The sequence below is a fragment of the Emydura macquarii genome, unplaced genomic scaffold (assembly GCF_026122565.2).
Source record: "Emydura macquarii macquarii isolate MOO-44397 ecotype Brisbane River unplaced genomic scaffold, CSIRO-AGI_Emac_v2 contig_1043, whole genome shotgun sequence".
Taxonomy (NCBI): domain Eukaryota; kingdom Metazoa; phylum Chordata; order Testudines; family Chelidae; genus Emydura; species Emydura macquarii.
The window spans coordinates 10,092,431-10,655,490 of NW_027131180.1; the positions used below are offsets into that span (position 1 = coordinate 10,092,431).

The 563,060-nt window shown below is 41.7% G+C and overlaps 5 protein-coding genes and 2 long non-coding RNA genes across 13 annotated transcripts; 5 read left to right on the forward strand and 2 right to left on the reverse strand.

Moving 5' to 3' along the window:
* Positions 1 to 9,288: 9,288 nt before the first annotated feature.
* LOC137150972 (cilia- and flagella-associated protein 47-like) lies at positions 9,289 to 303,495 on the reverse strand. Its single transcript, XM_067545101.1, has 44 exons — positions 303,220 to 303,495; positions 295,631 to 295,782; positions 285,418 to 285,533; positions 281,805 to 281,943; positions 280,921 to 281,149; positions 278,888 to 279,048; positions 277,575 to 277,708; positions 276,708 to 276,943; positions 275,781 to 275,973; positions 271,947 to 272,160; positions 271,390 to 271,542; positions 263,351 to 263,540; positions 263,159 to 263,255; positions 254,397 to 254,613; positions 252,934 to 253,178; positions 251,247 to 251,377; positions 249,441 to 249,563; positions 248,453 to 248,584; positions 241,537 to 241,614; positions 240,795 to 240,939; positions 230,109 to 230,203; positions 216,699 to 216,867; positions 211,387 to 211,481; positions 208,109 to 208,268; positions 197,739 to 197,934; positions 195,764 to 195,973; positions 189,393 to 189,493; positions 181,302 to 181,436; positions 178,413 to 178,632; positions 177,322 to 177,531; positions 157,056 to 157,149; positions 152,569 to 152,709; positions 138,775 to 138,970; positions 98,785 to 98,882; positions 98,341 to 98,457; positions 74,895 to 75,029; positions 73,848 to 73,960; positions 66,551 to 66,701; positions 61,557 to 61,645; positions 50,724 to 50,810; positions 34,838 to 34,920; positions 31,976 to 32,121; positions 12,963 to 13,071; positions 9,289 to 9,601 (listed from the first exon to the last, which is right to left on the reverse strand). Exons 1-44 carry the CDS (start codon positions 303,376 to 303,378, stop codon positions 9,351 to 9,353), a joined length of 6,645 nt encoding a protein of 2,214 aa, XP_067401202.1. The 5' UTR covers positions 303,379 to 303,495; the 3' UTR covers positions 9,289 to 9,350.
* Positions 18,126 to 23,964, forward strand: LOC137150974 (uncharacterized). The gene is made up of 3 exons (XR_010919133.1): positions 18,126 to 21,419; positions 21,739 to 22,010; positions 23,556 to 23,964. It is a non-coding gene; the product is annotated as an uncharacterized lncRNA (long non-coding RNA).
* A 63,489-nt stretch (positions 303,496 to 366,984) lies between the features above and the next one.
* Positions 366,985 to 419,305, forward strand: PRRG1 (proline rich and Gla domain 1). 5 transcript variants are annotated; one of them, XM_067545103.1, is made up of 8 exons: positions 367,031 to 367,130; positions 373,496 to 374,315; positions 378,996 to 379,107; positions 380,444 to 380,517; positions 382,832 to 383,023; positions 394,514 to 394,562; positions 407,542 to 407,702; positions 416,790 to 419,305. In XM_067545103.1, exons 5-8 carry the CDS (start codon positions 383,015 to 383,017, stop codon positions 417,309 to 417,311), a joined length of 741 nt encoding a protein of 246 aa, XP_067401204.1. In that variant the 5' UTR covers positions 367,031 to 367,130; positions 373,496 to 374,315; positions 378,996 to 379,107; positions 380,444 to 380,517; positions 382,832 to 383,014; the 3' UTR covers positions 417,312 to 419,305. The 5 variants fall into 5 exon arrangements, with proteins under 5 accessions (XP_067401208.1, XP_067401207.1, XP_067401204.1 ...); XM_067545104.1 differs by lacking the exons at positions 367,031 to 367,130; positions 373,496 to 374,315 and having other exon boundaries at positions 377,567 to 379,107; XM_067545107.1 differs by lacking the exons at positions 373,496 to 374,315; positions 378,996 to 379,107; positions 380,444 to 380,517; positions 382,832 to 383,023 and having other exon boundaries at positions 366,985 to 367,084.
* Positions 419,306 to 442,055: 22,750 nt separating this feature from the next.
* LOC137150977 (zona pellucida sperm-binding protein 4-like) lies at positions 442,056 to 448,940 on the reverse strand. Of its 2 annotated transcripts, XM_067545109.1 has the most exons (12): positions 448,737 to 448,940; positions 448,210 to 448,331; positions 448,025 to 448,127; positions 446,630 to 446,785; positions 445,973 to 446,160; positions 445,694 to 445,791; positions 445,136 to 445,266; positions 444,403 to 444,592; positions 444,167 to 444,314; positions 443,108 to 443,186; positions 442,580 to 442,696; positions 442,056 to 442,209 (listed from the first exon to the last, which is right to left on the reverse strand). In XM_067545109.1, exons 1-12 carry the CDS (start codon positions 448,927 to 448,929, stop codon positions 442,070 to 442,072), a joined length of 1,665 nt encoding a protein of 554 aa, XP_067401210.1. In that variant the 5' UTR covers positions 448,930 to 448,940; the 3' UTR covers positions 442,056 to 442,069. The 2 variants fall into 2 exon arrangements, with proteins under 2 accessions (XP_067401210.1, XP_067401211.1); XM_067545110.1 differs by lacking the exon at positions 443,108 to 443,186.
* A 17,508-nt stretch (positions 448,941 to 466,448) lies between these two features.
* On the forward strand, positions 466,449 to 473,125 carry LOC137150979 (uncharacterized). 2 transcript variants are annotated; one of them, XR_010919134.1, is made up of 4 exons: positions 466,449 to 466,841; positions 467,517 to 467,652; positions 469,676 to 469,755; positions 472,881 to 473,125. It is a non-coding gene; the product is annotated as an uncharacterized lncRNA (long non-coding RNA). The 2 variants fall into 2 exon arrangements; XR_010919135.1 differs by having other exon boundaries at positions 466,449 to 466,668.
* Positions 473,126 to 478,109: 4,984 nt separating this feature from the next.
* LANCL3 (LanC like family member 3) lies at positions 478,110 to 511,816 on the forward strand. Its single transcript, XM_067545112.1, has 5 exons — positions 478,110 to 478,752; positions 504,670 to 504,793; positions 505,474 to 505,671; positions 508,782 to 508,989; positions 510,496 to 511,816. Exons 1-5 carry the CDS (start codon positions 478,216 to 478,218, stop codon positions 510,653 to 510,655), a joined length of 1,227 nt encoding a protein of 408 aa, XP_067401213.1. The 5' UTR covers positions 478,110 to 478,215; the 3' UTR covers positions 510,656 to 511,816.
* Positions 511,817 to 524,377: 12,561 nt separating this feature from the next.
* On the forward strand, positions 524,378 to 545,358 carry XK (X-linked Kx blood group antigen, Kell and VPS13A binding protein). Its single transcript, XM_067545300.1, has 3 exons — positions 524,378 to 524,969; positions 535,344 to 535,606; positions 543,050 to 545,358. The coding sequence occupies exons 1-3, from the start codon at positions 524,725 to 524,727 to the stop codon at positions 543,877 to 543,879; spliced, it is 1,338 nt and encodes a 445-aa protein (XP_067401401.1). The 5' UTR covers positions 524,378 to 524,724; the 3' UTR covers positions 543,880 to 545,358.
* The last annotated feature ends 17,702 nt before the right edge of the window (positions 545,359 to 563,060 follow it).

Here is a 563,060-nt window from a genome sequence, read left to right on the forward strand (position 1 = left end):
CATATATTATAACTGGTAGGTTCCCCGTACAATTAATTCTAAGTTGTAAAATAGTGAATCAAAGAGTGGATAAAATGAACCTGGAAACTCTTCCTCTTACAAATGTGAACAAGTTTTATGATCTACAAACCTCTTTAAATGTGTCTGAAAGGGTTCTCATGCTGCTCAGAAACAAATAGTAAATCTTTAAAGCTTTTCAAGGAAGGGTAAGAATGGAAAAAGAAAATATACTAAAACAGTAATGTATTTTTTCACTTGCTACTCTAAACTGCATACTTCTGGAATTTTTTCACCAAGTCTTCAAAATTGTTGAACAAAGTTAAGAAGGAAAGCCCAATACAAGTGTTAAATGTTTCTGGTGGGAGTGGAGGAGTTTGTGTACTGCTTTATAAGTAATCAATTAAAACTGAGCTAAAGTGATATTTGCACTGAGGTTTATGATCAGAGGGAATATAAGGAATTTTCTGGACAAAAACATTCTTTCTTTTGGTAAAAGCCATTTCTGGATTCCTCATCAACACAAGATTGAGAGACTAGCTTGAATTCAGTCTATGTATTCAACTATCATATCAAAAACTAAACTTGACTTAGACTATGGCGGCATTATAGTATTACTGTAATAGTTTAATACGTTAAATTGCTCAAAAGTAGCATGGCCTATCAAATATTTCAGTATCTCTACCATACTGCCATGGTCAGCAGTTATCAGCTAGTTCAGCAAATACTAATGTCAGAAAGTAACTATACTTCAAAGCTAGTCCTTTTTATGTATCTAAGTTTAAAAATTTGTTCATCATCATTGGTCATTTTTGCCAGTTTTTCTTTTTTCCTCGATAACTGCAACTTTTACACTTCACTCTCTCCCCGTTCTCGAAATTACACAAGTTTATGGTACAGGGAAACTTTTGTTAAGCTATATGTGATGAGAGACATATAGCATGGTTCTTCTACTGCTTCAAATATTCAGCTGTGTGTGAAGGACATGTGTGTATCCCCAGTTGCTACCGCTTTTACATAATGCCATGTCCCATTGTTCCAAGGCACGTGTTTCCCAACAGTGGGTCTCTGTACAGAGAATTCACAAAAGAGAAACTGCAGTTAAAGTTGATCCTTTTACTAGTTTACTAGTCAGATGCTTAATATTATTCATACTTTAAGACCTATCTTCCCCCTATAATAATGTTACTACTCTTAGTAAAGTTAGTAGAAAATGTGCACAATTGCTGAGTGAAGAACAGACCCATAATTTAATTTAAATTGGTTAAACTTAAACTGCTAATATAAAGCTTATTCATACAACAATATATAAAAATGCAGGTGTATATTCAAAATCCCCTCTCTATGAAACATAGGTGGATAGTCATGTGAGACCGAGGCATTGAATAATTTTTGGTACTATGTATTTTTTCAGGACAGTCACAAGAAGGATGAACTGAGTTGCTTCTTAAGGTAAGATATTGGATGACTTCATTATCTACTTCTATCTTTTATTTGGGGCTGGGAATACACTGACACTACCTTCAAAATTCAACAGTTGAAACAAATCACTCGTGTGATATTAGCGATAACTCATTCCAGGTAGCCTGTCCCAGAGCAGAATTGGTATTATTTTTAAATCAATGAGATAGCTTGGAATAAGAGTGCACATCTTTATTGTTTGTGACAGGAGTCACAGAGTTGAATAAATAAATCCATCAGTTTATTCTGGCTCCAAATCTATGAGGTATTTGGATAACAAATTGGCAAACATAGTTTGGATGCTATTGGTATCAGAGGATTGTCCAATACTGTAGTCAGAAATTCAATATAATTGGAGGAACCTAGGTAAATGTAGTAGTAATACAACTATTTGGTAGCAAAATTTTCAGTGGAACTTCTGAACATATAGAGATAAACTGTACTGCTCTTGGAGAAATATATCATGATTTTCATAAGCATGTTTTTTTTTGGGGGGGGGGGGGGGATGGGAGGAGGGGATCCATCCTCACACTTCTCCCCTATTTTTAAATATGAGAAAAACATAGCTGTTGTGGCTCTGACATGAGATGTGAAATTGGCAAACTTCTCCTGCATCCTTGCCAAACATTATTAAAAGTGGTAAACATTTTGATTATCATACTTAGACCAATATCTTTTATTTTTTAAAAACTTGTTGATTTAAAGTACAGCTGTGTTCAGAAAAAACTACGTAGAAGGTGTAACAGATTGCAACAGCATGCAATATCTTTGGGGGAACATACTGTATTAAGTTTGTGAATGGCTTATGCATCATTGTTGGCCAAAGACAATATGCAACTCCAGGAGGGGAAGGTTACCACAACTCCTCCAGGAACTAAAAACATTAGGTGGCTGATTAAGGCTAGTCATTGAAACTGTAAGCAACTCCAGAAAGTTACCAGAGACCAATGGACAAAGAAGATGCTTTTAATATAAAAAGACTGAGTTTAAACAAACACAAGGCCTTCTTTTGATCCAGGACCTTCTGCCCAAGGACCCAACCCTTGTGGAGGGGTTGCAAAGACCTTGGCTTATTTGTGCCCCATAAGACTGATGGGAGATCTCTGATAAGTTTTTAGCATGCACATAGGAAGATTTTTATATGTTTACTCTGTAATGCTTTTACCCTAAGAATAAATATATTTCGCTAGGGCCTTTGTGGTGGCTTGTTGGTAATTAGTTGTTTCCCCTGGAGAAAGGTTAGCCACAGCTGTTGGACCCAGTCACACCTGTTGGGGAAATCAGAGTGAAGTGTACAGGGACTGCAAGCCTAAGCCCCCCGTTTTGAAAGCCAGATTGATGCAAGTCTTTGCTCAAGAGAGGTGATGGCTAGGAAGCCTGAAATTTTTAAGTAGGTGCTCTCAAGAAAGAGTAGAAGTGGGCCAAAGGTGTAGTTAACACTGAAATGGTGAAAAAAAGTACCTTGTCATTCAACAGATCAGTTCCTTTTGTGTGTATTCCAAATCATATCTGCTTATTTAGTGATCAACACAAAGGTTCTACTAATATTTACTCCAGCTTTCACTGTACAGCCACTGTACGAGAGTGAGGCAGATTTTATTCTAGCTCATGCATCAACATAACTGTTAATGATGTTCCAAAATGTGAAATTTTTATTACTGGTGAAGAACATAATTGACTTTCAGTTCCCAGGATGAGTTTGCAGTATGAGCAGTTAGAAAATTAGGCTGTTACAAGCATCAGACTTCATTAATTTATTAATATTCTCTGAAGATTAGCTCCCCCTTGTCTTTCTGAGTTTTTCTATTCAGCCCTTCCTGTTTGATCCCTAAGTATCCCATTCCCCTTTTCTCTGCATTGTAGATTCTTCTGCTACAGGTGACTGAGGCAGTGTGGGAGCTTTCCTGGACCTAACTGCCTCAGTGATTATTTTCAAATCTCATCTTAACTCCATTTGTTCCTTCCGGCCTATGACTTCTAACCCCTCTCTAATAAAACAACTTTATGCCCTGACTCTCAACTTTCTGTGCTCAAATATTCTCCAAAATGGGGACATTGTACCCTCTTTCACTGTACATCAACAGATGCTGCCTGAATGATGTATTGAAATCTATGTAGTTTATTTGGGGTTATATGTGGTCAGCCTCACTTCAGTCCTAGGAAAAATCATGGATCAGGTCCTCAAGGAATCCATTTTAAGGCACTTGGAAGAGAGGAAGGTGATCAGGAACAGTCAGCATGGATTCACCAAGGGCAAGTTATGTCTGACCAACCTGATTGCCTGCTATGATGAAATGACTGGCTCTGTGGATGTGGGGAAAGTGGTGGACGTGATATACCTTGGCTTTAGCAAAGCTTTAGATACGGTCTCCCACAGTATTTTTAACAGCAAGTTAAAGTAGTATGGTTTGGATGAATGGACTATAAGATGAACAGAAAGCTGGCTAGATCATCGAGCTCAACAGGTAGTGATCAACGTCTCGATGTCTAGTTGGCAGCCTATAACAAGCGGAGTGCCCCAGGGGTCGGTGCTGAGGCCGATTTTGTTCAACGTCTTCATTAATGATCTCAAGGATGGTGTGGATTGCACCCTCAGCAAGTTTGCAGATGACACTAAGCTAGGGGGAGTGGTAGATACACTGGAGGGATAGGATACAGAGTGACTTAGAAAAATTAGAGGATTGGGTCAAAAGAAATCTGATGAGGTTCAACAAGGATAAGTGCAGAGTCCTGCACTTAGGACGGAAGAATCCCATGCACAGCTACAGACTGGGGACCAACTGGCTAGGCAGCAGTTCTGCAGAAAAGGACCTGGGAGTTACAATGGATAAGAAGCTGGATATGAGTCAACAATGTGCCCTTATTGCCAAGAAGGCTAACGGCATATTAGGCTTCTACATGGCCAGTAGATCGAGGGAAGTGATTATTCCCCTCTATTCAGCACTGGTGAGGCCTCATTTGGAATACTGTGTCCAATTTTGGTGCCCCCACTACAAAAAGGATGTGGACAAATTGGAAAGAGTCCAGCGGATGGCAACGAAAATGATTAGGGGGCAGGAGCACATGACTTATGAGGCGAGGCTGAGGGAACTAGGCTTATTTAGTCTGAAGAAGAGAAGAACGAGGGAGGATTTGATAGCTGCCTTTAACTACCTGAAAGGGGTTCCAGGGAGGATGGAACAAGGCTCTTCTCAATGGTAGTAGATGGCAGAACTAGGAGCAATGGTCTCAAGTTGCAGTGGTGCAGGTCTAGGTTGGATATTAGGAAAAACTTTTTCACTAGAAGTTGGTGGAGCACTGGAATGGGTTACCTGGGGGGGGGGGGGGCGGAATCTCCATCCTTGGAGGTTCTTAAGGTGCAGCTTGACAAAGCCCTGGCTGGGATGATTTAGTTGGGGCTGGTCCTGCTTTGAGCAGGGTGTTGGACTAGATGACCTCCTGAGGTTCCCTCCAACCATAATCTTCTATGATTGTATGATTCTATGTGTGTAGCCTGCAATTAGTTATGAAAAATTCTAGGATCCTTTTCTAAAAAAGACAGTATAAACAATACATAATGATACCCTTTCACTTTGATAGAAGATAGACACTGAGTACTGGGACAAAAAGATTTTGGACCCAATTATGATCTCATTTCCAAAAATGCAACTGAGACAAAAATTTGACCCAAGAGCTCTTTTGTTGTTGTTTAAAAATTGACTGTTTAATATGCACCAAATCCTAGATACTTCCCTCCTGGAGTCACATGATTGCTGGATGGGGATACAGCAGTGCTTCCATCCCACAGTGAACTGAGCCAGGGCAGCAGAGCAGTGGTGAGCCAGGGTGAAGACCAACATAGAGCTTCTTGTTCACCTCCCTAGATCAGAACTCGAGCTGCGTGTAAATGCTCATCCACACCATCCCAAGGCACCAGGTTCCAAAAACCCAGCATCCTCAAGAGAAAGAGCTGAAAGCCCCAGTAACAGAGACTCCAACACAGCGGAAGCTGGAGGAGAGGAGAGCCTCAATCGGGTCCCCACCATTACTTCATTCAGGTAGGACCTAATCAAGCATTGGGTTCCAAGAACCCTTTTCACATAGTTATATGGGCTAGGAGGAGGAAAGGCTCAGCCAATCACTGGGGACAGAGACCACCACACATCTGTCCCCACCACTAGGGGCAAGACCTAGGGCAGTAGTGCAGATGCAAGGCAGGGAATGATCCATGTTGGGACCCCTTCCCCCATTTCCAGACCCACACAACTCTCAGAACCGGTGATGACAATGGAGTACATTTTACACTATGGATTCTGGAAATTTTGTTCTGTTCACTGATTTTTATTTTTACTTTTTTACCCCAATCTCTTGCTTCCTTCATTCATCATAGTCCCTTCTCTGGCAGCCTCATTCTTCCAACCTGCCCTGCTCCGCTCTATTCTTTCCTCTCTCTTCAATGCCCTTCCTTTCCTCCTGTTATCTTTGTTTACATGAACTTCCCCCTCCTACCATTTTCCCTCACTCACCATTAATAAAAGCACACTCACATAATTAACCAGGTGTATCCTAATCATCACCTCAATCATTTACTTGTATGTTATATTACTTTCCTCCCACCCATTTTTTGTTTCTGTTTTCATTGATTCCAAGCGCTAAGGGTTAGGGAATGAGTCTTCCTATTCTTTGTTTGCACACTGCCTAACACAATGTTGTGCCAATCCTGATTTAGAGCCTTTGGGCAGCAGCACAATGGAATAAATAAATAATCAGTGTTTCACTGGAGAGAAATATAGACACATTATTCTTCTAATAAACACAATTTTCAGAGACTCAGCATAAGCTGCTCTTTGTATGACAAGAAGAAATAACTACCAGCAGAATTTTAGGAAAATGGTCCAAAAATAGAGGGGCTAAGGTCACATACTGTACAGTAATGAACCTGCATTTTTTACTCTGACTCCCAAGCACAAGTTCTTCGGTTAAAAACTGTGCTCTTTAACAGAAGTACAAAATAAAAGGCTAACACAAACATTACTAAGAATAAAGATCTACATAATTTCATTTTACAGGTACCAAAGTAGAGTTGGTAAGCAATAATAATCTTGATAGCACCTATCCTTCTTTTCATTTGTGTAATTAGATCTGTTTCAAAAGCTTCTTTACTTATACACTAATCTATAAAATTCTTTCTAAAGGACTTCACAAATCTATATAAATTTACCAAACCACAGATTTTTCAGGCAATTTAGTCATCAAACCAGAATGTAGCCCTTGAGCTTCAGGCTAAATTGTAAAACATAACTCTACTCAAAAGCTTCTTCAATAAACTCTGCCATAATTTCTACACTATGAACTGTTTTTATGTGAACAATAAATGTGAATTTATGACAGACTTTATTATGATCGCTTTTCGGAGTTTAAACTTTACAATGGTTTACCAAATGCAGAAATATATTGGTTTTAATCTGTTAAATAAATATCTTCTGCATCAATCAAAGCTAAGCTCCATGACACTTGTCTTGAAGTTATATTTGACAAAAAGAATATTTCCTGCACAAGGAAAAGGGCTCTCTCTGCATATTATAGTCATTTCAGTTTTTATTATTGATTCTCATATATGACATTTCAAATATCTTGATATCTCACCATTGAATATTGACACCTAATCTTGACTCTAATCAACCACTCTAAGATTCAAATTCTATTAGAACTCTCATTAGGTGTTAGCATGACTATTGGTATAAGACACTATACTAACTCTCTCTATATTCCCAGTCCTGACTAAATCCAGAGCTCATGTTTCAGTACAGCAGATTCTGTTTACAGTCTGTATTAAAAGGTACACAAGCATTATGTTTGGAACACTCCAAAACTGTCAACCCAGCAAGTGATTAGCTAGCATCCTAGAGGAAGAAACTTGAGGCTAGATACCATGGATGTATATTCTGGCCCCCTGACATCCATAAGAGTTCTACAGTCAGGATTCCACCCCATGGTAAGGAACACATTGTAAATGGATGTATAAAGAGTATATTATTCTTATTTTATATATTAATTTGCAATATATTGTTTAAAAGAAATCTTTACAAAGCGAGTGTGTGCAAGAAAGAGATACAAGGATATTGGGCAATATCCCTGGGGACCTAGGAGTGGGAGTTGTCTTTGAACACCATTCCTCACCACAATCCATACATTCACACACACGTAACAGTTTAATTTTCTTTAGTATTATGTGGTATTTTTCTCATTTACTTTTTTCAAACACAGGGGAGCAGACCACAATTCCCGAGCCAATGTTTAACCTATTCAATTAGATATTATGTAAAAGGCAGGATTGTCAGCCCCATTAAGACTGCTTTGCACTGTTCTGGCAGCACAAAGCAGTGTTACAGCCAATTTAACGGCTAAGTAGAGGATTTCCCTTGTATAGGGGAATCCTCTAGTGGTAGAAGGCTGCTGTAGCAACGTCTGTGCTACCCTCTACCTCAGAACACTGAGGCCACATCCAGGGAAAACAGGGTATGGCTATACAGCTGGCATAACAGAGAGCTGCCCAGGGACCTACCGTGTGGTCAGATGGCTCAAGATTCAGAGGGCACTAAAATATACAGCCCAGAGTCTGGGCCATGAAGAATATACGGCTATATTTTATTTTCATAATGGAATGTGTTTGTATGTTCAGTGGTATTACAAATATTATGGGCTTACTCACATACTAAAATTTGATTTTTTTAAAAAATTAACAAATCATTCTCTAGGTCTCTACAAGTTTAGTAACACTACTACAATAGAAATGTTCAAATTCCTGATGGAATGTCTTGAAGTTATAGATTGATAGATTCCACGGCCAGAAGGAACCATTGTGATCATCTAGTCTGGCCTCCTGTACAACACAGGCCACAGAGCTTCTCTGAAATAATTCCTAGAGCATATCTTTTAGAAAAAACATCCAATCTTGCTTCACACATTGTCAATGACAGAGAATCCACCACAAGTCTTGGGTCAATTGTTCCAATAGTTAATTGCTCTCACTGTTACAAATGTATGCCTTAATTTCAGTTTGAATTTGTCTAGCTTCAGCTTCCAGCCATTGAACCATGTTATACCGTTTTTTGATAAACTGAAGAGCCCATTATCAAATATTAGTTCCCTATGTAGATACTTACAGACTGTAATCAAATCACCTCTTAGCCTTCTCTTTGTTCAGCTAAACAGGATTGAACTTGAGTCTATCACTATAAGGCTAGAAGATCTAAATTACAGTTCACTAATTAGAAGAATTTACTTTTAAAAAATGCTGTGGTGTTCTTGCTGAGATGTCAGTACACAAATGTGACAAATACCCTGTACATGTCTATGTTATTCATAGATAAATGCAGTTTGGTAACATTTAGCATGGAAGGAGGTTAGAGTCTCTTGACAGCAGATCTATCCTACCTGCTTTCCTTGTGGTAGTATATTTTTCTTACGAATCCTATTTGAATGTGCTTATGGTTAAACAGTAGCTCATGGTAATGGAGCAAAGAAAAGGAAAATATTACAAATTCAAAGAAAAGGATACCAATAATTAGATCTGTTACATGGAGTATGGAAACTTTTACTGTCACATTTTCAGAGAAGTATCAAACAGCACAGACTAACTGAGCTGAAATCTGATGTCAGTGTTTTTGGTGGGGAAGTTGGTTTTTTACTTTTACTCTAGTAAAAATTTCACAATGATAGGATTACTTTACAGTGGGGTAAAAAACCCAGTAACTTAAGTTGAAAATAGTTGGGATGTCTCAGAAAGCAAACAAAATCTTTCTGGACTATTCTGTGCATGAAAAAGCCGTAACTTCTTTATCCATTTAATCACACTTTCTGAAATTTAACAAACCCAGTCTCATAAATCAAGAGAAGTTATATAATATTCTTCAAGATTTACTGTATTTTTTTACCTCAATTCTGGACAGCCCTAAGGCTGCAACTGCAACTCGAACACTGCTGCTCTCCAACGTCCCTGTGACCCTTCTTCGCTCATGTTCAAGAGCTGACATCTGCTGCTGTGCTGCAATGGCCAGAGCCTTCTCCCTAGCTTCATTGATCAATGGGATCTTCAGCTTTTCTTCGAGAGTATCAGTCAGGCCACATTTCAAGCACAGAACTGGCTGTACCCCACGGTGACCTGCCATAAACAAGGCCATTTGTCAGCTGCCATTACAGTTGTATGCCTTTTTTATTAAGTAGGCCAGAGGACAAGCAAATATATTAAATTCAATGCCTTTAATGTAATATTATAGGCTTTGCTATAATGTTTTGAGTTTTAGACTAATTATAACTTATAAGCAGGAAAAAGGACTGAAAACACAGACTGAAATCCAAAGTGACAGTTGCTATTCGTAATAAACAAAAAGGTATATTTTAACTAATTTTCTTTTCATCTAATTACATTTATGGGAGGAATAATTATCAACAATCTACTGAAGCTTTAATACTACCCTCATCACTGGGGTGCCAGAGATCCTTACAAATTATAAGTAAACCACAGTGAATTTATACATCTTTCTACCTATCCTCCCCAATCAGAACTGTTCCTATCACCCTCCTCTCCTCTGTAAGTGTTGTTCTGATCAAAAGGTGAGGTCAAAGAAATAGGATTCTGATGTGAAGGGAGTAAAATTTGTGATGGATTCAGAATCTTCTGAAAGTGAATTCCAAAGCTGTGTGTTAGTTACTGAGATCAGTCCACTTCTCTCTCTCTCTCCAGTGGAACATATCTATAGTGGGAAGACATCTTGGAGAGTGAGGTAATCCACCTATTTATATTACCCTGGCACCCAGAGCCCTTAGGTAAAATTGAGGCCTCTCTGTGGCAGCACAGTACAAACACGTAATAAGGGGCAATCCCCTTAACACAAAAGTTTTACAATCTAACTAGGTAAGACTAGGAGAAAGGGAGTTTTATTCTCATTTGAGAGAGGAAATGAGACACAGCAAGATTAAATAGCTTGTTCAAGTTTACAGAGGAAATCTGTGCTAGAGCTGGGAATGGAACCCAGATCTCTGGCATCCCATTCCAGGTTTTAAACACAAGACCACTCATGGTCTGTACTGGCTAGCTCCATAGCAGAGTGGGTTTTATGGTTGTTGTGTGCCTCTTCACTGCTGCTCCAGGCTTCACCTAAGTTCCATCACCACAATGAACAGCAGAGAGCAGGAACAGCTCCTGATGGAATACTAACCAAGACAGATGTTTTGATAATGCATGGTCAATAATGGCACTGAGATGAATGAAAGACACAAGCAAGAAGGAAGTGAGCTCCTGGAAGAATGATGGAGGAAAATCTTGTAATCTCAGAGAAATGAATATCACAGAGCCATACATTAGAGTTCACAGCTTAGAGGTGTTTTAGCATTTGCATCCCACTTGTGCATCAGTATTTCAAGTTTCAGCCTGATGTGCTTTAAAATGGCTGAGGCATAAACTGTTCAAACACATAATTCTGAATTGAATAACTCACAAGTTATTAACATGGCAGGAACTTGCATTGGGCAGAAAATACCAGTAAAAGCTTAGAGCACAGTATAAATGTTATACATTACTGCTAACATAATGACAATATCATTCTGAAACTCAGCTCTCCATGCTACAGATGTCTCACTTTGAGGGGCTACAGTAGTCTAAATCTAAAAATAATAATAAAAAAAAGATACCTAACAGGAACACAGTCATTGATATTGTGACATGATATGACTTTCCCCTTATTTCTCCCTTTTATTTCAATTTTTATATATTATAATCAGGAATATAACTGGGATTCATTTAGAGACATTGAGTGAGAGAGAAAATTCTTTAGATAACTGCCCAGAGGAAAGAAGATTTCAGCATAGCTCATGTAAGCCATAAAGTTCATATGGTGTGAAGAGGTCTTCAATTATCTATGGCTGAAACTGTTGTAGAACAAGTACTGGGTGATGATTAACACACTTCCAAAAGCAGCAGAAAAAAATACTCCTTGCTGTAATTAGATGGCATCATCTCAGGAGTTTACAGCCCAAGCTGCCAGTTTTTCTTCACAAAAAATGGAGTATATTTTTTTTAAAATATGTATTTTAAAGAGAGATGGGCCCAAACCTATGGATTAGAGGTGGTTAAACAGATAGTTACATTTTATCTTTCCTAAATTGATCTAATAAAGGCTATATTTCTCTTTGATTGCACTATATTTAAAGATGTCTTGTCTCCCAGAATCTCTTGGAGGCATATTATCCACATGAGAAATAGTCCCATACTGACAGAGCTGTTCAGACCTCATTAAATGGTCAGGCAGGAGTGTGTCTGAATCACAACCCATGAAAGAAAGGTCACTTCCCTAGTAACTTTCACTGCTTCAGATGATTTGCTGTGTAGATCTATATTCTGTGAACAAAGAGCTGTAGAGACAATTACTCAAAGGATTACAGTTTCTAGGTAAATAACCTTTCCTTCTCTGACTATTGCCTCCATATATTCCCAGCTCATTAACCAGCAGCAACAACTCCTGAAGGAGACGGATTTGGACAATACTAATTGAACAAAGTTGCAGGATTGCTCTCCAGAACTGGCCTTTAGATCCAAAAGCTAAATTAAGGGTGTAATGAAACATCAAAGATGCAATGCTGCATACACATAAGCAAGAGCTTGTCTACATGGTGCATGAGAGTGTAACAGTATAAATTCTAGTGTACATCAGCATATCAAATTAACTGTCCATGAAGACCCTACCCATTAAAGTTCCCTAGTGCTTGTTGACATAGTATTGTTTGAAATGGGACTATGTTAACATGCACTAGCGAACTTTTAGTGCACACCAACAGGGTCCCCCAGGCCAGTTAGTGAGAGACCCACTGGTGCACACTAACATTTGCACTCCAGCTGGTAGACAATAACACATCATGTAGACAAGCCATAAGGAACTCTAAGTAGGAGCCATACATATTTCTTTGATTGAAATATTTCTGAAACATCCAGTTGACACCACTTTGGCTCTAGTTTACTGTGCTCAAAGAAACATAGGTGTCAGACCACACCAGGACATAACAAATGTGCATACAAAGTGTCAATATTTCATATCTAGTAAAGTTCTAAGACAAGCAAAAGATGCTTGTACTGGTTCCAATAGTGTCAAACTACAGCTGCAGTACTACAGGATTGAGGCATCTTGGAGAGTAGCTATGAAAAATATTGATATGGCCAAGCTGAAAAATAATTCTAGTTTACCTGAAGAGACATACCAGGTTAATAGAGTCACAAGCAGCCTCTAATTTGAAAAAGCTCTGGGCACCAAAAAAAAAAAAAAAAGAATTGTAAAACCCATATGACTAAAGGAACAATTTTAAAATCAATTTTGTTTTGCAACGTCTTTCGAAGGCTCTTTCCACTGTAAAATGGCTCATCTTCCCTTCTGTATTTATTTTCCTTCCCCTAAATGCCAGAGAGCTCAATGTATTATACAAGGATAATGTTTTTCCTATTTCATTTCCCCCCCCCCCTTCATTTACTATACCTTTTAAGGTGCTGCTAATGTGCAAAACATTTGGACTATCCATTGGAAGCAAGCCTGAAGGCAAAGGTATGCCACATGTCCCCTCCACCAGATAAACAAATTCTCCAATCTGAAACACAGGAACATATGCATTTCAATTCAATGAGCAAGTCATGCAGAATGAATGATAAACCATTAAAACAAACAAAAGAAATAAATTCTAGTTATACAGAAGATCTGACTTACAAGAGTGGTTCATATATTTTGAAGAGCCTTTATTTTAAAACTGCTTTTAAATAAAAAAAGAAAATGAACATATTACAAAAAACCCCTATGATAAGTAACTTTAATTGTGAAAATTAAACTTGCAAAATCAAGAAATTTCAGAATTCAAGCTTCTATAGTGTTAGGGGACTGGAAAGCCCCCATATGGGCCACACCCTTAGATGCTCCTGTCCGTGGGGTGAGGTACCTTTACCATTCTTGTTTTTAATGTTTATCTTTGTAGTATGTGTTTCCTGTTTTCCAGCAGTAAGGGGAGCCATGGTGGAGCATGTCTGGACATGGACATGTTGTGTATGTGTCTGTCATGCAGAGCCTAGAGAAAAGGTAGTCAATTATTTTTTGTCAAGGTCTAAATTTCTTGGTCAAGGTATAGTCAAGGTCCAGACTCCAGAGAAAATAAAACAACAACACTGATAATAAGTAAATAAAAAGATTTCGGGGTCCACTCAAGAGTGTCTAGCGGTCTGGATTTGGCTCGCAGTCTGCCTATTGTCTACCTCTGGCTAAGATTATATAGAAGTGTGTTAAGAGTTTCTCAGTGTGGTGTGTAGGGTTGCCACGTGCCTTGTTTCCAACTGGAAAGTCCAATCAAAAAGAGGCCCTAGCAGTATCTGGTCAGATGCACTGACCAGACACCAAAAGTCCGGTTACCGCCGGTGGGAGGAAGTGCCAGGTCATCTATCTGCGCCACCCCTGCTCAGCCGAGACCGCCTCCCACTTGCATCTTGTGGGCAGGCAGGCAGCAGGCTCCACATCAGACTGCAGCTCCTGTTCCAGCCCCGGAGCAGAGGGAGCCTGCTGGGGGGAGAGGAAGGGGAAAGTGGAGAGGATCGAGCACAGAGGAAGGGGGCAGAGAAGAGCAATGGGGGGTGAGAAGTAAAGAAGTGAGCAGGGGCAGGGCCTTCAGGGGATGGATGGAGCAGGAAGTGGGGGTTCGTGAGGGAAGAGGCAGGGCAGGGGGTCCTGTTTTCTGCAATTAGAAAGTTGGCAGCCCTCCTATGTTGGGGAATGGTGACAGACTAGACAGAGGAAAAGGTTAATCTGATTATAGCCGGTACACCTCACTGGACCACTAAGCAGGGAGTGATATTTTACTTACTTGCTGTAACTGTAGCCTAGGATCATATATTTAGATCCTATTGTAGTCTGGGGTGATGGGGGATGGGCAGTTCATAACAATAGTTCCATTCTTTTTCACTCATCCCACTACAGTTACTACCGGTAAATCCCTGAAGCTAGGATGCCATGAGCCACAAATGAGATAACAGACAAAAAAGTATATTCTGATTATATGCAGTAGCCACTTTTAAAACCTCTATAATCTGTTGCTTTAAACAGAGTAACAGCCTGCATAGTTCACATTTAAGGATGAAACTACATAATTTCCAATATTTTGAAGTTTTGTGAAGTTTAAAGCAGCTCAGCTATTTGGTAAAAAAATGTGTAGTTCAATTTGAACCAGTAACATTTTATTAACCAATTCATAAGTCTCTAGAGAAAACCAAGTGTAGGTCAGAGTGGGCTAGCCATATGTTCTGACTGTCTTTAACGCTTCTGAACATTTTCAACTTACTTTCTTTTAAATTCAAACTGTCACTAACTGAGAGATTTAAGTTAAGTAACAAATCTGATTTCTAGAGTTATGCCAAAATCACTGATGACAACTCTTCACAAACAAGAAAGTAAACAGAAATGTTATCTAGGGGAAAACAAAGGGGCAATATTTTTTACCAAAATGGACAGGACAAATCTGTTGATCAATAAATGGTATTTCAAACTGTTGAGAAGGCATAATAAACAAAGAACAAATACAACAAAAATGTATTTTAAAGGTCTTGTGTATAGTATCCTAGACTATAGAGACTAGATTCTGAAAAACAAAAAATGGTGCTGGGTGGTTTAAAGTACACGTCCTAGCAACCATAAGTTCAGTGCTGCTCAGGAGAATTTACATCAGCAGAGAGCAGGCAGTGTTACCCTCAGGGTTTCTGCTTTGGGGGTAGCTTACTTCCATCAAAGTTCCATATTGTAGGAATCTATAAACACATTACCATTACTTTAGTGACCCCCGACTTGCCATCAACAGCACCCACTTCTTTGGACTTCACTGGCCTCTAGTGGCCTTGCATGCCAGCAAACAGAGTATGGAGTTATCTCATGTTGCCGCAACATCAACCCCTAACAAATTATTTGCCACTGAGGCCTCTACCAAAGTTTGTACAAGCAAAATCTGTGTGAATCAGTTAATGTTTACTTTTGGCAGACAGCAATGGAAAAAAGACTTATTTAGGTTATTTGGTCCATCCCCCTGCCAATGCTTCCTGTAGATTGAGCTATGTGACCTAAAATAAGTTTGTTTTTCATTTTACCTTTACTCACAGCTTTGTAAGATATTTCTTCACCCTAGAGCTAAAAATTTATAGGTTTATAAGTTTTCAAACTTACTAAAAAGAGAATTATTCAACTTCCACAGCATTTAACTCCCTTTTCTTGGCTTAAGAACTCAAACATCTTTCTTGAGGGGAGTTAAACCTCAAAGGCAAAATTGTGTACCACCCACAAACTAATTACCACCCTGAGGAACCAATTTAAACAGAAATTATTCCCTTTTGAGACAATGTTATGGCTACATAAGGCCCCTTTTAAAAGCTCTTGGCAAACACAACTAATTTTATAAAAGTACCAGTTGCTAAAACTCTGTTATCATTACTTTTTCTCTGTCATTACTGATACCAACATACTTATGTGTAAAAAGATGCTTTCTCAATTCAAAAGTTGGGTTGACAAGATCTGAATTTGTTGATTTCCAAGGACTGTAAGGCCAATTTTCTTTTTTGCTTAGGTTTTTCCTGACATTGCAGAATAGGAAGGAGGAAAATTGTTTATGGTGTTTTGAGAGGTTTAGTGAATATTCTTAATTTTTGAATTCTCAATTTTGCAGCCTTAATATTATTTTTAAAAGTTTTTGTATGAAATTTCCAAAGCTTTTAAGAAAACAAAATGAAAAAAAATTCCATCACATGGAACAAAATTGATAACTATTTGGTAGACAGCAGAGGAATGCTGGAAATCAAGAATACTGATGACTTTTCCTGACTCTGGACAGAAATGTGATCTAGTGACTACAGTCAGCCTTGTCAAGCATATAGATTTGGCATATTTAATCCTTCCATCAAATCTCAAATCCTGGTTCCAAAGCACAGAGATGCTAGAGTTCTTCACAAAAATAAAAATAGTTGGGAAAAACAATTCTGACAAAACTGTTATTGTCTAGCCTCATACTCAGAAATGGTTGTATATATTTTGCTGAAACTTAAAAAAAAAAAAAAAAAAAAAAAAAAAACCAGCCCAGGCAGAGAGCAAACATGAAAACTTCAATCCAAATGATTAAAATTTGGCCGTTATAAAGCAACTGGGAACATGGGTTTATAATGGAACATTTGGTAGCACAACTAGATGTGTCTAAGTGCTACATTTTCTCAAAGAAAACGGGTAGGTGGAAGGGGATTGATGGAAGAAACAAAGGATATCACTGAGGCTACGTTTACACTGATGACGACAAAATTGCCGCCACCAGATCGATGTATCAGGATCGATTGAGCGGTCAGTAAGACCCGCTCAATCGATCCGGAAGTCGACTCAATAAGTCCACCCCCTCAAGTAGCGTAGTGCTGAGCCCACAGGAATGGCTCAGCGCAGTGTAAACAGTGCGCAGAAGCAGTCGACCTTAGTTACGCAAACTACTTTGTTCCTATTCATTGCCTGTGGCAGCTAGAAGGAAATGAATGGCAATTGGGACTGTGCTATTCATATACAGTAGAATCTCAGAGTTACAAACACCTCAGGAATGGAGGTTGTTCGTAACTTTGAAATATTCGTAACTTTGAAGTAAATGTTATGGTTGTTGTTTCAAAAGTATACAACTGAACATTGACTCAGTACAGCTTTGAAACTTTACTACACAGAAGAAAAATGCTGCTTTTAACTATCTTAATTTAAATGAAACAAGCACAGGAACAGTTTCCTTACCATGTCAATGTTTTTTAAACTTTCCTTTTATTTTTTTTAGTAGTTTATGTTTAACAAAACACTGTAGTGTATTTGCATTTTTTGTCGTCTCTGCTGATGCCTCATTGCATACTTCGGGTTCCAAATAGTGTGTGTGGTTGACTGGTCAGTTCGTAACTCTGGTGTTTGTAACTCAAAGGTTCTACTATATGTTTGGCAGTGAGACACAAGGATGTATGCAGGCCATACACACAACTCCAATGAATGTTGCTATTCTTAAATTCTGAGCTTGCACACCCAAAGTGAACACGTCATCTAGAGGGGGGATCCTGGCAAGAATTCAAAAGTCAGTAAAATTAAAGCAAATTTTTTGTCTTTCATTGAGACAATCTAATTCCATTTACAATCTTTTGGAAATACTATCTGATGATTCCCGAGAGAATTTAAAGTTCTACATGAAAGAAATCTTTAAATTGCTCATAAAGGGAAGAAGATAGTGAAGCCTTCTCTCTCCACAAGATATTCAGGCTGAAAGGCTGGACTTTCTAATCTCTACACTTTTAAAACTGTAACTTTATAATGATTATTAGTCACTTAAATGAAGAGTTGGCATGTGAACCAACTCCCAGAAATGAAGATCTAGTACTAAAGGCTGCCTCATTAATTCACTGTGTCAGGCAATACATATTTTTTTCCACAGCTCCTCATGTGAAAAAAATCTACATTAATATCTGAAGGATATGTCAGAGACTCAATTTTTCTTCTAAATAGCAAGAGGAATATTAAAAATTAATCACTAAATACGTTTTTTAAACGTATCATTGTAAGTAAGTTAAACTTTCATTGTCATTTCAAAAGACCACTACAGTGCCAATAGAGAGGTAAACAAGGATGTTTTTCAGTGTTTAAAAAGCAGCATGCCTAGCTTGTCCAATTGTTGTGCTAACATATGAGAGGAAAGATTGATTCTGAAGCAAGCTGGACTCTTGCTATTGGATCTTATTCAACATGAAAGCATCAAAGATGTGATGACAGACAGCACTTGCAGTCAGACTTTGGTGAGAATGAGATCCTCACACCATTCTGCAATCTAATTGACATTAATTGACTGTCATTCTTGCTCTAGAGAATGATCACCATTGTAATAGCTGATGCCTGCCACGGAGATGAATATAAGGTAAATAATACAGTGACCCTGAATGAGGTGACTGAGTAAGGCTAAATGCAGCAGAGTTCATATTTAAATACCTACATGTACATCATCTAAATGAAGAGAATTGACCTTTTAATTGTCTCTTCAAATTATGGTTTATTAATGATGAAATGGCACAATTATAATATTGCAAGCCTGTAACACTAAGCACCCCTGTGTTCACACTCTACATACATTTTCGGATGGGCCTGCGCCTTTCACTCCAGGCTGGTGGCCGCGGGCCTTGCACTTGCCCCCCCCCCACCGGTAAACCACTGCTGGAATCATGACAAAGAGTGTATAAACCAGGTATATCAGAAGGAGCTGTTAAACAGGTCTGTCTTAGACAAAGGACAGTGTATTTGATTTTCTGATCAGCCCAATATTCAGGCAAAACCAATAAAGGTACATATTTATATATAAGCAGAAACAGGACTATCAAGATAGTTGGGGGAGGAGATGGCAGGACATAGAACAATTTTGCATTTCGGCAAACAAGTGGGGAAGAAAGAGCATGGAGCATGCCTTCCTCAGAGCTTGAATAAACTTTACTTTGAGGGGTAATCCTCAGAAGAATCCATTTCAAAGACTTGCTGGTCTATAAAGACGGGGGTCTGAACTTGGAGTGAGAAGCAATTAAAACTGATTGTATACAATATTACTGTATTATAAGCATGTACTGAGTGAAGTCTTTTCTGAAAGCTAATGACACACTGGTGATTTGTATCATTGTGAAATGTATGTATTAACACTATGTAAGGAATTTATGACTACTCAATGATATTAGGCTGCACAGTCTGCCCAGAAAGAAGGGAATGTTACAGCTTGTCTCCTATATAAATTAAGCCTGGTGAAATCAGAAACAATGGAAACCCCCTTTTGCATAGAAATCATACAGGAGGGTATGAAGCCCACAGGAAGGGAAGAACAGCATAAGGTTATCCTGCCTCTTGAAACAAGTTAATTGAACTTTGGAAAATATAAGCAAATATAATCTTTGCCATCCATCACTAGACAGGTATAAAGGAACAGAGTTCTTGCAAGCTGAGAAAGATGGGGAGTTGTGGGGAGGGAGCTGAAGTGTCTGGAACTGAATAGAGGTGAGAAAATGCTTAGGTACAGATCTTTCACTTAAGACGACAAGGGAAGCCAACAACTTTTATTTCCGTAGAATGTCCTGGACGAGGGAAAGTCCACCATGGCTGGGAAGAAGAATGACGGGTGAAAGAACCTTGTATCTTGCTAAATTAAGTTTTAGACTTGTAGACACTTGTTTTCTCTTTTATTTGCTTGTAACCCTAACTTTATTCCTCTGATGTATGATCACTTAATTTGTGTCCTATTGCTAATAAATGTGTTTTATTTTACTATAAACTAATTCAGTGCCAAGTTTAAAGGAAGGGTGTATTTACCCCAGCTAAATTAATAAGCTGTGATGTAGTTTTCTCTTTACAAGAGCATCAAACCTTATTATTTCTCTGAGCTGTCCAGGTGACGGCTGGAAACGTCAGGGCACGTGGTTTTGGGAAAATACAGGACTAGGAATGTAGTGGAGTCATCTTGCTGGTTGTAACCAAGGCTGGGAGAAGCCAGAGTATGACTGGTGTGTTGCTGGCAAGCTGCTGGGGTCAGACACAGCTATACACAGACATGAAGAGTGTGACCTGGATGCTGGTAGGCTGCCTGTGAACAGCCCAGGTTGGGATCTACATGGTGTGAGGCATTGCAAGGCACCCAGGATTAGAGAGCAGGAGGTGACAATCCCTCACTGGTCTGGATTGCACCCCCAAACTCCAACCAGACTGTGATAAAGCCACACACAGAAACCTTAAAAGAAAGTTGTTTTCTATCACTTCCTCTCTCTGCCATTATCACCAATTATGGTACAGTGCTCAGAGCATGTTCACTACTTGATAGAACAAATAAAAGACTGTCCCTGCCCTGAGAAGCTTATAATCTTATTTTACACAAGATTCAATCAGAGGAAAAAATAGGGAGAAGAAGAGAAGAAAGAGGGGAGGTTTATAATAAGGTTATATGGTTACTTTGTTATGTCCATTTCTCGGTATGTATCTAATGTATTCATATTGCTCCCATTACTGTAGAATCAGAGCACCTCACAAACGTTGAGGAATATAACGTCACAACACCCGCATGAGGCAGGGAAGTACTATTATCCCCATTGCCTAAGGGCAAGATTTTTAAAGGTATTTAGTCACCAAAATATGCAGATATGTGTCTAAATATCTTTTAAAATCTAGCCTTAAGTAACTTACCTTAGGTCATATTGGGAGTCTATAGCAGAATAGATAACTAAACACAGGACCCCTGAAAAGACTGTTACTTACCTTGTAACTGTTGTTCTTCGAGATGTGTTGTTCATGTCCATATCATTCTAGGTGCGTGCACGCCTCTGTGCACAGTTACTGTAACTTTTTTTCCCTTTATGAGTACCCATAGGGCTGGCTCCAGCACCCTCTGGAGCGCCAGGTACTTGCTGCAGTATATGAGGCGCTAACGGCCCTACACCCCCTCAGTTCCTTCTTGCCGCCAACTCCAGCAGCGGGGACGGGGAGTGGGTCATGGAATGGACATGAGAAACACATCTCAAAGAACAACAGTTACAAGGTAAGTAACCGTCTTTTCTCCTTCAAGTGCTTGCTCATGTACATTCTATTTTAGATGACTCACACGCAATATCTTGGAGGTGGGTGGGAGTCACAGATGGGCTACCTGCAGCACCGCTCTGCCGAAGCCTGCTTCGTTCCTCACCTGCTGGATGATGGCATAGCGGGACGTGAAGGTGTGTACAGATGACCAAGTGGTAGCCCTGCAGATGTCTCGCACAGGCACTCTCGCTAGGAAGGCTGTGGATGAAGCTTGAGCTTTGGCTGAGTGGACTGTAATTATCCCCAGAAGAGGCACCTTCGCTTGCTCATAGTAGAACTGAATGCAGGAAGTTATCCATGATGAGATGCACTGGGCAGAAACAGGTAAACCTTTCATCTGATCAGCCTCCGTGACGAAGAGTTGCGTCGATCCCCAGAATGGTCTTCTGTGCTCGATGTAGAATGCTAATGCCCATCTAACATGTACCATGTGCCACCTCCTCTCCTCCTCCAAACTATGCGAGTGTAGGGAGTCCAGGTTTGGGTGTAGCAAGTGACTGCAGTCCTGGGACAGGAGATCATGCCATCTCAGTAGCTCCAGCGGGGAGACAATTGATAGGTCCAACAGCACGCTGAACAAGTGCTGGTGCAGCCAGGCTGGTACAATTAAGATAACGTCCACCTTATCCCTCTTGATTTTCAGCAGGACTTTGTGAAGAAGAGGAATGGGCAGAAACGTGTAGATGAAGTACCCTGACCACTGCAGAAGGAAGGCGTAGGAGAGTGACCCAGACTCCAGACTACGGAGGAAGCAGAACTGCAGGCATTTCCTGTTCCATGCTGACGCAAACAGGGCCAGCTATGGAGAGCTCCACCTTTGGAAAAGCATAGAGATTACCTCTGGATGAAGCAACCAGTCGTGGCGGGGTAAGAACGACCTGCTGAGGTAGTCCATCTTGTTGTTCCTCACTCCAGGTAGGTGAGAGGCTATTACGTGAGAATTGTGCCTCACCGCCAGGTCCCACAGACAAATTGCTTCTTTGCAGAGGGCTGAGGAATGGGCTCACCCTTGTCTGTTGATGTAATACATGGCCGCTGTATTGTCTGTCAGTACCTGCACCACCTTGCCCACAATAAAGTGGAGGAACACTCCATAGGCTAGGCGAATAACCTGTAACTCTCTCATATTGATGTGCATGCCCCTCTCCTCCCTCAACCAGACCCCTTGAGTGCCGAGTTTGGCTCCAATATGGCCACCCCACCCTAAGTCCGAGGCGTCCGAGACCAGAGTGACTGAGGGGACTAGCTCCTCGAACAGCACACCCCTCAACACTGCCTGGGGGCTCCGCCACCAGTCTAGTGTGGCCAGGACATGGGGTGGGGGGGGGCGACTGTGACCACCGGGTCCAGGGAATGTCTGCTTGGGGCATAAACTAAGGTGAGCCATGACTGAAGTGATCTGAGTCTTAGCTGAGCCAGTCTCACCATGTAAGTGCAGGCCGCCATGTGGCCTAACAGCTGCAGACAGTGCAGACATCACCTCGAAGCATGGCTGGAGCAGGAAAGCTCTGGCTTGAGAAGCGTCCAGGACCACCCCGATGAACTCTATGTGCTGCACTGGAGTTAATGTGGACTTCTGCTCATTTATTAGCAGGCCCAGCAGCAGGTGGCGCATGTCAGATTTACACTGTTCTGGACCTGGGCCCTGGACCTGCTCCTGATTAGCCAATCATCCAGTTAGGGGAAAATTTTGACCTCCTTGCACCTCAGGTGTGCCATGACTACCACCGTACATCTCATAAAAACCCTTGGGGCCAAGGAAAAGCCAAAAGGCAATGCTGCAAAATCATAGTAGGAGCCAGCCACCATGAAACAGAGGAAAGATTTGCGGCTGGAGAAAATAGAAATATGGAAGTATGCATCCTTTAGGTCGAGGGTGGTATATCAGTCTCCTGGATCCAGGGAGAGCATGATGGAGAAAAGGGAGACCATGTGAAATTTCAGTCTCTTGAGATATGAAGATGCTTAAGATGATGCAGGTCTAGTATAGGCCTTAGACCCCCTTTCACTTTGGGGATGAGGAAGTACCGCAAGTAAAACCCTTTCCCACTCATGTCCGGGGGAACCCCTTCTACAGCCCCCAGGCTGAGAAGGGTCTCTACCTCTTGCATGAGGAGTTGCTCATAAGAGGGATCCCTGAATAGGAATGGGGAGGGAGGGTTGTTGGGAGGGACAGAAGCAAACTGGAGGGCATAGCCTGCTGAAACTATGCCAGTGACCCAGCGGTCCAAAGTGACCTTGGCCCGTTAAGACAGGAAGGGAGCTAGGTGGTTCAAGAAGGGATTGGAAGGGGTGGGGGAGAATTCAGGGAACAGGTTGGAATGCCATCCTCAGGCGCATCTTCAAAATGACCGCCTTTGATTACTGGATCGCCTAGACGACCCTTGCTGGGGGGCTGAGGTGGACCCTGGTGTTGGTTGACGTCTCCTGGACCTGCTATTTCTGTCCCTTTGTCTGTAGGACATGAACCTCTGTGGCTGGTATCTCTGCTGTTGCTGGCTCTGAGGACAGAACTGGCACTTTGAGGCCTGTGGTGTATAAAGACCCAAGGAGCAGAGCGTGGCCCTTGAGTCTTTCAGACTACGTAACTTTGTATCCGTCTGGTCCAAAAACAGAGCCGACCTGTTGAAGAGGAGGTCCCGGATGGACTGTTGGATCTCCTGGGACAGACCTGAGGATTGCAGCCATGAGCACCTGTGCATGCAGCATGGTTCCGAAAACTCCTGCTGTCATCAGACTCCTGCTGTGGCCACCATAATACCCTCCTCCAGGTTGGTGCTAAAGTCCAGCACCTGGTCCTGGGGCAAAGCTTTAGAGAGTCCCAGAGAGTGAAATTGTACCTGCCCAGGAGAGCCTACTAATTGGCAATTCAACACTGCAGACTTGTCGTCGAATAAACCTTTCTCCCGAACAAGTCCAATTTCTTGTTGTCTTTATTTTTGGGCATGGAACTGGGCTGTCCCTGCCTATCCCGCTAGTTGGCAGCATCTACCACCAGGGTACCGGGAGAGGTGTGGGTGAAAAGTTACTCAAATCCTTTGGCTGGGACATATTTCTTTTCGGCCCCCTTAGCGGTTGGGGCCACCGATGAAGAGGTCTGCTACAGGGCCTTCCCTATCTTTAATATCCCCTCATGCACGCGGAGGACAACCTGGGCTGGAGCAGTCGCTGCCAGGACATTAAGGAGACTGTCTGATGCCTCCTTTACCTCCTCCGCATCCAACCTCAAGTTGGAAGCCACCCTCTTGAGGAGCTCTTGATGCACCTTGAAATCATCCAGGGGAGCCGATGGTCCCTGAGTGACTGCCTCATTACCTGGTGATAAAATTTGTGTTGCTACTCGTCAAACAAATGTAAACCAGTGATGTATAGGTGAAATGAGGCATATCCTGTCAATGTCCAACTCCCATAGCTATCCATTCCACTCAGAAATAAAATGTTAATGTACTGTAAAAAATGTTACCATAAATATCAAATTAGCTAAATATTCAATGCCTAACCTGCACCAACAAAATATTATGTACACAAACATTCATGTATATAACTTGTAATTATTACCCCAAAACAGCATATGCACAAGAGAGGGTTACTCACCGTGTGCAGTAACTGAGATTCTTCAAAAGATGTGTCCCTGTGGGTGCTCCACTCTAGGTATTGGCGTGTCCTAGCATCGTCAATCAGAGATTTCTGACAGCAGTGCTTGTCCGGCTCATGCACATGTGGTCCCCATCTCGCGGCATCATTAGCACCTCTTTTGGGCACCTATCACCTCTGTTCCTTCTTTACTATAGAGTCCCTTGCTTGAATTCTGAAGTAGAGGGGGGAGGATGGGTAGTGGAGCACCCACAGGGCCACACATCTCGAATAACCTCAGTTACTGCACAGGGTTAGTACCTTCTCTTCTTCTTCGAGTGACATCCCTGTGGGTGCTCCACTCTAGGTGATGCTAGAGCAGTGCCCCATATTTGGTGGAAGGGACTTCAGAGTCATTGTGTTGAATAGATGACAGTACTATTAAGCCTATTGGTGCATCCATTCTGGATGCCTGATCAATGGCGTAATGTTTTGTAAACATATGCACCGAGGCCGAAGTTGCTTCTCTGCATATATCTATAATTGGTACGTCATTGAGAAATGTTGTAAATGTGGACATGCTCTGGTACAGTGTGTTTTGATCCTGTGAGGAACTTGTATGTTTTTCTGTTTGTAGCATGAATGGATGCAACCTGATATTCACTTTGATAATCTCTGAGTGGAGATGGCAGTACCTTTAGATCGTTCTGCGATGGATACAAAGGGTTTAGAAGGTTTTGTCCTATCTAGGTAGAAAGCTATTGCGTGACTGATGTCCAATGCATGCAATCTGGCATCTTGTGTGTTATCATGGGTTTTGGGAAGAATGTGGGTAAGTGAATTGGTTGATTTATATGAAAAGCTGGGGTCTGAGTGTGACTTTGTCCTTGTGGAAAACTGTGTAGGGGGGATCTGCCATGAGCACCCCAATTTCTCCCACACAATGGTCCGATGTGATGATCACTAGGAATGACACCTTCATAGACGTGAGCATGTTGCTAAAGGCTCAAATGGGGGGTTGGTGATGATTCACAGAACTAGGTTTAGATCCCATTATATTTTTGGAGTGCGTGTCTCTGGGTATATATTTTGGATGCCCATGATGAAACATTTCATTGTTGGATGTGTGAACAGTGTCTTGTCATCAATGTTCTGGTAGAAGGCGATATGGCTGCTAGATGGATTTTGAGTGAGCTAATTGGTAAACCTGATTTTTGTAATTCTAGGATATAGTCCAGTACCATTGGGATCGGTGAGAATGTGGCAGCGATGTGTTTACCTTTGCACCACAAGCTGAGTCTACGCCATTTCTGAAGGTAAGTATTCCGTGTTGTAGGTTTCCTGCTATTTAATAAATATGTGCTTAACTGGTTCTGAGCAGTCTAGTTCTTCTTGATGGAACCAGTTAAGAACCAGGCTGTTAGGTGAAGTTTCTGTAGATCTGGATGGAGAATCCGCCCATTGTCCTTGGATAGGAGGTCGTTGCAAAGTGGGAGAGTGATCGGTGTGTGTACCAACATCAGAAGTAGGTAAGAGTACCAGGTTTGTCTGGGCCATGTGGGCGCTATCATTATTAGCTTTGCCCTGTCTCTGTGTATTTTTTGGATGACTGGGTACCACTGGGATGGGTGGGAATGCGTAAAGGAGGTCTACACTCCAGTTGAGGAGGAAAGCATCCCCTATCGATACTGCTCCCAGCCTTGCTCACAAGCTGAAGTAAGGGCATTTGCGATTTTGTGCTGTGGTGAAGAGGTCTATGATTGGGTGACTCCAGTGTTGAAAAATGTTTTGCAGGGCTCCGTTGTCTAACTCCCACTCATGGTTTTGACTGAACTGTCTGCTGAGGGTATCTACCATGATGTTCTGACTTCCTGGTAAGTACGCTGATGATATATTGATGTTGTGTAGGATACAACAATTCCAGAGTTTCATTGCTTCAATGCATAGGGAGTGGGATATACTCCTCCCTGCTGATTTATATAAAACATTCATGTGATATTGTCTGTCATTATTTTTATTGTCTTGTTTTGTAGAAGTGGGAACACACGTTGTGGACTGCTCAGAGCTCTCTGAGGTTTATGTGTAACCCTGTTTCGGTTTTTGACCACCAGCCCTGGATCATATGGTTCTGTAAGCGTGCTCCCCAGCCCAGGAACGATGCATCCCATGGTAATCATAACCAAAGGTGGTCCGTGAGAATGGGATCCCTGTCATCATGTTGGTGGGTTGAGTCCACCATAGTAGGGATTCTTTGACCCTGTTTGGCATCACTAGTATTTTGTTTAGTCTGTGCCTGTGGCCTGTAAATGGTTGATAGCCACCCCTTAGGCAGTACATATGTAGGTGTGCATTTTGCACCACGAAGGTAGTGGCTGCCATGTACCCTAGCAATTGTAGGCATGTGTGTGCCATTAACATTGGGCTGTTTCTTATGAATGATGTTAGGTTATGGTATGAAACCTGGTTTCCGGTAGTGATACCTTACACCTCAATGGTTCTCAAACTGGGAGTTGTGACCCCTCAGGTGGTCGCAATTCCCAGTTGCGGGGGTTACAAAATGCTGGCCAGCCACGGGCTTGCTCACAGCGTGGACCCCGGCCGGGCATGGGGTTCTCAGCAGCCCCAACCGCTGGCCAGACGGTGGGTTCTCAGCAGCCCTGACCTCCAACTGGGTGGCGAGTCTGTGAGAGCCCTGACCCCTGGTTGGGTGACAGGTTCTCCGCAGCCCTGAATCCCGGCCAGACTGCAAGGCTATAAGAACTCCAACCCCTGGCCAGGTGGTGGGGGTGTGAGAGCCCCAACCCCCACCTGACGGTGGAGTTGTCAGCAGCAGCCCTGACCCCCGGCCGAGGAGTGGGTTCTCAGAAGCCTCAGCTTCAGCTGCCGTTTGTCAGCAACCCAGACCCCGGCTCCGGGGTGTAGTGCCAAAAACTGTTACCGCCACAATTTGTGACCAGTATCAGTTTCTGCAGCCCAGACCCACTCAGAGCAGCTCCAAGCCCCACCACACCTGAGGCTGTGGTTGAGCCAGTAGCCCAGCCAGGTGTGGAGCTATGAATGAGCCCTGATCTGGATGGGCTTGGGGTTGCCAGCTACAGCCCTGCCACCAGGGAAGCTGTGAGCCTCCTCCCTGTCCAGGGGCGGGGTTGTGAGCCCCCACTCCCACCATGCACACAGCCCAAGTCCCTCCAACGCAGCTCCACCCCCAACTCCCTGGCAGCCGTGTTCCACCTTCAAAGAAAGGGCGCCAAATAGAAGTTTGCCCAGGGCACCATTTTTCCTCTGGCCAGCCCTGGGAGTCCTAAAGACTGAGACAACGTTACAACATTAGAAGGCTTGATTTGAAGAAGTACGATATTATTTAACAGTCAGAGACACAGGAGCATACTTTGTCCTGAAAATAATGACCACTTCTACTGTTAAAACAGCTAAAGCCAAAAATATCTGGAGTCTTACATAAAGCACAGTTTTGCCAGCATCGTTAGCTCTGGTATTAAAAAACCGCAGTGTGTCATTTGCTGCAAAGTTTTGCCTGCTGAATCGATAAGACCATGCAAACTGCAGCAACATCTTGAAACTAGACATCTTGAGCACAAAAATTAAAAAAATGGATTTTTTCAAATGTAGAGAAGCAGCAACAAGGAAAGCCAGGCTTGATGCAGATGGAAGATTCCGATAGCAAATATCCTCAACTGTGGAGGCCTCTTGTGCTATGTTGCTACGAGTTGCCTGTACCAAAACACCCTAAATGATAGGTGAGGAGCTTATTCTGCCAGCGTGCAAAAATATTGTGTCACTTAAGCTTGGCAATGATACTGCCAAAATGCTTAATATTCTTTCTATGTCGAATGATACTGTGAAATGTAGAATATGTGAGATGTCTGAAGATAACAAAAAACAAGTTGTGCACGAAATTAAACATTCTGCTTTCAGTATGTTCAGTCTGCAATTTGATGAAACTACTGATGTTACTAACTGCACACAATTAATAGTGTTGGTATGGTATGGTATGGTATTGGCTGGGCCAATAGCACAGGCTATTTTCAATAAGGTGAATGCCTTTTTTGAAGGCAATGGCATTGAGTGGAAAAATGTTTGTGGTGTCTGTACCCACAATGATCAAACTATGATGGGTGCACGGTCTGGCTTTCAGCAGAAAGTAGAGTGCATGTCACCTAATGTGATTGTCACTCATTGTGGAATCCATCATCAAGTTCTAGCTGCAAAGACATTGCCAGTGTGCCAGATTGCTGTAATGGATGTGGTTATACAAGCAGTGAACTACATTAAAGCACATGCTCTCAATAGTCGTCTCTTTCAAGAGCTCTGCAATGAAATGGGTGGTGAATACAGAGGTCTGATTTTCCACACTGAAGTCTGATGGCTTTCTAGGGGATGTGCATGAAAGTGTGTTTTTATACTTCGTGAAGAGATGGTGGATTTTTTCCTGTGAAAGGACAAACAAGAACTGAACAAAAACTTCAGTGACAAGAAATGGTTTCTCTGCTTGGCATACTTAGTTGTTATGTTTGATAGCCTTAATGACTTCAATCTGTCACTTCAGGGAAAACATTCAACATTAATAGACCTGACTAATAAAATCAGAGCCTTCCAGATGAAGTTGGATCTGTAGTGCAGGAAATTGGACACAGACAGACAGATATGGCATGTTTCTCCTCATTCAGCGAGGAGAAGGAAGTTAACATTGATAGTGCTCTCAAGTCAGCTATCAGTGAACATCTGAGAGCCCATCACAAAGAGTTCTCACACTATTTCCTAGCACTATCCGAAACACTTCATTCCTTGATGAAGAACCCTTTTAGTGTGACAGGAGAGCAGTTACCTACTGAGGATATTCTCACACAGGAACAGTTTATCGACATGATCAATGATGAAGTGAAAGCAAAATTCATATAGCTGCCTCCAAACCAGTTCTGGTGCTCAGTTTGCAAGTGAATACCCACTGGTGTCTGAAATGGCCCTGAGAGTCCTTCTGCCATTTCCCACTACCTATGAATGAGTGAATTCTCCAGCCTTCTCACAATAAAGACGAAATCTCGAAACTGGTTTGCTGTGAAGGATGACATCAAATGCGTCCTTTCTAAAACAATGCCAAGAGTAAAACTTCTTGTGTCAGATAAACACCATTACTGATTTTTGGCTGCTTGTGGTGATTAATTGCTGTCAAGTATTAAAGTATTAAAATTGTACTTAAAAATAACTTTTATAACCTTTCTATGAAGAGGTGACTTGCTCTGTAGATGTAGGGAAAGTGGTGGACGTGATATACCTTGACTTTAGCAAAGCTTTTGATATGGTCTCTCACAGTATTCTTATCAGCAAGTTAAAGAAATATGACTTGGATGAATGGACTATAAAATGGATAGAGAACTGGCTAGAGCATAGGGCTCAACGAGTAGTGATCAATGGCTCCATGTCTAGCTGGCAGCCAGTCACAAGAGGAGTGCCCCAGGGGTCGGTCCTGGGGCCAGTTTTGTTCAACATCTTCATTAATGATCTGAAGGATGAGGTAGATTGCACCCTCAGCAAGTTTGCAGATGATACTAAGATAGGGGGAGTGGTAGATACCCTGGATGGTAGGGATAGGATACAGAAGGACCTAAACAAACTGGAGGATTGGGCCAAAAGAAATCTGATGAGGTTCAACAAGGACAAGTGCAGAGTCCTGCACTTAGGACGGAAGAATCCCATGCACAGCTACAGACTGGGGACTGATGAGCTAGGCAGCAGTTCTGCAGAAAAGGACCTGGGGATAACAGTGGATAAGAAGCTGGATATGAGTCAGCAGTGTGCCCTGGTTGCCAAGAAGGCTAATAGCATATTGGGCTGCATTAGTAGGAGCATTGCCAGCAGATCGCGGGAAGTGATTATTCCCCTCTATTCGGCATTGGTGAGGCTGCATTTGGAGTATTGTGTCCAGTTTTTGGGCCCCCACTACAAAAAGGATGTGGAGAACTTGGAGAAAGTCCAGCAGAGGGCAACAAAAATGATTAGGGGCTGGAGCACAAGACTTATGGGGAGAGGCTGAAGGAACTAGGCTTGTTCAGTCTGCAGAAGAATGAGGGGGGATTTGATAGCAGCCTTTAACTATCTGAAAGGGGGTTCCAGGGCGGATGGAGCTAGGCTCAGTGGTGGGAGATGACAGAACAAGGAGCAACGGTCTCAAGTTGCAGTGGGGGAGGTCTAGGTTGGACATTAGGAAAAAGTTTTTCACTAGGAGGGTGGTTAAGTACTGGTATGGGTTACCTAGGGAGGTGGTGGGATCTCTATCTTTAGAGGTTTTTAAGATGCGGCTTGACAAAACCCTCGCTGGGATTATTTAACCGAGGTTAGTCCTGCTTTGAGCAGGGTGTTGGACTAGATGACCTCCTGAGGTCCCTTCAAACTCTATGGTTCTACGATTCTATGCTTATAACAATTCAATAAAATGTGTTTTAGTCTTAACTTAAGAGCAGTAAGAAAAGGTAAATTAATTTTAAGCATTAGCATTTACATTTAGTATTGAACATAGTGCTAAATATAAAAAATGTGTTTTTTAATTTTTAAGGGTGGGGGGTCACACTCAGATGCTTGCTGTGTGAAAGGGGTCACCAGTACAAAAAGTTTGAGAACCACTGCCCTAGCTGCTACTGAGTCCAGGTATGCTCTGATGAATTCCAGTTGTTGTACTGGAATCAAAGTGGACTTTTGTTTGTTTATCATAAGTCCTAAGTTTTGAAACAGTGATCTTGTTCATTGTGTAACTTGTATAGCCAGCACTTGACTGTGTGCCTTTATTATTATTATGATCCCTTCCTTGCATAGGTATGCCGCCACTATGGTAAGCAACTTCGAAAAAACCTTTGTTGCTGTAGAAAATCCAAAGGATAAGACCTTGTGCTGGTAATGGTTGTCTTCCAACATGAACCTGATAAAGTGTCTGTGTACTGGGTGGATAGTCACAGGGAAATGGGGTGCCAGGTCACGCGCGCACCAAAAGAAGGGCCAATGGCATCGCAAGACAGGAATTGCAAATGCGCAATCTGGACGAGCACTGCGGTCAGAAATCACTGATCAATGATGCTTGGATGCACCAAAACCTAGTGTGGAGCACCCACAAGGACATCACTCAAAGAAGATCTCCCAATTTTGTACACAGTTACCCATTTTGCACAAACAAATTGAGGCATACACTTGGCAGGCATATCTTAGGTGCAAAGTTTTACAAATGTTGTCATAACTGTTGTATATATCATTGACAAGGTTAACATACAAAGACATCTACAGACAACACTTTCTATTCTTACCAGTTCATTCACCAGAATGATGGTGCAATAACGCTTTTCCAGATTAAAGGGAAGAAAATGAAGATCCAGGTTTGCAGAACTTCTCCCTTCCAAGAACAGTGTGTACACCGGAGTGAAGAACTCTTGTAGGTGATTGAATCTATTAACTGCCAAAACATGATTTAGGGGTTGTTTATAGACAGTAACAAAGCTGGTGAAGGATAAAGTAGCTGTTCCAATATAAAAACATAGCAAGCTATAATAGCATGCCCTAGGAACTAGTATTTAAGGTTCTCTCAAATCACAAAAACAGTAAAACTGCATGCTATTTAAAAAGTTACATAAACAAAATTATGCTAATTAATTCCTTTTATTCTTGCCAAGCCTATGCATATAAATGCCACCTTTTTTGCTGCACAGCTCAGGAAGAGCAAGAAAGACTATGTTGGATAAAGTACCACTCTATATTCACAAAAACTGAAGTCTTCAGAGATGTACAGTAGATATGTAAATTATTCCTGCTAGAGGCAAGGGTACTGCTTTATACTTTTAAATAAATAAGATTGTTCTCTCAATGACACTAGCTGCATGACAATGCTATACTGGGAAATCCTCAAGAATGGAAAGAAATTAAAATTTGGCAAGTTTGCTTTTGATGGACAGCATTTTAAGTAAGTTGAAGACTATGATGACAACACATTACACATTACATTGTAATTTTTGCATTTTCAAGACCACCACAAATGATTAGATGGCCTTTCAATACTTGACACAAATGAAAGTTTTTAGCTAGCTAGCAATGATTTCATTAACCAGGTCTATAATATCAATTCATGCTCCAGTCTAATAGTTCTCCTTATTCCTGTTTCATAATGGCAATATTTATAGTATAATCAGTGCACTTCAGGTGTCTCAAGTGTTTTAAAATATGACCTGAAAAGAATTTTTAAAAATTCAGGCTTGGATGGCAACAAGACTGCTTTGGATATCTGTCATATTTGAAACTCAGTCTCAATAATTAATGAAGACTGAACCATAATCATCTCCTCCGGGAGACACTCCTTTATAAGTTGGATGTGAGGGAGTGAATCTGGCACAGCCAAGTACCCTTAATGTCTCTTTAGCCCAAAAAATTTAAACATTTAACACACTGATCCGATGCACACATTTTGGACATGAAGAATGCTGCAAAGTCTGATTTTCATTCAAGCTTAGCCACCTCATCCCTCCAGGGGGATGAATTGATTAGAGGCCAGATGTGAAAATGGAGCCAAAATAAATGCGTCAGAGATAGCACTGGTGCACAGGGGGACAGCTCATTTAGGAAGAAATCAGTATTGAAAGCTGACTACTAGAAAGTAGTTCATGCAAAAACCCAAAATCAAACAGAAACCACACATGCCACTTTTTCCCATGTAATAACAATAAAAATAAGAAAATCTCACTATCCTCAATTAGGCCCAACAACCAATGTAGTTCTGCAAATGGAAATCCGGCACTTCCATAGTTCAGATTTTTTAACAACAGGAAAGGAAGTAAGGGCAGTTAGGGCCCAAAGTCCTTTTTCGCACTTATAGTGAACACTCCAAAAGTTGAGTGGGCACTTGCACAGCCCCAATAATTATTACTTTCTAGATGACTCGGAGGTAGCAGTATATCTCAAAAGGGGGATGCTCCATGATGTGCTAGAGGAAGTGTTCAAGGATCATACTAACAGGATTTACCAGGCTGATTCCCCAGATTCTGAGAGTATCCTCTTCCTGTCAGGATACTGCAAATTTATCCTTGACATTGGTTTCTTAACCTTGGGGCTCATAGAAATATTTCTGAAGAGCAATTACACATGTGCATGCACAAAACATATTGTGCATGAATTGACAGGTATTTTCAGAAAATTCTGCAGAGGATACACCTAGCTGCTCACTACAAGGTCTTTACCCTTTAACCAATGGGTTTTCAGTCTGGAGGTCACAATCAGGTGTAAGGAGATTGCAACTACCCCTTCCTTCCCATATTACTAAATGGGTAGAGAGTCTGAAATGAGGGATACAATATTAAATTGTACAGTATGAAAAATATTAAGAACCATCAATTTAATCCCTCCCTTCCAATTATATGAACTGAACACAATGATATATTATCAATATACTCTGTATAGGTTTTGAAGACCAAATTTAAACATTTCTACATAATACAGAACACATTACTATACAGAAGCCACATCCCAACAGGTGGTGTAACATATAGTGGACATAAATACCACCTAGGTGTTTCAGAATTATGATGGTACTAGTAGTACTGATATAACAAGTTTAAGTTTTCCATATAGTCATGTATAAATGCAATAATATTTTGCTAAAGGATGCACTGAACTTCAAGGAACTGCCCTAGAGATTTTGTGCAATTCAACTTTCTTGAGGGTATCTATGTATGACAGAGCCATAATGCCCAATGAATAAATCTTGACATAACTCTTGACTGAAAACTATTAGGGAATGAAAGTGAAAAATCTGTGGACAATCAATGATTCTTAAATAATTATTTCATATCCTATACTGATAAGCTGGAAGGGTCTCACGGGAGTCCCTTGCTAGGAGAACCAACTCTTGGGCCCTGTAAAAGAGAACTTAGCTTTCTTTTTTGCTTGTTTTCTTTCTTTAAACAAAGTCTTTCGCCATAAAATGTATTACTAAACGTGCACTGTCTATCTAAATGTAAAATGTCTACAGACAATAAAGCTGTAATATGAGTATCTACTATTGTATATATTTTAACTTTTAAAGGTTCTGTTAATTCACATCAGTTTCCCATGTCCTCCAAAATTCATTAGTTAAAACAAAACTGTTGCAGAAAAATGAAAGGTATCAATTTAGCGGTACTTACAGCCATTTGAGTTGTTCTCTTTGTTACACAGTACATCTTCACTTATCACATCTCTTCCACTATTCAGTACATTACTTCCAGAACTAGAAAAAAAGAGAAAAATAAAAGGAAATTTCCTAATTGAGCTGTAACTTATATTAAATAAAATGTTCTCTTCACATTTCATACATATAAGAATGCAAATTACTGACAAAATCCTACAAATATGGTTTCAAGAAAAAGTGAATTTGGCATAATCTACTCATAGAATATTCTGAATTTTACTTTGTTCTTAAGTTACTTTTACTTCTATCTCCAAAAAAAGCTACATCCCCTCTTTAATTCATCTGCGTATTTTCTCTTTCAGAGTAAACAGATAAGCAAACTCCATGTACAAAAAAGCAGGTTACATGTTCAAAAATTATGATTGTTGGTGACTGGCAAATCAGTCACAAGAGTGTATGCCTGACAACTGTTTTGAGGTTAATAGGAATAAATTTAGTTCCTATTCTTTTTTCCCCCACAATCTTGATATTAGTACAAACCTCTAAGAATTCATTTAGCTATAAATTCATCATGGACTTTCTTATAAGGGGGGAATTAAATAATATTTAATCCAAAAATTACCTTCATGCAATAGTAAGACTGACAGTTTGAAACCACAAAAGACAGGACCATTCAGGGTTACAGTTTCCACTTTCACCTTAATTTTAAATTTTGTGTGTATATATTATGGCATGATAGTATGTGTAATGAAAAAAAATCCTTTAGTCAAACATTTCACAAATAGTGGGTTAACCATAGCATATAAAGGGATCAGACACACATGGGACAGATACGTAAGGCACTAGCCTCAGACTCAGGAGAGTTGGGTTCAGTTCTCTGCTCTGACACAGATTGCTGGGTGATCTTTGGTAAGACACTTACTTTCACAACCTCAAAGCAGTAATCAGAGGATACATATATTAAAGGAAAGTGAAACTCTCAGATACTACAGCAATGGGAACCATTTAACTACCATGGATAGAACATTACCTGAAAAGTTCACTTCCATGCATCCGCAAGCATACCAACGGAAGGTTGACTCATCACAATGAGGACTACACAATCTGAGATTATGATCTGGATCTTTCTTTAATCAAATGGACTTTTCAGTTTGTTTTCCAAACAATGTAAGTGCTTCACCAGTCAAATGGAGGTGAATTGACATGAACCATGTTTTTGGGAATTTTATGTTTAAGGGAGAATGAAGAAAATTGAAAAATCTTTTAAGGCATTTTACATCAAATTGTTTTATATTCACCTGAGAACTTTAAAATGTTATTAATGTTGAGCATTGCTCAAACCTCTACCCAATCACAATAAATCCTGCTTTTTTGTGTTTTTACTTGAGCAGTTGGATTGAAGACTGTAAAGATAATAAAACATACCAAATTATATGATAGATTTATAATTTTTTTTATGTTTATGATCATTGGTAAGGATTTGGTTTGGATAGTTGTCAGTGTGCCTATAACCTGGGGTTGGTACTATTTAGAGTGTTAAATCAAAGTGAATAAAAATGAGTGAATTTGAGGCCAAACCCTGCAGTCCATGGGCAGCCAAATGTCTCCTGAGTAAGAACTGAAAGATTTGACCTGAAATCCATTTTTTTTTTTTTATTTACTTTGATTTAAAAATACTAAACAATACCAATCCCAGGTTTTAGGTGACCTGACTTCAGTCAGTGGGAGACATGTCTGAATAAGGACTGCAGGAATTGCCCTGTGGGATAAATAATTTATGATAGCAGGGCTTGTGATAATTCACAACTGAAGGATAAAATTCTCTCTCCCTTATAACATCCAGAAGCTTAAGAGATGTTGGGATTATAAGAATGGAGATTCTCCTTTAGTTCAATAGATGGAACTAGAGCTTTGAAATTCAAAGGTTCCTGGTATCACACTAATCTGGAATAGCACTCCGTGCAGTTGAAGAAACCTCAAATAAAATTCATGTATCATTTGGATTTTTACTTATTTAGGTCCAGATTCTTCATTGTTATCTTCTAGCCTGAAGCCTAACACTTATGCAAAGTTCCATTGCTTTCAGTGGGAATCTGCATACGTGTAGGAATCTATGCTAGTGGATCCCAATGAAGGATTGGGGCCTTAGTTACTGCTGACATTTTGAATTTCAACACACCTGAAATTTTAACTTGTCTCATTTATTCTTGTTAAGCTCCCCTGTCCCCCTCCCCCCAGTGTCTATTGTTTTTATTTTTTTCATTTTCATTTTGGACTTTTCTAATCCGTGTTGAACAATAAGTATATCACAATTCACATGAAGTATGGAGGTGAAATGTGTTTCTTCTCAATTTTGTATTTCAGGAAGAAAGAGAGGTAACTTATAAGTTACTGTAGGTCTTTTAGTAGATTGTCAGCACAGATTCACACTCCTGGGTGTGCATGTGCTCTGTGCACCAGTCAGAGCCTTCTGTAATGCAGTGCCACCACTCAGTGTGCATGCTTCTTCAAAGGAATGAGTGTGTGGACCAAAGTTTTAATAAATTGCTATATCCCAGAATCTCCTCAGTTCCTTTCAATCAGAAGAACAAGTAGCATTATTCAAAGGAATGAAAACCAACACAAAACCTGTTTCTTGGCAATTTTATGTTCCAGGGAAAAGGAGAAGATACTGAGACCCATTTCTAAACACAATACATCATGGGTTCAATCGTGGCCTCATTGATGTCAATGGCATTTTTGTCATTGAATGCAGTGGATCCAGGATTTCACACCCTGGTTTTTGCCCTATGCTTCTAACGTGCTTTGGAATGTACAGATGACAAGTGCTACATCATATTATTAATAACTTTTTCTTCTACATCCACTAGAGAACTTGGAAAATTTACCAATGGGAAACATTATTAAAAAATCACAATAAAATCTATTTTTCATCTTTTTCCTATGCACCCATTTATAAAATTGTATTGCACATATTAAGCCAATTTAAACATTAGAAGCTATTACAGTAGATGCATAGGTGGCTAAAGAGCACATATTCATCAGTTTGTCCTCTGATTTGCTGCACTGGTTCTTATTGGGAACTATCAGCACCCAATAATAATGTTACTTAGTCAGCTAACAGGGTGTGATAAGGGCAGAATTTGACCATTATTTAAGTATCAGTTGTATAATATCATTGTTGAATGAGGAACTTTGGTGGCTGAATCACACATTATAAAAATTGCAATCTGCCTGATGCATAATGTGCTATTCAATTATTTGGATAACGGCTATTTAATCTGACATACTAGTACCTTAAAATTATCTCAGAATCTCTCATTTGAACATAAATTGCTAAAAAACATGGTTCCTGCCAATATTAATTAATATGAACAGTAAAAGACTTGTGCTGCTCTACACACAATTTAGAATACATCAATACAGAGTAAGTGCCATCTTCTAATCTGAAGTATTTGAAGCACATTAATGCACATTAATACTTCAAGATATTTTCTTACGTTTGAACATGTATGCATTTTAGTAAAGTTTCAAGATGCTTAGATATGCTCGCTGTGACCCTGAGCTTAAAATCTGTCCCTAAAATTGGTGATGCATAAAACAGAACACACAATGGACTGACTTTGCACACTTTTCCTCATTCATTATTGATGAACCATCAGGACTTATAAGTGAAAGATAAAATGTTTTCATCAATAATTTGTGTTAAATAATGAATGCAAAGACAACTCACTGCATATTCTCTCTCTCTCTCTAGCTATACAATTCTCAGTTTGCAAATTTGAATTTAAAAAATATTATATGCTCAGATACCCCTTATATGCACCAGTACTATAAAGTAATATTGTAGTATATTAGGTTTAGTTATATAATAGTAAATTACACAGGAAATACAGAAATTACTGATGTGAAATGGTCTAATTGTACACAATTCCATTAACCAAGCCACACGCAAAATGGGAAGGCTGCACACATGTATTCCTTAACAATACTAAGATTGACATTTTGAAACTACAAAAGGCAGAATATTCCTTGGGCTGGGTTGTAATTTAGCCAGCTGTAAGGCCTTTCCTAGCTTCTCCCTCAGCTGGCCCCTTATTTCCTCAAATAATCCTCAAACTAGGAGGATTCAGCAAGCGGCTTTCTCCTGCTAGTGTCTGCCATGCTATTAGGGTGATCAGATAGTAAGTGTGAAAAATTGGGATGGGGGTGGGGGCGGGTAATAGGCACCTATATAAGACAAAGCCCCAAAAATCAGGACTATCCCTATAAAATCAGGACATCAGGTCACCCTACCTGCTATGAGGCAGGAGGCAGCATTTATACTGGTCCCTTTTTTCTCAGCTGATCCCCAATTGGTTCAGAAAGAGGGGAGCAATACTCTGCCTTCTCTTCAATGCTCCTTGCCCCAGCCCTTAAAGATACAGGATCTTCTCTCAAGCATGACTTATTCCCAGCACATAATGGGGTGGACTGACCACTACCCTTAAGAGGGCCGCCCACCCCATCATACTGGCCCCAATGAGTTCTAGCCATTAAGGAGCTCTTCCAGGTACAACATCTGAATCCTCAGGCCTCTTTTACAATAAACTGTTATTCAGTGGTTCAGGCTCAGGTTGTCTAGATCGCTGTTTCTCAACAACAGGTCCATAGACCAGCACTGGTCCCTGAGATCTCCCTGACACAGTATAGGAAGCCAGTCCAGGTATCAAAAAGGTTGAGAAACACTTATCTAGATATGTCTCCTCTCTGTTTATTCTCTATTGTGTTGTTCCACTCTGGTTGTTATATGACATAATTACTCTGGTACTCTTTATTACAATTACAGTGTTTCCTTTGTGGGATACATTTCCCTCACAATCTTTGGGACATAAAAGGAGACAGCAGTCTTGAACTAGTTTTTGTTCCCAGTTCTGATTTCTGTCCATTTTTTCCCCACACTTGAAAACTGCCCATGCAAATAGAGACAATGCCTTCCATGAAAAACTAATTATATTTGAGTTTGCACCAGAATATTTCCTCCCTTTAATATAGATTGGATATGGATTCCCTTAGCACTCTAGGTTCTGCCTCCTTAGTTTCATCTTCTGACAATCACCAACTAAAATATTCTGGTTAGGAATCAACTTTACTATTTTCCATATAAAATTGCCTTTGAATAATTGTGACTAGGAGCCAAAAGCCCAGACACCCCCTATTTTCTGATTTCAAGGGTTACTTTAGGTCCCTTACAAGATGGTTGCATAGTACCATGGGAATGGATCTTATATAAGTTTTTGCTTTCTGTACCTGCCCTACTGCAAGAGTGTACACAAATGTACTATACCGATTAACTGGGGGGAAAAACGGACCTGTGCTCTTGTAATCTGCCATAAAATGGACAAAAAACATACATTAGCAAGGAAGTATTCTGCCCATCTTACTCAGCCAAAACATCAGTTGGGAGAATTGTTTTAAATTAGATGGTTGCAATAATAATATTTAACTTTACTGGGGGTCGGGATGTTAAAGCCCCCTGCCCCTCCAAACACACCACAAAAAACCCTAGGTATTTACTAGATGCAGCATAGTATAGTATAAGGCTTGCTTAACAAATAATCACTTATCAGGGTTGGCCTCCTTCAGCCTAACTTCTAGGATTTGGCCCACCTCTGAATCTTCTCACCTTCCTGCTGAGAAGGGGAATGAACATGAGAGGTACCTCAATGTGCAAAGGTTTACAGTTGCCTCTTCTTCTTCAAGGCTAATAGGGGACACAAGCTATCACCTCTATGAAACCCATAATTGGTTCCTGACCTCTCAACGCCCAAACACTGGCTGCAAGTTCCAATGAAATTACAACCATACTTATAAATTTATATTTTTGATATTCCTGTCCTTATTCCTTATTAACCTCAAACGAAGTCTCTAGGAGGCTGTGAGGAAGGCAAAACAAAAAATAAAACAAAACCAAAAACCCAACAGACATGTCACCCATTTTGCCACAATGAAAAATTTCTTTCCAGATTCCAAAATCTGATGATCAATCAGACTCACAGTTCTTGGGAATACAGTTCAAATTATCTATTCATTAAAAGGCAAGGAGAGCAAAGCTCCTGCATTTGATAAGTAAGGGGAGTAAAGGGCATGAAAGCCACTTAACTCTCCTCCTCCTCCAGTAGCCTGTCCTGTGGCAGTAGAGAGAGATACAGAAATCTCTCCCCCACTCTCCAGATGCAGTCTCCAATTCTGGGCAGAAGGAAGGGGAAGGCCTCAACAGGTAAGGTTCTATGGGAAGAAAGTCTAAGGGAAAAAGGAGTTCAGGAGAGCTGGCAGTTTCTTAAGAAATCACAACTACACACTATCCCAATGCAAAGGAAAGATAGAAAGAACAGTAAGAGGCCAATATGACTCAATCTGGAGCTCTTTAATGACCTGAAAATGAATCCCACAAAAAGTGAAAATATGGACAAATTCCTACGGAGATGTACAGAATAACAGCACAAGCATGTAGGGACAAAATCAGAAAGGCTAAGGCACAAAATAAGTTACTCCTAACAAGGTAATAAGAAGAGGTTCTTTAAATACATTAGGAGCAAGGCAAAGATTAAGGAAAGTGTAGGTCCCCTACCTAGTGAAGAAGGAGAGCTAATCATACAATCATAGAAATGCAGGGCTGGAAAGGACCTTGAAAAGTCATCAAGTCCAGCTCCCTCCACCAAGGCAGGACCAAATCAACCTAGACTATCCCAGACAAGTGTTTGTGTAGCCTGTTCTTAAAACCTCCAATTCCACATCCTCCTTTGGAAGCATAGTCTAGAGCTTAACTATGCTTATAGTTAGACAGCTTTTCCAAATATCTAACCTAAATCTCCCTTTCTGCAGATCAAACCCATTAATTCTTGTCCTACTTTCAGTGGACATGGAGAATAATTGATCACCTGTCCTGTTTATAACAGCGCTGAACACATCTGAAGACTTATCAGGTCCCTTCTCAGTCTTTTTTTCCCAAGATTAACCATGCCCAGGTTGTTGCTGTTGTTTTAAACATTTCCTCAGGTTTTCTAAACCTTTTATCATTTTTGTTGCTCTCCTCTGGACTCTCTCCAATTTGTCTAGATCTTTCCTAAAGTGTAATGCTCAAAACTAGACAGTGCTCCAGCTGAGGCCTCACCAGTGCCTAGTACAGATGGACAATCATCTGCAATGTCTTATATACGACATTCCTCTTCATACATAATATTAGCCTTTTTTTTGCAATTGCATCACATTGTGGACTCATATTCAATTTGTGATCCACTATAACCCCCAGATCCTTCTCAGCAGTACTACCACCTAGGCACTTGTTCCCCATCTTATAGTTGTTCATTTGATTTTTTCCTTTCTACGTGAAGTATTTTGCACTTGTCTTTATTGAATTTCATGTTGTTGATTTCACACCAAGTCTCTAATTTCTCAAGGTCATTTAACTCTAATTCTACCCTCCAAAGTGCTTTCAACCCTTCTCAGCTTGGTGTCATCTGCAAATGTATAAGCATATTCTCCACTCCATTATTCAAGTCATTAATGAAAATATTGCATAGTACCAAATCCAGGACTAACCTCTGAACAAACCCCACTAAACACATACTCCCAGTTTGACAGCGAACCATTGATAACTACTCTTTCAGTATGGTGTTTCAACCATTTGTGCACACGTTATGGTGATTTCATCTAGACCACATTTCCTTAGTTTGCTTATGAGAACGTTATGTAGAACAGTGTCAAAAACCTTTCTAAAATCAAGATTTATCACATCTATTGCATTCCCCCCATCCATTAGGCAAGTAACTCTGTTAAAGAAGGAAATTAGGTTGGTTTGGCATTTGATCTTGACATATCCATTCTGGCTATTCCTAGTAGCCCTATCATCAGCAAGGAGCTTACAAACTGATTTTTTAATAATTTGTTCTATCATCTTTCTATGTATCAAAGTTAGACTGACTGGTCTATAATTCCCAGGGTCCTCTTTGTTCTCTCCTTTTAAAGATAAGTACTATGTTTGCCCTTCTCCAGTTCTTTGGGACCTCACCCATCGTCCATTAGTTCTCGAAGATAATTGCTAAGGCTTCCAAGATTGCTTAAGATAGTTCCTTAAGTACCATAGGATGAATTTCATCATGCCCTGATGACTTGATTACATCTAATTTATCTAAATATTCTTTAACCTGTTCTTTCCCTATTTTGGTTTGTGTTTCTTCCTTCTTGTTGTTAATATTAATTGTGTTAAATATCTGGTCACCATTAACTTTTCTAATGAAGACTGAAGCAAAATAGACATTAAACACCTCAGCCTTCTTCATGTCATCAGTTATTAGTTCTCCTTCCCCACTAGGTAAAGGACATACACTTTTCTTCGTCTTTTTCTTGCTCCTCAAGCATTTATGGAAGCTCTTCTGATTGTCTTAAGACCCTTATAAGGTATAAGTCATTTTGTGGTTTAACTTTTCTGATTCCATCCCCACATGCTTGTGCAATTCTTTTGCACTCGTCCTTAGCAATTTGTCTGTGTTTCCACTTTCTGTAGGATTCCTTTTTGATTTAAGTCCTATTTTGATCTTAGGTAAAGGAGAGGAAATACGGCCCCACTGAAGTAAGTGCCAAAACTCCAACTGACTTTAACAGAGCCAAGATTTCATGCATAGTCATTAATCACTGCTTATTTGATAAAATCAGCTGTTGTGCACGTCTAGATTTTAAGACTTACAGACATATTTTATAAAAACAAACTTTAAAGCAAATTCTATATATTCTTCCTTTAACCCCTGAGAAACAATTACATTTATTTTAATCTTATCTGCTTGGTATTACTATATCCTCTTCTTTTGTTACTCATAAATAAAATCTATTATTATTAAGGGGAGCTAAACTTGCACAGTTAAGTTTATTGAACGGACACTTCTGTTTATTGATACTGGGGAAGGATGTTGTAATGTATCTCAAGGAATTACTGTGAATAAATTTTTGGCTCTAGACTCAAGTTTAATATTATCCATATATAAAATCTCTCCTAGTAATACATTTTGATAAGCCAGCTCACACCAACGATTATTACATTCTAAATTTGGTAGTTATAGGCTCTGGCTTAAAATAAATTGTTAATCTTGCTTGGTTAAAAAAGCACCCCAACGTTATATCAAAATAGGCATGTAAAATCCTCATTATGTTGCCCTTGAGATCCATTTTAACAGCTGTACTTAGATGCTTTTTAAAATAAATAAATAAAAGAAAACTGCTCTATAAATGACCTGAAAATAAAATACTTTTTATTCTATACTTATGTAGCGAGATTTCCTTTTATATAAAAAATACGGAAACAGAACCATGTGTTTTTGATATACAGAATTTCATATATTTCAGCATCATATCTTCAATTCAGAATACAGAACTTATGATTTCATAAACCATGGCAGTTGCAGCAGAATCACTGTAAAGACAATAAACTGCCCCAGATATTATGTGAGGAAATGACTATTGGAATGAGGATATTAAAAGGAAATATCATGCAAACTTAAACCATACAGAGTCTTTTTTCACTAGTAAAAGCAAATCGTTCTCAATAGATTTATTCAACTTCCATCAGATACAAATACCAGAGAAAACCATTGCACTGATGTGATGTGCTACCAAAAGACAAAATTCTTCTTTTGTGAGTATATGACATGACCTGGATGAGCAAGGAGTTGCAGACAATGAAGGATCCTTGGATCCTTTCTGCCTGCAAATGCAAGGATGCGGCAAGTAAGATTTGTGCACAGTGCCTTATTGCTACTCCAAAACAAAGAATTTTACATTCCCACCTGCTGTCTACTATCAACAACAAAATGTGTACAGGCGGGATCGGGTTAAGAGCCTGGCTATGCACCCATGTTAAATGACCACATTCCTTTAGGGCCACAGATAATCAAGAGACATGCTGGCTGGGCTCCACGGTCATGTCTGAACCCTGTTTTAGTCCTACAGAGGTATGTGGTAGGAGGGGAGGAAAGTTGAAAGAGACATTCTGAGTCCACTTTCTTTCTAATACACCCACACACCAAGCCAGAAGTATTTTGCTCTTTATATGCATTACTGTGTTGTACAGTAAAGTTGAAGAGCGCCAGGTACAATAGGGATATATAAGTCTACACAGGAACTACTTCATCAATAAACTTAGAAAGACAGAAGCAAGGGAATGTATTGTTAATTAGAGAGATAAGGAATCCAAGGGAACAGTTTACTAACATACATAGAAATACTGAACCATGTACCAGAAAAGAGCTCAATATAAGATATGTACTAAAATCCCATGTCCTAGCAGGATATATTCTATGATGCCCCCACAAAACTCAGGATGCTAACTAATACTATAGAAACTGCTAAGATCAGGTAGAATGTCTCAAGTTAGCCTAAATCTATTTACAATGTATCAATTACTGAGCAGAACTGTAATGCCTTCTAGTAGTATCTTTCTAAAATACACTTGTGGAAGATAATAAAATAAAGATATTAATGTTGGACTGACAACTCTCACAATCTTCTACATTTATACACTGGAACAATGCACATTTATATCTCTGTTGTTTGTCCAATGACAAGAAGACATACTGATGGTTCCTCTCTGTTTAGCAGAACCCCTTCCTTCACTCATTAATCTGCCTGGAGATGTAACCTGCATGAGAACCAAACTAAGAAATATAAGAATATTTCTTGGTATTCTGAATAATTAATTTTTTTTTTAAATTGCGAATGAGGAAGTAAACAAAATAATAATAATTTGGTATATACTATCTGTTGACAGGGCTGGCCTTGAGATAAACTGACAACCTTTTGTTTATGTTTCTTTTTTAAATGAGCAGTTCTGAAAATATTTCACCAAGTAAAGGATTTTTTTTGTAATTCTCGAATCAGTGTGCACAGTCATAAAACCCTGCTAATGACCCAGCTATATAAGCACACCTGCGATAAACTGCCTAATGATAATGGTCAGGCAAAAGGACGGTTAGCAACTCACTGATATATACTGTCCAATTACTTATTTTAAATAAAAAACTATGAAGCCTAAGCTTAGTTAATAAATGTAACCTTGTTCCTATTAGTGTAAGCGTTCACTTCCCCCATTCTCTCCCTTCCCCCTTCCATTGTGTTTTATAGCTACCTGTTAAATTCTAAATAGGGATAAGATGTAAGTTCTTTGGGGGAGAAGGCGGGAGGATTGTCTTATATTTTGTTTATATGGTGCTCAGCACAATGGGCTTTCATCTTGATTGGCGCCTCTGAGCATAACTACTGTACAAATACATTATTATTTCTGGTCCGATCAAAATAAAACTATTGAACACACAGTATTTTTATATATATAATTGCACATACACTTTTTTCTTTACTATTTCAAACTCTGCGAGTTTGTTATTTTCAGTTTAAAAATTTTCATTGTTAAGAACACACACTGAGGATTCATCAAGGTAAAAACAGAGAAAGTTGTGGCAGAGCAACTTTGTGATTTCTGATTTGTTAAGGTTTTCTCAAGCCCATTTCAATCAGATTTAGGCCTTGTTATAGGAAAGAAATTTCACGGGTTAAATTGGTTGATTATCTCCTGACAATGGATTAGCTAAAGTATCCATGCTGAATTTTTGCACCTACCTTAGCAGTTTCTGGTACCCCTTACTACAAGTTTTTGTTGACATGTCTGCAGATGTTAATGGAATTGCTTCAGTGGCTTCATTCCTTTCTATATAAAAGGTCTCAAAGGGTAGTTTCGGGCAATCTATCTTCTGCCTGAGGCTGCTCTCAACTGTGAGTGTGCAGTCCCCTATTTTATTACCCTCTCCTGTTTAATGCCGAGATGGAGTGGGCTGATGAGGGGATATCCACTGTGGTGTAAGCTGAAGACACTCAGCCATACAGTTTCCACCACACCTAGCCCATGTAGAAAAAGGGATCAATTCTCCATAATAATTACATGCTAGTGTAAGAGAATGGAGAATATGATCCACAACATCTAAATAACATCTTTGGAATTTCTAAAATTTATAGATGACAATTTCCTAACTCAAGAAGAGTTGCAGCAAACATGGGGAAATTCTATATCAGACCTTGTACTAACACAAAGAGGAACTTAGCACAGAACTAAAAGTTAACGGTAGCTTAGATGAAAGTGATTGTGACATGATCAAACTTATAATGTGCAAACAGAATAAAGTCCAGACCAATAAAATATATACATGGTGATATAACAGGGCCAATTTCACAAAGCTGAAAATAATGATGAGCTAACTCAGCTGGGAGAAAGAATGTAATCAGAAAAATGTGAATGATAATTGGAAATCATTTGAAGACACCTTATTAGATGCCCAAAAGGCAACAATCGAGGAAGAAGGCCATCCTGGTTAAAAAAAGACAAACAGACAAACCTGGTTTAGGGAAGTGGAGGCAGCTGTAAACTTTTTTTTAAAAAAATTAAAAAATAAACAAATGGAAGAAAGGAGAAGTTGATAGTAATTAATATAAATCAGAAGTTAAGAATTGTAAAAAATTGAGATGGAAAGCCAACGGATGCAAAGAAAAATCTATGGCCAGCAGAATTAGGGACAATAGGTTTTAAAAATATACTAGGAACAAAAAGAATCCTGACAATGGTATTAGACCATTACTAAATGGAAATGGTATCATTAATAATATGGCTAAATGTAACATATCTAGAAACAAAAAAAATGAAGGCCATACTTACAGAATGGGGGCATGTATCCTGGGAAGCAATGACTCTGAAAAAAGTTTATGGGAGGTGGATAATCAGGTGAACATTAACTGCCAGTGTGACGCTGTGGCCAAAAGAGCTAATGTGATCCTGGGATGTATAAACAGAGGAATCTCAAAAAGGAGTAGAGAGGTTATTTCACCCCTGTATTTAGCACTAGTGTGATTGCTGCTGGAATACTGTATCCAGTTCTGGTGCCCATAACTCAAGAGTGATGTTGATAAATTTGAGAAGATTCAAAGAAGAGCCATGAGAATGATTAAAGATTAGAAAATATCCCTTATAGTGATAGACTCAAAGGTCTCAATCTATTTAGCTAAGCAAAGAGAAGGCCAAGGGGTGAATTGATTTGTCTATAAGTGTCTACATAGGAAACAAATATTTTATAATGGGTTCCTCAATCTAGCAGAGAAAGGTATAATATCATCCAAAGGCTGGAAATTGAAGCTAGACAAATTCAGACTGGAAATAAAGCATATGTTTTTAATGGTGAGAGTAACTAATCCTTGAAACAATATATCAAAGTTTATGGTAGATTCTCTATTACTGACAATTTCTAAATCAAGATTGGATTTTTTTTCTAAAACATATGCTGTAGGAATTATTCTATATTATTCTATAGCCTGTGTTGTACATGGGCTCAGACTAGTTGATCACAATGGTCCCTTCTGGCCTTAGAATCTATAAATTTATGAATCTAAGACTGGGACAAGGACAATTGAGAGAGAGATTAAGCTAGTTCAGACAAGACTGAGCTAATGTTGATAAAATGGAGTAATCATCCCAAAGTATTGTTGAGCCAATTAGTTCAGCATTTGTCCCACAGGTTCACAGTTTGGAGATCTTATGAGATCCAAATGGCTAAAGTAGTAATTATGATAAAAAATATTTTTCTAATCTACACTTGGTGAAATGTCTATGATATTATTACTTACCCTGTATATCCTCCTTGCTACAATTATCAACACTTTTGTTATCAAGACCAGACTGCTGCAATTGGCTTTACAGGGGCTAACCCTTGGAATCATTAGAAGCTGAAGTCAGTACCAATTTCTACACCTTGCTTATTAAGAAAACAGCACACATTACATCGGAAACAAGTGCAGATCACAAAGCACCAGTTAGGATCAGGGCATTATTCTAAGCATTTTCATAAAAAGCTTAAATTATTTGGGACCTGGCTACCTATGAGATTACCCTTCTCATGCAATACTGCTGCAGTTGTGATCAGCAGAGGCACATAAGCTGGATCCTCTTACACACCCATTTTAAGTGGGAGCCAACTGCTGATAGGGCATTTTTCTTGACGTGTTTTCAAATCTGCAACTTGTTATTGCTTTGGTTCACCAGAGCCCAGACCTGTTAATGTTCAGTTATGTTGTTTGTAGTTTATATTTTATTTCTTTGTTTATTATAATACAGAAACCTAGAATCATGAATATGTCTTATGAACAAATAATTAAATGAACCGAGTACTGACAGGAATATGAATAATAATAGGCCTTCTGTATAGTTAGCTTCCATAATATGTGAATGGGACATTTTACTGCTAAGAATACTTAGATAGCAAATTGAATATTTCAAAATATATTTCATTCTATGATTTGAAAAGTAATGTTCTTAAATTCAAGTGATTATTAAAACCATAATGTAATTCCATATCTCTTGGCAAGTTAAGATTATTGCTTCATATGTCTGTGGGTTTGTGGTAGCTCCTCCTCTGTGTCAAGACAGTCATTTTTATGGAGTTCACATGTTTCTGTTCTCAAAACTTGTTTTCTATCTTCTTCTTACTTGTATCCGTAACCATCTCCCTTGGTGATACTCATTAGTCTCCCTCATACATATAATAACTTCTCCCTGTTCCACCTCTTTTAACCAAATAAATCCCTGGATTTACCTCCTGTCAGCTACATACAGTGAAGACAGAAATACTTCTTTGGGCATGATGAGCATCCTTAAACATAGCACTTCCTTTCTTCAATATTCCTCCTTCACTCAGATTGTAACTTGCCCCTAACCACCTACTCTAGGCCATTTTTACCACCCTTGTAATCCTGATCCTGAATTCTTCTCCTCTTTCCACACCTCATACATAAGGAAATCTGTCTACAGTAACCTAAATAACAATGACTGTGCACATAACTGCCTCAACTTTAATCTATGCTGGGGGAGGGGGAAAAGTGGGGGGCCAAACTGTGGCTCCTGAGCCACATATGGTTCTTTTATAGTTAAAGTGCAGCTCGTGGAATTCCTCCCACCCCCATTCTCTGACTACCAGACTGGGGGGTCAGGGAGCTCGGGGATTCTGCCCTACGGCAAGGTGATGGGACTGTCCGGCAGGGAGGGGGATCTCAGGGCCTCAGCTGAGGCTCAGGAGCAGGGCTAGAGCTCCCAGCCACGGCAGGTGTGCCCCACAGGGCTGGAGCCCCGTGCCTCAGCAGGTGTGCCCCAGCTCTCGAACTTCTAAAGACTGACGTAAGTGGCTCAGAGGGTCAGTGAGTTTAGCCACCCTGATCTATGCATTTGCATTAATCTCTTCTCATCTTTGTTTTCGCAAACCCATACTCTATGGCCTCCTGAAGTTGTAGGATTTAAAACTCTAGCATGTGCAGAATTCTATCACCTGTCTTCTAACATGTCAAAAAAATGTGAAGCTCTTATCCCACCTCAAACACCTCCATCCTATTCATTTCAGGACCAAGTACAATCCAAAAGAGACCCTCCCTTGTTTTTAAGCCTTCAAATTAACTTAAAATGTTACTAAAATAGACTGGTTCCTCTCTCCACTTCCTCCACTCATCTAGCACCATTGTCCTCTCTGTCCCTTCACACATCACCATTTTAGCTCTAAAATCCATCTGCGCTCTGTTTCTTCCTACCAGTAAAGTCCACCTTTTCCCTTATCTCCCATACTCAACAAATTTTCATCTCTTCAGATCTTATATCTTTTTCCAATGCTTACAACTACATTCTTCCATTTATAAAATGTCTTTTCATAAATGTTATGCAATTTCTAACATATGCCAAAATCATATTTTGTAATTCTTTAGCATGGTAAGGGATACAAATTTATACAAGATGTTATACCAATAAAGTTATATTGTACCATAATATACAATCAATAACTGAGTTTTAAACCTACCTGTGTGTTTTACCTTGCTTTACTTGGCTGGCTTGATGCAATTGCTCAGGCAGAGTTAAGTAAGTTGTTGATTCCACTAAAATGACCCTGGAAAAAAGCAAACACACATTCTTACTACACATACTACTTACAACATGAAAATCTATTACTTTATCTAAAAATATGAAACAAAGTCCTGGTAAAGAAAATTATTATTGTCTTCATATTGGAAAACTTAAAAAGTACACTAAAATGTGAAACAATAAGGGACAAGAAGTTTACTTTTCTCCAAAATTATGAGTCAAGTTTCAGATTCTCAAAAATTCCAAGACATTTCTCCAAACTTAAGCCATAATTATCTTCTTTGTATTTAATAGTAGGGAAAAAAAAAGGTTACTAACCTTTCTGTTACTCTTATTCTTCAAGAGGTGTTGTCTATTTCTATTCCACTGTAGGTAAGTGCACACCGAGTGCACAGGTGTCAGATTTTTTCCCCTTAGTGCCACCCACAATTTCCTTCAGTTCCTTCTCACTGGATAGACCATAATAGAGAGGGGTAGGAGGGCTGGTTTGGAATAGACATGTGCAACACCTCTTGAACAGTTACGGAAAGATTAGTTACCATCTTTTCTTCTTTGAATGACTGTACATGTCCATTCCAATGCAGGGGGCGAACAAGCAGCTTGATTTGCAGGTGTGTTGGAGTCTACCTGAACAACATGCCCAAATGCGGCATTGTTCCTGGACTGATGGTGATAGTATAACAGTGGCAAATGTGTGCACTGACGATCAAGTGGCCACTTTGCAAATGTCCAGAATAGATAAATTTGCCAGGAAAGCCACTGATGCTGTGTGTTATCTAGTCAAAAAGGCCAACACGCTAGCTGGTAGAGTTACATTAGCCAACTGGTAGTACAAATGAATACATGAGGAAATCCTCTGAGAGGACACTGAGTGACCTTTCAGTCTGTCCACTACCACAACAAAAAAATGTTACAGTGACCTAGTCCTGTTAAGGTAACAGGCTGAAGCTCGTCTAACATTTATTGAATGGAGCTTTTCTTCATCACTATGAGCATGAGGCTTTGGACATTCAGCTAGACAGTCAGCAAATAAATTGCATAGTTAATATGCAAGTTGGAAATCACTTTTGAGATAAACTTTGGGTAAGGGCAAAGTTGAACCATGTCTTTACAGAAGACTGTACAGGGAGGCTCTGATACCAGAGATCTCAACTTGCCCACTCTTCTCGCTGAGGTAATTGCAACTAAGGAGAACACCTTCACTGAGAGGTGGAGCAGAAAACAAGTCACAAGTGGTTTGAAAAGTGGCCCCATTAACTTTGCTAATACCAGGTTCAGATCCCATCAGGTGTAAGGGGTTCTTGCACCTACAGAAAAAACTGATCCAGCCCTGGGAAAAAAAAGATCTGTTATTCACCTATGGGTGGAAAGCTGAGATAGCTGACAGGTGAACCTTGATAGAGCTAACTGCTAAACCTTGATATTCTAGCTCAAGAAAACAGCCCAATATGTGATGGATGGGAATTCGCTCTGGAGAAACATCTTGCTTGCAGGACCAGATTGAACAATGCTTCCATTTAGCCAGGTAAGTGCACCTAGTTGAAGGCTTTCTACTATTCAGAAGTACTACTTGAACGTTCTTTGAGTAACAGTGTTAGTGATGAAGTAGCCATGCTGTCAAGGGGAGGGTCTGCAAACTGGGGTTGAAGAGGTGCCCATGGTCCTGAAAAATCATGTCTGGATCCAGTGAGGGAAGCAGTGGAGGTCTGACTGACAAGACTAGTACCCTCAAGAATCATTGTTTCTGAGGCCATGCTGGTGCTATCAATATGAGGTGAGCATGATCTTGTTTGGTCCTGGATAAGACTCTGGGCAACAGTGGAACCAGAGGGAAGTCACACATTATGGTGTTCTTTCAGGGTAGCAGGAAGTCATCCGTCAATGACTCTGGGCTGCAATCCCTCCCAGGAACAAAACTGATGGCACTTTGTTGGCCCTTGCTGCACACAGATCCACTTGGGGAATCCCCAACAGCTGGAAGAGGATCGGGCTACATCAGGATGCAGTGAGCACTCGTGGTGATTGATAAAGGAACCTGCTCAACTGTATCCCTGGAAGGTAAGCAGCTCTGAGATGAATGGAGTTGGTGATGGAAAATTCCCAAAGGAGAATCACTTCCTGGCACAATTAAGCAGATCAGGCTCCTCCCTGTTTGTTCACATAAAACATAGTTGCTGTGTCATCTGTTAACACTAGCAGATTTTTTCCCTCAGTATGTGGAAGGAAAGTGAAATGAATTAGATGAGCAGCTCGCAATTCCCTGATATTTATATGAGTCTTTCAAATCTTGGGCAGACCACAGACCCTGAGTCTGCAGGGACCCAATGTGCACTCCCCAACCCAGGGCCTACACATTTGTACCTAAAGTGAGGGCTGCTTGTGGCTAAGCAAAGGGGACCACTGAATGAACTCTGAAAGGGTCCAACCACCTGTCTACAGAGAACAAGTTTAGCATTGGTACTCAAACCACCATACCACTGAAGATGATGACAGCTCACGGAAACTAGCCATAGCTACACACCGCCATGTGCACTAGGAAGCTGAGACAGCTGCATAATGTACTGACAGGATGTGCTTTTAGTTTCAGAACAAGCCCTGAAGCATTTCTAACTTTGAATGCAATAGAAAAATCTTGGCCTTCATAGAGCCCAGGACTGCTCCAATACATTCTGTTCTCTGGACTGGTTTCAGAATTGTTTTGTCCACACTGACTAGGAGCCCTAGCACAGCAAAGGTAGACTGAGTAATGGCTACTTCTTTTAGCAAGTCCTGGGGAGCTCTATAATCATCTGGTGGGAAAGACTTGCTAACTACCTCTATGGACTCATCAAGTGACAAGGAAGAGGAAGCACAGGGATGCTGAAGTGAAATTTGCTCTACCTTCTCTACTGGAGGAACTGCCAGAGTGCCCTTCACTTGCTGGGCACCAATCCCAGTACCGACGAGAGAAAAATATTGTGTCTAGTGCCAATGCTTCTGATGCGCACCCAAGGAGACAGACTGAGGTGGATGAGGGGATGACCTAGCGGCTGGGGAGAAATTCCACAAGGACCAGAAAGGCCACTGACAATGACTAGCCCATTGCCCCTTGTCTTGCGGTCATTGCTGAGACTGCTGCAGGAACCATATGGTGTAAGTCCCCAATAGAGATGTATGTTCTGCCTAGGCTGGGATACATAGGACCCAAACTCTGAGTGTGAAGGGGACGAAGAGTCTGAGTCTTCCAATAATGAGGGAGCAGAACCCGTTGGTACTGGAGACAGATAGTCGGAACCCAGAGATGGAGGTACCGGAGAAATCATAGCTGGCTTCCCTCTCAACTGTACTGTCTTCCAAGGTAAGAAAGTGTAGGTGGCATCATTACCACATCCTTCAGAGGCGCTAGAGTGTGATTTCTAAACACCTGTACCAGCTGAAATTCTTCCTTCACTGCTTGAAAAACCAGTACCAAAAGGCTGAGTAGCTCTCTAGCAGCTGTGTATGCCTCTGGTGTTGACAGCGCCAGTAATGCCTCTTGGCCATGAGGTACCAGAAGATAGCCTGAAGACACTTTAGTAGGCATGTCAGAGCTCAATCTTGACTAATATGGCATAGGTTCTGGAGTTGACTACCCCTTTTTAGGTGAAGTGACTCCTTTCAAGTGTCCCTCTCAGATGTCTTGCCTTTAGAAGGCTTCAGTATTGGGGATCTTGTCAAGTGAAATACCAATTCCTTGGAGGTCTTGTGTCTGTTCCTCAGCACCGGTGATAGTGATTGAGCTTTTGACTCAGATAACTTAGGTGGAGCACTCTGTACCAATGCTGACATGCCCGGTGCCCGACTGCGAAATAGACAGCTCCAAGGGAAGACAGAACACGAGCTCCACAAGAATACACTTGAGCCCGGATATACTTTCCTTTTTTGAGTGTGGCTTAAATCCTTTTAAAATGTGACATTTGCCACTCACATGGGACTCCTCCAAGCATTTAAGGGAGCTGGGGTGTGGACCGCTCACCAGCATTGGTTTGCTGCATGAGCAACATGATTTAAACCCCAGAGACTGAGACATGATTCTCACACCAGTACCAATACTGAAAATTGAACCGATCAGTCTAAGGCCTACAAACTAAAACCTATAACTAACTACCACCTTACTTACAGACTATCTAACACTCTAACTACGAGACTACTCTAAGTAAAAAAACAAAAACAAAAAACTACGAGACTACTCTAAGTAAGGTATGAAAGAAGAATTTGCAGTAGCAAGTCTTTAATCACTCCAACAACCATCGCAGGTGGTAAGATAGAAATAAAGGAGGTTCGGGGGGGGCTCCACCCTTTATACCTGCATGCAATGTCATGTGGCAGCAGAGGGCACTTGAGGTGCCCCGACAGGTACCGCTGAGGGAAAAAAAGTCTGACAACCGTGCACTGGGCACACGCTCACCTACTGTGGAACGGACAAGTGCAATCACTCGAAGAAGAAGCTACTTGGCGCCACTTATTCAAGAAGCAAGTATATTACAAATGACCAAACCTATTACTTTATCTACATCAGAGAATCAATGGAGAAATACTTTTCTAATGACATATGGCATAACCTTCAACCCATTCTTAGCCATAGTAAAGAAAATTTTTTAAAAACCTGAATATTGAGCAACATCCCAAAGCTTAAGAGAACTGAGCTATTAATATTAAAATAGGAACTATTTTTTCCTAAAATTTTACATATTCAGAGATTAATTATATACTGAACAAAATGAAACAGTCAAGTGTCTCTTCTCATTAAGGTAACATTCAAATAATTACAAACTATGCAAAAGCAAAATGAATATCAGACAAGACATCCTATTTCTTGATGTTTCATTGCCAGAAAAGATAGAAGGCATTACTACATTTTACTGACACATCATTTTGCCCAGAGAAACATGCAGACAGCTGAAGATCATGGAGGAAAAAACTGTAAGACTCATTTGTTAGGAAAAGTAAGCTGTGTGCCAGGGAAAGGTGCCAGCATATTCTCTAATGGCCAAATTCTGCCATCCTTTTTCATGTTGAGTAGCTCCTTACTGTCACACTGCCCTAGTAAAACTCCCTCTGCTGGGACCCTCACCAGACTACCGTGTTTTTGTTCTACCACAAACTTTGTGTGCTCTTAAGCTTCTTTTCATCTGACTAGGCTCCAGCATTGTGTCTTTCCTTGGCCTCTCTGGCACACTTCCTAGGCACAGGCTTGCTACCTATTACCCCATTCCCCAGCTGCCGTAGGCCCCCAGCACCAAAACTGACCCACCCCTAATCTCTCCAGTACCTTAAGTAAACCCTTTCCCAGATATCCAACCTTGATGGGCATTCTGAATTTGCAGTTCAGCTCTCCAGGGACACATGATAGTGAACGCAGACAGTCTCACAGGTTTGTAAAACTTTCAAAAAACACTCACTCTTCACTTTAGCTAGACAAGAATTATGCAGTCCTAGACAAAACTAAAAATACCTATTCGCATTTCCCTGCTTCAATTTCCTTGCTAATAAAGCATTATTTTGGGCTTTCTGCCATGTTCAGGATCCCACCTTCTGCACATGGTTTCTCCTCTGAATCATGAGTTTGTCTCTTTCCTGTGCATCCAGTTTCCTTCTGTTCCCTCTCCAAAGTGGCCAGTGAAAGAGAGTCTCTTTTATAACTTCCTGTTTGGTGAGGTGAACCTCTGATCACTGTAATTAAGAGATTGAAGTCCCTCACCAGGTAATCGATTTCTTAGTTGCTTGTCCCCTGGAGTTCAAACAGAAAAACTGGTGTTCCGTGTGTAGGGAAGCTCTTGGTTCAAGGTGCTCCATTTGAATGGATAATCATCAAAGTTTAAAGACCCTCTATTGTTAGCCTGGTGCCAGGTGTAAGAATTTCTCCTGCCACCTCCTGAGAGTTTTAGCTCTCAGTAGGGAGACACAGAAAGCAGAGGAGGCAAACAAGCTCCACATTCAAGCTAGGATTTGCAGTACCTTCAGACTGACACGGGTACAAAGACAGCCTCCAATATCAACCAGAAATCCCATAGAGTAGTCACACTGATCATGGTAGGTACTACTCCAAGTGAGTAAGGTAGCAGAACCAGGTCAAAATATATAGATGCAGCTCTAGCTCTGCCAAAGCTATGTCTACACAGCTCTGCGGTTCAGACTAGGGAGACATGAATTGCAGCACACACGTAACTCCCTCATATGGACAATGTGGGTGTGAATGAAAAGATGCATAGTTCGCATTTATGTAGTCCTCTTTAAACAGTAGTTCACACCACCACAGTCCAATCTGTGGGGCAATGTAGACAAGCCCTCAGTGTAGGCACTTATATTACTTGCGCCAGCTAAAACAATACTCCTTGTTTTGGTCTCAAATCACCATTTCACTGGCCCTTGGGAGTTTTGTCCTGATGAAACTTTCATTGTTGATCTTTGATGAACTAATACAACTCCTATTCATGCAAAACTTCTTGTTTTCCTTCATACTGCTTTTCCCAGCGAGGGTTGCAGTGGCAGCATGGAGAGTATGGAGGACCAGACCTCCCTTTCTTCAGGAATAGGTTCCAGCTCCTCTTGGGGGATTCTGAGGCTTTCCCAGACCAGCAGGGAGATATAATCCCTCCAGCATGTCCTGGATCGGCCTTGGGGTCTCCTCTCAGTGGGATGTGCCCAGTATAGTTCTAAAAGAAGCCTACCAGTGGGCATCCTTATCAGGTGCCCCAACCACCTTGGCTGATTCCTCTCAATCTGGAGAAGTAGCGGCTCTATTCTGAGACTCTCCCAAATAGCCGAGCCCCTCACTCTAGCTCAGAGAGTCAGCCCAGCCACCCTGCCGAGAAACCTCATTTCCGCTGCTTGTACCTGCGATCTTGTCCTTTCAGTCATTCCCCAAAGTTCATGGCCATAGGTGAGGATGGGGACCTAAACTGACCTGTAAATCAAGAGCTTTGTCTGAAAACTTAGCTCTCACTTCACCATCACAGATTGGTACAGCGCTTGCATCACTGCCACTGCCACACGAATCCCCCGGTCAATCTCCCGCTTGCCATCACTCGTGAACAAGACTCCTAAATACTTAAACTCTTTCACTAAAGGCAGCTGCTCACCCTTCACCTGGAGAGAACACTCCACTTTCTTCTGGGAAAGAACCATGACCTCTGATTTGGAGGTGCTGATTCTCATCCCAGCCGCTTCACATTTGGCAGCAAAGCATTCGTGTGCACGTCAGAGATCACAGTCTCAAGAAGCAAAAAGGACATCATCATCTGCAAACAGCAGAGATGCCACCTCCATGCAAAGCACGTTTGATAATGTTTTAAACTTGGATGTTTAAAATTGGAGACTAAGTTAGGTACTTACGTAAAAGAGGCCTGATGTTCTGGGCAGTCTAGGGCTCTCAGTGAAGCCAATAAGAATGGTGAACAATCACTACCTCTGAAAAATCAAGCCACTTTTATCTATGTGCCTAAAAAGAATTTAGACACCTAAAATTGTGGCTTACTGCTCTGCGGTGAGGTGCTTAAACTGTTCTTGCTTGTTTAAGGAGCTAATGCACCCTGCATTTGCTGATGATGCAAAGTTCAAATGCCCCTGTTGGAAAAGTCAATCTGACCAAATCTCTGGGAGGAGGTAATGATATTCTGTCTTCCTGAAGCACCACGGCATACTCTCAAAACAATGTCTCGAAATGAGGAGGATTTACAATTGACAATCAACTCAGGTTTCCCTTCATCAAATATATGGGTGTCCCCAGGGCAGAAGAGAGAGATCCACAGCTCTCATGGATGGTCAGCTCAATTGTGAAGGTACTGAGTACACTGATGCTTGAACTTTAATGTCTCCCTGAAAAAGGGCAGAGAGACAGCTCCTGTTAAACAACTGGTTGTCAGGCATTTGCTCACTAAATCATCTATGGACATTGATCATTGCAGTAACTGTTGCCTATTTTGGGCAAGGTTATCCAATGATGGTGGCAAAGCAACTATGATACCATCTGTAGTTCTCACCTTTCCTTGTTACTTAGATTTCTAACCTGGGAATGGTACAAAGATTACACATAGGTTGTGCTATCTGATGACCTCCTCCCAGCAATGGATAGAAGTCAAGTGTCTCTAGTGATTTTTTAACATCACTTTTTTAAAAAAATGATGTCATACCCATGTATTTTATACAAATCAGACTAAATAATAAACATTTCCATAATACACTCATCTGGTGCACTGAACTTGGACTTCTTATTTTCCTGTTGTCAGAAAACCCTTTCCCATTTTTGTCAAATGAAACAAACAAACAAACAAAAAAATACATCAGAATAAGCTCAGATAGACCAAAATCACCACCACATTTGGCTATCACTTAATTTTTATGGTTTTATGCCCTTTTTCTCCGTTATTGATCTACAGTTTTTCTCTGAAATATTGGAGAGTATCTCTAATTTACTAATGAATGAATTAATGTATGAAATTATGAAAATATAGGAAAATATCTGTGACTACACCCCTAAGCAACTTTTAGCACCTTCTCTTCTTTCTTTTCCTTGAAGACTCTTAACTACTCAATCTGACACTGAGTGGTTTTCTACATTTGGGTCCTAGCTACTTCCATTTTGATTTGTGCAACATTCAGAATAATTCAGTCCATCAACAACAGAAAACGGAAGAAGGGAGAGGAATCAGGAAGTAATTGGCCACGTGCTACCATTTTGATAATGCTGTTGTAGAATTTCTATGACACCGTACTCGCTATGCAACAATCAAGTATAAATTGGTCTCTAACTACCAGTAGTCAGAACTCACTCAGCCTGGTCAAACAAAACTTCTGTATTTTCTCTGATCCATTCTAAGAAGGCAGTAGCAGAAGGAAGATAATATAGTGTACAGTATCAAAATAGAGGTACCAGATTCTCACCTGATGTAAATTGGCACAGCTCCAGCTGAGGATCTGCGCTCTTACTTTCAATGGTGTTATGCGAATTTATATCAGCTATGGTTCTGGCCCACAGTTTTCACAATTAAAAAGTCAAAACTGAACAGCTGTTACCATTCTATGATATTTAACATATGGAAATATTTCCCCATATTAGAAAATGAAACAACTGCAGTACTTTAGAGAAAAAAGGTTTTAAACTGTTGTTAAGAGCATTTACTTTTAAAAATTAAATACAAATATTTGATAAGACTTTAACATTACATAGGACGCTCATCATAGTATAAGGACACAAAGTATTTGTTCTTTTAATAAAAGGAAAAAACAAACAATGCTGCATTTAATAAAACCGAGAATATTATCAGTAGAGTTATTTAGCAAGCAAATTTTACAGCTATGTAAATATCAGGAGTTTTTTGTATATTTAGGAAAGGGTTGAAATCAGTTTTTCAATGTATCCTTTTCAATAGTGTCCATTCTGTACAGTGCATGTTTCAATATGTATTATTGGAGATCTTCAGCCTTCTTTCCAGTGCTGTATGCAGTTAAGCAAATTAATTCCAGGGGAGGACTGAATGGTTCAGAAGATTGGTAATGTGATATGGAACTTTTCATCTGTATCTTGCTCATTCAAATGTGGCCCTACCTGGTAGTTATTTAAAATAGTTGTCATGCAATAGCTGAGGAGTGATCCAGATGAAATTAGATTATTTGGTGGCCTTAATCTACTTTCTGGTGGACAGGTATCCACATCACAAAACCACAACCACATCTGGTACCCAAGCTGATTGTCTTAAGGACTTAATAAACATGAAAACTAAACTCATTTATCTGACTCCCTTGGGTGGTTCACGTCAGATCACAATGATGAGGCAGTGAAAGTAACTTCTCTAGATGCTGCCCATGCTGGACCTATTCTGTGGATAGACAGATGACTTCCATCATCAGGATTGCAACCCAGCATCTTTAACAAACAGTAAATTCACTTCACAAAAAAATCAAAAATCAAAACCATAATGAATTAACATGAATGAGTACCAGTCACCTAGCAAAAAAGCACACTGACAAATTTCCATCAATCTTTCATGTTTTAACAATGAGGGTATTTTGTAATTCTTGGGATTTTATGACATATCCTATTTTATCCTATCATATATTAGAGTACAAGGAGGCAATGTGCATATTAAACAGAATATCATTAAGAGAAGCCAGAAATAATACGGAAAACTGTTTTGTGTTGCTGTGCTCTTAAATACAAATTAATTTTATGGGCCAGCATTTGGCTCTGCAGATTGAAGACAAAATCTGCAGCCAGATCACACAGTACTGAGATATTAAAGCATAACATTCTATTTCTTTCATATTAGAAAAAAATGTTTGTAACTCTGGAGACGTTCAACATATTGTTAATGCACAAGAAAAATTAGATTAATTGATGGTGATGTGAACCCCTAGGCAAAAGTGTATTTCCTCTTTTGCATGAATATTTCAGTTTAGTAATTTAACCAGCAGGATAAACAGATTGGGAAAAAAATCAAAACATAAGTATTAATTAACATGGTTTGTTTCTCTTTGGAATTCTGCTGGACCTCAGCCAAACACAAAAATACAAGAAAGGTTCATGAACTCCATTTGATGAAAGCTGTAGATGCATTGTTTACACTGAGATGGATTTCAATTAAGGTTTATTTATCTTCTTTATACATTATCATAGTGCTTGTAACAATTTTGATAATGTAAATCCCTATAATTTAACTTCAAGGTTTTACATTTTTAAACAGGAGAAAATTATGGAAAAGGCTAGATATAAATAATATGATACATATGATTTTGTCTTTATGACATTGTCTACCTGAATATTCCATCAGTTCTGAAGGGACTAGTAACATTCAGACTAACTTTCTTCAGCTCATAACACGGAGACTTGCATTTTAACACACCCTAAAAGAGAATAAAAAGTTATAACTGAGTGGGAAAATTTAAAAAAAAGTTCCGTGTTTCATAGAGTATAAACGAGTAACTAGAAAAAAAATATTCCAAATACACAGTGCAGCTAACTCCCTGTAAACAGATATCACTAGTATAATTAACATGTAAGGTTTGTTGCCAATAAATAAAAGAAGATTTAGGTCCCAATTCCTTTTAAACATACATGTTCTGCCCCTCTCCTTCTACACCCGCTTTTCAGATTTCTCATATACAATAGGACTAAAGGGGGCGGGGAGGAAAAGCTATTTTCCTTCTTTTTTTCACACCACATCTATCCATCTCCCCACCCCACCCCACCTCACCCCTCCACTCTACCAAAGCCTTCTTACATACTCCCTTGTGTATGAAATGCCCTCCTGAAACCTATACACAATGCTTTTCTCCTCCTCAAGGCTTACTGCTGCCCTGATGCCTACAAAAGTCAGCCAATTCGTGAAGGTGAGCTTGAAAAGCTGGAGATAGATATTTGTATATTTTAATTTAAAAATAAGCAAGTGGATGTATGCTCATAAAAATAAATACATGTTTTGCCTTTATCACTCTTTTTGACCCTTTGCACAATGCTTGTCTTTGGTCCCAGTCCTCCAGAGACTTGTGAATACATTTAACCTTATGCATTGGGTAGTCCCACCAAAGTTACAGCCTGTAAAATTAAGCACATGCATCAGAGTCTTTGCAGGACTGAGGCAGTCACAGGGTGACATTGACCCTTTAAGAGGGAGCAGAAACCAGTGCACTTGTGACTCTTTTGTTACCTGTCACTGGGCTTAGAGAGAGAGAGAGAGAGAAACCTGGTGAGTGAGGCTTAGAGCACAGAGTGAGTCAGTCAGAAAAAAGGCAGGTGAGAGCTGCCAGAGACCCAAGGCTAGAGGATGGACAGGGCGGAAGGCCAGACAGCAGTGGAGGCAGTTGCCTGCTGGCTCTAAGGTGGAGAGGGTTGAACTCAGAGAAATAGTGCATGAGCTTATCCACTGACAGCTTCACTCTGGGCAGTGAGAAGGCCATTGGGCAGCACGGCATGCTCTCCTGGTAAGGGTGATCTCCCATCAGAGAGGCTGTGGGCACTGCCCCTGGGAAGCAGGATTCCACTCTCACTGCAAAGGGCTGTGGTGGCTGTCCTGGTAGAGGAACAGAAGGACAAAGAGCCTAGGTATGGTCAAAGACACCAGAGCATGATATGGAAGGACAACCAGAAGTGGGGAGGAGGGTCCCACTGAGAAGAGTACGGTTTTAAGGGCCATATAGACCGGATGTGGGAAATGGATGATGTCTGAGACTTTTGTTGGGGAATATTTGATCTATGCGTTGGTAACAAACCAGCCTAAAGAGGGGTATTATTTAAGCAAGAAAGCCTGATATGGAGTTACTGGGACTCTGAACAAGATATTAAGGCAGGCATACCAAGTCTTCTATGGCCTTTCCAAGAAGGGTGTGATCCATGAAAGACTGCCCTATGACAGGAGCTCAAACTACTTAGCTTTACAAAGAGAAAGTTAAGGGGTGACTTGATTACAGTCTATAAGCATCTACACAGGGAACATATATTTTATAATTGGCTCTCCAATCTAGCAGTACAACACAATCCAATGGCTGGAAGCAAGACAAATTCAGACTGGAAATAAGGCATACATTTTTAATGATGAGAGTAATTAACCATTAGAAACAATTTACCAGGGGTCATGGTGGATTCTCCACCACAGACAATTTTTAAATTAAGATTGAATGTCTTTCTAAAAGATATCCTCTATGAAGTTCTATGGCCTGTGTTATACAGGAGTTTGATTAGATGATCACAGTGGGTACAACTACATTGCAAAAAAAGACCTGCGGCAGTGAGTCTCAGAGCCTGGTCAACCAAAAGATCTGCTGAAGGAATTATTTGGGGGAAGTTCTATAGCTTGCATTATACAGCAGGTCAGACTAGATGATCACAATCATCCCTTCGGGCCTTGGAATCTATGTAACTATTGGAGTGGTTCTCTCAGCACACAGAGAAAGAGCTACTCTGGCACATTTAAATATATATTTAAAGCTGCTCTAAAATGAAGAACTGCATATTAAATTCAAAACAAAAAATTACTCTACCCATGGTGCCGTGGGACACTGCATGGTACCTTGCAGCACTTGAGCCCCATTTAGGGATTGTGCAGGGATTTACAGGCTCAGTGGCCACACAGTATCCCTGCACAAATCCTTCAAATCTAGGCTACAAAGGGGGAGAACTGAGGGCAGGCTAAAGAAGGGCTGTACATCAGCTGCACACTAGGCCTCCCCTTTGTTCTGGGAAGTGGACTTCACCTGCCAAGCCTCCTATATCCTCTGTTCCCCACACGAAGTCCTAATACCTAATTTCCATGCAAGTAGACAGAATTTCATCCTAAGCAAACATTAAGGTCCCACAGATAAGTACTCAGTAAGAAAAAAGCAAATTAAGGCTGCTCTATAATCTAACTCTGACCTCTTTACTAGCCTTTAATTACATGATCACACGCTATTTTTCATGCAGTTTTACTATAGCCATTAGATATGTGTGTTCTGTCTTGAAGCGGTTCTCATTTTTTCTTAATTACATCACTTTTCATTTTACTGTACTAATGGCCGAAGTTTTCTTTATTATCTGACTTTAGATATTATTTCTTCTCTAAGATTTATGTATTACAATAATTTTGTCAACAGCCACGTAGAGCCTATCTCCTTGTCAACCAGCAGCACAACCTTCCTTAGCTGCAAAGCAGGGAACAAAGTAATTAACTATGGATCTAGCTACATGTACACGTTTGTGAGGCTGACATCCTGTGGTGCAAGTCAGGGGCAAATTTGTAATAATCTAAGAGCCTGTCTATACAAACAGTGCAGGACAAGCTGCGGTGTAAATCAACATCACACTAGATGGCTATGCATAAACAGTCTGCCTGGACCCTGCTGCCATGCACTAAAACTTCCCTAGTGTTTTTTGATCTACTTTTGTTTCCAAGCAGGATAGATCAAAGCACACTAGGCAACTTTAATAAGCATCATCAGGGTCCCCATTGACTGTTAGTGCATGCCAGGCTAAAGCAAGGTAGATTTACAAACCAGTTTGCTGCATACTAACTGTTCATATAGATAAAACTTAAGTAAAATCTGTATCATAATGCATACAAACAAGACAGCAATATTAACTCTGGCATTTCCTGGCCTTTCAGTACCTACCTTAATATAGCTTATTGTCTGGAATGTTCTAATTTCCCCTCCCCCCCACGAAAAAAATTCAGTTCTCACTCGAGGACTTAAGCGATGCTTGGTTGCCTAAAAACAGACAATAGCACATCTACATTTTATAATCTGGATCCATTTGCCGGAGGAAGTCTCTCTCCTGTGATCCTGACAAGCCGTTATTCTCAGCCAACGTGCACTCAAAATCAAAACCCATTTTCACCAGAACATTTAAAGAAACTTCTTCTCTGTAATAGCTATTTCAATGCTAAATGTCAGTAGTCTACTTGCCCTCCCAGTCCTTTTGTCTAGAAAATTGTTTATAAAAAAGAAAAAACTACATGATTTTATTTTTCCTATATTGGGAAATTGTATTTTTTCCTCCACTCTTCTCAAAATATTCCTTAACTGGTTTGCTCATATTTTCCACAGCAACTCATCTTTTGGGAGAAATCAAATCTTAGTATTTAAGCCTGCACGATGAAAGTTTCTTTCAAGTGCCACAGAACTCTCGTTGTTTTTGCTGTATACAGACTAACACAGCTACCCCTCTGGAACAACACTCCACTCCAGCAAGGAAGTGGGTCTCAGAACCCAGGCTCCACCCCAAGCAAGAACGTATATACTGCTATGTTTAGCCCTCTAGCGTAAGCCCCACAAAACCCAAATTAACCCAGGTTATGGGACTCACTGCCATGGGTGGTGGTGTTTTTTGTTTTTGTTGTTGTTTTTTTTTTTTTTTGCAGAGTAGTCATATCCTTAATGTACAAAATAATGTCATGTATCAATGGATTGAACACCATGTGTACGATTTTCAAAAAGCATCTAAGTGATATAGGGGTCCAAGTTCCATTTGGTCCATTTTCAAAAGTAACTAGGAACTTAGAGTCAAATTGTTAAAGGTATTTAGGTGCCTCAGAATGCAGATTGCTGCTCTGTGTGATTTTCAGAAGTGCCTAGGTGCCTAACCCCCACTGAAAATCCCACTAGGTGCCTATCTCCATCTTTAGGCACCTAAATACCTATGTCCCATTGACAGTTAATAGGACTTGAGCTCCTAAGTCCCTGAGTCACTTTTGAAAATGGAAGCCCCTTAGAGGCTCTTGAAAATTTTACCCCAAGTCTTGATTAGATTTATATCATTTGAGTCAGTTGTGAGTTTTTCAACAATATGGTTTTTGTTGGAAAAATGTTGACTTGTTGAAACTTAAGTGTTCTCAGGCCCAGGGTGGAATATACTGTGGGGGAGAAAAGGAGACAGCCAGAAAAACACCCCAGGCTAGCCATTAGCCCAGTGGTTAGGTCATTCACCTGAAATGTGGGAGACCTGGGTTCAAGTCCCCCCCTTGGTCTGATTGGGTACAGGGGACTTGATTCTGAGACTCCTACATCCCAAGTGAATTGCTACCCATTGGGCTTTTGGCTATTCTGCAGTTGGGATATGTTGGGTTTGTCTCTCTAATTCTTACCAAAAAATTTGGAAAGATCTAGTTTTCATTTTGATGAGGAACTAAAACAAACGCTTAAACAATAAAATTATTCACAAAATTGGATTCTTATTTTCCTGCCAACTCTACATATCATACAAGCTCAAGAATTTTTGTGAGTGACTTAGGGGAACATTCACATTTTTTCAAATGGCATACACAGTACTGTACTTACAGCAGGGTCAATATGGTTGACTTTAGATTTCAGAGAGAAAGTCATTGTTGCACCTCCTATTCCACTTACAGTCTTCGAAACCAACAACAACATTGCTTCAGCAGGATGTAGAAAGCGACTAGTGAATTCCACATTTATATTTATTTGGCTCCTAGTTAAAAAAAAAAAAAAAAACGGAATCACTTTATCTTTAGAATTATCCAGATTAGACCCACGAATTATTAACCTGGAGGATATGATCATTTCAGTATCAGGAGAACATTTTTAAAAGATTTTTGAAGAGGGTTGGAAAAAAGGAGAATTACTTTTGAATCTGCCAACGTGCAATGCTGTATCCAAAAGCTGGTGGGGTTTTCTTTGTTTTTTTTTTTTTTTAAAAAGGTGAGAGAGAGAGAGAGAGAGAGAAAGAAGAATATAGAAAAAGTTGTGTTTGTTTGTTTGTCAATGTAAAGTTTAAATATGAAATATTATTGTTTTTATACTCTTGTGCAGAAAGTGTTACCCTTTTCTTCTAGGATAACAGTTACGTTTATTTTGTATTCCCTTTCATCCAAGGGAAGTTTAGAAGTTAAAGAATTATACCTTTTACTACAAATATTGTGGGCCAAATCCAGAAGTTCTTAAGCAAACTCTGAGTCAAGTCCTATTGGGTGAGTGCTGAATAAAAACAAATAAAGATTTCAGGATTTAACATATAATAGGAGATGAAGAAAAAATGCTTTTGTGTAAATGAAGACACTATAGCTGATAAAGACAAAAAACAGGAAAGTAAATTTTAACAAGGGGGGCCCACATTGAATGAGGGTCTAGAAGAGGTGAAGGAAGTATGATTTACATTAGCCCTGGGACAAAGAGGGATTAATTATTGGTTATAATTATTGATTAATACACTTGGGGTTCTTAGGACTCAGTGCCAATAAACATCTTAAGATGGCATTGAGATCAGAAAAATAAGTGCACAAGTGAAAAACAGAAGGCTGTTTTAAAGCAAGGGAATTACAGAAGCTCAAAAACCACAGTATTTCAGTAAAAACAAATAGATACTCTCTATATACTATGAAATATGATGATAATATAGATAGCTACTCAGAAAGGAGAGGTTCCCAGATTTTGTGGCCTGCTTGAATTAGATTCACTTAAAATATAAGTAGAAGAAAGTGAAAGCTTAAACTATGAGGTCGCCTGGTTAATACTTTCAGGTTAATCTGGTTATTACTAAACACCCTACAGATTCATTGAAGAAGCCTAGAAAAACAGCAGACGGAATGCAACAGATGTAGAAGACTGCTGCACAACAATGTTCTAGAAGTTTATCTTAGATCAAAATTATTATAAATGTATTAATTATGGAAGATATTTTTAAAATTACACACCTGATAGTATTATTTCTGAAGCAGAAATATATCTGGTATTAAAATCAAGGAAAAAAACAACACTGGAATCCAATGACAGCCAGAGGAAGAGATGGCACTCATGTTAAAACAATTACAAATGAAAAACTGACTAGCTAGCTACTTTTAATAATTGTGATTTTTATACGTTAAAATAAGTTATTGTAACCAAAATTAAGTGAATAAGGGGACAATTTATTTTTAGAGAAGCAGAATCACAAAGTATCATTCTCGCAAATTCTCATTCCTGAGTCTGGAGCTCCCTAGCAAACAACAAGCAGAACTCCACACATTTTAAAGTTTTTGGCCTTTAATTGCAGCAATAGTGGGTTGGTATGCTAAATCTCTCCCCTTTCCCACTGATGGTTATAGTCATTTATAAAATAGTGATTGAAAGAGTGCCTTAAAAATGTAGAGCAATAAAAATATGAGAAAAAGACAGCATCTCACAAACAATTCCTCCCCTTCAAACTCTCAGAGGTAAGTGAGAATCCTGCCAGAATTATATTTTTCACTGAAACAGAATTACAAGGTAAGTAATTCCCTTTTCTCCTTAAACAGTAATCTAACTAGTGGAATGCACTGAGTCCCAGTCTACCCAGTAAACCACAAACGCTGCTAAGCATTTTGAGAAAACATTAAGCGGCCACCCATCCCAAAAGACAAGATACTGCAAATCTGAGATACTTTTGGTACTTGGGAATTATATGTACTGTAAACATCCACAAAGTCAAGAGCACAGTAAAATAGATCAAAATTGAAGACATACATTTAGGTCATCTTAATGTAAGGTTGTCCAAAGCCAGAAAAGATTCAGAGGTAGTTGATATAAGGTTGTCCAAAGCCATAGTAGTTTAAGAGGCAATATATGTAATACTGTGGTCAGTCCAAAATGTGGGGGAAGGTTGTATTGGCAGTGCTGAACCAGGGTGACATGTGTACAAAAATGTATCTTATTACATGGAGATTGGGAGTATATGAATGCTGCACATTAACTATTAACATTAATTATTATTCATTATAAAATAAATATTAATCATTCAACATTTCTATAGGGTAATAACTTTGCATAGTGCTTTACAGAGATTGAAAGGAGGCATGGCCTGTTTCCCAGAAAGCCTGCAAGCTAAATGTAACACAAACAGAGAGTGAACAAAACAGACAAAGGAAAGTGGTAGTTAAAGGTGCGTTAAAACAAAATGGAAACAATGCATCAGGAAGGTCAAAAAAGGAAGAGTTAATAGTACAGGAGAGTAAGTCTGTGGTGGTACGGAAAGCAAAAATTGGGGTTTTAAAGAGGGAGAGAAAGGGTATTTGGTGCAAGAACAGGGATGTTGTGCCAGGCATGGAGAGCAGCATGGAAAAAAGGTACAGAATTGTTAATAAGAGAAAACAAAGGGAGCAACAAAAGAAGAGTGGTCAGAACACAGGGCATGATGAAGGGAGTGATGGCAGATCTATACGGGGCAGGTCTGTGGAGAACCATAAAAGTGAGGTTGAGAAGTCTGAAAGACAGGAAGGCAGATCAAGGGGTTACCAGAAATTCTCCAGCCTTACCAATTGAGAACTCCATTGCAGTGGCACTCTGAAAAGTTGGGTTTATGTGAAATTTACTTAATTGCTTTCAGATTGACGGGTCAGGGTTTTAGCTGATGTAATTAGTATAGCTTTACTTCAATGGAGCTATGCTCCAATTTATGCTGTGACCTGTTTCCTCACCTGACTAACTCAAGATCAAAGGAGCACAAAGGGGGTTTAGAGTCACATCTTATCCCATGCTCAATGTCAAATGTAAACTCAGACAAAACTAGCTTTTTGTCTCCTTGTGGAATAACTTCAGATAAACCAATTTATTCTCTCACTACTTTGGTAGCTAACTCCACTCCAAACTCATTGCAGTGAGCATGTTATAAAGTGTTTACAGGGCTCTGAATTTCATTATTAGCCCAGTCTTGTACAGTCCATCATAATAAAACTAACAGCCTAGCCAAACGTAAACCTCTGTATTTTTAATGTAATTAATCAGATTTAATTTTCTGCATAGGAAGAGTCAGAAAAAAGTTGTTTGTATTGGGAATATCATAGGTTCATAGAATTTCAAATCTGAAGGGACCCTTAAATGATCTAGTTTGACTTCCAGGATACCTCATGCCATTAAATTTAACTTAGTATCCTTGTACTGAGCCCAGTAACTTGGTTTAGCTAAAGCGTATCTTCCAGAAGGCATCTAGTCTTGATTTGTAGACATCAAGAGATGGAGGACCCACCACTTCCCTTGGAAGCTTATTCCAGTGGTTAATCACCCTCACTGTTAAAAATGTGTGCCTAATTTCTAATTTGAGTTCATCTAACTTCAGCTTCCAGCCACTGCTTCTAGTTAGGCCTTTTTCTGTTAGATTAAAGACCCTTTTAATATCGGTATTGTCTCTCCTGAGTATTTGTACACCGTAATCAAACCATCTCTCACAATCTTCGTTTTGATAAACCAAACAGATTAAGCTTTAAGTCTTTTATTGAAAGACATTTTCTTCAGCCCTTGAATCACTTTTGCGGCTCTTTTCTTCATTTTCTCCAGTTATTTAACATCTCTTTTTAAAACGTGGACAGCAAAACTGTATGCATTATTCCAGTATCAGTCTTATCAATGCTTTTGCACAGAGGAAAAATATCACCTTCTTACTCCTACTCCATCACCTATAACTTTTAAAAACTCTAATGATTTTTTTTTTTTTTTACTATTGACTGCATGAGATCTCTTAGCCTGTGTCTCACAAATTGTAGTCCCATATAACTACACAATTCTTCTTTCCACACATTACAGACAGGTACTTAAGGAGTAATAGAACTTGAGGTCTGCAACAGACCCCTATCATTCCCTTTTTCTGGGCTTTTTAGTTAGCACATTGATTCATATACATTCAAGAGCCTGTGATTTTGAGTTATCAATAATCTTAAAGCAGGTAATAGTTTATTTAATGTACAGTACCATTCCCCACCTCTTTTATGCACTCTATCATTCTTGAATGGATTACAATTGTAGAACTTCCTTTGTAGAACTCCGTTAGAAGCAACTCTCTCTCCTTCACTTCTGTATAGACTAAGTCTTTCTACAGTAGACATCAGAAAGTTCTCTTTCAGCAACTCTCATACAGTGATACCATGAAGAAAAGCATGGACACCAGGCATAACCAATTACATAGAAATTTTAGTTTATTCATCACTTTAGTAATATTTCTCTAGAAATTAAAAACCCAGTAAGATTGTGTTCTAATATAAAGAATCTACCCAATCTGTTTTTCCCTGCTTTGACTTATTACATTTTATATTCCATCCCATATTAACGAAGCTATTAATTATATCTTACAAAATTTTTTAGTTTCATGGCCCATGAGTGTCAACAAGGTTATGTTACTACAAACTATGTTCAGGGCTGTACATAGGAGTCACCAATGGATGATATACTTTTGAGTCAGCTTTCATTTCCATGCATTTATCCAAGATGTCTGCTACAGTATTTAATGCCATTCTTAAAGGCAAACTTGCATATATTTGTTTGTGTCTTTTTATGTACTTTAAAAGGTGAAGGGAAAAACAACCAAGGTATCAACCTTTAAAAAAAATACATGCTATTTCCAAAGATTACCTTTTTAATTTTTATTTTTATCTGAAGTGATTGTAAAGAAAAGAGAATCAAATTAGCCTCAAAGATCAACAACATAGTATTGACCATGTATACTTTCTGCATATGTTTATAATGGGGGGGATGTCACACTGGCTGGATTGGGGGGTACATTTATTATATTATTTAACATCAGAATCATAATAATTCATATAAGATATGCCATGTCAAGTAACGTTAGAAAGGCTATAATGTGCTAAGTAAGATGATAACGTTTATGTTCTTGTGTTATGTGAGTACCGGAAGTTATGGATATGTTTGTATCTGTACTTCATATTGTGCTCTGTTTCTGGGTGACACCCCAGAGAGGATGGCTGCAGCATTAGCCTGCTTAATGGCCCCCATTAAAGAAATTCAGGTACAATGGGCCTGGGGGGGGAAGCCAGGGATACACCTGATGAGTCATCAGGACTTACTCATATGACCCTGAACTCCATCCTATTCCTGTAAACTTCCACAAGCAGCATGGCAAAGGCCAAAGGACATAAAAGGCAGCTGCATCACAACCATTTTGTCTTCAATCTTTTGTTTTCAGTCTGTCTTCAGTCTTCAGCCTACCTCTGGATCAACTCATCTACAACTGAACTGAAGCTGAGAAACAAAGGACTGAGACCCATCCAGGTACTGGACGTATGCCAGAGGGACTATAAAAGCCTGCAAACTCCACAATTCTATTAAAAACCTGATATATATGAACTTTCAAATCAATTGTATTTATCTGATTGCTTTAATCCTTTAACATTTCTCTTATAGTTTGTTTCTTTCCTTTTATAATAAACCTTTAGTTTTAATTACTAAAGGATTGGCTGGCAGCATGGTATTTTGGGTAAGATCCAAACTTATATTGATCTGGTACTGTGGCTGACCCTTTGGGGTAAGGAGAAACCTTTTTGGTAAAGAGCATAGAGTTTTAATTAATTGATCTCTTTACTAGACCTAGTGGCTGATTAGGAGCCAGAGACTGGAATGTAGTAAAGGGGGCTGTGTATATTTTGTTTTGGCTTCTTGATAACCAGTGTGGGGAATCACAAGCACTGTTTGTGGCTGGGTGGGAAGTCTGACTTCAGTGTCACTCACCTGTGCTGGGGGAATCTGCTCTCCTTTTAAAGCCTGCCCTGACCTTGGCATTTTCAGGTGGCTACCCTAGGCACGGACTGTCACAGGGGGGTTATTTAATATAAAATTCTTGATCATCTTAAAAGAACGCTGTATTTATGTTGACCCTTTTTTGAATTTTTAAAAGGAAATGGTCTTCTTTGGCAACAGTTTTTGTATTTATTCCTTCTATCAGCTTGAATAAAAGCTTTTTCCCCTACAAACTGTGACTTGTTTTCCATACATAGATGCATTTCACGTGCACTTCAGTTGGCCAGAGATCCAGCATTGCTTACTTCTAGTGGAACTACTCATCATCTCTGGCATTTTGCAATTAAACTATGTACACTGAAAAACCTGTACCCAGACATATGACCAATCACAAACTTAAAGTGCAGAATATTCAATGATCAAACACGGAGAAAGCAGGACACACACTATCCATAGAAGTTGGTAAGTATCCATTGCAACCATAATTTCTAAACATTAAATCCCTTTGTGATCCTTAGGTCAGTTACGTTTCAGAAACGTAAGGTACAGAAAGAACTACAAATAACTTTACAATTCTCATTGGTGAAATTGGGAAGAGGTTAGCTAACAACACAGTCAAAGCCTTGAGATAACCTTTTAAACTTTCAATCCTGCTAGAGTATAACCATGAGAAACCAAAACAAACAACCTATTACAAATGATTCTTAGCTGCACTATCTGACCTAATGTGTTAACGTCAAAAAGTTGGATGAACTTTCTAAAGAGCTTGGTCAGCTCTAGTTGGAAACAAAGATTTAGAAGAATAGATCCAGCTCAAGGTTAAAGCTTTCATCATGATGGGTAAGAAGCTGGGCACAAAAACATTTACAGGGAGAGAGGAATTCCCTGCTATGACTCAAGATATGTACTCTGAGTTCTGAGTCAGTGTGCAAATATGCCATTGATGAGTTACTCTGGATTCACACCAATTTAACAAGGATCAGAATTTGATTCTTATACTGTTTATTCTTTGTCTGTGTTTATAAGTGAACACATTCTATTGTTCCTCTACCTATAAAGCCTACAGATTACTTTTATACCTACTTATTGCTAAAGCTATAAGGATGTCACATTCAATAAAACTAAACAGATGGTTACTTACTTTGGGGCAACGATGACAGTGTTTCCTTTAGGCAATAAGAAATCAGCAGACTCTCTTCCTACAATTATAGCAGTGTACACCAAAGGTTTAAAGCTTGAGTTTTTCAGACGCACCTATCACAAGAGATAAAAGTTATTCTATTTGTACTTATTTACTTTTAGAATTGAAAAATGCATCCATTGCTCAGTCTCTGGGGTCACACATGCTAAGTATAACTGAGCCCTGGTCTACACATACCTGGCGATTCGGCGGCAGTCAACGGGAGTTATACAAGCTACACAGAGTAGCTTGCATAACTCCTGTCAACTGCTGTGCTTCCTTTCTGAGTGCCGTCTTCACTGCACTGTGCTGACAGGAACCGCATTCCCATCAACGCAGCGCTACGCCACTTGAGGGGGTGGTCGACTTCCTGATCGATTGAGCAGGTCTGCACTGACCACTCAATCAATCCAGAAAGATTGATCTGATGGCAGCGACTTTGCCACCATCAGTATAGACATACCCATAGAATATACACGTTATCTACAAATAAAGTAATCAGACTGTCACAACATAAAAACATCTTTAAACATTTATCAATATAGCCCAGTGTTTTGTGCCATTCCTGTGCATCTGCTAGGAAATCCACACAGAGTTATGAAGATTACATATTTCCACTGCGAGAGCAGAAACTCTTCCCAAAGATCTTTTAGCCCGTTTCTCCTAGCAGTATAGCTCCAATTGGATCCTGCAAGCATTGTAATCCCAATTCAGCAGCCACTCTCTAGTTCCTCTCTCTCTGATCCAAGAAAGCCACAACTAGACTTGTGCAGAAGCTGCTGCACTGATAGAAAGCAGTGATGGAAACAGCTGTGGAAGTTGGGACCCCAAATCTGAGGAAAAGAGAGACCATTATTTCTCATTCTATAGCCTTTGCACTGAACAGCAGAGGAGTACATGTGATCCATTAATAAAAAGATCTATATTTTATGTATAATATATATTCCCCATACATTGTAAGTTTTAGTGCTGGGAATGTCTCAAACCTAAATCCAGATATATCAGTACCTGTCTAACAGTAGTAGCATGGAGAGCACCAGTAAACTCAACAGTCTTCTTGGGTAAATATTGAGGCAGCTTTTCATACAAATAGACACAGAGCATAAGCATCATGATTGGGTTTGGATCACAGATGTCGGTGGCCTAATTTTAAACAGGAAAAGAAAAAAAAACAACCACCAGATATTTAGTCTAATCTCATGTGTATAAATTGATGATGATTTCTTAAGATACAGAATTTAAAATAAAAAATACCTCATTAATATGCACATTTGTTTTCAAATTGCTCTTTTTAAAAAAAGTTTGAGTTAGTTGCATAACAATATGAACAATTTCATTACCATCTTGAATACGAATCTTTTCTCAGCATATTAAAATGTCAACAGGATCTATTACATAGTCTAGTAAGAAATTATACAATGAAATAAAGAAAGTTATTGTGCACCTTTTTTCCATAGTTTGGGAAAAACAGACGTTCATTTGACTAGAAAGGACAGATATCAGAAAAGGCAAACAACACTCAGTGATTAGAGAAATACATTTCTAAAGCAGTTTTCTAATAAGCCAACTTTTACTTAACATTTACCTTTCAAAATGCTGTAACCAAACTCATACTAGGCCTGGTCTACACTGGCGATGTAGGTTGATGTAAAGTCACTTATGTCGACCAACTTACACCTGCATCTACACTGGCACCACTGTTCATTTGAATTCAGTCGCCTGGAAAATTGACTTAATAAGACCACCTCTGCAAGTGGTGTAGCGCCTAAATGGAATTTGTTAAATAGGTTTAGTGTCAGTGTAGACACAACATCACAAATCGAATTTATTGGCCTTCGGAATGTATCCCACAATGCCCGTTTTGACCGCTCTGGACAGTTGCACTGTGCTGCTCAGTGGTCATGCTACCAGGAAATGTCCCCTCCCCTCAAGCCCTGGAAAGATTTGAATTTTCATTTCCTGTGCTGCCAGCGTGGAGAGAGCTCTGTCACTGTTCTACGCATGGCTACTGCAAAGCCCAAACGCGCTCCAGCATGGAGTCGGCAGCGGTCTTAGATCTCATCGGGCTGTGGGGCAAGGAGTCTGTTCTGGCTCACTCAGAGCCAGCAAAAGGAATCTGGACATTTATGGGAAGATGTCCCAGGGCATGCTGGAGAAGGGACACAAGAGGGATGCTCAGCAGTGCCTCATGAAGATCAAGGAGCTGCATCAATCGTATCAGAAAGCCAGAGAAGCTAACAGCCATTCTGGCTCCTTGCCCAAAACATGCCGCTTCTATGATGAAGTGCATGCAATTCTCGGTGGCGATCCCACCATGGTGCTGCCCCGCAGCATTGATACCTCCGCTAGGTCACAGTCCATGGATAATGATGAGGACTCCATGGACGAGGAGACTGAGGAGAGCAGAGTGCAGGAGAGCAGGGTGTCCATTCTCCCTGAAAGTCAGGACATATTCCTGACCCCCGAGCAGTCCAGCAGCACACACGACAGAACTAATGATCCCGGGGAAGGCACATCTGGTGAGTTTTTTTCCTTCTTAGCAGTTCTGTTCTTTTACATTGGGTGGGGAGGGGGCACAAAGGGGATTTCAGGCGTTTCGGTGACTGTACTGTGGGATTACCGAGGAACAGTTTATTTATGTGATGAGAAATGCTACGTTTATCATCAGTTGATATGTCACGGAAACTTCCATGTATGTAATCTGTTATCCTTCGCAAAACTTTTCAGGGGAGGGCTGCCTTGTTCCTCCCTCTATGGTAGGATACTTCGCTGCAATCAAGGGAACCTGCATCAAGGCAGAACACTGCTGGTACCCCGCTGCGTCCAGCAAATCTTTGTTTTAAGCATAGACTTCCCCCTCCTCCCCACCCTCTCCGCAGTTTCTCTCTGTAAGTGTTTAAATAGCAGCAGAGCTCCCCCCCACACACACACCATGCTGTCCTCAGATCCTCTCTGTAAGGGCACAGCGAGCAGACCCTTCTGGGACGTCAGGAATGGAATGAGGCTCTGTGTTTGCCCTGTGCACCGCATGGCGATTATTGTCTACATTGTATCAGGGGATGATTATCTACATTGTTACAGTTATCATTTTCTTCGCTTCGCTAACAGTGGCTACCTTATTATTTTTCTTTCATACTGTAGACACCTCGGCATTGGACCGACCCTCAAGAAATGCTCTGGAAAGACTATCACAGATTAGAAAGACGGAAAAAAAACAAACAAACAAAAAAAAAGAGATGATATGTTTGGCGAGCTCATGAACTCCTCAGCAGCCGCAGAGACAGAACAAAGAGCATGGAGGCTCACCTTGTCCCAGAATATAGACATGGACAGGAGAATCACAGAGAAATGATGGAGCACGATCGCAGTACCACGCAGGAAATGCTGCAAATCATGAGGGACCAGGCAGACATGCTCCGGCGGCTTGTGGAGTTTCAGAAGGAGTGGAGGCAGGACAGAGTCCCGCTGAAGCCCCTCCATAATGCTCCTCAACCAAGGTCTTTGCTGCCCTGTCCGTTTCCTGCCCCCAAGAGGTCAGAGGAGATTGGCCAGGCTGCAGTACGTGCTCACCTCCACCCCGGTGGAGGCGAGAAGAAAGCAGTGGCGGCCACGCTGACAGCTGGCATGCAAGCTCCCACCTTGAGACAGTGAATGAACACTCCCCCTCTTCCCCATGACTTGAATGTTCAGAAATAAAGTTAAAACATCATTTCTACATGTTTCTTTATTAAATCATATCTTGTTCTGGAGGGATTTGGCGGGTACAGATATCGATTGGGGTGGGGGGGATGTTCACCAAAGGCAAACAACATACAGGAACAGAAATCAGTCCTGCATCTCATTGCAGAACCTGGTTTTCAAAGCTTCCCTAATGCAAAGCACTACATGGTTAGCTCTCAGCATAGTGCTGCCATCTGGCTGCTCATAATTGGCGGCCAGTCCTTCTGCCTCCACAGCCCAACCCTGGGGGAACCTCTCACCCTTCACTTCACACACATTATGAAGAACACAGCACGCAGATATCACAGAAGGGAGGTTCTTCTCAGTCATGTCCAGCCTAGTGAAGAGTCTCCTCCATCTACCCTTTAAATACCCAAAGGCACATTCTACAACCATTCTGCAACTGCTTAACCTCTTTTTAAAACACTCCTTGTCGCTGTCAAGGTGCCCGGTGTATGGCTTCATTAGCCAAGGGAACAAGGGGTAAGCAGGATCCCCCAGGATCACTATGGGCATTTCCACACCCCCGATTTGAATTTTTTGGTCTGGGGAAAAAGTGCTCGCCTGCATATTAGAGAACAGCCCCGAATTACGAAATACACGCATGTCATGCACCTTCCCAGACCACCCCACATAGATGTCGGTGAAATGACCCCTGTGATCCACAAGCCCCTGCAGGACCATGGAAAAGTACCGCTTGTGGTTTATGTACTCGGTTGCTAGGTGGGCAGGTGCTAAGATGTGCGTCCCATCAATGCTCCCCCTCTGCAGTTTGGGAACCCCATCGTGGCAAACCCCTCCACTATGTCCTCCACACTTCCCAAAGTCACTATCCTCCATAGAAGAAGTCTATTGATGGCTCTGCATACATGAATCAGTGCGATGCCCACTGTAGATTTACCAACTCCGAATTGATTCCCAACCGAGCGGTAACAGTGGGGGTTGCCAGCTTCCACAGAACGATGGCGACTCTCTTCTCCACCGTCAGAGCTTGTCTTAAGTGAGTATTCAGGTACTTCATGGACGGGGCCAGCTCCGAGCACAGTTCCAAGAAAGTTGCCTTTCGATACAAAAGTTTTGCAGCCACTGGTCATCATCTCACAGCTGATAACGATGCGGTCCCACCAGTCAGTGCTTGTTTCTCTGGACCAGAACTGGTGCTCCACGGTCTTCAGATGATTCGTTATGGCCTGCAGCAATCGTGAATTATTCCACTCAATGGCTTGTAGCAGGGCAGCCTTGGTGGCATCGCTGTTGTCTGTGCTTCGGCTTCTTGCTCTTCTTCGAAAATTCTTGATAAGACGCAATCTATTTCTGATGCTCACAATAATCGTGCAGAGTTGAGCTGGCTCCATGTCTCTGCAGCAATGGTGAGTGCGGGGAGTAAAAAAATGGCACGAAAATACTTTTCCTGTTTGTTTGGGGGGTGGGGGAGATAAGAAGGGAGGGGGAAGCAGCGTTGCATCATGGAATGATGACTTGTCCCAACAGCCACCACGGCTAGTTGCGTTGTGTGATAGCTACCCACAGTGCACTGCTTTGCAATTCGAATTAAGGGTGCTCAGTGTAAATGCAGGAGAGCTGTGCAAACAGCGTAGTGTATACACGCTGCTGCGACTTCTAAAAATCGGCTGCTGAAAGTCGACTTAAAGTAAGTCGACTTCCCTCAGCAGTGTAGACATGGCCCTAGTTACTTCTACATAAAAAAATGTAAAACTTACACATTTCTGTAAAATTAAAGTTACTACATGACAATACAATAATACCTAACACTTTACAAATGGAAGTTGGTATCATTACCCCCTCAATATATTCGTTTTGAGAAAAATATTAATTCAAATGACAAGAAATGCAAACCAGGTTATGTCTTTATTGCTCAAAGACGTCAAATAGGTTATTGTTTACAGAAAGCGAAAACTCTTATGCCAAGTGTCTGCATGGACTTTTCACAACCTTCATCACATAATGAAGAGAGAAAAATTCTTAGTTTATAAGGCCAGAAGGGACTACTGTGATTATCTAGTCTGACCTGCATAACAGGTTCTGCGTAACTGGTTCTTTGAGATGTTGTAGTCAGTGTGGCTCTAAGTGAGCCCAACTCATGTGAGACTGGATTTTTTTAGCAGTGTCCATCACATGAATCCTGTTCCTCTGCACGCTCCCATGCGAGGGAAAAAAATGCAACAGCAGCCTGAGCCTTCCATCACAGTTTCCTCTCAACTGAAAGCCCATAAAGATGAAGACTCCAAAAGGAGGGATGGGGGAGTGAATCATGGGATACACAAAGAGGTGGGGAGAAAATCTGAGAGGCTTGGTCCAGACATATGTGTTTGCAGCTCACTAACTCTCTGTGCTGACATGATAGCGATGAGGAAGGTTTTCTTGGGGTCAAATGGTATAATGAATATTCCAATAACTGTTTGAAAGGAGGCTCTATGAGCTGTACAAGAACAATCTTCAGTTCCCATCAAATATACCTACATTGCAAAAAAGAAAAAAAGACCAAGGCAGTGAATCTCAGAGTCCAGGTCAACTGACTTGGGCTCACGATACAGGACTAAAAATAGCCATGTAGATGTTTGGGTTTGAGCTGGAGCCTGGGCTCTGAGTCCACTTCCTGACTGGGTTTCAGAGCCTGACCTCCAGCCCAAGATCAAACCTATACACTGCTATTTTTAGCCCCATTGCACGAGCCACGCAACTATAAGTCAGTTGATCAGGCTCTGAGACTCACTGCCGCAGGTCTTTTTTTGCAATGTAGTTGTACCCATTGTGATCATCTAACCAAACTCCTGTATAACACAGGCCATAGAACTTTGCAGAGGATATCTTTTAGAAAAACATTCAATCTTGATTTTAAAATTGTCTGTGATGGAGAATCCACCAGAACCCATAGTAAGCTGTTCCAATGGTTTATTACGCTATTAAAAATTTACACCTTATTCCCAGTCTGAATTTGTCTAATTTCAACTTCCAGCTTTTGGATCATGTTATAGGTTTCTTTGCTAAACTGCAGCGTCTGCTATTAAATATTTGTTTCCCATGTAAATTCTTACAGACTGTAATTGAGTCACCCTTTACCTTCTCTTCGTTAAGCTAAAGAGATTGAGCTCCTTCAGCCTAAAGAAGGCCTGTTTTCTAATCCTTTAATAATTTTTGTGGCCCTTTTCTCAATCCTCTCCATTTATCAATATCCTTCTTGAACTGTGGGCACCAGAACTGGACACAGTATTCCAATAGCTGTTGCACCAATGGCAAATACAGAGGTGAAACAACCTCTCTACTCCTGCTCCAGATTCCCCTGTTTAACCATACAAGGATTGCTTTAGCTCTTTTGGCCACAGCATTGTACTGGCAGCTCATGTTCATCTGATTATCCACCATGACCCCAAAAATCTTTTTCAGAATCACTGCTTCGCAATATAGAGTCTGCCATCCTGTAAGTATGACCTAAATTCTTTGTTCCTACATGTATATATCTACATTTAACCATACTACAATACATATTGTTTGGCTACGCCTATCTTACCAATTAATATAGATTGCACTGAATCAATAACCTGTCCTCTTATTTACCATTCCCTTCATTTTTGTGTCATCTACAAACTTTATCAGTGATGTTTTTATGTTATCTTCCAGGTCATTATTAAAACTGTTAAACAACATAGGGTCAAGAACCAATCACTGCAGATCCCCACCATAAACATACTCGTTCGATGATGACTCCCCATTTACAACTACATTTTCAGACCTACTAGTTAGCCATTTTTAATCCATTTAATGTGTGTTGTGTTAATTTTATATATTTCTAGGTTTTTAATCAAAATGTCACATGTACCAATTCAAATGCCTTGTCAATGTAGTAGTGTTAAACTTTTATCAACCAAAATTGTAATCTAATAAAAAAGATATCAAGTTACTTTAACAGTATCTATTTTTCATAAACCCATGTGTGACAACAGATATGGCAATTTCCTGCAATATTGTGGATGACCCTTATTAAATTAACTTTATGTATCTTAGGAGTTCATTGTATTAAAAATGCATGTGTTTATAAATTACTATGAGATAGTGTGTAATGTCTCTAGGGGGGAGACCTGACGAATGTAAACCCTGGGAAGTGTTATGAGCCTCAAAGGACTATTTGAAACAATGTGAACTTTTAAGTAAAGTAGGCTTCCCTAGGAAATCTCTAGGGTGAGGTATATCCAAATATGACTCCTCCATTTATGCAGAAACCCAGCATTTTGGAGCTATATCCTGAGAAGAAACCCATTGTCTATGAATTACCTATTCCCAGATCAAAGACTCTGGTTATATAAGAGGGACTAAAAGTGCTTGTTCTGAGCCAAGGAGGTTATGAACTAGTAATCACAGAAAAAACCCCTGCTGGGATTTGAAGGACTGTTCATCTGACAGAGCCATTGTTAGAATTGAGATGATCTCTGGTAAGCTTGTTAGCATGCATGTAGGTACTTTTATTTTTTTAATATGTTTTCTCAGTAATGTTTTTATCTTAAGAATAAATAATTACGTGGTTTATAACCTCTGAGAAGGAAAGCAATCCTCCTTAGGCAATATGTCTTGCTTGGGAATTCACATTGGTAGGTAGGGAAATGTGCAGCCTGGAAATACCCTGGTGAGGAGAGAGATGCATGATGGCTGAGGAGCTGTAAGGTAAGAGTTGGTGCCCTTGCTGGACCACAAATGGGAATACAAGTGCAGCTGCCCTGAACCGAGATACCTTATTGATTGGCATTAATTATATTTCTCTCCTTTAATTCTTTATTAATCTAATCCCGTAACAGGCGCTCCATTATCTTTCCCAGGATCAGTGTCAGACTGACAGGCCTACAATTACCCAGGTCATTCTGTTTACTTTTTTTATATATTACCACAACATTTGCTTTCTTCCAGCCTACTGGAACTGCTCCAGTGTTCCAAGACTTGTTGACAATCAACATTAATGGTCCAGCAAGTTCCTCAGTCAGCTTTTTTAAAACTCCTGGATGCAAGTTATCTGGATCTGCTCATTTAAAATGCCTATCTTTAGTAGATGTTGTTTAACATCCTCCTGAGATATTATTGGAATGGAAAGAGTGTTATCATATGATATGACTACATCATCTATTTTTTCCACAATACAGAACAGAAATATTTTTGAACACTCCTGCCTTTTCTGCATTATTACTGATAATTCTACCATTTCCATCTAGACCAATACTACTGTTAGGATTCTTTTTGTGGTCCTAATATATTTAAAAAACTCCTTATTGTCCTTAACTCTGCTGGTTATGGATTTCTTCTTGTGTCCCTTCGCTTCCCTTATCAATTTTCTACTGTTTCTAACTTCTGATTAATATTCATTACTACCAACTTCTCTTTCTTCCATGTGTTATATATTACTTATTTTTATTTATTTAGCTTCCTCCACCTCCCCAATAAACCAGGTCATTTTTTCAACCCATATGGCCTTCTTTCTCAATTGTGGTTTTTTGGACATCTAGTGTTCTTAAACAATTCCAATTATCATTCACTTTTTTCTGATTCAATTCTTCTTCAACTGATCTGGCTCACAATTGTTTTCAGCTTTTAAAGCAAGAAGTATATATCACTGCTCCGGACTTTATTCTGTTTGCACATTATAAATGTGACCAAGTCATGAACATCTGTGCTCAAGTTACCATTCGTTTTGAGTTCTGTGATCAGTTTCACTTTGTGTGTTAGGATAAGGTATAATATGGAATTCCCTGTGTTGAAGCAACACTTTTTGAGTTAGGAAATTGTCATCTATAACATTTAGATACACCAATTAGCATTCACTTCTTACCTGGGATAGGTTTCTTACATGTATGTATTTATTACCATTTAAAATAAATAAAGATCAACAGTGGCTCCTTTACTGAAATCTGTCACCATCTGAATGACTTACCACTCCAAAGAAACAATTGCTGCTCTCACTCTAAGTATATATTACATACTTTCATAAGCATATCTGCTATTTCAGTTATTTTCCTCCAAAACTACTGAATGAAGAGTATTTTATATCCTATAAATATTTTTTTTAAAAAAACAGCTAAGTGATCATTAAAAAATTCTGAATCCAAGCAGGTAAAAACAACAATGAAGACCTCTTGAAGCTGAAGCCTCATCTACACAAGTAATAGTAGGTACACAAAGAGACTTGAAGCCTACATACTACATGTCTTGACTTCAAATTCTGAGTAATGTTTTTTGTAAGAACCATTAAAACTACCTCTGAACAAAAAAATCCAGTTCCTCTTAGTTTCATATGTGGATAGTTCCTGCTGTGAATCAACATGTTCCCAAAAAGGATATGACAAATTTTCACAGCAGTTACCCATCCAAAAACTAATACAGGGAAATACTTTGAAGTAGCATGATACCAAAGTAAGTTTTTCAATATACAGACTATCAGTATTATAATGTGCCCTTCAGAGCAACGTCACTCAGGTACTGAAAATTATTTCATATTATCATTAGTCCTCTTTTCTGTACCTTCCCCAATTTCAAACAGCCTGGGGTTTCCTTGGGGTATAGGAAAAACTAAGGCAACAGTAAAAATATTTTTAGAGTCTACATTATTTTTAAGCCTACTTTTTAAAATATATGTTGCCCAACCTCAATTTAAAGGTTTAGATATTTTTCCTAGTAACAAATTACACACTCAAAGAATATATGGTACTTGGTGATGGGTACTAGCCAAATCTATTTTAAAATAAATCTGTCATTTCTGTGCTTTTAGGTTACTAGTTAACCAATATTCTTATGTTCAGGTGTTACTTAATATCCTCAAAGCCCTTCACTCCACAGCTTTATTGAAGGGCAGGCTTTGTCTGGGTCAACAGGCAAAGAAAACTGTTGGGCCCATTTAAGAATTGTCCCTCCTCCATACACACTTTTTTCCTTTCCCTCCTTGTGGGTTTAAGGTAGAGAAAGGGGATGGTTCTGTGGCTGATTGACTGAACAGAAGAGCACAGTGGAAGCATACTGGCTCTCACACACCGAAGGGGAGGGCTTATAAACCCTTCCCCAGGTATCATTTGGCATCTGGGAGAAATAGCATCCCCATACCCACATTGGGATTAGAGTAGGTTTTGGCCCTTGGTGTGGGCATCATGTTATTCACCTGCTAGGGCCTTGGGAAGGAATGGCTTCCCCACCACCAGACTGTCCTGGGAAATCTAGGTTTTTTGCCTTCACCTCAGCAGCCCAGGAACCCGGTGGGTAAATTAGGATAGGTTGTGAAATTCATGTTGTCCCAACTTGGCAGGTGCCCAATGCATATAACTGATCAATAGGGGCTCTGGTTCCCTGATAAACCAGAATTGGAAGCAGATTAGGAGACAGCATCTCCTAAAAAAAGGTGCGCTTAGGGCTCCTAATATTTGGTACACCAGAGAGACCACTTCTTCTTCCAGATACCCTCAACCCTCTGTGGGTGGGGGGAGGGGAAGGAGGGCCAGCAATGGGGGGGGGGGGGAATTGGGCACACATATGGTAGACTCCTTAGTGAAGAAATAATTGGCATTCACTCAGCAAGAAATCTATAGGATCAACTGGTGACAATAACACAAAGGGCAGCCAGTCAACTGCTTCCTCCTCTCCTGCTCCTAGACCCCTCATGGTGCTTCACCATGCTGCAGATCTGGTATAGAATCTTCTATGAATCCCAAGCAGAGGAAGTAGTTCATGTTCACTGGTGTGAAGCTGTCGCATCCTAGCATTTCAATATTTTAATTGTACTTCTAATTCTTATTGCTAATTTTACATGGTTCTTGCAATTTAGCATATTTGTAATCTTTTGTTTCAGACGAATTCTATTATCTGCCTTAATTTATATGTTGGAAGTTCATGGTAGTTAAGCAAGTCAAAGGGTTTCTTTCCCCTCCCCTTTAATGACGATTTTGAAGTTTGATGGTACACTGTATTTGCTGGCCCCCACTCAAACAGATGGGGTGACAACTGTCAAACAGGTTTTCATCACAGAAATTAATTCATCTAGTCTGTAAATGGGATGAGATCAAAGCACATCAGCAAGGTCCACAAAGACAATTAGTTTATGACAGGCTAGTAAAGTAGGGGTAGATTTATACCCCAGCTTCCTGCAAACTAAATGATTTGTAGACAAGCCTATAATCTAAGTGACTGATACAAAGCCCACATCTGGGCATATTTTATTCACATATACCAGTGCTGTAATGAGTGATATTAGGAAGATTGTGAGGCCCTGCAGGCCAACTCTGAACAGTTGCAACATAGTTTTGTGTAGGCTGGGTTTAGCATGAATGTTGATAAGACTGAGCCTATGATAACTGAGGGAAGGAGGACCTGGAACAAAGGATATCACAGGCAGACATCTTAGAAGAGTGAAAGAATTTTAAAACTTAGGATCAAGATGCCCTCCTGTGTGATGAACAGCATCATACTAATGTTGCATGGTGAAAATGGTAGGAGATAACCCCAGTTCTCTGTGACAAAAAGATGCCCATCAAGTTCAACAGCAGAATTTATAAAACTGTAATTGGGCCCATCTTAATGTACAGAACTGAGACTTGGCCAGCCACCCAAAAGAAAATCAGTATGTTCTCTCCCCCGGGAATGCAGACATTGAGATGGTCAAATGGTTGAACGCTGTGTGGCCGGAAACAAAATGAGGTGGTGAAGGGCCTAATGCAGGTTGCTCCAAAAGAAGACAAGTTGAGGTTGGACAGGCTATGGCATGACCAGAGACAAGAGAGTTATATCGGTAGGATGGCTCTTACAATGACTGTGGAGGAAAGATGACAAGGGGACTCCAAAGACTTGGCACATAGACCAAATATCAATGGCCCTAAGAGAAATCAATCTGCATGACCCTCTGGTGTATCATTATGAGTTTTTGAAGATGGCTATAAAAGATGCCAGCCTTGAACAGAGAAGTGGCAAGAACAAAGAAGATTATGATGATGACCATCCAGTGCTGTAATTCCCCCAAAACCTTGTAATAAAATCATTTTCCAATATCCACAATAAACAGAGTTTTTCCCATTCCCCTCTCCTAGGACACCACCATCAAGTCACCCTCCCAAGGGTCAACAGAAACACTGTTCTCAGCTCCTTTGGCCCCTAATCTGGTGCCCTCCTTTCCAGGCCTCTCAGCCTGACAGTGACCATCCTTCCTACAGCTCTTGACTCAGGACTTTGCCCTGAAGTTTTCCTGTTCTTGCAGTATTCTACTCCTCCAAGTTTCCCTGCCTGAGAGTTCTACCCCTGCTTAAAGGATCCACCCTTCCACCATAACCCTCTTGCTTCAAGGCTCAGCTTCCCCTGACCAAGTTGGATCTTCTCCTTTTCCTAGGGGCCACCACACAAGCCTTCCACTAATCAGGGATCCCCAGCTTTGGTCAGCTCTCACCAACTGCTTTCCTCCAAGTTCCTCAGCAGCAGATCACAGCTGCTGCTCTTCTTCCAACTCAGCTCTCTGCCAGTCTGGATAAAATCCTCAGATGCTCTGGGAATGCTCATGACTGCAACATGTTCAATTTCTGGCTTTCTCCACTGTTACTTACACCATCTTCAACCTCTCCTAATTCAGGCTCATACCATTGGGGTCATCTTTGACTTCCCCTTTTTTCCTCCTTCCTTCCTTATGCAGCCAGTTAATCAACAAGTCTTACTGCGCCTTTCTCCACAACAAAAGGAAACTCGTTCCCTTCCTTTCTATAAGAATGAAAAAAGCCCTTGTCCATATCTTAGTTATCTCTGGCATTGCTTTCTAGAATATCTTCTATGGTTTCTCTGATAATCACATCACTCCAGTCTACTATGTCTAAAATAGAAGTGCCAACTCTATTTTTCTCACCCAGTCACATGAACCATGGTACTATGAGTTCCTCCTGTGGATTCCGCTTGCCCACCGTCCCTTCTCCTCTAGCTATTTGGAAGAGGGAAACTAAATCTGACTAGCACTTCCCATTTCCCTGTTTTAACACCATCCTCTGGGATTCCAGTCGTGTGCTATCCATGTTTATTTTTTCAACTGCAAGCTCTTCTGAGCAGCGAGCGCTGGAATTTATATCACAATAATAAAATACAGGAAAATAAAACAAATCTAAAAAACCCCAAAGTCTTCCATTAATGCTCCAGAGTACTACTGTCACTTATGATTAAGCAATTGAAACAGAAGGATTTTCTTCTTCCATAAGTAATCTATTTTGAGTGAATAAAATCTCAATCTCCGCCAAAAAGGGGATTTTTTTAAAGGCACTGAACTCTCCAACAGATGAATCATTTAAACTTACAATCGGAGGCTGTATGTCCTCAGTCAGTTGAACTTCTTAGTAATTACAGAATCTCAGAGTCTCTCCCCAGAAACTGATTGAAAATATCATCCATTCCAGATCTAATAAATGTTACAGCTTGCACTGTCACCACCATCCTCATCAAATAATACAAGACTGCCATGAAGGTTCATAAGAGGTAATAGCTTGGTATAGTGAAGTAGACTGTTGATACCATTGGCATGCCTTAACCTATAGAATTTATGAGACAAGAGTATCCCAGTAATAGACCAAGTTAAGATAGTTCAGCAAGTTCATTAATATATTTCACTGTAAATTCCAGTTACCAAACAAGGAACGCTGAAGGATATTTACAGTATTAGAGAAAAACATATGATGAATCCCAATACATCTCTTTAAAATATGTATTCTTATATCCTGTCAATTTCTAAATTTTCGTATGTGCATTCTTTTTAGGAGCATGGTTTAGTGACTAACGCACAGGATTTGTTCTGTTCTCAGCTCTGCCACTAACTGGTCATGGGATCTTGATCAGTTACTTAACCTCTCTGCATTAGCTTTTCTATTTGTACAATGGTGTTGTAACTATAATTGTACTATGGCACTAGAACCTTTGGGGTTTCTGAGGAATGTGATGTAGCTTTCACATCAAACAAGAGTCAGATTTTTAGTGCCAAAGAAAATTTCCAACTTCATCACCAAAACATGTGACATATCTGCCCTGCTCTTTCCCTGCTTGACACAGTAATACCTCTGTATCAGACTCTGAATTTGGAACTAGAGCTGTTTTTCTTACCTTCAATTTAATCACACAGAATCTTGGAACATGACTGTCATATACACCGTTTACAGATTCTAGAAATCCTTACTTCAATACATATTTACAACACAAATACACATTTCTCAAAATATGGGTTAAAATGTAATAAAAATATGCAAATACTCAAACTTTTGACTTTGAAGTTTTGGGAGGAGTTATACAAAAAAAAAATATGTCTGTTTCTGTTAGTCTGGAGACTTGTATACAACTGTTTAGGGCCTTAATTGAAACACTTCCTTCCTTTCTAATTCCTCAGTTTCAGCTCAAAGGGATCTGATTAAAAGCAACTCAGATCTGCTCCAGAGTGAGGAACTTTGTCTATTCAGTCACTGCTGCTCTCCTATATCTCAAGCAAAGACACAAACCATCTCTTAACTCCCATCCCTTGAGAAGTTAAACAAATTGAATTGCCTTCAACAGCTCCATAACCGCATCATACTAGCGTGTATGGTGCTGTAGCAGTGCTAAGTATCATTATTATATTTTACTGAAACGGAATTATCACAACTAAAACCAGCAACAATATGAGATTGTTTTACAGCAAATCACCCAGAAATACACACACATTTCTTTTTGGGAAAGTTGGCAAGGGCACTCTTGCACACCAAGTGTGGGCTCAATATTGGGCCAAATAGATGCTGATCTCTATGATGGGGTAAGAGTTACAAATCAGGGAGTGTTAAGCATGCAGGTGCTGAATCCCTTTCAAGGTGTTTCAGGTACCCCTTTGGGATTACCCTAACCAGATAAGGAGGGCATAGTTAGGGGAAGTGTTTATATTAGGATTCAGGACACTATATGAAGAAGTTAGAACTCACATGAAGTCTCTAAATAAAAGTTTATAGAAGATTTGAGTTGCAAAGCTCACAAGAAATAAATCATTAACAAAATTAAAGGACCAGTCACATACTTGCCTATATCTCACCTACAAGTGTCTCTTTTAGAGTTGGTTCCCAAGAAGACTCTTAGGGAATATTGCTCAATCCACCAGCTGTTTATGATGGAGAAGCTCAGCAAATGATGCAATAGGCACAGAATTTTTTTCAGTAACTACTCTCCCTTTGACACTGCTGTGAACATTGTGAGGGCTTGTGGTTCTAAAGCAATATTAGCAAAATGAAACTAAGTAGAAATTTCAGCAACTACCACTAAATTCTCAGAGAACTTCCCCCCCAAAGTCAATTTCATTTTGACAAGGCCATACCAATGGGACACTCAGTGTCATACTCATCATTTAAAAAGTTCAGCATGGTGATGGACTGGGCTTTGGCCCAGGAGTCAGACTTACCATACGTGGCACATGCTACCTTGATGACTTCTTGTTTGCAGGTAGAACAGATTCCAAGGAACATGCCAACCTGCAGGTTCCATTTCAGGCCTTGGCCAGTGCCTGGGAGTACTCCTGACAGAAGAAAAATAAAGGGTCCTATGCCTAGCTGATTTACTTAGGAACAGAGTTAGATACAGAGGATGGTATCTCCAAACCCCTTGTGAATAAGCTTGGTCATCTTAACTTTGCATGCTGAGTCATGGCAAAATTAAGATGAAGAAAAATAGCCTGCAGTTTCTTGGCTTCAGTAACTTTCTTGGCTGTACTGGCCCTCTTGAGAAATCACAAGAGTTCTGCATGCTTAGAGATAGCGAAGCCGAATCATTTTCTAAGACTGAATGAAGAAATGAAGGAGAATGTATGCGTAAGGCAACATTTCCTAACTCACTTCACGGAGTTTATTTCTAGAGACAGGATTCATTGATAAAGGCAGCCCTCAAAGTTCAATCAGATGCATCAGGGGACATTGGGTTTGGGGATTTTCACCATCACAGGTGATGTGCTCAGAGATGGTCCACTGACTGGATACAAAGGACGATAATTAACAACAAAACATTCCTGGATTTTTCTACCATTTTCATAGCAGTGACAATTTGGAGGATGGAATTTGTGAACTGGAAAAAAGAGTGAAATCTAGAGTGACAATCTGGCAATGATACATGTTACTATTAGCCAGTCCTGTAAATCACCACTCAGGGTTATGAGGAAGGTTAGGACATTTTTATTGCAGTGTTTTAATTTATATCATCTGTTTTATTGCTAAAAATGTTCCTGGGATTAATAATGGCATAGCTGATGCTTTCTCTCTATTACAGGTGAACAAATTTCAAAACTTGGCACCAGGTACTAGCAAGGAACTCAAACAGATGCTGCAGGCTTTTGGAAACTTTGCCTCCTGACTACTATTGGATTAGTGCAGCAATTAGTAGCACCATGAACATTTAGACTGAACGTGAGATGTTTTATAGAATTTACTTAAGTTCAGGCTAAGGTGGGCCTGTGTAAGATTTGGACAATTTCTGAAGATCAGGTACATCAGCCATCTCCAGTCGTTTATCAAGCACCATATTTTGTAGCAAACTATCAGGTTATGCAGATCTTTGTGGTGGGTTTTTAGTTAGGAGGTTATTAAATGGGTGATCATGATCTGGCTGAGGGAAGATCCCCAATGACCCGCCACCATTCAGATTCTTTGGAATCTGGAGGGAGTTCTTCACTAGGTACATTAATGCGGCCACAAGGCATCTTTGTTTAAGGCAGTTTTGCAACTGGCATTTTTTGGAGCATTTAGAGTCAGTGACTTGGTGTCTGGGTCAGCAATGGATACTTCAGGTAGGGATTTGGAGTTAGGGACTTACAGTTGGGTGAGCAATCAGTCATCTTGACCTTGAGAATGTCAAAGACAGATCAGGGATGGCAAGGTGAGTCCATAATATTGCATGAAGGTGGGAAGGCAGAGACATGCACAGTCACAGCATTAAGAATTTACATAGGGCTGCAGCTGGCTAGTGATGGGCCATTTTTTTTCTTCCTGGAGACAGAACTACATCGCAAAATTTCAGTATGTGGCCATCTTAAAAAAGAGGCTTATACTGTGAGGCTTCCCTTCTGGCACATTTGGATCCCATTTTCTCATAATATTCCTTTCAGGGTTTTGGTGGTGACATCTGCAGCAGCACAACTAGGAATGGGACACAGGTAATCGTTTAATGGCATCTGAATGCATACACAACATATGGGAGACCCTTGGTTGAAAGTAGAAACCCACAATGAGAAAGTGCCATTTTTTTTTTTTGTTTTTGCCAATTTTCAGGAGGAAGGCAACAGGGCATAAGAGCAGGTGTTTAGATCCATGGACACAGTATCATGCATTGGGCCCATATGCAGGCAACCAGTTTTCCTGGCAGCTCACAGCAAGGCCTCAGTGGTGAAGTGGTTCTCGAAGGGGACATGCTAGGGACAAGGAAGGGGGCATTCTAGGGAAACAAAGGATGTCCCTCTTACACTCTTTGGCAGCTAGGAAGCAGCAATCTAAAAGGATTAGCACACACCCAGATTAAAATAATTTGAAATTTTGTAAAGGGGTTGACTTAATCATTATGGCAAGGAAATTTAAAGCAGATCCCAGGGATAACTGTAAAATGGTCTGAAATGTTGCAGTTGGAAGCGGCTGGCCCTCTACGTATTGACAAGTTCAGAAGGTGCACAGATCAGAAGGTGGTTAAATTTGCATGCTCGTGGGGTGGACCGGTGATCATCATATTCATTAGCTGAGTTATTCAGTGAAGATGGGGCACACCTCTCTGACTAGGGAGCATATATATTTTTGCCTGATGTGAGAAAGGGAATTGTTAACTATCTGGGAACCCAGCTGCGCAACCGAGACAGCCAAGTTGACTGCTGGCACCTCTTGGTGGCAGTTATATAGTGCAGGTACTCATTTGATAGGGGTTTTGGCACCCTAATAAATTGTAACTGGTGTGGATTTAGGGGAAGGCATCCCCAAAAAAAGATGAGAACAGGGTTGGGGCTCCTGATGTACAGAGAGGAGACAACCCCCCTTTCCACAGCCCCTTAATCTTGATATGAGGGGAATGCAGTGGGGTCCCAGCAATGGAATGGGAACAACTGTGGAGGGATAGGGGCTGACAGCAGCCCTCCACAAGGTTGAACAGATTACAGAAGGAAAGATGACCTGTACTATACCAGTTATTCCCAGATGAGTTAAGTTAAAAAAATTGCAACCTAGGTAAATCACATTCCTGGTTTCTTGTCTTTCTTCCCATGTGTTCAGGACAATGATCTTGAATGTTTAGTAGGGAAGAGAAAGGAATACAAATTTCACTCCGTAAACCAAGAATTAAGAAGTTGTTCAACAATAGAATCAGAACAGCTCCACTTCCCCACTGTCAAAGAATCCAAAATATCTTAAATTTTACAGAGGGTTGCAATGTTTGAAATGTGAAAAGAGGAAATGTTACTGTTGTGAACTTCACACTGCACACCAGAGATATAATATATGAAATCATTTACAAAACTAATACTCCACCACCAAAAGATACAAATACAGTTATCGTTATCATTATCGATCCCATAACCACATTGGTCATTGGGGCACCATCACTGATGAATGATCAATCGTCTCCACCCTTGACGATTCTGTGTCAGTGCCTGAGTCTCTGCAAAGTCCATTCCTGTCCACTCTTCTATGTCATCAGTCCATCTCTTCTTCTGCCTGCCTCTTCTTCTCGTCCCCTGTACTGTCTCTTGAAGGATGATCTTGGATAGGCCAGATGATCTTGTTACATGGCCGTACCACGTTAGCTTTCGCTTCTTCACAGTCATCAGGAGATCTTCATGTGACCCAGCATATTGGATGATTATGTTCTGAACCTCTTCATTAGTGACATGGTCAAGGTAGGAGATGACCAGATTTTATGGAAGTATCTCATCTCCACTGCCTGTATTTTCCGTTCACGTTCTGCTGTAAGGGTCCATGTCTCACACGCATACAAAAAAATGGAGATGACCATTGCATGAAGCAGTTTCAGTTTGAACTTCAGGGACATGTTCTTGTTCCTCCAAATTGGCTTTAACTTTGCCAGTGTTGCTGCTTTTTGTGCAGTTCTTGCCATAATTTCTGCCTTTGATCCCTCGTCAGTAATGATTGCCCCCAGACACTTGAACTCCAATTCTTGTCCATTAACAGTGATGTGTAAGTTGATTCCATCACGTTTGTTTGTCATCAGCTTGTTTTTTTCTGTGTTAATTTCCATGCTGCACTTTGCAGAAGTTTTATCCAATCATTTCACAAGGTTAGCCAGTTCCTCTTCGCTACCTGCCAGGCTGTCAATGTCATCAGCGAATTGAAGATTTGAGATTGTTTACCTCCCAGTACTAACTGTACATATGTGATCTTCTAGGGCATCAGTCATTATGCACTCCAAGTAGATGTTGAACAGTGTGGATGAAAGAAGGCAGCCTGGCTGAACCCCAACAGTGGTGTAAAACCACTCTCCTATTGCACCATTGACAAGAACTGCACTGTTGGCCTTGGCATACAGTTGTTTAATGGTAAAAATAAGCTTATGACCTATGTTGTACTTTTTCATGGCTGCCCAGAGAGCTTCATGCAATACTCTGTTAAATGCCTTCTTGAAGTCAACAAAGATCTGTTAGATATCCTACTGGTGTTATAAGTACTTCTCACATAAAACACGAAGGTTGAAAATCTATTCTATGGTACTTCTTCCAGCATGAAAGCCAGCCAGTTCATCAGCTCTGATATTCTCAGCTTGTAGCTTCTCTCTGTTCAAAATAACTTTCAGCATCACTTTGTTCAGATGGCTAATTAAGCTTACAGTCCGCTAATTTTGACAAAGTTGCAGGTTGCCTTTCTTTGGCAGAGTAATGATTAATGACTTAGTCCATGTGGAGGGCCGCTCACTGGTCTGCCAGATCTTGTTGCAGATCTTGGAGAGTACATCTATTACTCTTTATCCTCCAAATTTCAACAGTTCAGCTGAGATGTTGTCAATATCTGTAGCCTTTCCGTTCTTGAGTGATTTCACAGCTACGTCCACTACTTCACGCAGTATTGGAAAATCTCCTCCTCCATTGAATCCGGACCGTCTAGGACACTAGAATCTTCATTTATCTGGTGGTTGTACAGATCAAAGCAGTAGTTTGTCCACCTATTGATGATGTCCTTTTCTTCTGTGAAACTGTTCCCTTCTTTATTTTGAAATGAGTTGACTTTGGTCCATCTTTCCTTCGTCAGATCTTTTACAACCTGGAACGTGTGACCCATCCATGCCCAGGGTAGCCTCCTGAAAATGCCAAGGTCAGGGCAGGCTGCAAACGGAGAGTAGATTCTCCCAACACTGGTGGATGGCACTGAAGCCAGACTTCCCAACCAGCCACAAACTGCACTTCTGAATCCCCACAGAAGCCAGTATACAAATGCACACAGCCCCCTTTACTGCATTTCAGCTCCAGGATCCTAAATCAGCACTAGGTCCAGTAAAGAGACCAGTTATTTAAACTCTATGCTCTTTACTACAAAGGTCCCCTCTGACCCCAAGGGGTCAGCCACAGTACCCGTTCAATATAAGTTTGGATCTTACCTAAAATACCACGCTGCCAGCCAATCCTTTAGCAACTAAAACTAAAGGTGTAAAAAGAAAGAAATAAACCATAAGAGAAATGTTAAAGGGTCAAAGCAAATCAGATACATACAAATGATTGAAAGTCCATATACATCAGGTTTCTAGAAGAAATGTGGAGTTGCAGGCTTGTATAGTCTCCTCTGGTATACATCCAGTACCTAGATGGGCTTCAGTTGCAGATGACTTGATCCAGAGGTAGGTAGGTGGCTGAAGCTCAGGATAGAAGGCAAAATGGTTTCTGTGGTTTGGTCTTATATACCCTCTGTCCCTGGCCATGCGGTCTTGTGGAATGTTACAAGAACTAAAATGCAGTCCAGAGTCACATGGGACAGCTCTGGTGCTTCATCAGGTATGCTGCCTGTGGAATTTCACAGGAACCAAAATGGAGTGCAGAGTCACATGGGAAAGTCCTGGTGCTTCATCAGGCATATCTCCGGCTTCTCCCCCTGGGCCCCTTGCACCTGGGGATGTCTCAATGGGCCATTAAGCTGGCTATTGTCCTGCAGCCATCCTGTCTGGGGTGTTGCCCAAGCAACACAATTTGAAATACAGATCTCAAATATATCTATAACTTCCATTTTACATATTACACATGAACATAAGTATTATTATCTGACTTAGCATATTACAATCTTTCTAACAGTGCCTGACATGGCATATCTCACATGAATTATTATGATTTTGACATACAATGTCAAACACTATAACAAATGCTCTCCCCCCAATCTACCCAACATGACAGAAGGTTCTCTTGCTATTTTTATTGTTAACGTACTCTTCAATTTTAGAGCATTATTTTTCGATCCATGTCTCCTTGGCCACCTTCATTCCTTTCCTGATCTTTTTGCCAATCTCTCTGTATTTGACAGCTCCCTCAGTGCTGTTCTTATCTCTCTTAAGTTCTCTTCTGATGTCACACATTTTCAGTATTTCATTTGTGACCCAAGGTTTTATCTTCCTACGATATTTCCCAAGGATGCCCATTGCTACCTCATTCATTACAGTGTTAAAATTGTTAGTCAGTGTTTCTACATCTTCCTCCAGAACAAGCAGCGGGGCAAATTTTCTGCCTATCATTGCTTGAAATGACTCTGCAATGCTTGTGTCATAGAGTCTTTTTAAATCAAACTTGGTACTGATGATATTTGGACTGACTATCTTCCTTAAGCACTATCCATTCCCCATCAGTGGGACGTGAAAAGTGTATTATTGGTGGAACCTCAACAAAGAAGATTCGTGGAAGAGATAACATCACCATAGTCAGATGGCACATAAGGACACTGAGGCAAACAGGGAGGTTGAAAGAACTCACATATAAAATGGAACAATACATCTGGCACCTCCTAGGAATCTCCGAGGTCAGATGGAAGAACTTTGGAGAGGCACTAATGGAAGAAGGCCATGTACTCTACTACAGTGGAGAAGACAAACATGTCAATGGCATAGGATTTCTTGTGCATAAAAGGTATCAAGAATTCAGTACCAGGGTGCCGCCCAATATCCAGCAGGCTTATCCCTATCTTCCTAATAGCAGCACTATTCAACATCACAGTAGTAGAAGTCTACACCCCTACAAGAGATTATGATGACGAGCAAATTGAAGATTTTTATAATCAGCTCCAAGACACCATCGATAAGGTACACAAGAAAGATACCCTGATTGTACAAGAAGACTGGAATGCTAAAGTGGGTATTGACGCACGGGCAGATTGGCGAGATTATTGTGGCCCTTTCTGTAATGTGGTAACATTATGAATATGGACATCTTCAGGCTCTTTTTTAAAAAGTGACGGTAAACTCACTTGCTTCACAAGATGTATATAGTCCCAAACCATAGGATGGGGTGAAGTCTTAGGAAAAATTCCTGGATTCGAAAATAACATAGTCAAAGTTTTACATGTGTATGCAAGCATGTGCATGCATACCTACATAGACCAACATACACTAGTCATGCTTAAATTTTTTCCAGTTTGAAAATTCTACCAGTGCCAGCAGTACCAAGAAATCACCCTAAAAACACCTAGAGTCTTTCAGAGAAGTTTTGCACACACAGTATCCCAACACAACTACATAATAGATTCCCAGATGTTGAAGCTGGAAGGAACCATTATAATCACAGTTTGCCCTCCTTTTAACATCAACCTTAGAATTTCACCCAATAAATCTTACCCCTACTTGACACACCTTTGTTTATACACCTAATAACCGTGTTACCCATTTCAACTAGATTAATGTTTCTCAAATTTTTCAGGTTAGTGGCCCCTTATGTAAAGTCAATTTTCATTATCCATTTCTATTTACTGTAAAAGTAAAAATGCATCCAAGACAACAATGATAAATCTATGAGTTGTGTGTGTGTTTTGAAAGACTGACAGAAAATAAGGCTGTGTGGGGAATAGGGGAACAAGATTTTAATAGCTTTAGATTGTAAAAAAAAAAATTCCAGTGCCACAGGACCTCTCAGGTTGCCTTTTGTGACCCACCAGATGAGAAACAAGAAGCTAGAGCATTGTAATGGGAGCTCATATTCAGATGGCTATTTATAATGATTTTTAAATCCACTGCAGAGTGACTACTTTCCAGGACATAGTCCCCCAACCTGTAAATATGTCTACAGGTAAAGTTTTCAAAAGTGCCTAAGTGATTTAGAAGCCAAAGTCCTATTGAAAAAGTCAATTTCAGCACTTCTGAAAATTTTACAGTACATTATTTTTCACAGATGTATGACTGAAGTTCCTGGATACAAACCATTTTTCTATTATTTATTCTTGGAACTTCAATACTATTAATAAGCCACTCAAGCTTCAATTTTGTGGTTTGGGATACCAGATCCTTCAATGACATTACACTCTTATTATGTATGTTGGGGAGGGGGGTGTGTACGTGTACGTGTACGTACACACACACACACACACACACACACACACGTTTTTTGAAGTAATGCTGTAGTTTTATATGAAGCAGTATTTCAGTTTCTTCATTTTAAAAGTACATTATGAAAAATTCACTTCATCTCATTCTTACCCAAATGATAGGCAAGGTATTATTAATAAAATAAAGTAACAAATAATATTCAAAATGTATACAGCACATGTGATATAAAACCATTTACCTGGACATCTATATCAAGGTTGACAGCACGAAAAGCATTCACAAGGATCAAGCAATTGTGCAGACGTTGTTCAGGAGTTCCCGGATTAGTATACATATTCACAAAGTGAGTGGAAATCTGTACAGAAGAGCAAAATCATTGTATTACACTGGGGGAAACTACATATATATAAATATATATATTTTCACCTTCTCATTAATACACGAAATGTTCATATAAACCCTGAGGTAAATATTCCATCTTAAGTGCATACTTAAGAAAAGAGTAATCACTGAAATAAAGACTTACTACATATGGCTTCATATTTTAAAGTTCTTGCAAGCCAAAAGTTCCAAAGTGAAAGTGGATAATCACAGTGGTAATAAATACTTAGACTCATATTCATTCAGATATAAAGCTTACAATAATTTTTTTTTAATAAAAAGATCTGAAAAAAGATATTACCAAATATGGGCAATAAGCTGCCACCTGTGCTGCCAATACCAGACCATCTAGAAGATCTCTGTCAAAATTTACTATCCATCTCATAGGTGGTATTTCACCTGTTTAAAACAATATGACACAGATTAGAATTATGCTTCTCCCTTGAGATGTTCTACCTTAACTTTTCACAGAAAGGAGGACCTACTGAAATAACAAATAAAAACAAGTTACCCATTTGTAATTAAAGTTCTCCGAGTATATCTCTTCTATAAATTAATGTTGTTAGGAATATACCTCATGTGTGCCAGAACCATCCAGAGGACAGAAACTCCTACTTGCATGCTATCACGCATTTGAATATTCACCACAAAGGGATTTCCAGTGTAACCATCACAAGTTCTTTTCAGCCACTTGAAATACAATTAAAGGACTCTGAAACAGTAGGAAACAAATGCAAACAAGTGGGGACCTTGTTCATTAGGTGGGTTGTTTAAGATTTATGAAGTCCTTAACTCTATTTCCTTGCTTTTAAGTGCCTGAGTTACATATGTTTGTGCGAGTGTACACGCACTCATACACAGTTTCCTTCCATTCACAGGGGCACTGAGATTTATACAAAACCCCTGAAATGCAAGGAAACATTTGAATGTTTTAAAGATAAGCCATGTAAACCTGCCAGTGCAACTTGGTTTTTTGTTGTGTTTTAAACCATTGAATTATTTGGCACTAATTAATCAACAGGAGTTATGTAAATGAAACTGAACAGTTACCATACACTGATGCACAATTAAGCAGACAACAACCTCTACCTTTGCTTCAACACAAGCACTTTGAGTCCTCACATAATTCAATTATTTTTGTTTTCCTGGTGCTTTTGTGAAAAGTAATCACTCAGTTAAATTTCCCCATATTTCATAATTGACAATTATGTTTAGCGGCTTCGATATTTAACACGAGTACTTAAAATATTTATCCCCCACTGTTAAAAAGCAAAAGTCTAACAAGCTAAAAAATTTAACCTGAAATACTCTTTAAAGTAATTATTGACTTATACCTATACAAAAGGATTATGGTTAGTGTATATACACCATTTATTTAAAAGAAGGAGCCTTTCAAGCGTTTAGAGAACCATTTGTATTTTGTTAAATTGTTGCTACTTTGCTAACCAGCTTGCATAATTTATGAAACAACTTCAGCCCCTTGCCTCCCCCTCCAATCTCAGTCCAACGATAGTCCATCTGCAGGCAGGCACTCTTCTTATGTCCTGGCTGGCCACACTGTCAGCAGACCAGCTGCCCGGCTTCACTGGTAGCTCGGGGCTCCTCCCTCTTCCTCTCTGGGCCCTTTCCAGGGGTTGGTTCCCTGGGGCTTCTTGCCCCACTCTGGTCCCTGGTCGGGCGGACCATCTCTCTGGGACAAATCTGCCTCCACATACTCCGTGAGCTTGACTGCCGCATCTACCATCCCTGGTTGATGCCTCCTAACCCAAACCTGGATATGTTCGGATAGGCTATGTAAAAATTGTTCTAGACCAATCGCGTCCATGATCTGCCCTATGGTATGTGACTCTGGCCTCAGGCAGCGGTCACCCCAGTCCATTAATCTCTGGGCAAACGCTCAGGACCACACACTCCTGGTCCACCCAATCGAGGACGGCCGCCCCTACTGCCTCGTACCCCCTGGCCTGCTCCTTGCTTAAAGCCATGTAAGCCGCCCGCACCTCACTGGCTAGGTAGGGGCCAGATATAGGACTGAGGTTGCTCTGTCTCACCTGGCACCGAGGGCTACCCACTCAAAAGTCCCAAGGAAGACATCTGGGTTATCTGCCGGGCCCATTTTACAAAGTCCCAGACCCGGGGGTCAACTGCCATCCCCGATCACAAGGCTCACCACTTGCTGCAGTAGTTGCTGCTGTATACTGGCTTGCTCCCGAATAAAACCCTGGAGGCTCTTCTGTTGCCCAGCCTGCCAGGCAAGCAGGGCCTGCCTCTCTGTCTGTTGAGCTCGCTGGAAGCTTTCCATTGCCTGCTGCATCTGCTCTTGTTGTTTCAAGAGCCATTGTAGGGTCTCATCCACCCCTGGGCCACCAACCACATTCGTTGGCTGTTGGTCCTGGACAAGCTCCCATGTGTAGCAGGTTAGCACCGGCTCTCCTGCTGCTCAGGTCCTCTGCCCCATAAACCACACACAGATCGCAGCTTTGTGTTCCCATGAGTGCTCTTTATTTACAAGCTTGTCCCCCACCAACTATTCACATGTACCGTCTGGGCTCAGGGGCCACTCAGTCTCAACTCCTCACTTAGGGCAGCTCCCCTTCAACTGAGGCTTCTCCCTCCCAGGCAGACCACTTGCCCCTTCCTTCCTCCTACTGCTCCTGCTACCTCCCTGCTGTGAGTCTCTGGTGAGCCCCCCTTGAGCTCCTTTCTATGAGCCTTTATAGGGCCAGCCTAATGAGCGTAACAGCTGCTCCATTAGCCCAGTCCCCGCAGGCTCGTTCAGCTGGCTGCACTCCCGCTTTGACTAGGGCTCCAGGGACAAAGGGCTGGCTTAACCTTCAGTTCTCAGCCAGTGCCCTGTCACACACCCAAATCTTTCTAATACAACAATCAAGGTCGTACTCTCCCAACAACACGGACCCGAACAAACACTACACCAGCATGCCTATTATTCATGGAATCTTTTTCCCACCAAACAGAACTATAAGAGCCTGGATCAGTAGCTCCAAGCCACTAAGGTGGCCTTTGAGGAGTGGCAACATTATTTGGAAGGGGCTCACTATCCAGTCCAGATATACACTTCCACGAAAAACTCAAATATCTGTGCAAGGCAACGGTATTAAATCACCTCTAGTGAGCTCTATTTATTTATTTGTGGTTCATCTTCATCATCACATAGCGCTCCAGAATCAAAAACGCAAAGCCGATGCTTTGTCCTGAAGCTTTGATACTAGAAGCTTTGATTCCTAGACTAGCCAGGAACTGGCTCACAACCTTAAGCCCTTCAACTTCCTGAATACTGCTTTTTGTCAGGACCTAGTCAAACTGATTCGCTCTGCCTCTGCCTCAGAAATTCTGCCTAAAGAACAAGCTGCCATTAACAGGGAACCGCACAACACTTGGAAGGGGGTCACATTAGTAAACAACCACATTTATGTTCCCCCAGGTCAAGACTGTCATGAGCCCACTGGACTCAGACAGCTTCACAATAAAATCCAATACATTAATGACCAGGGATCAGGTTGCAGTGTCTTCAGGATAGAGCATATTGCAGGGTTTGTGGCACAGCACCTTGGCTTGAGCACATACATTGCAGGATCCTATGAAGTCCTGTGTTACATGACGCATTCAGGGGCACCAGAAAAGGTGTCACTGCTGATAGATGGTCATAATTTATAACCAGATTCTGGTGTGAGGCCCTTCTGAGGGTCCAGCTGCATCTCTTCTCTCCTACCACCTTCAGTCCAATAGCCAGATGGAAAGGCTCAATCAGATTTTAGAGCAATACCTATAATATTATATTAACATTCATCAAGATAATTGTTCCTCACTATTACCCTATGTGGAGTTTGCATATAACAAGACATATTATGCTTCCATAGGAAAAAGCCCTTTCTTTGATAACTATGGGCATCACTCTGGATTCCACTCAAAGCTACTTATGACCTCTCCTAATCCAAAAACCTTGGACTTGGTGCAGAGGATTCATCAAATCCAGGAGGAAGCAAAGGGTCACTTGGAAAAAGCAAAAGTCAACTACAAGCGAGATGTAGACCATCATCATCGACCAGGCTCCACCTGGTCAGTGGGATAAAAGGTGTCTCTCTCAACAGAGCATCTCTGCAGAAACAGACCTTCATGTAAGTTAGACTTCCAATCCTTTGACCCTTATCAAATCCATTGCCAAGTTAACCCCATATTGCTGACCTATACCTCCTGAAACCCTTTTCCAAGGATTCATTTCCACACAGGATCCAACCGCCTCCCCCGCCAGTATGCGTACAAGGCCATGAGGAATGTGTTGTGAGAGAGATCTTCAATTCTAAACATTGGCAATAAACGTTTATATCTGATTGACTGGGAAAACTATGACCCCAAACAGTGTACATGGGAGTCAGTGGAAAATAGTCACATACATGCTGTAATACAAGCCTTCCATGAGCCTGGACCCCAAGGCTCCTGATTGGACTGCAGCCCTTATTTAAGCCAGAAGAGGAAACAGGAAGCTGTCTGTACAACTGGGCTTCACCCTGCCCCAGGCTGCTGGTCTGGTGATTCCCCTTTCCCACCTTCTGATCCTGACCTCCTGGTATCCTCATTCAGCCTGACTCTTCATCCCTGCCCTCTGGTTTGTCTCTCAATTCTGATCTTCTGGCATTCCAACCCACCTTGATTTAGGAACTGACTCCTAACCCCTTGACTCTAGGCCTGCGCCCAATTCTAATCCTTACACCAGGCTGCCCATGCCCCAGCCCTGACATTATCGAGCACATATATTGCCGTGGTCTTGGGCCACTGGCCAAGAAAGGTTGGTCTTCTGCTCTCATAAGTTTTATGTTACTATGCAACATAATTATCAAGGGAATTCAATCTTCCTCAGAAAAATGCATTCCATTTGGTAACTTGGTTCAGTGACAGTAAGGGTTTTAAGAATGAGAACCAGTATCTTGAAATGTATCCGATGGTCTATGAACAACCAATGTAATGAGTATAACACCAGAGTAAGAAGAAAGCTGCTGTGTTTTGAATCTGATGGAGCTTCTTTATGCACTCATTTTCCAGTTCAGCAAGTTTCAGTTATATAACCTGGAAGTCAGCAGGCACAGATCGTTTTAGTCAAGTCACTGTCCAAAACCAAAGGGCATATAAGTCTAGAAGCAACAGAACTGAGAAGAACACTTAGCTGTAATCTGACTATTTGAGGGTGGCACACTTCCCCAGTACTGTGAGAAGCTATGGATCTTCAAAATGTTTTCCTTTCACTATCACCTGTCTTGCTTGAGGTTAGATTCAATCAGATGCCTTCATCACCTGGCTTATCTCAGGAAGCCACAGGGACGGTCAGTAATAGAACATCAGCATTGAGGATGAGCACACTACAGAGCTGATAATATGTCGACCATGATATGTCATGATATTACCCAGTGGCTTCAGTAGAAGAAGATCTGGGGAGTTTTTTTCCCCCAAGAAGGAAAAATTGCAAAGAAATTCCTTCCAAAATTCAGACAAATTTAATTGAGGATCACCATATTTACACTGAATGGATGTACTGACTCCTAATTAGACGCTCATATGGGACAGTAATTCCTCAGGTATTACAATTATGATACTTCAGACTCAAGAAACAAAGATGATCTCACCAAGAGCTAATTATTTGGATATCAAAAGTTCACTTCAAGTCTTATAGTAATGCAAAGTAAATATATTAACAGACCATCTCAAATGCAAAGCAATTGCCCCAGGGTAGTTATTTTAAATACTTTGCTCTCTTAAAGCAATCTAGAAAACACATTATGATAAAATTATCTCAAACTGCCCATTTGTGTATCATGGAAGAATTTTGCAGTTCAAAGATTGTTAATGCACACCCAGAATTACAATCTTGATGTTAAATTATAATAGCCTGTATGCATTTATAATAATATTTGGATATTGCTGCATCAAAACAATTAAATAACTTAACTGTAAACTATATAGTTTTATTTCTGAGAACAGATGCCCTTTCCAGACAGATTAACATAAAAATATTTGACCACTAAATTTTCACCACAGTGAAAGAAATACTGCATGACAAAAATGTCATTTAGAATCTCAAGACTATCTTTTGCTGACTTCATAAGTACAAGAGTACCAGGCAACAATCTAGCCTTCCATTAGTGATCCCAAACTGCCTTTGAAGCACAGGTCAAAATGAATTATTTAGAAGACAATTTTGTACAGGCATTCTTATCTGCTGGATAAGTGTCATGTCTTAAGAGGTTGTCATTCCGTAGAGAAAAAGTGCTCTGTAGGAAAGGTACTTCTTTAATCGTCTTGTCCAGCAAGAAAAAGCCTAAGGATATGATTCAGGGTGCTAACAAGAACAGAAATACTGTACATGTAAGTGAACTTATGACTTGCCACTTTGGCATACTTCTCAGTGACAGTCAGTTCAAAGGCTTCCTTTTTAATTTCATGATCATGTTCACTGATGTCAGAATAAAGATGAGGTTTGGTCTAACTTATTAAACACTAAAGCCATTGCACTACTATAACATAAGACATAGAGTGTCCTGTAATTATTTTTAATCGTTACAACAGTCTGCTATGCAGAAAAACAAAAACATAGAAAAGAAAAAACGGACAGTAGGAAAACAATTAGCCTATTAACTATTAACCACATTATAAAAAAGTAATTCAAAATATGACAAAACTACCCTATTACACATTAGAACAAAAATGTTCATATTTTCATGTATCTTTTGTGCATATAGAGAGCAGGAACACTTTCAGTGGCTAGAATCTTTATTTAATTGTTTGTCATTGTATGTGACTTATTTGCAGACATTTCAGTATATATGCAGAGAACAAGAGTGGATGCTGTACAAGCTTACCCATAGTGCTATGAAAATGCACCTCAGTCCTAACCTGTAACACCAACATCTAGCACGGGGCTTCTCCAATATTATGGTTTTGTATCAATGTGGACATCTAGAAAGTTGAAGTTAAGAGAAGATAAAAAAAAAATTTCTGGTGATTTAAGCTATAACTTAGACCCAGGTTTCAAGAAGTGAAAGGCCATTGGACTAAGCTGCAAAACCTACTGCCATTGCCATCAATTACTGTATTCGATTAGAGCACTCTGTCTCTCTCCTTCATATACTTTAATTACTTATGCTTGCAATTGAACTAATTAGCATGTCCAGCTTCCCAACGTTCAACATTTAAATAGGTGCAACTGTGGGCACAAATAGTATCTACAGCGTTGAAGGTCAGATTGAAGCCTGGCTACTAGTCAGGATCAAAAGTTAAATTTTACTCTTGCTTCCAATGCTTTTAATTTTTTCCTCCAACAATGCCTATAGTTCAAACATAGGATGAAACTTTTGCCATTTTTGTTTTATCTTGTCCCACTTTCATGTCAGAACAGTCAGCTCTGACAGTTTACAATCAGAACTAGAGCTGGTCAGAAAACAAAATTTCTCCCACAAGAACCTTCAAATGAAAAAGTTTTATTGGAATTTTTTGTTCAAAGTCATCATCTTTTCCTTAAGGAAAAGTCAAACCAGTTAAAAATGAAAAAATTAGTGACTTAAAATGGCATTTTGAATTTCATTAAGTTGTAACTAAAGGAAAATTGTCATTTTGAGTAGACGTGAAGTGGTTTCAGTTTTTTTAAATCAAAGAGCTAAAACAAAACATCAAGTAAAAATGAAATAGTTTTCATTCATTTTGAATTGTCAATTCCAAATGAAAGTTTTCATTTAGATCCTATCTATTGGGAAAATTGAAATTTTTTATCAGGATTAACATTTTCCTACAAAAAATTCAGTTTAATTTAACTGTATTTTTCATCAGGAAAACCTTCCACTCAAAAAATGTCAACCAGTTCTGCTCACAACATTTAAGAAGCCTGTCCAATCTAGTCCTGAGAAGGCACCAACTGTCAAGTTGTTTACATGTATTAAAAATCATGTGATGTAGTAACTGTAATGTTTCAATGATCAATCAGTTTTGAAGATGAAAGTTCTATACTTCTCCCTTCAAGCCACTGTATTTGAGATTCTATTGTAACCTCTAACAATTATTGTCAAATTTTGTATTACTAATAGGCTCAGAAGACTCAGCTAACAACAATTCTGTTTGGTTTTTTGTTTTTTTTTTTGCAACCCAGCCTGCGCTGCCTCTCCCTCCCCACATTTTAATGTTTTTAATCATTTCTGTGAATTATACCTTCTACATTTTAATTATCCCACTGTCTGTATTACACCTGGGCATTGTTATACCTGCAGCATCTTCCTGTCATCCGTCAAATTCAAGCTTAATTTTGGCTTCAGATAAAAATAAGTCTAAACAACTTGAATGCTTTTCTCTCTTTGATAATCACAGATTATTTTTTCAAATTTGGTAAACACCAATAATATAATCACTGCTATACTAGAAACAAAATTAAGACAGACCCTGGCCCTGAAGAATTTACCATCCAGTAAATAGAAAAAGATGGCAGGTTACATTAGGAGGCCCTGAATAAGGAACAGAAGTAAGGTTCTCCCCTCCCACCCCCCAAATGTTTGATATTTCTTCCTCAATAGCCACAAGAAGTGAATTATGTCTTTAGATTGGACTTGAAAGGGGAGGAAAGTGTTGTGGGCATGATCCTAAATCCACTGAAATCAATGGAAATACTCCCAGCAATGCCCTGAAAGCAGACAAGAAATTTCAATTTAAAGTAGTCAACACTGGAGAACCTGTAAAGTAATTCAGAGTCTAGGTGACACGATAAGATTGATTGGTAAGGAAGATAATTTTAGCAGTCACCCTTGTAAGCATGTCATTAATAAGCATCAAAACTGATCAAATCTTGAACTTCTTTTCCATTCGTCATAGGGATAACTGATTCATATTTCTAGATAATTTTCTGGCAATATGGAAAGAAGAAATTTGTTACAATGAATCTGTGCTCTTTATAAAAGGTTCCCCATTATTTAAAAAAAAAAAAGAAAAAATTAAACCTAGATAATATCTGATAAAAAATCCCATGCTAAAAATATTAAGATCCCAAAATGAAGCATTCAGACAATCTGGGAAAAATCCAATTAAAATAGCCCATGCAAAACTAAATTCTCTTTGTGTTTATCTAATAGTCAGAGATGAACACGAAATTAGGATGGAATTAAGGTTGCAAGTACATATCAGTAATTTGGGGTAAAATGCATTGCAAGGATGCTGTAATTATAAACCTTAAATTTTATCCTGTAGTGACACTCACCCAACTGTGAGTATAATTAAAATATTTTAGTGTTTGTGGTGCCAGATTAGATTAAATAGATTTTTGAAAATACTGGATTTTGTTTTCCTCAGGGTGCCATTATAGAGAAGAGGTAATTTTTTTCTAGATGTCCTAACTGTGAATTTCCATACCTTAACATGTTTTGATTTCTTTAAATTGAATCTTAAATCTGAATTTCCTGGATTTATAGTACTTGCTTTTGCGATAATTACAAAATCACTGAAATGCATTTTATCTTAAATTACTTATACAGACTTTTAGCCTTAACTCCATCTGAAACCAAGTTTTTGTCTGGGAGTTTCCCTTTTTTTTTCTTTTTTTATGGCTGTTTTTTTTTTAATTTAAAATATACTACATGAACCCTAAAAAAAACCTCAAGAAGCATAAAAGTATCATATGCTAACAATGCTTTGAAGTTCTGAACTCTATAAGTGTTTTTTTATTTTGTTTTTTTACTTTAGCTTTTATGGTCAGAATCATAGGTATGCTGCGGCTGCTTTACCCCACTTTGGCCAGTTTAGCTAGATTTACAGCTGTTTTGCAACACAAACCAGCCAACTCCTTTTCTCCAGATTCCTCCTGCCTTTTGCACCTCTCTAAATTCCCCCTCCCCTTCCTGTCCTCTACATTCCCATGCACACACAGCCCCTTCTTCCTTCCTGCCTTTTATCGGGAGAAGATCCAGTGTAACAGGTAGATTTTGAGAAGAAATATTTAGAATGATTGTTTCTGCCACTTCTCACAACTGAGAGTTTATCTATTGCATAATATCTCCTTCAAAGAACTCACAAGCAATTGTCCTCTTCCAAACTGGACACCATCTCCCGCTGACCTGAACGGCACTGAGGTCATATGCTGATGCCCTCTTTCAAAAAAGCCTGTGCTTCCCATTGTTCCCAATAAAAATGAAGCCCAGGAAGATGTTGGCCCCCTATTTTGTCAGGAAACAGAGAGGACACTCAGTCCCAGTGAGAACTAGGAGGGAGGGTTTCCCTATTCAGAATGTCCACCGGAGGGCCTACAGCTTCTGTTCCAGTGAGAATTGTATGAGATTGTAGCTATTTTGAAAGAGAGCAGGTCTGCAAGAAATTCTCTGTAGAAAAATGTCATTCTTTAGCCCCTGCTGGAGAAACTTTCATTCAACTTGCATTCATTGAAAAACAACTGGAAACATGACCATTAATCTTAAATTTTAAAATAGTTGAAATGTAGACTAGGTGCAGATTTCAGTGATTAAATTATGACAAGTTTGACACCTCATTGTTATCCTGTTAAAACCATTCAGGGAAAAGAGGGGGGAGGAGGAGTCTGACACCAGGCAGTAAATTTCTTATAAGACCCGTTTTTAGTTAATTTTAAATCCTAAAGTAGTTAATGAGTTTACTTATAAATAAAAAATAAACATTCTGCATTCAAAAGAGTAATTATTGGAAGGATATACTCAAGTATAGGTTTGAATCTTTGCTTTAAATGCAAAACAACTCAACTTTAACTATGGAGCCACAATCAGATACTTCATAAATTATAGTCTTTTACTACATAATCACATACTGTTTTTCCCACAGTTCAACAGCAATAGGTTTACCATTCATTTTTCTTTCATTGAAAAAACTGAAACTATATCTTACTGGCAAGCATTTGGACCAGAGAGCACTCATCATTTATGTCTCTCTCTCAAGCTTAATGACTAAAAAACCCAATTAAAAGCCTATATTGGATTACGCCAATATTATATAAGACCTTTGGAATAAATATATCCCAATACATAAAGACCTTGAAGTTATTTAAATACAGTTTATCATTTCGGCATTCAAATAAGACAAGATAGACAGTTGATTTCTAGGGATTATTCCTTTCACCTTTCAGCCTGCTGTTTCATACCACCACATAGAGTATGAAATAATCGTGCAAAAATGCACTGCTTCTCCCATCTTATTAATGAAAATAACAATGGTTATATGAACTGCTTTGGACATATACACATAGCCAATAGTGCTTCCCCTGCATCCTCTAAATTAAATGTCTAAATAGCTAATTCACCAACATAACTAGATCAAGCTAAATCTATCCAATATATCTTTTGCATTCCAAATCTAAAAGATCTTTCAGAAGCAGCTGCGGCATGCAAGATTCAAAAGGTTTATATAATACATGTGCCTCGTTTTGATATGAATGCAGTACCAGTATAGACATCTGAAAATGTGTCATATAAGCCAGAAAATCAGACTGTCTCTGAATATCTCTCAGTGATCTGTGTTCAGGTGGCCTTCACAAAATATATATATGATATAAAATTAAATTGTAACTTAAAAAAAATTGGTCTGAACAGTTCATTTCTTTTCTTAAACTCCGTTTGCCAGTTAACCAGATTTTCCATCTTTTGGACAATATGTTGACAGCTGGAATCTTTTCATGCATGTGGGTCTCCTCAAGTCCCAATCCTTTTCACACTTACTATTTCTTTAAAGCTATGTAACACCAACTGGCACAAACTACTAATGACTTGAAGTTTTTTGTTTTTTTTTTTTGTTTTTTTTTTAATATATTTCTCCAAATGTACTAAAAGCTGAATTTAAAGTGGAATTCTGATTAATTATCAATGGCACAATATGACCCTTAATCTCAATAAAATGTAGGCTTTTTCTCTTTTCTATTAAGGGCTAAGTGCTCAGAACTGACCGTTGTTACTATTTGAGCTCCTTTGCTGTTGAGAATCAAGGGTGCTGGAACTCTCTCCAATTTGGACAGATTACCTGGATTCCTAAAAAAATAGAAATAAAAAAAATCCAGAATCTTCCCTTTCTTGCATCTAATCCTTCTTTGCATTGCTCTGTTTTGTACACATGAGTAACTATTCTAAGTTAATGAAGTTTGTTATTTTAATGACTCAGAACGCTATTAAAATCCAAGTAAAAACAGTTCAATAAATTTCTTGTACTCAAAGGACTCTAGTCTCTTCTCAGTACTTGGATGTTCATTAGAACATATCTTGAATCATCAATTACTGTATCTGCATGCAAAAACAAACAGCCAGTTTCTACAATACATAGAGAAAGGGATATGTGTTTGTGAGATTAGTGATCTTAAAGATTAGAATAACACCAGCCTATTTGCATGTTTTAGCACAAACAAATTTCTTCTTGGGTATTAAAATACATAACATTTTTCAATCCTAGAAAATGAGGATTACAGAAGGCTCTGGATTAAGGGGCAGGTGACCTAGGCAATTGCCCAGGGTGCCGGGCTTGGTGGCCGCCAAGCTTGGGATGCTGTTTTTGTTGTTTATGACCGAAGGGAAAATAGAATCTTTGATGTTCAGACAAATGAAGCACCATGAAAAGACGGGGTTTTTTGTCTGATTTTAGTAAGCTGCCAGCAGACAGCAAAACACTCTTGAACAATTTTACAAAGCTTCACGAGATGCTGACACATGGGGAATGATCAGACATCAATGATAATGACCTCTATGTCAAATTGGACAACATCCATGACATTCCGCCATACAGGAAGCACTCTTCACTCCAAGTTCTCCAATTCATTCATGTTGCAGAGCTGAATGACACTTTTCCTAATCTGTGCATAGCTTTGAGGATTCTGCTCCCGCTCCCGGTCACAGTTGCAAATGGTAAGCACAGCTTCTCGAAGTTCAGGCTCATTAAAACATATCTTTGATCAACAACGGCCAATGAGAGACTGACATCGCTACCTATTTTATCGCTTGAAAATGCCATTGGCCAGTCTTTGGATTTCTCTGTCACTGTGCTTCAGATCACGAGGGCAAATTTGAGAAAAGCAACCTTTTGAACTAAAGGACTAGGGTTCACATTTTAAGGCTCTGACCTACTGTAACGTTATTTAATACTGGTCCACCCAATACTGTGCACAGTTCAATTTCTTGATGTTAGTACATTTCAGTTATTCTTAAAATTAACAAGTTTCTATAAGCTTAGAGTAAATAAGCTTGCTTATATATGGCATGCATTAATACAGATTTACAGATCCTAGTGTGCAAATTTATTGTCATGTATGACAGAGATAAATCATGCATGCAAATCGTGCATCAAAGTCATGAAATGGGCTACAAATGTAATAAAAAATAAGGCATTCAATAGTTTAACAAATGGCGTGGGCAGGGGAGGTGCAAAGAAACTCCTCTTTGGGATGACATTTGGTGTAGGGCCAGCCCTGAATACAGACATGGCAAGCAGTGAGGGTTCATTCTCTTCATAATCTCATTGCAGTGCCTATCATATAGAGTGTGTGTGATTTTTGCTTTCATTGGTGAACTGTCTGAATAATCCAAGCTATAGTTTGCAATACCAGTGTGGAAGCACAAAAACAAGGCCTGGTAGGCCTTACACTGAAATGAGTGATGGAAATGTAAGTTAGCATGACTATGGATGGAAAAACCCACTGAAAACTGTTGATTGCACTTTAAGCTGTTTTTGAAACTAGCTGCTTTTGTAATTGCTCCTAGCTATTCTCGCAACAGATAAGGAGGTAGCCTGGGGCTTGTGTAATAGATAAGGAAGTAGCCGTTAGATTTGTTTTGCAATGGAAAACTCCACTATGCGATCAGTATGTGAAGAGCTATCCTATATAAGCCATCAGCATTCAAACCTGTACAGAGACTCCTGACAGCAGCACAGAAACCCTGTGCTGTCCAGGGCTTCCCTATGGCCATAGCTCTCTGTGTGTCTGTCAGAATAAAGCTCTGCTCGATTTGACCCTAAAAGAGAAGCTGCGTGATCTTTTCCACGACACCAGTCTGCTGCTCACCGATGTTATGTAACGATAAAATCTTTCCATGGGATGAAAATTCTATCCACCCACATGTCTGGCATAACTAGACTCTCAGAACTGTGGCACACTCAGAAGCATTGCTCTGCTTAATAATTGTATTCCATTGTATGGATGCAATCACACTGGCACTTAATGAGCTGGATGCTTTGATGGTTGAGGCATACTCCTAGAGCCAGTCCTCACAACACTAAACTAGTAACAGCAATACAGTTGTTCATATGAAAGTGAAGGGCTGCATACCATAAAAATGGACGATGTCATTCAAGCTTTATCTGTTCCAAATCACAGTATTCTTCAAAGTGGTGATTACAATCACATGAAATATGAATATACTTGATGGCCAAAGTATATTTACAATGTGCCACAGAGAAATATCAAGGGACATGCTATAGACTTATGCTGAGTCTTACAGAAGGAACATGTGACTGTTGATCATCTGAATGATCACATTCTTTTAATGCTTTGGTTGGTTCAGTTAGGGCTAGATGTATTTTTACACTCTTGTCTCTAATGCAATTTTCTGCCTTATACTTCTCCAAAGTGTTCCTAGGAAGATTCTACATAAACTTTTCATTCTAAAGCTGGTGTGACTAGAGATATTGAGCCATCTTCCTGTAATGTTCCCATTGTTCATGTAGGAAGGTGCAGTGGCTGTAGTAAGAAGTGAGAGCTTAAGGCCTGTAAAACAGGCTAAGGTCTAAATGGAAAAAGCCGAGTGAACAGAAGGATAAGGGGTCACTCAAGTTAACTGAGACTGGTATAGGAAAGTGCTGATTCTGCAAGGTTGTAAGACTGCCAAAATATTACTAAAATATGTAGTGGGTATAAGAGGTACCAAGATACTAACTCTCTGAAATGACACTTTGATGGGTAGAAATGATACATGGAGTGGCGGTGCCCAAATCAGCCAATCAACGGAAAAAGGTGGTATTAGACTACGTCAGGAGGGTGGCAACTACCTACGTGAAAGGGGGAAGACTGAAAGTGTATGTAACAGTGTATAAAAGAGGATGTCAGAGGGAATACCGGTGTCCGGTCTAGGGGATAACGGAAAGTCCCGCCGTTGGGCCGAGACCATTGTAACGCCGCCAATATGAAACTGACCCAGACATACTCTGTAAGTCATTTCTCATTGTGCCGCACGCAATAAACCCAACTTGGGCGCCTAATCTGTGGTCGTGCTGACTCATTCGATCGTGAGAGCTGTCTCAGTTTCCTGCGCAGAGCTGGGACAGAATCTACACAGGGACACACGCACGCAGCCTACACTGATAAACATCGGTAACCAACACACCGAGTACCACACTGGTGACCCCGACCACTGATCTGGTAAGTAAACGAGCTGTCCTCTGAAAGGAATCGCGATCTAACATGACAGAAAACTGCGAGCTAGGTAATCCCCTTATTCCCTCCCTTCGCATACCCATAGAGTTTGATGAATATTGGACGCATTGGGTAGCAAATAAAGGTGGTCCATATGAGTTTAAGAAACAGAATGGGGAAACATGGACCAAAATATGTAGATCAATGGCTGAAAGCGTTGACCTAAAAGAGAATAATAAGAGTAAAAAGTGTAGAGTACTCCAAATAATGGCCATGGCGCTGAGATGGTTAAGGCAGCATGCTATTAAAGTATCAGAGCTAGCAACAAATACACATAGTATGCTCGAGCAATTAAAACAGGAAAATCAACATCTACAAACAGCTGTAAAAAATTTACAAAAAAGAGAAGTGCCGTCCCCCATAATAAATTTTGGAGGACAACAGCAGAGTATGAGGGGACAGAAATGGAAAAAGGTGACCCTGGCAAAATTAAAAAATGAACTAGGGGCCACCACATTGCAACCATCACCATACGATAAAAGCCAGGTTCTGGTAAAACTTAAATCGGGACCTAGACTGGTGCCTGTCAGAATGGGAAAAGTAAGTGCACAGGAGGGGGAAGTAGCAAACAATATTTTCACTGGATTGGTAAATCAGATAAAGGAAAAAATGGAACGCTTCACAGAGCACATTAGAGGACAGAAGCTGCGACTTGATCACAGGGGAATAGATAGAAAAGAATTTCAAAGTGAAAAACTAAGAGTAGGGAATTTAACATCTAAAATAAATGCATTAACACATGGAGTTGCCCAGAAACAGTTAACTACTGCAGGCAAGGGCACTTCTGCAATCCATCTGGCATGCACAGAAAAGCAACAGACGCTGGGGGAACAAATTCAAGTTTTACAAAAGCAGGTAACAACCCCCACTCTCCTCTCAAAGCCAGGATAAAAACCAGGGGTGCGGGTTCTCGACTGCTTTAACCCACCCCCACTCCTCGTTCAAAGCGAAAACCTTCTTTCTTAAATATTTTTACATACCAGTTACGTTTTCCTTTATATCATCTCTGTTTGCTAAAATCTCTGTTGCTGCCTGTACTTTTAGATACCTTGATAGAATTAATCTCTCTCTTGGCTCAAGTCTTCCTCCCATCAAAGATTGCTCTTCTCCTACTCTCCCACCTTTGCTCACTTATGGCTTGCTCTTTGTTTTGTAAAAAAAAAATAAGTTAAAAAATATAGTTGTTACAGAAACCACCACTCCTAAAAAGACGAAGCAACTGAAAACTGAACAGAACAAAAACCAAAACAGGTAAAAAACTTTGCTTCGAGAGAGTTAGGAATGTTTCCAAGGGATGCCAGGGAACTCGCTTAAAGATATGGTTGCTAAGCGGCAGAGGTTCGCACCACTGGGTTCCGAGGTGCGGTGTGAATTTCTGTTGCAAAAAATGTTGAAGCAGCAGAGATTCATACTGCCCTTCTAATCCTAGTCACTACTAATATTTAAAACATGGGCATTCCTTGGTCCATATAATACAGTTTTGAAGTAAAGTGAATGGTGGAGAGGAAGTTCATATCATGTTATTTGTCAATTAATACAACAAATTTGATGGGTGGCTTGATGTGAATTCTTTTTTTTAATCAATTCTTATAAAAAACATTTAGATGGAAAAGTAATAACTTATTTATTTAGATGTTTAATTCTTTGGTTTATCTGTCTATTTTCTAATATGTATTGCTTTAATAATTTAGCTCTTAATATCTTGTAAATTAACTGGCGCCATTTGTTTTTAATTGTAAATTTGTCCTGTATGTCATGTATGTTGTCCTGTGTTCTATGTTGTGTGTCACGTAATTTTTTTTTTTGTTGCAACAAAAGTCAATTTTATATTTTTTTTAAGTGGTACCACACTATTTTAATGTTAGGATCGGGATATAACCATCATAATACCAATTTTTCTGCAAATGTCAAAAAGGCCTTATTTATCAATATATGTACATATATATTTTTCTCTCAACAAATAATGCAATTGCAAACAAACCTTTTTTTTTTTAGATTATTAGTCATAATTTTTTATTCAAAGGGAAAAATGTAAGGGAAAAATCTCAACAGTAATGTACAGGTAATACTGGCAAATATCGGTCTTTTGTTTGGGTGTTTATAAACTTGTTTTCACCTTTAGTAAATATTGAAATATAGTTATAAGAATGTTATAGTAAAAATGATAAAATGTATAACAATATATATTATGTCTGGTTCTGTTGGGGATGTTGGAGCTAACCAAACAAATTCAACAGGTTTCCACTTTTGCTTCCCCAAATACAACTAAACATTATAAAAATTTAATACCCTCGAAGTATTTGCATAGACCTGACTTAACATTAATTCTGATTTAATTTATCTAATTTTAATTTAAATTCGATTTAATTTCAATTTAACTTTTCTTTTATGCCATGTTGAAGGGAAGTAATGGTTATTAAAATTGGTGCCTCTAAACAGTTAACAAAAGTGGAATTTGGTATTACAAGCACAGTAACTCTAAAAACCTTGGGTAAATATTCTGTTACCAACATTTTTGCTCTCATAACAGAGAATGTTCAATTAATTATCCTGAAAGAGCCTGAAATATCTGTTTGGGGTCTAACTATACCAGGACAGGAACGTATCTGTGAACCCCAAACAAAGTCACCCCATTTTTAAAGCAACCCCGACAGACCAAGTGCTGGGAGAAACAATTTGGTTTGTAGATGGAAGCTCATATTATGAAGAAGATACAGGGGTCACAGGCTTTGCCGGAGTTTGTTTGACAGGGAGCATGCAAGCTGTGTATTCCTTCCAGTTTAAATTGACAAAGGGAGGAACTCAAGCAGCAGAAGTATCAGCAGTTGTTGAGGTATTAAAAAGAATGGAAAACAAACAATCTGAAATAGTGATTGGTACTGATTCGGATTATGTGTATAAAGGCACCACCGTTTACTTGCCATGGTGGGCTACCGTGCATTTTGTGGGCACAGATGGATCTAAAATCAAACACAAAGTCCTCTGGCAACAAATGGAGGAGTTGTCAACAAAATTTGAAAAAATCAAAATGGTTAAAATAAAATCACATAAGGGAAAAGGACCATTGCAGCGGGGAAATGAACAAGCCGATAAATTGGCTAAAGAGGCAGCAATAACTGGCACCCTTTGGGAAATTTTGCCCATGGAGATAACTACCTGGGCACAGATGAAACAAGAACAAGTTAAAACTGTAAAATTACAAATGTTACAGGAGATACAGGGAAAGGATGAGTTAATCCAGCAGTGGATTGTGGAATGTCCTTCCTCTTGGCAAGGAGTTTCTCTCTCAAAAAAAAAAAAAAAAAAAAAAAAGAAGAAAAGGGCCTGATCGTAGCCAAATCTGATAGTGAATGGGTGTTAGTAATATCTCAGCAGTTTACAAATTTTCTGTTAAGGTGGATTCATGGCTCTGCTGTGTGGGGGCACCCAAAACTGGAAGAAGCACTGGAAAGTCTTAAAAAGACCCAGACAGGAGTGAAAGGGTGAATTGCTGGAAGCACTGCCCTTAGGAATCAGAAGTTTAAAAAAAAAAAAAAAAAAAAAAAAGAGAGAAGCGATTGTTTGTGTTTTGTTTTTACAGGTTATGAACCCAAGTTTGATATGAGGACTATTGCTTGCAGTAGTACTAACACAAGAAGTAATCGGGTTGTTGGACACCAAGAATTTGAACCAGACACACCTTGTGGTAAGGAATCTCTGAACAGAGATTTCCAACAACCCCCCTGATACACTGACTGCAAGAAGACAAAGTCATTCATATAGAACTGTTGTAAAACTGGTATGCCAATCAGAAGAAAGGCAACACACCATCAGAGTTTCACCATTTCTTATAAAGATGGCATGGGGATGGACTGTTGCAGGAATAAGCCAGACTAAACACGTCCGTGTGGAGAAGATGGGGACAAATCAACAAAAAATTGAAAAGACATTAACATTAACCAAAGACACAGAGGGGGAGTATGCTTGTTGTTGGAAAGTGGATGAGGTTATTAATTGTGACCAAGTTATTGTTTTTATTGTTCCTTCTAGCATTAGTTCCAGTATATCAGTGGAAAATAAAACCAGGATAGTCAGGGACCAAGAACAGGTACTAAACCAACCACAAGTTCTGTCCAATACCCAACAAGTAATGGAACACCATATAACAGCATAAGAAGGAGAAAATTTGGCCTTGCAATGTAACATTCACCCATACCCTAAAGAAAAAATAGAAGTTTGGATTGATTGGTTTAAAGGAGGGGAAACAGTAATTAGTTATATCAAAGGAGTGGCCAAAACATATGAAGGGTGGTTGGATAGAGTTACCTTTATCAATCTTGAGGATAGATGGAGCGCCTCTATTTATATAAAGAATGTTCAGTTAAAAGATAAGGGTACCTATACTGGAACATGGACCCTCTCCCCAGATATTCGAAAATGCATATATCATGCACAGGTATGTGGAAAAAACCTGCCCAACCACCACTGCAGCCCCTCCATCAATTACAACCCCTCTGCCAACAGCATCGCCCACAAAGGAGTGCCCAGATTTACAGCCTTGGCCTACGTCAGGAATATTTTTGCATCCTACTATGGAATATATGGTAGAAAATGTTGGTTGGATATATGTACCCCTGAAGTTAAATGTTTCTGGTATGACCATGCCAAGACAATGCCCTCCACAGTATAAAGATTGGTTTAATTTAGAATTGGAAATGCAAATACAATTTTGGAAAGGGTCACAAAATCCCTTATGGGAACAGCAAAGGAAAAAAAAAAAGAGATTGCAAAAACTATACTGGAAGGCTCAGTTCTTGGCATGTCCATATGAAATTCAGCAGATATTGAAAATCTTAATTTAAAAATAAATAGTATTGTGAGTGGAATAGGAAAGGCAGGGAAAACAGGAGGAGGTATCAGTAGCTTATTGATCACTATTGATAATATGCATCTCATAGCCCAAGGGTTTGAACATCTTAATGCAACAATACTTATAATAATTAATAGCATAGAACAAAATGATGCATCCTTGGCCGTGGCTTGTGTGGCTTATGGAAATCGTGTGCTAGAAATAATTCAGCAAAGTCTATTACAACTAAAACTGCAGGAATGGCCGCGATTATTAAGTCACACAACCATTCTAAAACAAATACAAAAGCAAGGAGTGGACCACATCAATCCAGTATATTTACAGTTTGCTAAATTTGATAGAGTACCAACTCGGGAGCACGAGGATAGGAAAACCCTAAACATCATGATGGCCATCCCAAGATGGATACAGGCCCCAGTCAAGTTATATTATGCCAACAGTGTGGGAACATTGATGAACAATACATATATACAATACTACCCTACTGTAAGATTGGTAACTGACACAGGTATAGAAATTAACCAGGCCTGTTGTACCAAACATAATGGCTGGTGGCTCTGTGAATGTTATGCCACAATTGACACCAATAACACCAAAAAAGGCTGGGCCCGATTGGTACAAAAGGAATTGGTTAATGAAGTAGTGCGAATAAATGATGTGGTATGTGCTTTGGGGTATTCCAATTTCACTATACATGGGTACCCGTGCCCTGGAAGGGAGACAGGATTCTGTGTACCAATAACCAGTACTATCCAAATTGGAACTCATGCTTTTTGGTCCACCAGCAGTGTGAACACTCTTACTGAAATTGTTCCTCCCCCTGGACATATCCAAAGCTTATTAATTGAAATGTTCCCTCCAATAGAACATTTGAAATTAGATATACATGATTTAGTGGCAAGTAAGGAATCTCATTCAACAACAGATGGATGAGATAGATAGTGTACAGAGTGCATTACAGATGCCTTGGTGGGCAATCCCAGAAGACATTACCCTACACCCAATAGTCCGAACACTCAGTGTATTATTGATGGTAATACAGGGACTAACAGTCATTGCTTTGGTGGGCATGTGCTGCTATATGCGACACCAAACAAGAAGAGCCATCCTCCAAAATCATGTGAAAAGAGGTATGGCACTCGCTATCAGTACTGCCATAACAACATTGCCATATCAAATGCAATAAGGTTCATAATCATATATTATCACATATATCAAATAGTTCATATATTCATTGTCACAGCAATATTATCATATCAAATGCCATAAGGTTTATAATCATATATTATCATATATATCATATTTCATATATTCATGGTTATAGTAATTAATATATCTATTAGAGGTATATTTTAACACAAAGTATCAGCACTATAACAACAGCATGAACTACTGAACCCCCCTAAATGGTCTCGGACCTAACATTCCCAGGCCCACCATAAGGGACCAAAAACAATTGGCAATAAAATCTGTCCACCAGTCGTACGAGGGAATGTGCAGACTAAGGGACAGATGGGGCATGAATGTATGGATAGCAACAAAGGAGGTGACCACATAACAGTGTTTAGCCCACTGGGTTACCTTTAAGTCCATGCATTATGCTTTTCCGGGACGATGGGTAAACATCCTCCCCATAAAAAGACAAAAAGCGGGGGAATGTAGTAAGAAGTGAGAGCTTAAGGCCTGTAAAACAGGCTAAGGCCTAAATGGAAAAAGCCGAGTGAACAGAAGTATAAGGGGTCACTCAAGTTAACTGAGACTGGTATAGGAAAGTGCTGATTCTGCAAGGTTGTAAGACTGCCAAAATATTACTAAAATATGTAGTGGGTATAAGAGGTACCAAGATACTAACTCTCTGAAATGACACTTTGATGGGTAGAAATGATACATGGAGTGGCGGTGCCCAAATCAGCCAGTCAACGGAAAAAGGTGGTATTAGACTACGTCAGGAGGGTGGCAACTACCTACGTGAAAGGGGGAAGACCGAAAGTGTATGTAACAGTGTATAAAAGAGGATGTCAGAGGGAATACCGGTGTCCGGACTAGGGGATAACACAAAGTCCCGCCGTTGGGCCGAGACCATTGTAACGCCGCCAATACGAAACTGACCCAGACATACTCTAAGTCATTTCTCATTGTGCCGCATGCAATAAACCCAGCTTGGGCGCCTTCGTTACTCAGCTAATCTGTGGTCGTGTCGACTCATTCGATCGTGAGAGCCGTCTCAGTTTCCTGCACAGAGCTGGGACAGCATCTACACAGGGACACACGCACGCAGCCTACACTGATAAACATCGGTAACCAACACACCGAGTACCACAGTGGCCTTCCTCCGGGCCTGGGCCCAAGGAAGGGCCGCAAGGACCAGACCAGGCAGAAGCCCGTCCTACAGTTCATTATTATAAACTTCTGTCAGACCAAAGAACCAACATTCAACATAATTGTGGCTTTTACGTTGCTGAGATTATGGTGCTGAGTTTTTCCTCTGGTATATGCTCAGAGGAAGGTTTGTTACATGACTGGAGAGGATTTAGTTGACCAAGTGTTGAGAACCCCCTATGGTAAAACTCAATTCTCTAAACATTGCTTTGGTAAATAATAATTCACCATATATATTTTGAGCCAAATAAAGTGTTCTAGTGGTAGAGATGTCATCGAAAGTTTAAAAAACAATCTAAGCAGTTAAGGGAACTCTGTTATCTTTAAATGAAGCAGAGGGTGGTTCATGGCCAAGGCACTGTTCCGTGCTTGCACTAAAAAAGGCAGCTAAGACTGTGACAAGGGATGAAGAGAGCACTAAAGAAAAAGGACTGGGAGAACTGTAAGGGAAAATCAGAATAGTGAAACGTAAGGTGAAGGTTATGTGGGCCTCGAAGGTGAGGAAAAGGAGGCTAAGTATCTGCTGTAAAGGATCAATATCAAAGAAATTAATAAAAATTGACATTTCAAAAAATCCTTCTTCTGGCAGCCACTACATTGCAGAAAATTAATACATTCGTGACACCATGGCCAGATTTAGAAGCAAGTGACCCAGGCGACTGCCCGGGCTGCCGGGATAGGCGGGTGCTGTGTTTAGGGTGCTGATTTTGTCATTAGCAACAAAAGGGGAAAATGTATGGTCTTTTATGTGCATCAAAGTTGTGCAGTGGGCTACAAATGTAATAAAAAATAAGGTATTCAAAAGTTGAACTTATGGAGGGAGGGCACCGAAGATGCTCCTTAACTGGGGCGCCATTTGGTCTAGGGCCAGTCCTGAATGACACCAGCAATATGGGAACACGTCAGAGAGAGTAAAGCAATTTCTGTCCTACTTTTAATACTAGCTGCATATGGAGAAGAATGTTTTCATGTCTTGCTTAAATGTTAATGTTCTTCTAACTCAGGGTACTGTAATCTTATTGCTAAGAAACAAAGATTCAACATCACAGTCACAATTAAGCCCTTATGAAGTTCTGTGCCAGCATTCCAAGATTTTATCATTTTATTCATGCACTTAGTAACTTCTAAAATGTGGAAGAATGCAAAGCTATCACTAGGGTGAATAAGTCATACAGTAAGCTATTTCAAAACTTTCCATTTCAGTGGTTGTCTAGAATGATCCTTGAAGTATTAATAAAAATCTATTTTGGCAAAGACTAAGCCTGCTTTTGGAATAAAAAGATCTAAATACTATGGTATCCAAATGGCCTTAAATATACTATTTTGTGAGGGGAGCTATGACAGTTTGAGAAAATTGAAGTGTGAGAAATTGATTCATATTTTGATAGTTAAGCAAACTAAAACTCATTTGACAGTGTTTATAAGAAATATTACAGTAGAAAATTGAAGCCCGAACAGTAATTTCCCACTCATGGAAAGCAGAATTACATATACAATTCTGGTTTGGAATTTCTGTGATAAAATCTTACTTGATTTGATCTGTGTGAAATGGGATTTGAAATTTCATTTGGATGACTACAATATAAAGCAACTGATTTTATATCCCAGGGCTTTTTCTACCAGCTGAAGATTTTTTCTTACAAAATGTGAAAAACTATATTTGAACAAATATCCCTCTAAATTTGTAAGATTTTTCACAAAATGTATTAACCTAATTTGTTCTTGTGATAGCACATTACCATAAACTTAGGAAAAAGATAGGACAAATAGCTTTCAGGACATACACAGTTTTGCTATATTTCTAGCAGAAACAAATCTGGAGGCAATGGCTCACTACTGAATAAGCCCTGGAATGCTTTAAACATGGCAGAAGAGTGCAGATTTAGCACAAAAAGAGAGAAAGAAAAGTGGTCCCAGAGATAGCTGAGTTCTAGGCTATTAAGGGTTTTGTTGACCCCCAAAATTTTTACCTGAATTTGACTCCAAGATTTGCTGCAGCCAATGCTGGGCACAGGTTGCTCCTGATGACTTGCTTACCACATCAACTAGTGAAAAATATTGCTTCTCAACTTAAGTTTCTGGGTAGCCTACATAGCTACTTCTAGGAAGAAAGTACTGTGCAGTAGTCTAAACTAGAAGGCACAGATGTGGGGTAAGAAGGTGAAGTCTTCTGAGAAAAAGGTGGCATATTTTGGCCAATCAAGAGTTTTCAAAGGTTACATGTATATTTCTTTAAACAACAACAAGTGCCCATTCAAGAGCTCTAGGTATCCCAACACACTTAGAACATATAATAAAAGACCATCCACCAATATAAGAATAATATGTTGAAAAGATATAACTCAGTCAAAGCACCAGAAAAGCCCCCCGTGGAACACAACCCCAACCTTCTTTGAAATGCCTGTCAAACAAATGGATTGACAGCATGGCTGAAGGATATCAAATTCAGATTATTTAGAACCAAAGATCCGTTTTTCTATAGACTTGGTGTATCTCTTCTAACAGTCTTCCCAAACATTCTGGTTTTTTTTTTTAACTGTACATAAACATACCATATTTTATTTAATTGCTAACACATTTGTATAATAGTTGTTTCCATACATTAATGAGTGACTCCTTTTCCACTGATCTAGCTAGCATATATAAAAGCAAGTATTTGACTCATTACATTAAAGACAATGCATCAGAATATAAACTGGTATGAGTAAAATCATAGGATTTTCATCCAGCGGTTCCTCAGATTATCACTTTTTCCTCTATTAAATATTTCAAGTTCCTACAGATACAGTACACTCATTTTTTACAGTGTAAAAACATCTGACATTTCAGGCTTCCCTCTTCATTAAAACTATGGAAACAAAGGTGAGTAAGAACCACTTCTTTCTATGAGAACACATTTTCCATGACTTCTCAAGTGATCACAGACATCAGACGTGAACAATCAGCTTTTGTCTGCTGCTTGATAATGCGTTGAACCATTTTCTGAACAATCAGGATGAAGGTAAGGAGTATTTTAAACTAAGACACAAAAACTAACATTTCTGCTTCATCAGAATGAAAACGAAGTAATACAAAACTAACAGATTACATATAAACACAAATTTTAAATCAAGTATAGATCCCCAAATATTTAAATACGGTAAGTTTATAGCATAAGTACAAGTAAGGCTAACTTAATTTAAACCCCACCCTGATTCCATATTTCAGATTTAATCATTCTCTCTGAACGACTGCCAAAATATCAAATTTCTCACATAATTGGAGAATGAATCTACCATTTTTACTGGATAAACTCTGATTATTAACAAAAATAATTACTTAATTTTTCAAACAGAAAAACTGAGCCAACATCTTAGTACAATATAATTCCAGTTACCCAAACTGCCTTTATCCAAAAATCCTAGTTATCCAAATCTACAGTGGGTCCCCCCATGTTGATCTATGTTATTTAATAGCACTTCCATTTATCAGAACACTCGGTTATCCTAAATTTTTGAATGTCCCCCAGGCCATTTGGATAAATAGGAGTGTACTGTATATCCAATAGATTCTTAGTCACCAGCAGTGGAATGTATGTGTCCAATGACTCAAAGGAGCAAAAAATAGTTACATGTTCAGTAACTTGTTCTTTGAAATGTGTTGTGCACATATGTATTCCACGGTAGGTGTATATGCACCCAATGCACTCGAGTCATATATGCACTTATTGCATTTAAGTCAGAGACTTATGCTCATGAGCCTCTGCTTGCCTCATGCATTGAGCCAAGGCCATAAAAGTGGTGTCTACTACCTTCTTCTCTGCTCCTTATTGCCACTTATGAAATTATTGTAAAGGGGAAGATGAGAAAGTCATGGAATGTATATGTGCACAATACATCTCAAAGAACAAGTTACTGTAGGTAAGTAATCATTTTTGCTCCTTTGAATTATTGTACATACATACATTCCATTGCTGGTGACTCTGCAGCAGTTTCCTTCCAGATAGTGGGACTTCAAATTATCTGAACAGAGATAGAAATACCAACTTGTCCAAGTTCTCATTGTCCCAAGATGCCTAAAGGATGGCACAATGTCTGGAAAAGTACGTACAGATGACCACATTGTTGCTTTGCAGACATCTGTTATGGGAACATTGCTCAGAAAGTCTGAGGAAGTGGACTGAGCTCTGATGGAGTGACCCTTTATTTCCAGTGGAGGAGAGACTTTTGCAAGATAGTAACAAAATTTGAAACAATCAGAGAACCAGTATGAGATATGTTGAACTGTCACTGGGTGGCTTTTGAATCTCCCAGCACAGCTACAAAGAGCCTGGAAGAGGCTCTGAATGATTTAAGGTGATCAAGGTAGCATGCCAATGTTCTGCAGACATCCAAGATGAAAAGGCTTTCTTCACCTTTGGGAGAATGAGGTTTTGGAAAAAACACTAGAAGCTGAATAGATTGATTCAGGTGAAAAGCTGATACCACCTTTGACATGAATTTAAGGTGTGGTCTGACAGAAACCTTGTCCTTGTAAAAAACTGCATAGGGCATGTCATCTAGCAGAGCCTGTAGCTTCAAAACTCTTCTCCCAGAAGTAATTGCCACCAGAAATGCAGTTTTCATAGATAACAGAGATAGCAACATTGTTGCCAGGGGTTTAAACCTCGACAGAACTAAGATCCCTGATGGTACTGGGTCAGATACCAGAAGGAAGCCATTGACTAGATCTTTCAGAAATCTGGACAGCAGGGGGTGAGAGAAAAACAGAAACCCCTCTATTGGTGGATTAACTGCACACAGGAAGCAAAGTAAACTCTCACAGACCTAATTGAAAGGCTGGATGCCTTCAGATGCAATCCAGTATATGACTAATGTCCAATCGATAAGGTAATAAAAGCTGAGATCAAACCCAGATGAAAAATCCCTTCCACTTAGCTGTGTACATTGTTCTAGTGGAATCTTTTCTGCTGCTCAGTAAGAGAGCTTGGACATCTCTAGAGCACACTTTTTCATTAGCATTTAACCAGGGATCATCTGTATAGTGAGGTGGAAAGCTCAGAGGTTGGGATGCAGAGACCTGCCCTGGTGTTGAGATAGGAGGTGTTCAACTGGAGGCAAAGTTATTGGTGGCCTGATTGAAAGCTGGTGTAGGTTTGTGAACCAGTACTGTCTTGGCCAGGCTAGTGCCACTAAGATTAACGTTATTTTGTCAGTTTTCAGAGTACCATTTTCTTGAGTACCATTGAAATGAGAAGGACTGGAGGAAATGCATATAGCAGATGATTGGTTCACAGGAGGAAAAATGCATCTGGTTAAGGAACCCAGACTCCAGCTTGGAGCAAAACCTTTTACATTTGTTGATCAGTTGAAAAGTTGATCAGGTAGACAGTAAAAAAGTCTATTTTTGGGTATCCCCACTGATGGAAGATCTGGAGGAGGATGTCCTTTTTGATTGATCACTCCTTATGGTCCAATATTCCCTGCTGAAGGAATCTGCAATGGTGTTCTTCACTCCTGGAAGGTGGAAAACTCTCAGGGAAACTTTGTTTCTTATGCACAGGTTCCACAGATGGATAGCCTCCTGACATAGCTGAGTTGATATTGACCCTCTGCACCCTTGCTGAGATAAAACACTGCAATGGTCAGTGGTGTCCTTGAGTTGGAACATGCTGGAATACCATTCCAGTACTATGTGTAGTTAATCCAGAACACACACAATGGGAGAGCTAAAATAACACAGATGGGGTGGGAAGAAATGGGGGGGAGGTTAGAGGGAGGTGGTGGCAGGATGTCCATTGCTGGGATGAGGCAGAGAGTTGGGGGTTACCAAGGATGCTGGGAGGACAAGACCTCCCTGAACTCACCCAATCACAGCCCAGCTCAGGGAGTGGGAGAGACCAAGAAGCTCTACATGCAGACTACTGCTCCCAGCTATCAGCCTAAATGGGAAGTGATAAATCCAGTCTAGTTCTTACACACCAAACACCATACACAAAGTGGCTCTGGAGTGGGGTAATAGCGAGTCACAGTGATCATGTGAATTAAGCATCCTCAAGGAGCCAATCACCATCTACCAATATTAGGTAACATTATGTAGCCAACCACTTCTCTTCAAAGAGAACAGCCAATAAATCCTCTCTGCCAAATTAGACAGCCAATCAATACTTTGAAATCCAGCAGCCAATCAGTGTTAGCTATCCCTAGTTGGGCAACCAATCACTGTATTCCCACCAGACAGCCACTCATTGCCCATACCCAGAAAGACAATCTGATTCTGGTAACCCCTACCTGGCAGACCAATCACGGCAGCAGAGTACCATGCTGGAAAAGGCCCCTCCCTGTGCGTGGTCAGAGAATCCTATGATAGCCTTAAATAGATAGCAGTGACCACTCCCCACCACTTTCCAGGTTGGCATGGGGAGGCATTTCCATACCTTCAGATTTAGAACTACACCTAGGTGTTGTCTGTAAAGATTTGCACTAGAGCCCTGTAGTAGGACTGGTATCCCGTGGGTCCCACTGATATAATAGCAGGAATGGGATAAAAATTCACAAATCAATGCAGGAGCAGGTGGGAGTGAGTATTGCAAGGCAGGATGGGAGCGGGATCCGGGATTAAAAAAATAGTCCTGCACAGGAAGTTACACTAACTTGCACTACCTGATTCCTAATGGTAGATATAAATGACTCACAGGCCCAATGAATTACACAGAGCTCCAGCACATTTACGTGCAGAGAGACCTCCTGGGGTGATCACAGAGCTTGCACACAAAGTTGACCAAGGTGGGCCCCCAAGCCCTTGGTAGATTCATCTGTAACCAGAGTCTTAGTTGGTTCTGGAAGGGCTAAGTTCAGGGACCAAAGCATTCATACAAGTGCACAAACCAGCACATCCAGAGGGTGCCTAGATGGATGATATATTGAACGGAGCCAGGCCTGGAGGCAGCGAAGGTGAAGTCTGACATGGGAGTTACGTATATGCACAAGGCCAGGTGGCCCAGTTGTTGTAGCCAGGAAGGCACTTTTGTTGTTGGGTTGGACTTCAGGCTTTCAGACAAAGTAACTAAGACTGAAACCTGTCCATAGGAAGATAGAACATCACGATTACAGTGTCGAGGTCTGCTTCTATGAATGTTATATGTTGCATCAACTGTAACTTTGTTTTGTCTAAACTCAGTTTCAGGGCTAGATGAAAGAACAAACTTTCTGATTCTGAGAATGCTGCTGTAGACTTGGATGCTTGAGGTTCTGTACAATAGTCAATCAACAAGGTAAGGGAAAATTTGAATGCCTAGTGGCGCAGGTGGTCCGCTGCCACTACCATGCATTTTGTAAAGACCATTGGGGCTAACAACAGGCTGAAGGGGAGCACCGTAAACTGGTAGAGGGTGCCTTCAAGCTATGAAGTGAAAGTACTTCCTGTGGCATGGATGCATTGCCACACGGATCTATGAGTCCTACAAATCAAGGGCAGCATACCAATTTCCAGGAAAGGGATAATGGAAGCAAGGGTAACTATGTTGAACTTGATTTTCCTGATAAAGCAGTACATAAATAGGACAAACTATCTGACTATCCCCAAAATAGGAAAAACTATCTGACTTTTTGGGATTAGGAAGTGGCAGGAATAGAATCCTTTCTCTCTGTGATGACAAGTCACCTCTTCTATTGTTCAAATTCCAGAAGAGACCATACTTACTGAAGCAATACAGCAAGATGGTTCCTTGAAAAGAGATGGTGAAGGCAGGCTGGGGAAAGGGAGGGAGGTGAACTGGATAACGTATCTCTTTTATAGCATTGAGCACCCACTTATTCAATATTGTCATTCCAAGTGCCAAAAAAGAGCAATAGATGTCTTCCAAAAGGTGGGAAAGATATCCTATCTTTCAGGAGGTAGTCAAAATACCTGTTTAGAGGTTGTTGACATCTGGTGACAATCAGGATTGTAATCTGTGTCCGCATAACTTCATTTTTGGAAGAAGAGTATCTCCACATTTTCTTCAGACAGAGTATTGGGTATCACTGTCTGAGATGCAGATCCATCTGGTGAAACTGAATCAGAGGATTTCTCTGCCATCAGATCTTAGAAATGTTGGACTGGAAAGAACCTCAAGAGGTCATCTAGTCCAGTCCCCTTCATTGAGGCAGGACTAAGTGTTATCTAGACCATCCCTGACAGGTGTTTGTCTAACCTGTTCTTAAAAACTTCCAATGATGGAGAATCCACAACCTCCCTAGATAATTCATTCCAGTGCTTAACTACCCTTACAGTTAGGACAGTTCCAGAGGGGTAGCTGTGTTAGTCTGTATACAGCAAAAACGACGACAGTCCTGCAGCACTTTAAAGACTAAAGCCCATGAAAACTTCTGCCTGCAGAAATTAAATTTGTTAGTCTTTAAAGTGCTACAGTTAGGACAGTTTTCCTAGTCAACCTAAATCTCCCTTGCTGCAATTTAAACCCATTACGTCTTCCCGTGTCCTCCATGGTTAAGGAAATCAACATATCATGCTCCTCTTTTTAATAACCTTTCATGCTCTTGAAGGCTGTTATGTCTCCCTTCAGTTTTCTCTTCTCCAGACTAAGCAAACCCAATTTTTTCCATCTTCTCTCATAGGTCATGTTTTCTAGAACTTTAATAATTCTTGTTGCTTTTCTTCGGATTTCTCCAATTTGTCTGCATCTTTCCTTAAGTGGGTGGCCTGAACTGGACACAATATGCCAATTGAAGCCTTATCAGCACTGAGGAGATGGAAATAATTACTTCTGGTATCTTGCTTACAACACTCCTGCCAATACATCCCAAAATGTATTAGCTTTTTTTGCAACAATATTACATTGATGACCCATATTTAGTTTGTGATCCACTAAAACACCCCAATTCTTTTCTGCAGCATCCCTCCTAGATAGTCTTTTCTCATTTTGTATTTGTGTAATGGATTGTTCCTTCCTAAATGTAGTATTTTGCATTTGTCCTTACTGAATTTCTTCCTATTTAATTCAGACCATTTCTCCAGTTTGTCGAGATCATTTTGAATTTTAATCCTGTCCTCCAAAGCGCTTGCAACTCCTCCCAGCTTGGTATCATCTCCAAACTTTATAAATGTACTTTGCCTGCCATTATCCAAACGATTTATCAAGATATTGAACAGAACCGGATGCAGGACCGATCCCTGTGAGAACCCACTCGATATGCCCTACCAGCTTGATTGTGAGCTATTGATAACTACTCTCTGAGTACAGTTTTCCAGTCAGTTGTGCACCCAACTTATACTAGGTTTATCTAGGCTATAATTCTCTATTTTGTTTATGAGAAGGTCACATGAGACAGTATCAAAAGCCTTATTAAAGTCAAGATATATCACATCTACTGCTTCCCTCTATACACCAGGCTTGTTATCCTGTCAAAGAAAAATATTGGGTAGGTTTGACATGATCCATTCTTGACAAATCCATGTTGATGGTTACTTTATGACCTTATTTTCTTCTAGATGCTTACAAATTGATTGATTGATTATTTGCTCCATTATCTTTCTGGGTATCAATTCTGCTCTATAATTCCCTGGGTTGTCCGTATTCCCCTTTCTATAGATAGATACTATTTTTGCCCTTTTCCAGTCCTCAGGCATCTCTCCCATCCTCCACAAGTTAAGATAATCACTAATGGCTCGGAGATCTCTTCACCCAGTTCCCTAAGTATTCTAGAATGTATTTCATCAGGCCCTGACAACTTCAAGACATCTAACACATCTAAGTAATTCTTAACTTGTTCTCTTCCTATTTTAGCCTCAGATCCTACCCCATTTACACCAATGTTCTCGACGTCTGATCACTACTTTTTTGGTGAAATCAGAAACAAAAAAAGGCATTTAACACTTTGGTCATTGCTGTGTTTTTGTTATTGTTTTTTTTCTCCTCATTTAGTAATGGGCTACTCTGTCCCTAGTCTTCCTCTTGCTTCCCATGTATTTCTAAAATGCTTTCTTGTTCCCTTTATATATCCTTTGCTGAGTTTCAGGTCATTGAAGATCTCTTAGGTAAGCAAGAATGCCCTTTTACTATACTTCCTATTTTTCCTGTGCATTGGGATAATCTGCTCTTGTGCCCTTAATAATGTCTCTAAAACATATGCCAACTCTCTTGAACTCCTTTTTTTCTTTTAGTCTTGCTTCCCACAGGATCTTACCTACAAATTCTCTGAGTTTGCTAAAATCTGCCTTCTTGAAGTCCATTGTCTTTATTCTGTTGTTCTACCTACCATTCTTTACAATCATGAACTCTATCATTTCATAATCACTTTCATCCAAGCTCCTTTCAACCTTCAGATTCTCAACTAGTTTTTCCCTGTTTGTAGAATCAAATCCAGAATAGCATCTCCCCAAGTTGCTTTCTCAACTTTCTGTAATAAAAAGTTTTCTCCAATGCATTCTAAGAACTTGTTGAATAATCTGTGTCTTGCTGTATTCTTTTCCCAACAGATGTCTTGCTAGTTCAAGTCCCCCATCACCACCAAGTCCTGTGTTTTGGATGATTTTGTTAACTGTGTTAAAAAAAAAAAAAAAAGTCTCATCCACCTCTTCTTTGTGGTTAGGTGATCTATAGTAGACCCCTACCATGACAACACCTTTGTTTTTTACCCGTTATCCTTACTCAGAGACTTTCAACAGGTCTGTCCCCCACTTCTGTCTCAACCTCAATACAAGTGTATACATCTTTGATATACAAGGCAACACCTCCTCCCTTTCTAACTTGCCTGTCATTCCTGTACAAGCTTTATCCTTCTATACCAATATTCCAGTCATGTGAATTACCCCACCAAGTTTCCGGGATGCCATATTTGTATTTATTCACTAGTATTTCTAGGTCTTCCTATTTATTCCCCATATTTCTTCTGTTAGCATACAGGCATCTAAGATGTTTATCAGATTTCCCCTCTATAATTCCCTCTTCTCTCTCCTTTGTCCATGCTGCAATTTGCTATGTTCCCCCAAGATTCCAACCCTTCATCCTGGTGTCCATGTTTTGGATTTACCTGTGGGCTTTTGTTTCCTGTCTCCATCAAACCTAATTTAAAGCCCACACTATCAGGTTAGCCAGTCTAAATCCAAAGATATTCTTCCTCTTCCTTGACAAGTTGACCCCATCTTTGCTCAGTAGTGCTACTATAATGCTAAGTACTCTGAAAAATTAGGCCCTAGGCATCTCATATTGGGCACCAAAAATTAGTGAAAACTTTTGACCTTAATTTCGCTGTCTAAATTCCCCATCTTTAAAATCAAAATACCACTACCTCCTCCTCTCAGGAGGTGTTATGAAAATAAATTAATATTTGTGAAGCATGCTGATACTGCAATGATGAGCACTACAGAAAAACCCAAGAGGAAATGGCTAATTCTGTCTTCAGAGCAGGGTGTGAGTAATGTGCAGTAAGTAAGGCCTAGAGCCACACACACTGAATAATGAAGCAGAAAACAAAAGGTAGATGTCCTGTGTAAAAGATAGTATATAATCATATAATTAAAGATTTTATCATTTTGCATACACACAAGGGGCTAAATTAAGGTTGCACAGGCAACACATTATATTAACCACTTTCATTATATTGTTGAGCAGTCACATAAAAACCATGAACTGAAAAAACTGGCTAGAAGCAGGTATAGTCAAAACAGTCACTCTGTAACCTTCTACAAAGAGAATACATTATATATTTACACATATAAAAATAATTCCTGCTATTCCAGTCTTAGACTTCTCTGAAATCAGAAAAATACTAACTATGTTAAATTGTGAAGGGATTTTGTGGTATATAAAAATGTTTACGGGGGACCAGACAGTGACCATGGAACTCATTTTCATTTATTTATGGCCAAATCTGAAACCAAGTCTTAACAAACGAGCACATTAACCTACTGAGCCATCTGCCCCATTGTGATGATTTAATACAAACATTTTATTTTCTGAGTATCTGATTACTTAATTAAACACTTACCGTTTCTGAGTGCTAATTCTAAACCTATTGTAGAAAGCTTTTACAATTAAAGTAATTGTTTAATCCTGCTTTGGAATTGAAGATAAATTGTATTAATTCATTTTTAAAACAATTTATGATACTAAGCTACAAAGTATTGCCAGAAGGCAAAAATAATTGTTACTTACCTTACTGTAACTGTGGAGAACACATCTCAAAGAACCACAGTTACTGTATGGTAAGTAACTGTTCTCTTTTCAACTGTTTGTTCATATGTATTTTATTTCTGGTGACTCACAAGCAGTCCTGGAGCAGGATGCTGAAATCTTTGTAGAAGTGTGGGGGGGAAGGACAAGGCCAAAGTGCCCCCTCCCTCTTTGTGGCTGGCTGCTTCAGTGGTAAGCAAGCTGCTCTCTCTTCTGATGCCACAGCAGTCCCTGGAGGGTGGAAAATGTAATTGCAGCACCTTCTTAGCAGAATCTATTATTTTGCGGAGAAAAAAAATCTGAAGGGAACATGAATTCTGTGCTTACATTTCTTGTTAAAAAGTGTGGGGGGATAGGCTGGTCCCCTAGTCCCGGCACTGGTGGCTCAGTCTATATAAACAATTATTCTAAGACAGCTCTGCCAAAGTGGACATCTGACTTAGATGCCTTGACAAGGGAATAATGCCTTAAAAATGTATATAGTGATTCCCAAGTAGCTGCCCTATAAATTTCAGAGACCGGTACACTCAAAGAAACCACAGAAACTGCGTGAGCTCTGGTAGAATGAGCTCTGATCTGTAAGGGAGATGATATAACTTACTCTCAGATAGCCTCTGGTAGACATAGCCAGACTCTTCACCCTATCTGGAAAAGCAATAAACAACCTCAGGGAGACTCTAAATTTTTTGGTATAAAGTCTGGCCTCACCCTGATTGGAGTGTGGTTTATGGATGAAAAATAGGCAACTGAATTATCTGCTTCAGATGGAAGTCAGAGATTACTTTAGGTAAAAATTTAAGATGGGATCTAAGAGTGACTGTATCTTCACGAAAGGCAGTGTATGGTGGGCCCACCATGGATACCTGCATTTCTCCTACCCACTGGGCTGATGTACTCATAACTAGAAAGTCATCTTCATAGAGGCATGATACAAAGAGCATAATGACAAGGACTCAAAAAAGGATGCATCAAGCCAGATAAAACCACACTGAAGAAGAAGTCTCTATGGATTGGAGGAAATATGTAGACTAGGACCTTGAGGAACTTTAGCTGATGTTGAGTGTGAGAATGCAGTGTGCCCCTGTAACAGGAGACTGGTCAACTTCTAAGCATACCCTTATGGAGCTGATTCATCAACCTGAGGTCTTTAATGACAACAGATAGTCTAAAATGGAAGGAATCTGAGTTCCTATGAGAGGTGAGTGATGTTGGTCTGCCCAAATAGAGAATCTTTTCCACTTAGCTGCATAGATGATTCTTATAAAGTTCTTTCTGCTTTGGACTAAAATATTCACAAAAAAAAAAAAAAAAAAAAAAACAACTTCTCTCAGTGTTACTCAACAAGACTTCATCACATCTCATAGCATGGGTGCTGGATGATGTGATGAAGTCATATCTGGATGGATAATCTGTCTTTTGTTCTGGGGAAACAGTTTACTTGCCCTGCCATAACTGCAATTCTTTGCGATATTGTCGTCAGCATAGACAGTAATCAAGTCATTTCTTAATTTTCTCTCTGTTAAGCTAACTAAATTGAGCATTTTGTGTCTATCACCATAAGGCATGTTTTTTAATCCTTTAATCATTCTCATGGATCTTCTCTCAACCCTCTCCATTTAGCAACGTGCTTCTTGAATTTTGGACATCAGAACCCAGACATGGTATTCCAGCAGTGGTTGCCCCAATGCCAAACACAGAGGTAAAATAACCTCTCTGCACCTATTTGAGATTCCCATTTATGCATCTAAGGATTGCATTAGCCCTTTTGGCCACAGCGTTGCATTGGGAGCTCATATTCAGATGATTATCCACCAAAACTCCCAAATGTTTTTCAGAGTCACTGCTTCCCAGGACAGAGTCCACCATCCTCTAAGTATGGCCTTCATTCTTCTTACATGTATTAATTTACATTTAGCCACATAAAACATATACTGTTTGCTTCTGCCCAGCTTACCAAGTGATCCAATCACTCTGTTTCCATGATATGTCCTCTTCATTATTTACCACTCCCCCAAGTTTTGTGTCATCTGCAAACTTTGTCAGTGATGTTATGTTTACTTCCAGGTCATTCATAAAAATGTTAAAGAGCATAGTATATCACTAAAAACACAGTCACTCAATGATGATTCACTGTTTAGAATTACATTTTGTGACCTATCAGTTAGCCAGTTTTTAATTAATGTAATGTACGCCATGGTGATTTTATATCATTCTAGTTTTTTAATCAAAATGTTGTGTGGTACCACATAATACATCTTACAAAAATCTAAGTACATTTCAAAATGTTACTCGAGCTCTGGTGAGAGTTTGCTCTGACATTTGTCGGAAGTGTCTTATCAGCCATTTGATAGTAGGTGGAGATAAACTGAGTAATCCACTTTGACAATCATTGAGGAAAAAAAATCACCTGACTTTTAGATCTACCCAACCGAAGTATAAAGCAGTGTGGGAAAGAGTCTGAAATATTTCATCCTGTTCAGGTAGTAGAATAGGGTCCTGGAAATATCTAGAGAATAAAATTTATTTTCTTCTGAAGAGGAGGAAAGTGGTTTTGGGAAGAAGACCGGTAACACAATAGATTGGTTCATATGGAACTCTGACACCATCTTCAGAATGAATTTAGGATGTGGTCTTATCTCCATTTCATCTCAATGGAAAGTTGTATATGGTGGTCCAGTCATCATGGCTTGGATCTTACCCACTCTTCAGGCTGATGTGGTGGCAACTAAGAATGCCATCTTGATGGTATGATGATACAAAGAGCATTTCAAAAGAGGCTCAAATGGGGGTTCCATGAGCCATAGAAGGACAATGATGTTAAGATCCCAAGAAGATGCTGGATCTCTGACAGGAGGTCATGAGTGCATAAGTCCCTGAGAAATCTTGTCACCGTGGAGTGTGAGAAGACTGATTGTGACAATCAGAGCATGATATGCAGAGATTGCATCTAAATGAACTTTCAGGGAACTAAATCTAAGGCCTTTTCCCTTCAGAGATAATATATAGTCTAGAATTTTGGTTCTGGAGCCTTGACTGGGTCTACATTTTCCTGGGCTGCCCATATGGAAAATAATTTCAATTTTACAGCATAGGTTTTTCCAGTGGAGGCCTTCCTAAATACTGTTGATATTGCTCATCCAGTCAGCATTTAGGCCATCAGATGTAGTGAGCAGTGGTCTGGATGCAGTATCTGGCCTTGGTTCTGAGACAGTATGTCCAGACAGACGGAGATAGATGGGAGGTTCACTGGACAACTGGAGAAGGTCCGAGAGTCAGAACTGTCTCTGCGAGTATGGGGTTATCAAGATCACTGTGTCGGTGTCCCATCTGATCTCTATTTATCCTGGGGATCAGCAGAACCAGAGGGAACACACAGAAGAGGCTCTTACACCACTGAAGGAAGAATGCATCATTAGGGATTGCACATTCATGCTTCCTCTGGAATAGAACATCTTGTATTTGGCAGTCTCTGCTAATACAAACAGGTCTATAGCCAGGTTCCCCCTCATCTGTAAGATGGGGTGCAACATGATGTCTTGTAATGACCATGTAAGATTGGATATCAGCTTCTTGCTTAGGAAGTCTGCCACATTCTTGTTTATTCCTGTAAGGTCAAGGGCCAGTAGAGTTACTGAATATAGCTGGTACCATTCCCAGAGTTTGATGACTGCCTGACATAACTGGGACGAGTGTATGCCACCCTGTTTCTTGATGTAATGCATTGCTGACATGTCTGTCATGATCTGCAGTATTGAATCCTTAAGAACAGGCTAAACGGCCAGCCATACAGCTTTCAGTTCCAAGACATTCATTTGGAGTTTCAAGTCACTTGAAGATCACAACCCTGCATCTGGAGGTGACCCAGATGAGCATCCCAGGCCATCCCCAACATGGACACCAATGTTTGGGATGGGAAGAGGGGCCACAAAGGGTACCTCTTTCTGCATATTTAAGGGATCCATCCACCAGTTGACTTCCTGTAGGACCTGGGAAGGCAATACTACAGCTTTCATCATCTGGTGCTTGGCTAGGGAGTACACTGACTTCAGCCATTCTAATAGCCTCAGGCAAAGTCTGGCAAGAAACATTACGTAAGTACTTGCAGTCATGTGCTCCAGCAGGGTTAGACATGTGCAAACTGCAGTAAACTGGGGGGTGGGGTTTAAAGGGTGGTCTCCTAGGAGTGCTAGTCTGTTGTCCCCAATAGCTCTAAAACAGTCATGGTGACGTCCCATGGGGGTAGTGAGCTATGTTGTCTGGCCATTGCCATTTTTGTGGCTGTTTTATAAGAGTTCCTTTGGCATTCCAGTGTTGGCCAAGGACCATAAAGGAGAATTTTCCCTGCTTGATACAAGGGGAAAAGTATGCCTTGGTGAAAGAGATAAAGTGTATCTCTCTTCTACAGCCAGTACCAATGAGGGCTCCTCCACTGATAAGTATCTCTGTAGTGAACCCATTTCTAGGGCTTGTTCCATCGACCGCAGTGCTCATAAGCTGGTACCAGTGCAGGAGCTGAGATCATCATCGGTGCCAGTGTCAATGCTTCCTGTATCAGCAGCGATGGGGTATGCTGCGTTGCGAACTGTTCCTTCTCACCTGGTGATGTCTGTTGGGACTTGAGGATTTCTCTTCTGAGGCTTTCCTATGTCTACTAACATGAGGGGGGATACAGACTTCTTTTTAGTGTCCTGACCCAGTGTTCTGATCATACCCTCTGATCCTGCTGTGAAGCTAGAGCAGCAGCTGTCAACATCAGTGGCTGAGGCAACTCAGAAGCCACAAGATGAGGCAAGCTTTGCATCAAGAACTAGGGCTTACACCACTCAGAAGCAGAAACTGTGACACCTTTTGGTTGTCTCTGTGGCAAATAGATCTATGGCTTTGTGACCACACTTGTGAAAGTAGATCTGTCTGGATGATGGAATCTTTATCGATCATTCCTGATCGCATGAGAACTGTCTGCTCTGGTGATCTGGTAGGATGTTCTGTAATCCATGTAGGTGCAGAGCTACTGGGGTAATCTGATAACAGATACACCAGTTCCTAAGGCAAACAGCTTCCCCAGTCCACCTTTTTTGCCCTAGGTTGAAAAGTACAAGGGCACAAACGGCACAGGTGTGGTCAATACCAGCGCTAGGCATAAGCAGACTAAGCAATTGCTTAAGACCCGAAGCAGCTCAAGGGCACCCTTCATTTACTTTTTTTTAGTATGTGTTATTCCTACTTAGGTCTCCCAATGGGCTTAGCACCGCCTCTGGGTGTGGTCCCAATGAGCACAGCTGACCAAAAGATTCCATTTGAGTGAATGGGGTGTATGTACACCATAAATGGAATATTTATGGATGCATATTCAAAGAATGGTACTGTCAGTGACCAACTGTCAGAATACTGTTAAGATATACAGAAACTGAGGAAAAGTATGAGGGGGAAAAAAAGAGTAGTCAAAATATTGGTTCACCTTTTTGACAGTCTTTCCACACAATTTTTCTGGTCTTCTCGTAATGTGTATTCAGCCAGGTAAGGAGGACTCTTTCAGATGGAGAATATATATTACTGGATAGAGGCTCACTATTTATTCTTGGCATGCTTTGCAGGCTTTCTGAGCTCAACAGATTACTGATAGTTAGTGATGATACACGTGCAAGAACCAACACCTGAAATTAGAAAAATATTTAATTTTTTTTAACAAAAAATACAATGATTACAATACCAAGTAAAAATAATAAACATAAAAATACAATTATTTTTCAAACAAATACTTTCAGTTTTAAAGCTATATGGTAGATTCTAAGTTAGCATAAAGGCATGTTGCGTTAATGGGGCAGGGCTGCCAGCTTCCACCTTTTTAAAAAAATATTGCTTTATTCTTTTCCTTTCAAGAATATCATTTACAAACAATGAAGAGCATGAAAATAAACCACCTCTTCAAACACCAACAAAAAAAAAATCATGAGGTATAAAAGCCTGGGTATGAATTCAACTGTATGTGCTCCTATAGTTATGCAAAAATAGAATTAAATTTTCCCTTCCATCCTCAAATACATAGCAAATACACCAGTACACATGGCAGATTTACATCCATGAATTTTCCTTGTACATTTACAGTTTAAATTCAGCAGTGAAGAAATTATATTTTCCTAAAATCTACAGTATTTTCCTTATGACATTTATAAATGGTTTCAGCATTTGTTAATGTTATCCATTTTACCCTCTATCCAAAATACATTGTTTTATGAGGTCTATGTTTATATATATAAATCTTCTCTATCCTTTCAGTCCTGTACAGTTATCCGTTTAGCAATCATTAACACAGAGATTAGTTCTGATTATGCTTTAGGGATTCCTTTAATTCCTAAATCAAATAAAATGCAAATGGAAGGTTCTGAACATATTTTGTTTCCAATTATTTTTCAATTATTTTTGATGACTTGGACAAAAATAATTTGACCTTTTTGCATTTCCAGAATGAGTCTGTAGAATCCAATAGCATTTAAAATATCAATAAATATTTAAATTATTTCTAAATTCTAGTTTGTAAATGCAAATCCAATTTAGTCTTTGGATAGTCTTTACATCTCCTTCACAGCTCGTTTCATTTTTTTGGAGCCAAATGTACATCCCCGTTTTTCTTTAAAATTCTTATCCTGTTATTATTAAATATTTATATTATGGTGGTACCCAGAGGCCCTGGTTAGGGCCTTTATACACACAGAGATTAATGTAGCTCCTGACTCAAAGAGTTTGTAATTTCAAGCAAGCATCCCATGAATGGGGAGAAAGAGGCAATCAAAATTTTTCATAAATACTTGCTATTTTTTGTTGTGTGTTAATTATCTACTTTCCCCGACTGTCTCAGCCTTGCAATCGGATATTGGTTACAGAGTATCTGGGGGGTGGGAATGGGGTGTTTTCCAAGCATAAGTGACAGCACAGAAGAAACCAGAAAGATTTTTAAAGAAGAAGGAGCACAGAGGTTGGATGCCGAGGTTGCTATCATTGATGGAGTGAACAGGATGAGGGAGAATGTGGTAAGAGACTAGAATAAATAAGTGTCAAAGCTGGGAAGAACACTGAAGGTTAAGAGAAGAAGTTTGAATCTGATATGGTGGAAGAGGAGCAGCAATGGGTTAAGATAGAGGAATAATGTGTTCACACCCAGGGGCAAGGAATATGATCTTAGCGGATGAGTTACACATGGATGAGACAGGGACAACATGATGCCCTGAAATCCAACAAGGAGGAAGTTACAGTGTTGAAGAAGAGAAATAAGGACCTTGAAGGGACAGCGTTAGCTGTCTGGATGGAAAGAAAAGCTCAGATTTTAGAAATGTCATAGATGAAGAAGTGATAAAATTTTGACAGAAACTATATATGTGAGGCAAGAAAGAAGGATGACTCCCAGCTTACCGGTCTAACAGAAATGACAAACGATGGTACAGTCAACATTGAAAACTAATGTAGGGAAGGAGAAATGGTGCAAAGGAAAAGATCAGGAATTCAGTTTTGGCCCCATTAAGTCTGAGGTAATGGTAATGCAACCAGAGAGAAATGTTGGCAAAACAGGCTAGAGATGTGAGACTGAAGGGTTTGCACAGATTGCACAGCTGGATTTGTGCATTCCCACAAAATATGCAAGAGACCAGGACTTCAACCCCCTAAATTCTCAACCACCTCCACACTCCCATCAGCCTTCACACTACACATGGAGGAGTTATGCTGCAACAGACTCCTCCAACCATGATTTCCTCTGATACCCCTATTCAGAGAATATTCCAAAATGAGGAAAGGTCAGCAACATAAGTTTCTGCACAGAAAAGGTTTAATTCACCTTCATGGTCCATCAACCCAAGCCAGAGAAAATCAGGCTACATTCCGTTGGTGGTGGCAAATTCATCTCTATATTCTACTACAGAAAGCAAATCCACTCTCTATATTATTATGTAATATCAAACAATGATTGGGTTACTTAAAAATAGAAATACAAAATTATAAAGAGTAAAAGTAGTTCCTAGGATTGTGCAATATTGCTTGCAGCAAAAGTACTAATGAGCAATCAAAGGAATTATTCAGCACTCAAGATCTGTTTTATTAACTCTCTTTAACATCTCTTTAACATCCAGGTTGTTTGTGGTTGTGTCACATTCATCCATGTGAAATATATGTTGAACAGTAACTGAAAGAGCAGTGTGATGTTTCCCTCCTGCAATCTGGACTGGTATGTAGCTATGTCACTCTAATTCCCCACTCCTGAGCCCCATTTACTCCGCTTTGCTGTGTGAAACACCCACTCCTGGGTCAGCCCACGCCCACCTCCTGCAAGTAATCAGTCCCTGACCTAGTGAAGGAGCGTTTCTGGCCAGCCACTCATGGGACAGACTCTCAGCAAACAACCCCAGTCCCAGATGCAACCCTGGGAATTGCTGTCTTGCAGTGTGCAGTGCTGTACACTGCACCCTGCAAGCTCATTTACATTTGTCCATCAATTTAATCCAAGAAATTGATATGCACCAGCTCTGTCACTCTAAGTGAGGTCTCTGCACACACTAAATCGAAATGCTCTATTTTAGATAAAACAAATAAATAAGTTTATTGGCTACAGCAAGATTTTAAGTAAATATAAATCAGATTAATATAAATCAAGAGATTAATAATGAATCAAGGAGTTGGTCATAATTAACTAAAAGGTAATTCGCATCCTAAACTAAGATTAATATTTCAGTAGCTTTCAGTCTATGACATTAGCTTACCACACAGGCTGCCTGCAATGCCTCTAGCAACCAGGCTCCTTCCCTGTGGGCAGATTCTCAGTCTTTGGTATTGCTTAGAAGATGGATTCCAAGGGAGAGCCTTGAAATAAACATGCCTCTTTCTTTTAACAAGTTTCCTCAACCCCTCTGGGGTCAGGTGATCATCCATGTCCGCATAGCCATGTTTTTTTCCCTTTTGACCCAAAATGTTCAATTGTGCTTAGGCCAAATTAGGGTAGAGCTATAAATTGGTAGTGGGAGACAGCCACCGTGAAGCAAAGAAAACGCCTGTGGCTGGGGAGGATATGCACCAGCTCTGTCACTCTAAGTGAGGTCTCTGCACACAATCCAAATGCTCTGAAAGTATGCGTCCTTGAGATCGAGGGCGGCATACCAGTCTCCTTGATCCAGGGAAGGGATTATGGAGGCTACGGAGACCATACAAAAAACAGGGTTACTTACCAGTAACTGTTCTTCTTCGAGATGTGTTGCTCACATCCATTCCAATAAAGGTGAGTGCACGCCACCAGGCACTGGTTCCCGGAACTTTTTTCCCCATAGTCATGCCGCGGTATATGGGGCACCGTTGACCCTGCGGGCCCTCAGTCCCTTCTTTCTGCTGACTCCGACAGGGATGGAGGGTGGGTGTGGAATGGATATGAGCAACACATCTCGAAGAACAACAGTTACTGGTAACTAACCCTGTTTTCTACTTAGAGTGATTGCTCATATCCATTCCAATATAGGTGATTAAATAGCCATACCTTGGAGGTGGGTAGGAGTCAACGGTGAGCTGCTCTCATCAGCACGGCCCTGCCGAACCCCACGTCCTCTCTCACCTGCTGCACGATGGCATAGTGGGACATAAAGGTGTGAACCGACGACCAGGTAGTTGCTTTGCAGATGTCCTGCAGGGGCACTCTTTCCAGGAAGGCCATCGACGAGGCTTGGGCTCTGGTTGGGTGCGCTGAAACAGCTCCTGGAAGTGGCACCTTCGCCCGCTCGTAGCAGCACCTGATGCAGGCGGTGATCCAGGCGGAGATGCGCTGGGTGGTGACGGGTGAGCCCTTCATCCGGTCCACCACTGCCACGAACAGCTGCAATGTCTCCGGATTGGCCGTGTCCTCTCAATGTAGTAGGCCAGGGCTCGTCTCACGTTCAGCGAGTGCCATCTCCACTCCTCCTCCGACCCGTGCGGTTTCGTAAAAAATACGGGGAGGAAGATATCCTGGTTATAATGGAACTGGGAACCACCTTAAGCAGGAAGGCCGGGTGGGGTCTCAACCGCACCTTGTCTTTATAAAAGACAGTGTAGGGGGGCTCCAAGGTTAATGCTCTTATCTCGGAGACCCTCCTAACCGATTTAATGGCCACCAGGAAGGCTACCTTCCACGAGAGGACGAGCAGCGGGCATGTAGCCATGGGCTCGAAGGGGGATCCCGTTAGTCTGGTGAGGATCAAGTTCAAATCCCAGGGAGGCACCTGGTCACAGACCTGTGGGTATAGCCTCTCCACCCCTTTGAGGAACCTGACTGACATAGGGTGGGAAAATAATGACCTCCCTTCCATCGTCCCTCTTGATTTTCAAGAGGACATTGGGCAGTAGCAGAATGGGGAGAAACGCATACATGAGGGTCGCTGTCCAGTCTATGAGGAACGTATCGGAGATGGTGCCCGGCTCGCGACCCCGGAATGAGCAGAGCCTCGGGCACTTCCTATTCCAGGATGACACGAACAGGTCCCGCTGGGGAACACCCCACTTGCGGAAGATAAAAGTTATCACCTCCGGGTGCAGTGACCAGGCATGTCGGGGTAGAAACGACCTGCTGAGGAGGTCCACGTAGTTGTTCCTGACCCCAGGGAGGTGAGAGACAGATATATGGAAATTGTGCCTCACCGCAAAGTCCCAAAGTCGAATGGCCTCCTGGCAAAGGGCCGAGGAGTGCCCTCCCCTCCCCCATATAGAACATGGCCGCTGTATTGTCTGTGAGGACCTGCACCAGTCTGCCCCTCAGGAATCTGAGGAACACTTTGCAGGCCAGACAGACAGCCCTGAGCTCCCGGACGTTGATATGGAGGCCCTTTTCCTCCTCCGACCAGAGCCCCTGGGTGCTCAGGTTGGTGCTGATGTGGGCTCCCCCCCCACATCCGAAGCGTCTGTAATTAGTGTGACCGACAGGGTCAGATCCCGGAACAGAACCCTTCTCAGCACTTCCCCGGGAGTCCTCCACCAGTTCAGGGAGGTCAGGACCTGTGGGAGAACCGTGACCACCCTGTTCAAGGAATGCCTGGCTGCTGCATACACTGAGGCTAACCATACATGGACAGGCCTGAGTTTGAGGCGAGCCAGCCTCACCACATACGTAGAGGCCGCCATGTGCCCCAACAGCCGTAGGCAGTGCCTGGCTGTCGTCATGGGGCACCTGTGTAGTTGGGCGATTATTGCGGCCATGGCCTCGAGCCGAGGCTATGGGAGGAAGACTCTAGCCTGGGTAGCATCCAGGGTGGCCTCGATGAAATCTATGCGTTGCACCGGGGTGAGAGTGGACTTCTGTTTGTTTATGAGCAGCCCCAGTCTGGTGTGTGTCGCACAGGTGAGGGCTACGCTGTTCCGAATGTGGGCCCTGGATCTGCCCCGGATCAGCCAGTCATCCAGGTAGGGGAAGATCTGCACCCCTCTGCGGTGCAGGTGGGCCGCCACCACCGCCATGCACTTCGTAAAGACCCTGGGGACAGATGAGAGGTCAAAGGGCAGGGCCGAGAATTGGTAATGGCAGCTGGCTACCATAAACTGAGGAAGCGCCTGTGGTTGGGCAGGATGGAAACGTGGAAGTACGCATCCTTTAGATCAAGGGCAGCATACCAATCTCCTGGATCCAGAGCACGGATAATGGAGGCTAGGGAAACCATGCAAAACCTGTGACTCCTGATAAACTTGTTCAGTCGGCAAAGATCTAATACGGGTCTCAGGCCTCCTTTTGGTTTGGAGATGAGTAAATACCTGGAGTAGAATCCCCTCCCTATTTCCTGTGGAGGGACTGTTTCCACAGCCCCGAGGAGGAAGAGGGAATTCACCTCCTGCAAAAGGAATTGCTCGTGAGAGGGGTCACTGAAGAGGGACGGGGTGCAGTGGGAGTCCGGGGAGAAAGCCGTAAACTGAAGGGCGTATCCCCTGAACTACACCGAGGACCCAGCGGTCTGATGTAATATTCTGCCACTCGGCGTAGTAGGATCTGAGCCTTTCTGCAAATGGAAATTGTGGATCCAAGAGAAGGGTATCGGTGCCACCCTCAGGTGCACCATCAAAATTGTCTCTTTGTGTTGGGCCCCATAGAGGGTCCCTGCTGGGAGGCCGCAGATGATCCCAAGCCGTCGCAGCGCCCATACCCCCTATTTCTGTCTCAGCCCCATACTGGGCGATGGCCTAGGGGGTAGTTGGGCCTGGTGTTGGAGCTGCGGCTGAGACTGACTCCTCGAGGGCTGGGGGGGTGTACAGACCCAACAATCAGAGCGTAGTCCTTGAGTCTTTTAGGGTGTGCAGCATCTCATCCGTTTTATCGGAGAAAAGGCTTGCCCCATCAAAGGGCAGGTCCTGGATGGCTTGCTGCACCTCCTGGGACAGCCCAGAAGACTGCAGCCACGAACACTGCCACATGGCTATCACAGAGGCCATGGCTCTGCTGGCGGTGTCCGCAATGTCGCTGGCAGTCTGCAAGGTCACCCCTGCCACCGTGGCGCCCTCTTCCAAGTCCGAGGCAAAGTCCACCACCTGGTCCTGGGACAACCCCTCTGCGAACCTCCTCATCGAGTTCCATAGGTTTAAGTTGTAACGACCTAGGAGCACCAGGTGGCTCGCTATCCGCAGTTGTAGGGCCCCGGTGGAATATACCTTGCGGCCAAACAAGTCTAGTTTTTTATTATCTTTGTTCTTAGGCGTGGTGCCCGAGCCACCTTGCCTATCCCTTTGGTTGGCCGCATCAACCACCAGGGTCCCGGGGGCTGGGTGGGTGTACAAGAAGTCAAATCCGTCTGCTGGTACATATTATTTCTTCTTGGCACCTTTCGAGGTGAGGGCAACTGAGGCAGGGGTTTGCCAGAGAGCCTTGGCCAGTTTGAGGACTCTCTCATGTACTGGCAGGGCCACTCTCGATGGTCTCACCGACCTAGCTACCCCAAAGAGGGAGTCCTCCTCCTCCGAGAGCTCCTTAAGCTCGATATTCAAGTTGCTGGCCACCCTCTTCAGGAGCTCTTGATGGACCCTGAAGTCAGGGAGGGGGGCCCCGTGATCCCTGGGGGCCGCCTCATCAGGTGAAGAGGAGGGGGACTGTGGAAGGGGCCTCATGGAAGGTCCCTCCTCAGGGTCCAATTCCTCCTCCGAGGAATGGCTCTTAGCCGTTTGGCTAGTCGGGGGGGGGAGGGGGGGCAGGAGGTACCGGTTGCACCACTGAGAATGGGACAGATACAATGCCGTGTCCCATCTGCGCCCCCCATGGGCCCCAGTACAGCCACTGCCATGGCCCCTGCAGCCACTCCAGTGCTGGCATCGGTGCCGGCTGTGGCACTTCAAGGCGGGACTTGCCCTTGTGGGACCCTGAGCCGTTGGAGCGGTGCCAACGGTGCCCGCGGCTCCTGCTCGTCTTCACCGGGGACTTGCCCTGTGACGACACCAACGAGGTTGAGGAACGTCGGTGCTGTCGCAAACAATGCCAGTGGGCAGATGAGCGGCTCGACGAGCTGGAGGAAGATCTCCGTCTCGGTGCCGAGGACTTCCGGAGCCGCTTTGCCTTCGGGGACTGGGAGTGGTGCCGCCCATGCTGCCTTGGTGCCAAGCCCAACTCCGAGGACTGCAATCGGCGACATGACAAGGTGGCCTGAACTGTCAGTGCTGGGTCCTTTGGCACCAGAATCCATGCTGGGGATCGGGACAGGTGCCGTGGAGGCGAGGGGCTTGGTGCCAGGGTGCGGGAGCAGGAGCTGAGCACACTGTGCGTGGCAGACCTGGATTGGCACCGCTTCGAATGCAATGCCTCCGGTGCCGTGGTGAGGAGGAGCTCGACAACTCGTAGTCAGAGCTATGAGGGGAGCCGGCACGCTCTACCCTCTCTGGCCATCTGGGGGGAGACTTTGCCCCTGACGGGGGGTCTCGACCACCCACCTGAGGCACCCACCAGCGCAGTTTTACCTCAGGACACCGGTCCCTGCGTCCTCGGCCGGGGGGGGACGGAGGCGTAGGCATGGCCATTAAGGCACGTGCTGCGTGGAACGCCTCCGGCGTCGATGGTCCTTGCAGGGGCATTCCCCCACCCCAGGATTCGGGGGAGGCTCCCCACGCGGAGATGCCGGAGTAGACTCAATGGGCTGGGGCATCTCCCGGCTCGACCCCAGCTGCACAGGGGGTATGGGAAAGTCCCAGTGCTCAGTACCCTGGCACTTCCTTTTCTTGGGCACCAGCGACTGGCAATGTGTAGGCTACGGTGCCGGTGGTGCGCTCCGCACTGAGGAGACACTCGGTTCCACGGGGGAACATGCCGGTTCAGAGTCCAGGCGGAGCGTCACCTCCATCAAGATAGAAAAATATTTGGCTGAAGGCTTTTTGTGTCCGCAGCTTGAAGGCTTTGCATATTTTACATTTGTCCTGATGATGATGCTCCTCTAGGCATTTAAGGCAGCAATTGTGGGGGTCACTTACAGGCAACGGTTTACCGCAAGCAGCACAGGCTTTAAAACCCGGAGAGCCGGACATGGCCCGACTCTAAGCCCCTAAGGGCGGTTTTCTATTCTAACTAAACTATCTACACTTAACAAACACTTAACACTAAGTACTCAACTATTAACAACAAGAAACTGTTCGTAAGGGTATTGCTGCTTGTTAGAAAGCAAGAGGCAAGACGTTCCAGTAACCGTCATGGGCGGAAAGAAGGAACTGAGGGCCCACAGGGTTGGCGGTGCCGGATATAATGCGGCATGAGCGCGGTACTCCAGGGGGCGCGTAAGCCGACCCTACGGGGTCTGCTAAGGGGAAAAAAGTTCCAGGAACCAGTGCATGGTGGCGTGCACTCACCTGTATTGGAATGGATATGATCAATCACTCAAAGTAGAACCTGAGTCGTTTGACATATTTATTTAGACGACACAGGTCTAATATGGATCTCAGACCCCCCTTCGCCTTGGGGATGAAGAAGTACCTCGAATAGAACCCCTTCCCTCTTCTGCCTTGAGAGACCATTTCCACCACTCTTATGTTGAGGAGGGTGTCCACCTCCTGCAAGAGGAGTTGCTCGTGAGAGGGGTCCCTGAAGAGGGACAGAGGGGGAGGATTGTAGGGAGGTAGATGTAAATTGTAGGGCGTAGCCCTCTGAGACTATCCCAAGGACCCAATGGTCTGACGTGATGTTTGCCCATTCGGCATAGAAAGGCCTTAACCTGTTTAGGAAGGGGCGGGGTGGAGCAGTAGGGGTGCAACCCTCGGGCGCACCATCAAAACAGCCTCCTCCAATTGCCCGACGCCCTGGGGGGCCCCTGCTGGGGCACTGAGGACGAGCTGGGGGGCTAATTTTGTCCTTTAAACCCCCTATTTCTGTAGGGTTGAAAGGGCCTAGGCGGGGCCCTTGGTTGCTACTGCGCCTGGGGCCGTGACTGCTGCCTGGAAGCCTGGGGCGTGTACAGGCCCAGGGAGCGAAGCATGGCCCTGCAGTCCTTCAGACCGTGCAGCTTCACATCGGTCTGATCGGAGAATAGGGTCGACCCATCAAAGGGGAGGTCCTGAATAGATTGCTGCACCTCCTGGGACAGGCCCGAGGAGTGCATCCACGAGCATCTTCTCATGGAAATGGCAGAGGCTATGGCCCTACCCACTGAGTCAGCAGCATCACTGTACATCTGGAGCACTGCCCTAGACCCCGTGATTCCTTCGTCCAGGACGGTGGTAAAGTCTGTGGCCTGGTCCTAGGGCAGGGCCTCAGCAAACCGCCTGAGGGAGGCCCAGAAGTTAAAATTATACCTGCCCAGGAGGGCCTGATGGTTGGCAATACTGAACTGCAGCGTTGCCATGGAATAAATCTTTCTCCCAAACAAATCCAGCTTTTTGTCGTCTGTTTTTGGGAGTGGAACCTGGCTGACCTTGCCTGTCCCGCTCGTTGGCTGCATCTACCACCAGGGTTCCCAGGGCCGTATGAGTGAACAAATACTTTTTCTCGTCCGCCTTTGACATAGGAGCAACCGAGGCAGAGGTTTGCCACAGGGCTTTTACAATCTTAAGGACCCTTTCATGGACTGGGAGGGCCACTCTCGCTGGAGCAGCCCCTGCTAGCACATTGAAGAGGGTATCATCGGCCTCCTCTAACTCCTTCACCTCCAGCGCCAAGTTGGAGGCCACCCTCTTGAGCAGCTCCGGGTGTGCCCTGAAATCCTCCAGTGGCGTCATGTGATCCCGGGAGACTGCCTCGTCCACTGAGGAGGAAAAGGATTGCCGAGGCGCCTCCTGCGGGTGCTCCCCCACTCGACGAAGGGATGCACCCGTAGAGGGTCCCTCAATGAGGTCTGACTCCTCATCCGAGGAGTGGTGTCTCTGGGCCTTCTCCTGTGCTGGAGGATCAGACTGAAACCCCGATGACAGGATAGATTGCGGCCCCGGTCCCATCTGGATACCCCATGGGGCCCAATAAGGCCATTGTTGCAGGCATTGACCCTGAGACCAACCTGGGGCTGACTGAGCCATCAGCTGTGGCGCCTTGTGGGGGCGTCATCTCTCCCGACGACTGTCCCCCCTGTGGGATCCCGAGCCACTGGACCGGCAGTGTCATGCACGTTCTTGGTCCCGGGTACCCCTCAGTGCCAGGGACCGTCCTCTTGACACCTCTGACCTGGAGGACGATGAGGACCGCCTCTGTTGCTGTGAGCGGATGTGCGCTCCGAAGAGCTTGAGGTACCAGAGCGTCGTCGCGGTACCAATGACTTGCGGTGCCGCTTGCCCTTTGGTGACCGAGAATGGCGCTGCTCGGAACTCCACAGTGCTGAGCCGGACTCCAGCAACCCGGTTCTGCATTAGGGGCTCCGCTGTGTCAGGTCCTCCAATGATGACCGGGTTCTGCGCGGCGTCGGTGCGGGTGAACTCCTCGATGCCGGGTCCTCCAATGGTGACCAGGTTCTGAGCCACCTCAGTGCGGGCGAACTCCTCGGAGCTGGGGAACTTGGATGGGAGCTGTGACCACCGTGTGGCAGACCTTGACTGGTGCCGCCTCTTGGCCTGCGCTGCCTCCAGTGCCAGGGACTGACGTCGGTGCCGAGAGGGAGACTCCTTGTCCTGACTTGAAGCAGGCCAGCTCAACAACGCCGACCTGGATCAACTGCTGGAGGAGCGTCCTCGCTCTACCCCGGGTGGCCGCCCGGCGGGAGATCTTCCTTCCCATACCAGGGATCTCCACCGCCCTTTGCATGGACTCAACGCGGGTTTGCCCCAGGACAATGGCCCCTTCTCCCTTGGTGGAGGGGGGGGCCGAGGTGGCATAGGCAAGGCCAACAAGGTTCTTGCCGCCTGAAAAGCCTCTGGTGTCGACAGCATCAGCAAAGGCACTCTCCCACTCCCAGGAGTCAGGGGAGGCTCCCTGGGTGGAGATGCAGGCACCGGAGAAGACTCGACAGGCCAAGTTTGGTGCATCTCCGCACTCGACCCTGCCCGTACCAACGTCACAGGGGAGTGTCCATGCTCCGCACGTTGTTTCTTCTTCTTCGGCACCAGGGATGTTGCTTGGTGCCGAGCTGAGGCCGGTGCCAGCAGTGCACTCGGTACTGAGGTTACGCTCGGTGCCGAGGTGGAGCGGGACAGCTCAGACGCCGAGCGGAGTGCTACCTCCATGAGCAGAGCTTTTAACCGGATCGCTCGGTCCTTCTGAGTTTGCGGTTTAAAAGCCCTGCAGATCTTACACTTATCTTTTCTGTGCTCTTCCCCCAAGCACTTAAGGCACCGATCGTGAGGGTCACTGAGCGGGAATGCCTTCCCGCAGGAGGCATATGGTTTAAATCCCGGCGACCGGGGCATAACCGGGCCACTCTAAGTCCTCAGAGGGACCTACTTATCTAACTACACTTAACAACACTTAACTATACTTAACAACTATTTAACACTACTTCGAATAACAATAGATCAAAGGGGAATTGAACTTGCAGAGAGCAAGGCTAGTTCCAGCAATCGTCCTGGGCTGGGTAAAGCACATTTGCTCAGAAGAGGAAAATTTTAGTCAGCACTGAACGTGGACCTGAGAGAACAGTTGGCATCAATCATGACACGCTTCAGCTTTAAAAAATGTGAAGAGATATCTATGTCAAAGCACATGTTAATTTTATCTCTGATTATTCTAAGGATGCTGAGGACGTTGTGTTTCAAAGTAGTGTTTACATGGCATCACACACACTCAACCCTTCAAGACTGAAAATTGAAGTGCTTCTAGATATGCAATGTGTTTTCCTCTTTTTTTTAGGCTCCTGGATAGAGAGCAAAAGGACTGAATAGAGAGTAAAAGTAAAACAGGAACACCATCCATTCAGTTGTAGTTGTAGCAGTGAGGGAGGAATGCTTTGCACCAAAGCATTCTCCAGGAAGCAGCTTCTTTTGATCTTGTTTGATGAGAATAGAACTAACTCTGCCTTTCAGGGACTGTTTGTGCCATGGATATAGTAGGCACATGTGATCATTAGTTTTTAACAGACTCCTATTTTCCAAACAGAGAGGGCAACATTTGCATGTTTAAATTCCCCGTTGTATTTAAATCTGTTAGCAATCACATTTAATTGCATTAACAATTAACTGTACTTTAAAAATTGAAGCAATTGAGGGTCCTTTAAAACAAACGGTGTATGGCTATACTGCAAAAACAAAGATGTGTTCTTAACTTGAGCTAAAATAGCAGCGAAGACCTAAAATGTTTAAGTCAATGGGCCAGTCAAAAACTGAACAATAATTTTTAGTTGTGAAGCTGAATAGGATATAAATGTTGATAAATATAGTCGTTCCCTTTTTGGTTACTTACTGAAGATAATGATATTTAATAACACCTTAGTTTTTCCCTTTAACATCTTTGCAGCTTTTTGCTCTCATGACATTGTTTGGTTAAATTAGTCTTATGTCCTTTCCTCAGAACATGCCTGAACTCCCATTACTGTCCTTTGGAGTTACACATGCATATCAGGGAAATCATTTCCATATCAAGAAATATGAGCATAACTTCAACTACGGAACTTGTAATTAAAAATATGGGTTGGTTTCTAGGTTGACATATATTGTTATTAACTTTCTTAAATACCAAAATTTTCCTTTACAAATTATAAAAATTGATAATAAAATATCTTAGCTAAGCAGATTAATTTTTTTCCCCATTTGTTAAAATATTTGCAGAATTCAAAGTAAAGAATTATTCTATTCAATCTCAGCTGGTCTGAAATCTTCCCATAATATTTGCAAATATAATTTAAAATCTTAGATTATAAGATATTACATGTCAGCAGTGTACCTTGTATGCCTGGAGTAACACATCTGTCCATGCACGTTTGCTCATGGTCTCAAATACATTGTCATCCAAAACAAACAGACTTTTATTGTTAAGCATGTCAGAGTTCTTCATGTTAGCTTTTTGCTGCTCAGTCATCTGAACCTTTAGATAAAGGACAATGAGATTTATATTTTATCTTAAACTACAACATCTATAGGGTATGATAACCATGAGCAACAGCCACTACTGGCTTTTAAAAGTTTGTCAGGTAAGCAATTGCTTTGTCTGATAGAAGTACATATTTAGTGGATAAAGGAAAAGCAGCACATGCAGTATATTAGAAATTTACCAAAGTATATAATGCAGTCTCTCACAGAATCTTAGTAAAAAAAATTAATTTTAGCTGCCTGGGATGAGAACACTGTGGAATGAAAACTCACTGGAGAACCATAAGCATGGCATAATGATAAATCATAATGCACATCTAGTGGACTGCCACACTGATAAGTGTTAGGACCATTAAACATCTTTATTAAAGTTCTGAATGCGGGAGTAAACAGCACAAATGGTACTAAATTGATAGTAGTTGCAAATACCAATGAGGACAGAGAAGTAATACAAAGGTACCTAGAAAAATTTAAAAACATAGATAGAAATGAAAGTATGATTTAACTTAAAAAATAAAATCTAACAGATTTTTGGAAAAATAATCATAGATACATAGGAGGTAGAAACCTGAAAAGAAGTTGTTGGGTTCCAATGCTGATAGCAGAGGACGAGGGAGGATTCCACTGCTGATGGCAGAGGATGCGGGACGGATAAAGCACAACAACCAATATGATTGCAAGCAGAATCGTTTATTCCATCTTGTTCTCCAGCTTATATACCTTTTTATCATCTCTGCATACAATGGTCACACAATTGCTGATTGGCTATTATATAATTTCACACACTTAGCATGGGAACAGCTTACATATTATTGGTAGCTTCTTAGCTTACATAGCTTTCTTGTTTACGACCTTGGATACTTTCTACTATCTAGTGGATGGCGGCCAAGTCCGCGGAACTCGCCGCCAGTGAGGCCACCTTCCAGCTCCCTGTAGGCAGCCTCACTTGACCCGGTGTCCAGCACCAGGCCTGCTGTAAGTGTCCACTAGGTAGCCATCAGGTCAGGGTACAAATAATACACTCCCACAAGAAGTAATGCTGACAGAGGCTTAGGGTATGTCTATACTGATGGCGGCAAAGTCGCCGCCGTCAGATCGATCTTTCTGGATTGATTGAGCGCTCAGTGTAGACCTGCTCAACTGATCAGGAAGTCGACACAGTAAATCCACCCTCTTAAGTGGCGTAGCATTGCGTCGATGGGAAATCCCGTCAGCACAGTGCAATGAAGACAGCACACAGAAGGGAAGTACAGCAGCCGACAGGAGTTACGCAAACTACTCTGTATAGCTTGCATAACTCCTGTCAACTGCCGCCGAATTTCCAGGTAAATGTAGACCAGGGCTTAGAAGTATTAGTTACTGCATCCTCATGCTTAACTTTGAATATAACAGCAAAAAAGGTCACTATAAGTTTGGATTAAAAATGCCCAGGCATAACACCATAAATTGGGATGGGTGGAAATGTAAATGTTTGCATGTTTCTTGTGCAGCTACCCTTGGAATACCAAATTCATTCCTAGGCACCAGAAAAATTGTGAGTGACAAAACTGGATTTAGTCTGGGAAAAAAACTAAAAAAGTATTGGGGACTGAGAGAGTAACTTGTGAGGAGAGAACATAAAAATTTAATAGGTACACTATTTGGCTAAAATACAGAGATAATAGTCTACTACAATATATTTGAAGCAAGGGTCACATTGGGAAAAAACATGGTAGTTCTGCCTACAAAATAAGCTCCATCAATATATGAATCACCAAAATAAGATACTGCTCCCAGTAGATTGTGCAGATGTTCAAAATATGATTGTGTTGTCACCTGGCTCCCTAGGTTACTTGAGGTTGACACTCCCCTTCTCCCCCCCCCCCAGTGGGATTTAAATATGGCCATGAGCTCTGTTGGGCTCCTTAAATTTATTTCCTTCTAAAGTGGAGGAAGAGGGGGAGTGCTATATCTCCTAATACTGTATTTGTGGTGCTAAAATGAAACATCGCTCTAAGTAAATTATGCAGATCTGTGATCCTCTCTCTCCTTTCTCAAGAGACTGATCAAATAGTTAACAATGCTGACATTTAAGTCATCATAATTGGACATCTGAATAATCACCTCACTGTAATGAATGGGGCAGGTCACACCTCCCAGGGCCATTGTTCCAGACTGCAGATTCATCTCTGCATCATTAAACTTTGTTCATATTTTTGATGTTTCCTTTGCAACAATAATATCTAGAGACTTATTAATTGTTTTTAAATTAAAGCTGAGATTCTGGAGACCAAGACAGCAGCTTCAGAGAGGTGCCTGAATATGGATGTGTACTGGCTATTTCTGAGCCCTGAATAGAAGGGTATAAAGATGAAGTCAGGAAGCAAATTAGGTAGGGTGACTCGTGGGAGTTTAACTAGGAACAATGGAATAAAATTAAGAAAAAGAAAATTTAGACTAAATACCAGGAAAAACTTCCTGACAGTGAGATTTTTTTTTTAGGCTGTTGTAGGTTCTCAAAGGAAGTGGCAGAAGCCTCATTGCTTAGGATATTTAAATCAATGGGACAAAACATTAACTGTGCACACAAACTTAAAGCAACAATCTTGAATCAGCAGGTAGATTGGCTGGATTATTTAACAGGTTCCTCCTTTCCATCACTCCTGTACTTGTAAGAAGCGATTGCTCTCAGCATTTGCCTGGCCAGAAGCATAACTTGCATTTGGTCTGTAGTGTACAAGTCTTAGATCCTACTGTTTCCCTGAGTTCTGATTTTACAGATTTTCCACTCCTCTTCTGCTCAGTAAGTTTTATTCACTTTGTTCTACTACTCTTCCCTATCACACACAAATCAAGTTTTGACAATCAACCTCTATTCAAGTCTCCAATTTTAAGGGTTTTCATGGCTATGTTCTTTCCAAAAAAATTAGGATGACATCATAAGACTGGCAAAATTTTCCAGATCAATTAGTTCTTCAAACCCACAGATTGGTTTTGCACAAAGAAAGTGTTATATATGAAACTGTAAAGTGGCAAATTAAAACTCGATAAAAGGAAATACTTTTTCCATACAACTGCAACAATTAGCCTGTAGAACTCATTGGAACACTGAGAAAAAGAGTTTAGGAAGATCAAAAAGGAAATTAGATTGATTAACAAGAATATCCAAAATTATAACAGTAAATATTGAAATACACAAGGTTTGGAAGAGACGAATTCTTGTGCTTCAAGTCTTAAGTCTACCTTACAGGGGACTTGCCCTGTACAAAACTGGGTAGGATATCTAATTGTAGGCAAAAACCTATTGCTACAATCAACTTAGGGCACAATGCAGACGGAATGCAGACTGTAACCACATATGTGACTGAACACACAAATAACATATTCAGATTTTGAACTATTATTTGCTACAGCAATTGATTGTGAGTACTAAATTAGAGGCGGGGTTGAGACCCAACAAGCATTGCTAGTTTTGAAAAAAGCCTGTTTCTGGAAAAATGACCAAAGAGCATTAGAAGTCTTTTTGCCAATAGGCTTTGCATAACAGGTTTTTTTTTTTTTTTTTAATTCCTTTAAATGGAGGTTGCTTATCTGAATAGTAACCGATGTTCTTCAAAATGTGTAGTCCACATACATATTCCATAGCTGGTGACTGCACATCCAGTGTGCACACATCAGACAATTTTCTAGTCAGCAGTATCCACTAGGGCAGCGTATGCAGCCTTCCTCTCTTGTGCATTCTGGCGAGAGTAGAAACAGTGGAGACTTCTTGTCCCACCACAGCTCCTTCACCACTATGAGACCCTGTGATGTCAAGACTCTGAAGTAGCTGGGATGTAAGGTGGGTTGTGGAATATGTATAATACCTACACATCTTGAAGGCCATCAACTACTGTAAAGGTAAGTAATCTCTTTTTATTTTCCCAATGCTAGTCCATAGTCCCTATGGGTAGGTCATCCCATAACTGTCTATTGCATGGTTTCTTGCAAATTCCTCTCAAACACTGGGAACTGGTCACTGTGAGTAACAGGATAATGGACTAGACAGACCACTGGACTGATCCAGTATGACAATTCCTAGGTTCCTATTTTTTACAAAAGAGATTTTTAAAAATCTACTTTTAAATGTTTTTTTTTTTTTTAAATCCATAGCTCCCTCCTACATGTGTATGTGCGACTGATTGCACTAAGTACCAAACTGCAGCCCTGGTCCTATTAAGGTTTATGCAGATGCTTAATTTTACACATTGCAAATAGTCTCGCTCATTTCAATGGGACTGCTTACACTGCAAAAAGTTCAGTGTGTACATAAGTCTTTGCAGGATAAAGGAGCATGTATGTAGACTGTTATATGACAATTACCTTCAGTGCAATTTGCAATCCAATCCATTTCTTATATTCATCAGGTTCTAGCAGAAATTCAGGCATAACATGAGGAAGGCATGCTCCTTGGCTTCTGAAATAATACAGAAATAATAAAAAAAATATGTAGATAGGAATGATAATCTTTTAAAGACAGCGCTTAATTTCACACCCACAGTTTTGTACAGGCTATTTAATTGTAGGTGAAAACCTATTGCTACAATCAACCTAGGGCACAATGCAGACCCTGACCACGTACGTCACTGAACACACAAATCACATATTCAGATTTTGAACTATCATTTCCTACAGCAATTGATTGTGAGTAATAAATCAGAGGCAGGGTTGAGACCCAACAAGCATTGCTAGTTTTGAAAAAAGCCTGTTCCTGGAAAAATGACCAAAGAGCATTAGAAGTCTTTTTGCCACTAGGCTTTGCATAACAGTTTTTTTGTTTATTATTATTATTCCTATAAAAGGAGGTTACTTATCTGAACAGTAACAGATGTTCTTCAAGCTGTGTAGTCCATATACATATTCCACAGTTGGTGACTCCCAAGCAGTAGCCCTCACTTAGAGTGACCAGATAACAAGTGTCAAAAATCGAGATGGGGTAGATGGAAATAGTCACCTATATAAGAAAAAGTCCCAAAAATCGGGACTGGCCCTATACAATTGGGACATCTGGTCATCCTACCCTTGAGTAAAGACTGCAGCATGGACCTTCAAAATCTAGCGTCATCCCTGGTTGCTTGCATCAATGCATAGTGCTTCATAAACATCTGTATGAATGACCAAGTAGCTGTGCTGCAAATGTCCTGGATCAGCAGTTTTGCTAGTGAGGCTAAAGCAAGGTAAACTTGGCTCTGGTGGAGTTGACCATTACCCTGTCTGGCAGCTGCCTGCCTCAAGCCAATAGCAAGTCTTGATGCATTGGGCAATCCAGTTCTATATCTGTGTCAATCTGTGTCTACGCATCCTGCCCCTTGATTATCTCTATGTAAATTAGAAACAGCCTGGGAGACTTTCTGAAGGATCTCATCCTGTCAACGTAGAACAATACAGCTCTGTGCACCTCCAGCTTGTTCAACTTCTGCTCTGCTCTCCCAGCATGAGACTTTAAGAAGACATCTGGCAGGTAGCCTCAAGGATAATCTGTCCCTGTAGATGACTTTATAGATTGCCTTTAGTGCTTGCAACTGCCCAACATTCCTGGCTGATGTGAATGCCAAGAGAAAGGCAGTGTACTTGAAGAGATAGAGAAGGGAGATTATAGCCATAGGCACAAAGGGAACATCCATTAGTTTTGAGAGGACCAAGTTAAGGTTCCATGATGGGGTTGGATCCCTGACTAACAGATCAAGTCTCAAGAAGACTTTCAGGAACCTATTTGCCATAGGTATAAGAAGATTGAGGACAGGCTAGTTGGCGGATGGATAGCTGAATCCACAATGAGCCCAGCAACAGAGCAGAGTGCTTCAGTGGCAACAGAATCTTGGTAACCTCTTGGATCCTAGAATGGTTGGGAGAAAACTGGTATTGTCATGCCCAATTTACAAACCTTGTCCATTTTGAGAGATATGTATACCTACTGGAATCTTTCCTACTACTGGACATCTTACGAACAGAATCTCTCCACTAGTGTTAGCCAGGAAGCATCCATACCATAAGGAGGAGTGAACTCATGCTCGGACGCAAGTTCATGCCCCTGTTCCAAGCTAAGAAGTCAGGAACAAGTGGTAGAGTGATCAGCTGTGCTGATGCAGGTCATGGAGGTCCCTGAACTGCATCTGTCTTGACCAGGGCAGGGCTACGAAGATTATTCTGGCCTTCTCTTTCCGATCTTTCAAAATACCTCAGGAAGGAGGGATATGGGAGGGAACACACAGAATTGTTCCTCTGTGCACAGGAGGAGAAAGGCAGCTGAAAGAGACCTTGAACTGCACCGCCCTCCCTGAGCAGAAGTGATGACTTTTGTTGCTCTCCACTGTCATGAAAAGGTCTGTGTGCAGGACTCCCCCATTGCTGGAAGATATCCCTGAATACCCCTTGGTGCATCAACCACTCACAATAGTTGCAGAAGTGCCTGCTGAAGCTATCCACTGTCACATTGTCCAACCTGAGGAGATTTACCATTGACAGGGTAATTCCATGTCCTATGGCCAAGTCCCATAGTAGGATGGCCTCCTGACATAGTGCCAGCATCTGTCCATCCCCTTTATAGACAGAGAACTGCCACCATATTTTCGATCACCAGGATTGCCTGATTGCAAATGTTGGGAAGGAAGGCCATGCATGTCTTGTATATAGTTCTGAGCTCTGGAACACTAAAGTGCAAAATATTCTGTCAGAGACTATAAGCCTTGTGCTATCAGATTGCCCATGTGATCCCCCCACCTGAAAGCGTAGGCATCCATGATCACCATCTCTGAGGGCAAACTGGGACAATACAGAACCCATTTGTGTACGTTGCTCGGATCCTTCCACCAGTCCACTGCTTAGAGGACTACTGGAGGGAGATGTACCATCTTGCATAGGTGGTGTCTTCTCAGGTAATAAAGCCAAGCCTAAAGTCACTGGAAGCGAAACCTTGTATTTGTGGTGATGATCATACAACCTGACCTAAGACCCAGTAGCATGAGGCAAGATCTTACTTGTGTTACAGGATAGGATTGGAGATGGGAGCAGAGATTGTGCAACTGGAACTTGTCGAGTGGCAGGTAGGCTTTCACGGTCTCTGCATTGAGCTTGGTCTCAGTGGACTCTAACTTCTGTGTGGGTGCTAAAATGTATTTTTTTCCTCATTTGCTAGCAGGCCCAGGCACACAAACAGCTTGGGAAAGGTCCCAACCATTAGTTTGGACCTGACGTTCCAAGTGACTCCTAACCAGCCAAGTACAGGAACTCCTGGATGCCCATCCTCCTGACACAAGCAGGGCACTGTGTAGAACCCAAAAGGGAAAACCCATTATAGGGAGTAATTGTTGTCCAACACAAACCTTAGGGAGTGCTTGTGAACCAGGTGTATCCCAATGTGAAAGCATGCATCCTGGCAGTCGAGGAAAGCATACAAATCTTTCTATCTAGAGAGGGGATGATTGAAGTTCAGTATTGATTGATGCCCCATCTTCTTGGAGATAAGAAAGTACTTTGAAAAGAATCCCCTTCTGCTCTGTGGATGGAGACCCTCCTCTGATTGCATCCAAGGCAAGGACACACTGAATCCCCTCTTGAAATAGGCCTGGGCTCTGGTTGAGTGCGCTGAAACAGCTCCCGGAAGCGGCACCTTCGCTCGCTCGTAACAGGTCCTGATGGAGGCGGTGATCCAGGTGGAGATGCACTGGATGGAGACAGGTGAGCCCTTCATCCGGTCCGCCACTGCCACGAACAGCTGCGTCGACTTCCGGAACGGCCTGGTCCACTCGATGTAGTAGGCCAGGGCTTGTCTGACATCCAGAGTGTGCCATCTCCGCTCCTCCTCCGAACCGTGCGGTTTAGGAAAAAACATGGGGAGGAAGATATCCTGTTTATAATGAAACTGAGACACCACCTTAGGTAGGAAAGCCGGGTGGGGTCTCAGTTGGACCTTATCTTTGTAGAAGACCATGTAGAGGGGCTCTGAGGTCAAAGCTCTTATCTCGGAGACCCTCCTAGCCGATGCAATGACCACTAGGAAGGATACCTTCCAAGAGATGACGAGCAGCGGGCAAGTAGCCATGGACTCGAAGGGTGGTCCTGTCAGCATGGCGAGGACCAGGTTTAAGTCCCAGGGAGGCACAGGTTCGCGGACCTGGGGATATAGACTCTCCACCCCCTTGAGGAACCTAGCTGACATGGGGTGTGAAAACAAGGATCTGCCTTCCATTGGCTGGTGGAAGGCCGAGATGGCCACCAGGTGCACCCTAAGAGAGGCCAGAGCTAAGCCTTGTAGCTTCAAATGGAGAAGATACTCCAAAATCGCCTGTATGGGACTCCGTGTGATACTCCATGTGATACTCCGGGACTGTGCCCAAAAAGTAAAACGCTTCCACTTGGCTCGGTACACCACCTGGGTGGAAGGTTTCCTGCTGCTAAGCAGGACCTGATGGACTTGCATGGAACAGGCTCCCTCTCCCTCCATCAGCCACAGAGTCTCCAAGCTGTCAGGTGGAGGGAGTCCAGGTCCGGATGGAGCAGGTGACCCTGGTCCTGGGAGAGCAGGTCATAATGCCTCAGGAGCGGCAGCGGCGTGGCTATGGACAGGTCCAGCAGCATGCTGAACCAGTGTTGCCTCAGCCAAGCTGGGGCGATCAGTATGACATTCGCCTTCTCTCTCTTGATCTTCAAGAGGACTATGGGCAGCAACGGAATGGGGGGAAAAGCATACATGAGGGTCCCCATCCAGTCTATAAGGAATGCGTCGGAGATGGAGCCTGCTCGCGACCCCGGAGCAAACAGAACCTCGGGCATTTCCTGTTCCAGGATGACGCAAACAGGTCCAGTTGGGGAACACCCCACTTGCAGAAGATAAAAGCTACCACCTCCGGGTGTAGCGACCAGTCATGTCGGGGAAGAAACGACCTGCTGAGGCGGTCCGCCTCGTCATTTCTGACCCCCGGGAGGTGAGAGGCAGATATATGAAAGTCGTGTCTCACCGCCAAGTCCCAAAGTTGAATGGCCTCCTGGCAAAGAGCCGAGGAGAGCGCTCCCCCCTGCCTGTTCATATAGAACATGGATGCTGTATTGTCTGTTAGGACCTGCACCATTCTGCCCTTGAGAAACCTGAGGAAAACTCTGCATGCCAGGCGGACTGCTCTGAGTTCCCTGACATTGATGTGGAGGGACATCTCGCCTGGTGACCAGCGCCCCTGTGTGCTCAGGTTGCCGCTGATGTGTGCTCCCCACCCCACATCTGAGGCGCCTGTGATTAGAGTCACTGATGGTGTCAAGTCCCTGAAGGGAACTCCCTTCAACACCTCCCTTGGGTCCTTCCACCAGATTAGGGAAGCTAATATCTGAGTGGGCACCATGACCACCCTGTTCAAAGGGCATCTGGCTGGGGCATACACAGAGGCTAGCCACGTCTGGAAAGGCCTGAGTTTGAGGCGAGCCAGCCTCACCACATACGTACAGGCTGCCATGTGTCCCAACAGCTGGAGGCAATGCCTGGCTGTCGTTATGGGGGACCTGTGAAAGTTGTCGTGGGGGACCTGTGGAGATCGTTGATTATGGCAGCCATCACCTTGAAGCAAGGCCTTGGGAGGAAGGCTCTGGCCTGGGTGGCATCCAGTGTGGCCCCAATGAACTCTATGTGCTGCACCGGGGTGAGAACGGACTTCTGCTCGTTGATGAGCAGCCCCAGTTTGGTGCATACTGCGCAGGTGAGCTCTAGGCTGTTCCTGACATGAGCCCTGGACCTGCCCCGGATCAGCCAGTCATCCAGGTATGGGAATATCTGAACTCCCCTGCGGCGCAACTACTGCCATACACTTCGTAAACACCCTGAGGGCGGACGAAAGGCCAAAGGGCAGGGCCGAAAACTGGTAGTGGCCATCAGCTACTACAAATCTTAGAAACCTTCTGTGCCCCGGGAGGATAGAGATTTGAAAATATACGTCCTTTAAAATCAAGGGCAGCATACCAGTCCCCTGGATCTAGGGTAGGAATGATGGAGGCTAGGGAGACCATCCGGAACCTGAGGCATCTGATGAACTTGTTCAGACGGCGGAGATCTAGAATGGGCCTCAGGCCCCCCTTGGCCCTGGGGATCAGGAAATACTGAGAATAAAATCCCCTTTCCTGTGGAGGAACCTCTTCCACCGCTCCTAGCTGGAGGAGGGAGGAGTCCTCCTGAGTGAGGAGCTGCTCATGAGAGGGATCCCTGAAGAGGGACTGGGTAGGAGGGGAGTCTGGAGGGAAGGTCGTCAGCTGGAGGGCATAGCTCCTGCGAACTATACCAAGGACCCATTGGTCCAAAGTAATACTTTGCCAGTTGGCGTAATGCGGCCTGAATCTGTGGGCAAAGGGCCAAGTGAGATCCAGGGGGAAAGGAAGAGTGCCACCCTCGTGCGCACCATCAAAAGGACTCTTTATTGTTTTGGCCCTTGTTTGGGCCTTGCTGGGGCCCCGCCAAAGAGCCCGGACAGTCACGGCGGTTAGGGCCCCGGAACCGCTCCCGACCCCTCTTGGGTTGAGCGGGTCTGGGGGGCTGTCTTGGGGGAGGCTGAGGTTGCCGCTGAGCCTGAGGCCGAGACTGACGCCTCGAGGTCTGTGGGGTGTAGAGGCCTAAAGACTGCAGCATAGCCCTCGAATCTTTCAGGGCATGGAGCTTGTCATCGGTTTTGTCCGAAAAGAGGCCATCACCATCGAATGGAAGATCCTGGATGGTCTGCTGGACCTCTTGGGACAGCCTTAACGACTGGAGCCAGGAGCAGTGGCGCATGACTATGGCCGAGGCCATAGGCCTGCTGGTAGCATCCGCTGCGTCGCTCGTGGAATGCAAGGCTGCTCCTGCCACCGCAGCGCCCTCCTCGATGACCGTCGAGAAGTCCGCCACTTGGTCCTGAGGTAACACCTGTGGCAGGATCTTAGCAAGCCTCTGCAGTGAGGACCAGAGGTTAAGGTTGTACTTCCCGAGGAGCACCTGGTGGTTAGCAATCCTCAGCTGCAGAGACGCTGTTGAGTAGACCTTGCGGCCAAACAGGTCTAGCTTTTTAGCATCTTAATTTTTGGGGGCGTTACCTTGGGTCCCCTGTCTGTCCCGCTGGTTGACTGCGTCTACAACTAGGGAGCATGGGGCAGGGTGATTGTAAAAATACTCAAACCCCTTTCTCGGCACCCTTAGAGGTAGGGGCAAACGAGGCGGGGGTCTGCCAGAGGGATTTTTCCAGCTTGAGTATCTTCTCATGTACCGGCAGGACCACTCTGGATGTGTCTGCCGTCCCCGAGACCCCAAAGAGGGGGTCCTCCTCCTCCAAAAGCTCTTTCAGCTCTAAGTTCAGGTTGCTCGCGACCCTCTTGAGCATGTCCTGATGAGCTTTAAAGTCGGGCAGCGGTGCCCTATGGTCCCGGGAGGCCACATCGTCCGGGGATGAGGAGGAGGATTGAGGAAGGGGCCCTGTGCAGGGACCTTCCTCAGGGTCTGATCCCTTCTCGGTGGGATGACCCTTATCTGGCTGGCTCGGTGGAGGGGGTGGAGGCGGAACCACCGATAAGTGGATCAAGGTGGTAGCCTGGCCCACTTGTGTACCCCAAGGACTCCAGTATGGCCACTGCCAACGCCCCTGAAGCCACGCTGAAGCAGACATCAGTGCCGACTGGGACACCTGGTGACAGGACCTGGATCCGGAGCCGCTGGACCTCCGCTTACTTCCCCTTACCGGGGAGCGGCTCCTGGAGGACGATGACAGTGAACGCCAGTGCCATCATCTACGGTGCCAGAGTGGAGAGGAGCTGCTGCTGGAGCTTGAGTGTCTCCTCTGTCTTGACATCTTCCGGCGACACTTCCTCCCTCATGAGCGGTGTCGTCGGTGCTGTCGCAAGGAGCGGGACTGGCTGCAAGGTTCAGACGCCGGTGCCGAGGCCGACGGTGCCAAAGCCACCGATGCTGAGGGCCGATAGGTGTCAGGGGACACCGGGATCCACGCCGGGCTCGGTGCCGGGGATCAAGACCGGTCCGTGGTGTACGGTGCCGAGCTGGGCTCTCGACGGAGGACTGAGAGCTAGAGCTGCGACCCCTGCATGAGCCTCTAGACCGCCCTCGGTGCCGCGATGTCGAGGAGCTCGACGACTCGGTGCCGGAGCTGGGAGGGGAGCCCGCACTCTCTACCCTCCTTGATTGTCTGGGGGGAGACTTGGACTCCTGTCTCCGCCAACCACCGGGGCCACCTAGCGCGGGTTTACCCCGACGGTCCCTGCAGGGGGGAACGAGGCATGGGCACCCCATGAGGGCGCGTCTGTCTTCGGCGTCGACGGTCCCTGCAGAGGCGCTACCCCACTCTGCGGAGTCGGGGAAGGCTCCCTGCGTGGAGATGCCAGTGCCGGAGTACTCTCGACAGCATGTGGCTGGGGCATCTCCTGACTCCCCCCAGGCCGAGTGGGCAGTGCGGGGGAGTCTCAGCGTGCGATGTCTTTGTCCTTGCGGTGCTTTGGAGTCGGGCCGTGGGTCGACGATGTCGGTGACGAAGGAGCGCTCTGCACCGAGGAGACGCTTGGTGCCGCAGGGGAACGCGCCGGTTCGGAGTCCGGTCAGAGTGCAGACTCCATAAGGATAGCCTTCAGCCGCACTTCCCTCTCCTTTTGGGTGCGGGGCTTGAAGGCTTTGCAGATTTTACATCTGTCCTTGCGGTGCTGCTCTCCGAGGCATCAGAGGCAGCGATCATGAGGGTCAAGCACGGGGACAGTCTTGGCACACTTGATGCAGGCTTTGAAGCCTGTTGAGCCAGGCATGGCCCAACGTGGAGAAAACCCCTGAGGGTTTCCTATCTATCTATCTGACTTAATCACTAACTACTTAACACTTCTTAAATGGTAAACAGTCTGTAACAACAGCAATCAGAACAAAGGGGATGTGACTTGCTAGGCAAGAGGCAAACGCCTGTCAACGGGCGGAAAGAAGGAACTGAGGGCCCGTGGGGTCGGCGGTGCCCTATGTACCGTGGCATGAGCGCGGTACTCCAGGGGGCACCTGAGCCGACCCTATGGGGCTTGCTAAGGGGAAAAAAGTTCCGGGAATCTGTGCACGGTGCGCGCACACACCTATAATGGAATGGATATGAGCAATCACTCGAAGAGAGAACAAATATTAAATAATGGGCTCTTCAATCTATCTGAGAAAGGTATAACACAATCCAATAGTTGAAAGTTGAAACTACACAAATTCAGACTAAAAACAAGGTAAACATTTTTAACGGTGAGAGTAATTAACCATTGCAACAATTTACCAAGGATCACGGAGGATTTTCTAGGAATTATTTTGGGGAAGTTCTATGGCCTGTGTTATACAGAAGGTCAATCAAGAGGATCACAATGGTCCATTTTGGCCTTGGAATCTATAAAACCAGTGACTGCCAGGTAATTATTTCCCTTTCCTTCCACTCTCTCTCAGTGAGCTGTCTGGTGGCTTTGCACTTATGTAACCCTTCTGCCAGACAGAGTTGGCAGCAACAAGGGCCGGGTTCTATATCTAGTGGTTCCTCTCAATGATACCACACCACACTGGCTCGAGATCCCACCCAGTCACCTGGGAAATCACACACTATCCCCTAGGTGCCCCAAAGGGTAATACTTCCCCTCTCACAAGTACAGAGTCTGAGTGTAGAAAGTAAACCTTTTAATAACAGAATCGAAGTAACACAGCACTGGTCCGGGAAACAGTGCAAACATAATTCATGAACTCAATGAGCCAAACCAGTCCCAGAGTACTGGGGAATGTCCTTTGCCTCTCCCTTCTTGCTTTCCCCTGTACTGACTATCATAGTTGCAATGTCCACCCCTCGGTTGGGGCTCAGCCAGTCCCCCTCTGCAGGCTCCTGCCAGACACAGGCTTGATCAGGCCTCCGTCGCTGCTGCCTCCTGCCACTTCCGGGCCTCACTGAGTCCCCGCTGCTGGCTTTCACTGTCTGCCAGCAACCACTCCTGGCCCTGCCATCTGCTGGCCCCCCGCTGTCTACAGATGCTAACCAATCCTGGCATCTGCAGGTGATGACCGCTCCTGGCTCCCGCTGTCTGCTGGTGCTGACCAATCCTACCGTCTGCAGGTGCCCACCGTCTGCTGGCATTGACCATTGTTGCTCCCGCCATCTGGCACTGACCGATCCTGCCATCTGCAGATGCTGCCCATTGCTGGCACCTCTCTGCTGGTTATCAGTCAAGGTTTCCCAGTTTCTCTAGTAATTCAGCTCTTAGTGAATTTCAGATCATGAGAAAACCTGCTGCTGACACAAAAGCAATGTCCCTGCTTTTAACAAACAAAAGACTCCAAGAGGAATCATTAATTCTACCCTTTAACAGTGAGAGGAGATCGTCAATCCATGCCTGAGGGTAGCCCTTTGCCAGGGCTAGAGCAATCTTAACAGGAGACTTCTCACCCCTCCCTTGCAATGCTGAAACATCAGTCCACCACCCTTTTTGGGCTCTGTTTAGATGAGAGTGAATTTTTTTTTATCAAAACAGGCTAAACTCAGATCTGATACCATTGGTTCATACAATCAAAGGACAACATTTCATTACCCCTGCAGTTAACACAAAAGTGACTTGTAACACAATACCAGACACATTGACCATTTCCCATCATGCTCAATGCTCAACACCTAGTGTGCTTATACAATATACTGAGTACTTAATTGTACTCATGCAAATACAAAGCCCATGCAAATAACATGACCCCCTTTCAGCTGATGAGCAGGGAGAGTGCCACTCAGACCTTGTTTACACTTACATTGTAAAATCGGTTTCTTTTAAACTAGTTGAGGCCAAATCCCAACAAGCTTGATATTATACCAGTTGAGAATGGAAGGAAATATGAAGTATAAAGGGAAGAACATTGTCTTAGTCTCCTAATCTTAGCAGAGGAGTCACTTCAGAGTTTTATTGTGGTTCAGAATTTTGGTATGACACTAGAAGACTAAGTATCAGCATGAGCAGAGACGGTTTTTACTGTATTAAAAATGTTACCACCATTTTAAGGCCTGTGATGAGGTTTCCCCATCCATCTGCTACAAAAGGGAAAAATCCCCAAATAGAAAAATGATCACACCTGTGCTGTAACTGACTGATTACCTCCTGGCCAGAGGGGGCTGAGCTAGGTGATGGTCCATTAGGCACCTCAGCCTTACAAGCAGGCTGAGGGAGAAAATGCAGAGGAGGCAAGACTGTCCTGCAAGAGAAAGCCCAGAAGTTTGGGACTGGATGTGGCTGAAGAGCAGAGTCACAGAAAACAAGGTTACTTACCAGTAACTGATGTTCTTCGAGATGTGTTGCTCATGTCCATTCCACTATAGGTATGTGCACGCCTCCTTGCACGGTTACCTGGAACTTTTTTCCCCTCAGCAGATCCCGTATGGCTGGATCCGGCACCCTCCTGGAGCCCCGCACACATACTGCGGCACATGAGGCGCTGCCAGCCCTACGCCCCCTCAGTCCCTTCTTCCTGCCAGCTCCGGCAGCAGAGACAGAGGGTGGGTTGTGGAATGGACATGAGCAACACATCTTGAAGAACATCAGTTACTGGTAAATAACCTTGTTTTCTTCTTCGAGTGATTGCTCATGTCCATTCTACTATAGGTGACTAACAAGCAATACCTATGGAGGTGGGTCAGAGTTACTGGTGAGCTGCCCTCAGCACCGCTCTGCTGAATCCCGCATACTCTCTTGCCTGCTGGACGATGGCATAGTGGGATGAGAAGGAATGTACTGATGACCAGGTGGCAGCTTTGCAGATGTCCTGCAGGGGCACTCTCTCCAGGAAGGCAATAGATGAGGCTTGAGCTCTGGTTGAGTGCGCTGTGATGGTTGCCAGAAACGGTACCTTTGCCTGCTCAGAGCAGAAGTTAATGCATGATGTAAATCCACGAGGAGATGCGCTGGGTGGAAACAGGTGAGCCTTTCATCCGGTCAGCCACTGTGACGAAGAGCTGCGTCGATTTCCGGAATGGCTTTGTATGCTCGATGTAGAAGGCCAGGGCTCAGCTCACGTCCAGCGAATGCCATCTCCTCTCCTCCTCTGAACCGGGAGGTTTGGAAAAAACACAGGAATAAAAATATCTTGGTTACAATTAAATTGGGAAACCACCTTGAATAGGAAGGTCAGATGCGGCCTCAGCTGGACCTTATCATCATAGAATATTGTATAAAGGGGCTCTGAGGTCAAGGCCCCAATCTCAGAGACCCTCCTGGCTGAGGTAATGGCCACCAGGAAGGCTACCTTCCATGAAAACAGGAGCAGAGGGAATGAAGCCATGGGTTCGAAGGGGGGCCCCGTGAGTCTCAAGAGGACCAGGTTGAGATCCCAGGAAGGCACCAGGTCATGGACCTGTGGATAAGCCTCTCCAGCCCCTTGAGGAACCGCACCGACCTGGGATGGCAGAACAGTGATCTCCCCTCTAGCTGCTGATGGAAGGCCAAAATGGCCGCCAGGTGAACTTTCAATGAAGCCAGCGCCAGACGCTGGAGCTTTAGCTGGAGTAGGTACTCCAGGATCGCCTGTATAGGCGATAGACTGGGCGGAATACCCCGGGACTCAGCCCAACAGATAAACCACCTCCACTTAACCCGATGCACGACCTGTATAGAAGGTTTCCTGCTGCCGAGCAGGACTTGATGGACCTGCACTGAGCAGGCTCTCTCCCTCCATCAGCCACAGAGCCTCTAGGCCATGAGATGCAGGGAGTCCAGGTCCGGGTGTAACAGGCAACCATGGTCCTGGGATAGAAGGTCGTGCCGCCTCAGGAGCTCCAGGGGTGGGGCAATTGAAAGGTCCAGCAGCATGCTGAACTAGTGCTGTCTCGGCCAGGCCGGAGCGATGAGTATAACGTTCACCCTGTCCCTCTTTATTTTCAGTAGGACCTTGGGTAGGAGCAGAATGGGCAGGAACACATACATGAGGGCCCCCGTCCAGTCCATCCGAAATCAACCCAGTCTCATGACCCTGGAGTGAGCAGAACCTCGGACACTTTGTGTTCCAGGCCGACACGAATTGGTCCAGTTGGGGAACACCCCACTTCTGGAAGATCACAGTTACTACCTCCAGGTGAAACCACCAGTTGTGGCGGGGTAGAAACGACCTGCTAAGGTGATCCGCCTCGTTGTTCCTCACTCCCAGGAGGTGAGAGGCAGTCAAGTGGAAATCATGCCTCACGGCAAAGTCCCACAGATGGATAGTTTCCTCACAGGGAGACGAGGAGGGCGCTCCCCCCGTCTGTTTATGTAAAACATGTCTGCGGTGGTGTCCGTCAGCACCTGAACCACTCTGCATGTCAGGAACAGGAGGAACACCTTCCACGCTGGGCGAATGGCCCTCAGTTCCTTCACATTGATGTGCAGGAGCCTCTCCTCCCCCAACCAGAGCCCCTGAGTGCCTAGATTGGCGCTGATGTGGGCTCCCCATCCTACATCCGATGGTCACCCTAATTTCCGACGCAACGGGACCAGTTCCCTGAACGGAATGCCCTTCATCACCACCCTGGGAATCAGACACCAGTGTAGGGAGGCTAAGAAGGGTAGGGGAACCGTGACCAACAAGTCCAATAGGTGTCTGCTCAGCACATATACCAAGGCCAAGCATGCCTGAAGCGGTCTGAGCGTCAGGTGAGCAAGTCTCACTACATATGTGCAGGCCGCCATGTGGCCTAACAGCTGTAGGAAGTGCCTAGCTGTTGTTGTGGGGCATTGATGCAGCTGGGAGATGATAGAGACCATTGCCTCAAAACGTGGCTGAGGCAGGAAGGCTGTGGCCTGGGAAGCATCCAGGGTAGCCCCAATGAATTCTATGCATTGCACTAGGGTTAGTGTAGACGTCTGTTCATTTATGAGCAGTCCCAGCCTGCTGCACGTGGAGCAAGTAAAGGTCATGCTCTCCTGCACTTGGGACCTGGACCTGCCCCTGATCAGCCAATCGTCTAGGTAAGGAAAAATTTGCATACCCTTTTGTCTCAGGTGGGCAGCCACTATCGCCATGCACTTGGTGAACACACTTGGGGCAGAAGATAGGCCAAAAGGTAGAGCTGTAAACTGGTAGTGCGAGCCAGTCATCGTGAAACAGAGAAAACACATGTGGCTGGGGAGGATAGACACATAAAAGTATGCATATTTGAGGTCAAGGGCAGCGTACCAGTGTCTTGGATCCAGGGAAGGGATTACGGAGGCTAGGGAAACCATGTGAAACCTGAGTTGTTTGACATATTTGTTTAAACGACACAGGTCTAATATGGGTCTCAGACCCCCCTTCACCTTGGGGAGAGGAAGTACCTTGAATAGAGCCCTTTCCCCCTTCTGCCTTGAGGCACCATTTCCACCGCTCCTAGATTGAGGAGGGTGTCCACCTCCTGCAAGAGGAGTTGCTCGTGAGAGGGGTCCCTGAAGAGGGACGGAGGGGGAGAGTTGTTGGGGAGGATAGATGTAAACTGTAGGGCATAGCCCCCTGAGACTATCCCAAGGACCCAACAGTCCGAAGTGATCTTTGCCCATTCGGGATAGAAGGGCCTTAACTGGTTTAGGAAGGGGTGGGGTGGATCTAGGAGAGGCGTCGGAGCACCACCCTCAGGCGCACCATCAAAATTGTCTCCTCTGGTTACCCGACTTCCTGGGGGGGCCCTTCTGGGGAGCTGAGGGGCTGATTTCTCCTTCTAAACCCCCTATTCCTATCCCTATAGTGTTGAAAAGGCCAGGGCGGAGGCCTTGTCCACTGCTGCGCCTGGGGCCGTGACTGGTGTCTGGGAAACTGGGTTGTATGCAGGCCCAGGGAGCGAAGCATGGCCCTTGAGTCCTTCAGACCGTATAACTTCACATTGGTCTGGTCGGAGAATAGGGCCTACCCATCAAAGGGGAGGTCCTGAATAGACTGCTGCACCTCCTGGGACAGGCCCGAGGATTGCAGCCACAAGCACCTTCTCATACAGATGGCGGAGGCTATGGCCCTGCCCGCTGAGTCATAGGACATCTGGAGCGCTGCCCTTGCTACCATGGTTCCTTCCTCCACAATGGTGCTAAAATCTGCAGCCTGGTCCTGGGGCAGGGCGTCAGCGAATCACCTGAGGGAGTCCCACAGGTTGAAATTATATCTACCCAGGAGGGCCTGATGGTTGGCAATCGTGAACTGCAGGCTTGCCGTGGAATAAACCTTTCTCCCGAAGAAGTCCAGTTTCTTATTGTCCTTGTTCTTGGCAGTGGACCCTGGCTGACCTTGCCTGGTTAGCCACATCTACCACCAGGGTTCCCGGGGCAGGGTGAGTGAAAAATACTCAAACTCTTCAGCCGGAACATATTTTTTTTTCTTGGCCACCTTTGACATAGAGGCGACAGAGGAAGGGGTTTGCCACAGGGCCTTTACAATCTTAAGAACCCTTTCGTGGACTGGGAGGGCCACTCTCGCTGGGGCAGCCGCCACCAGCACATTAAAGAGGCTATCTTCAGCCTCTTCTAACTCCTTCACCTCCAGCGCCAAGTTGGAGGCCACCCTCTTGAGCAGCTCCTGGTGCGCCCTGAAATCCTCCAGTGGCACCGAGTGGTCCCGGAAGACTGCCTCGTCTGGTGAGGAGGAAGAGGATTGCTGAGGCTTGTCCTGTAGGTGTGCCCCCTCCTGGTGAAGGGTTGCACCTGTTTATGGTCCCTCCATGGGGTCCGACTCCTTGTCCGAGGAGTGGTGTCTATGGGCCTTCTCTTGTGCCAGAGGCTCAGACTGAAACCCCGATGAGAGGATGGATTGTGGCCCCGGTCCCATCTGGATACCCCATGGGGCCCAATAAGGCCATTGTTGTGGCCATTGACCCTGGGGCCAACTCGGGGCTGACTGCGTCACAGGCTGTGACGATTTGTGGGGACGTCTGCTCTCCCGATGACTGTCCCCCCAGAAGACCCCCGAGTCACTGGACCAGCGGTGCCATGTATGTTCTCAGTCCCGGGTGCCCTTCTGTGCTGGGGACCGCCCTCTTGACGCCTCCGAACTGGAGGATGATGAGGACTGCCTCCGTCAGTGCGAGTCATTCCGACAAACGGAGGTGCGCTCCAAAGAGTCAGAGGTACCGGAGCATCATCTCGGTACCGATGATTTCCTCTGCCACTTGCCTTGCGGCCCTGCAGACACCTTCAGTGACCAAGGTTGGCGCTGCTCCAAACTCCTCGGTGCCGAGCCGAACTCTAGGTTCCACGTCGTGGACTGCGCAGTGCCAGGTCCTCCGATGGCAACCGGGTTCTGCGCTGCGTCGGTGAGGACAAACTCCTTGTTGCTGGGTCCTCCGATGGCAATCGGGTTCTGCACTGTCTAGGTACGGGCAAACTCCTTGGTATCAGGGATCTGGAACGGGAGCTGTCCGAACGCCACCTGGCAGATCTCGACCAGCGCTGCCTCCTGGCATGCGCTGCCTCCGGTGCCGGGGATCGACGTTGGCACAGAGAGGGAGACTCCACATCTTGTGCTGAAGCAGGTCGGCTCGACAATGTCAGAACATATGTTGCATGGAATGGCGCCCACGTGCTGACTGACCCGTTGGTGACACTTAACTTCTCCCGGCTCTCGTAGAAATTTGGGTCTGACATGGTTAATTTGTCTTGTCGGAGCGGTTGACTCAGCAGTACAAAGCACGCAAGAGTTACAATGTAACAAAACAGCCAGTTAGCAGCTGCCCCGGATTTTTCAAACTGCCAGCAGCCAATCTATAGCCAGTGCTTTGTAAGCCTGACTATAAAGCTTAGGAGCAGGAAAAGCTCAGGCAGAGAGGAAGAACAAACTGAGCTGTATCTAGAGCTCCACGTTGCTCTGGCAGGCTGACGCATCAAACTAGCCCGACTCCCCCAGACCTGATCACTCCTCGGGACTCTCCAATCTGCAAGAATTTAGTGCAGACTGCCACCGAATCCTTCATCTGAAAGGTATAAGAATTATATCCTTTGAATGGTAAGCTATTAAGACTCGTTAGCATTGTAATTGTATCCTTTTAGTAGTAAGTTGTTGAAATCTGTTAGTGGTAAGCTATTAAGAACTGTTAGTGTTGCAACTGTATCCTTTAGTAGTAAGCTGTTAATATTTGCCAGTGTTGTAATTGTATATTCTGTCCCTGTATAACTGAATGAAGAAGTGTTTAGAGAGTGGGTTAGAGCATTGTGTTAGGCTGTTTGTAATCCAATAAACCTGTTGATTTTCCCCTCGCCTTCTCTGTTAGTTCCTTACTCATATCCCGAACCTAGAATTTACAAACTCAGTTTCAACAGACAATGCCAACCTGGAACGACTGCTGGGGGAGCGGCTCTGCTCTACCCTCAGAGACCGTCCAAGGGGAGATCTTCCTCCCCATACTGGGGATCTCCACCGCCATTCAGGGGTACCCAATGTGGGTTTCCCCCGTGACACTGTCCCCTTCTCCCTTGGAGGAGAGGGGGCACAGGTGGTGTAAGCAAGGCCAACAAGGCTCTTGCCGCCTGACAAGCCTCCGGTGTCGACGGCGTCGGCAGGGGCACTCTCCCACTCCCAGGAGTCATGGGAGTCTCCCTGACCAGAGATGCAGGCACTGGAGAAGATTCAACGGGCCAGATCCGGTGCATCTCCATACTCGACCCTGCCCGTACCGACAGCACAGGGGAGTGTCCGTGATCTGCACGCTGCTTCTTCCTCTTTGGTGCTGATGATGTTGCGCAGTGCCGATTCGAGGCCGGTGCCGGGGTCATGCTTGCTGCTGAGGTGGAGCGGGACAGCTCGGACGCCGGGTGCAGCGCTGCCTCCATCAACAGGGCTTTCAACCTGATCTCTCGGTCCTTTTGAATCCTTGGTTTGAAAGCCCTGCAGATCTCACAATTCTCTTTCCTGTGGGCTTCTCCCAAGCACTTAAGGCAGCAGTCGTGGGGGTTGCTGAGTGGAAAGGCCTTCCCACAGGAGGCACAAAGCTTGTATCCCAGTGACCAGGGCATGGCCCAACCGTTCTAAGTCCCCACAGAGACTTGCCCTATCTCTAACTACACTTAACAACTACTTAACTAACTAAAACTAAGTTAGAATATCAAACAAGTCCAAACAAGGGGAATAGTACTTGCTGCAAGCAAGGCTAGTTCCAGCAACTGTCACAGGAGGAAAGAAGGAACTGAGGGGGCATAGGGTCATCAGTGCCTCATATACGCCTCATGTGCGTGGGGCTCCAGGGGACACCGGAGCCAGCCCTACGGGATCTGCTAAGGGGAAAAAAGTTCCAGGTAACCGTGCACAGAGGCATGCACACACCTATAGTGGAATGGACATGAGCAAGTACTCAAAGAAGAAGTAGAGTTAACTCCTGTGGTGGTCTACTGCGACCAGGGTCCAGCATTCTAGAAAAGGAACAGGGAAAAGAAGGGACCCACAAGGAGCAAGGTGTGTCCTATACCTATGCTGAAATTTTAAAATTCAATAAAACTGTCAGTGAAATAAAAATCTGCTTTTACAGTGACATTTTCTTTCCATGCTACTGGCCCCAAGAATATTAACACTCCAACAAGAAATCCACCCCAACCTCAAAAATGCCAGTTTTACATCCTCAGCCTAGTTTTCAAGGATATTTCACAGTTTGTCCACAGTGAAGCATTTCTAATTTTGGTTTCCAATCTGTTTTTCTTAAAAACAAACCCCCATACTTTTTCTTTTAAAGGAAGAAGAATTTAAAGTCCTTTCCTTCCATCTAAATCAGAAGGCCATCACATATGTAATTGAACACCCTTATCAAAACTTCTAACCAGGGTCACTTCATAATCTAGTTTTATGGCTCTTTCAAATTACAAGTGCATCTTGGAGTAATGAGCAATTCTATTAACTTATATTAGGCAATTTCTGTGTGAGAGGAACTTTAATTTCAACCAATGTGGCCTAAAAAGCCTGTTTGATCCTAAAAGTACATATAAATCTGGGCAGGTTGCCTTCAGGGCAAGAATTGTTCTTCAACTTGAAACATCAAAACACAAACCATCCATATCAGGGTCAGAGCCAGAAGAATCCAAGCCCAGTATAATGCTGTAACTATCACAACAATCAATAGTACTAAAACTTAATGATGCTACTGTCTGCCTGCAGTTACAGAATTGGAAATCTCACTTAAGGGTGAAGGCCTGGATACTTTGCAGCCCCTTCGACATCGGTGCAGCTGAGTTCTCATCAGCTCTCATGAGCCAAGAACTTAAGAAGATAGGAAAAGTAAGCAAGTATAGCAGCTTTATGCTGATAAACAACTGATTGCTAGTTTTAAAAAATCTGTATAAAGGAGCATTACTAGAAAGAGGGGAAGAGGATGAAGAACAGTTTACTCAGCGTACAAAAGCCTCCTAACTCCTTGTTCAGAGAGATTTTCACAAGGCTTTTCGTTTTAAATTCCTTTCCATGAGTTTCAACATCTCTAAGGTTCTGAATAGTAACCAGCTGAGTTTATTTTATTATGTAAAACGCTTTTCACCGCAAAATAAACAATACACACTTTCATTAGTGTGCTGTATAATTTTAATTCACTTTTTAGGTGAATTATAAATTGACTATAAATTGATAGGTCCTAATTTAGGATCAGGAGGAGCTAGCCTATTTCTCTTGCAGCAGAATTATGCTCTATTAAAAATCAAGAAGAAACACAAAAAGCATTCATAGAATGTTTTGCGTTCATTGTTTCCAAACTCTACACAGTGGCAGATGTGTCTCAGATTATCCCGATTTCAAATTTGATACAATCACCTCAGGTTCTCTTAACAAAAATGTTTTAATCTAAGGGTATGTCTATACTGATGGCAGCAAAGTTGCCGCCGCCAGATCGCCATCAGTGTAGACCCACTCAATCGATAAATCCACCCCCTCAAGTAGCATAGTGCTGTATTGATGGGAACACTATTCCCGTCGGCGCAGTGCAGTGAAGACAGCAAGCAGAAAGGAAGCAGAGCAGTCAACATGAGTTACGCAAGCTACTTTGCGTAGTTTGCATAACTCCTGTCGACTGCCGCCAAATCTCCAGGTAAGTGTGGACCAGGGCTCTGACACCAAACAACAACATGAAGCAGGAGCACTGGCTCTGGGATTCATGAGATTGAGAGTCAAGTTCTCCATAAACTCCCAGGATCTGCTCCTTCTCCCTCTCTCTTTCATATGTAAGAAGGAAGCTTCATAAACTTCCTTTCTCCAAGTTCTTAGTCCTCTTTCCATTGATTTTTCAATAGGGTGATATGATGTGTCACTGAATCCTCGGACGAATAACCTGACAATGTTCTAAGGATGGAATCTGGGTTTTTTTGTTTGTTTTTTGTTTTTTGTTTTTTTTTTAAATGAAAAGGTATCACCATCATTTCAGAAACAAAATTAGTTCCTCACCTTTAGACTGGTTATTTAATTTTACATAGCATGCCATCACCAAGCTACACAGAATACATCACTACCAAGTTCATTGTAATTTACCATGAACATCACACTTTTGATCCCGTGAATCAAAAAATACTGTAAAAATTAATACAACTAAGACACAGCATATTATTCAATGGGAAAGGTATTTGAATCACTTAAACAGAGCAGAGGAAACATAAGTAAAAAATACCTTATCTCATATATATATATATATATATATAGATATGTATGCAATCTTACTTGAGGAAAGTGAGCATTGTGGAATGCTGCCAGTGGAGTTGGACCACTCGTTCAATAGGATCAGAGGGCAATGACTGGCTCGAAGTAATTCCTGGTAGCAGCTGTCCACTCAGATGGAGTAGCATGTCATAAACTGTCTTCGTATCTTTGCCAAGGTTTTGTTTAAAAACTTTTTCATCAGATGAAGTCATCTGGATTTTACACACATCACTAAAGGGGGAAAAAACTTTACATTATTGTTTTAAATACATTAAAACAGGCTTGCATTAAAAAATAACTGTGCCATAAAATGTACCATTGGCTCTGGTGAATTCCTTAATAAACCAGTATGGAAAGGCCTGAGAAATGGATTGTGAGAAATACGGTACTTCTCAATTTCTATAGAGATGTTATCACAAAATAAGATTTTTAAATTGTTTAGACTTTTTAATAAAACTGAGTCTGTGCTAGTCACCATTACCTTTCAAGTATAATTCAAAGCTTTCATTTTCATTCTATATAAAAACCTACACATTTGGGAACCAACCAAATGACAGAGTGCCTCTTTAAGTACTATCAAACAGCTAGGACTAACTCAAGTGATTCATCTAACTGCTGACAGACTTCAGGTTCTAGGGGCTGGTGACAAGGCTCTAAGTACTGGAATTTGCTTCCCTGGATGACTCAATCAATCAATTTGTTGACCTTGTGGGTAGGGGGAAAGGCACAACTATTCAGTTACATGCCTTTGCCTTGAGAAACTGTCAAAAACTGAGTTCATTCTGGGATCAGACTAAATTTCAGTTATAATAAGCATTGTATATGGTTTCAGTGTTGTACATGCTCTCAGAGCCTCTTGTTTGGGAACATTTTATAAACTGAAAAAACTAAAACTAAAACTTAGACCTTTTTGTTTTACAGTGCATATGTTGAAGTTTTAATACGCTACTAATTTAAAATATCTTTGGGTTTTTCCATTTAATTAGGCAGTTGCATATTCAAAGTAACTTGGTCATAAACGTGGTCATCCAAAAATGTCTCTAATGATGGAACGCACATTGGTATGATGCAGCATTTTCCTAGGAAATGTTTGAGAAACAAATTACTATTACCGTCTTAGTGAATGTGGAATAGTAATAGGATTAGGTCCCTTAGCCCAACCGAAGAGAGCGAACCAGTTCTGAACTGCAGTTATCACTTTCTGAAAAAAGTTATATTCCTCTCCATCTTCATCAGGAAAAAGTGATAGTTGAAATTTATTATCTCTCTCCTGACTTTGGCTGTCAGCTTCATCCTCCTTGAGCCTTTCATTTTCAAGCATATTTTCCAATTCTGAAAAATACAAAAAGTATTCCAAAGTTTCCTTATGCCATTTTCCAGTACAAAAACCGCACTTTTTAAAACACTAATCTTATTGAGATAGTAAAGCAATAAAATACAGGGATCGTATAAACTGTTACTTATATTGATTATTCCTGACACAAGTGAAAAGATATAGACATTTTGAAAACAGCAAAAATTGCATTTCTGGGTCCTATCTTTATTTATAAAAAGAGAAATGGTTATTACACAATCAGAAAAAGGTATATACAGATCATTCAAACTTGGCATATAAAACCATGGGCAGTAATCCTGCAAAAATATTCTTAGATGTGGTTCCAAAAAGAATGTATTACAAAGATTATCCAGGCAAGTTCCATACCCCAATAATATAAAAATGCACAACTGCCCAAGGCTACGGCTACACTGATGGCGGCAAAGTCGCCGCCGTCAGATCGATTTCTCTGGATCGACTGAGTAATCAGTGCAGACCTGCTCAGTCAATCCAGAAATCAATGTACTAAGACCACCTTTGCAAGTGGCATACCGCTGTGTCAATGGGAACGCGGTTCCTGTCGGCAAAGTGCAGTGAAGACAGCGCGCAGAAGAAGGGCACAGAAGTTGATGGGAGTTACGCAAGTCTTTGGCATAGCTTGCATAACTCCCGTCGACTACTGCCAAATCCCGGAGGTAAGTGTAGACAGGGTCTTAGTTACCTTCATCCCAAATTATCGGGTACTGAATATTCTTCTGATAGTACAAACAAGCCTCTTCCAATATCATCTTATTGTGTATTATCATTGCCTCCCACCTCCAAAAAATAACCTGATATGGTTGAATCCTATATTGCATGTTATCACTTTGATGCCTAAATCATAAAAAATTAGGAAATACAAAGTTTAGGATTAAAGCCCTCTGATGTTAGAAAATACATTACTCCTGCAAGCTTAATTTGGCTCCCTTGCACATATATATTGTAATAGAGCCTTCAGCTACATGCAGAAGTAATTACTGAGAAACATTTGGTGGGAGTGACCTGCTCAGCATCACACAGGAACTCTGTAGTACAGACAAGGATAGAATCAAAGTCTCCAGGATAACATTAAAATGCCTTAACCTTGAGACCATCCTTTCTCGTCCTGAGAACTCTTGCCTCATTCACTACATAGCTTCCCACTTCTGCAACAGTGAGGCAGAGGTCCCACTGAGAACTTCAGTACTGTGACCCAGGAACCTCTTTATGCCCACTAGCAGAAGGCACAGGAGGCATAGAGTTTTACAGCCATCCCGAGTCAATTATATGCACAATAATTCACCAAAGGGGGGCATGTAACACCTCTACCAAGAGCCCACTGATCATCATAATCATTGTGTAATATATGTACAGATACTAAGTTATGTATCTATAATGAAAGTTACGTTTTTGACGCTAAAGTGGGTCATCAGGAAATGACATGCCTTGGACATGTCCTGTTCAGGCAGGGGGTAGCAGACACTAATCTCTCTTCTGCTCACTGTGTATTGTGTGTCTCATAATGCAAGTCTATTTGTATACAGAGTCATCAGCTAATGAGGACTTTAACAATCAATGAGAGATTGCAAAATCTACAGGAAGCAACAGACAACAGGAGGGTGTCCAGTTTATGCTGTGTGTTAAATGGAGCAGTGATCTGGGGTGAAGCTAGCACGCGAGAGTGCACTGCTTCCTTGGGCGCAGCAGATCTGTAAATACTGCGTGTGTTGAGCGGAACAGTCAGGACACTCCAGGAGATGCTCAGAGGGCTCAGGGGTTGGAGTGTGCCCAGTGTTAACCTGCATAGGCTAAGAGAGGAGTGCCTGTGCAATCAGAGATCTATCTGCTGGCAGGCATAGACAAGGCTTCCCCAAGTTAAGAGCAGGTGGTAGCAAAGTGCCTCACAACCCTGAGTACCCCCAGAAAGTGTCACAACTAACCCAGTCCTAATTCATCCCCAGAGCACCACCCACCCTGTGTTCGGAGTGAAGCTGGAGTTCTGGTAAGCAAGGATCACATAATTAAAGACCATATCATAATGTACACACGTGAAGGGACCAAATTAAAGCTGCATGGGCAATGTTCAGTCTGGCATTTCCTAACTTGACAGTGCTTGACTTTGCCACATTTTAATCCTTAACTTTGTATTTCCTGTTCTTTTATGGTTTTGTTTACTGAGGAGAGCCATCTGAACTAAAATTAAATGACTCTGTTTGTGAATTTCCTTAGCTTTTTTTTAATAGAAAATATTTTATATATCTGCTTTTTAAATAATAAAGCCTTTACATGTTTGTTGCCTTCTATATATATTTTATTGCTACTGCAGTCTTTGTGAAGCTTCATATCACACCACTCCCTGTAATTGATTCATTGCGGGGGAGGGGGAAAAGGGTTGCTGCATGAATGAGACCCCCCTAGACATGCTGTGTAACCAATTTGGTTAATTCCAGTTTCAATATGTATTGCCCCTCTGTGTTTACGTCCTCTAGACATTCTAACTTCTGATCACATGGGATGGGATAGTGTCCCAGATATTCACAAGCGACACTCATTTTCAGGCAGCATGGCAGATAAGACATTTTTCTTTAAAAAAAAATTAAACACTGTAGTAGTAAGCAGAAAAACTGTTGTGGAAATCTACATATTTAGATATTAATTGCTGTTGTACCTGAAGAAGAACCTTCATAGGCTGAGTTAGTGACTGCACAGAGGGAACTGGAGGAAGTAGTGTATGACAGCGATCCTGCAGTGTTACAGGGATGCAAACCAGCTTCTCCACTGTTGTCGCTTATCCCATTATGGTCTATAAAATACAAATTTTGAGCTGAAGTTTGATTAAAATGTACAAAAAAAGATCTATCTTACTGGCTATTAATGGTTCACATACACAGTTATCTGCTATTAAATTTTATTTCTTTTGCAGCTCAGTTAAAACATATCTGGTAACACTTACAGTTTGGCTGATACTTTGGCACTTCTCTAAATAGTAACTGAAGAAAAAATTACCTGCAATTTTTTCCACCTAACTATATTCTGTACCTCTCAGGTCTGTGCACGTGCTGAAGAAACCTCATAGAAGCAGTCCCAGCTCTAAAATTCTAAGCCATGAACCAAGTACCCTTTTAAGGCACATCTTACCCCAGCTCCTCATTCAGTGGGTCTCAGTTTTTCATAGTAAGCCTTTTTCAAAGCAATCCCAAAACCACACATTTCACAAAACAAATTTAAAAGTAGTATTTACAGAATCCTCAGCTCTATTGGGATGAGCAGAGGAGTAACAACACTGAGACATAATTCACGTTCTCTGAAAATGTTCAGTATTTTATTTAAATTCAAAGATACCCTTTCTCAGTACAGTCTTACTCTTCCCCTGCACAATGGGAAAGAAGTTACTAGCAAGGATACAGGCAACAATTGTGAAGTAGTGGAGGATTCGAGACAGCACTTGAAGGTGAGCTGAAAGGTATTAGAGAAGGAGCAGGAAGAAGAAAAGCATTTGGAGTGAGATACTGTAGATTTAGGAGAAGAGTTGGCATTGGGGAACTGGTGTTTTGGAAGTGAATAAGAACAGGATTTGGGGCAGAAGGCCCCAAAAGAGAGCTGAGGGATTGTGGATTGCCTGTTGGGAGTTGGTTTCTGGGTCATGTGCCTCCTCAGAGGTACAAGTGCTCAGACTCCTAAATTCCCTCAGCCAGACAGCTTTATTGCAGAGCTCCTAAAATGATTCATGAATGAGAACTGCAGAGGGAATGGGTTGGCTTGTCAGGCAAGGAAGTTTAGGGTATGTAGCTTTAATCCTGCACAGCAATTCCTGCTTTAGGCCCTGATCCACCAAAGCACGTTTAACTTTAAGAATGTGAGCAGTCTCATTCATTATATTTTGTACAGTTAAAGCCTTAAGGGCAACTAGTATCTGTTCTGAAAGTCTTGACAATTTTTATAAAACATGCCTTGAGACTTAAAGAGCTAAAAAAATGGGACTTCTCACATGCTTAATGTTAAGCAAATGCTTACATCCATGGCTGGTTTGGGGCTATTAGTGGTGAGTCATTATAAATTACATTCCCTATAGGTGTCCTCTGTCAGGGACCATACTGAAAATCATACACAGTTTAATAATTTTAATTTCTTTGACTCCTGCATCTAGAACAGTTAATGTCCAAATCTACCCAACATGTGAAATTTTGTGCTATTAGGGGTGTGTGTGTGAGACTGATTATATGGAGAGAAAAAAAACTGGAGTAATTTAAGTCTTTAATCAGAAATAGTGATTATTAAATTTGTTCAAGAGTTTCAGAACAGATAGTGTGCTTTTGAGACTTTCATTGCAAAAAAAAAAATCTATTTAAACCCTGAGGATTTGTTGTTTTGACTTATAAAGGGGTGTGCATCAAAATTAAGCCTGGTCAAGAAACATTAGTGCTACTTCAGCTAAGAAGGACTGCAGTTCTCAACCAGAAGAACCATGAAGTGGTCCCAAAAGAATTTGAACCGAGGAGCTCAATTCAGCTACCATTAAAGTCAATTAAAACACCCATATTAGCTTCATTACACATTGTTAATTATTGCCTCCTGTTGCAAAGGCCTAAAGATTTAACTGCCATTTTTTAAAAGTTATTTTCCTTTCCTAACATACAAAAAATTCCATTAAAAAATTTAATGACCCCAATAAGTCAAGTTATATTTTGCCCCAAAAGATGAAAAAAATCCCACGCTAAATTGAACTAAAGGTTTTACATCAAGTAAAGAAAGGACAAAGGGCATCTACAATTTAATAGTGATTATCTGTTCTACATGCCTTTGAATGAAAAATGAATACATTTCAAATTACATTAAATATTCAATGGGTTACAGTAGGAGTACAGTCATAGCCACTAGAAGGTTAAAACACAATAGTCTGTGCTGGGCACAGTGGCTCAACATACGGGCATTAAATTGGAGAGAAACTAGTAACAGTTTTATCACTCTGACTGCCATCAGAATCAGTAGCAATTTAATCAATTAACCCTGCAGTCCTTTCTAAAACATAAATAGGTATTTTCCCCCATTGGAGTTGCATATATTGTATGTGTTACACAATTGCAATTTACTAGAAAAACATAGCCATTTAACAATTTTAAACATCAGAACAAGGGAGATGTACACTGTCTAATATATAGTGTTAAAGGTATAGTACAACCATAATAATAATAGGGTAGCTTTCACTGAAATAGAACATGCTTGGAAAGATTATTGCAGAATAAAATACAGGTTTCAAATAGAAGACTTTAAAAAAAAAATCACAGCATCAATCCTGCTGCTGACTACACTGAAGCTGAAAAAGAGGACTACCAATCTTTCTCTGTAGCACAGTAAAACAAAATTTCTTTAAGGTACTGTTTCAATGGTACCTCACATCAGCCAGAATAAGAAATATATAGAGATTGAACAGGGATAAATGTTGGAGAAATTGTGGTGAAAGTGGAGGTTTTATGTATGTACTGTGAACATGTCCAGTCATTAGAGAGTATTAGGATGCAGTATATAATCAAAAATCACAAATTGTTGGATATATTACCAAATTATCCTTTGGTAATCTCTCATGGGCTTCCTAGTGGAAATGGTCACACAAATAAGCATACTTCAAAAAAAGCAGATATACAAACTCAGAGAACTGGTAGGTTAGGACCCAGGGAAAGAAAATCTAAGGGATAAAGGAGTTCACAAAAGCTAGCAGTTTCTCAAAGAGAAAATATTAAAGGCGCAACAGCAGATTATCCCAATACAAAGGAAAGATAGGAGGAATAGTAGTAGGTCACTATGGATCCATCAGGAGCTCTTCAATCACCTGCAAGTCAAAAAGGAATTCTACAAAAGTGGAAATGGACAAATTGCTGAGAAGTATAGAAGAACAACACAAGAGTAGTAACAAAATCGGAAAGGTTAAGCCACAAAAGGAGTTAAACATAGCAAGGCACATAAAAGACAATAAGAGGAGATTCTATAGATATATTAGGAGCAACAGAAAGCCAAAGGAAAGTGTACGTCCTTCTGCTTACACAGGAAGAGAGCTAATAATTGATGACATCAAGAAGGCTGAGGTGTTTAATACCTATTTTGCGTCAGTCTTTACTAAAAATGTTAATAGTAAGCAGATACAGTATTAATATTAACATTAACAACAAGTGGGAAGGAATGCAAGCCAAAATAGGGAAAGAACAGCTTAAAGAATATTTAGATAAATTAGATGTATACTGGTTGGTAGCCTTGATGAAGTTCATCCCACAGTACATATGGCATTAGCTTAAGCAATCTTGGAATCATTAGCAATTATCTTTGAGAATTCAGAGGATGGGTAAGGTCCCAGACAACTGGTGTAGGGCAAATATATTATCTATCTTTAAAAAGGGGAACAAAGAAAACCCTGGGAATTATAGATCAATGCGTGGAAAGATACTGGAACAAATTATTAAACAATCAATATCTAAGGACCTAGAGGATAATAGGGTTATAAGGAATAGCCTGCATAGATTTTTCAGGAACATATCAAGCCAAACCAACCTGATTTTCTTCTTTGACAAGGTTACTAGCCTAGTGGAGGGGGGCAAAGCAAGTAGATGTGATATATCTTGATTCTAGTATGGTTTTTGACACAGTCCCACATTACAGTCTCATCAGCAAACTAGTGAAATGTTATCTAGATAAAATTAGTATGAGGGGGTGCACAACTGATTGAAAGACCATACTCAAAGAGTAGTTATCAATGGTTCACTGTTAGAGTGGGAGGGCATATCTAGGAAGATCCCCCACAGTGGTCTTTTCTGGGTCCAGTATTATGCAATATTTTTATAATGACTTAATGGAGTGGAGATCAAGCTTATAAAATGTGCAGATCTGGGAGGAGTTGTGAGGACTTCGGACAACAGGATTAGAATTAGAAATGACCTGGACAAACTGGAGAATTGGTCTGAAATCAGCAAGATGAAGTTCAATAAAGACATGCGCCAAGTACTTCAGTTGGGAAGGAAAAATCAAAATTCCTAACTACAAAATGGGAATAACTGACTGGCTAGGTGGTAGTACTGCTGCAAAGGGTCTATTGTTATAGTGGATCACCAACTGAATATGAGTCACCAATGTGATGCAGTTGCAAAAAATGTCATGATCATTCTGGGGTGTATTAACAGAAGTGGTGTACGTAAGATATGGGAGATAATTGTCCTGCTCTATTTGGCATTAGTGAGATCTCAGATGGAGTACTGTGTCCAATCCTGGACGCCACACTTTAAGAAAGATGTAGACAAATTGGAGAGAGTCCAGAGAACAGCAACAAAAGTGATGAAAGGTTTAGAAACCAGACATATGAGGAAAGGTTAAAGAACAGGTATATTTAGTCTTGAGAAAAGAAGATTGAAGAGAGACACCTAATAACAGTCTTCCAAGATGTTAAGGGCTATTATAAAGAGGATCGTGATCAACTGGTCTCCATGTCCACTGAAGGTAGGACAAGAAGTGATGGGCTTAATCTGCAAGGGAGATTTAGGTTAGATATTAAGAAAAGATTTCTAGCAATAAAGGTAGTTAAGCTCTGGAATAGGCTTCCAAGGGAAGTTGTGAAATCCCCATCATTGGAAGTTTTTAAGAACAGGTTGGACAAACACCTGTCAGAGATGGTCTAGGTTTACTAAGTCCTGCCTCAGCAGAGTGTATTAGACTTGATGATCTCTCAAAGTCCCTTCCAGTCCTATATTTCTCTGATTCTATGAAAAGGAAATGAAGAATTAATCTCTCAGTTGGTAACTGCTTGGCTATTGAAGGCTTCTCGCTGGGAAAAGAAAAAAAATAGTCCAACCATAGAAGAATGGCTAAAAAAAGTGAAGTAATTATGAGAAAATGTATGCACCAATTACAAACCCAGCAAAAAGAACAGAAGCCAAACAGATATTTAGATATTTGGCTATTTTTATTCAGTACTCAAAGTACATTCACCTACAAAAACACGAGCACACTTGTCCAATTGTTTTGAATATTAACATTTGATAGACATGCCTGGTCTGCTAAATATGTGTAATCAGAGATTTCACTGCATTTAACAAAATCACAAGAAATAACCAGATATAGAAGTATGCTAACTCTGTAACATGGTTGTACCCTGTTAAATAGAGAGATCTGATTATCACGGTTATGTACAATGTCCCTTTAAACAAAAGCTGACTATTGTGATTGTTTTATTTCTGATATTTACATGTCAAGGCTTTGTAAACCTGTTAATAAACCTGTTTCTAAATAAATAAATAGCTAAAAATACTACTGAATGCACTCATTTTAAGATACTGTATAATTTCATTGTAATGGCATGTTTATCACATGTAATTTGTTTATAAGCAATATTTTTGTTCATGGGTTTTTACTCCAAGTATGAATAAGTATTAAATAAGAGTTTCCTACTAATGTTGTTAAGACTTTACATTGAAGAGCTATTATAAAACATTTGTCACATGGTACCTCTGGAATATACCACAGCCAGTAGGGGAATATGGCAATATTAGAACACAGCTCTTTAAAGTCCTGCACCTTTTTCCCTCGTATCAATTAAAAATGCTGAGGACTCCTGTGCAGTGATTGTCTAACATGACAGGATAACTGAATGAAAGCCAGTGTAAAATATCCAATGAAAAGGTACTCAGTACTGTCTGTCAAGGGGATCAACTGGCTGAAGCACACATGGCAATTGTCACTGTGAATTAAAAACGTCACTAGCCTATGACTGAAGGTGTTTATTAGACTTTTAAATAACGTCATTTTACACATTCTCACAGGGACACATTTTGCTGCATCCCTGATTGAATGGCCCTATTATGTGGGGACAGATTTAGGCACACAGTTTGCCTGGTTACAATGGGCAGGTTTGAAGGCCACATGTTGTGGTGTGGTAGTGCTGGGCTCTGGTGAGCCACTGCAATGATCTTTTGGACAGAGCTATGACTTGGGGCTGAAACATTACCAATCATAGCTGGAAGGGATAAGGAGCAGCCCATAAATGGGGTTGAGGACCTGGCAGAGGGCCTGACCTCTCTTCCCATTAGGCTAGTCACCTTTGTAAAGGTTCTATAGGCCACTGCTACTTAGATGGGAACGGAATGGCTGCAAGGAACGAATACAGCAGCCCTGGTTCAAGCCCCCTCCCTCCTTTCAGCCCAATGGAAAACAGCTCTTCAGGTCTATCAGAGCTCCCTTCAAGCTCTCATGAAGGGAAACAAAATCTGTAGTCACTAAAGACTTTGCAAGGTCCAGGCAGCTGCTCATTCTGGGTTCTTGCAGGATTCAGAGGCATCTGAATCAATTCTGAACATCAGTTGCATCTCATGGACAACTGAGTTTCCGCCTTACTGGGATCATTTTGAGCTTTTACTTAAGTTCTATCTGATTCAGCTTCAAATTTCCACAGGGCTAAGACAAACTTGGGATACCACTGAATAGTGCTGACTGCCCCAAATCATCATGTTTTTCCTGGAATCAGAAAACCTGCTCTTGTTACTCTGAGGAATGTAAAGACCTCAATCCTGCAAATTACAACATGTGGCTAGACCTCTGTACATGCATAGACAGACCCTTTGATATCATAAGGGATTCTGACAGAGTAACACTCTGCCTGCCCATTGTTATTTATAGGGTTGGACCCAAGTAATAGACTGAAAAAGAGAGCCACACTGTGATCAAAATAGAATTTATTTTAGCTCCATTTATATCACATTACAAACATAAAACCTGTTGCTGAATTGATTGGAACAAGTTCTGAAGATAATTGCAATAAACATGATTAGGGGTCTGGAGCACATAACTTATGAGGAGATGCTCAGGGAACTAGGCTTGTTTAGTTTGCAAAAAAGAGTGAGGGGAGATTTGATAGCAGCCTTTAACTACCTGAAAGGGGGTTCCAGGAGAATGGAATTAGGCTTTGGTAGATGGCAGAACTAGGAGAAATGGTCTCAAGTTGCAGTGGAGAAGGTCTAGGTTGGGTATTAGGAAAAAGTTTTTCACTAGGAGAGTGGTGAAGCACTGGAATGGGTTACCTAGGGAGGTGGTGGAATCTCCATCCTTAGAGGTTTTTAAGGTGTGGCTTGACAAAGCCTTGGCTGGGATGATTGAGGTGGGGTTAGTACTGTTTTGAGCAGGGGGTTGGACTAGATGACCTCCTGAGGTCCCTTCCAACCCTAATCTTCTATGATTCTATGAAATATTTGAATAAAACATTACCAAAAAATCTCATGTCTTTTCCAGAATCAAAAACAAAAAACCCACCATTTCCAACAATTATATAATTACTGTGTAATAACTTTACCATTCAATTATGCTGCTTTCGTCTGTGCTGATTTTTTTCATAACTAGTCCAATTGCAGGTGGCACAGAAACTGTCCATCACCATAGCTCTCTGTCAGCCTAATTTAAATTATTTTCCTCCATATAGTTGTTATATTTTCTACTCTTACTCCAATATTAGCACAATTATTCTATAAATTTTAGACTTGTCTGACATTTTTCAATAAATATCCATTCTATTTATATCCATTGCCCCCCTACTTTCAATAAGAACAAACCTAAACCTGTATGAGACCCAACTTCTATAAAAATCTAATTCCCTTGTAAAGTACCAAGCAAAATTATTTCCTTAATTAAATAAGTTGCTAGGATCATTATAAAAAATATAAACTATTGTAGTTAATGTAATTACAACATAACATAAATTAAAAGAGATTGAGGAAATGTTCACTACCCTTACCACTTTTCAAGACAATTTGCTGGTCTCTGCAGTGAAACGCCAGGTATGGATATACAGTAAGAAGGCAGTTCTCTGCTGTTGCAGCAACCTGAAGCAAGAACCTGGGGAGGTCGGGGGGAGAAAGCGGAGGAGAGAAGCATGTCTTTCATTATCATTAACATCATTTAGTCATTTTAATGGTGAACAAAAGTAAACAGATATTGAGGTAATAACCAACACTAAAAATAAGATATGCAGCTAACTTCTGCTTTTTTGTACAGTAGTGCAGACAGTAGAGTTGAACTGATGTGAGAGCACAATTTGGAAAGCTTTTCTATATCAGTAACCCCCAAATAGTGAAGACGGATACAATATTGGTTCTCCCTTATCGGATGATTTAGCTGAGGTTAGTCCTGCTTTGAGCAGGGGGTTGGACTATATGACCACCTGAGGTCCCTTTCAACTCTAATATTCTATGATGTATCCTATTCTAAACATGAATGTGCCATTAATTTGAAAGTTCAAGAGGTAGAAGGGATTTCTTGAAATAAATGAACTGTGTCCATCAGAAAACAAAAAGTTGATGTTTATGAAAATACTAAAGGAGGTTGCTATCTTTCAAAATATACTATGCAATTTTTGACACTGGAGAGAACTTACCATACCTCAAAGAACTCAGTAAAAACAAAAACAAACAAACAAAAACAAAACTGAAGAGCACTGTCAAATATTCAGCTATGTCATCTACTCCTGACTCTCTTGAATCTATGCAGTCAGTGGGCCAGAGAAAGTTTTTCATGAAGGCTTGAGACTTCACTTCTCTTTCACTGCACTATAGCATGTATTTTTTCTACTTTATGTAATATTGATGATAATTTCATTTGATAAATTTTTTTAAAAGTATGTTAATACACAAGGAATACATACTACAATGAACAGATCTGATATTGCCAAAAAGAAAATAATCTCTAAAAATTGATCGTGTTATAGGTCTGAAGCTATAAATATTTTGTACCACTGATCATGTATATTTATGACATTTTTCCCATGAAGGTATGTTACAAAATAGTAGGTGAACACTCAACTAATTTATCATTTGTGTTTGCAGAGAAGCATAATTAAATCTTATTTAAAAAAATCTAGGTGTTTTCTTTGGAAAAAAGATAATCATCCTCCTAGCAAGTGTGGAATTACTATATATGGTAGATCACTCACTCAGTGAAATCAGGTTTATAATGTTTAATCAAGCAAAATCAAAATGTATTTGTTATCTGTATGAACCATTAGAGGCTCTGCTGTTTGCATACTTATTCCTTAGTCTATATTCCCAAAGAATGCAGAGAAGAGGCAATAGCCATTAAATACATTATATGAATCAACATTCGCAACCTGCTGGCAACCAAAAAATAAACTCCAACTGTGATGACAAACACACATATAAAAGTAGTTCACTCATTTTCATTAAACCAATCCTGAAATTTTGTAATATTTTATTTAGGGAAACAGACCGTACTAGATGAAAAAATTACCTATGCTTTTTTATTTTGTCCTAAAGACTTTCAGGCAATTTGTTTCAGTGAATACATAAGAAACATAATTTGCATTAAAGTAGCATAAATGTGTCTGACAGGAACATTGGAAATGTCATAGTAGACCATCAATCAAGTGTCCTGTCTCCAACAGCATTCAGTGCCAATGCAGAATGTCTGTCAGATTTCTAAAGCAACAGATAGCCCAAAGACATCAGGATCTTCCTGACAGAAAGCTTTTCATCATCATGGACTGGGATGGATTTATAGACTACTACAGGAAGAAATGGCATCACCTGTTTAGGGCAATGAGAACAAGACTGCTTTCAAAGTCAGTAAGGGCAAGGAGTATAAAGGATCACATGGTTAAAAAGGTCCCCTTGGGGACCCTAATGTGCGCAGAAAGAACAACCCTGATTAAATCCAGAGATTGTGTAACTAGTGTGGAGAGGGGGAAAACAGATGGCCCATGTAAGCTCTGTGGGATAACAATTGTCCTTTCAATTCATACACATACAAAGTACAGTGGAGCCCTTATTGAACTTTGGCATTTCGGTTTTGTTCAACATCTTCATTAATGATCTGCAAGTTTGCGGATGACACTAAGCTGGGGGGAGTGGTAGATACCCTGGAAGGTAGGGATAGGATACAGAAGGACCTAAACAAACTGGAGGATTGGGCCAAAAGAAATCTGATGAGGTTCAACAAAGAAAAGTGCAGAGTCCTCCACTTAGGAAGGAAGAATCCCATGCACAGCTATAGACTGGGGACCGACGAGCTGGGCAGCAGTTCTGCAGAAAAGGACCTGGGGGTAACAGTGGATAAAAAGCTGGATATGAGTCAGCAGTGTGCCCTGGTTGTCAAGAAGGCTAACAGCATATTGGGCTGCATTAGGAGGAGCATTGCCAGCAGGTCGCAGGAAGTGATTATTCCCCTCTATTCGGCATTGGTAAGGCCGCATTTAGAGTATTGTGTCCAGTTTTGGCCCCCCCACTACAAAAAGGATGTGGACAAGTTGGAGAGAGTCCAGCGGAGCGCAACAAAAATGATTAGGGGGCTGGAGCACAGGACTTATGAGGAGAGGCTAAGGAAACTGGGCTTGTTTAGTCTGCAAAAGAGAAGAATGAGGGGAGATTTGATAGCAGCCTTTAACTACCTGAAAGGGGGTACCAGGGAGGATGGGGCTAGGCTGTTCTCGATGGTGGCAGATGACAGAACAAGGAGCAACGGTTGCAAGTTGCAGGGGGGGAGGTCTAGGTTGGACATTAGGAAAATGTTTTTCACTAGAAAGCTGGTGAAGCACTGGAATGGGTTACCTAGGGAGGTGGTGGAATCTCCATATTTAGAGGTTTTTAAGTTGAGGCTTGACAAAGCCCTGGCTGGGATGATATAGCTGAGGTTAGTCCTGCTTTGAGCAGGGGGTTGGACTAGATGACTTCCTGAGGTCCCTTCCAACTCTAATATTCTATGATTCTATGATTCTACTACTGTGTAAATGTTCCCTGGCACGGGCCAGGGTGGTGGCCCACCCTCTCCGTCAATCTCTGAGGGAGGTCACACCTCCCGTCGGCTACACACTGCAACACAGTAATCATGTCTAGTGACAGACATCAGGGTTTTATATGATGTGCAAGATTTAAAGCTTGTGGCTATGGTGCCAACCAAGACCAAATCTAATTCCTGAAGAACCAAGATGCCTCAACAGGAAGTGACAGCGCAACAAGAATTAATTTAAATACAACATACACAGGGAAAAGAAAGGAAGGGAGTAGCCCAATGGGACTGAAGTCCACCTAAAGGATGATGCTAACTAAGAATTTAGGGCAGTGGGTTGTTTTTAAACCCACTTCCCAACTATCTCAATTAATAAGTAAGCACATTAACAGGACATGTAACATGGAAGAAACAATGGATGATGCAAACATCAAAATCAACAACAGTGAGTACTGGCTCTCTGCATCTACAGAAACCAAAAGGAATTGACGGGAGATTAGGGCCAGTCTTTTTTGCGCACTCAGGCGATACTGAGCATGCCAATGCTGGAAGCAGTGTCAGTACTGAAGTCAGTAGTGGTACTGGAGTCTCTGATGGTACCTACATCAAGGGCAGTGAAAGTTGCCACAGAAGCATTTGTGGTGCAGACTGTAGCAGTGCCAAGGAGCACTGTCCCCCATATGGATCCTGGTATCAGTCCTGCTTCCACAACCTGTGGAAGAGCAACATTGGTGTGAGGTGCCAAGAGACCCTAGGGTTCAGCAGTTTGTTCAATCGATGGAGCTATAGATGATGCAGCCCTGGCAAAGTCCTGGATCAAAGGAGAGGTTGTGACCGAGAGGCTGAGGAGGTCTGTAGCTGCCTGGTACACTGTGGAGGTGGAAACTTTTGGTACCGGCATCTCCCTCGTTGGTGCCAGACTCAACGGATTCCCGGAGGCCAGGAATGCAGTCAACGGTACAGGGTTTCCAACCTTCCTACTTAGTAGCAGGGAAGGATTAGTTGTACACATGCCATCCTGTGCACCAGCCTCAACACCGTGCCAGTCCACGCTTTTCCATTGGGAAGCAAAAGAGTCATCCCAAGGCCTGGAGTGGTCTCAACTGATCTCCATGGAGAGTTATATTGATATTATAGATCAAGAAACAAAATATAAAAATTCCAACCACTACCTCTCTAATTATTTAAGTATTCATAGAATTCTTGCATAAAAATATTAGAAATATTTTGTTTTATATTTCAGGCAAACCTAAAACCACATTGTAGCCTCATAAGCTTTGAAAGGACAAAATGTTTAACCCTGAAAATTGAGATCACAGTAGAAATAGTAACAGGCAAATAATTAAGGTAGTGCTTATCTGCTCTTGGCACCATTTTAATTCTAAGATATATTCAGTCTCCTGTGCAACATATTATACTGCAATACAAAGTATCAGAGACTTCTGTCAGAAGTGATGTCTATTAGAAAAACCTTCTTCCAGGACAGCTATGATAAGAAACACATTGCTAAAGGCTCAACGTGGTTCCATAAGTTTAGATGAGACTAGATTCAACTCCCAAGGGTTCTCTTAATTGAGGGTACAACCTTTCCAAGCCTTTAAGGAATCTGGTTGTCATGTAATTTGAAAAAAAAAATGGTTATCCACATAAGGGTGGCAAGCTGATATTGCTGCCAGGTGAACCTTGAGAGAGGAAATTGCTAAGCCTTGCTGTTTCAGGTACAGCAAATTAGTCACGTATATATGTCAGGTGGAGAAACTCCAGTTTGGCAAACCTAGACCAAGAATCGCTTCCATTTTGACAGGTAGGTGGCCCTGATGGAGGACTTTCTACTGCTTAGCAAGACTTGGAAAACTTGCTCTGAGCAAGCCTGTTTTCTGGTATTTAGTCACTGAGCTTCCAGCTGTTAAATGAAGGGAACACAGGTTCAAGTGGAGCAGCCGACCGTTGTCTTGAGTGATCAAATCCAGGTGCAACAGAAGTGAGATTGGAGTCACCACTGAGAGATCCAGTAGAGTGGAAAACCAGTTTTGGCAGGGCCATGGTGAGGCTACTAATATAACCAAGGCATGTTCCCACTTGATCTTTAGAAGCATTCCGTGTAGGAATAGGATTGGGGGAACAACATAATCAAGTTTTCCTGTCCAGGTAGCAGGAAGATATCCATGATGGAACCTAGATATAGGGAGTATCTAACAAAAATTAGCAAGTTATACTGCAAGAAATTTTAAACAAAAAGCAAAGCTAAAATTTTGGGGGTTTTTTTAGCACATCTGTTTCCTGATCCTGAACCTTTACTGTGATCTGATTGATTTCACATCCTACACTGTAAGTTAACATAGAACTACTAGGAATTCTATTGAATTCACTTTATGCAAAAGATGTGAATAGAAACTTCGCACAGATTGCATCTTCTACTTCTTTTTGTGTGCATGGAGGAGAGGCAGGAGCAGCATCTAGAAGCTCAACAGGACTGGTGAATGTGGTGGTCCTTTCCTGGAAGCCTCCTGAAGATCTGCGGAGCAGAAAGAGGGGCCACCAGCTCTTCATGATGCCATGAGGAGTGATGGAATGGGAGAAGGGACTTCCTAGCACCAGGACAAGAAGATAGGTCCTACTTCACTCCCATGACCATTATATAATAGAGAGGGGGCTCAAAGGAAAGACTATTTCACTGATGTCTAGGTTCAAGAAAAACAAGCCACCATAAAATCCAGCCAGGGTTGGTTTGTTGCCAACTGCTGCAGCCCATTAGCCACACAAAACAAATCCTGCAAGCTTCACGCTTCCCTACAGTCAGAAACATTTCGTTCTTTAAATAGACCTCTAAACATTGATTCCATTGTATTGTATGAATTATGCATTAAAATGATGATATATTAGGTTAATAAAGCTCTTTACAAAGCACTTTACAAACCTAAATTGATAGGAGCACCATATTTCATGCTCATACTACAGTCTAATAGGAGGAAGTATCACTTAAAATACAAACACAAAACATTTAATGGAGATTTTTTTTCAAAAATAGAAAAACAATTTGGACCAAAACCAGCAGGATTTGTTTGCTCAAGATAACACTTCTCAAAAGACAATATGAGGGAGGGGGAACAGAAAAACTGATCGCAAAGTACAATATTCTGAAATTAATGAAAACGTAAGGGCAAAGCTGAATGGTGTGGTTCGGCACTGGAATCCAACTCAAAACGGGATGTATTTCTTAGGTTTACTTTAAAATGTATTAGTTTATACTAGAAACTCCTTGAAATTTTTTTCCAGCTAGTTTATGTCAAGAGGTTTATGTCTTACACACTTCTCCCCAACATGGAGCCTCCTCCCTTCCCCTAAATGAACTTAATGCATTTAAATTACCTGTTTTTTTCTTCATCGATGAAGAATATATTCCCTAAAAATGACACTGGTCTGGATGACCTGAAGCTAATATGACAAGTGAGTCCTACATTTGTTCCCGCTGGTGAGACTGCAATAACTTGGCCACTTGGAAACTGCACAGAAAGGGGATTAATCCTGTCACCATCTTCAAGTTCAAGCTCTGGAATTTCAACTTGTAGTGCTGATGGCCTGTGTTAAAATCAATAATAACGATGTTTGTTCCTAAAGAGCAACGGTAACAAATTCACACATTTATCAAACTGCTTTTCATAGCTAGATATATGAACCATGATCATAACAATGAATTGTTTTTAAAATTATTAGTCAACTGAAACTAACTGAAAAATAAGTTCTTTAACATTTAACATGCCATTTTGTCTTTTACAATTGTACTGTAATAAGTTTTCTGTGGTGACCCACTGCAACTCAGTATTCTATGAAATAACAGTTTTTACAGACCATTGTTATATGAAAGGCCTAAGTATTACTTGTATTTGTTCCCTTAGAAATCTCCTACTGCTAAAGCTTTCCTCTATATTGAATAAATTGTATTAACACTTGTCAAATTGTTTTACTGTTCAAAACAGCTTTTACTTTACATCTCCTTGCACAAAATGGAAGCTTCTAGCCAGTGACTTTCCTTTGTCACACTAATTTAGGCTCCAATCCTGCAATCAGATCTATGTGAGAGGATGCAAGATGTTCATTCAGTTCTCTGACACTGCAATACTCAGTCATATAAAGTTAGTGCTACTAACTGCACTGGAAAATGAAATTTACCATTTAACCATAGAAAAAGTACATCACAGGTAGAAGTGCAAACTTCCTAACAGCTGTCATACAAGTATGCCTCAACTCTTGCCTAGAGAGACTAGGGAAGGGAGTAATACAAGTTCTGCCTAATATGCTATCAATATCACCAGTTGTGGTATTAGTTTTTGATATGTTAACACCTATCCACCGGAAACTATGGTGAGACTATATCATCATTTAACACAGGCTAACAAAAAGCTATCAGATGGTAGCCTTTAACCACTATTGCTTTGAGCTGTATTTGAACTAGTTCCCCAGAATTTAAAAGCTCTGGATACCATTACCAAGCCCTATTATACAAAAATATTAAGATGTACAAAGCCATACAGTACAAAGCCCATGGTAAAGGACTCAGGGAGACATCCGTTAACCAAATATTGCACCAACTCTGGACTAATACATTTCGTTATACAGTATGGAGATTAAGGGGAAATTTTTGTTTGTTTTCAAACATTCAATTTAATTGAATGTGATATTTGGAGATCTAAAAAATGAATGAAAATAGCAATCATTAATAAATCTAATTTATACACACACTTTTAGATTAATAACTTATCAACAGTTTGTTTTGTTGAAAATACAATACAGCCTTGCACAGATAATGAAATATTAGTGCATACAGTGTAACTCAACAATGTGTATAACAAAATCACATTAACCCAAAATAGTTGTTTGGTACCAAATAAAGATTTCTAATCAATTTGCCAGAGAAAAACAATAGCTACAATGTTTTCATCTAATCATGACACCAAAAAAAAACAAAAACAAAAAACAAAAAACCAAACAAACCAAGTTTATTATATGAATCTCAGGCTGAAGTCACTGAGAAGCTCTCATAGCTGCTTCTTTTTTCATAGTTCTGCTGTGCTTTCCAAAAAAGTAAAAAAGAGTGACAATTTGACCTGCAACGAGGATGGATACATTTCTGGAGCACAGAGCTAGTAGACAAATGATACATTATGAGAATAAAACACAGTATACTGTCACCATTTCCTGCTAAGTATGGCATTTTCCTCCATTGCGCAGAAAGTGATAGGACCACCCACCCAATTATCAAGTACCTCCTGCAGCAGAAAACAGAGGAAGCATGACAATTATCGTATATTTGATCAATTAATCTGCAATTTAAGTGAAGATTTACCTTGAGTAGTCCAATGGAATAATATTGACATCTGTCTCAGTTTTCATATCCAGAGGAACAGGCATCAATATTAAAAGCGGGGGAACAAAGTTTATCTTAGGTGACTTGACAATACTAGACAGAGTTAATAGTTTGCAACGTGATGGATTATCATTCAGAAACACTGGCACTTCAGCTCCATAAGTCCCAGGACAAGCTGATGAAAAACGGAATAAACAATCAAATATACTAACATAATTAAAATAAATCATTTGAAGTAACAAACCAGATAAGAACTTTCTAATCCAGCATATTGCTTTTCTTTCCAAAATACAGTCTAATATGAAAATAAGTTGCCGTGTTACATATATTGTCTACTAAAGATAAGTTGGGAAGAAAAAAAGTTATTGTCCTGGAAACTTGGAACCCACTTTTCTTTTGTTTATTAGAAGGGAAACTTTTCGAGATTCTGATATGTCTTCAAAATTATTGAAAAATGTAATATTTGTTGCAGTTGAAGAGACGTGTACCCATTATTAAACACCATGAAATGTGAAACCACCCATAGCTAACTGCAATGTCATGTAGTCAAAGTCCTATGGGATCTCTAAATCAACAACATAATAATAGACACCAATATCTTAAAATATAAATTCAACTTCCAGATTCCAAAGCTCTATGCTATTTCTGACATAAAAATGCCTCTCACATCTCATCTGCAAATACAGACAAAACTTCAAAGGAGAAATTCTGATCCCACAGAAATAAATGCCAAAACTTACACTGACTTCAATGGGGCCATGATTTGCCCTACGTATCTATTACATCCAAACCAGTTCAACTAAAAAAACCCATTAAGGTTACAAAGTCAAACACTTAACATTCAGGAAATACCAGAATTATGGTTGCCTTAACTCGGCCTCTTTGTGCATACATGTTATGATACAGTTTTTAATTACCAGATCACATACAATTTGCCACATGATTTGGCCTCATTCAGTGCACAGGTTGGACAGTGCAATTTTGGGGGTGGGGAGGGGATTCTCCATCTGGCTTCCAAACCAGAAGATCAATTATTTGCTCAGTTCTACTCAGCACTTCTGCAAATCAGACCACAGGTGTCTCCAGTTGGGTACTCAGAAAATGAGGAACACACAATGGCCAGCTGTGAAAATTGTGGCTTATGTGACATGCCCAGCAACATAAAGCAAATCTGTGGCAGAGTCAGTGATAGAAGCCAGTTCTCTAGGGCAGCATTCAACTGCCTTTTCACTTCACAACCCTGATTCATTCCCAGAGCAGCTCCATCCTGTGTTCCTGCGTACTAAATGAGGCAAGAGTCCTGAGGGAACAATAGCAATAGTTTGCTAAGTGCATTTGGTTTCCATTCTGTTTAAGGATATCTTAAATACATGATCACATACCAACAATAATTTAACAAAAAGTTTCCTAGCAAACTTTTTTCTCTCCTTTCTACTGCTCCACTAGTCCAGTATTATCACCTCAACCATTCAGATGAATGTTTTGGAGTTTGCAGGGATTTTGTATTCTCAGTAATTTTCCTCCTTTAAATATGACATTGTTTCCTTGAAAACTGGCCGCCCCCATTCATCCTCCTACAGGCACAATAATCTCATCCAAATTCTGCCTCTTTCTTAAAAGCACAACTGATAAGGATTCCAAAAAATGCTATTATGGCACAATAGCATTAACCATACAAACTGAATAACAAGAGGGATAATATAATCATATTAAACCAGAATGCCATACCTCTAGTGATCACAGGCACAGCTTGTGCTATACTACTACCCAATACTCCACCATCATTTGCTATATGGTAGTGGACAAGTTGACAGCAGATGTAGGAGTTTTCCTTGGGGATGTTTCATAGTGTTTACAAATGTGTCCACCTAAATTTGCCCAGAGCTGTTGGAATCCATGGAATTAAGTAATTCCTCCTTTTGCTAAATCTGGACATATTAGGGGGAAAGAGTAAAAGACCCTAAAGACAACACCACAGAAACACTTACTGAAATTTTAAAGAGTTTCACTTCTGATGCTGGAGAACCAAAACAGGAAACTATCAAAGACAAATATTCCAACTGCATACTACCAGGGCATACAAAATCATAAATCTTTTTGTTAAAATGTACCCAAGCACTTATTTCAGTCATCAGTTTTAGCAAAAGTCAGTTTATAAAGCTCCATCCTTATGCATGTCTCTGGGTTTCTGATGGTCTGCCAGATGGGCATCATGGGATCAAACTTAAGGTTGCTTTGGAGAACTAGCTGCATATTGGCAATAAGACTTTAAGCATGTCCTTACCTTCCTGAATAGGTATATTTACCTAAACCAGATCCTTATTCCTTAAGTAGTTCCACTGGTTTTAATACATCTACTCAACACAAGGATGTTTTAAAAAAAAAAAAAAAAAAAAAAAGTGCCCCCAAATGTCTTTCCCTCATCCACATTTCTGAGATCAAATCCCTGTGGTTTCTTGCCAGTCATTCTATCCCAGCCACCACTTGTGGGGCCATGCGTACTTTGCTAAGCACGCAAATTAGTGTTTTTATATAAAGCACACAAACAGATGGATTATGAACCTGATGTGGATATTATGTACCCTTAACAAAAACATGTTTATATAATAGGTGTTATTTTTATATCTATATATATATATCTGTGTTTACACATACACTTGGGTGTTTTGTATTCTTAGGCTAACCCACTAAAGTATCTTCTCCAATCCTATGCCCACCCCTTTAAAACTTGTAAGTGAATATTTCAGGAAAAGGGAAAAAAAGCACTAGAACGTTCTTTGAAAAGTGAACAACAAATCTGGAAGCTTCATTTCAATGAAGCACTTTGTCTTATTTGCCCCAAACTTCCCATAAAACTTAAAAATTATATGTATGTGACGTTTCAGTTGCATTGATTCTGACAGTTTAAATTCAGAAATAAATTCAGTTTTCAACTCACTCTAACAAGAAGTCAGCTTTAACTATAACTATGCCCATTGACAGTATTTTTAACACTACCTTAATTGCAGTAGAATATCAAAGATTGGGATTTTCAAAGAAGCCTAAGAGAGTTGGGATCACAAATCCCATTGAAATTAACTCCCTTGTTCCCCCTTTGAAAATGCCAGTCAAAGTCTAATGGTTTTTAATAAAACATCGGTCTGCACTGAAGCAGCTTTCAGTGCTCTGTAAGTGTCTTTTTAACTGACTTACTGAAAAAGCGTCCTTTGGGTTTGAACAAGACATAACTTTGACAGAAACAAAAATTTTCACAAAAACATTAGGGAAAAAAAGACTTTTTAACTTCTCAAAGTAGTAACTGCAATGAGAAAAAATTGAGTTCCCAGAAGAATAAAGTTGAACACAGCTCCACTTGTTTTTGCTCAAGTCATATCAACTGCAAGCCCAGCAGGCAGTTTTCCAGCAGACCGGTTACAAAGGCTCTGCTGGTGCAGTCAGAAGCACTTCAGTGTAAGCTGCTGCTTTCCTCAAAGCAGCTACAGACTTTAGGATGAAAGTCTGTAGAGTTTCAGTACCAAAATAAAAAGTGAACCTATGATTTAAACAAAGTGCAAATGATAACACTGTTAAGCGAATTACCACAGTTTGGGCTCTCCCTCTCACCAACAATACCAGTAGGTCCCAGGATAGAACACCCCTTCCAGGCTATAAGCAGGTCCAAATACAAAGTCTTTCATTTGCAGGGTATAAACAGTTTCCCATCAAAAGCCCTTCCCTTTCTGGAGAGGTCTAAGTGAAGCAACACAATTTTTTCTCAGCTTGAGTACATGGTTTTTCCCCCCCACTAGCTATTCCTTTCTGCTTCTTTCTTTTATGTCTGTTAGCTGGGCCATGTATTTCCCCCCCCCCAAGATCTAGCTGCATTCACTCCTCCAGACACTTAACCCCTAGCAGTGGGGTTCTTAAGAACTGCAGATTCAACAAGTGAAGTAGGGATTTTGTCCTTGGCTCTAGTTGGATGTCCCTAGACCAGCTACCCAGAGCTTCCAAATACTCAGATGGATACCCCATTACAACCACCTACAAAGAAAAAAATAAAGTTCTATTAATATTGCAACAGTTTCTAAGGTGAAATTATGCAGAAATACCTTCGTTTTGAGGTGTTTGGGAGCCTCACAAAACCCATCAAGTATGTGGATATAACAATAACTGTATAGGGCCATCTTTCAGATTTTGTGTGTCAACAGTGAAACTGGACTTGAGGGAATGGATACTCAAAAACCCATATCTTGTTGCAATGTTGGGGTAGAACGCTTCAACACCTGCATCTTCAATACCATGTCATTGAATCAATTCATGGTACTTTAACATCACTTAAAAATGCACAATCTTCACATTGATCCTGTGCCCTGATGAGACGACAGTCAAAAGAAAATTTCAGAATGTACAATAAACCAGCCTAAATTCTTCTTCTTCTCTATATTCTATCTTCAGTCCCCAAAGATGGTGGGGAGGAAGAATCCTTTAAAGCATGTGTTATGAATGCAAAATAAGTTGTACTAAAAGCATTTTACTCCCAGTTTCCTCTCCTCTTATACGACCAAATCATCATGTCTTCTGATTCTCTGCCAACCAGGCTCTCCCAATGCCCTACAATTCTTCCCTTCTATTTTAAACAAGTCTACCAACCTCCTTTATTTCTACCAGAGACAGCCAAGCTTTCTCCATTCGCCCTCTTACCCTCTTAAATGCATAGCCACAGTCATTCCCCTTCTTCCACAATATACCACCATATCCTCCTTCCAACCCAATACATCCAACCTATCTGCCATGGACTTCCAGTAATCCATCCCATAGTACAGCCAAAATTTTCAAATCTTTTAGCCTAAAGTTACATTTCTACTATGGGCTATTCAAAGGGACTTGTGCTCTTAGGTCAGTTAGGCCCATTTGAAAACTGCACTTCTAAATCTGTATTTAGGAGCCTAAAGAGAAGCAGCCTCATTTTCAGAACAACTGAGCTAATTCGCGCCAGAGGACCAGCTCAACACAAAGCACTCTCTCTCCTGCTTTGCACTGAGGACTGCACAGCTGCAGTAAATGACTGGACATTATAAGTGAGGACATGTACCTTAGCTAGACCAGATGGTTGTTTTTAGGTTTTTTTGTTTTTGACATTCCCTTTCTGTTTAAGATGGATACAACGTAATTGAACAATAAATTATATTCCATCATTATAACAATACTCAGAAATATTAAGGTTCCATGGCTAAGCAATCAAAAAATCTGGAAATGACAACACAAAAGGTGCATAACAATATTCTTCAGTAATGCGACCACTTATGCGCAACCTTAATTCTGCCCCTTGTGTGTATGCATTACAATGCAATCTTTAGTTACATGATTACATAATATTTGTTCTTTCATTTTTATTATTTATTATTTGTATCTTTGCATCTAGGAGTCAAAGTCATGGACCAGGACCCCATGTTAGCTGCTGTACAAACTGAATAAAAAGATGGTCATAATGCATATTCTAATAGAGGGAGAATTAAAGTTTCATGTGCAGCACTAAAAGCAGTTTCATCGTTTCTGAGTGCTTAGCAACTTTAAATGTTTTATGAATGTAGACTTTTGATGGAATATTGTATAATTACAGTATATGCATCTTGAACAGAAATGAATGCCAACAGAAAAAGATCCTGCTACACTAAAAATACAGATTCCTGAGGGGGAAAAGGTATCAAGTTGTTTAATCAAAAGGCTATGTCCTAGAAAAAGAAAAATCAATAATAAACCAATCATTTTCCCCATAGAAGCTGCTAGAGGGCACAGCTATTCAACTTCCTGCTGTTGCAGAAAAAAGGAACTAGAAGTTAGAGGCTGTGAAATCCTTCTGCACCCTTCAGTGATATAATCAGTAAACCTCCTAAGGGTTCAAAATTCTTTTAATCTTGCTAGTCCAATTGTGAATCTCATGACTCAACCATGAAAACCAAGAAGCATGGATCTATTGAAACATATTTTTTTTGAAGAATTACAATTATTATACAGTGTGACAAGATATATTAACATTCTATCCCTTTCATGCATTAGTTAATGCATTATGGATTATACAGTAGTATAAGATCATTTCAGGTAAATATATATTCAGTTCTTAAGCATGTCTGTTGAACTTAGTCACTTCTCTCATAGTAAGGAAACCAGTTACATTACCAGACTTCGTGCAAGCCTTTTATATGTTAGATTTAAGTTAAATTTCATGTCATAAAAATACTTTAGCACCACATCCTGTCACATGCAGAAATTCTTCATTTTGCATTGCTGGGAGATCTACTTATGAAAAGTGCTACATAAGAGCTACATATTATTATTACTATAAACACAGTGGTGTATTGAAACAAATCAGTACAATTCATACTTTAAAGAAAATACTAGGGCTTATTAATCAGTTTGCCCACCCAAACGTGCTGAAATTCTACAGAATACATTTCTGTAGGTAAAAGGCAAAGCATGCTCTTTAATAGGCTATTAAGTTGAAGTCTTTTGTGTAGGTTTTTCTGTATTTATTATTCCATTACAAGGAAGATTAAATATTCTTCCACCATTTGTAGTCTACCTGTGTATTGTATCATCTGTGAAACAATATTTAAAGTATGAAATTGTGAAGTTAATTGATTTTTAGAATGCTTTTATCATTTATGTAAACATTTAAGACTTAGGAACACAGTAAAAATGTAAACAAACAACTTTAAATGAAAAATAGTGTTGATTATCAATGATCCTTGTAGAGTGTGCATGAGTATATACAGATACAGTATATTTTTACACACACAGCACACACATACACACACACTTTATTCACTAACTCAAAATTTTGTTTTGTATTTATATGTTATTAGCTGGTTTGGTAGTTTTCATAACAATACTATTTTATACAAGGGCGCCTCATATTTCTTCATAGCATAGATCATATATTAATGGAGAGATTATCCTGTGAATGACCTCTCCTTGCATTTACAATCATGATACCCTTGAGGCTTCTACAACAATTGCTTATGTGATCTAAATACTCTCCCAAATATTATACAACAGTCCTTAATGAAATGTGGCAGCTGGAAACCAACAGGAGAGAAAGAAACAGATGTCCACCCACCCCTGTCTGGCTCACCAATCACTTAAAGGTCACAGCTTTGGAAGAACGGTCTTATATTATTTGTTAATATCAATAAAAATATTCCTCCCTTCAATTTTTTTTAGCTTACCTTAGCAAGATTAATACTGACTTGATCATCCCTAAAATCAAACCATGCTGATCCAATCAAATGCCAGATCAGCATTCATTCAAAATTTTCCCCTCTCAGTCTAAAAATACAACTCGACAGGATAGGGCCATAAAATAACATTTTTCTCAGAATGACAAACAAATGAAAACTTTTATGATTTTTATTGTACTCTTGGTCTGATTATTTTACTATCATCATTCATTAGTGTAGACATATACATACACTGAGAGATTATCTATTAAAACTGCCTCTCCAAGAAAACGTTATAGCCCTCTATTTTGTGATTTTCTGTTATTTGAATGACAACAGGGAACAGAGGGCATAAAGTAAAGTAGATGATTCAGAAAGGAGAAAATTCGTAAAATAAATATAGATTCACATGCCTAAACCACATGCAGAATGTTTAGAGCCCTGAAGGGCAATAACCACACCATCTTTTTACCTTCCTTCCCCCCTCATTTCCACTGCCCCTTCCTCAGTCTGCACTCCAAAATGTTAGGTCTTAGCATGTTTCTCTTGTCAGGTTTCTTAAAAAGATGAGTCAAAGAAAAGGAGGTTACCTTCCTTGCCTGCTGCTTCTACCTAGTCGCACCCTCTAAGATGATGAAAATCATCTACACCCCATTAGCATACGTATATATTAAAGAAAAATAAATGTTTTAAACGCATGAAACAACTCCAGCCCCAAAAGTAGCAGCACTGTTTACTCAAAGTGACAACCAAACATGATTGTATATTTTTGTAAGTAGATTGTGGTCTTACATGATAACAGATGTACATAGAGAAGAACATAACACAGACTTCTCAGTGTAGTGTACAGAATCAGTCTGGGGTCCTTAACCTTTTTGGTAACAAGATGTAACTAGACTATAATGTTTTTCCTTGTTTACTTGAAGAAAAGGAGACACAGGTTCTGTCCCATATTCTTCCAGAAATGTAACTGTCACAGTTCTGAGGCAAATGCATCTGTCTTCCCTCTCTGTGGTCCCTAGAAGGGCACCCATTTAAAATTTCTGACTCCCAGGCATCACCTCTCTTGGGTAAAAACCCACATCTCTCTCTCCTGACAGGTGTTTAAAGGCTGCAGAACTCTTGCCTTATGTTATGATATCCCCAGCAGGACCAGTCTGCCTAGAGGCCAGAGCTTGTTATTTGCTTTCCCTGAAAGTGTTTGAATAGTGTGTTGCCAGCAGTTACAAGTAACCACATTTCTCTTTCTGGCAAGCACCTTTATTCTTAAGGCAAAAAGCATTACAGAGTAAACATAAAAACAACAAGTTCCTATACACAGGCTAAAAATCTTACCAGAGGTCACCCACCACCTGGAAGGCCAAGGTCCTCCCAACCCTTCTGCCAGGGTGGGGGCCCATTTGTGATAGAAGGTCCTGTCCATTTGCTGGATCAGCAAGAAGGCCCTAAGTCTGTTTAAGGGCAGCCTTTTTAAATCAAAAAGTCCTTTCCTTGTCTGTTGGTCTCTGGAAAACCCAGATTTAAACCATACTTGCAAGCCTCCTCAGAGGGTGATACCTTTCTGGAGGTTTTTAAAACACAGGATGATTCACTTGAATCACCTCTCACTGTTTGGGTTTTCCTGAAGGAACCATGATAACCATCCCCACTGAAGTTGCATCAATCCTTGATCCACAGTAGTACATAAACCAAATATAAGATGGTCCCCAAAGATATTGCACATGGTTGCAATTTCTGTCATAATAATTACTTCCTGTTTAAGGATTTCCAGTAAGGCTCACTGTAATCTTCAGAGTCTCCTCCTGAATTTTGGTAGGGATATGTTTTACCTTTTGATATACTAAGTCTACTTTACTAAATCAACTAGGGCTATTCAAAAATATATGAATGTCCCAACCTTAGATCTTCTGAAGAGACACTGCATTTTATTTCTATATTCTGGCTAGTTAGAAAAAAAAACCACACACACACCAAATTCTCCTTAATCCACATGAAGAGTTTTAATTTTTTACTTGACTTAAAATAAGCGCTCATTAAAGGTGCAGGACTGACTACTCTGAAGAGCGTAGGAATTATTTTATCCACTGAACAAGTGCAATGTAGGCAGCAACTGTGCAAGCTTTATGCATACCCATAATAATGAAAGCTTTTTCCACACCCATTTCCATAATAAGCCTCATTCACAACCTGGAGGAACTGCCTCTACTTCTGAGTGGGTAGTTTTCATATCCATTCAATCCTTAGCCTCTCTAATCATACTACCAACAAGGTTTCCAATTTATGCTGATAGTGGAGGTTATTGTGATGTGGACATCAGTTCATTGAGAACTGGACAGAGACCAGAAACTTATTTCACACAGTCCAGATATATGTGGATAGCATAAATATCTAATGTCTGTGGATTAAGAATATTGAATACGCTGCAGAAAAGTACTTTGGCTTCTCTGAGAAATATATGGTTTCCAGGGTCATTTTCCTAGAAATGTTTCATGTGTCAAGGGAAAGGAGCAGCTTAATATTTTGCTCTGCTTGGGTCATTGCAAAGAAAAAACCCACGGATTACTGCTGTATTTCACAGCAAGTATATAAATACCTAAATAAAATTCCATGACCTGGGCTAATGTTCAGACATTAACCTAGAGTGAGATGAATGCCTGAAAACAGTGTCCCTCAAATTCACAGAAGAACCCTTCAGTTTGAATCTGTTCTTATCCCCTTATGCTTTCCCAAAGAAAAAGTCTCAGGTCTCCTATCTTTTGAAGCCTTATCACAAAGAAGAAACATTTCAAGCAATTCCCCTTTCCTGAGGTGTCCAGACTGCCACACTCTTAGTTCTCTGCGCTTCAATGGGCTTTTTTCCATTGGCACAATCCTAGAACCTGTAGCATTAGGTAGCTTAAAGATAGAAAATGCTACTTTTATCTTCCTGGCTTCAACCTATGTAACTGAGGAGTTAAAGTGGGGGGGGCTGTTTATAGTTTTATTTCAGTTTTTATCAAAGTTGACCCTCTGAACACATTAGCTCTTTAAACATATTTCAGCAAAGAAAATATGCTGATCCACAGTAAAAAGGGATTTAAATACACTTCTGGAAAAGGAGTCTTGAACAAACAACGTTTATATAAAAATTGACAAATTCAGAAAAATACTTACATGGGCAGAAGCCTACAGTGATACTAGTTTTTTGTCCTGGCTCAAGAACCCCAGCACACAGACTAAATTTAAAAATGCCATCTTCTACGGCTTTTCCTGCACTGTCGAGATCTAATTTCCATGTCACCTGTTGTCTTGAGATATTCTTCAGGTCAAATGTCTATAAACAGTTGTAGAGAATGGATACAAGATGACAGAATGCAATAAACATTATCTTATGTTTCACATTGTTAAATATTAATCACTTCCTCTTGAAAACAAGTCAAGTTGCTATTGTATATTGTACATTTTAATAATCTACAAATAAGAAAAAATTGACACAGAATTCAACAGAGCACACTAGAGAGCAATGTAGTATGTAGATTATGTTTGTAAGGTAAAAAAATAAGCATGCCTCATGGGTTCACAGAAAGCACACTTACCAGCTGCTCATCATACACAAAGAACAATGTTTCCTACCCAGGAAGGAAAACCATTTTCTCAAGTCTTAGATATTACACTGGTATTTTCAATTAATAGGAATAACCTGGAGTAATAGTAAATTGGCCATCAATCTTGGGTTAGCGTGTGATAAGTAGATTCACTGTTTTTATGATGGCAGTGGTGGTGAAGCAAATACAAATGGGAGAACTTCTTCTGGTATCAGTCGAACATTGCAAACCCTGAATACACTATCTGACAGATCTGAAATTACAGTTCTCTAAAGTTACTACATATATTGATCCTTCTGTTAAACTTATTGAGAATTCAAAAATTCAGAACAGGTTTTAGAAACCCACCTTTTTTGCTGGAATGACAACATAGCAAGAATAAAAACCTTTCCCCTAGTAAAGTGACTCATGAATCTGCTACATTGTCCCCAGGTGCTGGGTTGTGACTTCATCCCTCAAAAATTTCTCATGAGAATATCTGAAAACGTTTTATGGAAACAGCAGGAATACAAAGCATGCCATAGAACTGAAAAGTGTAGCTGTCGTATATAAATTTCAGCGCACACCCAGGTTCATAGCCAAAACCTTATCGGAAGAAACTGTAAGTAAGTAATCTCCAGAAGGAGAAGGATGCAAAAAGGGAATAGTGTTGAAACATACTGGCATCTGGATGCCTGCTGAGGTCCCAACATTGTTGCATCAGAGTATAAAGTAGCCTGTATAATAAAGGAACAGAATATAAGCCCTCTGCCTAGGTTGACTCTCTTTAAAATGACAGGCACTTTGAAGTTACCTTTGCTTACCCTAAGATTTGGTATCTAATTTCATCACCTGAGTGCTGCTTCTCATACATGAAGGACAGCATGTTCATTCTAAAGACAGACTACGAAACCCTGAAAAGACAGTGCCAAAGAACTAGTCTCTATGAATGTGCTCCAGTGATCATTTGTTTTAACAGAGGAAAGGCTATATCCCTTCAAAAGGCAATTCCAGCACTTTTGTCTCAAGTCCTGAGCAAGTAATATCTCTGAATGGTCACAACAGAGGCTAGAGAATAAGACAGAATTTCACATGCATTATAGGCACCTCATAATGCAGGTCCGGCTAGGTCTTGACCCTCATGAACAATAGTTCCCTTAGCCTGCCTGTAAGGGTACGTCTACATTGCAGCTGGGAGCGTAGACAGACACATTCTTCCAACACCTGAATACAAATCTGCTCAGACCCCTTGCATCTGATTCAGGCGGCTAGCCCAAGGACTGCCCAATCTACCTTCAGCTATACTGCTATTTTCAGCATACAAGTTCAAGCAAAGCTAGTGCTTGTCTGGCTACCCAAGCTGGGAAGCACACTCCCAGCTGCAGGGTAGATGTGACTTTACAGGCAAGCTATAAGAACTAACATTCATGAGGATCAAGATTTATCCAGACATGCATTATGAGCTGCCTAAGTCTCCATAGATTAAAACTGTCCCACACTATTATCTCCTGGAAGGCCATGCTGTCACCAATATAAGAAGAGAGAGCAGTGTTCAAGGAGACATCTTGTGAAATGGACAGAGTTCCTCTGTCTTCTTCATTCAAGAAATATCATCCTTCACATAGAAAAGTTCAGGTAATCTACTAGAAGACAATGACTTTCCAAGTATCTTAAATAGATAATTAAGGAGAATGTAGCTCATCTCTTTTATGATTCCAGAGGGACATCTCAAAAGGATTCTTGAGGAAACTTTAATCTGAATAGATATTGGAGAATATATACTATATGGCCTCAGGTAAAGTGACTATATGGGCTCTGATCTAGCATCCTTTTTCTCCATCACCCACCATGGCTATGGAAATTTAAAAGTGAAGAATTGATCTTGAACAAATAGAAAATATTACCACTTCTCCTATACATTTAAAGCACCTGTGTGGTGGTCATATCAGACATTTTAGCATGACATGAACGACAACTTTTAAACTCTGAATGTTTCTCTGGATCCAAAATAACAGGATCCTAAAAAGACTATTATAGAAAACTAACAAATAGCTTCATAAAAGCAAGACCTAAAATAACATTTTTAGTAAATCAGTAGTTAAGAAAAATATTAATTATGCAATGAAAGATGAGGGAAATAATCCCAACATCACTGTCATCACCAGAAAGAGAGAAAATAAAGGGGGAAGCTTAACCTTTTTAAACCATTGTTGGTTCTTTAGATCTGTAGATTCAGAGATTCCAAAGCCAAAAGAGGCTATTGTGATCATCTAGTCTGCTCTCCTGTTATCACAAGCCATAGAACTTCCCCAAAATAATCAATGTAAGCACACCACCCAAATGCTAAGCTGTGCTAGCATGCTCCTAGGATCATGAAGCACAACATACGATTGCCAGATGGGGGATCTGCAAAGGTAATTTCAAAAAGAAAAACTCATATTTATAAAATGAAGAGTATATGATGAATTATTAACTGTTTGTATAAAATACACTGCAAAAAACTTTCAAGTACAAGCTTAGACATGATCACATTACATATCACCACTGGACATCTTTGGAAGTCAGCTACTGCATTGTGATAGTCAGTTTCTCATGGTGTGCACAATTTAGTTCATGAATCTGAGGGTAAAATCAAGTCTAAGTCAGAAAATGAGCAAAAGCCATAACGTTTAGAAAGCAACATGAAACTCACAGTAGGATAGAACAATGATAAAAACACTTGGGAATCCATAAGTACATATACTAGAAAAAATGTATGTGGTTGCTTAAATTGCATTGTGTGTTCTTAATTTGTACCTCTTTTACAGTCATTGTAAAGTAAAAGAGATTAAGTAAAGAATAATCATAAACAAATATGTGTTTATTTACCTGAGTGCTCTGACTTTCATCGGCAATATCTAAATGTATATTTCTTGACTGAAATACCAGCTCTGAAGTGGAGAACTGAAGTGGTGGCTGCAGTACTATAGGAGAAAATCAAAGAAATGTATAGAATGTCTTGGCAAATATTTCCGCAACTATTTTAATTAAAACTTTATTTCCACTTTATTATTCCACATTCTTAAAACCTGAAGAAGAGATCTGTGTGGCTCAAAAGCTCGTCTCTCTCACCAACAGAAGTTGGTCCAATAAAATATATTACCTCACCCACCTTGTCTCACCAATGTCCTGGGACTGACACAGCTAAAACAATGTTCTTAATCTGACAGATTCTCCCTTTCTTTTAAAACCTGTCCACCCTTTCAGTGTCTATAAATTGCAAGCACAATTAATATCATATAAATGTCTACTTGATTATGACCCCATATAGAGACACATCTAAGTTACATTAATTTTGCACCCACCAAAATGTCAGTTTCCCAAGGGAAGCCAAGTTTAGGTCAGGCTAAAAATCAAACTCATAATGTCTGTCCTTCATACCATTGATACTATAAAAAAAGAGAACAATACGTTCTCCCTATTTCAGATGAATGCAAAAGGGAATTAGACTAAGTCCTTTGTGGACCAGGAGAAGCATTTTAGAGATCTAATCAATGATTTAAAAAAACCTTTTTAAATAGTGAACTGGAGTTCCTTTGAGCCTATCTATTTTAGTTATCACTAAATATTAATTTTCTATAATGATGGAAAATTTAAGTAGTATTAGCTTCATTTTTTTCTAAACAGCTACTAAAAGTTTAATGCACCTATTAGCTCCTTTATTTTTTTAATAGTTCTGAAATTTATTTAAATATGTGATACTTTATGTAGATTTTGCTACTCACCGAAAAATAGGTATAGATTTATCACAATGGCATTACTTTTCATTTAATACAGTAATTGATTTTCTCCAGCGCCAAAGTAAAGAAAGCAAAAAATATGTATGATTTATGATTAAGTATTAAGTGAATGGTGAGGATTCAGAAGAAATTAAATAAATGGAGACCTGCCCCAAGATTCTTGGGGTCACTTCTGTACTAGGCAAAGCTACTGTAAAAGAAACCTGGCTGGAGCAGAATAATTTTTACTAAAATTTGCAAGTACCTTTCACAGTACAATGCTCTTAGGATGCCACTTCATCAGAACACTTATCTCTTCCTTCTACAAAAAAGACCAATACCCAACCCCATTTCTCACTTTATATAGCCACCAAAACTAATTTTCTCTCACTAAAACGAATAGCTGGGACATCACCTTAAACAAAGATATGTAATTTCTACAAACACAGACATTCTTAGATAGGAACCTAGCCTACTATACTCAATACAGATGCATAAACTGCCAAGCTCACACCCCTCTTGAATACTCTACTGTGCCAATTATAAGGTGATGTCAAAAGCACAACCTGGAAGCCGATAGACTGATATGTTAGCCTTCTTGGTACTACCCTGGAATGAGATGCACTTCATCTGTTTTTTTTTTTAAAACGGCTATATTTAGAGAGTCCCTTCATGGTGAGACCACCAAGACTTTCGTCCTCACTGAGTCTCCACTGGAGCCAAAAGAGAGTTTGCAACAACGCCCAGCATATCTACAAAACATGTTACAATTGTGTCCAGAGGGCGGTCAATACATAACGTGGTGTGACAAAGTAAAGCAGCCACCAAGAGAGGGTTAAGGGATCCCTGCCTACCCCTGCTGGGTCCACAGGGATCACAGAGAAAAAATGCCATACACAAGCATTCAGAGGTCAACACTTAAAATCTCAAAAAAGGAGATTTTTTCTTTTTTAAAGGCATAATGAACACTGGGTTCTTTTCATTTGTCTCTGGTTTCTGAGCCTTTAGGATGCACTCACTTCATCTTTCTTTCGAGCTTTTCTCCACACTATGATAAATTTGCTAAACAAACAAAAACCACTGAGTGTGTCCTCTCTTTCCTCATGGCTAACTGAAGCAGAGATAAGCCTCTGGAGATTGTGACCACTGTTTTTCAGTTTAGTTGTTTTATTTCGTGTTGATTATGTCTTTTGATATAAACAATAACTGTATCCTGAAGAAAGGGCCTTGAAGTACTTGGCTGTAGAGTTTGCTTTCCTTCCCTGGCTGATGAAACAGCCTACTGCCTCCACATGATTTCTGGTAACAATTTAAAAACATCCACAGGACACTGAAATTGTATTAGCTACACTCAAGTTCAAAAAACTGCATGACTGCAGATAGAATGGTACTGCTCTCAGTGTGAGCAGTTCTGAGAATACACACATGGCAGGATGCCATCAGCTTCTGACATATATGGCAACTGAACTAATTCTGCTGCCAAGACTGTCTCAAGTTCTCAAACACTCTTCTAGGTACTTTTAATCCCAGGCAACATTCCTGGTAACAGTCACAGATTTTTTTATTCTTTTTAAAGATTACGTACATGTAGAAAATACATGGCCTCCCACAATAGAAATGCATGACTAGTAACTAAGTATGGGATACAGAATTTGTAGAATCAGATCCTTAGCTCTCAAAAAGCATGTGTGTTATCACATCCTGTTTTTCAATGAGACATCTGAAAATATCTAACAAGTGTCATTTCTAAGATGGTGTGATGGAATAAAACTATTAAGTTCTTCTTTCATAGCACCAAAACATGTTTTGCCATTTGCCTACAATATATGAGAATGGTTGAGTGAAATACTGAGTGCTCAGAATATTTATTTAGTATTTTCCCCCCAGAAAGAATACAATGAAATAGCCACAGAATAGAAAAAACTAATTTATCAGCTATTTTTTTTAGAGAAGATTCCTTTGGCTTTTAAAATATTCGGATTGCAGCAACCTACAATTCTTTCAGACACTTTTTAGTGGCATTTATTGTGCAATGGGATACCGTTTTAAGATATAATTCTGTACACATCCATGGCCATTTTTTAAATCTGTCTAGTGGGAGTGTTTATCTATATATAGTTTATTCCATGTGATAGCTAATATTTTTTACTGTCAGTTAGTGGTATTTGCAGATGTGTAGGAGAAAATTAGAAGCTTTCAAAGAGTTAAGATTTACTTTCAACCACATAATTTTATATTTGGAAGTGTTTTTAATTGATTATATTGATTACTGAAATGCATGATATACGCAAAACCTACAGTATCTTGTATTCATTACAATATTATAACTGCTCCTTGACAATAGGACCTTTACTTTGAAGTCACAATATAAACCAATATTTTTTCAAAGAGTTATATTCTATACTTCTTCTGCAAATGAAAGAGTGTAGATATATCTATGTGGTTTTATAAAAAAGATTGTTATTTATTATCAAGATTTAAGACTGTGTATAAATTTCACTGTTCCACACAAAAATAAATAGCAGAAACAAAAGATAAACATTTCTTTTAATTGCAGGCCTTACAGAAAATCACCTCTGCAATATCAATTTGTAACTTTGTTACACTGTATTCTTTTTAAAGAGACATGTTTTTTGATAATTTCACATTCAAACCTATACTTGGATTTAGTTTCAATTTTGTTCAAATAAACATATATGAATATATTCACCAGAAATTTACTTCTACCACATGGGCTGCACTACTGCAGAAAAGAACCCTTGAGGGCAAATATTTTGTCAAGGGTAGGTCTTAGGTTTGGGCCCTGTAGTGTTAAAGAACACCAACCTATTTCCTTTCCCAGAAGTCTGCCCTGTTCCTGGTGTTCTTACATATTGGAGTTGAGAGCTCAGCCATCTCTACTACTCAAAATACTACAGCAGTATGTGGACACCATCCAAAGGGAGCAGGCTAAGAGGATGACAAATGCACTAAAGCCTCATTCTCTGATAGCCAATACATAAATTGAACACGGAGGAGAGGAATACTAGAGGCCTCAGGTAGTAGGTGTGTGCAGACCAGCATGAAAGAGAGGGTCAGGCAGGCAAGTGGAGAGTACAAAAAATATTCCACAAAATGCCAGTTTACTGTTAGAGGCAAAATATCTGGGAATCTGGGCACTGACTTGCCTTTTACAGAAGCATATGAACAGAACACCTCTCAGTTCTCTCGAGGCTGGATTACAGTCTCTGCTTCAGACATGTTTAAAAGTGATTTTAGGCATAGTGGTTATTACTAGTTTTTACAGAGCCTCAGAGAAAAGATGCATAATGAGAGACATGCTATTTTCCCACACTGCCTTCTAAATACTTCAAGTGTGGTAGGGCTAGTACCAACTTTGGTACCATCAGGCAGTAAGAAGAAAATAAATTGGGTTGTGGGTTAACTAAAATTAATTAAATAAGTAAAGACAGACCTCTAAATGGAAGAGGTATATTTTCTCCCAGTGCTTAGATATTGAATATACCAACAACACACCAACAATAAACAAAGCAACAAGCTGAAATTTAATATAGACCAGGGCAAACTACTATACTTAGGAAGGAAAAAAAAAATCAAATGCACAATTACAAGATGGGGAATAACTGGCAAGGTGGTAGTACTGCTGAAAAGGACCTGGGAGTTATAGTGGATCACAAACTGAGCATGAGTCAATAATGTGATGTGCAGCTTCAAAAAAGGCTAATATCATTTTGGGGTGTATTAAAAGGAGTGTCATATGTAAGACATTGTCCTGCTCTACTCCACACTGGTGAGGCCTCAGCTGGAGTACTGTGTTCAATTCTTGGCACCACACTTAGGAAAGATGTGGATAAACTGAAGAAAGTCTAGAGAAGGGCAACAAAAATTATAAAAATCCTAACAGTCTTCAGCTATGTTAAGCGCTGTTATGAAGAGAACAGTGATATTGGGAAAAACTTTGGAACTATAAGTACTGGAATAAACTTCCAAAGGAAGGTTGTGGAATCCCCATCATTGGAAAGGCTTAAGAACAGCTTGGACAGACACCTGTCAGGGATGATCTAGGTTTACTGAGTCCTGCCTCAACACATGCGACTGGGCTTGTTGACCTCTCAAGGTCCCTTCCAGCCCTACATTTCTATGATGCTTTGATATTTAATTGTAGAAAGGATAGTAATATAATTCCAGCTTCAAAGATACACATTTTAAAAGAGTGAACAGATGCAAAGATAAATGTTTTATATTTCCCAGTTATTTAATATTATAACAAACGCTAAATTAACCTAGTGAGTTCTACCCCTTAGTCCTTTAGCATCTCATGTTCCTTTGCTAAAGCTAGAAATCAACCCCTAAAAGAGCAATACAGAGAACACCCCACACACACACACACACACACACACTTAATATTCCTACTTTACATACCAGTTGCTTGAACGGTACATAATGGAGCAGCCACAGTCACCATTTGAGGACGAGGAACAATTATGTGTTTTACAGACTCAGAAGGAGTCGTAGCTGTAGTGCTTTGCCGCGAAGATGGAACCTCACTGAAATTTATGTTTATTGGAAGATTGAAATCATATGCCGCCACCTAAAGGACAAAAATAGTTATGGTCATTTTCTCAATGAGGGAAACAGCAAGTTTATGCTGTACTATACTACTAATATCAATATTTTAGGAGAATTATTCAAACAATTTTTTGAAAAAGTTAACTTGAGGGTCTAATCATGCACCAGTGAGATCAATGGGAGCTTTGCTTATTGTCACATGATGTCAGCCATCTTAAATACCCAAAGACCTGCCCTTTTATTCCCAAAGGAAAAAAATAATAGGACAAAAATTACCAGAATTATACATAGTTTAGTTCTGAACGTGCTCTTTTGGCACATCCTTATTTTAAAAGGTGCTTTGGTCCTTTTAAAATATTATATCAGACAAAAAAAACTGAGTTGGATTTCAGGCTATAATCAATAACATACAGCAAAGGGCTAGCTGGCAGGTGTGGAATTCTGTTTAAGCAAACTCCTCTCAACTGCTCAAGAGAAAAGGCAGGCTTTAGTATGCCCAGAATATTAACAAAATGGGCTAAGAAGCAGTAACTTTTTAAGTCAGGAACCCTTTACAAAAAAAGCCTGCCACTCACCATCATTTACACTGATGTCGTTTAAACTTCATTGCTTTCATTGATTCTAATTGTGTTAATATTGCATCTGAAGAAAGGCATTCATTCGGAATCAGCCCCAAAACATTTAGGAGTTTATAGGCTAAAGCTAACATGGTGCGTAGGATGATTCTTTCACAATAATTAATAAGCAAGTGGCAATGTTTCGTTCTGTCCTCTGAATCCAAATGGCTTCTCAAGGGGTGCCTCACACACCGCACATTACAGTACTTTACTCTCAGAGTGACAAAAGTATGGATAACCAAAGCAAAGTCAGCATGGGAAAAGAACAGGAAGTACTTTTACATTAACATGCCCTAAAAATCATAACTGAAGTCCTCCTCAACTTATGGGGTTCTGCTTTCAGCTAATGCTTCAGAAAGTCTACATGTTCAAAGTCTATGTACTTCTTAAAGCCCCTTAATATAGCTAGTTCTAGTAAATATTTTAAGAAGTCATTACAGAGTTTATAAATTCTGCAGGAATCAGTACATTAAACTTGATTTTCATGTCTGAGGTAGTGAGTAGTGTGCATATGTTTTGGGGAGACAGAAGAAAAGTTGCCAAATTCCCAATGATTCTGGAAGTTTCTCAGCTCCATCAGAAAGTCTATGAACTGCTTAGACTATGAGAGAAGACTATGCAGATCTTATAATTTCCAGTGTTCTGGAAGGATTTGTGTGTTCCATATAAATTCATGCAGGAATCAGAAACTCTCGATTGAATACAATAACCCAGATGTGTGTAGGGCATCTGGGGGGATTGCGTCCATCTGTTTTTGCTAAGTGGGAGAGAGTGCATATTATGTGTATTTTCATTCAAATCGCCAATGAACCATACTGATGTTTCAAATTTGACACTAAGTAATATCTAAAATATAAAGCTCCACATCTTAAAAACTATAAAAGACAATAAATACTGTCTCACTAAGGTCTTTGGAATAAAGACCTTTTGATGTTGCAAATATACTTTTAATATGTGTGTGTGAGTGTGAGAGAGAGTTTATGTAGATACAGAGCAAAACATTTGAAGATTAGAAACCTAGCAACCTTATCTCTGCCCCCTTCTGGTTATGCACATCAAGCAGTCTCTAAGACCATGATAGATGGAATTAATGCTTCTACATTTACTACATGTTAGTGTGCAGTGAAAAACAAAACCCAAACAGATTTACAAACTAAATTGTTATCCTCACTGTTCAGTCAGTGTTTCATGCACTAAACACCATCCAACCTTTGTAATTAAAAAAAGAGACAGAGCTCTCCAAGGCCTTGTCTCATTTGCTGCACATAATCCATCCCATCCACTGAGGACCCAAATTTGTTCTCAGTAATACAGGTATAAACTCAGAGCAAATCCATTAATTTACGTGGATTTATAATAAATCCATAACGCTTTACTGCAAAATAAAGCTCAGATCTTTTTGTTTCATTTACTATATGTCCCTTTATCATTAACAGTGCAATATCTAACCTGCACAATGAATGAAGCGGGGGTCTTTCAGAAAAAAAAGGGTCACATACTTTAAAATGGTATTATAATGCTTATGGAAAAGAGAGCAGAATTAAGTTTACATTTCCTTACCTTTTAGTGCATCACTTTGCAACCTCAATCATCTTTTAACATGATTTTTTCCTTTATGGAATTTCCTAGGCTTTGGTTTTTATTTCCAAAGAAACTCCATAATGAGGAATTGTTTGCTACCACGCAGTAAATTATCTTGCATATTCTGTACATTAAGGATTATAAAGATGCATTTAAAAACCTGAGGTTATTACTACAATGGATTTGGAGATGTTCTATATTGACCTGACTGAGATTTTTTGGGGGGGTGACTATACTGCTTTAACACAGCAGGAGATTGCCTGAAAAAACCAGACAGGAAAGAGGAAAAATGGCTCAAGCCACATTTCAGCAAACACTTGAGGGATGTTAAGAAACAATGCTGGGTCTATTACCTTGGAAGATTTTGCCTCCAGCCGGACTACAAACCTGATTTGAACCAGTACAGAAAAAGGCCCTCAAATATAGGAGATAAAATACTTGACAAGTTCAAAAAGGAACACTGTCTTGGGAAGGGACGAGGGCCTTGTTTTGTGGAACCAGACAGACACAGCACCTTGCAGGGGGTGTCTGACAAAGGTAAGCTTGCTAAAATTACCATCAGGAATGGTAAGCCCATAGGTAAGTTTAAGATTCTGTCAAAGTTATTTTTAGTAAAAGTCACTGATAGGTCACGGGCAATACAGAAAAATTCATGGAAGCCCGTGTTCTGTCTGCGACTTTTATTAAAAATAATAGGACAGCAGCTGGGAGCTGCCTAGGAGAAAGGAGGGGGTGCAGCAGCTGGGAGCTGGGGGGACAGGCATAGCAGCTGAATATGGGAGTTGCGGGGCCTGCCACCCACTCCAGGCACTAGGGTCCCCCCATGGTGGCTTGGGACCACCACAGCTGGGAGCTCCAGGGCCTGCTACCGCCAGCCACCATGTGTGGTGTGGACCCCTGAGCTCAGAGCCATCGCAGGCAGTGGAGGGACTGCAGGGCTCTGACATCCCCCTGCTCCCCATGACTCGGAGCTGCAGGGCAAAGACCAGCACTGGCTCAGGACTCCAGATCCCCCTAAGGTGGGATTGGGGCTGTGGGGTTCCCCCACTCCCACTCACAGGTGGGGGCTGCAAGTCCCGGGGACTCCCGTTGTCAGCTGCTGTGGGTAGTGGGGACCCTGCAGCTCAGAGCCACCATGGGCAGCAGAGGGACCCCAGAGCTCCGAGGTCTCCCAAGTTCCTGTGGCTTGGATCTGCGGGGCCCGCCACCCGCACCAATTTGGGGATCTGGGTACCCCTGTGGTGGCTGGAGTTGGGGGATCCCGAACGGCAGCCGAGAGCTCCAGGTACCCCTGCCGTCAGCCACTGTGAATGGTGGGGATCCCAGAGTTCAGAACCACCGCGGGTAGAGGAGGGACCCCAGAGCTCAGAGTTCCCCCCGCTGCCTGCAGTTCAGAGTTGTGGGGTTATGTAGTGTTGCTTGCCCACAAAGAGCCTGAACAATAGCTTTGAGAGGTATGACCTGTCTCATTCTTCTCAGCCACAGCTCAATGGACTCCATGATTCCACAGCTACATAGTTGTCATTTTTTCCCCAAAGATACTGTGAAATTCAGTATTTTTAGTGGAGGAATTTGCCATTTTGCACCATCAAGCACCGGCATATTATTTTGTCTCTCTGCCCTACCAGGACCTGACTGCAGTTGCCTCTTGCTCTCCAATTTTTCCCACAAGGGGGACTCAGTTTGTTTACAGTCCATGCTCCTTGCACTGTGTTCTGTGGAGCCAGACAACAAGGGACTGCAGAGCTGGAGCTAGAGCCCCATTTGTGGCCAGGTAGAGGGGCAAACAGAAGTATAGGCTGGTGAGCCGTCCAGCCTTAAAAACAGCACAGCAGCTAAGGCCTGAAGAGCAGATGGAGACAGTGAAGTGGACTACAAATCCCTGCCTTCCTTGGGACAAAATAATGGAATGTGGTTGCCTGGACAGCTGTCTACAGAAACTGAACTAGACTGCCTGGAGAGCCCAGTAGAAAACCCATATTCAAAAAATAATCACTGTGAAAAACAACTAATGTATTTTACATCAGTGACTATTGTCAACTGACAGACATAGCTGCATGTCTATAAGCAGGGGTGATGGTAGGTTTAAAGTGTATTTCGTGATGGTATAATAAAATTAATATTGCCATGAAATTTGTGTGTTGCTGCCACAAAATGTTGTCCCATTGTGCTGCAGCGTACATGGGCGCTACCTAGCAAAAATCACATTCTCAACTAGCTAAACATTTTAACATTGCATTTTTTAAAAAGAACTCATCTTGTGCAATCAACATGCAATGTACAACTCAACCATCATTTATGAGGGAAACCTCATTTAAAAACCATACTGAGATGGAGAAGAAAGGATGCATTTTTGAGATGTGATAGTGTATATAGAAATATATTTATACAGTCTCCCTGGGTTGTGTCTTTCTAATGATATATTTCTAATATATTTCTTTCTAAATATATTTATACAGTCTCCCTGGGTTGTGTCTTTCTAATGATATATACTGCTTTCTCTCAGGGCGGGGTCTACAACAGGTCCCATTAAACTCAAGCTTTCAGTTCTTTCCAATGAAGTGGAGAGCACTGGTGACTGTAAAGCCCTATGAGAAGTTGGACTAGTATAAAATCCATGCTCATGTGAAGCAGAACCCCTTTTCTTCTCTGAATATCATTCTAGCAAACCTTTACCATAAAGCACTAACATTGTTTTACTATGTTTAGGGTACCTTGTCAGGAAGCACTGATATAATTATTCCATTTTTGTAAAATTTTCAGGATAATATTTAACAAGTAGGCCAAAAAGCACATCATCTTCAAATGACTGTGTTTTGACTCCTCACACTCTCTCATGTACAAAGTTCTGCTAATGGTTATGTGGTTTGTTGAGACAAACATTGCTTTTTATGTTTGTTTGTTTTTTTGCTTGCTTTGTTGGTTGGGGCTTTTGGGGGTAGGAAGGAATCCATCACCAGGCTGTTTATTAGTTAGGGCAATCATCTAAAAGCATTCCAGGTTTTTAAAAGCTGCATAAAATCTTGCTTTATTTTTATTCACAAAGTAAAAATACTGAAACATGGGATAAATGGATTCTGCATCACTGTGACCCTGCTTGTAACCTCAGTCAACTCAACTAGTAAAAGACTAGTGAATTACTTTCAGAGGGGTAGCAGTGTTAGTCTGTTTTTAGCGAAAGAGCGAGAGTTCTGTGGCACCTTAAAGACTAACAAATTTATTTGGGCATAAGCTTTCATGGGCAGGAACCCACTTCGTCGGATGCATGAAGTGGAAACTTCAGTTATTAGGTATATATACACATGCAAGGATGGGTGAGTTACATCACAGTGAGGAGGGCAAGTGTTAATGAGGTTAATTCAATCAGGGTGGATGAGGCCATTCACAACAGTTGATGAGACGGTGTGAATGTCCAAAGAGGGAGCATTATTTTTTGTAGTGGGCTAGCCACTCCCAGTCTCTATTCAGACCTAGTCTGATAGTGTCAAGTTTGCACATGAGCTCCAGCTCTGCGGTTTCACACTGGAGATTGTTTTTGAAGTTTTTTTGTTACGTATGGCTACTTTCAAGTCTGTTACTGAGTGTCCAGGGAGATTGAAGTGCTCTCCTACTGGTTTGTGAATGTTACCATTGCGAGCTGCATCAGAGAAGAGTACCAGATTTGTCTTGGCCAGCTAGGAGCAATCAAGATGACATGAATTCCATCTCTTTTTATTTTTAGCAGGACCTTCAGCAATAGAGTAAACAGGGGAAAGGCATACAGAAGGTCCTTGTTCCATGGGAGAAGAAGAGCATCGCCCAAAGTGCGCTGTCCTAGCCCTTCCCTGTCTCTGTTCAGTCTGTAAACCAAATTGAACCATAGTTGGAGGAATCGCATGTGGAGTCTGGCATACAGTATCACAGTTGTGCCCGCTACCATATGCCCTAGTAGTTGGAGGCAGAGTCCAGCTGGTACCTAAGGACTGCACTGAACCAAGTCTATGAGTGAAACCAGGTATATGAACCTGTGTTGAGGTAGGACAGCTTTGACCTGTAGAGCGTTCAGGTCAGCCCCTTTGAATTCCAGGTGTTTCACTGGTGTGAAGATCAACTACTGGGTGTTGATCTGAAAGCCCAGTCCTATAAAAAAAACTGTATTGTGGTGTCGATGGCTCTATGAGCCTCCTGGAGTAATCTGGCTCTGAGGAGACAATCATCCCTTAGGACAGATCATTATCCCTTGAGAGCATAGATGGGTGGCTACCACTGAGAGAACTCTGGAGAATACTTTTGGGGATGTTGAAAGTCCGAATGGGAGGACCCTGCGTTGGTAATGGTTGTGACCCACAATGAATTTGAGAAATCGTCTGTGAGCCAGTAGTATGGAAATATGAAAGTAGGCATCCTGTAGGTCGAGGGCCAAAAACTAGTCTCCCTGTTCCAGTGATGGAATGATTGTTGATAAGGTGACCATCTTGAACTTCTGAGCTTTGATAAACTTGTTGAGAGCTCTGAAATCCAGTATGGGTCTGCAACCTCCCTTCCTTTTTGGCATTGGGAAGTACCCCTTGCTTCATAGATGTTGAGGAACTGTTTCTATACTCCTATCTGAAGGAGTCGATCTATCTCCTGTCAAAGTAGACTCTTGTAAGAAGGGTCCCTGAAGAGAGATGGGGAAGGGTATTATGGAGGGGTTTGGGAGATGAAATGGATGGAGTACAGAGATTGGACGATATCTAGGACCCATCTGTCTGATGTCATGCATTCCTAGGCAGTGAAGAACGCTGCCAAACAGTGGCCAAATGGGGACATGATCATAGACAGTAGTAGGGGGTTGTTTTGTGGCGCCTCGACCTGACTGTCAAAAACGGTGCTTGGAATGCCGGTAGCTAGGTCGAAGACTGTGGCCCGGACGACTTACGTTTTGGGAATTTTCCCTTCTTTTGTGGCTCGTAATGGCGCTGTGACAAAAATTGAGACAAATAAGATCTGTGTTGGCACTGGTGGATAAAACATTTATTTTGGTGTGTAGATTCTCAGCAACCTGAGGGTGGCCCTGGAATCTTTCAAGGTGTAAAGGGATGCATCGTCTTCTCAGCAAAGAGCTTCACACCCTCGAAGGGCAGGTCCTCCACTGTGGTCTGTACCTCTTTCATGAATCCCAATAGGTGGAGCCATGATGCCCGCCTTATCATCAGAGCCATGGAGAGGATTCTGGCTGCCATGTCTGAAACTTTGAGTGCCGACTGTAATGAAACTTTTTCCACTAGTTGTCTCTCCTAGATAAAGACCTTGAAGGATTCTTGGTGTCTGTCTGGCTGCTTGTCAATAAAGTCAGTCAGTCTATTATATGTGTAATTATATTTTTCTATGAGTGCTGTTAATTGGCAATATGAAATTGTAAGGTGGCCGAGGAATATGCCTTCCTGCCAAAGAAGTCAAGGCGCTTCCAGTCTCTGTCATAGGGTATTGTCCTGGAGTGGTGATGCCAGCCACGAGAGTTTATGGCATCCATCACAATGGGAACTGGGTGACGGGTGGGAGAAAAGGAACTCAGATTCCTTTGTGGGGACATAATATTTTTTGTCCACACACTTACACACTGGGGCTACCAACACTAGGGTTTGCCACACCATTCTAGCAGGGTCTAAGAGGGCTTCATTGATTGGGAGAGGAATCTTCAAGGAGGATGAAGAGTGGAGGATATTGATGAGCTGGTGGTGTGTGTCTTTGACCTTCTCCAGTGATATGTGAAGGATGTCCACAGTTCTTTTTGCCAACTACTGAAACAGGTGGAAGTTGTCTGCCATAGATGGTGGTGAAAGCATGATCGCATCATCTGGGGAATACGAGGACAAGGTGCTAGGTGCTCCCTCCTACTCCAAGTCCCCCTCTTGCTCTTCCTTTTCTCGAGGCGCTGAGGCCCTCGATGCCTTGTGATTGGAGGGTTGTAGGCCATGCTTGAGGCTCATGAGGCAGGCTGTCAGTCTGCCACCAGGGATCCCAGTATGGGCACTGTGGTGACAAAGGGCCTGGTAGTGGTGCCCATGGGTGACTGTATAAAGACAGTGGCAGTACCATCTGCGGGTACATTCCTGGACCTTGTTGATAATGGGTCCCGTATGGAGCCTGGGAGAAGTACTGTGAGACCTCCTCTGGCTCACTACCCGATCCCTCAATTGACAGATGAAGGGCATGGTATGATTACAGAAATATACCTCTTGCCAGCAAAGATTCGGTGTCGTCACATCAGTACCGAGGGGCGGAGAGTTGAGTGCCTCCATAATGCCTACATTGCCAGCATGGTGGCAGATCCGGGGGAGATGGAAACCTCACCCGTGCCAGTCTCTCTGGTGCCGTGGGGGCTACAGTCGCTGGTGGTACCAATGTTGACACACATACCAGAAAGGCCTCCTTAGGATGTTTGTCCTTATCTCTCAGTGCTGAAGATTCTGTGCCCATGGCCAAAGGGTCCATGGGCCTGTCTGTGGTCACCAATGGTCACCGTGAGGCATAGGTGCAGGATTGCAGTCTCAGTGCTGAGGATACCAAGCAAGATGGCAATTGCTTACAGCTCTACATAGGCTCACTAAAAGGACTTCCCACTTTCTTTTTGACTTGTGAGAGGAGTCCCCAGTCCGTTTATTTGGCCCTCTTTCCTTCAATGTCGAAGGCTGAGGGGAAGACTCACGCTACCTGGAATGCTGGGGTTGGACAGTCGCCTCTATGAAGATGAGTTTTTGGCGAAGCTCGCTGTCCTTGCAGGATCTTGGTAGAGCTGAAGGCAGAGGGAACACTTTTGTTAGATGTTGCCCTTGCCCAGGCAGTGTATGCACTGAGAATGCTTATCCGTGACTAGGATCGCCTCACTGCAAGTGCAACACTTCTTGAAGCCCAGAGAGTCAGGCATACCCTTGTCCAGCAGGTTTGTCCCCCCAACGGGGTTGACCAAAGAATGAACTCCTTTCTTCATCTTTTCTTTTCCTTCTTTTTTTTTTTTTAAAGGCATCAGCCAAATCAACAATAGAACAAAGAATAGAAACAGAAGAGACTTCAAGGGAAGCTAAAAATTAGCATTTGTAAAAGGATTAATGATCCGCAAAAGAAAGGAGCCAGAGGCAGACTCCAGCCAATAGAAGTAGAAGCAGCCCAAGCAAAGACCTTTGAACCTCTGGACATTCCTAGAACTTTCTACAGTTTTGACTAGACTTTCGCTGCCTTGTGCTAATTGACTGTTTGCTTCCTTCCTCTCAGTCTCTTCACCTCAGTCTCACTCCACACCTAAGGACTGTTGCAAATGGCATCTCTGTTAGCATGGCTCTAATAAAGCTATCTGCCAGGGCAGGTGCCTCTGCTTTCCATACAGATGCCCTAACTTCCCATGGAACCCTGAGGATCCACCCATTTTAGAAAAGATTCCATGGTTCATTCTGCTGAGGAGAAATCTCATCCTCCCAAAGGAACAATAGGGAAGGAAATCTCCAAGGGGATCCTCACTGAGAGTGCCCCCCTCTCCAACAGCCCTGTCTTTTGAATTTTACCACATGTGGGATTGGTCCAGGCCAATATTTGTTGCAGTGTCATATCTCTGAGATTTCCTCCTTCCGTTTGACTTCAATTACTAAGCTGTGTTTGAGTCTTCATAGCAATGTTGATTAAATACAATTCTATTTTGTAGCAAAATATTATAAAATAATATATATTATCATATTATAGTAATGTGATGCGTGAGAATCAGGATGAGACTAAGCTACACAGGACTTCTTATTCCCCTTTGTTAGTAGTCAGAAAGAAAAAAAGACTTCAGCGAAGTCATATCTCTTAACAGCAATGTATCATTGTACTGGCAACTGTCTGAGGGGATAAAGTAATAAAAAAAACCATGAGACAAGGTTGCCCTGCATTCAAATCACAATAAAAAAATTGCAGGAGATTAGGTACCTTTGCCTTAAATCAATGTAATGTGTTGTATACTATTTTATTTTATCTTAAGTGATAAAAATTAAAATGACATTTATTTAAATTCTAGTACTTGTACAATGCAAGACTGAATATGTAAATAAAAGGCTTTAATTGTTGACATTGTTAAATGTATTTAATGAGGAAGTATTTAATTATATGAAAATACCTAATTTTTATGCTATTTGGGGAAAATTAGAAGTAATGCATTTATACTAGTTAATTTATTCTTCATCCATAACACTGTGTGGAACATACCACAGTTAACATATTAGAATCCATTTGATGTGTTATAGTTTCTCCATCTGTAAAATGTGAATAATGATGCTTACCTCCTTTGTGAAGCACTACCTGAATTAAGCATTTATTATGTACACTAATTCAGTCTGTAAAATTAGGCCAACTAAAAAGAATGGATTTCTTTCAGATTATGTAAAAGGAATTCTTATATAAACATACCATACTTTTAGCAAGTATTATTTACTCTGTGTTTATTATTATATCCATCATCCATTATGCTAAAATCTAAAACAACAATTATGGGACACTACTTTGTTGCTTCTTATTAATGCTGACAGTTTTTCAAGTAGGAGGAAGAATGCATCTAAAAAGGTTGTTGAACATTTATGGTGATTTTAAACTGAAAAATGTTTTCCAAGAGAATGTTACGAACGAATGCTCTCGTAAATGAAATGTGTATTTCAAGGGATCTTACTCGTAAAATAAAACAGTGTATCTTCAAGCTTGGCTATGACAAAATTAAAAATATACCCCTACTTACTGAAAGTTCAATCAATGTCTTTCACCATTTGTTTTACATATCACACACTATTTTATCCTTTCCCAAGTTTCCAGAAATTCAGCTTTTCCCCTTCCACAATTAACCAGTTTTAAGATGGAGCTAAAATCTGTACTCATCACACCAAACATCCACCAATGTCAACAGGAGACTTGCACAAAGATCCAGAGTAGAATATGGCCTTTATAATTTGTGGCTATATGATATATCATGCGTTCAGCATCTTCTTTTGGCATTCAATATCAATATGCTCAGCTTTAAGACTAACTACTTCTGTCCTTTGTTTCTCTTCCTTCCCCACCTTCTTTCTCTTCCTCGTCTTATCACCTTCTCTGTTCTTCCATGCAGCAATTCTCAACTCTATAGGCTCTACTTCTACCCCCTCCCCATTCTGTCCACTAAAATCATTATCAATTAAATAATTAGTATTGACATTAACATGTCATCATTTTACTTTAGAACTGATACCACAATGTGATTAATAGGGGGGCAAGGGAGTTCACACCCCTTTCGTGTCTGCCTGTCTGCAAACTCAGGATAAGATTATTAGTTTACATTCAGTTCATATTTGGAAGGTTCTCTGCAACTATGAGGACTAGAAAAAAAAATTAAATAAAAGCTTAGATTATGTACAAACCAAGTATGCCAGACCATATTAAAAGAAGAGAGAGAAAGAGAGAGAGAAGAGGGCTAGATAGTTGAAATCCCTGAACTACAGGAAGTACAAGACACTACTTGCCAAAAATTAAGAACATGATGTTTCTATTGAAAAAGTATTTTAACAATTTTGAAAATCCTTCTCTATCAAAATTAAACCAAAACAAATTAAAGCTTTGTTCCAGAATTGAAATGTGTAGACTTCTCATATCAATTAACAAATGCACTCCTAAAGAAACCTGAGATAAATTTAGCAGGAACAGTATAAGGAGGGGGGAAGGAAATAAGATTTTCTTGTTGTCCCGCCCTGTTAGCAGCCTTTGAAACACTGCAGAGAATTGCAGATAAATTACTGCTGACTCACTGGAGGAGTGAATCATGAGACATGAATGTAAGGGAGGTGAAAACAGCCTCTGGGAAGGGAAGGTAGAGTCTCTGAAAGGCCCTAAAGGAAAGGAACCAAGCAGCCAAATCTGGGGAGGCAGAAGTGGTAATTTATGTAAATGTTATTTTCTAATTACCCTTTTGGAAACCACGGATACCTTTTACTTAAAATAAAACCTTAGAAAGGGCGATATTTTGCCTCCTCCCCAAAACCATAGCACCTTCAAGCTTATTTGACTTATTTTAAATAAGAACAGGGGGGAAATTCAGCCAGTTCACAAGGCTCCTCTGCTGCAGCACTGGATCCAAGCTGGGTGTGCTCGTTTGTAATTGCCAACGTGTATGTTTCTTTCAGCTCACTATTCGACCACCATGTGGTGCTGGCTACATCCCAGTGCCTCAAGGTAAGTCTACACAGCAAAAAAAACCTGCAGCTGCCCTGTCCCAGGCAGCTCGAGCCCCTGGGGCTGTTTCATTGCTATGTAGACTTCCGGGCACAGGCTGGAGCCCAAGCTCTATGGCCCTCCCACCATGCAAGGTCCCATACCTTGGGCTCCAGCCCAAGCCTGGATGTCTACACAGCAATGTAACAGTCCCACAGCCTGAGCCCCGCGATCCCAATTCGGCTGGCATGGGCCAGCCACGGATGTCTAGTTCCTGTGCTTCTGAAATAGCAATGAACATGGTTTATATTAGTTTATCATCCACTCCTATTGCCGACACCCAACATCAGGAGTGAGTCATTTTTCTAATGCAGACCAGGCCTATCAGGGCTATTTAAATCTGCAATTCACTTTCCTCAAATGAGTCCATCAGAAGCCAAATTTCTCAGCTGTTAGGACATGCTGCAAAACTCCTGTATTTTCATATACATTTAGGAAGGTAAGAGTTGGGATGATTGCAAGGCACTGTTGGATGTTAATTTGGTGGAGGAGGCTGATGTGTTGAGATGTCTTTTTCCCCCCTTTGAGTGTGCATATTTTACATTTTTGTAAAATGTGCTTGGAGCAATAGATTTAAACTTTTCATATAGCTATGAAGAAAAAAGATAAAAGTGTATAACAATTACACAGAAGTGACTTCAGACTTCAGAATTTATTTTATTAAGAAAGTAATGATTTTCTCAAAACTATTCCAAGGCCTCTATTATTTAAATATTTGTTGGTTTTAACTATTTAGTACTTTTGTTACACATAATATGTCGGATGTCTATTTTCTCAAATCTTAGAAAACATATTAAATGCATCCTTTAAAGTAATTATAATTGCTTCTACCCTATAAACTTACTTCCTTTGGTGTGAAGTACAATGAACATTGCAAAGTCGACTTCCCCTCTAACTCCACAGAATAGAAATACGGCTTCAGAGGATGATAATCAATCACTGTCAAACAAAATACAGAGATAGTTATATGTTACAAATATTATACTTCATACCTATTCTTTGGTTTAGTAAAACCTACCCTACTACAAACTGATTCCCAACATAGGATAGATATAATTTCTTTTGTAATGTATTATGGCTGAATTCACTATTTCTTATTAGTAAAATAGGGTCTAATCCTGAGAAGTGCTGATCACCAACAGCTTCCATTACAGTCAATGGGATTTGAAATGCCAATACCTCTGAGGGTCAAGCCTTTCATCATTGTTTTTTTCTTTTTAAAATCAATGCTTCAGGCAAAAATACTTAAGTCAATATAATGAAAACTAATATCACAAAAGAAGAGTATTTAGTTGTAATTCTGTGTTTCTGAACAACACAGCTCTGCCTTCGCTCTTCAGGTTTCCAGTCTATCCTCTAAAGCAATGGTACTGGCTAATTGCCATTTGTGAATGACTGTAAATAATTTACCTGTGTATACATGGGAAATAAAAGACTAGCTTCAAAGCAACTATTTGCACAGCCTATTCTTTTCCTCAGGGGAGGACCTGGTGCGCCAAGAAGTTGTCAGCCTGCTACAAGAGCTATATAAGAGGAGTCCCAGGCCTGATTCTGCCATCTCAGGTCTGCTTAAATTTTAACAGAGAAAGTCTAAGTCATAAAACTGAGATCTCCGGGTGTACTCTGGACCACCCTGGAATTCTCAAAGAAAGAACCTGAACTAACCCTACACCTGGACTGCCTATTGGACTATAACCTTTTAAATTTATTCCAGAAAGACTTTTACCAATTAGAGGCCTCACTGTCTCTGCTATGAAACAGTTAAGGACATTACACATGTGTGTGTAAATTGATCTCTTAACCCTTTATACTCTCTTCTTTCTTTTAATCAATCTTAAATTTAGTTATTAAGGTTTGGCTGTAAGCATGTATTTGGATGAGAGCTGAGATTCATTGACCTGGGCAGTAATGTATCTGGTCCTTAGGGATTGGTAGAACATTAAGTATGCTGAATAAGGTTTTCAATAAGGGGACTATATTTGACTTCTGGTTAACCAGTGTGGTATTACAGAAGTTGTTTTGTTACTGGCCTTGTAAATCTAATTATAGAATAAAAACAGGGTTACTTACCAGTAACTGTTGTTCTTCGAGATGTGTTGCTCATATCCATTCCATTATAGGTGTGTGCGCGCCCCGTGCACAGATCCTCGGAACTTTTTTCCCTTAGCTAGCCCCGTAGGGTCAGCTCCGGCGCCCCCTGGAGTACCGCGCTCATGCCGTGGTACATAGGGCGCTGCTGACCCTGCGGCCCCTCAGTCTCTTCTTTCTGCCGACTCCGACAGTGGGGACGGAGGGTGGGTTTGGAATGGATATGAGCAACACATCTCGAAGAACAACAGTTACTGCTAAGTAACCCTGTTTTCTCTCTTCGAGTGATTGCTCATATCGATTCCATTATAGGTGATTAAATAGCCATATCTTGGAGGTGGGTAGGAGTCAGCGTTGAGCTACTCTCGCCAGTACTGCTCTGCCGAATCCTGCGTCCTCTCTCGCCTGCTGCATGATGGCGTAGTGGGACGTGAAGGTGTGGACCGACGACCAGGTAGCTGCTTTGCAGATGTCCTGCAGGGGCACTCCTCCCAGGAAGGCCGCAGATGAGGCCTGGGCTCTGGTTGAGTGCGCTGTCACAGCTCCTGGAAGCGGCACCTTCGCCCGCTCGTAGCAGGTCCTGATGCAGGCGGTGATCCAGGCGGAGATGCGCTGGGTGGAGACAGGTGAACCCTTCATCCGGTCCGCTACCGCCACGAACAGTTGCGTGGACTTCCGGAATGGCCTGGTCCGCTCGATGTAGAAGGCCAGGGCTCGTCTGACATCCAGCAGGTGCCATCTCCTCTCCTCCTCCGAACCGTGTGGTTTTGGAAAAAACACGGGGAGGAAGATACTCTGGTTATAATGGAACTGAGACACCACCTTGGGTAAGAAGGCTGGGTGCGGCCTCAGTTGGACTTTATCTTTATAGAAGACCGTGTAGGGGGGCTCTGATGTTAAAGCTCTAAGCTCAGAGACCCTCCTAGCCAATGTAATGGCCACCAGGAAGGCTACCTTCCAAGACAGGACGAGCAGCGGGCATGTAGCCATAGGCTCGAAGGGGGGTCCTGTTAACATGGTAAGGACCAGGTTTAAATCCCAGGGAGGCACCGGGTCGCGGACCTGGGGATAAAGCTTCTCCACCCCTTTGAGGAACCTGACTGACATGGGGTGGGAGAATAGTGACCGCCCTTCCATCGGCATGTGGAAGGCCGAAATAGCTGCCAGGTGCACTTTCAGTGACGCCAGTGCTAGGCCCTGGAGCTTCAGGTGGAGTAGATACTCCAATATCGCCTGTATGGGCGAGGTGGACGGTAGGACACCCCGGGATTCCGCCCAACAAGTGAAACGCTTCCACTTGGCCCGGTACACGACCTGTGTGGAAGGTTTCCTGCTGCCCAACAGGATATGTTGGACCTGCGCCGAGCAGGCTTTCTCCCCCTCCGTCAGCCAGAGAGTCTCCATGCTGTCAGATGGAGGGAGTCCAAGTCCAGGTGCAGCAGGCAACCCTGGTCTTGAGAGAGCAGGTCGAAGCGCCTCGGCAGTGGGAGCGGCGTGTCGATAGACAGGTCGAGCAGCATACTGTACCAATTCTGTCGTGGCCACGCTGGCGCAATCAGTACCATATCCGCTCTGTCCCTCTTGATTTTCAAGAAGACCTTGGGCAAGAGTGGAGTGGGGGGAAACGCATATAGGAGGGGCCCCGTCCATTCTAAAAGGAACGCGTCGGAAAGGGAGCCCGGCTCGCGACCTCGGAGCGAGCAGAACCTCGGGCCTTCCTGTTCCAGGATGACGCGAACAGGTCCAGTTGGGGAACCCCCCACTTCCGGAAGATGAAAGCCACTACCTCCGGGTGCAGTGACCAGTCGTGTCGGGGTGAGAACGACCTGCTGAGGCGATCTGCCTCGTCGTTCCTGACCCCCGGGAGGTGAGAGGCAGAAATGTGAAAACCGTGCCTCACGGCAAAATCCCAAAGTCGAATAGCTTCTTGGCAAAGGTCCAATGAGCGTGCTCCCCCTTGCCTGTTGATGTAAAACATGGCCGCCGTATTGTCCGTGAGGACCTGAATTGTCCTGTCTCTGAGGAAGTTGATGAACACCTTGCAGGCCAAGCGGACTGCTCTGAGCTCCCTGACATTTATGTGGAGGGCTTTCTCTTGTACTGACCATAGCCCTTGGATGCTCAGATCTCTGCTGATGTGGGCTCCCCACCCGCTGTCCGAGGCGTCCATTATCAACGTGACTGAGGGAGCTTGGTCCCTGAACGGAACACCTTTCAGCACCTCCCTTGGGTCCTTCCACCAATCTAGGGAGGACAATACGTGGGCGGGAACCGTTACCACCTTGTTTAGTCTGTGTCTGGCCAGTACATAGACTGAGGCCAGCCACCCCTGGAGAGGTCTTAACTTGAGGCGAGCCAGCCTCACCACATACGTACATGCCGCCATGTGTCCCAACAGCTGAAGGCAATGCCTGGCTGTTGTCGTGGGAGACCTGTGGAGATCGTGGATTATGGCGGTCATAGTCTCGAACCGAGTTTGAGGGAGGAAGGCTCTGGCCTCTCGTGCATCTAATATGGCCCCTATAAACTCTATGCGCTGCACCGGGGTGAGAGTAGACTTCTGCTCGTTGATGAGCAACCCCAGTCTGGTGCATGTAGCGCACGTAAGGGCTAGGCTGTCCTTGACATGGGCCCTGGACTTGCCCCGGATCAGCCAATCGTCCAGGTAGGGGAAGATCTGGACCCCTTTGCGGCGCAGGTGGGCCGCTACCACTGCCATGCATTTCGTGAACACTCTCGGTGCGGATGAGAGGCCAAATGGCAGGGCAGAGAACTGGTAGTGGAATCCAGCTACCATGAACCTTAAAAATTTTCTGTGGTCTTGAAGGATTGTTATATGGAAGTACGCATCCTTCAAGTCGAGGGCGGCATACCAGTCCCCTGGATCTAGGGTGGGAATAATGGAAGCTAGGGAGACCATATGGAACCTGGATCGCCTGATAAACTTGTTTAGGCGACGCAGATCCAGGATAGGTCTTAGACCTCCCTTGGCCTTGGGGATTAGAAAATACCGAGAATAGAATCCCCTCCCCTGTTCCTGTATAGGAACCTCCTCTATTGCGCCCAGCGTGAGGAGGGAATTGACCTCTTGTATGAGAAGCTGCTCGTGAGATGGGTCCCTGAAGAGGGACTGGGTTGGGGGAAAATGTGGGGGAAGCCGTAAGTTGCAGTGCATGGCCCCTGCGAACTATGCCGAGGACCCATTGGTCGGTGGTAATAGCTTCCCACTCGGCTATGTAAGGCCGGAGCCTGTATAGAAAGGGTCTGGGTTGATCCAAGGGGGGGGGATAAGTGCCGCCCTCGTGCACCCCGTCAAAACTTCTTATGGGGTGCACCGCCCTTATTAGGGCCTTGCTGTGACCCTTGATAGGGTCCCTGTCTGTCACGGCGGTTAGGCGCCCGGTACCTCTCCCTACCCCTCCTGGGTTGAGTAGGTCTAGGGGGCAGCCTCAGCGGAGGTTGCTGCTGCCTCTGTGCCTGGGGCCGGTTCTGGCGCCTCGAGGCCTGAGGTGTGTACAGACCAAGGGATCTCAGGGTGGCCCGAGAGTCTTTTACAGCATGAAGCTTTTCATCGGTCCTCTCTGAAAAGAGGCCGGAATAGTCAAAAGGAAGGTCCTCTATGGCTTGTTGGACCTCCTGGGACAACCCTGAGGCTTGGAGCCAGGAGCAGCGGTGCATGGCAATGGCCGAAGCGATCGCCCTGCTGGCTGTATCCGCTGCATCACTGGCGGACTGTAGAGCCGCCCTAGCCACCGCCACTCCCTCCTGTGTCACCGTGGCGAAGTCTGTAGCCTGGTCGGGGGGCAGCCCCGCCGAGAACCTCTGTAAAGAGGACCATAGGTTTAAATTATATTTTCCCATGAGGGCCTGGTGATTAGCTACCCTCAGCTGCAGGACCGCAGTAGAATACATTTTGCGCCCAAACAGGTCCAGCTTTTTGCTGTCCTTGTCTTTAGGGGTGTTACCCTGACCCCCTTGACGGTCTCGCTGGTTCACCGCATCTACTATAAGTGAACCTGGAGCGGGATGAGTATACAAAAATTCAAACCCTTCCTTTGGTACATAGTACTTCCTTTCAGCTCCTTTTGAGGTGGGAGCTAATGAGGAGGGGGTTTGCCAGAGGGTCTTTGCGAGTTTCATTACCCTCTCATGGACAGGCAGTGCCAGACGTGATGGGCCTGCTGTGTCTGAGACACCAAATAGGGGATCCTCCTCCTCTGACATTTCCTTAATCTCCAGACCAAGATTGTCTGCCACCCTCCTCAGGAGGTCCTGGTGGCCTTTGAAATCAAAGAGGGGGGCTCTAGTATCCCTAGCTGCCGCCTCATCTGGAGAAGAGGAGGAGGATTGTGGAATGGGTCCTGTGGATGGCCCTTCCTCCGGGTCAGACCCCTCCTCAGAGGGGTGACCCTCCTGTGGGTCTGTCGTGGGGGCCATTGGTGGGGCCACCGAGGTTTGTACAGAGGTGGTCCCCGGCCCCATCTGGGTACCCCACGGCCCCCAGTATGGCCATTGCCAGGGGCCCTGGGGCCAGGCAGGTGCTGGTGCAGGCGCCTGCTGGCTTAGCTCCCTCCTTCCTCTCTTTGAGCTCGAGTCACTCCTCCGGTGCTTATGAGCTCTGGAAGGGGAACGGCTCCTAGATGAGGAGGACCTTCGGTGCCGGCGTCTGCGGTGCCTGTGAGGGGAGGGGCTGCTGGAAGAGCTGTAGCTGTCACGGCCCCTCCCTCTGGACGACTTTCGGACACGTTTTCCCGATCGGGAACGGTGCCGACGGCAACGTCGTGACGTAGACCTGGAACTCGACGTCGGTGCCGCGGCGCTCGGTGCCGAGCCTGCCGGTGCCGAGCCTGCCGGTGCCGAGACTGTCGTCGACGGCGGTGGCGACGCTGGTGGCTCCGACGGTGCCGAGGCTCCTGGTGCCGCCTTGGGTCTCGGTGCCGTGGAAGGCAGACCGGCCTGTGATGCAGTCGGTGCAGGGGAACTCTGAGCGGCCGGACTCCGCACCGAAATGCCCAAGTCCATGCTTCGGTCCCCACTCGAGGCGGAACTGTATCTCCTTCGCCTCGAGCGTTTTTCCCTGGACCGCCCTCGGTGCCGCGGTGCAGGGGAGCTCGACGACTGTGAGTCGGAGCTGGGAGGGGAGCTCGCTCTCTCAACCCTCCCTGGCCGTCTGGGGGGAGACCTCGACTCCTGTCTCCGCCACCCACCGGGGTAACCCAACGCGGATTTGCCCCGAGACACCGGTCCCGGAACCCTCGGCTGAGGGGGGGACGGAGGCGTGGTTAGGCCCATGAGGGCGCGAGCCGCAGCGAAAGCCTCCGGTGTCGACGGCCCTTGCAGAGGCACTCCCCCACCCCCAGGAGTCGGGGGAGGCTCTCTGCGAGGAGATGCCAGCGCCGGAGTCCTCTCCACGGCACGTGGCTGGGGCATCTCCTGTTGAGCCCCCTGCTTTCCCGGTAGCAGGGGGGAGTCCATGTGAGTGGCCTCACGCCGCTTCTTCTTTTTCGGTGCCGACGCGCTCGGTGCCGATGTGCTCGGTGCCGCTGATGCCGGTGCCGGCAGAGCGCTCTGCACCGATGAGACGCTCGGTGCCGCCGGGGAGCGCGACGGTTCGGAGTCCGGTCGCAGCGCGGATTCCATGAGGATCACCTTTAAGCGGGCGTCCCTCTCCTTCTGGGTCCTGGGCTTAAAGGACCTACAGATCTTACATTTTTCCTTCCTGTGTAACTCCCCCAGACATCGAAGGCAACGGTCATGGGGGTCGCTAAAAGGGAAGGCTTTAGCACATTGAGTGCAGGCTTTAAAGGCTGTGGAGCCAGGCATGGCTCCGTTCTAGCCCCTAAGGGCACTATTACTACTTTCTAAACTTACTACTAACTACAAAACAAAAAACTCTAACAATAGGGCTAACTGTGAGGAATGCTACTTGCATTTGAATGCAAGAGGCAGGCGTTCCGTGTTGACCGTCACTGGCAGAAAGAAGGAACTGAGGGGCCGCAGGGTCAGCAGCGCCCTATGTACCACGGCATGAGCGCGGTACTCCAGGGGGCGCCGGAGCTGACCCTACGGGGCTAGCTAAGGGAAAAAGTTCCGAGGATCTGTGCACGGGGCGCGCACACACCTATAATGGAATGGATATGAGCAATCATTCGAAGAGAGAACCACCATTTTGGGGATTATCTGCCCACTTCTTCCAGTCTGCCCTGAGTTAGTATTCTCAGCACAGCCCATCATGGTCACCAGGGTCACAGGGGGCACTAGGAACTCTGGGACATTGTTAATTTGATTCAGGTCTGTACACTGCAGCAGGGATGCCAGAGCCCTAGGTTCAAGTACAGGTTAGAAAAGTCTTAATGTAGGATTTAAATATAATAAAAACACCTAAGACCAGGGTTTCCTAACATGGGGCAGCTGACTCGAGTCCCACTAACCCTGGCCATAGACATACGCTGAAGCATTACAGTGGTAAAAATGTGCCACTGCAGTGTTTCTAGTGAAGACGTAGCCTGACTTACTTTACCACAAAAACCACCCAATAGAAACCCTATTTAACATTTATGCCATGCACAAATGTAAAAAACAAAACAAAATACAAATAAATTGATACATTTGAAAACCAAAATTTAAGTGAGCATTCATTTTGGGGAGGAAATTCTTTTCATGTATTCACAAGAAGGTCTTTTAAAGGGAAAAAATATCTTGTGAAAATGTTTCTTGTTCATACCAAATGTCTTTCTTTGGAGGAAATGAAAGAAAACCAATCACACATTAGATTTTGGGTCTCCTGTAATAATTATTTGTTAAGAATAATATTGCTTTCTAAACAAACACAACACACCTAAAAGAAAGAAGGAGAAAGATAGAACAGAAAGACAAACTGGTGTCTTTCTGTTGCTACTTCATTCACATTCTGCACATAGATACATAAACAGGTTGGTCACAAACAGGTTGCTTTAGTCTCTGGAACCTGGTGCACTTCCCCCATCTGAGGAAACAACATGTGGGATCTGACTTGCATGCTGTGGTTATCCTTCATGCTGGAATAAGCCTGTTTACTTTCCCTTTAGCCTGTCATGCTCTTTATGGCAATAATATAATGGAGTTAAATCAATCCCAAAATTGGCAAAGCTTTGAATAGATTAAACAGAAGACAGGAGAATGAACAGAAAGTAGAGCAGAATTAAGTTACACACTAAGAAAGGGGTAGAAGGAATGTAGAAGTTACTGAGACCTAGTAGTCCTCATAGCAATGATATGAAATCTTTGATATTCTTTGAAATTGTCTTTTTGCTTCCCCAATGCTCCATCTGTGGCCTGGACGCATGGAAAAGTCACCACAAAGGCAAAAGTCGTGTTTGCACTGTTGGTGACAAGATGTCCTGAAAAGCCCTGTGCTCCTCCCACAACATGTGCAGAAGGGACAGACAATTGGTCAATACTTTCCCAAAGGTCCAAATCAAGATGGTTTCAGTACCACAAACACAGGTAATTCCTTCCATTTCAATTAACTGCTAATCTATTTGTATGCCAACTTTTAACCTCTTAAGCATTCTGAGATATATCTCCATCTTCATAAGGTCTACAAGATTCAATTTACATGTTTTCCTTTGGCTCAATTCTATGCATTCGTCCAACAATAGTTTTATGAAAATATCTGTTTTGGGTTAAGCTGACCCTTTTAAATCCTTAAGTAGCACAGGTTTCAACATAACTTTTCAAAGAGAACTCATGAGAGAGTATGCCACCTCAAAAGCAGAACTCCCAACTCTAAGCCTGTGAAGTGTAGGTGACTGAGTGAGACTGCACTGTGATGAAATCTTCAAGAAGCAGAGTTCAGGTAATTTCTCCCTCATTTTGTAGGTACCTTCTGCAAGGAGTCTCACTCTGGGACAGTGAGTAGCTCTAGACAGTGTTATGAGCTGGGTTAAACCTTGTTAATGGTTGAGTTAAAACCTCATTGAAAATTATGAGTCAGTGTGTCCTTCATCTAAGAGAGCTGTAAAGAGACAGTTAAGGGGCCACATCTAAAACAAAGCATAATGGAATCTGCCCAGAAATTAGGAATCTGTGGGTGGAGAGTTCCACTGGGAATTGTTCTGATCAGGTGAGTGGAAAAAGTCTAGCTGAGGAAGAGAGGCAAACAAGAAACAGACACAAACTCAGTGGCAGAACAAAAGCCAATCATCAGCCTATAAGCAATGTGTGACCCTGAATGAGCCAAGAGGAAGATTCTTCTGGGTCTGATGCTGACTAACAAGACTTGGAGCTATAAGCAAAGACACTATCCACTGTTTTTTGGTTCCTCCTGCGTTCAGAGAAGCAGGACTTTACACATTCCTTAGAAATCAACAGGAACCTATCAAAGAAAATACCAGGACTTCATCAATTTGTAGTCAAAGCTGGAATACCCCAGGGGCCCAAACTTTGACTAGCCAATCAGAGGCAACAATAAGTCTAAAAAGAATGAGCCATAACAGTACACAACAGAGAACATAACAACAGACGCATCATCAAAAGCAAAACTTTCAAAATCTGGCCAATTTAAATAAAAGGCAACCAAAAGAGAAAACAAAAAATCTAGATGACAAGAGAGTTTGGATTCCCTTGCTTCAGAAATAGGTTTCAGAAATAGGTTTTGCAGAACTGAAACAACAGAGCTGGATTTCTCCCTAAAGGCCAAACTCAAACATTAATGCTTTGTAAACATCCATGTGAATAGGCAGCATGTGGCTGTCTTGCATGGAAACTTCCCTGCCACTAACAACGGAAGTTGCTCTGCCCTAACTAACATAACCAAAGACAAGACATAAATGCATGCTTGCCAGACATCTCATAGCTGGGACAGGTACAACAGACATCCACTAAAAGTAAAACACACTCTCTTTCATGACAATATTACTCTAGGAATTAGTATTAAAAAAACAGCTGGGTGATATTTCTGAAGTTTTTAATTTAAGCCAAGTGCAAACTCAAAGACAGTTTATTATCCATTGTGTGGGGAAGAACCTCAACTGGATATCTATAAGGTTGAAAAGTTGATATGATGCTGGAAATCCACCTTCATTTTAAGAGGGAATGTAGAACAGGACTATAACACAACCTTATTTTATGCTTGTTAAAATAATAAATTTCCTCATAATTTAAGATTTTTGACACTTCTCTTGCATTATCTTCAATGCATTTGTACCATTTCTCTGGAATACAGTCTTGTACTGCATATAAAAAGTAGTCGAGATAAGGTAAAACTAACGTCATTTTAGGAATAGCATAATCTCTTAATTTATATTAAAAGCTAAGAAATAGCAACTACTTTACAGTTTACTTTAAAACTTTCTATACAACAGTGAATCAATAAGATTTTTATACGAGAAGAACTTCATCTTGGATTTCTTTTACTGCTATCATATTTTTCAGCTAATTCTGAAATAACAAAATAAAATACCTGATTGGTCTTTAAAGCTCAGTGTAAAGTCTTTATACTTGGATAAATCAAACTCCACCCTGGCACGTGCTGCTCCTTTGTTCTGAAGCAAAAAGGGAATCACTTGGGTGGAACCAGCATAAACACCATGGAAGTTAAAGGATTCCTATAAATTTAAGAAAAAAAAATAATAATAATGTAAGAGCATTGTTAGGTCATAGGTATATTTGGAGAATACTTTAAAAATACTGCAGTTCAGCGATTCATAAGTTATCCTTCATTAACTGAAGTCTCAATTCACCAACTGCCTACCCAGCTCTTTGTCCTGGCCCTAGGTCTTTCATGGGTGCCAAAGACCACAGCTTGGGAACCACTGCTATAGACCCATTGATTGCACCACTAGTGAAGTTCTTTTAATTGAAAAACATTTTTCCATTAATTAATTTCATTCTATTTCTCCTTTTGGAGTACCTTAAGAAATCTTCTCTTCCTTCATCATTGCAACCTTTACATACTACGCTTTTACACAGTTAAATCGCTCAGCTGCAATAGGGTTATTCAATTTTTAATTTCTCTTCACAAGTCATTCTATTCAGTCCCTTTGGATGAAATATTTTATAGAAAAATAAACTAAAAAAATAGAAATAACTAAGAAAGGAAAAGTTTGACACCTGATTACAAAAGTAATAATAAAATGAAACTGAATACTACAAATCTTACCTAGAACTAATAATTAGTGTAATAAAATATACCTTATACTTACTACACTAATGTCTACTTCAGGGGCCTCTACAGATCCACCAATCCTAAGCTCCAATACTTTTCCGTGGCGGATTGCTACCTAGTCGAAAGAAGAAAAGTAAAATTGTTGACAATGTAATTATCACATTACTTTGCCATCACAACTGTTCCATTACATTATGCACTGTATAGTAAATGACAGTTTTAAAAAAAGACAGCTTTAAAGAGTAGGCACTAAAAAGACATAGCCATGGAGTTTGACTGCATGGGTTTCCATGAAAATAACTTCCCCCATTCTAAAGTTATTTTGCTATGAAAATATTAGAATGAAGTCTAAAAATGCCATACTGGTTTCAATAACGTACATATGCAATGATTTCAGTGGGTTATGGAGTTACTGGGTAAAAGTAGCAGCTCTGTTGGATATCAAATCAGGATGATAGCCACTACTGTAGGAAGAAACCAAATGGCAGGAAAAAGCAGTTCTTCTGCAGCCAAGAGAGAGAGCAATATGGGAGGGAGTACACAAGTGGTTTCTATGGCAGGCCGGAGTTAGTGGAGGAAATCTGTTCAGTGGAGCAGTTACTTGTAGGAAACACAGCACACATCTGGAGGTAGGTTTCTTGAGACAAACCACAGTGGAAAGAAACAAGTACTGCTGCTAGGTCAGGAGAAGTGCTGCAACTACATTGGAAGGGAATGTGTGGATGTGGGTTCAGATAGTATGGTGTAAGGCAGTGGTTCCCAAACATTTTGGTTCAAGGGCCACAGATATAATTTTTACAACCCTGAAGGGCCACCAGCCTCTGCCAGCAGGCTCCCCGCCACTGCAGCCAGATGGAAGGAGTTCAGCGAGGAGACTGCCCCCTCACTGATCTCCTGTCTCCCTGGCTGCAGCAGGGAAACTGCACGCGTTCCGTAGCCCTGTGGGCTCCACCTGGGTCCCTAGGCAGTGGCTCCCTTCTGCAGCCAGGAGGAAGGAAGATCAGTGCTCCCTCCCTCTGGCTCCAGCAGGGACCCCAGCAACTAGGGACCCAGGCAGAGCGCTTTATCATGCTTCCTGCTACAGCCAGGGGGAGGGCAGTGCTGATCTCTCGTCCCCTTGGCTGCAGCAAGGAGCCTGCACCGATCTTGTAGCCCCACAGAAACACGCTCCACCTGAGTCCTTAGGCAGCAGCTCCCTTCTGCAGCCAGCAGGAGGGAAGCTGTGGGCCACTTTGATAGCTGCTGCGGGCCACTTTTGGCCCCTGGGCCACAGGTTGGGAACCAGTGGTGTAAGAGAACAACAGAAAGTGGAGAAAATAGTGATATCAGAAGGGGTGGCCAGGTCTGGGCACATGACAGAATCCATTTGAAATTTGCCCCTTTTCTCTTGATGTGATTTGAACTAGGGATGTAACAGGATAAATGTGTAAACAGTGAGCAGCAGTCTTACCGTTTAGTGAATTAATCAAATGTTTAAACGAGAAGGCAGGGGGAAGGCTCGTCCTGGAGAGCTCAAACTGTCCAGCTTAGGGGACTGCTCAGCCAGCGTGTGGGGGAACCGTTAGGCTGGCTCGTCTCCCAAAGCCCCAGCCACCCAGTTGTGGTGCCTGCTCAGCTAGCGTGCATGGGAGGGGTGCTGAGCTGGCTTGTCCCCAAGAGCACAAGCAGCTCAGTTGCAGCAGCTCAGAGAATTTGTGCTGTGGGAAGGAGCTGCTGGGCTCAGTCATTAACTGAGTTAATGCAACATTTTCTAAACTCTGACTCTGAATTTTTAAAAAAATTTAATCAGACTTCTTATGCATTTTTAATCATTCCTAATCATTTCATTTTCACTTTTAAACAATTAAAACTATTTATAAAGCTAGAATGTAATGCAAGATTTTTTTATGCATCTTTAACCATTTTTAACCATTTTCCTTTTAACTTTTGAACAATAAAAAGTATTTATAAAGCTGGAATGAAATGTGTGTCATTATTTAAGCTTACGAAGGTAGGACGTATTTACAGTAAATCAGCAAACACTTAACAGGCTGACTTGCACAACTTTTGGCCTCCCCTCCAAGAGCCAAACCCCCATGATTCTGCTTAGCTTCCATTCCCCAGAAGTGAACTTCACAGTGGAAGGAGCTCACAGCATTAACCTTTTAAACTTCTAACATTTAAATGGATTGCTCATTAACCAAATTTTTATATCTCTAATTTGAACCAAGATGAATTCAGCAAATTTACCAGACTCATGTAGAAATCAAATCCAGGTCAGATATTTGTTGCATCCCTAATCTCAAATCCACCTTTATAATGAAGCAATTGCAGAACTCAGTTTCCTTGTGATGAACACAAACAGGAGACAAATAATCTAAACATTCTTCAGTACTCTAAGCCCTATCCCTCTAGAGAACACAAGAGTAGAGCTAAGAACCAAGCCCAGGGCTCCATTCTCCTACCACAGGATACAAATAAATTCCATTGTTGTCTGTGTGACTTACTTGTACCCTGTGTTTGGAGAATAGAGCCTTGCAATACAAAGTACTATTTCCTGGCCACAGGTGCAGCCCAAGTGGCTTTTTTTTTGCACTAAATTAAATGGAGCAAATTAATTTACTGATTGAATGTTTCTATTCTAAAGCATACCCTTTATTTAAAAGAGTTTATTCATCTAAATCATTAAAAATAATTTTTATCAAGCCAAGTTACCTCTGTAAGTGGTAGACATCAGTATTGATACAAAACTGGTTATTAATAAAATCATCATAGTTTATTCTTATGATGTCGGTTCAATTCAAACTTGCCTGTGCCTTTACTGAATTTAAGAGATACTAACGACTTTTTAAAAAACACAGGATACTTAGACAAATAACAGGTTTATGTTTTCAGTTGATTATTTAATTATACGAAACATTAATGCTATAGAGACTCCTAAGAAAGTGCATTCAAATAGTGACAAGCTCCCAAAAATGTCAAAGGAAGATAACCCCCTATTCCATTGGTTCTCAAACTGGGAGCACGACCCTTCAGGGGCTCGCAACATGGTTTTGTGGGGGTCTCAAGCTGTGAGTCCCAACCCCAGCCAGGCACTGGGCTGTGAGCCTGGAGCGCAGCCACCCACGGGGCTGTGAGCCCGGAGCCCAGCCAGATGGAGGAACATAGTGGAGGGGCGAGTGGTGACACACAGATACTGCTCACCATCCCCAACATTTTTCTTAAGGGGCTCTGGGGGGAGCAAGAAGCAACGCCAGGACTCCCTGCATCCAGGTCCCTTTCCCCACCTGGGCAGTGCTGTGAGGTGAGCATCAGGAGCTGCTGCTCTCTGCCCTCCCCTTATGCAGCCCAGATGGGGAAAGGGACCTGGATGCAGGGAGCCCTGATGTTGCTCCTTGCTCTCCCCCCCACCCCCACACAGCACCCTTGGGGTGCATGGAAGAGCAGCATTCGAGGGGGGAGCCAGCAGCAATACCAGCAGCTCTGTCGTTTCCCCATGTGGGTGCAGGAGCGGGGTGCAGAGGTTAGGGAAGTGAATAAGCACTGTGGAGGGGTTAGGGGCGAAGGGGGAGTGGGGAACCTGTGGGGGCCAGTGGGTCGCACTCAGACTTGCTGTGGAAAAGGGATCAGCAGTACAAAAAGTTTGAGGAACACTGCCCAAGTCATTAAACTTCTAAGTGTATTTATACAGATTTTGAAATGCAACATTTATAACATCTATCTCCATTTTAACTTTCTAAACTATCATCCTGTATGCATTTTTTAAAAGATGTAGATAAGTATTAGTTATTATGCTTTTATATACAGTATATGATAGACGCAAGTAGCAGATCTTGATCCTATTGGGTCAAAAGGGCCAGAATACCAGCAATTGTGTGATCAAAATCCAAAGCAAATCCCTCTAGTATGAGGCAGAAACTGGCATAAAATTAATCTCTATCTCAAGCAACAGATTTTATAAGAATATTTAGGGATGCATTGTGTTCTCAAAAGCCAAGAAAGCAGTTCTTTCCCCCTTTTCTTTTCAAAGAAAATGCTTCCATTTTAAAACCTCACAAAGAATTATAGAAATATTAAAAGTATTTTTTCTTAGAGGCAATCTAAAGTCTTCATTCCTAAAATATAAAGGAGAACATTTATGGTTGGGAAATGATTTGTACAAAGCCTTTCTAACATCTAAATTCATGTTCCTGCTTAAAGATGAAAACGTTTGTTCCTTAAATGCATCAATAATTTCCTTTTGTAATGTTAATTTGCATCTAAGTGCAAGCCTCATAATAACTTCCTAATTTCATTGTAATGAGAATAGATTTTTATGTACAAATATAGCAAGGTCTTTTGATGCTATATCTACTTACTAATGGAAGATGACATGAGTATAAAATATTAATAGGGAAATTAGTTATCCAGCTATGCTTAAGCAACATATTTACTAAACTCAGAAAAACAAGACCCACCTCTCCAAAGCCTTCTAAGAAGAAGAGGCAATGCCTTCTTGGATGGCTATTTAAATTTAAAGATGCTGTCTTTAAGAATTAAGGTTAAAAAGACTACTTTGAGAGCTGACAGACTATATACAATATAAGGCTTTTTTAGATTCATTTAAAACAAAATTTAATTTCCTATGAAACCTGGATGACACTGTAAAGCACGAAGGATTCTTTCTTCAAGAATCAGGCAGCACAGACTATACTGATGAGGTTTATTCACAATACTGGGAAGTCTGATAAATCAGCTTCAACTTCATGGTGTAACAGTGGTCAAATATATATGCTTTCTTATCGATTACATAGTACGTTTTAAATTCTTTATCTATTCACTTACAAATACAGACATTGTCCCATCCAGAGAGAACAACAGTAATAATGGTTGTTACATACATGCAGAGACACTTTAATCACTCTGCTTACATCAAGGATCCTAGGGCTACACTCGGGGTGCGGGGTAGGGTGGAGGAAGAAGAGGGGGATCCTTACAGATAGGTGGCAGGTGAGACAGAAATTCTAAAAGAAAATGTGCTGTTCTCATTGGAATTGGAATCACTAATAGGACATCTGGCTTCCAGAGCCATTAGATGTTTACACTAGCCATTGTCCTTGAGGCTCAGGTATGCTCATTAGCCATTTAAATGAGTTTCGACCTACAACTTGTTAGCTGAGAACAACCTCAAGCCTTACAACACTAATGGAAAATCTCAGAAAATGGACTAACTAAAAATAATTGAAACGCAAACTTTAAAGTTGTTATGAGAATTTCCTGCCACAAAGACAAAGGGCAGTATAACCATCAAGTTGAGGAAAAATTACAACCCTACTGCCTATGTAGTAGCACATTGCTTATGAAGAGCTGAAACGGCTAACAAGGTCAAAACAGTTGATATTATGAATACTTCCTCCTCCAATAAGGTTATGTAAGGAAAAGAATATAGAAACTCTGTGCTGAGGGTTGCTCAGTTCAAAATCTCCTTCCATCCCTCAATTTTGCAGCACTCATCACTGTTCATCTTGTTCATCTACGCAAACAAGCAACTAATAACAGCAACATTCAGAGAACAAAAACAAAAGCCCACAAAGCAGCATCAAGAAGCAGCAACCTTCCAGTTCAGCACTGTTTTGTCAGCATCACGGGTGCCAAAGAATTAGATTTAAATTCTTCTTGTAATGATTTTATGAAATATTGAAATACTATTAGAACTTAAGATAAAAGATCCTATTGATATGATCTATTATTAAGATCCTGTTAAACATAAGATGGTGGACTGTGTATACCTGGAAAAGAAACATAAGCAAACCTGGGAAAACAGAGAGAAATAGAGAGATTTAATTCAGTTTTAAGATTCTTGATATTCATTAACTGCCTATGTCAAGACAACTCCTTGAAAGACTTCTTTTAAATAACCAAATTTAAACATTTTCTTTGGTTTCATAGGATTTACTTAAGATACTCATCTTTGCTGATTTATAAACTGTTTAGGTTATTCATGATATAACAAACATTAATTAAACTCTTCTGCCCACCTATAAACTGTTTTAGTTACCTAAGGTACTAGTGAGTCCTGTTTTAGTGTATTTTTTGGAGCAAGGTACCCTCCAAGCGTAGATCCACTATCAAAAATGTAATCTTTATTAAAAGCTCTCCACAGAGAGAAATACATAAGTGATTGTAACTAAAGTAACCATTGTTTATGGTTTGTGTTTTATTTTGTTCTTTTTCTTTCTTTAACATAATAGTTATAATTAATAACTCTTATTTTGTTTGTCTTTAATCACAGCACCCTGTACAACATAGCAGAGAACCTCAAGTGATTAAAAGAGTGGAGAAGTCACATCCTGAATTGCAATTAAAAAGACAATTATTAAGATTTGGCCTCCCGTTTCTTGTTTCACTAGACTATAAATTGTAATAATTTTTCAAATAAAATGACTTGATATTCAACAACGTGAAACACCCCTTTCTATCCTACACCACACCTTTGGAAAGATACATTGCCTTTGAGCATTAGTTGTTTTATCATCAGTCTCACATCCACACCTTTAGAGTAAATCAATCAGATTTGAAGCTTTTAAGATTTTCTCTAATTGACATTATATTAAATCCTTTAAAAAGACCCATTTATATGGAGGATTGTTTGTCTTTGATAAAAAATTTGATTCTATTCCAAACAAAAAACTTTTCAAAAGAAACACTCTTCACATCCATATATATTTATAAGCTCATCACTTCAAATACAGTATACTTATTTTGTACACAAAATAGTAAAGAGATCATGTTTAAAAATTGCTTTTTAAGAAAAATATGCAAACTGATATTAATTCTGAAAAACTGCAGCACCAATCATCAACATTTTTAGGAAAAAATACATTAAATTAGACTGGATTAATGGAGAGCATGATTAATATGTAGGCATGCATCTGTGCACACATGCACACACACTTCTAATGAGATAATACTCAAATGTTCAGATTTTCTTATACCTCCACTCTGGTATCAAATTTCATTACTGCATTGGGGGTGAAGTAGATTTTGAGATCAGCTCGGCCTCCGACAGGTACGACACCCTGAGAAGGAGTGATAGTCATTCCAGGCAGAGGGTTTGAATCAAGAACCTTCAAATACAAATAATCATTATAAAACGTCGATAATGCTGTAAATTTATGCTTTCACAGAATTTGAGTAAGACATTTCCTGCCCTGAAGAGTGTGCAATCTAGTTAATGTAACCATCATACTCTATTAGATTAACCCAGGCCTAAAAATTTAGGACAAAATTTTCAGTTAGGCACCTAAATAAATTATCTGATTTTCAGAAGTGCTGAACATCTGCCAGATTCTATCGTGCAGCTAACTTTTGCAACTCAGCCTTGAAAATTTGGACCTTGATTTTTTTTTCCTAACAACCACTCCTTAACATTAGAAAATTGTGATTTAGCACAATTCCAAAAAATCCAATAGAGCACCTTTTCCAGTGGCAGATACAAACTGAGTAAAAATTAGTTGTGAGTTTTTCACAGTATAAATGTGGAATGTAGGGCAAGAATCATGTGAAGGTAAGTTTGTCTATCCAGTCATTTCTACTTAACATCTCAGAGGCCATGAAAGCCTAAGAGATTTCCTTATTTTTAATAAACACACTGTGTTGCAATAACAAGCATATTATCCTACACTTAATGTGGTCAGGAGGGCCTAGTCTACTACAGACAGCACTATTAATGAAGCCAGCTAAAAACAATACAAGCAAGAGAAACTAGGTCAAGTAGTCCCATGAACCCCTAAAGAGGGGAAGAGTCTAATGAGGATAACTATTTATTTTGTACAACAAAAATTAAAGCTACCTAAAGAAAAAAAAATCCATTAGTATACCATAGAGAACACTTCTAATATCTGAGAACATGAACTCTAATAAGAAATAATAAACTGTCCAAAACAAGAAAAAAAAATGTACAGTAGCAGTAATTCAGTTTACCTGGAAGTACGCATGATTATGTCCTGTGTTTTGAAGAATGGCTGTCTTGCAAGTAGTTAAACCTAGAGGAGCATGATTGAAAGGTATCCTTTGTTCCATAAACTGAATACTGGTGGGGCCAAGCTAACAACAAAGAAAGAAAGAAAGAAAGCAAACAAATAATTCAAGCTCAATTTTCTTTTGATTTCACAATAAGCCAGGCAATTGCGGAGATGCATACATTAAAGTAGAATATCAAGGGGAACCAAGATTTCTTGCCAAAGCACCTAGCTCCAAAAGTAAACCCCTAGCAAAATAACAAGATGTATGTTTTATTTCCCTTTGAAAATTAACTCTTTTGCTATATTACTGCACTTCAGTTAAAGTTCTGCCTGACTATGAAATTTTGGTATGAACTTTTTGCAAAAGTTTATATTTGAGGGATACTTTTAATGCAGTGCACAGAGAATTACATGAACAAAAATAAATTATAACCCCATTTACCTGCTAAATGGTTTTCTGTGGCTGGTCAAAACAGCACAGCTCATGACTTCCCTCTCCTCGCTTTGTTTGAGAGGCAGGATGTTATTATTCAATCACAGTCCTGGATACACTCCAGCACTTTCCCCTCCCACCCCGTTTCTGCAGGTTGATTTTGTTTCTGACAGAAATCTGTAAATCTATGATACCTCCTCATCTGGAAAGTCTGAAGTGGTGGGTGTCTGTGCTACACTGACGAAGCCTCTGAGAGTATGTCTACACAGCAAAGAAAGACCTATGGCTGGCCCATGCCAGCTGACTCACGCTTGCATGGCTCGGGGTGCTGGGCAATTTCATTGCTTTGTAGACTTCCAAGCTCGGGCTGGAGCCTGAGTTCGGGGACTCTCTCACCTCACAGGGTCCTAAAGCCCAAACTCCAACCTGAGCCCAGATGTCCACAGCAGTGAAACAGCACTGCAACCCAAGTTGTCTGGCACGGGCAGCCTCAGGTATCTAGTTGATGTAGTCATACCCTTAGAACGAATCAGCAGGTGAGTGGAATTAGAATTGTTTTTCTAGGCCTCAGTATGCTACAGCACAGACCATGTTGTAACTAGCTGTACCAATTCAGTCACTGCAGCAAAGGGGAGAATAAGACATTCCAAGCTGACTAAGGAAAAGGGAACAGAGGGAGATATAATGAGAGGATCTGTCTTGTTGGCTGTCACCCTTAGAGAAGGAATTCCTCATTGGAGCATGAATCTAAGAATTCTACTAGTGAAGGAAACATCAAACCACCGCTAAACGTTCATCCAGCAGCACAGATTTCATCTGAGTTAGACTTTTCATAGACCCTTCATTGACCTAGGAAGCAGAGACTGTCCTTCTGGAGTGGCTGCCAGTTCTAACTCAGCAAGGATTATTGGCAGTTCTGGATACACAATCTGATGTATTTAGCTACAACATGCCCCGGGGAGCTGGAACTATTTTTTATAGTGTGGTTACTGAGGGCCAATGAACCAAACTATAAACTCCTGTATATGATGGAAACCACTTCAAGCCAGGTATGCGGCAGCACCCTTGGCATCCCTAGTTCCAGCACCTAAGAACATATCCTTCCTTTCCTTATCTAGAGCTATGTTTCCAGAAAATTGTGAAGTATGATTGGATTTCAGAACCAGAGAGGAGCAGAACCATGGTCTATGCTGGATAAGAATGAGACACAGAATTTCTACTAGTTTGATCAGTGTATAAAATACAGAACGTGAGAGATTAAAATAAATTTAAATCAAGAAAACGTTGATTAAATTACCAAAAATGTGCAAAACCATTTGGGTTAAGTATTACCTTTGCAAGGCATTTCAGCTTAAGTGTGTTTCCCTGATGTACATACAGATTGAATTCTCCTGTTTCTGGAGAGCAGAAACCGGGATGCCAAACCACTTCACACTCCAGGTCTTTGTATGCTTCCACAATGCCTAGATAAAGGTGAATAAATATTTACATATCTGCAATTTTTGAAAAATATGAAGTTTACTGTATGTGACTGGTTCACATTCCTAGAAACCTCTGGCCTGATTTACATACGGGCTGAGAAATAGTTAGACTAAACCTACTCATAACAACTGCATATCCCAGTTAATCAATATACTTCAACAAACTGTATCCACAATTTATCACTCTTTGAACATGTGAATCACACTTGTGCGCTATTTAAAAAGGAGGGTATTTTTAAAAAATAAATAAAATAAAGTGATGTAAATCCATCCTCAAAATATTTTTTTATTTGGTAATTATTTTTCTAAATGACAAACACACACATCTTTAGAGCTGTAACTCAGTCTTAAATAACACCTCAAAAATGAGTGCAAATACAGGAGTACCTGCATTGGTTAATAATAACAGAGTATTAAGTAATAAGGCAACAACAGTCCAACATTCTCAGACCTCATTCACATCTTAAATAAAAAAAATCTCTTTGCCCTACTTCCCAGATGCTGAGGCATTTAAAATTCCCTGTCAAGCCAAAAGGTGTTTAAAACAAAGTTATCCTAAACCAGCTAATTTGGTTGAGGCCAAAGATATTAAGCACACCTAACTCCCCTTGATTTGAATTGGATTTGAATGGGAAAAATCAATACGAGTCAGGTGCTTAACTGGGCCTTAGAGGATGAGAGAGTCCGTGCCTCAGTGTAATAAATCCCTTCATTACTGAACTCCAACACAGTTTTAAAGGGTACTGTACTACTGGAGGCTTCATCTTCCATATTAGATATAAAACAAAGGTCCTGAGCACATGTAATCATTATTAATCCAATGGCACTTTATGCAAGAGTAAAGCGGGGCTAACCTTCATGTTTTGACCAGATTTTAATTTTGTGGAATTATATTCCGTCTACCTAAATTCCTTAGTAGTTTTGACATATATGGTTTTCTTTATCACTTCCTATCCTAAATACAGTATTGCTGTGTGCTATTAAATGGTTTCCTCATTCCACCCTAGAGCAGTGGTTCCCAGCCTTCTCAAGTGTACAGACCCCTTTTCAACCTCCAAACATTTTGCGGACCACCACATGCTACTAGTTTTATTTGAAATTGTACATTTCCTTGGGGAGGATGTTATTTTTCTTTTCCATGGACCCCCTGTAGTAGCCTTGCGGACCACCAGGGGTCCGCCGACCACAGGTTGGGAACCACAAGTTTAGAGGTCAGCAGCTTAAACTCTTGAACTCAGAGCAGAGCTGCTGTGAAGAGCTATTCACTGTGGCACAGAAACAGCAAGATGAGACTGTGGTGCACGTCCAGAGCTTATATAAGCAAATTAGTTTGGGCACCAAAATTCAGAGTTTTACTTGTTTTTATGGTCTGATCATAGTTCTCACTTCCAGTACTATTGATGCAAACGATAAAAATAACATTTTACTGTGTCAGCTGAATGTCTTCATTTGATGTTAGCTGTCTTTAAGATAAATGCATGCACACCACACTTTACTGTTTGCAGGTTGCTTAAAACAGCTCTAAAAACATACTATACCTTTGGCTGGTCGTATAGAAAACGCTATTCCTTTATCTGTGACTATAGGTTTCCAACTAAATTCAGCGAGATCGTTTCTGTGATTGCATAATCTGACTGTTGTTCTAAAACCTGTTTCCGCAAGGAAGCCAGGGGTAGGATTTAGAACCAGCTCCCTTGCAGATAGCTCAAGGGCAACTGGCACTGCTTTTGCAAGTACCAGCACATGCCCAATATGTTTGTTGTTTATTGTGTAAGTGAAAGACCTGTAATATAGAAAACATATGATCCAATAAATTTCATGTGTATTAAAATATTCAATAATACATTTACATAAAATATCATCATTAGGGGCAAATACCTAGTGAAAATATTGTACACGTTAGACATACTCAGTTAAAAGGATTTTAAAAAATTGCTACTTCTAATTGTTTTGCTCTTTACATTATGCTAGAGGCCATGAAATAAACAAAAATGTATTTCTACAGTTCTGATTCATTAAAATTTAATAGTTAAATATATTGTCACTTTTCTGATGCGTTTTGACAGATACTAGAGCCTTGCAAGCGAGCTCTAGATTGGAAAAGAAACCTGTGACCCAGAGTCAGATTATTTTCTTAGTGTAATTGGTTTATTTACAGAATACAAACAAGTCCTGTGTCCCTAAACAGAGGTAGTAACTGCACACAGACAACGCTATCTTGTGGAAACCTCAGCTAAAGCATCACTGCTTTTTCACCAAGAAGCATTTGTCCTGAACCTCTGTATCTCGTTGACTCTCCTGGAATCTTACTGCTCAGCAAACACACAGAGTGAATATCTGAATCCACTGAGGTCAACGGAGCCAGTATTTCACCCACAATTCCTGGTTCCTACCTTCACCATGGGCTTTTTATATGGGAAATCCTTCACCTCAAAACTGCTCACCTACAACAAAATGGCCTCAAAAGATGCCTGGATGTCAACCTTCCTTTTGTGCATTCACATGCAACACAAAAGAACTTCAGGAAACATTTGACTTCCCAGACAAGGGGTGCTTTATCCCACTCAGCCTCTATAGCAACTGTATGGGTAAGGTTAGAGTTTCATCCTGAGATATCATCCTACACTAGAAAAGGTTTTCCAGTACAGCTATATTAGCAACCATTCTAAGTGTAGACAGCTTATGCTGGCAACAGAACGCTTTCCCAAATGAAATAAGCTATAATGGCAAAAGCACTTTTTTGCCAGTATAACTTTGTCTATGCTTTTTCCAGTATAAGGATTTTATTTAAAAAAAAAAAAAATCACATCCCTAACCAACGTTATTACCGTGGCAAAAATTTTAAGTGTAAAACTGGGCTTTGTGTTTATACATCAACAGCTCATAATATGCAAGACATCATCACTTTCATTATAATATGTAGTTTAAAGTATCTGTGTGAAAAATGTCTACATTTCCTTTGCCATACAGCTTAATCTCTACATCAAATAAATAGCCTTACTTTTGAAATTTCCCCAGGGTATTAGTCTCAAATACCACTGGAATATAAATCTTCGAAAGAGGTGGCAAAACATGAGACAATGGACTGGTCTGCTGTAGTTCCTCACTTTCAATTTCTACTTGTATCCAGATGTGCACAGGCAGATTATTGATAACATGCATTTTTCTGATAGATGCAGAGTGCACACAAACTTCACCAAAGTCTATGGTGGAGGGACCTAGGGGAAAATATATATATATGAAGTGAAATCTGTATTTTTAAAAGTTAACAAAAACAGCTAATGAAGCATAATTAAAATTGCTAGTTTAGTTCTTTTTTTAATTTATATCACTATGTAAATTTTGGTTAATCAATTACACAACTAAGTGTGTAAATGAACTAAGTGTGAAAAATAAATAAAACTATAGGAGTTCAATACAAAACCTCAGAATCAAATACCACCCACCCTGGATGTAGGCAGTCGTGTGGTTCAAAATTCAGTTCTACACTTTACATCTTAATAACACCACTCTACAGTAGTAAGATAAATATTGCAGGAGGTAAATGTATAGGATTAATATCATTATTGTGACTGAAGGCACCACTAATGATAATTTATTAAAATGTAAGTTTGAATTAAACATGTATTGTAACAGTCAATGAGAAATTTAGTAATAGTTTCTACATATCGATGATCTTTTTAAGAAGAGATACCTGAGAAACCACAGCCTTTTAGGCAAGATATTGATCCTGACTTTTTAAATGGATAATGTAAACTTTTCAAATAACATTTCAGAAGTCTTTTTGTTCATTTACTCAGCTTAATTAATGATGACAGAACAAATGCATTAGCAAAAAAAAAAAAAAAAAAAAGGTTTTGTTTCTCCATTTATGCAACTTGTTATTTCTCAGTCCAAAACTCCAAGAAATGGAGGGTAATATTGGGCCAGTGCTTTTAGGCACAACTCCTTAATGAAACCAGTCATTTGATAGCACATGAGGTAGTCTTGCTAATGATTTGGCTATAGCTGCATTCACATGCACGAGTGTCATCATGTTCATGAACCATACTCAAAGGCAATATGTGCTTTTTACTTTCCAGTACTTAAAGGAATAGTATTTGATACTGCTGAATAGTTTCATTGCCTTATCTATGAATATTTACAGAAAAGTTAATTACTTAAGATAAAATATTGAATGTAAAAAATGATACAAACAATGTTTCCGATTGTGTTGTCTCAGCTTTAATTTTACATACTGTGATAGGGGTCAGACCAGATGTCTACCAGAGAGTGCTAGAAGGCCAATATGTCAGCCACAGGCTCAGCAAATCCCTTTTCCCCTTGTAGCTGAGCAGAGGTTATTCCAGATTAATTAACACACGTGGAGCCAATCAAGGCCCCGCCCAGGACTTGTGAAAAGCCTCCTCTCCAGAGAATGGGTGTAGCTAGAATTATGAGAGTGATGTGAACTACCAGAAAGTGTGTGAGCAGGCAAGGTGCAATCAAGAGCCAGGAAGGTTTAGGAGACAGAACAGAGCGCTGGCAGAAGAGAACCCTGCAGGTACAAAGACTGAGGGAGGGAAAAACCCTGCCTGAAGAGAGCAAAGGACCTTTCCCAGGCCTGGAGGCCTGAGGGAAAAGACCCTGCCAGAAGGGGAAGATAGAACCGGACATTTGGTTTAGCACTACCACGCCCAGTGGGGCTATCAGAAGTCAAGAGCCTCCCCTGGCAAGGAGGCCAGGAAGGGCCCCCGTCCAAGCAGGATCCAGACATTAAGTCAAGAGGCATGGGAAGTAACCCAGAGAAGCTAGCAGCTAACCCTCATCTGTGAGTAACTGCTTCCCTCAGACTCAAACATCTGGGCTCGTGTCATATCCTTACAGACACAACAACCAGTATAAACCTAATTTCATCTCTCCCCTGGACCACCGACGACATCATCATTTTCATTTCCACACCTCTATACATATACACAATATCTCCAAATTACATCACACTTCCCAGCCTCCCTATTAAGTCTCAATTCATAGATTTTTTAAAGAGATCATAATGAGCACCTAAGGCCGACTCCTGCATAACACAGGCCACAGACTGTCACCCAGTAATTACTAGGTCAAGCCCAATGACTTCGGACTGAACTAGAGCACATCTTTTGGAAACATGTCAATCTTTATTTAAAGACTTCAGGTGATGGGAAATCCATCACATCACTTGATAAGTTTTTCCAATGGTTAATTATTTTCACTCTTAAACATATGTACCAAACTCCAGCCACTAGATCTTGTTATGCCTTTGTCTGCTAGGTTAAAGAGCCCTCTAGTACGAAATCTCTTCTCTCCATGTAGGTATTTATTTACTGTAATCAACGCCTGGTCTACACTACAGAGTTTTGGTGACCAACTTCAGTTTTTTTGCCAAAGCAGTGGTGGTGTACATACCGCAAGGCCCCGCTTGCTGACAAAACTCCCCTGATTTCACGACAAAATAAAACCACCTTGAAGAGAGGCGTGGAGCTTTTTGCAGCAAACTTTTAGCGACAAAGCACCAGTGTAGACTCCATGCTTAGTTATGTCACAGTAAATGGCCTCCAGGAGGTGTTCCACAATGCCCATCCCCACCGCTCTGGCCATCAGTTTGAACTCCACTGCCCTGCAGCTAGCCACCTCTCCCCCTTTAAAGGCCCAGGAATTTTTTAAATTTCATTTCCTGTTTGCTCAGCATATAGAGCTCATATCGCATCTTCTCAGTTGACCATGGGGCTCCTCGCAGCCAACGCTCTCCCGCTTAGAGCGCACCAGAGCTGTTGGATCTGCTCAGCATATGGAGACAGGAGGCTGTGTTGTCCCAGCTCTGCTCCAGCCACAGGAACTTTGATAACTCTGGGCAGATTTCTCGTGGCATGGTGGAAAAGGGCTATGAATAGGACATGTTGCAGTGCCATGTAAAAAATCAAGGAGCTGCAGCAGGCATACCAGAAGGCTAGAGACTCAAACCATCACTCTGGTGCAGAGCCAAAGGACTTGCCACTTCTATACAGAGATGGAAGCCATCCTTGGCAGCGACCCCACCTCCACTGCCAAGAGACCCAACGATACTTCCGTGGGGCCAGAGACAGCGGACAACTGCATCAACACTGAGGAAGAGGCTGTGGAAAAGGAGTTTGAGTTGGAGGACAATTCGAAGCAGGGTACAGGGTCGTTTGATCCCATGAAGAGCTAAGACCTCTTCTTGACCCCTGAGGGTTTGAGCCAGTCCCAGCTCTCCAGCTCTGGCACGCAGGATGCAGGAGAGGGGAGCTCTGGTAAATGATCTTTTTTAGTTCATGCTGCTCAGTTACATTAGGTACAGCTATGCTTTGCTTTGTTGCATTCTACAGGTGGTTGAACTAGATAGAAATATACAAGAGTAGCTGTGTTTGTGTGTGCTTCCCATGTCCATGTTCAGCTAAGCAGTGTGACAGAAAAAAAGTGTGTTAAAGCATAGCGAGATTTCACAGGAATCCTCCAAAGAGAGCTCTAAAAAAAACTTTCCTGGAGGTACTCACCAATCCTCTCCTCTGCAGGAGAGGAAGAAAAAACAGGAGAGAGTGTTAGTAGGTTACAAACGGATGATAAATGCCATGTAGGAGCAAACAGAGCTGTTAAAGTCCTTAACACTTCAGACAGAATTCATGCCCCACAGCAGCCAATAAAGAACTGCTTTCCATGCCCTCCCCAAACTTCACCTGCATATTCCTTCCAACCTCCCAGCCATCTCGGTACCCTGTTCACTCCAGTCCTTCAGACAGCTTCCAAAATGAAAGCTGGACTCACACACAGCTGAGAACTCACACTGCCCCTCACTGTTTTCTCCCTTCTATCCCAGTGTTTTGTGTGTGTTGTTAATCAAAATTATTATTTAACAAAGACACTCTCTGAAAGATAAGCAATCTTGATTTGTCTCCTACACACAGTGTTTGCAGCTTTTATTGATATACACAATCACAATTGTATCATTGCAGAGTAAACATCACGGTCAGGAATCAGCCCAATGTTCTAGCAAGCTGACTAGCAGTCACAGCATAGCACATTGCTGTTTACAAACACACATTACTAGGGCTCATTGTCAAACTGGTTTCTCAAGCCCCCACTGATTCAAATAGACTCCCATTTAGCCCCTCTAATAGCCCTGACACATGGTTGCTCAAAGTCAGCCGCTAAGTGATCCGCCTCTGCGCTCCACCCAGAGTTAAACTTTTCACCCTTAGCATCACAAATATTATGGAGTACGCAATAGGTGGCTATAACCATGGAAATACTTTCCTCGTTTAGATCCAACCTGCCATAAAAGGCATCGCCAGCAAGCTTTTAATCTGCCAAACACCACAAACAATAGTCATTTGACACCTGCTCAGCACTCCTTGCTGCTATCCAGGTTGCCCATATAAGGCTTCATGAGCCATGGCAGTAAGGGGTAGACTGAGTCTCCCAGGATCACTATGGGCATTTCAATATCTCCCATTCAAATCTTTTGGTCTGGAAAGAAAGACCCTGCTTGCAGCTTTCTGTACAGGCCAGTGGTCCTGAAAATTTGTGCATCATGCAAATTCCCTGACCAATCCGCATTAATGTCAGTGAAACATCCACAGTGATCCACAAGCGCCTGCAGTACCATAGAGAAGTACCCCTTTCTATTGGTGTACTCCATTGCAAGATGGTCCTGTAACAAAATTGGGATGTGTATGCCATCTATTGTCCCGCCACAGGTAGGGAATCCCTTTGCTGCAAAGCCATCCACTATTTCACGAACATTTCCAAGACTCACAGTCCTTCGTAGCAGAATGTGATTAATGGCCCTGCACACTTGCAATAACACAGCTCCAGCAGTGGACTTCCTGACTTCGAACTGATTCACGACCGACCGGTAGTAATCAGGAGTTGCCAGCTTCCATGAAGCGACTGCCACATGCTTCTCCACCAAGAGGCAGCTCCCATTCTGGTGAGGACTGGGGTGAGCACTGCGCACAGTTCCATGAAGATGGCTTTGCTCATTCCAAAGTTCTGCAGCCACTGCTCATCATCCTAGACCTCCATGATGATGTGATCCCACCACTCTGTGCTTGTTTCATGTGGCCAAAAGTTACGGTGCACCATGTGCAGCTGCTCTGTGGATGCCAAAAGTAATCAGGTGTTGTTTCTTTCCATGAGAAAAACAAGTCAGGCACCTCAGATTCCTATTCAGATTGGGGGATCATGATATACTGCATAAGCAGCCACGATGTGTTCAGAACACTCACCACAACAGTGGAGAGCAGTGCAGGATCCTATACTTTCAGACAGAGATGGCAAGTGCACAGTTAACAAGGTCCGTTGAAAAATGTCACAAAACACAGTCAGAAACCTATGGAATGACGGGATGGAAAACACTGCATCATGGGATGTTGAGCCCACACCCATGATGCACTGCAATCCACTCCGCCTTCCCTCAACTCCTAGCAGCACAAGGTGGAAAGTTGCACAGCAGGATAGCTGCCCACAGTATACTGCTCTCACTTTCGATGCTAGAGCACCAACTGTGGAGGCACTTTGGCGAGAGAATGAGTGCTGTGTGAACAGGCGCAAGCGCTGTAATTATAGTGCTTTTTAATCATCGCTGTAAATTGCGTTGACATCACTTTGTAGTATAGGCAAGCCCTAAGTTATCTCTTACCCTTCTCTTTGATAAACTAAATAGATTGAGCTTCTTAAGTTTCTGATTGCCAGTCAGGTTTTTTCATATCTAGACTTATTTTTGTGGCTCTTTTCTGAACCTTCTCCAATTTTTCAATATCCTTTTAAAGGTGTGGATACCAGAAATGGAAACAGTATTCCAGTAACTGTTTCAACAATGCTGTATGCTGAGGTAATACCACCTCCCTGCCCCTATCCAATATTCTTGTTTCTACATCCAAGAAACATGCCCTAATTTTAGTCAGCTTTTTGGTGGGAGCTCTTGTTCAATCGGTTATCCACCATGACCCCTAAATCCTTTTCAGAGTCACTGCTTTTGAGGACACAGCCCTCCAATCCCACAGGTATGGCCTCTGTTCTTTGTACCTAAATGTATGATCTTGCATTTGGTTGCATTAAGATGCATGTGTGACAATGTTCAGGGTTCCAGTCCAGAAAAGTAAAGGGTTGTGTCCCCACATGCCCTGCAACCTTACTTGCAACTTCCAACCTGGAACACCCCCTACCAGCCTACAAGCATTCAGGTCACATCCTGAGTGTGTGTGTGCTAGACAGTCCTAACTCACCAGCTCTGACTCCAGCAGAGTATTTACAGCCCCACAGAACCACTCTGGCTTCCACCAGTCCTTGCTAGGTGACCCCAACACATTCCCAGTCCTGAATTTTCCCACAACTGGGTGTTCTGTAATTTTCATCCCTCTTCTGGAGGTTTTAGAGAAATAATAAGGGTCACTTGTTCCTCTAAAGACACAAAAGCACATCACAGCTTATTAAATTAACTGTTATAAATACACCCTTACATTTAAACACAGCACTGAGTTGGTTTATAGTACAAAAATAAAACAAGTTTATTAACAATAGGACATAGGTTAAGTGATACCAAGTAAAAGAAATAAAGTTAGAAAGGGTTACAAGCAAAGAAAAGTGAAAACACACTTCTAAATGTCTAAAACTTAAGATACAGGCTTTATTCAATGTGGTTATTCTCACCTATATTCAGTTCCCAGAGACTTCAACCTGCAGGGGTGAAGGTCCTATCTTTCTCAGCTTGCAACAGCTCTGTTCCCTCGCGTCCATCTAATGATGGATGCCAAAGATGGCTTCTGTCTTTGCTTATATCTTTCAAAGTTCAATGACTTTGTTTCAAGAGGCAGAATGAACTCTAACTATTCTTCCCTTTCTGTGGGCTTCCTATCTCCCTGTATGTCAATGGGGCTTCCACTGTTTTGATTCCACCATGCTTACACAGGAGATGGAGAAAGGGGACTTGTTTTTCCGTGTCTGGCCACAGACTTTAAAGCATAATATCATTAGATATCTATATTTCCTCATAGTGTTAATGCATACATTTCACAATGATATAAATCTCCAGTGTGTCATCGTTATCTTTCAAAAGAGACCTCACTCTGTACACTCTTACAATACAGTAATATTATATGTAATCAGATGACTTAATTGTTCATCACTTGAGGTCCAGACCCTCTGTCTTTCTAGACCAATAAACATTTTAAATGAATCTTTCTGATAGTTACTCTTCAAAGTAAAGTTTATTCAAGCTGTGAGGATAGAAGCATGAAGACTGGTGGTGAAGGAAGCTCCATTCTCTTTCTTCCCTCACTTGTTAGCTTACTAGCTTTGTTTACCTAACATGTAAAAATGGACCTTCATTGTCTTTCCCTGAAGATTGGGCTGGTCAGAGAATAAAATACATATTCCTTTGTCTAAGGCAGACCCTTTTATCAACACTATCTGACATACCTGGTTTAAAACACATTTTAGTCATAATTCTAGCATAAATCCATAACTCTTAATACCCATCACATACACCACACAATAATATTAATGATCAGTGAGTTATTATTTTTCAATTGATGCTTCACATGGCATATTTTGTACAAAGATTATTACAATAGTGTGTAGGGTGTGAATACAGGGGTTCTTAGTGTCACAGCATGTAATTTGATTCAGTTTACCAAGTGATCCAGATCATTCTGGGTAAGTGATCTGCCCTCTTGATCATTTATCACTCCACAAATTCTTGTGTCCTCTGCAAACTTTACCGGTCATGTGGTAGTAAATCAAATATCTCATGGAAGTCTACGAAGTTACCTTTATCAAACAAACTTGTAATTTCATTTTAAAAAAGTCAAGTTTGACAAGACCTATTTTCCATGATCCAAATGTACGATGAACCTACATAAAACCTGAAATTCTTCTTCTACCTACCACCCACCCAATGTGTCATGATTTCCTCACATCCTACGTGGTTAGGTCTTCAGGTAGTACAGGAAGCAGCTTTCCTTTTACTACATGTAATAAACTGCCAGAGTGACTTCTTCTGGCAAGCTAATGGAATTTACCAAATAAAACCACCCAATGCTAGACCTCTTAGGTTATTCACATAGCTGGAATTCCATGATGGAAAGCCTTTTAGGGTAGCTGCAGTGCCTGAAGATGAACCTCTAGGTAGCAGGAAGCCTCAATTAAAACCCCTCATCAAAATTTTGTAGAGGAGCTGTACAACAATAAAACCTAAGGGGCTGCATGTGGGGAAAGTGAAAGTCTCATTAATAGAGGTGCTCCATTCAGGTTTCCAAGTACTGGTTCTTCTTGTCACACCACACCCTACTGAAATTTGGTCAAAAAAGGGGCTTGATGACATCACCCTTCTCCATTCTGATATTACTATTTGCTTCCCTCCCAGAACCCTCTCCTTTGAAGACAACCTAGATAGGGTGTGCTCCTGTTGATATGAATGCTTCTTCACATATTAGGTAACATCAGGGCTTCAGAGAATGAGCAGCTCTCATCCTATGACCTATATTCATCTCCCTTGTGGTATGACTTACTTTATCTAGTTTACAAAAGGAGATATACACCAATTCTTTCAAATGTAAGTGTCCTGCACCTCTACACTGTCTGCGGAGGCGCAGGACAGATGATCAAGCATTAGCATAGCTATTAAAACCACCTTTTCATTAAACATACACTAATTAAAGCAAATAATTATGTTGTATAGATTACATTACTTTAATACCAGCCAAATGAAATGTAACCAAGGTGCTATCTTACCAATGAGTATCTGATAAAGCTGTTTTGGTGTCAAAATTAAATTACAATCTTCCTTCTCTTGTGGAGAAGATGGTACAGCATTAAGCCCGTCACAAACCTGTGGAAACCCCAACAAATAATTTCTCAATTATTTTCATGTTATTCTTTTATTTAAAATGTACGTTACATAATATTTAAATATACCTAACTTACTTCTTTGGTTAAGGATTTAGATTCAATTGCTGCCAGCTTTCGGCTACTTAGTAGGCAGTCCTCATATAAAAGAGTAGTTTCTGCCTTCAGTTTCTCTTTATGTACATCTGTGATTGAGATCTTAGGTGACTTGAGCCCTGAAGCTGGTTGAAGGCCTATGTTCACAGGATTGTTAAGACTGTTATATGTCCTACAGAAAAACAGAAAGGTTAAAGTCCAAATTTCTGGAAACCTAACAAATGTTCCATGTTATTCATATTAAAAGTTAATGAAAATATTAAACTATTTCAAGTAGTTCTCTGGATTAGCATATTTCTTTAGAGAAAAATGCATCAACTGTGTCAAATGCTTTGAGCAATCCTACTCTAGGTCTTTGTGGAAGAGACTGTCATTTACTATATGTTTGTACAGTACCTAGAACAATGGGGCCTAAACTGGTTGTGAACTTTTAGGTGCTATTGCAATATAAATGTTAAATTACATCCAAAAACTAAAAAATGTTAAGGTTGCAAAATCAAGCACTCTGAAGTTAGGAAATGCCACACTTATGAAGTGTCCACTAATTTTGCCACCTCGGGCCTATTTTTTCCAGAGTACTTAGCATTTTTACTGCACTACATATGTTCAAAGCCCAGCTCCAGTCAACTTCAGTTGCCATCACAAAAACTCAGACCAACTGCAAATCTGGCCACAGGTGTCTTATGTTGGACATCTAGAAAATGTTGAAAACAACTGATGGCCAATTGTGAATATTTTGGCTTAAGTGACTTTCCCAGCATCACATAGGAACTGTGGATAGAATCCAGTTCTCCAGGGCAGCATTCAACTTTAACCAGGAGAACATCCTTTCTCTTGCTGCAATTCCCTTCTCATTCACTACACACCTTACAACTTCCACAACAAATGAGATAGGAGTCCTACAGACAACAGCCTCATCCTTATACAATGCTGATTAATTACTGGAGCACTCTTCATCAAGTATACTGACTGAGGCAGAAGTGCTGTGGTAAAAGTTGTAGGTGATCATGTAAATAAATACCGTATTATGGTGTCTACACATAAGGGGGCTAAATTAAGGTTGCAGAGGCAAACTTCTGACATTTCCTAACTTTTAAACTGCTTGACTTCGTAACATTAATGTATTTTTAAATTTATTTTTGTTTGCTTTTTAATATAATTTCCTTTTTTTTTTTTTTTTTTTTTTTAAAAAGGAAAAATGGAAAAACAGAAATTCTATCATGTGGAAACATACTGACACCCCAACTTGGTTTGAACCTTTAAATTCATAGCACAGACCCCTATCAATTGAGTTAACCAAGTATCTGGTACCAGTAATAGGCAGTTATCCTCTATGCAGACCAGCCATCACAGGGGATGAGACACACACTTTGTCAGTGGGTTTCACAACTATTTGCTGACAGAGAAAAAAATGTAGAAATTCCTGGATTTATTTCCAAGTTCTGGAGAGGAGTGTACCCCACTGTACACTAGTAGTTCTAGACCCTTACACCCCATCCCCTGCAAGCCTGTGTCCACCTCTGCTCCAGTATGCTCACCCCTCAATTCTAACCCCCTTTCCCCTCTGGGCCTATTCATCTACTGGCTCCTACCCCCCTCCCTCTTTTTTCTATCCACTCCACACAAACCATGGCTCCTACCCCCCTCTTCTCCTATGTACTCCCCAAACCCCAGCTGCTGCCCCACCATCACTTATCTACCCACCATCCCAGCTCCTGCCCCTTGCCCCTATCCAGCCCCACACCACAATTCCTGCCTCCCTCTCCCCATCTGCTCCTATTCAGTCCCTCCTATTCCCTCTCATTCCTCCATCAAATAGCCCAGGAGGATTCAGGAACAGTTACAGAGAATTGCAAAGGAGAATAGTAGATGAGATGACTTGCAGCCAGAAAGAACAGGGGATAGGACGGAGAAATGCACTGTTGCCAGGAAAAATGCAGGTCTACGTGATTGGGGACTCCCTGCTGAGAAGAACAGACCAGCCTGTAACCAGAGCTGATCCAGAGAACAGACGGGTGTGCTGTCTGCCGGGAGCTAAGATACAGGATGTTGACCAGAGGCTGAAGAGGACCTTAACAGGAGCGGGAAAGAATCCACTGATTGTCCTTCATGTGGGTATAAATGCTATAGCTAAATTCTTGCTGGAACGTATCCAAAGGAGACTTTGCCAGGCTGGGGAAGACTCTTAAGGAAATTGAGGCTCAGATGATCTTCAGGGGATTCTGCCTGTCCCTAGAGGACAAATAAGGCTTGACAAGATTCTGATGATCGACAGATGGCTCAGGCAGTGGTGCTATAAGGAGGGCTTTGGGATATATGGTTACTGGGAGGCATTCATGGATAGAGGACTGTTCTCTTGCGATGGACTTTACCTGAGTAGGGAGGGAAATGCACTTCTAGGATGGAGGATGGCACAACTGATTGAGAGAACTTTAAACTAGGGAGTTGGGGGAGATGGTTGGGAGATGCCCAGGTAATCTCCACGCCTGATTTTAACATTGAGAGGGAGGAAAATGAGGTGAGAAAGGACACAGCAGTGGGGAGCAGAATGGACATTAAGAGGAAGGGTAGTGCAGATACCAGTCTAATAGGCGATATTGGCAGCAGAATGACTGTGCCAAATCAGGTAAGGAACGTGAGCGAAGCCAAATAGCAAAAATTAAGATGTTTGTAAACCAATGCGAGGAGCCTGGGTAACAAAATGGAGGAACTAGAGCTACTGGTAGAGGAATGAAACCAGATATTATAGGGATAACAAACATGGTGGAACAGTAATCACGACTGGTGTACAAGTATTGAAGGGTATGTACTGTTTAGGAAAGACAGATATAAAGGCAAAGGTGATGGAGTAGCATTGTATATCAATAATGAGGTAGACTAAAGACATTAGAAGTGATGGAATTGATAAGACAGAGTCTGTCTGCGTAAAAATCACATTAGTGGTTTTCTTCCCCAGTTTCCCCTGGGATAGTGCTTAGGGTGTGCTACAGACCACCAGGATCTGACATCTGGACATGAATAGAGACCTCTTTAAGGCTTTTAATGAAGTAAATACTACCGGGAACTGTGTGATTATGGGAAACTAACTTCCCAGATATAGACTGGAGGACAAGTGATAGCAGTAATAAGAGGGCTCAGATTTTCCTGGATTTGAAGCTGACAGATTCCTTCACCAAATAGTTACTGAACCAACAAGAGGGGATGCCATTTTAGATTTGATATTGGTGAGTAGTGAGGACCCCACAGAAGAACTGGTTGTAGGGGACAACCTTGGTTCGAGCAACCATGAGCTAATTTAGTTCAAACTAAATGGAACAACAAACAAAAATAGATCTGTGACTAGGGTCTTTGACTTCAAAAGGGCTAACTTTTAAAAATAAGGGAATTAGTTGGGAAAGTGGATTGGACTGAAGAATTCATGGATCTAAAGGTGGAGGAGGCTTGGAAATACTTTAAGTCAAAGTTGCAGGAACCATCTGTGCCTGCATTCCAAGGAAGGGGAAAAAATTCATAGGCAAGAGTTGTAGACCAAACTGGATGAGTAAGCATCTCAGACAAGTGATTAGGAGAAAGCAGAAAGCCTCCAAGGAGTGGAAGATGGGAGAGATCAGCCAGGAAAGCTACCTCTTGGAGGTCAGAACATGTAGAGATGAAGTAAGAAAGCCCAAAAGTCAAGTAGAGTTGGACCTTAAAAATGGAATTAAAACCAATAGTAAACGGTTCTATAGCCATATAAATAGGAAGAAAACAAGGAAAGAAGAAGTGGGACCACTAAGCACTGAGAATGGGGTGGAGGTTAAGGATAACCTAGGCATGGCCAAATATCTAAACAAATACTTTGCCTCCATTTTTAATTAGGCTAATGATGAGCTTGGGGATCGTGGTAGGGTGGCTAATGGGAATGAGGATATGGAGGTAGAAATTACCACATCCGAGGTAGAAGCCAAACTTGAACAGCTTAATGGGACTAAATCGGGGGGGAGGAGGGGGTGAAATAATCTCCATTCAAGAATATTAAAGGAATAGCACATGAAATTGCAAGCTCATTAGCGAGGATTTTTAATGAATCTGTAAACTCAGGGGCAGTACCGTATGACTGAAGAATTGCTAACATAGTTCCTATTTTTAAGAAAGGGGAAAAAAGTGATCTGGGTAACTACAGACCTGTTAGTTTGACCTCAGTAGTATGCAAGGTCTTGGAAAAATTTTGAAAGAGAAAGTAGTTAAAGACATTGAGGTTAACGGTAATTGGGATAAAATACAACATGGCTTTACAAAAAGTAGATCGAGCCAGACCAACTTGATCTCCTTTTTTGAGAAAATAACAGATTTTTTAAAAAAAGAGAATACAATGGATCTAATTTACCTAGATTTCAGTAAGGCATTTGATACGGTTCCACATGGGGAATTATTAGTTAAATTGGAAAAGATGGGGATTAGTATGAAAATTGAAAGGTGGATAAGGAACTGGTTAAAGGTGAGACTACAACGGGTCATACTGAAAAGTGAAGTGTCAGACTGGAGGGAGGTTACTACTGGAGTTCCTCGGGGATCAGTCTTGAGACCAATCTTATTTAACCTTTTTATTACTGATCTTAGCACAAAAAGTGGGAATGTGGCTAATAAAGTTTGCGGATGACACAAAGTTGGGAGGTATTCCCTATACAGAGAAGGATCGGGATATCATACAGGTAGATCTGGATGACCTTGTAAACTGGAGTGATAGAAATAGGATGAAATTTAATAGTGGAAAATGCAAGGTCATGCATTTAGGGACTAATAACAAGAATTTCTTCCATAAGCTGGGGATGCATCAGTTGGAAGTGACAGAGGAGGAGAAGGACCTGGGTGTATTGGTTGATCACAGGATGACTATGAGCCACCAATGTGATGAGGCCATGAAAAAAGCTAATGCGGTCCTTGGATGCATCAGACGAGGTATTTCCAGCAGAGATAAGGAGGTGTTAGTACCATTATACAAGGTACTGGTGAGACCTCATCTGGAATATTGGGTGCAGTTCTAGTCCCCCATGTTTAACAAAGATGAATTCAAACTGGAATAGGTGCAGAAAAGGGCTATTAGGATGATCCACAGAATGGAAAACCTGCCTTATGAGGGGAGACTCAAAGAACTTGGCTTATTTAGCCTAACCAAAAGAAGGTTGAGGGGAGATATGATTGCTCTCTATAAATACATCAGAGGGATAAATACCAGGGAGGGAGAGGAATTATTTAGATTCATCGCCAATGTGGACACAAGAATTAATGGCTATAAACTGCCCATCAGGAAGCTTAGACTTGAAATTAGACGCAGGTCTCTGACCGTCAGAGGAGTGAAGTTTTGGAAGAGCCTTCCAAGGGGAGCAGTGGGGGCAAAAATCCTAGCTGCTTCAAAACTGAGCTTGATAAATTTATGGAGGGGATGATTTGATAGGACAGCCTCGTTTGGCAATTGACTGATCTTTGACTACTGGTGGTAGATATGCCAGTGTCCTATGAAGGGATGTTAGCTGGGGTGAGTTCTGAGTTACTACAGAGAATTCTTTCTTGGGTGTCTGGCTGGTGAGTCTTGCCCACATGCTCAGCGTTTAGCTGATTGCCGTATTTGGAGTTGGGAAAGAATTCTCTCCCAGGGCAGATTGGCAAAGGCTCTGGGAGGTTTTCGCCTTTTTCTGTAGCATGGGGCAAGGCTCACTTGCTGGTGCATTCTCTGTACCTTAAAGTCTTTATAGCATGATTTGAGGATTTTAATAACTCAGTCATAGGTTAGAGGTTTATTGCAGGAATGGGTGGGTGAGGTTCTGTGGCCTGCATTGTGCAGGAGGTCAGACGAGATGATCATATTGGTCCCTTCTGACCTTACAGTCTATGAGTCTATGCAACCCCACCACCTCGCTCCTGCCCTCTTCCCCCTCTGTTCCTATCAAGTCTTCATGATCAGCTTCTGCCCCTCAACCTCTTCTCCCATACACCCACCCATTCCCTGGCTCCTACCCTCATCCCACTCTGTGCCTATCCTCCCCACACCCCTCTTCTACTTGCTGCTCTCTCCCCCTAATCCACTTGCCTCCCACCACCTCCTGTTCTCCTCCCCCTCTGTAGCACTCTCACCACTTCCTGTCTCCCTCTCCTTTAGCAAATTTCCCCGTGGTTTCTCACCAACCTTTGATTACTGCAAACCCCTCTCCTCATGTCCTATCTGCCAACTCCTCACTGCTCTGCAAGCAAGTCAGGTCCTGGGTGCCAGCAGGAGGAGTATGCAAAGCAAAGGGGAAACAGCCCCTGCTCTCAAATCAGTTGATTGGTGCCACAGCAGTCCCTGGTGGCTAGCCTGAGCAACTACAGTCACAATTGCAGGGAAAGACTGTTCAGCCCATGCAGCACGGAACAAAGAGTACACCCAGTGCAGACGAAATCTTAGAGAATTTAGTGGCAAGTCTCTACTGAACATGCATGAACTGAGATTTTTTCAGGCTTAAAGACTGGCCAAATTTGAAAGAATTGTCATGGTTAGACAAAATGTTGACAAAAGGCAACACCCCTGCCAAATTTCAAGCCCTTATTCCGAAACACAGAAACAGTAGAGTGTCTCAACGAAATGGCTGTAAGAATTTAACATTTTTCCCTAGCCTTCTTCTTCAAAACAGATGAACCAATTTAGCTGAAACTTTCAACAAAATACAACACCTGAGGCAGACATCTGGCATGAAAATTTTCAGCCCAAATGGGTAAAATCTGTCAAAGTTATGAGCTAGTGTAAACAGAGAATTATAATGGGAAGTGTCAGGCAACCTTAATTATAGGCATCACTACCTGTGTCACATATAATAAATAAATACATACAGTATTTGTTACAAAAAATAATCACAAGTACTTGGGGACTTACTTCACATTTTTTGCCTTCCTTTGCAGTACGGGGCACAGGTTGTTATTTGCTGGCAGATTCTCTGTATCTTAACATCTTTAAATCATGATTTGCGGACTACAATAACTCAATCATAGGTTAGGGGTCTATTACAGGAGTGGGTAGGTGAGGTTCTGTGGCCTGTGTTGTGCAGGAGGTCAGACTACATGACTATAAAGGTCCCTTCTGACCTTAAAGTCTATGAGTCTATTATAAATCTTATTTTTCATATATTTATTTAAAAAACTGGTGTAAAGATTTAACTAGAAGTTAAATCTGAGATTTTTTTAAAATAAATGGACATTTTAAAATCATGGAAGAATATCTGATCAGGCTACTCTATAAAGATTGATAAGGCTACCCCAATGCTATTCCAACAAGTTTGCAATATCCAGATACAAACAAACAGACAGATGAAGTAATAAACCCACACTTGCAATTTTATCCACAGGCATTTTTAAGCAAATCAGGAAGTACAAAGAGAATTTTAAGAAGATAAATAATAAAACCTCCTCGCTTTTTTTTTTTTTTTGGTGAAGGTCCAGGAGAGGGTAAACCTTAAAAAAATATCAGGAATGCACACTCTGGTCTTTCCTCATTTTGCTGCAGGTAACTATAATTTAGGGATCAAATACAGACAATTCTAGTGAAGTAATTTCATAAATTTGCATTTTAAACGCCAGAATGGGCCATTATGATCATCTAGTCTGACCTCTTGCATAACACAGGCCATAGAATTTTACCATGTATTCCTGCTTCAAGCCCAGATCTTCTAGTTGAGCTAGCATATATCTATTAGAAATACATCCAACCTGGATTTAAAGATTTCAAGGTAAGAGAGAATCCATTGTTCAATGGTAAATTACCCTCACTGTTAAAAATATGCATCTTAATTTTACTCTGAATTTGTCTAGCTTCAGTTTTCAGCCATTGGCTCTTGTTATGCCTTTGTCCATGAGCTTTGTCCAGTGAAGCAATCATAAGCGTATAAATAATTACTAGGAAAATTTTTTTTAATACATTAAGAACTAAAGCCTCAGCACTGCATGTGTTTAAATTTAAACTCAGGAGTAGTCCCACTGAAATCAATTTCTTCATTTTGAAAATAAAATTTTACCTAGTAGCTTCTTTCTGTAAGCGATGCTGCCTTAAACTTCGAATAAAATCTGCATAGTATTCCTTATGTGCTTGCCTTACCAGTTCTTCATAGTCAGTATAAGCAAAATCTGGATCCACATAATTATATCGGTCAGCTTTTGTAAAAATAGTCCTAAATAGAGAGAAATATAGCTTCATTATGTATATTAATGATTTAGGGTTTTGTTAAACTTGGAAAATATTACTGATTTTGTTACATAAATATTTTATTGAAAATCCCCATTATGTTACAGGTGATCACTAGTATTTGACCTTGCAAAGACAACAATACAAATAAAACACACAATAATTAGTATTTACACCTGCAGTTTCACATGAGAAGTAACTCAGAAATTTACTAGTAAACACATTCTTCTGTCTAAACAGACTGCTACATTCAGTCTGAAAACAGTATATACTAAAATATTATAAGTGACTGATTTTAATCTTGCTCTACTTTTGAAATAAGTAATAAACTGTTAACACTATGTCCTAGTTTCTCATTTAAATACTATAGTACTTGTAATATTACATTACCTATATTTTTTATGTCGTTCACCGGGCCTAATGCTGGCTGAGCGATCATTAGGAAAGGCTACAAGTGCATCACTCTTACAGTCCCTATTTATCTGGTGAGTATGCAGCTGTGTTTGAGCTGATTGAAGCATTGCTACTGGTGCAAAATCAATTAATTGTCCAATCTCATCAGCTACCAACTGTCCAGTTGCATTGGAAATCATTGGTGTTATGCCTTAGGATTTAAATAAAACAGGTTACATGCAATTAAGCCACCATTTTCAAATGGGAGGTAGAAAGTAATATTTCAATTCAGAAAAAAAAAATACATTTCATAAGGTATTATAATAAAATCACATCTACAAATAAGAGATCTGACTCTTCTCACACTAGTTTTACAGAAGTATATTTACATTATCTTCATTCAAGAAAAACATGATGATATTGTGGTAAAAGCATTAAGACTGAACAGACTTTTGTTCAGTTCCTGCTCCTGGCACAAACTTTCCTGTGTGATCCTGAGCAAGTCACGTACACCTTGATTCAGCAAACCACTTTTAACATAAGCACTTGAATAGCCTCATTAAAATCTGTGGGATGACACGTGCTTAAAATGTTTTGCGGAATTGGGGCCTGAATCTCTCTTTGTGTCAGTTCCTCATAGAACTAATTCCTAATACTTCCTCTCTCTCATGGTTTATCAGTCTTGTATATTCAGACTAAACATTTTGGGCCAATGATGGTCTCTTACTATGTATGAGAAGCAAAAAGCAAAATGTAGCTCGGGTATCAGATGAGACGTATTACGCTTCCATAATACAAACAACAATGTATATTTTCAACTAGAGTAAAAGAAGAGAATCAGATACCATATTTATGTATTCCACAATTTCTCTCTATTTTACTAGTGCATATAGTTTGAAACGAATTTATTACTAACACACATGGTCTGCTTTCCTAGATTTTTAATTAGAGAAACACTGCCAAGTAGTTAAAGCCAAAATGGAGATGTATTTTTTAAGTTCTGCATAACCTACATTAATAGAAATTTATCATGTATAAAATTAATCAAATTAAAATAGTTTTTGTCTGAATATAACCATTTCCTTACAGCATTCATAGGCACAACCAGCGAAGAAGGAGGGGAACATGTTTCCCCCACCCCAACCTTGTCACCCTACTGGATGTCCCCCCTGTCCAAAAAATAAAAAAAATATTATTTTCTATGGAGAAGACAGGCTTGTTATTAGGCAGTCTCCCATTCTAACTTGTCAAATGACTCTCAAACTGGCCCAGGCTCTTACTGCAGCACTTCCTGGGGGGCCAAATGAGAATGCTTTTTCCAGAATCCTCTCCTTATGCTGTATAATAGACTAGAAACCTGGAAGATTGGGGAGTGTAGCAAGAAACAGGAGATGAAATGAGCAGCAAGGCAAGTTCTTTGGATATAAAAGAAATGAATGTGTTTACACAAAGATAAAATACATGTGATTTGATGGTTCAACTGTATGTCTAAAATGAATAACCATTTAAACATTCATCTATAGCCGATGTCTTTTCTTTCATTATCTATCACCTTTCAATTTACATAAATTTAAAAACACAAATCAAGACAGTGTATCAGCTTTAAAATAAATTATTGGACTGTTCCAAAGAACAAAACAAATCCTCCAAACCACAAAAACACTGGATTTTCCTATTTAAACCCACACCTGCCTAAAAGGCCTGCAAAAAAACTACTCTGGCCAGCTTGCAGATCCTTTTAAGCCATCAGTCCTTCCATCTACCTAACTTCAGCCTTCTCCTCATGCTCCCACTGTGGACAGTGCCACATTTGGCCAGGTGGAGAAGCAGCTCAGTGGGATCCATCATCTCACACACATCCCTCCCCTTCTCTGCTCTGAGACATTGTGAACCACCAAGAGATATCCCATTACCACGCTAATCCACCCTGCATGCAGAAGAAGCAGAACAGTCAGTAAGGTGGGAACAAAAAGACAGCACTTAGAAAGGTGGATAGTCATCAAGAAAAAGGGAGAGACAGGGAGAAGCCATTAGGAGAAATAGGAGGTTCTTGGAGACTGGTCTATAGAGTTCAGAAGAGATGTGTTGAGAATGGTTGTCAACATCCAAAAGACTTTTCCAATGACCTTTCTATATTACAGTCTATGGCCATTAGACCGCCTGCCACCAGAGAAATGATCATCAGGGTGAGGTTTTGGATATCTTGAATACCTATTCTATTCTATCAGCGACTCAAAACTGGTAATCCATATTAGTACATCTACTGAAATATTGTAAAAAATATCTAAGAGAGATGGGAGAACTGCAACAGGCTTGGGCTGCAGGTAAGTATCCAGAAATTCTCATGTTTATCTGAACTAAGAGGCCCCCATGAGACCTTATGACCTGTCTTCATCCCCAGATTGCCCCACATTTTCTTGTGGGCTGAAGGGGTGGCCCACGACCTGTTAATCCCACTCTGATGTGTCCAGAAAGTACAGCAGGCTTGGGGGCAGCGCTTCATTTTACCCCAGGGATCCAACTCTTAATTGTCCATCAATTGATTCTCTGTCTTCACCTGCCATGTCCTGGAGGGTTTGGGGAGAAGAGAGGTTGCCTTCCTCTCTCACATCAGTCATTGTTTCTTTAAATGGGCAGGAGGCAGCTACTAAGCACTCTGTCCCCTTCCTCTCCTTGGCTATCTATATACAGAGGCCAGCAGCAACACCAGAAAAGGTTGTTAAGTAGAGGAATACTTGGTAGACAAACTCAAATGTCTGAATAGAAATTAGAGATCAACATTGTAGCAACACTTCAGGATTTAGGTGTTACAGCACCCTAGACACTAACCAAGGATTGGGTTTCTGAAACCAGTAACAGCCTTGGCCAAATCAACACTGTTTGGGTAGGATCTCTTGTGATATATTAGAAATAAGGAAAATTAACCTAATTGGGAATGGGAGGGAGTTGCTTTATGCTCTGGGATATCTTTGTGCTGTGGATATCATAGCTTCATAGGACTGGGGTAGCTGCAGAACAGTGATATGGGAAAAGATCAAATAGCTGGGTGCAGTGATGAAATCATGGGGTAATAGTAACCGCAAAAAACATTAAACATTTGTGGTATACATAGTCTCTCCTAACTTATTCTGCCTGCTCCAGGTCATTGTTTGAAATCTAAACACAGCAGCACTGTGCTAGTGCACAACTAACAAAAAATGAAAATATTATATTTGATGTGAGTGAATTAGTAAAGAGTGAATAGTATAAATGATGAACACCATGAATTTTTTTAATTTTCAGTTTCAGTAATCCAAGGTGTTAAATTCACCACAGACACGTGTATTTTATATATACATATAAAACTTCCAACCTCACCATCTTCCTTCTAGTAAATATCCATCTCCATGTATTTATTCTGGTAAAACAGGCACTTGGGTCCAGATCCTCAAAGATTTTTAAGGCACCTAACTCAGTGGGAATTAGGCCCCTAAATATTTTCTCAAGCCTTACGTGGAGGGTATTAACAGGTACGTTATAATGAAAGATAAATTACCAGCATCATTCAAGATAGTTAAGTACAAAAGTACAGTACACTAATTCTTAATGTAAAACATACAAAATTGCAAATCCACAGGATCATATAAAGAAGCACAAAGTTAAACCCTGATTAGATAAAATGTAGATGTAAAAATTTGAAAAATACTACATGGATATATTTTAATCAAGTAAGTATTCTTTCAGCTTTCAAAGAAAATTTTTTTTAAAGACAATGGTTAAAATGTGAACTGACTCCATTTCTTAAATGTATTTCTAAAAATGAAAAAGAAAACTAATTTTTTAGTAACATACCAGGATTGGTTTTAAACATAATTTTCTTGGTTTTAGGTTTGCACACACCAGTAAAACTTAAATTTATTAGATGAAAGGGTTTGATCTTCAAAGACTGTAAGTTATCTTTCTCTGCCACTGAACCAAAAATATCTACGACTTGCTTCACTTTAAAGGTTCCAACTTGACGTGGAGCAAATGAAAACATCACATCCTGAAAAAAATGAACATTGCTATGAAACATTTTACTAGAAATAAAGCAAATAGAGAGATATTATATAGACTTTTCTTTATTACAAATTAGTTACATCATACTGATTCAAACTTATTTTAGAGATCCTACATGCTCAATCCCCTGCTTTTGAATAATACTAAATATTACATGTAATTCAGCAAATTAAAAGTATAAAAGTGCTAGGCATTAACAGCATTTTATAAGCTCTACTCTGTAGAATAATATAGTTGTACATCTTCCTCAATGCCCTGAAGTTATCACATTATAAATACTCATATCTATTCTAACTTTAACATACCTTTGTGCTCCATAAAGGAAAAGTAGCTAAAATATGTGATTTAATTAAACAAATTAAACCTAAGTGCTTATCTTGCAAAGATTTAGGTACATGAGTAATTTTACTTAAATATCTAAAGCTATGTCTACACTATAGACCTTACAGTAGCACAGCTGTACCACTGCAGCTATGCCTCTGGAAGGTCTCCCATGTAGCTGCTCTATGCCTAACAGGTGAGAGCTTGGCTCATGTAAAAGGAAATGTGGAACGTCCTCATAAGTGACTATTATTTACCATTGAAAATATGCAAACAAAGTTGTTTTGCTATTGTAACTTCCATCACAATTTACAGTTCTAACATGAGCTATTGTAGACTATGGAGGTGTCCTCATCTTTCCAACATAGTATCTATTTACTGGGAAAAGATTAACATTACCTTTGTACATTTTTCTTTCACTTTCCCTTTTTCAGGACAAATATTAAAATGCGCTATCTTGCGGAAGCTGAATGTTACTGGAAGTGACTCAGATTCATTTTTGAGTGTGCACATAATCTCTGTGTGTTCACCCATGAAACAGTCCATAAAATTAATAACTGGTCCTGGACTGAAAATTAACATGACAGGAAGCCCTGAGCCTGTCAAAGCTAACTCCACATAATGAGGATGATTCTCTGCACAAGAGAATAAGAAAAGCATATAAAATATTATACTGAATTAAAAAGACATAAAACAGTTTTAGACTGCTACAATCGTATAAGTAAAATTATGAAGTAACATGGTTTCCATATTTCACCCTTTTCTAATACTGTATTTCAAAATTTTAATATAATTGGCCACAAACTTAATGCAAGACATAAATGCTTGTTTACATAGGCTCATACATAATTTAAAACCCTCTTGGTTTATTAAAATTGGGATGAGTTAAACATCCGAATGGAAAAGCACAATAATTGTGACCTAACTATAATCTTAGATGATTTACAAATCTATTTTAAAAAAATTAGTTAAATCTACAATAAATAAGTACTAAATGCTTGCAACCAAAAGGTGTGCATTCATGACATAAATGATTCTAAAATTTATATTCCCCTTTCCCTCCTCCTCCAGATTAGAATCCTAAAAGTCAACACTGCCTTTTTCCTCACTATTTGAAGCATTCAGCACAAATTCTCTTAATTTACAGGTTCAGGTCCCCACAAAACATAGACAGATACCCTTTAAAATTACTAATCTGAAGATGTGGAAAAATTAAGTCTACAGTTTTATTTTCCATAAGTAAACTATATATTTCTCATAACATACCTTTGATTGGTATGTTGTCATCATTCAGAGCCTGCAGAAAGCCATCTTTACTTCCTACAGCCTCAAATCTTAAAAACTGTGCATAATCTTGTCTTGGTGGAAATTCAGTAAGTCCAATGTCTCTTTTAAATTGCCTGTAAAATTCACAATCTTTAAATACCCCACATACAATTATTAATCAATGAGAATTTTTCACCAGTTACTTTGATTTCTACAATCCTCCTGTTGTAGCTCTGACAAATGAGACTTTAAAGTTGAACACAGTACTGAAGCAGACAGGGTTATTTAGATATAGTAGTCTGCAACTCCCACTTCCCAAAAGCCATGCAGGGCATAGCCACACCACCTGTAATGATATACATAACATATACAAAGAAGCCCTGTAGCTGGCCTGCATAAACTTGGCGGTGATGTTTCTGTTCTTTCAGACTGCGAAAATGACATTATTCTAGTGAAATTACCTTTTCAATCCCAAAAGAAGTTACTGAACTTGAAAATGTGGGAGTCTCCCAACCATTCCTGTATATGCAACAGAGGGAAATCAGCTCCTCTGGAGCATTTAATACTCTTCTTATTATACAGAAACAAGGGGAAAAAAAGTTATCCAACTTCCTGGCTGCTGAAGCAAACCTTTTGTAAATTATTAACCACTTTATACCTAGGTAGGTCTTTTTTCTATTCTTGTCACTAGTGTCAGGATGAAGCATTCCGATGGAACATGTACATACATGTCGGCATGCACAAACCAAATGTGTAGAACACCAGATCAACTGCTGCAGTGCAGTGCATTCGCAATGGGGAATGTAGCACGAGCTGCTAACTTGAAGGTAAGGAACTACCCTAATTCAAGAGATTTCATAGATGAAAAACTGGGGAAAAAACACTCTTATAACTGATGTAACTCATCTGTCAAAGCCTCTCACAGCAAAACTTCTTGCCAACAAGAAGAGTTAAAAAAAATGTTGAACAGTAAATCAAGCCTCCTTGCCTGGGTGGATCTGTGATTACCTTGGAGGAAAAACTAAAAGAAAATTTGTAGATTTAATCTGGGAAATATTTATACATTTTTATTTATCAAACAAAAATGTATTCTTTGAATTAATTTATTTTTAACTCTGTATATAAAGAAATTAGGTTTATAATTTATTTTAAACTGTTCACAAGTAGCAAACTAGCATTGATCTCTGCACATTGAGAGAAAATAATTTGAGACATCATCAATTCAATAAATCTAACACAGCTGCAAATGGATTTCCCTGCACTTATTACATCTTTTATTGTGTCAACCTAATAAGATTGCACTGTATACTTACTTTGGACTAAAGCACAGTGTAACCACAGTTTTCTGATAAGGTAGCAAGGTTCCTTGGTTGGGAATGCAGGAGATCAAAGTTGAAACATCTAGTTCTTTTGTTTTATTTATGAAGCTCATTTCTTGTAAAATAGCATCAGTACTCTTCTGAAGCTGTGTGCCCTGTAAAACAACACCGAAATGTGAAATATAGTTATAGGTCAGTCAATTTTCTCTTTTTGTATGGATCTTTCACACAGTAACAAGAGACAGAACCAAAAGGGGTTTAAGAAGTAGAAAGATATAATAATACCACCTCTCTCAGTTTATACTGTAAAACCCACAAAAATTAGTGGGGGGAATATGAAACTGACTCTTTTTTAAAAAAAAAAGTTGACTTGATTTCTTTTTTATATGCAGCTTGATCTTCAAAGATGCTGACCATTTTAACAGCCCCATTGAAGTCACACAGAGGTCCCAGAATGACTCAGAAATCATTGCAAGTCATGGTTGCTCCACACCTTGGAAAAAATCAAACCCTTAGTCTTCTTTGACAAAGAATGTATTAATATCAGCATATGTGCAATGTTCCCAGCCATTCAACGGCATCATCATCAGCGAGGTGTAGAGCTGATAGCCCACCATCAAAATAAGTCAGTGGACACTCATCAAGGATATGTGACACTCTGAAGTTGATCACAGTTCCACCCTGGGTCATTAGAAAAACCCATTTAAAATGACTGGCCACACAGTTGCCCTGTCCTGTGTAAAACCAGTTCAAAGATGACGACAGATGCCTTGGCAGATCAAAACCTTGTTGAGAGATGGTTGAGTCAGTGATGAGAGTGATTAATGACTATCATTGCTGACCACTTGTTGCACCAAGCAGATTCCATTGTCATGTTCTGTGCTGGCATAAATTACTACAAAGGCATCTTAAAGATAGGCAAGCTGGAGGGTGGTTGAAGATGTCAGAGTACAAAGGCAGGTCGTTAGTCTCACAAATTTTGGCCAGCACCATGATGAAGGCATTCTCATGGTTAATATGGGGCAGTGTTATGCTACTAAGTATTGGTAAGCATGGCAAAAGAATAGCTGTAAAGTCCCAGTAACAATACGTATAACTTTGTTAAGCTCTACATCAACCAGCCTCAAGTGAGACAAGCAACATCAGACAGAAGCATAGTACTCTGCTGTTGAATAGCAAAGGCTGATGTTCTAAGTGTCCATGTGCCTGCACACCAGATCAAACCGCCAGTTTTCTGATCAGGTTGTTCCGAGTGCTGACTTTGGCTGCCATCTTCCTCAAGTGATTGCGGTATGCTACCGACCTACCCAATGACACACTGAGGTAAACAAGATTTGGACCATGCTGCAGGTGTTGGCCATTGAGGAAAACATTACATTTGTGGCTCGTGCTTGCATTATGTAGATGAAATACACTAGAAACCATCTTAGAAAAGCTCAGGTGCAGGTGCCATTGACTACAATAGGCTGTCATGAGCTTCACATCATCATCATGTCATTCTATCTTGTCAATTTCTGAGAAGGACTAAGGTTGGTAGCTGCAGCAGATGTCGTCGGCATAGATAAAATTGCACAAGAATGTGGTTGGCTGGTCATTAATTTACACATTGAACAATATCTGTGAAAGAACTAAGCCTTGAGGAAGGTCACTGATCTGAAACTTCCAAGAGCTATAGTAGTTGCCCATGTGTACTCTACACCGTATTAGCAACTCCCCTGTAGATGAAGTCAATTCCACTAAATCTGGTAACAGACTAATGCAATATATAAAATGACACTATACTGAAAAGCACTAAAGTTATAATCTGTCACTTTCACAGTAATGATTGAAATTTTTAGTCTCAAGGAAGAGCAAGAATGACAGTTCTGTTGTTGGACAGACCTTTCAGCAACTGTACTAACTGAAAGAAGAGTGAGGTAAGGGACACTAATAGAGGGACGATGTAAGAAAACATTGAGACGTGAAAGCCTACATCAAAACATCTTTGCACTGAAATTTTTTTTAAAAATACAACATTGTTTCCTTACCATCTCTCCTCCAACAGCATCATCCTCTACCACTGCCACCCAGTTCATGGTCTCTGGGCTTTTATTGTACAGAACCACTTGTTCAGTATTTGAAGTTCCAAAATAAACAGCTCCAAAATGAATACATTCCAGTGTGTTTTCATGAGGCACACCTAATAATTCAAGAACTTGTTCAACCACGTGAGCTTCAATCCTCAAATTAGTGATACCATGACCCTGCAATTCCACTCTGTTGGAAAGAGTAAGAGAAAAAATGAAACATACACATATAACATTCACACAAGAATAATCCATGAATTTTACTGGAATTTTAGTTTAAATGTTCTGATATAGTTGACTAAATCAAAGGTTTACAGTAAATAAACTAACCATGCTGGCACAAAAACAAACACAAAGACATTATGTACCATTATAAGTTGTGTTCTCTAAGCGTGTTGTCTCTATAGTCCTGGTGGAAGAATCACACATGGGGCAGTGGATTTTTTTTTTTTTTTAAAGCAATAGTGGCAGCTAGGATGTGGGGGCAATCATATCCTTCAAGCCTTACATTCTACTCATTAAGCATATAAAAACCTAAGCTCCATCTAAAAATCTCTCAAATTCCCCTGTAACTACAGAAGCCAGCCTCCCCTTTCACACTATCTAAAGATTTTAAACTCTTCCGTAATTGATCCATCTTAGATAGATTGTCTCTAGGAGCCCTCTGTTTGTGATGTCTTTTAACAGAATAGGACTCGTCAAATGATCAATGCCAAGGAATGTGACAACCTGATTTACTTGGGCCAGAAAACTGCATCCTCAAGAGAGATTTTAGAAATAATACAAGACATAAAAAAAAATCATCCAAAACAAGCGGATTTTATGCAGTCACATTCTGCACTTACTTTGCCACTTCCCTAATGACTCTGGGTATATCTGTACAGATATCCACTTTAACCAACTGTAATGTTTTGGGTTCCACCACTCCACTGGTAGGTACTATGTTAACAGTGACACTTCCATGATAGTCTATTTTAAATGCACCTAAGAGAAATATAATATGTTACATATGACATTTAAATGGATGATTAGATGACACTCAACACCTGGAATAAACTAAAAACATAAGGTAAAGTTTTGTAAATAGTACACGGAATAAAATAATTTATAGAAATAAATTTTTTGTATAGTAACAAATATTTATTGCAAAAAAAAAATCCTAATCTAACATTTAAGATTTGTGTTTTTCTGGCTTTCCTCAAATATCAGATTCCCATATACAATGTCATGGTGCAAAGTTATTGTTGTAATAGACAAGGTAATGACATGCAGAACCAAACTGACTGTATCACAAAACAGTTGCTAGTAACACTTAGGACATCAGGCAAATTTGAGACAGCTCTATGCAGCTGTAGTAGTCAAAGGTTTAAGAGCTTAACCAAAGAGAAGTCTATTGTCTCGTTCCATGCAATTGACAATTGTGTATGCATGCAGTGTAGTATACCACAAAAGAGAAAAATCGGAGCTCATATCTAGGATAATTTTTTTTAAATTAACAAATAATTTGAACAATAGAATAGATTAATGAATGCATTCCACATGTGGCAGCATATTACCTGCTGATACCCGAGATGTATCAATAAATTATTAAAACTGCTATTATAAAAAAAAAACTTTTACTGTAGTTACCACAGGAGCCTCCACTTCAAATGGTACATGATTTTTAACAAGATGCAGAACCAAAATAAAGCTTAAATACTTGGTTTTATGTTGATTAACACCACGGAGACAGGAGTCATGCAACCTACTCCTTTAGCCAGAAGGCAGGATGAAGTCCTTTCCCTGCTGAGATTACTCCAGTGTCTGGATACTCTCAACCCTATTTGCAGGGAATATTAGGTCCATTGGGCCCACACAATCATAGATTCAGCGGTCCCTCAATACTATCCTCTGCACCATCCTATACAAAGCTACCTCCATATGCCCAATCCTGCATCAGCAGCCATCCAGCATCACAGTATTAAAATGGTGAAGAAGCTATATATGGTTCTTTTGCACCAGACTAAATTTCACTCTTTGTGAATTATACATATGTTTAAAACAAGTAAAGGATCACACTTTACTCCTTGACTTTACACACATCATTACTCCTCACACAACCACTTCTACTTTAGGAGATGATGATAATTTATTAGTAATGTCTGATTTCAAAAAACACATATTACATATAATGTTCCAACCTCGTAAGAGAAATCAGAAAAACAAACATATTAAATCTGCGTACATTCAAAATGTCTCGTGAACAGCTGCTAGCTTTAAATATTCTATTATTTGACACACTGCATTTAGTAATGATGTTAGTGTCTTCCTTTCCTGTTAGCATTAATATTTCCTCCCCTAAAGAGTATTTCTCAAAGTTGTAGTTAGAAGTATAAAGGAAAGGCTATTTATGTCTGTACTACATATGCACAGGTACACACAACATGTAACATTTGGAATAAAATACTAAGAAAAAAATGCTAAAATTACTGTAGTGTGCAACAGTTTTGACACCTTATAGCAAAACTACTTTTATATCACACAAGCAAAATCTGAGCAACAGTGCCTAGTAGATGTGTGCATATATGTGAACATGACTGCCTCACATATCTCCTGGAGATGTATCAGAAGTTTTCAGCCACAGCAAACTTCCCTCGTTCCAAACAGGGGTTGATGTGACCCTCAGATTGTAGGCCTACCAGATTATAAACAATGAGACTTGCAATCAAACAGCAATTTTGACATGGCTCTCTTGGCAACAACGTACCCTGTTATTTTTGGGTCAAATAAGACAACAACAAAAAAACCAGGAGGATTTTAATCCATATCAGATTAACAGCTATTGATTCTTTGGCACTGCTATGAAGAACAGCTTCACCGGGGGGACAGGTTTATAGGCATGGGATAAATTGATAGGGGATAAATTGGTAGGATGATTAACTACAGGTGAATTATGAAGGAAGAAATTTGGAGGGAACATAATGTATGTATTCAAAGCACCACCTTATCCTTGAAGAAGGGAACATAAAAGTGGATCGTTCATTGGTGCCTGAAAGTTATTCATTGTAGGAGTTAAAGTCACTGCCATAAGAAAATGACCTTCTATGTAAGAAACGTGAGCTCACAGGTATCAAATGGCTCAAAAGGATTTTTCATTGACTTACTCAGGGCCACCTTAATATGCTACAAAGCAGGGAGTCTTTTAGTGAGCACCTCTAAATGTATTAAGTTGCACATGACCAACGGCTGGAGAAAAATTAAAGCCTTAAATTTGTTCCCTGAAACCCATAATAGCTACCAAACTATTTCTGGATGAAAATGCCTGGTAACTTTGACAAATGAAAAATGTAGTCAAATAGCTTATATGTAGGCTTGGAAGAATTAGATTTTTATCAGTAAATGCTGGTAAACGTCAATTTCACCGGGCACACAAAAACTGACAAAAATATTTCCATCAATAATAATAAAAATGTACAGATAGACAAAGTAAGAAAAATGCTGCTTGAGAACTTATTAAAGTTTGAAATAAAGACATTTGCTTTTATATTTTGACATGTGATGTTGACAATTTGTTTTAACAGTTATAAAGCTTTAATCTTTTGAGTCTTAGCATCTACTATCCTTAAATTATCTGAACTCCCCCCACAACTTAGCCCCACACACTTTCCTTCAACAGTGAAAATTTAAAATGGATAATTGAAAAAAGTTTTAAAACAAACATCTGTATTATCTGTCAAAATTATTTTAAAAATAAAAATTTAATTCTGCCAAGCCTATTTATAGGGGACCACTTAAAAGATTCCACACAGGCCTTTTCACACCAGGTCATCAAGAGTTTCTTCTTAAGTGTATACACCCTTCAGGAGATTCCTTCCAAGAAGCTGAGGGACTTGATACACCTGCTCAGAAACACTAAACTTCTCAATTTGTGTGATCTCAAGAGCTATGGTGACTAAGAGAAAGCTCTCTAGATGGAAGAGAGAAAGCTACCCTACATGAGGGATTTTGCCTCCGCAATCCGTAACAGGTTTTAGAGCAACATTTGTCTTGCCAATGGGAAGTTACTGGGATCACAGACTTCAGTAAAGGTAATAATAAACAGTCATATGTGAGCTACTCTGCCTAATGGAAGGAGAAGACATCTAGTGGATTTCTAGTGCAATCTCTCAGCCTAGATTCAAACGTAGAGAACTACTACGACTGTATCTACCAGAAGTTTTACACAAGCTCTCCATCTCCAAGCAGTTCCACAACATCTCACTACTGAGCTTAAGAGTCTGGGTGACTTTAAAAAAAAAAACAAAAACAAAAAAAACCAGCAACTGTGGCACTCAGAGTCCTGTTCAAATCAAAGCCTTAGTTATTTTCTACTGCATAAGATCCTAAACTCCTTTGTCACTGAAGTGTTAACTTGCACAAAAGTACATTTTCAAAGAAAAATAAAACCTTTGTGTAATTTACTGCATAGTGAACATTTACCTGGAGATGATCCATGGTTAGCAATACTAATCTCTTTACTAATTACTTTACTGTTTGCAATCACTGTGCCAAAATTAATCTCCGGCTCAATTTCCAGATAACAGCATGGAATTAATCTGCAGAGAAAAGATATTTTAATTATTTTTTTCCAGAATTTCAAGCTATTTTGTGTTTTTTAAAAGATGTATTTGAATAGTGAAATGGAAAAAATCTGTTTTCGTTCTAATTCCATTAATACACAATTATTTACGTAACTCACTTTAGCAGTACTGTGAACACAAGGCAGACATAAAAATGCCTACTTATTAAACTATCAGTCTGTTTATTTATTTTTAATTACTGTAACTTTAAAAAAATGGAATTCCAGTCAATAAGCTGAAATGAAATGCAGCTATATATTTTCTATTTGTGTTTCAATTCCTGTATCATGCCACAAGACCCTAAATATAAATTCTCAGAAAAGTCTTCACCTATTTGTGTACCAATTTACTAGGCACTGCATAAACCTAATGAAAGGACAGTCCCTCACCCAGAGTTCTTGCAGTTTAAGGTTCCCAATCCTTCAATGGATTACATGCAGGCAGATTGCTGCACTCAACAGCAAACTATCCCAATGTGAAGGAAAGATAAGAAAAATAGTAAGAGGCCAAAAGAGCTCCTAATGGAGCCATATAATGACCTAAATATTTCAAAGGAATCTTACAAAAAGTGGAAATGTGGACAAATTTCAAAGGAGGAGTACCAAAGAATAGCACAAGCATGTAGGGACAAAATCAGGAAGGCTAAGGCACAAAATGAGTTATACTGAGCAAGGGACATAAACGGCAGTAAGAAGTTATTTAAATATATTAGGAGCAAGAGAAAGACAGAATGCTGAGGTCCTCTACTTAGAGAAGGAGAGCTAATAACTGATGACATCAAGAAAGCTGAGGTGTTTAATGTCTGTTTTGCTTCAGTCTTCACTAAAAAAATTAATGGTAACCAGATACTTACCACAATTAATATTAACAAGGAGGAAGGAATGCAAGACTAAACAGGAAAAGTTTAAAATATTTAGATAAGTTAGATGTATTGAAGTCAATAAGACTTGATGAAATTCATTCTAGGGTACTTAGCTAAAGCAATCTCAGAAAGGTTAGCAATTATCTTTGAGAACTCAAAGGGGACAGAAAATTGAAGAAGGGCAAACACAGTTCCTGTCTTTAAAATGGGGGACAAAGGGGACCGAGGGAATTATAGACCGGTCAACCTAACTTTAGCACTTGGAAAGATACAGGAATAATATATTAAATTTGTAATATACTTATAAGCATCTGGAGGATAACAAGTTTATAAGTAATAGCCAACATGGATTTGCTAAAAAGAAATCATGCCAAACCAACCTAATTTCCTTCTTTGATAGGGTTACTGGCCTAGTGAATGGGGGGAAGCAATAGACACAATATATCTTCATTTTAGTAAGGCTTTTCACACAGTCCTACATGACATTCTCATAAGCAAACTAGGGAAATGCAGTCTAGATGAAATTATTATAAAGTGGGGTCATAACTGGTTGAAAGAATGTATTTACACTACTCAAAGAGTAGTTATAAATGGTTTGCTGTCAAACTGGATGGGCGTACCTAGTGGGGTCCCACAGGGATCAGTCCTGGGTCCCATGCAGTTCAGTATTTTCATTAATGACTTGGATAGTGGAGTGAAGAGAATGCTTAAAAAATTTGCAGATGACACCAAGCTAGAAGCTTTAAGGACAGGATTAAAATTCAAAATTATCTTGACAAATTGAAGAATTGGTCCTTGGTTGGGGAGTTACAGAATCATAGAAAAGTAAGTTGGAAAGGACCTCAAGAAGCCATCAAGTCTAGCCACCTGTGTTGTTGCAGGACCAAGTAAACCTAGACAATCCCTGAGAGGTGTCTGTTCAACATGTTCTTAAAAAACTCCAGTGGTGGAGATTCCATAACCTCCCTGTGATGGGGTATACAAACCCCACTCTGGGAAAGCAGAGGTTAAGGGCTCATTCTGGGTCCAGCCAGCATTGCCTTGGCACACCTGCAGCAAATGCTCCATCAGGTGCAAGAATGAAGATGAAATTCAATAAAGACAAGTGCAGAGTATTTCACTTTGGAAGGAAAAATTACATGCACAACTACAAAATGGAGGTAACTATTTAGATGGTATTACTGCTTAAATGAATCTGAGTGTTTTACTGGATCACAAATTGAATATGAGTCAACAACATGATGCAGCTGTGAAAAAGGCTAATGTAATTCTGGGTTGTGTTAAGAGGAGTGTTGTGTTGCCAGCTGAGATGGAAAACATTGCTCAGGTAGCCTGGACTGAGGCCCCTTCAAGAGCAGAACAGCTGGCATTTCCTGTTGTCCTTTGCAGCAGACAGGTCAATCATCATGATGCCCCTTGCTGCAAAGATGACTCTCAGAACAATGAGATTCAGCAACCATTTGTGGTTCAGTGAAAAATTTCTACTGAGATAGTCCATGAGATGATCCTGGACACCAGGCAAGTGATCAGTTATCGGAGTGATACTCTCATTGATGCAGAATTGTCACAATCTGATCACCTCTTGGCAGAGCACCATGGACTGTGCTCCCCCTTGCCTGTTCAGATAATACAACGTGGCAGTATTGTAGGTAAGTACGTGAGCTACCGAACACTTGATGCAGTCTAGGAAAGCAAGATAGGCACTGAAAATGGGCCAAAGCTCCAAGACATTGATATTCAGTGGATCTTCCTGCTCCAGCCACAGCCTCTGAACCTTCTGAAATACCCAGATGACCTCCCCAACCTATCAGGGAAGCATCGGTGACAACAGCCCTGATTAATAAGGGCCAGATGAAGGGAATGCTTTGAATCCTCTGAACCATCCACCACTGCAAGGAATCCAGTCAATGGAGAGAAGCAGACCAATCTGTTCGGGGTGAAGGGTTGGACAGTAAACAGTCCCAAGCCACATTTCCAGAGGACGAAGGCACAATCTTGTGAACTGAACCACCTGCATGCCTGAGGACATGTGTCTTAAGAGCCTCAGGCACACATGAATTGTCATGGAAGTTTGAGACTGCAGACTGAAACAAAAGCAGCAAACTGCTGGAAAAAGCAGAAATGGTGACCTACAGAAATATTCTGAGGCTTGGGAGAATCGCCACATGAAAGTAAGCATCCACAACAGCAAACGAGCCATTCTGAGTCAACATCGACAGACTAGTTGACAGGATGATCACATATGAAACCTCATGTATCCGATATATTTGTTAAAGGTTGTAGAGGTCAAGAATAAGTTTTATCCTCTTTTGGGTTTGGGAACCAGGAACTACTGTGAATAGAAGCGCTGACCCCAGTGTTCCAGAAGAATTTCCTCCACCACTCCCAAGGCCAGCAAGCAGCAGTCCTGCTCAAGAACAAGTATCTTATAAGGGGAGTCCCTGAAGAGGAATGGAGAAGGAAGACGAGATAGAGGAGTGAAGAGAAACTAGATAGCATAGCCTGACCTGACAGTGCTTAGGACCCAGCTGTCATCAAGCCCCAAGTATCATAAAAGTGAGCTAGCCTATCCCCAAATAGAGAAAGAATAAAGGGAGTGACAACCAGACCACTACTCTGGACCACTGAGTCAAAATGGGCGCTTGTGAGCGCTGGGGAAGGCAGTGTTGACTGGCCAAACCTCAGACCCGACTGCCGCCTCTTCTGGGATCTATGCCCCTATCTGGAGTTAACCTGCTCTCACAAGGAAAGAAAAGGCTGCCCAAAGGTGTGTTGTGGACACTATCATTGCTGCTGTTAGTCACCTAAGTGGCACCACAGCACTGATGGTTTATGCTCCCCAAGGAATATAGGGGGCCCTAGAATCCTCAAAGAAGTGCAGGGTCTCATTTGTCCTGACCATTGCAAGCTGTAGTAGCAGGTCATTGATAGGGTTACTCTCCCAGGAGCAGACAGCTGCAAGATATCCACTAATGTATGGGTGTTTTCCTACAGGAACTCTGCCTGAATACCCAGGGAAGCAGTCGCACACTGCAAAAGGTCCTAGGAGGCCTTGAAATCCTCTGGTTTTAGAGAATATGAAGCTCCAGATGCTGCTGAACTGCTACCTTCCATTCCTGGACTGGTGAAGCCAGAAGGGGCAGCTCCATGGGCTTTACACAGAGAAAACTTACTGGTGCCTGAACCTGCGATGAATCCTCAGTTCCTGCCACTGATCTGCCAGACGACCTTGCCATAGAGAGGGCTGAGGCATGCATCCTCCACAACCAAGGAGCGTCCGACAGATTCCATGAAGGCAACCGATAAGGATAGGGCATTGGTGGCCAGTAGGCACCAGGCAAGGTGCCCCCATCCTGACCATGAGACTAGTGCCAATCCTCGTGCACGTCGTGTTCGGTAAACGGTCCCCGATGCAGGTCAAGCAATGCAGAGCAGAAGGCGGAAGACCCCAGCTTCGACACAGAGGAGCCCATGTTTTCGGGGATAAAGGTGAAGCCAGTCCTGAGGAAGTAAGGACTTATCTGTTGCCCAGAATGAGGCAGGAACCAGTGCCAGTGTTGATGATGGAAGCAGTATCACTGGCACAAAGTATGCTGGTGCCAGAAATAGTGTCGACCCCGAAGTCAGCAGCAGTACCAAAACAGCTGACGGTGCTGAAGCAAATGGAGGGTGCTGAAAGCCACCACAGTAACATCTACAGTGCCAACTGCAATGGTGCTGAGGATTCCCAAGTGCCGAGATCCCTTGCACTAAGCCAGGTACAGGCCCTGCTTCAACAAACTGTGGAAGGGGAACTTGGGGGTGTGGTGCTGACGGACCCCAGGGTTCAGCAGCCCGTCCAGCCAATAGGGCTATACATGACACAGCCCTGGCCAAGTCCTGGACCAATGGAGAGATCAGAACAGAAAGGCAGAGGAAATCTGTAGCTGCCTGGTACACCGCCAACATAGGAACAGTCAGTGCTGGCATTGCCTTTGTCACTACCAGACGCAATGGATGCCCCAGGAGCAGAACTGGAGTTGATGATACAGGGTTTCTAAACTCCCTACCCCATACAGGGGAGCAGTTAGAGGCACGCATGCCATCCTCACACTGTGTTGCTCCACGCTCTTCCTGATGGAGGAGGAAGAGTTCCCACGACACCTGAAATGGTCTCGATTGGTCTTATGCAACCTTTTCCTCAGTGTACCCAATGGGGAATGGACCCTTCATCTCTTCGGAGAGGTGCTTGCTCCAGAGCATGAGGTGGCAGCACTTTCAGAACACAAGGGCAACCTCCAATCCAACAAAGGCCTTGCTGCCAAAGCTGGCCACGTACCCTGTTCAAGGAAGTGCTGTTTTAGGCAAAGGTCCCTAGCTGTTTGAATCTGTTTCATGAACAATCTACAGATCAAACACCACTCCTTGACATGGGCCTCCTCTAAGCACAACAAGCACTGTGTGTGGGGATCGTTGTTAGGGACTGTTCCCTCACACAACGGACAATGTTTAAACCCCAGTGAGAACATCATAGAGAAATACTTAACTAAATACAGCTAAACACTAATCTAACTACACTAAGGGTACTGTTAACTATATACAACTAGAAACAAACATTAAACTAATCAGAGAGTGTGAGGTCCACCTCCAGCCACAAGCGGTGAGAACCAACTAAAGGAGGTTGGGATGGCATCGCCTCTTACATCCAGGAGAGGAGCTACAGCTATGAGATGCAAACACCACCCCTCTCAATGTACTACTAGGCAAAATTCTCCAGCCCTGGTGTGCTGGGCACACATACACCTAACTGGAATACGTGGCTGCATCTAATTGAATAACTATACAGCTGTAAAATTTCTAATAATTCCATTACTCAAACAGAGTCCCAACAGTGATGTCACTTGCTTTACAGATACCAGGTCTGCACCAAAACGATCTCTTCATTGCTACATTAACCAGTGGTACAGAGAGATACCTGCTTTATCAGAGTATTGAGAAGAATTATGTTCACTGACACGAATCTGGAGGTTTGATATTATGAATGATGATTCAGCCCCAACTAGCTTCTTAATTGGTTAGGCCTTCAACACAATTGAAAGACAGAAGTCCTTTTTCATGTCCTAATACTACCACCTTTCATAGTTTGTTACCATGTTGTTTCTCCCCACCTATTGGCAGGTAAGAAAGCCATTTTTAGGAATAACTCTGTTTCCATTCTCAGCATAGCAGAGCATTAGAGAGAATTTCATATCGATATCAAGAAAATGAGGATTTGGCTTTGCTACATCTCATGATACCTCAAGTAGCAAATGTAATATGGTCTGTGCCTTATATTTTCTGAGATAAAGGAAACAGAGAAAAAAGTATAGGCTAGTACAGATTGGAGAAAGACAGGAAATTCATCCTGAGAAAATGCTCTCAGGGATGTTGCAGTGCCACTTTTTAATTCTCTGCATTCCTTACCATATGATAAACTATCAAAGTAGTGAATTCTAGGAAGTGATAAATGGGCCTACTTGGATGTGAAATAAGTAAAGGGAGACAGTAATCTTGACTACAGCTTTGAAGCCCTTTAAAGTATATCTATAATGCATTTTAAATATTCTACAGTTCTTCCAAGCAGTCACTTCAGAAATATGACACACATTAGACTCTTATCTAATTCCACTCATGAACCAGCCACACTTCTTTTGGAATGAATATGACTCAGAAGATATTTTGTGACACTGAAGAGATTTTTTTAATGGATAAGACTATCTATTAATTCCTGAGTATGATTTACGGTGGAAAGGTCAAGTTGTTGAAAAGATATGAATAGTTTATTTGATTTCCTAAATGACTCTGTACCATTCAAGTAAGTGCTTAATGTTTTTACAAAACTCAAATTTCTGTTCATTTAGACTCAGTCTTTAAGGTCAGAACAGACCAATATGATCATCTAGTCTGACCTCCTGCATAATGCAGGCCACAGAACCTCACCCACCCACTCCTGTAATAGACCTCTAACCTATGACTGAGTTACTGAAGTCCTCAAATCATGGTTTAAAGACTTCAATGTATAGAGAATCCACCAGCAAGTGACCCGTGCCCCTTGCTGCAGAGGAAAGCAAAAAACCTCCAGAGTCTCTGACAATTTGCCCTGGGGGAAATTCCTTTCTGACCCCAAATAGGACTGTCAGCTAAACCCTGAGCATGTGGGCAAGACTCACCAGCCAGCCACCCACCCAAGAAAGAATTCTCTGTAATAACTCAGAACCCACCCCATCAAACGTCCCATCACAGGTTATTGTACTATTTACCATCTTTGTCTGGTTTGGGCATAAAGTTTCTAGTTCAATCTCATATTTTACACAGAATACTATCATTTAAATTTGTTTAAAACATATTAAGCCAAATTCACCCCTCCTTTAAATCAATTAGAAAGAATGGAGTTAAACCAGGGATAAATTTGGACCACCGTCTAATAAACTGTTTATGTTTTATCATTGTAGAAACTGAATGCATCATATCACCAATAGTTAAGGTTGATAACAGCAAAAGGGTAATGTAATTAATTCCAGTTTAGGAAAGTTTCTTTCTATGACTGTGCCACTACCTGAGAATCAGGCACTCTCTCATAGCTGAAGCCCTCAACCCTGTAAAGCATTTAAGCACATGCATAGTCCCATAATACAATGGTATAAAGATAACAAATGAGTTGGGAGAATGGTAGTATTGGACACAGATCAACAAAAGAATGTTAATGGTCTAGGGAGATTAAGTAAATTTCAATATTACCATTATTTATCTTTACACATTTATTATATTAGACAGTTTTCTCATAATGTTAACATCTAGGTTTATTTAAATACAACTTAAGTTGTCTGCATGGAACTGGCAAGAGGGAAAGTCCAAAATAAGAATAATATATTTGGTGGAGAGAGAGAGAATTATTTAGGCCCTGATCCCACAAAGCAGTTAAGAACGCCTCTAACTTTGCTCACATAAGTAGTCCCGCTGCTTGGAGATTATGTTTCCAGGGCCACCTGAGCAAACCCTCTTACAGGTAATTGGCAGACCTGCTCAAAATTTTTCATCCAAAACATACATTCAGAATAGATTGGCATCAATACGTTTACAAAGCATACAGTAGTATTAATTGAACAATTGAAAAAAAAATCAGTTGACAACAAAAGAACAGGACACTAGCACAACCAACATTACTGTTGGGAAGAAACAGACTTTTTCAAAATAAAGACCACAAAGCTTATTTCTTTTTCTGGGGCACACTAATTTAGCAGTTTGAATTATTTTTTGCAGAAACAAAATCTAAAGAAAGTTACATTTTGAATTTCAAAATAAAAAAAAAAAAAGTTACAGAATTTCCCTGGGTTTTTATATATGATACTTAAATTCCTTTCCAGAAGTTACCAATAGTAATGCCTTCCAAAAAGAAATCTAGAACCTCAAGGAGGAGGAAGTCTTACCTGCAAGTAAAATAATAGCCAGGTGAAAAACTCAAACTTATTTCAGACAACTAATTTACTGTTTCCTACTTTAGAAGAATGTGTGTAGAGACCATTGTGCTACCACTTCAGGGAATGGATCACGAAGACTTAAAAGCTATCCAGATGTTCCTTCGTTTTATGTGGGACAAATAGAAATGGTAATGTCAGCATTCACCATGTAATGTCTTAGTCACTGCTTGACTTGCAACTCAAAATTCAGACAGCTGCAGTTTAAAAGCAGGATTTAAAATACAGGACTCAACCAAATATCAGCTCTTTGAAATGTTTATGTTTTGTATTAAATCAAGAAACATTAGCCAAAGAATGGCATTTTTTTTTTTATTCACATTTAATGTGGTCAATACTAAACAGTTCTTGATTACAGAACAAGCAGTAGACTTCCTTTGTCTGGGAGCAGATAACAGAATAAGAATTTAGCTTGTACTCTGTAACAGCAAAGTGATTTTTGGCTCAGACAAAGGTGTGGAACTAAAATTACATGCTTAGTCTACATAAATGAACCGGAAGATCTAGAAACCGTTTTGGGAGATGTGATATACTCAAAAATTTTGCCCTTATTTAGTGTACGGGTGTTTTAGTTGAAGCTTTTGCTATATTCAGAAGCAAAAGTGTGGCTAAATTGTTTCATACAATTAAAGACAGAATGTGTGAGTAAGTTCAGAAAAAGCTGCAGTGATTTCTTTAATGCACTGTTTTAAATTTCGGGAGCATTGCTCATAAAGTACTACAATGGAAAGTATAGTTCCTAACTAAAATTGTTAGTTCTGAATCTCCTGTTGGTGCCCATCATCTTGCTAAAAGTAACATTATTTACACTGAATTTGGAAGCCTGAAGGAAGACTATTAATCAGTTTCTATCATTTGTTAATACTGGTATAACATCAAATTGAAAAACATTTTTACGTGGGAGAAAAGCAAATCAGAGAAGAGTAGATAGTAGTGACAGATAAGCAAAGAAGAAGTGCTGGGATAAACATAGCCTGGATGAAGCATCAAAATATCCTATCTACTTCTGGACAGACGTCTCAGATTTTTCTCTGATAATTTGAATACTGCTTATTCTGGAAAAGAATCCATTACTGCCTTTTCAGGTCATTTTTATGTTAGTGATCATTTTACAAAAGCTATGGTTTTCAGTTGTTTATGACCTGGGTGCTATTTTTTCAAAAGCACAGGCTCCAATTTGATATAGATTATCCTACAATTTGAGACCCCATTATAAATTTATAAAATATTACAAAATTAAGAAATGTTTCACTATAATCCAGTCACAACTATAGTAGTAATTATAAGGAATCACTTTTTATCAGTAGCTCAATAGTGAGTATATTCAGGGAAGAAAAAGAAGGCCATCCTGTATAATATAATTGTACAATTGGAAAGTATCAGAGAAAGCCATTTATCATGAAAACCATCTTAGACTAAAAATATAGAGCACATATGAACCCAAACCATTCCAGATTCTTAAATATGAAGACTGAGTACACTTGATCAAAATTTAAATCCTTTGGCAGCATCAACAGACATCACCAAAATTAACATCCTACTTGTGTGACATTCTTAAAAATCAGAACTTACCTTTAACAAAGAAATTCACCACTTGTTTTCAAAATTCAGATAACAGATTAGTTACATCATTCAAGATTGCTATATGAATTGGCATACTTCCTTTTAGTTTAAAATGAAAATATAATCAGCAGTTTATGTAGTTTTAAATGCCATACCCTATGAGAGGGATCTCAATTACATCTTTTTCCACCAAAAGGAGTAGTCTATCTTGAAGGTCTTCCTCACTGTCAGGATGATATTCCACAGTAGCTGTAACTTGAAGACCAGATGCAACAGGTTTATCTGGATTTTCCACAATCAGTTTAAACTACAATGAAAAAACCAACAATATTTAAATCAATTTTTAAATATTTCTAGATAAACTTCTGTATATAAGTGGTCCATTGTCAAGCATAATATGTTGGGGTTTACCTGTGTAATAAACATTACAATCAACAGGTTTAAGATTCTACTCACTATTCACTACTGGCAAGTAGAAGATTTTCTCTGATAATATAGTAAAATAGAATAGTGATCCATCAATTTCTGCAAAAATTAAGGTTTCTTTTGATGATGTGTTGTTTCTAGTCTTTATGGCTGTGAAGATAGCAGTATATTGGTGCACATTTGGTAGGTTATCTTCCTGAGTCTGCAGACAGCCAGCTCTAATGCCTTTGCTGCTGCTATTAGCTTTCTCAAAAAACAAAACAAACTTTAACAAGACTTTGGTTAGTTTCCTGGTTACCAATCAGAATCTTTTGAGCAGCAGTTAAAGTGCCAAGAATCAGAGCAGTTTCACTCTAGTTCCGCATGGGAAACACATAAGCAAATGTAAAGGCAGACAGTAACAGCTATTCCACGAGGACCCAACACTCAATCCCATTGACTTCAATGAAAGTTGGAGTAGACTGACAGGGGAGAGAGACCCAAAAACCAATGTACATCTCTCTCTCTCTTTATTTATTTATTTATTTTTTTGCACCTCTCTTCCTTGGGCTGCAAACTTGTCACATGAGTATTGGCCAGAAGCCAATATTAAAAAAATGGAGACCCCTACTTTTCTCCCCTCTCCCTACACATCCTCCCCTGAGAAGGGAACATGTTGAGTAACCTGGTAGGAATCCCAGCAGGAATTCTAAGGGAGTAGCAATAGGGACCTAGGATTTTCACCAATGCACTTGTCCATGGACACTACTGGGGTCCTCTGTCCTTCATTTTTCATATCAAGCTCTGGCTAGTGGGTTACTGTTAAATCTTTCAAGTGTTGATGTCATGAAGCTTCACCTTACTAAATGCTTTTCTCTTAAAAAGGATACACCTCACTGTTCTTTAAGTGTGCTGTATTCATTTGTATATTAAGAATCCACACATACAAGATTTTTACTTTTGAACTCGGTTGCCTGAGCATTTTCTTCCATACCTATACATTTTTCATAACAGAATAAGCACAAAGTTAGGGGAAAGTTGTGTTTTATATGGTATGCACCAGGAAAATTTAAGATTGAAAAGTTTTGGGACAGCGGCATGAAAGCACACTTTAATTTTTGAATGGCATGCAATGCATTTCTCTAGAGTCAGAATAAGACACCATTTAAATTAAACAGCCATGCACCTTCACTATGTGTAAGGGAAAACAAATGTCTCCTAAAACAATCCATTATGAAATATGTCGTCAGTGGAGCTGCTTTGTGTGCTAAATTCCTACAGATGGCATTACTTGGTCATGCATATTAGAAGCTCAAAGACCTAAATAAGGCAGGTTATTTAACAGTGCCTTCATTTTCTGAGTGTGCCGACTCAGAAAATCATCCCTCCTGAGCCACGTAACCATTGATAGCAGAAAAAGCCACGGAGTGGAGGGTCAACAGACGTCAACCACCATACAGAACATCCTTAAACTGAATACATAAAATGGACCCTTGTCCCCTTATTGTCTCTCAGGTCCTCTCCCCTTCACAGAACATAATTAAAACATTAGGCATAAGATAGGAGGTACCAATACGAATTTGCAGAGGTGATATATTCACAGGACTCGAGTTATGGATGAGTAATCTTCCTTTCTCCTTCATGAAATTGCCTCTGCAGATCCCCACTTTAGAAAACTAGCATATGAACAAACTCATTAATAGAGATGAGGAGTACTAATTAAATAAATAGTGAAGCACAGCTCTCCCAAATTGGGCACTCAACCTAGCCTCCAAGTCAAGTCAATATTTCGTAGTGAAAGAGTGAACTGAGCTCTAAGGAGTAACTTTGACAATTTTAAGGTATGATATATTATATATGCAAGCAAGAATGATCACTCTTCCTCTCATAGAATGGGATCTTGGCCTTTCTGATCACTAAAACCCCAGCAACGTAGAACATAAAAGAATAGTTAATAGGTTTGTGCTTTAAGATAGAATAGCGAAGTATATAGCTTGGGAAATAGCTTGGGGAAAGGGCTGAAAGGACCTAATAAGGGCCATCTAGGAGCTAGCACAGCACAAATAGAGGGCGGAAATAAGAATGGATGAGCTGACCACAACCGGCTGGGCGAAAAACGGGAAGTGCCAACATGACATGTCACTTTGCAATGTGGCAAGCTGAACAAGTAAACTGATCAGGTTGAGCAATCTGATCAGCTTGAGCAAGTAAACTGATCAGCTTGAGGGTATTTAAACCCCAAAAGTCAGTCGCACTTTGGACTGCAGCCCGCTGGGATCCTCGGTAGCTGGACTGAGCCCTTCTAAGAACCACCAGCATCCAAGGGATGGCTATTACTTATTAGAGTCGACTTGGCCCAAGGGGCTTGGAAGAAAACACATTCTGGGTAATATATGAGAGTACACTTGCTTTAAGATAACCAGAAGTTTACAAACGACTATCTGTCTGTAAGCATAGTTTGCAGATGACCATCTGTCTGTAAGCATGAGGCAGTAAGTAGTAGAATTGTGTACTATAAGAAATAAATACATGCATGGTAGAATATTAGGCCTTTGTATCTTTTTCTGGTTTTGTGTTTTTATTAGTTATGTCTATGTGCTTTGTTCTTTACTAATGAATAAATAAATGAGAAATATTTCTTCAGTTGAAGCCTTTTTCACATTCTTGTTCGGTCACTCCCGTCCCTCGATCGAAGAAACTCCTCTGCTCCCGGAGCCCCACGACCCTAGAGTAAGAGCCTTACCGGACGCTCTGGGTTCACGAACTAGATCATCATAAATCTGAAGCTGAATGTGAAAATGATGCAAGGGCTCTAGCTGGGACAGAATGCAGCTGCCTTTCTTCTTCATGGCTCAGGTTACTGTAAGCACATCAGGCCTGGGCTCAAGTCCCTCCATGAGCTCCTAGTCAGCTTCCGATGCTTGTTTATGGCCTTAGTCCCAATTGCCAAAGTAATTAACAGATCAAGACTTGACTGCATTATAGGTCTCACTTTGATATATGAACATCAGCAACAGCTGTGGTCCTCTGGGACAATGCAGATCACTAAGCCCCAGACCAAATACATGAGAACTAAGGACAAACCATTTTCTGTTGAGGGGAACTGACTATGGAACAATTTTCCAGAGGAGATCAGAGAAATCCAGAGTCTGAAAATCTTCAGGAAACATTAAAAAGCCTTTCTCTTTAAGAAAGCTTTTCCTCCATAAGTGACACAGTTGACCACCACTTTTATTCCCAATCACATCTCCCAAAACTAACAATCCCAAGCAGTTTCTGAACCTGTACAGGGAGAAGTGCTAAAGATTCCATGAAGTCCACTAGGGGCTTTGCTATTCTTTTGATTTATGTGGAAAGCATCAGATACTATACTCACAGTATAAAACTAAGAAAGCTAAATTTGAATATACTTTATCCATTCTGGCAGTCTTCGAACAGAATTGTCTTGGCCATCCACCCAAAAAAAACCAGAAATCAACTGAATTAATTTATGGAATAGCTTGATTCCAGTCAGGTAATAACTGAGTGCCCTTTTAACATCCAGCCTATGTAACCTGGCCTCCTCAATAAATCAAGAGGTTGGGGGGAAGGGGTAGAGACGTGGAGCAAAATAAAATTGATTACAGTGGATTAGTATGAATACCCTAGTGAAAAAATTGGACTACGGTTGGAAAATGACCTTATTGTTGTGAAAGATGATATAAGGAAAGCCAGCATTATGGATGGCTCTAATTCTCCTAGCTGAAGTGATGGTAACTAATTTTAAATGGAGGAGTGGGTGCTCAGATTCTCTGAAAAAAAATCAAGCCACTTGTTTAGGTGCCTAAACATGGAGTTAGATGCCTAATTTAGGCACCCACTCTAGACAATGTTAGCTGTAACCTTCCAGAAAGATGATGAAAAGATCAGTTACTCAAGAACTGAATAGGCCCTGCAGACAACACCAGAGAAACTATGTTAGTGAGATGAAGCGGGGGGCGGAGGCCTTGTAGTTAAGGTTGTGAATAAGGACATTGGATACTGGAGTTCAATTCCTGTTTTGCTTCAAACATACTGTGTGAGCTTGGCCAAGTCACTTAATTTCTCTGCGACTCAGTACCTCATCTGCAAAATGGGCATAACAGCATTTCCCTGACTCATTGGGGTGTTGTGAGGATAAATACATTAATAACTGAAGTGTTTGGATAAAATGGTGATGAAACATCTGAAGCAACTGATATATTGAGGCAGTGCCCATCCTCTCATCAGAAAAGAGATCCAGGACATGAGGAAGGAAGAACGGGAGCTTCTTTGAAAGAAGCAACAGAACTCTCGAGTCCATACTGAAGTAAATATGACTATTCAAATTTAGCCCTGCCAAATTTTTCCAAGGAACTTGAGAACCAAAGGACAAAGATTGGAAACTGGAGAAAAAGCAGTGCCTCCCCCTCATTAAAAAAGAAAAGCATTCTAACAGAACATGGGTCCCTGCCTACTCTGGGACACTCTCAGATACACAGTGTTCATTCCTGTGGAAAGAGATTCACATCTGGATGATACCACTTGGCAAAGAAAGAGAATGTCACAAAGTTCTTGAAAGGAAACAATTCTGGAAGGGGGGGGGGGAGGGGGGGAGGGAGAGAGATCAAACTCTCTGCTTAAGTTACTTCACCCGGTAGAGGGTAAACAGGATTCACCATCAAAGATGAATTTGATATGCAAAGCCCATAAGGGTCTCAAACACATGCAGACTTATTTTCCCCAAAAGCACTTCTAATGCTAACTATGGATCTATCACTTGAGATCTAATGAAACCCTCTTCTTCTCAAACTTCTCAGAATCTGAGGAAACCAATGTAACCAAAACAGGATTGGAACCCATCTTTGATTCTGACTTACACTCTTAACAAACAATCCCTTTTCCCAACATCCTATAGATCCCACCTGCATTTTCTCAAGAGCAACATATAAAAACCCCAAGAACTCCCTATATTTTCAGAGTCCTCAGCCAAGAAGCCAGATTCTTTGGCTCCAAGAAGCCAGATTCTTTGGCTCCAAGAATTGGTTCATATTCCCAAAATCATCCCTGATTTTCAATAAGAGTTTGCCTCCTCTATGGACATCTTCTTCAGTTCTGCAAGCAGCAAATGCTCCTCTGGTGGGAGTCCTCCTCCTTTATGCCTGCAGCATCCAGCCATGGAGGCTCCATGTGTGCACAGTGCATCCTACCATTGATTGCCCCTGGCACCAGCACCCACCTAACTAGGAACAGCTTGGCCAAGAGAGTTCCCATTCTTTAAACAGTTGGGGAAAATAAAAAGCTACTTTCTGTTACCTTCCCCATGCGTATCCTCATTGGGGTATGCCTGCATATCTTGGGTCACATCCTGCCTACAGGCAGGAAGAGGGAAATAAGGGGGTGACACCAAGTGGCACCCACAAAAGCAGAGGCGGTGGCATCTGTCTGCGTATTGCAGTTGCACCAGACTCTCACCCCATTGGAGTTTGCTGTTTTGCTGATACTGAGCATGCTCAGTAACATCTGCTGAAGCTGCTGCCTTGACTTTGCCCTTACTTGGGATTACCATCTGCTCCCTGCTGTTCACAGGGGCTAAAGGGGACAAATTGGAGGAACCTAAGCCCCCGATCAATTCACAAGGAAGATGGGAGAGGCTGGGGGCGCATGCAATGCTTATCTTGCATGCAGGCCCCAATCTTGTAGGCATGCTCACAGGCGGATTCAAAATCTGGCTGGAGGAGGATGTGCTATCATCCACTTTATAACTTCTAGATCAGTGGGTTACAGCATTTGTTGTGGATGTGAGAAACAGTTTCAGTCCTCCCCCCGCTCGCCCGCCGGGCAAAATGGGATACAGGATTTAAACAGGGGTCTCCCCCATCCCAAGTAAGTGCTCTAAACATGGGGTTAGAAGTTAAAAGGTGGGTACCTCCTTGTTTTTTGGCTGTTTTGTGTGGAGTTAAGCACCTACCTAGCTCATTCTCTCAAGGAACACCTTAGGCACTTAAACCACCTGACTCCAGGAGAAGGGCTCTCATTCCTGGATCGCCAGGCAGAGCTAGGTGCCTACATTGCAGTGGGAACTAGGCACTGAACTCTGTGAGGGGATGGGGTTTAGCGCACATCCCTCTGGTTGACATCTCCCAGTGACTATTTTAGGCAGCTCCCTGATTAGTGAGCTGGTTTTTGTAGATCCCACTCTGAGATGCCTCTCCCCCCCACCACCGTTCATTGTATGGGGGGGCTTAAGCGCTTAACCCAGGATTTGTGAACTGCAGTGGTGTTCTTGTGAATATCTTGGTGCCTAAAACCTAGGCATTGATACTGAACACTGCAATGCTTAAGTCCCTTTGTGAATCTAGCACTTAGGCCTTTTACTCACTGCTAAAATAAGGTGATTTTTGTTTCGTTTTGTTTTACTTGGTATAGCTAAAGTGCAGGAGCAAGTCTCACATAAAAACATAGTGAGGTCACTTTGGTTTTAGCAGTGAGGAAAAGGCCTGAGAAAACATCTCTGGAATAAGATCAGAGGACAATAGACACATACAGCTGTGCAAAGTTCAGAAGTGCAAATTTAGTTTTGAAAACTTGAACAATATTTGTCAAACTGACAAGGTGGGGCGGGTGGGGGTCTGTATAATAAAATATGGTAGATTTTCTGCCTAACAACTCATGTTTAAAATGTATTCACAATAAATGTATTTCAAATACTGTTTACAGTGCTTCACACTACTTTCAGTGTTTTGGATACATTAAATGTTTGTTTATGCCCATACATTTTCTAATCTACAATGGCAAGAGACAAATAAAGAAAAGAAAAACAAACAATCCCATCAGCGTTTTGCACACAACAGCCCTGCAGTTTCCCTCTGTAGAATGGGTTTCCAAAAACACCGTAACTGATTTGTGTCCACATTTAAAACAGAAATTTCACCATGGCAGTCAATGGTGAGGGGCGTGCCCCCAGCCATCACAACTTGCTACCCCTGCCGAAAGAGATGGGGGAAGAGGACAGCCTGCAAATGGTGACGGGGGGGAGAGGGAAGAGGGGCACGCTCTCTTTCCCTCACACTGTGCTGCCCCCGGGCCGGAGGCCGGGGAAGGGTTGCGCATTGTAATAGGGCAGCGCTTGCAGCATTACCCCTGGCACCCCCCACGCAGCCCCCGGAGCCCGCCCCTGCCCCGGCGGCTTGGCCCGAGCGAGCGCGGGGACCAGCCCCGGGCAGCCTCAACCCACCCCCACCCACCCCAAGGGGTCGCCGGGACGCCACAGGGCTTGGAGTGAAGGCAGCCTAGCGCCACGGGGCACCGGGGCAGGGGAGCCCCAGGCCCCGCCTCTCACCTGGGGGCGGCGCGGCGGCAGGAGCTGGAGGCGGCGGCTCCCCGGCTGCAGGTTCTGGACGCTCAGCAGCGCCCGGTACCGGCCGCCGGGCACCGCGTCCACGAAGCGCAGCTCAGGCGGGCAGAGGCGCAGCCCGGCCACGTCCCGCGGCCCCGCCATGGCGGCAGCGTCAGGCCCCGGGGGGTTGCCCGGGGAGACAACGGCCGCAGCTGGGGGGAGAAGGAAGGAATCCGCATGCGAATCCACACCGCAGCGTTTGGGAACGGTCGCCGGGCAACGAAATACAGAACTTCTAATCCAACCAATAGGGTGAGAGACTCTAAAGTTGGGAACGGTCGCCGGGCAACGAAAACAGGATTTCTAATTCAACCAATAGGGTGAGAGACTCTAAAGTTGGGGGCAGGTCAATCCCGTGGCCCCGCCCCCTCCCTCATCATGCTGGTTCTGCCCTAGGCAGGAGCTACAGCTGACCCCACTTCAATCCCAGGGGCTGGGGGGGAAAGTACCAGACTTATAGCCCATCCCTGCATGGGGGGGCTTGTGGCACTTCCCACCTATACTTCCAGTTTTCTCCTTCTCTGGGGCATGCGGGACCCTGGGGAGTTTTGTATGAGACTTGATTCCTCTTCCACCTCATTGGAGGCAACAGATGGCTTTTAAAATGTGGCTCCCCTCAGAAAGATAACTCTAAAAATGGTATCATTATCCCTGATGTTGCTATCAAATATGCCTCTTTTACAATATATATATATTTTTTTTAACTGATAGACCTATAAACCAAACCTGGGATCTTAACATGAAGCTGGGTTATTTACTTCTTGAAAGAAAATAATTGTCTGCTTGACCACAGTTACTCCATTTTAGTTCTTTTTAGTGTTCTGCTTTCTGTTAAGATTACCTGCCCCCTCCTGTTTTGTTTTTACAGTGCTTATCTTGTACCAGAGTCAAAAAAAGAGTTCCTAAAAAAAGTAAAAAAATAGCCCCAACTAGTTCCAACTAGTTATATAGCCTTAAGAGAGAGACTAAGCAGCCCTAATAAATAAACTGAAATCTTCTGTTAACATGTTTTCTGTTATGCATACCTTTAAAAGAAGTAAGTCAATAATAATAATAATAATTTAAATGTACCTATAAGCATTAAAAAATTATGCATATGTAATTTCTTTGTCTATGTTTGTATAAATATATAAAAAAGCATGTCTTCAAAGTCTCACACTGACCACTTGCTAAAAAATGTCTAACCTCTGCAAAAATAAAGTTTAGAAACTGCCCAACTACCTGCTTGGATCCCTTTTCGGTGCAAAGTAAACAAATCTTAATTGGAATATTTTTCCAACAATCTCCAGTATCAGCATCAGTTAGAGAGAGTCTGCAGGTGAAATTCAGTTAACATTTTTGTTGACTTGCAGACCAGAGGAGAAGCCAGCTCACCCAATTAGTTTCATTGACTTTGCAAAACTGACTGAGGTAAAAAGCTTATCTGAATTACCCAGAGGGAGCACATCTTGTGATGAAATGAAGTGGCATTTTTACATCCTTTTTCAGAGTAGAGCCATAGTTTAAAGATGGAACGGAGCAGTCTCTTCCCCTCTTTGGCCTCATCTAGACTAAGGCCATGTCTACACTGCCGAGTGAAGTTGACTTACTTTAAGTCGACTTTCAGCAGCTGATTTTTTTAGAAGTCGCAGCAGCGTGTACACACTACGCTGTTTGCGCAGGTCTCCTGCGTTTACACTGAGTACTCTTAATTCGAATAGCAAAGCAATGCAATGTGGGTAGCTAGTCCACAGTGCAACTAGCCACAGTGGCTGTTAGGACAAGTGTCATCGTCCCATGATGCAATGCTGCTTCCCGCTCCCTTCTCGCCCCCCCCCCCCAAACAAACAGGAAAAGTATTTTTGCGCTGTTTTTTTACTCCCCACGCTCACCATTGCTGCAGAGACATGGAGCCAGCTCAACTTTGCACTATTATTGCGAGCATTACAAATACATTGAGTATTTTCGAAGTAGAACAAGAAGCCGAAGCACACACAACAGCGATGCCGCCGAGGCTGCCTGCTACAAGCCATCAAGCAGAACAATTCCCAATTGCTGCAGGCTGTAACGAATCATCTGCAGTCCTGGAGCGCCGGTTCCAGTGCAGGGAAACAAGCACGGACTGGTGGGACTGCATTGTTATGTAGCTGTGGGATGATGATCAGTGGCTGCAAAACTTTCGTATGTGAAAGGCAACTTTCCTCGAACTCGGAGCTGGGCCCCGTCCCTGAAGTGCATGAATACTTGCTTGAGACAAGCTCTGACGGTGGAGAAGAGAGTTGCCATTGCTCTCTGGAAGCTGGCAACCCCAGACTGTTACCGCTCGGTTGGGAATCAATTCGGAGTCAGTAAATCTACAGGGAGCACCGTTGTGATTCAAGTATGCAGGGCCATCAATAGACTTCTTCTATTAAGGATAGTGACTTTGGGAAATGTGCAGGACATAGTGGAGGGGTTTGCCACGATGGGGTTCCCAAACTGCGGGGGGCCATTGATGGGACGCAAATCCCTATCTTAGCGCCTGCCCACCTAGCAATCGAGTACATAAACCACAAGGGGTACTTTTCCATGGTCCTGCAGGGGCTTGTGGATCACAGGGGTCATTTCACCAACATCTATGTGGGGTGGTCTGGGAAGGCGCATGATGCACCCATATTTTGTAATTGGGGGCTGTTCTCTAATATGCGGGCACTTTTTTCCCAGACCAAAAAATTCAGATTGGGGGTGTGGAAATGCCCATAGTGATCCTGGGGGATCCTGCTTACCCCTTGCTCCCTTGGCTAATGAAGCCGTACACCGGGCACCTTGACAGCGACAAGGAGTGTTTTAATAAGAGGTTAAGCAGTTGCAGAATGGTTGTAGAATGTGCCTTTGGGCATTTAAAGGGTAGATGGAGGAGTCTCCTCACTAGGCTGGACATGATTGAGAAGAACCTCCCTTCTGTGATATTTGCGTGCTGTGTCCTTCATAATGTGTGTGAAGCAAAGGGTGAGAGGTTCCCCCAGGGTTGGGCTGTGGAGGCAGAAGGACTGGCCGCCAATTATGAGCAGCCAGATGCCAGCACTACACTCAGAGCTAACCACATAGCGCTTTGCATTAGGGAAGCTTTGAAAACCAGGTTCTGCAATGAGATGCAGGACTGATTTCTGTTCCTGTATGTTGTTTCCCTTTGGTGAAACCACCTCCCCCATTGATATCTATACCCACCAAATTCCTCCAGAACAAGCTATGATTTAATAAAGAAACATGTAGAAATGATGCTTAACTTTATTTCTGAACATTCAAGTCATGGGGGAAGAGGAGGAGTGTTCATTCACTGTCTCAAGGTGGGAGCTTGCATGCCAGCTGTCAGCGTGGCCGCCGCTGCTTTCTGCTGAGGCGAGCACGTACTGCAGCCTGACCCGTCTCCTCAGAGACGGGCGGGGGAGGGGTGGGCATCAAAGCCCTTGGTCGAGGAGCATTATGGAGGGGCTACAGCGTGACTTTGTCCTTCCTCCACTCCTCCTGACACTCCAAAAGCCTTTGCAGCATGTCTGCATGGTCCCGCGTGATTTGCAGCATCTCCTGCGTGTTACTGCGATCATGCTCCATCTTTCTCTGCAAGTCTCCCTGTCCATGTCCATATTCTGGGACAAGGTGAGCCGCCACGCTCTTTGCTTTGTCTCTGCAGTGGCTTAGGCATTCATGAGCTTGCAAAACATGTCACCTCTTGCTTTTTTTTCCCTCTTTCTAATCTGTGATAGCCTTTCCCCAGCATTTCTTGAGGGTCGGCCCAATGCGGAGGTTTCTACAGAATGAAAGACAAATAATAAAGTAGCCACTGTTAGCAAAGTGAAGAAAATGATACAAGTGCAACAGTGTAGACAATAATCCCCTGCAACAATGTAGACAATAATCCCCATGCAGTGCACAGGGCAAACACAGAGCCTCATTCCATTCCTGACGTCTCAGAAGGGTCTGCTCTCTGTGCCCTTACAGAGAGGAACTGCGGAGAGCGTTGGGGTGGGGGAGAGGGGGAGGAGTGTCTTGTGACCACTGAGAATTGCATGCACCTCACCATAGAAGCGGCAGATTTTGGGTGAGGAGCCAGAATGGCTGTTAGCTTACCTGGCTTTCTGATATGATGGACGCAGTTCCTTGATCTTCACGCGGTACTATTGAGCATCCCTCGTGTCCCTTCTCCAGCATGCCCTGGGATATCTTCCCATAAATGTCCAGATTCCTTTTGCTGGCTCTGAGCTGAGCCAGAATGGACTCCTCGCCCCACAGCCCGATGAGATCTAAGACCTCTGGTCGATTCCATGCTGGAGCACGTTTGGGCTTTGCAGTAGCCATGTGGAGAACAGTGACAAAGCTCTCTCCACGCTGGCAGCACAGGAAATGACAATTCAATCTTCCCAGGCTTTGAGGGGAGGGGACATTTCCTGGTTGCGTGATCACAGAGCAGCACAGTGCGACTGTCCAGAGCGGTCAAAATGGGGCATTGTGGGATACCTCCCGGAGGCCAATAAATTTGATTTAAGTGAACTTGTGTGTACACTGACACTAAATCAAATTAACAAATTCAATTTAGGTGCTACGCCACTTGCAGCGGTGGTCTTATTAAGTCAATTTTTGAGGCGACTTAATTCGAATTAACCGTGGTGCCAGTGTAAATGCAGGTTTTCTTTAGGTTGACGTAAGTGACTTTACGTCGACCTACGTCACCAGTGTAGACCAGACTTAAGATTGAAGGGTATGATATTAACATATGTTAATATTACACCCTTAAATACTAGTCTAGAAAAAGTGTTTGAAGATGGATCCATTACATTTATTTCCAATAGATTTACATTTTCATTTAGTGACACAGTTGTAACATAGCAGCTCTATGATAGAGGACTGTCTAGTTAGGGTACCCAATATGTGACATTTCTTCAAGGGACTTGCAAAGGAAAATAACATTGGACTTGTGCCCTATTTTGTAATATAGAAAGAGAGGCCTGAACATTATTTCTTGCTTGTTTTTTTACACTGAAAATCCAGGTCTTAGATATGACAACTGGAGAACTAGTGACATGACACTTATTTGGATTTTTCTTCTTGTCTTTTTGATTTGTAGCCAGTTAGTTAATTTTATCATCCATTTATCATTGTGTTATTTGGTGTTATGGTCAATTCAGATGTTATTTCATATATAATCACTGTATGCTAAACAGATTTAAATTGTAGGATTATAGAAGGGTAAGACTGACAAGTATTTAGGAGTGATGGGTGTGTACTAGGTATATAAGTAAAGCATGGCTGGAATGCAATGTCTACAGGCTGAAGCCTGTAAGATTTTAGCTTAGCCAGACTAGGCCATAGGTTTAAGAAAGTTTTGACATGAGTGGGCGACCTAGGAATAACCCTATGCCAGTAGTCACAAGATTACTATAAAAGATGTGCCAATAGGTGATATTACGGAAAACTAGATAGCAATAAACCGCAATGTAATGTCCAAAGCCATGAGAGACCTGATTATAACATCATGGAATGTCCTGTCCTGACTGCAGGTTACATGTTGTCTGTAACTGCTAATGAGAATAAAAGTAATTAAGAAAAAACCTATGAAAAATGGGGATCCCCAATATTCATGGGGTGTGGAAGTACAGATAAGTAAAAGAGGGTTGAAACCCTCATGCATATGCATAAGCTGTTAGGCATGGTCAGAACAACAATATAAAAGAGGTTGCCTGGTTGGGTAAAAGTGGGAAGACTCTAAGGGATGACCCCCTGGGAAATCTCAGCAGAAACCATACCTCTATCAATAATCATCTGTTGCAAAATCCAGCAGACCCTAGAATATCTTTGAGTATATGACTATGAATACAGTCTTAGTCATTGCATGTTTTTGTGGGATTTATATATGCATGGATAACTGTAACTTTACTTGTTGCTCTAATAAAAGTACAGATAAGTACAGTAGTACAGATAAGAACTTGTACCTGTGATTGTGCCTGTGGTCATTATCCTTGGTCTTCGTGTGTTCCTGCAGTCTCCAAATTTGAGAAAAGAACCAGAGGTGATTTCCACTCTGTTGAGCTTTAGGCTGTAGCAACAGAAGCTGAACCCATGCTAATTTAATACAAAATTACTAAATTCAATTTAAATTTTAAAAAAGGCTACAAATTTATTAAGAACAATGTAGTAACCTTGTTTCTTTCTGCCCACAGTGATCAGACTAATTCCCTTGGCTGTAGCTCACATTCATCCTTACCTTTAAATAAAGAGGTCCTGCCTCCCACAACAGTGGCAGGTTGCCACAAAATGCAAGAATGCATCTTCATATATAAGGTGAGGGATGTTTCATTATGCTCCTTTTTATGCAAATCAAGTGCATTCTTACCACATCTGGAAAAATTGTGCTCCTGTGTCATGAATTTGGGCATCCATGCTACCTTTTTGGGACCATAATAAAACTGAACATTATGGAATTGTTTGATCTTATTTTTGTATTCTTAATGTGCATTATTCATTTACAATTTAATACAAATAATAGGAAAACCAAACCAGGACTCTAAAGACTGCATTTATTGTTGAAAAGCCCAATTCCCTCAAGGTCTACAACTCTACACTAACATATCATTGTGTGTATTTCCTGAGTGATGGAAGCCAGATATCTTCATAAGCCAAGGTGCTCCTGGCTCACTATGCCTTCCTACTCTGCATGTAAGTGGCAAAATGAAATTGACAAGATTCCTGCTCCTAGCCAGATTTCTAACAAGATTATGGTTAATTTCATTTTATTGCTTCAACACAACTGAATAGAACAGACAGGCGCAATGTGGGAAAGCAGCTTACATTACATGCATGCAAAATTTTAAGGCTAAACATAATTTCAATTAACCAAAAGTGTGGATCCTCAGACTTATTCATCCTCTGGAAATATATGAAGTCACAAAATGTCAGGCCCCAGACTACTCACATTATTATGGAGAATGTGAGGAGTTGCACATTGGACAGCCTAGACTGACAGATCTTCTTTAAAGATAAACTGCATAGAACAAAAGGGGCACAAATATTTTTTTAAATGTTCATTTTGTTTTTTACTTTATATTTTTAGGGGGAATGGAAGAGGAGAAAGCCTTTGGGTTTTTTGAGAGGGGGAGTATTTGTTTATTTTGTTTTTGAGCCTTTCTAATTTTTATAATTTCAACCACAATATTGATAAACAAAAATGTTTCAAATGGTTTCATTCTGTTTTTCAAAACTCCCTCCCCCTCTTTTTTTAAACTCCCTCCCACCCTTTCCCCCCTACTAGTTACTTTTTTTTCTAGAAGTTATGCTTTCTCTCACTTTCCCTCTTCTCCCCCCTATTTTTCCACATGTTCTCAAGTGAACAGATTTTCATTGCTTTCCTTTCCCTCCCTCCACCCCCACTTTGAACCCAGCATGCCCATTGGGGAAAATTCTCATATGAACTAGTTTTAATAGCTACAATTAACTGTTTACTAAACTAAAGCAAATATCAACAGAGCACTATTGCCAAGAGATAAACAAGCAAACAAAATAAAAGGTAGAGGGGTACATCCTCAGCTGGTGTGAACTGATAGTATACACCAGAAGGGGATTTGTCCCAACACCCAGAGGCTCCAACAAACTAATTTGTATTTGAAATGCTTGCTTAAATATTGTATCCAATAGCAGACTGGATAAGGGGGTAGAAGAACACGTATCAGGAGGGGCAATACACAGCCCATTGATCATCACCTTGGCAGAGTTGTTGGATGGCAGTGTAGATACAGCATTTGCTTTGGGACCATAGACCCAGGTTTTAGTCCCATGGATCCTCATGCTTTTCTTGACCCTGAGTTTTGACCCTGCAAGAGGTAACATAGGATGACAGGAGTATGTCAAAGCGCACTATGGAATTTTTAGTTAATGGTAGAAGGGTACACATGGCCAGTTAGTGCACCTTGACTTGCTACATGCTAAAATACTGGGTAGACAAGACCCAAGTCATCCATTAGGATAGCATTAGCACTAGCTTAGCCAGGCAACGCTAAAGAGAAGCACAAATGTCTTCAGTGTTTCTAAACTCATGGATTTTTAAAAATGAATTATTGTGATGATTTTTTGACAATCTATCAGCAACAGAAAATTATAGAACTGAGATAATTAAACTAACTTCAACAAATTGGCACTTAGATGACTCATCAGCTCAGGAATCTGAACACAGAGAAGCTGTTATCTGAACGTTCACCTATTGATTCTTAGAAGCTTTTAAATATTAAGCTAAACTGCAAAAAGGCACTCTAAGTGCTGAATAAAAGTTTCCACATGGGGGATTAGTGAGGAATAGCTATTGTGCTTTAAAGTCACACTCTTGCTCATCTCGCAATCTCTCTAACTTTCCTGTGTAGAGGCCCAAACAAAGATGCTTAGGATATATTGAACTGAAATAGGACCATCCTACTGTTATAAAAAACTGAAGAACAGATTAGGCATTTGGGTAATACAAATAACAAATTGTAACCCCTCTGCCAATGGACCTGGCAGCAACAAGGGCCAGGATTCAATATCTAGGGGTTCCTTTCAACAATACAACACAAAACCGGCTCAAGCCCCCACCCAGTAGTCTGGGACAGTTATACACCACCACTTGGGCACCTCTAGAGGCAAAACTTCCCCTGTCATAAGCACAGAGACTGAATATAGAAAAGAGACTTTTAATAGAAAGGGGGAAAATAACCCAGCATTTACTTGGGAAAACACCGCAAGCAGGATTCACGCGGAAGCATGAACAAAACACCCACCCCAGAGCATGTGAGGCAGTTTCCTCTTGCCTCAGGTTCTTCAGTCCAGCAATAAGATGTTCCTTTAATGTGCCCCTCCCTTCACAGAACCCCACTCATAGGTGTTTTCCTTAGTCAGGGTGGACCCAGAGTCTAGAGGTGCAGCTGCAGAGTTCACCTCCCACCTTGGTTGGAGGGAGGGGAAAAGAAGATGCCTGGCTTGCTCCACTGTCCAGCTGCTATGTTCCAGCAACTCATTGCTCCTCAGGCCACTCTGTCAGACACCTGATAGCTGTCTGGCCAGCTGCTCCACTGAACACAATCACCTTTTACTACCACCTGCTTCCCCACTATCACCTCTAGAGATTAGTCTCTTGAGATTCCACCCAGCTCTCATTAGGCAAACCTTAGTGCTGAGGCTGGGCAGGAGCACTGTCCCACAGCAATTAAGTTCAGCTTAACAAAAGACTCTTAATGGAATCTTAATTAGATCTATCTGGGGGTGAAACCATACCTGGGGCTTTTAGATAAACCCCATACTTCCAGAACGAACATACATACATAGGACAGACCAATCAACCTTCAGAGGGCTCTTGCTGGCGTCCGAGAGCCTCTTGCTTGGCCAGCTCCTTTCAGATGTTAGTGGCCCTTCAATCAGAACGGGCTAAGCACAGCTCTGCTGCCCTTTGTTCATACAATAAGGGGAACAACATTTTGTTACCCCTGCATTTAACATGAAAGTGATTTGTAACTCAAAACCAGCCAAAAGGGATCATTTGGGCAAAGCAGTCCCATCATGCTGAGTCCCTAAGCAGGGGGGGTGTGCTCATGCAAATACCAGCTCGACAGGGGAGAGTCCATTCAGACCCTGCTTACATCTGATAAACTGGCATCCTTCCCATTTAAACCTGTGAATTGTCGAGCACCCTCCTCTCCCAGTGAGGTCAATGGAAACTGAGGCACTTCAACACAGCAACATTGGGTCCTAATTCTCCAAACATCTCATTAGAAAATCAATTAATGAAGACAACGTGTCATAAAAATATGTAACACTTTCCATCAATTCACAATGGTTTTTGCTTTGCCTGCAAACTGCTCCAATGAGAATACTTTCTGCATCTGATTCCTTTATTAATAGTACAGGAAGTACAGTGAAAACCATCTTTTTCATATAAAATTTTGTAACACCAGGACCATGCATACCAGAGTCCAAGGAAAAATCATTTTAAACTTTAGAGAGAATATAAAAATGGGGGTGCAGGAGTACTAGACAGCAACGAGCAAAATTAAGTTATATATTTCCTAGTTGAGCTAAGCCTTGTATTTCATGGCAATGAAATTACTATCTCTGTTTGCAAGTAGGAAAAATTTAGTCCTAGTCACTCAGGATCATTTGAAAATCTCACCCTTAGGCAAAATCTATCTGGAATTTTATTCCAAATCCCAGTGAAGTAATTGTTGATTTATGCCTGAAACATGACAGTTGACATCCCTTATAATTTTTGGTTTAGCTAGTGCAACTCAGAATACTTTTTATTCTTATAAATATATGGGATGTTGTAATCCTATTTATCTAAGGTATTTTCAGGTGGAATCCAAGTGTTTAACAAGGTAAATTAAATCTGCACGATGACTGTCTATAACGACTTCCTGGTGGATCCTGCTCTTTGCCTTCCAAGGTTCTATGATGCTCTGTTTCTTTGTTTGCGTTTGTTTCCTTGATTTCAGTTATGGTGGGAAAACATTAGCATATAGGAAGTCTTTCAGTGTATTCTAAAAGCAATCAGACTATAGTTCAGTCTGTTCTTCTCTGGTTGCTCACTGTATAGTCAATCCCCTTTGAGTGAGAACACCATCTTTGGATCTCACAAAACTTGTCATCTAAGTCAGTAGATGCATCATACTAGAGGAACACAAATGTCTCCCTAGATCATAGATTAAAGGATCTGTTTTAATGTAGCTGATTCCTGATCCTGATGGCCTTGAAGAGCAAACCAAGGCCTCAAATTTTCATGTGAAGGGAGCTAGAACACAACAGATTGCAAAGACTGGAGGGCACATGCCCTTTGAGGTCTTTCCACACTTGGGCTCAATTTCTTGCAAATTGTACAGGTTAAAGATGCATTGTGTCAATATGCTTTTAATCACTTTTAAATTGGTTGCTTTTTAATTTAATTTAATCCTTTTTTGTGTTATGAGAAAGGTTAAAAGGGAGTATCCAGTTGCTCTTCCTTCCTTCCTTCCTTCCTTCATTTTATATACTTCTATCCCGTCACTTCTTATTCATGTTTGTTCTATACTTTTTACTCTTTCTCGAATGGAAGTCTTTCCATGCTTCTTATTTTTGTTGCCCTTCTGAGGACTGCTCTATTTCTGCTCTATTTTTTCAGACAGGGTGACCAAAATTGAATTACAGCAAGGATATATCAGTGATTTACATAATGATATAACAATAGTCTCAAATGTATTTAGACAAGCATACAAAATAAAGGTTAATATTTTTTTATTTGGGTGGGGGGAGGGTGTTTTTGACATTTTGTGCAGAGCAGATGGTTTCATTCAGCTGTTTTCAGTGACATCTAAATCTTGCCTGGGACCCTGGGTAGTCACTATCACAGCTCAGGGCAGCTACACCTGTATTCCCCCCATAGTCCAACAAGGCATCCACTCTAGGCTTCCCGCTCCCCAGCCACTGACTCTCTTGGGTGGAGACACATCTCTCCTCTTGACTGGGGTGTTTCCTGGCTCTACAATCCTTTATATTGTATATATATATTGTCCTATATATTAAATCTCCAGCAAAAAGGCAGGCTGCCTAAGCAGGCTTCTTTTGCCTTCTCTTCAAAGAGAGTACACCGTGCAATTACTACAGGTATAAGTTACCATGCAGCTCTTCCTAAGCAAGCACATTTTAGTCATAAGATAAACGCATTACAGGGAAAACATTCAAGACAATAAAAAAACCTTACACATGCTAACAAGCTTACTAGAGATCACTCCCTCATTCTAATAAGGGTTTGGTTTGGTGATTAGCCTTTCAAACTCAACACAGGGTTTTTTTCCTGTGGCCATCAGTTCATCACAGCTTCAGTTCACAGCTGTGGGTATGTCTACTCTGCAGAAAAACAAAACCATGGCAGCAAGTCTCAAAGCATGGGTCAGCTGCCTTGAGCTGGTGGAGCTGATGCTACAGGGCTAAAAATAGCAGTGTAGACATTGGGTTTGGGCTGGAACCTGGGCTCAGAGAACCATCCCCCTCACTGGGTTCCCAAACATCTACAATGCTATTTTTAACCCCATAGTGTGAGCCTTTCAAGTCGGACTCAGTTGACCTGGGCTCTGAGAGTCACTGCTGTGGGTCTTTTTTTTTTTAAATTGTTTTAAATGTTGACATGTCCTGTGAGTCACTTACTTATCCAGTTTGTGCCTTTGAAAAGACTGTAAATAGATACTCAGCCAGATGACGGTTTTCTTCTCAATGCAAAGCTTCAAAATATGGGGTGGACATTTGCATCCCCTCACCCCAAGTATTTCCTAGGAGATCCACTTCACACTTAATTTGCCCATAAAGTCCTTTGAAGTTCCTAAGGCTTCCCAGAGATTGCAGCAGTCCTAGAGAAGTTATGTACAATTCCACAACAGCACAAAAACAATTGCATTTTAATGCAATAGACCCCAAAGGTATTAAATTTAATTCAGTAACGTTTATCTTAATTCCATAAAGTTTGCCCCGGATATTGTCATATCTATCACAGTCACCTTTAATATACCGCCCATCATTCTGACTCATATTATTCCTTCCAATGTGACTGAAGTTTACATTTAAGTTCATATGCCATTACGTTGCCCAATAGCTTAGCTTCATCAGCTACAGATATTCCCCATTGTTATTAGCTATGAGTGTTAGTGATGTTCATATTTAAAGTTTTATATGAATAATTTGTTCAATTTATTAAATATTTCTAACCACAATTATGAATATTTGATGAAAGAAGAAGTTAAGTTAAGGGACTGACTAGGACTCAGGAGGTCTGCGTTCAGCTTCAACCTCTGCAACAAACTTCCAGTGTAACCTTGGGCAAATCACTTAAGCTCTTAATACGTGTCTGGCCAGTGTCTGGCAAAATAGGGCCCCAATCTTAATTGGGGTCTTTAAAGACTACTCTAAGATAATTCAATAATAATAAAAGAAATTATCCAATAGGAGTGGAAATCAGTGCTATTAATAGTCTTGGTGCTAGTTCATAGTTACGTAATTGCTGACAAGTTTGGAACTGAAACAAGTAGAGGGCCACACTGTGCCCCTTATATCCACATGTGAAGAAGTCCTCCCAGTACAGGTCTTCCACCCCCTCGGGCACCATCTACTACCAATCTCCTATGCTGAAGAGGGCTGTCTGCACAGTGGAAGAAGATGAAGTAGGGGCAGTGTGGGCAAGGCAGGGATGGGCACAATATCATCCTCTCCACCAGCCATCTGGAAGAAAGCCCCAGGTTAATTTACACCTCCCACCCAGTCTTAACATTGCTCTATGAATGTTTCTGGCATAGCTCTGTCAACCTAAATTTTAAGCATAGACCAAGCCTAAGCTCCTCTCATCCTCTCAACAGAGAGTAAAATGGTCACACCAATAATCCATTCCAAACAGAAATAAAAGAAGTTATGTAACAAATTACAAATGATACAATCTTAACTATTTACAGTGTCTTGCTGTTAGGATAGCTCATATCGCCAACCCAAAATAATTTTACTTCTGTCCAAATCTTTTTGGAGTTTTTACCTTACCCAATTTCCTTTCAACCACCCAGGAGGGGGCCCTTCCAGTGAGCCCTGAGGAATGCCTATTGTTTCTGTGAAATTTCCTGGATGGGACAGACCCAATGCATTTTGTTCTAACAGGGAACCAATGTATCAAAGATATTTGCTAGATACTGGAGTTACTATCCACTGTAGCTCTAATGCCTTCAAAGTGATCTAAGGTGTTGGTTTTGTTTTTGTTTGTTTTTTTAAATAAAAGCATTTATTTTACTACCATTTGTTTCATGTGTCTCTTGGATGAACTTCAGGGTTAAGACCTATTCTGTATAAGAGCTGACTGGGTTAACAGCACAGAATTACCCCGTATGTTTAGGATGTCTATATACACATACACACCCATCCCCCAGATATTTCCTTGTGAATACTTCAGAATGTAGGATTCTGACAATAACCAGAATATTGAAAAGTGTGTGTTTATTAGTTTATGCACCCCACACATCCCCAACCCCAATCTTTAGTGCAGTTTGTTTCAGTATTTGTCTTTTATTTTGTACAACTCAGTGGTGTCCTGCTACTGATGTTCCATCACTACTGAGAGGAAACACTCAGGGCACGTCTATGCTACAGAATTAAGTCGACTTAAGTTAAGTCAACCTACAGCCACCACAGTAAATTAGCTCTTTGTGTCCACACTATGCTCCTTCACCTGGAGTGCTTGCACTGACATAAGTGGGGCATTGTGCAGCTTTGACAACCCGGAGTCCTGCCACCTAGGGGCTGACAGCTGGAGCCCCAGCTGCTGGGGCTGACAGCCCAGCGCACCGCTTCCCTCAGGCCGACAGCTGGCTTTGGGCTGTCAGCATGGTGGGCATCTGACTGTCAGCCCTGGGATACAGGGCAACATCTGTCAGCTGCTAGAGAATGACAGCCAGAACAGTCAACACTGTGTCTACACTGACACTGCGTCAACCTAATGACATCTACCTAAGCACTATGCCTCTCGTGGAGGTGGCGTTAGTAGGTCCCCCATCCTGTAAGTATGGCCTACACTTTTTGTACCTAGATGTATGATCTTACATTTGACTGTATTGAAACATATATTATTTGTTTGATAAGCTTAACAAGTGATCCAGATTACTCTGTGTCAGTGACCTGTCCCCTCCATTATTTACTACCACCGCCCAATCCATATCATCTGCAAACTTTCACTGATTTTGTTTGCTACCAAGTCATTAATAAAAATGTTAAATAACATAGGACCTTCCTCTGTAGCGTGGGGCACGGCTCACTTGCTGGTGGATTTTCTGTACATTGAAGTCTTTAAACCATGATTTGAGGACTTTAATAACTCAGTCATAGGTTAGAGGTTTATTACAGGAGTGGGTGGGTGAGGTTCTGTGGCCTGCATTGTGCAGGAGGTCAGGCTAGATGATCATATTGGTCCCTTCTGACCTTACAGTCTATGAATCTATGAGGGCCAAGAAACTTATGGGTTCCCACTAGAAACATACCTGCTCGATGATGGTTATCCATTTATAATATTTTGATACCTACTAATTAGTTATTAGTTACACAGTTTTTAATCCATTTAATATATGCTATCTTGATTGTGTTTCATTCTTTTTCTTAATCAAAATACCACGCAGTACCAAGTTAAATGCCTTACAGCAGTCTAAACTAAGTGTAAGCACTTTGGCCAGAAGCTCCAGAGAGGAAAGAGCTCTTACCTTGTAGTAAAGAGCTCATTTCCAAGCAGCCAGGAGTCGTAAGTGTTCTTGGCTCCCCAGCCATGGGAGTTTCACAGTGAGAGATAATGCAGACTGAGCACTTTGCTGCAAGGAATGATGCAAGTGAGAGATGCTGCTGCAAGAGCCATCACAAAAGATTTTGCAGCGAGACAGGATGTGGAGGACGTTAGCAGAGCTGAGTAGATTCTGGTGAAGCTCTGCCTATCCAGCACCTTAATAAGGCTAAATCACAAAGCTAGAGTAGGTGATGGCACCTTGAGGCAGGACTAGGCAAGCAGCTCCCTTGGAACTGGAGACACTCATGCAAAGCGACACTTGGACTACTTGCTGATCCCAACTGTGAGTGGGGTTTGTGGGTGAGGTGGTGTGGTCACAGGACTATTACCTGTGGAGCATTCTCACCAGTAGGAGGGAAGGGAATTAGACAGACTACTGCCAAAGATACCAGAATGGGGGAGAGGGAGAAGGAAGGGGCTGTATTTCACTCTTATTTGCATATATCTTTTTTTGCTTTGTTTTTCCCAAGTTTAAATAAGTTAAATAAGTTCTTTGTTTGTACAGTCCCAGAGTGCTTGAGTGAGGAAGTTCTGCTTGTTTAGGCACCTAGAGATGGTGTATTTAGTTTTCCCAGGTTTCTAGGTGTAGTTATTTGCCAAGAGGGATCCTAGATACATTGAACCCAGTCCTTATTGCTGCCATTAATCACCTCGCACAAGGGTTACACTTTTAATCTCATCAACAAATGTTATCAAGTTAGTTTGACACGGTCTGTTTTCCATAAATCCATGCTGACTGGCATTAATTATATTACCCTCCTTTAATTCTTTATTAATTGAGTCCTGTTTCAGCCACTCTATTATCTTGCCCAGGCTCGATGTCAAACCAACAGGCCTATAATTGCTTGTATCATCCAGTTTACCCTTTTAAAATACTTCCACAACATTTGCTTTCTTCCATTCTTCTGTAACTTTTGCATGTTTACAAGATTTATTGAAAATCAACATTAACAGCTCCTCAGATGACTTTTTAAAAACCTCTTGGGTGCAAGTTATCCAGAGCTGCTGATTTTAAAATGTCTAACTTTAGTAACTGTTGTTTAGCATCTTCCTGAGATACTGTTGGAAGTGGAAAATATTTCATCATCTGACTTTTTCCCAAATACAGAACAACTGAACACTTCTGTCTTTTCTGCACTATGACTGATAATTCCACCACTTCCATCTAGAAAGGGACCAATACTGTTGTTAGGTTTCCTATTTTTCCTCATATACTTTAAAAACTTATTGTCCTTAACCCTGCTAGCCATAGATTTCTCCTTGTGTCCTTTTGCTTCCCTTCCTAGTAGGGGTAGTCCAGTCTGGACTCTTCAAGTTTCTAAGGGCTTTTTTGATCATTGAGGCCAAGCTCAGCACACTACATGGCTGCTGTGCATCTTTTTGTCATACGTCACAGTGAGCACAATTTACAGACAGAAATTGGCACAATACAAAGATATTACTATATCATATTGCCAAGTACAGTTGTTGCCTCATGAAAACTGAGGGATCAGGAATAGAAAGATCCAGGAAAACTAGCTGTCTAGGTACTGATGTGGCTATCATTTGTTACCAGATTTGCCCTTCACCTTGGGGTATGCTCATTTATTAGGGTTACCTTCCTGGAAGGTGGTGTGATTCTAGGGGTATGATTAGGGTTACCTTTCTGGAAGGGGGTGTGATTCTGGGGGTGTGGTTCTACTAATGTACTGCTTGTGTTACTTGTGTGTTCATAGGGCTACAAGCCCCCTCCCAATGGAGCTATCCTGCAGGACCTAAGGTTTTCAGGGCTGGGTTCCTCCAGCACCAGATTCAAATAAACCTCCCACAGATACACACACACACACATTTCAGATTAACTGAATGCGTCTGAGCGGACCGGTCTATCAGCACTGTCAGCTGACCCCTCATGTGTCCCTGAACTCAGCAGGCTGGGTGACACCACACTTTCAGTGGCCACCCTTATATACCCCTTTGCAGCACACCAGAACAGAGCACACTTCTTGAGCAGGCTGGGTCCAAACAGCACCTTTTTGGCTACTCCCCTCTATCTGCCCCTGGACTCAATCAGGCTGGGTCAAACAGCACTTGAGCCACACCCTTATTTGCCCCTGGACCCCATAGGCTAGGCAGAGTAGCACTTCCTGGCTGTCCCCTTCATATGCCCCTTTACACCACAATTGTTCTAGCAGTAACCCCCTTGATGAGCAAACCCCATAGGATTTTTGGGCACTCCAGAGATCTTTGGCTTAGATAAGAGAAGCGTTGCTACAGAGCAAGATAGGGGCCAAGAACACAAAGGAGTAAATGCAGTTTGGAGAGAAAGAGAGAGAAAGTGGCAACCAGCTTGATTATAACAGTTATTTTATTGCTGGGTATAATACCATACAAGGAGAGAAAAACAATCAAATGCTTACAATACTACACAATTACAGTTGGGTATTGGAGAAAGCTATCCCAGGTTTCATTACAAAAGTAGAAAATTATACCTGGAATGGGGGGGGAGGGGAGAGAAAAAAGGTGTGTTGGAGGGAAGAAGGTGGGTTGATCTCACCACTCCATGCAGCTCAGAGATTCCTAGGGACAGGCTTGTCAGTTCAGGGTCTGGAGAGCTTTTTTTTCTGGCAGAGCCCCCAACACGATCAATCAGGAAGAGAAGACAGGTTACAGTGGAACTGATGCAGAATTTTGGATCCAAGCATCAGAACAGAGGTTTTAGCTTTGATAGGGGATTTTTGTACACCTCAGGTTTGTTTATGGATAAACACTGTCTGGACAAAAGGAGCTGATCATTCCTAGAAGGGCACTCTTCCTTGAGAGAGAACTCACAATGCAACCAGGTTTCAGTGTTTTGCATATCAATAACTAGAATGGTCTGATAACTGCGGAGCTGGATGTGTGCAGGTGTTAGTTCATTTACATCAAGAGCATAGATCTCCCAACATGCAGTGCTTCCCTGCTTCAGCAATCCCAGACTTCAGTGTGTGTTCTATCTTCGATGTAGATTAGGCTTCTGTATGCCCCCTTTTTACATCTTTGATGTAGATGAGGCATGTGGAGTTGTATCACCCTTGATGAGAGGGTTTTCCACTGCCTTTTCATATTGAAATGCCTTTGGTTTCTGGTTCAAGCAGCCTGCAGGGTGGTAATGGGGGGCGGGGGGGTATTCAGGTGAGCCAGCCCTGGTTCCCCAAGAACACAGAGCTGCCAGGTAACAATTACCATAGTATCTGAGCACTTCACAATTGTTAGTGGACTTCATCCTCACAACATACATATAGGAGAGATAGGGAAGTATTACCCCTTGTGATGGGTATACAAACCCCACACTGGGCAACAAGGGGTTAAGGAACTACTCTGGGCCCAGCCAGTCCCACCCTGTCACACCTGTAACAAATGTGCGAACTGGGGGAGGAGTTAAAAGCCAGGGAGTGGCTTAGGGAGGAGAACAGGGCTGGCCCTAGACCAAATGGCGCCCCAGGTGAGGAGCGTCTCCATTTGTTAAACTTTTGAATATATAATTTTTTATTGCATTTATAGCCCATTTCATGACTTTAATGCATGATTTGCATGCATGATTTATCCCTGTCATATAAGATGATATATTTGCACACTAGTATCTGTATCTCTATTTATTCACGCTATATATAAGCACATAATATTTAAAAGTCTCTATGAGTTGAAGAAACAATTTTTTTAAAGAATAACTGAAATGTACTAACATCAAGAAATTGAATTGGGCTCCAACACTGGGTGGACCAGTATTAAATAGCGTTACAGTAGGTGACAGCCATAGAATGTTAACCCTAGTCCTTTAGTTCAAAAGGTTGCTTTTCTCGCCTTTGTCCTCGCTCGCGAACTGAAGCACAGCGTCAGAGAAAGCCAAAGACTGGCCAATGGCATTTTCAAGCAATAAAATAGCAAGCAACGTCATTTTTCGTTGGTCATTGTCAATCGAAAATATGCTTTAATGAGCCTGAGCTTTGAAAAGCTGTGCTCACCATTTGCGACTGAGACTGGCAGCGTGAGCAGAATCCACAAACCTATCCGCACATTTGGAAAAGTGTCCTTCAGCTCTGCATCATAAATGACTTGAAGTTGAGAGTACTTCCTGTGTGGCAAAATGTGACTGATGTTGTCCAATTCAACACAGAGGTCTTCATCATTGGTGTCTGAACATTACCCATGTGTCAACATCCGGTGAAGGTCCGTACAATTGTTCAAGAGTGCTTTCTTATCCATTAGCAGCTTACTAAGGTCATATAAAACCCCCCAGGTCTTTTCATGGTGCTTCATTTGTCCATTCTTTTCTCTGATGGACACTTGAGTAGTGTCAATGAGTGCGCAAAAAACTCTCTCTTGAATTTTTCTTCTGTGCTTCCCATCACCTCATCTCTGCCCCCGTAACCAAACTCTCTCTTCTTATGAATATGAGTTTCCTTGAAGACAGGCTCAACTCCTAAGTTTTCTGCCATTTCTTTGGCAGCAGTGATGGCATCTTCAAATCCAGTGTCTCTATATGCCAAACAAAATCAAGGCACCTTCTCATCAAAGTAGTAGCAGTCGCGATGTTAATTGACTGAGTTGGCAATGCCTTGCATACAATGTTTACTTGGAACAGAATATAGTGCTACATCACAACTGAGACCAGAAATTTGAAGTCAATGATCTGGTTTGCCAGGCTTTATGCCTTGTGTTAGATTTGGGCCTCAGCTTTACTCAGCTGCACCAGTTCCATCAGGGCATTGTAAACCTCAGTCACTTCGTACCTCGCTGGCCTTACACTGTCAATGCAGCTCTTCCAGCGAGTATCATTTAGTGGCTTCATGGTCAGATTTGTAACATTGTCCAAGGATCATTCACCTGATAGTTGATGCTGAAAACAGGATATATATCCTTTGAAGTACTCTGAAGAGAGATACTGAATATAAAGATGACACTGCATCTGACAAAACCAGGTTGAAAGATGGCAGCCACAAGGCACAAAGAAAGCTCTTGGATTCAGTGCAATGATCCTTGCCCGGATGCCGCTATTTCTCCCCTTCATGTTCGCACCGTTGTCATAAGCTTGTCCACGGCAGTCCTGAAGCTTTATTTTATTTTCATTCAAAATGTTCATAAACAGTTCTGTTAAGCCTTTTCCAGTAGAGTTGTCCACAGACCACGGAAACAGACAAAGTGTTCCTTTACTTCAGTACAGCCATCCTAGTTGTCAGCAAATCTTACTGTAAATGATACGTTTTCACTGTGACAAATGTTGGGAGTGCAGTCTGTTATTACGGCATAGTACTTTGCTTTGACAAGCCACATCAATATGTTATCAAGCACCTTCCTTGCCATGAGGTCAATCAATTTGTTTTGAATGGTTTTTCTGCAGTAATGGTCCATAGTTCCTTCACAAAATACTTGACATAGGTACTCATGCATGACATTGTCATATTTCCCAATGAGCTCTACCAAACCAAAGAAATAACCATTATGTTCTGTGAACAACTTATCCAATGAACCCTAGAAAGCCAAATTATTCTTTGCAAGGGCATTTATAATTATTTGGTTTTCTGCGTTTATGCATTTATTCCGGTTGAGCCTGTACTCCACCTCCATCCATTTGGAGTAGGCTGTAAAATGGCCTGGTGACTTTACATTTTGCTTCAGAACATCAGCTTAATTATTCCCATAATTGTACCTGGAAAGCACAAGCAACTATTTGGCATTCTGGTCAAAACAGAACACTTTGTCAGTTAATTTCGAGTAAACTAGCCATCGCTGATTCAGTTTCTCACCATTCTCAAGCACTCTTTCGCAGTGTGACTTTGAGAAGTGTCGCTTCTGCTCTTTTATTGGCAATATCATATCCTCGATTTTGCCAGACCCGTTCAAAATTGAGTTTAGAATTGCTGGCCATAGAGCAGGATCTGATGTATCCATTTGTGGTGTGTAATTTTTCTCACTGCTATTTCTGTCATCATGCGAGGCTCATTCTTCTTTATCATTTCTCTCTTTTCATATAAACCAGATTTTTCTTTTTCATTACTCTCCGTTTCATGTGAGCCACATTCTTCTTTATCATCACTCTCCTTTATGCTGCCAGGAAAACTGGATGATTCTTCATGACTTTCCTCACATTTCCATTCCTTATCTTCAGGTAAATCTTCTAATTCCGTAGTAATAGGACTTTCATCATTTACACCTTGCTCCTCAATTTCTTCTGCATTGGGACGATTGCTACTGCCTAAAGCCCAGTCTTTGTTGTTCTGTTTCAGATATTTTCCCATCAACTTTGCCCTTTGTTGCAAACTAGATTGCAATTGAGCTTTTCACTTCCTATACTGAGCTCCTGAAGCTTCTTCAAAGGCATCTTTTATTTTCTACAGGGGAAAACAGACAGTATTAGGGAGTGCAAAAGTCTATGTTCTGCAGTCTTGGGAAGTCATCAAACATTGCCTATTAAGCATGGCAAAAGAAGTAACAGTATTTCTTTTTATTTTGTTGCATAGATAGGGATTTGATAGATATCTCTGATGTCTCATTAAATGTCCTTTGTTAGTCGCTATTTGCACTCTTCAAGTCTTAAAACACAAGTACACTTTCACAATTACACAATAAAACAAGGTTCACAATATCGCAGCTGGACACTCACTTTCATTTGTTCTTATACCTCAGGGACTGATGACACCCCGCCCTTATATACCTGCAAGGGCATGGCTGACAACATTCTAGGAGGTATGAGGAAAATGTAGTTCTCCAGAAAGTCTGGAAGGTACCACGAGATTCTACAAAGGTCCAGAATATTCTAGGAGGTTAGTGAAAAATAAATCCACATATGCAATACCTAAAACGTTTTACTTCAGACATTCAATTTTCTTTTTGTCGCTAACAACAAGCACCTCACGCATGGCGCCCCACAAGCCCAGCACTCCAGTTGTCTGGGTCACCTGCCCCTAAATCCAGACCTACAACCCCAAGAGAGAAGAGCTGAGGGAAGGCAGAATCTCTCCCTAAACAGCTGCCCAAAGGTCCCTTCTGAGGGAAGAGAGGACCTGCTGCAGAGACAGCCTGAGAGGGAAGTATTCCCCTCTCCCTCTCATATGAACTCCAGACTTGGTTAATCCCTCTTTATTTTTGTTTGAACTACCCTAGCAGGGGAAAGCCCTTGGACTAAGCTGGCCGAGGAGGCTGGGCCATACTGCCAGAGGAGGCAGTTGCTGCCCAAGAGAAAAAAAGAGAGCAACTTTGCTATAGGCAGATGCCAGAGGGTGCTTTTTTGATGAGCAGACATCCTTCACACTGCCTAAACCCTGACTTTGGTATGATCACAGAGTACAGGGATAGGAAGTAGCGCAGGAAGGGCAGCCTTGAGCAGCCCCAGCTGTCAGAGCACTGATAGCCCTCAAAAGGTCCTGAGCTGGAGCCCAATAGAGTGGGAGGGCCCAGACTCCGCTACCAACAACCCTTCTTGAACGTCATGGACCTAAGCCCCGACCACTAGGCGATGCTCCCCTAGCAATCACCCTGAGTGAGAACTATCACATCCCCATTTTACAGATGCAGAGCTGACGTACAGGGTAGATAAATTCACATGGGAAGTCTGTGGCTGAGCCTCGAGTTAAACCCATGTCTCGTGAGTGCTAGTCCAGTGCTCTGTTCCCTAAATCATGCTGGACATTGAAGGGGAAAGCCAAGTGTCAATACACTCAAACTACAAGGAGGTTCCTGTTGATAATTGCATCCTTTCATGGCATACAATTCAACTCCCCCACGTCCCATCACGCTGTACAATTTGATGAGTGACAGCCTGTAGACAACTGATAGAACAAGTACATTTTCAGTCAGTCTGTATATATACTCAAGCCCCAAGTCAAGTTTGCTGTGTAGTCACCATGTGAGCGTTTCCATCACCTTTTGTACTTAACATTGACTCCCTTGAGAGGGAAATATTTTCCTGTATTCTGCATATACTGCCTTTGATCTGTAGTCTCATTGTTACTTTTCAATTTTCAAACATTCTTTAAGAATTTTGTCAGCAATGATGCAATTTTTCTACTGAACTAAGAAATAGAAACAGAGTCAGAGGTGACTAAACTATTTCCAAAACCAAAGTTTAAAAAAAAATAGCTATTGGATTTAAACAAATACTTCTGGCTGAGGATAGTTTTGGTTGCACAATATTTCCATGTGTAGGCCAAGAGCAACTAATTTGCCTTGTTACCAGTATTCAGGAGGCAGGAGTAATTGTAACATCCTAACATCCTGGGACTCTATTACTATAATTATGTTTACATGTGTTTGGGAACATTCTGCTTGTAACATCTCACAGTTCTGTTTGCGTTTTGCCTGTAATATCTCACGGTTCAGTCTGCTGTTTAGAAATATTATGATGCCTTTTGTTACATAAGCAATTGTCTGGCCCATATCTAAGAACATTTACTGTGAATGTGCTTTGTTATTCTATGTCAGTGGAATAATGCATATTGATGGCTAATTCAACCTTAGCATTTTTAGAATTGTAATAACTTTTACTCCCCTCTTTTTCTGAAAATATATATTATTTAGTTGGAAAGCAGTTTTAATTGAAAGTTGAGATTTTTAAGTTTGTTTTTCTTTGAGGTAAAAGTTAGTTAGCGTGACTAAGAAATGAATGGTGTGTGTGTAATAAAGTAAAACAGCGGCAACTCTGTCTCCCTGATAACAAAAGGGAGTGAAGTAAGACTTTGTTGTAACAACTTTTACGATCCATATGACTGAAGAACATGGATCAAGATAACCCCAAATCCAAAGAACTCCACCCCAAGGACAGGAACAAGACAAAGTGTGAGAGATAACACAGAAACAGTCATGCTTGCAACAACAGATGGGTGATTAACGATCACACCAGCATGCAAAAGCAGCATGACACAGCAAGACCCATAAATCTGTATGGGGATTGAGCTCTATAAAAATGCGGTAAAAACATGGAGACTTTGGGTTCGTTCTGCAAACATCCAGGAGCATCGGATTCGCGACTGACAGAGCCCAGATCCATCCTTGTGTTCAGCCTACCTGGCAAGTGTACTGGCTAGAGCAACTCATAGGCTAGTAATTATACTCCGCCTGCAGAACATTTGTGTGTGTGTCTGTGTAGGCAATTGTTTTTTGAAACTTCTGTATTCACCATAAACACAGCATATTGCCTTGTCCCTCTGAATAAAACCCTGCTGTTTATTTCATTCATAAGTGTAACACATGCCCTCTAGCATCACCTTATGGTATCACTAATGCACCAGAAGTGTTTTACAAGAAGAGAGCAGATGTTAGAAAGAATATGTTGTGTTGACACTCATACTTATGATGTATGCTCTCCGGGGTAAAATCAGGCAACTTAATGTTAATTTTTATAACATTATTCTTTGGGAGCAATAAAACTGATGAAAATAGTAATCCAAAATGATTTTGAGCGTTATCTAAGTTTTCTTATATAGTCTGTTAAGATTGAAGGGTGTTAGTATCTGAACCTGCCACTCTTGTTCTGTTCATGAATTCTGAATAGACCATCATTTAATATGATATGATTAAAATGGATAACTAAAGCCTGCTTAATGTGTACTATGTGAGCTATATGCTAAAGAAAATTAATGCAGGAGTAGGGATTTGTCTGGTTTTAACTTGACTCAAGCTTTTGACAAGTAGCTCCTGGTAAGGGTTTACCAACCATTTCGTAGAGTTAGGGTTGAAATCAAGAAGTGTTTTAAACTGTGAAAACTTCAATTCTGTTTTCTAGGAATCCGTGGAAAAATCAGCAAAATAAGACTAATTAAAAACTGGACTCATTAGACAAGGTCTCTGTTCACAAAGATACAACGCATATCTCTCTGGCTTGGGATTTACTCACAAGGAGTTTCCACCATTGTCCTCCTCTACCCTTCCATTGGTTCTGCCGTTGTACTGTCCTAAGTTCTGGTCTGTGCAGAAGCAGAACCTCTTTGGCATCCCTGGGGTCCACCTGTACAAAGTCCGTGGCTGGACTGGAGCATAAATTATCTATGGTTGCAAATAAGGATGGTTTTGAAGATACTGTCTATAGAAATGGGTGTTGGACTAAATGTAGGAAGTCTTGTAGCAGAAGTTTTCCTACTGTCATAGGACACCAAGGGGAAATTTATCTCCACATCAGCTGATAAAAATCAATATTTTGAGCATTTAAAGTAGGTTTTTTTTCAATTCTTCCATAAGTAAAACTATAAACAAATGTCATAATTTACTTAATAAAAATCTTTCATCAACCTCATTTGATATTTGCCTGTGAATTCATTGTGTTAATTTTTCATTTACATTTTTAAAAAATAACGAAGGGTCACACGCGCACAAAAAGCTCATATTAACATGGAGTTAAAATTGCTAATGTCCATTCCTAAATACCACAAACACTAAAGAGAAAAGGAATCCTGAATTAAGGTTGTTTCGCAAATAATGAAATATGTATAAAAGAAGAAATGATTTCTAATTAATTAAGGGAATAATTGTGGATTAGAGCATCAGTGGTTTTGCATGGTAAGTAATCAATACTCTTTCTCTCTATCCCTCAAAATTAGAGCACTGCATTTGGTCTTGGGCATCCTAAATTAAGTATACCTAGTGAGCTTCTATTTAGGCACAAGGATAAAGGTTTTTTACTATCTGTGAAGCACCTGGCACACTGCTGGCACAAATAACAAATGAACTACAACAAAAATACATTGAAAAAGACTGGAAAATTTGATAGCATTGGAGTGGGGGAGAGCAATAAAGGGTTTAGAAAATATTGTCTAGGAGGAGGGAAAGGAACTGCACACATACAAACTAGAGAAAAATAAGACTGAAGAAGAAATTATTGACTACAGACATACGATAGGATATGACTGAGAGAAGGGGAGACAATAATCCTCATTAATCACTAAGTTCAAAACAAATAATAATACTTCAACCACAGCAGGGAATAGTTGGATTAAATATTGGTTGGTCAGGGAATGTAAAAATAAACACTGGAACATGCTGTCAAAAGAGGCTTTGGAATCACCAGTGCATAAGGATACAATATTAAACTTCCCCCTTCTATTTAGGGATCTTTTCTGTCGTGATTCAGCAGCACAGGTTCAATGTCTCAGTGGAAGTTTCTTCCAACACAAGTGATTCATTTAGTGACTCCTGGATGTTGAGTAACCTTTCCCTGGGTGGCCAAGCATTTTTGCTTCACCGCCAATCATTTTGAGGGGTGGTGTAGGGATTACACACATAATTTGAAAGTTAATTTGAGAACAGTTCAAGGGATTCTTGCATTGGTTCTCGAAACCACAGCAGATGTGGGCTGCATCTTTTTAAGGACAGTGTAACCCAGGACCATGATATAGTCAAAATGTGAATTTCCAGAAATAAAAAAGGAAGAGGAGCAACTTTTCCTTCTATCCAATGAAAGGAAGTGCCTAGGACAGTCATTAATTACTAACTTTACTTAATATTGGGTCCAGTATAAATCTGCAGAAAATGTTGCCAAGTCCATGGACATTTTTTCAAAGTCTGCATAACAGGATGTGTAACTGCAGCACATATTTCTGATAGCCTTATCCATAGCTCACCAAAAGGAGAAAGTTAAAAAAATAAAAAAGCAGACTCCCATTTTCTTCCTGTTAAAAGGTGAAAAAATGCCTTTTTGAAATGCTTAGATTTCCAAAAGTTAAAACCAACAAACTGTGCCTTTAACTTTCAGAGTATTCTGTCATCACCTGTCCAAAAATCACGGTCTGTGCATACACAACAGGACTGTATCAACACATATAAAAAAGCTCAGAGTGCAATTCTCTCTTCCCCATCTTAACTGTCACCTTTGCTATCTTCCTGACAAAGGTGACTCTTCCTACCTTAGGCCTGGCCTACACTAGGAAACTAGGTCAGTATAACTACATTGTTCAGGGTTGTGAATAATCCACACCCCTAAGTGAAGCAATTAAACTGACCTAACCCCTTGTGTAGACAGTGTTACGTCAATGAGCGAATCCTCCAATCGACCTAGCTACTGCATCTCAGGGAGGTGGATTCAGGGCCCCCCAGAGGGGGGGGGGGAGGGTACATTTTACCTGGGCCTGGAGGCACTGGGGGCCTGGCCCAAGCTGCAATCTCCATTATCATGAGGAAAAAATTGAGGCTAATTTGTAGATCATGGCTGAGGATATTTATAGAAACTTATTTCCCTGTATCTATGTATCTATTGTCCAGATCTTGTGAGATTTGCAAATCTTGGAGATTTGTAACATGGGAGGGGGCCTGTGTTACAAGTTTGTACTGGGCCTGAAAAAATTATGCTTGGGCCCTGGGTGAATTACCTGTGCCAGTGGGAGAGCCCCTCCCTTTGGTGTACATAGTGTGTTCACTGAAGCACCACAGCAGCGCTGCTGTAGACAAGTGTAGACATTTAGTATGGATCTTTGAAAATTGCCTCAGTTATGATTCTCCTATTTGTGACAGATAAATTCACTGTCTTTGTAGCTGTCCCTCCATGAATCACTCTTTTTGATTTACCTTTTCTGTCAAGTTCATTTTCTTTCTCCTTCTGCCTGTTACTCTGCATCTTTTTTCTTTTTCTTTTTTTATTCCCTTCCATTTTTATGATTTAGTATTTGTCTGATTCACTACTCCATGTTCTCCTATTATCATTCCCTTTGATTTTCTTCACTTTTCTTTCTTTCTTTCTTTCTTCTTTCTGTGATTTACTTTATTTCCCAGCCAACTCATTGCAGCATCTTTCTGATTTACTTTCTTTCCCATTTATTTTTTTTTCATGGTAATTCTGGACCGAATATGAGTGAAAACAGCTTTTTGAGAAGTCTGTCTCAGAATAATTCTGCCCCAGATTTCTAAAACAAGATCTCAAAGCCTCATCTTGTACTATGATCTGTACAAAAGATGATTTATTGTGGCTCTGAGATTTTTCCTTTGTCAGTTACCATTTCCTTTCTCTTCTGCTATCTTTACACTAGTTTAGTCATTGATTTAATAGGACCATGAGAAGATCTAGTCTGACCTCCTGTCTATCAGAGGCTATTGCTGGGTTGTTAGGTCTAATTTGTGATAAAAAACAGTGAGGGAAGAGCTGACTCTTGCTATATGAAGTAGCAAAGGGCTGCTGGAGAAGGGGCCAGGGAATAGACTCAGGTGAGAGGGGACTTTTTCTCTTGGGCTGAGCTGGAAGCCTGATTGGAGACAAAGGTCAATCAGGTAGGGCAGCCTGCCTGCAACCTTGTGTAGAGGGAGAGTGTGACAGTGCCTGAGCAGTGGGAAAGAAACTCAGGAATTTGGGCCAGTGTTGGGATGGTTCTAAGATGGGGATAGTCTGCAAGGAAGAAGGTTACTAATTGAGCCCAGCTGGGCTGAAGATTCAGATATTTTCTGTTGGAGTTTGAGTGAAGGAGTTTGAGGCCCTGCAAAGGGTTGGACTCTGTTACCTTGCTGGGATGGAGGGCTAGGACATATCAAAGACTGAAACAGGTCAAAGAGAGCCTGGGGAAAACTGAGGCGTGGCTGTTGCAATGCCATATACAGCCACCAGTGGTGGGGTGCAGTGGCAACATTGCTCAATAACTTCTGTTAGACTAACGTATATCTTCCAGAAAAGCATCTAGTCTTGATCTGAAGCCATCAAGAGATGGAGAATCCGCCACTTCCTTTGGCGATTTGTTCCAATGGTTAATTACTCTCACTATTAAAAAATTGTGCCTTATTTCTAATGTAAATTTTCTGGCTTTAACTTCCAGACATTGGTTCCTGTTATGCCTTTCTTTGCTAGACTGAAGATCCCTTTAGTATCTGGGTTTTTCTCTCTGTGAAGTTACTTACACTGTAACCAAGTCACTTTCAGTCTTTTTGATAAGTTAAATAGATTGAGCTATTTGGCCTCCCAGAGTACATCTTCACTACAGAGTCATCTCAGGTGATCAGTACCAGGGTGTGTGCAGCCACACTGCAAAAACCTACCAGAGTCAGTGCGTTCTCAAGGGTGCTGCACTCACCCATATGAGGCACTAGGACTTCTGGGATTGTATCCTCTGCTCCTCTGAGCTGCAATAAACAGAGCCGCTCTCTGACTTGTCTGTCCTTCTGGGCACATGGGGGGGATTGTGGGAAGTAACGTAAATCACAGAAAGAAAAGGAAGAAAGAAAGAAAGAAAGAAAAAAAGATTGTGGGAAGGTGTTGGAAGATTATCACCACTCAAGTGGTTTAGCCTGCATCTTCATTACAAAGTGCGTAGATTACCAACCTAAGTGTAAGAATCACTTGGGCTTTAGTCTGCAGAGGAGAAGATTAGTCTGCAGAAGAGAAGAATGACGGGGGATTTGATAGCAGCCTTCAACTACCCGAAGGGAGTTCCAGGGAGGATGGAACTAGGCTGTTCTCGGTGGTTGCAGATGACAGAACGAGGAGCAATAGTCTCAAGTTGAAGTGGAGGAGGTCTAGTTTGGATATTAGGAAAAAGTTTTTCACAGGAGAGTGGTGAAACACTGGAATGGGTTACCTAGGGAGGTGGTGGAGTCTCCATCTTTAAAGGTTTTTAAGCTGAGGCTTGACAAAACCCTGGCTGGGATTATTTAGCTGAGGTTAGTTCTGCTTTGAGCAGCGGGTTGGATTAGATGACCTCCTGAGATCCCTTCCAACTCTGGTTCTGTGATTCTATAACTGATATCTCAGGACAGACTAGTGAGCTCAGGTTGAAAGCACCATTAAACTGGGGTAAGTGGGTTTTGTATGTGGATAAGAAAGGGGTTTAGAAGCAACACCAGAATAAGAGCTCAGGTTACTTCTGCAGTGTTGTCATCCTTCACTGTAAGGCATTTTTTCCAGCCCTCAAATAATTTTTGCGGTCCTCTTTTGGATCCTTTCCAATTTTTTTACCTCATTTTTAAAATTTGGACACCAGAATTGGACTCAGCATTCCAGTATTGGTCTTACCAATGCTGTGAACAGAGATATAATCACTTCCCTACTTCTACTCACTGTTCTATGCTTTTTCAACATCCAAGAGTCACTTTAGCCCCTTTTGCCACAGATTTGCACTGGGAGCTCATGTTGAATTGTCGGTCCACTATGAAACTAAATAGCTCCTGCCGCAGACCTGGAAGCCAGAGGAGCTCACTCTCCTTCCCTGTGGCCCAAAAGGCTGGAGGAGTTCTATGCCCCCGCCAATTATTGGAGGGCCTGTCCAACTGCTTGCCCCACCCCCTTGTGCACACCCTGTCTCCCAAACATACGTAGTGGATGGCTAGGGCTAGAAGGGTCTCAGACCCCCAGTCTGAGCCACCCTACTGCCCATGTGCACATTCCAGAAGGTGAAGTTCTCCTTCTAGTGATGCCAGGGCCAGCCTGGCACTGAGGTGTCCCCACTGCTCAGCCATAGACAAGCAGAGAGAGTCCTGAAGCTGGGTGGTGCTGAGGAGGGTCCACATGGCCAAAGTATGGTGTTGCAGGCAGAGTTTTCCTGAGTGCAGCCAGCACCCAGCAAACTAGCTCTATCTCTGGGGCGGTGGACCAGTGGTGGTAAGTAAGTCCCACCCTAGTGCCTACAGGCAGAGCTGGTGCTGGTGCTGGTGCCAGTGAGGGAGAGGGACTCAGGGAGGAGAGGAGAGAGGAAGGGGCTGTAGAGGAAGGAGCCAGATATAGCCACAGCCACAGCCAGCAACAGTCACTGCAGCACCACACAGCTCTCTATGTTCCTATCCAACCCTCCCATTCCTCTCACAGCCCCCCATTCAACACCCCTGTCACAGACACCCAAATAAGCCCCCACCCCCCAGACTGTCACTCCCACCAACCTCTCCTCAAACCATCCCAAAGCCCCCACTCAAACCTGTCCAATCCCTGCTATCCCATCCCCAAACACAGCCTAACTCCCTCCCACTCCCCCAACTAAACCCACACCCCACAACCTCCTCCTGCAACAGCCCCCCACCCATCCCACTGCACCAAAACCCATCTTCTCAAATAAACCCACCCCCATAAAACATCCCCCTGCTAGAACCTCCTCCCAAACCCTCTCTATACTCCTCAAATTCCCCACACCCCTCCTCTGCCACTGCTCAAAATCCACTTCTTAAAACCTCCCATCTCCATCATCCCCAACACACTTCCTGTCCTCTTCATCCCTGCCACAGCAGCAGCATGAGCAGGGAGAGTCCCCTTACTCTACCGCCCCTTACTTCCTCTAGGGCCCTTCTGTCTATTCACCCTACAGATCAACTCAAATGCTCCCAACTCCTGACTGTACCAACCCCTTCTCTCCCTTCTTCAATTTCTCCAGTCCTTTATGGAGAATCCCCCTCACCCCCCCAACCACAGGGTCCCTCATCCCTTTAGCTCTGGTATCAGTATCCTATCTTCACTTTGGAGTGTTATGAGAGACTGGTGACTTCCTGGCTCCCTCTCCTTGTCTTTTAGGTGTGGTCAGATGCCTAGCCTCCCCTCCCCTTCATTTGCTGCAGCAGGCTCCTCCATATGTGCAAGCAGTGAGAGCCAATAGGCCAGAGTGTGCTGTGGGGTGAATGCAGTGCAGGCTTGCTCTCCAACCCCCTGTCTTTTGGCTTCTCCTCTGCACTGGGCCAGGATAGAAACAGCAACCCGCAGGGAGCATCAGAAAGCAGGGCTGACAATTTCATACAACCCCTCCAGCCCTCAAAGATAACATAATTTTTATTTTCACACATTACAGACAGGAACTTAAGGAAATTAAAGGAACTGTCCCTAATTAGATTAGATCAGTTGCTGGGTTTTACGTGCAAGTGCATTAATGAGATACTGTACTTGACATAGGTGGTGGATATAGGGCCCTTTCCTGTTCCAATATGTCAATTACTCTTTGTCATTGACTTCAACTGCAATAATGTCAGGCCCGTAGTGAAAGGTCTAGTGCAGTGTGGGAAATCTTGTTCAAGAGAAACAATGACTTTTCTGGAGCAGAAAAGACTGCCCAGAATAAGTTATTGGAAGTGAAACAATATTACACGCTTCTGAACAGACTCCCTCTTGCTCATTTTGTATGTGAAGTTAGTAGGAAGGAGAAGGAGGAAATTATCTGGGAGCATTTTGAAGAATATCATTTTTTTAAAAAAAGACACTTGTTCATTTCAAAGCTATTCCACTGAATTTCATGGGAGGAGAATGAAAGGTAGTACGCTCAGCGAGATCAAAGACCTGTAAAATTAAACCCATAAATGCAGGATTGAACTGTGAAAAAGTCATAAAAAGTCAAATGAGACAGAATTGACTACCTAAATTATTAAACAGTATGAACAGTGTTTCAGCTTTGTACTTGAGTTTTTCAATGGCATCTACATCAATTTATTTCTCTAAATAGATCCTAACTTTTCTTCAGTAACTGAGAATTACTTTAATCTCTTTTTCTGTAAAAAATAAAATTACCTTTGTCACTTTGTGATAAGTTTTATTAAATTATGAAATTAAGGAAGAATAATTTATTTGAAACTATCACAGTTATGCTTATGTCTCTGACACAGCTACTTGGAACTCCTCCAATTTAACACTAAGTGAAGTTATTATTTTTTCCCCTTTACTTTTTAATACTGTTTTTATTTTTCACAGAATCAAGTCACTTGTTTCTTTCATACAAAGATGTCATCTCCACTTTTTTATTATTATTATTTAAAATGATAACTATTTTGGTTAGAGGTGTGATTTTTTTAACCAATATAGTTATGTCATTACAACCCTTAGTGTGAATGCAGTTGAACCAGTATAAAAGTGCCATATACCAGTATAACTTAGTCCTATACAAGAAGGGAACTAAGATGTACTGCTATAAGGCACCTTTATATTGGTACTACTGAATCCATACTAAGGCTGTAGTGGTATAACTAAGCTATACTGGTATAAATTATTTATATTATGGCATATAGAGAGAACACCTACAAAGTTTGCAGATGATACCAAGTTGGGAGTGATTGCAAGTGCTTTGGAGAATAGGATTAAAATTAAAAATTACCTGGACAAACTGGAGAAATGGTCTGAAGTAAATAGGATGAAATTCAATAAGGACAAATGCAAAGTACTCCACTTAGGAAGGGACAATCAATTGCACACATACAAAATGGGAAACAATTGCGTAGGAAGGAGTACTGCAGAAAGGGATCTGGGGGTCATAGTGGATCCTAAGCTAAATATGAGTCAAAAGTGTAACACTCTTGCAAAAAAGAGCAAACATCATTCTGGGATGTATTAGCAGGAGTGTTGTACTCTGCACTGCTTAGGCCTCAAACTAGAGTATTGTGTTCAATTCTGGGCACCACATTTCAGGAAAGACGTGGACAAATTGGAGAAAGTCCAGAGAAGAGCAACAAAAATGATTAAAGGTCTAGAAAATATGATCTATGAGGGAAGATTGAAAAAATTGGGTTTGTTTTGTCTGGAGAAGAGAAGACTGAGGGAGACATGACAACAGTTTTCAAGTACATAAAAGATTGTTACAAGGAGAAGGGAGAAAAATTGTTCTTAACTTCTGAGGCAATGGGCTTAAATTGTAGCAAAGGCGTGCAAAGGGGTGAGGACATGTAACTGGTCATATGACTCATGTTTCTCATAGCGTGCCCCCCCCCTTGCCCATGGCCACCATGCTCTCCCTACTCCCTGCCCCACTTATGGGGGATGGTGGCTCTGTCTTTCTCCCACTGTGCCCCCGGCACATTTGGCTGCTCTCCCTGGCAGCTGGGTGGTGAGCCACTTCCAACCCTGGCTTCTCCCAGCCGCTGCTCTGCTATGCAGCAGCAGCCTGCGGGGTCTTGGCTGGGAGAGGCAGCTTCCCCACCCTGCCCCGGGCTAGCTGCCAGACTAGTTCCCAACTGGAAATTTCCAGGGGGATGCAGGGGAGCTCTGGTTCACTTGGCCCCTGCACCTGGCTGATACCCTGGATGGGGAGGGGAGGCTGCTTTCCCCGGCCAGGCTCTTAAAAGTAGCTGCCATGCTGCACAGAGCAGCAGGGCAGTCAGCCAAGGTGCTGGGCTAGCTTGCAGTCTGGCCAGACTTGGCCAGCAGACAAGAGCGGGAGGACGGGGCCTTGGGTGGAAGGGGGCGGTTAGCATTCCAAGGAGAGTGGAGTTGCATGCGCTTCATAGAACAGCATGCAGCAGCATCCCCTCCCAGCCAGAAGTGGCTGGTCCCATGCCCACCTCTGTTCCGGAGTCCTGGCGCAGCAAATCCTGGTGCACGAGGTTGGAGGGAAAGGGCTGCTCCTCTGCTCCAGCTGGCGGAGGTGGGGGACTACTGCTGCTCCCGGCTGGCGCGGAGCTTGGGCTGGAGCTGTGGCAGGCCAGACTCTGGCCCACAGGCTGTGGATTAGACAACCCAGGTCTAGATAATGGTTGGTCCTGCCTTGACTGCAACAGATTGGATTAGAAAACTTCTCAAGGTCTCTTCCAGTCCTATTATTCTAAGCACTTTTTTACCTGTATCTGTGTATCCATACTAGTGTTTGTTTTTTGTCGTTGTTGCTTTAACTTCAACTTTAGCTTTAACATGCATAATTAAACCAGTACAAATTTTATATGTAGACAAGCCCTTAGACTGTATGGGAAAGAGGACTGAATAACTGACTCCAAATGAATGTTTTGGTTCTCTATCAATTTAAAAAATAACCAGCATTCATTTTGGGTAGGACTGAATGAAATTTTTGGCAAATCAACACGTTGACAAAAAAATTGGTTTAGGATCAAACAAAATATTTTGTTCAACCCAAACAAAAATGTTTACTTTCAATTTTGAGCATTTTTTCATTTTGATAAATGTTGAAATGAAACAATTCAAATTTTTTCAGATTTTTTTTCAAAAGCACATTACTTGATGACAGCTGCATGAAGTTCCAGAAAGTTTTAGTGTTTCTGAATTAGCATTTTTCACTGAAAAGAATTTTGGTCAAAACAACATTCACCCAGCTCCACCCCAAAGCCAGTTTTCCCTGAACAAGTTTCCCTATAGTCAGACAAATGTCTATTGATGGACTCCTCTAACATGGTGAATTACTCCTTGCAGCAGGCTCTGAGTGGGTGAGTAAGTGCAAGTGCAACTGGCCTGTAGTAGCCTGCCTGATGGCTACACCACCTGGTTGGTTGGAGGAGTCTGAAGACAAGCTAGTAAGCCCAGCAGCAGCAGCACTTCAAGGGCTGTTCAAAGCATTTGCCTATGGGTGTGATAGCTTCTGTGCCTCCTTTGTTCCAGCTTTGGACCTAGCCTTACTTCACTCCAGATAACCTGGTCCTGCCTCTTGGCTCCAGTTTCTGACTCCGGCTCTGATCCTTAGGTCTATTTCTGGCTACCACCTTCTGTGGTGACCATGTGGCCTGACTTCTGCTCCAACCATGAGGCATGACCACCCGTATCCTGGTCATTGGCAAAGCCACTTTTTCTTTAGAATCAGAGCATCCCCATGGGGAGTTATACTGGAATACTATATCCATTTAATTTTACAAGCAAAAATTGCTGTGCAGACAAAGCCTTAGAATAGGAAATAGTTGTGATAGTTGTGCTGTACCTGTACACTTATGATGATCATTTAATGGTGACCACAGTATGTGTATATGAGCTGACATCAGTCCACTCGCGGAATGGATTTAACCAGCAACATCTGTAGCATGCTTGCTTGCTTTGGCAACTCTTATCTAAAATACAAAGAATAGAAATCATTAGGTCAAAGTGTAGGCCTCATGCCAACTTGAACATCTCCAGGAATAAACTAATAGGGTTTGTCATTTGTTAGACTAATGCCTTTTGTGGAAATATTAAGTTTATTTTTTTCCTTGCCAGTGGCCCACAATGAATGGATATACAAAATTTCAAGATTGTCGCACAGAAGGATACTTGAACAGCTGAACTCCAATTAGATAAATTGGTCTTTAGATGAGAGGTTACAAAAAGATCACTGAAGTTCAAAATTATTTTTTCTCTGTACTCAATCTCCCCATAATGAATGAGTATATTGACTTTTAATATCCTAGTTCAACAGACACGACAATGGAATGTGTCATGAAGTCATTCTGTCATTTGAGTCTGTATTAGTTCAGACATATTGTTACACACAACATGAACAAACAACTAAAATACAAAAAATTAATAGAGTTTCATTCCTATTTCACATAACTACAACAAAAGTCAAATTTATCTGGAATTTGTCAGTATAATGTGACAGTCAGTACCCGTGGTCACTCCTTTTACAAGACTATGATACATTTTGTACTAAGTATGCCTTGTGAGATATCATTTGAAAATTCATAATTTGCTGGTCATTATTATCCTGGTAAGATAAGTTTGGCAGCATTGCATGTAAAGTTATAAGATTCCTCTGTATGGTATTACCAAGACATGTTCCAAGTCTGGGGAGAGCATCCACAAACCAGTTCAGCAGAGACAAAAGATAAGCTAATGCCTCAGCCAGGTGCCAACAAAATCAAATGGATCATCACCTGGTTAAGTGCCATTCTGTGGCAGGAAAGAGGGCGTGGGTGAAAAGTTATATCTTGACAAAGAAACAGCTGGCTGTTCCTGTCCACACAGATTTTCTGTCTCCTGATCCTCAGTGGGAGATGATTCTCAAAGAAGACAAAGAGCTGTCAGAAGTGGGAGCAGACACCCAAGATTTTTCCTCCCTTTCTTTCCAGTCACACTATTGACAACACTTGAACAACAAAGGAAGCAGCATTGGACTTGGGGAGGGATCCTGGCTGAAAGGAATTCAGCCATTGAGACTGCTGTAACATTTGGTGAGATAGTCCTTTGCTTTGATTTCACTTAGTTTGTTAAATTAGGCATTAGTTGCATTTTATTTTTATTTTCTTGTAATCAATTCTGACTTTTATGCCTCATTATTTGTAATCACTTAAAATCTATCTTTTGCAGTTAATAAACTTGTGTTACTGTTTTATCTTAACCAGTGTGTTTGAGATTGAAGTGTTTGGGAACCTCCATTTGGGATGACAGGATTTGTGCATATCATTTTCTATTAATAAAATGATGGACTTTACATGAGCTAGTATTGTCCAGGAGAGAGCTGGGCAGTACAAGACATACATTTCTGGGGAAAATCTGGGTCTGAGGATTTACTGGTATTGCTCTGTAGTGTAATGCATGAGTGGCTGGTTGTAGAACTCATATACCATAACTGGGAGTAACTTACATGCTGTAGGCGGTGTGGGAGTAGACCAGGAGTGGTAGCTCTTACAGCAAAGCAGTGGAAAAGGCACCTCAGGCTGAGGAACTGAGGGGACTCAACTGTTCATCGGTCCAGATTGTACCCTGGGTAATGTCACATGTACACAGTTCAAATCTTTTTATTTTAGGATTTTCTGCTGCTGCCAATTGCTTTAGTATTTGAAAATCGATTAGTAATAGCAAAGTTTTTAGTGAGCTTCATAGATCCACTGGATTTCAGGATTTTAAAACTTTGCATAGGATAGTGTTATTTTTGTTTGATTGGTTGATTTGAGGTGAGATAAGTTGAAGGTGATGTTAATACCATGTGTCATTCTTGTTATGGTGGAAAGGCTTAATCAGAGCTTTTGCAGTGTTTCCTAAAGATGGTCTCACTCTGGATTCATCTCCTCTCTTCTGCAAGTTTTGCTCCCGCAGGGGTCATCCTGAGCTTTTATGATCTGTATTTGTCCCAGAGGAGAGCAGGTGCCTCAGTGGTTCATAGAACAAAATTCAGTCTTTAACGTAGCTGGGGCTTCATTAATAGCTTTGAAGATTATAGGTGCTGTTGGAGGCCCAGTACAATCTGAGTTGCTTGACCACTGTCCTACAGGCCTAATATAGCTTCAGTTGCTTGCTTGGCTACTCTGACCCCTGTAGTATGACATCTTCCAGTTGGCAGAGACTGAATAACCTTACAGATGTCTCAGTTTTTGCATAGCACGGCACATAATAAGACAAAATACAGATACTGTATGTTTGCAGCTGCACATAGATAACGGTGATGGGTGTCTGGGGGTACACTGTTTCATTGCCAAGGAGCATACTGTTATTCCGCCTCTCCTATCACCAGATGTTATTTTGATGACCCCAATTATCATGGTAAGAATGGAATGTAGTTAAGGGTGGAAACCCAATGTAGGTAATTAGCATATATGATAATGAGAGAGTGATAATTAGGTGAATGTTGTTTATGGAAGGGTATAAATAGTGACCACTTAGACAAAGGGGGTGCTCCATCAACACCTGACTCCATGAGAGATTCTGCCGGTTGAACCAGAGGATCTACTGACTCCCTGGCGGGCCCCTGAAGAAAGCGATTCCTGTATACAGCCTTCTGAATAACTGCTTAGCTCTCCAGGCTTAGTGAGTATGATAAATTGTAGTTAATTTTAGGCTTTGTATCTAACTAGTATATTTATAGAAAACCTTGCACATTAAACCTTATTGATCTGCAAATCGGGCGTACCATGTCTCACTGGTATTCACACTGATCACAAAGTGTCCAGAACCAACGGCTGCGAGGCATTAAACTTACATTGGAAGTAGACTGGAGTCAGTTAAGGGATTTGAACATGGGCTTGACATGTTCACAGAAGCCCAACCATGTATGAAATGAGCAGCTGTATTTTATACCAGCTGGAGGTTATAAATTGCTTACACATATCAGGGAAGCAACTTTTATATGGAATACATAACATTTCCAGTACGAGGATTCTTTGGATACAATTTCCTGCATGACCTATGCTGCTGCTTTGCTCCTTTCAGGCTATCTCATCCCAGTTCACATCTAAAAGTAATGCTGTCTCTAACTTATTATTTGACACTTCTAACTTCATCTGGCCCTCAATCAATCCTCAGCACATTTAGCCTAAGAGCTCTCCTGCATTTCAAAATAACTTCTCAGGGGAAAATCAGGTGATTAATCCCTGTGAGTCCACAGTAGTACATTGATGTTTTCCTTGCGGTAATGATTCCCACTGGAGGACACGCTGCCACAGTACACTAATTACACTATTATTGAGGCATAGGCTACAATAAGGAAAGAGGGAACACACTGACATTACAATAAGCAGAAACACAGCAAATATTAGAGTGCAATATATAAGAGATCTAGATAATAGGATTTTTGGAAGAAGTTGCAGTGTGAGTAGAAGATGAACAATTTAGTTCAGGAAATGGAAGAAATAGGATGTCAATGTCAAAATAGAGGAGAAAGTGAGGCCATGGGTCTGCAGTGAACTCTGTGCATGTGCAGTAGGATTTTTGCCATTGATTTGCCAGGATTTCATATTATGCTTACCCCTTTCTATGGTGTTTAAGAAGTGAAATTTATTTTCTTTCTTATGTGCTAGCTCCACAGTGACTGATTTTTAAGAAGAAATCCATTGCTTATCCAAGGAATGGCTGAGAGAGGGCATTTGAGTTATTTGCTCAGTCATTGCAAGCTGTTTAATTTGCCAGAAATAACAGGACATGGCTTTGGTTTTTGCTATTCCTGCTATTTCAATTACTGTTGTGCAATGTGCACTGCAGTTCCTGGCGATGACAGCATGGGCAGCATTATTGTAAGTTAACACAGTACCCTGTGCTGCCACATTGCCTGTTACGCAGCCTCTTCATTTTTATGACTGAGGATGGGTTTCTAGGATCTGCAAAATAGAACACTCACAGCTGTAATCCAAATTTGCTCTAGTAGAACCTGAGTTACAAACACCAGAGTTATGAATTGACCAGTCAACCACACACCTCATTTGGAACCAGAAGTATGCTATCAGGCAGTGGCAGAGATAAAAAAAAACAGTACAGTACTGTGTTAAAAGTAAACTACTAAAAATAAAAAAGGAAGTTTAAAGAGAGATTTGACAAGGTAAGGAAACTGTTTCTGTGCTTGTTTCATTTAAATTAAGATGGTTAAAAGCAGCATTTTTCTTCTGTGTAAAGTTTCAAAGCTGTATTAAGTCAATATTCAGCTATAAACTTTTGAAAAAAACAACCATAACATTTTGTTCAGAGTTACGAACATTTCAGAGTTACAAACAACCTCCGTTTCCAAGATGTTTGTAACTCTGAGGTTCTATTGTACGTGCTTGATGAGCACTCTCTGCAGATTCCCTATATCTAAAGCACACAATATTCTTTGACTTTGGATTTCTATCTCTGGTCAAGATATATGGGATGGTCTTGGTATTTTGAAAGTTTCTCAAAATAGCTTGAATGTTCAGGTCATAATGAAAATCTGAGGCCTGCCAGGCAGCTGGGCAGCTCTGTATAGATTGTTAGTATCATTCTGAAGGTTAGGAGCTGGAAAGGTTCTATGATAGTTGAAGCTGATAGTACTGCCTATTATTAAATTTGTCCAACTCTCTTTTCAGTTGCTTATAACTTTGTCCTGAATTTTTCAGTGCTGTGTGTCTGCTATAGGATGAACTCTTATGGAAAATATCATTCAAAACAGATCAACCATTTCTGAGAACGAGGCTAGGGAAGAATACATTTTTTTGTCCTGGTTTAAAAAATTCCAGTGTCCGTGTCTTTGAAAAGCTCTAGTGCCCTTATAGTTTAGAACAGGGACTTGAAATTTGGCAGGCAGTGGCCTTTGTGTCAGGGATGTGCCTTTTGCTATCACCAAGAAATAATTTAACCAAATTATTATCCATTGAAAAAAATCTCAATTTGAACATGCTCAGTAGAGACTTCCTTGTCTGTTCTCACTGAGCATAACTGAGCCTTGCACAGTTCTTAGTGCTGCCCAGACTGTGCATGTTCCATCTGTGACAGGAGCCCTGGGGTACAATCTGGAACTGTGGGGCTACAGTGTCCCCTTAACCAGTGTTTCTGAACCTTTTAAGTAGCAAGTACCCCTAACTTCTGAAAATGTTAATAAGTACCCAAACACTCAATTTTCCACTTTAAGAAATACAATCTTTTCCCCCTTTACTACTAGATGACTGTATTTCTCATAAATCAGAAGAGTTCTGAGTTCTGCAGTGCTGTGTGGCTGTGGCAGATCACAAAAACTCCTGCTGTTTCTCCCCTCCTTCCCTTCCTCCATATAGGAGGAAAGATCAACGCCAGCCACTCACTATGGCCTGTTGGCGGGTCACGTGGTGTTCTCCTCACACAGGCGGGAACTTGTGAGGTATGAGCAGGCACTAGCGGCTCAGGATGGATAGCAGCGCGCCCCCATGGCCCTCCTTAGGGGGGTGCGGGCCTGGGGCAAATCACTCTGTGTGGGCCCCTCTTAAGATTTTTACACTGGTAAAATCTGGGGCTATCATAGTCGTCAATTTCACTGCTCAGCTACAGCAGTGAAATTGACAAGTTTTCTGGACACTGGGCTTTGAGCCAGGGAGTGGGGCTGCCACCTGGGCAAGTTGTAGGAGGCTGCTACCTGTCTGCCAGCCTGGGAGGTGAGCGACTGCCACCCACTCTGTGGTGGGCGACTGCCACCCACACTGTGGTGGGCAGAGGAGGTTTCCGTGCTGGTTGGGACCCAGGGATGTGGGCAGGCAGTTGCTGCCAGTCTTCAAGCTGGGGCACTGGAAACTGTCCCTCGGCTCAGAGCCGGGCACAGGTGGCTGCCACCCAGCTGCGAGCCCAGCTCCTGAGACGCAGGAGGCTGCCACTGGGCTCCCACCTGGGAGCTGGGACCTGGAGGGACGCAGGCGGCTGCTGTCTGCCTCCCCCAGAAACTAGAGGCTGCTGCCTGCCTCCCAGCTGGGAGCTGTGACCTGGTGGGAACTGGGGTCTGCTACCCACCTCCCCCAGAAGCTGGGGGCTGCCACCCGCCTCCCAGATGGGAGCTGTGACCTGGCAGGAAGCTGGGGGCTGCCGCCCGGCTTCCCAGGACTGTGGTACCCACCATCCGCCTCCCAGCTGGGAACTGTGACTGGGTGGGAAGCTAGGGGGCTGCCGCCTGCCTTCCCCAGAAGCCGGGGGCTGCTGCACATCTCCCCTTCAGTCTTTTTTTCCCCAAGTACCCCCTGACTGTCTCGCGTACCCCCAGGGAGTACGCGTACTACAGGTTGAGAAACTATGCCCTTAACTTTCCAGCCTGGACTCTCTCTCTCACAATGCTTTGCCAGTGACAAGCAGGAAATCTCTCCAGGCGCTGTGATCACTTAGCCACCATCACGAAGAGGCACTACCCAACTAAGTTGCATGGATGCTCTCCAAACTACTCATGAACTATACACAGGGAAACACCAGAAAATCTCCCAAGCACCCAGCCTGGCACCCCAGAAATATATCATTTTACACTGCTCAAGACCTTCTCTTGAACAGTGCAAGCTCATTAATTAGTCTGCCACTTTGTCAAAGGAAAGTGGACGTGCACCAGCCTTTGTAATCTGAGCAGATTTCCCTAGCACTTTAGACAAACTCACTGGTAAGGATAAAACATTAAAATAAATGTATTAACTAGAGAAAGATTTTAAGTGATTATAAGTGATAGGCATAAAGATCAGAAATAGTTACATTTAGAAAATAAAAAGTAAACATGCATTCTAAATCATAAACTTTTAGACTACGCAAGAGTTCAATCAAACAGCTTTTCTTATCCCACTGGATGTTGCAGGTAGGTTTACAGTTCTTAATACAGAGGCTGAATTTCCTTCTCAATCTCCTCAGTTCAAAGTCTGTCTTCACAGCATTTTGTTGCCTTCCGCGTAGGTGGGGGAGGAGAGAGGAGGTCTCATGATGCCACTGTCCCTTATTTTATACTCTCAAGCCATATCCCTGGAAAGATACTGGCCTAGGCCTATCCTGGTGGGCCTTCCTGAGTCATAGAGTTGAGCAATCCCCATTGTGTGAGGCTTCTGCAACTGTCTCTTACAGAATTGTAAATCTTTTGTTTACCATTCCCCAGCTGATCAATGGCCATTTAACGCCTGCCTGGCTGTGGTTCACCATCCATTTAGTCCCTGGAGAGCTAGCAGTAGGTATCTCCCAAACTCACAACATATTTCAGTAACAACTATATAGCAAAATCTCATATCTTCATACACACTAATGATATACATATTTTGACAGAATAACGGGTTTCAGCAGATCATGACCTTTCATATGGTATCTTACATGGCATGCTTTGTATGAAATATCACAACCATATACAAAAGAGGAATATGGGGGTCCAATGCGTCACACCATCCCAGGGCTATTAGGGCTCAGAAGGACTTGCCTGGGGCACCAGAACTGAGAGCAGGGACCATCTCTCTCTTGTGCTCTCAGTGACCCCCTGCTGGCATGCAGATGTGGAATACTGAATTGCTTACATTATCTTTCTTTCTAGAAAAATCAAATATAAAGTGAACTTAAAAAGGTTCTTACAGAAAACAAAAGGGCTCAGTCATATTAAACAAACTTCATTCTTATATAGGAGAAATGATTAGATCTAGCAATGCTCTCATTTCCTCCCCTGAAAGAAGCAGGATGAACTTTAGAGCCAGGGCACAGAGATTAATTCTCTGCTAGTTCATTCTGCTCCCTGCATAGGAGGAAGTGGGAATGTTGCTAGATCTAATCAGTGGTCCTACTTAAAGGAGAGGGGGCTTTCTGCTTAATTAGATGATTTTATGCATTGATTCTCTCTTGGGTAAACAGTGAAGGAAAAAATGCATTAGGTGAAAAGATAATCAAGAAACCAAGAGCCTGATCCAAAGCCCACTAAAGTCAAATTTATTTCAAGCTCCCCAAACTGCAAACCATGTGTAAATTTTCAGCAGTTTGACTAAGGAAATTTGAAAGAGTCAGATCCAAAAATGAATGCTGGAGAGCATGTGAGAGAATTTGTCTGAGGGCAACTTTTTGTGATGTCTGTTAACATGTGACTGCAGCTGAAGATTGCTTGGAGATGTAGTGGTGATGTAAATAAGAGTTCAATTATATCTGTGCTTTATAATCTGTATTAATTTCCACTTTATTTCAGGGTGCATTTTGAATGGTTGGTTTTGACCTATAAACCTCTATTTATTTGGGCCATGACCATCCATGAGACCACCTTTCTTCTCATAGAATATTACAGAATTTGAGGTCAGATAGCTGTTCAAACTACCTCTCAGTTTTGAACACGGATGAGCTATCACTCAGGAATTTGATTCAGTTCCATTAGTCTGATAGAGCTAGAGTTTGTTGACCTTCAAAGAACGCTTCAAGGCTTTAGCTACATGTGATCTGCTTTTCAGAGGTGTTGATTACCCGCAAATCCCACTGACTGGGGAGCTGCAGATTTCATCATCTTTGAAATTAGGCCAATAGTCTTTATGCTGAAGAAGTATGTCTGGCTCTTCATTTGGCTAGATTGCCAGGTAGTGTAAATTGCAATGACTGATACTAGCTGAGAATCTGACCCATTGTTTTTTGGGGGAAGAGTTTTGTCTTTAGCCGGCAATGTAAATAAAAAAAAAAAAAAAAAAATTAACTGTTGCACTGTGAGAGACTGCTGTTCAGATCATTTTGTATAAAAAAAGAAAGAGATGTATTTAGAGTCTGAGATTTATAAACATCACAGAAAACAGTATCAAGTGCATGACTGCTATCTCTATGACTATCTGCTATCTCTATCTGCTATGACTTGAGCCTAACTTTCCTGAGTTGGCATCTTAATGTGCCTGGTTGCAAAAGAAGGTATCTACTAATGCCTCTAAGAAGAATGGGACGTGATCCTCCCAAAAGATTTGCTGGTGTTATGTATGCACAGTCAATATGATACCATCTCGAGTCACTGGCTCTAAGGCTCATTCGTAGGCAGTGACATGATGGAGAGAGCACCCTGGCAAAATCATTGTTTCAATCAAATTTGTCCTGTCTCAAATTGCAGAGTGTTTGTGTTGTAGTGAAGAGAAAAAAAAACCAAAAACTTGTCTTATCTCCACTTATTAAATTTTCTACAAAATATAGTGTTTTTTGTTTTACAACAAAACAACCAATGGAGTATAAGAACACTTGCTGCAGAAAAGAATTGCATCAGTCATTAGTGGATATGTACATTAGCATTATTATCTTATCTTTGAATTTATCATACTGTAACTGTTGGTGATAAAACAGAACTGCAGCCTGAATATTCATTTTGTCTATATTTTATAACATACAGGAATTCACAACTCACTCTTTGGAACCAGACAAAAATACTCAGAGACTGTCTGTCTCTAGAAACCACAGCAGTCTTATTTTCAGAATGAGTCATTATAATCATTGGAGTTGAATAGTAGTGACAAACCATTGATAAAACAGTTTGTTCCCTGCCTGTCTCCTAAATATTACGGGAAAAATTTTCAAAACTGGGTACCTAAATAAAAGTGGTCTGATTTTTCAGAGGTGCTGAGCACCTACATCCTCCAGTGTCTCTAATGGGAGCTACAGATACTCAGCACCATTGAAAAAAATCAGGCCATTATTCTTTAGGTGTCTTCATATAGATTTAGGTTCTTAACTTTAAGGCCCATAGTTTAAGGGCCTTAAAGTTAAGAGTTTATAAACTTAAAGTTAAGTTTAACTTATCTGCTTGTATTGTTAGATGTGTTTTTCAAAGTATATTTAACCTATTTACTAGATGATTAGAAGGATACTTAAGTCACTTTTGACCCAAATTTTGTGAAAACAAACCTGTACAAAACCTAAGACCAACAGGACCGTTTCCAATTTTTTTGGAAATTCCTGTACAAATATGATTTTTAAAACCTTCTCCTGCAGTATTTACAATCTAATGATATTACTGTTATAAAAAGCTGAAAGAAAAATTGACAAGTCTGTTTTTGCTGTCCAGTCTGAGACTGGAAGAAAGTAAAAGTGTAAATAATTAATAATAAATCAATTTTTAAAGTATTCAGTTTTTTATAAGCTCAGTAGCCTTCTGTAATATATTTAAGGTTATTTTTAACTTAGTTCTCAGAATGTATCTACATGGGTTGAACTGGACTCCATGGGCCAAATTCAGCTGTGGTGTAAATCCTCTGGCATTTTCTGAAGTTAGAAGACCATTTATATGGATTTTAAGAAGTTGATGATTTTGCTTACAAACCTCTTATATTTACAGAGATTATACTAGCAGTAAAAGGGTGTGCCCTGTGCTATTAAGAATAGAGCCATTGGCTTTATGGTCAGTTTTTAAATGCAGTGTAAATACTTTGTTTTCGACATATTTTAGACTCCTTTATTTAATGACCAAAACATACATGACTATTTAAAGAGAAACAACACACAATAGACCAATATACAGTTCACTATACTTATTTTAATATCAAAAGCTGGAAACTGTAGATTTTTACAATATATAGGGATCATAAGACACTCCTCACTTGGATAAGTGCATGAAAATGCACCAGAGCTGAATTTGCCCCTATTGCATTGTTTCTATTGCCTACAAAAGCCTGGGAACAGTCTATCAATGTAACATTGATGAAATTCCTGCAGCGTAAAACTGTCTGCTCAGTTAGTAATGTGTTAGATTCAGGTGAGAGCTGCTGCAGAAGACAGCTCTATTGCTCTCTCAACAACGTCGAGTCTTCTTTCTGGGACAGGCTCTGAGATGACATGATGGTATAAGGAACACACTAGCGAAGGGCTGCAACCTCCACTTTGAGACAATGGAGAAATGGGGTTTAGCAAAAAAGCAGCTATCTGGATGGTGTAAAATAAATGATATACCTCCCATCCCTTAGTTTGTCTGACACACTGCTGTAAATGGCTTTCTCGCTAAACCCTGTCTTTCTGCCCACTCACTTTATAAAGTTTTCCTTTAGTCTAGAATTTGTGGTCTTGTTTTAACTGAATAAATCGATTGCCAATTAATTCAGGTTAACTAAAATGACTTTAATTGGTAGTCTAGACACTCTACAAACATTTATTCCAGAAATCAAACATTTGTTGTTTGCCTTGTGGCTTGACTAGACTAGAATAAAAGGTGCATTATAAAAATGTGTTAGCTAAAATACTTTACCGGGTTCTCAAACACTAATGTAGCCATGGCAAGTTGTATTTTAACACGGTAACTGGTAGAGGTGAACCATAGGGAAATCTATCTTGTGTCACTGTCTAGACAAGCACCTAGTGGACCTAGCCTAAGGTGGATCTCAGATGTTTCAGTCCTGGAATGAATGTTTGTAATTGTAGTGTCTAGACTAGCATTTACATCTGTGCCCTCTATCTGCACTGACTGTTACATAAGCAGGACTTGGGCAGTCAGGCTAATGGTTGGTGCAGGAATCATAGGCCAATTCTTCAAAGCAAAGGGTCAGAGTTGGATTACCTGGACTGAGACAAGGCAAGGCAATGCAAGGACAGGAGCTACAGCAACCGTAGGCAAATACTTTGAGCAGCCACTGTACTGCTGCTGGGCTGAAGAACTGCTCTTCTGACTCTTCCATCCCACAGGGGTGTATACAATCAAGTAGCCTATTACCAGCCAGCTGTGCTTATTAGATTGCTCAGAGACTGGTTCTGCTGCATGCCCTGATTCCTGACACTGACGTTGTACCCAGTTGTGAGAGATGCAAAGATTTCTGGATAAGTATCCCATGGTTCATTGCACCACAATTCACTGTGCCACTCTGTGCTCACTTTTGCAGGGTGTTGTGGGGCAACTTGTCTATTCCCTCTGGGGACTATGGGTAGAAATAAACTAGGCTTAGAAAATTTATTTCCTGGCAGAACCCAAGCTGATATACTGCTACCTTCTTGTGCTATAAGTATGGTTCCCACATGTCCTAACAACTGGGCTAATGGCAGTTGTTTTTGAGGAGGCAATGTTTCTTTGGCATATCTCTGCCGAAGTTAATGTTAAGAGATGGTTGTGGGTATTTAAGAGCCAGTTTTTTGCCCAAAGAAGATAGCTTGTAACAGCAAGCCTTTGGAACTAACGGAGAAAAAGTCAGACCATGTGGAGGTATGAACCCAGGTGATGCTGTGTTTCATGGAAGAAATCTCTATGCAGAAAGCTGCTTCTGGACCAAGACCATAAGCATAGGGAATACATTACATCATGATCAAAAGAATGGATGACCGGAACAGGGCCCAGAACTTTGGTATGGGGAAAGCCACACCCTTGGAGCTGTGAGGAGCTCACCCCAGTCCCTGAGCACCAGAACACCCAGTTGAGAGAGGCAATAATTGTCCAGAAGTCTGTTGCTATTGCTCTGTGGAAACTGGCAACCCCAGATTACTAACAGATCTGTAACAATCAGTTTGGGGTTGGCAAATCCTTGATTAGCAAAAGGGTCATGGAGGTTTGCAAGGCAATTATTGCTCTTCTATAGCCTAGGTTGTTTATGTTGGGAAATATCCCTAAATAATTGTGGGTTATGATTGTATGGGATTCCTGATGTGTGCAGGTGCAATTAATGGCACACATATACCCATCAGTAAAATGGGGGAAATGATACCTACCCTCTTTGTAAAGCACTTTGAGATTTACTGATGAAAATTGCCATATAAGAGCTAGGCATTTATTTATTTATTATCCTTCATCTGCCTGAGTTGTGGCACCATGGGCTATGTACTGAGAAGTCTTTGCATTTCTCAGAATTGGATGCAGTGCCACTGTGAACATGGGACATGACAGGAAGAACATGGAACATGACTGCTGTTCTGCAGTGTGGTTACGCTCTGTCAAGTTAGGCTAACATGAGATGACAGAGGCCTCGTTTTACCTGCATAGTTAACTCAAATTATAATTCAAGTGTTGCCCCTAATTTGAGTCCTGTCCGCACACAAAGACCATTCACTCAGTTGTGGTCATGCTTCTAACTTGACTTTGCCTCCACCCTAAAAGATCTTCCAGGGGTCCCAAATTATTGTCAGAAAGGCCCAAATTATAAATCATAGCAAAATAGTGATGCAGTAACCAAATTTTACTGTTTTTAAACTCCTAAAATCTAAGACAGTGGCTCCCAGCGCACGGCCCATGGGCCAAAAGTGGCCTGCAGGGTCTTTCAGAGTGGCCTGAGGCTCCACTCTTGCTGACTGCAGAAGGGAGCCACTGCCTAAGGACCCAGGCAGAGCGCATTGCCAGTGCAGGCTCCTTGCTGCAGCCAAGGGGATGGGAGATCAGTGCTTCCCTCCCCCTGGCTGTAGCAGGGAACACGACAAAGTGCTCCGCCTGGGTCCCTAGGTGCTGGGTCCCTGCTGGAGCCAGGGGGAGAGGAGCACTGATCTCCCATCCCCCTGGCTGCAGAAGGGAGCTGCTGCCTAGGGACCTAGGTGGAATGCTCGGTTTCCCTGCTGCAGCCGGCTGGATGGGAGATCCTCCTTGCTGAATTCCTCCCCCCTGGCTGAAGTGGGGGAAGGAGACAGAGGGGGACTGCTGGTGAAGACTGGTGGCCCTTCAGGATTGTAAAAATTGTATTTGTGGCCCTCAAGCCAAAAAGGTTGGTAACCACTGATCTAAGATTTTCCAGGAGTCTGTCTAGCACCTGAAATCCCAGAAGGCTGGTTGTTTTTAAATAGCAACATCCCCACTTGCCCCACCCAGTAATAAGACCCTAGAACTGAGCCTGCTTATAATACTACACTACAAAAGGATTAAAGGAGCAGCTCAGTTTACTACAGTGTTAAGAACCATGGGATATAACCCCAGAATAGGGCCCCACACCAGTGAGTACAGTGCCAGTATGGAAGCAGTGAGTGTTGTATCACAACATGGCTGCTCTCACTCAAACTAGGCTGACTTGACAGGAATAATTCAAGTGTAAATTAGGCCATGTCTATATGTACAGTGCTGCCGTGACACAGCTGTACCAATGCAGCGACACATCTGTACCGATATAGCTATGTTGCTGCAGCGCATCTGATGAAGACACTCCATAAAAAACCCACGTCCATGAGTAGCAGAAGCTATGTCATAGCGATGTGCACACGAGCACTTATGATAGTGTATATTCTTATGATAGTGTATGATAGTGGAATATTCACACCCCTGAGTGACATAAGTTTTGCCAACATAGGCTGTAGGGTAGACAGTCTTGTGACCTGTTGGTGCCTATGGTAGCGCACCTGAAAATGCCAAGGTCAGGGCAGACTGCAAAAAAAAAAAAAAAAGAAAAAAAAAAAAGAGCAGATTCTCCCAACCTGGTGGCTAACTGCAATAAATTTACCAACCAGTCACAAACAGTACTTCTGATTACCCATACTGGTTATCAAAAAGCTAAAACAAAATACACAGCCCCGTTTACTGCATTTCTGTCTCTGTCTCCCAGTCAGCAACTAGGTCCAGTAAAGGGATAAGTTATTTAAAACTCTATTCCCTTTATCAAAATGTTCTCCTGGTCCCCAAAGGGTCAGCCACATTACCAGATCAATGTAAGTTTGGATCTTACCCAAAATACCACACTGCCAGCTGATCTTTTAGTAACTAAAACTAAAGGTTTATTATATGTAGCTGTAGGAAGGCGCTGTGGCCTCCCCTGGAGATAGAGCCTGAGGGAGGTGACGAGCAGCCTGAGTGGATCAAACCAGGGCCAGCCGCTAAATCTGCCCGGCAACCAGGGAACCAGGCCACGATAGGACCGCCCAGCCAGCCCAATCAGCGGCAGTGGGGAGGAGCCCCCACAGAAAGGGGCGGTATAAAAGCATGGCCCCAGAGCTTAGTCAGGGAAAGACTGCTTCTGGAGACAGATGTGCTACCCTGCTGGCAGAGGCCTAGGCTGGAACAGAGCTGTTGACCAGCCCTGGCCCCACCTGGGCCTGGAGACTGGGTAGGGCCTTCCTGGAGCTGGACCAGGTAAGTTGGCCAGATAGACTGGGCTGAGGTACCTGGGACTAGACTGAGCCATCAGAGCCCTAGGACTGGGCAGAGGCCTTGGAGCAACCTAGGTGGAAGATACCCCCCAGTCTGGACCGGACCTGGAGGGGCTGCTGAACCCCCTGTGTTGGGGCAGGACCTGGAGGAGCTGCTGGAAGCTGAGCCCCTGCCTGTGCCAAATGACCTAGAGGAGCTCCCTGCATGGCTGCCTATGGATGAGGAGGGACTGATGGGCCAACCCCAGATGGAGTACCCCCATGATACTGAGGAAACAGGTACTGGGGCCAGTGGGAAGGAAGTAGCCCAGGGGCAGCCATAGCTTGTGGCTGAATCTGAGACTTAGTCTGTGTTGTGGCAGGAGCCTTGCTGGCACAGTGGCAACTGCTTTTGCCAGTGCTAGGGTCCTGGGCTGGGATGCAGTGGAGTTGGGTGGGCCTGTGTCCCCCTTCTCACTCTGAGAGTGAGTACTGTCCCCTGCACTCCTGCCTGAGGGCCAGGGTGATAGACTGCTTGCGTGCCCGCCCTGCACGAGGGCCATTCCCCCTTGAGTAGGAAGGTGCTGTGGCCTCCCCCAGAGGCCAAGCCTGAGGGAGAACCCTGACAACCAGGCCAGTGAGGACAGCCCAGTAACAGTGGCAAACAGCCAGCTCCTCCCTAGTGGGTCTCACACTTCAACCCCTTGTAGTGGGCCAGGGAGTTCCCAGTAACCCTGTCTCCTCTTGGAGGTACCTTGCTCCAGCTTCCTTCTGCTGGGTGGGGCCAGGGGTTTTCTCCTTCTGTAGCTGCAGAGAAATACTGTCTCCTGGCCTGGGGATGGGTTTCTCCTCCAGCTGCTACCAGCCTTCTAGCAGCTTCTTGCTTCTCCCCCTCCCTTTAGGGAAGGCAGTGTTTAAGTACACCTGGACTGGCCCTTCATTGGGTCCAGGTGTCCCTAATTGCCCTGCAACAATTTCTCCCTTGCTTGCAGGAACCAGGGCTTTAGGCATTCTTGGGCTAACACTCTGACCCTGGCATGCCTTTTTGCAGCCCTCTGGCCTGACTTTATCACACATAAAAGGAAAGAAACCAACAAGGTGAAAGGTGTTGTATGTATATGATTGCTTTAATCATACAAATGATTTGAAAGGCCATATATCAGACTTTCAGTAGAATTGTGGGGTCTGCAGGCTTGTATAGTCCCTCTGGTATACATCCAATATCTGGATGAGTCTGTCATTTTATTCACAGCTTTGGTTGTAAATGAGTTGCTCCAGAGGTAGAAAACAGGCCTGAAGACAACATGGAATGGAGCAGCTGCCTTTTATGTCCCTTTGCCATGCTGCTTGTGGAAATGTACAGAAACATGGAGTCCAGGGTCACCTGGGCAAGTCCTGGTGACTCATAAAGGTGTAGGCCTGGCTTCTCTCCCTGGGATGATTGTGCCTGTTGTTAAGCAGGCTGAATGCTGCCGCTATCTGGTCTGAGGTGTTGCCCAGAAACACAGCACAAGTTGAACTATAGATATATCAAACATATCCATAACTTACAATATAGATATGATACATGCACAAAACAATATATCATACCTAGCAAATTATTACCTTTCTAATGATACCTGACATGGCATATATCATATGAATTATTGTTATTTTGAAATATTGATGTTAAATAATTTCATAAATGGCCCCCTAATCCAGACAGCCTCACAAGCCTAATTCGAGTTAATTCTGTAGTGAAAACCTACCCTAAGGGCTTGTCTTCACCAGCAGAATTATATCAGTATAGTTTTACCTGTATAGTTATACTGGTATAACTCCATGTGTGAACACTCTGATTCTAGAATAAAATGGTCCACACAGGGAGTTTCCCCATGTAGACAAGCCTTAACTTACAACTGCCCAAGGAGAGCCTAGAGTACAGTGAAGTTAAAATCTGTATCTGGCCTCACCTGTGCTTGATACATGAATCAGTCCAGCAGGGTAATGTCTATTTACTGAGACAGTCATGTGTCTTTGGGTTACCAAACTCCTTTTTACTGCTCAGCCTAGTAACTGATGCCATTGTTTTACAGCCATTCAAGAACAGCTAGTCCTCTGCTGTGTGGGCACAGTCTGATAATCAGGTCACCCTCCTGTGAACACATCAGTACCACAGTTAGATTATTTTGCACCATGAATTCCTCCCACACTCTGCTCCCCACAGGTTTCTTTTCCACACTCAAGTGCACTTTGATTGTAGCTCACATAACAGGAATTGAATCATGCCCTATATGCTCCTCTTAGACCCAATCCTGTACTTCCTACCCACATACACACCACATAAAAGGTGAAGAGTCCACCAACAAGGCCCCTCATGCAACAGTAGCATGGCAGGCCTCCTGTATTGGTGACTTTCTGTGGTCCCTGTGATGGGTAAATTCCAGTCTTATGAAACTGGAAGACAATGGAGAATGTTATCCAAAGGCAGAAGTTATAATTGAGCACTGAGTCTAGGATGATCGGTTTAAAGCTAATACAATGTTTATGCTTTCTTATGCTGACAATTTTCAGTAGAATTGTTGATAGAAACTTTTTGAAAAATGAGTATTTTAGGGCAGATGTTATGTACAGCTGAACTTCTCAGTATAAAATATAATAAACTTGATGGGTATATGGTAAGAAAATGCCAAATAGGTCAATTTCCAGTAACTTATACTTGTATTAAGCTATTCACTTGGGGTATTTTGCCTTTTGTGTAGCAACAATGTGCTCTTATGCTCAGTTTCACTGTCTGTATCAAATATGTTTATATGCAGAATAGTAGATTAAAAAACACACTGTAACAAGGATGTTTTTTCATTGTAAACCACAAGAAAGAAATATGAGTTGCTTGAGATGTCTCAAGGATATGGAGATGATTAGAACAGCCTTGTTATACGTAGCTATATATCTATTTTTTTATAACATGGATTTTAAAAAGCTTTATATAGTATTATAAAATGAGAAGTCATTCTTTTATTTTCTATTACTCTTCTGCTCTCCCTCACAAATTTGGGAAGCATATCTTAAACTCACAGTGCCAGACTCTCTCCTTCATTGCAGCAGTGTGAATCCAAAGCAATTCCATGGAAGTCACTGATGTTCACAAATATTACTGAAAGCAGAATTTTGCCCAGGGCTGGCAGATTCCATTTTAAAAGTAGGATTATTTTGTTGGCTATGTATCTTTCACTTAAGTGGGAGATGAAGCTACTCAGCAGCTCCGATGATCAGGTCATTAAAGGTATGCCTACACAGCAAAACAAAGCCCACAACTGGCCTGTGCAGTCTGACTCAGGCTCACGTGGTGAGGCTGTTTCATTCTGGGACCCTCCGACCACACACTAGAGCCTGGGTCCCTAGAGCCTGGGCTCCAGCCAGAGCCCTGAAATCTACATAACAATGAAATAGCCTGGAAGCCTGAGCCTCATGAGCTGGAGTCAGCTCAGCTGGCATAGCTCAGCTGTGGGTTTTTCTTTGCTGTGTAGGCATACCCTAAGGTACCTCAGTATGGAAATAGATGCCCATTCTTAGATTCCCAAGTTTGAAAATTTTGACCTAAGCACCATGCAGCTTCAGACCCTACCATGTTAAGATTTGCAGGGTAAAGAGGAACTACAGTGCTAAACTATTCAGCCTGTCTTAAAAGATTTTTGATCACTCCCAGATGCAATTAAGAAAGTCAAACACTGCACCAGGTTAGAAAGATAGGGCACTTTTGTAGGAGACGCAGAGGGGTACAACCCATTCGAAGTGTATACTATAAACATTCAGTATAAATCCTGAAGTACACACCTGGTATCCTTAATGCGGGTTGTTGGGTACCATTATCTGCAGTTATTTTAAAGTATTTGGCATTGATCGACAGCGCTATTATGTGATTTATACTGATACAAGTGAACATCTTAGATATAGAACACAACACTCTACAGAACGATAATACATTGTTATTGCCTGAAGAGAGAACAAAAATCTGTCAGTAAGTGTTGGGGAAGGAAATACAGGACCTCAGATGAATTTAAGCCTGATTGTTTTCTGTATAGTACATAAAATAAACCCATATTAATTTTTTTTAATCCATTATTCCAGTTCAGGATCACTGGACTGTCTAGTGTTCTGAATATCTGAACAATGTTTAAACACACTTCAATCGGTGTAAATGATCCAGCAATTTATAATTCATGAATCTGATGTAAACCCACCTAATGTAGCAAGCAGCTGCTTATGTCTAGTTAGACTTGACTATTGATGTGAAGCCTTTGATAGACACTAGTCCACTGCAATAGCAGCTGTGAATAGTAGCATTTATCAGGGTTTGGGGTCACTGCAAAGGCAATACACTCAGAACCTTGGTATATTGTAGAATTCTATGTAGAGATTATTGCTTCTCCTTTGCCATAGGTAAAATGCCCCAAGCAATTAAAATTAAATAAGTTAATTGGAAAAATAGCCTTTGTATTATGCAAAAATAAATTTCACATACAGCCCATTCAATGCTAAGAGGTAGAATGTGTGTGTAAGCCAGGTCTGTGCCTCAGTGGCACTCTCCCTGCTCAGCAGCTGAAAGGGGGGCACTTTATTTGCATGGGCTATGTATCTGCATGAGTAAAAGTAGTTATTTTAGCATAACTCACCTAGGTGCTGAGCATAATGGGAAATGGTTAGCAGGGCTGGTTTTGGGCTACAAACCACTTTTGTGTTCACTGCTGGGGTAATGAAATGTTGTCCTTCAATTGTATGAACAGATGTCAGCAAAACTGTGCTTAGTCTGTTATGATAGAATCTGCACCCTAAACTAAACAAAGTTCCACAAGGGTGGCAGACAGATGTTTCAGCCTGGAAAGAGGGAGGTGGAATAGTCTCCTATTGTCTTGCCCCCTGTTGTTAAAAGGTAGAATTAATGACTCATCTTGGAGTCTTTTGTTTCTTGAAAGCAGGGACATTGCCTGTATGTTGGCAGAAGGTTTACCCATGAGCTGAAATCACTAAGAGCTGAGCCAGTAGAGGATCTGGGAAACCTTGCCTGACAACTAACAGCTGAGTGAGCACCAGGCAGGTCAGCGGCCGGCAGAGGGGCCGGCACAGTTGGTGCCAGCCAGGTACAGTCAGCAGGAGCCAGGTGCGGTCGGTGGGAAACAGGCGTGGTCGCTGTCAGCAGTTGGGGACACGAGCGGCATAGGGGGTGGAGCCACACCCAAGAGGTGGACATTGCAACTACGCCGGTCAGTACAGGGGGAAGAAGGAAGGAAGAGGCGAAGGACAGGTCCTGTGCTCTGGGAGGGGTTTGGTTCATTGAGTTCATGAACTCTGCTTGCACTGTTTCTCAAACCAGTGCGGTGTTACCTCTGTTTTGCTATTAAAAGGTTTCTTTCTACACTCAGACTCTGTGCTTGTGAGAGGGGAAGCATTGCCCTTTGGGGGGCACCCAGGGAATAGTGTAATTTCCCAGGTGACTGGGTGGGGGCTCGAGCCAGTTTGGTGTTGTATCATTGAGAGGGACCCCTAGATATAGAACCCAGCCCTTGCTGCTGCCGACTTGGTCTGGCAGAAGGGTTACATGTGATACTGGTAACTAGTCATAGAGAGGAGGGTAATTAATAGAGCAGGAAATGTTGAATAATGTGAACACTGGACATGTGCCAGGTGTTTTGTTTACTGACAAAGAGATCAATTTGTTACATGTATATGGAATGGTGAGTCGGGGGAATGTTTTCAGTGTAATGCACAGGGAATTTAGCAGCTCAGATTTCCTTTACATTATAGTAGGAGTCACAGCATCACGTGAAATTTTTGCTAAAAAATAACCCTCCCTTTACTACTGTGTACAGTGTAGAGATGTTTGTGCAAGATTATAATTTAGAGAGGCTCTCTCATAAGGGACAGCATTATGAATATAGGAACTGAGACATGCCCTGGAAGCAGGGGTGGAGAACACAGTGCTCACCACAGAAGATTTACAGTTTATTTTTAATAAAAGTTTTATTCCTGTCTCATTAACTGGTTTGTTTAATGAACCTCAAGATTATTACATATAGTAAGTTACAGTTCACCTCTATTTAGTTCAGCTGTGTCAAGCAAATTCTATTGCTGTGCTAAAGGCATCTAAATGAAAGATCATATCACCCTTTGATACTTCCATAAGAAAAAGAAAATTCATGTGGCAAAACATTTGCATATTTTCTTTATATGCATGTTTGGATTCCTATGATATTTTGCAGTAATGATTTCATTTCTAGAAAGATACATATTATTACAGTTGCAGGGCTGTCGGAACCGCTGACTCCACTCAAGTCTCTAAGTGCATCCCAACAGGGGTAGGCCTCATGCCTTTACCTCTCCTGGGGAGGAATCTCCCAGTTGGTATACTTTTAGACCAGGACATGGACTGCAACGTCCTGTGACCATGCTAACCTGCAACAGATCCAAGTGGGTTCGGTCACCTGTGGTTATTCCATTTGGGAGCTTGTGACCGGTGGTAAATACATCGACCAGATGGCTTTGTTAAGCCAAAGTATTGTTTTATTTTAACAGTAGGCACGAGGATAACATAAAGCAGAAAATTATTTTACAACAATTAAGACTACATACCTTTCCTTTACATAAGATTCACTACTCTCCCTAGAAGCTTAGGAAGGTCTCCTTTCTTCAGACCTCTAAGTAGGCTTCTGTATCAGCTAGTCCCTGTGACTAGCTCCCTGACAGTTGCCTGAATTTTTTTAACGTGCATTTCAACTTTTGGCTCCCAGCCTTGACAAACAAGCTGTGTAACTTGGCTGGAGCCAAGGAACCAGGTTCTTTGTTGTTAATAGTTCGGCATTGTCTCAACCCTTGAAGTGTTTACAAGGAGGTGATGTATCTGGAATCATTGTTTGGCCTTCCTGCTTATTTCCCCCAAAACCAACATCTACATACAGTACACTTGCCAATAATTCAGTCACATACAATATTAATAAACTGTTGTAAGGCAGCTCCCTGTCCTTCAAACATATATCTTGGATTAGGAGGCTAGGGGCAAGCTCATGACTCATGTGCCACTTACGCTTCCTTGCCAGACTGCCTGAGTCTCTGCAGAACTCTACTAAATGCCTGGAATCTAGACTTTGGCATATGGCTATGCTTTACTTACAGCTATGTAAAGGTGAATTTAACCCTTTCCTGTTCACATGTTTCCTGGAGAAGAACGAACAGTTAGAGCAGCTACATAGACTGATGAGCAATCTGGTCCCTCAGCCTGTATAGCAGGTGGAGTTCTTCTCCTCCCCCCCCCCGGCCCGCCTTCCAGATACGTAAACAAAGTGAGCATTAATTCTTTGCTGGCTCTGCAGCTCCCCACGTGCCCTGTCCCTACACATCTCTGACTTCTCCTCCTGGTTCCACTATGTGCCCTGTACCACTTCACGTGCCTCTGACTACTGAACCTCTGACACTGAATCTCCAGGCCCTTGTTCCCATATTTACTTTGTCTCTTTTGGGACTGGCCTCAATGGCCTCTGTTTCCCATCCTGTCTTCAAGAGGTGCCCTCTCATCTCCAGTCTTCAGAGGCAAGAGGCACACGGGAGAGGACAGAAGCACATGGAGGTGATTTTGGGGGGGGTTGTCTCCCACAGCAGCACCTCAGGGGGCACTGAGGACTTTGGAGGTCTCTCTTTACATAGACCTTGCTGGCAAAGTCCAAAGCCCTCAGGATGACAAAGGTGATGGCGATGACGGGAACCACCACAATTGGGATCAGGACTGAAGGGATCAGGAACACTGTAAGCCAGGGGCGGGATCACATATTAACAGGAACCACAAACAATGAATTGACAAGGGAGCAGATCAATCACGACAGGACAGGAACAACAAAGGTAAATACAACAGTTGTGGGGATCTCAGGAAGAGGGCAAGCAAGGACTGATTGGGTGGCTGCCACCTGGGCGGACAGCAGTGTGGGAAATTTTCCCAGATCTTAAGCAGGACAACATCCACCAATTACAGCTCTTCCTTTTGCACCCAATACACAATGTTTGTGCATGGCATATCAAGTTTGTGCACATGTTACTAGGGTTGTTTGCACATCTCCCTTAAATTGCTGCACCTGGCACCTTAGATGTTGAACATGGCACCCAAGGGATTCAACTGCTGTAAGTTAGGCCTACCAAATCCATAGGTCAGGAACACAAATGCCAATCCTAAATTAATGGTCCACCAGAGTCTTCTGCAGAGAAGTTTGGGCAGAGATGTAGTTAATTTCTAGGGCATATGCTGTACATAATGTGTAACTATCAGTCAGAAACAGATCCTGGGATAGTAAAATGTCCCCTTCTTTCTTATTTTGTAGTTTTATTTGGATCTCTTGGGTTTCTCTACATGCTGTTGCACTATACTGTTTCATTTTGTGAAGAAAAAATTGTGAATTATGGGGCTATAATTCTAAGAGAGGTTCTGGTGATGTCAAGCCATAAGAACAAAGACCAAATGGCTTGTATAGTCATTTGAACTGCAAAATTGGATTATAATCCCATTATTTAAAATGACTTTTTTTATATGGATCTGACTTTCCTATTTTCTCCTAATCTCACTGTGGCCAAATTTCTTAGTTCCCAAGCTTCCTGGTAAATCCACATAAACAGAGCTGCTGAGAATCAGCTCCTTGCTGCATTGGATGGACTTAAGCTGCATCCCTACATTAGATCTTTTTACTTACTATGGGTTTATCACTTCTGTCTGTCTAGTACAATGTCTTAGTAGCTATGAAACTATTTAATATTTTTATTGAAAATATTAGTGAATATCAACTTTTACAATCAGTCATTCTAAAGAAGCACTAGAATCAAAAGTACTGGAATGTTTAGTGGTTTTATGGGTTAGACATTTTTAGTTGCTTTATAATGTGATTTATAGACCTTGGCATGAAACACAGTAAGATATGACAGGAGAAATGTATTCTTGCAGTAGTTTTAAGAACCACAAATGCATTATAACAGTGTTATAAAAAGCATAATCAATATAAGTAGCAGTAGCATTTTTCTTTCACTGATGTATTATCATATGGAAAAGGAAAATTTTACTTTGAAAAAGGACAAATTGAAACCAAGTATTGTCAAAATTGCAAACAAAAATCCTTCTTCAATTATGAATTGACATTGGCAAGGAAAAATCTCTGGTAAGAATTTAAGATTACTTGGAACATGAAACTGAAAGGTTTATTATACCTCCTTTTAATAAAATGGAAATCATAATGTGGGTGTCTTGCTGTCCCCATGTTCCTGAATTTGCCATTATGACCAGAGTCAGATACTTTCTTAAAAATCTTAGCTCAGATCTTTAGCTGCAAATGAGGAGTACTTAGAACAGCTGAAGAGGGCCTGAAGATGACTTTAAGCCACCTTTTACATTCACCCAACCCTGAAGCTATCCTAATAATAGATTGGTTTCCATCATAAATTAGAACAGCCTGAATGAAACCTGCTGTAACTTATACCATGGTAGCCAGGGGAGAGACTGTTGGGATTTAGTAATGAACCAACCACACCTGCCTCTGCCAGGAGCTACAAGCTTTGTCATCTGAGGATCTCCCTTCAGATGCAGTGATTCTCAACAGGCTGGATCTGCTAGGTTTAATTTAATTCTGCTTTACCAGAGGAGAATGGTGCAGAGCTGTCATAATCATATCAGAATCTATATCCATAAGACACTCATTCTCATGTCAAGAAATCATGATATCCTAGGATACATGGAAATGTGCAAAAGCTAAGATGTTAGAAAGTCCTATTAGTCTAGTCCCAGACATTGATGCATATTATCAAATGCTGAACATCAAATTTACACATCTGTTTTCAAACTGTCTTGTTTTCTCTCAAGGAGTATGAGCCAAACAGAATATGATGACAACCCCTTTTCACAACAATGTGGCTTATTACTGTCCAATATAATACATCTATTCATAATTTAGGATTTGTGCCACATGGGCTAAAATATTGTGACATGGGGAAAAAAGTGAATGTGCCAAAAATAGTTCAGAATGACATTTCATATTGATTCGTGTCATTCTTTCTCTTCGATAGATACACTATACAGGAAAAGGACATTGGTATCTCTACATCCTCAGCATTTTAGCTAGCCTTGATAAGAGGATTGTATTAGTCAATTTCTAATACAATTTGAGAATTAAAATTTCAGTCTCCCTCCTAAACCCTGAAGCCCACCTGTGATTTTGGACCTGCAGTTTGTGTGTATAAACATTTGTGCTCGCAAAAATCTGCATATGTACGTGATGTCAAATTTCCTGTTTGGGTTAGTGATTACTGCTTGCAGTACAAATTTTGTCATTCACAGGATTACATGACTGTGGTTTTTATAAACTAGGTGCTTATTTAGAGGCTCTTTTAAAATCTGTGACCTTTTAAAATTAATTTTGTAGGAAATGATTCTTGACTAGCATTTTGTTTATGTGCTGAAAATGATTGCTGTTTGTGAGATGAGACCCATTTATGAAGAGGAGTTACAGCTAGAAGACTCATAGATGAAGCTGAAGATTTAGAAGCTGTGAAAGTGGTTAACTAGGAAGAGTATATTGCATATGTTTAAATCCAAAATAACCTTATTATGAACCTAAACTACTGTCCACACAATGTTTATCTTAATTTTTCCCCTTAAATGAATGTGACACTGATGAAGCAAAGAGCACTAAATGGGTTATGTTGGCTATATAGGCCTTACTAGTTCACTTTGTTGTCATGGGCATTTAGTTATCTTACAAAGTAATTTATTTCTTCTTCCAATGGATCAAGTGATTTTGAACACACACAGATGAGTTCTAGAGGGGTAGCCATGTTAGTCTGTTTTCAGCAAAACAACGAGAGTTCTGTGGCACCTTAAAGACTAACAAATTTACAAGCCCACTGGTTTCTGCCCATGAAAGCTTATGCCCAAATACATTTGTTAGTCTTTAAGGTGCCACACAACTCTCATTGTTTTGCTGAACACATATAGAATTCCTTGTTTACTGGTTAAACCCCACAAAACATTTCAAATATTTTCATTCAGCCTTCCTTATCTTTGCTAATAACTGTGCTAAATCATGGTAGTATCCATGCTTATTGGCTACAAAATGTATTTTTGAAAATATCTCATCTGTCTTTTAATTCTAAATCTAATTCCAGTAATGAGATTGTGATAGATTTATATAATAGCTAATTCTACATTTAATCTTCTGTTAACATAACTGTAAGTGTACTTCCACTATTGTACAATTAGAACATTCTTTTTTGTGCTGATCGTCAGTCATTTGTTAGCTTACAAAAGTAAAGATGAAAAGTGCTGGATAGACAGCTCTGGAAACCAAAATCATAATCAACTGAAACTGTAGCACAGGCAGTAGCAATGTAAACGTCCAGCACACTGAACTCTGTGCTTCAACCCTGTTTAAGAGAGTTTACCTCTGGGGAGAAATGTTAGTTCAGCTGAGGAGAGGTTTGGGTTTCTTTGGGGGTTTTATTTATTTATTTTTTGTAAAAATCTTACTAGGATATGGATAGAGATCCTCAATCTATTTCATACTGAACAACAGCTATCCATGCAGTTGGACATGGTATCAAGAGGTGAAAGACTGTATCCATAACCGATTCTTTGAGCTAGCCCGTTGTCCTTCTATGCAAACACTTACAAAATTATAGCATCAGAAATGAAGATTGCTACACGTGCTCTCCTCCCCACACTCTTCGGGGTCTGGTGCCAGTGTCCCTGTATGGTTCTGTCCATGCCCTGAGTTACTGTGGTCCTTTGTGGATTTTTGTTTGATGTCTAGGCCAGTCCTTTGTTTCTGGAATACTGAGCTGGGTTATTCTATACAAGTCTTAATGTGGTGCAAACTTCCCCTCTGCTAAGAGTCTTGCTTGGATATGTTTTACTCCATGAGACACATCTTTCAGCAGATTGCATAGTGAAGCCTCATAACCACACACATGACATTGCAACCAACATATTACTATAACAGTAGTGTTCAGTATGTCATGAGCATTCCAGAAACATCTTGCGTGATAGACTTTGCATTAAACAATACACAATTACACTATAAGGGTGATAAAGGGGGGGGGGGGGACCCTTATAGTGTATCACATAACCTGCTACCCTTAATTGCCTATGGTGTGTTATAAATCGTTGTAATGAGCCATAAAACCAGCGTCCCTGTCAAGCCCATGGTTTTTTGATGTCTAGCAGAGTTATGAATTTAAGTTCAGAGGCTCACGTCGGGAGATGCTGTGCAGGTTTCCTTTGAGGGTGGATACTGAAAGATCAGCTATGGCGTGAGCACCTTTCAGGATCCATGGGTTCGACACATGCCTATTACTAGAGGGGGGTGTACCTCTTTCAGTGCACCAAATTCCTCAATAAGAACTATGGGTGAAACCAGAGGAGCCTGACCCTCTGGCACGACCTCCCCCGGAAAGATGGTAAAATATAAAAACAGCCCGGGAGGGGAGGGTGAGCGATGGCTCCCCGTTTGTGAGGCAGGGGCTGGCTCTACTCTGAGGGGCACTAGCGAGAGAACGGGCAGGTCCTAGAGGGGGTGGCTGACTCGAGCCAGAGAATAAAGTGTTAGTGTGGGCAGAGGGAGGGGTAGTGCTGCAGTGGGGGGCAGGGCTGTCAGTTTGTCTGTGCTTATTCTGTTTGTCAGTCAGTGCACAGACCGGACTCCTCTAGAACTCCCGCCCCCGGCTGCCCCAGCCTGCCCCATCCTGGAGCCGGGGAGCCGCGGCGCTTGCGCACAAGCTGCGCTCGCTCGGGTCGGGACTGGGGGTGCCGGGAGCAGCTAGGCAGGCTGCGGGTGTCGCGGCTGGGCCGGACCTGGGTAGGTCGCGCGCCGCCCCTGAGCGCGCTGCGGCCGGCTGGGTGAGGTCAGTGGGGGCTGCTGCTCTGCCGGGCCGGGTTAGGGTGCGCCGCCGGGCAGCGGTGCCCGGGCTAGGCTGGTGGCTGCACGTGGGGGTGCCTGCGGGCGTGTGGTGGGATGGGGGGGAAGGTAGGCACGTGGTACCTGGGGGTGGGTGGCTGGGTGCAGGGGGACTGGCAGGCGGGCGGGGCAGGGAAGGGGGACTGGCCAGTGGGGTCCCGGGGGGTGATTTAAGCAAATAAAGTCCTTCCTCTGCCTCCCCGAACGTTTTGAGTTGGCGCTTGTGTGTGTGTGTGTGTGTGTCATTCTCTCCTTTTGGGGTGTGATGTGCTGGGAAAGTTTGCCGTGGGACTGTGTTTAGTGGGGGTGGAGAGAGCCTGTGTATGGTGCGCTGGGGGAGGGGGAGAGCAGGCAGCTTGCAATGTTGGCTTTCCGGAGGAGTGTGATGGAGGTTTCTGGGCTGATTTCTGTATTTTTTCTGACCCATTGTGCTTCTGAAAATCAACAAAGGGAGAGTCTGTTTTGCAGCCAGCAGTAGGGTGTGACAGAGGTGGGGGAGCGAGCTGCTTTGCTCACACTCTGTGTTCAACAATTGTCTCTTTTGGGAGGACAGAAAAAAAGGCCCTTTCAGCTCTCGCCCTGCCCCCCATGGTCATCTGATGTTGAGTATTTGTGACTGTGAGTTGTTCGGTGGATCGTGGCCCTGGGCCTGCCCTGGATTGAAATAACTACGGATTGGGGGGGCTGGAGTTTTTAAAGGAATAGAATGCTTGCGTCTGTCACTATAGTTTCAGTACTGCATTCAGTTTTACGCAGCTGGCTACCAAGAAGATAAAGGAAATTTAAGGGAAGAGTGAAACCAATGACTGTAACGAGATTGATGAAGAAAATTTAAAATGATATATATGGTGGATCTAGTAGCATCACATACTGTGGTTACCTGACACTTCCCATTATAAAACCCTGTTTTCAGTTGTGTATTACCTTGCTGAACTTCAACTGTTTGGGCTGAAATTTTCCATCCTGTGTGTCTGCCTCACGCTGTTGGTTTTTTAAAAATGTTGTTTTGTTTTCTAATTTAACAAGGCTAGGAAAGAGTACATTGTTCTGTCCGTGTTAAAATGTTCTAGTGACCTTTTGTTTGTGAAGCTCTGATAGCCCCATGCTTTGGATCAGGGACTTGAAATTTGGCAAGCAAGTGGCCTTTGTGTTAGAAATCTGCTTTTTGCCATCCCTGTGAAAATAAGCCACCCAAATTTGGCCAAGTTATAAGCTTTTGAACATTTGAAGTTAGCACACGCTCAGTAGACACTTCTGAGATTTTAGATAAATTCCCTGAAGATTCCATCCATACTGGGCATGCTTCAGGTAGGGGCTGAGCAGAACTTTCCCTGTAATTGCAGCTCAGGTCTGCTGTAGGCCATGGCAGGTCTGGTTCCAGACATTTGAACACTGCCTTTTACTCTTAATGACACCCTGATGGGCCCATGCCACCTGGAAGAGGAAGCTGCCAGATCCAAATGCAGAGGGGGTAAGAGCAGGACTGGTGGGGAGGGTTGATAGGTTCAAGGCCTGGAGGAGGCTGGCAGGGAGAGGGATGGGGGGACATAGTTGGGATGGGTGGAACACAGGGGCTACACTCTGGCTTCTGGTTCCTTCAGTCCATTGGTGTATGACTTTTCAAGAACTCTGTTTTCTTAACCATGGGCTAGTCTACACTTAAAACGTACAGTGGGACAGCTGTATCCGTACAGCTGTGCCTCTCTGAGTGCTTGTGTAGCCATGTTATATTGATGGGGGAGAGCTCTCTTCCGCCAACATAATAAAATCGTCTAAAGGAGTGGTAATAGCTGTGTCGGTGGGGGACACTCTCCTGCTGACAGCGCTGTCCACACAAGCGCTTATGCTGGCAAAATTTGTGCGTCTTAGGAGTGTGGGTTTTTTTCACACATCTGAGCTCCAAAAGTTTTGCTGTCATAAGTGCTAGTGTAGACAAAGCCCAAATCTCAGATTCTCTATCCTCTTTTACTTCTCTACTGTTTTTCATGCTTGTAATAACACCCTCCATAATGAAAGACTATCCAATCAAGGCTTCCAGGATGCTGTCCACACTTAGTTTAGTGTTTCTGCAATCTCTCTTTGGCCTTCCACAGCAATCTCTGTGCCTTCTTCCCTACTGCACCTTAAACTCCAAATAAACTACTTGAAAAAGTGGTGTGGAGAACAATAGGGTACTGGCAAAAAGATGGACTGAATGACTTAATGTCTAACTGCTGCTCTCCTTGCCAGCTATTTTTGTTCAAGTTCAAATGTTGGTAACTATTTAACCTTTTAAAATCTAATCTAACAATACCCAGCCATTTCCTTGTTTACCCTTTGCTGTGTGCTAATGGGTCTTGTTAAATAAAACTCTATTGGTTTTCAAGATTGGAGGTGTGCTTGCGCCTTCCCCTTTTTGCAGGTGACTGTTGATGGTGCTGATGATTTGATTATCTGTAGTGCTGCAGCAATCAGCAGTATTGAGTTACTAATAAAAAATGTGAATTCCTCCCATAAAGATTAAAAAAAACTAATACTTTCAAATTGGAATTTAGAAAACTACATGCTGACTGCCTAAAATCCTACCGAATTTTTGGTTGACATAAAGCATTCACTTCCTGTCTTAAGCTATTGTAGTGTTGCTTTGTGGCATTTCAGGGTAAGGGTGACAACATTTCATGGGTAGAGAATGTGATTTTTGTTGTGTAGCTTGTAAAGTATTTATAATTCTAGATGGAGCTATAAATACGATTGGGTATACACTTGTAATATCAAGCAGGGATTGTCTTTGTTCTACATTTACCCTGCTTTCTGACTATGTTTTCCGGGTGCTATGGTAATGCAAATAATAATAATGCTGCCTGTTTTTAGACTATGGAAAAACACTTTTGGCATAAAATGAAACTTCTCTAGGGTACATGTTTGCAGCTAGTGTGGGAAAAGGGGTCTTGTTCATGGATTCTGAAATTTTGCTGTAATTTTAGACACTTGTGTGTAGTGTTTTATAATTGTTTGGTGGATTGTTTGTTCTAAGAGATCTGAATCAGCAAGTTAAGTTTTCTGTATTAATTGCTACTTAAAGTAACAGTTGGTATTTGAATGGTGATTGGAAAACTATTTAATATGAAATCTTGTAACATTTTTGGGCTAGTGATCAATCTATCCCAACATAGTTTCTCCAGCAGTAGTCAGAAGCAAATGCACCTTTTGTCTCGTCAGTGAAATCGTGCTTCAGGCAGTCAGGGAGTAAACTGTCATGGGGCAGTTTCTTAACCCCAGCCATTGGAGTTTGCACTTGTGCCCTATAGCATAAGGATTTATATCCCTTCCAAAACTCTTGGTTTGTTAGCACTTTTTTATTCATTTGGAGGGTGTGAGATGTTGTTTTTTATGGTTGTAACTCTGGATATCTGTTAACTGTGTAGAAATGCCTAATCCTTTTCTAAAACCCTACTAAACTCTTGGACTCTGTGTTGTGGCAATGAGTTCCATACTCTAATTTCAGGTTTCAGTTTGTTAACTTTATTCATATCTCTAAATCCATAACTTGGATAAAATTTTAACTGCCTCTTCTGTAACATTCCTCGTCTTAGCCATATCTTGTTAAAGAAACTATTTAACACCTGAAGAAGGGACCCTCTTTGTCTGAAAAAGTTTAGCACTATTATCAGGGTCAAAAATATATATCTACCCACTAGCTGCTAGGTATCAGATAAAGAATTTTTGTCTGCAGGAGTACCAGCAAGATCCAGGGGGAAAGCCCTACTCAGAAGTTCAGCCTCCCTGCGTCTCCCCAGCTGCTGAGAGATGGGGGGTGCTGGGATTTTTTTAGCAGGGTGCTGTTTGCTGACTTTGCTTGAAGTCTCCAGCTCTCATATCAACCTTTGGATTCTAGATGTCTCCACTTCTAGCTACTTGCTGAAGGGGAGAGGGAGCTTTTGGTTTCTCCTTTCCTTTTCCTCACCCTCAAGAATCTGGGCTGCTGCAAGGAGTAATAAAGGAAAAAGATTTCTGCTATTGCCCCAGTTCTCCATTTTTTTATCCCTGTAGATAACTCTTGTGCCTGTCTTCTGCCTCTTATAGTGTTCCTTAGCTACCGATGAAATTGACATAATTCTTGACATTCATACTACCTTCACTCCTTACTGAATAACATCCATGAAACTGACTAGTCTTGCTAATTTCATTGTGCTGTTGAATGGCAAAGCTGCCAGCAGCACCAACAGAGTCAGTGGAATAGTTTGGACATTTAGTAAGGTAACACTACATGAGTCTACTTTTGGTTCCCATTTGGGAGGCTTTTTTGCAATGAAAAATGAAATCTTAAATTCTGTAGAAACTGCCTTTAGGTGACATACAGACATGGAAAGCTTTTCACTTCTGATAGTCATGTTTTGAAAATTTCAATAATTTTAGTAGTATCTACAAATATGTCTCTTCCTCATGTGCTTGAGACAGACTTTAAAGTTTAATGATTTTTGTAAATTAATTTCACAGTAGTATTAAGTTTATCAAATGACCCCAGTAGATATAAAACATTTATCTGACTCAGATCTTTTAAAGCTAATTTTAAGTAGTATATTAGGATTACTTTCATTTTTTTTAAAGTTCTGTGAAGTTGTAACAGCCTGGATTGTTCTCTGTAAATGGTTTGTCTCTTCCTTATGTTGTTTGTTTCTTTGATTGTTTTATATTGAGAGAGAAAACATGTGTTGTACTAAACTTAAACAATTATTTCAGACAAAAGAAAGCAAAATGGAAATGGAAACTCTTCTTCTGTAGAGAGAGTGCTGTTTTTTGTAGCAGCTGCAGTGTTTTTTCCCCCCTAGTGTTAGAAGTGTATGGAAAAATCATTTAAACTATACCCTGATGCAAAAATGTGAAGAACTGCCTTGGCACTCTATAATAATTTAAAAATCTTGCCACATGGTTATGTTGCTGCAATTCCAATAACTTTTGTATCATTGTACTTGACTGTCTAAAACTGGAAACAAACACAAATTGCATATCTTGGTGAAACCAGGCTCTATATTTTCAAGTTAAGCTTCAGGCAAAATGGGTCATTTTTCTTTATTGTGGGCTAAGGGAGGATGGCAGAGGTGCACAGTAGAGGGGTGGGGTGGGGAGGCTGGCTAGTTATCTGAAGTATATTCCTCTTCCGTGCTGTAGCAGGCAAATTATTTTTTTTCTGGTTAAAATGTTAAGATCATTTAAATAGTGTGCCCATTTTATTTTTCTCATGTACTTTCACAGCCCAGCTAGAACTCTGTTCTGTGCCGGCCCCCTTTGGGCACAATGGTAATGACTAAGGTGTGCTGTCAGTTACTTTCCATCCATAATGAGTTTGGCGATGGCAGTGGCTCATAGCATGCTTGGGTGGCTGTGGCAATCTTAGAATTACAGGTGTTGGAAGAAAGGGGTCAATCCTGTTAGGTTGAAATATTGGCTCAAAATGCTACAAGACTTTGGATAGAGGGTGATTAGTCTAAATAGAGATGATGCTCTTAGCATTTAAATCTTCACAAATCATACCAGTAGCCCATAGTAAGCCTGCTTCTCGTTTCAAATGAATGATCTTCTCTATACTAGAAGACGGAAGTCTGTAATTGAACTGCTTATGTTGCATCAGGTTAAGCATAAGTGTGTTAGAGCAGTGGTTCTCAATCTTTCCAAACTATTGTACCCCTTTCAGGAATCTGATTTGTCTTGCATACCCCAAGTTTCACCTTACTTAAAAACTACTTGCTTACAAAGTCGGACCTAAAAATACTAAAATGTCACACCATACTATTACTGAAAATTTGCTTATTTTCTCATTTTGGCTGTAGGAAATTTTAGTTTGTACTGACTTTGCTAGTACTTTTGATGTAGCCTGTAGCATTCATTTCATTTGCTAACATAAAAGGAAAGAAAGAAAGATTGTAGCTGAGGCCTTGTCTGACATAAGTAAGTAACACATGAGGGAGGCCTTGTTTCTTGGAAAATAAAATTAGGGAGGTAAATGAATTATTGGGCTGAAAACAGAAAGTTTGTGCTAAACAAAAAGGTCAGTAGGCTAAGAAGAAAGAATGTATGAGCCAATTAAGATAAGAGGGAGAACACCCAGAGAACTGTTTACTATGAACTAGATAACAAGGGACAAAATAAGTTAGGAAGGTAGAGATGAGGTAAAGAGGAAGTCGAAACATGAACAGTGCGTGGATGGAGCATGTGGTACAGGGATTGGTTCCTGATAAGAAATCCAGCCAATCCTAAAATATATGATGCAATGTACAGTAAATGCAGTGAGATGTAATGTACATGAAGGGTGAAGATTTCTGTGTAACTCTGCAGCTGTGATGTTTCCTGCGTCTGTCTCCTGTGTCCGAGTCTCATCAACTCAGCGTAACGCCAAATAAAGACACCAGAGTGATGAAGGCTGGAGCTGAAATGAGTTCTTGGGAAGCTGAGTGGAAAGAGGTCTGCAGGAATCCCAACACACAAATGTACCTATTCTGAGATGTGAAATCTTTCTGAACTCTAAAACATAAGTATATAAATACCTCCACTGGTAATTTATGGAGACATTATACACTGTTGAGGGAATGTGAGAGAATCTATATTTGAATAGTTGGAAAAATTAGTTACTATACCTATTATGTGATTAAAATCTATGTGCAAGTAATATAGATCATTTTGTGCCTTGGATAATCTTTTGCCTTCCAAATTGTCAGATCTCGGTTTCCTAACTCCGTGAAAAGAAACTTCTACATTTATCCTTAAATCCAAAAGACTTAATGGCTAATATCTGATACAGACTGGCATATTGGGAGACTGGAAGCTTGTATACAGATGCTTGGACCTAAACTGGAAAATCCTGAAGAGGTTTTGTTTTTTATTTTGGGACTGGGAAGGAGAGAGAGCATCAAAAGGGCTCAAAGTATAAGGGAAAGAACTATATAGGAATAATAGATATTCTTTACTCTGTGTGTAGCTTTTATTAACTTTAAAATAGGACAGGTCTTGGGTCTTGATCCCGCGATTTCTTGTGTGTGGACAGATTTCTGCCCTTGCAGTGGAACTCTACTGACGTCTGTGGACTATGCTTAAGTGCTGTAGGCCACCTAGACAGAGGAAACTTCAGGATCTGTATACCAGGAAAAATCATTCACTGGTAAGTAGGGAGACTGTTCTTGGAGTGCATTCCCACTTGCAGAATATAGTGCCCTGCTGTTGAACCACTTTGAAAAGCCTTGTGTGTTGGGGATTGCATGAGAGCTCTCGACAAACCTGTGCTTTAGGTTGGGAGAACACTTCTTCCCCTGCACGCCCAGTTTCTTTAACTGTGATCAAACATACCTAACCTTTGTGTCCTCAGGACTAGACTTTCCCCTGAAAAGAGCTTTAGATTCAGCTGTAAATTATTAGCTTAGGTTAGTGGAGGGTAGTTAGTGTCCTTCCCCTGTTCCTGGCAACCCTTGGCCCCTTGCCCTAAGGGATTCAAGAAATGCACATCTTGTTGAGCAATCACACAGAAGACCAGCACCTGTGTCTGATGTCTTCTGTGCCTCAGAGAAGCCCACTTGGTAACCCAGTTACAGTACTGTTTGCTGCACTTTTATTCCCTCCAGCAGAAGAGACCCTTGAAGCTCCAGGCTCATCAGGCTTCTCAGCTTGATACTCTGAAGGGCCATTGGAGGTACTGAGTGTCCATATCAGTGTTGTCTTATGACAAGGTGATGCTCTGGCCTTGCTGCTGTCTTATCATACGCTTGAGATCAGAATCTCCTCTGTCTCATACTGCTCACAAATTCCTTACCTGGCACTGCTGGTGCTGATTAAAAGCTAAAGCAGCATCAAAGACCAAAGCAGCACCGTTCCCTTTGGCAGCGAGTCTGAACCTGTCCTCCTCCAACACCACCTTTTCAGCACTGCAAGTTCATGCAGGTGCTCACTCAAGTAAAAGGGAAAAGAAGAGAAATCACATCTCTCCTCTAGGGATGTAAACAAGAGAATAAGAAGCATGATCTTTCTCTTCCTTTATACTCCACAACCTACAAGTGCTTTGAAGACACTCACATGATACCACTGTCACATCATCTCCACACGTCGCTGGCATTGGACATCTCTCCATCAAAATGGGATTTCTCATTGGTTTGGATCCTGATTAACATGGAGAGATTGAAGTGGGAGTCCATCGCTGAGATTATTAGCTGTTTTTCTGCTACTTGACTCTGTGCAGGTTTCTGCTCCTCCAATCCTGATCTGCAGCTAGAATACCTTCATTCCCTCTAGAGATTAATTTGGTGAGTCCCCTGACTTGACCTCAGGATCTCTTTCCTCACCTCAGATCCAGACATTTTAAGGTATTATGCAGAATAGCTCATGTGGTCCTACATATAGTACTGCCTGCAAGTCATTGGGGAATCTGCGAGACCAGTTCCATCACTGATCTTGGCACCAATGCCAGTAGCCCTCCCAGAACTGTCCCTCAGTTCCAGTTCCCTCACCAGTGCCTATTTCTCATCCGACACTGACACAGCTTTCTTTGTACTGATCTCAAATCTCTCATATCTGCAAAGAATGGGATGAGACTCCTTCAGATGGACTATATGAGCCCTCCTTTGAAGGAACTTGCAGATTGATGCTTCCCTCCAAATGACAGTTTCATATGCTGTTGGGGAGAAAGACACACATTCTTTAATTGCAAGCAGGCCTCATGGCACTTTTGCACAGATAGAAGAGGAAATATGTACTGAAGTACAACATGATAATACAGAAATCACTCGTGCTTAAAACTATTGCAGATGCAGGACAACAGTCTTGGTGTAAAACACTATTAGGGCGGTTGCAAATCTATTACCTAAATAAGTCATAAAATACAATTCATTATTATTAACTGCTACCATTGGACAGTGACTTCTATCACGAACACATCTCCTTCCTGCACATAATTAACCATACATCTTTAGGTCCATGTGGACCTAATACCTAATGTTTTAACATAAAAACGTCAATTTCTTGTAACTTTTGATCCTTATACACACACATCCCAAATTTTCAGGGGCCATACACACTGAAACATGTCAATAGTTTTTCATTGTTGATGTTCTTTATATGCCCAGGAATGGTGATCGACAGAATACATAACCAAATTTTTTGTTAGCTGGATTCCCACAGGTACCACTGAGTACATATCAATAGTGAGATTTGGGTGTACAGTTACTACATATGCTCGTAGAACCATTTGGTCTTTATTCAGTGTAAAGTTTACCTGTTTCCACCATGCCATTAATTGTCTCTCCCCTTCTATACATTTTTTTAAGAAGAACTTTATTTTCAAAGGCAAGTTTTCTTGCATTCCTTTCTGGATTATTTGAACGACCAATTGCTGACTTATTTCCTGGGCCTGTGTACAGGTTAGTGCAAGGTATACATTTTCTTGTATTGTATCCATAGTCCCTGCTAAAAGTAACAAATTCTTTTCACCTTGCTGTTGCCATATGATGATGATTTACAAAGTAATTGTTGCCCCATTTTTAAATTTTGACAAGGATGCACTGTTGGGCTTTTTCAATTTATATTTCAGCTGTAATATAGCTTAGTTTGTTTACCAATATCTTTACGTTAGTAGCATCCAATAATTTCAATTTTTAATTCAGTTCCACTTAATGCAGTTTTTAAATACATTGCTTGGGAGCCTTTTCTTAGGTTATCCATCCTTCCTGGCTACCAAGCAAATTCAATAACCTTCAATATTTCACATTGGATAGTATTAGGACAGCTGTACCCACTGTCTTTTTACTGTACTGCCCTTTATAGTAATCAGGGAAGTTGTTGTAATGGCCTTCCTTTTCTTACATCCAATTTTATACAACACCCCAGGTGCATTCAGCTAAGCTTACATGATAGAGGTTTATGTTTATTCTTTCATTCCCACCAACAAATAAACCTTGTGTCCTGGGCATATTTTATCTTTAAATATGCGTTTACCACCTGTGGATGTTTCCCTGTTAACAGACTGGCATTTCTTGAACTTTGCCCTTCTGCAACAGCACCGGAGACATTGAATACCCTGTATGACATATTACAGTTGCAGACCACCGAGAACTTGGCTCTACCTATAAGCCTCACCCTTCTCAAACCAGACAAGGATGTCTGGCTGTCTCCTTTTTTTGTCCACACCTGTATCCCAACAAGCAGCCATGATGTATCCTGTGCAGCATCCTCCTCCAACTCAGTGATGGTGTCTGCAGCATGTGAGTTAGAGAAAACCAAGTGTTTCATTCCACCTCTTATAACAGAGGGGTGTAAGCTGGATGCTTTTGGCAGGAGAGCCCCCTCACCCAGCTCACTAAGCTTTTTGGGTGGTCAGGTTTATCAGGCCATCTTGTTCTGCTACAGTTATGCTCTGTCGGTTGCCATGAACCCCATTCAGGACTCTTTGGCAGAGGAGCAGAATGAAGCAGCCAGTACCCTGATTACTGAGGGCTGTATGCTCATTAAGTACTCGCATCACAGGAGTGGCTCTTAGGAGATACTGGCTGGTATCCTCTGGCCTTGCATCTGATTCCCACAGGAAAATTGGAAACCTACCATCTGAGTGCGCTGGTCTCTTTAGTGACTGATAACAGATGAAGCCGTATCCCTTCCAGCTCTACATTTCTTTGATTCTGTAAAATTAAGGCTATTGTCTCTTCCCTAGGATTAACCCAGTCCTCTTCCTCAACTCGGAGGACCTTCTCCTACCCAGGCTTCCACTTCCAGAGACAGACTCCTTTGTCAGTAATAGACCATAGTATTCTAATTTTGTGAGGAACTGGTCTTGAGTACTAGTTCTTGAACAATATATGGTCCAATTTTGGCATTATAATGGGAAAAACTTAGTGTTCATGGTAAAGTAGCTGTGCTGAGCAGGGACAATATATATATATCTCCAGGAAATGTTGGCAAGCCATGTAGAAATTCCTGTGTGTTCCAATCTACTTGGCACTACTCTTGCAGTGATCTCTGGGAATGTATTTTGGGCTAACATGAACTTTTATGCTGCTGAGCCAAGTTTTAGAGAGCACGTGAGCTTAAAATCAAACACTGGAATCTAACACTTTTTAGCTGATGTTTCTTCTTGAATGTATCATTTATTTCAATCAAAAGAATTATCTGAGATCTTAATTGACTATATGCATATTCAGAATTTTCAGATTGAATGGTTTCCACGTCTTACTAAATGACTGGAACATGTGGAAATAGGTCTAGCTTGTAAAAATATAACAGGGTGTTGTTAATGCAAGGATCAGAAATTAAATAGTCTAGTTCCAACATGCTAGCATGGTTATCTAAAGGGTTGAGATTGCTAACGTTACTCTTGAGTGATCTTGGACTCTTAATTATTCCCATCCACCTAGCTTTTTTTTGTTTTTAAATTTGTTACTTTACATGACATTGATGTTCACATTTTAATGGGTGTGGTACTCATCACCTGCACTTCTATACATGTTAGTTCTATTCTGTGCTATGATGAATAAGTTCTTATACCACTCTCGCCATAGTATCCAAGGGACAATTTTTTAAATTATTTAGGTGCCTAAAGTTTCAGATAGATGCCTAGTGGGATTTTTAGTAGTAGGTGCTTAACTCAATTGAAAACAATGGGAGTTAGGAGTCTGGATATTTCTGAGAAGTCCATTAGGTACGTATCTGTATCCTTAGCCTTTTTATGCCTTTAAAAATTTGGTCCTGTGCACCTTCTTGTAGTGCATTCAATGACGCGACTAACATCTAGTAGCAGTATGTGTGGGATCTGTGACCATAAGAAGGAGTCAAAGTGTTTGTTTATTTTATCCCCTTTTCTCAGACTGATTCCTCATTTCTTTGCCTTCAACCACAGCATTGAACCAGGGCAGAAGTCAGGTTGAGCTCACGGAGACACACTATATTCTAATTACTCTTCTGGAGCAACACAAGGGGTAAGATGTTTCTCTCTGCAACTCAGTCTACAATCAGAACAGTGTAGGGACAGGGGGAACCAAATTTGCCATGCTACCGCTTGCAGCATGCTTTCTCTCATGGAAGGCACAATCCCAATAGTCCAAGATTTTGGCTCTCACAGTTACATCAGCAGCATACCAGACAGCAAATTAGTTTTGGATTACTTTCTCTATCAGCACTGAGGTTTTGGGCCCCAACCTGGATGTGAGAACCTGGAAGAAGGTCCAAGTTGAAGATGCCCAGGTTATGGGCCTGAGTGACAGGCAGATGGTGGTGGTGTTCTCCACAGTGTTTAAGAAAGGGGAAAGCAAGAAAAGCTTGGGGGCAGGAGGGTTAAGAGTTTCGTTTTAGTCATGTTGAGCTTTAGCTGACAGTAGACAGCTGTGAGGATATGTTAGCAACAGACCAAGATTTTTAGTTCGGACTGAAGGAAACAGATCCAATATAGAGAGGCAGATCTCCATTTCATCATAGAAATGGTAGCTGAATTTGTAATGAGATTACCCAGAGAAAAAGTGTAATGAGAGGGACCAAGGTCAGATCTTTGAGGTGCTCCTACAAAATGCTAGATGAGGGATGAGGAAGATATTCCAAAGGAGATGCTGAAGGAGCAACTAGAGAGGTAGGAGGAGAACTAAGAGAGGACAGAACCTGGGAAACCAAAGGAAGACAGAATTTGAAGAGGAGGAGCATGGTCAAGTGTGTGGAAGGTGGCTGACATGTCAAGGAGGATGAAGTACTGGTCCTGAGATTTGTCAAAGTGGTCATTGGAAGGTTTTTGGCAAGAGCTGTTCCAGTACAGGGCAAGAGGCAGACACCAGATTGGAGTGGGTATAAGATGGAATTGGAGGAGAGGAACTCCACATAATGGATTGTACGTGGTATGTGCAATAAGCTTAGAGATGAAAGGAAGGTGGGATAGTAACTGGAGAGGCAAGTGAGATCAAGGGTGAGTTTTGTTAAGAAGGGAGAGACTAAAGCTTGCTTTTATTGTGAAGGAGATCAGGAGATAGCATGGGATGGGGTTAAAGGAGCAAGGGGAGCGTTCGAGGAGAAAAGCAGAAGAGAAACATCTTTGTTACTGATGCGAAAGAAGGGAGTGCGGGGGTGGGAGGGGAAGGTGTGGGCAGTGGGAAGGTCATGTTGTATTTTTTTGTCAGTTTTATCTTGGAAAAAAATTGGCAAGATCCTGGGCAAAGAGAGAAGTGGAGGCAGGAGGAGGGTGAGGTTTGAGGACTACCATGGGGTCAGGAAGGAATTTTCACCCAGGTCAGATTAGCAGTGACGTTGGGGCTTTTTCACCTTCCTCTGCAGCCTGGAGTAAGAGTCACTGGCTATGATTATCTGGATATGTCTCCATCAGTTCCCTGCCACTGTGGGAGCTTCAGGTATTGATACACCTCAGCCCCTCTTATTCCTGGCTGCGGCACATAATAGTTTAGTCTTCTGGGGACTGTAATATTTTGGTCTAATTTCACTTGCTGGGTTTGGTGTGTAGGTCCTGGGTGGTGGTGGTGGCTTGTGATATACAGAAGGTCAGACTAGATGATTTGATGGTCCCTTTTGGCCTTGAACTCTCAAACTCTCTAAACTATTGGCCTGCACAAATTCAATGAGCTTTTTGGCAATGCAGAGATACAGGCTACTCTAAAAAAGGAACCGCCTCACTAGCAGCAGTGTAATTCTGGCTAAAGTAGTGATAGTATGACTACTCCACTGTTCTTCCCAAGACCTGATTCACTCTGTTCAGGCTCTCTGTCATGTACTTGAAGGCAATTAGGCTGACTAGACTGACTTTGAAGAAGGGAAAGTGCACCCAATAGGGAGATTGTCTCTTCCTCCCAGATGCCTATCCTGCCAACATAGCATGAGTGTGGGGAGATTGTTCAGGCAGGAGAGAAATGTTAAAGGATGTGTAACTTGAAACATCCTGTCTAATTTTGGGATGGATTTTTTTTTTTCCCCCTAGTGAGAGGCCACTAGTCATCTAGCAGCTACTGCAAATCAGATTAATTCTTCACTGAACCCACAGCATGCACTAGTGGTGTATATGTTACGTGCACAGTAGATGTCTTTGTAGCACCTAATGGGGGGGGGGATATTGCAATTAATTATAGAAGCAAATTGTTCATATTCTAGATACACATTAATTTAGGGTGTCTTTGACTCTCATAGCAAGTGGTGTTTATTTCTCAAAATATGATGGTCCCTATCTTCAAGTTACTGTGGTGAACATAAGACTAAACCTGCTAAATAGTATAGGCTGCAGAGTATCCCATTTCCCTTTCTTATCTAGCACTCCCTTTTTGACATACTATGGGCCCCACTTGTGGATTATATATTCTGCTAGAGGAGAACAGTATTTTTAATGTACTGACAAGCAAGTAGGTGTTCAGCAACCATTCCTTGTTGTATAGCTTGGGCTAGATATTTCATCTAGCTGCCTAGCCAGAGGTTTCACACTTTGCTTAGTGATATTGCAGTTTGTGCTGTCTACCTGAATTAATTCTGTCACTATTTCTAGATTTGTATATAACCGGTTATATAGGTTGTATTCTGGAGTGAAGTTGGAGTCTGGCATGAAGTAGGAGATCTCGGAGGAGAGGATTTCCCAAACAACATATAAAAATGTCAGCATTGCTGTTAAGATGCTGATTTTTATTTTTTCTACAATATATACTTTACTGGTTCAAAACCATCCTATCCTGCAATATGGTTAAATTCCTCCTGGAGGTGGGAAGTAGGGAAACTTTAGATTGTTTCAGAATTTGAAGAGGGTAGTAAGTGAGTCAGCAATAAGTGGAGTTGTTCGTTTTTTAAAAAAAAAAAACCTATTTATTTAGGAAGTTTTAGCAAGTTTACAATCCTTGCCATATGAATATCAGAAACTTGAAAGTTGCCATACTTCTACAAAAAAAACTTCAAAAACAGACTTCAGAGGGAAACTGCAGAGCTAGAAATCATCTGCAAACTTGACACAATCAAACTGGGTCTAAATAGGGACTTGGAATGGTTATCTCATTACAAGAAGTAATTGTCTCTGTTCACACATTCTCACCTCCTAATCAATGGTTGTGAATAGACCTCAACTATTCTAACTGAATGGACTTTGGTTATATCTACCTGCCCCATTGTTTTTCCTTACCCTTGGATATGTGTATATATATACCGCCTATGTAATTTCTATTTCTTACATCTGATGAAATGGGTTACAGCCCATGAAAGCTTATGCCTGCATAAATTAAATTGGTTAGTCTTTAAAGTGCTACAGGACTTTCATTGTAGAAACAAAACAATCATTACAACAGTTAGCTTTTGTTTGAAGAGACGTTATACAGGAATATAGTCATCCGATCTTTCTGTTTATCAGGATTTTACCATGTTACAGAGCGAGCATCATTACAACACCTATAACTTAATAGTGATTTTTATAAACTGAGTGAAATCTCAGTATACACATTTAACAGACCAGGTATGTGTATCAAATGCTAATATTTTTTTTTTTTTTTTTTAAAGACCGGTGTGCTGGTTTTTTTTTTTTTTTTTTTTTTTTTTTTTTTGCAGGTGAATATACTTTGTTGGATTATTAAGCAAAAGGAAACAAATAGCTAAATATCTATCTGTCCTTTGTCTGTTTTCCTGGGTATGTATTGTATGTAGTCCAGCCATTCCTCTATGGCTGAACTATTTTTATTTCTCCAGTGAGAGGCTACCATAAACCAAGCAGCCCCTAGTAGAGGAGAGATGAATTATTCATTTCCTTCTTGGCTGACCATTTCCACTAGGAGTATCCAAGAAGATTACCAAGAGATCATTTGGTAATAAATATCCAACAATTTGTGATGTGTGGTTATGGATTGCATCCCAGTACTCTAATGACTGGACATGTCTAAGGTATGTGCATACAAATCTCATCTTTGATCACAATTTCTCCATTTTTTAACCTGACTGGTGTGAGGTACCATTGAAACAGAATCATGAGAGAAATTTTCTTTTATTGTGCAGCAAACCCCATTCCTCTGGAATAATTTGTCTGTCTACATCCTTTTCCCAGCATGTCCGATATGGATATTTTTCTGTTAGTTAAGAAAGCTCTCTGCAATGATCAATATAAATTAGTTATGTTTTTGTTCCTAATAGCACCGATGCCATCACTTCTAGTACAGTTAGCTTTTGTATAAAACGGGTTTTCTAGAAAGTTGAGAAACATAATGCCTGACTTGAAAGTGCTGGTCCCAGGGGAGAGTGGGCCAGTTAAAATTAGATTTGATCTCTAAATAAGTTAGAAAATTTTCTTTATTGAAGTGTGTGTGTGTAAAATATATATTGTGTATATATATATTCCATGTCTCTCCTAATCTTTGATGCTTTCTGTTTTGCGACTTGGGTTAAGATCTGGATTATTGGCAATGGATGTCATTGGTGTGGGAAAATAACTTTATTTATCTGTAGTTCTATCCCAAACCAATAGGGTAGCCTTTTCTAAAGGATATGTGTGAATTTTTTTTTAATTCATGAATTGGAGTTATTTTTATGATGCTGCAAAACCCCTTGGATTGTAGTTGTACATGAAGTGAAGCTACTGAGTTATCAGTCATTGAAAAGATAACGACTTCTAGCCAGGTGGGGGGTAGGAGGGACATGCACCTTTTTCTTATTAAGGAAAAGGAGAGGCTTTTTTTTTTTTTTTTAGTTTAGTTTGGTTACCAATCTGGTTACTTCTCATTTATTGGACTGATAACTTATAACATACATACTCAAATCAATCCCCATCACAATATGAGGCTTCTTTTGTTTGTTTGTCCATGTTCTCCCCCTGCCAAATTTTCCACATGGGTGTTCTTCTCCTCCTTCCCCCCAAGATCATGCTGTACTGGTGCTCAGACATCAGTATGAAAGGCACATGTGGCTAGATGGTTTGCACTCTGTTCCTAGTGGAAGGCGTCTATGCGCAGAGAGGGAAAGTAACAAAGTTAGACGGTGTGTTTCTAAGTACACAGCAGGCAGAGCTGTCTGGTTGTGACTACTGGAGCCTGTGTGTGAGATTTTAAATGTTTCATTGAAACCCACACCAAAGTTATTCATTAAGGATGAAGCAATAAAAACTAACTAGAAATTAATCTAGAATAAGGTAATCTGTTAAATGACCCCTAGAGAGACAATGTGGGTGAGGCAATGTATTTTATTAGACCAGCTTCTGTTGGTAAGAGAGAAGCTTTTGAGCCATATGGAGCTCTTCTGCAGGTCTGGGAAAGGTATTCACAGCACCACAGTGATTTTGTTTTTTGCTATGGTGCTTGGAATTACCTTTCCCAGAGCTGAAGAAGAGCTCAGTGTTGTCAACCTAGGCACCTCTGAACACCTAACAGTGGTGTGTATACAGCTTCTTCACCAAGTGGACATGAGAATGTGAGCTAGTGCTTTGTGACTTTGTCCATCATTCGAACACCAAGTTCATGCATGTAGGTTTTTGCATTGGAAATTAGTATTAGAAACATGAAATCTGCTTGCAGCACAAATCTCAAGCATTCACTCCCTCTTATCATTCATGGTCTCATCCACAAAGAAATGCCCAATGCTTTCTGGCCAAGCTTTTGAAGCATTGGCTCCCAGAGTGGCATTGCGTAGCATGATGATATGTGTGGATACTCGGCTGATGACATCGTACATGCTTTAAATGTATTGGTCTTTGTCCTTATCAGTGAGGTTAGGACGTGCATCATCAGCAATGATGGTGATGTTGCCATATTTGAGAAAGTCTTGCCACCCTGGTATGTTTTGGAGATGGGAGACAAACTTATGAAAGCTTTGAGCATTCATTGACAATGCCAAGGCAACACCACCAACGTCGACACCCTCCCCACTGGGGCCTGACTACAGATAATGATAGCTGCTAATAATTGTCTTGCTGGCACCCCTCCAATAGGTCTCGCTGAGTCCTTCCATGGACACGTTGTATTGGTTTAATTCATGTCATGAAAGCAGGAGCACCAATGATTTTCAGGGTGACTACATTCCAAACAGCAAATCTATATGGGTATGAAGGTTAAAAAATTGTGAGCCCATCATTCAATAAAGGGGACTGTTCCGTGTTCCAGTTTGAGTAATGTTTTGCATGCAGTTCATAGCAGCAAAGGCGTGCACCCTCTTAGGCAGGCTACGATTAGTAGTAGAGCTTGAAGACATGATTGAGGGAAATCATGCTCCATGAAATTCACACCCTAGTAGGGGCTTCATGAGAAGGATGTCTACCACCACCACCAAACCCGAGAGTTTCGACACAGGAAGGTTGAGGTGTATAGAGCCTTGATGTAAAAGCTGCATTTGGCTATTTTGTTCTTCGCTCCTTTGGCTCTGGCTGTAAGCTGCCAGGGTGCCTGGCAAGATCCTCAATCTTCTCATAGATATGCTCTGTGAAAGTGAGATCTGTATCCACTTAGATACTAGGATGTGCAACAGCGATGTCTGTCAAGGGTGCATGGCGGTCCCTTACCATGCAACACACTTATTGACTGGATGATGGAAGCTGTCACTAGCTGCATACTGGGAATGGTACTGCATAACTTCTGCATAATAGACCTGGAATTTGTGGATGACACAGCTATATTCACTTCCTCACAAATTAATTTTAAAGACTTGGATACAGTAGAACCCCTCCATTATCTGGCTCTCCATATTAACCGGACAACCAGTGTGCATAGGTCTAGAAGCAGGCGATCTCTCCTGTGGCCGTGGATAGTGCTGCAGCCTCACGCTTTCTCATTCTCCAGGTTATCCGAATTTTTGATGATCTGATCCATCCCCTGTCCCAGTTAGATCAGATAAACAGGGTTGTGAAATAAGTAAGCTTGGTTTTCAAGACCGTTGGACGAAAACCAAACTGATAAAAGTGGCTGCTGGGCCACCTAATGCTATTCATTGTAATCGACAGATAAGAATTTGAATTCATCAAGTGACTTGAGTATCTTGTTTCCATTGTCACCAGGGAGGGAGGTTGCTTTGCTGACATGAAACAGAATCAACAAGGCTAGGCATGTTAGGCATGCTCTTTGGAAGCCTCTGTGGTGTCAGCACCACATATCAACTCAGATTAAGATGGGTATCTATCAAGCAGCAATGGCTTCTGTCCTGTTGTATGGCTCTGAAACCTGGGCCACCACATATGCAAATGTGCCAGCCTGTCACTTTTGACATGAAACAGCAACAACATATTGAAGGGGTTTCATATGGTGATTTCCTCACGTTATGAATGAGGATCTCAGGTATAAGACCAACCAGCCTCCAGTGTCTTCCCAAGTGACTCAGTGCTGGCTAAGGTGGCTTGGCCATCTGCTCCGTATGCTGGAGTCCATACCAACCTGCCAGCTTTATGCATTTGATCTAACAAAAGCTTGATGGAAAAGACCTCACAGACGGCTCTGCACACTCTGTGGCTTCTGACATTGCTTGCTTCAGCCATAACGTAGAGCAGGCTGCAACACTGTCAGAAGACAGGGCTGTCTGGAATTGGATGATTCAAAATGTGCACTCTACGCTCCACTAGCAGATATAATTATGAATCACTTTATAGTGACTCCAACCTGTTTTCAGTATCTGGTTTTTTTAGTATTAGCGTCCCCAATCCTGCAGTTTACTTTCAATACAGTCTAATGGCTCCAGAAGATTGGAAATAGGGAAATTTAGGCTTGATCTATACACAGATTTTGTATATGTTGGTTAGGAGTATAACTTTTTTAAACTGATGATGATACCAGGGCAATCCCTATTGTGGATGCAGTTATACTAGTATATATTCTAGAAAGACCTCTTTTCTGTGGAAAAAAGTGCTAACCTAAAATTAAATAAAATGGTTTGTGTTCCACCATCTGTTGTATCAATTGTATAAAAGATTCAGATTTGCTTGTGTTGCTCCCCTGGTTCTCGCATGTATTACACACATGAACTGTGGGAGCAAATATTTGTATTACAATATTAGACTTACCAAAATGTGGGATAAAATTATAATGAAAATAGAAAATATTCTGGGCATTAAATAAGAGATCTCCCTGGTCTTCTAACTAAATTACTTTTTCAATGGAAAAGGTGTTTCTAGAATCAGCAAACTCCAGCTTTGTCTGCTATATATGTAATTTTGAGGCATTGGGACAGTGACATATTGAAATCGTTGCTTTTTCTTTATTTGCATGAAATGTATTGCCAATTCTACATTATGATTTTAAAAGTTAGGACGTCAAGAAAGAAAGTATATTGATACATAACGGGGGCCTCAAACTTTCGTCTTAATGTATTTATTTGTCATAGATTCAGATTCTGTAGAATGTGAGGCTTCTCTCTAATGGTTGTGAAGGTAACCTACCTGATATGTGATGACGTAACATTGTCTTAGACTTAAAAGTGTTCTGAATAGGTAACATTCATCTCAGTATTGCAATAACGCCAAACTTTAATGTTGTTGTTCAAGTGGTTGCAGACATGTATTTCAGGTCAGTGAATATGCCTGAGTGGATGTGTATTCTAGGTAAGGTGTGCTTGGACCTAGTGCACCGAAGCTGGAGACATTTTTCCTGCAACAGTACCTATCAGGATGGCACATGCCTAACATTCTTTGTGGCCTCTCTCAAGGCTATATACGGTGGTGCTGCGCTGACCCCCTCTCCCCCCCCCCCCCCCCCAGTTCCTTCTTACTGCCTGGGGCCTGAATTGGAGCTCCCCATACAGGTTTTTCTCCTCTTGTTTTTTTTTCCTCTGCCTCACAGTTAGTTATTGAGACTGTATTAGTGTAAATAGTCAGTAGCAGTTAGAACCTATAGTTTAGTCTAGTTTTTTATTGGTAGTTCTATAGTTAGTATCTGGTGCTGAGCACGCAAGTTATGCAGTGTTCCCCAGGTTTCAAACACTGCCCATTGTATGGGATCTCTGTCCCCAATAGTGACCCCCCACCCATGCTGCTTGCTTGGTAAAAGACACATTAAATAAAAGGGTAGTCCCTTTAAATAATGAACACGCATCTCTGGAGAAGTACACCTGAAGAAGTACCAGTTTTAGGGCTGCTTCAGTACTGGCACCCTCTTTGGACCACCTGGCCTGTCATCTGCAGGAATCCTCTACCTGTATGGGAGTTTTGGACAGACCTTCCCCCTCTCCCCCAGATTCTGATCCTTCCTCAAGAAGGGGAAGGTTTCATTCATTATCTTCCAGAGTCCCGTGAAAGAGAACCCACAAAACAGATCAGGGCCATCTGAAATTGAAGAGAGATTCATCCTCCTCTTTGTTAAAGACAGACTCTCAACATTGTTAAGACCTAGATACTCAGGGTATAGCCAAGGTGTCAACCCATGTCTCCCCAGTACCAAGGCAGGAGGATCCTGGTATCATATTACTGATTCCAGAACAGTCTTTGGGATGGCTGTCTAGTCTGGTACCTGTGTATGCTGCTGCGGTGATGCCGCTTTTGGTACCAACAACTACAGAAGCATGTGTGGTGGCAACAGATTTTCTCTGTCTGTCTGTACCAGACTCTCCAATGACACGAGAGAGGTGCAGCATGGGTGCCCCTGGTTGTTACGAGTCCCTTGTCCTCTTTTGCTTTGGGACAGAATACACTAGTGCTGACAGCTTCAGTACCAGTGAAGAAGCAGATGTCATCCTCGATACATATGCCTGCAGGGCTGGCATTGGTTCACTCCTCTGTCCTGTAACCTCTTTATTGAAGGGTTCCTTGCGTGGGGACCTACTCTATCTTATTCCTTGTTACTGGTGGTGGACCTCTACCCAGTACCAAGCCCTTCTATCAGGCCTTCAACCTCTCAGGATGTGTTTGTGGTATCAACTGCAGTTCTGTCGCTGGTACTGACTTTGCCCTTCTCCCAATGGACAAATTGGGTTATCCAGTGGTTTCACTGAGTTGGGTGCACTCAGTGCCCCATGGTTATTGAGAGGGCTACTCCTATGCCAATTAGCAATCCTCCAGCTTGTCTCCATCACTGCATCGAAAGGTTTCACAAGTCATCCAAATGTTCAGCTGAAGGACAACATCATTACCAAGAGCAAAGATGCTCTTATGGCAAGAACAGGCCATCTTATTTCTAATTTCTTACATTGGCCTCCCTGGTGTGTTCCTTGCTCCCACAGATCTCTACCTCTGCCCCGAGTCAAAGGGAAGATTCCAACTTTTTGTAAGGTGGACCGACCCTCAGAACGACCTCTGCAGATTTAGGATGCTGCTTATCTTCCCAAACCACCTCTGTTGGTTAAACCCTTGCTGGAGGATTAACTTTTCTCTCAGAAGTTACTGTCAGCTCCAGCAGTTCTGTCCTTGTCCTCTCTGCATGACTCAGTGGTCCAGGTTCATCTTCTCCAGCTCTAGAGGATTTTAAATCCTACCAAGACCTATTTAGGAGACTGGCTACTGCTTTGGATATCCAAGCTGAACTGGCACAGGAAAAATACCCACAAGTTATTGGATGTCCTTCAGACAACGACTCTAGGAAGGGTCGACTTCCTGAATAATGATGCCAACATTATTATCCCCAACAGCTAAACATATGGATTAGCCATACTGTGTTCTGTTGCAGGGATTCAAGTGTGTTTACTCTCACCCAGTGTCAAACTTCCTAGTCGTCATGGACACTAATGTGAGACCACTGGAAAGAAGATTGAAGTTGACTCCAAAGGGAAAAAAGCCTAAACAACTGGACTCATTAGGAAGAAAGAGTTATTCTACTGCCTCGCACCAGATTAGATTAGTGAACTAACAAGATATTAGCAATGTCTAAATTCATAGATAGCCATGAAATCCTCTTTTGGTCATTTGGCATTCCTAGCTAAAGTTGGCTGGTTGCAAAGACTTCACTCCAATTCTCTCATGACATTGCAGATGCTTCCTTCAGGGTGATGGCTTCTGCAATTATGAAAAGTGCAACCTGGTCATGTAATTCCAGTTTAGCACCAAATCTTCAACAATCTATTGAGGACCTACCTTTGATGGGCAATCTTTGTTTTCCGACAAGACCAACAAGGTGTTGCACTCCTTTAAAGATTCACTTGCTACCCTCCGCTCCCAGGGAATCTGTCTGGCTACCAAGCGATCCATTTATAAGCCTCTACTGCAGTATTCATCAATGAGACAGTACTTCTATCCTCTGAGGCAAAAAGGAGACATAAGCCTCAGAAGAGGAGGACATCTAACTCCAGTTATCTCAATCATCTCACTCTCCCCCTGCTGTAGGGGAATAAACCTTTGACTTCTTCATTAAGGACAGTGATACAATCAGCAGTGATCTTCCTGTTCCTTCATCCCTTTTAGGGGGCAGAGTCTCATCCCTCAGAAGTTAGGAGGCGGCAATCTCAGAGAAGTGAGTTCTAAGTACAGCAGGACTGGTATATTCAATCCAATTCCTCCTGCCCACCATCCTTCCCAATCCCTTTTCAGGGACCCACATTATGAATCTGTAACTGCTGCTTGGGGGAACCCAGGATTGTGAAAGACCTCACTGCCATCTGCCTTTATGTGAGGAAAGTCTGTGCCTGCTGGGGATCAGCTCTGCAGCACAAGAACTTGCCTCTAGGCTTTGCAGGCCCCTCTGTTTCTCTATAGATTAGTAATAGGCACACACCAACCCCTCAGCCCTCTGAATGTCTCCCTGGAGTGTCTAGCCCCATTCCACTGGACACTCACAGTATTCACAGATTTGCTGCTTCCAAAGAAACAGTACACCGCAGCTTACCAGTTTCACCTCAGATCACCATTTCTCAACACACAGCACTTAGATATGTTTGTAGTGAAATTATGCACGTCCCTCGGGTCTCACCCATCCGGCATGGCTTGGACTTGTCTTAAGTTGGTAGACTCCATGACTTCTTGTACTTCTGTATCTGAGTATACGAGACCATCTTCAGACATGGCTGAAATCAGTTGAGCGTCCAAGCAAGCACCTTTTGGACCAGTTGGTCCGACTCCCACCTACAGTGTTAAGCTTACTAGAGTGGTGGATAAAACAGGGCAATGTATGTGCTGGCATTCCTTCTTGCCCTCTCCCATCTGTGACAATTTGTAACAGATGCCTCTCTGGTAGGCTGAGGTGCTCACCTAAAAGGGTGGTGAGCAAAAGCGCTCTAGACAGAGCATGCATTGAATCTTCATATCAATGTTCTCGAGTTCTGGGCAATTTGCACAGCTTGTCAAGCTTTTCTCCCTCACAACAATGGCTTGCTGGTCCAAATGTTGACTGGTAATGCCCTATCTGATCAGGGAGGGAGAGGCTCACTCCAGCTACCTTTGCCAAGTGGCAATAAACTTCTGGGAATTTTGCATCACAGAGGATGTCACTCCTATAGCTGCACACTTACCTGGTGCTCAGAATCAGCTAGCTGACTTCCTCCTCAGGGAATTCACCAACAGTCATGACTGGTCTCTCAAAACCTGCCTGCCGAGTCCTAATGTTCGGGTAAGTGGCATTCCTTCAGTCAACTTGTTTGCTATGAAAGACAACAATAAGCATCACCAATTTTGTTCTCAAGTGGGCCAATCTGGGCTTGCTCACTGATTCCTTCATGTTGGAGTGAGGACTGGGGTGAATGTATGTGTTTCCTCAATCCTTCTGGTTCCACAGGTCATTCACAGACAAACTAGACTGCATCAGGTTAATCATCACAGCCCTGGCCTGGCCAAAACAGTGCTGTTTATTTGGACCTTAGTTTCTCAGTTCAACCTTCTCACCCTCTGCCTCTTCTCCCAGGCCTATTGTCATGGAAGAAGGTTGAATGTTACATCCAGACCCAAACAGCTCGTGGCATGGCTTGTGAGGGTATGTCTGCACAGCACTAGAGCTCGTGGCATGGCTTGTGAGGGTATGTCTACACAGCACTAGAGCTTGGGTTCAAACCCGAGCCCAGAGTCTACACAGCAATGAAACTTCCTGAGCCCAAGTCAGCTGGCAAGGGCTATCCGTGGGTTTTTCTTTGCTGTGTAGACATGCTCTGAGTGGCTAGACCAAGAGGATAGGACATGTTCCAGAGCAGTTGAAGAGATTTTATTCAATAGTAGGAAGCAATTGATGAGGTCCACTTACCTGGCTGAGTGAAAATGATTTTCCATTTGGGCTATTAATTATGGGATGCAGCCTTTGGAAGTGAGGGTCCCACGGTGTGTTAGAGTATCTTCAGCATTTGAATCCTTGGGCATTTTTGAGAGTTTTCTGAGGGTACATCTTGTGGTGGTCTCTGCTATCCATCTATTTCTCCCTTGTTAGTGGTCTGGCAACTACTTGCTTTTGGCCTTTGTTATTCTCCAGCATTATGCACATGATACTGTCTTTGTTAGGTTCTCTCAATGATTTTCGAGAGATCCCAATGTTTTCTTTTCAATCAAACAGCAACTTTCCTGGCATCTAAAGTACACCACATCCTACAAGTAAGGATGAGGTAAGGATGAGGAACATCTGTGTACTTTAGATGCCATAAGGTTGTTGGCCTTCTGTCTGGACAAGACCAAGCCTTATAAACAGTGTCTGTATCTGTTTTCTATTCTGATCCCATGAAAGGTCAAGCAGTGTCAGCACAAACAAATTTCTAGATGAATTTCTTCTTACTACAACTAATAGGATAGCCAATACTATTCCTTTGCAAAGACTCTTGGCCCGCTTGGCAAGGGCCTAGGCTACATCAGTCACCTTTCTCAAAGGTGTTCCTGTACTGGACGTTGTAGGGCTTCCACTTGATCCTCAGTACATAAATCCAGTCATTATGCAATCACCACTTCATCCAGAACTGATGTGAACGTTGGCAAAGCGGTACTGCATTTGTTTATTTAAATAGACTCTCAAATCCTCACCATATGGTACTGCTTGTGCGTCATGGAATACATAGAACCATCTGAAGAAAGAAAGTTAGTTACCCATTATGTTAATATTGTTCTTTGAGATGTGGTTCTGTGACCCATTCTCTCTCCTCTCGATTGGAAAATGGGGCCATCTCCTCCAGTGTGAAGGAAATGAAGGGGAGTCATATATAGTCCTATATAGCCTCGAGTCTGGCCACTAGGAGGTGTGGGGTATGTGTGCCTCCCTGACAGGTACTGCTGGTGAGGGAAAAGTCTCTGTCTCCAAAGCACTAAGCACAAACACATCTGAGCGGAATACACTTCTACATAAATGTGTTCACTTGAGTGGCCTATGTATCTGCACCCACATCTCAAAGAAAGTTAAGGAACTGTAAGTAATTGTTGTATAACACTTACAGGACATCTAAAAAGATGATTACATGTGTTTAACTGTATGCCTGCCTTAATATGCAATTTGATATAAATGGACAGATTGTGGTAGGTCTAAAATCACCCTGCATAATTTGTCTTCAAAGTGCTGAATGCAACAGTAATTTGTATTAACTAAAAGTTTAGCCGTTTGTTATTTATGGGTCTATTAAACCGGTGGGCTGATCCACCAACCACAAAAGGTGAGATCATGTTCCAAACAACTGCACCATTGCAGTTCTTTCACTGAAGGTTTTCTTTATTAACATGGAAACAAAGTTTCAAAATGACACCAAGAAACCCAAACAGTTTCACCATCCCTTTGCACTAATCTCCAGGGCTTTGCAGCCCTTCTTCTACAGCTGAAGCTTCTCCCCAGCAAGTGTTTTGCTCTCAGGAATTCTGCCTGAAAGGTGCAGAGAGCCCTTTCCCTGATTCTTCCTTTAACCTGGGTCTGTCCTGTCTGCTTCTCTGCCTGGGAGGTATGATGCGTTACATGCAAGTTTGGATAGGGCACCTGACTAAGAGTAGGCATGTGACCTACCAAATACATTTCTCATTTTAAAGGGACCATAACAGGCACATTGGGTTGCTCACATCTGCTCCAAGGTCCAGTGTCCTGTTCTAGGTCTTGTTCTACTCTTGAGCTTGTTTAAACCTCCAATTTGACATCTTTGGAAAATTCTCAGTGGATCAGGTGTTATATATTCCCCTAACTTTGTAGCCCTGATCCATGGACCAGAACTAATAAATTAATTTACCACTCTGAATATGACATCCTTGATTAGGCTACATAGAGAATAGTTATGCAGAGTTGATGGAATTCATAAGCAGATTTTGTTTTATGTCAATATCTTTGTAGTAATGAAACTACTTCTAAATATGCTTTTTTAACATTTCCCATGAGGGAAGAATTGTGTAATAGTGGGATAATGTCTAGAAATACTAAAAGTATGCGTTATTTGGTGACACTGAATATCAAAGCAGAGGTTAGATTTGGTCCCCAGGCTTTGGATATTTCCAACTCCGGTAGGAGAGAATGTTTTTATGGTATATTTTTGTGCTGAGAGGAGTTTTTTCCAGTTAATCCATTCTTCACAAAATTGACAGCAGTTTTTTTTCCCCTTTTGTTACAGACCCTCCATTTCCAGTTTCCTGCCAGGGCAGTGATAACCATGGACAGTGGTAAGTGTTTGCTTAAGCAATGCTGAGCATGCATACTTTCTAAAGGTATTCCATTTAAAGGAGGACTTTACCACACTCCAAAACAGAGTACAAAAACCTGTCTTCAGCTAGTGGCTTTCTGGGACACTGATTTTTGTCTGAATAAAATTGTTCTTGTTCAAAGGAAGCTTCCCTTCTGCTTGGTCCTGACCTCATCTTTATAGATAGAGGAACTGATCACAGAACTAAAAATTAACAGTAGCTTAGGTATAAGTGATCTTGACTTGATCACATTTATAAAGTACAAACAGAATAAAGGCCACAATTGGTGCTTTAAGACAGCCAGTTTCACAAAGCAGAAAACAATTATGAGCCAAATCAGCTAGGAGGAAGAATTAAACAGAAAAAAAGTGAAGAATAATTGGGAATAGTTTAAGAACACTTGACTTGATGCCCAAAAAGTCACAATCAAGAAAGGCAGCTGTACTGGTTAACAAACCAGATAAAAGATGATGTTGGTAGTCCATCGCTGACTATGATGATGTCGCAATTCTCATCTTTGGCTACACATATGACTCTGAAGTCCGAACCCTGATGCACAGAGTTGGCCGCACTTGGGACATGGGAAGTCCATATCTGGCGTTTGATGATGCAGCTCTTTGGCACCTTTCACGTGCAGCCCGGAGATGTTTTCATCAATCCAGTTCAAACTTGTTACATGCTGATCTTGTCAGAGACCACTAGTGAGTCCTGTTCTGAGTCAGTTGCTCAAATTCTTTGAGATTAATGCCAGCCCACTGATGGACTACTCTTCAGGTTATCTTTGAAGCACTTATACGGATGACACTTCTTTCTTTTACCCTGCCTCAGCTCTCCATACAAGATCTGTTTTGGGGGACCGTGATCTTCCGTTCTGATGACGTCTAGTCCACCTAAGTTGTGCTCTCAATAGCATTTCCTCAATGCTGATTGTGTTGCTCTCTCAAGGACCTTAGTATTGGTCACACTGTCTTGCCAACAGATGCTCATTATTGAACGGAGGGAGCGCATGTGAAATTGCTCAAGCTGTTTAATTTGCCATCTATATAAAGACTCCATATCTCAGATCCATACAGGAGAGATGCTAGAACCACTGTACCATAGATCTTTGTGGAAAGATGAATTTTGTGTTGATTAAGGACTTCTGTTCAGAGTTGACTCGGCTTGTCTAGCTTTCCTGATTCTGGAGGCAATTTTCTTATCTAGGGAACTGTTACTCGAGATGGTGCTGCCCTGATATTTGAACTGATCCACATTTTTCAGCTGTATGCCTTGCATGAAGATGGCTGGTGCTGGAGCATTTGAATGAAGTGCTGGTTGGAATATGCCCTCTGTCTTACCTAGACTGATGGTGATGTCAAAGAGCTGGGAAGCTTCAGAAAATCTGTCAACGATGACCTGAAGGTTGTCATGTCTCTGGGCCATCAAGGCGCAGTCATCTGCAAAAAGCATCTTGATTTTAGTATTGAGTCTTCGAAGATCGAAGACAGAGCCACTGAATTGGTAATGGAAGTATATCCCCCAATCCCAGTCCCTTGTGGCATGGCTGAGGACAGAGGCAAAAAACAGGTTGAACAGCACTGGAGCAAGTATGCAGCCTTGCTTCAATCCATTTGAGATTCTGAATGCGTCCGAAGAATCACCATCAGAGAGCAATTGCCCGGTCATGTGGTCATGGAACAGACGGATGATTTATATGAACCTTCTTGGGCAGCCCAGTTTATATACAATAACCCATAGACCCTCTCTGTTGACCCTATCGAAAGCTTTGGTCAAGTCAATGAAAACTGTGTTCAGGTCCATGTTCTGCTTTAGATATTTTTCCTGGACCTGCCTTACACAAAATCATGTCCGTAGTACTATGACCTGGTCCAAAACCACACTGCACTTCTAGCAGTTTCTCCTCATAGATGTTGGCAATGAGAAGTATTTTCCCTGCTGTACAGAGAAGAGAAATGCCTCTGTAGTTAACAAGCCAGATAAAAGATAAACAACTATGTATAACAAATGGAAGAAGGGGAAAGTTGATAGCTTCTGATTTATGTTCATTATTAGGATTTGTAGAAAATTGATAAAGGAAACAAAGGGACACAAGGAAAAAATCTATGGTCAATAAAGTTAAGGACGATATGCAGGTTTTTAAAATATATTAGGATAAAAAAGAATCCTAACAATGGATTTGGTTTATTACTAAATGGAAATCATAGAATTATCAATACTAATGCAGAAAAGGCAGAAGTGTTCAATAAATATTTCTATACTGTATTGGGGGGAAAACAGATGTAGTCATCACAGGATAACATTTTTTATATTCCAGTAGTATCTCAGGAGGATGTTAAACAGCAGCTGCTAAGTTAAACATTTTTAAATCAGCAGGTACAGATAGCGAGCACTTTAAAAATGCTTGGATGCAGGTTAAGAGCTTGCTGTACTATTAATGTTGTTTTTTGATAAGTCTCAGAACACCAGGGAAGTTCTACAAGAGTGGGGAAAAAACTAATGTTATGCCAGTGTTTCAAAAAGATGAATGGGAAGACCTGAGTAGTTATAGGTGTGATAGTCTGACAATGAGCCTGGACAAGGTAATGGAGTGGCTCATATGGGACTCTATTAATGAAGAATTAAAAGATGGTAATATAATTAATGCCAATCACCATGTGTTTATGGCAAATAGATTGTGTCAAACTAACTTGAGGTCATTTTTTGATGAGATTAAAAATGTAGTGAATAAAAGGTAATAGTGTTGTAATATATTTAAACTGGATGTTTTTCTGAAAGATATGTGCTAGGAGTTACTTTGGGGAAGCTCTATGGCCCGTGCTATTCAGGCGGTCAGACTAGATGATCACAATGGTTTTTTGGCCTTGCAATCTATGAATCCTTATATTCGTGATATATGTAATAGTTGAAGATATAAATTCAGTTTTGGAGGTTTAAATATAGGTTCTATAGATAAGATTGCACTGTGACTTCTACTTAAAACAGGCCTAAATTTCCTCTGTGATATATTTTAATTGAGTTTAGTTTCAAAACTTGGCATAACTCTTCTGAGGACAATTATATTTTTACTAAGCTTTTTATTTTTCTTGAAAAACGAAATTTCAGGGGAAACATCTTTATTCTCTCTTTTTGAAGTCTTGCCTTGCCTTTCCTCTTCCTTGAATTCCTCTAGCTAAATGACCATATTCCCCCACAAGTTCCAGACTTCACATATATATACATTCTGATAAGATCTCAGAGCACTGCCAGTTCTGAAATTTTAAAACTAAACATAGGGGGTTATTTCCCCTTATTGATCATAACCTAATTGAGTTTCACCAAGCTTAGCCTGCAGAATGGCTCAAATCTGTCTGCTGCCTGTTTCCAATTTAAAAACACAGTGCTTTTATTTCTGCTTTTCACTGGCAGTTTTCAATCTGATCCCTCAGTGAGAAGGAGGGATTGACTTGGGTTTTGCGTACGTGGGTTCAACAGGGGTGTGTTACTCAGAAGGAGAGAAAATATTTGCTTGTGCAGAGGGGAGACTAGGGAGAGCTCAGTTCCTTTGCACTGAGGCACCTGCCTTGAAGTACTCTGTGATATTGCTGCTTTGGCTCCCTGGGTGCACTGGACTAGAGGGAGAGAAATGTAAGGTAGAGGATCTGTATTCTGATGAACTTCTTATGGTTAAGTCAGAGTGGAGTTTTTCCTTAACTCTGAACCCCTCTAGCTCAAGCCCCATTCTGCCCCTCTTTCTCCCCCTACCTCCCTCCCTCCCCCCCCCCCCCCCCACACAACCCTGTATCCTCCTGTCCATCATCCCTGATCATCCCCACACCTTCACTCAAAGCTCCCTTTCCCTTACAGTCCACTCCCCACTGTGCCACCCTACTCCCCTATCATAGTCTGCATGTAAAACGTATGCATATAAAAGTTTAAAGGCTTGGGGATGGAGGTTTCTCCTGGCATATAAATGCAGCTCTCCAGGGGACCATCAAAAAAAAACAAAACTGCAAAGCAAAGAAATAAGCAGTTATTCTTGCCCCATATCTACACTACACTCATCCATTCTGTTTTTGAATCACAGGTACTTCCTTTCCACCACTTGCAGCTATGGAGGTATGTGGGCAGTAGGCCTTGATTTCTTTTTTAAAGAAATCGTAAGAAGTGGGCATTAAATAAACGGACTTGTTTTTGTTGGTAAACATAGCTTTATGAGGATCTAGAAAAATTCTGTCTGCCCATTGACAGATTTTTGTTGGTGTCTATTCAGTGATCATGAATAGAAGTATACAGAAGTATAACTTACAACAGGGACTTCCATAATGAGCAGAACTCAGAAACTATACAGTAGTGTAAGTTGATACAACTAAATGTAAAAAACAGGCACTATTTAAAAATGTTCGAACATATGGCAAATAATGAAAACATCTCAAGTCCAGTAGGAATTCAATTAGATGCCAGCTCACTTCCACATTTCACTGGGAACAATATTCCCAGTTGCTATTTCCTAGCATGCTATGCAGTGAGTGCTACTGCTTTTGACAAGTCTGTGTCTGTGCAGAGGCAGGTGAGGAGGTGAAATAATACCATCTGCTTGAGATGAAGTGAGACTGACAATTTGGACTATGTGACTCTTGTAGAATGTTGATGCTGGTTATGGTGGAACTTCATTAGTATGTTTAGTGACTTTTTAGAGCTCACACTACGGTCTTGATGTGCACAGAAGCTTTCAGATGGGGCATAAAGCAAACCCTGTTTACTGCACAGGCTTTCATAATTAATGAACGTCACATTTGCCAGTTTCTTGATATGTTTTCCCGCTCACTTTCAACTTAAGAATACGGGAGTAGAAGTTGTTATGCCAAATTTATGGCATCACACTCATTCCCATGGCAGTAGAAAAACCATAAATAAAAGAGACAATAAAGTCAGTTATATTATAAAAAGGGTGAGCTCTTATTACAAATATATATCTTTAATATTAGCAAAGGGAATTAATAACTGACTTCACGGTGTTTTTGTAGCTTCCTTTGACATGAAACCTCTCTATTATTCTGTATTACACAAAACACTAAATACTGAAAACAAATATATTTTAGGAAATAGGAATGTGTTCCAAAACATGATGCTGCTTAGGATTTTATGTAATTTCAGCTGTATCTACAAGTACTTCAGTGGCAGTTGGCAAAATAAACAATTTTAATAGTAATACTCTTTCAAACAAACTAGATTAGGTTTTATTTAATAACATTATTCAGGTTTTGGGTATTCTGAGTAACACTAGGAATGTAAATTTGATTTTTCCCTTATCCTCTGTCTACAAGTAAAATGCATAAAGATACGCTGTTTCCTACATTACTACCAACCATTTCAATTCCATTTAATCTTTCCTCTCTATTTGTTCTTGCTGAGACCTCGATGTTAGAGTTAATTCTCTTCTGGTTTGCTTTTTTTTCTTTTCTTTTTTTTTTTTTTTTTTTTTTTTTTCTTTTCCCCCTTGGAGGGATATTTCTATTAGAAGAGAGAGATGCTGATAGATGACTAGTGTTCAGAGGCTTCATGGCAAGGAGATGGTTGTTTACAAGACTGCAATTACCAGTTGGTGCTGGAACATATTGCATCTCTCCCTGGACTTCTGGTGGCAGAGATGATAGTGCCATATTTGGGTGTGAACCAGAGAACAGCATATGGTAATTGTTTCAATTTAAGAGGCGTAGCTACAGACTACCAAATTCCATTAACTTGATCCCAAAAGTCCAATGACTGATACTCATTTAAAATATTATTTGGTTTTACTCATCCATGCTGTTACAGACATAATTGTGTCTCCTTTTTGCATCTTAGAGATCCTGGATTTGGTGGACAGTGATGGCTTAGCGTGTGCAATTCTTTCCTTATTTTGAGTTCTGTAATAATAATAGCTGCAGTGAATTCAGCTGCATTGTCATTTAGGATATGTGCAACATCATACACAAGTTTATCTGCAAATTAGTATGCAATCACAGCTGCATGTTTATATGATGGTGGTCACAGTATTCTAAAATGGCCAATTGTTCCCAGAATATAGTTCCATTGTCTCTTTGTATAAGCCGTGGAGCAGTAACAGTGCTATAACTAAGAATCAATCTCCTGAAGAAGAATAAACTTTCATCAAAATTGCTTTGACAAGAACACTTTTTTGTGTTGTCTGCTGCCTTTTTATATTGATCTCTAAATACGGATTTGAAAAGCACCACAGAACCATACAACTTTAATCAACACGAGTGGCTATATTGCATCAGACTAGTTCTGTTTTATTCTGTCACACCTGCCATGGTGTGTGACCATGTGTGAGCTGGATTGATCATTACATATCTACAATGTCAACAAAGCATCTGGTTTATGCTTCTTAATATGCTTTTGTACATCACTAAAATACACATTCTTGTGATGTGGTGGAAGGGGAGGGGTAACCTATTTTATATTAAGCTCCATGTTACAAGTAGACATAATTCTAACATTCTTGAATATTGGATTATTTTAATATCTCAGTTCTTGTTGATGCATTTGAAACAGAAGGGGTATATTTTATGCTGTGAGTTAAGTGAATGGTCACTTGCAATAGTTGTTCATTCTGAAATATTAAACCACTGCTTAAAACTAGGCCTTATTAATATTTCATGAAAATACCTGCTTTATATCTTTGACCCCAGTGGCCAATTTAGTGGTAAATTGGAAACTGTTGCATAAATGAAGAATTTCAGTACTTTTAGCATACTGCAGCCTTTGATCGCAAACTCTTCGGCCACCTGTATCTCCAGCCTGCTTTCTTCTTTCACTGCCTCCCCCCAACAGCTATTCTCACTTTTCCAACTCAAATCTTTCCAGCTGCCATTGCCAAACCAGTTTCTTATTAACATCCCTGGATAGTAAAACTTAAACGTGCAATTAAAAGTTACACATGAACCATCTGAGACATGTAGCATGCATATCAGTAGATGGAATCTGAGAATTCTGAGACTGATACACAGGATGGATTACAAGCACTAAAATGTGTTTTGTATAATCAACAACCAGAATTTACCTCCTGTTCATGTGTTTGTATAATCACCTCTTGTTTGGGCCATCAGCGGGGTTTTTATCTGGAACCTCTAACTGTATGAATTTAAACTTCTACCACTAGATCGAAAATAGTGTAGGTTATATTTATTCCACCTGTATTCTGCGAAGGGAATTTTTAAAAATAGTTAACTAGATCACCGCTTCAGGAAGATGAGGGAGGAAGGAAACAAGAATCCATCCCTTCAAATAAATAGTCTTCATGCTGGATCTCCCTTCTGAGTAGTTGCCTTTCTCTTGTCTTCCTAAGCACCCCCTCACACCTTCTCCTCCAGTCCTTTCTCTCTTCCCTCCTGCCTCCCTTTATAAATAGAATCATAGAAGATTAGGGTAGGAAGAGACCTCAGGAGGTCATCTAGTTCAACCCCTGCTCAAAGCAGGACCAACCCCAACTAAATCATCCCAGCCAGGGCTTTGTCAAGCCGCACCTTAAAAACCTCTAAAGATGGAGATTCTACCACCTCCCTAGGTAACCCATTCCAGTGCTTCACCACCCTCCTAGTGAAAAAGCTTTTCCTAATATCCAACCTAGACCTCCCCCACTGCATTGCTCCTTGTTCTGTCATCTACTACCACTGAGAACAGCCTAGCTCTAGTTAAAGGCTGCTATCAAATCCCCCCTCCTTCTTCTCTTCTGCAAACTAAATAAGTCTCATTCCCTGAGCCTCTCCTCATAAGTCATGTGCTACAGCCCCTTGATCATATTTGTTGCCCTCCACTGGACTCTCTCCCATTTGTCCACATCAAGCGTGTTGTGGGGGGCCCAAACTTGACACAGTGCTCCAGATGTGGTCTCACTAGTGAGGGATAAAGGGGAATAATCACTTCCCTCGATCTGCTGGCAGTGCTCTTACTAATGCAGCCCAATATGCCATTAGCCTTCTTGGCAACAAGGTCACACTGTTGACTCATATCCAGCTTCTTGTCCACTTTAACCCCAGTTCCTTTTCTGGCTACTGTTCCTTCTCCAGCAGCATACTAACTTATATAGCCCCATGCACTTCTTTCCCACGCTTTTTTCCTGACAACACTCCAGCCTTACTAGGGCCTGGATTTCCCTTGTATGGGAGCAGGCAGCTGATAACAGATTCCCTCTTGGTGCTGATCCCCTTCAGAGCTATCAGTGCCCATTTCCTGGCAGACAGGATCTAGCTTCCACATCATGGGACTTCACAGGAATGGGGCTACACAGGTGTGAGATAGTGGGTGGGTATGGGACACGCTTTTGTCTCCTTTCTTCCCCAAATTTAAATAAGCATTAAATTAATTATTAAATTAAAAAAAATTTAAATTAAATATTGTTTCTCTGCCTAGAAATATCCTGGATTTGAAAAGTTCCCATAAAGTTAAAAAGGTGTTCTCTATACAAAGTGTAGTTGACCTATGAGGTGGTAATACACACTTTCAGTATAATAAATTCCAGAGTTCGTTTACTTGAATATTTATATTTCTTGATAATTTCTAGCATTAACTCCTCTCTCCTCCCACCCCTGGGCTCTTGTTTTATTACGAATCCCAAAACAGAGTGAAAACTAGTTGACTATGTATATCTAACTCTTGTTTATTTTCTTCTGTGTGTTCTGCAGCTAATATTTTTTATGGAGTACCAAAATGGGGAGCAAACAATGCAAATGATGAAAACAGTCTGTTTTTTCCATAGTCTTGGTGTAACTGCTGTAACGGGGTTCCAAGGATTTGGACCCAAAATTTTCAAGAGACTGATTTTAGTTGCATCAATTTGGGGTGTTCAAATTAGACTCCTGTAAATGGACTTGATTTGCAGAGCACTCTACAAAATGGTCTTTTAAGATCTCTCAGATTGGACTCCCGAAAGTATAATCATAGAATCATAGAATATTAGAGTTGGAAGGGACCTCAGGAGGTCATCTAGTCCAACCCCCTGCTCAAAGCAGGACTAACCTCAACTATATCATCCCAACCAGGGCTTTGTCAAGCCTCAGCTTAAAAACCTCTAAGGATGGAGATTCTACCACCTCCCTAGGTAACCCATTCCAGTGCTTCACCACCCTCCTAGTAAAAAACTTTTTCCTAATGTCCAACCTAGACCTCCCGCCCTGCAACTTGAGACCGTTGCTCCTTGTTCTGTCATCTGCCACCACCGAGAACAGCCTAGCCCCATCCTCTGTGGAACCCCCTTTCAGGTAGTTAAACGCTGCTATCAAATCCCCCCTCATTCTTCTCTTTTGCAGACTAAACAAGCCGAGTTCCCTCAGCCTCTCCTCATAAGTCCTGTGCTCCAGCCCCCTGATCATTTTGGTTGCCCTCTGCTGGACTCTCTCCAACTTGTCCACATCCTTTTTGTAGTGGGGGGCCCAAAACTGGACACAATATTCTAAATGCAGCCTCACCAACGCTGAATAGAGGGGAATAATCACTTCCCGTGACCTACTGGCAATGCCCCTCCTAATGCAGTCCAATATGCTATTAGCCTTCTTGACAACCAGGGCACACTGCTGACTCATATCCAGCTTTTTATCCACTGTTACCCCCAGGTCCTTTTCTGCAGAGCTGCTGCCCAGCTCGTCGGTCCCCAGTCTATAGCTGTGCATGGGATTCTTCCTTCCTAAGTGGAGGACTCTGCACTTTTCTTTGTTGAACCTCATTAGATTTCTTTTGGCCCAATCCTCCAGTTTGTTTAGGTCACTCTGTATCCTATCCCTACCTTGCAGGGTATTTACCACTCCCCCCAGCTTAGTGTCGTCCGCAAACTTGCTGAGGGTGCAATCTACCCCATCCTCCAGATCATTAATAAAGATGTTGAACAAAACCGGACCCAGGACCGACCCCTCGGGAACTCCGCTTGTGACTGGTTGCCAGCTAGATATGGAGCCATTGATCACTACTCGTTGAGCCCTATGCTCTAGCCAGTTCTCTATCCATTTTATAGTCCATTCAGCCAACCCATACTTCTTTAACTTGCTGATAAGAATACTGTGAGAGAGAGTATCAAAAGCTTTGCTAAAGTCAAGGTATATCACATCCACCGCCTTGCCTACATGACTGAGATAGGTAAACTATTTAAAAACAAAGTCTTTCAAGTTGAAAAATGAAGAATCATGATGGAAATTTAGTTTACAGGGCCTTTATTGTAGCTCAAAATTGTCCTTTAAACTTTTTCCAATAACTATCAATTGAACTTTTAAGAAATCTAGTTTTACTTTTCCTCCATGAAGTAGAGCATTTCATTAGTAAGTACTAAAATGTACTAACCACAACTGTAGTAAGTAGAGTTTTTCATCCTACTAGAATTTAGGAAGCAACATTTATTTTCATTTGGCAAATTCCTAAAGAATGACTATTGTGTACTGAGGAGCTTTGCCTGCCATTTCCTTTCTTTCCTGTTCTCTGGTTTTCCACACTATTGTGTTCTGAAGTGATAGAAAAGTGAAACTTACACTATTATACACATCAGTTGGATAATGGTTCTTGTAAACGCTACTTTGCTGTTAGCATATGGTATAGAACAGCAAGGAACATCACAGAAAAAAGCTGGATCTTGTATTTGTGCTAAAATCTCATTGAGGGCTTGATTCTCAGTCAGGCTTTCATGTCCAATTCTTTTTAACTTGTGTGCATAGTTACTGAGATTGCCTGGGCTAATTGTGCATTTGCATATGTAAATGCCTTGCATCTAACTGGTTATTTCTATATGTAAATAGAAGATTCACATGCAATTGAATATTGAGATCAGGAATGCAAGTCCCCTGGCTTTTTGGTATCTTGGGGTCTAATATTCAAATATTTAATTATTTTAAAATTTACACATTTTTGCTACCACTGAACCTAAAGATCTACTAGGAAAGAAGTACATTGCTCAAGTTGAACAAACTAAAATGTAACTTAAATTTCTACTGGATTATTTTCTTAGTCTAATGTTGGGGTATTGGCCATAAACTGAAAAATGATACCATTTATGGCAGTATAGGAATGCAAAGGGAGACAATAACCATTGCCAAAACAGGTTGGTAGCAAGGTTACAATCTTAAAAAGCTCTGTAAAATTTAAGCAAATCATACGTAGATTAACAGTTACTAAAGGTTGTGAAAGCTGGCCTTGTCTCTGGAGCTCTTTAGAGAGTTAGTCATTCACCCTCCTGGATTTGGAGTGTCCCAGACCCTGTTGCATGCCAGCATATGCACAATTCAATAGGAAAGCAGGCACAAAAACAGATTATTCCAGAGTCCCACATAAAAGATGTGGGGGAGGAAGGATAAAAGGTCCATGCATGGCAGAGATGGTGTTGGTATCACAGGATGGAAAATACCTCATTTGGTCAGAAGATGAGAAGGGAAGCTGGAAAGCCAGAAGGTCAGAAAATGAGAGATTCTCAGGAAGGAAGAATACACTTGGGGGAAATTACTAAGCAAGCGATAAAGGCTATTTGTGTCTGAAATTTGGTCACCCTACTAATGTATCATTTGAACCATAAAATGACTTTTGCCAGTTTGCTGAAATGTCTTATCTAAGGATTAACAAGTCATAATATTAATCAGACAATACCATATTAAGTTCTATTTGGATTTGATTTTTTTTAAACAACATTTTGTTCCAAGAATGTTGTACTTATAGGTACGGTTGGAGTTTCTAACGCCATAGTAGCTAGTGAAGTTCAATGTTGCATAAGAAAACGTGTAGACCTAAGGAACTTCAATTTGAAAAAAGGTTATAAAGAAGATGTTTCAGCATAAAGCTTCTGAGAATTTCAGATATGGTGCCCCACATGGTCATAAGTACTTTTTTGGGGGGAGTTCACAGCTATGTGTTGTCAGGTGTTGGCTGCTTGTGTGTTCTCCCAGAGTGTATGCTGTCTCAGTTCTGCACAGATAGCTGATCTAGCAAACCACGATTGGATTACCCAGTAAGACCAGAGATTCATTTCAGTAACGAAGGCACCAGGCCAGGTTTATTGCTGATGAGGCATGGTAAAAAGCACCCTATATGTGCTACAAGTACACTTAATACATGTATGCCTGTGACAATGGACTGATTCAGTAAACAGTGGTATTTTCCATTCCTCACTCGGCCAGCCAAAGATGCTTCCTCTGAGACCTTCTTTTATACACTGTTACAAACTAGTTTCATATTGCCTCTCTGATGTGTGTAGTTGCCACCCTCTAACGTGGCAGGATACCACCCTTTACTTTGTATAGAATGGTTCAGTCAAAACATCTCTATCGTATTATCATCTTGACCTTGGAGAGGGCAGTATGTCCTTGTCATTTTTAAGGAATAAGCTTGTACTATTCTTGGTATCAGGATTTCCTGGAATTTGCTTGTGTTCTGTGCCTGTGTATTTCTGCAATACTAGTTCTGTTCTTGCCAGTTTCTGATTTCTGCTAATTTTGTTTAATAATAACAGGGCTTAACTGCTGCCTTAGCTCAGACCTTAGGCCCTGGCCTGTCACACTAGACCTTGTGTCTTAGGTTCTCACTTTCTACTACACCATGTACCATTTGCCCTCTGTAGCCCTGAAAGAAAGCACTTAAGCATGTGCTAAAGTTCATCTTCAATCAGGATGGTACTTATGTATGTGCTTAAGTCCCATTGACTTCAGAGTTTAAGTTAAGTATGAGCTTTAATGTTCTGTTGAATACAGATGCTGTGCTGAATCAGGTCCTGTAGTTGTACTTAAACATTCTGTAGCATTGTACCTATAATGCTCAGAAGTCTATGCAAAAGTATTTTTAATAGCCAGTAACACTTGGTGGAGCCTTTGTATTTTTTGTAGGTAAAGAGAATGTTTTCAGAAGTCTCCAGACAACAAATTATTTTCCTTTGGGCAGTTTTATCCTGAACTTTTGGAAATGTATCCATGCAATATTATCAGAAGTGACCTTTGTATTCTCTTCACCCTTTCAGTGTTCCTAACAGAGAACAAAGCCAACTCTGTGTTAAAAAGGTACCCAAGAGCCAATGGATTTTTGGAAGAGATAAAGCAAGGAAACATAGAGCGTGAGTGCAAAGAAGAAATCTGTACCTATGAGGAAGCAAGAGAAGCTATTGAAAATGATGACAAGACGGTAAATTATTTTTTTTAAATAATTGAATTACTTAATGCAAGCTTAAGTGTGTGCGTAGTGACTTGAAGCTTTCCTGCATTGTACTAGATTTCTTAGCTTATTCTTTTTTACTAAATGTATTGTGACAAAACTAGTAAACTACTCCACAAACTTTGGGACATTGAACATCCTCTTATGGAGGAGATGAGTCTGAGTCTGCTGCATGCCACAAACATCTTACTTTAAATCATGCATTTAAAGCCATGAGAGAAAGCAGTTGAAATGCAAAGTACCCAATAAAGATAATCTTCTTATTCTAAAAACAAGCAAAATTGAAGTAGCTTTCCTGCAACTGGGTGCTTCACACCACCAGAGTAGCTTATTAAGCACCACCAATGTAGAACCTTGAAAGAATAAGGCCCTGATTCTGCAGGGCAGGATGTTTGCATCTTTAACAAAGATCATTCCTTCTAACTCTTTTGGAGGGAGGGAGGGCGAGAGAGAGAATACCTTTATAACTCAGTTTTATACAGTCTGAATAAAAGTACTTTACCTCTTAATTGCTCTGGTTTTACTTTGCTGGTATTTTCAATCTCCCATAGAATCTTTCTGGCAAAACCGTAAGCAACACCTTAGTTTCTTGTATTCAAAAAATCAAAACTTTCAGGCCTGCTTGATACATAATAAAGAAGCAAAACCGGGCACAAGCTGAATTTTTTTTTTATTAGCATGTTTATCTTTAGGTGTGTTAATTTTCCTCACAAGTCAACTGTGTGTGTGTGTGTGTGTGTGTGTGTGTGTAGTTCTGCTATAATCTGAAATTGACACTTTTTTTTTCTTTTTTTTTTTAAAAAGGGTCTGAGATGCTTACTTCACACTATCATTTTGTTCATGTACTCCAGCTGTTGAATACAGAATGCTTTTCTGATTGGGATCTTATTTTTAGAGCCCATCTGATCCACGGATGTGGATATGAAGCAGATATCCGCATATTTGCGGGGCTCTAATTATTTTGTCTTTATAAAAAGTTGAAGCATTGGACTCGCAGTAATTTGTAGCTGGTATGCTGCCAAAATACAGTAGAGCCTGATGTTGGAAATTCTCAGCACTACTTTATTAATGCTTTTAGCATTGACATGGAAATTCAATAGCTGATTGGTTCAGCATCAATTTAATGTACAGGGGCCCTGCTCTGTGAATGACCGTTATATTGAAAGTAAAGTATTAGAACTTTATACCTTCAGATACTTCAGTTTCAATCTACTAATTGATCACAGCTAGGCTTGTCGAGCCAGTCAGTTGACTAGTCAAATAATGTCAATTGACTGCCTATTTCACTACAGCCTACCTTAGCAAGCCTACTTAAATGTCTTGATCATTCACTTTACTGCCTGTTAATGCCACCTGTTGGGGAAAAAATTGAACTAATTGGAAGTTGAGCATCTTGATTGGCTGCTATCTTCTAGAATAAACCTATGTATGTATATCTTTGAATACCAGGCCATCAATATACTTGGCAGTTTATATAACACAGTTATCAAATTAAGACATGGTTCCTTCCCTGAAGAGTTTACAGGCTAAATTGAGTAGACAAATATACAGAAATTAACTCAGAAGGGAGTGGGGGAGGGTAAAAGGTTCACAGTCACTGAACCTCCTCCCTCAACAGAAAGAGAGAAAAAAGATGCACAGCCATTAAGTTGCTTGTTGAGTTGGCTTGCTGCCTGCCTAGCATGAGTGCATTTAAAAATGATTTTTTTATTTTATAGTTGTTGTGGGTTTAATTTTATTTTTCTTTTGTAACTGTTCTGTCTTTAATAACATTCACATTTCAGTGCTAACCTAACAGTACTAAAAAAGGTAATTTTCATTTTTAGAACTTCATTTAATTAGTGTTTGCATTTTTCTGAATTAAAATAACTGCTAAGTAACTTGTATTTTGTTATTAGACATAAGTATCTATCTAAGACTAAGCCTATTGGAGACCATAAAGTCTTACTCTTTTTTGTTACCATTGTTACTGTTGTAATAAATTAGTGCTTTAAAATATCTGCCCATCATTGACAATATTTGACTGTCAAGTCCAAAAATAACTGGTCAATTAGTCAAAGGTACAGCCCTAGACACAACTTGATCTATGAATGATGCATTTCCCATCCCTTGAGACATTTAAAATTAGACTTGGCTAAGCAGTAAGCTCCGCCAATGCGAGCTCGTTCTGTGCAATTCTATCTTACTTGGTCTTTTCCATCACGGTTATCTGATTCTGTGGCCTACCTAGCATAAACTTTTCTATCCTTTTAGGAGTGTCAAAGTAATCCTAGTGTTTCAGAGCCATGAATGCTGCAGTGATTGAGAATAACTAGGCTACATTCAGCAACCTTCTAAATCACATCAATTTAAATTATTTCATTTACTAAAAGAAAATTTCTTTTCAGATCAGGAAATCAGGAAATGTGGAAGATGGGTTTGTGTTGCCAAAAGCAATTACTAATATTTTCCAGCTTTTAAACTATTTTTTTTTAAGCTGTACCAAATATACAAATGGTTTTGTTTTTATTTCTCCTACTTTTGTAGCAATTCATGGGAATCCTTGGGCTCTAAAAATATCACTTAGATGCTTCGATGTTTTTGGCATTCTCCTCCAATTGAAGTGACCTTCTGACTTGAGCAAGTCATTTCACCCCTCCGTGCCTCTGTTTCTCTATCAATAAAATGGGGACAATGATACTTACCTCCTTTGTAAAATGCTTTGAGATCTACAGGTGAAAAGTGCTGCGTGAGAACTAGGTTGTGGTATTTTTAATCGTGTTTTTTTGTCTTGACTAGTGATCCTTATCTCCTCTTGGATATTAAAGCATTGCTGTCTTGTGAAACAGAAGCAGATTAAAGACTGCAATTTCTACAATCCTTCTGTATCACTATTCTAGAAGTGGATAGTAGAAAACTCATCAGCAACAGGATCAGATGTCGCTAAACTTTGATAAAACCCTATAGGAAATCTGGATTAATAGGTTTGAGGTCATAAAGGACCATTGTGATGATCTAATCAGACCTCTTGTCTAACACAGTTCAAATAACTTCAACTGTGTGAAGTCCATAATATTAAACTTGTATCTTGCCATGTTGAAATCTTATTGGAGTTTGGAGCTAAGGATGTTGAAGCCTGCTCATAAGAACGGCCATTCTGTGAGACCAATGGTCCGTCTAGCCCAGTATCCTGTCTTCCAACAGTAGCTAATGCCAGGTGCTTCAGAGGGAATGAACAGAACAGGTGAAGTGATCCATCCCATCGGCCATTCCTAGCTTTTGGCAAACAGAGGCTAAGGACACTTCAGAGTATGGTTTTGCATTCCTACTCATCCTGGTTAATAACCATTGATGGACCTATCCTCCATGAACTTATCTACTTCTTTAACTGTTATAGTCTTAACCTTCACAACATCCCCTGGCAAAGAGTTCCACAGGTTGACTGTGTGTTGTGTGAAGAAATATTTCCTTTTGTTCATTTTAAACCTGCTGCCTATTAATTTCATTTAGTGACCCCTAGTTTTTGTTATGAGAAGAAGTAAATAACACTTCCTTATTTATTTTTCTCCACACCAGTCATGATTTTATATACCTCTATCATATTCCCCCTTAGTCATCTCTTTTCCAAGCTTAGTCCCAGTCTTGTTAATCTCTCCTCATATGGAAGTTGTTCCATACTCCTAATCCTTTTTGTTTCCCTTTTCTGTACCTTTTCCAATTCCAGTATATCTCTTTTGAGATGGGGTGACCAAATCTGCATGCAGTATTCAAAATGTGGGCGCACCATGGATTGATAAAGAAGCAATATGATATTTTCTGTCTTATCTGTCTCTTTCCAAATGATTTCCAACATTCTCTTAGCTTTTTTGATGGCTGCTGCACATTGAATGGGTGTTTTCAGAGAACTATCCACAATGACGCCAAGATCTCTTTTTCTTGAGTGGTAACAGCTAATTTAGACCCCATTATTTTATATCTGTAGCTGGCATTATGTTTTCCAATATGCATTACTTTGCATTTATCTACATTGAATTTTATATGGAGTTTTGTTGCCCAATAACCCAGTTTTCTCAGATCCCTTTGTAACTCTTCACAGTCTGCTTTGGACTTAACTATCTGGAGTAGTTTTGTATCATCTGCAAATTTTGCCGCCTCACTGTTTACCACTTTTTTCAGATCAATTACGAGTATGTTGAACAGTACTGGTCCCAGTACACCACTGGAGAATACCGCTATTTACTCTCTCCATTCTGAAAACTATCCATTTATTCCTACCCTTTGTTTCCTATCTTTTAACCAGTTTTTACTGATCCAGGAGAAGACCTTCCCTCTTATCCCATGACAGCTTACTTTGCTTAAGATCCTTTGGTGAGGGACCTTGTCAAAGGCTTTCTGAAAATCTAAGTACACTGTATCCACTGGATCACCTTTGTCCACATGCTTGTTGATCCCCTCAGAGAATTTTAGTAGATTGGTGAGGCATGATTTCCCTTCACAAAAACTGTTGATTCTTCCCCAACGAATTGTGTTAATCTATGGGTCTGATGATTCTTTTCTTCACTATAGTTTCAACCACTATGGTTCTTTGAAAGGAAAAATATGGATGTTTTCCTCTGAGACATAGGTTACTTAAATAACTTAGCTGGCAAGCAGTTTAACTGGAGATACCATGGATGAAAAGTAGAAATAATTTACTTACGAATTTTTTTACAAATTGAAAATTTGTATAAAATTTTGGTTGCGTATTCTTGAATTTTAAAATTTTTCATTTATGCACAGAATTTTGGTTTTTTGTAGATAATCACAGAGCTAAAGTGCTTTCATTTTGAGGGACTCTAAATTGTCTTAAAGCTTGAAAACAGTGTCCATAAGCTAAAACAGCTTTATGTCCTTAAAGCAGCTTAAACTTTTAAGTTATCTGAAGCTCTTCACATCTCTCTCCAGTTGCACGGGAACTCCGTAGATATCCTCATTCTCTTGCATCTGAAACCAACCTGCCTGTCTGGGGAAGATGAAGAGGAGCTAGCTTTGTTGCTGCTTCTCTGCTTGGGGGAATGAAGAGGAGACATACTGGCTTCCCAGTATTCTTCCCGGCATTCTGGCTTCACAGCTCCTGTAGCAGGGACTTCTTAGAGATTTTAAAAAACCTTGAAAACTATTAAAATGCTTGTTAGTTGCAATAAAATCTATTAACTTTGTATTTTTATACTGGAAAGCATATATAATTGTATAATCTGTTTCTATAACATCCAACACCTTAAAATAAGTTTAAAAAAAAAACCCCTAGCTTCTATTCACCTAAAGTGCTGCTGTGTTCTGCGAAGTGGCTATCTAACAATGGCAGCTTCTCACTCTATACATCTGTTCTGTGTTTGAGTCAAACTTCCTGACTCTAGTGCCAAAACAAGCTTTTACCACTTTACTCATTTGGCACTGCTTAGGCAGCAGAACGATAAGAGGCAGCAAAGCTGGTCTTCCTAGAGAATGATTGACTTAGTTCCAGCTAAGTTCTAGTCATTTGTACCTCAACTAGATTGAGAGCACAGGGGAGTTACACAAGACACATTATTTGGCCAGCGGAAACTTTATTACTGGTGGTGCTATGTAAGAAAGGAAAGAACCTAGCTTTACTTTCAGAGCCCAGGTTTTTTTTTTTTTTTTTTTTTTTTTTTTTTTTTTTGATAGTGAAGTTAGGAAAAAGAAGAATCTTGTAAAATGAGCATGCATGAAGGGGGAGTCACTGGATTGCAATAAACATGGAGCCTGTGCTCCGCAGAGATGGAGAGTTCGTATTTTTAGATTTCAGTAGTGAGGAAGAGGCAGGCGGACAGGAAGTGCCCATTCAGCAGTTTATTCAAAGCAGCACTTAAGTTACGAGAGTTACAAATTTTAAGCTATTGCAAGCTGTTAACAGTTGGGAATCAGGCACTTACCAGCACGAGGGTGGGGAGGCCCATTCTCCACCCTATAAGCGAGTTGCAACCAGAAAGCCGACCCACCCGGGGCATCCGCTAGTACCTCCATGGAGAGCCTCAGGGCAGGGCGCACCTGGAGGTCCTAAAATACCCCCTTCCCCAATTCTAGCAATAAGCTTATTGGCTACATTTCAATCCCCTTGGGGATTGGGCCTTAACACTTTTTCCTGTTATTTTATTGGCAGTTAGCTAGGGGCCAATCCACAATAAGGTGACGTTAGTTGTTTATTACTAGAGTTGCTGATTTTACTGCTAATGCTGCTAATTTTTTGCTGACCCTATGGTCAACTGGCTTCTATATTCATCTCAAGGATACTTCCAGACCTGGAGACAGTTCCTCTTATTCCTTACAAGTCTGGTTCTTGAGAGGCCTAACTTTTGCTCATAAGCCTGCTGCCACTTTTAGGGCCTAGCTCTTGCCATACTAAGCTGACCTCGCATTACAAAGTCTTGCGTGCCCTGACAGAGCTCTACCTTGCCATTTTCATAGTCGGGTTTCAGAGTAGAACCACACTTTAAGTATTCATGCATATTAACTTGATTTTAAAAGGTAGTGGCTTTCTGATTAAGAAACACAAAACAAAGAGAAGGAATTGGGGAAAAAAAAAAAATATTTTCTGAAACCAGCACTTTTCTGTCAAAAGGTATTGTGTGCCAAGGATGAGGCTCCCTGTCTGTTTTCCCTCTTTGTTCAACTACTCGTTTGCAGTTCCCGTCTACTTCCTCATCAGCATTGTTCCAGATACGATCTCACCCAGCTAACCTATTCCTTTCCTACAGAAATGCTCTTTTGCTTTCCCTTTGCGTCCCACTGACAATGCCTTCCAGAATCTCCAGTGATTTCAACAGTTACATTGCACTGATTCTACATTTTACTGTAACATAGATGTGATTTTTTTTTTAAAAAAGTAAATATGTTTTAAGAATGCATTTGGTATGGTATGTTAAGATTTATTTACCTCATTGGAAATCCGTGCTATAAAGTCAGGGTGGCCAAACTTACTGACCCCCCTGAGACTCTCCTCCCCAGTGGGCAGAATCCTCTAGCCTCACCACCGTGCCGCAGGGCACGAGCTCCGAGCTTCCCACTCCAGTCTGGTAGGCAGAGAAAGGGGAGGGACAAAGAGGGCTCTGCGAGCTGTACTTTAACTGTAAAAGAGCCGCATGCGGCTCACGAGCCACAGTTTGACCACTGCTGCTATAACGCTTAACTTGCGTGATTTTGGACTGCATCTTATAAAATACAGATGCAGACCTAATTAAGATGTTGAAATCTTGGAATTATGGGAACATGTCAAAATCTACACTGTTGAAAAGGTAAAGGTCTGAATGTGATTTCGGGGGGGGGAAAAAAAAAAAACCTTCTGGATCACACTGAATATTGAGGGACTGGGTGTGTAAAACCCTAGCACCTAAACTGTATACTAAGCTAGTAGTTGGTTCTTTGATACGTCTGTTTTTATTTTGCACACACACCCCTCTAACTGTCCAAGAATTTGCTTATTTTGTAAATTAGCCTTAACTAGATTTTCAGAAATTGTATTTAGAGGGAATCCTAGCTTGCCTTATGTACATGATCAGTCCTTTTGAATGACGGACCTTTTCCTGAGGACAGAAATGGTTGTTGCATTGTTAATTATTGATGTGTGTGGTCATAAAACTATTACCTTGTGAGAATGGTGGAATTATATTATGCTAATAAGATAAATGTCAAAGTATAGCATTTACCTTTGAAAAGATCAGTTAAGATGGCTTTTTTGCACTTTTAATACATTCCTTAAATAAACTCTCTTGCTTGTGGTGTGTGTTTTTAGTGCTAGTTTTAAGAATGTGTGTAGTGATGTAACTTATGTGAAGTGTTATGTATACAAAAAAAATCACTTCGTATTTTATATTGAGCCAAAGACTTTTTTGTGTAAAGTGTACAGATAGTTTTTATTATTATTATTGGATGATTTTGTGTTGTCCTTATTAAAGTCCAAGCACAGAATATAAATAATGTTGATAAACATCAGTTGTCTGAAACATAACTTTCTGTATTTTGCATTTGGTCTATATTAACTATGCATAATACCTGTGTTACTTCACAAGATATGACTTGCTCTGCAGTAGAATAACAGCTACAATGACAGACAATAGCTATGTTAATCTAGATCATTATAAGATCAAATACTAATTTTCCCTAATAAGCTTGAAGCTGTATAAGATACATGATGCCATGTCCAACAGGTGCTGCCATAACTATGAAGAGACAGGTCCTTTATAGGTTTTTTTTGGAAGAGGTATCCAAGAGTTCATAGTTTCTGGCAATCTGTTTGCCTTGCTTCTGCATTACTGTACTGCCATGGAACCCGGCAGATTGTGTCACAGGCAGGGGAACAAGCTCTCTAGGACAGGAGGCATATCTTCCTATATTTGTTTGTCTAGCACGTAAAACAATGGGACTCTGATCCTGACTGGGGCTTCTTGGTGCTATTGCAATAGCTATTGTAATTTTAAAATATTAATAACAGCAGAAATTACCTTTCAGGACTCGATGTCCTTTCATTCTTAATTTTTCCCCTCATTCATATTTCCCACTCCTCACTCTGTTGATTCATTCATCTTTAACTGAGATACCAAGGTTTCTAGACTATATTAAGTGCATGTTGTATGGTTATCCATATACTGCAAAAGCTATGTTCAGCTATAAATAGCTGGCAGCCATTGTTTTATAAAACAGAGGGTGAAAAAGTCCGGGTTGTAGGATGATAGTGCAGCATAACTATGCCGTCAAAATTCATTATAATAATCTTTAATTCCAAAAATAGATCTGACCGTGACTTTGAGTTGTTGCATTCTCAAATTATGTGAGATCAATTCAGATTATTATTCTCATCCATTCCTATCTCTAATGCAGATTTGTGACTATTAAGTGCTGATATAGAAATGTTAGGTGACTTAAAGAAGTCAGGAAACTTCTATGCAATATCTGTACCAATTAAAGATCTAGGTGGCCATTTATTGAAAGCCAAAACACTTTGCTTCAGTTTTTTATTGAAAATAGACCAGTTAAAATAATTTATTTTAATAGCTTCTGATTTATTCTGTCTTATTATTTTAGAAGGCGTTCTGGAAAGAGTACACAAATGGATTCCAGGGAGAAAGTAACACAGGACATAATTGGTATTCATTTTACCTTGCATTTCCATTAATCATTGGCCTTTTTGTTATCCTCATTATCATTTTTGTCACGTGGCGATGCCTGTTGAAAAAGAAAATCCGTAGACAGTCTGTATACATGCATAGGGGAGCCCGCGAAGCCACTGGTGAGATTACTGTGGCTGATGGTAGAAGTCCTCTTCCCCAGCCACTCAGCATTGCTCATTCCCCACAGGAAGAAATGTATGAAGGCAGTGGGCTGTCTCCAGGATATTTGGGCTATGCAAATGGACGTTCAGACTCAATATCAACAAGACTGTCAAACGGTGACCCTCCTCCTTCATATGAGGAAGCCACTGGTGAAACCAACGTAAGCAGTGAAATGGAACATCACGTAGATCCACCCCCACAGTATGAAGATATTGTGAACTCCAGCTTAGCTAGTGCCATTGCAATACCTCCTGTTGTCACCAGTATTAAGTAAGCAGGAAGAATATTAGCAACTTTTAAAAATTACTAATAAGAGAATTTTATAGCACTTTAATGCAGCTTACTACCAATTATATAATTGAATGGACTCGTACTGTGTACCTCTTCTGTTTTGTTCCATGTGTGTGTGTTCCCGTGCTAGTTTTAAAGATGGGGAACCTATACTGAAAGCATGGAGCAGACACAAATGTGGTTTTCTGTGCATACCTCTCAGATGTCCCTCTGTTTTGAGGGATGTAATTTATTTTAGTCTGAGTGTTGCCTACGTTACACACAAATTTGATGTCACCTCCCTTTTAGTGTTGAAAATTTTCATCAGAATCAAACACTGGGTAGTAGAAAGTTACTTAAACCAAAGGATCATGTCCGACAGCATTTTAAATTTCTTGCATGAATATTTTGTCTTTCATTCTGGGTCTTTATCACACACTGTATCCTACATTTGGGCCCTGGAAGGCTGAGAAAAGTATATTTGTGTGTGAACAAACATCAACATAGCATATTAACCTGGCTTCAATGTGATATTTAACGGGCAGTGATTAAGTGAATGTTACAATTGGAAAAATTGATAGGCTGGGATAAGAAAATTAGGCTTTCTCCATCCTTCCCTCGAGATAGTCCTGTTTCTGATGATGTCTTGTTTCTGGACCATCTGATTTTTTTTCTTTGAAGTGAATTTAGTTCTTGTGAAAGGTTATTGACAGCTCTAGAAATTCAAGTTCCCTCTGCACTGCAGAACAGTTAACACACTGCCTCTGGCCACACGTTGCCAAACCAACGTGCCTCATCACTGACATGCAGAAACCACCTCGAAGGGGCTGATCATAGTTTATTCTTCATGCCAACACAAATAGTGGCCTCTTCTGAGCCCCCCAAGAGGCTGCCAGTTGCCAGTCATTTATTTATTTGGATGCCCTTTCTTTAGGAACTGCGTGGAGATCACTCATTTTCACATACGCCATTAAGCAGCTTTGAAATAACCTCTGGTCATTTCCAGTCTGCTCTGAATTTGTGCCAGGGACTGAACGTTGTAATGCTCAGTATTCCACTATCAGTCTCCTGAACCAGCCAAAGCCCTTGTTTTAACTATCTAATGTTTTGCTATATAATGCAGATGTTATTTTCAATAAAGAAATAATGCTTGTCCTTTCAAATAAAAAGATCAAACATTCACAGTGATCCATGATGACAACTTTCAGCACTATGCTGTTGATCGAAGACTCCAGACAAGCACAATTTTAAATTCACTGGCCAGAATTTTCAGTGAATGCAATTTATGTGGCTAAACAACAACCTGTGCATAAAGCAGTAATTTAAAATGTTCTTTCCTCTGCTAAGACAATAAGCACTCTTCCTGTGTGCTGGAATGATTTTAAATTACAAAAATTATTTTCTTAGCTTTAAAAGTTCTGGTAAATGTAACATATTATATAACTTTATTTTATGCTTGGCCTTCCTGATCTGATTAAAATGACATTTTGTCTTGCCGTGGTTTCTATAAAGCTTATTTTTTCAAAATATAGCTTCTAATTTTTCTTCAAATTTAATTACATTGTCCTGCAATAAATGTGAGAGTTAGATTTACCGCCTTACGTCTCTGAATGTTTTACAACAGTACAGAACATGCAATACTGTCTAGATTGACTACCGGAAAATTCAGGGTATTGTGTTCCCTGCTTTGAATGTAACAATGAGAGGTGAATCTTGTACAGAACTAAAATGATTTGTTTACTAATGACCAACATAGATATGGGTGTCTTGTTTAAGAAATTATGGAAATTAGATAACACAAAGATTGTTTAATTTGGACACCTATGGGGAGGTAGTTATCTTCATTGCATGTAAATAACCTATTTGATTACAGTATTAAATCTTTTTTATAAGATCTGGTTTACAATAAATTATGGTATTTACCCATTTTGATTATGTTTATAGAAGATTGTTAATGTTTGGTTTTTGGCATGCTAAATAAAGCTATTCTTAAATTCTTTTAATGCCTCTATCAATTCTATTCCAGTAGAATAATAATATTATGATTTCTATAACAGGTGCTGTGTAACTTCCATTGTCTCTTATATGTAATGTCTTTATGAAAATTATTTTATCTTATTTTAAGCTAGTTAATTTTAAAACAGAAAAACTAGGACCATCACTAAATAGGAATCCATTTTCTGCCAATTATTTAGTTATTCGCCATATATAAACGTACTGTATCTTATAACTGTGGCCAGCTGGAGATCCACATTCAGAGTCATAATGGAGACTTTTCTCCCTGGCCTATTCAAGGGGACAAAGCATTATAGAAAGTTTAAGCACTTAATTCCAGGAGAGTGCTTTTGTGTGTTTTAGCAAGTCTTGGCCCAGAATACTGGGCAGATTAGAAGAATTGCCATGCCCACCCAGCTGAGGCAGAATTTTGTATTTGTAGCAGACAATAGATCCAGTGCAATGAAAAGTCCTGCAGCTACATGGTATGCCATTGCTATATTCCCTAGAAATCAAAAGAATCTTCATACTGCCAAAAAAAAAAAAAAAAAAAAGGGGGGGGGGGGGAAGCTAATTTCTTGTTGCATTTTACATTCATTACTTGGTCTGCTGCTGCTAAAGAGAGGATGTTATCTCCCAGATATTTCACACTATTTTACATGCCAGGGAAAACTACCTGGAGCCCAGAGCAGATCTCAAATTATGACAGAACTCCATCAACACACAATACAGACTTTCAACAAATGGCCATGACAACGATGCAAAAAAGTAGATCATGAAACTACGAAGCATGTGTAAGTGACTGCATGGGTGTGGGCCAGTTACGTGTTTTTTAACTCTTTTTCTGTAAACTTTATTTGGCACAACTCAAAGCAATCCCTTCAAAACAGTAGAAGAAAGGGTGGGAAAAAAGTTTGGATATGATGGAATTGTTGGGGGTATTTGTCAAATTTCCACTCCTGATTTTTTGGTAACTCGTGTTCTAGATGGGAGAAAAATTCTTCCGTCATGTTTCTGTACCCATTTGAGTGGAGGAAATGTTGCTATGTTCTCCAGTCCTTACATATTTAAAGCACATAATATCTAATTATTCTTTATTCTGTGAACATTGTGTTGGGAGAGGGGGTTGTGTTTTGTTAATAGGCCTACCATTGAACAGTTTTCTAGCTAGTGTATACAAATCTCAGTTATGGTGCTTGTACATGGCCAGTTAAACATTTGGCCATCTTTGCACAGCTGACTTGTAGACCCTAAGACTATACATATCTAATTTAACTAGTTTGAAGCTCAATGCCTATGAAAAAAATATTCATACTGAGTTACTTCTACTGCTGCACACTATTTACTTGCATATGTTTCAAACACTTTTCTCTGAGGTTCTAAATCAAGGTCAGGGGCATTTTTTATTAGTCTTATGTATAATGTGAACTTTGTACACAAGTGCTGTTTTCTGATTTTTTTTAAAATCAGATTTATCCTGAATAATCTATATTATTTCATTACTTGCTCATCACTGCTGCATGCCCACTTGATTCACTTATTTTAGTGTAGTTGAGCCGTGAGCTTTGCCAAAACACTTTTAAAATCACAATTTCCTCCCATGATGAAGTCAAACGTTCTGAGCTCAGTTACTGTATTTTTCTTTGGAGGTAAATTGCTGATGGAGTAGTAACAACAATTTTGAGCTTAAGACAGCCCTTCCAAAAATGTCTTGTCTTCATACTTTAATCAGTGGTGTATGGACTTTGCTTAAGGAACTTTCAAATATCTGTAAAATGTTTTAATTTCAGAACACTTACCATCTATTCCCTCCTTATATTGTCTTGGTACATTGTGTAATAAAATTGTTAACCTTTATATAACCTCCTCTTTCTCCCCCACCTCTTTTTAAAATATTGACCGTTGCTTGACCCTATCATCAGACAATTTGGAAGCTTCCTATATTTTTGTTAATTTTTCAGGGTTGGGTGTGAGAAAAATCTTTAGTTATATCTAGATGGAAACAAAACTCCGGGAACTGTGCATCATCACCCTGGGCTGATTATCCCTTCCCATAGGGCAGTGAACTCAGTAGGATAAAACCTCTTTAAGGAATGATCCCCTAACAGACTGCCTCGCTGACCACTCCTGTGAACTAGGATGAGCCCTGTAACAACGGCCATGGAATTATCTGTATCGGATTCCAGGGCTGTTTGCATGGAGGCCTTTTGCCTCTGTACCAGCAGTGATCTATAGTACCCCTGTTCCTGCTATCATTCCTTCACGTTACTTTGCTAATACAGTCTTCCGCCAATTGTAGCTGCCTTAAGGGTCAAGGGAAGGTGCAGGCACTGCTAAAAAGATAGCCTAACGCTATATTAAGTGAGGCAACATGTGGCCACCTTTTCCCTGTATCTTGCCTGCTTGGTCACCACCACTTCCCTTCTCTGCATAAATCCTGTATCCAGAAAGTGCCCTTGTTGTTTCCTGGGTTTGGGGCACAATGGATGATGCTGTGGCAGGCTCACCTCCTGTGGAGGGCAATGGGGGAAGAGGATTGTGGTTGACTGATGATTGCCTATTAGATTTTTGCATTATAGACTGCTGTCTGTGGCCTTTCACTTATAATGTTTAAGTAGCCACCTCACATACAGAACATTAAACCATAGTAGTGTTCCCTGCCAGAATTCTCTATCAAAAAAAAAAAAAAGCTTCATAGTTGGCCAACAGCATATAGGCTCTTACACAAAAGCTCCCAATTTTATCAAAGCTGTTTTCTTCCTCTTACTTTTACACTTTTTTGTTTCTTTTTTTTCCTATTAATTCCTTCCACTTGGTCAACATCTAACTTGTAAACAATCTTTAAACACTAATTCTGCCATCTTTTCCCCTTGGAATGCTCCCTCCAGGTTTTATTGTGGCCAGAAGTCCTTTTGCATGGTTTGTTAAAAAACCAGAATTCCTCCCTGCCCCCATTCTCCCCAAAACACATCTTGGTCATCCTAACCATGAGATCTGTACTGAGCAGTATTTCAATTAACCTCATGGGAAGATTAAACCAAACCAAGAAACACAGCTCTTGCTGCTTCCACCATGTCTCCTCAGACATACCACCTCTTCAACCACAGCCTTCCTGGCACATACTGCAGGTATTTTCATTTGAATGTTAAGATACATGCCTGTTGTCTCTGAATGCTCCCGTGAGTTCAGGTTTCAATTGCTCCAAACAAAATAAAAGGTAAATGTGATTGTGATCCTACAGTGGTCTAAAGCTAGCCAAGTGCTGGCAAAAATACAATGAAGCTTGGGCCACCTGCACGCTCAAATATTTGGTGGATCAGATAGTAGTGGTAGTTTAATTCCTCTTTGGAAGCCATCTGACAAATTGGGAAGATTAAAGTTATTCACATGTACTTGCACAGATTGCAGCTGCTTTTACTTTGTAAAACTACACTTCTTATTGAGTAGCTGTGCTTGCTGTTTATTGAATCAACAAGTTGTGATTAAATGAAATGTCTTTTTAATGGCTGGTTTTATGAAGAGGGTTAGAGCTGATCAAATAACTCCTATTTCCAGCGAGCAAGGACATTAAACTTAGAAACTCAGCTTTGGCCCCAAACCTATGAATGGATCTATTACTGCATGTCCCTGTCCCTGTGAAAAGCCCTCCCCCCCCCCCCGTCAAATCAATAGTTTTGTGCACATGTGCAGAAATTCATGCTAGCAAATCACATTGTGTTACTGGAGCTTTAGTGAATGAGTTTAGCAGAGGTAGGAGAGAGGCAGCAAACTGGCTAGCCCATGGCAAACTTAAATACTACCTGGCCAATTTTAAGACTACAAATTGTATATTAGTGCTTCAGTGGGTTGCATGGAATATGAATGAGTAATGGTGTTTATGGTTCAATCCTCAGTTGTGTCCATCATGACTTGGGTGTGTATGGAGCGGGAGGTGTGGTGTGGTGAGCCTGTGGCCAGCTGGGGAATAAATTGCCCATTCTCACCTATGCATGTTTCTAATGTCCCCCCAGGGGGCATTAGCCGAGGGAAGACCAGATGAACTACAGTGTGCTGTGGCCCCATTCCCAGTGCTCTCCCCCACTCTGATGCACAGCCTACACATCTGAGAGGAGTGGTTGGTATAAATACCAAGAACCCCCAGCTGCCCCTGAAGGGAAGCTTTCTGGTTGCTTGGAACTGCCTGAGCAGCGTGGAACAGCTCAAGACAGTGCTGTGGATCTGGTCCTGATTACAGGGCGATGGAAATTTTTATGAACATTTAAACTTTTTTTTTTTTGGTGACATTCCAAGCTCCATTTACTTTCCAACAATTTAAACGTTTTCCTAACCAACATGAAAAGATCTCTAACATGCTTAATGAACAGCCCATACTCAGTCGCAATAAGCTTAGTGACTAACTTGCTCTACCCCTTGTTCCTTTTCCTCCTTTCTCCTACCTTCTGAAATGTGGTTTTGAAAATAAAAATATAACAGAAAAAATGATCCATTGGCGTCCAATTCCTCCTTAAAATCTAGTGGAGGCTTTTTTAGAGAAACGTGCATCATAGCTGCCCTGGCTGTTGCCTGGATACAACAACCCCCCTCCTCCACAAAGCACTTAGAAATATTGATTTGGTCTCATCTAACTCCCCGTTCTTTTCAACCTTTTGAAGGTGGCTTGAAAACAAAAAAATAAATCCTGCATAAAATGGGGATCCCTTCTTTTTTATCCTCTCCTGCATTCATGATTTACCCATAAAATTAAAAATCCTGGCATAGCAAACAGCATGCTAGTGTGTCAGTAGGTATGTGGTTGACTGTTATGACATCTACTCACAACTTGTGAGAACCCTCATCACACGTTGCTCCTGCCTTCCTAGATTTCCATCTCACTGTGTTGATGAGAATACAATGTTGGTGAGAATAATTAAACCATTTGTGTTCTGTTTTACTTTACCAGTTCTCGACTATGCTCGGGTAGAACTTACAGGAAGTTAATATCACACAACCAAGACTAAAAGAAGCAAAATGTTTCTCCAAAGGCATCAATTATAGTAATTCCAATTCTAGGCGGTATGATTCTAGTGCAAGTCAGACCAGGAACTCCCAAAACTAAGAATTTTGATGGCTGTTGGCTCTCCACAGGCTAGGGGGTAATATATATCTACCATCTTGCTCACGTAGCAGGGTGAAAAGTTTGCAGCAAGACAATTCTTACAGGAGCTAGATGCCTTTGATCTACTTGACCTGTGTCAATCTGGGCATAGACCTGCCTTTGCACAGAAACAGCATTGATCTGGTGATGAATAAATATCACAGGTAGGATTCTATGCTGCACCAACATAGAACTCACAGACCCCCAAGCTGTTTAAGGTGGTTTTAAGCTACTTTTGCACTCTCTTGATCCTGAGTTGATTCAGCCCCTGGGACACCTCCTGGTGTAGGCAGCACGGGGGGGGGGCTATCAGCTATAGCAGCCTCCTTTGGCTGCTCTGTGGGCTGCAGTGCTGCTCAGAAACGCCACAGCTCTGAGAAGCCCTTCTGCCATTAGCCCCACTCCCAGCATGGTCTCTATCCTGGGCTTGCAAGTGGGGGGGATCCTCTAAAGGCAGTCTTACAGCTGCCTGCGCTGAAGGAATCCTTCCCTAGCTAGACCCATAGTTTTGGGGCCCTTTTATGTCACCTTTGTACTTTTATCTGGCCTAAAGGGGCTGGAGCAATGGGTGCGGCTCTGACTCAACCTGTCCATGCTGGCATGGGTAGATCTATCACCTGCGTTCAGTACAGTGGATCAGGTGGTGTTGTTGACTCACTTGCTAGTACTCAATGGGGCTGCCTTTCAATGGCTTCTCTATTTTTTCAGAGTGCAGTGGGTAGACATGGGCAATTGCTCCTCTTCCCAAAGGGGGCTGCAGGGCACCATCCTGTCAGCCTTCCTGTTCAGTACGTATATGGGCCAGCTAGAGAGGGTTAGGAAGGAGGCCGGGGGGTGCAGTGTTTCCAATTTGTTGATTACACCCAAGTGTAGGGCTCTGTCTCATCCAACTCTGACAACACAGTGGGTGAGTGCCTCAAGAAGGGTCTACTTCAGCTCAGGGCATAGATGAGAGTTTGCTGGCTAAAGCTGAAGACAGACAAGCCTGAACTAACGATGGTGTGGGAGAACTAGCCAGTTTGGACAGCAGACATGATGTCAGTCCCCGTTAGAAGGCACTCCACATGGATGGGGAGTGACCAGATATCCCGATTTTATAGGGGCAGTCCTGATAGTTGGAGCTTTTTCTTATATAGGCGCCTATTCCCCTCATCCCCTGTCCCCATTTTTCACATTTGCTATCTGGTCACCCTAACGTGGGGCTACACTTTAAAACCACTCAGAGACTAAAGCTGGTGCAGAATGCAGTGGCTCATTTACTGAGCAGGGCATCCCTTTAGGACCACATGGCCCTCATGCTCCAAGTGTATTGGCTGCCCCTTTGGTCTCCAAGTGGAGTTAATGTTGTGATCTATAAAGCCTTATATGGCCTAGGGCCGGCCTACCTGAGGGATTTCCTCGCTCACTGTGCCATACTGTCACAGCTGCAGTTGGGCATAAAAGCTGGATTTCCCTTGTTATAAAAGAGGGGGCTGTTGGCAAGTCATTCTTTGTTTTGGCTCCAGGACTCCGGAACCTGATCCCCCTCTGAAATTCGATGACTTATTGGGCATGCTGCAACAGCCCACACATTTGACGGGGTTTTGAGGGAAGGAGTAGGGTATGTTCCAGTTATGATTTGAAAGTGAGTGGCTTTTCTGGGCTGTTTCTATGTTTATTGTCTATTGCTTGAGGTAAGTTGTTATCTTCATTTAATTATTTAAGGCTGTTGGCAAGTGGAGTTACAGTTATTTGCATATAATACTACAGGGTAGTTATTGTAAATCTAATTATTGGAAGGACACTAGTTTCAATTGCCTTAGTACCAGACTTCATGTCACCATAATGATAATGATCTTATGTTTATATATAGATAGGTTCAATTAAAAGGGCGCTGTCAACTTGATTATTTTTAAATTGGTCATTTAAAAAAAATTCCATATTCAGATAGTGCACCCTTGAAATAGCATGTCCTGATTCATTTTTTATATTCCTTCATTTTTAATAAATGATCTTTCTGCTCCCTTACTAATGTGTATAAGGATCTTTTCAGGAAGGAAGAAAATAACTGTCAGGGGAAATATCGACACCACATACTGTCAACGGTACAGAGTAAGTAAACTAGAAAATACAGGTTTTTTTATGTTAACTTCCAGGTTTAACAAATCTTAGCTGTTTGTTACTACAGTAAGCTATAACATTTTCAGACAAATGTGCTTTTCAAGTTGATGTCCTTTTAAATCGTTCAATACATATATTATGATTGATTCATTTTAATATTATTAATGTTCACACTCCATGATCCCTTACCCTAAAGCCAGGGGATTTGCAATATTTCTGGTAGAAGAGGGAACTCCAGATATTAATACCCCTCTTGTTGCTTCCTTTTCAAAGACTAGGGTTGTGAAATTGAAAGAGTTTGGCTCAATCTATCACACACTTTCAACATATGAAATCAAGTGAGAGACTGAAGTTATATTTGTACAAACATCCACATGTTCAAGAATCATCTGTGATCAGGACTGTGTCCGGAAATACCTCTGCGTGGAGAGTGGTGAACTCTTCTCCCAGTCCTTGCCTCTGGCCTTGGGAGAGTAAAGGTGTTGAACACCACAGCTTCTGTCTGGTTAAAAAGCACTGGCATGAATCTAAACCTGCAGACCACTGTTAAAGAAAGATACAATTTATTCATTTCTTTGTTTCAAATTTATTTCCCTGTAGTCCAATCCACATACCTCTTGAACTACAAGATCAGGAATATTTATTCACAGAAATTATACTTTTTCATTCTAGCCTGTGTCCAGGTGAATTTAGAAGTGAAGTATTCTTTTACTAATGCTTAACCTTGAAAAAGATCCTTTCAGTTGATAGTTGACTAATCCCACAAAGAACAGGGTTGAGCAAATTTGTCAAATCGTATTAGAAGAGATGTGTTATGTTTCTGTTAAGAAACATAGTGAAATATTAAAAACACAGTGGTTGCATGCAATGAATTCATTCTCTGTATATCCTTCTAAGCAGGGCTGGGTATAGGGGCAGGTGACCCCCTAGGGCTCCAGGCTCAGGGTGCAGTTTTTATTGTTAGCAATGAAAGGGAAAATAGAATAACTGAAGTAAAATGTTTCAGGTATTCCATACGTAGATTCATTTTTCACTAACCCCTTAGAATGTTCTGGACCTTTGTAGAATCTTGGGGAACCTTTCGGACTTTCTGAGAACTACATTTTCCTCAAACCATCTAGTATGTTGTTAGCCATGCTCTCGTGGGTACATAATTGGGGGGGCGTTGCCAGTCAGTCATTGAGTTATAAGAACATGAAGTGAAGTCAGAGCTGAGCTGTGATATTCTGAGCCTTGTTTTATTGTGTAATTGTGACAGTATACTTATGTTTTAAGAATTGAAGAGTGTAAGCAGAGACTAATAAAGGACACCAGAGATATCAGTTGAATCTATGCAACAATATAAAAGAAATAGTTACTTCTTTTTCCATACTTACCACGTAATGTTTGAAGACTTTTAAAGTCTGCGGAACATAGTATTAGGGAAAGCAAAAGTCTATCTGTTTTGCCCCATAGAAAATAAAAGATGTCCCCGAAGAAGCCTTCAGGAGCTCAGTATAGGAAGTGAAAAACTTGAATGCAATCTACTTTGCAGTAAGGAGCAAATTTGATGGGAAAATATCTCAAACGGAACAACATACAACAGGCTTTAGGCAGTAGCGATCATCCCAATGCAGAAGAAATTGAGGAGTGAAGTGTAAATGGTAGAAATCCTATTACTAGAGAATTAGGAGATATGCCTGAAGATAAGAAATGGAAATGTGAGGAAAATGATGGGGAATCATGACAACATAAAGGAGAGTGATGAAAAAGAAGAATGTGGCTCACATGAAAAGGAGAGTAATGACAACGAAAAACCTAGTTTACACGAAAAGGAGAGAAACAATAAAAAGGAAGGAGCCTTGCATAATCACAGAAACAGCAGTGAGAAAAATTGTATACCACGAATCAATACATCAGATCCTGCTTTATGACTGGTGATCCTAAATTCTGCTGATATTGATCGTACAATTTTGAACGGGCCGGACAAAATCAAGGATATGACATTTCCACTAAATGAGCAGAAGTGACACTTCTCAAAGTCACACTGTGAAAGAATGCTGGAGAATGGTGAGAAACTGAATCAGCATTGGCTAGTTTATTCAAAATCAACTTACAAAGTGTTCTGTTTTTGTTTCAAAATATTTGACAAGAAAGCCAAATCATTAGCTGATGCTCTGAAGCAACATGAAAAGTCATCCAGACATTATATGGCCTACTCCATATGGATGGAGGTAGAATTCAGGCTCAAGCTGAAAAAATGCATAGACACAGAAAACCAGCACACTATTAATGTAGAAACCCAGCATTGGAAGAACATGCTCGAGCATCTGATTTCAATTACGCCAGGACTCATCAGGTAAGTTGTTCATTGAACATAACGGTGATTTCCTCAGTTTGGTAGAGCTCCTTGGGAAATACGACAATGTCATGTCTGAGCACCTACGAGAAGTTCGTAAAGAAGCTATGGACCATTGCTGCAGCAAAACAATTCAAAACAAATTGATTGACCTAATGGAAAGGAAGGTGCTTGATAACATATTTATGCCACTCGGCAAAGCGAAGTAATAATGGACTGCACTCCCGACATTAGTCACAGTGAAAAGATGTCATTTACAGGACAAGGTTTGTTGACGACGAGAATGGTTGTATCCAAATAAAGGAACACTGTTTCTGTGATCTGTGGACGACTCTACTGAGGAAGGCCTAACAGAACTGTTTATGAACGTTTTGAATGAGAATAAAATGTTGAACAAGAACAAAATGAATCAGGACTGCCACGGAGAAGCCTACGAAAATGGCATGAACACGAAGGGAAGAAACAATGGCATCCAGGCAAGGATCCTTGCACTGAATCCAAGACCTTTCTTCATGCCTTCTGGCTGCCATTCCCTCAACCTGGTTGTGTCAGATGCAGGTTCTTTAGATTCAGTATCTCTCTTTGGAGTACTGCAAAGTATATAAGTCCTGTTTTCAGCATCAACTATCAGGTGGAAAATTCTCATGGACAATTTTACAAATTTGACTGTGAAGCCACTAAGTGACACTTGCTGGGGAGAGCCAGAATGACAGCTAGTGACTGAGGTTTACAACACCATGATGGAACTGGCACAGTTGAGTAAAGCTGAGGCCAGAATCCGACACGAGGCGCAAATCTGGCAAACCAGATCTCTGACTTCAAATTTCTGGTCTCAGTTGTGATTTGGCACAATATCCTGTTCCAAGTAAACATTGTATGCAAGACATTACAAACTCAGTTGATGGACAGCGTGACCGCTACTATTTTGATGAGAAAGTGCCTTGATTTCGCTACTACAGAGACACTGGATTTGAAGATGCCATCATTGCTGCCAAAGAAATGGCAGAAAAATTAGGAGTTGAGCCGGTCTTCAAGGAAATTCGTATTCATAAGAAGAAGAGACAGTTTGGTTACGAGAGCAGAGATGAGGTGATGGGAAGCTCAGAAGAAAAATTCAAGAGGGAGTGTTTTTGCTCACTCATTGACACTGCTTGAGTGTCCATCAAAGAAAAGTTTGGACAAATGAAGCACCACAAAAAGACCTGGGGGTTTTGTATGACCATAGTAAGTTGTCAGCAGACAGGAAAACACTCTTGAACAATTGCACAGACCTTCACCGGCTGCTGACACATGGGGAATATTCAGACATGAATGATAAAGATCTCTATGGAGCATTGGACATCATCCATTATATTTTGCCACACAGGAAGCATTCTCCACTCCAAGTCATTTATGATGAAGATCTAAAGGACACTTTTCCAAATGTGCAGATAGCTTTGAGGATTCTGCTCCCACTGCTGGTCACAGTTACGTGTGGTGAGCGCAGCTTTTTGAAACTAAGGTTAATTAAAACGTATCTTTGATTGACAATGGCAGACAAGAGACTGACATCGCTTGCTATTTTATCACTTGAAAATGCCATTGGCCAGTCTTTAGCTTTCTCTGACGCTGTGCTTCAGTTCGAGAGTGAGGGCAAAGGCAAGGAAAGTGACCTTTTGAACTAAAGGGCTAAGGTTAATATTGTAAGGCTGTCACCTACTGTAATACTATTTAATAGTGGTCCACCCAATGTTGATGCCCAGTTCCATTTCTTGGTGTTAGTACATTTCAGTTATTTTTAAAATTAAAAAGTTTCTATAAGCTTAGAGGGATAAATACTGGAGGGATAAATACTGGGTTACAGATCCTAGTGTGAAAATTTATCATCTTATATGACAGGGATAAATCACACATGCAAATCGTGCATCCAAGTAATGAAATGGGCTACAAATGCAATAAAAAATAAGGTATTCAAAAGGTTAAAAAATGCGGGTGGGGGCGCCGAAGACACTCATTGTCTGGGGTGCCATTTGGTCTAGGGCCGGCCCTGTTTCTGAGTAACCCTTATAAACTATTATCTTTCCTAAGCTTTACTTTTATGACTATTAAAACTAATGAGACAAATAATGGAATATTGATTTAGCAACTTTTACCTTCTTAAATTATTATATTCAAGGCATCCATTGCAAGCTCTGTTGAATGGAAGATTTTATTGTGGAGTGAATAAACCTATCAGTGTGAGCAAGGAATGTTGAAATTATGCCACATCTCTATAGTTATAAAATTGCAATGCACATTTATGCCATGTTTTATAATGGAAAGGCAAAGAACATGCCAAGTTCTAAACAATAAATCTAGAGGGATTTTTAAAAAATTTAAGTGGAATTATTAAAGTTTTTTAAAAAGTCAGAGTTGCTTGCCTTCGTCCTGCCCTCCTCCCCATCCCCACCCAAGCTCTCTCCAACATCTGTTTGATTTAGGCATCCCTAGCTGTTACAGTCTGCTGGATCAAGGGCTATGGAGAGTATCCATAAGGTGTGGATCAGTGGCTCGCTAGATGACTATGGCTCCATTTTATCTTGTCGTTTTTGGAGGGGGTTAGGAGGGGAGATGGCTACAAGAAAGGATTGTTTTTCTACTGGTTAGGAATAAAGGGCTTTTAAAAAAAGCTGCAACATACTGGCAATGCCTGAGCATTAGGGGCATAAACTTTCTTTTGATTAGACTTCTCTCAAAATAAGTACAGTAGATTGGGCCTGACTTTACAAAAACGAAGCAATCAGGTTAATACAAAACAGGCAGTGCATGCAGGGGTGGGTCTGGTGGTATTTTTTTAATTAAAGCTGTGCTGTCAACTAATTCAAGAAAGATTGTTATATCACATGCACTCATACTAATGTACCAAAGTGTAGGCCTACTTGCTCTAAACTCCAGTGTCCTTCCTTAATGAAGGCCCATAAACTTCTGTCTTTGTAGATAAGTAACCCAGTGAGGGCATCTCCCTTTTCATCAAATACTATTTTTTTTTCTTAGGAAGGTTATAAGAAAAGAGTGGCCTAGCCCTAAGGGCAGGTACTGAAGTGAAAAAATTCCAGTAAAGAAAAATAGACACAAGGGGAGGAGCCATAGAACCTGTGTAAGGAGGTGTATTTTGATATCTAACAATAAGATGTTGATAAGATGGAACCATTTTGTGGCTTAAAAAACCTCCCCAAAACCCAAGATTTTCTTTGTGGGGAGGAGACAGAGGGGAAGTCTTTCTGGGGTGTTTTTCTGAGGCCATGTCTACACTGACGGCAGCAAATTCGCCACCATCAGATTGATTTTTCCTGTTCTATTGAGCGGCAGCGAAGACACGCTCAATCAATCTGGAAGTCAATTTAATAAAACCATCTCCCAAAAAAGCATAATGCTGCATCGACGGGTACGCATTTCCCGTCAGCGCAGCACAGTGGGGATGGCATGCTAAACAGAAGTTACGAAGTCAATGGGAGTTACGCAAGCTACTCTGTGTAGCTTGCTTAACTCCCGTCAACAGCTGCCAAATTTTGCTGGCAAGTGTAGACCACACCTAGGACTCCATTGCTATTTCCTGCTTGTTCTCTTTCTGCCACTACCACCCTCTGGCCAGTATCTGGCTAATTTAAAGAAGGTACATGTGGCTCCCTCTGAACCCTATCAATGCTGCTTCACGCATTTGGAAACCCTAACCTTCTTTGTAGAAATCATGGGTGAAACCTTGACCTTATTGAAGTCAATTGGAGTTTTGCCATTGACTTCCATGGGGGCAGGATTTTACCCTATGTGTGCCCTATCCACAGTAACTGTCAGCCTGTCAGCAACTGATGCCAGTGTCATTTAAAAGAAAAGGATGGAAGCAACTTGTTTTGCTTTTGTTTGTATTTAAGCAATGGAAATCCATGGTTATCTTTTATATAATGCTTAGAGTAAAGATCAAAAGCTCAGGAAATGAGTGATTTTTTAACAGTAATTCATATTGCAGCTCCTGGGAACATAAATCTGCTCGGTTAACATGAAGAATGTTTCTTTTTTACCTTGTGTTAACAGGCTGTAGCTAAACACCGAATGACGACTGCACTGCTTCAGACCACAAAAACAGTTGGAAATCTGATGAACACTGGACCCCACAGGAAGGTCAATCTGTCTAATGCATAATTTCTTCATTCTTTCTGAAAATAAATTAACTTCCATTACCTAATCTATTGGTCATAGGACCTGATGTCAGGCTCCCATTGAGATTAATTGTTGGTCTGTTGTCTTAACTTCAGTTCCTGGAAATTACCAACCTTTTCAGTGTCATGGGTAAACATTCTGTACAGATACTGTGACTGAATGGCTGATAGAAACCATATAAAGGAACTCAGGAAACAGTCAGCTCAGAGTGCGGAGAAAGAAATTAAGAAAATGACTTAAATAATTTTAGAGCTGCTGTAGTAGCTGCAAACTCCACTAATATTAAAGTAATTAAATAGTTTTAATAGGACCAACTGTAAAAAATGGAGTTACTTGCACTTAGTACAGACTAAGGCCCCACGTCTGCAATGGGTCATTCATGCAGACCCCTATGGAATCTTTATCACAAATATAGCAGAGTTGGGGACAGAAAAAACACAGATACCAGAATGTATATCTGGCTTTTAATAATGGGTTACTTTAGATACCTAATTATGGGACAGACACTGCTATTTAAAGAGAGACCATCTTGAAATCTAGTCAGTTTATAAAAGAGTAAAAAATACTTAGAGGTATTATGGCCCTAGCCCTTTCCTATTTATTAAAATGTGGTTTTCATTCCTGTTGTGATGACAGAACCTCACTAACAGGGGAAAATGACTGACTAGACACAAAGAGTCAAAGTAAAGAAACTGAAGAAAGATTTTTTCCCCCTCTAATATCTGTTATAGCGATGTTAGTTACTTGTCACAATAGGTGGGGGAAAAACAAATTTGATTTAATATTACTCCACGTCTAACTGATTGTAACAAAAGCACACAGCACTTCTAATCTGCTTTCTTGTTATTCCTGTGTTTATCACTTCAAGTTTGCTTTAAACTCATTTTTCACAGCCATTGTGTAATGTTGTTTGTTTCTAAATCAAGTATGTTTAAAATAATTCTTTTTAAAATGCAATTCTAAAGGGATAGGCATGTATTTAAAAAAAACCTCTCAATTGTTTTGTTGATAACACTTAGTATTTAAAAAAAAACTGATGGAGTTTCAAAAATCTAATGGAGATTCTACAGCCTGTGAAAAGTTCATGGACAGTAGCCCTTCCTCTGGGTGACTATGTACTCAGAGCTTAGAGGCAGTCCACTGATTTTAAGCAGGTTAAGTACCAATATCATTTAGTGTCCCCTTCGCTTTAGTGACATGACCAGATGTTCTGACACTGCAGGAACACAGACAAATGTCCTGGCAAAGTGCGAAAGTTTAAGGCGTATTTTTCAGCTGGGCTTGTGTCCAAGTGTCCTGATAGGTGTGAGAAAAATTATACAAATAAATAAATGCCCAAACCCCCATGTATACACTGTAATCATTCTAATACTTGCCCTCATATTAGAGTTAACTCCCACAACATCCTTCTTTCCCATTTATTCAGTGGGTGTTTCACCTTTCTTGTCAGCATTATGTTCTATGGTTTTTTGAGTGCTGCATGGTATCTGTTTTCTATACCTCACCAGAAGGCTCCCAGTTCTATGAGTCAAGACAGCAGATAAGCCACACAAAGTAAAGTTAAGTTCCTGCAAGAGCAGTATGACCTCTGTGCTAATTGTTCTGATGTTGGGAGCTGCACCATGAACACAGATACTTGTGTGATGATCACAGTGTAACGTAGCTGAGGCCTGGCCTGAAATGAGTAATTAACACACACAGGGAGGCTTCACTGCTTGGAGGATAGAATTAGGGGGGGGGGTGGGGTGTAAACAGATCAGTAGGCTGAAAAACAGAACATTTGTGCTAAATGAGATAAGTAGATAGGTCAGTAGGCTGAAAAACAGAATGTCTGTGCCAGCTATGAAAAGAGGAAGAACACCAAGGGAACCATTTACTAACAATGGACAGGATAAACCAGGAATCTAGAGATGAGATAAAGAGTAGGGTGATCATGGACAATGCGTGGACACAGCACGCTGCACAGAGATTGGTTCCTGCAAAGTAATCAATCAAAAAATGTGTGATGCAATGTAATGTGTAAATGTATATAGGGGGAGAGGTTTTCTGTGTAACTTTGGATGTGTGCCAAATAAAGGAACTTGAGTGATGAAATATGGAGGTGAACTGAGTTTTTTGGATCCCAGAGAACTGGCTGAACCATTCTCCCAGCATTGGATAAGGTTTTCTGGATAAGCTGAGTGGAGAAGGTCTTAAAGGAAATTCCAACCTAGGTAGGTGGACCTTTTCTAGAACAAAGAAACTATAAAGACTTAGGGTGAAACTATGACAAACTCTAGCCAGGGAGTTCTGGTTATAGGGTCCTATGCTGTGGAATATCCTATTTAAGAAGATGTGAGCCCTACTCTGTGTTCAGATCAAAATGCAAGTTCTATTTTTTTTTAACCAAGTCCTTGCATCAAAGACAAAAATCAAGAGACTGTTGGAGTGTAGAACTCCCTCTTTGGCAGGCTTTGGTATTTTCTTGTCTTTTTAATTTTCTCTACTAGCACTTAGATAATGACTAGCATCATCTTATAAGTGCCTAGATAAACAGATTCATTCCGTGAAATTCAATTCATTTGAAGCACACCCTTGACTCTTCTACATCAGCTGCACAGAGGTGGGACAGATGGTGTAGAAGTCAGTGGATGCCTTGCTGACTTCAGGACCTTTGATCTCAAAATAGTTGGCAGCAGTGTTTAATATTTTCAGCCACTTCTGCCATTGGAAGGATTTGGGCTTTCATGACCATACTCAAAGTTTTCTCCAGTCTCCTTGTCATCTTTCCTTTTCCCAGCTGCTCCTTCAGTGCCTTCAGAAAAACAGAAGCACGGATGAAACAGTAAAATGTCCATGAAACAATCACTTCAATGGAGTCTTCTGTTGTGGCTTTGTGTCATAGGAAAGATTAGAGTTGAAGAAATCTGATTGGGGGAACTTCCAATACATTTTTTCCTCCTGAGTGCTATGAGCCATAATTAAAGAGTTAGCTTCTACTCCGGGGCGTTAGCTCAAGCAAGCAGAATGCAAAAAACAGAAAACAACATGAGAGAATACCTACCAACACCTCAAGCCAGGAGCCATTGATTTCACTAACAGAATGACAGGTGTGTTTCAGAAACAAGCATATGATATAGGCCAGATTGTCAGTTATGGACCTTTATCAAATCTGGTTTGTAAGGAAGTCTTGGCTGGTTTTGGAAGTAGCTTTCTTTTTCACACAGCAAGCGGCCTTATCTAACAACCATGCTGGGCTCATGTGTTCTTAAGGCTCCCTTGTTCCCAGTAGGCTGCAGCACTGTCTTTTCCCTTGGCCTCTCTGACACATTTCTGAGGCACAGACTCTGTTACCCCCTTAATGGAATAATGGGGCACTATTACTCCAACTATTACTCCAACCTAAGCCCCTTGTTCCAGTGCTGACTCCCCAGCAACTTAAGCACCCCCTTTCCCAGAGTTCCAACCTTGCAGGAGCTCTTGGTTCACAGTTTAACTCCTCAGGGCCACATGACAAATGAAGTATACAGCTGCAGGCTTTGCGAGGTTTCTAGACACAGTTGTTCTTTATTTAGACTGCACAAGAGATATACAGATTCAGAACCATAAATAAACTCACCTATACATATTTCCCTGCCTCAGTTTCCTTGCCACGCTGGAGCATTTTGGGGGTTTTGGTCAGAGTCCTCTGGGGTGTCCAGGATCCCTCTCCTACAGCTCATGCTTCTCCAAACCATGGAATCTCTCTCTACCCTGCTCACCTTCTTTTGACTTTAGCTGGTTCCACAGTTAAATAGGACCCCTCTGCTACAAAAAGATGCTCCTCGCTGCTGCACAAGCTTCCTGTTCCACCCACCACCCCCAAAAAAAAAAGTCTCGGGCGCTATGGCATTTAAGATACAATGTTAATTTCTTGGGTCTCCTGTTTGAAGATGTTTTCCTTGTGCCAAACTCTAACCCTGCAGACAAACTTGGGTGACTGGTTTCCATGGTCAGGCTTTAGCATCCCCCTGGTTCAGTCAGACCACAGTAATGCCTCTTCATTGTCCCACATCGTGGGACACATGCCACAGCTTTGACAGAACATGGCTGACTTTATATCCACTGAGGCATTCCATGATATAGCACTTTCTAACATCAACCAGAATTCATAAGACTCCCCAAATCACCACAGGCTACTCATAGTGACTAATCTGACAAAGCCATTCAGACCAACTCTTCTCTGTTGTTTAAATAGAGAGAATTTCCCAGACAGAAGCCATTATACACACATCCCTCACAGTTTACAGATTTAGAAATTGATTTGATTATGTACTGAATGTCACACCAAATCTGTATTTTTTTGTTTGTGGTACTCTAAAAACCACAATAAAGTTTTGAAGTTGTGTGGTTGTTTACATCTCTTTTATAAATAAAAAATCTTTCTTCAAGCTTACCCTGAAGTTTATTTTTGTTTAAAAAGCTATGATTTAATGTTAAATACATCATACATTAACTTAGCCTTAAGACATCATAAACTTTTTTTTTAATGTATATTCCTTTTGTTGTTGTTGTTGCTTGTTAGGACTATCCACTGAGCTGGAAAAATATCATTCCCAACTGATGATGTTCAGTTCCATGAAGCAAGTCCTACTGCTGTAAAGAAAAATCTTCAGGCTATCGGTTTGCAGTTGCTAGAGTAAAGTGAAAAGTTGGTAAAATAGGCTGAGCAAGGACACTAGTCCTAAGAGAAGAAATAAATCTGAACAGGATTTAATTTGTTTACAGACATTGATTTTATTGCATTGTTCAATGGGAGTCCCTTAGTGGTGTCACTTATCTTCCTCCTATTCCTGATGGTCTGTAATATGTCACCATTTTGTGTGTTTTAGTCTGTTTCTGATTGCAGGCCCTCGTGAACAGAAATATTGTCTGTCTGCCTGTAAAGCTTCATATGTGTTTATGGTGCTATATGAAGAATAGTACTACTTACAGGCAGGACATTTTCTAACCATCGTATTGTACTTCTACTACATGGAGTCTGAATGTTTTACCTCAGAGAGTTTTCTGATATGTGCACTGAAGTAAAACTGAATTAGGTTTTGAAGTCTCTGATTACTAATGGTATCCTACTAAACAACATTCTCATCTAGAGGATACAGGGAGGTGCTATTTGTATCAGATAATTAACATAACCCTGCTATGCTTTCACATGTACTTTGTGTTAAAATAAACTGAAAAAAGCAGACTTCTCCATCAGTGTGCTGAATATCCAGTGGGCCAGAAGAAAATCTATAAGAAGTGAAAATTGTTCTTGGTGCTGGTTTGTGGTTTCTAATTGAGTGAGTTAACTAAATAAAGACAGGGGAGTGGGTTAATTGTTCATTATTGCAGTGCAGCTACTAGCTCAGAACAGAGCCAAATGAACTAGGCTTTTGTGGGGGGAGGGGAGGGAAGGAGCGAGAGGAGGCATATGGACTGCACAGCCATTATCTACTGAGACTTTAGGATTCATTTGGGCCAAGGAGTTTACTTCTCTCTTGCTGACTGTTTACATAAGTTAAGGCCACTTTCTTGACTGGTCCATTGTAGAGTATTTGTCTACCACTGGTGGCACCCGTGTGATGTAAGACACCATTTGGTTTTTGTCACCTATCTTAGGTCACACTGTAGCATGTTAGTAAGGGCAAACGTTCACTTAGCATGTGTAATGCAGTTGCGCTGAGGGCTGGACACCTGAACAATTTTTCTATAGTATTAAGTTGAGTGATAGTAGCAGCACATTTCCATCTCACCCCCACCACTAGTTATTGAAACCATTACAAGATTATGCACATAAGTAATTTTTCCTCCTCTCCCAATTTAAATCAAGACAGATGACTGACATTTTGTCTAATACCAAATGGGTACACCACCCTAAGTTTGTTCTGTTTTGAAATAATTGTTTGCAAGCGCACCTTGATTGTTCCTCAACCATTAAACAAAAGATTTGAAACTCAGTTTCTTCATTGACCTGTCACGATCTGTATTAAGAATTTTCTGTTTTCCCTTCAATGGCAGATATCATTACAAACAGTTGCCAGGTATAGGCCCTCCTAGCAAACCACACATGGGCTCAAGTGTTTCATTGTTGCATGAAGGAAGAGACATCCAAAATGCAATACACATTATCTAATAAAAACAAAATCAAAAGGATGGTTTGGATCTCTCACTAAAACATAGAACAATTGCTGAGCCGGCATCTCAAAAGCATTTAGCATTGATATGACTGCTCCTATTGAAGCAGTTTTATTACTGCTGACTTCCACAGGAGCAGTAATTGGCCACTATGCTGCACTTTTGAAAAATTCCATCCTCTATCAACTGAGTGCACCCAAGTTACTGAATAATACAGCTGTTACATCTTAGATTTTCAGAATCCAGGCTATGATACTTAATTTATTCAGGATAAATAAAACAAAGACCCGCTAAGGAATAGGACCTGCTCCTGCACAACCTTACCTCATACTGGTGGTCTTATTCAGGCTATTGATGAAAGGGACTAACTCACCCCAAGATCTGTTGCAGCATTATTCAGGGGGACAAGGCAATATGCCACATTTATTGTGAATACAAAGATTCCAAAAAGCAATTCATACACACACTGCTACACAGATGAAGTATAGTTACCAGCCTCAATTGCTCATGTTAGTCCACTGGCTAGGTAGCTAAGACGAGAGGGAGCAGAGATCTGCCAGTGTGCACTGATGCTCCTGGCGGATGATTGTAGAACCAAAGCTAAAGTCCTCATCTTTTCATAGAAGTAAGCTCTTATGCCACTCTATGAGTTTTGCTTCATCAGGCTGCATCGGCATGCTGGTGTGATTATCAATCACCCATATTTTGCAGGCATGACCATTATTTTTCCATAGTTTATTTTGTTTTTTTGAGGTGGATCCCATGGTCAGAGTAGGCAGTCTTCAGCCATCTGGGTCATAAAAGTTATTTTCATGCCCTTGAACATCTCTTTTCTTATACACACACATAAGATGTTTAAAAAATTAAAATATAAATAAGTACTTAACTTGTAACTGGGAGACAAGTGTCCTTTAGAAACCACCATTTTTTTTTACTTAAGACATTACAGAACATTTTAAATTTAGCATTGAATTTTGTTTTAGAACATTTCCTGATGTTGTTTTAAGATCATTGCTTAAAGTATGTGTACTTTAATAGCAACAGCTTCACAAAATGATTTTTGGTAACTTTACAAATAGGATAATTAATGACCAGATATTAGGTTGTTCCAAACAAAATTGTGTGTCCAAAACTAACAATAGTGAATAGATCACCCTACATACCCAAAATGCAAAGCCTCACAGAAACTGCTGTGGTGGTTTGTCACATGCCAAAAGACTAAGGGTATTTCACCTAGTATAACAGAATCAAGCTTTGGGCCTAAATTCTTAGTTCAATAGAACAAGCTATTGTTTGATGAAAAATCAAATCCACAGTTGTTAGAGGGAGAGCCAGGGGCATAGAGAAGAGCGGCGGGGGGGAGGGGCGGGACCCACCAACCAACACTTGGTAGTAGACTCTAGAAGTGGCTGAGTACAGAAACCAGGACTGGAAGCCAGCTGAGAGTGAAAGGAGCTTGAGGTAGGGGAGGCAGATTGGATGAGGGCCCAGGCTAGGAGTGGTAGGGGAAGACTGAGAAGGAGCACATACTGATGAGGTATGTGGATGGGAAGTAGGATGGGCTGACCAAGGAAGTCTGGGACCACAAGCCTCATGGGAGATGAGATGGTTGGGGGAAATTGAGCAGACAGGTCAGTGTTCACTGAAGCATTATTCCCATCCAGACATCTGGAAGGGAAAGCCATGTCCCCCACTCACCATTCCTCTGCTGTCTGCAGGTACCCATGCAACCCAATAGCACAGCATGGCTGGGGGATGGCATGATGTCCACTGGAGTTTTTTGTAAAAAGTCTAGGAAGTTACACAAAACTATGAAAAGCAAACATGCAAGTCAGGAAATACAAGAATTAAAGTTGTCTGTGCAAGTTGTGTTTAGCCTTCTTGGGTGTATGCATTATGTGATTGGCTATGTGACAAAAGGAATGGGGGGGGGGGGCGGAAGGGGGAGAGAAGAAAGAACCTATCACCAGCCATCCTTCACTGGATCATAGTGACATGTGGGAGAACACAAAATAGGGGTTTGGGGATTAGTTAGCAATTACTCAGCAAGCGGCAGGTTTTTAAACCACAGTTTCTTCCTGCATTTAGCTTTAGCAGCCTCATACTAAAGGAACATCCATCTAATGGTGTATGGTTCCCCTTTGCCTGGCCTGTTCTGCCAGAGTGTGTAATGAGCTAGTTAACCTCAGTGTAATTTGTACTTGACAAGATAGGTTGACTAACCTGAGTGACCCTGAACAAGTGCTCACATCACCAGATTAGCCCCACTACTGTTTTAGAGCATCACACCCCTCTCTTCTAAGAGCCAAAATTCAAACATTAAGCTCTGTAATGATGCTGCTAGTTGAGTGAAGCATCTGCTTTCTAGGTGGGAGTCCCCAGAGTGCTCTTTCACACCATTTTATGCACCCCAGTGATCAGGGTTCAGCTTGTTATGTGGCCAAGGCAAGTAGGTAGGACTGTGTCCACCTCCAGGGGCAATTGAGATGCTAAAGTAGCAAGTTCTTTCCCTGGGGAAGGTGTTCAATACTTTTCTTTTATCACATAGCACATGCATTGGTGAGTGTGAAGTGCTTTCAGAAAGCCAGTTGCTCCACAGGCACATGCTTTTGACTGTGAGAGCTAGGACAAAGGCTTGAGTTCAGACCCAAACAAAAACATTAACAGCTTGTCCCTACCAGATACCAGTGATGACCAAGCCAAGGCAGTCTCCTTCTAACTAATATTAGCCTAAAGAGTAGTCACAACAAGTGTAGGAGGAGTGGGTGAAAGTTTCCTTAAACAAATGGCATTTCCCCTCCCACCACTTCTCACATTTGCTTTCTACACCTTGGAGACTCCAGGGCATTCAATGAAGAGCCAGAAAGCATATGTCTAAGTGCTTTTTTTATTGTTTGATACTAGTTTTACAACCTGAACTTCTCCTTGATCTCCACCACACAGCAGCAAGAGATGTGAATAGAGCCCCCAGAAGAGCTACAGTGGCCCAGGCTAGAGTCCAGGATGCTCTTGTGTTCAGTGGGAAGCCTGAAGGGAGAGAGACATCTGTAACTAGATATGCTCCCAGCCTGCTCTGGCTAAGTTAGGAATCATGTGATCAGACATGGCCTCTTGCCACCAGCCCACCCTCACGCACTGAGGGAAGTGTGTTGCCTTAGGTCTGAAATGGCATCTGCTGCCTCAGACTGACAGAATACCCATAGTGTAGAGCCAATAACAGTGAGTCACCAAGTGCCAGAGTTTTTGCCCTGGCTCAGTGTCCTTGTTCAGAGACACTGTGTGGAAAGTTCCCTTGAATTGACCTTTATTATGGTCAGCTCATCTGTTATGGAGCAACTCTGGACTTAAGGGAAAGGTCAGGATTTAAACATGCCTACACCATGGCTCCAACACTCACCCAATCCATCCATGGCAGCCTCTCTCTTTGGCCTGTCCTGAAGGAGAATCACAGGCCCTCTGCTAGTGATGTGGGAAAGGCCATCCTGCAGGTGCTGCTCTGAGCTCCTTCTGCCCCCTGTAAGGCCAGCAAGAGGTTAGCTGAAAGGCACAGATGGGAAACCCACCGTACTTCCACACTGCACGTGTTTGGCTTCAGAAGGGACTCCAAGTGGTCTACTTTTCATGTCATAGCTAGGGCAGGCAACTGGTCAGGGATTGAGTACAACACCTTTTCCACTTGGAAGCCAAATTCTCACTTCTCATGTCAGAGGCAGTGGACAACAGGAGCTACCCTATGCAAGAATCAAGTTACTCCCCAGTATCAGAGGGAGTGTACCCAGAAGGGAGAGCTTCATGAGTGAGCAGATGAGGTGAATGACAACACTCCTAGTTCCTCAGAACAGGTGGTAGAGAAGCCCCCTGATGCCTGCCAGCTACCCACATCCCATCTTATGGAGATGGGGGACAGAAAGGCCAAGATACTCACGGACTGCAGAAGGGCAGGAGATGGTGCAGGTGGTTAGCATGGAGGGCTGGCATACTGATGCACTGCAGTGCAGGTACACCTAGAGGAAAGGTGAGGTGCTTAGGGCCCTGATGCTCTTGCAGTTCAGAGCCTACTGCCCTAAAGCCCCTTTTGAACAAGTTTAGTGGGCTGCCTTTGCATCCTTGAGCCAGGATGACCTGCAGTTAAGGGTGTGAGCATATGCTCAAGTTGAGGGAACCCTCTTCCCAACTCAGTGCCTTGGTGATAATGCATTTCAGGGTCACCCTCCCCATTCGGTGAAGGTGGCAACACACCAAGGCTCTGGAGTTGCTCTCCCACCCCAGCAAGACTTGCTCAAGCAGCAGAACTGGAGGATTCTCAGCCTGCATGGATAAGTTAGGCCTAAACCCAGTCATTCAATGGAAGGGAGAGCATCTAGAAGAGATGACCATTGGAGAGTTGTATGATGCAGAAGGTTAGACAAGGAATGTCTAATGTAGAGCTGGATAGGAGTCACTCCTCCCCTCAGAACATTTGATGGAAAGTACAATTTCTGCAAAATTGAAAAAACTTCCTCCAGAAGTCTTGACCCAATATAGATTGGGTAAGACTAACCTGAGGTGTTTGTTTTGCATCAGTGCCTTTAAGCTCCATTTTCCTATTGTAATGCATTGCCCCACAGGAGCTGTTCAGATGCCTGCTGCCCCTACCCTCTCCTAGGACTAGGTTCAGCTCTCTGCTTGGACTCTATCTTCCGACTGAATGGCTTGGTACAATATGGGACTCACCTGGCACAGTGAGTGCCTGAGATCCTAGATCCATCCCTAGAATGGCTCCACCCATCTCCAAGTTGAAAGCCTGTCCCATTGGGCAAGGTTTCCCAGATCTCTAGTAGCTGACAGTTACACTGGGCTATCTGACAAGAACCATTCTCCCATACATGTAGCCATGGCTTTTTAGAGCCATTGCCCCTCCCTGATGCAGGTGCCAGGAGGGGAAGCCAACACCATGGATTTGGAAGGGTCCCTTATGATTTTTGGGGTGGGGGTGGTGTCATACTGGGCCTGTAAATGTCTGCTGGGAAGCAGAATCCACGAAGGTGAAGGTGCTGATGATGAAGCGTTGGTAGTGCGATGGGAACTGCTGCCCTACAATTGTTCCCACAGGCACCAGCTGGGTTTGGTAGTTGTCTCCTGTGTAGGGACACCTAGGAATGAGGAAAGCAGTACTTAAGTGGTGGCCTACACTCCCCTCATCCAGTGGGACTTCTCACCCCTCTACCACCAGTCACTCACCCGTCCACCAAGATCGGCCACTGTGGCTGCTGCTGAGGATTGGCACTGGGAGTAGCCCAGCACTGGTGGAGAAGCAGAACTAAGTTTGGGTCAGTTCTCTGCAGGATACGGACCTCCACATAAATGGGGTCACGCAGGACCTTCACCACAGGGTAGTCTCTGTCTGCATAGTAGGAGCCATAACCCTGCTCTGCAACAAACAGATGACAGAAGTTGCTGTAGTTCAGACAACTAGAGACGTTTAGTCAAACATGTATGGCTTACATCCCCATTAACTTCAGTTTGGGGGTGGTGGGGAGTGTTTTCAATATTTGAATTAAAAACCAGAATTAGGATTGCCAGCCTGACAGGATTGTCCTGGCATCTCCAGGAATTAAAGATTATCTTTAATTAAAGATATTCCTGGAGGCTTCATCACATGAAGAGGTCCAACCAAAACTGGCCACCCTACCCCAAGATACATCAGCAGAGCAGCCTTTTCTTACTGGCTAGAGAAGTAGTTTCCTCCAAAGAGGAAGTTATTGAACCCTTCGTCCAATCACATTGATGGACTGACAACTCAGTCACAGCCATAACCCCAAGCCTAGGACACTCAGTCTTATTTCCCTTGCCTCCCCAGACTCACTGTACACTGCATTCAGCCTGGCCTCCCATTCAAGGGGGGAAATGCAGGCCTAGACCAAAATCCTGCACCTAGTAAGAAGGAGACCCTCCCAGACGGCTGAAGAGCTACCTCTGGCAATGCGCAGCTCCAGTGTGAGGGGTCCAGGCTGGGACACAGCAGGGGGTGGTGGCAGGGTGAAGACCTGGATGCTCAGAGGAAGCAAGATGCCACTGGTGGAGTAGCTGCAGCGGACATGCAACCTGGTGGGGGAGAGAAGCCATCAAGCCTGACAAGCTAGTCAGGACCAGCCAGCCATTGTCGACATTAGTTTGGGGTGTGGGTGGGCACCAGTCAGGAGGGAGATAGTATGTTTAAAGTATCAAGAATCCTTCCTACCCAGAAGGAAAGGGTGGCAACCAGTAATTCAGTGCAAGGAGATATTGGGGTTTATAAGTCACCTCCCACCTCCTTGAGCCTCATGGCCTGTGTCCCTGAAATGAGCTAGGAGAATCCAGGATGGTGGGGGGAGTCACTCTGTAGTTACTGGTAATGCAATGTAAGGGCTTGCTGGAGAAGTATCTGGTCCTGAATGTCTGAGACAAGAATGATCAGACTGATGAGGCTCACAGAAGAGGCAGCTCTATAGAGGCAGAGGGGTGACTAGGAATGCAAGCCTCATGAGGTTACCGGAAGATGCTGTCCCGGGTGATGGATCCTAGACTCAAGGTTCTCACATCCCGGGATGCCACCAGTTCATTTTCATACACAACCTGGTCTCCAACCATCTGCAATGGAAGATCTATCAATGACCCCTCAGCTCTGCCCCTTTCATGGTGAGTTGAGACATTAGAACCCGGAGATCCCCCCCCCATAGGATTTGGCATTGGACTAGTGCACCTGGTTCTTGACCCACAAAACCCTGCTCTTCCAGTCTAGTGATACTATCTTGGCCTCCCCAGCCCTTACCTGGAAAGTGGTGCCACAGGCAGAGTGTGGAAACTGGAACAGGACAAAGGCATTGTTCTTCACCACAGGGACACAGCCAGCACTGCTCCCACTGGCCAGATGCACTGAGTCCAGGATCAGGGGTGGCAGAGTCACATCCCGAGAAACCGCAATGGAGAACTGGCCATCTGGAGTGCACTGTGCGGTCACTGGAAGTGAGCAAGTGACAGTGAAGACAAGGTGTATGTGTGTGTGGTGGGTGTGTCCTCCATCTGGGGAAGAGTCTTAGAGCAATGGATCGGAAGTCACTAGCTTTACCCCTATCTGAGCCAGACCCCCACCAAGCTCCACTGCACCCCTCCAGGGGACACCAAGGGGCAAATGCTAGGTGCCTAGAGGTACCTAGACAGACTCCATATTGGCCACTACAGTGCCAATAGGGAATGTGGGATGGATTCTGGGCCATGAGGCTGGGTTTGTTACAGTACATGGCAGAAGCACTTAGTCTCCATTCTTATGGAGAGTGGAAAATTAATCTAAGCAGGGCTAAAAGACTAGCACAGCATAAGGTATGTGCGAGCCCCACTCAGACTTTGATGCTAGGTACACCAACCACTTCCCTCCTGCCTCCCCCTGATGATTACTGTCAGCTGTATTGTCAGGTGCATAGAAACTTGCCTGTATTGCCATAGTAACAAGGATTCAGCCTATCAGTGGGATTGTAGCAACAGCCTTGTTCTTCACAGTCTCCCTGTGTGATGGGTGGAGAGGCACAGGGCAATCTGTCCTGGCTCTGGATGGCAGCACAGACACTGGGGCTTGGAGCATCTAGGGCTGAGAGAGATCATTGGAAATCCATAGAGAGACCAGAAGAGACAAAGAAGATTGGATGGGCCACTGAGCCTATGCCATCCTGCCTGGGCTGGGGGCAGGAGGATTGCCCTCTGGACACATGCAGGTTTTTAAGAGGCTCAGCTCAGTTGCTGGGAGGTAGCATTGTCCAGAGTCTTGAGCACCAGGCTAGGAGGCAGGCACCCCTCAAGTTCAATACCAGAGCTAGGAGTAGATTTGCCACCTAGCCTTGGGCAAGTCTATTAATCTCCTTGCCTCAGTCTTCCTATCTGTGACATGGGGATACTACTTCACAGTGGGCTGACAACCCTCACAACAGCCCTGTGAGGATGTAAGTTTAAAACGCACTTCAGACTAGAGTGCTGTGGTGTAGGTAGGTCTCGTGCAGGGTAGATGCATCCAGCTCAGAAATACTCTGAGGGGCTGGAGTCTGAGACCTGAGCTGCATAATCCCAGACTCAAGACTCATTAAAATTCATGCATGTTAAACAAAATGTTAAGTTCTTTACTGAACAGGACACCTTGATAAGTTTGAGAGTTGGGGGAAAATGAGACGTAGGCTGTAGTACACAGTCTACAACTCTTGAACTGCAATACTCAGAGTGAGGCACAAGAGGCTCTTTAATATGTCTCCTGGGGCTTTTTACAGCACATGATATTAAACACTGATTTAATTGACAGCCAATCAGGATGCTTTTACTGTTATTAATCAATTGTAATTAATATACTTGGCCAGTCATTTTGCTAAAGAAAGTTTGTACGTATATATTTATATTTTAAATGAAATAAGTTCATAGTACTGTGGCTTTTTGTGCAATATTGATTGCTAATATGGCTCCTGAACCACTGAGGTTTGAATATAACTGGCCTAGAACAATTCTCAGTCCCTAACTAGGGTCTCCAGGTGCTAATGCAGTATGAAATACAATCAACTCCAGCCTCATACTTTGAGAAGTACAGCCAACCAGAGGTGTGGTGGGGATGCACCCTGGCAAAGGAGGGTGAGCAAGAACTAGGAGGTTTGTGTGTCACTGGCTCTGTAATTGCTACCTTACCATGAGGAGGAGGAGAAAAGGACAACAGATGGGCCTTCTTTGTGTAAGCCTCCCCTAGGCTAACTGGAGGAGAGCAGCCATCTTTAGATTAAAAGTATTCACTCACCCTTAGTCATAGCAGCCACCCACAGGTGGGGGTGTTCCAAATAAGACATTAAACCCTTACCTGGCTGGGCAGTGGAACACCTGAGCACTTTCTCTTCATGGAGGGTCTGGCGCCCACCTGCATCTGTTCCTTCAATCCCAACCACCATCAGGTAATGGCCATCCTGGGGAATAGAAACCCACAGGAATCAGGACTGTTAGAGATGCATTAACAGAACCCTGTGCAGGTACCATAAGGTCACTCACCCATTCATAGATATAACAGCCATCATAGGAGGCATCAACTTTCCTGGAGCCATCTTCAGTCTGATACACCCAAACCCCACAGGTGGAGTCATTCTGTAGTGAATGTAACCTCCCAATGGTATCTAGGGAACCATAAGAGGTAAGAACAAGGAGATCAGTCTCCAGTACAGCAGAAAGTGGATGAAGGAGTTTAACTAGCTATTAATAGCGCTGCTCCCACTTTTAGCAGTCTATAAGAAATAGGGTTTGGACTAATCTTAGGGTCTACATAGAGAGACTAGAAGTAGATGAGTCACATGCAGGCACCTAGCATCAGAGGCAACACCAGTCACAGCAGCATTATTGTAAGTATGAATTCAGATTCATGTAAGCAGTTACTCACTAGGGATGAGCAAGTTGTTAGCTAAGGCTTTGCTATCAGACCACACACAAACCAAAGCAGACATTCACCTCTATTCCCTCTCAGTATATCCACACCCTGGCATGGGAAGACACAGAAAGGGTCTTCTAGCATTGACCTTACTTACCCCAAGCACTCAGTTCAAGGGACATCCTCCCACTCTTGTTTGGAGGCAGAGTAAACTGCAAGCTTTTCTGCCCACAGACCAAGAAGCTAGGGTCCTCTGAAAAACCAGTCCAAGTTCCCAATGCCAAGGAACAACATGATACAAAGACAAGCACAATGCTCAAAGAATACCCACTCTGCCCTACACCACCCATGATGATTTCCTAGTAATAACCCATAAACTACCTACTCTTAGCCTGGCAGCTTTATACCCTGGAGGCAGCTAGGGTGGGGCAGGGCACAGTGAAAATTCCTGCAGTAACCAGGTGAGACTGGCCTAGCCCCTCCCCTCCCCGGAATTCTATTAACACCCTCCCAGTGCCAGCAGCTGGGGGGGTTCAGACTCATCACAATCCTTTCGTCCTGAAGGAGTAATCTTGGGGTGGGGGTGGAATTGCATGGACTGGCACCTCTCAGGAGACAGCAGGAGATGTCCCTGTGTTCATCTCCCTTTACTTATGAGTTTATTTTATTATTTTCTATTAGAACCCAGGGGAGGCTTCAAACCTTTCTCCCTTCTTGGAGTTTGTTTCCTCCTGCTTCAAATTATGTTGCTGAGCATTGCCTTGCTGTGGAATCAGCCCCTCTGCTGTGTGATTGGAGCATCCCATACTGCTAGGCCATCTGACAGGCCAGTTCTGGACTTCACTCTCCAGGGCTCTCGCGAGCACCAAGTTGCCCACAGAACATGAAGTCTCGTCTGGGACAGACACAGTTGGGTCACCGCTCGGTTCAGAGAGTGGGCTAGCAGCTACTGCAGCATGAGCAGGTTACCTGCATCACGCATGTGCAGTTGGAACAATGAGAGAGGGAATGTTTGATTTGTCATTGCCCTAGTTACATCACCATAATAGAAGCATTTTACACTCGCTAAAGTACATGGCTACATAAGGTGCAGGATGATGGAGAATCAGACCCAGAGAATCCAGTTCCAGTGGGAACTAGACTTTAGTTACTCTTTGGCCTATCACCTTCCACCCCAGTGGGATCCCCAGGACTCTATTAGGTTTCTGGTGACATTAAGCTAACTTCTATTTCCTTTAAGCAAATGTGGAACTCCTGAGTGGTGTGAGGGAAGGGCCGTATGGAATACGTCATGTGTCTAGAACTCTTGTGTTCCTCATCTTTATTTAAAAAAAATTAAAAACAGAAATGTCATCATGTGAGACCGTATTGACCCCCACCTTGAGTCCCCAGCAGTCTTGGGACCATTAGATCCACAGCACAGTCCTCTACCACTGTAGCAACTGGTAGCTGGCAGTTACCCTTTCTGTGCATCAGCCATTAGAGGGGAAAGTGATGTACCCTTTGCCAACAGCTGAGGAATGGTGAGACTCAGGACTTCTGGGTTCCAGTCCCAATTCTGGAGGGGAGTGTTCACTAGCGGTTATAGTACAGTGCTTATTTGTAATGAAAGAGGGGCCAGGGCTCAAGCAACTTTTTTTTACTTTCATAACTGAAGCCCACAGGTGCAGGGCTATGAACTGCCAAGCCTAGAGATGCCAGGGTTCAGCCCTGGCACAAATTAAGCCCTGGTTATAAACCCTTCTGTCCCTGTGATCCTGGCCACCCTTCTCCTATCCACCTACATTTCCTGCTCCCGCTCCCCCTCTGCTCCTATCCAACCCCCGACTTCCTCCTCTGTGCCCAGCCTTGTGTTTTGTCTCCCTCTGGCTCCTACTATCCCATCTGCATTTGAGTCAGGCTGATTCCTCCTCCTCCTCGCTGCCTGAGTGCAATCAGGGGAACACTGAGAGCACAGGGGAGACAAGTCTCCCAGTTTTCAGTTTCTGTGGCCACTGCCATGACCCCGCCTGCCTCTTGCTGCCAGGAGGCACAATTGTAGGGAAAGTTCTGTTCAGCCCCCTGCTGCCCTGCTCATTACAGACAGAATCTTCAGAGATGTGAGCTCCCTTTTTACCCAGTCTGTCCTGAGCATGTGTGACGGAATGCACCCAGTATTCACACCCTGTATAGATATGCCATTGTAATAATCTCTGTACAGCATAGGCCTTGTAAGGTATTATTTTGAAAACTAAAACTCACGGATCAATCATACTATGATGAAACGTGTCTAGCAACAGTATATGTAAAGTTGTGAATTCCCCCTGAGCGACGTTGACGGCATAGATTCAAACCCCCATAACCCTGATTAGGCAGAACTAGTCAAGCAGGTCTTAAACAAAGGAATATGTGTTTACTTCAATTTACATATAAGTATTAAACAAGGTCCTTGAAATAGCAAGAGGGAAACAAGGCAAATCTGCATTTTAGCAAACAACAGCATGAAGCCTCTTTCACCGCTGAGACTCCTTGTTTCTGTTCTCATAGCGGGTGTGATGCTGTGTATAAGAAAGGTGATCAGTTATATCACTGTTATTATCTCTGTTACACAATTTCCATAAATCTTGTACAAATTATGTCATGTAAAGTATCAAGAGAAAAGTTATGAATTGCTAGCATGATGGTCTTGTTTATATGTATGTATCATCTTTGTAACTGATGTTATGAATATTGGTTATGTATCTGTATCTCAAACATGTGTTGTATGCCAGGGTGACATCCTCCCAGATAGATTTACACCAGGACTAGCTAGTTATGTCTTGATGGCCCATTAAAGACTCTCCACCCTCACAGTGGGCATTGAAGAAACTCATCCCACCCAATAAGCCTTTCCTGTGGATGCCTCAGACAGCGTGGGGCCAATGGCCACCTCTGCAATTCAACAAACCATGCAAAGACATGTAATGATGACATGGGACCTAAGACTCCATCTTTTTCCTGTAACTCTCTGTGCTCATGTGACCCTGGACTCCATATTGGGCCAGTAACTTTCCATGCACCTGGACTGGGCTATAAATTGCAAGCTGGGGCATTACTGATTTGCCTCATTCCTGTTTCAATTCTCTGGACTGTGGATTTGCAGCCAAAATAAGCACTTTGAACAATGGACTGAGGACCTTAAAAGTTACCTCAGAGACTTTTGTAAGCCATCAGTCTGTTCCATCACTGCTATGATCCTGATCTATGAAGACTGAAAATTGCTTGTACGTATATGATTCCTTAACCATTCAATTACACTTTTCTTTTCTTTTCTTTTATTAATAAATCTTTAGTTAGTTTACTAAGGATTGTCTGACAGCATGATATTTGGGTAAGATATAAAATGCATATTGACCTGGGTGTAAGTGTCTGATCCTTTGGGGTTAGTAGAACCCCAGATATGGTGAATTGGGTTTTTCAGTAACCTCTCACTACATTAGACCTGTTAGTCTGGATGGGAGACAAGGACTGGAATGCCTAAAGAGGACTGTGTTTGGCTTCTTGTTAACTGCTGTAGTGTGACGGAAGTTCGTTTGTTATTGGTTAGGGAAATCTAATTATAGAATAAACCACCAGTTTTGGGGCACTGTCTGCCCTGTTTCTTGCAATCTGCCCTGAGTTTGGCATTCTCAGTGTGGTCCATCCCAGGCACCTGATCACAGTAGGAATGAACTTTTAACTAAGGGGTAACCCTCAGGAAAATACATTTCAAAGGGTGACTGATTATAAAAGTGAGGGGCAAAAACATTCCAAGTTATTTCCCTGTCCATGTCTCTTTTCTACCAAAGAAGACAAAAGAAACAGCCACGGGCCTTTGGGAGCAGATCTTGATCTGAAATTTGGTCAGCCCTGTTCTGGAAGCTGGTGGTAAGAATTTCACCTTGAACCAAGTCTAGTTTGTTAAGTTTTAGTACTAGGACGTGTTTTATCTTTATTTCTCTTCTAACCATTTCTGACATTAATGCCTTGTGCTTGTACTCACCTAAAATCTCTCTTTGTAGTTAAGTAAACTTGTTTTATTCTTTAATTAAAACTAATCCAGTGTTGTGAATTATTTGGGTAACTTCATTTAAGGTAGCAGACTGTTGTTTCTTGATCCCCTTAGAGGTACAACGGACCTAATATATCTGGACTGTCCAGGAGGGGGCTAAACAGTGCAAAACACGTATTTTTGGGAAAAAATCCAGGACTGGGATGGCGTTGGGGTCACCCTGCAGATAGTAAGCAAGGCTGCTGGAAGCCATAGCGTGTCTGGTGTTTTCTAACAGGCTGCTGGGGTCAGAGTTGCTGAACCAGGGCTTTAACTATACACAGACACTCAGGGTTGAGCTGCATAATATCTGGCTGTTTGTGAGGATACAGGTTGGGAGTTACAGCAGCAAAGCACTGTGAGGTACCCCAGGTTGCAGGACAAAGGGGGCTGCATCATAGCCCTTCACTGGTCTGGATTGCACCTGGAATGTCACAGTATGTGAGATCAAAATTTTTGTTTTTAAAGGCTCATAACTTGGCCAAGTATAGGTGCAATTGCATGGATGTGGCAAAGGGCACACTGCTACTTCCAAACCACAGAAGCACTAGAACGTCTCAATGAAACAGTTGTAAGATTTTTTTTTTTTAACATCGGTGAAAGAATGCATTTTTTCCTTAATCTTGTTCTTGGAAATGGCTGAACTGTTTTAGCTGAAACTTTCCCAAAAATTTCAGCCTGAGGACGACTCCTGGCATGGAAAATTCCAGCTTGAATCATTAAAATTTGGCAAATTATAATCAACTGAAAACAGGGTCTTATAATTGAAAGTGTCAGACACCCTTAGCTATAGATGGAGTTGGTAGCACCACCTGTGTGTGTGTTACACAGACAACCCCCTCCAATAAAAGAACACTATCAAGGTGGTTAAGCAAGCACTCAAATGTTTGGAAATCCCAGGTCCCTATGCATAAAATACATAAACATTCATTGGCACAGAGCCTGGAACCTGAGTGCCGAAGGTGAATGCCCTAACAGCCAGGCTATAGAGTCATTTTCACTCTCTTGCTGGCCCAACAGATATTTAAGTTGTGCTGTGCTCCTCAGAACACCCAGCACCATAAACCACTGTGTTACCCTTCTGCCTCAGCAAGGGGCGTAAACTATGTCAGCTGTCTGCCACATCAGTCTGTCCGCCTCACCTGCAAACATCTTGAGACTCTGCCAATCTTAACCTCACCTTAGAGGTAACATTCAGTGAACCCCAGTTCCTGAGTTCCCCAGATGTCTTTTTGCAGTGTCCAGTCCCCCTCCCAGACATTAACAAACCCACTGCCTCCAAAGAGCCAGTGCACACACCATCCTGTTGGCTTAAGTGAGGCCCCAGACTTCACTTCAACATACAACACTGAGTTTATAGTAAAATGAAGCATAAGTTTATTAATAAAGAATATAGATTTAAGTGATACTAAGCAAGAATAACAGAGACTGAAATGGTTACAAATAAAAGTATAAACACAGTTTCTAATGTCCCAGACATAACTTTAGCAAACTACAGTCTTTGCCTAAACAGCTTTATCATTTATATCAAGCTAGCAGCTTCTCCAGCCCTTTTGGTAGGAGGATCTGACATTCACAGACTCGGAGGGTGCTGTCCCCTTTCCCCCTTAGGTGATGAGTAATTAGAGTGGCTTTTTGCTCCCCTTATGTTTCCCAAAGTCTATTGTCTTTGCCTCAAGACCTCTTGGGGTGTGCTCACCAAGCTGTTTCCTCTGCCGCATGTTAGCTTGATTGCTTTGTTTACCTTATACGTAAATGTACTTTCATTATCTGTGGCTTACAAAGCTTGACCCCCAACAGATAAATTCATATTCCTTTGTCTAAAGTAGGATTTATCTAAGGTAGGTTTATCAAGTTTGCCCCTAAAACACATTTAGGAATGTATTTCTAGCATGCATACATCATACCATGATATTCATGACTGCCAAGTCACCAGCTTTCAGAAAAACCTCTCATCAATATGTTTCTATAGTACAATAATATTTCATACATCAGTTGATTCAACTGCTTATTCTTTGGGTTCGGACTCCCAGTTCTCCCCCTGGGTTGTCTGGACCCTGACTTTATAAACAATGGAACAGCTTCAACAGGAGACAGTGAGAGGCCCCCACCCCAGAATACCCAGTAGCTGAAACACTCACTTGGGAGGTAGGAGTCCTAAGTTCAAGTCCCTGCTTGACATCAGGCAGAGGTAAGATTTGAACCTAGGTAAGTGCTCTAACCTGGGTGAACAGTGGGTGTAGTAGGGGGCATGACTATCTTCTTCTGCTGGCTGGTTTTATGGAGGTTAGGCATGCTCTGAGCACCCCTAGTGGCTCAGGCCCCAAAAGTGAAATAGGTATGGGCATGCCTAGCTTGTGAATCCCACTAGGGCTTAGGTGCAAAGTAGCCCAGTGGCCTAAAGATTGAGATGACTGTAGACATGCCCACTGGCAGAAATGTAGGTGCCTAGGGGCCTTCACCAGATGACACTTAGGCATCAAGGGAATTTAGGTGCCTGTAAAGTTAGGCTTCAGTTGAGTGGAGGATGGAGGGAGAAGGGTTAAGAATCTAAATTTTGGACTTAAGTACTTGAAATGTCTAAGTGGCAATTAGGTGCCTAAATCCCTTTGTAGATCTAGCCCAGATAGATTCAGGTCAAAAGTATCCACTGATTAGGAGCGCCCACGTTAAGCTGCACAGGGCCTGATTTTTCAAAGTACTTAGCATTCTGTAGCACTTTATACATTCAAGCACACTTCCCATTGACTTCGTTTGCAACTGAGGCCATGTCTATACTGACGGTGGCAAATTCGCCGCCACCAGATTGATCTTTCTGGATCGACTGAGCGTCAGTATAGACCCGCTCAATCAATCAGGAAGTTGACTGAGAAAAACCACCCCCTCAAGAAGCGTAGCACTGCATCAACAGGAACGCTGTTCCTGTCGGCACAGCACAGTGTAGACAGCACGCAGAAGGGAAGCAGAGCAGTCGACGTGAGTTACGCAAACTACTCTGCATGGTTTGCATAACTCCCATCGACTGCCGCCGAATCGCGTGGTAAGTGTAGACCAGGGTTGAATGTGCTCAGCAGTTCTGCAAATCGGACCCCAATGTCTCAAGTCAAGCACCCAGTAAAATAAGGAACACACAGTTAGTAACAACTTCTGAAAAGTTTGGTTGCAGTGACTTGCCCAGCATCACACAGGAACGCTGTGGCAGAGGCAGCAATAGATTCTAATTCTCCAGTGGAATATTCAATGGTCTTAGCCTTTCTGGTTCTACTATCTCCTGTCTTTTTCTCTATGCACCTTCTAACTTCTGCAACAAATGAAGCAGGCGTCCTACAGACAACAGTCTCCTTCTCTACTCAACCGTGTTCATCTGCAGAGCAGGTCCTTCCTGAGCACTGGATGAGGCAGGGGTCCTGTAGAACAAAATAGTTTGCGATTGTGTAATTAAAGACTGTGTCATAATTCTTATGCACAAAGAGGGCAAATGAAGGTTGCACAGGCAACCTTAATTTGGGCATTTCCTGATTAGAGTGCTTGACTTTGCAGCCTTAATAATGTTCTGTTAATGTAATTTGTGTGTGAGTGTAATACACTGTACAAATAAATTTTCATTTCAATAGACTGGGTTATTTTATTTTTTTAAAGAAGGGAAATGTAATCATGTGTGTTGCTATATTGCCCTCTAGTGGTGAAAGTCCATAGGATGCCATTACAGATTTCTGATTGACAAGATCTCTCTTCAGCCAATGTCTGACATTTTGTACAGATGGGAGCTGGGACACTAAGAGCCAAATGTTGCCCTGTTGAAGAAAAAAAGTGAGTAAGAGAAAATCATTATAGTATATCAGACTCCCTAAATTTGATTAATTTACACCAGATGTTGCCCTTTAAGTAACCTACATTTCTCAGTTCAGATCTGGTTTTTACATACTACATAGTACTTATTTGGTCCTCATCATTAAAGATTCAAAGCACTTCATCATCTCTTATGCATTTAGCTTCACAACACCCCTGTGAGGGGAATTGAAACACAGAGAGCGAGACTAAGTGATTTGCCCAAGGTCACTCAGGAAGTCTCTGGCATAGCAAGGAATTGAAACTGGTATCCTGTGTCCCAGGCTAGCCTCATTCCAACTAGGCCGTATTTTATAAGAGAGGCTTTTCTCTCCTCTTTTCTGCATGAAAGACCCATCCAACAGGGGGAACTGCTTATCTAGGAAAAACAATGAAACTGACTATACATACAAAGTGCTGTCAAATGCACAAACTAAATAAAGAGAACTATTGTTATTAATGATTTTAGTTGAAGAAATTTTTAGCTTTCGAGGTTAGCCATCCACGTTAGATGTTCTCTTTTTCTGAAAGAGTTTACATATCATGTAAACACACAATCGGCAATACCACTGGTATTTGCCTATTTATACTTCCTTATACGTAACTGTCATTCCACCTTAGAGCTGAAAGAGGATTTTACATTCAGTTACAGATGCATCTTGCTCCCAGAGTAATGTGCAGAGATCTTTTTTTGGACCCTGATTTAGCAAAGCCCTTAGGACCTGGTCCACAATCCACTGAAGCCAATAGAAAGTCTTCCCCTGACTTCAATGGGTTTTGGATCAAGCACTCAGTACATGCTTATCTTTAAATGCATGTTTAAATGTAATCCCAAACAGCAAGGCTCTTAAGCATGTGCTTAAATCAAAGGTAACTGTTTTGTCAAATTGGGCTTGCGATGTACTTCACCACCTTTGAGGTGAAACCACCATCTTTTTTGTTCAACATCTTCATTAATGATCTAGAGGATGGGGTGGATTGCACCCTGGGGGGAGTGGTAGATACCTTGGGGGGTAGGGATAGGATACAAAGTGATCCAGACAAATTGGAGCATTGAGCCAAAAGAAATCTGATGAGGCTCAACAAGGACAAGTGCAGAGTCCTGCACGTAAGACGGAAGAATCCCAGGCACTGCTACAGAGTGGGGACTGACTGGCTAGGCAGCAGTTCTGCAGAAAGGGTTACAATGGACAAGAAGCTGGATATGAATCAACAGGGTGCCCTGATTGCCAACAAGGTTAATGGCATATTGGGCTGCATTACTAGGAGCATTGCCAGCAGATCGAGGGAAGTGTTTATTCCCCTTATTCGGCATTGGTGAGGCTGCATTTGGAGTATTATGTCCAGTTTTGGACCCTCCACTACACAAAGGATGTGGACAAACTGGAAAGAGTTCAGAGGCGGGCTGGAGCACATGACTTATGAGGCAAGGCTGAAGGAACTGGGCTTGTTTAGTCTGCAGAAGAGAAGAGCAACGGGGGGGATTTGATAGCGGCCTTCAACTACCTGCAGGGGAGTTCCACGGATGATGGAGCTAGGCTTCTTTTCAGTGGTGGCAGATGCAAAACAAGGAGCAATGGTCTCTAATTGCAGTGGGGGAGGTCTAGTTTAGATATTAAGAAAAACTTTGGTGAAGCACTGAAATGGGCTACCTAGGGAGGTGGTGGAATCTCCATCATTAGAGGTTTTTAAGGCCTGGCTTGACAAAGCCCTGGCTGGGATGATTTAGTTGGGACTGGTCCTGCTTTGAGCAGGGGGGTTAGACTAGATGGCCTCCTGGGGTCCCTTCCAACCCTAATCTTCTATGATTCTATGAAACCATGTCCCTTTTGGGGCACTGCTGTTTCAGATATGAAAACCATATGGACCTAATGATGCCTACTTTGTCTAGGAGACTGGCAGTATTAAATCAGATTGTGTTTTCTGTGTAGAGTCCCTGCAACAGAGTCCCTTTGTATAGATTTCAAGTGTTGAAAGCTGCTCAAAGGTTTGGAATATTTCTTTTAGAGTATGTCTGCACTTCGAGCTGGAAGTGTACTTTCTAGATCCAGGAGACATACCCAAGCTAGCTCTGATAGAGGTAGCGCATTAAATATAGCAGTGTAGCTGCAGTAGTGTGTCAGGAGGGGCTAGCCACCTGACTGCATATGTAGAGTCTCAGACAAGTCTTCTGCCACTCATGCTGCCACAGCTACATTTAATTTTAATGCACTAGGTTGATCAAAGCTAATGCAGGTATGTCTCCTTGAGCTAAGAATCACACCCCAGTTTGAAGTGTAGAACCATCCATAGTCAAAGTAGAGATGTAGCAGTGTATAGGTGACATGGCCCAAGTGTAAAATAAATGCAATAAGTTAGCACACAGGTAGCACTTTCCGGTAGAACTTCACTAATTTGCCCTAGTGATTAGGAAACCCATTGCAAATTACTGAATTTTGCAAATTAGTGTGTGAACAAAGACAATAAAAAAGATAATGCATCATAAAAATGTACATTGTTCATTCCTTTTGCAAACTGAAGCATAGTTCTGATAAGATCACAGGGGTTTACGATTTTGTAACCCTCAACCATATCATGGGTCTGGTGCCAGGAAATAATCTCTTACCAGCTCTCCTGTATTCACATCCTTATTACAATGTGGTGTAAAGATTGTATTGGTACTAGTTTGGGATGGCCTGCATTATTATAATGTGGCCACCCCCAGTTCTTGTCCATAAACCACTATCCAATATCACACCATTACGTGTTCTGAATGTCACCTATTTTACTGAGAGACTTTCACAAAAGTTTTAGAGCGTTTATTAAAATGTGCTTGGGGACCATCTTTTTTTAAATCTTTCCACCTGCAAGCCTGATGCCTTATTTATTGTAAGTCGAACTATACAGGGCTTAGAGGGGAAGGAAAACTAAAGCTAATACATATAAAATATCTCTAAAGTGTGCTAAAATACTTTTTCAATCCACCAGAACACACACAGTAAGATTTCTTACGTTTAAAGTCCAATATAGCAGCACCTACCAGGGCTAAAAAGCAAGTACTGTTTATCTTTTGGGAATCTCCCCTTTCCAACAGTATTTTACCCCTGAAATGTACTGTATTGAACCTTGCACTGGGCACTGGCCAAGGACTGCATATTGTACCTTAGGACTGGGTAATATTAGGGAATAGAAATTCCACATTGGAGGAGGAGTGAGGCAGACCGAAAAAGATTTATGGCAGGTTGATTTTTTTTTTAAATGGCAGCTGTTTGAGCCAATCAGAGGTTTGGAATATTAGAAATAGTCCAGCAGAGATGGATTACTGAGCAGAGTGCAGGTGAGGTTGTCAAAATGTGTATGCTAAATGCAATCTATTACATGGCTAACAGTCCCATATGCGTTTAAGTGTATAGATAGATTGATAATGCTATAATATATATACAATGTAATGCAAGAGATGTATTATCAACATTTTAAACAAACATTTAAATTTTAAATTCCTCAGAGTGGCCATAGTTTCCCAATGAGTTTCTAATTAAGAGAAAACAGAAATATAGTCAATATTTTTCATTTTTATCTTCAGTTTTATATTCTGTTTTGCATCTTTGATTTGATATGATCATTTTGACTGTTTTTCCCCATATTCTCCATCTGGAAGAATATTAACGTGTCTCCCTTGTACAGAACAAAAAACAGTAATGGTTGGGTTTATGCCTACAAGCAGAAAAACTCCTGTGTTGTTCTCCACATGTGTGATGAGCACAATGTCTAGAGGAATTACACTGGAGAGGTCTAAATAGCAATAGAAAATATGACAATTGCTTTTGGCCTTGTTTCTCATGTTTATCTTTTGCTAAAGTTCCTAGCTGCTATATGTTGTTTGTCATTGTTCAGAATACCAGAAACTGGAAAGGTTTCTCTCTAAAATTATATTTATATATAATATAAATATAAAATCATATCAATATATGTATAATGCATACATGCATACAATAGCCATAGATATAATTTTATGAATGTATAGTGTTACCTATGTATCTTTGCATCTTTTACAATACACTTTTTTATTTTTGATGTTCATATAAGTACAGCACATCACTTACCATAGTGTTTATTTTTACTACATACTCAGCGAGAGGGAAAGGCTCAAATGACAAATCCAGTGACCTTCGAACAAGTCTTTATCTTAGATTGTGTGATATGTAGTAGTAATATTTCACTTTAATAAAACACTTTTCATGTCTAGATCACAAAGCTCTTTACTATAACTGGTTGAAAAATGGTAAGATCTTTTTCAAAAATTTTCAAAATTTTTCACAGCATGCTTCTGACCAGCTCTTCTCTTTATGGAGGAAGATAAATACTGTTATCTCCATTTAGCAGGTGGGAAACTGTGTCAAAGAGAGGTAAAGTACCTTACCTGAAATCACACAGTGAATCACTGGCTGAGTTGAGAACAGAATCTCATTCTTCTGATTCCTAGTTTAGTGCCCTATTCATGGAACCATGGAACCCCCTGTTCCAGAAGTAGACACTTATTATTTGTATTGTGGTAATACCTAGTAGCCTAGACATGGACCAAGATCCCATTGTGTTAGGTGCTGTACAAACACAGAATAAAAAGTCAGTCCTTGCCCCTAAAGAGCTTACAATCGAAATATAAGACAAGAGACAAGAAATTACTGGTTAGATCCATGCCCATGTTTTAAGGCTGGTCTTATAAGTACAACAATTTAAAACACATTTCTTTGTTAAACGAAGAAAACCAAGACACATTTTTCTCAGATTTGGACAATCAATATGTGCAAGTTTAAGGTTATGTAAAATATGGCACAGAGCAAAGATGCAATAATCATGAACAGGCAGTTGAATTTCATAAACTTTCTATGTACATTTATTCAGAAACTTACTGAAGGCTCTATTATCATTATCAAAACTTTTTAACAGAAAGCCCATTGTGCACTGATGCTGACCATCAGGAATTGCAGAATGAGCAATTTTGGAAGGAGTTGTAATGGTAACAGTATGAATCTGCTATTGATAACAGATGCTGAGCACCTTGTCATTAAAATGACTTATCTTCATTTCAAACCACTTATAATAACTCTTTCAGAATCTTGTTTATCGTGGAGGATCTAGAATTCTGACATTTAAGCTTACAACTGAAAGATATCAGTTATATCACGAATTCAAGGAACTGCCCCATTTATCATTAGTGGAATAGCCTAATTAGAGGCTTTTCTTTTCAGCCAAGGGAAGGATCACATCATTTTTGCATTCTGTGTTGACAGCATCAGGAATAAATGTTTGTAAAAACGATAGAATGAATCATATTTACATACATTTTCTTCCAGCAAAGTAGGAGAAAGATGAAGAAACGTAACCTGTATTATACCTTACTAGATTCATCTTGTACCCTGGCAATGGTTCAGGGATTTTGGAACTGACTTGAGACCCATTTATCCTTTCAGAACTTCAGTTATTATGACATGACTAAGGGAAAACTGCAGCAATGGTAAAAGAGCAGACACAGCTGTTTGCTCCAGGGTCCTCAGCTGGAACCCAGGGTGGGACTTGGTTCCCTTGCAGCTCCAGGGAAGGGGGCTTACAAGCACATTGTAGAGGTTGTTGAACCCAGCAAGGCGCAGCAAGCTAAGTCAAAGATGGAAGGAGTTTTATTTCTCTTAAAGACATTTTTGGGCTGTTGGAGACAATTGGAATCCTGGAAAGGGTGAACTAAAGATAGTGACCTGGCCACAGGGCTGAGTCACCAGGCTGAGATATTGCCACAATGCCAGAGTGACCATCTGCAGAGCTGTGAATCTGAAAAAGAGCTGTGATGCCACTCCTGGCCATATGGGGGCGCAATTCCCTGTATCACAATGTATTCCCGTAATCCAATTCCTACTAAGGGGATTGAAGGGATTTCTTTGGTTTCATCCATTAATTGAATAATAGCCTGTTTGGCCTTGTCCATGTCATTAGTAATCTGTATGAGGTGAATCTCTTTACGAGACACTAATGATTTCAGTGATAACCCTAATGGGGGAATCTGTTATACACACAGCAGCAAAAATGTGTCTTGTTTTTCCAGATGAAGGCTGCTTATTCAGAAGGAAGAGCCCCAGGCATTCAAGCATTAGCTCTTTATTCTTACTGCGCATTTGCATATAGTGCCTTTTCTCAGTGGACCTCAAAATGGTTTAGAAACATTCATGAATGTCACCCCTGCCAAGCAGGTAATTACCATCTTGCCCATTTTACAGATGAGGACAATGCCGCCCAGAGAAGTGAAGTGACTTGCCCAAGGTCACTCACAAGTGAGAAGAAGGGCTAGGAACAGAACCGAGATCTCCTGAATTCTTGTTTTAACCATCAGAACCACCTTTCCAGATGTTCCATGATGTACTCCCAATTATCCACATCGCATGGGGAAAACGGATTTTGTTGGGATAATCAAGAGGGCAGCAGCCATTCAGCAATGGCCCGGCCACCCCCATGGCTGGGGGCTTATACTCCACTTTGCAGTCTTGGCCGGAGATCTCTGCTCTGACCTGCTCACTCACTCCAATGACATTGGGGCTGCAGAGGGCTCCCTGCACTGCCACAGGGCCAGTGACACCTGATCCCTGCAGGTGCAAAGTGTGAGGCAGAGCAGAGCCCCCCACCCCGCACTGTCCCACCAGGCCAAGACCACAGCTTTCCCTGCGCCTTGCACCTGCAGGGATGGGGAACCTGCAGCACCGGGAGCCCTCTGCAGCTCCACTGTCATGGCCCCACTCACTCATTCCCCTGACAATGGGGTTACCGGAGCTCCCTGCACTGTCCCAGAGGCCATTCGGCAGGAAGGAGGGCTCCCCCATGGCCAGGGGCAGCTCCTTCTCTTCATCCTCCTTGCAGTCTGGCCGGGGGTCTCTGCTTTATTATCTGAACTTCTGTATTTTCCAACTCCTTTCCTTGTCCCCCAACATGAGATACATGTGGGACAAGGAAGGGATTCAGATAGGGGTTTTGGATAAAGGGTGTGGCAGACGGAACCTCACCTCCCCACTGGATGGCTTCAGCTGAGCAGAGACTGGGGGCGTTATTTAGTTCTCTCCATTGTGAGTCACAGAATTTGCCACAATTGTCACACTTCTCTGTGCCTGGAAGTGTCAGATTTCCTCCATGCATGGAAAATCTCTCTATGACTCATCTGGAGAAGGGCGCATGGTGCGAATATGATGCAAGCTGCACCCTCACTCCATAAACTGAGACTGTCATTTCCACATCCCAGGCATTGGTTAATAACTTGTGATAAACAAGAGTGGACAATCATTTGATCAATTCCCACAAGGCACAGCAAATTTTAAAATAATCTGAGTAAGCATGCAGGTTAGAATAGCTGACTCTTAAATAGAAAGCAATGTTCAACCATGACTATAGGACCGCTAATGCGTCACTAGAATAATTGTTGTTTGAATGAAAATATCTCAAATGAGGAAATGGCAGGGACCATATAAAAATTCCCAAAAGTTGTTGCGGGTTTTTTTTTTTTTGATGCAGGATTTAAAATGTGGTGGTTTTGTACTTTTATTGCAGGTTTCCTTTCTTCCCTTCTAATTTCATCTCCACTTCCCCAAAGCTAACTTCACACCTAATGTTTCATCTGCTAAGAGTGTATACTGCATTTTCACACTACTGCTCTATCATGGTCCCCTCGTGAGCATCTGATGCAATAGATATTTCATGGAAATTTTAGAATAAAGACATAAATCAAGTTGGAGGTGGGGTGGGGTGCCAAGGTTGGGATTTGTGTGTATATGTGTTTGGTATGTGTATGTCAGGTAACCTCGACTTAATACAAATTAGCTAAACTCCAGCTTCAAGCAGTGTAAAATTCATTATGAAAATATGCAAATATTAAATGTGTTAGTCTTTAAAGTGCCACAGAACTCTCGTTGTTTTTGCTGTATACAGACTAACACGGCTACCCCTCTGGAATTATGCAAATCGGTAGCATTACCACGGCTTGTCACCAGAGGTCTCCCTGGTATTTCTCAGGGAAATATCAAATGCTTAAATGCAAAGGTTTTTTATATGAGCAAAAAACAGTAAGTCATTCTTCCTCAGGGCTTCCGTTTAAAAGATTTTGCATATGACTCTTTAAATGTTGCTGCATGGTCATTCACTGACTGGAGAAGTTGCTCTTAAAGCAACATTTCCATTTCCAATTATAATTTATTCCTTAGAAGTAATATTATTTGCTATGACTTGATGTATCTATTTAGCTGCAAAACTGCAACTCAAAAAAAAATGGATTGCCTTATTTAATCATATTCCTGATCTCATTTTCAGAAACATGGTGTTTGTTCTAAATGCATTTATGAATTTTTAAGGAATGTCAGTTATGCCACATGTTGGCAGGGATCCTACTCTTCCTAATTCCTAAAGATGTAAAGCTTCAGCCTACAAGGGGGAAGGAAGCACCTTCAGAATTTACAGCCGAATCTTCAGTGTGCTTGTGCAGTCTAAGGGATGTATAGGCCCTAGACACACCCATATAACTTCTCCATGCACCAGGCTAAATGAAACCATGGAAGGGCGTGGAATAGAAGCAGGGTAGAGGGGGAAATGCAGCTACCCCATAGGAGGGTGATGTGCTGCTGTTTTGGGGAAGAAGATAGAATCCCTACCCTAACAAGGAGCCGTCTTGTTCCTCTCTCAATGCCCCCCTGCTGGAGATACAGAGGTTACTGCAGCCCTGCAGAAATCCTTGCGCAAGCCTGGTCTACACTGACTGGCAAATTTGGCAGCAGTTCATGGGAGTACAGGAGCTACGTAGAGTAGCTTGCATAACTCCCATAAACTTCATAACATCCATTTTGCATGCCGTCTCCACTATGCTCCACCGATGGGAAATGCGTATCTGTCAACACTGCGCTATACTTTTTTGGGAGATGGTTTTATTAGATCAACTTCCGGATCGATTGAGCGTCTTCACTGACACTCAATCGAACTGGAAAAATCGATCTAGCCTCAGTTTCTTTTCAAAGAACAAGAGTGGGATCCAGAATCAGTTGGGTTTTTGGGGAGGAAGGGGGAGAGGAGAGGAGAGGGTGGAATTCATACATTTGAGCAGTGAGGTTAGGAAGGGGGGTTCATAACTGTAGGCAGAAAAAGTGATTTAAGGGCCACATCTCCCCTGTGACGTTTCCACTTGCTTTCTGTCAGTCAGCTGAGTGTACCCACCCTCACCCAGAACTCACACACAGAGGGAATTCTCAGTGGGATGGGCATACGAGGTTTCCAGCTTTTTAGTGTTTTCAGAGCAGTGCACAGCACATGGAGCAGGGGCCAAGACTGTTGTTGTGTGTGAGGAAATAAGCTCTAGGTGGAGATGGGTTTTTATTGTTATTTATGTCATGCTGGGGTGTTTGTTCGTTTGTTTAATTATTTTGTTGTTGAAGATAATTTTGGAGTAAACCAAACTCTACAATGGCAGAAGCTGCAATAGCAACAACTGCAGTGCAAATGTGAGGAGAGGAGACTGAGAATCTGCATGATCCACACAGGGGAGGGCAGGCCTGCAATGAAAAGAGTTACAGAAGATAAAAGCATGATTGAGCTTTTTATGTAGCCATTACTGAAAATGAGCGCAGATAACACTGAACTAGGGAAGGGGATTGCCTGCTCATGATTACCTGAGAGCTCATCAGCCCTAAGGACGTGAGCAATTTGCAGATCCGACATTTCTGAATTGGTAAAATGTCTACTACTTTAAAATATTCCAGGATCTGAGTATTGTAACAAATTAAAATGGGCAGCAGTGATGGTGATGCTGTATTTGCCCCAGACCAGCCTTGAAAGGATTAATGAGGCTGAGGATGGGGGCAATTATCTTGGCAGACCACACCTGAGAGGTATTAGGCTGGATGAGTAGACGCTGATTGGGACTAGAGCCCAGCTGAGAAGGAACAGGTGGTGCTATGATAAAGGTAGGACATTGGCAGTACAGGGGGATTGTCGTCATGCTCTAGTTATAGAATAAGAAAAGGGGGAGACTAGAAGTTCTGGCTCTGCGAGAAGGGTGAGCCCTAAGAAGGGTGGAGAAAGAGCCTGAGGGAGGTGATGTGGGAGTAGCTCAGGGAAACAGTTATAAGGTTTGGGGCAGGGCAGAGCTTGGTTGCTGGTTGTAGAGTCTGGGGACTGGAGAAGAAGGTTGGCCTGAGTTCTGCTACTGGGTACGGACCAGGTACTGGAGCAGAAGACTGCCTAATGTGGTTGTCCAGTGGAAGGGCCAAGCCAAAAAGCTATGAAGAGAGAGCACTCCGAGTTGCAGAGAGAAATAGCAAGGTGCACAAATGAGCTGCAGGAAGGGATGACAGACTAGCAATCCAGTGATGGATACAGTGAGGCACTCCAGGGGTGAGTAGGGCACCCCTGTAATAGTGACCTAAAGAAGTAATTCAACCTTGACATATCAAGCACTACTACTCTGCTTGTGTGACTTCTGAGTGCTGTAGGAAATCTTGGCTGAAACTATATGCTCAGCCATACATCTGCTGTCCACTGTCTTCTCAGGAGGGACACATGCGGCTTATATAATACTTTAGAAAGCTCTGGAATTAGCCATAAGCAGTCAAAAGTGAGTGCGCAAGCATTGTTAGTGTACCTTTCCTCTGTTGCAGAGAGATTCATTCCCTCCTCTTGTGTAACTGAGCAAATATATTGGGCCTGATTCTCACTTACACTTAGGCTCTTTTACATTGCCTGAATAGTATTAAAAGGGCCACCTTGATACAAAGGGGAATCCAGTGCATTCAGAGTATTAGTCTGATCCTGTGCTGAATGTTTAAGATGGTAATGGTCAAACAAGACTAGTTAAAATGAGAGCCCCTGATTTTACTCCTACTAAGCCTTGGACTATCTCTCTAACCAGTGCGCACCCAAACCTTTCAGAGATATTCGGAAGTTTGATTTAAAAACTCCAGCATGACTCCCGTGCCCTTCCACACTCCAGCAAAGTTAAAAAGAAAAGTGATTGGTTAAAAAGAAAAGATAGATTGGTTAACATGTTGAGGCCTAATTTTCCCACCACAGGATACCTGCAGTGTTAGCTGATGTCAATGAGTAACTCATATGATGTAGTGGACAATTAGGGACCCCAATGTGGGTCCTTTGCATCAGCAGCTGCAAACTGTAGCACAGCAGACGCTTCAGATTATTTTTGGTTGAGGTAAGCCGTATGTCATTTTCAAATCAGAGATCTGTGGAAGAATTGTATACTACTGCCTGATTCACCAACATCTACTAGCATTTATTCCATTACCTGAATCTGAACATGAGAGCACAACAAATTTAGACAAAAAAAAATCTATCTATATATATTTTTTTTTAAAACATGGTATCAAGATGCTTTGTGCAATTATTGTTTGTTTGCACAAGCAATGAAAAGAGTGACCTTAAAACAATATCGGGGCAGAAAGCAGGAAAGATTGTGGTGAGCAAATGAATGAATTTGTATAAGTTAAGTATGTAACCATCACTTTTCTGACGAAGTGTAAGAATCAGAGAAATGGGTCCATGTTTAAACATGGTGGCACTCATTACAGGAAGTTTAATGTTCAAATTAAAAAAAAATGTTAGCTCCTGTTTGCCACACTCTTTTGTTTCATTTAACATCTTGAATCATCTAATCCATATCGGGGTCGGACTTAAAATATTCAGTTTGTGTAGAAAGGCAATGGGCCTAATTTGACTCCTGTTGAAGTCAAGGGGCTGTCTTCTCCCGTTCTCTAAGGCCACTTTGCATAGCATAAATAGCATAAAGGGACCTTAATATGGCCAGAGATAGTCAGTGGAGAATTCCCAGTGCATAGGGGAATTCCCGCCTGGCAGAAAGCTGGCAAAGAAAGCTCTGCTACCCCCTGTGCCACTGACCCCCTGCATCCTTGACATAGGAGGAGGTAAGGAATGTGTCAGGGACAAGGTATGGGAGGGAGGGGATGTAACAGAGTAGAGTCCTGCTAAGCCTGATCCTCTATTGTCTTAAGACCCATGGAACCTTATGCCAGTGTAATAGAGTAGGCCTGCTGCTGCTCTAACTTCCACCATGGCTGGGGTTGATGATGCTCAAGTTGCTGCAACCTGCTTCTTATGGCTGCTAGTCTCTGCTACATTCAAGCTGCATGGCCAATTCGAACTTTATCAACTTCATTTAGGACTGGGTCCAATGGACTTAAAATTCATCATACTTTTAAGCTGAAATTTTCAACACCTCCTAGAGGATGTGCATGCCAGTAATTACAATTAATTGGGATTGGGCACCCAAATCCTTTTAAATGGCTCTGAAAATCTCAGCCTTAACCTTATTTGACTCTTATGATTTTTTCTGCATGGCTTCTGGAAGACAAATACTAAATATGCTGACCAGCAACCTGAACAAAATGTGGAAGCCAAGTGCCATCAGCAATATAGCTCTGACCCAGCAAAGCACTTCCACATGTGCTTTACTTTAAATACATTAGTGCTTCTGACTTAAGTGGCATATTGGAGTTGAGCCTATTTACACAAAGATATTTTGGAACATCACAATCTAATGCCCAAATTTTGTAGACACATATGCATGTGAGTAGAGCCTTTGCATAAAGTTACTGCTATGCATATGTATTTGCTCTTATCTTAAGCATTAGAAAGAAAAATAAAATGACATGAATTTGCTAAAACATCAATAAACACTATCTCGTGTTCCAGTGCTTTAAATTTCAAACTACTATCTTTTTGTCAAAAAATATAGTGTGATGCAGCTGACATTTATAATGTTACACCACCTAAAAGTGTCTGATTTTTGGACAATACCCTATGGGGGAGGGTATGTGTTGTGGTGCACTCTGTCCATTCTCAGCTATATCACCTCGTGCTGTGATCTTGTCAAATGTTTCAAGATAAGCAAGATTTGGCCTTATCGCTGTTTTCTCCAAGGAAAGCCCAATTACTGTACTGGTTTTGGTGATTCAGTATTTGGCGTTCTGTCCTTCAAGTCAGTACTGCTTCAGTATCCTACTATGTCATTAGAGGACACTCTGTGCTGCTGGAGGTGCCATTTTAGAGCTAAGATGTAAACCCAAGCTCATTATTAGTTGTAGTTCTTAAAGAAAGTGCCAAGGGCGCTTAAGAGTGGACTGCTCTCAGTGTTATAACCAAATCCTGATTTGGGTAACTACATCTTACCTATTTAAATCCTCTGTACTCTTCAACAGCATTCAGTATTCTTCAATACACATTTCAAACTCGTTGCATGGATGGCACATTTTATATCCGAAGTGGTTGCATTTCAGGGGTAAGTGTATTGCTTAATTTTAGTTTGTAAAAATGTTACAGGACAAATGTGCTATATAAATAGACCTTGGTGCACTGGTACCTGATGCAAAAAATGGGTTCTTCCTACTGTTGCTGCCTATTCCCTTCTTTTCACCAACCCACCAAGTGCCCCATGAATTTCTACTTAAACCTCTTCAGAGGGCATCTATAGTTCCCAAATATACTCTAGAATGCTTTGCAGGGGCTGTAGTGGTACTTCAAATAGGGTGTGGAAGCAGACAGAATTTAAGTTCATGAGGTGCACCTGATATCAAAAGTCACTTACTGCAGCAGACTAAGAAGAAACAAGAACCATCTTTAAGGATGGGGGGAAGCAGTAGGAAAATCTTTTCTGACCCATCTGCAGATCAGGTTTCTGGGATTCCATAAGAATAGCCATACTGGGTCAGACCAAGGACCCATCTAGGCCTGTCTCCTGTCCTTTGACAAGGGCTAGTGCCAGATATTTCAGAGGGAATTAACAGAACATGGTAATTATTGAATGATGTATCCTCTGTTGTCCAGTCCCAGCTTCTGGCAGCCTCAGGTTTAGGGATCTTCAGAGCATGGGGTTGCATCCCTGACTATCTTGGCTAATAGCCATTGATGGACCTATCCCCAGGAAATTATCTAATTCTTTTTTGAAGCCAGTTATACTTTTGGCCTTCAACATCATCTCACAATGAGTTCCACAGGTTGACTAAGTGTTGTGTAAAGAAGTACTTCCTTATGTTTGTCTTAAACCTGCTACCTATTAATTTTATCAGATGATCCCTGGTTCTTGTTATGAAAAGTCATAAATAATACTTACTTTCTACACCCATCATGATTTTTTAGACCTATTCTATCCCCATTAGTTGTTCTTGTTCAAAGATGAGCACTCCCAGTCTTTTAAATCTCTCCTCATGTGGAAGCTCTTCCATAGCCCTAATCATTTTGCTGTCTTTCTCTGTACTTTTTTAAATTCTAACATATCTTTTTGAGATGGGGTGACCAGAACTGCATGCATGTTCAAGGTGTGGGCATACCATGGATGATATAGTGGCATTATGGTATTTTCTGTTATCTTACCTATCACTTTCCTAACATTCTGTTAGCTTTTTTGACTGCTGCTGCACATCGATCAGATACTTTCAGAAAACTATCCTCGATGATGCCAAAATCTTCCTTGATTAGTAACAGCTAATTTAGATCCCATCATTTTGTATGTATAATTGGGATTGTTTTCCAATGTGCATTGACTTGCATTTATCAACATTGAATTTCATTTGCCATTTTGTTGCCCAGTCACCCAGTTTGGTGAGATCCCTTTGTAATTCTTTGCGGTCAGCTTTGGACTTTACTCAAGAAAGTTATCTTGTATCACCTACAAACATTGCCACCTCACTGTTCACCCCTTTTTCCAAATCATGTATGAATATCTTTCAGCACTGGTCCCTGTGCAGATCCTTGGGGGACCATGCTATTAATCTCTGCACTGTGGAAACAGACCACATTCCCTCACACCAAATTGAATTACATTATAGTCACTATTACAGAGTGGTTCAGTTATAGTCACCTCTTGGACAAGATCCTGTGTGATACTTAGGCCTAAATCAAGAATTATCTCTTGCCTTGTGGACTTCTACTTATTCCCTTACACCAGTGGTTCTCAAACTATGGGGTGTGCATCCCAAAGGAGGCACAAGAATGTGTCAAGGGAGGTGTGAGCTCACAAAGAGCTCTGGCTGTCAGTCCCTGGTGGCTGAGGCTTGTGCAGATGGGCTGTGCACATTTGGAAGGTGGGGGAAGGGAATAAAGGGGACTGCTGGGCTCCCCATCCTCAACCATGCTTGGGCTCTTCTTCTCCTTCCCCCTCAATCCCTCACCAGGATTGAGGCTTTCCTTTCCTCCTCCCCCGCCCCCAATCCCTCAACCATATTTGAGGCTATACCTTCCTCTGATGAGGAACTGTAGGCATGTAACCTCCATGGGTTGGCTGCCCTTGTCTTTTCTGTCCTCCTGGCATGGGCTGGAATCTGTCACCATACTCAGTCTGAGGGAGAAACCACCTTTTTTTTTATTTCTTATACCAGCACACTGAGAGAGCCAGTCTTTGAGGGAAATCCTCCATGAGAGGTTATGAATGGGAAAGCTACCCAGCTGTGACCTTTTAAAGAAGCTTTATGCAGCAGTTTGATCAGCCTTATGTAAGCCCTGAGTCAGAGGCATCAAGCCCAGGGAGACTGCAGGTTAGGCTTCCTCAAACTGATCTTTGATGCAGCTGCCACCCCTGACCTCTACTTCAGGAACTGAGCTGTGAAACTTGCATTTTGAGCATCGCTGTAATTCAGTTTGAACAAATGAGGTTTGACTCAGGGCAGAAGGATCATAGTGATGAGGATGGAGGATCTCCAGGGGACACTTCAGAGGCTTGTCCTTGGAATTCCAGGCAGCTCTGGAACCGAACAAGACAGAACAGTGACTGGTCCTGACGAGTGATTGGGGAGCCACTCTGCAGTTAACCTCTGTCAGATTAGTCCATCTGTGTGCAAATCAAGAGGAAGAGAATGGAGCCCATAAATCAATACTGATGTAGGAAGAGCAGTCCAGGATTAGCCCACTGGGGAATGGCCACGTCAGGTCCACTAGTATGCTGATACCCACTTAGTAAGTGGCACTGAGGTTGCCATGTACTTAGCCAATACATAAGGCTTTCCTGTATAAACAAGCAATTAATAAAAGAACAAAACAAAACATTTCCTACACTAGTGATTGCTGGCTAAGCTGCCACAAAGGCAAAAAATACAGAGGAGAAAACTCAAATGAAACATCAGAGATAAAAATAGTAGCTACTTCAGATATCGATTCTAGATGGTGTACTTTGAAATGCCTCTAAAATGTAATGAAAATGTTACCATTTAAATTCAGATGTCCAGGCTGACCTCAAATGTCTCATTTAAAAATAGCTGCACTTAAGCAACTTTAGAATTGACAGCTTATGTTCCTTCTGGGATAGTCAGTAAAAAGAGAGGCCTCTAAAACGAGGAGTGATTTTCATTCTTAACCTTTAGCAATAGGCCATGGAACAGCGACAGGATTCTCTTTTTTTCTCCATCTTGTTAGACCGTCTTGGAGCCCAGCAGAGACCTGCAGGTTAACTACAGTCAACTCACTGGGCTATATAAGAACGGCAGACACAGAGGAGAGGAAGCTATCGTCTACAGTTTGGGGGGGAAGCCTTAACCTAGGGAAAGGAACCCTCTGGAAAAACCAGCCTAGAGAGGAGGCTTAGGTTGGGGTTTCATGGAGTATCATTTTGAAATTACCTTTTTGCTAGTAAAGCTAGACCCCAAGATGGGGGTCATCTTGACTCTGGAATGAGTATGTAGCTTTTGTCTGCAGCTGGGTGGGATGTCCACCAGTTTGCAGCAGAAAAATATTTGAGAAAATAAAACCATATACTACACCAATTCAACATTTTTGTCTGACTAACTCTCTGCAGAGGCTTTACTTTTGAACACACTTATCACAATCAACTTTTGTTTTCAAATGTAAAGTATGAGACCCTAAGTAAATAGCAGAGGCCATGGACTCACATTTTCACAATGATTTGTGTTATGCGAGCATTTAAATTATTCAGTTTATGTCCTCACCAAAACATATTTTAAGAATGAGTATGAATGTTACACAAGAGCAATAGTGGGGCAGAGGAAAGAATTATGCAGATTCAAAATGTTATGTAGGATAATTTAAATATTTTATCCTGTTTGGGGGCTGGAGTAGGTAATCTATAGTAACCTTTGTGATATATACACACACAAAATGAAATTCCTCATGTTTCTTTGAAATATAGGCTTTCACATAGTGTTACAACATGAATTGAAGCTTATGTAAATACAATTTTAAATAAATTAAATGTAATTCATAGATTCTAAGTTGAGAAGGGACCATTGTGACCATCTAGTCCAAACTCCTGTATAACACAAGTCTTAGAACTTCCTCAAAAAAATTCCTAGAGCAGATCTTTTCTAAAAACGTCCAATCTTGATTTAAAAATCGCCAGTGATCGAGAATCCACCACAACCCATGGTAAATTGTTCCTGTGGTAAATTACCCTCACAAATTTTCACCTTCTTTCCAGTTTGAATTTGTCTAGCTTGAACTTGCAGCCATTGGAATGTATTATACCTTTCTCTGCTAGATTGATATTAATATTAAATATTTGTTCTGTATGTAGGTACTTATAGACTGTAATCAAGTCATCCCTCAATCTTCTCTTTGTTAAACTATATAAATTGAGCTCCTTGAGTCTATCGTTATAAGTCATGTTTTCAAATCCTCTAATAATTCTTGTCTCTTGTCTGAACCCTCTCCAAAACTGGAGACAGTATTTCAGCAGCCATGGTACCACTACCAAATGCAGAGAGAAAATAACCTCTGCTTCTATCAAGATTCCCCTGTTTATACACCCAAAGTTGAATTAGACTTTTTGGCCACAACATCACAGTGGGAACTCATGTTCAGCTGATTATTCACCAGGACAGATATCCCCATGATGTATGTATGGCCTATGTTCTTTGTTCCTAGATGTACACAATTACATTTAGCTATATTAAAACACATATTGTTTACTTGCACTCAGTTTACCAAATGTTCTAGATAGTTCTGTATCAGTGATCTGCCTCTTCATTATTTGTTCTCCTCTGATTTTGTGTCATTTGCACACTTTCAGTGATCCATTTATATTTTCTTGCACGTCATTGATAAAGATGTTAAATGGCACAGGGCCAACAACCAAACCCTGTGGGATCCCATTAGCATCACACCCACTTAATGATTCCCCATTTACAATTGCATTTTGAGACCTATCATTTAATCCATTTAACGTATCCCATGTTAATTTTATATCATTCTAGTTTTTTAATCAAAATGTCATGCTGTACCAAGTCGAACGCATTACAGAAATCTAAGTATATTACGTTAACACTATTACCTTTATCAACAAACTTGTAATCTCTTCAAAAAATTGTATCAAGTTAGTTTGACAGGATCTAGCTTCCATAAACCCACGGTGATTAGTATTAATTACATTACCTTCTTAATTCTTGATTAATCAAGTCCTGTATCAGCCACTCCATTAACTTGCCTGGGATCAATGTCAGACTGACAAGCCTATAATTATCTGGCTCACCTCATTTATCCTTTTAAAATATTGGCGCAACATAGTTTTGCTTCAGGAATTTCCCCAGTGTTCCATGATTTATTCAAAATCATGTCCAGTGAACCTCCTCAGTCAACTCTTTTAAAACTCTGTTATCTGGACCTACTGATTTTAAAATGTCTAACTTTAGTAGCTGCTCTTTAATATCTTTGTGGTACTAGTAGAATGAAAGAATGTATTATCATATATGACATTAATACATACCAGAGATATTTATTGAACACTCCTGCCCTTTCTGCATTATTATTTATATTTCTACCACTTCCATCTAGTAATAGATCAATGCCATTATTAGGATTCTTTCTGTTCCTAATATACTTAATAAAACCTCCTTCTTGTCCTTAACTCTGCTGGTGATAGAGTTCTCATTTGCTTCCTGATCAATTTTCTACAGTTCCCAGTTTCTGGTTTATATTAATTCTTATCAAATTCTCCTTTCTCCCATTTGTTATATTTTATTTTTTATAGCTGCCTTCACTTCTCTTCTAAACTAGATTTTTTTTTTTAAACAAGTACAGCCTTCTCCCTCAACTATGGGATTATGGCTTTTTGGACATTGAATAAAATGTTCTGAAACAATTATCATTCAGATTTTTCTGAATAAATTCTTCCTTCCAGCTGAGTTGGCAAATAATTGTTTTCAGCTCTGTGAAATTGATCCTATTAAAGCACTAAGTATATATATTACTGGTCTGAATATGATTCTTTTTTCACATTATAAACATGATCAAGTCATGATCCCTGGTACCTAAGCTGACAGTGTGGTTGGTTTTTGTGTGTGTGTTTGTTTAAGTTCTATGGTCAGTTCCTCTTTTTCTGTCAAGATGAAGTCTAATATAGAACTCTCCTGTGTTGGATGAAATATTTTGAGTTAGGAAATTGTTATTCATAACATTAGAAATTCCAAGGATGTTTTAGTACTGGCAGCATGAGGCCTCCAATTTATGTCCCACAGATTGAAATCTCCCATGACGACACAGCTTTTTTTCCCCTTACACGTTAGAGATAGGTGCATAAGAAGCTCATCATCCTATTCCCAAGGGTAACTTTTTTGGTGGTCTGTGGCAAACATCAACTAATATCCCATCTTGTACTTTCTGTTAGGACAGTGATCCATAAGCAGTCAAGATAATTTTATTCTGAGTTATCAGTGATTCAGAAACAGGTAATGCCAGTTTTGACAGAGTGCCGCACCTCTTTTGCCCACTTAATCCTTTTTAAATAGGTTATACCCATTGATTTTTTTTCCAAGTATGTAAATCCCATCCCATCAGATTTCAGTAATACATTCTAGATCAAATTTATGCTCATAAATGAGCAGTTCCAGTTCATCTTGTTTATTGCTCAAGCTTGATGTCTAGGCATTTAAATAATTTCTTCTCTTCATGTCCTTTGGTTCCTTGATTGATTTTTTTCCCCCAACATTTTGATTTTGTGCTAAATGAATGCTCATATCTTCCCTCTTCTAACCCTCTTCTCTTGTTATTAGTTTAATACCTTCCTGTGTACTCCAGCCTGTCCCCTAAAGAGACTGATTCCCCTTCGGCACAGGTGGAGGCCATCCAAACTATATAGCCCTCTCTCCCCACAGAAGGTGGACCAATGCGCCACAAAAATACTACAGCCACATACAGTGGATTTGGTACAACACCAGTAGCTGCACTGCAGCTATGGAACAGCTTTTGACTAGTTTTTCTCCTGTGCCTAATTTGATGCCCACAAGGCAGTTCATACCACTAACTGCACACCTGCTACTGCAGCTCTGCTTGTGTGTGTAAGCCTGACACACATCCACATCTTTGGAGACATCTGGATTGTCCATGAACATGGAGAGCAGCACAGGGCCATATTCACAGTCCAGCATAAATCCAAAATCTGGAAGTTACGCTAAACTATCAGGTTAGCGAGGCTGTGCAAAAAAAAAAAAAAAAAAAAATCTAGAGGGGGAATATATGAGGTTAATTGTAGTTCCAGAAATTATGCTGAAAAAACCTGCATTGGTTAATATAGCTCTGATCAGCAATAACTTAGGTTGCACATTCTGAACCCCATCAAAGGACTCACAGAACAAGCAAATGAAAGCATGACAGCATCTGAGGCAACCATGCTATCAATGCCAGGAATTAAACCCTTAGAGCACTTAGTACTATGCACACCAATATCTTTGAGGGTTGAAGAGTGGCTAGCTGCTGCTTTTATTATTAATCCTGTTTATTGCAGTAGTGCCTAAGGACCAACTAAGAATGGGGCCTCCCCATTGTGCTAGGCCACACACAGCCACAGAGTATCAGACAGTTCCTGCCCTGAAGAGCTTACATACTAAACAGACACAGGATGGGGTAAACACAGAAGTAGAGGGAACAGTGCAGTGGTGCCAGTTCAGATATTTCTTGGCAGGGGGGAGGAAATTCCAGTCCTTTCCCTCTCCCCCTGGGCAGATGATCCTAATGGTCCCTTCTGACTTTATAGTCTATGAGCACAGGGAAACCCCCTTAGGCTGGGTCCCCCTCGGAGCTATTTCTGCTGTCTTATAATAACCCCTTCAGGCAGTTGCAGTGGATGGCGTCAGGAGGCTGCAAAAGAACAGAGTCCGGCCCTGGAACCTGCTGGCCCCTGCCTGCACTACTGCCCTGAGGGAGCTCCACCTCTGAGGCCCAGACACAAGGGAAAAGAGCAGGATTATCCAAATGCCTGTTGGGAGCAGGGAAGAAGAAAAGAGTCGCCAAAATCCATCCTGCTCGCTTGTGTTAGCCGGGCTGTAGGGGCTGGATCAATCCACGCTACGCTGCCCTTTCTGTGCCTGTGAAGTAACAGCTGAGGAAGCTCTGCAGCGGGGCCAGCTCAAAGGCTGCATCGGTCCCACCCTGGCCTCCCTCCTGACGCACCGGGCTCGGGCAGGTGATGCGCCCCCCCCCCGACAGCCGCATCTGCAGCCAAGGACGACAGCGGGGGAAGGGTAGAGGCAGCCTCTGGCTGGCGCAGATTCTCTCTCTCTCTGCGAGCAGCAGCACGAGGAGGCGGCGGCGGCGGCCCTGTGCTAGGGGAGCCGCGCTGCCCTGGGCGGGGGGACGGACCAGCTGACCTAGCAGGTTTTCTACCCCGCTCCGATTTCGGTGCAGCAGGAGCCGCCGCCTTCCCCGCGGAAGGTTGCCGCCTGCTGCTACTACTGCTCGCCCAGCTCCTCTGAGGGACTGCAGCCGCTGCAGCCCCTCCCCGCTTGCACAGCCCGGCAGGGCCATGGAGAGCAAGCGCTGCTTCGCCAATCGCTTCGCTGACTACGCGGGCAGCCTGCAGCCGGCCGGGCCAGGGCAGCGTCAGGAGGCGGTGGGGCCCTGGGTCGCCTCCACCATCGAGCGCATCCTGCAGGAGGTGCCGCCGGCGGCGGGCGGCCTGTACGGCGGGGCGGCCGGGGTGGCCTACATGCTCTACCACGTGGCGGGCTGCCCGCTCTTCGCCCCGGCCCGGGACGCCTACCTGCGGGCCGCCCGGCGCCTCGTCGACGCCTGCCTGCGCTACGAGGAGGAGCGGGCCGAGCCCGAGGCCGACACGCGGGCCGCCTTCCTGCTCGGCGGGGCCGGCGTCTACACCGTGGCCGCGCTGGTCTACCAAGCCCTGGGGCTGCCCGACTTCGAGCGGCTGCTGGGCCGCTTCCGGCAGCTGGGCCAGGTCTGCGCCCCCGTCGCCTTCCTGGAGCGCGGCTCCGACGAGCTCTTCGTGGGCCGGGCCGGCTACCTGTGCGCCGCCCTGGTGCTCAAGCAGAAGCTGGGCATGGAGGTAAAGGCCGCCGGGCCGCTGCCCCTGCGCGCTGGCTCCCCACCCGCGCTTGGCTGGCCCCTGCCTCGCCTCGCCTCCCCCGAGCCTAGGCCAAGCCGGGGAGCTCGCCCCAGCGCTCGGCTCCCAGGTCTGCGGGGCTGTTGTTGAGCCGGGGCCGAGCCAAGGAACCCCGCGGTCAGGCTTGGCCCCTCCGCCAGAGATCAGCAGCCTGCTCTGTCTGCTCCCCGGTGGCTTGCGGGGACCTGGAGCACTCGACAGGCCAGGCTCCCACCCTGGCTGTGTAGATGGAGGCCCTGGGGTCTCCTGTCCAAGGTGCCAAAGTCGATTGGTTTTACTGAATGGGTTGTTAGCTTCTCTCACCCAGGATCTGAATCTCTCCCGAAGTGGGGGCTTGGGATATATCTCCCGGGGGCTTTTCCCTTTGTGTTCCCTGGTTTAACTGCAGTCTAGAATAAGGATGCAGCATTCTGGAAAACAAAATCCAAAGAGAGACAGCAAGGATCCAAGCAGGTAGAATACGGTCTTTCTCCTTCCAAGGCAGGCTGGTGCAAACAAAGCCCACTGCTGCCTTCAGAGTGCAGATTCAGGTCACTTTTTTGAATGTGGGGTCAATTCCTTGGTGTTGAGTGAACTGCCAGGAATTACTTTGGGCTTCTTAGGGAAGGGATTCCTAATATGAAGCAGATATTAAAACTGAGTATGTTGATTGATATGGAATAATAATAGTTAAAATAATGAGGAATGATATTTTTGCACTGGCTGGGCCAGATTTTCAGATGTACTCAGATTTTGAAATGCTCAGTAGCTTCAATTGTGAGAATTTTCCGAAGAGCTCACAGGCCAATGTGCAGAGCGCCTTTGAAAAAGCTGGCCACTTATTTTGCTGTCAAAATGGGAGATGAGTTCCTTTGAAAATCTAGGATGAAACTGTGGTTGTCTTTGCCATTGACTTCAGTAGAAAGAGCATTTTCCCTCAAGGGCAGATCCTCTGCTGGTGTACAATGTCATGACAATTTGGTTGGCCTTGGGCCTTATCCTGACCACTGCTGAGCACTCTCAGCTGCCACTGAATAAATTAATAATAATTCTCATTTGCAATAAAATTTGTCATAGAATAGTCAGTGTTGTATCTAAAGAGACATTTTTAAAATTCTTTTTCCTGGCCTCTTGTCAGATCAGATCTTTGTTTATTTTTCTCTGAAGCACTTATTTGCAAGATCTTAGGATTCTAGCTTATTTTCTCTTGGCAGACAAGACGACTACTACAAGTTAATAAAATGTAAACATGAGCAATTCTGCCTTATCCTATACCAATCACTGCAGTAGCAGTCCAAGGAAATTCATGTAATGGAGGATTTAGGGGACACCAGCATAATTAAACATCCATTAGCATCAACAAGAATGTTAAGCAAATTGAATTGCTTGATTGTCTGAATATTCTTACAATAATAGACACTTACTGTAGTGTACTGTACACGTTTAAATATTATTTTTGTTATTGCATAGCTTATTAACTGGAGTATGTAACAACGACGGTGTTGTGCACTTCTGAAGCACCTTCCAGCGAAGGATGCCTTATAAAGGGCCAGAGGGAGGTTTGTAGGAACAGCACAATACTGGGTGCAGCACAGAGCAGTACTACCCTGGGGGAACCCAGGAGGGATTGTGCCTTAGAAAGGTACAAGCCATTTTTGAAGCATCAGGTTGCACAAGGGGAATGTGCATGCTGCTCATACATAGGCGTATGATGGTGTAGGGCTTCTCTCATCTTTGTGATGGGTCAGCTCTGCTGTATGGTGTGGAGCAATGAATGGGATTCTTCCACTTATTGTTCCCTTCTGTCTCACTTGTGCCCTTAGAGTACAAGCAGAGAACACTCTCTACCCTCTCCTGAGTTTGGAGAGTGCAATTGTGCTGGGCTCTTGTGTGGGGCAGTGCAAGGAGACGGAGGGTCCTTGCACCACTGCCTGCTCACCAGCACTTGCTGAAAGGCCAAGCTCAGTCTGCCTTGCTCGAAGGAGTGAAGCCTCCCAAGAGCCCCGTGAGATATGTGTATGTTGTGGTCTCCGTTTAACAGATGGGTTTAACAGAGACACACCCAAGTTCATGGAGTATACAGAGCTTGGAATAGAATCCAAATCTCCTGGCTCCTTGTCTGTGCTTTTACTGCTAAATTGTGCTTCCTCCCATGTTATAATTTTACTTATCCCTATACCACGTCATAATTTTTCACATATGTTGAAAGGGGAAAAAAGAAGTAAAATAACTAAAGCCACCCTTTAAAATAAGCAAAGTAACCTTAGCCTGCAGTATAGATGTATGCAGATTATAATTGATGTCCAGTAATTAAAGTTCCCATCCTGATATGGAATATTTTAGCAAGCACATCCCAGGACCAGATCCTGTAGTCTTTTACAAATAAGGAAACTGAGGCACAAGGAGGTTCCAGGTCGCTTGTTACCCAAGGTCACACTGTAAGCCAGTGGTGTTCAGAAATAGAAACGATGTGTCCTGGCTCTAAACACTACAAAACGCTACCTCCCATAATTTGATTATGCACCATCTCACAATTGGCTCCTTGCAGCATGTTTTCTTATTTCCCAGCTTTATTTTCTGGAGGCTGCTAAGTACACATTGACAGCACAAAGTGAAATTCATCCTTTACATTGAATCAGGGCCGTTGCTGTTGATGCTGTTATTGCTCTTTCCCCTGATTAAATTAAACTGTCACCTAGGTTCTGAGAAATTGATCACCCTGAAAGAAATGCTTTATAGTTCCATTTTACACCATAGAGAGATTTTTTCCCTTTATTTTAGTGGGTACAAATTTATTTCAGATATTGAGCCTTGATTCTGCTCAGCCTCTCTTATGTCCTGGAGCCGTAACATTCCACAGGGTCCACCGAGGGTTGGTTTACTGTCTGCCTGACAAGGTGAATTCAATTGAATACCCTTGAACTCATGCAAAGAAGAGACATTCCCTTGCTGCTGGTTAGGAGGGGCTTTTGGGCTGTACACAAGTTGTCCCAGTGACTTCAGTGGAACTACTTGCACAAGTAGTGATCGCTTACATTAGTGAGATTTTGCAGGATCTGGCCCATGATGTGTGGTGATACTGTTCATTAGGAATAATAAGATACTTTTTCTGTTGGGTCTTTATTAGATTCCATTAAATTGCTATTAAAGCTTCACACACAAACGAAGGTAAGATATTGTCCTGATAGCAAATGTCATTTGTGCTCATTGTATTTTTATAAAATATAGATGCTTTATCCTTGCTATTTTCACTGTACCTAGGGAGTTTGTTTTAGTTATTTATTCTTTTCAATACATCTTTTTGTAATGCTTCCTGTCAGTTCCTAAGGTAACTGTATCTCTGACCCCTTCAAGGCCTGCCTGACGGCATGCCACTTAGGTTTTAGACCTTTAGCCATCCCCTTTCTTGGTATGGGAACTAGCGTTCCCCTCCCTCCAGATAGGATATAGGCTGCAATTGCTCATACCATTCATTGGGATAACCTCACAAGTCTCTATTTAGTTCAGCACTTGCTATCCTTTTCTTTCCCAGGGGCTATGCCAGGGTTAACCAGTGACCAGCCAGCCTTCATAAAACAAAGTATTTATTTAGAACAAAAACATTACAAAGAAAACATATAACTTAAAAACAATAAACAGCTTATATGGATGTGTGCCTTCCCAGGTGTCACCCATCTTCCACCTGAAGACTATGGTAGGTTTCAGGACATCCCTTCTGCAGGGTTAGTCCTCCTTGGTCAGAATGTCGAATCAGTACTTGTGTAGAGTGAGAATGACCCCACCGCTATAGCAGGATGCCCATTTTATACAAGTCTTAGTTCTAGGTTTGTTGGGTCTTCTGAATCTGGTGAAAATCAGGATATGCAATTTCCTCCTTCGAGTGGTACTTTTATGGACTTGTTTGCCTGTCTAGGGATTTACGTTAATTGCCCCTTAGTGTTGTTCGTTCTTGATAGTTTATCCTTCAAGTGACTTCCCCTCAGTCACTGCATTGCTTGTCTTGTTTCAAGAAGAAATTTATCCCTTCACTCCTGGCAGGTAACATACCAAGTGAGAAGTGATACTGAGTCACACATTTTTTTTCATAAAAATAAATCAGAAGTTTCCCAATTCTCCACGCTTCCTATGCTTCTTTAGTACTTAGATATACCACAAAATGCATATCTCCCCACAGATGCCCAGTGGTAAAAGTCTATTAAAAAGCCCGCCCTTCACCCTCCGTTGTGCAGAGGTTGCAGAAGTCTTGTACTTCTCAAACCCATATTTGGGTGAACTTTCTGCTGCTGGGACAGAGGCTAGTGTACTCCACAGATGAATCAAACTGCACGTTATATGAAATAATACCTCACTCTTATATAGTGCTTTTCATCAGTAGACCTCAAAGTGGTTTACAAAGGAGGTTACTGTAGTGAAAAAGTTGTTTCTGCTGCTCTTCTCAGACATCTCTTGCCGGTCTACCTCCTTCTACATACTCTTTCTGTACCCAGCATTTTAAGACTTTTGTTTGCACTCTTCTCTTCACATCTTTCACTCTTTTTTTCCCAACAGCTCTTTTGCTCAGTTCTTAAACCTTCCTGGCATCCACAGGTCTGTGACTTTTTTAAAATTAAATACAAATATCTTTACAGTGAATGTAATGATTTTGAAAGGTCCTGGATGGATCACTCTGGAATCCATCATCACTGTTTCTATATAATAGATACAGAGCAGGCCCCTGTAGTGCAAACTTCCCCATACTGCCCTTCTAATGTAACTCAACTCTGATTTGCAGAGACTAGCTAATTTTGAGGTCGGGGTTGTGATTCAGTTTCGATGCCCATTCAGTATTTACTCTTTGCTTAGACTGCCAAGTAGTGTAAAATATTGTGGTGGTTTTGTGGACACCAGTTGGAACTATACTGAAATCATTGCACGTTTCACACAAACTGCTACACAGCTTTCATGTCAATTTTTGGTCACATGGATTAGGGCTGGATTTAAAGCAGGTACCTATAGAGGTGAAGGGTTTTCTTTCCCACACTGGTTGCCTGAAACTATGCTCCTCTCTCCCTGTTTTTCCAATGAACCTGTTTAGACTAGATTTTAAATTTAAATGTTGTTTATTAGTGAAGTTAAATTGGGAGTTTAAAATGGGAGGTTTTACATACAAATGGCCCTAACAAATCCCCTGGATCTGAAGTCTCCTGAATATTGTGCGTGTTCAGACTCAGAATCCAGTTCAGATCTGAATTTCAGAACTGTTCCCTATCTCTATAAAGGGTCAAAACAAAGCAAGCTTCTTAAAATTCAGGATCCAAATTCTGAGGCTTGGAATCGTATGTCTCATGTTAGATAAACTTTAAAAAATCTCTATGGCATCACAGGTGCATCTCAGCATGTGTGAAAACTTCATTATCTGTTTTAAATATAAAAGGCAGAATTTTGTTTTGAAAATATTGATCTTCAAATTGATTGCTGCCAGTGAAATGCTTTTGTCATACACAGATCTCACAGCAGAGTCACAGGATTGGATTGACACAAAATATTGTAAGGCATGCAGACAATCTCACATTCAGTAGTAATAAGGATTTTGACAGCTGATATCTGAAGAATGGTAGTAATTCCCCCCCCCCTTTTTTTTTGTTTATTACAGAGACAAGGTAGGCGAGGTAATATCTTTTATTGGACCAACTTCTCTTGGACCAACATTTTTGTATTACCAGTGGAGAATCTCACACAAAAGTGATGTCTATAAATTTCTTTATACTGTTGAAAAAATATTTGTCTGTACTTAGAATCATAGAATTGTAGGATTGGTAGGGACCTCAAGAGGTCATCTAGTTCAGTCCCCTGTACTTATGGCAGAACCATACTTTACTGTCTTTTAGCTGAAGAATCCAAATTACAAAGAGAGAGAGATGGGAGGGAGAATTGGGAGATGATGAAAGGATAGAGAGGGAGAAAAGAAAAAAGGTGAGAAAAAAGACAGAGAGCAAAATAGCATAAAATTTATAAGAACCAAAATCCCAGAAGGGGGAGTAGAAATCGGAGACCAAGAGAATAAGACCAAGAAATAAAATAGAACTTGGAACAGGGGAGAGTTTAAAAAAAAAAAAAAAATAGAGCAGGTCTTCTGGCGAGATTCTTAGCTGGTGTGAGTTGGTGTAGGTCCACTGGTGGCAGTGGGGCTATGCTAATTCACACCAGATAAGAATCTATACAGTATAGTACAATATAAGGGCTGGAACTGTGAGGCAGCCAAACATTCAACATTTTTTGACACAAACAGACCGTTTTTAAAATAAAAATGTCCCGTTTTTCAGTCGGCTCTAGCAAACACCGTTTTCTCCAACTCTGCTCTTTATTTTAACTTTTCCTGTCCGGATTTTATTGAAAGAGGGTGGTTGGATAGGAGGAAGGGTTGCTTGTTTGAAGGAGAGGAAAAGAAGTAGGCATCTCTCTCTCTCCTCACCTACCTCCAAAACCCTTCTATCCCTCCACTGAATCCAGCTCCACAAAAACTGTCTCCTTCTTTTTCTCCCCCTGCCAATGATAGGTGTTCTGTTCTCTCACTTTGCAAATCTGATCATTTTAGCCATTGTTACTGGACTTCATCCCTTAATCTAATTTCTAGCTCACAGGTCCAAAACCTCAGTGGTTTCCTTACACAAAATGTTCATGCGAGTCCCCAGGACAATTTACAGTCTGTGTTTTACTGCCTCTTCTGTTGTCTCCATTGGTTCTTTTCTCCATGCTTGATGGCCCTCTTGTCATCATTTTCCCTTCACAGAGGTACACAGATATGGAGAAGTCGCTATTGTAGTCAGAGTTTACACACAATGGTATCTGAACAACCACAGGTTCTGCTTACAAGAGATAACTGGGTGGTGTCAGCTGGAAAATGTTGGCTTTTTCCAACATTGACATTTTTCACTTTACATACCTGCTACATTGTATATGACGTGCTAACCCCTCCTGAGGCACTCTAGGGTGTGCATGGATAATTTAAAGTACAATGCAGTTAAAAACCATCGCAAACCAACCAATATAAAAGGGTTAAAAAGCCAAAGGATGTGCTACCAATAAAAAAGGGAGCAGCTTGAGGACTGGTGTCTGACATAGGGGCCGACCATGATTACAAATGGAAACATTTTCTGAAAAATGTTTTAAAAGTAGAGGAGATTAATTTAGGCAGGTATGAAAGGGGACTGAGTGCTACATGCAAAGAGTCGCTATATAGCAATCTAAAATGCATCATTAGAACCCTTGAACTGTGGGTGGATCTGAGCACAGATATGCACCATGACTGGGAGGTCTCAGATACAGAGATTCCTCCCTATTAAATCAACAGAGCCGGCTTAACATCAATCCACCGCTTTATAGGCAGCAAGGGTAAAGAATGCAGAGCCAGTGTGCTCATGGCTCCTCCATCTAGTGAATAGGGATGCTGCTGCGTTTAGCACTACTTGCAAGGTGTGTTGGAAGGAAGTGGGAGAGAAATAAAATAGTTAAGCCTCCTGGTCCTGTGGGCCTTCATTGCTGTTGTGGGGTTATTGCAACAGAGGAGGTATGTAGGCGCATTGTTTAAGTAAGGCATTCACCATAAATTGGGACCTTGTTTTCCAGCTAATTTGAGTATAACTTTTTGTATCAGAATTATGGTGTATTCAGTCACAATTTCTAATTGAGGTTGTATGTCACATTGCCTTTTCATCTACATCTGTCACAGGATGCTTTGAATGTTGATGGGAGTGGGATGTAACATTGTGTGATGTGGCATAACTTCAAGTCCAGTCCAGCATGATGGAATGCAATTAAAATATTCTCCCAAAGGCACTTATTTCATAGCTATCGTGTAAATTATTTTCAGGTAGTAATTACTGGACTTATTCTTTTTTGTCTCTGAGTAGCAGTGGCAAAATAATTGAAATAGCTATTTCTGTGTAGACAAATATAATCACAAAGTATCTTAATCGCAATCCAAGCTAGTGCTGAGTCATTTGCTGTTTCTCAATTCAGAATACTTTGGTGTATGAGAGGAGAATTATAAATTCATTTTTCTTGCTGTTGATCAGAATCCCTGATACTAATGGTTTAGTATCTCTTGCTGATGAACGATATATTGTGAACGAGTTTAACAGACTGTCAGATAGCATTGCTGACCAGCAAAAATAAATATTTTTTAATTATGACAGAAAAAGCATCAGGTGTTTGTGAGTGGACTTCCACTATTTAGTCAGTGCATCATTTAGTGGCAAATGCATGTGCAGTGTTTTGCACAGGCGGTATTCTGCATTTTGCTCACCTAATACTAGTAGTTAAAATTGTGCCATCTAAGTACCTTGCTTACAAGTAATTGACACTGGGCAAATATGTGGAGTAAAACAAGGGAATCATAACCACAAGAGCTATAGACTGGTATGCAGAATTACAATTACAAAGTCCTACAACTCAAGAAGCTTCATTTCAAATAGGCCAAATAATCAGTCTCCTTCCTTTTGCTTCCTGAATACGCGTTTAAACGTCTTAATTTCTTAACTTGGCAAAGCTGATTGAGTGAGAGCCTGTCTACACTACATTGCTAACTATGCCAATCCAGGTTTGTCTGGTGCATTTAGGAGCATCCGTTGTAACACATTACTTTCTTGGTAGCAAGGTGGGACAACATATTTTGGTTGTCCCATCTTATTGGTGTATCATGACAGTTTAAGTCAGTGGTCTCTGAACTTTTGGGTCACGCCCCCCCTTCCTCGTCCGTGCCCCCCCCCCCCCCCCAGGAGCCTCCATCAGGAACTGGGGTCAGGAGCGGAGCCAAAGCCATGGTTGGGGGCTGGGAGCTGGCGCCTAAGCTGGGGCTAGGGCAGGGCCTGGACCTGAGGCTGCAAATGGGGCTGGGAGCCGGGGCCCAGAATGGGGCCACAGGGCCCAGTTGGGAGCAGGGAATGGGGTGCGGGATGTGGCTGGGAGTGGGGCACGGGGCCTCAGCCAGGGGCGGGGCTGGCATGGAGATGGAGGCAGAGCGGGACTGCGTGGTGCTTCCTCTCTGTCCCTATGGGGGCTGGCTCTGGCCCCACCACATTCCCTCGAAGGTTCCTCTGCGGCTCCCTAGGAGGGTGTGCCCCACAGTTTGGGGACCTCTGGTTTAAGTCCTGACATGTCATCCTGTCCCCACTATAAACTAAAAAAAGGAGGTAAACAAGTGGAGTTCTTCCCAGCCTCTAATCAAAGCATATACATTCTGGTTAGGGGGCAAGCTTACTTTTTTTTCTCTGGTTTTCCTTTATTGTTTACTTAAAAAGTAATAGCACCACCATGTAAACCTCAACGTAAGTCTCCCCTGACCCGTTCATTCATATGGTTTGTCCTCGAGGACCTCTCTGTTTCTTCTTCCTCAAAGAGTGATGCTCTGTAGGAGTCACCTGCCAGCATGAGTCAGCCGAAATAATTCTGCATCTTTCTGAAGGTTTCTAGAAGCGTAGTCCAGCATAATCAGAGCTAACATTAGAGTCATTAGAACTGTGTGTTCTTACAGAAGCAAGGATGGTCTTGTAGTGAAAGCAACTGGACTGGACTCAGGAGATGTGGGTGGGTTTAATTATTGACTTTGCTATAGACTTCTATGACCTTGAGCATGACTTCTATGACCTTCTATGACCTTTTAATTAATGGGAGCATCAGTGCTCAGCACTTTGGAAAGCTAGTCCTTAATTTCTGTATACTTAGGTTTCCCATCTGTAAAATGGGGATTACACTGCTTTCTTGTCTCAGGAGCTAATCAGTGGCATAGTTGCATATGTATTGTTGATAGGGCCTAATATGCATATGTCAAATTCAATATTTTAAATCCAAATCAGATTCAAAATGTTCAAGTACAAAAGCATCTGAAAAATCGTTAATTGGCAAAATAGCAAAAAAGACTTACCTCTGCCTCTTGTAATAAATATTGATTTTGTTTTTTCCTGTTTGGAGAAAGCTGAATCAATTGTAATTTTAAGGTAGAGCTTTCTCATACTGGCCCATCACTGTTTGTACAGCAGCATTGGTGGTGATGTCATCAAGTATCTCTGTGAATAATATTGTTTAAATGCTATAGAACCAGAAAGACACCACCTAAATGGAGTTATACCAGGGATTAATTTGTAGTATTTTTTTATCTGTACGTGCTACAAAAGTGATAACTTATTTTTCTGAATTTAACTATTTGGTGATAGAGTTAAAAAAACCAAAAACATACAACCGAGTAGGGTCAAATTCAGAGTTGAGTCTAAGGGAATCTAAAATACTGAAACTTGCACCTTCTAGCTGATCAATTTAGACCCTTGACATACATCCACATACATGTGACCTCTGAATTTCTTCCCCAGAGTCTAAGGAATTCTAAGTTAGTGTGATTTGAAGAGCATGGAGGGCCAAAAGAAGGTGTGGATTACAGTAAATTAGGGCTAGTCTACACTTAAAATTGAACAGCAGCACAGCTGTGCTGCTGTAAGAGCACTTGTGTTGCTGTGTTTTACGTTGATGGGAGAGCTCTCTCCTGTCGACATAATAAAAACAACTAAACGAGCATTTTTCTTTCTCACCCCTCAGCGGCAAAAGTTTTGTCAGCATAAGTGTTAGTATAGATGAGGCCTTAGACTCTCTTTACCACACTCTACTCTAAAAAGGCGTAGATTACACTAAGACTCTCTAAGCCCCACTCCCTTCCCCATGTCTACAAACCATTTCTCCAAACTCATCTCACTCTCTCCTTTTCACCTCCAAGCTCTTCATTCTCTCCTCACTCTTCCTGGGGCCCCCAATTCCCCAATCTCGTTTCCTTTTTCAAACTTAAGTCCTTTCTTTTCTCCCTCTCCCCAAACCCTGTGTCCCGTCTCTTCTTCCCTGCCCTTAGTGCCTGCACTTTCTCCTCAAAATTCCTCTCCTCTAGCTTCCCAAGCACACCTCATTCTCTTAGGCCTGGTCTACAGTAGGAATTTACATCTGTATAGCTATGTCTCCCAGGGGTGTGAAAAATCCACACACCTGAGAGAAGTAGCTATACTGTCCTAACCCAGGGTATAGACAGTGCTAGATCGATGGAAGAATTCTTCTGTCAATCTAGCTACCGTCTCTTAGGGAGGTGGATTACCTATGCCAATGGGAGAACCCTTCCCATTGACATAGGCAGTGACTATACTGAAGCTTTACAGCGGCACAAATACACTACTACAGCAGTGCGCTGTGGTAGCATTTTGAGTGTAGACATAGCCTTATCCTCCTCCCTCCAAATCTCCTGGTCTATTCCGTCCCTCCCTCATATCTTCTCCTCTGTGATTATTAGTTGTGGTACACAAGAAATCAATACATGAATTATTTGCAATAAAAGGGGCATTGTCACAGGGTGAGATGGGCCTTTAAGAGGAGAGCAGGCCCAGGTTCTCACCTGTGATGAATTTTGTCCCTTGGGATTGGACTGGGAAGGACCATGTCACTGATCATGTGAACCACATTCAGGCATAGTGGGAGATATTGAAGAGGAAGGCTGTTGCTCACTTTGGGAGAGATGAGACCTTAGTAGCTCTCTATAGTAGCTTAGGTAGCAGTCTGAAAATGGAGTCTGTGAAGGGCTTTTCCTGAGAAACTAAAGAAAAAACTATAAGGACAACAGACCTAGACCCTGCTTCAGGGCTCTTGCCTCTAATACAAGAGGAGAGGTTTGATCCCAAGGTTTTTCCCCTCAGTGCACTGGGAAGGGCCAAAGGAACTAGGACTATGGAGTCTTGGGGAGGGCTGCAAGACCTTTATTTGGGTTGGACTGTAAATTGTATGATGATAAACAAGGTGTTTTTTCTGAGCACTAAAGCCTTTGCATGTGATTGATAGAAAGGGGCAACCTGGGGTTATGGAGATTGCAACTGTCTGACATTCTAACTGCATAGGGCAAATGCACGGAAGGGAGAAACGATGACAGTAACTGGAGACCAAGTGATGCCAGTGTTGATACTGGACGTTTAGTGATCAATGTGAACACCAGTGAGACACGGTACACCCGATTTGCAGATCAATAAGGTTTAATGTGCAAGGTTTTCTATAGATATACTAGTTGAATATAAAACCTAAAATTAACTACAATATATCATACTCACTAAGCCTAGAGAGCTAAGCAGAAGGTTGTATACAGGAACGGCTTTCTTCAGGGGCCCCGCCAGGAAGTCAGTGGCCTCTAGTCTGACCGGTGCGCTGTGGTAGTCAGATGTTGATGGAGGACGCCCCTTGGTCTAAATAATGACTTCTTATACCCTTACATAAACAGCTTTCACCTAATTACCTCTCTACTCATCATCATATATACTAATTACCTACATTGGGTTTTCACCCTTAGCTACATTGCATTCTCACCATGAAAATTGGGGTCATCAGAACACCATCTGGTGATAGGAGGGGTGGTGTAAAAATATGCCCCTTGGCAATGAAGTGTACCCCCAGACGTTCAAGGATAATTTGTTGTTCCCATCACCGTTATCTATGTGCAGCTGCAAGCATACATGTTGTGTATTTCGTCTTATGTGCTGTGGTATGCAGAAACTGAGACATCTGCAAGGTTACTCAGTAGTCCTGTTCATCTCTGCCAACTGGAAGATGTCATGTTACAGGGGTCAGACTAGCCAAACAAGCAACTGAAGCTATGCTAGGACAATGGTCAAGCAACTCAAATTGTACTGGGCCTCCAACAGCCAATACACAATAACATATATGTACACACACACACTCTTCTTTATGTTTCATTCATAAATTGTTTGTTCTTTGTCTCCTTTGCTGTCCTAGAAGAAAAACACATTCTGCTTTGTCTGTGGGTGGTTTGTTAGTCTCTTTCTCTCTTTTTTTGGTCTGGCTGGGGCAGCATTTCCCTCCTGGTTCTGATTGATCCGTTTTCCTTGTCTGCACTTCCTCACCATGCCTAGCCTGTTGCCTCAGGCATTTTTCATTTTTTCCCCCTATATCTCTATTTTTCCCCTTCATCAGTCTGTAGTCTGCATCCTTCCCATTTGTGTCTCTGGTCAAGGTTTTCCTTTGTATTGCTCCAATCCTTTGCGCTGATTGTGCAGCAGACCTGCAAATTGAAATTGACCAGACCTTTTGGTACATTTCACTTGGCAAAAGGCAGCCTGCACAAAGCAAAATTGCTGAGTGGCCATGGGGATGGCAGCTGTGGTTTGCTGCTTCTCTTTTGTGCTGAGTGTGCACCACCTGCTGCAAAGTAAACACCTAACAGCTTAATACATTTCACATGGCAGGTATGGAATACAGAAAATGAGGCTGATCACAGGCTCAGAGGTGCTCAAGTGCTTTGCCGAACATCACAACTGATCAGAAAATGATAAATGTTATCTGTGGAAAAACTGAAAGAAACAAATAATTTCATGTTGTTTGCTACTTTGTGGAAAATATCCTGGGATGTGTGTGTGGGGCGGGAGGGAGGAAGGGGGGCGAGGGAGGGGTGTTTTGGTTTTTTACCAAAAATTTTCAAGTAACAGTTTTTGGGTTTTCAGCAACAGAAGAATTTTACTACAAACAGATCATTAATTTTAGAATTAAATGACAATTTTCTTTTTGGAAAAAGGAATCATAATGATTCACAAATCATAATCATAAAGAAATGTTGATGTAAAACTTTTGACCAGATCTACTTGGCCAATCTTTAGGACAGTATTACTTATGCATAGGAAGAGCTTAGATCTGGTATCAGGTCAAAATTACTACAGTAAACGCTCATTAGTAGCAACAAATCGGTGCCTTTTTGCTATGTTGCTCCTAAGCAGCTGTTGCTATTATGGGGAGTGTTGTCTGACCGAAGGCATGTGATGAGTTAAGGCTGTTTCGGAAGGGTTGGAGCAACCATGCTGTGGGGAGGGGTGAGGGTGTGGGGTGGGGAAACCCCAAGTTTGAGGGGATTGGGGCAGGGGAACCCTGCATTTGGCAAGGAAGGCCCCAGTTGGCAAAATGGCTTAGCGAGCCTGACTGCCGGGGACAGGCTGAGGATGGTCCTGCTGGATGGCTAGGGAAGGCACCGTGTGTAGCTGGTAATGGAAGGTGGGTGGCTTCTAGCATGGTCAGCATGGACAGCGGAGATGGTAGATGAGAAGGGGACAGTTCAGTGCCCTGGGGAGGGGGGACCCCTGACCCCCCGCTGCAAAACAGCACACCCACAACGGGCAACTGAAATGGAGGAGACAGCTCCATGCACGGCGGGTGTGTGTGTGTCCCTGATAGTCTACACTGCAAAATAGCAACCCACTCCCTCCCACCCCCCACCACCACTGCTGCCTGCAAGCCAGATGCTGAGTGCTGAGGAAGGGAGGAGGAAACCTTCCAGCTGCGCCTCTGTTGCTGTCCTGACCCCAGCTTCAAAAAACAAAAAAAACCCTCTCTCCCAGACTGTATAACCATCTAATCTTCCTCCTTTACACTAACAGCATCCTTTTCATAGCTTATGCTGGTATTTCTATTCAATTGCTTATTTGCATGGTGCAAATTGCAAATCAGCAAGCAAAATAAAAATGGCATAATGCCAATAGAGTTCTCTTCTATTGTTTTTGCTTGGTAAAGATGCTGACTCCACCTGAAAATGCTTCACTTAAACTCGTTCAAAAGTAATAAAAACTTATTTTGTGGCTTATCTCATTTAGTCAGACCTTTTTAGGGTGTATACTCTCCAGGGTGGATTGATTTAAATCAAGGCGATTTGAAAAAGCAAGTATAATGTGCTAATAACTTAATCTCCTACCTCTGTTTGCCAGAAGCTGGGAATGGCTGACGGGATGGACACTTGATGATTACCTGTTCTATCCATTCCCTCTGAAGCACCTGGCATTGGCCACTGTCGAAAGACAGGGTACGGGGCTAGATGGACCATTGATCTGACCCAATATGGCCGTTCTTATGTTCATCCTAAAAGCTACGTTGATTTAAAAATGATTTATAGTGGGGATTTTATCTTTATAGAGTGTTATTACTGCTTTTTATTTCCCAGCTTTATCTTCAGACATTATCTTTTTCTTTGGTTTTGTTTAGTATTTATAAAACAACACTACTGTTGTCTGTATAAAGTGTTCTCTTTAGTTCACAAGCTGACAAACATTGAAGATGAAGTCCTGCAAATGTGTGGCAATTTTTTAAAATTTCCCACTTCAGTGTAACTCTCTAGAGCACAAAAGACTACCACATTGTACAACATAACAAAACAACACCCTTGCCCCTCTCCCCCCAAATAGCTCTACAGTTTTGTATTATGTTGGCAATTCACAATACTTTGGTAATTTACCATCTGCTAGCATCTGGTCTGTTGCTGTTTTCTTTACATTTCCAGTTAACAATAGTATCCTGTTGTTGTCAGAAAATGTAGGTATACCTGAGTGTGGCAAAAAGTTAAGGAGCTTCTCCTCTCATAGATTTAATGTGATCATTCATTTTCTTTGTCTTGTCCCTCTAGGGAAGCAAAAGATAGAGTCCAGAAAAGATGTAAAGTATGCTATAAATCAGGCATATGAAAAGATACGTAATACTGTTGTCCCATTGCTCTTCCCAACCAAATGTCTTGGAGGAATGTTCAGAGCATTATTATTTATCTATTATTAGAATTCCATGTTAAATCCATCAGAGATCAAATCTATGTACACATGATAAAATATAGTATTCTTCCTCTTTTCCTTGCCTACAGAATTGTTACTCTTATACTTTATTTAGTGGTACCTTTGAATTTAAGTGTGTGTTTGTGAACTAATCAGCAGTCTAGGGTAATTTCTTTACAGAAGCTTACATTTTTCTTGACATGAAAATTTCTCTGAAAACGTTTATACTCTACAGAGCCAAACACCATATATTTATATCTCATTGGACCTGGATCTGTCGGATGCTAAGGACTCTTCGCTCCAGAAGAAGTAAATTAAAGGAGAACTTTTGAGTTTATATACACACCTATGGGAGCATATAAGTGTTTGTCTCTTTGCTGAGAACCAGTTTCTTTTACACCTTCTGTGACATGCAAATGAATACGTGCTGGAAAAACTAATCTTTTCTGAGGTAGGGTGGAGAGGTGTGTCTAGGTTGCTGTGGCAACTGATAGTGTTTTAATGAATTTGGCTCATGGAAATGTTGAGGTAGAAACAAAAGGCAATGCCACAGCTACTGCACTTTTTGGGCAGGTTCTATAGTCTGCTACACATTTTAATTTTATGCAAAGGTGGAACTCAGCCGTGAGATGCCTTACGCTCCCCTGGAGAGGGTGAGAAAGTCAGACATCTCCTTACTTCCTTATGCAAGATACTTGCATTACCAGTCGATGTGCAGGGAAGGAAATGAGCAGTAGTCAACAGAGGGCTGCAGCTCCCTTCCCCCTGTAGGTGTATGGAATGGCTGAAAACTTAACTGCAACTCCCCTCCCCACCCCCCAATGTACCAGCAAGTGCACCTGGTCTGCTTGTTAGGAGGAAGTAAGGTGTGGTAGGAAAAGAGCTGGTACAGCATACATTTCCCCCACTTCCTGGTGTAATCGGGGAAACCAGTATAGCGTTTTGGTCTTTGCTGTGTGCCTGGAGTAACATAACTCTGGCTTATTACGCAAAGGAAATTGCAAGGCACCACCCTTAGAAAATATTTATATTTGTAATCCAGCCTTGCCAAATTGTCGTGAAAAATTTACAAGTCCAAATGCAGAAAGGCAGATCCTCCAGCGTAATATGGCCACTTTGCGCTGTGGTGCTGGCAGTGCCGAGGTACCCTGCCCTAGAAGGATCACCCAGTGCAGAAGGATCCTCAAGTGGTGAAGAGGCTCCTACACCTGTGCCTTCCCTACTGTCTGTGCAGGGGGCATATGCACAGTCAAATGCAGTATTGCCAGGGCACCACTAAGGAGCCCCAATTGCTGTACCATTTGCAGCTGTCACGAGTGCTCTAATTTGTGGGAGGATTGGTGCTGCACGCAGCAGCTCCGATATTGGGAGAAAACCAAGCTGACTCTTGCTATGTGCATTTTGACCAGATCCCAGGATCTGTCCCCAAATCACCCACTACCCTGTGTTAGGACAGCTGGTGATAATGAAAGAACTAAAGAGATTTGACTCGCCAGGCAAAATTGACTTTGCCATGTGGATGGGTAGAATTTTGCAAAACAATTGGGCTAAGCTGAGTCTGTTAACTTGCAAATCTTACCTGCTTGCTATTTTTAGACATGCTCTTTCATTCATGCCAGAATATTTTAATTTAATTGGGGCGCATTCTCAACCATATGCAGTTAAAATTAAGCTCTGGACTGCTCTGTTGAGCAGTGTTCTGTGGTAGCATTCTCTGTGGGAAAAACACAAGGTGGGGGTAGTGTTACCACCCGGCGGGGATTTGACCAGCTTGGCAGGGTTTTTTTTTATGGATTTCCCAGTGGTCAGAAAAATAATTTAATCTGCCGGGTTTTTTTTTTTTTTTTTTTTACATGGGGCTAAAGATTTACATTATTATTGTAACACGCTGGGATATCTAACGTTTAAAAGTTTCTGTGTCCAGCTAACGACGCTGCCGTGTTCCCACTTCCGCAGCTTAAGCAATAACAGATCAAAACGGCTGAAAATACAGCAGCTGTCTGCCCATCAACACGCATGCGCACCGGGCATGTGTGTGAGAGAAGGTTTGAGTCACTGTAAGTGGCTGTGGGGAGGGGGGGGGGTGGAGTTGCGAGTTTGTCTTGGGTGGGGGGTGCTTTTATTTATTTTATTTATTTATTGCATTTCAAAGGTGGTAACCCTACATATTTGGAGATGTAATGTAGCCAGCTAGTCTGAGACTACGTAGCTCCATCAATTAAAACCTACTGCATGGTGTGTGACACAGGGACGGAAGCCACCTCCACAGCCCAGAGGCAGCTCACACCTCCTCTTGGCTGCTCCACTTGTGGCATCATTGCCCAGTCCCAGTGAAAGAACTGGGAGCTATGCTTTGCCATTTCCCTTGGTTAGGAAGAGAAGCTGGAGCTTCTGGGACCTTCGGTTCCCTTCCTCAGCCCTAGGGAGTGCATTGTTAGAGCTGGGTGGCTACAGGCAGCCCTAGGAAGAGGCTGTGGGCAGTAGAACAAGAGTACTCTGGATCTGGTCTTCGTCAAAGTGGAAGACAATGTGAACAGGCCATGGCCTAGAAGCGGGGAGGCTGAAGAAGCCACCGTTGGTTGCTCCCTCTCCTTTAAGACAAGGTAAGGTGAGTTTGGAGCGAGGGCAGTTGCAGTTTTTCCTTTACTTGCTCAAGTTCTGAGCTGAGGAAGAGTGAGTGGCCTAACCCACTGCTCTCACACTGCCTGGTAGCCACAGCATGATTGGTTATGCTCCATTCGTGTTTTTAAGGCCTTGTTAAGATCCTAGAAACTACTTTTTTTTTTTCTTTAAAAGGAAAGTTGAGTGCTGAAGATGATGATTTTGGTCCTCTTTGCCCCAGGCAAAGTGAGATATGTAGGGCTATTATAGCCTGCTAGCAATTATAAAAGTGCTGTGCTGTCTTCCTCAGCAATAATCTAGTTCCCTCACCAGGGTAAAGTGCAGCCTGTGGTTTCAAGTTGGAATCAGGTTTAATGTCTCGTAAAAGAGAGTAGCCCTCTTGTTATTGTATTGTTGCCAAGGCAAGGGACATGAGTCTGAAGAAAAGAAAAGAAGTGATCTGACTTTTTTAAAAAAAAGTAATGTTGCCCCTTTTGGACACAAGCATCTAGTCAAATTGTGGGGCTGTGGGGATTTTTCAGATGGCAATAGAAATTGATAATCTGGTACTCCCTTTGAGGCAATCTTGTTTATTTACAAGAAATGCACAAAGTTCTGCTTTTCTTAATGCAGGAGAAATCAAGAACAAAAGGAGCAGTATTTTAGCATGCAGCCTCTGTAGCTAACAAACCTAGAAGCTCTCTCTCTCTAGCTTTTTCTAGGATCACACTGTGTTCACAGGCTACTGCTTGGCTTTCTTGGTTTGTGGGTTTTTTTTTTTTGTTTGTTTGTTTGTTTTTTTGCCTCTCCTTCTCTGTCTGTCTGTCTTATAAATTTCTGTATATTCTGCCTTCTCTCTCTCTCTCATCAGGTCACAATACCCAATGGAATCCCTTGCCCAAATGGTGTGAGTTTCTGGGCTAGTTTATTAGGTTTCATTTTAGGAGTGCCCCCTTAATTGTCTCTTCCAACTATCTCAAATGAAGGGCTCATTCACACACCAGTTTGACTGAGGTTTTCACTCAACCCATAACAAGGTTTCATCCAGCTCATATAAGTAATATCAACTGGATTTATGGTGAACTATATTTTACCTATTACAAATCAGCAATTAAGTAGCAATGGATAAGAACTGACATAATCCCTCTTCATACATATATAGTCTTAGAATCAGAATCATAGAATATTAGAGTTGGAAGGGACCTCAGGAGGTCATCTAGTCCAACCACCTGCTCAAAGCAGGACTAACCTCAGCTATATCATCCCAGCCAGGGCTTTGTCAAGCCTCAGCTTAAAAACCTCTAAAGATGGAGATTCCACCACCTCCCTAGGTAACCCATTCCAGTGCTTCACCACCCGCCTAGTGAAAAACTTTTTCCTAATGTCCAACCTAGACCTCCCCAACTGCAACTTGAGACCGTTGCTCCTTGTTCTGTCATCTGCCACCACTGAGAACAGCCTAGCCCCATCCTCCCTGGTACCCCCTTTCAGGTAGTTAAAGGCTGCTATCAAATCCCCCCTCATTCTTCTCTTTTGCATACTAAACAAGCACAGTTTCCTTAGCCTCTCCTCATAAGTCCTGTGCTCCAGCCCCCTAATCATTTTTGTTGCCCTCCGCTGAACTCTCTCCAACTTGTCCACATCCTTTTTGTAGTGGGGGGCCCAAAACTGGACACAATATTCCAAATGCGGCCTCACCAATGCCGAATAGAGGGGAATAATCACTTCCTGCGTCCTGCTGGCAATGCTCCTCCTAATGCAGCCCAATATGCTATTAGCCTTCTTGACAACCAGGGCACACTGCTGACTCATATCCAGCTTTTTATCCACTGTTACCCCCAGGTTCTTTACTGCAGAACTGCTGCCTAGCTCGTCGGTCCCCAGTCTATAGCTGTGCATGGGATTCTTCCTTCCAAAGTGGAGGACTCTGCACTTTTCTTTGTTGAACCTCATTAGATTTCTTTTGGCCCAATCCTCCAGTTTGTTTAGGTCCTTCTGTATCCTATCCCTACCTTCCAGGGTATCTACCACTCCCCCCAGCTTAGTGTCATCTGCAAACTTGGTGAGGGTGCAATCTACCCCATCTTCCAGATCTTGTCCCTGAACACTCAAGTAGTTGTGCTATAATGTAATACCTACACGTAAGCTTTCTAAAAAGTGCTGAAATACGGTTTTTAGCAATATTTTGACATCAGCGAATCTATATTAGGAACAGTACAATGCAACTCTAGAAGACATCACTTGAGAATCAGTACTTCTGGGAATGGTGTAAAAATGTGATATGCCCGCCACTATTTGAAAGGAATGTGGATAGCAAAGTATTGGGGCCTGATTTTCTATTCCACTGAATAGTTGTGTACCAATCAAACAGAAGTAATACTGTGGAGAATTAGGCCCTTACCATCTTTGTAACTTAACCTTTCCAATTCAGACAGGAGGCCCTTGGGCTTCCTGGGAGAGCCCATATCTCTCATCCATTCAATTATGGCTCCTGTTTTGGGATCACCTGCAAGACAAAAGAGTAAGCAGTACATGCCATGAGAAGGTCCCTGAAACATTCACAGTTCCTGCTGGCCCTGGCAGTAAAAGACAGGGCTTACGAGGCTTGAGAACTGAATTTTGGTGTCCTGCAATGCAGCATGCTGTCATTAGATTACTGGGCTGGCCCCAGCCCATCTTTACGCTGGAGTCAACTGGCCTACTGAATACAAAAATGTTCTTCATTTTCAGCTTTTGTGCATACAATAGCTGCTTCAAAAGCTCCCTCTGCTGGGTGTTCATAATACTTCATTATGAGATTTCAAAACAAAGTCTTTTGATGGTAGGGCACGAATTTCAATTGCTATTTTAGACGTAAAATATTTCAAGAAATATATGGTTGAGGCCATTTAGATGCCTTTGTTAGAGTTACATCGGGAAGAGATTTGATCTGTTAAGTCTATACCAGTAACTTTTACATGTATAAAACAAGACTTCTGGTAAAATGTGTAAGTGCAAATGTTACATTCTATAACAGTGATTTTCAACCTTTTTTAATTTGCCAATCCCTAAAAAATTTCAAGTGGAGGTGTGGACCTCTTTGGAAATCTTAGACATAGTGTGCGGACCCCAGATTGAAAAACACTGTCCTACGGTAACAACAACCTTTCGCGGACCCCTTAGACATAGTCTGCGGACCCCTCGAGTTCCGTGGACCGCAGGTTGAAAAATCACTGTTGTAGAACTTTGATCCCACATATTATTAAATATACATGGCACTTACGTAGTGCCTTCTGTCATAGGTGTGCACAATGCAGTACAACAACAGTGTTGTAACAGAACAAAAAAGGTTCTAATTCCTAGGCGCTTATACGTAAAGAAAACAGGTGTGGCACATAATACTATATATAGTCGTGTTTTTCAATTGGGAAGTCAGACCCCCCAGATGCAATCAGAAAGATCATGATTTGTTGAAAATGTTATTACAATATTTAGCAAAGAAAATCTCTCTCTCCCACTATCCATGCTCCCTTACCCTTCAAGATAAGTATTCTCTGTCAACCTCTCAAAACACATATAAATAAATTATATAGGCTTAGCATTGTCCTCACTGATGCACTTTTTTTTTTTTTTACTCTTATGATAAAATAAGGGAATCATGAAAATCTTTGATTTTGAATAAAGGATGTCCAACCTGAAAAGGGTGAAAATTGCTACTATGTGGTAATGAACAGACAGAAGGTTGAATGGTCATTATAGACCAAACACTTACAGTGGGTTTTTAGTAGGGTTTTATTTATATACTGAATTAGGTGCTTGGCTTAAATTAGTTGGGAATCTATTGCTAAACACAAGGGGGTTTCTTTATGAAAGGAGGCATGTAGTCTGGACTAACAAAATAGACAAATGGAGAAACGTATGGACAAAGCCTAGTTATATCTCACCATACTCCTTAAATGGTATGTTTAAGGGTGATTGAGAAAGAAAGAGCTATATAAAATCACTTAATTCATCACCAAAACGCAGCCATCATTGGTGCAAAACACTAGCTGTTTAACAGCACAGCAACCATTACTCAGCATTTCAGAAGAGAGAAAAAAGTCTTCCATATTCAACTGAAATTGCAGGGGAAACTTAGGCAGGCATATAGTGATCTGAGTTGAAATGTAGAGAGGATATTAATGTAGAGAGAAATTAACACCTCTACTGTTGTTAAAGATTCCATAGGATTTTTTTTGTATCCACAAAAGTCTAATCTGAAAGATAGTATCAAGAAGTGCAATGCCTCTTAATGGCATTGGGCTATTGTCTTAAAGGGAATAATGCCACCTACTGAATGAACAACTTGCATTAAATAATGTGACAGCCTCTAAAGTGGCCTGGGAAAAACCGTGTATGAGAATTACAGTTACCTCAAAAATGAGGATTTTCATGTGTTACGAAAGCATTTCTCTACTGGCTTTATTTTTTCACCATCAAAGTATCTCATTGGTTGCGTAGATGGTTTGGAGTTGGTACACAGTTTGTCTTTGCTAACAATTTGTAGTTGGAGCTTCTGGCTATTTTTTTGCTGGCTCAAAAGAAAATCACAAATAAAATGCAATACTATAGTAATCCCCCTCCAAAAAACAAACAAACAAACAAAAAACATTAAAATGGAATTAAGGTTAAGAGCATATATCAATTTAGGATTAAAAATATTACAGGGATGTTGTAATTTTTCCCAGGCAATTCTGATCTGAGATTAAATTTAAAAGACATCCAAACATGTTAAGGTATGGAAATGCACTTTAAGGCACCCAAACATGCTTAATTCTGACCTATAATTGCACCATGCAATGATCATATGGTTATGATTAATTCATTTTAGTGTTTGAGGTCCAGGATTAAATGAAACTGTTTTTTTAAAGACACTGTTACGGAGGATCTGGGGACCTGCCCCTAATTCATATTTCTTGTCAAAAGAAAAATTGTTTTTAGGGATTTTAATACAGGCCTAACTGAAACTAAGAGTAGTTACCAGTAGTTCACTGTTGAACTGGGGGAATCTATCTAATGGGACCCGCAGGGGTCAGTTCTGGGTCCAGTACTATTCAATGTTTTCATTAATGACTTGGATAATGCAGTGGAGAGCATGCTTATAAAATCCATGGATGACACCAAGCTGGGAGGGGTTGCAAGCTCTTTGGAGGACACGATTAGATTCAAAACAATCATGACAGATTGGAGAATTGGTCTGAAATAAACCAGATGAAATTCAGTAAAGCCAAGTGAAAAGTACTATACTTAGGAAGAAAAAAATCAAATGAGCAACTACAAAATGGGGAATAACTGGCTAGGCAGTAATTGCTGAAAAGGATCTGGGGGATCACAAATTGAATATGAGTCAACAATGTAATGCAATTGTGAAAAAGCTAATATAATTTTGGGATGTTTTAATAGAGGTATATTAGACCAGGGAGGTAAGTGTCTTGCTCTACACAGCGCTGGTGAGGCCTCAGCTGGAGTACTGTGTCCAATTCTAAGCATGACAGTTTAAGAAAGATGTGGACAAATTGGAAAGAGTCGTGAGGAAAGCAACAAAAATGATAAGGGATTTAGAAAACCTGATCTATGAAGAAAGGTTAAAAAAACTGGGCGTATTTAGTCTTGCAAAAAGAAGATTGAGAGGTGACCTGATAATCTTCAAATATGTTAATGGCTATAACAAAGAGGACGCTGTGTCTATTGAGGCTAGGCCAAGAGGAAATCTGCTTAATCTATAGCAAGGGAGATTTAGGTTAGATATGAGAAAAAGCTTTCTAACTATAAGCAGAGTTAACCTCTGGAATAAGCTTCCAAGAGAGGTTGTGATATCCCTGTCACTGAAGGTTTATAAGAACAGGTTAGACAAACAGTTGTCAAGGATGGTCTATGTATACCTGGTCCTGCCTCATTTCAGGTGGCTGGATTAGATGATCTCTCAAGGTCTTCCAGCCCTACATTTCTATGGTTGTATAATAATCACAAACCTGAAAAGAATTCAGAGCCATTGGTGCAAATGCAGTGAACCTAAGGTGCCCAGTTCTAAACACTAATGAAAAATGAGGGAAGTCTATGATGATTAATAACCTTATTCATTTGTATTGCAGTAATAATAAAAAACCCTAATCAGGATCAGGGTTCTATTGTGCAAGGTGTTGCACAAATATCACAGCACTTCGAGCAGTTTGTAGTAGAGAATGCAAGCGAGACAATAGAGGGAAAGTTTGTCCAACCATTTTCTTCCTGTCAAGGCCTAACTAACACCAACTATCTTTGCCTTGTTTTGCTCATCCAACTTTTCAAGAACATTGCCTGCATACTTGACAGTTCAGAAAGCATTCTTTAAAAGTGAAGAGCTCATTGTAAGGCCTGTAGCACAAGTAGTTAATTTGAGAATGTTTGACGGGAGCAGTGATACGGTTATTAGTTTTTATTTCTGTTACTAGTCCTGTCAGGATTCATTATATTCCTTTTTTTATTTCTTTGCCTCCTGATGTCACTTTTCTCTATTTATCTCTTCACAAGAAGGAAAAAGGATTATTTGTTAAATGCTTTTTTCCTGCAGACTACACCTGAATTAATGATCCAGGCAATTAAAATGCCTAGGAATGAACCTCTCTCAGCTTCCTTTGTGATGGTCAGCCAGTGACAGATGTGAGTGGTACAGAGGAAATTGCTAATGAACACAGAAAAGTGCATATCATTAGAGCCCTAATTAAGAAAATGTAAAACAGATTCTTAATTGACTGAGATACAAAGTCTGTCACTTGAAAAAGTTTATCTCATATGTAACAAATTAATAAAATTAATAAAAGTTATTCTCATATGTAACATTAATTAACCTTTTCCTTCTTATGCTGTAAGGTGGGCCATCCAATTATTTTCCAATCAGTAAACACAAAGGTAGTTTTGACATATTTGTGGTGATAAAGTATTGCAAACATAGCTACCCTCTAACCAGCTGTACAGGGCTGTCTTTCACTTTATTTTCAGTAATGTTTCCTTGAGATAAGAGGTATGCACCCAGGCATGTTGTGTGATAGTATGTTCCTTAACCCAAGTGTCTACTATACCAATACTTTATCCTCAACTACAGCTACAAATAAAACAGACAAGAAAATGTAGTGCTCCTCCCTCCAATTTAATACCCTCTCCCTTTCCTCTTTCGTTATGTTGCTTAAAAAGCTCCTTACATGTTATTCCGTATGGCTGAAATAGCCTGACAGCATTCATCCACCAACCCCCTTTGCTCCTCCTTAAAATCCACTTCTAAGAATCTCTCCTTTCTCTTTGTCATTAGTAATTGTGCACACTCTGTTCCCTGAGCGATTGTCTTGTGTCTCACCTTCTTTTTGTTTATCACATCTCACTTACATTGTAATATCTTTGGAAGAGGGAACATGTCTCTTTCAATGCACCTTACTCTGATCCCATTGAAATCAATGGGAGTTTTGTCACTGACTTAGCTGACTTAGTTGAAGCAGGATTTAGGCATTTTAACATTGTGAGAAATGTTGTGTAAACCTACTACACTATATAAATGATACAGTTAACGTTACAGTACACATTATAGCATGCCTATAGAGGTGATGCTCTAATATATGTACCAGGACAAAAAAGAGGGAACTGTATAACATTTAAAAGGGAAAATTGTTCTAACAATCTGTCTCTTTTGTTGTTTTCTGTTTAGATGTTGACCCCAGTGCAGATCAGATCAATTTGCCAGGCTATATTAGAATCTGGGAAGCAGTATGCAGTGAAGAAGAGGAAACCAGTCCCACTCATGTACTCTTACTATGGAACAGAATATCTTGGTGAGTAGAACACACCAACCACTCTAGAAAGCAAGGTGTTGCTTTGACACCAAGGTAATAGATCACATAGAAATAAGATATTGGCAGGCAGACGGTATGTACAGTCTTTGCTTTGCCTAACTGACAAATGGTCATACAGGTAAACTGACAGATATTATATGTGGGCTGCCTAAAATGAATACAATGATTAGTGCTTCTAGGTATATACTGCATATTCCCATACAGGCTCCAATATTTCCCTTCTGTAGAAAAACATAATAGGGGGAAAATCCATAAACTTTGTGAGACTCTCCTCACTGAGTTGGGGCCTTCACCTCTCTTAGGAGAGGTGTTGGCAGCTGTTGCGTATTTGTGAAATGTAGTAGAGAATTTATCTGCACTTGCATGTATGTATGAAAAAAATACTTAATTTCCTTTATTCTCAAATGTTATCACTTTACAGTGAGAATGGGCGAATTCATACTGAGTTTTTCGTGAAATTTAGGAATCTGAAAGACGTAAGTGATAACAAATCTTTGAGTTGAGTGTGTAAAACCTTTACTCAACACAGCATTAGAACTGTCTAAACAAGACAGAACACACATCTGCACCACAGGGAAATTATTTCCAGTAGAAAGAGGCAGTGCAATGGATCTGTGAGTAAAGAACATTCTTACTTTAATCATTTCTGTTCTTTACAGGTGCAGCCCATGGCCTTTCATCCATCCTTCAGATGCTGCTATCCTATTACGAATACCTCCAACCTGCAGATCAGGAGCTTGTATGGCAGAGCGTTGACTTTCTTATGGACCAAGAACAGAACTGCAACTGGCCTCCTGAACTGGGAGAGACGATTGAGCGGGAGAATGAGCTTGTGCACTGGTGTCATGGAGCTCCAGGTCCTTTTCAGATTGATGCTGTGAAGTAGCCAGATGTTACCAATTACAATGCTTTTCACACTAAATGATTCCATTGAGAAAATAACGTCAGGTCAAATTTTACTGATTTTACGTCCAGCAGAAAAATTGTTCATGCTTTTTTCAGTTAAGGTTTTGTTTTGTTTGTTTTTGTTTGTTACTGAAGTGGGTGGAAGATCAGGCAATGAAGGAAGTTCCCAAATCTCTTTGAGGTACTTTCAAGTTTGTTGTTACAAAAGCCATTAAAATCCAATAGTACAGTATCTGACCTGGTGACCTGTCTATAATGCCCTATACTCTCACACAAGAAGCCCAAGTATGATCCCTATGTTCTGATACCTTGCTCCCTTGTGTGGCAGGGGTTTCAGTGAATGATATAGCTGAGTAGCAAGGCAAGTTCTGGTTGCCTGCAGGGAGAAGATGGCCTTAGTGTACTGAAAGGGACACAGCAAGTGCCAGACTTAGTTTGTCTTCACTAGGCTGCTCCATCGGCACTGCAGCTATCGATGGAGCAGCATCAATTGAGCGGGTCTGATGAAGAATCACTCAGTTGATTGCTGAGTGCTCTCCCATCAACTCCAGTACTCCACCGGGATGAGAAGTGTAAGGCTATGTCGACGGGAGAGCATCTCACATCAGCATAGCGTAACGAAGACAACGCAGCTACTCGATGCAAGGTACATCGACTTCAGTTATGTTACTTACATAATTGATTTGCGCACCTTGCATTGACAGAGCTGCGCAGTGTAGACAAGCCCTTAGTATTTTTGGGTAGGTCTGCAAAAGAGGTTTTTGCCTCTTTCTCTCAAACATAGTCAATTTCTGTCTACTGCTGTTGCACACTTATGCACAGATCTGACCTAAGGATTTTTTTTTATGGGGAGGGGAGTGGCAAATAACTCTAGTGGCTGGTGATGGCACACTGAATGGGGAGGGCTCTGAGTTACTGCAGAGAATTCTTTCCCAGGTATCTAGCTGGGTGGTCTTGTCCACATGGCCAGGGTCTAACTGATCACTGTATTAGGGGTCAGGAAGGAATTTTCTCCTGGGTCAGATTGACAGAGACTGGGGTTTTTTGCCTTCCTCTGTGGCATGGGGCACGGGTCACTTGCAGGTTTAAACTAGTGTAAATGGTGAATTCTCTACAACTTGAAGTCTTTAAACCATGATTTGAGGACTTCAGTAACTCAGCCAGAGGTTATGGGTCTATTACAGGAATGGGTGGGAGAGGTTCTCTGGCTTGTAATGTGCAGGAGGTCAGACTAGATGATCATGATGGTCCCTTCTGACCTTAAAGTCTATGAGTATGCACTAACAAGATGTTGATTGTGGAATTTCCCCACATTTAAGACTCCTAAGGAGGAGGGGAGCCTTTCATCTGAATTCCATGGCAACTGACCCCAGCTGAGGCTCTCACCCTCGCTATAACAGTGTTTGCCTGTACTGTTGTACATTGAAATTGCTTCTCACCAGTACACTATAGCTAACTGTTTTTTACTGACTTTATAAAGTAAACCTAGGGGCAAAAATTGACACAGTGCTCCAGGACCATTCATTCTCTTCAACCAAGTTCTGGAGCAGAGACCCATTTATTTTAAACACATTCTTTTTAAATTGCAAACGCGCAACATCATTAGAGCCCCTTAACGTTCATTCAGTTGATGCTTTACTTTTTTTCTGACGTGTAAGGAGTGAAGGTCCCTCTTTCTTGTTCCTTCCCTGTGAGTGAAAGGAAGTGAAACCAGCTTTATTCAGTTAATTTCTCTCCTGGAAAGAAAGGAATTTAGACTCCAATGGGAGTTTGGTCCACTGTGTGTGTGCTGGTGATATCAGTGTGACAGAGGCCTCTCCGGTGACCTCTCCTGCACTCTGCCGATGAATCCATCTCCCTGCTAGTATTTCTAACACTACCAACCTCGAAAAAATTTCAAATGGCCACAATCTCTTATTACAGAACAGCCTGTTGGATGAAAGTCTCTTGCTTCCTTCTCAAAAGTGAATATTTCCTTACAAAATTATACACTAGTTTGTGGTGCAGGACAGGCAGTATTTAGTCCCGTACCAGTGAAAGGTTTATGGTCTGCTACCTCACAACACATCAGGGCCAGAGATGGATGATTTATACCATTAGAAAACAGGTTCTTTCCAATGGGATACAGCACTTACTTTTAGCCCTAGTTAGGACCAAGATATCAAGTGGTTAAAATTGTGATGCTTACAGGAAAGTTATTTTAGAGCCTTCTGAATGTTTATGATTTTCCTTTCCCTGGGAATCCTATATATTGTGTACTTTATCACTCACGAGTAATGCAGCCATCTCAATATCACACCACTATATGTTATGTATATGTAACTGAAAGTTATTCTAAACAGGTTTTTTTAGAGCTTGTATGTTTTTAAAAATTGACTATATTTTGTTATCCCTTTTTGTGTAATATCTCTCTTTTAGTTACCATGAATCCAACTGCACAGGGATCAGATGGAGATTATAACTAATAAAACTGACTCACCTCTAAAAATGACTAAAAATGGCTTTTTCACACTGACTTCCAGCATCTCAGGACCTGCCATGGCTAGAATAAAGTGCAATGTGTCCCATTGGAAACGGGGTTAGTTCCTATTTCTAGCTCTGTAGAAATGTGAGTCACTGGGTCTTAAACCTGTCACTGGTGCAAGACTAACTATTGCCTTGATCTTGATACATCCTTGACCTTGGATCAATGTGATTTGGTGGGGGATAGCACAAAGTTGTTGGGAGAGAAGGAAATGTCTTGTCTTGTGGCTGGCTGATTTAAACACAGTAACGTAGCTGCTGTTTTAAGCTGCTCAGGGGTGTGGAATGTTAGTCCGGGAATGAGATGAGCTAGTGGGCAGACTGCATGTGAGGTTTTTAAAGGTGCATGATAAATGTAACTTATCACATAGCTCTCAATTTATCAGATTGCTACCACCCCAACATATGTGGCATGTACACTCAGGTAAATATATATCCTGTATGAGAATTTCCATATTCTTATGTATTGATCATATAGAATTTTACCAGCTTGACTGTACTTATAAAAACAAAACTGATTTCTCTGCTGTTTCCCTAGGTATTGCATACCTGTTTGCTAAAGCTTTCCTGATTTCCAAGAAGCCCCAGTATCTAGATACATGTATCCGCTGTGGGGAACTAACGTGGCAGAAGGGCCTGCTGAAGAAGGGACCTGGAATTTGCCATGGAGTGGCTGGTAGTGCCTATGTATTCCTACTCCTATACAGGCTTACTGGAAATTCAAAATACATCTATAGAGCACAAAGGTTAGCAACACCTCACTTGGCATTGGGAGTTTTTATTACAGAGTTTTTATGAAATACAAAGAACCCTCGCAGAACCTTGCATAGTCTCTGACCACCATCTCTTCAAGTAGCTTAAATCTTTAACATCCAAAACAGAACAAAAAATGCCTTGAGCCAGCAGAACAAAAAACTTTAAACAGGGACATTCTATCTCTCGAGCAGAACATGCTGACAAGTTTTCTATTCGGGCAACCTATTTCTTTCTCAAACTAGACCAGCATCTTTTTACGATCTGCCTCCAAATGGGGTCATGGGTAACTGATTATATTAACTGATGAGGCACTTCTAGTGGGACTCTGCAAAGCTTTACTGGGATTAAACTCAAAGGGTCCATGCTACTTACTGGCTTGGTGTACCTTCCCCTACAGTTGCTATGGGCAGTGTGGGCTATAGGACTAGAAGAATGGCTCTAGATGGCACTGAAGATCTGGATATGCTCAGCGCCAAATATGGCGTGGATACATACCCATTAAGTACAGGACTGAGTTCATAACTCCTCTAACAGGGTATTGAATAGGTGTAATGTTATTGACTTTTAGCCATTACCAGCCTATGCTGAGCCTGTCCAGAAATACAGCAGTGAAAACCTCCATATCCTATGCACAAATACCTGAGAATTGCAGCTCTCACTACACAGCTGAGTGAAATAAGCCTCTTGTTTCATATTGATTCTCTCTGGTTTTCACAACATTTAGCACTGTCTCTCAGTACGTATTACACACAGGTCTCATTCCCTCTCATTTTCACCAGTTTTACATCAGTAACTCCATTGACTTCTGATAAACCCTGGCTTAACTGGAACGAGGATGAGGGCTATGTGTAATTAATCAGGGAGCAGTTATTTTTAATTCAGATTTTTTTTTCTGATATATTGAAGCGCTTTTAAATGATGATCTGTTTGTTTCATTTTCCTAAGCAAGGGGGAAATGGTTCAGTAATCACACTGACTTATTTTCAATGCTATTAATTTTACAGTATTTTGAGAGTTTTTCACCTGCTTAAGCACTTCTGTAATAAGAGTTTCTCACATCTGTCCAAAAACCATTGCTTTTCTGCATCCTGCTGGATCCTGCTGAAAAAAAGACCAATATAAAAACAATTTAAAGAACAACAACCTTGCATTTATACACTTATAAATGTTATACAGAGATTATACACAAACATTTATATACAAAAAAAAGCTTGTGGAGCTCAGACGAGCACTTAGCATATCAAATATATAAATACGGATTGCCGCATTTCTGTTCTTGATCAAATGGACCTCAGTTTGATGTGGGGAAAAGGTGTAAACAAATTTGCAGGTAACATCAAATAACTAGCAGTTATGTGAAACTAATAATGTTCTTTCTGTTGAATGTCTTCACACGAATGACAAATGAACAGATACACAGGGATGGCACCAAAGCAAGTTGCGTAAAGAGAGAGATAATAAAGACTTCTTCATTTTTTGTCTTTACTGTTTCTTAGGTTTGCAGAGTTCTTATTTACAGAAGAATTTAAGGCTGGTTCCCGAGCATTAGAAAACACATATAGTCTGTATGAAGGCTTCTCGGGGACTGTGTGTTTCCTGATTGACTTGCTGCAGCCCAACCAGGCTGAGTTCCCTCTCTTCAGTGTCTTTGTCTAGAGAAGGACGTTTTCCAGTGCCATATCGGAACAGCCATGCAGAGGCACCTGCAGTTTCACTTATCTGTAAAGGGAGGCTATTTACAAAATAAGCCACATTCAATGGTACCACTAATGCTAGCCTTAATTTTGCTGGGGTGGGGGTGGAGGATCAGGAAAAAGCCTAAATATACTGGGGCTTGGGGAGGGAAGTATGGGATATAACAGTTTAAAAATAAAAGGGAAGAATGAAGTGGTTTTTCAAAACGGGTAGAAATTCAGTTGTACTAAGGGAAGTAAAGTCTTCTGATTATTCAAATGGGAGTGAAAGAGGCATTAATCTTTAACATGGTCGTCATGCAGGAAAACAAAATGGAAATTTGAACAGTGGGGACATGCACCTGTAACCTGATGTTATTTAATTCTAATCTTATATTGTACATAATATTCACGCAGTTAAAATATAAAAGTAACAATTTCCATGTTGCGGTATTTAGAGAGCTGCTCTAATTGCTTTTTATTCTGTTGTGGAAAACAATCTTGGAAATATGTTTTTCTTAAATTAAAAGAGACAACTGGATTCTGCCATGATCTGGACTCAGGGCTGTTTTAATCCTGCAGTTATTACCTACAGCCTTATTTACAGATGCAGACTGAAAAAAGTGTTATACACCTTAAGAGCCACAACACACCCAATTCAGTCAAAAGCAAAAGACCTAGCACTTAAGCCTTAATAGAATCTCTATATATATCTCAGCACAGTAATCATCACATTTTAATTTTTTCTTAATTTTTTCTGGTGCTGCAAATTATAACCACCTAGTTATGGCTCAGGAGTTTTCAGTGCAGATGGAAATCTTTGTCAAAACCCCAAAAAAATCTAGAATATGGGAATAAATACAAAAATTCAGATTCTAGGCAAAGAGTGCGTTGATAGTGTTACCGTACAAGACTCAGTTTTCAGATAGGAACCCAGTGACATTTTTTAAATATCTGGAAAAAAGTAAAAATATTCTATAAAGGCACTGGATTAGATAACTCTTACTTTGCTATTTTATTATGTTCAATTTCCAATAAATATAATTTTATTGATTTTTTTTTATTTTATTTTTTTTTATTTTTACTTGTTCCTTATAAGTGCTGGGAATTGGAGGTGTTAAGTATTCATCATCTGTTCTTTGATAGCTTTCCATCTCTGTCCTTTAGCAGAGTTTGTTCTTTCTGATTTACATTCAGTAAGGAATCTCTTCTAATTTGCCATGTATTCTAAAAGTAACAGAAAACAAGTTTACAGTCTTCTCTTGTAACCCTTGCTCATGAAGGTTATTCTTAGCCATGTGGGTAGTGTCATTTGGGACTAAATGTGAGAGTAGCAACTACTTGTGTAAGGGTTGCAAGATAGGGCCCTGTATTTAATAGCCATTCCGCTACAAGAAAACAGATACAACCACTTTGTTTTCAAAAGCCTCGAGCCCAACCTGTTCTCTTGAAGTCAAAGGGTGTTTTGCCATTGACTTCAGTATGAGCAGGGTGAGACATCTCATTTATTGCAGCATATATAAAATACAAACAAAAAATATATCGCAGTCTCTTGGGATTTAATTATTTATCATTTTAATCCTGCAATACCTTCTAAGAAAACCTCCTTACACTTTAACAGTGAAGTTCCCAGGCTTCTTCAAAAAAATTGGAAAACCATTCAGTTTTCTCCTTAATAAAATGCTTGTGGTGTGGTTGCATTAATTTAGACTTGACCGTGCCTCAAAGATTGAAAAAAACTCAGCACATGTTTTCAGTGTTTCTTTAGTAGCAAACAATTCATGAGTTGATAGTAATAATGAACAGTTAAATATGTAGGGTGGGATTTTCAAAAATGTATAAAGGAGTGAGGCACCTCATTTCCTCTGGGAGTTGGGCTCCTAACTCACTTGGGAATTCTGAAAATGCCAGCCATAATGTAAATCTGGATTTTCAGTTCTTTCCTCCTCCTAACCCCCATCCACTTGCAAAATTCCCCTCATACTTATCCTGCTGCAACCTTTATTGTAGTTTTTAAGAGGTAGGCAGATACACAACTTGCCTGCAGATGTCAGTGCTTCTATGAGTGAGATACAACAAAGTCATAAGCTTTTCTATGTTCCATCCTTGCTGCCTTTCTGTCACCTCCAGGCTGAGACAAAATGCTTAGTAGAAGTTACCTATTCTTTCTCCAGGACCAGAATCTCACAATTTGAAACATAATAATCCTTGCAGATTCTGCCACCATGATATGATAATAGTTCATGTTAGGAGAATCTCACCCACCTTCCAAGAGTAGAACAAACAAATGACAGAATCTCTTTTATACACTAAAGTAAAATCCCAAAATGTGTTTGGTTGCTGAAGTATCGGCCATAGGAATTTAAGGGGTTTAATAGTGTTTCTGATTGTGCTTTTTTTAAAGCAAAGGGGTTACGCTTTGTCATACATTGTGTTTGTTGCTGCTTATTTATGGGAAATGTGATGTATCCTGTTATTGTGTAAAGTGATAGATTAGGTATCAGCCTTTGGAGCTATATACTATTTATGAGCGTTGGCAAATCGTCTGCAAATAGTTACTGTTGAATAATTTATTTTTGTTGGCGATAGAATAGTAGATCCAAAATATTGAGGTTTAGTGATTTTAGGATTCGTAGAGCTGGGTACAATGTATAATTTTCAACAAAAGAAATGTGTGTTCTAACAAATATCTATTTTTTTCTAGCACTCAAGCTTCTCAGCATCAGAAATATATTTATTTTATGCCAGTTTTAAATCTCAGCTTTGCTTACATGTTTTTTTTCTTTTTCTCCCCTCCACCCATGTTATGAATCACTTCAAAAGGCTGAATTAGCTGTCTAACTTCTTTGTTTTTGAAAACAAAACACACTACTGTAGGACTGTTTATTTTAGTGTAAAAGGAGATGTCCACATATTTATATTATGTTACTTTCTCACCCCCAGCTGGCCACTGCTCATTGGCTCTGCCACTTCCCTGCTGCTAAACATAATCGTTGTACTGTGTATAGACTGTCATTGACCTCTCAAATCAAACAAAAATGAACAATGAAATTAATTTGTAGAGAATATTTCCAGTTCTACTGTAACTCATTTCTATTAAGACAGTCACAAGAGGGTGGGTAAAATGGTCTAATTTTCCAAAATAGATACCTAAATTGTCCTTGGAAATATGCACAAATGAACACATAGACACTTGTTACCCTTCAAGACTTTTCTGTTACCTTTGTAAATAAGTAATGTCACTTTGATGTTCCTGGTACTAAATATATGAAATGCCATGGATAATATGAGAACATTGATTATTTCGACGGGCACATTATGTTACGTTTTAAGTGTCACCATGGTAGGTATGTGCAAAATATATAGTTGCAGGTGCAAATGGGATAATTCTTCAGGCAGTGAACCATTTACACATGTAATTACAGAGTTTGCAAACATAACTGCATGTTTTATGCATGTAGTTATCTGTTCTGACCCATGCATGTATTATTGAGAATACATCTTAGTTGCCTCTTTTTAAAAATTTGACCAGTAATGTTTATGGACAAAATGTCTCTCTCAGCTCTATAGAGCACATATCAACTCTGATGGTCTACTCCACCTACCTGTTCTGAACGTCCATTGACAGAACATCAGTGGATGTTCTCTTCCAGTGTGACAATCACAATATCAGATATGAGAATTGCTGTACAGATTTAAGAGATTAATCTTGCTATAAAGAACCACATGGGTGAACTAACATTGGCTAACACAAGTGGTTTATGTTGCTGTGAGAAGAAATTTGAATTGTATTTAAATGTTCTGGATTTAGTAGTAAGTAACATTAAGGATAAATTGAAGAGAAATGAGATGATGTCCAAAAACCACATCACTAAGGGAACAACATACTGCAAAGCCATAAGCCAGAAAAACTCAGGGCCCTCAAACCAATACTGCATTTTAGAGATGTGAATAAGCATTTTCCAAAAGAATAGCACAGAGTTTGCTTCATTGCACAAATATTGTACAGTATGCACTGTACTTAACAGATTTCTGCTGCCTTGAATTAATGCCGGTTATAGCAAAGTCATCACAGGTATACTCTCTGAAAAAATTCTGTCTATATAGGAATTGTCTGTAATTGTACCTACTGCTATCCATTCATATAGATTAATTTAATAAGTGGAATTGTGAAGAAATGCTCAATGTGTGAGTATTCCAGAAAAGAAGGGGTTGAATTACACAAACTTTTTGACCTAATAAAACTCCTGACTAATTTATATCCAATGATTGTTCTGTCATTTCTAGTTCTGTAGTCTGTTTGTAACATTTATAGTCATGTTTTGACAAATCTATACATCAATAAGAAACTGATTTATCTAAAAAGATGAAACGCTCTAGTCCCTTATTAACAAATATATAGAGCCACTGATGTTCTTCATGTGATGACTCAACATGAAAGCTAAGGCAATTAGGTTCAAATACAGCAATACAAATAATTTTTTGTTTTAATTAAAACATACTTTGCATAGCAATGTGTTGATAGTTGAATAGAAGGTATTTTATAATACAATGATATTCCTAAAAGTGTTAGGTAATATATACCAACAAAAAATGTATATAGAACTCCTGGGGTCAATCATATACTATATATGGGGAGGAGGGAAATCTTCTTAAATATTTGTTTCCTATTGGGCAAGAGTACTACAGGAACTAAAATTAAGTTGTGCTTCAGTCTTCACTACCATTTAAACATGTCTGTCAAGACGAAAGGTTTGCACTAACAATGGGCCTGCTTTTCTCCTGTGTTTGACCTTGTGTAGTCATTTAGGACCCGATCCGACTCATTGAAATTAATTATAAATCTCTTGCTGATGTCAGTGGTGCAGGATAAGGTCATTACATCTATGTGAAGCAGATGTAAAATTACCATTCTGGGCCCCAACCCTGCAAACTCTTATGCATGCATTTAAGTTTATTCACATGAGTTGCACATTGACATCAAGCCCCACTGAAGTCATGGGAGAACAGTTAAGCACATGACATATGTTTGCATGATCAAGGCCCTATCTGATAGCATTTTACATCTGCTTTGGCTCAATTTAGCTAAAAATATGCATGCATACATACATACAAGTGTACAAGGGAAAGTAGATTGCATTGCTAACATAGGTATTATTTCATATCTAATATATGTTAGTTATGCTGATCATTTGCTATATTCCAGCATATATGGTATTCATTTCTTGTGTAATAAGCAAGTGCTGTATCCTAGCTTCACTTTTTATCTGTGACATCCGCACACCATGGTATAGTTCCTCTAGAACTAAGATTGATTTTACCCTTATAGAAATGCACCTTGTTGGTTTAAAACACCTGCTGTTATAATGTTTGAAACACTGTGATCTTTCAAGATGTGTTTATTGTATTAGCTTTGCATTGTAGATTATACATGCATTGGTAGAAGCTAGAGTTATAGCATTTTAAAGCAGGGTTGTTAATATTGGCTTAGCAATGATAGAAAAAAATCTATGTATACCCCAATTGTTAATATAAAAGCTCTGATTATCTTTTGCCTTACAGTAAAAGCCTAATCTTAAATGTTACGGATATTTGTATTGATTGACTAATTGTTCTTGAGAACACTCACTGTAGGTGCCACTTTCCCCCCTGAATCAGTACTGACTCAGTGTCCCAGTACTATTCTTGGCAGCACTGAAGGTGAGGTCTTTTGGATGAGAAGTAAAAGTAAGATCTGGACCACCTGTGGTTATTAGTGATCCCATGGCATTTTTCATGTTACCTTTGGTGTGTTGGTCAGTTTCCAATTCAGGCAAATATTTTCAGCCTACCTAAATTTCACACACACACGTCTTCCCTCCCCCACTTAAAGGGCCCAATCCTCAAAGGACCTTAGATGGCACAGTAGTAAAAATACACCTGAGCCCTCTCTTCACTATTGCTTCTGTCTGTGCTGCCACCCGTGGAGTAACAAATTGTGGCGCTGTGGTGAATTATGGGCTCCAAATTTGCCGGTGCAGATGCAGATCTAGAAATATCCCAAACAAAAGGCAGTTATTACTTTTTCTCCTAATATTTGTGATATCTGGAACTGATACATAGCAGTGTTCATGATATTATTGTGTAATAATGTTATGAACACTGTGACTTCATCAGTAAATGGAAATTTTGGACATGGGGTTACTGGAATATTTATTACATATTGATAATGCTCAAATTCAGTGGGTCTGTACAGGCAGGTGACAATAGTTTCTCATATAAGAACACCTAAGCACACGCTTGAAAGACAGTAGTACCTTTCCAGGGTGTAGGCTGAAGTGACACCACTGTTTTGTGGCAGGAGCTGAGAGATCAAAGGGTGTTAAACAATTAAAAGGTGTCTTAATCCCTGTGAAGGGTGATGAGTCCCTGGAGCTGTCCAGCGTGAGTCAGTGAGCTTTCATAGACAAACTGACAGAGAAAGAGGCTCTGTGGAAGGGTCTATACAGAGCTAGTTCTTCCAGATCCCCATGCAGAAGACAGATAAGCAGCTGGTAAGCTAGGCATGTGTAGTGGTGTTCTGTTGTTTTTAAGATAAGTTTTACTCTGAAATGCTTAGGTTCTAAATACATGATACTTTGCTTTAAGAAGGTCATTTGGTCACTGATCACTAGTGTCATCAACCTGGATGGGAAAGAACTGCCGGGTTTGGACATAAGGCAGACCTGCTGAGGTGAATCACGATTGTTACACACGGGACTGCAATACAGGGCTCAGTCTAAGAGTGCGACAATCACATGCTTCCACCCTGAAAGACTGGGGATGGTTAGAGGCCTGAGAGCTAGAGGGGGTGAGCTTGGACAGGCTAGGAGAAGTCAGAGGTTCAGTTTGCCCAGTAACTGAGACAATACCGATTGCTCTGACTGTTTGTTAGCTAATATTTTTTTAAAGCCACCATATCAGTAAGGATGTGTCCACATTGCTACATAACCTTCAAACTTCATTCATCTTTTAGAAAGTATGTGCCACTATGCAATAGCAGTGGGTGTCGCTGACAAGCAGGATACTAAGAATTAATGTTCTTAACCCGCAAAGCAGAATTTCACTTTGATGGGGCATTTTAAATACTTGAATTGCTGGATGGGTTCATTAAATTGTTCCTTTTTTAGGGTGGCACCAGTTCGCAGAGAGTGTGCACAAAAAAAGCCACAAAGCACCCTTTTTCCTTCTCAGCATGAATTTTGTTAGATTGTTATGCTAGCATATTTGACACAGCATAATTGCGATGGACTAATTGTTTTTTTCACCATTTAAATGACATCAGACAGAGGGGCGTCTGTCTTCTTAGGATGAGGGGTTTTTTTTTTAACCATGGGGAAGCAAGCAAAGTGTCAGGCCCTACTGGGACTCCTACAGAGGAAGGAGGGTTGTGGTAAGAAATTCATCTAATACTCTATAAAAGCTGGTGTTTGGTTTGAGAAAATGGATGAGGTCTTTTTTAAAGCTGTTTGCTCCTCCCTGCTGAGAACACTATCAGTGATGACTTATGTTAATTTCCAACAGTGCTCCAGTCAGGAGCAGAGACCCATTGTGTCAGGTACTGTACACAAACATAAAACATAGACCCTGTGGTTAGAAAAGTACTTATTCTTCTTAGAGTGCTTGCTCATGTCCATTCCACTATAGGTGTGTGCACGCCTTTGTGCACGGTTACCCGGAACTTTTTTCCCCTTAGCAGATCCCGTAGGGCTGGCTCCAGCGCCCCCTGGAGCCCTGTGCATATGCCACAGTATATGAGGTCCTGCCAGCCCTATGCCCCCTCAGTTTCTTCTTTCTGCCTGTGACGGTTGCTGGAACTAGCCTTGCTCTCAGCAAGTACTATTCCCCTTGTTTGGACTTGTTTGATATTCTAAGTTAGTTTTAGTTAGTTAAGTAGTAAAGTGCTGTTAAGAGTAGTTAGAAATAAGGCAAGTCCCTGCGTGGACTTAAAGCGGCCAGGCCACGACCCGGTCACCAGGCTTCAAGCTGTGCGCCTCCTGCAGGAAGGCCTTCCTTCTCAGTGACCCCCACGACTGTGCCTTAAGTGCTTGGGGGAAGCCCACAGAAAAGAGAAATGCAAGATCTGCAGGGCTTTCAAACCAAGGACTCAAAAGGACCAAGAAATCCGGTTGAAAGCCCTGTTGATGGAGACAGTGCTCCACCTGGCGTCCAAGCCGACCTGCTCCACCTTGGTACCGAGCATGACCTCGGTACAGAGCGCACCGTCAGCACCACCCTTGACTCAGCACTGCGCAACATTGCCAGCACTGAAGAAGCAGCGTGCGGATCGTGGACACTCCCCTGTGCCATCGGTACGGGCAGGGTCGAGTATGGAGATGCATGGGACCCGGTCCGTCAAGACTTCTCTGGTGCCTGCATCTCCGGTCAGGGAGTCTCCCCCAACTCCTGGGAGTGGGAGAGTGCCCCTGCTGACGCCGTCAACACTGGAGGCTTTTCAGACAGCAAGAGCCTGGTTGGCCTGTCCTACGCCTCCCCTCCGCCGAGGAAGAAGGGGCCGGTGTCACATGGGAAGCCCACATTGGGTCCCCCTGAATGGCGGTGGAGATCCCCGGTACGGGGAGGAAGATCTCCCACCAGACGGTCTCCAAAGATAGAGCAGAGTCGCTCCCCTAATAGTCGCTCCAGGTCGGTGTTGTCGAGCCAACCTACCCCAGAATGGGACGTGGAGTCTCCCTCTCAGCGCCGACATTGATCCCTGGCACTGGAGGTAGCACATGCCAGGAGGTGACACTGGTCAAGGTCTGCCAAGTGGCACTCGGACAGCTCCAGTTCCAGATCCCTGGCACCAAGGAGTTGGCCCGTACCCAGACAGCGCAGAACCCGGTTGCCATTGGAGGACTCGGCACCGAAGGGTTCACCCACACCAAGGTGGCACGGAACCCTGTTGCCGGAGGAAGATCCAGCACCGCAGAGTTTGCGGCACGGAACCCGGTTGCCGGAGTCCGGCTCGGTACCGAGGAGCTCAGAACAGCGCCAACCTTGGACACCGAAGGTGTCTGCAGGGCCACAAGGCAAGCAGCAGCAGAAACTGTCGGCACTGAGACGACGCTCTGGTACTTCTAGCTCTTTGGAGTGTACCCCCAAGTGTCAGCACTTGTCCGCGGCGACGGAGGCAGTCCTCATCGTCCTCCAGGTCAGAGGTGTCGAGGGAAGTCCCTAGCACAGAAGGGTGCCTGGGACTGAGGACAAGCACGGCACCACCGGTCCAGGGCCTCAGACTATGACAATGACTTGGGGGTATCCAATGGGGGACAGTTGTCAGGTGGGCTGACGGCCCCATAAAGCATCACAGCCTGTGGCGCAGTCAGCTCCAGGTTGGTCCCAGGGACAATGACCACAACAATGGCTTTATTGGGCCCCATGGATTATCCAGGTAGGGCTGGGGCCCCAATCCATTATGTTGTCGGGGTTGCAGTCCATGCCTCCGGCATAGGAGAAGGCCCATAGGCACCACTCCTTGGATGAGGAGTTGGACCCCCTGGAGGGAACCTCAGTGGGTGCAACCCTTTGCCAGGAGGGGGCGCACCCATAGGACACGCCTCGGCAGTCCTCTTCATCCTCTCTTGATGAAGCAGTCTCTCGGGATCACTCAGCGCCACTGGAGGATTTCAGGGGGCACCAGGAGCTGCTCAAGAGTGTGGCCTCCAACTTGGGGCTGGAGGTGAAGGAGTTAGAGGAGGCTGAAGATAGCCTCTTTAATGTGCTGGCGGCGGCGGCTGCCCCAGCAAGAGTGGCCCTCCCAGTCCATGAAAGGGTCCTTAAGATTGTAAAGGCCTTGTGACAAACCCCTTCCTCGGTCGCCCCTACATCAAAGGTGGCCGAGAAGAAATACTACGTCCTGGGTGAGGGGTTTGAGTATTTGTTCACGCACCCCGCCCTGGGAACCCTGGTAGTAGATGTGGCTAACCAGAGGGACAAGCAAGGTCAGCCAGGGTCAACTCCCAAGGACAATAAGAAGCTGGACTTGTTTGGGAGAAAAATTTATTCCACGGCAAGCCTGCAGTTCAGGATTGCCAACCATCAGGCCCTCCTGGGCAGGTATATTTCAACCTGTGGGACTCCCTCAGGTGGTTCGCTGAGGCCCTGCCCCAGGACCAGGCTGCAGACTTTAGCACTATCGTGGAAGAAGGAACTGTGGTAGCTAGGGCAGCGCTCCAGACATCTTGTGACGCTGCTGACTTGACGGGCAGGGCCATAGCCTCCGCCATCTGTATGAGAAGGTGTTCATGGCTGCAATCCTCGGGCCTGTCCCAGGAGGTGCAGCAGGCTATTCAGGACCTCCCCTTTGATGGGTTGGCCCTAGTCTCGGACCATACCGATGCAAAGTTGTGCGGTCTGAAGGACTCCAGGGCCATGCTTCACTCCCTCGGCCTTTACACGCCCCAGTTTTCCAGGCATCAGTCACGGCCCGAGGTGCAGCAGCAGCCAAGGCCTCCGCCCAGGCCTTTCCAACCCTATAGGAATAGGGATAGGAATAGGGAGGTGGTTTAGAAAGAGAAACCAGCCCCCCAGCTTGTCCTCAACTCCCCAGAAGGGGCACCCCAGGAGGTTGGGCAACCAAAGGAGGCAATTTTGATGGTGCACCTGAGGGTGGCACCCCAACTGCTCTCCTGGATCCACCCCATCCCTTCCTAAACAGGTTAAGGCCTTTCTATCCTGAATGGGCAAAGAACACTTCAGACCGTTGAGTCCTTGGGATAGTCTCAGGAGACTGTGCCCTACAGTTTACATCTACCTCTCTCCCCCCTCCCCCCAACAACCCTCCCCCCTGTCCCTCTTCAGGGACCCCTCTCACGTGCAACTCCTCTTGAAGGAGGTGGACATCCTCCTCAACCTGGGAGCGGTGGAAATGGTCCCTCAGGGCAGAAGGGGGAAGGGGTTCTATTTGAGGTACTTCCTCATCCCCAAAGCGAAGGGGGGTCTGAGACCCATGTTAGACCTGTGTCATCTAAACAAATATGTCAAATGAGAGCCTGCTTGGTGTAGGTCCAGCAGGAAACCAGCAGCAGGAAACCTTTTACACAGGTCGTGTATTGGGTTAAGTGGAGGCGGTTTACCTGCTGGGCAGAGTCCTGGAGTATTCCACCCAGCCTCTCACCTATATAGGCAATCCTGGAGTACCTGCTCCAGCTAAAGCTCCAGGGTCTGGTGCTGGCCTTGTTGAAGGTTCACCTGGCGGCCATTTCAGCCTTCCATCAGTCACTAGAGTGGAGATCTCAGTTCTCCCATCCCATGTTGGTCAGGTTCCTCAAGGAGGTGGAGTGGCTTTATCCGCAGGTCCGTGACCCGGTACCTCCCTGGGATCTCAACCTGGTCCTCTTGAGACTCACGGGGCCCCTCCTTTGAACCCATGGCTTCATGCCTTTGCTGATCCTTTCATGGAAGGTAGCCTTCCTGGTGGCCATTACCTCAGCCAGGAGGGTCTCCAAGATTAGGGCCTTGACCTCAGAGCCCCCTTATACAGTATTCTACAAGGACAAGGTACAGTTGAAGCCACATCCAGCCTTCCTACCCACGGTGGTTTCCCAATTTCATTGTAATCAAGATATTTTTCTCCCCATGTTTTTTCCCAAACCACACGGTTCGGAGGAGGAGAGGAAATGGCACTTGCAGGATGTGAGGTGAGCCCTGGCCTTCTACATCGAGCATACAAAGCCGTTCTGGAAATTGACGCAGCTCTTTGGCGCAGTGGCCGACCGGATGAAAGGCTCACCTGTCTCCACCCAGTGCATCTCCTCATGGATTACAGCATGCATCAAGTTCTGCTACGAGCAGGCGAAGGGGCCACTTCTGGGAACCATCACAGCGCACTCAACCAGAGCTCAAGCCTTGTCTACAGCCTTCCTGGAGAGAGTGCCCCTGCAGGACATCTGATTGTTGGTGCACACCTTCACGTCCCACTATGCCATTGTCCAGCAGGTGAGAGAGGCCGTGGGATTTGGCAGAGCGGTGCTGAGGGCAGTTCACCGGTAACTCCTACCCACCTCCAAAGCTATTGTTTGTTGTTCACCTATAGTGCAATGGACTCGAAGAAACACTCCAAGAAGAAAACAAGGTTACTTATCAATAACTGCTGTTCTTCAAGATGTGTTGCTCATGTCCATTCCACAACCCACCCCCCATCCCAGCTGCCAGAGTTGGCAGAAAGAAGGGACTGAGGGGGCGTAGGGCCGGCAATGCCTCTATACCACGGCATGTGCACGGGGCTCCAAGGGCCGCCGGAGCCGGCCCTACGGGATCTGCTGAGGGGAAAAAAGTTCCGGGTAACTGTGTATGGAGGCATGCACTCATCTATAGTGGAATGGACATGAGCAACACATCTCAAAGAATATTAGTTACTGGTAAGTAACCTCGTTTTTGTGGAGGCTCTGACACTGGGAAGCTCCATTTCTCTACCCATCTGGTGATGTTGCTGCTCTGAAAACTCAAGAACTGTAATCCATTACTTTAGAGTTAGGCAGCAAGGTCTGGAGTCCTGTCCACCCTACAGCTTTCACCATTTCTACCAGTAGTGTTTCTGCACTGTGAAGAATTATGGATCAGTTTTTCCCCAAAAGGAGATGAAGCCTAGGCTGCAGTCCCTAAGGGTGTCAAAAGCAGAGTGAAAAGTCAAAAATCTACTCCCATTCCCTCTTAATTAGTTTCTAAAACAGAGTTCCTCAGCAGCTGGTCTCTAGGGTCCACAAGAATCCATAAACCAGCATTAAGCTTTCTGTGGTGTTGTATTGAAGCAATATGGACCCACCCTAAAGGATTCAGGAACTTGCATGCCCATGGTCAGCTAGTGAAAGGTGGCTGAATGGGGAGATCAGTGTTCCATTATGAGAGAGGTTAAACTAGGGAAAGCTTGGTTAAAACTTCCACAAGTGGCTACAGCTTTTGGGTGCCAATTTAAAACAACCTTGGCCCTGATATTTCAGAAGAGCAGAATGCCCACAACCCCATCTGTGTTCAAGTGTCTCAAGTTGGGCACCTGACAATTGTCATCCAAAATCAGAGCGCCCTCTTTTGTTCTTGTGCTTTAGGCCATCAAACTGGTTTCCCTATGTTTGCTAGCAGTTCAGCCCAGGGCATCATGGGTGGACCTGCCACCTCTTTTACTTCCCGCAGGCAATCCTTGCAGGTTGGCTGTTGGAACTGGGTCCAGCACCCTTCCCTCTGAAGGTGGGTGACGGCTGAAGGGGGCAGTGCAAGCTAACCCCACCTTCCATTTCCCGCAGGGGAATGCGCCCCTTTTGTTAAGTTCACAGTAGGGTGCAAGGCACCCGCTGAAGCCTGTCCTTGTCCCCACCGGTTTACAGTCTGACCAAACCAAATGGGGAAATGGTGCCCTCGGGAAAGGCAGAATGGGGATCAGCTTTTTCATAAACTCTTCCCCAGCTGAGGTTGCCAACCCTCCAGCATTGCCCTGCAGTCGTCAGGAGTTCAAGATTCAACTTTCATTGTAGATGATGAGATGTGATGAAACCCTCAGGCATAGGCCAGACCAAACTGGGCACCCCTGGGTGTGTGTGGGGGGGGGGGGGTGCTTTAACTAAGCGTGTCGGGGAGAGCGGGGGTGATTACAACAGAGCTCCTCGGGGAGGCTCTGACCCTCAGGCCCCCCTCCCCACCCACGCCAGCGCTGCTGCGAAGGAAGAGGCGGTTTCCTCCCAGCTGGGGCTGATCCAAGCCGCTCTCTCTTCTCGCCCGCCCCGCCGCAGGGCAGGCCGTGTCCACGCAGGTGCCTCTTTCTCCCAGGGCCCTGATCCTGCTCTCCGCGGCCAAACCCCGCTCGGGAGCTCCCCAGGAGCGGGCCCCCGCCAGCGGGGGAGAAGGGCAAGAACCCGGGCGGGGGGTGGCCGGCGGGCAGAGCGGCTGCAGGCGGCCGCCCGCCCGCCCTGGGGACTCCCTCTAGCGGGCCCCGCTCTCCCCGCACGCCGGGCAGCGGGCCAGGGGCGGAGCGGGGGGCCGCCGCCGGCTGCCGCAGCCCGATAAGTGGCCCGGCGCGCGGGCCGCCTGGCCGGGGAGGAGATGAAATTCCCCGGCTCCGTCCTCGTCTCCCTGCTCCTCTTCCTGGCCGAGACGGGCACGGCGCTGTACCTGAGCAGCACCTACCGCTCGGCGGGGGACCGCATCTGGCAGGCGCTGACCCTGCTCTTCGCCCTCCTGCCCTGCCTGCTGGTGCAGCTCAACCTGGTCTTGATCCACCGCGACCTGAGCCGGGACAGGCCGCTGGTGCTGCTGCTGCACATCCTGCAGCTGGGACCCGTGGTCAGGTAGGCGGCCGGCCGCTCCCTTCCTTCCTTCCAGCCGGCTCCGCCGCCGCCGCCGCTGCGCGCCCCGGGAGCTCTCGGTGGGTGCTGGCTGCCCACGGCGGGCGAAGGCACGATTCGGCGGAGCCGAGCTGGTCCCTCGCCGCGGAGGGCATCTGATTTTCGGCGTCTTTTTCTGGTCTGCGAGGCGAGCGAGCTCCCTGCGTTTGTGCACGTGTCCGGGGGAGCTGTGCTCACAGGTGCAGCATATAGAGCACATGTGTGCATCGACCAGATGACATTTGTGGTTCAGCTACAGCTGTGCTCCGTAAGATGGAAGCACAGTGGCCTTTGCGTGTAATAGACACAAATATGTGTGCAATCTCTCTTTACAGGTCTCTAGTGTGTGTGTATATGTAGAGAGGTGTGTGGGTATGTGTGTATGTGCCATGCAAAAGTCCTATATCTATATCTATATGTGTGTATGTGCCATGCAAAATAAATGCAAAATACAAAAGTCATCTATCTATCTATCAATCTATCTATCGGACTTTTGTATTTTGCATGGGTGTGCTAATAGGTACAGCCATGTTTAGTCATATGAACTAGATTTGTGCATGTTGTGTGTTTCTTTGCACAGCCCTCCTCCCCTCAACTGCATGACCTCCCCTGTGTTACAGAATAAAACAGCCACAACGTTAGTCTGTTGTATTTCAATAGCTATTCTGTTGGCATGAAGCTGACCGAGGCTGCTTTGTGCTTATGCACCTCCATTAATCCAAGTAACATTAATACGGCAGAATACAGTTTTTAATTTTAATTTTTTCAACCCCTCAGGAACAGTCATGTTGATGTCCTGAAGGCAAAGACAGGGAAAGGGTGTGGTATTTGCCAGCCATCCAAATCCTCAGATCTTAACACTTAGCATTGAAGAAAATGAAGCAAACAGTTTTTTCTCCTATACAATGAGATCCTTACTGAGGCTATTTGTTTAGAAGGAATCTAGAAGCTATTTTCTTTTGTACAGACAAGGCCCATTTCTCTAAAGTTGCTTGACTCTTTGTGAAGGAGATAAGCAGTTTGATCGTTGTAATGACTGTGTAAGTTATATCGTACTGCAAATTTCTGCATAGTAACATAGATCAGAATGACTTCACAGGAACAAAGGAAAACTCCCAGGATGGCTTAATTTAAAATATTTATGGTAATGATTCCATTCATATGATAGTATTTATAACGTTCAAGGCTTTTACATCTTTCAGGAGGTGTTCTGTTTGACAGGAGATGCCAAAATTCCACTTGAGATATTTAGTTGAAAGTGCCCTTTGAAACAATATTAGCAAGAAGAATATTTAGATCATTTGATATAAACTCATAACAAAATATTTGCTGTTTTTCTTTTATTTGTGTGACTCTTTACAGTGGTTTTTATCTGTACAAGTAAATGTGTACATCATTAAAAAAAAGAAAGAAAGAAAGAAAAATAAATAAATAATATTTCTGTATGGGACATAGGAGGGGCTTCCTCAAAGATTTTAAAAAACTTGTTGAAAACTCTTCTGTAAATCTGGTTGACTTTTTGTTTGTTATTTTGATTTGTTTTGATAAGATACCGTCAATTTACATTTGGCCCAAAATGTGTTTGTTATGCTAGATTTTCTAAAACATAAGACCAATAGAAAGATTTCCACAATTTAAAAAATTACCAATGAAATCAAAGTGAAAATGACTATGAACAAACATGAAACTGATTTAACTGATTTTCATTCTCCAAGTGAAGAGACATGCAAAATGAAATCAAAAAGCTTAAACAGTGACATGTAAATCAAAATTTTAAAAATTCTTTGGATGAAACCTTGGCCCTATTCAAGTCAATGGAAATTTTGCTATTAACTTTGTTCAAAGGGTCCAGGATTCCTTCCCACCTCCCTTCCTCACACACACTTTTAAAAAATCATCTCTAAGTTCTTCAATAATATAGCTAAAGAAATGTTTGTTTACAATATGTGAGTCTAAAATTATATTATGCAGTGTGCATTCTGTGATCTGTCTGTCAAAACCAAAATGCAAGTAATTAGCATGGACCTATAGAAATATGGTTATTTCGATGGAGGTTGCAGTATTTATGTCACCACTGCTACAATTTGGAACTAGATCACCAGTTTAAAGACAAGCTAGACATTTTGCAGCATGCTTTTATCGTATATTTCATCATTTACATAGAATTAATTGATAGCTCTAGATTCTCTACAGCCATGGTATTTTCACTCATTATTATTGATAAAAACAGTAATATACTCATTTCATTTATGAAATTCTCTCCATAACAACAGCACTAAGGACACTATAAAACATACAAAAAATAAAATAAAAGCCTAGTAAAACAACATTCTCTTTACGTTCAAAGAAATATAATTAGTCAAGGGATCCAACCCAGAAAGTGTGTGTGTGAGGAGAGGGGTTAGAATAAGGAAGCTAATGTGATAAATATGGTAATAAGCTCACAGGGTTTTTCTGCCTTGCTTCCTCCAGCCGCACTTGTTCAAATCCTAGTTTTGTCCGGCAGAGCAGGGAACAGACCCCTTTAAGACTATTTGCTAGTTTTGATCTATTCTGTAAATGGTGCAGGTGTAGAAGCAGCACTACATAGCTACATCATTATCAAAGTCTCTGCCAATCTGACCCAGAGGAAAATTCCTTCCTGACCCCAAATATGGTGATCAGTTAGACCCTGAGCATGTGGGCAACACCTATCAGCCAGACACCTGGGAAAGAATTCTCTGTAGCAACTCAGAACCCTCCCCATTTAGAGTCCCATCACCGTCCGTTGAAGATATTTGCTGCTAGCAGTCGCAGATTGGCTACATGCCACTGCAGGCAGTCTATCATACCATCCCCTCCATACATTTATCAAGCTCCGTCTTGAAGCCAGTTAGCTTTTTGTCCCCTACTGCTCCTGTTGGAAGGCTGTTCCAGAACTCATCTCCTCTACTGGTTAGAAACCTTCATCTAATTTCAAACCTAATTTCAAGTCTCTGTGCGTGGCAGAGCACTGTACCTGCGCCACTGCTCTGCTGCCTTGTTTAGGAGGAGGCATTTTTCCAGTTCTAGCTCTAGGAATTTGCAAACTGAGTAATATAAATATGCTATATAAATTCAAGGGTCAAATTGGTTACAAATCGTTTGCCAGAGGGACTACCTCTACTCATACAGTCATAAACTATTCTTTTGCGAGAGCTTTTATGCAAAACACTCATGATCAAATCCTAGTCCATTGAAGTCAGGGGTACAGGTTTGGTCCTTAATGCAATAGAAAGAAAGTAGACATTTTGTTGTGTGCAAATCTGTATCTAAATAAACACTGACAAAAAAGAAACAAGGAATTCACTACAGCTGGGTGGGAAATGGTTTTCCCATTCCATGAGAATTTTCAAGATGTGGAAAACTTTTCCCTTCCTGAATTGGGCTGAAAAGTCAAAATATTAAAAATTTTCATTAATTGAAAATCCAAAATGTTTATGGATCAGGTCAATCAAAATGTTTTGTTTCAATAATTTTAAAACATTTCATTTCAATTTTGACATTTTAATTTTTTTATATATATATAAAACCTTAAATTAACTTACATTTCAAAACAAAAAATCGTTTTGAACTGAAAATGAAAAATTTTAATCCCATTTCAACAATTTAGAAATTTAAAAAAAACCCAGGAAATTGTTCAAAACCAACCCTTTTGAGCAAATAGTTTTGGTATCAACAAATCAGCATTTTCAACAAAAAAAAATTGTTGCTGAAAAATTCCCATCCAACTCTAAAATTCACACACTACAAGAGAAATGCTTGTTCTATCCAAACTTAAATGTGGTGACCTTCAGGAACAAAAGATGGGCTGAAATTTCCAAAGGCACCTGGCAATTCGGAGGCCCAATCCCACTAAAATTAATGGGAACTGAGTGTCCAAATCCTGCAGGCAATTTGAAAAATATAAGCTTTAATGGTTTATTGAGTGTTGGGATTTAGGCTCCTAAATTACTTTAAAAATATTACTCATAGCTAAGTTTAGAGTACAGCTAGCTATGCTTTTTGCAGTGCTTAGTCTAACTTTGTTTATAGTGTACTTAGCATTCATGTGTGACTTTTCTCTTCATTTTCTGCCCCCTGCTACTAACACTGGGATTAGTAGAATAGAAGTCATGTGGGGCGGGGGGTGGGAAAGGGGTGGAGAAATACGTCTTACTTTCCCCCTCACAGGTTGCTTGAAATTGGGGACAGGAGCTAGTTCTGTGAAGGAAGAAAGTACAGTAGAACATCAAAGTTATGAACACCAGAGTTACAAATTGACCAGTCAACCACACACCTCATTTGGAACCAGAAGTACACGATCCGGCAATCACAGAGTGAGGGAGAGAGAAAAAAGGCAAATACAGTACAGTACTATGTTAAATGTAAACTACTAAAAAAAATTAAGGGAAAGCAGCATTTTTCTTCTGCATAGTAGTGTTTCAAAGCTGTATTAAGTTAATGTTCAATTGTCAACTGTTGAGAGAACAACCATAACGTTTTGTTCAGAGTTACGAACATTTCAGAGTTACAAACAGTTTCCATTCCCGAGGTGTTTGTAACTCTGAGGTTCTACTGTAACTCAGGCCCAGATCCTCAAAGGTATCAATGAGAGTTAAGCATCTAAATGCCTCTGAGGATCTGGGCCTCGGTCTCCAAGTGGAAGGATTGCAGTTATGTGCTCTCAGGGTGGGGGTATAGGTCAATTGCATTTTACTAGAGGAAAGGTACAATTAATGCTTCAGTGCTGGGACACAGAAGCTCATCCTTCCACAATCACCCTGACCTTTGTAACGGGCTGGTTCCTAGTGACCCACTTCATTGCAGGGTTGCCTTCTTATAGGATTTTTTTCACAGCATGACTTTCTGGTGACTTGTCCTCTAAATAAAGCTGAGACAACCAACCCTAAAATGGCTATATTACAGCTAGTGGCTGCATCTCCCTCCCTTTTAACTGGGGTAAACATTCTTAATTCCCGTTAGGTTTTACCTTCTGAGTGGATTAGCAGTATATCTCGACAATTCAAATTGAAAGAAGGCAATTATAAGTGGGTGGAAAGGCAGAGTCGATGATAACTGGGCAAGGGATATTTATCTTATCTTATCTGAAAGTAAACCTGAAAGACTGATTAGTTATTGGCACATTTCCCTATATTGAAGGCATTATAAAAATGTGACTGTAGTTCCCAGCTGTCGGGAACTTGGATATACATTTGCATTGTGTGTATTTATATGGCTGTAGGATATACATTTGCCCATGGATTTCTGGGTTGATACGCCAAATCCCATGCTTTCACCTCCTAGTTGTTTTTAATTGGCAGCATGATTATGTCATCTATAGTTTAATTCCCACAAGGGCCTATGATTAAGAGACAACACTCATTCTCACCATTCAAAAAAAGGGTGGGATTGTCCCCTTCTCCAAGGTGGGTGGAGTACACGGTGCATGGGTAGGGCTACTCTAGTTGTGTGGAAAGGAGATGAGTTGCTATTGAGTCGTTATTTGCCACGACAACCAGAACCCCATGGAAAACCCGGGGTCTTCTGTATGCTGGGGTTTGGGAGCAGGGGCAGTGAGTGCAGCATCATCCCCTGCTCAGCTCATAGATTTCAGTGAAGAATTTTGGTTGGAAATTATTGCTGCTTGAAGCAGTGTTAGCTCCTTCAGCGTCCCCTCCACAACGGCGACTGAGCTACTGCAGATGGACTTTGGCAATAAGGCAATGGCAGCATCTCTCCTGCTGCTGACTCCATGCTGTCAAAGAGGGGGAGGGTGGCCCCTTAACAGTCACAAAGAGCATCACCCATCCTGCAGGACTGCTTCTGCCTCTAGATCATGGGGTGCCCTTCCCAGGGGAGCCCCAGGATCTCGGGAGATTGGAGGCTTCATGATCTTAGCATGGCTCCCAAACTGCTCCACCCAGAGAGAATGTGGTGAAAACTAGCCAACCTCGCAGGGCTTTTCATTCTCCCACGGTTTCTCCAGCAGTGTGGGCAGTTTGGGTCAGAGCGTTCGCTCTCTTGTGTTGCCTTAGGCCTTGTCTACATTAGAAAGTATTGTCAACGCAAGCTGATCAAAAAGCGCTGCAATTACATCACTTGTGCCTATCCACACAGCACTCATTGTGTCGCCAAAGCATGTCCACACTTGGTGTTCTAGCATCGACATTGAGAGCAGTATACTGCGAGCAGCTTTCCCATTGTGCAACTCGCCACCTTGTTCCGCTAGGAGCTGTGGGAAGGTGGAGAGGATCTCAGTGCATCCTGGGTGCTGGCTCAATGTCCCATGATGCAGTGCAGTGATTTCCATCCCATCATTCCATGGATTTCTGACTGTGTTTCAGGGCATTTTTCAACAGCCCCAGTTTCCTGTGCACCTGCCATCTCTGTCTGAAAGGATGGATCCTGCCCTGCTCTCCACTGTTGTTGTCAGTGTTCGGAACACAGCGCGGCTGCTCATGCCATATATCATGAGCTCCCAATCAGAACAGGAATCCGAGGCACCTGACCTGCTCTTGGTGGTGGGGGTGAGGTCACTGCTGAAGATGGCTTCCAACTCCTTATAGAAGCAGCAGGTCTTTGGCTGTGCACCAGCACAACGGTTTGACTCCCTAGCCTTTTGGTACTCCTGCCGCAGCTCCTTGATTTTTGCACGGCACTGCAGTATGTCCCGTTCATAGCCCTTCTCCACCATTAAACGAGAAATTGACTGTATGTATCAAAGTTCCTTCAGCTGGAGCAGAGCTGGGACTGCACAGCCTCCTCTCCCCTAATAATGATCAGATCTAGAAGCTCCGGTGTGCTCCAAGCAGGAGATTGTTTAGTCCGTGGAGCGCCATGGTCAGCTCGGAAGATGAAATGTGAGCTCTCCACGCCGAAAAGCAAAAGTGGAATTTCAAAAATTCCCAGGGCTTTAAAAGGGAAGGGGCGGATGGCTGCAGGGCAGTGGAGTTCAAATTGATGGCCAGAGCAGTCAGGATGGGCATTGTGGGACACATCCTGGAGGCCATTTACTGCGACATAACCAAGCGCAGTGTCTACACTGATGCTTTTTTGTTATAAATTTGGTACAAAAACTCTTAAGTCTCTCATCGAGGTAATTTTATTTTGTTGCAAAACTAGGGAAGTTGGGTCAGTGGGGGGGATTGCAGTGTGTACACCACCAGTGTTTTGGTGCAAAAAGCTGACTTTGGTTGACAAAAGTCTATAGTGTAGATCAGGCCTTAGTTGTGGTTCTAATAGGGAAACAGTGCCAGTTTATTTAAAAACAAGCCTCCTAGTCCCACCTCTGTCCCTGTGAATAAGAGAGAATCCTAACACAACCCAGATAGCAAATAGACCTGAGTGACATGCAGACAGAGTGACAGTCCTGGAATTTTATTATATAGATACTGAATTGTAGTAGTAATAATTTCCATTGGCTGTGGGATATGCTGGCTGTCCTGGCTCCTTGTTTTCAGGTTGGAACATATAATTCCCCATCATAACTCTAGAACTCAGATGACAGCTACTTAAAATTTGGATCATTCATACAAATCAAAGGCTTGGTCCTGAAAAGACTTACCCCAGTGAGCCAACTCATGGGCACTAATGTCTCTTCAATGGGACAAATCACCATAATGAGCATTATGCCCCACTAATATTTGTTGGATGGGTCTTTAGAGCAGATCTGTTTTTATACACGTTCTGAAATACTTCACATGCTGTTACTGAGATCTGCCTTTTCTAGCAGTTTCAGGTTGAGCCTGGAGATTGTTGTAAATACGAAGAGAGATTTAAATGTTCTGGGTTTTTCCTTTGGTTTACTATTTTAGATCCTCCATTGGCTTCATGGGCTGTTCCAATGTATTAATTTTTTTCCTACTTTCTGTTTCTGGGTGGATTCTTTTACAGGTCTGGAAATGGGACTAGATTGGCTGCAGGGACTGAAAAAATCAGAGCGATATTGATTACTCACTTCATTGGACAGGGCCTCAGCTGCACAAGGCATTCCCACTAGCTTTAATAATAACTGTGAATCACAATGACAGTATGGTCCTAAAATGGCCTTTGTTTCACTCAGTGAAACTGGAATTTACGACTGGTCCAATTACGAAAAATATTCAAGATTATGATCAAACTGATCGTCTTTGATTTAATTTTTTACCAGTGCTGTTTTACCGTTTGGTTTGTGGGATTTCTCCCAAAAGGCCTTAATAGACGTTGAATAGCCACAAAGTTAAGAAGCTAAAGATGGAAAAACCACCCCCAAAGAAGTGATTTTCGAGAAACAAAACTGGCTTAGCACGAACATATCTCCATGTCTTGTATCACGTAGTTCTGAAAGATATTTTTAAATACAGAACAATTCATTCTTCGCTGTGACTTACACAGACTCATTGTCTGGTCTTTGAGCCCATAAGACACACACATAGGCACTTATTTTTTTCCTATTGATGTTTATAGTGGTGTTAGTCAGAACTACAGGGTATGCAAATGAATAGAAAAGAGAGCAGGTTGTTTTGTTTATATGGTTCTTTGGCTTGTTTGACACTCTTGCTCGTTGCCCCTCTTACAGAATATGCTCGTGTTGTTTGCATTGATCTTTATGGCCGACCTTCACCAGGTCAGGCCCTATACTGTATTTTACAGTGCCCTATGCAAAGTAATACAGGGTGCCATCCATTTCCCTCCCAACCTATGACCAGATTTCCTTGCCTCCACATATACCTCAGGAACTTCCCCTGCTTGCCACTGCTTCTTTGCCAATGTTGACCCCTCTGTCACCCGTTTGAAGGGTTCTTGTAGCCTTTCTTGATGCCCACCCCCGCCCCAGCCTCCCTAGAAGCTCAATTCTCTGCGACCTGTGTTACGAGAGCCACAGCTGGCTTTGGGGTTCCAGAGAGGTGTGGAACTCTAGAGAAGATAATTTGGCCCAAGTTGTATCATCTTTGTAACTCATTTCTGTGGGGCCGAGGATGGTGATTTGTATCCCTCTGGCCCTGTCTTTGTCCCACTGACTTCCGCCAGTCTTCATTCCCGCCCCAGCTATGGACCCTGGACCACAGAGTGAGGGTGGGAGATGATACCATAGCAGTGAGTGGGAACCCTTGTCCAAGTGGACATGGAAAAACCAGGTACAGGGGGTGCTCTGTGCAAGGAGAAATGCAGCATGATCTGGCACAATATGCATTTAGTGCATTGGGAGCCCATGTGCTGGCATCTTTTTCTTCCATGGAGGTTCCCCCTCCACCACGTTAGAAGTGCATAGACATAAGGGCTTGATATATCTGAGCTAAAGTCATTGGGTGCTGCAGCAAATGGTAAAGCATTACATTTTCCTTACTTTCCACAGTGAAACTTTGTCCAACATTTGATGTTAATGTTTGCCAGCTGTAAAATAAATGTAAACAAACATAAGGAATGGAGCTCAGACTTTTAGGTAGTTTTAACAAAGTTTTCAAATCGCCAGTGATTCTTTCTCTGGGAGTTTCTGGGATCCCACGTAAGAAGGTGTTCCAGAGCTCCCGACTGGAGGAAAGATGGCCGATCATTTATATTGTTGTCATTGTTTATTACTTGTGTTACGGTGGCCCCTAATGGCCCTAACTAAGATTGTGGCCCTATTGTGCTAAGTACTGTACAAACACATAGTAAGAGCCAGTCCCTGCCTTGAAGTTTTCAGCAATAAAACAAGATATTTCATTTCAGAGCAAAGGTGCTAATGTCCTTTCCTTGTCCCTTTGGCATGGCCACAGATATTGTGTGGATGTCACTGATAAGCAAGCATAAGAACCTCAAGAAAAACTTAAAAGTAGGTCTCTGTGGCTAAAAACATGAGCAGGCTAGGTGGCAAGTGGCTACTACACAATTTAATGGAACAGAAGAGAGCAATGATAGTTCATGGGAGACAACCAAATCCTCAAAGGTAAATTAGGTGCCTAGCTCTCAATCGGAGTTAGGTAATACCTGTGTGGGTCTGGGCTTAACCCAACAACACAGCTTCATATGTGAATGAGCCCTCCATTTTAGTGCCACATATACCTACTGAACTTGTTGGGGGGTTTTTGTTGGGTTGGTTTTTTTTGAGCACCTCTAGGGATGGCCTCATACACAGTAAATTACACTAAGCTCATGAATCTCTGCTCACACGTATCTAATTTCAAATCCTGGGTGGTTTATCCTCTCTGGGTCACATTTGCAACTGTCATAACTCAGAGAAGCTGGGAGATGAATTGGTTATCAGCGAGCAGGGCACACAATATTAGCAATTGTGAAAATGGCTTAGAATGTTCGTAAGGCTATTGGAAGACCCTTGATACTTTTTCTATCACTCTTTCTCTGTTGATTTACTTCCAGGTGTGTGGAAGTTTTTTACATTTACTTTCATGCGGGGAGATTTGAAGAACCTTATGTCAGCATCACCAAGAAGAGGCAGATGCCTAAAGATGGACATTCAGAAGAAGTCGAGAAGGAAGTGGGCCAGGCAGAGGGCAAACTGTTTACACATAGATCTGCATTTAGCAGGGCATCTGTGATCCAGGCTTTCCTCGGCTCTGCACCTCAGCTGACACTTCAGCTGTACATATGTGTCCTGCAACAGGAGGTCACGGCAGCTCGAAGTATGTATAGTTTACGTTCCATCTCTATGTCGGTGGGAGTGAGAGGTGCAGGGTCAGAGGTCACTCTCTGCTGAACTGCCTACCTTTGCCTCAGCTGGAGGAACAGGCTTGAAACAAGTTCATCTGCTAGGCACGTTCCAGTGGGTTCAGTCAGCTGTTGCTTTGTACTGCATCCAGGCTCTCCTCTACCCCATCACATTTTGGATTAAAGCACTTATTGTGGCATATTTTGGGAGCTGTATAAAAAGTCATCTCGTAGATCATATTCATGGCATGATAAGGAGACAGACAGAGGAACTGAGCTATATTTAAGAGGAAAAAAATTGCTCTGTGTTCCCCCTTAAACGCTTGGCATGGGTATATGGTAGAGCGTATTTTCCCCATGCTGGAACAAAAGAGAACTACTTTAAGAACTAATCAAATAAAATACACACACAAACACCTTAAAGGATTTCTTCTTCCTGTTGCCAAGGAAGCCCCTGCTTCTGCTATGGCACCAGAAGGACATGCTCCAGGCTTCCGCAGCTGGCATTCTCTAAGGCCCAGTTACCAACCAGATGAGAAGAGGAAGGAGTGGGGCTGCTGTGTGAGCTTTAGATGGCTGCCTCATCAAAGGTGCTTCCCTGTCAGATTACTGACTGGCCCCTTTGGCTGGGAAGCCCAGGCAAGCGATGGACCTTTGATGGTTTTGCAGTTGGGGAAGCCCCAAGAAGGGTCCCACGTAACTTATCTAAATATTGTACTTTAGCTGCGATTTGAGGAGAGGGCAGGTATCACATGCAGGTCTAGGGAGGACAGTGTTGATGGTGACAGCTGTCACCTTCCTGACTCAGTAAGTATAAAATGTAGGTCTAAGTTGATGATCAGAGAGGCAGATGATTGTGTCCCACTGACCATCAACTGACCCTTTGTCTTTTTTATTACATTTCTCACCTATGCTGCATCATGACAGCATGCAACCCTGTGGTCTGTTGACTGAGCTGAAGTGCTGGTTTCTGATGTGATGGGCACTTCCCCCGTCATACTGCATGCTCCCTGTGTCACTTCACACAGAAAACAAGAATGTGGAGCTGATTGTGGATCAGGGCCTGCCATGTGGCAGGTGTGCTGATGCTGCTGACAAAAGCTGCTTTAACATAGAATCAAGTCATGGTCTGTGTATCCAGCAAAGCTGTGTTTCTGTGGCCCCATGCACATACGTTTGTATTCTTTAGAAATATAACAGTGCTGATTTAGAGGTGATGCCCCCTAGTTACAAGGCACAGCTCAGCATGCAAAGAGATTGAAAGGGTGAAATTGAGACCCGTCTAGTTATGGCCAGGTGTGGTGCAGGCAGGCGCATACAGGCTTTCCACACATCTGTCAAAGTACCTCAGCGCTGATTGCCAGCAACCTTCTTTTCCATGTCACAAGTACACGCTGAATTTTTTTGGCATTGTGATGTAGTCACAAGAGACTGGACTAAAATCACTGAACAAATTACTTATTCAAAGCTTGTCAATTAGCCTTTGGCAACGATGCTTTTTAAACAGCCAAAACAAAGTTTCCTTTTCCAGGCTCTTCCAAAGCACTGGATCTAATTGTATTGGGAACTGGATTCTCACAGCGCAATGTCCATTAACAGCATGAATGTGTCTAAAGCATCTGGCACCAAGGAATTAATCAGCATATAGTGATATTATGTTAGCTTAAGCAGCTGCCAGCTTTATTTTTTAAAGGCACCTGAAATGCTTATTTAGGACATAGCTGTAGATTATTGAAAGACCAAGCATTGCTCTGGCTACTTCATTGTGCCTAACAGCTCAGATGAATTAATCATGTGCAGGGTGAACCACGGCATGGGGGATGAGAACAGAATGGAGGTATCCTGCATTGAGCAACATAATTAGCGTTCGGTCTCCCAAGTGCTGAGCTGCAGATGGTGTTTGCTTCAGAAAGGTCATATTTTTTTCCCCGCTAGTACTGTTGGCTGCTAATAGTGGTCATCAAGAAGAAAGGCTCTGTCTCAGGTCATTAGGATTGACAGAGAGTAACAAATACAATGGCAATTTGTACGTTCACCAAAAGCAGAATGGTCAAGAAAATTTACAAAGTTCTAAATCACAAATTCATAAGCAAATTCCTCCATCCAGGCAAAGACAGCAATGACCATGCATGCCACATCCTCACCCGCCCCCCAAGCATGGCTTTGGAGAAGCCTAGAACAGATAAGTGTCACTCTATAATACTGAATGAGAGGGACCGACTGATTACCTGGAAACATTGCACCTGCATCTTCACAGACAGTGATCCTTCCTTCAGACTTTTGGGTCTTATTAAAATTTCTTTGTAACTTTCAAAATGGGACTAAAGGCCATTTTAAACAGGAGGCTGAAAGTTGGCCAGACTGCAGTTGTTTAGCATGTGAATTCATGCATGTTGCCATGGGTGCCTCATCTCATAAACTGTAATACGGAGGAGAACCTAAATCAAGAACGAGAGAAAATTTCTTATAGTGAGAGTTAAACTTGGTGCTCTATATCTGCTCACAGCTTTTTCGTGTGTGGATGAATGTCGTACTTGTGAGAGTGACTTGGGTTTTAGTGTTTAGAACAGGGGATTAGGAATCAGGAGGCTTCAGTTCTGTTCTTCACTCTGCTGTTGACTTGCTGTGTGTTCTTGGGCAAATCATAGAATCTCTTGTCTCACTTTCTTCCTCTCCTGTGTAATACTTACCCAAATTTATAAAGTACTTTGCGATCTCAAATTAAGCTTCATGAATTAGTCACAGAAAGGCTCACGGCACAGGCTGTGGCACATCAAGTTTCTCCACACCATGTCACTCCACTAGTTATCTCTCCATTCACCAATCCTTCGTCTCCTTGCTTAGACGATCATTCACAGAGTTAAAATAACCTTAACTTACTGTTTATATTGATAGGATCATATCTTAATTCTCTTACCCTAGGAAATGGATGGATTTCCTACTGTTATAGCAGTTTCTTATTGAAAAGATTTTGTTAAAGAAGGTGGTCACAGTGACTATAACCTCTTATGAAAAAATACAGGGTCTGATTACATGAGCTCTCCTTTGTTCTGCAACATGACAATCCTAGCAAATATAAACTGGCAAGGATGGAGAAGCATTATGTGATTGCAAGGCATCGTTGCCAGCTACGTTAAGATGCTGTTGCAGATTCTGCTATCCTAACAAGCTGTCAACTACAGAACACTTCCTTGTCAGTATTTAGGAAAACATGTTTAAGAGGTGTGGGATACTTTTCAGTATTATTAAGAAGTGTTTTTAAAGAGGGAAATCATGGATTTAGACCAAATTTTCACAGCTGGGTCCCTAACCTTAGGTATCAAAATAAGTGGCCTGATTTTTAAAGTGGCCTAAGCATAGATTTAGGTAACTAACTGTAGAGACCAAAGATTGAAAATTCTGGATTTAGCAGCTAGGTTCTGCCAGGTGTCAGTATTATTAGCGTACCATAGTACAACTCATCTAGGGCAATAGTCACCCACCTGTTACTAAGAAGTGGGGAAGGACAGGTCTTGTTAGCCATAAGTCATATTATGCTGGAAGTAGAGTGTCAATCAAGCCAGTGGTTTTTAAAAAGAATACTTCCCTAATCTTCCAAAGAGAGTGAAATCCTTTACCACACATCACTGCTTTTGAGGGAAATAGGACAACTTCCGGGGGAAATCTCTGACTCCATCGGGCCCCTCACTTCCTCACTGATCTTTATGGTGGGTGCTGAGCCAAGGACACTTCAGGCAATGTTACTCTTTCACATTTTCTTCTCTGGCTGCCCCACAGTAACCTTTCCACTGGCTTGATTGTGGCATTTGGATTGCTGACAAGCAGGTTGTTACAAGCATGGGACTTTAGGGAATAGAGCAATCTTAGACTACCACATTAGGGGTAGTCAACTATTTTTTGTCAAGATCCAGGTTTCTTGGTCAAGATACAGTCAAGGTCCAAACTCCAGAGAAAATAATAATAAAAAATAATAACAATAAGGATAATGAGTACATGAAAAGATTTTGGGGTCTGTTCAAAAAGTGTCTGGCAGTCCAGATTTAGTCGCAGTCTGCCTGTTGACTACCCCTGCTGTACATGATTGCTACCAATGGGAAAATACACCTTCAGAATAAGAATTAGCTTCCAGGAGCTGGGGACGGGGGGGCAAATTTGGGATAAAACGATTCCTTTAAATTCACAAAAGGGTGTTCAGGTAGTGTTCTGAATGCTTGCAAGTTTATCAAACAGGTGGCAGGCAGCTTTTCAGTAAAATCTTTTTGAGCTAGGAAGAAGTTTTAATGAGAGCATTTGCTTTATTTAAAAAAAAATCCCCAAAAAAGCATTTTTTTGCTTAATTAGCTCTTACAAGTTATTTGCTCTTGTGGTTCCAGAGCCAATTCTGAACATGAGCAAAGATTTAAGTGCTGAAATGATAGGATCTCACTGGTATTTATAACTGTGGTCACTTGCTGTTCTGCTTTTGGCCAATATTCTGTAGGGTGCAGTGGTTTTAAAAAATCCTCATACCATGTACAAAACATAAGAATTTGTTTTTAAGCAAAAATGCTAAAAAATGCAAGTGATAAACAAGCAAATACATAATGCATTTTACAGGAGAAATCCTTCCCCATAATGGAACATACAAATTACCATATACAATTGTAATTGTTATTCAGCCTCACAAACTGATATTGGATGTTCAGATACATGGATAATTTCTTGTCAGACTTCCTGTTCCAAATTCATTGAGAGATGTTTGAAGACACACTGGTAGTTAAAATGTACAGGGAAAATCCTACTAGCTAGTTACCCCAAGATCCTAAAATATCTCCATTTCTTACCAAGTCATGCTCAGAGATTAATTGCTTTAAATAGAAGAACCTCATGAGCATGGTTAAATAGCTGTAATAAAGCAGTGGGTACGGTCCTTTTGTAGGATAATGAAACAAACGAATTGAAGGTCGCAGACAGCACTGGTTGCTAAGCACCACATTAAAATAATTGACATAACAATTGAGATCTACCTAATCTGTTTGTTTTATTTTATCTGATAGAATAGAATGTTCAATCGCATCACCAATTAGTTTAATATCAAGCAAATATTTCCCCCCAAACTCTAAAAGACATGACTATATAAGTTATTAGTTTTACTTTAATTGTTTGCATTTAAAACACTCCCTAGCATGAAAATGCAAAGATTAAGGCTAAAAGTTTCAAACATGGATGCCTAAAACTTGTGTCCTAGATCTATAATTCACAATCTAAAATAAAAGTGGCCTGATTTTCATAGGTGCCAAACGTATGTAGCACCTAACGGAGTTGTGACTTCTCAGAACTTCTGAAAAATCAGGCCACTTATTTTTAAGTGCCTAATTATAGACTGCTTTAGCATCAGGTCTGAAAACTCTGTTCTAATTTATCTGAGTCTGCTGATGCATTTTTTCAGTATCTACTTCCCAGTAATCCGCTAAAAAAGCACTTTAGCAATTGATATGTCATATCAAAGTGCCGCTATCACTGTTCCACATGATATTGAGTTCAGATGCTGCATGCCATTTCTGATCCAATCTCCATTTCTTTTCATGGTGAGAGGCTGCACTTTGCTGCTTTAAGAGCCAGGCAGCTTTGCAACAAGATGCCTGTCATGGCAATACAGCGCCTTGCTGTGGTGCCACCTGCTGTCTCTCTAGATGCCAGACACCCTTCTGCACTCTTTGCAGCATTTAAATAACAATGAAGCCTCTTCACTTGAAGAATCATAAGCAGGTGTGGGAAAATGCAGAAGCATGGATTTCCAGACCAACAAGTCAGCATCTCTAAATTCAGTTTGGAAGGTTCTATAACTTTGGGGGAGCAAGAGGCCACCATTTGTAAAAATAAAATAGAAGGTAGTCAGGTGAATACATTTTCAGTTGATGCCATGTATATCTTTTCCACAAGGAGATGAAGGAGGTCGAGTGGTTAGGGTGCTAGCCTGGAACATGTAGGTTCAATTCTCAGCTCCACCACACACTTCCTGTGTGACCTTGAGCAAGTCTCAATGCCTCTGTTTCCCTTCTGTAAAACTTCTCTACCTCACAGAGGTGTGGTGAGGGATAAATCCATTAAAGATTGTGAGGCATTCACCACAGTGATGGGGGCCATATAAATACTTCAGACAGATAGATTTTGCACAAACAAAAAACCTTACAAAAGACACTTTACATCTTTTGGTTTCCTCAGCGTTCTCCATCTAGAAAACAGGGATAATCATACCTTTGTAAACCTTTTTGAAATCTTAGGTTGAAAAGCTCTATATTATTGCTAAGTATTATTTTATTAAAGCATTTACATAGTGGGGTTTTATTTGTTTGGTTGGGTTTTTTTAATAAATGTGTCAGGGTGTTTCCTACTTTAGAGCCAGATTAAAGTAGCATCAGACATAAACCATCGAGAGCTGTGATTTAAAAAACCAACTCAGACTGTCACTAGCCACTAATCAATGGGGAGCTGATTCCATGGCTGTGGAGCACTATTGCTAAAATTCCATGCTCAGAGGTTATCCTCCAAATAACCTTTGTGGTCACACTGAATAGGATGCCAGTGACAGCCTGTGATCCTTGTCTGATCAACTGACCACTCAATGTGCAGTTAGTTAATTTTTTTTCCCATTCATGGTAAAATAAATTAGGTTTTAGCTGCCACCAAATACACCTTTATTTTTAGTGTGCAAGTTTGGTAGAGAGAAGGGCTTGCTCTGTAAGAGTGAGGTGGTATGTTTTGACCGCAATTGCTAGATGATGGTGAGGTGGGGTTGCTTTTTGCTACATTTCTGCTCCCCTTCACCCCCCAGTCCTGGGGCCATCCAGGAACTGGTTTAGCCCTTGGCAGAAGCTTTATAGGGTTGCCACCTTTCTCATGGCTGGTAACCAGACCCCCGAGGCCCCACCGCTGCCCTGCCTCTTCCCCTGAGACCCTGCCAGCTTGGCCCCAGAGATGGCAGTGGCAGCTGCTGCTGCGTGGCCTCCTTCCTTCCACTTAGGGTTGCCACAGATAAAAAAACAAACGAACGTCAGGGCTTGTCAGATGGCACCTGGACACACAAGCTGAAACCTGGACTGTCTGGGTGAAAACTGAATGGGGGGCAACCCTAAGCTAGAATAACTTCAGAGGCTCTAACTTGTGCTGTCTGGAACAACTCCATAGGGATCATTTTGTCAGCCCTGGATTGCCAGAACACAGTGCACTCTGGTGAGGCTCCCACCCACTGTGACCACACCCCCTACGTCAGTGAAAGGATGGGGTCGGGAGTGGGTGGTGTAGAATGGCTACATACCTAGAGAAGGGGAGTCCGCCAGCTGCCTTGTTAAAGCAGCTTTCCAGTTGCTTTGTACTACCTGAATGTGTTGCATTTAACATTTGTTTAAACAGAAGGTTCTGATCTTTTCTGTTCCCAGGCATCTTCATGGTCCTCTCTCTGCTGTCGATCGTATACGGCGCATTACGCTGCAACATCCTGGCCATTAAGATTAAATATGATGATTATGACGTCAGCGTGAAACCTGCCGCCTACCTCTGCATATTCCTCTGGAGAAGCTTCGAGATTGCCACGAGGGTTGCAGTCCTGGTCCTTTTCAGTTCTGTGCTTCAAATCTGGGTCCTGCCTGTGGTGCTTCTGAATGTCTTTGGCTTTTTCTTTTACCCCTGGATTCTCTTTTGGCAAAGCAAGTCCCCTTTCCCAGAAAATATAGAAAAGGCTTTGAGCAGGGTGGGCACAACCATTGTACTGTGCCTCCTCACCTTCTTATATGCTGGCATTAATATGTTTTGCTGGTCAGCCGTGCAGCTGAAGCTCAATGATCCTGACTTAATTAACAAATCCCAAAACTGGTACCGTCTGTCTGTATATTATATGCTAAGGTTCATTGAGAATGCTTTCCTCCTGTTGCTGTGGTATGTCTACAAAACAGATGTCTACCTGTACGTGTGCGCCCCTTTATTGGTCTTGCAGCTGCTGATTGGCTATTGCCTGGCTGTCCTCTTCATGCTGGTCTTCTACCAGTTCTGCCACCCGTGCAAAAAGCTTTTCTCATCCAGTATTTCGGAAGGTTTGCTGTCGTGTTTCAAGTTCCTCTGCTTTGCTTGCAAACCACTTAAGGCCATCACGCCCGTGGATAAGGCGGACTTGCAATCACCGGGTGGTGCTGATGATGACGCACAGGCCAGTTACAAGACAAATGAGTCTCAGAATGGGAATCCTCATCAGAGTGTTTCTTCCAACGCGTAAGGTGGCTGGTGGCAAGCAGGCATTACTGGAAAGCTACTGCACACTTACCCAACGCACGGTGTATTTTGGATCGCTGAGCTTTGTCCATTTTTCTTGCCAGTGCAGTAGTACTGCATAGGTACTCTGACATGCCTACTATACATATGGCACACTTGACGTGTACACATACAGCAACTGCTGTTTGTGGATTCATATCACATAGTGATTCCACACAGAGGTTTATCATCTGCTTAGTCTGAAATCCCTACAGGAGACGTCTTTAAATCGTAGCTCAACAGACATGATGCTGGTTGGGTCCATTCAGGAGGTCTGAGGAGAATGAGAAAGTATAGGAAATGCAGTTTGCAGAGTGTCGTGAGAGCATGGATGCTGAGCATAGTCCTGGACTGCCTAGTAATTGTAGACCATTAGCTGAGGTCCAGATGGTTTTCTGCTTTTAAGATAATTACCATTACACCCTGACTGGTGTAATGCCGTACCACATACCTTTGTGACATCGGGATTGAACTGCTGCCAGCCAGTCTGTACTAGGCTGCCTAAGACGAAAGCCAATCCCCTATAGCTAGTGCTGGAGTGTGATTCTTTCTGAGAATGGGCAGAGAGCACTAGGCTGATGCACTCTGTCACTCTCTGCATTTGCTGCTTGTTAGGATGCGGATTGAGTTGAAAGTATTCTTTGTAATGTTTAAAGCCCTGAATGGATGGGGTATCACGTACACATTACCAGACTCCCGATACAGTCTCTAATTACAGACAGTAGAATGGGGCTTCCAGATCAATGGGTTATTTAGGGGCAGAAGAAATTCAGCCCGTCTTTTTTATTTTATGATATATTCTGATTATCACAGCGTCAATAATTTGGACTACCCTGCCCTGTTGGCCTCAGAAGTGCCCCAGATTTGGAGCCTTTTAAAAGAGGAGCTTAAAGACTTTTTGGCACAATATCACCTAGATTAATTAAAATTCTTGGTGTGCTTCAGAAGGTGCTGAGATCGCTTCGACAGATGGGCACCCCAGACAGACAATTTATGAGGAGTACTTTAAAAATAGGTTTGTTTTGTTTTAAAATGCAATACATTGACTGCAAGTCTGATGAATGTGTTAACTTATGCATACTTTCATGGCTGATTCAGTGCCTTGTGTTTGTCCTGAGCCTAACACATTGTGAGTGCCACTGGAAACAAATAATAGGAATTCAGCCCTTTTACCATTTATTGGCTAAGTCTCTATTCTGCTTTCATGTAGAATGTGAAGTCCTTGAAAGGACAACGGGGATGATATCAACACAACTGTATCAGAATTAGCACAAGGTGGAAATAAGGACAGAGACATGGAAAGTTGCACTTGCACCTACAATGCGACAAGAATCTGAGCTCTTTTTATTACTGCAGTCGAAATTAATGTCTTCATGCTGCAGATTTACAGTTTAGCTATTTTATTTTTACTTTGTGAGAGTGTGTGAGAGTCTGCGTGAGATATATATATATATATATATATATATATATATATATATATATATATATGGAATACCTCATTACATTATGCGGTGGGGTAATATAAAGGCTTTATTGGCATGAGTTGGGCATGGGTACCTGATTCAGATGTGGGGTTGACACCTATCCTCTGTCGATTAGTCCACTTCCCTGGGGAGATTTGGGAATAAGTCCTTGGGGAGACTGCGATATTTCTGTGTATAGAAAAACACATTCCAGATCACTTGCAGAAGTTTCTTAAACAATGAGTTAGCGAAACAGAGAGTGGAAGCTGGAATTGTCATCAGTGGAGCCACACTGATTTACACCAGCTAAGAATGTAGTGCAGAATTTTTTTTTTCTCCTTCCAAGTCTGTACAGTTGGACATACAGCGGCATATTTTCCAACTGACTTTGCTGAAGTTGGGTGTCTGATGTCACAGCTAGGCACTCAATGGGTGATTATGGAAATCATCATTAGGTTCCTGAATACATAGGTAGGTGTCAAATTTAGCACCTCATTCTGACATTTTGGCCCTTGGCAATTAAATGGCTTAGTTTAACCTGAAGAGGGGATATTAAAGATAGTATCAATGCAACTCTTTAAGATATTTCTAAAGCATTTTGTCCTGTAATTCATATGGATTATGTAGGATAAATAATGGTGTTGTGATTTTTGCCTTTTGGGAACAATGTGATCTTCCCAAATTCAGGCCAATAAGATACTTATACCACACTAAAATAAATAATATCAGAAGCTGACATCTGAGACATAGTCAGTACTGTTTTCTTTCACATACAAATAATGAAGTCTGTGTATATACATATTTTTAGAGAATGTTCTGTGTTGTTTACTATTTTTATACCAGTCTATTGAAATGCACGTAGAGGCTACTGAATATATGAAATAATTATCATAATGATTATATATGGGTTTTGTTGCTATTTTGATGCCTTTGCCTTAACTATGTAGCTCAATTATATCTGAGATAATAGGTCAAACACTTCTTCCACATAAACGTTGTTGTTTCAGGCTGCCTTACTCCAAGTATACAGTCACCACACCTTAGAGAGGAGATTAAATAAACCCATCAGATAACACAGCTGCTATATATATTTTTGATCAAGCTGTGTTACCACTGCTGGTGGGAAGGAAATGTGTGAAGGAAGGACAGAGGCAAAAACCCTCCCTAGTGTTGGAATCAATATTTTAAAGGATAGCCGTTGAGCCACATTTCCCCCTTCATCCAAATTGTACTATGGGTCTGGCTGTGGTGCATGGCTGGCATGGGGTACTAATGGATACATAGATCCTATGCACGCAGTGACGAGGGATCCATAGGAAACCCTTGCTCCAACATTGACTGTCACTGATCAAAAACACTTGGTGTCAAATCTGCCCTCTAGTTGGTCAGTGTGGAGCATGAATTAAAACTGTATCCTAGCTATTCATATTGAGAAAGGGCCAGTGGCAGCTTTGATGGGGGTGTGTGTGTGTACAACACAGGGGCCTGATGAGTGAAGATCTATGAGAGTAATCTTGCAAACCATTGCTCATCTGCTTAGTCCTCCTTCATATGAAGTCAAGGTCTGTTCAGTAAGGATTTTTCATGTGAATAAGGTCTTGCAGGACCTGGTTCCTGTCTATTCTCATATATTTGTAAAACAAAAAAGTGTTGATTAAAATGATGAAACAATAGACCCAGTTTGTGTGCAGTCCCAATTCTTAGAACATCACTTTTCAGAAACCCAAGTTTATGGTTACACCACAGTGGCATGTTTCACTTCACACCACAAAGAAACGTTTCACCAGCTCTAACCAGGTCCATTAGGATAGAACTGTAATATGGGTTTGCATTATGTAGGTAGTGTAGTTGGGGGATTGGAAAAAAAGTAAAAAGGAATCAGTTTTCTTATGTGGATAGTGTGTACTACTAAAGATATTACTTAATCAGAAGACCTCTTTTATAAATGAGCTACCAGTATAAAGAAACTTCAGTCAAATAAGGAAAGGAAAGTCTAAAGTTATATTGCAAATTAATGTAGATGTTGCCAGTTCTTGTGATTTTTATCATGGATCTCATGATATTTGATGTTTTACTTCAAGCCCCAGATCATGGAGTTATGTGATTGGGTGAGAATCTCAGCTTTTCATTTTGTTTTTAAAGTAAGTTCCTAGCACTCATGGTTGCAGAGAAAAGATTGAAAATGAGAACTTCTAAAGCAGGGATGTCAAACTCGCTGAAATCTCTTTAAGTGCCAATGCATTGCCGGTTGAAGAGTCTTAAAGCGTCGATGCCAGACGCAGAGAAATCCCTTAAAGTGGCAATGAACTCACTTTGGGTGGCAGCACATCTCAAAAAAACTGGCCGGACACGGGCTGGATCAAAAAGGTTCGTGGACCGTATGTTTGACACCCCTGTTCTAAAGGGTCAAGAACTAGAAGGCAAATGAAAAGAACTCTCTCACTCACATTTTAAAATCTCATGATTTTTTAGCAATCTCATGCTTTTCTGGGAACTGACTCATGGCAACTCAGTGCAGGGGGCTGGACTTAATAACTTCTCAAGGTCCTTTCCAGCATTACATTTCTATGATTCCATGACTTCTGAATGCTTGAGGTGGGCAAGACTGAGTATATTTTAAAACAAAATTGCTGAACAACAGTGTTTTTATGGACATACCAGCTCCTAGCTTTTCTCTGCAACTGTTGCTAACATCCAAACACCTAAAGCAGAACTGTTCTTTCACTCCCTGTGCTATTAGTTAAGTTAGGGTGACCCCCTTTTCAAAAGGCAAAAGCGGGACACACGCAGGAGCCCCGCCTCCTTCCAAGGCCTCACCCCCTGCTCCTCTTCTTCCCCTGAGGCCCTGCCCCATGGCCAGACTAGAAGCTGGAGCCAAGCCATGGTAAGAGCCACCCAGGGAGCCCAGGCTGCTGTGAGGAGTCCCAGACCCTCCATCTGCCCTAGGCAGGGGGCCGGAGGGCCCAAGATCATCCCCTGACCCGTGTCCCTACCCCCTGAGGCATGCCGCCCAGGGCAGGTGGAGGATCCAGGGCTCCCCACAGTGGCCTGGGCTCCCTGAGCAGCTCTTACTACTTCCCAGCTCCGGCTTCTGGTCTGACTGTGGGGGGAGTGGTAGGGGCAGGGCCTTGTGGCAAAAGGGGACTAAGGTCTACCTCAGCCTCCTTTCCTCTCCCCCCACCCAATGGGAAGAGGCTGATGTTGCCCCTGAGCCTTGGGCAGGTGCATAGCAGCACCACAGGGAATCCAGGAGAAATGCTGTCCCGGAGTCATTCAGCCCAGGACCTGGACTTGAACTCTCCATTTTGGGACTGTCCTGCCCACTTTGGAATGGGTGGTCACGCTAGTTTAAGTGCTTATTTAACAAAGGAGTCAGAATTCTGAACTCAGAATTGGCAAGATGAGTGGACAAGGAATGGATTTTTCTAGTTGTATTTACAATGCATTTGAGTCAAATTCTTCTCCACTTACACACACACACAGACAGAAATTTGATTTGAGTCAGGGGAGACCCAGGCCTGAAGAAGCAGCAGATGTTAGGGTCATGTGAATTCTTACTTGCCTAAAAAAATCAGCTTAGTAAAAATGAAATATTTTGCAGATTCACCATAAAATTTCGACTCTCTGGACAAAATGAAAGGCGATTTTTCACACAGACAACCTACTATATTGCAAGAGGCAGGGGGAGCGGAGAATCCAAGTCTTATAAAAATAGCAAAATTTTACCTGAGAAAAAACTGACAATTCTATTCTTTGCTAAATTGTACCCAGTCCATAGTGGGAACCCATTATTGCTGACAGAAATGGGAATATTTTGCCCTTAATTGAATGGCAAGGTCTTGTGAAATTTTAAATTTATATAAAAATGCAGTGCATACTTGCAGAGCTCTGACAGCAGGCCAGGATTAAAATACATTCGGGCCTGGTCTACATTGGCTGTGGATTTCGGTGGCAGTCGACAGGAGATATGCAAGCTATGTACAGTAACTTAAGTATTTCCCATCGACTTCCTAACGTCTACTTACTGCGGCGCCTCCACTGTGCTGCACCAACAGGAAATGGCCTTCCGTCGACACACGCGTCTTGCCAGGGTGGATTTGCAGAGTTGACTTCTGGGTTTGACTGAGCGAGTCTTCACTGCTGCTCAATTGAACCTGCAAAATCGATCCTGCACTGTATATCAATTTTGTAGACATATGTGTAGACATAGCCTTAAAAGTAGTACAAGGAGCCTACCATCAATCAAACGTTATCCCGGCCCACCTGTTACAGGAAGTCCTGCCCCATCCACCCCCCTCTCACTGGAAGTCCCATCACATATGGTCACCAGACTTCCGGCCCCCCGCAGGAGGCTCTGCCCCCTTGACCCTTATGCCCTGCCCTTGTAACTGGAAGTCCCACCCAGTCGGTCACCTGATATCCGGTCCGCCCCGGGTTATGACTTCTGGGTCAAGATGGGCACCTGACCAGAAGCGGGTGGTGCGACCCCTCCGAGAATGCCTCCCGCCTGCTCTCCACCAATGGGAGAGGGTTTCGCCCCACACGACTGCCCCGGGAGTGGCATTGGACCCCAGATGGCCACCTCCACCAATCGGTGTGCATTTCACGCCGAGAGTGGGATTGGCCTGGAAAAGTCATGGGAAGGAGCGGGGCGCCCCCTCCGCCAATCGGAGCGGGCTTAGACCATCCCAGAAGGGACAGGTCACCAATCGAGGATGGGGCTCAACGGTTCGTCGGGTGGCAGCGCCGCACCCGGAATTCTCGGGGCCTTTAAAGTGTCTCATTTTCAAGACCATGTGGTTCACAGCTCATGGAAAAACGCCGAGAGGAGAACATGGACACCTTCACCATTCCCGTGAGGCCTTCGGAATTTGTTTTGGCTCCTAAGGTCTCGGCCTCCCAGCGTAGAATGCGATACATCAGTGACAGTTCTGAGGACAATCCTTTGGCTCAGCCTTTGTTTGACATGCCGGAACCCAAAACCCGAGTGACTGTGAGCCAGCCCGATGAGCCTGACGGCCTCATGTTGTCCATCCCCACGGAGTCGCCGACGGGGCAGACCGAAGGAAAAGATGAGACTCAGGTTAAAGGAACGAGCATGGTTGGGGAGCATGGATGGGGTTAGTAACCGATCCGGGTCATGTAGATCTAAAAACAAAAACAAAAACCAAGCAATAGAGACTTACAGCTATTTCTTTTCGGAAAATTTCTCGGCAGGTGACCCAAACAATGTTGCATCAGACAGCGTAGATGAATCGGGCCCGTCTTGTTTCTGCTCAACACCGATACAAATCGATGAAGAGGATGACCCCGAGGATGACGCCTATATGGAGTTTAAGAGGAGTCTTGGCATGGAACGAACTGAGCTGGTGCCATGTTGTGAGCGTAAAAATGTCATGCAGGCTATTGTACATGTTGCTGTTTATGCTACCCTTGAACACTGTCTTAGGGAAAAGCTTTTAGAAGATTGTGAGGGTTATGTCATAGACGCTCCAGTCCAAGGGGCCATGGCTGCGTGACTTAGACTTCAGAGGATATAAACTGCAAGCTTCAGGACCTGTGTGCTGAACTATGTTTTGAAAGTCTGTTGAACTCTGTTATTGCCATAAGTTATGTTATGCAATGTCTCTGCTTAACTCAAGAACATTTAGCACAAGGGGTGACCTTGGTAAAGGCTGTGCAATTCGGCAGTGTTTTAAAGAAAATGAACAAACCGGAGGATGCCTGTTTAGAGCGTTATATGGACTGTCTGATCCGCACAAAAAGTTACAAATCCAAAAGGATTAAGTTAGAGAATGTTGAGGGGTCCTACACGCGATATCAGGCTTGTTAGTTGTAAATAAAAGTTAGTTGAAAAGGGGCTTTGTGACTATCTGTGTTTCTGTAAGATGGTCTGTGTGGGACTTACATATATATATATATATATGATAAATGTTTCAAGGTGGCTGCATGTCTTTTAAATAAAAAAAACCCAAAACATTTTTGTGAGAACCCAGCTTTTGTGTATTTACAGCAAAAAGCTGAAAAGTGTGTAGTAGAAACCTGGTGGTGGAGGGGGGAGGGGGTTGGGAGGGGCACCAAAAAAAAAGTGTTTAAAAAAAAAAGGGAAACAAAATCTGTAAAAAACCAGAAATGTTTGAGACCTGTGTCTGAGCACAACGGCTCTGACTCACCAACCCCACCCCACTGAATTCCAAGGAGCCAACCTTTGTTTCCACCAGGGGCTAGAGTTATCAGGTAATTAGGTCTGTTGGGCTCACTTACAGTAAGGGAGGTGACTGAATGCTATTGGATAGTTTAAATATTACCTGGGGAGTTTGTAGAACGCGATTGGACAGTTTAAAAATAAAGCCTCAGGAATGGGTGGGTCATTTGTTCTCCTAGCAACTCAAAGTCATGACAGGTTTAAAATACTATATTAACAAAAACCAAAATAAAAAATCAAAGCCTCCACCATACCTTTCATATTTTTAAAAAGCATTTGTTGTAATAACAATCAATGTTATTTGTAGAATAGTTGTGGTACATCCATTTTATTTTTAAAATGTTTTAAGGTTTTAGCATATTTTTTTATTTAAAATTTTTTTTTTGTAAGAACAACCAAACATTTAAAAGCTATGGGTGTTTACTATGGCTGTGGTACACCTGTTTTTATTTCAAAACTTTTAAGCATAAAAAAAAAACAAAAAAACCCCAAGCCATTCATTGATATCTGCAAGGTGCTGCAGTCAGAGAGGGGGTTACAAAGTAACATTAAGGACTGTTATGTATGGTGATTACTGTTTAATACTATAAGAAGGCCCTGCAGTTTCAGTCAAACAGGAAAATGTTTTTTAAAAATTTAAAAAAAAAAAAAAAAAGTACCCCAGTTGTACAGATCTAAAAAAACCCAACCCCAGTTGTGCATGTTACAAAAGGGAACATTTGGGTGGGGTATCCATTAATTAAGAGGTGTAGTGATCAAAGCAACTTGCTAACTGGCTTTGAAAAGACTCAGAATGGTATAAAAAGCTCAGCCTTTTTGGAGACTGTCCTTTCTCCTAACAGACACTATTTGAACTGCTGCTGCTGGACTAGGTATGTTGCTTATTCTTAACTCTGAAAAATGGATATTTTTTGTTCATGCTATTCTTACTAAGGATGATATGTGTCTTTATTGCAGTGTGATCTATTGATCTATTGAAACAGCACCTTCAAGCAGCCTTTCACCAGGGCAAGGTAAACCCCCCTATTTTTAACTATATAGTTGGGGTTTAATAGGTTGCAGGGTGAAGGGTTTGATGCATTTCTGGTATCATACTAACTCAAATTATGCTTGTTCTTTCATTCAAAAGGTGCAGCTACACATGTGCCAGTTTGTCTTTACCCTGTGGTGGAAGGTAAATATTTGCAATTGGTTTTTGAATTTGTGTTTTAAAATGGTTTTTTTAAACGTTGATGAGGCCAGGGTTTATTTTATGTGTTTAAATTGGCTGTGGGGATTTTTTTTTTCATTCTGTGCAAAAGTTGGTGTGTTTTTAATGCTTGAATTGTTGTTTGGGAGCCAGGCCTTGAGCTAAGTTAAGAAGGGCATTTCTTGAAAAGTATTTTGATGGTGTGTTTATATATAAAGTGTGAACTGCTGTTGGGGCTAGAGATAAGGATGTTTTAAATGACTGTGTTTTTAAATTCTGTGCAAAAGGTGGTGTTAAGCAGTGGGTTTCCTGAAAAGTATTTTGGGGCTGTTTAAAATTGCCTGGAGGGTTTTAGTCTGAGCACATGGTGGGGCTAGAGATAAGTGTGGAGGTTTTTTGATGGCCTGTTTTTAATTTTTTTTTTTTTTTTTTTTTTTTAAGTCTGAGCACATGGTGATATGTTTTAATTATTGGTGAGGCCAGGGTTTATTTTTTGAAAAAGTATTTTGTGTGTTTAAAGCCTGACTCTGGGTATTTTTTTCATTTTGTGCAAAAGGTGGTGTGTTTTTTAATGCTTGAATTGTTGTTTGTGAGGCAGGTCTTGAGCTAAGTTAAGCGGGGTGTTGCTTGAAAGGTATTTTGATGGTGTGTTTTAAATTTTATTTATTTAATTTTTTTAGTTTGAGCCCAGGGTGGGGCTAAAGATAGTTATGTTTGGGGGATTTTTAAAATATTTTTTTGCACATTTTGGTTTTGGGGCTTAGTGGCAAACTAGGTTACATTAGAGGTAGAAATCCATGTTTGTTGTACAGCCTGAAATAGATATTTTTAAAATAGTATGGAAAGATTAAACCCAATGAGTATTTTATTTTAAAAGTTGATAAAACCATTTTATAATAATGTTGGGCTTTTTTGCTTTACAGTACGGTCAAAACATGAAAGATCTCTAAACCTGGGGGTAAACAAGCTCAAAAGAAAAAGGAAAGAGGAAAATTCACCACTGTCAGCGCCTGACAGAGAGATGAAATCCAGTAAATATATTTGTTTATGCGCTTTTTATTTTAAACAAATTTGTAGCTGGTGTGGTAAAGTTACATTTTCTAAAAATGTTATATTTGATGCTAAATTGGAACATCTGTTTTCCTAATCAGGCATGGCCTGCTTTCCTGACGCTGTTGTAGTTGGAGTTCCAAGGACACCTCCAAAGAATCAGAAATTCTTCGCCAAGACTGTTAACGACAATGCCAGCCAAAACAGCAGAGGAGCCCAGATGAAGGAAAGGCCAGAGTTCAGATATGTCAAGCCCAAGGACTCTGGTAAAAAGCACCAACACACCTCCAGTTCCTCAGTGGTCGACACCACACCAAGCCCTGAGATAACTGAGAGTGAAAACACACGCATTCACAAACCCAGAGCATGCACTCTAGGGGTTGTGAATCAAAAACCAAGGACTGAAAGCTCCCACGATGCTGGGGTATCTGAGAATTATTACAAACCAGGTCCCCGCCTCAATACATCTGATGCAGCTCTTCGTTATGCTAAAAAAATGTGGGACAAATATGACACTTCATTCAGAGCGCAAATGGGCGAATATCACACTTTGTTCAGAGAGCTGATGGGTGCGGTATTCTCCAGGGTTCCGGAAGAAAGAATAACCAGAAACCATGTAAAAAATGCAAAAACTCTTGATAAATATTTCAGTTTTCCAGAGGGTGGCTCTGAAGCTGCACAGCTAGTCACGAAAAGGGGCACCCGACCGTTAAAGTGTAATCAAAAAGGGGGACGTCATTTGAGGGATAGACGGCCGGCTGCCAAAAAGTTATGGGCCAGGGTCATGGTAAAAATTTTAAAAAAGGCTAAAGAGATGATGAGGAGAAAAAAACAAAAAGAGATGCCCCCTAGTGGAGATTCTCAAACTGGCACGTATGAGAATGGGGAGGTGGAAACCAACTTGCGGGGTGGGGTGGTGGTGACTGATCAGAAAGCTCTCTAGGCGAGTCCCCATCTGCTCCCGATGACCCCTTGGAGTCTGACATAGAAGACGGTCCTGTAGAGGAAAAACAATAGATCACACTGCACTAAAGACAGGTATCATCCTTAGTAAGGATAGCATGAACAAAAGAGTAACATTATATAATATATCCATTTTTCAGAGTTAAGAATAAGCAACATACCTAGTCCAGCAGCAGCAGTTCAAACAGTGTCTGTTAGGAGAAAGGACAGTCTCCAAAAAGGCTGAGCTTTTTATACCATTCTGAGTCTTTTCAAAGCCAGTTAGCAAGTTGCTTTGATCACTACACCTCTTAATTAATGGATACCCCACCCAAACGTTCCCTTTTGTAATATGCACAACTGGGTTTTTTTTTTTTTTGATCTGTACAACTGGGGTACTTTTTTTTTTTTTTAAATTTTTAAATTAAAAAAACATTTTCCTGTTTGACTGAAACTGCAGGGCCTTCTTATAGTATTAAACAGTAATCGCCATACATAACAGTCCTTAATGTTACTTTGTAACCCCCTCTCTGACTGCAGGACCTTGCAGATATCAATGAAGGCTTTGGGTTTTTTTTTTTTTTTTTTTATGCTTAAAAGTTTTGAAATAAAAACAGGTGTACCACAGCCATGGTAAACACCCATAGCTTTGAGAGATAAATAGAAAATGATGTCTAAACATATTCATATATATAGGTGTGAGCTAGCTGTCTGCACAGATTCCTGATGGTCAAGATTGCCTGTCTTTAGTATCCCAAGATTTTCAAAAGTGACTGGTAAATTCACTGTTTGGGTTTCCAACTTGAAACACTTCAGAAACTCCTGAATTTCATAAAGTGCTAAGCATCTACTCTCTGAAAAAGAAGCTTTCTGTGGAGGAGTGCTTGAACAATTTTTATAGTGGACATGCTCAGAGCCATTGAACCAAACACACTGTGTATCCTGTGTAAGTGAAACTGCTTCAAGCCCGGGGGTGTGTTTGCGTCCCCTGCACCCTTAGTTCCAGCACCTATGCCTCTTCGGTGTCTCAAGCTGGGCATCCAAAATTTGAGGCAATTAAGATCACTAGTGACTTTTGAAAATCTTGGCCTAGACTAGAGCAATATGCCTTTACTTTCTCCAAATAGGAAATACAGGGCAAAAGTAGGATGTTTGACCTGAAACCAGGTGCAGAGCAGATAAGCTCATTGAAAAATAGGACAATGATCGGCCGTAGGGGTATTCAGGACCTCTGTGGGGAAACAGTGCACAACGCTAGTTCACATTACACCTGCCTTAATCCTCTGCTATTAGGGCCTCACTCTCATGAGCATTAAAATCTAGATAAACATTTTAGCTGAAAATAGCAATACATAATATATGTTACATAGATTAGCTTTTGAACATTTTCTTCAAATGGCTTTCATCTGGCTAACTTCTCCTGTCAGTCTACAACTTTAATAATCCATGAATGATGTGTCCAACAAAATGATGGATGGTGTATTTTGATAACCAGACGACAAAGTCAGAGGCATTCAGGTTGTAGATTAATTCACTTTGACTTCTGCAGCCTTCATAACTTCTAATCATTAAATGAGGACTACAGCATCTCACTGAATGACACTTGAACTATATTTATCTTGTGGTTATGTATGCATTGCTGTGTTTGTGAACAGATTGTCAGTTTTGTATCCTGAGTTGTGCCAAACACAATAACTGTAACAAATACAAAGACGTATGCTTGCATCTGCTGCTCTGCAGTCAGTGACCGTAATACATTTTGTTTATGTTCTTTAGGTTGTATTTCCTCCTGTTTTTTTTCTCCTTCTTGTCTATTGCTTTATGAAGGCAATATTAGAATATAGGTGCTATTTTTTAAAAAAAGAAGCAACAAAACATTCACATCATTTTTCTAGGGTTCTTTTTTTTTATCCTAAGTGTTACTATTGTGAAAATGAGAGTTTACAGAACCTTGCATGTCCTTGAAAATGGTTGATACTATGCAGACTGCTAGCAAAATTCTGCTCAAATGCATTCAGAACCTGCAGGAAAAAAAGGGACTGGAAAAGAGACTTTCCTGGAAGAGGAAAGTAGACACCAGAAATACATTTAGAAATTACAGTTATTAGAATACAAATGGATACAGCCTTGCTTTCTTCTGCAGTGATGTTATTTCCTCTAGTTTTGATCTAGTAAACCAATGCTAGCACCAAAGAGTTATTTAGAACAATCTGACTTTACATTACATTAACCTTTTGGAGACCAAGACATGCAGTGTGCTTCAGTGTTCAAATAATGCATTGTCGTATGGCTCTGTTAAAACTAAGCCAACTCTAAACTGTGTAGCTGCATAATGCTATTTCACAGGTTAAAATAAGTACAAATATCACATCTTTATGTTAAGCTATATGGCTGAGTCATTTCAGCTCTGACCCTTGGGAATTTCAAGACCGCTTTTGATCCCTTTTGACAGTGTTGTGAAAGCAGATACACAGTACAGCCAACTAAAGCACCAATCCTATAAATTCTTGCTACCAAATATGGCCCAGATTTTCCAAAGTGCCTTGCGATTTGGAGTGCCTCAATGCCCAACCTGAGACGCTTCAGAGAGGATGGATTTTCAGACGGGCTGATTTCAGACATGCTCCTTTAAGGAGTCTCAAGAAAAGCACTTGAGAACTGAGAAACTCAGGACCACTCATCACTTTGAAAAATCTACGCCATAGTGAACACTACTGTGAGTAGTCCCATTGACTTTAATTAACACTAGAGTCTCTGATAGTGTTTGCAGGACCAGCCTCTACGATTGCTTTATATCTCACTGTAAATGCTGGTCCAGTGGCCAAGGTGCTAGCCTGGGAAACCTGCACACAATTCCTACTCTCCCACAGACTTCCTTTATGAACCTGTGTGAGTCACCTAGTCTCTCTCTGTATCTTAGATCTCCTCTGTAAAATGGGGATAACAGCACTTCACCTCACACAGGGGGGTGTAGTGAGGATAAATACAGTAATGAGTGTGAGGTGCTCAGATACTATAGTAATGGGGGTGGAGGGGAAGATTATCTAGTACCAAGGCAGATAGGGCCCTTTACAGAGAGATAATAAGCACTATCAAAAAATACTAAACACACATTTCCTATAATGTGTGTATGCATTATCTTGCTCTCTGCATCACTTATCAGGGAAATACTGTCAAATATTTTAGAACCAAAAGATAGGGATTTTTTTTCCCTTTACAAAGCCTAATTAAAAATAGGAAAACTTTTATTAAATGAAAATAATTTTCAATTTGGATAACTCAGTCCCTCCCCTCCACGGGGCCAGTAACAGTGCTGTGCTGGTACACTGAGATACAGAAAGGAAAACTGACTAAACAGACCCATCTGCTTTCACTGCCCCAGTCAAGAAATACAAAAAACAAACACCAGAAGTGGAGAAAAATAAATTAGATTTTAAAAGTGCATCCATTTTAAAATCCAGGTTGTATTAATAACAAAGGCAAGGACTGTTTTTTAAAGGGTTATTGTCATATGAAAAATCATCTTTCCAGCTGAAATGTTTTTACTTATTATTATTACACCTAAAATAACTTGTGATTGAAAATGATTAGAGGGGGGAACTGGGTTTTTTTTCTGTTTATTTTGTATAGTCCCTTTCACTGTTCTCCTGAATAGCCAATCAGTTTCCCCTGTTGTGTTTATGGGGTTCCCCCCCAACTTTCCCAGCAATAGAAGGGAGCAAAACACCTTAGAAAACTAGAAAATGTGATTGTAAAACCACAATAACCAGCAGGGTGACATAGCAGCAGATGTTGTACGCATAGCTACAAGTTAATAACTCTTCTCTTGGTTTTTATTTTAATAATAGACTAGATTTCAAGTTGACAGTTTCTCTTTAATTATGATTTGTTGCAGTACACACAGGAACTTAATTCCACCACTTTCTCTATCCAGAAAAGGGTACTGTTCAGACATATGATAATGGTATAAAGAGGCAATAAGCAGAAAGAAAATGAACTACAAAGCAAAGACAGGTAATTGGGATTGTTGAAATGATCATTCCTCCAGTGAATGTGGAAGGAAAACTTATTTCTTCAGTATCTTGGGCCTCTTTGGACAAAGTGATCAGGGATCAATGCCACCGTCTTGCTGTTATCCCTTTAACAAACTACAAGTGATTCCCCAAAAGGTCAGCATCTGAGTCCTCTATTAGGAACTGTGTTCTACATTTATAGATAAGAGCTGGTAGAGTAGGACCCTGTCTACACTTACCTCTGGGATTCAGCGGTAGTCGACAGGAGTCACGCAAGCTACGCAAAAAACTTGCGAAACTCTTGTCGACTTCTGGGCTCCTCTTCTGTGCGTTGTCTTCACTGCACTGCACCTATGCGTCGACGCAGCGCTACGCCACTTGCGGGGGTGGTCTTAGTACGTCGATTTCTGGATCGACTGAGTGGGTCTGCACTGACCGCTCAGTTGATCCAGAGAAATCGACCTGTAGCTGAATATAGCAGTGTAGCCGTAGCCTGGGAATGGCCAGGGCATTGCAAATGACAAGTCCTGCTTCATTGTTACATGGTTGTGTAAAACCAGAAATGGACCAAAGCCATTTGGAGTCAGAGGAAGACAAAAACATTCCAAAAGGGGGATGGAGAAGCAGATTATTGGGGATGTTAGGGGGAAGCATAATAAGTGAAAAATTACCTCTGTCTTGCAGTGAACTAAGGACCATAGTAATAATATTGATACTGTGTCTTAATGATTTATTGTGCATGTAAGGCAAATCCAGTGCAGGTTGGAAACAGTTCTGTACCATTAACTAATCAAATAACCCACCTTCCAGTTATGTTTAACTGTTCAGCTTGACTTGCCATTTGGTACAAAGTAAAATGGAATACCGCAGAGACCTGAGCAAGAATCCATTAGCTAACACCTATAAATCACTCTTCCTGTAGTCACCCAAAAACGCGACCAACTAAGCAAAGAATAAATTACCTTTCTTTTCTCAGTACTCTGAAACAACTGCCACTTCCAAAAAGAGGAAGGAGAAACATCAGGTCCAAAAGGTTCATTGCAAGGAAAGGAAAGGGAAAAAAATCTGACTAAAGGGAGATCTAAATCTAAACCAAAATGTAACTTTGCTGTGGACTCAGACACCTCACTCATTCACCAGAACTTCTCCTGTGCTAGTTCTCTGCAAAATTATTTGTGCAGACTTTGCATGTATGAAAGCTGCATTTATATATACAGTTACACATATATGGGGGACTTCTGCAGATTTCTGCAGTGTGACGTTAAAAGGACTGCTTTGAAATTTTGCTCCCAAGTTTCTCAAGCAGCCTGAAAATAGGTTGCAAAATCAAAATGAAAAATGCAAAAGAGAAAAAAAGAAAAAAAAGTTACTCTTGATGTAATGTCTTTAAAATTCCTATGTGAGCCTCACAACCTGCTCATTTTAATATCATTTTTAAATGAGAAGTCCACTGAAAAAAGTAGATTTGTTCTTCAAGGCTTTAGATATAAAATGCTGTACACAATAGAGAAGCTTCAGTAAGTGTTCAGTATTAAAAGCCCAATAGAAATTCTATCTGGATGAAATTAACCCCTGTGCTGAGAGGTAGTGCAAGGCCTACTGAGTACAGAAGACACACTCAGGCAAATAGGGATACAATCACAGAGCTTTTTCTGAATACTTTATTATGCACCCAGTAGTCAGCTGAAATTCACCCATGCATAGAGGGCAGCATTAAGGACTAAAGCATTACTGAGGTTTCATTTAAGCCTTTGGAGGCTTTGCAAGTTACAAGTCTCTTGACTTAATCAGGGCAAACCCAGAGAAAGAGAAGTGGTAGCTAGTATCTCATGAAACTGAACAAAGAGAAACATGTAAAACTAGCAAATTTGGTGGCAAGAGATGTATAATTCTGCATCAACAAAGGGCTTAAGTGGGACTTAAATGGTGCATATGCCTAAGGCTCTTCCTTGGCACAGGGGTGAAGTTCATCAGCCATGTATTGACATTCTTGCTAGACTATGATTTTCAATTGACAGCCAAATAGCCTATTTCCTGGCGTCAGGGTTCATTATAGTACAGTATCTTGTTTAGACATCTCCATTAAACAGGAAATTATCCCACAGTGGTTCTCCTTTTGATATTACTCAAACTAAATTACTGTCAGACAAATAAGAATGAGTCAGAAGTTATATCTACAAGAAATGGACCTGGCAGCACCATTCCGCAGGACCCTAGTGGCTAAACTGTCGTCCAGTCACTGCCACACAGAGGTATTGTCAAAAGGGATAATAGGTGAGATGCCATCAAGCAGTTAATTTATAAGGCTAGGTGAAACTATACTGATATAGTTAAACCAGTACAAACCACACACACACACACAGCATGGATGCAGTTATATCAATATAGCTACAAGGCCAGGTGTACACAAGAAGGGTTTGCCAGTACAGTTAGATTGGCTTAACTATATTGGCAAAGCACTCCTTGTGTGGAGGCAGCTATGCTGGCAAATCTGTGCTTTTTGTCAATACAGCTAATTCCAGCCCAGGTATGTCACACACATCCTCAAAAGTTCCTTCCCTTCATAGGGGTTGACTCCCTCTAACGCTTATGGCTTACCCCGCGGTCTGCTACTTGGCCGACGGTGTTTACCGAAGGCCTGGCATGGTAGCTGCGTGCTTGATGGTGCATGATCCGCTCAGGCAGACCCAGGTCCCAAGGCTGGAGCAGGATGAGCCTGTCAGGCGTCTCTTGAGGCTGGCGGGTCCTGCTGGTAAATGCACAAAGTTCATGTTAACTCAGATGTAGCCTATGGAATGCATAGGCATGACCGGTTGCTTCCTGGACCAGGCCTTCTTGCTCCAGCTTTGCTGTGGGACAGAGTCCCTCAGGATGGGCCACATGCATACCGTCCGAGCAAGCAGCTCCTGCACTGAGAGGCTACAATCCCCTCTCCTCCCCTCCCCGCCCCAAAATAAAAAACACCCAATAGCAGCAAGCCCTAGCCTCCCGAGAGTGGTGAACGACTCCTCAGGATGTGTGAAGGGGCGTTCTGTTCGTGGAACAGGCTCCTTCAGTTACCCTGATAGCGGCTGTCTCGAGCAGAGGGTAATGGGCCGTATCAGAGCTCCTCGGCTCACAAGGCATCTGGCCAAGGGAGGAGAGGCGTTGGCACACTGATGCGAAGACCTGTGAAACGCTTGCAGGGCTTACAGAATGTCCCTCCACTTTATTGAGGGCAGGGAGGTACAGGTGCTGTCAGTCAGTGTAGTGACCATGTACTACATCGACAGGCAGCGGGAGCCCATTCCTCAGCCTAATGAAGGGAACCTATCGGTCCTTAGGACCTGGTGGTGATCACCTCCCGGGGGGTGAGGAACAGCGAGACGGACTGCGTCAAAGGGTCGCTCTTCCTCACCACGAGGGGTCGCAGCACCCACTAAGGGCGTCTACGACCATCTGGAGGGGGTTTTCCCCCAAGGGAATCCATCTGTATCGGACTGCAGCACGAGGTGTCTGCAGTGCTGCTCTCTCCATGGTCAAGGGGCGGAGGCGCTCACCAATGCCATTTACCTGTAGTGGTCAGAGACCTTCATATTTACTTTCCTGCCTTTCCCCTCCTGCATACAGTCCTGCTCAACACTGGGTGGGCGGGGCTAAACAGATGCCATCTCGATTGTTCCAGCTGGGCCACACCAGCACGGTTCAGCATGCTGCTGGATTTCTCGATCGCCTGCCTTGGGAGCCTCCGAGCCAGCGCGATCCCAGCTCCAAGGATCACGGTCACCTGCGGTGCCCAGACCTGGACCCTTGACACCCCAGGGAGTGATAGATCGGTGGCCAAGAGGCGAGGAGCAAGTCGCTCAAAACAAGCCCAGTGAGTACCGATGGCTAACAGGAAGCCCTCCACGCAGGCCGTGTACCAGGTTAAGTGGAAGTGCCTGTTGCCTGCCGAGAGCAGTCCCGAGATACTCTGCCCGGCCTCTCGCCAGTATAGGCGATCTGGGAAATACTTGCTGCAGCTAAAGCTCCAGGGACTGACTGTGGCCTCCCTGAAGGCCCACCTAGCAGTCATATCAGCCTTCCATCAACCGCTGGAAGGGGGATTGCGGTCCTCCCGTCAGTTTGGTCCCTGAAGGGGGTGGGAGGCTCTTTCCGTAGGCCCGTAACCCAGTGCCTCCCTGGGATCTCAACCTGGTCCTTCCCGGCCCACGCCCCCTCTTCTCATCCCCCTGAAACCCACGGCGTCATGCCCTCTACTCTGGCCTTCCGGGAAGGTAGCCTTCCTGGGGGGTATTTACCTTG

What these genes read in the sequence shown, in the direction of transcription:
- LOC137150972 (XM_067545101.1), bottom strand. Translation starts at nt 303,378, where the DNA reads ATGGCGGGGCCGCGGGACGTGGCCGGGCTGCGCCTCTGCCCGCCTGAG. An exon ending in ATGCTGTTGGAGGAGAGATG is followed by an intron (nt 279,049 to 280,920) that starts GTAAGGAAACAA and finishes GTTGTTTTACAG; the next exon opens with GGCACACAGCTTCAGAAGAG. An exon ending in ATGAAAGTCAGAGCACTCAG is followed by an intron (nt 208,269 to 211,386) that starts GTAAATAAACAC and finishes AACTGTTTATAG; the next exon opens with ACATTTGACCTGAAGAATAT.
- PRRG1 (XM_067545103.1), top strand. An exon ending in AGTGATAACCATGGACAGTG is followed by an intron (nt 394,563 to 407,541) that starts GTAAGTGTTTGC and finishes TCACCCTTTCAG; the next exon opens with TGTTCCTAACAGAGAACAAA. An exon ending in TTGAAAATGATGACAAGACG is followed by an intron (nt 407,703 to 416,789) that starts GTAAATTATTTT and finishes TTATTATTTTAG; the next exon opens with AAGGCGTTCTGGAAAGAGTA.
- LOC137150977 (XM_067545109.1), bottom strand. Translation starts at nt 448,929, where the DNA reads ATGGGTGGTGTAGGGCAGAGTGGGTATTCTTTGAGCATTGTGCTTGTC. An exon ending in CCTTGAACTGAGTGCTTGGG is followed by an intron (nt 448,332 to 448,736) that starts GTAAGTAAGGTC and finishes ATGGTTCCCTAG; the next exon opens with ATACCATTGGGAGGTTACAT. An exon ending in TGGCCGATCTTGGTGGACGG is followed by an intron (nt 444,315 to 444,402) that starts GTGAGTGACTGG and finishes CCTCATTCCTAG; the next exon opens with GTGTCCCTACACAGGAGACA.
- LANCL3 (XM_067545112.1), top strand. Translation starts at nt 478,216, where the DNA reads ATGGAGAGCAAGCGCTGCTTCGCCAATCGCTTCGCTGACTACGCGGGC. An exon ending in AGCAGAAGCTGGGCATGGAG is followed by an intron (nt 478,753 to 504,669) that starts GTAAAGGCCGCC and finishes TTTTCTGTTTAG; the next exon opens with ATGTTGACCCCAGTGCAGAT. An exon ending in CTATGGAACAGAATATCTTG is followed by an intron (nt 504,794 to 505,473) that starts GTGAGTAGAACA and finishes TGTTCTTTACAG; the next exon opens with GTGCAGCCCATGGCCTTTCA.
- XK (XM_067545300.1), top strand. Translation starts at nt 524,725, where the DNA reads ATGAAATTCCCCGGCTCCGTCCTCGTCTCCCTGCTCCTCTTCCTGGCC. An exon ending in CAGCTGGGACCCGTGGTCAG is followed by an intron (nt 524,970 to 535,343) that starts GTAGGCGGCCGG and finishes ATTTACTTCCAG; the next exon opens with GTGTGTGGAAGTTTTTTACA. An exon ending in GGAGGTCACGGCAGCTCGAA is followed by an intron (nt 535,607 to 543,049) that starts GTATGTATAGTT and finishes TTCTGTTCCCAG; the next exon opens with GCATCTTCATGGTCCTCTCT.